Source organism: Bufo bufo, chromosome 2 (assembly GCF_905171765.1).
Source record: "Bufo bufo chromosome 2, aBufBuf1.1, whole genome shotgun sequence".
Taxonomy (NCBI): domain Eukaryota; kingdom Metazoa; phylum Chordata; class Amphibia; order Anura; family Bufonidae; genus Bufo; species Bufo bufo.
Genome location: NC_053390.1, coordinates 120,672,825 through 121,249,540, shown reverse-complemented (window position 1 = coordinate 121,249,540; position 576,716 = coordinate 120,672,825). Strand labels below are relative to the sequence as shown.

Below are 576,716 nucleotides of genomic sequence, written 5' to 3'. Positions count from 1 at the left end.
CCATCCACCTAGCCCTGCCCCAGAAGTGGAAGAGATTGAGTGCACCGATGCCCAACCACTTATGTTTCAAGATGAGTACATGGGAGGACCACTCCAGCACGTCTCGAATGATGACCGTGACTTTCTGCAGTGTGCAGACCGACAAGGAGGGTAGGGGTGAACACTGGGTGGAAGATGATGTGGAGGACGATGAGGTCCTCGACCCCACATGAAATCAAGGTCATGCGAGTGAACTGTGTAGTTCGGAGGAAGAGGCGGTGGTCGCACAGAGCCACTAGCACAGCAGAAAAGGGAGCAGGGTGCAGAAGCGGAGCGGCCGTCCCCTAGACAGTACGCCAGCTACTGCCCACCGCAGCAAGGGACCAAGCACACCAAAGCCAGCTCCAAGGAGTTCCCTGGCGTGGCAGTTCTTCAGACAATGTGCTGACGACAAGATCAGATCCTGAAGCGAGGCATAAATGTTCTCAACCTGAGCACAACCTGCATGACCAGGCATCTAAGTGCAGAGCACGAGCTGCATTGGAGTAGACACCTCAAAAACCAAGAAAGGTCTCTGGCTCCTCCTGCTTCCTCTTCTGCTGCAGTCTCGGCCTCTTCATCCACCTCTGGAGTGACAGTGGCACCTGCCACCCCGCAGAGGATCTGCCAGCAACACCACCACCTGGGTCACCAAGCATCTCCACAATGTCCCACGGAAGCGTTCAGCTCTCCATCTTCCACTGGACACTGGAGCGGAAGAGGAAGTACCCCCCTACCCACCCGCGATCCCTGGCCCTGAATGACAGCATTTTAAAATTACTGTCCTTTGAAATGCTGTCATTCCGTCTGGTGGAGACGGAGAGTTTTAAAAGCCTTATGGCGGTGGCTGTCCCACAGTACGTCGTGCCCAGCTGCCACTACTTTTCCAGGCGTGCCATCCCTTCCCTGCACAACCAAGGGGGGGACAAAATCAGGTGTGCACTGCGCAACGCTATCTGTGGCAAGGTCCACCTAACTACGTATACGTAGACCAGTAAGCACGGTCAGGGATGTTATAGCTCCATAACAGCACACTAGGTAAATGCAGTGGCGGCTGGGCCTGAGGCGGATAGCAGTTTGGCGCATGTCCTTCCACCACTGAGACTGTTGGTATTCAGGAAAAAAGGGGGTTAGGATAAGACATACCTTCAGGCCCCCCGTTATTAACTTATCCTAAAACAAAGGACATGGACACCGTTCAACTTTAAAACTCTCTTTTACTGGGTGATTGTCGGCCACAGCTCACATTATAAAGGCAACTTTAAACTCCTCCTCCAACCACTCCTTCTGTGCGTGTGCCAACCCCTGGACACCAGAGGGAACGTGCACTAAATCTGTTCCCATCATGCTCCTGTTCTCTACATTGCCGCCAGCTGTGACTTCCGAATTCCACACTAACCAGGAACCTCGAAAAAGGAAATACAACATGACCATCCAAACACAAGACAATCAAAAACCATAACAAGGGAGGGCGGGCGGGACCAGCTTGCCTTCGCCGAACAGAGGAAGAGGCAGGAGCAGGGGGGGGGGCGTATATATCCCTTGTCATTGCCAACTCCCCTTCCTGCTCCTTAGCCACACCACTATCCGATTTTAACCCTTCCATCCCATCTCCACTCATTTGCCATATATTGCCCACGGGGCCATATGAAAAGGTAGGGGCCTGCTTATAACTTGGGAAGGGGTAAGGGGCACCATCAGTCCCTCATCACCCTCCCTACCACTGTCGGGTGCTCTCCAGACTGTTGGCATTCAGGAAAAAAGGGGGTTAGGATAAGACATACCTTCAGGCCCCCCTTATTAACTTATCCTAAAACAAAGGACACGGACACCGTTCAACTTTAAAACTCTCTTTTACTGGGTGATTGTCGGCCACAGCTCACATTATAAAGGCAACTTTAAACTCCTCCTCCAACCACTCCTTCTGTGCGTGTGCCAACCCCTGGACACCAGAGGGCACGTGCGCCAAATCTGTTCCCATCATGCTCCTGTTCTCTACATTGCCGCCACGGAGGAGGCCGAATTTATACAGGACTCCGACCACCACCCAGTAAAAAGAAACCTTGTTTTATCCCATCTTGAATGCCAGACAAAAATATATCAAGACCGATTTCCGTCAGGTGCACCCCATCCGGTCTCATCAACGCCCTGTTGTCTCCTTCCAATTGACGGTGACGGACCGTTACTCCACCTCGAGATCGTACAAAGCGTGAAATACGGGCATTTAAAGTTTTCCGGCACCTCTCTAGTGCCTCACCATCCCGAGCCCCATGCCACACCACTCGGGGAACCACCTCCGACCACACAATGACTAATTCCCTAAAGAAGGCCGCGAACCTCTCCAGATCGGAGCGCATGAGCGCCATCAATTCAGTAAGCCGAAGGGAACAGAGATCGTTTCCGCCCGCATGAATCACCAGTATTACCGGCCCAGCTGACCGGAGACCCAAATCATCCACCTCAGGTAACAGCTGTGACCACCAAAGGCCCCATATCCCTTTCCAAAAAACTTCTACTTCCCTGAATCCCAGGCTCCGACCTCCAGGCCTCCGCTCTGCCCTCTGCGCAGCCCAGAATATATAAGAGTGGCCCAACAACCACACCACCGGACGAACAGCACCTAAAAGAGACAATGATGAAAAACAGATCCACAATACGTACTGTAAACACCAATACCCAATTTTTTTTTTTTTTTTAACAGAATAATTCAAACCAGCAAATCCGGACAAATATACCGCGCAAAGCAGGCGGATCGCCACCTACCAATACGCATCACCTCAGATTCAGCTAAGCCCGCCCTAGCTATTTCAGTAGCTGCGCCTATACGAAAAGAGTGAGTACCAAACTCACCAGGATCAACCCCCGAATGCCTCAAGCAGTTGCGCAAAACTGAAGAAAACTGAAATTTCGTAAACGGTAACCCATCCTCATGCGCAAAAAAAAAATTCACACCTCCCATTCGAACAGCCATATACTCCCCAACCAACCTAACTGGGCAAGCTATTCCCGGAACTGGCAGTATCGGCAGCCACGCCCCAGTCCCCAACTGATCAGTCTTTGACTTCTTTATATGGACTCTGAGAGCCTTATTACCCAACACAACATCTGATTCTGACAAACCCCCAGGCTTAGCACCCGAAGGAGCAACCAGCTCACCCACCCTCAGAGCCGCAAAAAAGGCTAGACAGAAACTAGCTGCCACCATAGAACCCTCAAACTCTGACGAACAAACCGTCCCACAACATTCAATCATCTTGCAAAGCAAAGCGAAAGAAATAGGCCGTCTATTATCCCTCACCACATATTCCCTTTGCCATCCTTTCATAGCCTGTTTCACCACAAAAACCTTCGTCACATCCGTCCAGCCACATAATTTGAAGTAGAACGCCACCCCTGCCAAACGCCGCCGCGCAACAGGGGCTGAGACCCCCATGGACCTCATTCTTAACAGCCACTCTACAGTCACCTCCAAGCGAATATCATCCCTCTCAGCGACATTTCTTACCCCACACACAGCTAACCAGTCTGCCCAGGCCTTACCATGCGCCTGCCACGTCGCCGGTGACACCGACGCACTCACGAGTGACATCAGCTGCTGGCTACTAGCTGCCACAGGAACTGCGGGCATTCCAGCCCATCCGATTCCGCCTCCGGATGCAGCTCCCGAAACACCTGCCAATTGAAGCGAGAAAGAGCATCAGCGATCCGATTGTCGACCCCAGGAACATGCCTGGCCCTGAAATAGATGTTACGCTCCAGACAATGGAGAACCAAGTGCCGCAGCAACGCCAACACCGGGAGGGAGGAAGATGACAAACAATTAATACATTGAACAGTGCCTAAATTATCCGACCAAAAACAAACATGCCGGTTCGCTAAACGTTCTCCCCAAATCTCCACCGCCACCACTATAGGGAACAGCTCCAACAGAGTAAGATTCCTAATAAGCCCCGAGGCCCGCCAATCTTCTGGCCAGGAAGACGCGCACCACTCCATACCCAGTATCGTACCAAAGCCACAAGAGCCAGCCGCATCAGACCACAATTCCAACTCCGAGTTCGAAACCACCTCCGCAATAAAACAAGTATGCCCATTATAGGAACCCAGAAAGGAACTCCACACCCTCAAGTCAGCCTTTAGCGACTTCGTAAGACGAATGCGATGCCGAGGGGACCGGCTCCCGCACGTAGCCAAAGATAGGCGCCGCGAAAAAACCTGACCCATAGGCATGACTCGACACGCAAAGCAAAGCAAACCCAGGATGGACTGGAGTTGAGGCAAGGTAACCTTCGTCACCACCAAAAAAACATCAATCAAACCCACCAGGGTATTCAATTTGTCTGCAGGGAGACGAAACACCATAGCGACCGAATCAATCTCAATCCCTAAAAAGGAAAGACAAGTCACAGGACCCTCCGTCTTTTGCACCGAAATAGGGACTCCAAAGCGTGCCATTACCTCCAAAAATGTGGACAGCAGGAATCGACAGCCGTCACCCTCCTGCGGACCCACAAAAAGGAAGTCGTCAAGATAGTGAATCACTGACGACAACCCGGACTCCACCCGGACCACCCATTCCAAAAATGAGCTGAACATCTCAAAATAATGGCACGAAATGGAGCACCCCATAGGCAAACACATGTCGTAATAAAAAAGGCACTCGAAACAACCGCCAAGCAAATGAAAACAGTCAGGGTGAATGGGCAGAAGCCTGAACGCGGATTCGATATCCGATTTCGCCATAAGGGCACCCTGCCCCGCTGTTCGCACCAACGTCACCGCCCTATCAAACGATACATATGTTACCGAAGCTTCCTCATGAAGGATAGCATCATTCACGGACGTACCCCGGGGATGAGACAAATGATGTATGAGGCGAAATTTTCCCAGTTCTTTTTTAGGAACCACACCCCACGGTGAAACCCTCAAATTAGAAAAAGGTGGGGCAATAAAAGGGCCCGCCATCCTACCCGCATACACCTCCGTCCGCAACTTAGCCTCCAGAACTTCCGGATTTTTTCTGACAGATTTAAGATTATCAGAGTAAACCGGGGACCGACTAAGAACAAATGGTATGAAAAAACCTTCAGAAAAACCATTGTAAAGGGTTACCGCAGCCTCCCTATTAGGATACCTGCCTAGCCACGGCGCCATCTCTACTACGCTGACTGCCGTCCTTTTGTTCAAAGGCCTAAGGGTTTTTTCCGGGCCTAACCTGGGACCTGTTACATCTACCCGCTGCGTGAGGGCCCCCACAAGATGAGCATTCATGCTTGTACTTGCACAAACCAGCGGCCGCCCCTGGAAAGGAAGGGGGCGCTACGACACCATCAGTCGAAGCCATACATCCGTGGCCTTCACCCCCCACCCCAGCACCGGCTGAAGCGCCAAACGTCTTCTAAATTCTTCATCGTACCTCCACCACGCACTGCCCCCGTGAGCCTTATAAGCACTATATATAGTGTCCAAATATATGAACAATTCAGAACAGCTCTCAGGGTGACGCTGACCCATAACGCAACCCAAAACTGCGAACGCTTGCAACCAATTGTTCATAGTCCTGGACACCTTCATCCTCCTATCGTACGGCTTATCTAAAAAACGTTTTTCTTTATCCACTGTGTGTTGGTCCACCGATATCAGGGTCCAAATGTCCACATATTGGTTGGACCAAATTTTCTCCCTCACAGCTACCTCTAAATGCGAACCCAAGGGACTAACCCCACAGAAAAAAGAATCCTTGTGCACACCTGCCAACACCGGAGGGGGCCTTTCAGAGGGGGACGAGGCCTCCCGTGAATCCGGCCCCGCTGACGGCGCCGTAGCCACTGAAGCTGCAGGGGGCAACGAGGATGGCAATTTTTCCAATAAGGACTTCAATAACACTTCAAGCCCGACACTGGACCCACCAGCCCCCCATGCCCCAGCATATTGGTACTCACCAGCAGAGGAAGGCATTGGCGCAGCCATTGCAGGTACAGGCATGACATCCCTGTGATCTGCCAAAGTTCTCAGGCTAGAGGCCCTGGACATCTCCACCGGAACCGGTCTGTCTCATCTGGAACGCGGTGTACGGACAGACTCCCCTGAAGCGCCCGAGGACCCATCTGAAGACGACGGGGAGCGCCATCGAGAGCATCTGGACCGCCTACTATGTCTAGAAGAACGGGAACCGCGCCGCGAACGACGACTACGGCGGTCCCGCCGGCCCCTGCTCCTGCCGTCCACAAGGAGGGGGACAACGACACCTCCCTGCGCCTGCGTGACCGAACAGGGGGGGGGAGGAACCACAAGTGGCTGCACAGATGGAGTAATAAGGGCCAATTGAGGAGGGCCAAGCACAGGTATAACCCCAGCAGGAGGAGCTGGCAGCAGCGAAGCTGAATGACCTAAACCCGAATCCCAGACAAAGGAGGAAACGCATCCCTTTGTACTGGCACAAAAGGAGGAGAAGTAGGGAGAGGGGCCTGTTGTGAATCTGGAAGGGTTAATGGGCGATCCCCAGCATCCGGAGCACTATTACCTGAACCCATGCTGAACACACCTTCCGACCGCCACACTAAATCACGATGAGGCTGAAGCGGGGAAAGCGGAAGTGGAAGGGGCAGAGCTACACCCCGACGGCGCGAAATCAACTCCGACTGACGCACAGAGGTCTCGCGCCTGCGCACAGCCCTAGCAACTACAGCGGTACCCGAGGAGCAAGGAGGCGAGTTCCCCAGATGTACCGGAAGCCGGTGAGTCCGGGCAGAACGCCGTTCGGCCGGCACAGCAAACGGGGTTGGGGGAGGTATAGCAGCCACTTGCGGTGTCCCCACCGCATCAATCAGCACCGGCGCAGGAGGGATAAAGGAAGCGGGAGCGCTCAAGCTGCCTAAAAAGGATCGCAGCCAGCCCTCCCCTTCCTCACTAAACCTTGCCAGGAGCGCATCGCGGAGGTGAGCGTCTCCTGCGGACATAGCTCTTTGGGGACAGGCAGCCAGAAGAACCTACCAGCTTGCCTTCGCCGAACAGAGGAAGAGGCAGGAGCAGGGGGGGGGGGGGGGGATATATCCCTTGTCATTGCCACCTCCCCTTCCTGCTCATTAGCCACACCACTATCCGATTTTAACCCTTCCATCCCATCTCCACTCATTTGCATATATTGCCCACCGGGTCATATGAAAAGGTAGGGGCCTGCTTATAACCTGGGAAGGGGTAAGGGGCACCATCAGTCCCTCATCACCCTCCCTACCACTGTCCGGTGCTCTCCAGGATTGCAGGGCACTTCTATTTGCCTCCTGTTGCTTCCTCCTCCTACTCCGCTTCCTCATCCTCTACTGGCTCCTCATCCGATCAGCGTAACACCTTCACCACCAACTTCAGCACAGCCAGGGGTAAACGACAGCAGGCAGTTTTAAAACTTATCTGTTTGGGGGACAAACCCCACACCGTGCAGGAGCTGTGGACGGGCCTTAAACAACAGACCGATGAGTGGTTGATGCCAGCAAGCCTCAAGCCCGGCCTGGTGATGTGCGATAATTGGAGAAATCTCGTAGCAGCTTTGGGACTAGCCGGTTTGACGCACATCCCTTGCCTGGCGCATGTGATGAATTTGGTGGTGCAGAGGTTCCTTAAAAATTACCCCGATATGTCAGAGCTGCTGCAGAAAGTGTGGGCTGTCTGTGCGCACTTTCGGCTTTCTGACCCTGCTGCTCGCCTGTCAGCGGTGCAGCGTAACTTCGGCCTTCCCGCTCACCGCCTCATATGCGACGTGCCACAAGGTGGAACTCCACCTTGCACATGTTGGCCAGACTGTGCGAGCAGCAGCAGGCGATAGTGGAGTTTCAACTGCAGCACGCACGGGTGAGTCGCTCTGCAGAACAGCACCACTTCACCACCAATGACTGGGGCTCCATGCGAGACCTGTGTTCCTTGTTGCGCTGTTTTGAGTACTCCACCAACATGGCCAGTGCTGATAACACCATTCTCAGCGTTACTATCCTAGTTCTATGCCTCCGTGAAAAACGCTGCTGGCGATGATGGAAGAGGATGTGGCACAGGAGGAGGAGGAAGAGGGATTATTTTGTAGGGTTTCCGGCCAGTCATTCATAAGTGGCTCTGCACCCACAAACGCCAGGTACACAATTGTCCAGCCAGGGCACAGTTCTGGAGGATGAGGAGGTGGAGGATGAGGAGGAGGAGGAACCATGTTCACAGCAGGGTGGCACCCAAACCAGCTCATGGCCATCACTGGTGTGTGACTGTGGGGATACAGAGGACACAGACGATACACCTCCCACAGAGGACAGCTTTTTGTTGCCTCTGGGCAGCCTGGCACACATGAGTGAGCGATTACATGCTGCAGTGTCTCTGCAACGACCGCAGACTCACTGTTATTTTCTGGACAGATAAGATTTCTGTTGCATCACTTGTGTGTAGAGGATAAACTGAAACAAGGCAAAGAGCTGTTTATCAGTGAGTACATAACTAACTACCCTAGCCTGAGACATTACCACCAGCACAGCCTGTTACTGGGATTAATCACATCCAACTTGCATGTGTATCAGAGACTATTTTAACTGGATGTAAACTGTTATCAAGAACCTGGTTATAGTAAAGTTCCCAGTTGGATTTAAACCTGCCTCATTCTTCTATTTCCATACTACTACCACTCTCAACATTTTTCACCGTCAAGGTGCTGGCGTCACAACACTACCTAAGTCAGGGGCCCAGCCGCACAAGCACTCAGCAACCCAATCACCCTCAAGGTACCTCGATCACCACCTGTCTGGTGTCCCCTGTAATAGAGTGTGCCCCGGAGAATCCAGTGCTGTTCTCCCCTTCACTGCACTGCTGGCCCAAGGAGGCGTCTACTAAACCATGAGTAACTGATGAACTGTTTGTACACTTCGGCCCACCGTGAAGCTCACGTGTTCTACCTCTGTGGACTGGCACGTTACACCAGCACATCCCAAACTATATCACCGGGCCTAGTACTGACCAATACTTACAGTAAATACACTAATATTAAGCTACTAAGAGATACTGTAATGTATCTAGTCTAGATCTATTATATTTACTCATTTATTTCATGTTTCTATCTATATACAGTATATATATATATATATATACACCTTATGCATATAGACAGTATCTATGAACATCAGTACCTTCTCTGATAGTGATGTCACAATACCAGTGTTCTGTAACAAACTAAATAGAATGATGATGATGTCACAAAATGGATAGCAGGTAAAAGTTCTGGTTCTGGCCACACACACTGAGGGTGATAGAATTTGTGGAGTGTGGGTTTTGCTATTTCATTGAGCAAAATGTCTAAAAATAAGCGCAAACGTCGCTTCATAATCGAATCTGATACCGATGACAGCGGCAATGATCACCAGGTAAGTAGCTGCCTTTGGAAGAAGTTGTCTTCATATCACACTTTAATCTAAAGCCTAACTACATCCTCACAATCAGAACAATATTCTAGTTTATATCTAGGAACCTGGACATAAACCGTATATACTTCTATGAGCCCTTTCCTTACACCATTATCAGACTGGGGGTAACTTGGGCAGACCAGAGCCCTGCCTTCACCTCTATAAAAATAAGAAGTTTTAATTTTTCCACTCAGATGTTCCAAAGGGACCACCCACATATATCAGTGCCCATACTGGGAGGCTTTCAGTAGCAATGTCCATATATCAGTGCCCAAGAGTAATTCCAGTCCTAACATTGTCTATAGACATATGCTAGCCATAAATATGTGAGTGCAAATTCTGTCAGTCATATAGTAGTATCCATACAATACTGCCCACACACTTGTAGTAGCCACATATCAGTGCCCATACCATAGGCTGAGCCCTAGTAATGCCCATAGTGCCAAAACATTTTTAATACATACTACAAGGTTTGATACCTCCACTGCTACTATTGGCCCATGACGGGATCTTCTGGTGTACCCCAGGACTTGTATCCTTATACTGTTTGTTTTCTAGAATTTGCCAGAGATAATGAGAAGATAGTTATGTCAACTTTTTATGTGTGATTCATCATTTCCTTTAATAGTTACTGGTCAATAAAAAATGCCGCAGAATATTTATGTCCGATACAGAGGACAGCAGCAGTGATGAGAATCTCCATCAGGTAAGCAGTGACTTCTCTACAGCAGGGGTGTCAAACTCAAATTCATCGGGGGCCGCATCAGCAGTTTGGTCACCCTCAAAGGGCCGGTTGTATCTGTAGGACTATGTGTCCACTCTTTATTATCATAAATTATTGTCACTGCATTCAATTATTACTGTTTTTTGTAATAATGTAAGTAATAACTAGCTCTGAAAGCAGAAACATAGTCAGAATAATGGCAAGTAGATATTCAAATGTACAATTATTGTACAATTTATTGAAAAATGATTTTTGGTAACAGACAGTCATTTTATTTATTTTTTTAAACATCTGTGGATGACGGACACTGTTATGGGGCGATCTGTGGATGACGGACACTGTTATGGGGGGATCTGTGGATGACGGACACTTATGGGGGGATCTGTGGATGACGGACACTTATGGGGGGATCTGTGGATGACGGACACTGTTATGGGGGGATCTGTGGATGACGGACACTGTTATGGGGGATCTGTGGATGACGGACACTGTTATGGGGGGATCTGTGGATGACGGACACTGTTATGGGGGGATCTGTGGATGACGGACACTGTTATGGGGGGATCTGTGGATGATGGACACTGTTATGGGGGGATCTGTGGATGACGGACACTGTTATGGGGGATCTGTGGATGACGGACACTGTTATGGGGGGATCTGTGGATGACGGACACTGTTATGGGGGGATCTGTGGATGACGGAAACTTATGGGGGGATCTGTGGATGACGGACAATTATGGGGGGATCTGTGGATGACGGACACTTATGGGGGGATCTGTGGATGACAGACACTTATGGGGGGATCTGTGGATGACAGACACTGTTACAGGGGGGTGGATCTGTGGCTGGCACTGTTACAGGGGGGGGGGGATCTGTGGATGGCAGTGTTATATATGTGCCATCCACAGACCCCCCACCCCATAACAGTGCCATCCACAGACCCCCCACCCCATAACAGTGCCATCCACAGACCCCCACCCCTTAACTGTGCCATCCACAGATTCCGTGTAAACCCCCGCCCAGTATACAAATATAAAATGTATTATTGAATTAAAACTTATTAAACATGCCCCCCTCACTCCTAATTGTACCGTATATCCTAATTGCTTGTGTATAATGCAGGCAGGACGGGCGGCCGGCGCGTCACTCACTGACGTCACTTGCCTGCGCCTCCTGCTTCATTCATAAAGGAGGCGGTGCAGGCACGTGACATCAGGGAGTTACGCTGCCGCCCGGCCTGCCTGCATTCTACACAAGCAATTAGGATATACGGTACAATTATTTCCTGTGTAGAACGGCCGGCGCCGCTAGAGGGCAGACGTTCTCTGGCTTGTAGGCTGCCGCGCATGCGCTGAAGAGGCGGCTTTCTTGTGTAAAAAAAAAAAAAAAAACGAGAATAAAAGGTGAAGGCTGGCGGCGGCTGCGTGGGCCACATGACGAGGTCTGGCGAGCCGGATTCGGCCCGCGGGCCTTGTGTTTGACACCCGTGCTCTACAGGGTGCTCTGTGGCGCTGGTTTCTAGCGGTGGTCAGTGGGATAGTGCATAGTCTTTAGACTATATGGCTTCTTTTGCTTCTATCTTAGTATTTTGGTCTTTATGTTTCTTCTTTATTCCAGTCTCATCCAGTTATTCCAAGGACTCCAAGGAGCCTTGAAGATGATGATGGTGGCTCTGTTCCCCACCTTCTATACATAGACTCAGGTATCTAATCATCATAAACACCTTCCAGGAAAATAACAAATTTGACTTTTCTTCATTAGGAAAACTGAATGACATAAAAGTAAATGATGATATTTGTTATATTTTCCAGAGCCTAATTCTCCACGTTTTAGTTTTGTGCAGGAGGAGACAGCAAGGTAGTGTATCTCTATATAAACCGAGATATCTAGTTCATGTTATTTGGTCACTAGGTGGCAGTGTTATTTTTTAGTATATTCTCAGCTACGGTGTTAAAGCCTGTGTCTGAATCTTTGATCCTCTATTATATTTTAGTAGTAGGAGACAGGAGCGTCCCATCAATTACTGTTTCCTGAAAGATCTGTCTTCTCCCACATCTAAATACGTGACCAATTTCCATCAAAACAAAAAGAAGCTGGCAAGACGTCTGTACAAGTTTTATAACAGAACCGTCTTTGAGAATCAGGTATACAATTATGACAGCCAGTTATCGGGCAATGTGGTCGGAGTAAATGACGGGTTTGTTTGGTGTATCTTGTATGCACAGTATATCTCTGTAGACTCGTTCATCAACTATGTCATTTCTTTATTTTTTATCCTTTCTTCCTCTGTAGCTTCCTGCAGACCTGGACATCAGCTGGAATAAAAGGCTGAAACTACAAGCTGGTCGCACTGGTTTCCTTCTGAATAATGGGGAACACTCTGCCATCATCCAGCTTTCTGACAAAATCTGCGATTCTGCAGGTAGGTTTCACATCATGTACGATTTATGTTTGCTTCAGAGAAATGTTACATATGTCTTACTACTGCTTGTATGTGTATCCTCTTCTTTCTTTAGATCGACTTAGAGACACATTGATTCATGAGATGTGTCATGCTGCCTGCTGGCTCATTGATGGAGATGGAGACTTTGGCCACAGCCCACTATGGGTGTCCTATTGTGAGAAGGCCATGCAGATTCTCCCTGAGCTCCCACCGATCACTGTATTACACAGCTTTGAAATCCACTACCCGGTGATCTACCAATGCTCAGGCTGCGAGTTCAGGTACAACAACTTCGTGATAGGTCATAGTGCTTAGTACATAAACCATGAACAGACTAGAGCCTGATGCTGGCAGGGAGATTGTGCACTTGTTCTTCTGGCCTCTTGCGTTATTATTATAGTATGTTGGATATTCTAGTTACCACCACTGATTGCTTTTCTAGTTTTGGAATGAAGAGGATTCTGTAACTGACTTTGGCTATCTTTGTGCATTTAGTATTTGTCTTTAATATAGGTTTTGTTTCCCACTCTAGAGTTGGACGTTGGACGGCCTCTCTCGACACTGAGAAGTTTGTGTGTGGCACATGTTACAACAAGATTGTTCTTGTAGAGTACAACTGAAAAAACCATCAGTGACCATCATGTCCCATCATCAGTCAGAACATCAGCCCAGCCAAGATGGCAGCACGTATATTAAGTCATCCAGAAGACCTGTGGAAAGTCAAAACTCCATTTTCCAACAAAATATAGTCTTCGAATAATCTCTTGGGCAACACGGTGGCGCTCGGTGATTAGCACTGTTGCCATGCAGCAGTGGGATTGAGGATGCAAATCTCACTAGTACCAACATCTGCATGGAGTTTGTATGTTCTCCCCGTGTTCGCGTGGGTTTCCTCCGGGTACTCCGGTTTCCTCCCACACTCCAAAAATATACTGATAGTTTAATTGACTTCCTTCTAAATTGTCCCTAATATGAATAGTGGTCATGTCCTGTATAGTGCTGCAGAATATATTGGCGCTATATCATCAACAGGAAATAATTCCACCATTAATAAAATCTCTTAAAATGATTTTTATTGTTATGTTGATTGATTTCAGACTTTGAGTAGAGATCATTTACAGAAGAGTTATGGTCCAGACAATTAGGTGCTAAACTAGAAGACTAAAAGTGGTTCTGCAGCAGCTGAGGTGTATATTATATGTTTTTAACCACCTCACATCCGCCCATAGGATAAAAACGTCCTATGGGTGGATGTTTATCTCTGAATGGACATTCTGGAACGTCCATTCAGAGATGGCAGCTGCACGCTGTGAGTGACAGCAGGGAATCCAGGGAGAAGGCAGGGACAGTTCCCAGGTGTCCCTGCCTTCTACATCGCTGTATACACAGCGTTTAGCGAGTGCTATGCGCTTCCTGTCCCGGCGCGGTGGTCATGTTACCGCCGGGGCCGGGAGAGTGCAGGAGCTGTCGGGTCTTCCATAGACCTCGATCAGCCCTGCACTGAGGCTGTACAGCGTTGTATTCTGCTGTACAGCCTCTCTGGGGGGTGTATTTCCCCTGTAACTGGGGCTACTATGCCAGCCCCAGTTACAGGAAAAATCACTAGTGAAAAACAAATAAAAAGTGAAGTTAAATGTCCCCCAGAGGTCTTGTGTGACCTTATGGGGGACGCAAAGTGTAAGGCCCCTTTCCCACGGGCGAGTTTTCCGTGTGGGTGCAATGCGTGAGTTGAACGCATTGCACCCGCAATGAATCCGGACCCATTCACTTCAATGGGGCTGTGCAGATGAGCAGTGATTTTCACGCATCACTTGTGCGTTGCGTGAAAATCGCAGCATGTTCTATATTCTGGGTTTTTCACGCAATGTAGGCCCCAAAGAAATGAATGGGGCTGTGTGAAAATCGCAAGCATCCGCAAGCAAGTGCGGATGCTGTGCGATTTTCACGCATGGTGGCTAGGAGATGATAGGGATGAGCAACCCCGGCAGGGCCGGTGCTTCCATAGAGGCAAGGGGGGCAATTGCCCCCGGGCCCCCGAGTCCTTAGGGGCCTCCAAGCCCACCACCCGACAACGGCAGGTCACAGGGAGATGAACGCTTCCATTGTGGAAGCGTTCATCTCCATAGTCATCTGTATCGCCATCCTCAGGACAGCGATACAGATGGTTGTGCTGTGGGGCAGGGGAGGGAGAGGAGTCTCCATTCCCTGTCCCTCTGATAGGCTGCCGGCACAAGGCCCGCAGCCTATCAGAGGCCGGTGCAGGGCGGCGTGATGAGGTCACTGCGCCGCCTGAGCCGCACAGTGCGGGACACAGTCCGGAAGAGGCCTGCATTACATCGCTGCCATGGAGGTAAGTATAAGTGGTTTTTTTAATTTATTTTTTTAATACCGGACTTTTACTGCCACATGGGGGGAGCCGGAGGCACTTGATACTGGCACATGGGGAGTTAACACTTGATACTGGCACATGGGGGGGTTGGCACTTGATAGTGGCACATGGGGAGGTTGGCACTTGATACTGGCACATGAGGGGGTTGGCACATGATACTGGCACATGGGGGGTTTGGCACTTGATACTGGCACATGGGGGGTTTGGCACTTGATACTGGCACATGGGGGCATGGAGAGGCACTTGTTACTGGCACATGGGGGGGCATGGAGAGGCACTTGATACTGGCACATTATTATGGGGCACTAAGGAGGCTTCTACTGAGGCCACAAAGAAGGGGTATTTTATCGGGGGGGCTCTGTGTGATACTAGTATTATCAGGGGTATTATCTGTTTCTGCAGTATAGTATTGGGGAGCACAGCGTCACAGTATTGGGGGTAGTAGGATGATGGGAGGATGATGGAAAAGTAGTAAACTAAGATTTTTTTGTTGTTGTCAAACTGCAGAGATGGAAAATGGCGACAAAATGGTGGTCTGGTCTGAAAGGGGAAGACGATGACAGAGAACATCTACAGAAAAAAAAAACGTCAATGGATGTAAGAGGTATGGGGTGCTGTATTTCTGTAGTGATGGGGGGGACGTTAAAGTCACCAAGTGTCGTGTTAGGGGGGGCAGGGGCCCTTATTGTCTTTTGCCCCAGGGCCCCATTTCACCTAGAATTGGCCCTGCCCTTCAATTCAATGCACTACCCTACTGTCATAGAGAATTTCCATAGGGATTAACCAGTGCTGATGCAAAAGAAGGAGGATGACGGGGACGCTTGTCGGGGAGGAGTATGCCAAAGTGGAACAACTGTACAGATAAAAAAAAAAAAAGACGAACATTCTAAAAAACAAATATATTATTTTTTTGAATATTCGTAATATTCTAAAACAAGAATATATAGCAAAATAGCGAATATTCCAAAAAAAAAAAAAAACGAATGAAGAACAATCTAGCTAATATAGTGCTATAATCTTTTTTTTTATAGTTGCAATTTTTTCCAATCTGAACTTCAGATGAGAAAAAAATTACAACTATTAGACAAAGTAGTTTATAGCACTATATTAGCTAAATTGCTCTATATTTGTTTTTTTTTCGAATATTCACTATATTGCTATATATTTGTTTTTTAGAATATTCGTAATATTCTAAAACAAGAATATATAGCAATATAGTGAATATTCGAGATTTTTTAAATCAGTACAAATGATCCCTCCCTGCTTCTAGCTTGTGGGCCAATGAAAAGGCTGCAATATCTTTGACTTTGAAAGTAGTGTTGATTTCGAATTTTCGTAATATAATAATTCGCTATATTGTTATATATTCTTGTTTTAGAATATTACGAATATTCAAAAAAACGAATATATAGCAATATAGTGAATATTCGAAAAAAAACGAATGTAGAGCAATTTAGCTAATATATTGCTATAATCTTCTTTGTCTAATAGTTGTAATTTTTTTCTCATCTAATGTTCAGATTGGAAAAAAATTAAAACTATTAAAAAAAAAGATTATAGCACTATATTAGCTAAATTGTTCTACATTTCTTTGTTTTTTTCGAATATTCGCTATAGTGCTATATATTCTTGTTTTAGAATATTACGAATATTCTTTTTTAAATCAGATAATTTTTATTGAAAATTTTCCAATTTTAGTCACATACATAACATTGTCCCCCCAATCCCCCCTCCCCCCAACATAACCCTTTGAGACAAGAGCAGATAAATGCAGATAATTGATATTGCATCATATGGTCTGACATATCGGCACATTAATTTTACATATTATAGTGTATCAAATCCGTACATTACAATTTGAGCAATATAATACATTTTGTAAAGGTAACTATTCAGGTACACATGGTATGTAACGCTTTTATCCCCTAGCTAGTTGAAGACTACCCTTTTATGTTTCAATGGTATTTATTAGGTTTTCACAATAATAAAGTGTACAGAATAATGTACTTAATACAGAGGACTTGGAGTCCAATTATTTGGACATTCCAAACAAATAAAATAAAAAACAAAAAGACATACATAAAATAAGACTTAAATAAAAAGGAAAGCATCAGGAAATCAGGGGTAATAGACATATAGCTACAGGGTACATAGGTCTGGTGTCAGGAGGCGATCAGGAATAAGAGGGTTTATAACTGCATAACCACCCCTCAGTGCACAATACATCCATGATGATTATCAGAGCCTCCGATAGAGGGAGAGATCGATAGAGTGCGAAGAGGACGACCAGGGCTCCCAGACTCTTTCAAACAAAGCAAATGTATCTGAGCGGATAGCCGACATCCTTTCAGATTGGTAAATCTTGTTGACTCTATCAATCACTGCTTGATAGCTCAATGACAAGGATCGCCACTGAGAGGCAATGTGGATTCTAGCTGCAAGCAGGATAAATTGGGTCAATTTGAATTTGGCATTTGTTAATTTCGGCGGTTTGTCGCCAAGTAGCAAGACCGAGGGTGTGGGGAGTAGGACGCACTCCAGCAAAGATGAGAGCAAGTCACAGATGCGACCCCATAGCCTGGACGCCACAGGGCAAGTCCACCAGGTATGGAGCATCGTGCCCTCCTCATCACACCCCCGAAAGCAAGTAGAGGGGACCTCTGGATAAAAGTGATGTAATTTGGCCGGCACTAAATACGTCCGGTGGAGTATTTTAATAGAGGTCTCTGCCAAAGTAGTTTGCCATGACCCTTTGGTTAATGTCTGGGAGCGCTGATGCCATCTAGATACGCTTGATTCTTCCGACAGATCCGCCTCCCACTCCAACATATAGCGGAGTTTAGTGTCCTCTGGAGGTGCAGTGAGGATAGAATATATCCGGGATAGTAGACCCTGTTTATATAGAGAGAATGACATTAGTCTTTCAAAAGATGTATATTCAACTTTGTGGAGGCTAGTCTTCAGGGAATGAAGGAAGGAGAATACTCTCCGGACATTGAATTGTTCACAAGCTGGGGGGGTGAATTTCTCAATAAAGGCTGGCATAGTCAGTAATTTACCCCGCACGAGGAAGTCCCGGAGGGAGCACAATTTTTTTTCAACCCACCATGAGAAGGCCCTAGATTGAAGCCCAGGAGGAAAGGCAGGATTGCCCCACATGCATTCCAAGGGGGATGGTTTGGATTGGAGAGCACGTTTGAATCTGATGGATCTCCATAGGAGCAAAGCATAGTATGAGAGTTGGGATTTGGAGCGGAGACAGGAGGGCAGAGTGGATGTGGTCCAAATGAGGGCTCTCCAGGAGAACGGGCCAATCAGCGACTGCTCAAGGGTGATCCATATAGGTTGAGCTTGTGCAGAAAGATGTGTCAGGAACAGTTGCGCTAATCTGGCTGCCTTGTAGTATTGAGCTAAATCTGGTACTGAAAGGCCTCCATGGGCCTTGTGACGGCACATTACCAATTTTGAAATACGGGCACGTTTATGGGCCCAAATAAATTTAAGGATGTCCGCCTGAAGAGCCCTCAGATCAGACGCTGGGATTGGTACAGGGAGGGCACGGAACAGGTATAGAAGTCGAGGAAGGACTACCATTCGCACTATATGTATCCTACCCACCCAGGACACTGGAAGGGACTCCCATGACTGTAGGTCTTTCCGTATCCGAGCAAACATGGGGAGATAGTTGTACTTATATAGGGTGTCAAGCGTTTTGGTCAGTGATACACCTAAATATGGGAGGAACTGTGGATTGTGTTGAAATGGGAATCCTCTTTGGAAAATCTCGGAATCCCGAGGGGAGACATTACTTAACAGAAGTTCAGATTTGGACTGATTAACTAGCAGGCCAGATACGGCAGAGAAAGACTTGAGAACTGATAAAAGGCAGGGAAATGAAATGACAGGGTTGGTGAGTGTCAACAAAAAATCGTCAGCAAAAAGGCTTAGTTTATATTCCACACCCCCAACCGAGATCCCTTTTATATCCGGATGAGATCTGATCTTAATCGCTAGTGGTTCCATAGCTAAGGCGAAGAGGGCTGGGGAGAGGGGGCATCCCTGACGTGTTCCCCTAAAAATTGGGATAGATGACGGGTGTGAAGAGGGTAATTTGAGGCCTGCCTGAGGTGAAGAGTATAAAGTTTGGATGGCAGTAAGGAAAGGGCCTTTAATGTTAAAATGGGAAAGAGTCTGCCAGAGGTAGGTCCAAGACACTGTATCAAATGCCTTCTCTATATCCAGGGCTAACAGAGCAACTGGGGTCACGGTTCTGTTTGCCTCATGGACAAGGCCCAACACTTTCCTTATATTATCTGGAGCCTCCCTGCCCGGGATAAAACCAACCTGGTCTTTGTGAATCAGATCAGGGAGAAGTCTATTAAGTCTACGCGCCAGGATGGAAGTAAATAGCTTGTTATCTATATTCAGGAGTGAGATAGGCCTATAGTTAGAAGGGAGAAGAGGATCTTTGTGTGGTTTGGGAATTACTGTAATTTTGGCCGTTAGGAACTCGGCTGGGGGTTTGGAGCCCTGCAGCAAATGGTTACAGTATTTAGTAATGAAAGGGATTAATTGGTCTGAATTTTTTTTAAAATAAAGTGCTGTATAGCCGTCTGGGCCTGGGGCTTTTCCCAGTTTCAGGGCTTTGATTGAATAGGTCACTTCTTCCATTGTAATGGGGTTATTAAGTTCTACTAGTGCAGTAGGAGAGACCTTAGGGAGAGGGATGGATGAAAGGAAGTTATCAGTCCTGTTGCTGGGGTTATCATTGTGTTCTGAGTATAGCTGTTTATAGAAGGATTGGAAGGTGTCATAAATGATGTCCGGGTGAGTAGTAGTTCTACCAGTCCGTGTACGGATTTGGTAGACTAGATTTACTTTCTGCTTAGCCTTAAGTTGGCGAGCTAACATTTTATCTGGCTTGTTGGCATATTTATAGTAATAGGAGGAGGTCCAACGGAGTGCTTTTTCTGTATTGTTGGAAAGTATGGTGTTCAGTTGTGACTTAGTGTCCTTTATTTCCTTCAATAGATAAAGGGATGGGGTTTGTTGATGAGCTCTCACTAATTTAGCCAATTTAGACTCCAGGGTAACTTGAGCTGAAGACCTGTCCTTTTTAAGTCGCGATGCCACCTGAATGAGCTTGCCCCGCAGGACGGCCTTGTGGGTCAACCACAGGTTCATAGGATCAGTATCCGGCGTGTCATTCAACAAAAAGAACTGTTTAAGTTCATCTAATAGCATATCAAACACAGCCGGACGGGTCAGCAATGACTCATTCAGGCGCCAGGTAGGGGGAGTACTAGTGTTATTGTTGAATGCAAAATCTGCTAAAACCATATCATGATCCGACAGAGAGGACACAATATGTCTGGAGTAAGCTAGTGAAGGGAGACAAGAGGAGGAAGCTAGAATTAAATCAATCCGGGTGTAGAGTTGATGAGAAGGAGAATAGTAGGTATATCCCCTTTGTGGGCCATTGTGCTCCCTCCAGGAGTCCGCCAAGGACAGAGATTCCATCACATGTTTAATTCTGACATTATGGGATAAAGGGCGCGATTGGGCCGGGGGGGCGGATCTGTCGAGAACCGGGTTGGGTACAAAATTAAAGTCACCACACCACAGTATCTTGTGGTAAGTGAGGGGTTCAATGATAGAATGCATAGAAGTAAAAAAGGGAATAGGGTCTTCAGTAGGTGCATATACATTCACTATACATAAGATTTCTTCCCTATAAGTGCCTAGAAGAATGACATATCTTCCATTAGGATCAATCATAGAACTCTGCAAAGTAAAAGGGAAGGAATTACGCAATAGTATAATAGCTCCCCTACTCTTAGAAACATAAGTAGATGAATAGAAACGTGAATATTGCGGATGGAAATATTTGGGATGAGAGGTGGGCGTGAAGTGGGATTCCTGCAGGCAGATCACATCAGGTGTATGTTTAACATAAGTAGAAAAGGCCGACTTACGTTTTCTGGGGGAGTTAAATCCCCTCACATTATGCAAAAGTAACTTACACATAGCAGTATAACCAGAAGGATGTAAAGTTAGCCCATGCGATCCGCCACAGGAATGCCACCTCAGATCGCCACCTGAACACCAATGCAGCATATTCGACTCCCCTGACACATATAATGATAAAAACAAAAAGGGTAAAAAAAGTAAAAATAATAAAGAATTGCAAACATATTAAACAAAATGCAATTAAGCCTAAATAGGCTTGAGAAGAGTAGGTGGGTGCTGTAGAGTGGGAAGAGGACAAAGTCACCCAACCCAACCTAAAGAACCCAAACATGGGGTCTAACATGACAGTCCTTCACGCCGAGTCCCTGTTAAATGATAATGATTGTGGAAATATCAGCCGGTAGTGAAGGGACCATAAAGGAAGAAAAGTGTCCTGCAACATTAGGGACAGGATAATTAGTATGGAGCAAAGTTGTTGGGGAAATAACAACAGATTGGACCTCATAGCAGTCCGGGAGATCAGAAACAGAAGTCCCGGTGGCGGGGAGGTCGGTTTCCGCGAGGATGAAGGTACCTTCATCCAGATCCTGGCCGGACGTTGCGTTTCCGGGACGGCTTCTGGAGCAGGATCATGGTCACATGAAATTCCCGCCTTCCGGAGGATCTCGATTCCCTCTTTGGGTGAGTGGATTGTATGATCCCGGGAACTCAATCGGAATGAGAGGGAGAAAGGGAACCCCCATTTATATCGCACCTGAGCATTTTGTAAGGCCGAAGTCACCGGTTTCATGTCCCTGCGCCTGCGGAGAGTGGAGGGAGCCAGGTCGGCATATAAATGAACTGATGAGGGTACGCCGGGGAGTTCAGTGAGGTTGCGGATGGCCGTCAAAATTAGGTCCCGAGTACCTGGGTGGTGAAATTTTAGTATAACATCCCTCGGTAAGGCATCTGAGCGAGGTCTCCCTAGGGCTCTGTGGACCCTATCCATCAGGAGTTTTGCTGGTTCTATTTGCGGCAACAGGGCCTGGAACAGCTCCGTCAAAGTGACCTGGAGATCAGTAAAAATTTCAGGTAGGCCCTTGATCCGGAGGTTGCCCCTCCTGGTTCTATTTTCCAGGTCCTCCAATTTGAGTTCCAGTGCTGTAATCTGGGCAGCTTGAGCTGATATATCCGCCTTGTCAGCATGTAGGGCGTCCGACAAATCGTCGGTGCGTGTCTCCAAGTCAGAGACCCGGGTGCCCAGGTCGTTAATCTGGCGGGAAAACTCGTCCACAGCTTGGGACAGTTCTGAGCGAAACAGGGATGCAATATTCTTATACAGCTCAGCCTGACCTGGGTCGTGTATTTCCGATGGCTGTGAGGCAATGCTGACCTCTGAGGACGCTGGGCTTCTGGGTGCGGGGGCTGAGTCAGCCATATTGCTTCGACCAGAGTTTCTGAAGAGCTCCGGCAAGGTCTGGGAAGGTACGGGTGTTCCCATCGATTTTGTCCTCCCTTTGTTGCGGGTCTTCATAGGGGTCCCTTTCATGTAGATTCAGGCCCGTGGAGCTGACGAATCAGCGCTAAATGTGGGGAAAGTTCGCCGCTAGGAGCGGAGCTCAGGGGAACACGTCCGCCATGCGAGCCTCGCGCATGCGCCCCATCGAAGACTACCCTTTTAAATGCCCATTCCTCTTATATTCCTTCTCTCTTCTCACCACCTGTTCCTGTATATCTCTCTCATACATTCCTACTCATTCTCTCATTCAGTCCCTTACATTTGCAGATTATAATGTTGAATCCAGAGTGCCCATATCTTTTCAAACTTTTTCATACAGTTCCTCTTTTGGTATACATATTTTTCCAGGCTTATCAGCACATGTACCTTTTTTTCCTATTCATCCACTGATGGGGGTTGAGCATCTATCCAGTGGAAAGCAATTACCTTCCTAGCTTGGTAAAGCACTCTGATAATAGCCAATCTTTTTTCAGGCACCAATCCCGGCACATCCACGCTCCCCAATATACACGTCGCAACATCCATACTAAGGTCAATATCAAAGACAATTTTCACTATCCCTTCTACCCCACTCCAGTACCTTCTCAGTGTAGGACAGTTCCACATCAGATGAATGAGGTCCGCATTCGCTACATCACACCTCGGGCAACAATCATTCACTCTATACCCCATTCTTTTCAATAGGACAGGCGTTTTGTATACTCTGTGTAACAGAGTTGAGATACCCTTTGGGCTTCACTCACCGCTACTTGTGTAAACTCCTCCAGGGCAGTGTCCCATTGCTCCTCAGTTAATTCGGGGGCATCCCTCCTCCATTTATCGTATAGCGGGAAATCCTGTTTTTTAAATTGCGCTTCCATAAGACACGTGTCATTTAAAGATATCACACCTGCTGTACCTCCGCCAGACTTTACCAAGTCAACTATTGAATTTTTCTGTGCAGGACGTACTGCCACTACCTGTTCCTGAGCACGTAGAGCGTGCCTAAGTTGCAGATAAAGGTAAAATTGGAACTTCTGCAATCCAAATTCCTGTTGTAGCCCTGAAAACTCTTTGAGGACATCATTGTCGAACAGCTGGCTCATATATTTAAGCCCCGCATCGGCCAATACCTTAACTCCTTTGACTTTGTCCACCTCTGCGTACATATAATTTGGCCAAATAGGAGTGATATCAGAATAACCCTGTACTCCTATTATTCCCCTGACTTTCCACCAAGTATTATGAATGGCGCGCAGTACCCGATATGTACTACCCAGTGCATGGAAAGTACCCTCCTCCAGAGCAGATCTTAAATTTTGACACCCTACCAATGACTGAATAATTTTACTAGCAGTACCCATGCCATCCGTTGACTCCCATCCTCTCATATGCTGCATTTGTGCCGCCAGGTAATACATCCACGGATCCGATACCCCCAGACCCCCATTCATCTTTGGCCTACACAGAGTTGCCAACTTGATGCGAGGCACTCCCTTCTTCCATATAAGATCCCTGAAAATTGCATTAATTACATAGAAAATCCTCAGGGGGAGCCATACAGGGGCATTGTGCGGCACATATAGAAGCTGTGGCATCAGTATCATTTTTACTAGATTCGTTCTACCTATAATAGATAACTGCAGTTTTGTCCATGTATTAACCTTCTGTTTAAACTTCTGGAGTAGAGGAGAGATGTTCTAGGTCATTGCAAGAAATCTGAATGCCCAGATATTTGAAAGAGTGCACAACTTGTAGGCCCTCCACACAAGAGTCACTGTCAACCATGTCTTCCTTTAACGGCATCAGCACGGACTTAGTCTAGTTAATACAAAGACCCGACATTTTCCCAAACCTATTAATAACTTCCATTGCTACCGGAAGAGACACCCTCCAATCATCCATAAATAATAACAGATCATCTGCATATAGTGCCACTTTCTCCTCCAGGGAGCCGTACGTGAAGCCCCTAATCCCTGCAGAAGATCTGATAGCTTCAGCTAGAGGTTCAATTGCAATTGCAAATAACAAAGGGGATAGGGGACATCCCTGCCTCGTCCCCCTATGGAGTGTGAAGCTATCTGATAAATTGCCGTTCACCCTAATCCTAGCCACTGGCCTATCATATAAGAGCTGAATCCACCCTATAAATGATTGCCCGAATCCTAGCTTCCGCAGTACCTTCCACAAGTATTTCCATTCTACACTATCAAATGCTTTGGCCGCATCAAGAGATGCGACCGCCGCATTTGAAGCATATCCCCTACTCTGGATATTTAGATAAAGACGTCTGATGTTGACCGCCGTAGACATATTTGGCATAAAGCCAGCCTGGTCTGTGTGAATAAGGTTAGATATAATCAGGTTCAGACGATTAGCTAGGACCTTAGCTAGTATTTTAATGTCTACCTAAAGTAGTGAGATCGGCCTATAAGACTCGGCCTCCTGAATATCTTTGTCCGGCTTCGGAAGGACCACAATCGTCGCCTCAGTCATACTGGAGGGCAGTTTTTTTTGTGTCATCGCCTCCTTGAAGACCTCCAATAACTGGGGCAGCATGACTGAGGCAAATCGCTTGTATATCTCCGCCGGTAATCCGTCACCACCCGGGGCCTTATTGTTAGACATACTTGACAGCGCCACCTCCAACTCAGTGATCGTTATAGGAGAATCTAATTTAATACTCTGATCAGAAGTAAGTATAGGCATGCGAAGCCCATCCAAGAATGAATTTATTTCTTCATCTGAGGCTGATAAACGGGATACATACAGGTTGGAGTAAAATCCCCTCATAATCTCCAATATATGCTCCGGAGCACTACACAGATTCCCAGCTGGATCCCTGAGAGTCGTTATATAATTGGGGGGTCGCTGTGCCCTAGATATCAGAGCCAGCATTCTTCCTGTTTTTTCTCCTTCTTCATAATATACTTGTTTTTGGAAAAACTGTTTGTTCTTAGCATTAAGTAGCAGCCTGTCATTTAACTCCTTTTGCACCCCCTTCCATAATTCCCTACGCCTATCATCCGGTTTTTCCACATAATTAGCTTCAGCCACTTCTACCGCCCGTGTTAGATCCTGAACCTTAGCTCTAGTTTCACTCTTTTTCCTATTAATTTGTGCTATATGTAACCCTCGCATGAAGGCCTTCATGGCATCCCAAACTATTAACCTTGCGGTTGCAGGCAGATTAATCCTAAAGAACTCCTCCAACTGCTCTTTAATATTACCAACCTCCGTCAAAACAGATAACCAAAAGGGGTTAAATGCCCACATCATTCCATGTCCTATTCTAATGGGCCTAAAAGCAGCTGAGACCATCACTGGGGAGTGATCCGACAACCGGCGAGGAAGATATGCAGCTTCTTGTACCAACCTACCCATTTCAGAATTTACTAATGCCAAATCAATTCTGGACAATGAGCCAAATGTACTGGAACAACATGAGTATTGTCTCTCCCTCATGTTCCTCTCCCTCCATATGTCTATTAGCGATACTTCCTGTATGAGTCTCCCAAATGCGGTATATTCTCCTGAAGGATCTCTGTCCACTGTCCCCATCCTATCAATGTCAGGACTTATTACATTAATAAAGTCACCCAGTATGAGAGTTGGCACCCCTGGGAAATCCGTCATGAAAGATAAAACCTTCCTGATCACTAGCGGGGAGTATGGGGGCGGGATATACACTCCACATATCACACACGGCTGGTTGTAAAGCGTACCATATAGGCACACATAACCCCCATCAGCATCCACTCTGCTAGAAATGCAGCAAAATGGTATGTTTTTATGTATCAAGATACTAACTCCTCTAGCATATGTATAATACGTGGAGTGAAACCCCACCCCCACCCAAGCCAGTTTGAGCAAATGTACCTGTTCCGGCAGCAAGTGTGTCTCCTGCAGGCAGCATATGAGAGGATGTAGCGGACGAACTCTTTCCAAAATCGCCTTCCTTTTAGTCTTTTCTTTGATTCCCCGAACATTCCAGCTAAGGAATTTAATGCAGTTAGCCATTAATAGTATAAGATAATCTCCTGAACATCATCAGAGTCACAACCCTTACAATAATATCTCTGTCTCTCTGCTCCGGAGGAAGGCACTCCCCCTTCCATTCCACACTCAGCCAGCCATACTTCCATTCATAACCAAGACTGCTCTGTCCCGCAACATACCCCAAACCTCCCCAAGACTGTAAACTTGCCATTAAGTGGCAAAACACTATAGAGAACTACAGTTCACTGGACTGACCGATAGGCTCCACACCACGCCCAAAAATTAGGCCTGTGGAATTATGCTACACCCGTCGGTAAGACCAGATGAGTTCCCCATCTAATAAACCGTATTAGCCGGAGGAGCGTAGCCAGAACTGACTACTAATAGTTTTTTTTATCAATGTGAAAACTAAAAACTGTTAAGCACACTCTTTTTGTAGCTGATCACCCTCTAGCTTCCCGCACCTTACCCGGGAACACATAACATATCTACTGCAAATATATAACGCCCACAGTTAACATAGGGATTTTAGTATTCTACCCGTGGTATCCTGTCCAACGATCTGGTTTCAAAGGCGGCAAAGCCTTCATGTCTATATCTATGGTAGACGCATCAACATGTAAATTCACTGCAATATATGTCCTGTACGGCCTAGCATATCAGTTTCCCTTCTCCCCCTCTTCTCTGTAGCCCACCTAATAAGGATAATCAATAGGAAACAGACATTAAGAGAGGGAGAACAATACATATAAAGGACATTCAGGTAATCACTTGTATAGTAAAAGCTGAGTCCCATTAAGTAGGGGGCTGAAGCTCCATCCTAATCTGACGTTCATTTCTGTCCATCCATTTTGTCGCTTCCCTAGGATCTTCAAAGAAGCTGGTGGTATTCAGGGCCACTACACACAGTCTAGCTGGGTATAACATAGAATATGGGACTCCCCAATTTCTTAGTCGCTTTTTAACTTCTAGAAATCGAGCCCTCCTTTTTTGAACTTCCATAGAATAGTCCGGGAACAGCGAGATTCTCTGACCGTCAATGGAAAGTTCTTGTAGCTCCCTGGCCTTGCGCAAGAGGATATCCCGGTCTCTATAGTGTGATAACTTAGCCAAAACTGTTCTCGGAGGTGCTCCAGGAGGTAAAGGTCTAGTTGGCACCCTATGGGCACATTCGACTGCAAACATTGGGGTTAGTGAGTCCTGTCCCACCTTTTCTTTCAGCCATGCCTCAAAAAATTCAGTGGGATTTCTCCCTTCCACCTTCTCAGGTACTCCAACAATGCGTACATTATTGCAGCGCAGGCGATTCTCCATATCGTCTTGCTTAGCCGATAGTACATTTAGCAATCTGGAATGTTCTGCAGTGTCTCTCTTCAGAGGCTGTACCTCATCTTCCACCTCTCCCACTCTATCCTCTAGAGCCGTGGTACGCTCCGCCAATTTTCTAAAATCATGTCGCATAATAGAAATGTCCTCTTTTATAGCGCCTACCTGGACCGTTAGTGCACTCAGGGACTTGCCACATTTGGAAATGGCATGTAGCACATCTTTAAGAGTGGGTTCCCCGGAGTCTGAGTCGCATGTTTCACGCTCTCGCTCCTCATCATTCACTTGCAGCGTCTCATACCTGTTGCTCTGCCGCATGGTAGTGGCGGGAACCGGCTCTTCATGTTCACAGCATCTTGGCGCTGTCTAGTATTGGCTGCCTGGGAGGACCGCACAAATTGACTTAGCTTCACCGCCGTTTCTTTCTGCAGCTCTGTAGCGCGATCCCGCCGTTTCGGCGTGCCCATCCCAGCGCCATCTTGGGACTCCTTATCCACACCTTTGCCGTCTCTTTTCCGCGACATGCTTGCTTCCCCTGCTGTCCAGAGTTTCAGTCACGATTACCGCTCTGATCCCCGACTGTTCAGGCTTAGTATCTTTGCTGGAACCAGGGCATAAACAGGATAAATGGCCAGGCAGATGCGGGAGCTCTCTCAGCGTGTGACCGCTCACATGCCTAGCTAGCCACGCCCCCCCATATTACGAATATTCTAAAAAACAAATATATTCTTTTTTTAGAATATTCGTCTTTTTAAAAAAATCTGTACAGTTGTTCCACTTTGGCATACTCCTCCCTGACAAGCGTCCCCGTCACCATGGGAACACCTGGGGGTTAGAATATACCATCGGATCAGAGTTTTCATGATCTCATTGATTCTCATTGCGAAAATTCACAATCAACACTACTAACGAATATTCGAATTCTACGAATATACTACAAAATATTCGCGAAATATCGCGAATTCGAATATGACAGCTGCCGCTCATCACTATTTAGATACTGCTGTCATATTCTGCTATTCAAAAAACACCCTTTTTGGGCAAAATAATAAATTTTACAGCCCTTGCAGCATCTGTCATTGTGAGATACACGCTTTAGATACTGCTGTGCTATTCTGTTATAAAAAAACACCCATTTTGGGCAAAATACTTAATTTGCGGCCTTGTCTGCATCTGTCAGTGTGAAATTCAAGCGTTATATACTGCTGTCATATTCTGTTATTTAAAAAACACACCCTTTTTGGGCAAAATAAAAAAATTTACAGCCCTTGCAGCATCTGTCATTGTGAGATACACGCTTTAGATACTGCTGTGCTATTCTGTTATAAAAAAAACACCCATTTTGGGCAAAATACTTAATTTGCAACCTTGTCTGCATCTGTCAGTGTGAAATTCAAGCGTTATATACTGCTGTCATATTCTGTTATTTAAAAAACACACCCTTTTTGGGCAAAATAATAAATTTTACAGCCCTTGCAGCATCTGTCATTGTGAGATACACGCTTTAGATACTGCTGTGCTATTCTGTTATTAAAAAACACCTATTTTGGGCAAAATACTTAATTTGCGGCCTTGTCTGCATCTGTCAGTGTGAAATTCAAGCGTTATATACTGCTGTCATATTCTGTTATTAAAAAAACACCCTTTTTGGGCAAAATACATAATTTGCGACCTTGTCTGCAGTCATGCAGCAGTCTCTTCTGCTTTTTGATGACTCTGCTAGCAGGGTTTCCCAGGGCCATCCACCTAGCCCTGCCCCAGAAGTGGAAGAGATTGAGTGCACCGATGCCCAACCACTTATGTTTCAAGATGAGTACATGGGAGGACAACCGCAGCACATCTCGAATGATGACTGTGACTTTCTGCAGTGTGCAGACCGACAAGGAGGGTAGGGGTGAACACTGGGTGGAAGATGATGTGGAGGACGATGAGGTCCTCGACCCCACATGAAATCAAGGTCATGCGAGTGACCTGTGTAGTTCGGAGGAAGAGGCGGTGGTTGCACAGAGCCACTAGCACAGCAGAAAAGGGAGCAGGGTGCAGAAGCGGAGCGGCCGTCCCCTAGACAGTACGCCAGCTACTGCCCACCGCAGCAAGGGACCAAGCACATCAAAGCCAGCTCCAAGGAGTTCCCTGGCGTGGCGGTTCTTCAGACAATGTGCTGACGACAAGACACGAGTGGTTTGCACGCTGTGCAATCAGATCCTGAAGCGAGGCATAAATGTTCTCAACCTGAGCACAACCTGCATGACCAGGCATCTAAGTGCAGAGCACGAGCTGCATTGGAGTAGACACCTCAAAAACCAAGAAAGGTCTCTGGCTCCTCCTGCTTCCTCTTCTGCTGCAGTCTCGGCCTCTTCATCCACCTCTGGAGTGACAGTGGCACCTGCCACCCCGCAGAGGATCTGCCAGCAACCCCACCACCTGGGTCACCAAGCATCTCCACAATGTCCCACGGAAGCGTTCAGCTCTCCATCTCCCACTGGACACTGGAGCGGAAGAGGAAGTACCCCCCTACCCACGATCCCTGGCCCTGAATGACAGCATTTCAAAATGACTGTCCTTTGAAATGCTGTCATTCCGTCGGGTGGAGACGGAGAGTTTTAAAAGCCTTATGGTGGTGGCTGTCCCACAGTACGTCGTGCCCAGCTGCCACTACTTTTCCAGGCGTGCCATCCCTTTCCTGCACAACCAAGGGGGGGACAAAATCAGGTGTGCACTGCGCAACGCTATCTGTGGCAAGGTCCACCTAACTATGTATACGTGGACCAGTAAGTACGGTCAGGGATGTTATAGCTCCATAACAGCACACAGGGTAAATGCAGTCGCAGCTGGGCCTGAGGCGGATAGCAGTTTGGCGCATGTCCTTCCACCACTGAGGATTGCAGGGCACTTCTATTTGCCTCCTGTTGCTTCCTCCTCCTACTCCGCTTCCTCATCCTCTACTGGCTCCTCATCCGATCAGCGTAACACCTTCACCACCAAATTCAGCACAGCCAGGGGTAAACGACAGCAGGCAGTTTTAAAACTTATCTGTTTGGGGGACAAACCCCACACCGCGCAGGAGCTGTGGACGGGCCTTAAACAACAGACCGATGAGTGGTTGATGCCAGCAAGCCTCAAGCCCGGCCTGGTGGTGTGCGATAATTGGAGAAATCTCGTAGCAGCTTTGGGACTAGCCGGTTTGACGCACATCCCTTGCCTGGCGCATGTGCTGAATTTGGTGGTGCAGAGGTTCCTTAAAATTTACCTCGATATGTCAGAGCTGCTGCAGAAAGTGTGGCGTAACTTTGACCTTCCCGCTCACCGCCTCATATGCAACGTGCCACAAGGTGGAGCTCCACCTTGCACATGCTGGCCAGACTGTGCGAGCAGCAGCAGGCGATAGTGGAGTTTCAACTGCAGCACGCACGGGTGAGTCGCTCTGCAGAACAGCACCACTTCCCCACCAATGACTGGGCCTCCATGCGAGACCTGTGTTCCTTGTTGCGCTGTTTTGAGTACCCCACCAACATGGCCAGTGCTGATAACACCGTTCTCAGCGTTACTATCCTACTTCTATGCCTCCTTGAAAAACGCTGCTGGAGATGACGCAAGAGGATGTGGCACAGGAGGAGGAGGAAGAGGGATTATTTTGTAGGGTTTCCGGCCAGTCATTCATAAGTGGCTCCGAGGGTGGGTTCCTGCACCCACAAACGCCAGGTACACAATTGTCCAGCCAGGGCACAGTTCTGGAGGATGAGGAGGTGGAGGATAAGGAGGAGGAGGAACCATGTTCACCTCAGGGTGGCACCCAAACCAGCTCATGGTCATCACTGGTGTGTGGCTGTGGGGATACAGAGGACATAGACGATACACCTCCCACAGAGGACAGCTTTTTGTTGCCTCTGGGCAGCCTGGCACACATGAGCGATTACATGCTGCAGTGTCCCTGCAACGACCGCAGACTCACTGTTATTTTCTGGACAGATAAGATTTCTGTTGCATCACTTGTGTGTAGAGGATAAACTGAAACAAGGCAAAGAGCTGTTTATCAGTGAGTACATAACTAACTACCCTAGCCTGAGACATTACCACCAGCACAGCCTGTTACTGGGATTAATCACATCCAACTTGCATGTGTATCAGAGACTGTTTTAACTGGATGTAAACTGTTATCAAGAACCTGGTTATAGTAAAGTTCCCAGTTGGATTTAAACCTGCCTCATTCTTCTATTTCCATACTACTACCACTCTCAACATTTTGCACCGTCAAGGTGCTGGCGTCACGACACTACCTAATTCAGGGGCCCAGCCGCACAAGCACTCAGCAACCCAATCACCCTCAAGGTACCTCGATCACCACCTGTCTGGTGTCCCCTGTAATAGAGTGTGCCCCGGAGAATCCAGTGCTGTTCTCCCCTTCACTGCACTGCTGGCCCAAGGAGGCGTCTACTAAACCATGAGTAACTGATGAACTGTTTGTACACTTCGGCCCACCGTGAAGCTCACGTGTTCTACCTCTGTGGACTGGCACGTTACACCAGCACATCCCAAACTATATCACCGGGCCTAGTACTGACCAATACTTACAGTAAATACACTAATATTAAGCTATTAAGAGATACTGTAATGTATCTAGTCTAGATCTATTATATTTACTCATTTATTTTTATGTTTCTATCTATATACAGTGTATATATATATATATATATATATATACACCTTATGCATACAGACAGTATCTATGAACATCAGTACCTTCTCTGATAGTGATGTCACAATACCAGTGTTCTCTAACAAAATAAATAGAATGATGATGATGTCACAAAATGGAAAGCAGGTAAAAGTTCTGGTTCTTGGCCACACACACTGAGGGTGATAGAATTTGTGGAGTGTGGGTTTTGCTATTTCATTGAGCAAAATGTCTAAAAATAAGCGCAAACGTCGCTTCATAATCGAATCTGATAACGATGACAGCGGCAATGATAACCAGGTAAGTAGCTGCCTTTGGAAGAAGTTGTCTTCATATCACACTTTAATCTAAAGCCTAACTACATCCTCACAATCAGAACAATATTCTAGTTTATATCTAGGAACCTGGACATAAACCTTATATACTTCTATGAGCCCTTTCCTTACACCATTATCAGACTGGGGGTAACTTGGGCAGACCAGAGCCCTGCCTTCACCTCTATGAAAATAAGAAGTTTTAATTTTTCCACTCAGATGTTCCAAAGTGACCACCCACATATATCAGTGCCCATACTGGGAGGCTTTCAGTAGCAATGTCCATATATCAGTGCCCAAGAGTAATTCCAGTCCTAACATGGTCTATAGACATATGCTAGCCATAAATATGTGAGTGCAAATTCTGTCAGTCATATAGTAGTATCCATACAATACTGCCCACACACCTGTAGTAGCCACATATCAGTGCCCATACCATAGGCTGAGCCCTAGTAATGCCTATAGTGCCAAAACATTTTTAATACATACTACAAGGTTTGATACCTCCACTGCTACTATTGGCCCATGACGGGATCTTCTGGTGTACCCCAGGACTTGCATCCTTATACCGTCTGTTTTCTAGAATTTGCCAGAGATAATGAGAAGATAGTTATGTCAACTTTTTATGTGTGATTCATCATTTCCTTTAATAGTTACTGGTCAATAAAAAATGCCGCAGAATATTTGCGTCCGATACAGAGGACAGCAGCAGTGATGAGAATCTCCATCAGGTAAGCAGTGACTTCTCCACAGGGTGCTCTGTGGCGCTGGTTTCTAGAGGTGGTCAGTGGGATAGTGCATAGTCTTTAGACTATATCGCTTCTTTTGCTTCTATCTTAGTATTTTGGTCTTTATGTTTCTTCTTTATACCAGTCTCATCCAGTTATTCCAAGGACTCCAAGGAGCCTTGAAGATGATGATGGTGGCTCTGTTCCCCACCTTCTATACATAGACTCAGGTATCTAATCATCATAAAAACCTTCCAGGAAAATAACAAATTTGACTTTTCTTCATTAGGAAAACTGAATGACATAAAAGTAAATGATGATATTTGTTATATTTTCCAGAGCCTAATTCTCCACGTTTTAGTTTTGTGCAGGAGGAGACAGCAAGGTAGTGTATCTCTATATAAACCGAGATATCTAGCTCATGTTATTTGGTCACTAGGTGGCAGTGTTATTTTTTAGTATATTCTCAGCTACGGTGTTAAAGCCTGTGTCTGAATCTTTGATCCTCTATTATATTTTAGTAGTAGGAGACAGGAGCGTCCCATCAATTACTGTTTCCTGAAAGATCTGTCTTCTCCCACATCTAAATACGTGACCAATTTCCATCAAAACAAAAAGAAGCTGGCAAGACGTCTGTACAAGTTTTATAACAGAACCGTCTTTGAGAATCAGGTAAACAATTATGACAGCCAGTTATCGGGCAATGTGGTCGCAGTAAATGACGGGTTTGTTTGGTGTATCTTGTATGCACAGTATATCTCTGTAGACTCGTTCATCAACTATGTCATTTCTTTATTTTTTATCCTTTCTTCCTCTGTAGCTTCCTGCAGACCTGGACATCAGCTGGAATAAAAGGCTGAAACTACAAGCTGGTCGCACTGGTTTCCTTCTGAATAATGGGGAACACTCTGCCATCATCCAGCTTTCTGATAAAATCTGCGATTCTGCAGGTAGGTTTCACATCATGTACGATTTATGTTTGCTTCAGAGAAATGTTACATATGTCTTACTACTGCTTGTATGTGTATCCTCTTCTTTCTTTAGATCGACTTAGAGACACATTGATTCATGAGATGTGTCATGCTGCCTGCTGGCTCATTGATGGAGATGGAGACTTTGGCCACAGTCCACTATGGGTGTCCTATTGTGAGAAGGCCATGCAGATTCTCCCTGAGCTCCCACCGATCACTGTATTACACAGCTTTGAAATCCACTACCCGGTGATCTACCAATGCTCAGGCTGCGAGTTCAGGTACAACAACTTCGTGATAGGTCATAGTGCTTAGTACATAAACCATGAACAGACTAGAGCCTGATGCTGGCAGGGAGATTGTGCACTTGTATTTCTGGCCTCTTGCGTTATTATTATAGTATGTTGGATATTCTAGTTACCACCACTGATTGCTTTTCTAGTTTCGGAATGAAGAGGATTCTGTAACTGACTTTGGCTATGTTTGTGCATTTAGTATTTGTCTTTAATATAGGTTTTGTTTCCCACTCTAGAGTTGGACGTTGGACGGCCTCTCTCGACACTGAGAAGTTTGTGTGTGGCACATGTTACAACAAGATGGTTCTTGCAGAGTACAACTGAAAAAAACATCAGTGACCATCATGTCCCATCATCAGTCAGAACATCAGCCCAGCCAAGATGGCAGCACGTATATGAAGTCATCCAGAAGACCTGTGGAAAGTCAAAACTCCATTTTCCAACAAAATATGGTCTTCGAATAATCTCTTGGGCAACACGGTGGCGCTCGGTGATTAGCACTGTTGCCATGCAGCAGTGGGGTTGAGGATGCAAATCTCACTAGTATCAACATCTGCATGGAGTTTGTATGTTCTCCCCGTGTTCGCGTGGGTTTCCTCCGGGTACTCCGGTTTCCTCCCACACTCCAAAAATATACTGATAGGTTAATTGACTTCCTTCTAAATTGTCCCTATTATAAATAGTGGTCATGTCCTGTATAGTGCTGCAGAATATATTGGCGCTATATCATAAACAGGAAATAATGCCACCATTAATAAAATATCTTAAAATAATTTTTATTGTTATGTTGATTGATTTCAGACTTTGAGTAGAGATCATTTACAGAAGAGTTATGGTCCAGACAATTAGGTGCTAAACTAGAAGACTAAAATTGGTTCTGCAGCAGCTGAGATGTATATTATAATATGTTTTTAACCACCTCACATCCGCCCATAGGATAAAAACGTCCTATGGGTGGATGTTTATCTCTGAATGGACATTCTGGAACGTCCATTCAGAGATGGCAGCTGCACGCTGTCAGTGACAGCAGGAAACCCCAGGGAGAAGGCAGGGACAGTTCCCAGGTGTCCCTGCCTTCTAGATCACTGTATACACAGCACTCAGCGAGTGCTGTGTATACAGATCAGGAAGCGCTATGAGCTTCCTGTCACGGCCCGGTGGTCATGGGACCGCCGGGGCCGGAAGAGTGCAGGAGCTGTCGGGTATTCCATAGACCTCGATCAGCCCTGCACTGAGGCTGTACAGCGTTGTATTCTGCTGTACAGCCTCTCTGGGGGGTGTATTTCCCCTGTAACTGGGGCTACTATGCCAGCCCCAGTTACAGGAAAAATCACTAGTAAAAAAAAAAAAAAGTGAAGTTAAATGTCCCCCAGAGGTCTTGTATGACCTTATGGGGGGCGCAAAGTGTAAGGCCCCTTTCCCACGGGTGAGTTTTCCGCGTGGGTGCAATGCGTGAGGTGAACGCATTGCACCCGCACTGAATCCGGACCCATTCACTTCAATGGGGCTGTGCAGATGAGCGGTGATTTTCACACATCACTTGTGCGTTGCGTGAAAATCGCAGCATGTTCTATATTCTGGGTTTTTCACGCAACGTAGGCCCCAAAGAAATGAATGGGGCTGCTTAAAAATCGCAAGCATCCGCAAGGAAGTGCGGATGCGGTGCGATTTTCACGCATGGTGGCTAAGAGATGATAGCGATGAGCAATCCCGGCAGGGCCCGTGCTTCCATAGAGGCAAGGGGGTCAATTGCCCCCGAGTCCTTAGGGGCCTCCAAGCCCACCACCCTACAACGGCAGGTCACAGGGAGATGAACGCTTCCATTGTGGAAGCGTTCATCTCCATAGTCATCTGTATCGCCGTCCTCAGGACATCGATACAGGTGCTTGTGCTGTGGGGCAGGGGAGGGAGAGGAGTCTTGGAGGGTTTTGGCACTTGATACTGGCACATGGGGGGTTTGGCACTTGTTAGTGGCGCATGGGGGGTTGACACTTGATACTGGCACATGGGGGGGAGAGAGGCACTTGTTACTGGCACATGGGGGCATGGAGAGGCACTTGTTACTGGCACATGGGGGGGCATGGAGAGGCACTTGATACTTGCACATTATTATGGGGCACTATGGGGGCTTCTACTGAGGCCACAAAGAAGGGGTATTTTATATGGGGGGCTCTGTGTGGTACTAGTATTATCAGGGGTATTATCTGTTTCTGCAGTATAGTATTGGGGAGCACAGCGGCACAATATTGGGGGTAGTAGGATGATGGGAGGATGATGGAAAAGTAGTAAACTAAAATGCAAAATGTCGACAAAATGGTGGTCTGGTCTGAAAGGAGAAGACGAGGACAGAGAACATCTACATCAAAGGAGACGTCAATGGATGTAAGAGGTATGGGGCACTGTATTTCTGTAGTGATGGGAGGGACGTTAAAGTCAGCAAGTGTCATGTTGGGGGGGGGGGAACAGGGGCCCTTATTGTTTTTCGCCCCAGGGCCCCATTTCACCTAGAACCGGCCCTGCCCTACAATTCAATGCACTAGCCTACTGTCATAGAGAATTTCCATAGGGATTAACCAGTGCTGATGCAAAAAAAGGAGGGGTAAGTGCACAAACCCCATACACTTGTGAGATTGAAGGTCTGCGCTCCAGGTGAGAAAACAGCATCATATAGAATGTTTGGCAATATGAATCATTGATATTGAATGACTAAAACAGGACATTGATATCGCTCAGAATAGTATCACAGAGCCTCCTGTTTTTTCTATTAAGCATTGTGGAGCATTGCAAGCCAAGCAAGACACGTGCATCTGGCTTGTACACATTAATTGATCAGCGTTCTAACTGGCCAGTGTCTCTATTTATACATGTAGATTAAGTATTATCAGAATCTATTGAAACCATGGACTGAGATTTTTTGGGTATTTGTATAGAGACGTAATACAACCATTTTTGCCCTCCATTGAATGTTGCGGAGCATTACAAGCCAAACAAGACACGTGTATCTGGCTTGTTCACACTGTTGTAGAAATATTAATAGTTGTAATCAGCTCGCATCAAAGTTTGTGTAAGGAAAAAGGTAAATCTCCTTTCCCTCAGCCGCAGTCAGAGACAGACCCAGGTGCTACCATCTTGATTGAAATTCTGAGCAACTCCTCTCCTCCCTGCTCAACCTGTGTCTTTTATTTACTAACAAAAGGTGTAAAAGGGGATGGCCCAAGACAAGGATACAGGAAGTGATAACATACAGGAAGTGATGACATGTCAAAGGATAGGGAGGGGCAATCAATGTGGCTGGGCAGACAATGCACACACCCCATCCCTGTATAAGGAAGGATGAGTCATGTCCATTGTCTGATCAGCCAGGTGGCCGCCCACCCCCCATCACTGTCAGCATGGACCTCATTCAATACTGCTCAAAAGTGATCAGCAGGGCCGCTGATAGGCCAGTACAGCTGGCCCAGTTGTACCGGGCCCGGCTGGCAGGGGGGCCCGGGCTGCCGACTCCCGAGCCATTTTAATTTTTTTGCTGTCAGTGGGCTGGCTCCAGTAACAGCAGGCAGTGTGGGGGCGGCGCTCACTCACTGACGTCACACGCCTGCTCCTCCCACTAGGCGGCGCAGGCGCGTGACGTCAGTGAGTGAGCGCTGCCGCCCGCACTTGTTACTGGAGGCTGGAGGGTGGAGGGAGGAGGCAGGAGCTGAATGTAAGGTAGTATTTTAGTAAAGAGATGAGCGCTGTGCCTGTGCTAAAATTAAAGTTACTGTCTGCAGCCTGCACGGCTGCACCGATTTATTAATGTATACTACTGTGAGTGGCGGGGGGGGATCTATATGGATGACGTCATGACGGCACTGTTATAGGGAGGGCGGGGGATCCGTGGATGGCACTGTTATGGGGGGGGGGGTCTGTCATGTGGATGACACTTATGGGGGGGGCCGGGGGGTCTGTGGATGACACTTATGGGGGGGATCTGTGGATGGCACCATTATGGAGGGGGATCTGTGGATGACACTGGTATGGGGGGGATCTGTGGATGACACTGTTATGGGGGGATCTGTGGATGACTGTTATGGGGGGGATCTGTGGATGGCACTGTTATGGAGGGTATCTGTGAATGGCACTGTTATGGAGGGGTATCTGTGGATGACACATAGCATAAGATGCTATATACGGTATGTGTCATCCACAGATCCCCCTCTATAACAGTGCCATCCACAGATCCCCCCATAACAGTGCCATCCACAGATCCCCCCATAACAGTGCCATCCACAGATCCCCTCCATAACAGTGCCATCCACAGATCCTCTCCATAACAGTGCCATCCACAGATCCCCTCCATAACAGTGCCATCCACAGATCCCCTCCATAACAGTGCCATCCACAGATCCCCTCCATAAAAGTGCCATTCACAGATCCCCTCCATAACAGTGCCATTCACAGATCCCCTCCATAACAGCGCCATTCACAGACGACCCCCCAGCACCATAAATATCACTTGTAGACAAATCTGCATGTTGTTTCAAGGCGGCGTCTGGGGAGGGGCCAAGGGCGGGGCCAGGGGTGTGGCTGAAGGAGGGATCAGGGGGTGGAGCTGAAGGGGGCCCCGTCATGTATGCTGTACGGGGCCCCATGATTTCTATCAGCGGCCCTGGTGATCAGTATCTAATAAAGATCATTCTACTGGTTCTTATAGGTTTGAGATTATCTGCGAGACATTGCTACGGCTATTGTCAGTATACGGTACGAGTATACCGACAAGGCAGATATGCATGTCTTAAAAGCAGATATGTCTCCAAGCCCATGAGAAGGTTTTCATACTGACGGTTTTACCACTTGTCCCGATTCAGCCAAAGTACCCTCTGCTAGAGCGCTCTTTGGCTAAATCCGACACAGGGATACAGATGACAATCTATAAAAACACACACACATCCTAAAGTAAAATGTCTGCATAATAAAATGTCCACAACAGTCCCTCCTCTTTGTCATATGCTCCCCAATGTCCCTCGACGGATCTCGATCTTCTTCTTTGAATAAACAGTCTTGTCTACAAAAAGTAATCCATAAAACAAAACAGATGATGGAAAACAGAAAGTCAATCTTGACACGTAGCTTCTTTTCTTCGGGAGGTGACTTAGGAGGTGGCGTTTTGCGTTGGTCGCCGGCTGGTTTGGGATCCTCTGCATCTGGTCCATGGTTTGGTCTTCAGGGCGTTTTGTCTGTTCGGGCTTCAGTAACTCAGTCGATTAGACATCAGGAACATCTCACTCTGGCGTATAGAAGGAATGGAAACAAAAAAATATAAGTATATGTCCTATTTCCTTTTGCCCGGATCCAATGGAAAACCAGTGAGCCCCAAGACCTCCCAAAGCTTTAAAAAGCATACTGACCCTCACTAGTCATAGCTCCGTCTCTGCCCTGCTCCTGTCAGTATGGGCCTGACCCTTGTCAATGGTGTCTGCTAGCCAGGCATCACTGTATACCTTCCTCTCAACTGGAGGATCCCACATCTACGGGTCGCCTAGCTGCCCAGACACCCATACAGGATTAGCAAGCGAGGAGCAGAAGCCAGAGCTAATATTAATATTACCCTCTAGGAATGTATCGTCTATCAACAAATGTCTCCTTGTAACAAATAAACAAAAGTGATACTCTTTGGCTTAGTTGAGCAGCTTCTTGCAGTGACCGGTGTGGATCCAGTTGTCTCGTCCCTCGAACTTCAGAGAGGTTGGCTTCATCAGCAGCACCTGGAATGGCCCAAGATATCTCGGCTCTAGTCCCGTCCTCGGATGTTTCTTTAGCACGACCCAATCACCTGGTTGACTAGAATGAACACTGGTTATTGAGTCTGGGTCCTGGAGAAACTCCCGAACCTGGTGGTGGACATCGGGTGATAACCCGTGGGGCTGCCTGGGGGCATACCTGATGGAATAAAAGGGTTACAGCGGAACATTCAGGCCATGGATCGGCCGTGATTTTGACCTTATTTGCAAAAATCTGACCCAAGTACCGTAAAAAAAAAGGCAGTCGTGATGGTTCTAAACGTAATTTCCTACTAGGTTAGAAATTTATTGACATTTGAGAGGTTAGAAAGTTTGAAGATCGTTGTTTTCTGCACCACTTTACCCCCTTCTCATCGTCCTTAAAACCAGGACGAAGAGAAGCTGGATTGAACATGGTGCATCATCTCAAGGTAAGATGGAGAGATGAGGGAGGGATGAGAGAGAGAGAGAGAAAGAGAAAAGGAAAAGCGGAAAGAGAAAAGCGCTTCTCTTGGACTCTGCAGTCTTAGCGGGACGGGAGTACATGACAGTGTTAGTTCGCACTGTCTGGGACTTTTGAATGCCCTGTTGCTGGAGATCGATGGATTCGTGCAGCCACAGTTCTGCTTTCTGGAGGGAACCATGGCTTTGGAGTCTAGTGGGGAATTTACGGACAAACTTTTTCCCAATCCAGACCTCAAAGGTCCCTTCTTTGGGGATGGTCCACTTTGAACTTATAGTCCCCTGGTGCCAATCTTTGAGGGGCTTAACAACTCCTCCTCCATAGATGGATTTCATGTACTGCTTGGCTGTCCTATAGTCATAAGTGGTACCCTTCGGTTCCCTAAATTTCCCTAAACTCATGCTCGAGCCTTCTAAAAGTAGGTGCGTCCACCTTCAGTGTCCCGCGACAAACGCCTGGACGGCTGCTACTCCCCTTCGTTCGCCTCTGAGTTGCCCTAGGGTTTCTGTCACCGACACACGGACTCCGTTCACCCTAGTTAGACCTCAGGAAAAGGAGTAATCAGTGTGAGGAAAAGGGCTATCGCCGACACACGGCGGCCCTCTGAGTCTCCTAATGAGATATACCAGCCTCGGTTTTCGCTCTGAATAGTGACCTGACCACAGGATAGGGCTTCCAATTGACTTGGAGTGGAAAAAGGGGTGCACAAAGAACACACAGTACCTTCTGTGGGGACGAGGGGTGCACAGAGAACACACAGTACCTTCTGTGGGGACGAGGGGTGCACAGGAAACAAACACACAGTACTCCTGTGGGGAATGGGGTTACTCACACAGCTATTGGTATGCCCAGGTGATATATATCACCTTGTCTCCTTAAAAAAAATGCTCATCAACTCACTTTCCTTTGCCGATATGATTCTATATTGTCAAGCTGAACAGCACACAAAGCTCTTTTTGCAGTGACTGATCAAAAACCTCTCGCTCAGCAGCAACCCTTGAATTCAGACAGTAGTTCCCACACAATATCATGAGACCCCCAGTACTCCTAACCAAATCTACAGAGAAGAGGGAGGGAAAGAAAGAGAAAAAGTAAGAAAAAGTAAGAAAAAGAGAAAAGCGCCAAAATGTGAAAAAGGAAAAAATTAATAATAGCCTAAAAATATAAATGTGTTGGTAAATAAGGAAAAACTGAAAAAAACTTCAATAAAAACCTAAAAAATAAAAATGGATTAGTAAAAGAAGAAAAATGTAAATGTAAATTAATCAAAGAAATACCCAAACAAAAATAGACAAAAATAACTGAAAATGAAACCCAAAATATGAAAAAAGAAAAAATTAATAATAGACTAAAAATAAAAATGGGTTGGTGAATAAGGAAAAACTGAAAGAAACTTCAATAAAAACCTAAAAAAAAAATGGATTAGTAGAAGAAGACCTATAAACAGGAGAGAAAAACAAACATAGTCAACTTCAGTTACAGACAGTCTTGTTACATACATTGAGATTCAGTAAAAAGTTAATTTTAACTTAAAACCCAAAACTCAAATACAAAACCTAAACCCTTAGGAACACATACAATTGTATAGGACTGAATTAACAAATCAATGTCTTGGAGGGTTCCCCTGAAACCGTACAGGAAAATTTCTACCCACCCAGTCATTGAAATGTTAATTTGCCCAGCCCCAAAAAGCTTCAGATTCATTTTACCAGAGAAGCAGGATTTAACATTTCAATGTCCCAAAACTGTTTTTTCCTAGGGGAAGGGATTCTATTCAAATTAGGTCTTAAGAGTTAAAATGGTTGACAAAAACCTTAATGTACCCTTCTTTGGCACACAAAAATTAGAAACTCTACTGAATTCCAAGAACCGATCTCTTTCCTCTCTGAGCTTCACATTTTCACATTTTAACCGTTCATATTGTGATTTAAAATCCGCTTCATTGATCAAAGACCTTGGCTGTCCCTGGGTTCTCTGCCTTTGCAAAGAAGCATGTCTGGGACCATTACCCCACCTTGCTGAATAAACCACTTCACTTCTAGGTGCGGTTCTGGGGTACTTAACATACCTGTGTCTGTTGCCATTAGCAAGGTCACAATATCGTGCAATGTGCCCGTATTCCCTGCATGCAAAACAAAGGATAGCTCGCCTCCCTGCACAATACCTAGTCTGGGCACATGGCGATTTGATTTGGCGCAAAACATTAACCATCCTAGCATGACTAGATCCCACACTACTATCTGTATTGAGTCCACTTACCACAGACTCATCTGAGGAATCTTCTGGCCTTGTGTTAATGCTTCCAACACCAGGGTCAGACACATTATCCATCTCCATCCCTGAGGCGGTTCCACTATCTGAACCACAATCCTCAGACTTATCCATGCTTACAGCCCATACATCGCCTCTAATCCTAGACACATTACTCTCTAACGGTTGCTTCAATAACTCTGCTCCCTTACAGCACCCTGTGCATGCGTCAGGCTTTCAGATAAACATTCATTTTCCTTGCACAGCTCAGTATTACACCTCACAGTACATACATAATTAGCGCTAGCTTCAGCTACCTGCTGGACAAGAGTTCTCAATTTAACAATTTCCACTTTTAAATCTTCCACTTCTCCTTCCAAACTCAGCTTCAGCCTACAAGACTCCTGATATTTATCCGCTATCCACCCAGCAGCAAAAATCAGAGCATACTTACCATTTTTTGGTACCAATCAGGTTTGCTACACAATTCTGAGCCTGCAGCCATGGATCAGTAGATCCCTGCATAGCCTGAAGAATGGCCGCCGTGTCCTTTCAACTTTGCTACTTCTTTAAAAATACTTTCCATTGCACCAGAAAACAAACACCACAATGGTTGCTACAAAAAACAAAACACTAGTACCAATTTCTAGGAGTTGTCCCAATACTTTTGGCACAGAACCTTTCTACACTGTAGTACCCGTATTAATTATGCCAAACAAGTCTACAATTCAGTGTAACAGCCACAGATATACAAACATTAAGCAGAATCATCAACTATAGGACGATTTCACCACTAAACTGCCACTAATGTTCACACAATGATTCCTGTATCATACTGGTCACTGAGCTATACCATAATCGAACACTCAACTGATATCCCGCACAAAACTTATTAAAACAAAATCAAACTGTACATAGAAAGGTTACAAAAAGACAAGATAACTATTCGACAAAACTAACATTTCATGCAAAAACAATCAGATCGCTTTCCATAGAAAACTAACTAAGATGGCCGACATAAACTTAAAGATGGCCGACAAGCACATGGTCATAAAGATGGCCGACCAGCACATGAGATAAAGATGGCCGACAAGCACATGGTCATCACACAAAGGAAATCAAGATAGTGTCTACAATATCCAGCAATAGGAACCCTGTTCCCTACCCCCGAAACCAGAGCAAAACCTCCACTCTGTGGGTGATTTACAGGTTAACAATATAAAATTACTCTCTAAATACTGTCTCTAATGTACAAATACTAAAACCAATTGCTGCCTCTATAAACCTCTATAAAATCGCCTCTTACAAAATCACAGTAACATAAAAGTTAAGAAGTTACAAAAAAACACAATACCCTGTAATCCATAATTATATCACAGACAGAAGGGAGGATTTTGTGTGTTTGGATGGGGATTCCCGTCCTGTTGTTCCACATGTGTATTGGCAATTTCCCTTTGTCCTGAGAGATAATTGGATTACTCCATGGTTGTCTCGAGGACAGAGAGGAGGAAACCATGATGCATTGTGGGAATGTGTTGTAATATATTGATTGGTTGTATTTCAAAACCCTGTGGGCAGTACTATGTTTTTGGTTTGTGAATAAAAGAGGCTGTACGTGAAGTACAGTCAGTTCCTGTTTTATACCTTCATGAAGTCTTGGCTCATGTTTGGGGGATGGAATAACTACACTCTTGGGGATTGCTATATCACAATACTCCCCTGAGTATAAGCTCTTGTAAGAGCTTGCTCCTGGTTCCTGTCTCTGGATTTAGGAGAGGTTCACCCACTGGAAGCTGAAGCCCGGTCTTGGGTCCAGCGTTGGTGTAGGACGGTGAGACCCCAACCAAGCTGCGGCGGTTTGTGGGGTCTGCAGTGCTGATGGTGTCAAGTGGAGTGCTTGGAGTCCTCTGGAAGCACTAGGAGCACCTATCGACGGAGGTACCCGGTCGGGGTGCTAGGCGTTCCGTTACATTGGTGGCAAGCAGTGGGATGGCGTCCTAGTGGGAGGAGAAGCAGCTCGGAGACACCGTTCGTGGAGTATATTGAGGGCAACGCTAGTATCCGTACAGCGACCCTGGCTACAGCAATATAGATGCCGTTGGTTCCTGCACAGCATTCCATGAGGAAGATAACCCGGATTACAGGGATGCAGAGCGGAAAGGCGTATGGCACCAGGCCCTGGAGGATGTGCAGCGTCGGAGGGGTGAGAGTCTTCCCAGCGAGGAGCAGAGATTGCGAATGCGATCGGCGCTGGGACTACCTCTACTGGGAGAGCAACGATTGATGGAGTGGGTGTCAGAGCTTGAGACACTGGTATGGCAGGAAACCTGGCTGGATGACGCTTACCAAGCACTATGGTGGGACACAGTATGACAGTCTCCATGGATGGAGGAGTACGCCAAGCCCGAAGGTGAGGAATATAATTGCCCTGGGTTATTGTGGGAGTCTTTTGAAGACATTGACTTTGGGAGCACAGAAGACATTACTGACTACAGGTGGGACTTGCACAATTGGCCTACAACTAGTGGGGTGAGGGCAGATCTGTCCTTTCTGGTCCAAAGGGAGTGGGAGCTGGAGCAAGATTATCAACAGTTGTTTCGCTCCATTCAAGCCCAGTGCAAGATACAAGACAGTTGGATACCAGGCCCAAACCTGCAGCCCTACCCCTGGCAAGTCACAGATGAGGTATCACCTACTTCCTCACCAACTGTGGAAGTAGGGGACTTCATAGACTGGTACTGGGAGGAAACCCAGTCGGCAGGTGGAGATGGGACCGTAGTCACGCCACCGTCCCAACAGGGTGGCTGGGCAGGCGGCCCAGATCCCCAACTGCCACTGGGAGTACAGGGAGAGGAGATTGTCGGTCCCTCATCTCTGCAACAACCAGAATCACTGGTGGTGGAGACAGCCGGTCTCACTACCCAGCGGCAGTATACTCTACAGGGAGAGGAGACAGTTGGTCTCTCTCCCCAGCGGCAGATGGGGTATCCAGAGGAGGGGGTATTTGATAGCCCCCCTCCACAGCTCCCTCCCAGCCCAATACTGAGTGTAGTGGGTAAGGCTTTAAACCCCACTGACCCCTCTCCAGCAGAAGAGCTGGCATCAGAGCAGAGCGCCGCTGGCCTCTGCCCTAACCATTCATTTACTACCCAGCAGGAGTTGGCACCATGCACCCCAGCTGAAGCGCTGGCATCAGGGCAGAGCGCCGCTGGCCTCTGCCCTCCCATATCCTCTTCTCCAGAGCCGGACTTCCCACAGTCTACCCCAGCGGAAGAGCTGGCATCTGGGCAGAGCGCAGTCGGCCTCTGCCCACCAAGTACCTACAGCTCCAAGCTAGAGAACCACAAGGGAGCAAGGAGTCGCAGATGCCCACTCAACAGCTGGGGACATACAAAATTCAACAGGTCCAGTATTGGGTCGAGGTTGGACTGCCAGACTAACTCAGGTACTGACCGTGAGGTCAGGTATCTGGTTAGTCTTCCCTGGGAGGGGGAGATGTGTGGCAAAACTAACCTCGCCACTAGGTTTTGGAGAGGCCTGTTTACCAGCCTCTTGCCCTACGGCATTTCTGATGTTCAGTTTGACCACCTATTCCATTTAAACAAGATTAATTGGAGTGATCCCTGTTATCTCAGTTATTTCTGGTTTTCCCCCGTTCACCTGGGGGTAATATAAGGTTACTAAATGCAAACACAATAAGAGGCGCTCTTTATTGGCTCAAACAAGGTTTCAGCACTTACTATTTTTCTAACACGTGGTGTGGCGAAACCAACCTCGCCACTGGGTTTTGGAGAGGCCTGTTTACCAGCCTCTTGCCCTACGACTATGGCCCCGGGACATATTACCCTTCAAGAACAGTGTAACAGAACTATGCCGCATGTCTGGACTGTTAATAGGACCGAACGCGGTCAGCGGTGTATACTAAAGATTCTGTGGAACTAAAATAGGATGCGCAAATACACGAACACCGCTGACCCTTACCTTCTTCCATATGGAACTTTCAGCTCCAGAGACGAAGTCCCGTTCGAAGATGGGACTTAGTCGTTTTTCTGCATGAAATTGACCGACCGCACAGCCCAAATCTATGGAACTGTTTTGGGCAGGAAATTGTGCTTGCGTTTGGTCATAAAGGACTTCCACTTAACTTTTGATCCGCGGGAGGGATTTGTGTGATTTTTGGAAGTGGTTATATTTGATGTATGCTGAGTTTAAATATGTAATAGTTTTAAAGTTATAGAGTATGTTTAAAAACTGTATTTTTACTGTCTGTAATAGTTATGTTAATCCATAATTAACATAACTATCATAGACAGTAAAAATACAGTTTTTAAACATACTCTATAACTTTAAAACCATACATTCCATCTCCATAAAAATTACATATTTAAACTCAGCATACATCAAATATAACCACTTCCAAAAATCACACAAATCTCTCCCGCGGATCAAAAGTTAAGTGGAAGTCCTTTATGACCGTCCGCAAGCACAATTTCCTGCCCAAAACAGTTCCATAGATTTGGGCTGTGCAGTCGGTCAATTTCATGCAGAAAAACGTCTAAGTCCCATCTTCGAACGGGACTTCGTCTCTGGAGCTGAAAGTTCCATATGGAAGAAGGTAAGGGTCAGCGGTGTTCGTGTATTTGCGCATCCTATTTTAGTTCCACAGAATCTTTAGTATACACCGCTGACCGCGTTCGGTCCTATTAACAGTCCAGACATGCGGCATAGTTCTGTTACACTGTTCTTGAAGGGTAATATGTCCCGGGGCCATAGTCGTTGGGCAAGAGGCTGGTAAACAGGCCTCTCCAAAACCCAGTGGCGAGGTTGGTTTCGCCACACCACGTGTTAGAAAAATAGTAAGTGCTGAAACCTTGTTTGAGCCAATAAAGAGCGCCTCTTATTGTGTTTGCATTTAGTAACCTTATATTACCCCCAGCTGAACGGGGGAAAACCAGAAATAACTGAGATAACAGGGATCACTCCAATTAATCTTGTTTAAATGGAATAGGTGGTCAAACTGAGCATCAGAAATGCATAGATGGAATGAAGATGCCTGCCCCTCTTTTTACCAGGTAGCAGCATTCAATCAAGCAATACATAGAAAAAGAAGATGAGATGCAGGGATTGAAACAAAGTAGCAGCTCCCTCTTTATTACTTGGAGCTGTTAGGGGCACTTCCCTCACTGGTGCTGAAAAACAAACAGCTGATGAATGTGCCCAGATGCAGGTGTCTCTCTCAGCCTCACTATAGTAACATAGTTGCTAAAGTGCTCCGCTAGTAAATCACTTGTCTCCCTACACTACACTAGCTCAATGCGTTTCTTCATCACAAGAGGAGCCATAACATATGGGATAACTGGAGACCTAACTAACATAGCAACATTGCGCTTGCCATCTCACTTGCATGGACAGCGCGTTCGGCACTGAGGCGGCCATAAGGAGCCGGCCAAAATTCAAATGATTTAAACAGTTCAAAGTCCAGCCCACTGACTGACCGACCAATGCAGTGGCAGACACCTGATGATGGAGGTGCCGTGAACATGATCTACCCCTCTGGTGGTCCAGCCACTGTCACTTACCATAGGGAGGAAGGGGGGTCAGAAAAAGAAAACAGGACCGATTAGTCCTAGTGTCATAAGGGACCTGAGGCCGATATTATATTAAATGGGGGAACCATAACAAGAATACATGTGGGCAATAGCGGTAGTAACATAAAACACTGATGATGATAATAATGTTGTGGGGTATAATTGCCCCCCTGCAGCCTATGTAAGTCTAAATGGCAGAGTGTTAGTATTGATAACTTACATACTAGTGACATTCAGTCAATACCTGTATCTCCGTGACGAAATTGACCATCAAGGCCCTATATATTCCCACTTGCACAGTGGCAAAATGAGCCCATATGAACGGCTAATGATCCATCTACCCTAGCTGAGTGGTAAGTGAGAACAAAGAAACACTGCCACCCCACATTGTGGACCTGTGTCATTTGTATGTGAGTTATAACAGTATCAGTACCACGAGGATCATAGTTCACACATACCATCCAGAGTACTTGTCCAATGTAATAGTTCTATCATGTCACAAAGAAATGGGAGATGGTACCATGGGTAGTATTGTTCCCATGATCATGGGGGATGGGAGATAACACCATGGGCTACATTATGCCACGTAAACATGGCATAGGATAAGAAAAAGAAAAGAAACCATGGCGGGCATACCACACACAGGGCCGTCTTTAACAAGGGGTAAAAAGTGGAAGCTGCCCGGGGCCCAGTTGCTCTTGGGGGGCCCAAGGCAGCTCCCTCTTGAGCCCTGCTGGCCACTGCCCTGGGAGTCAGGCTGTCAGCTACACAGGGGGGTGCTTCCATGCCATGCCATGCCTGTCTGCCGGCACTCCAGGCCGCGAACTGTGAGAGCTGTGATTCTCTTAGGAGAAAGGACCTTAGATGACATCATCACCATGTGACCAGTAACCTTGCAATATTATTTTTTGTGAAGATTACATCAGGAAACGGTGACAGGGGCTGTTATTCTAATATACTGTTAGCTACTGTATACTGTGGGGTGCTGTATACTGTAAGCTACTGTATACTGTGGGGTGCTGTATACTGTAAGCTACTGTATACTGTGGGGTGCTTTATATTGTCGTGTGCTATACTGCTCTACTGTATACTGTTGGGTTGCTGTATCCTGTGGGGTGCTATACTGCTTTACTGTATACCTGGGGTGCTGTATACTGTGGGGTGCTGTACTTCTCTACTGTATACTGTGGGTGCTGTATACTGGGAGGTGCTGTATTCTGTATAGTTTGGGGTGCTGTATACTGTGAGGTTCTGTATACTGTGGGGTGCTGTATATTGTGGAGTGCTATACTGATTTACTGTATACTGTGGGGTGCTGTATATTGTGGGGTGCTGTATACTGTGGGGTGCTATACTGCTCTACTGTATACTGTGAGGTGCTGTATACCGTTGGGTTGCTGTATCCTGTGGGGTGCTATACTGCTTTACTGTATACCTGGGGTGCTGTATACTGTGGGGTGCTGTACTTCTCTACTGTATACTGTGGGTGCTGTATACTGGGAGGTGCTGTATTCTGTATAGTTTGGGGTGCTGAATACTATGAGGTTCTGTATACTGTGGGGTGCTGTATATTGTGGAGTGCTATACTGCTTTACTGTATACTGTGGGGTGCTGTATACTGTGGGGTGCTATACTGCTCTACTGTATACTGTGGGGTGCTGTATACTGTACAGTTTTGGGTGCTGTATATTGTGGGGTGCTGTATAGTGTGGGTTCTGTATACTGTGGGGTGCTGTATACTGTGGGGTGCTATACTGCTCTACTGTATACTGTGAGGTGCTGTATACTGTACAGTTTGGGGTGCTGTATACTGTGAGGCGCTGTATATTGTGGGGTGCTATAATGCTCTACTGTATACTGTGGGGTGCTGTATACCGTTGGGTTGCTGTATACTGTGGGGTGCTATACTGCTTTACTGTATACCTGGGGTTTTGTATACTGTGGGGTGCTGTATATTGTGGGGTACTATACTGCTCTACTGTATACTGTGGGGTGTTTTATACTGTGAGGTGCTGTATTCTGTATAGTTTGGGGTGCTGTATACTGAGGTGCTGTATACCATGAGGTGCTGTATACTGTGGGGTGCTGTATATTGTGGAGTACTATACTGCTCTACTGTATACTGTAGGGGGCTGTATACTGTGGGGGGCTGTATACTGTGGGGTGCTATACTGCTCTACTGTATACTGTGAGGTGCTGTATACTGTATACTGTGAGGTGCTGTATATTATGGGGTGCTGTATACTGTGGGGTGCTATACTGCTCTACTGTATACTGTGAGGTGCTGTATAGTATGGGGTGCTGTATACTGTGGGATGCTATACTGCTCTACTGTATACTGTGATTTGCTGTATACTGTATAGTTTGGGGTGCTGTATACTGTGAGGTGCTGTATATTGTGGGGTGCTATACTGCTCTACTGTATACTGTAAGGTTCTGTATACTGTATAGTATGGGGTGCTGTATACTGTGGGGTGCTATACTGCTCTACTGTATACTGTAGTGGGCCAATCCAAAAGGGAGTAGTGAATGTGTCCAAACGCTTATATGTGATGGTATGTGGCCCCTAAAAGATGCATAAAGCACAAGGGGATACATTCGTCACACCCCCATAGTCGTTGTACCTAGTGTACAATTTTAGAAATGTATAAGTAAGGAAAAATACATCATTTCCACCCGCCAAACTAGTTGTACCTCCTGCGATCATACTAACATATACAAAATAGGGGAGATAATAATATAGGCTAAATAATGGCCCATATGAAGGAGGCATTGAATGGCTATACAGGCTACAGAAAGCAGGTATATGAGATGTGGTCATTCAGTTCATGTGGGCGCACAGTCCCAAGGCGGAAGATCCACTGCGCCTCCTTTTCGCAGGAGACGTCTATCAAGATCACCCCCTCTTAGTGATGGTCTGATGACTTCAACACCTTGAAGCATAATCAATCCTGAGGTCCATGTATGGAACTCTGCCACATGACGTGCTATCGGAGTGTCATCCCCACTCCGGACATCATTAAGATATTCACCAATACATATTCTAAACTCCCTAATTGTATTTCCTACATATTGGATACCACATGTACATGTTGCCAGGTACACTAGGCCAATGGTTTTGCAATTGACAAAGGTTCTGATGGTATATTTAGAACCTGTATGTGTGCTGGTAAACATCTTACCGGTTTTAATGGAACTGCAGGAAATGCATTTGCCACACCTAAAAGTCCCCACTGGCGGGTTACTGAGCCATTGGGAGGAACCAGGGAGAAGCTGATAAAATCTATGGACCAGGCGATCTCTAATATTCCTGCGGTATGTAATAGCTGTGGCACTTCCCCCAGAACCTGGATAGTATATCCCTCACTGGGCCATGTGCATCATCAAATTTTCCAATGATGCGGATCACTTCTGACCATTCATTCCTCTGTAGCAGGTTTAGTAGGGATCGCCTATCACAGCTGAGGGCATGCTCGGCGTTGGAATCTTTGTTGCAGGTCTGCTGCTGCTAAACAAAAGTCCTCCATGGACGAGCAGTTATGCCATACCCGTAGGTATTGCCCTTTGGGAATGCCCTTCTTAAGGGTCGGCGGATGACAACTCTGCCAGTCCAGGAGACTGTTTGCGGCAGGTTTTTTTGTGAAAAAGCGGAGTCTCAATGTTGCCATCAAAATCTCTATAAATCGTCAGGTCCAAGAACGTGATTGTTGAGGGATGGAATTCAAATGTAAAAAAAAGCCCCTAATTATTCTTATTAAGGACCTGAACAAAAGAGGCAAATGAATCAGCATCACCTCTCCAGAAGATGAGTACATCATCCATGTACCTTAACCATAATACGATCGATGATGCCCAGTCCTTCATTGCCTCCCCAAAGACCACTTCACGTTTCTATCCACCCAAATAGAGGTTGGAATATGTCGGTGCACAAGGGCTCCCTGTAGCCACACCCCTTATTTGGTGGTAAATTTTGTTATTAAAAAGGAACGTGTTGTGCTCCAATATGAATTTTAGTAGTTGAAGCACAAATTCCTGTAATTATGTAATTTTTTTTTACTGTTCACTGCTTTGATATGTAATATGTGAGTGCACTATTGTATACTATCTTTTTCATAATTTGTATTTTAATTGGTTGTGAGTCTTTCAAAACGTGAATTCAAAAGATTTGAGAATGAATAAACTTACGCAGGCTAAGTAAATAAATACATTTACTAAGTGTGATTAAATAACACAGACAAATCACATACAGGATAATAAAAAGTAAATACATCACTAGCCTATATATGCAATATTATGGGGTGAGACTCCATCAATCATGCTATAACATATAGCTGTCTACCACCTTATAACACATGACTGACACCCCAGGGTGTACAAAAGATAGGGCAAATCAATACTTACATCCTACCTAGGATGAAGTTCTAGGTGGAGTCCCCTGAATGTATATGTGTCACAGAGTTTAAACCTTATAGCCCCTCGACCAGTGTGCAGCAAGCATGTCTTTGAGATCACTCAGGAATGTGGTCTTATCAGCACAATGGGGGATGGGTACTACATTACAAGGCAAATCATTACACAGAATGGTAATAATAAAAGAGAACAGAATGAAAGGGACAGAACCAATCAGTACTTAAAAATACCCTTACAATACAGTGAGGAATGGTGAGGGTTATTTAAATGGCGCCATGCAGCACTTGGCTATTTTCAGCAGTCCCATAGAAATGAATGGAGGGCAGCCTTGCATGAGAGGCTGCTCTCCGCTCACTTTGGGGAGAAAGGTGGGGGTCTCAGAGGCGGGACCCGCCCCTATCTGACATTGGTCGCAGATCCTAGCAATATGCCACCAAATGTCTAAGATGAGACGACCCCTTTAATACACTGAGCACTGATAATGGGAGAGAAGGAAGCCTTTCTGGGTTGTTCCGCTGGCTGACAAGGGTCTGAAGATGTAGTTATCTTAGATAGAAAAAAATCCTGCATGCAGGACTTTTTTTTTTTCATCTAAAATAACGGATCTAAGATGGAAATGGCTAAAATGGCTGCCAAATTTGCATAAGAGCATAACGGATGCCTAAAATACACTTTTTTTTTCTGTTCTTCTGAGGGATCAGAAGAAGAGAAAAATAAATGATGATGTGAACCCAGCCTAAGGGGGTGGCTGCTGTTGGAGACAGATCCAGTGCTATTCCTGTGGGAACTGGCAGAGATAGTTGCTACTGAATAGAAGGGTGTGACACCTCAGGGAACTGCTAGAGCAATAGAAGTCGAATACTGCACTGGGGTTGGAGCCAGAGCTGAGGGATAAAGAGAAGTCTATTTATCCTGAAAGCAGCCAGGGCCTGAAAAAGAGACAGGTCGTGAGAGAGACCAGTCAGCCTATAACCAAATAGTTGAAGTCTACAGTCTTCAGTATCTGGCACACGGCAGGGCAGAGATGTGCCTAATTTATTGCAAAGCATCTACCTGTTTAAATTAGGCGCATCTCACACCAGTGCAGGGATCAAGACTGGAGTATGGATGCACCAGTCTTTATAAATGTCCCTCAGTGTTCCAAATTATCCTGTAACTTCACCTGTGTCCTCACTGAGCGACTGTAACTATTAACCCTGTTGCCTGCCATACCATAAGCCTGTTAACCGACATGAATCAAGTAAAAGCCACCTTACACCTGTGTGTGCCTGAATCCTTCCGCCATCATAGAGCAGGTAGCCACACATGCCACTTGGAGCCAAAAAGATCCCTCCCATTCACTTCGATAAGAGCTGAGCTACAGTACCAATCTTGGCCACTACACTTTGAACGGAGCTGTGCTTCCTGTTCCATTCAAAGTACTAGTTCCAGGCTGCAGGGGACAGCTGATCGGTGGGGGACTGTGGTGTCAACCCCCGCTGATTGGATATTGAGGACCTATCCTGAGGACTGGTCATCAAAATCAGGAGCCTGGAAATCCCATCTAAGGCCTAGTCCACACTTCAGTGATTTCCATCAGGGATTTTTTAATTAAAACCAGGAATGGAGTGTGCATTGATAAGGTAGAATGAAAAGATGTGAACTTGTTCTGTATTTTGGACCCACACCTTGTTTTGGCTGAAAATTACTGATGCAAATCACTGACCAAACACTGAAATGTGAACTGGGCCTTAGGCCTCATGCACACAACCGTTCCGTTTTTTGCCGCCCGTGTGCCGCCCGTGTGCCCATTGTAGAAATGCCTATTCTTGTCCGCAAAACGGACAAGAATAGGACATGTTCTATTTTGTTTGCGGGGCCACGGAACGGAGCAATGGATGCGGACAGCACACAGAGTGCTGTCCGCATCTTTTGTGGCCCCATTGAAGTGAATGGGTCTGCATCCGAGCCGCAAAAACGGCGGCTCGGATGCGGACCCAAACAACGGCCGTGTTCATGAGGCCTTAGCCTGTTATTTTGTAAAGACTATTCTTTCCACCAGGCTTGTTGCCTCAAGTGAGATCAGTAGAAGCCTTTGTTCCTGTTACATCTGTGTCAGCTTGCTTCCTTCCATCATCCTTGTTTGGGGATACCACTCACAGGCCAAATAATTCCATAAAGCCTTAAGCACATAGTCATATTATGGCTCTGTTTTATGGAGTCATAGGGATCTCCATGGGATTTCATTTTGTGGCACGCTTCATCGGTCTCAGCAGCAGATGGAGGCTGTGCACTAGGGAGATCTCCAGCTTCCGTGCTGTACATTCTGAGACTTCACCTTTCAATTCCAATTCACAGTAATTAGCTTATAAATAGCAAGTTACCTTTATGGAAACATCAGAAAAAACTTAGTGTCATGTTCATATTTGTTGATGGATTATATACCTGGATGACAATTTATGGTGAAATATCTATCTTCATAACAGGAATATATTTTCAGACCAATAATGTTTGTTATTTACGGCATCTTCTAGGTTTGAGGTAGACACATTCTGGAACAGTTTGGGTACAGCCACATGCGGAATTCACGCTTCTGAATTTCTAACTCTGATTTTGTTTCATTTCTGCAGCAAAATCTGCAACAAATCTGTCGCAAATTCTGCATGCATAGCATTTGTATTTATAATGGATTTTGCTGCGGACACTAAGGGGCACATTTATTAAGACCAGGGTTTTATGAAGAAGCCAGAAACTTCCTTGCTGTCTCAGGCTACTTTCACACTCGAGTTTGGTGCGCATCCAACACGGATCTGCACAGACGGATCCGTTCAGATAATACAACCGTCTGCATCCGTTCAGAAAGGATCCGCTTGTATTATCGTTAACATAGCCAAGGCGGATCCGTCTTGAACACCATTGAAAGTCAATGGAGGACGGATTCGTTTGTATTATCTTTAACATAGCCAGTACTGATCCGTCTTGAACACCATTGAAAGTCAATGGAGGACGGATCCGTTTTCTATTGTGCCAGATTGTCAGTGGAAACGGATCCGTCCCTATTGACTTACAATGTGTGTCAGAATGGATCCGTTTGGCTCAGTTTTGTCAGACGGACACCAAAACGCTGTGAGCAGCGTTTTTGTGTCCGCCTCCAAAGCGGAATCGAGACGGATCTGAGGCAAACTGAGGAAAACTGATGCATTCTGGGCTGATCCTTTTCCATTCAAAATGCATTAGGGTAAAAACTGATCTGTTTTGGACCGCATGTGAGAGCCCTGAACGGATCTCACAAACGGAAAGCCAAAACGCCAGTGTCAAAGTAGACTTACATTTAGACCATTTTCTACGCCTAAAACAGGCGTAGAACACAGTAAATGAGACGGGTCTGCCGGCCTGTCCCCTTCCCTGCACATAATTTTAGACATCGCGTGAGCGGGGAAAAGTCACAGAAAAAGGCGCAATTAACTGTTGCGCCACTATCTGTGCCTAAAACACGCCTAATATAGGCGTATTTCAGTATAATAAATGACCCTCTAAATTTCTAAGGGTGAAATCAACGCAGCAATCAGCAGCATAAATTGACATTGTGCACACTTACAATCTGTACCGCAGGTCAAATCTTTTTACAATTTTAGCAAATCTCATCCAGTTTGCTGGTACTGTAATACACTGTAGATTTTCCACATGCAATCCATATGTGGCTGTATTGTATATGCATTTGATCCTACAAAAAGGCTACAAAACCCACAAGGACATTACATCTTTACTTCATGTGTATCTCCACTAAATACTGTCTGTTTTGATAGCACATACCAGTAATTAGTTAAAGAAAGCATCAAAGAAGGCTGTATATCTCTCAACTTTTAAAAAGGCCAATGAGGGACATTATCAGCAAATTTTTTGACACTAAGCCACATCTATAACTCTGCTTACTGGCTATCTATACACACCCAATCACGCTTAGACCCCTTTGTGCCGCCACACATGAGATATGCTTCCACATAATAGAATGCCCTCTTAGTGCACCTACACACAGCAGAATGCCCCCTTAGTGCCCCCTTAGAGTAGTGAAGTCTGACTTGTTAATAAAGTACTAAATAACAGTCACCTAGCCTCGTTCCCCTGGTGAATCGAGATCATTCTGCTCTCCTCAGCAGTAGGTGCGATAAAGTGACGTCATTGCGCCTGCTGTGCAGAGCACAAGAGTGCACAAAGCTGGGGGATGATCATCATTCCCTGGCCTGTGTACTTTCCTATTAAGTCCTGCAAGTGCCATGAGATCACATCATCGCACCTACTGGGGAGAGCACCGGCTGTGCGAACGGTGGAGAAGGGAGGACGCAGAAACAGTTGAAAGTAGGACATACCATAGCCATGCCAGGATCGCAGGACAGCCTCCAAAATCCAGGACTATCCCGCTGCATCTGGGATGGTTGGGAGGTTTGAAGGCTTTGTTAGGTAGTAAGATGGATCTGAAGTAGTATCATTAGTACAATTATTTGTTGCAGTTTTTCAGATGCCACAGCATGATAAGTTTTTCCTTGCACTACAAGATATGGTTCCGGGCTGGTACCTACATGTCCACTTACAGTAGTAGTTATGTAGCAGCAGTCTAGCATAAAAGATTAAAGGGGTTGGCCACCATACGCAGGGGGAAAAAAAAGGGTCCCAGATAATAACTAACGCCATGAGGTTTTTGTATCATGAGAGATATACTGTGTACATATAATTTTTCTAATGTGTTCAGCATAGCATGCTCCCATTGATGAGAGGCTGTGTGGGTGGAGAAGCTGCAAAGTGAAAGTAAAAATTCCGGCATGCTTCACAGCAAGCTTTTTAAGAGGAGTGGTCACATGACATTCCTGGCCAAACAAAACAAATCTTGTTTTTTTTGTGTCACCATTTTCTGAAAGCTATACGTTTTCTTTTTTCTTTTTTTGCCAATCATCTTGTACACGGAGTCATTTTTTGTGGGAAGAGTTGATGTTTTTCTTGGTATCAATTTTGGGTACACATGATTTTTGGATCATTCAATATTACTCTTTATGGGTCAAGGTGACCAAAAAATTGGTTGTTTTGACACAGTTTTTATTTTATTGTCTTACGCCATTCACCTGAGGGGCTAGACCATGTGATATTTTTATAGAGCAGGTTGTTACAAATGCAGCGATACCTAATATGTCTACTTTTTAAAAGAAAATAATTCAGTTTTACACAATGAAAGCATTTTTGAAAAATAATGTCATGTTTTAGTGTATCCTTTTTCTGAAAGACATTTTTTAAATTTTTTGGGAGATTGTCTTATGTAGGGGCTCATTTTTTGCAGGATGAGATGATGGTTTTATTGGTACTATTTTGGGGTACATATGACTTTTTGATCGCTTTATATTACACTTTTTGTTAGGCAAGGTAACCAAAAATGGCTGTTCTGGCACAATTTTTATTTTTTTGTTTTTTACAGTGTTCATCTGACAGATTAGATCATGTGCTATTTTTATAGAGCATGTTGTTACGGACGCGATGATATCAAATATGTCTACTTTCTTTGTTTGTTTGTTTCAGTTTTACATAATAAAGCATTTTTGAAAATAAATCATGTTATTGTGTCTCCATTTTCTGAAAGACATATTTTTTTCTATTTTTCTGCCGATCGTCTTGTGCAGGGGCTCATTTTTTGCGGGAAGAGTTGAAATTTTCATTGGTCCCAATTTTGGATACATAATATTTTTTGATCATTCAATATTACACTTTATTGGGCAGATAGACAAATAAAATTGGTTGTTTTGGCACACTTTTTATATTATTTTTTTACAGCATTTACTTTTTTGGGGAAGAGTGTGTGATATTTTTAAAGTCGTTACGGATGCAGCGATACCTAATTTGTCTATTTTTTATTTATTTTGTCTTTACACAATAAAAGCATTTTAGAAAAAAAAATGTTTTTGTGTCTTCATTTTCTGGAGGCCATATTTTTTTTACATTTTTTGGGCAATTGTCTCGATGAGATGACGGTTTGATTTCTACTATTTTGGGATGCATACGACTTTTTTGATCACTTTTAATGCCTTTTTTGGGAAGTGAGGTGGGAAAAATTTCAATTGCATCATAGTTTTTCTCTTCTTTTTTTTATGGCTCACTGTGCGGGGAAAGTAACGTGATCCTTTTATAGATCATGTTATGGATGCGATTGTATCAAACGTGTATTGCATTTTATTTTTTGAAATATTTAATCAATTATAAATGTGTGGCTATAAGAAGAAATTGGATTTTTTTTCACTTTTTTTAATTTATTTTTTACCCAGACCCTCTTGGTTCTTGAAGATCCAGTAGGTCTGATGGTTTACAATACACTGCAGTACACTGTATAGTGTACTGAAGTGCATTGTCACTCACAGTAAGGCCTCTTGCACACAAATGTTTTTTGCGTTCAGTACTTATACTGAACCATTCATTTCAATGGGTCAGCAAAAATAACTGAAGTGCCTCCGTGTGCATTCCATTTTCATTTTTCCGTTCTGTTGAAAGATAAAACATGTCCTATTATTGCCCGCAAATCACATTTCAGGGCTCCATTCAAGTCAATGGGTCCGCAAAAAAAAAGGAACGCATACGGAATGTATTCCGTATGTCTTCCGTATCCGTTCCGTTTTTGCAGAACCATCTATTGAAAATGTTATGCCCAGCCCAGTTTTTCCTAATTAATTACTGTATACTGTATATGCCATATGGAAAAACGGAACTGAACCGGAAACACTACTGAAACAAAAACCAGAAAAACTGATCCGTTAAAAACGGCCCGCAATAAAATGGAAACGCCATACGGTCGTGTGCATGAGCCCTAAGCCTGCTAAAGGCAGGAGCCTAATCAACAATACCAAGGCAAGCCGGATGCCTGTGAAGGCGTCCTGTTGCCATGGTAATCATTGGGACGCTGCCACAGAAGCACAGCGCCCGATGGGGAAGGGAGATCCCTCCCTCTGTTAATCCATCAAGCATCGGGCCGCTGCCACAGCACAGCAGCAGGCTGATGGGAGAGGGAAGAAGCTCCCTCCATCTCTTAACCCCTTCCATACAGCAGTCCCTATGGACCGCAGCATGGAAGGGGTTAAACGGCCGACAACGGTGCCAACACCGTTGTCAGCCGTTTCAAGAAAAGTGTGAGCTGTATATTATAGCTGACACTCTGATAACTGCTCCGGCCATCCTGAAACAGATCGGGGCGAGAGAGGGGGCGGGAGGGGGATCAGCAGCACTGCCGCCGGCCATCCTGAAATTAGGGGGGCACAAAGGAGGCTGGAGCCCACAGGGGGGGATATTATAAATACACACATATTAGAAGGCTTCTTCACTGAAGTTCGGGTTTGGGTTAGGTATTCTGTAGATTTTATTATTTTCCCTTATAATAGGTTATAAGGGAAAATAATAGCATTCTTAACACAGAATGCTTACTAAAATGTCGATTGAGGGGTTAAAAAATAAAAAAAATTAACTCACCATATCCACTTGATTGCACAGCCGGCATCGTCTTCTTTTCCTCTTCTTTCAGGACCTGAAAAAGGACCTTTGATGACGTAATTGCGCTCACCACGTGGTGAGCGCCGTGACGTAATCAAAGGTCCTGCTGGATGAAGATAGGACCTGCGCTGACGTCACCGCGCTCACCAATGGTCCTTTTGCAGGTCCTGAAAGAAGAAGAAAGAAGACGTTTACAAGGGCTGGTCTGTTATTATTTGCCCTGCTTGTCACGGATGGTGTTGCAGAAAGCTGCTACTTATAAATAAACATCCCACTGGCTTGATCCCAAACTAAGGAGCATATGGGTGAGCCCTATAAAACCCCTAGAGCTCTCCCTGACTGCTATGCCCATGCAAAGGTCTTTATGGTAGACAATTGCATGCCCGCGTACCTCATACTGTGTGACACCTGAAAACCCTATAATAGTGAGAGGACACGACCACCGACTCCCTGCACCTAATACGGACGGAGTCAGGGTCACCTAGAATCAAGCCAGCAAGGAAACATAAATAAAGGAAAAACACTTATCTGAGGAATCAGCAGTAGCAGTCTCCAGCAATGAACAACTCATCCAGGAAGAAGTATAAACCACAAAGTGAGGCAGCATGGGAGGGAATATACACTGCGTGCAGAATTATTAGGCAAATGAGTATTTTGACCACATCATCCTCTTTATGCATGTTGTCTTACTCCAAGCTGTATAGGCTCGAAAGCCTACTACCAATTAAGCATATTAGGTGATGTGCATCTCTGTAATGAGAAGGGGTGTGGTCTAATGACATCAACACCCTATATTAGGTGTGCATAATTATTAAGCAACTTCCTTTCCTTTGGCAAAATGGGTCAAAAGAAGGACTTGACAGGCTCAGAAAAGTCAAAAATAGTGAGATATCTTGCAGAGGGATGCAGCACTCTTAAAATTGCAAAGCTTCTGAAGCATGATCATCGAACAATCAAGCCTTTCATTCAAAATAGTCAACAGGGTCGCAAGAAGCGTGTGGAAAAACTAAGGCGCAAAATAACTGCCCATGAACTGAGAAAAGTCAAGCGTGCAGCTGCCAAGATGCCACTTGCCACCAGTTTGGCCATATTTCAGAGCTGCAACATCACTGGAGTGCCCAAAAGCACAAGGTGTGCAATACTCAGAGACATGGCCAAGGTAAGAAAGGCTGAAAGACGACCACCACTGAACAAGACACACAAGCTGAAACGTCAAGACTGGGCCAAGAAATATCTCAAGACGGATTTTTCTAAGGTTTTATGGACTGATGAAATGAGAGTGAGTCTTGATGGGCCAGATGGATGGGCCCGTGGCTGGATTGGTAAAGGGCAGAGAGCTCCAGTCCGACTCAGACGCCAGCAAGGTGGAGGTGGAGTACTGGTTTGGGCTGGTATCATCAAAGATGAGCTTGTGGGGCCTTTTCGGGTTGAGGATGGAGTCAAGCTCAACTCCCAGTCCTACTGCCAGTTTCTGGAAGACACCTTCTTCAAGCAGTGGTACAGGAAGAAGTCTGCATCCTTCAAGAAAAACATGATTTTCATGCAGCACAATGCTCCATCACACGCGTCCAAGTACTCCACAGCGTGGCTGGCAAGAAAGGGTATAAAAGAAGAAAATCTAATGACATGGCCTCCTTGTTCACCTTCATCATCAAATGTGAGATTTACAAGGAGGGAAAACAGTACACCTCTCTGAACATTGTCTGGGAGGCTGTGGTTGCTGCTGCACGCAATGTTGATGGTGAACAGATCAAAACACTGACAGAATCCATGGATGGCTTTTGAGTGTCCTTGCAAAGAAAGGTGGCTATATTGGTCACTGATTTGTTTTTGTTTTGTTTTTGAATGTCAGAAATGTATATTTGTGAATGTTGAGATGTTATATTGGTTTCACTGGTAAAAATAAATAATTGAAATGGGTATATATTTGTTTTTTGTTAAGTTGCCTAATAATTATGCACAGTAATAGTCACCTGCACACACAGATATCCCCCTAAAATAGCTAAAACTAAAAACAAACTAAAAACTACTTCCAAAAATATTCAGCTTTGATATTAATGAGTTTTTTGGGTTCATTGAGAACATGGTTGTTGTTCAATAATAAAATTAATCCTCAAAAATGCAACTTGCCTAATAATTCTGCACTCCCTGTAAAGGGAAGCAATTAGTGTAAATAGGTGACAGCTGGGAGAAGGAAAGGAGATGACAAAGTTAAACCAAAACAAAGAACATCATGCAAGAGGTACAGAAGAACGTCTGCCAGACCTTCTCAGAGAGCTGGCGGTGACAGTATCCCTCCCTCTACGGGTGGACTCCGGACACTCAGAGCCCACCATCTCAGGATGAGACCTATGGAAAGCCCTGATGAGACAAGTGGCCTTAATGTCCGCCACTGAGACCCACATCCTCTCCTCAGGACCATAATCCTCCCAATGAACGAGGTACTAAAGAGAACCGCGGATAATGCGAGAATCCACAATCCTAGAGACCTGAAATTCAAGATTACCATCAACAACAATCGGAGGAGGAGGCAAAGAGGAGGGTACAGTGGGTTGGACATAAGGTTTTAATAGGGACCTATGAAAAACATTATGGATCTTCCAAGTCTGAGGAAGATCAAGACGGAAGGCAACGGGATTGATGACGGACAAAATCTTGTAAGGCCCAATAAACTTAGAACCCAACTTCCAGGAGGGAACCTTCAGTTTGATATTCTTTGTAGACAACCACACCAGATCACCCACATTCAGGTCCGGACCAGGCACACGTCTCTTATCCGCCACACGCTTATATCTCTCACTCATCCTCTTCAGATTACCCTGAATCTTTTGCCAAATAAATGACAAAGACGAGGAAAATCTCTCCTCATCATGTAAACCAGAAGACCCCTCTCCAGAGAATGTCCCAAACTGCGGATGAAACCCATATGCACCAAAAAATGGTGACTTATCAGAGGACTCCTGGTGACGGTTATTTAAAGCAAACTCAGCAAGGGACAAAAAATAACACCAATCCTCCTGATTCTCAGCCACAAAACAGCGCAGATCCGTCTCCAGATTCTGATTGGCGCGTTTGGTCTGACCATTCGACTGCGGGTGAAAAGCAGAAGAGAACGACAACGGAACCCCCAAGCGAGAACAGAAGGCCTTCCAGAATCTGGAAACAAATTGCGTGCCCCTATCAGAAACGATGTCTGAAGGAATGCCATGCAATTTAACAATGTGATCAACAAATGCTTGCGCCAGCGTCTTAGCATTGGGCAACCCAGGAAAGGGAATGAAATGCGCCATTTTGCTAAAACGGTCCACTACTACCAGAATCACAGTCTTCCCCGAGGAACGAGGCAGGTCCGTAATGAAGTCCATGGACAGATGCATCCAAGGACGGGAAGGAATGGGTAACGGGAGGAGAGAACCCGATGGCCGTGAATGAGGGACCTTGGCACGAGCGCAGGTCTCGTAGGCTGCCACAAAACCCTCAACCGTCTTACGAAGAGCCGGCCACCAGAATTTCCGAGCAATGAGATCCACTGTGGCTCTACTCCCCGGGTGCCCAGCAAGGACAGTATCGTGGTGCTCCTTAAAAACCTTGTGTCGTAAAGCGAGAGGCACAAACAACCTCCCAGGAGGACAAAGATCAGGAGCCTCTGCCTGGGCTGCCTGAACCTCTGCCTCCAAATCAGGATAAAGAGCAGAGACGACCACCCCTTCAGCCAAAATGGGACCCCGGTCTTCAAAGTTCCCCCCTCCCGGAAAACAACGTGACAGGGCATCCGCCTTCACATTCTTAACCCCAGGGCGGAACGTAACAACAAAATTAAACCTAGAAAAGAACAAAGATCAACTGGCCTGTCTCGGGTTCAGACGCTTGGCCGATTCCAAGTAGGCCAGATTCTTATGGTCTGTAAACACAGTAATAGGGTGTCTGGCTCCCTCTAACCAATGGTGCCATTCCTCAAAAGCTAATTTGATGGCCAACAACTCCCTATCTCCCACATCGTAATTTCTCTCTGCAGAGGAGAGTTTCCTTGAGAAAAAGGCACACGGTCGCCATTTAGCAGGAGAGGGACCCTGAGATAAAACCGCACCCACACCCACACCCACCTCAGAAGCGTCCACCTCAACAATAAAAGGTAGAGAGACATCAGGTTGTACCAAAATGGGAGCGGAAGAAAAACTCTCTTTGATACTAGAAAAGGCTTTAAGCGCATCTACCGACCACAAAGAAAAATCTACCCCCTTTTTAGTCATATCAGTGAGTGGCTTAACAACAGAGGAATAATTCAAAATGAACTTTCTGTAATAATTGGCAAAACCCAAAAACCGCATCAGCGCCTTCTGATTCTCAGGAAGCTCCCAATCAAGCACAGCGCTGACCTTCTCAGGGTCCATGCGAAAACCAGAAGCGGAGAGAAGAAAACCAAGAAATTGAATCTCCGGAACCGCTAACACACATTTTTCCAGTTTAGCGTACAATTTTTTCTCCCGCAGAATCAGCAGGACCTGACGTAGGTGGTCTCGATGAGTCTTGAAATCAGGAGAAAAAATCAAAATGTCATCTAGATACACCAGTACAAATTTCCCCACTAAATGATAAAAAATGCTGTTCACAAAATGTTGGAAGACGGCCGGAGCATTCATTAAACCAAAGGGCATAACCAAATTCTCGAAATGACCCTCAGGGGTATTGAAGGCTGCCTTCCATTCGTCCCCTTCCCTGACTAGGTTGTATGCTCCTCTTAAATCCAACTTAGAAAAAACCTTAGCCCCAACAATCTGGTTAAACAGGTCCGGGATCAGAGGAAGCGGATATGGGTCACGAATCGTGATACGGTTCAGCTCCCTGAAATCCAGACAAGGTCTTAAAAAAACAGCAGCAACAGGTGACTTCGAGGGTCGGATGTGTCCCTTTCTCAGGCTCTCAGAGATATAAGTATGTATAGCGACTCTTTCAGGTTGGGAGAGATTGTATAAACGTGATTTTGGCAGCTTGGCGCCTGGGATGAGATTAATAGGGCAGTCATACTCCCGGTGAGGGGGCAACTCCTGGACACCAATCTCGGAAAACACATCCGAAAATTCAGAGAGAAAAGATGGCACAGTCTTGGTAGAAACCTCTGAAATAGCCGTGAGACACTTCTCGCTGCAAAACTCACTCCAACCATTTATTTGCCTTGCTTGCCAATCAATGGTGGGGTTATGTTTAGTGAGCCAGGGTAGCCCCAACACTAGAGGAGTAGGTAATCCGCTTAAGACGAAGCATGACATATCCTCAACATGAGCGTCACCCACAGTCAAACGGATATTGTGAACTATGCCCTTTACCGATCTTTGAGAAAGTGGAGCGGAATCGATAGCAAAAACAGGTATATCCTTTTCCAAAGTGCATACCTGGAAACTATGCGTTATTGCAAATTGATCAATGAGATTGACAGCTGCTCCACTATCTACAAAAATCTCACAAACAATGTTCTTGCTATCTAGCGCCACCCTGGCAGGTAGGAGAAAACGGGAACTTCAAGTAAACGGGAAACCTTCAATTTTCGCATCAACCTTGCCAATAGTAGCAAATGGAAAGTTTTTAAAGAGTTTTTTTCTTTTTCTTTTTCTTTTATTACCCTCAGAAAACTCCATGAATCTCCTAGAGGGGCAAACATTAGCCAAATGATTTATACCCCCACAGCAGAAACAAACCCTCCTCTGAGAGCTGAATCCTCTACTATCAGAGGCAAGCAAACCCAGCTGCATGGCCTCCTCCTCAGAGGGGATTGAGAGAGACTGAGACCCCTGCACACTGAATGAGACAGCCCCACTGTCCTTGGACTGAATATGACAGGAAGGACTAGTCTCCTCTCTCTCTCTAAGACGCCTGTCAATACGAACAGCTAGAGACATGGCAGATTCTAACGAGGCTGGTCTCTCATGAAAAGCAAATGCATCTTTCAATCTTTCCGAAAGACCATGGCAAAATTGACTTCGGAGTGCAGCATCATTCCAACCAGTATCAGCTGCCCATCTCCGAAATTCAGAACAATATATCTCTGTGGACTGTTTACCCTGGCATAAAAGATGCAGTTTAGATTCAGCCAGAGCAATACGATCCGGGTCATCATATATCTGCCCCAGGGCTACAAAAAATTCATCCACCGATCGGAGGGGCCGTGCCCCCACCGGCGGCGAAAAGGCCCAAGACTGAGCGTTATCCCTGAGCATCGAGATGATGATCCCCACCCTCTGCTCCTCATCACCAGAGGAATGGGGAAGTAGGCGAAAATGGAGTTTGCAAGCCTCTCTAAAGCGAACAAAAATCTCACTACCCCTGGAGAACGTATCCGGAAGCGAGATCTTAGGCTCGGAACAAACTCCATGAACGCAAGCAGAACCGGTCACCTGAAACTGAGACACAGTTTTACGGAGATCTGCTACCTCCAGCGAAAGACCTTGCATGCGGTCAATCAAGGCTGAAACCGAATCCATGCTTAAGACGGTTATGGTGGTTTATAATGTCACGGATGGTGTTGCAGAAAGCTGGAACTTATAAATAAACATCCGACTGGCTTGATCCCAAACTAAGGAGCATATGGGTGAGCCCTATAAAAACCCCTAGAGCTCTCCCTGACTGCTATGCCCATGCAAAGGTCTTTATGGTAGACAATTGCATGCCCGCATACCTCATACTGTGTGACACCTGAAAACCCTATAATAGTGAGGGGACACGACCACCGGCTCCCTGCACCTAATACGGACGGAGTCAGGGTCACCTAGAATCAAGCCAGCAAGGAAACATAAATAAAGGAAAAACACTTATCTGAGGAATCAGCAGTAGCAGTCTCCAGCAGTGAACAACTCATCCAGGAAGAAGTATAAACCACAAAGTGAGGCAGCATGGGAGGGAATATAAAGGGAAGCAATTAGTGTAAATAGGTGACAGCTGGGAGAAGGAAAGGAGATGACAAAGTGAAACCAAAACAAAGAACATCATGCAAGAGGTACAGAAGAACGTCTGCCAGACCTTCTCAGAGAGCTGGCAGTGACACTGTTTTGCTGAAGATTCTCTCTGAAGGACTGAGGAGGAGGAGGGCTCAATAATGACATCATAGTCCACACCTCCAGCATACTCCCAACCACGGTCCCGGAACAGCTTAGGTATGTCCCGCTCTCAGCTGTCTCTGCATCCATGGGACAACTAATTGTAATGGTGAAGCAGGGAGCCATCCGTTTCCCCCTCTACCATTCAGCTGTTGGTGTAGCAGCATAATATGCACACATCGTGCTGCTGGATTGTGTCGGAGGAGCATGCCGGTTGGGAATCAGCCTCTGCTCCTCCTACACATCAAGCACGATATGTGCATTCTCCCTGCTGCTGGGGAGAGCCGGCATCTGAACTGTGATCATCGGATGAACCAGGTTAGCATTTACAGTTTTTTGCCCAGTGTGGGCAATACTACTGTGTGCTGGTACAAAGGGGGAATAATTAGTATGTGGGGGCATTAAGGGGTATAGTTATGTTTTGGGTGGAGCTGGAGGCATGGCTTAGTATGAAAAAAAATTGCCTTGTGACATCACAGCACTATGTCTGTAGCATGTATGTATGGACAGCAGAACCTATCACACTACCTAACACCCTGCACTGGAACCTATTAGCTACACTATATCACGATCTAACCTACACTATCTCCCACTAACTATCTGTAATATATATATATATATATATATATATATATATATATATATAGTACAGACCAAAAGTTTGGACACACCTTCTCATTCAAAGAGTTTTCTTTATTTTCATGACTATGAAGGCATCAAAACTATGAATTAACACATGTGGATTTATATACATAACAAACAAGTGTGAAACAACTGAAAATATGTCATATTCTAGGTTCTTCAAAGTAGCCACCTTTTGCTTTGATTACTGCTTTGCACACTCTTGGCATTCTCTTGATGAGCTTCAAGAGGTAGTCCCCTGAAATGGTCTTCCAACAGTCTTGAAGGAGTTCCCAGAGATGCTTAGCACTTGTTGGCCCTTTTGCCTTCACTCTGCGGTCCAGCTCACCCCAAACTATCTCGATTGGGTTCAGGTCCGGTGACTGTGGAAGCCAGGTCATCTGGCGCAGCACCCCATCACTCTCCTTCATGGTCAAATAGCCCTTACTTTCAAAGTTTTCCCAATTTTTCGGCTGACCGACTGACCTTCATTTCTTAAAGTAATGATGGCCACTCGTTTTTCTTTACTTAGCTGCTTTTTTCTTGCCATAATACAAATTCTAACAGTATATTCAGTAGGACTATCAGCTGTGTATCCACCTGACTTCTCCTCAACGCAACTGATGGTCCCAACCCCATTTATAAGGCAAGAAATCCCACTTATTAAACCGTCCAGGGCACACCTGTGAAGTGAAAACCATTTCAGGGGACTACCTCTTGAAGCTCATCAAGAGAATGCCAAGAGTGTGCAAAGCAGTAATCAAAGCAAAAGGTGGCTACTTTGAAGAACCTAGAATATGACATATTTTCAGTTGTTTCACACTTGTTTGTTATGTATATAATTCCACATGTGTTGATTCATAGTTTTGATGCCTTCAGTGTGAATCTACAATTTTCATAGTCATGAAAATAAAGAAAACTCTTTGAATGAGAAGGTGTGTCCAAACTTTTGGTCTGTACTGTATATAAGCTAACTAACTAACTATCTAATGTAATGACATAGCAAAGCACAGAGCACAGCAATGACACTGCTGTCTCTCTCAAAACTGCAAAAAAAAACTGCAGAAAATGGCTGCTGGGGAGGTTCTTATATAGTAAGGGGTAGGCAACTTTCCTATTGGTTGCTAGGGATGTGGCTAAGCTCAGACAAAGACATTGCAGCCTTCTCATTGGCCCACAAACAAATCTAGAATATTTGCGAATACATAGCACTATATTGAAAATTTTTGCAAATTCTTGAAGTGGCGATATTCCTGAGTAAAATTTGCAAATCGAATATTTGCGCCCAACACTACTCCTGTATGAGAAGAGAAAGCTCAGCTTTTGCATTATCCCTACAGCACAGCACAGACTCCTCCTGTGTTTCCAGTGCAATAAGGGAAAGCTCAGCAGCTGCATTACCACTACAGTCAAACCTGCATTCCAGGAGGATCTGGCCCCGACTCCACTGCCATCCAAACTTCTGAATGCTGCAGCTCCCAGAGTGTATGTGGTTGCAATCTGTGCTTTTTTTTTTACCTTTTATTGCATTATCTTTATGTTCTTCACCATTGTTCACCCTTTCCCAAATAAATCTGTTGATCAGTTAATTCCTTCCTGTGGTGAGTGTGTACTTAGCTGGGCAGGGGTTTCCAAAGTCCTATCCTATAGAGCTCCAAACAAGATTTGGGTGGACGCACTGCGTCATAGTGAGGTGAGAACCACCATACACTCTGCCTGCCGAGGGCTGCCCAGGGGTGTTACATTTAGTTTCTCATGCATTCAATAGACCCCGTTTCGAAATTTCAGCCATCGAAATGAACAGACCAAGTCAGGATCAAGCCATTTCAGATGTACAGTAAATATTAATTGGGTAAACTGTAAGGTAAAATTCACACGACAGTTAAAAAAAAAAACGCCATTAAAAACAGTCACATTGTCAGTTTTCATGGCCATTCTGCACCCATGTGTGCATCCATTTTCTGTCCGCTTGTCTGTTTTAAATGTCCGTTTTGCATCCATTAAAAACGGCCGTAAAAAAATGGATGAATGTCATGTTTTTTTTTAACATCCTAACCCCTACAGTGCCCTTAGTATATATTATACACCCACACATTGCCCCCAGTATCTATAATGGCCCCGTAGTGCCACCAGTGTCTATAATGCCCCCCATAGTGGACCCCCAGTATATATAAGACCCCCCACAGTGGCCTCTGTATATAAAATGCCCCACAATAGTCCCCTCCAGTATAAATATTGTCTCCAATAGTGCCCTCCATTCTGATGGGTCTGAAAACAAGACTCATCTCGTCCACTTGAACGCGATGGGATGTCACAACACTGGTAGTGACAGGTCCTGCTCACTCCAGTGCAGAGCGAGTGTTTCCTTGCATCCGAGTGAATTAGGTGAGTATTTTAAAAAAATAATTAATCCCTGTGTAAACGGCCATTACAAACGAGCCCAATAATCTCAATGGGGTCCGTCGGACCATGAAAACAGCCAAAAACAGGATATGTCTTATTTTTTGACAGCTGCCATTCACTGGCCATCAAAAAAACGGGCATGTGAATGGCCCCATAGACTTCCATCGGTTTTGAAAACAGCCATCACACGTCCGATTTTTCCCGTTCATGTGAATGTAGCTTTAGTGGTAATGATGGATCAGGAGAATATATCCCGCTAATTTACTTAATAAAATATGATTCCTCATCAACAGTGACATTTAGTAACCTCACTGTGGAGACCAGATACAAGATATGGGTCAGGTCACATTCCCAGGTCTTTATAGAAATTCACAGGAAATATTTCAACTGCAACTCATTCCCGCTGTACTGTAATCCCAGACATGGACCTTCTGGATTTTAGCCCATTTTCCATGAATTACTGGTGTGTTTAGTAAATGTGTTTTCATTTAGGAACAGATTTTTTCGTTCTAATTCTTCCTAACAATGAGTTTCTCCAATTTCTAGAAAGTAATTTAAACTGATTGCCCACTTCATAGCTAATGTTAAAAAATGTGTTTTAAAGATGCATATATTCAATTTAGTAGGATATCCATTAGATGGCTGCAGATGGAGAGCCATGTAAGCATACAAGCTATTCAACCTCCTCCACCGTGCCTGCATTAGTTTCTGTTGCGCAGTGCGTCACTATGGAGGAGGCTGAATGACGTGTGTGGTCACATGCCCCTCGAACTGTAGACGCCTTATGGCAAGGAGGGCCGTTTGTTTGGGACCAAAGGCTTGCCAATTAAAGGGGTTGTCTCATCACAGACGATGGGGGCATATCGTTAGGATATGCCCCCATTGTCTTATAGGTTCGGGCCTCTCGAAAGTGGTGGTGAGCGCACTGCACATGCGCAGCCACTCTCCATTCATTTTCTATGGGGCCTCCGAAAATAGCCGAGCGCTACTTCCGTCGGGCCCATAGAAGTGAATGGGAGCAGTGGCCGGTCATGCGCAGTACGCTCCCATTTACTTCTATGGGGAGAGTGCTTGGTGGTGGCCGAACCGGAGTCCTCCAGTCACCACCTTGCGGGGCCCCCATTGTCTGACTTCACTAACAAATCGGACATAACTTTTAAATAGATATACATTAACTATAAAGTGGCCAATGCCTTAATTTTACAGTGATGTGCAAAGGTTTTAGGCAGGTGAGGAAAAATGCAGCAAAGTAAGAATGCTTTCAAAAATAGAAGTGTTAATAGTTTACTTTCAAATTTATTCTGCAGCAGGACAACAACCCCAAACATACAGCCCATTAAGAAGTATCTTCAGCGTAAAGAAGAACAAGGAGTTCTGGAAGTAATGATCTGGCCTGATCTCATCACCAAGCTTGTGTAGGATTACTTAAAGAGACAGAAGGATTTGAGCAAACCTACATCCACATGTGATTGGTTCTCCAAGATGTTTGGAAAAACCTCCTTGACGAGCTCCTTCAAAAACTGTCGGCAAGTATACCTAGAAGAATTGATGCTGTTTTGAAGGCAAAGGCAGGATCACACTAACTATTGATCTGATTAAGACTTCTCTTCCGTTCTTTCAATGTGCATTTTGTTAAAATAAAATAAACTATTAACACTTCTATTTTTAATAGCATTTTTGCCCAGACCTGCCTACAATTTTTGAACATTACTGTAAGTCTTTGTGTTTATTTTGAAGTGTAAACTGAGGGGAGGGAATGAAACAATATACTCTAGTTATACACACACTGTGACCTTTAGCTAAGGGTACTTAAAGGGGTTTTCCAGTATTTAGATAATGATTGCCTATCATCAGGAAAGGTTATCAATATCTTATTGGTGGGAGTCCGATCTGCAGCTTCGGACAGCAGCTGGAAACTATACAACCAACAGAGCCGGAAGGTTCCTTCCACTGTGTAGTGGCCGTGCCATGGTGCTGCTGCTCAACTCTCCTTCAAGTGAATGGGAGCTGAGCTATAGTAAGCCAGTACTGGAAACAACACAGTGGACAGAGCCTTCCATCCACTGTAGAGTTTTCAATGAAGGTGACTGCCCAAAACAGCTGATTTGTGGAGGTGCTGGGTGATGGACCCACCGATCTGATATTGATAACCTATCCTGACAATAGCTTAACCTTTAGGGTATGACCATACATTCCAGGTCCACAGCAGCAAATGCAGACGTGTGGCCAGACACTAAGGGGCACATTTATTAAGACTGGCGTTTTAGACGTCGGTCTAATTAAAGCCCTAAGCTGGCGGTTTCCTCGCTGTCTTACATTTAGACCTTTTTCTACACCTGGAACAGGTGTAGAAAATGATAAATAAGATGGTCCTGCCGGCCCGTCCCCTTCCCTGCCCACGCCACGTCCACTTTTTAGGACCTGGCATGAGCAGGGAGAAGTCTAGTTGTGCTGCAATCTGCGCCTGAAATACACCTAATACAGGTGTATTTCAGCTTAATAAATGACCCCATAAGGGTGTATGTCTGTTCAGTACATGAAAAAAGGTTTGTTTCTGCAGCATGTGTGTTATGTCCCATTCAGATGTACATAGTCTAAAATATTGGGCCACTAAAAGTTAAATCTCAAAGGTTCACCTCTCTCACTGATCCAGCAGACCGCTCATACAGGAAGCATTCAGGCAGGTAAATGCCTTAGCATGTCATGTAGTCATCCAACCACATGGTGGCAGTATTTCTGTTACAAACTGACAAAGAATAACACTAATATGTGTTTTTTTTATATAAATATATGTAGATGAACACAACCTAGGTAAAAAGCTGGTCACACAAAATGAATATAAATGGCGCCCAAAATATGGAATCTAAATAAATTGAATATTGGATTGCCTTAAAATGTATCCTTTTAATAGTACCGTTTAAAATAATAGGCCCAACAATAATGGAATTTAACAATTACCTCCCTTGGAGGTTACACACAACTGCCAACCAAAGATGAACTGGTAGGGAGAATGAAATGCAGCCAGGAGGTGTGTTCACTGGCTCACTCAGAGGGTGAGTTAGGAAGAAAACAGGGATAGATTATAAGAGGGAGACAGATGCTGTGTCTCTTCCCCTAAAAGTGTCCCTGTATCCTAACTATAAACAAGGACCCTCTCTGACTGTCCCTAGATGGCCCTCAGACCTATCCGTTGACTGCTCAGCTTCGTCAGAAGCAAAAAAGACCAGTCACTTGCTAGGGCAGGCAGACAAATGTGGGACATTGTTTATTATTTTTCATTTGTCTGCCTGCCCTAGCAAGTGACTGGTCTTTTTTGCTTCTGACGAAGCTGAGGTTTGCATAATGGATGTGCTTCTTTGTACAATCATAATTTTGAAGGAACAGATCTTTCTTGGGCTACCCTAAAGTTTTTTCCAGCCTAATTATTGCTCTCTTCAGCTGCACAGCTAGATGCATTTCTCTCAGAAACAGTGGGCATCTCCCTTCTGTGGAATCTGCCAGCACAGTACTGATGTGATTCCCTTGCTTCCCACTATGTTTGTTTTCAGCTGGATGAGTGTCACTACCAGAGCTTTGGGACGTTCTCACAGCTCTGTTTCTCCACCCCTGTGATGATGTCACTACTAGAGCTGGGAGGAGTTCTCACTGCTCTGTTTACTTTTGGTTTCCTTCCTCCCAGCTGTTCCTCATGCGTTTGATTTCCCTCTCTTTATATCACCCCTCCTCCTATTGTAGGGCGTGGATTATAGTTCTCATTTCAGTTGTAGCTCTTGCTTTAGTATCTTCACTTGTAGCTATCAGTTCACTGGACCTGTGTTCTGCTGCAGCAAGCACTCCGGATATTGCCAGCTGTCCTTGGATCCGTCTTCTCTGCGGCTGCAACACCTTCAGCTAAGTGTACAGACATTGTTGTGTACCTGATTATTTTCTGACTGGATCTGAGGTGGCCACGGTTCCCTCCATATACTGAGTAGGGCACCGGTGGCCGTGCCCCTTCCACTATTGTAGGGGTTACAGTGGTCATCAGTCTTAGGTACGTGGGCATGCCTCGTTCCGCCATTTGGATCTGGGCATGTGCTTTAGAAGCATAGGGAGAGCTTTGAGGGTCTGACAGGGGTCACCCTTTATCCTCCCTACTTTGGGTCCGGTCAGTAGCTCTTTTACTGTGTATACTATTGTTGCTCACATACAGCCGTGACAATGAGAGATAAATCACACTTACAGAAAAGCAGGAGGCTCCTATGATCCTTTTATCAGGCTCAGGATCTCAGCTAGCTTTGACACGCCCCCACTTCCTCTCAGCTGCCTTCTGTGTCTTTGGTACCAGGCACAGATCTTGCCTGACAACAGGTAGTGGATTGCAAATTAGGTGGAATATAGAAATGTCAAAGCGCCTGAAAAACACCAAAAGCTCCAGCATGTTTCATATTTCCCATAGACCTTTAGTTAAATTGGTTATCCGGTAATTTTCTCTGGATAGGTCATCAATAATAATAATGCACATGGTCTGAACCTTTATCTGTGCAAGTTTAGATAGCAAAACACTCCAATAAATACAGTCTAATAGCCCAATAATCAGAGAATATAGTATAAAAGATATCAAAAATACTTTATTGAGACATCATAATACAAAATATAAAACAGTGAAAAGCCCGGGGGGGGGGGGGGGGGGGGGAACACAATGTAAAAAAAAAACACACTATACCCCTGCAGAACAGAGACTTGCACAGGTGTGTCAGCCAGCCTTGGTACACATGGGAAATAATATATACAGTTAAATATACAGCGGCCCCTACATAAAGATTAAGGAATGTATCAACCAACACACCACTGAATAAATAAAATACAATGTGTGGAATAGATAAAAAAAGAGATCTTATATAAGAATGCAAGCTATATAAAAGATTTCCCCAAATAACAGCACAGAGTAATATGGTCACTGGGTTGTATATATACCTCTGCAAAAGATATCTAAAGTTGTTATAAATATAATAGGTATGAAATGTAGGGAAGAGTCCAAATAATAAAGTGGTCAAGTACCCATGTTGATACGTGACCTGGTCCACCTGGCACTGCTGCTACCTCGACGTGCGTTTCGCCAACACACTGGCTTCGTCAGGAGGCAAAGGTAAGTGACAAAGTAGGGGTATAAATACTAAAAAGACACCCGAGTTCAATACAGGTCAAATGCCCCGCATGATTAGGACGCCGGCATCACAATAGCGCGCCATATCACCCCCCACTTGACCGACGCCAAGCGCGCCCACGCACCAGCGTGTGCATCTCACATTTAGATATCGCGCAGTGATGTGCGAGACAACGGTCACGTCTGTCACCCTGGAGATGAATAAAGCGGATCACCATGCGATGCCGCCCCCCAGCGCATGCGCAGAGCGCATCCGGACTCAGGAACATAAATACACTAAAGTAAGAGGAATGAATCACGTATATGAATTACGGACTTCATATTTTTATTTTCACTGAGGTTATTTTTCTATTTGTGGGTCGGTTAATTGGTATGTAGTAGTGCTGAGAATAATAATTCTGTATTCTAGGATCCTTTCTACATTATGATACCTGGTAGGTCTCGTCATTCCTCTTTCTTTAGTGTATTCATGTTCCTGAGTTCAGATGCACTCTGCGCATGTGCTGGGGGGCGGCATTACATGGTGCTCCGCTTTATTCATCTCCAGGGTGACGGCTGTGAGCGTTGTCTCGCGCATCACTGCGCGATATCTAAATGTGAGATGGTCGCAATGGTGCGCATTTATTATATATTATTATATAAGATCTCTTTTTTATCTTTTCCACACATATTATTTATTTAGGGGTGCATTGATTGATACATTTCTTAATCCTTATGTAGGGACCGCTGTATTTTTATTTTTTTTATCAATTCTCTTTTTATTAAAGAGTTGAAGCATAGAAATGACAAAGTAATATGCAAGAACATATTAGAATACAGAACATTAAAACAACTGAACAGGACAATCAGGTGAAGTTCCAAGGTCTATTACAGTGATCTGAGCAATGTTTCTATGATATTAGTTAAAGTAGTACCCCTCGGATATCAAGAGGGAAATGGACGAGGCATCTCATTATTGACTGAGTACTACAATGAGAGCGCCTTCCAGATGAGTTACGCGAATTGGAAGTTTGCTTGTAAAAAGCAGGTAATTCGTGAGTGGGGTGGGGAGAGTAGGGAGGGGTGTAGAGGGGTGGGAGACAAGATAATAGAGGGGTATAAAAGTTTGAAAGTAGGATGGGAGAGTGTGAGTTGTACCTGTCATATAGGTAATGTGTAATTAGCTAAGAAAGGGGGAACAAAGATTACAGATATAGAGTGTAGGTCAGCTCAGGTTGTGAGATAGTAGATAAGGTGAAGCCTTCTCTTTATGCTCCGGAACTGGAATATCACCAGATAATAGGTAACCATCTCTTGTAAGGAACTATCCTCGATGGGAAAGTTTTTCAACACAAGGTCAGAGACCCAGTGGTAGGCGAGTTGAAAGTTAGGCTAGGTAAAAGCGCTATATGGCAAATCTTCCATAGGCCTTCCATGGATCCCACGTCTTTAGGAAGGTTGAGCGTGTGTGTGTTTGCCAATGTGCTAGTTCTTCAAAGCGGTATATCGGATCCACTTTATCTATCCATGATGATATTGAGGGAGGAGAGATACTCTTCCAAAGGTATGGTATAAGTAGACGTGCAGCTATCTGGAGCATAGTAGGTAAGTTATTTTTGGATGGGGTAAAGTTATCCTGTGGCCACCAAAGAAGGATTAGTTTGGGATCTAAGGACAGTCTTGTAGTACAAATCTGATTTATCAGAGCACTTACATCTGACCAGAAAGATTGGATATCTGGGTAGGTCCACCAAATATGGGAGAGTGATTCTCTCCCCGTTCCACACCTCCAGCAGTGCTCTGGAATATCATGATTTATCTTATGCAAAAACTCAGGGGTTTTGTACCACCTGGTCAGTAGTTTGTATGAGTCTTCCTGTATTTTGATACATCTGTTAAAGCCATGGGAGTGAGCTAAGATAAAGGCTTTTTCTAGGTCAGTGAGTGTGATCGCAAGTTCCTTTGACCAGGCTTCCAGGAAGTGTGGAGAAGGTGATGAGGCAGAGAGTATTGATTTATATATAAGGGATAACTGCCTCCTAGGAAGTGTGGCCTTCTCTACCAGTTGCTTCAGCCATGATTTGTTTGTATTAGAAGGGTAGGGTAGGGAGATCTTTCGGATGTCCCTGCGGAAGTCTAAAAGATGTAGAAGAGGTACCTTCTGCACTCTAGGAAGATCTAAGATAGCATCCCAATATAACTTGCCTTCTCATAGGGGTATCTCTCTTAAGGGAAGGTTAGCTAATAGGGACCAAACTCCTGACGGTTGTGATACTCCAGAGTGTATATGAGGTTGTAATAAATCTAGGGGTAAATTAGGGGATGCAAACTGGAGTGTCTGATCAGCATAGAGGCCAGACCAGGTTGCCAATGCACCTTTAAATAGGGTGGGCAGGGAGTTATCTTTTGTGTAGGGTCTAATCCCCCACAAAATCAATCTCTCTTTTGCAGATAAGAGATATTGTTCTAGATCAGCACAAAGGTTTGGAGGAGATGACATCAACAGGGTTAAAAATCTGCTCATTTGCACTGCTTTGTAGTAGACCAGTATATCAGGTAGCCCAAAGCCACCGAGTCTCTTTTCCTTAGTTAGAGTGGAGTAGGATATCCTAGAGGATTTGCTGCCCCAGAGGTAGATGGAAAACATTCTGCAGACTTCTGCAAAGAAAGTATAAGGGAGCCAGATAGGAAGGACTTGCATCAAATATAGGAATCTTGGTACTATGTACGTTTTGAGTACGTTTTTTCGGCCTATCCAGGATATAAAGGGAATTTTTAGGGATTTGAGCTGCATGCGCACAGATTGAAAAAGGGGGATGTAATTAAGGGAGAATTGTTCATTTGGATTGGCCAATATCTGTATCCCTAAATATTGGTCACTTTTGGGTGCCCAGGCGAACGGGGTGTTCTGTTTTAGAGCTAAGATGGCTGAAGCAGGGCAAGAGATGTTTAATGCTACTGATTTGCTATAATTGATTTTAAAATTGGACACAGTTCCAAAAGTGTTAAATATAGATAATAGTCGGGGAAGGGAGACTAGAGGGTTAGTTGTCATGATGAGAAGATCATCCTCAAATTCAGCCGTTAGATGGATGTGTGTTCCTACTGTAATGCCATGTATCTCAGGATCTTGCCTAATTCTGCGTAAAAGGGTTTCCATTACTATGACGAACAAGGCAGGCGACAATGGGCACCCTTGTTGTGTACCGTTCCGTATTTGGAACGAAGGGGAAAGGGTACCATTTATTTTAACTCTTGCAGAAGGGGATGAGTAAGGTGTGAATATTCTTTATCAGGCAACACAGACAAGTTGGTTGGTATATCAGAATTTTTTTTATATATGATACTTTAAAATAATTAACAACATGTTGCATAAAATTCATACATTCAATCAATGTTAAAACTCAGACTAAAACTTCAAAATATACACTTCTATATACTAAAAGTCCTTAGGGGGGGCTGTTGAGCCAATAAGTCCAAAGGCAATTATAACCCTGATGTGTATTAGCAGCTATACTTGTGGGAGAGCACAATGTTCAATAGAGCAATGTCCAAAGAGATCAATATCATCCCCAGATTATGACAAGTTGCAATAATCCAACTGAGGAAGGGGCCTGTTACCCCGAAACGCGTATGGTAAAGACAGTGAGGGAACATCAGGGAACAACATTTGGAAATCGTCTGTTTTCAACTTTTAACATCTACGGATTAATTTGAAAACCCCGCCTGGAATTTCAAGTCATCTGACCGCCCCAGCCAACCACGTGGGACGCCACAGGTCCTGGAGGGTCAAAGCAGAGCAAAGAAATCACACTGCTATCCAGGCAAGGGTGTAAACCCCATAGACTTTACCGACAGGTCCTGGAAGCTTAAAGCACCGCATCTGACAAACTGGTGCACAAACGGGCCGAACACAGGAGGGGTAAAGTACTCTATATATTCTATACAAAGTATAGCATTGGAATATTGCAACTTGTCATAATCTGGGGATGATATTGATCTCTTTGGACATTGCTCTATTGAACATTGTGCTCTCCCACAAGTATAGCTGCTAATACACATCAGGGTTATAATTGCCTTTGGACTTATTGGCTCAACAGCCCCCCCCAAGGACTTTTAGTATATAGAAGTGTATATTTTGAAGTTTTAGTCTGAGTTTTAACATTGATTGAATGTATGAATTTTATGCAACATGTTGTTAATTATTTTAAAGTATCATATATAAAAAAATTCTGATATACCAACCAACTTGTCTGTGTTGCCTGATAAAGAGTGACGCCCAATTCAATTAATTACCTTTTTACTTCACCAGCATTAGGGAGTGCTGTCGGGCAGTGCACCTACCCTATAGCGGATCAGAAAGTGAGCCACCAACCTTGTGCTATTTAAGGTGTGAATATTGCTGTAATAAATTGGGTCGGGATACCAAAGCTAGTGAGGGCTGCAGACATATATTGCCAATTTACCCTATTGAATGCTTTTTCAGCGTCGGTGCTAAGTAGGGCGAGAGCGGTGCGGGCAGAGTGCGCCTGGAATATCAGTCTAAGAAGGCGTATCGTATTTTCTTTTCCCTGTCTGCCGGATACGAAGTCTACTTGTTCTTGATCAATAATATCGTAGAGGATAACTTGGATACGCTGGGCCAAGATTTTTGCCCACCATTTGACGTCCGTGTTCAAGAGGGATATCGGGCGGTAACTGACACATTCCAATGGGTCCTTTTTGTCTTTATAGATAATTGTTACATGTGCTTCTAGTGCCTGTGATGGCAAGGGGCCTCCATTTAGTAGGGAGTTGCAAAAGGTTGTGAAGTGTGGAATGAGGGTGTTTTTAACCCCTGAAGGAATTGGCCCTATTTCACTTTCTGGACTTGGCCATTTTTTGCAAATCTGACAAGTGTCACTTTAAGTGCTGATAACTTTAAAACGCTTTGACTTATCCAGGCCATTCTGAGATTTTTTTTCCGGCACATATTGTACTTCATGACACTGGTAAAATGAAGTCAAAAAAATTCTTTTTTATTTATAAAAAAATACCAAATTTACCCAATTTTTTTTAAAAAATTGCAAATTTCCAGGTTTCAATTTCTCTACTTCTATAATACATAGTAATACCTCCAAAATTAGTTATTACTTTACATTCCCCATATGTCTACTTCATGTTTGGATCATTTTGGGAATAATATTTTATTTTTTGGGGATGTTACAAGGCTTAGAAGTTTAGAAGCAAATCTTGAAATTTTTCAGAAATTTTCAAAAACCCAATTTTTAGGGACCAGTTCAGGTCTGAAGTCACTTTGCAAGGCTTACATAATAGAAACCACCCAAAAATGACCCCATTCTAGAAACTACACCCCTCAAGGTATTCAAAACGGATTTTAGAAACTTTGTTAACCCTTTAGGTGTTCCACAAGAATTAATGGAAAATAGAGATACAATTTCTAAATTTCACTTTTTGGGCAGATTTTCCATTTTAATATTTTTTTTACTTTTACAAAGCAAGGGTTAACAGCCAAACAAAACTCAATATTTATGGCACTAATTCTGTAGTTTACAGAAACACCCCATATGTGGTCGTAAACTACTGTACGGGCACACGGCAGGGCGCAGAAGGAAAGGAATGCCATATGGTTTTTGGAAGGCAGATTTTGCTGGACTGTTTTTTCTGACACCATGTCCCATTTGAAGCCCCCCTGATGCAACCCTAGAGTAGAAACTCCATAAAAGTGACCCCATCTAAGAAACTACACCCCTCAAGGTATTCAAAACAGATTTTGCAAACGTCTTAAACCCTTTAGGTGTTCCACAAGAGTTATTGGCAAATGGAGATGAAATTTCCGAATTTCAATTTTTTGGCAAATTTTCCATTTTAATCCATTTTTCCCAGTAACAAAGCAAGGGTTAACAGCCAAACAAAACTCAATATTTATGGCCCTGAATCTGTAGTTTACAGAAACACCCCATATGTGGTCGTAAACAGCTGTACGGGCACACGGCAGGGCGCAGAAGAATAGGAATGCCATACGGTTTTTGGAAGGCAGATTTTGCTGGACTGTTTTTTTTGACACCATGTCCCAGTTGAAGCCCCCCTGATGCATCCCTAGAGTAGAAACTCCAAAAAAGTGGCCCCATTTTAGAAACTACGGGATAGGGTGGCAGTATTGTTGGTAGTTTACTAGTTTAGGGTACATATGATTTTTGGTTGCTCTATATTACACTTTTTGTGAGGCAAGATAACAAGAAATAGCTGTTTTGGCACCGTTTTTATTTTTTGTTATTTACAACATTCATCTGACAGGTTAGATCATGTGATATTTTTATAGACCAGGTTGTCACGGATGCGGCGATACCTAATATGTATACTTTTTATTTTATTTATGTACGTTTTACACAATGATTTCATTTTTGAAGCAAAAAAAATCATGTTTTAGTGTTTCCATAGTCTGAGAGCCATAATTTTTTCAGTTTTTGGGCGATTACCTTGGGTAGGGTAGGATTTTTGCAGGATGAGATGACGGTTTTATTGGCACTATTTTGGGGTGCGTGTGACTTTTTTATCGCTTGCTATTACACTTTTTGTGATGTAAGGAGACAAAAAATGGTTTATTTAGCACAGTTTTTATTTTACATTTTTTACGGTGTTCATCTGAGGGGTTAGGTCATGTGATATTTTTATAGAGCCGGTCGATATAGACGCGGCGATACCTAATATGTATACTTTTTTTTTATATGTATAAAAAAATTTTTTTATTTATGTAAGTTTTACACAATAATATCATTTTTGAAACAAAAAAAAAATCATGTTTTAGTGTCTCCATATTCTGAGAGCCATAGTTTTTTCAGTTTTGGGGCGATTATCTTAGGTAGGGTCTCATTTTTTGCGGGATGAGATGACGGTTTGATTGGCACTATTTTGGGGTGTATATGACTTTTTGATCGCTTGCTATTACACTTTTTGTGATGTAAGGTGACAAAAAATGGTTTATTTAGCACAGTTTTTATTTTTTATTTTTTACAGTGTTCATTTGAGGGGGTCATGTGATATTTTTATAGAGCCAGCCGATACGAAAGCGGCGATACCAAATATGTGTACTTTTTTTTTATTTATGTAAGTTTTACACAATAACAACTTTTTAAAAACAGCTTTTTTGGGCGATTGTCTCAGGTAAGGGCTCATTTTTTGCGGGATGAAGTGACGGTTAGATTGGTACTATTTTGGTGGGCAAATGCATTTTTGATCGCTTGCTGTAGTACTTTTTGTGATGTAAGGTGACAAAAAAATGGTTTATTTAGCACAGTTTTTATTTTTTATTTTTTACTGTGTTCATCTGAGGGGTTAGGTCATGTGATATGTTTATAGAGCCGGTCGATAGTTTTTTTTCCCCCTATTTTTTACCAATTTTTTTTTACTTTATTTGGGGAAAATGACGTTTTTGTTTATTTTTACTTGAAACTTTAAAATTTTTGGGGGGAAAACTTTATTTTTTGAACTTTATTTTTTCACTTTATTTTTTGTCCCACTTTGGGACTTGAACTTTTGGGGGTATATTCCTTTACAATGCATCCCAATACTTCTGTATTGGAATGCATTGGCTGTATGAGTAATACTGTGTGTTGCGGACACACCACGTCCGTGGTGTGTTGCGGACCCGCAAATTGCGGATCCGCAACACACCCGCCCGGCACCCCTATAGAAATGCCTATTCTTGTCCGCAAGCTGCGGACAAGAATAGGACATGTTCTATCTTTTGCGGAGCTGCGGACCCGAAGATCGAGGCCACGCTCCGCAAATGCGGATGCTGACAGCACACTGTGTGCTGTCCGCATCCATTCTGTCCCCATAGAAAATGAATGGGTCCGCACCCGTTCCGCAAAATTGCGGAACGGATGCGGACCCATTTGCGGACGTGTGAATGGAGCCTTACTCTTACAGCTTCCGGGGCCTGTGAGATCCAGGGGGCTGGATCTCACAGGCTCTTCACTGGAAGGCAGCGCAGATGCCTCAGGAAGGCATCGCGCTGCCTTCCATGTCATCAGGTCCCCCCCACAGCCCCATGGGGACCCGATGGCACCACCGCCGCACCAGGTAAAAGACGCAAACCGCAGGTCTGAATTGACCTGCGATTTGCGGCGATCGCCGACCCCGCGCATTTAGCAGAGGTGCCTGCTCAATGATTTGAGCAGGCACCTTGTTCTGATCACCGCCCGCCGGGTGGCGGTGATCGGAACAACACATGACGTACCGGTACGTCATGGGTCCTTAAGGACTCGGGATCCATGCCATACCAGTACGTCATGGGTCCCTAAGGGGTTAAAGGTTTTGTAATATTGAATAGTAAATCCTTTGGGCCCTGGGCTTTTGCCCGAAGGAATGGAAGATAGTATTTGTGAGGCCTCTTTCTCTGTAATAGGGGAAATTAGTTTCTCCGATTGAGAAGCTGAGAGCTTTGGCAAGTGCAAAGATGAGAGAAAGGCTGTTGTGGCACTTGAAATAGTGTTCGGAGGAGTAAAGGGGGGGGGGATTTAGGTTGTACAGGTAAGCGAAAAAGTCTTGGAAGGCTTTCGCTATATCCGGCGTGGATTTGTGAAGTGTGCCTTTAGAATCTTTAATGGCTGAAATAAAGGAGTCAGACTGTTGGTTTTTGAGCAGGGCAGTCATAAGCTTGTTTCCTCTATCGCCATGGGCGTAAGCTTTGAATTTAGCACCTTCGCGAGGAAACATTTAGAAAGTTTTTTAGTTCCGTTCGGAGCTGTAAGAGGTCTTGGGCCTTTGCTCTAGCCTTGGTCTGCCTGTGTGAGACCTCTAGTTTGGAGATTTGGGATAGAAGGGCATCAAGCGCTGCTAAACGCTTCTTTTTGATTTTGGAGCCCAAAGCTATAAACTCACCTCTAATTACGGATTTATACGCTTCCCACACAATGGAGGGGAGGTTTGCTCTGAGGAGTTGAATTTAAAGTATTCATCTAAGGAGTTAGATATTTGTAAGATATGTGAGGGGTCAGCTATTAATATGTCGTTGAGACGCCAATTCCACTCCCTCTGGGGCAGGTTTCTCAGGAGAATATGGAGATATATCGGGGCATGGTCAGAAAGTGTGATATTTCCGATCTTAGCATCTGTAGCCAGTGCAATATGAGCAGAAGATAGGAAAAGATAATCCAGTCTAGAATATGAGGATTTGGCTTGGGAGTAAAAAGGTATAATCTATACATGAAGAGTTAAAGGTTCTCCAAACATCTGAGACTCCCAAGTCTTTCAAGGATCTCTTGAGGCGGCCTAAGAGTTTATGAGAAATCTGTGTGCGCTTGGAGAGGGAGTCTAAGTCTGGATCTAGGGGGAGATTGAAATCACCTCCTAGTATTACTATTCCCTCTTTCAGAGATGCTAGTAGCTTGAGTGTCTGAACGAGCCATCGTACTTGTCCCTTATTGGGAGCATATAAATTTGCTAGTGTAATTGGGGTTTCCGCAATTGTACCTTTGACAAATAGGTAGCATCCCTCCAGATCAGCAGAGAAGGAGGCGTGCTTAAACGGTAGTTGTTTATGAATAGCTATGCTTACTCCCCTGCTGGCGGAGGTATAGGTGCTGTGGTACCACTGTGAGAATTTTCTATGTTTTAAGTTAGGCAACTTACCCAGCTTGAAGTGGGATTCTTGGAAGAAGGCTATGGAGACTTTGTCTTTAGCAAGGAGCGAGAGTATCTGGGATCTTTTCCATGGCTCGTTCAGGCCTCTTGCATTTAAGGATGAGACTACAAGAGATGTCATAACAACAATATCAAAAGCAATAAGTTAGTGCAATAATCTCCCACAGGTAAGGGGAAGGTAGGAGGGGTAATAGGAGGGTTTGGTAGGTGGAGAGAGAAGGGTAAGTATCTGGATGGCTCAGGGGGATAACAGACCTCGGATTGTGTGGCTAATAGCCACAACATCAGGATTGGCACAAGCTCTACCGAGCTCCTGGGGTGGTATAGTACGCCCCTATTCATAAACCAATCATGGGGTCTTTCAGGAGGGGGTTCTTGTAGAGCTCCTGAGGGTCTATAGTTGACCATAAGGATATAGGTGAGACCAAAATAGGTACGACGCTGGCTAAACCCCAGGTAAATGGGGGTAAGAACAGTGCTATAACAGTATTATGACAATATTATAGAAAGCATCAATTGTACAGGCTAATGATAAACATTGGCTGATGGGAAAAAAGATAGGTAATAAAGTTAGAAAACCAACTAAAAGTAGTTAAATTGGCCACCGGAAAAGTGTAAGTGTAAGTGCAAGTCCCAACATGTCCTCAGAAGAGTGGTCAGGTCCAGGTAGTCGCTGAAATAATACCAGATCTTCTGAAGAGACACTGCAGTAAGACGACAAGTCCCCGGGCCGTGTGAGTCCACATAGTGTGTGACCGTTTGATGGATCCGGGACTACATGAGTGACACAATTAAAGCACCACGCCTCCACTATGTCATCCCAGTAGTGTGGCTCCTCACATTACACTTAGCAATTCACTACTCCTCTGTAGGCATGTTTATCTAGGCCTATGAAGAGAACACTGAAGCTGCCATACGGTCAGTCATTCCAGATGCACTTTTTTCCCATAAAAGCGAAGGAAAAGTGGCAGTGCGTCTTATAGTCCTTATGCTAATGACTGCTGAAAGTGGTCATCATCATGCGGGAGGTGCATGAAGCGGTGATGGAAACGCTGTGCTTGCTCAACTCACCGTCCCTGGTCTTCTTCCGGGCCCCGCTCTGTACTGTGGCGTACAGCGTCAGGACATAGTGTATATTGGCATGCTGTGTGATGTCAGGTCACAGTGCAGCAAGGGGCGGAAGATCAATAGGGAGCGGTGAGTGGCAGTGCTGTCTGGAGTAAGCAAGGTACGTTTATTTTTTAACGTCTGATCTGAGGTCTGATGGGGGTCTGATCTGAGGCTGAAGGGGATCTGATCTGAGGCTGAAGGGGATCTGATCTGAGGCTATTGGTGTCTGATCTGAGACTGATGGGGGTCTGATCTGAGGCTGATGGGGGGCTGGAGGTTGTGGGAGTCTGATATGAGGCTTTCGGAGGTTGGGGGTCTGATCTGATGCAGGTGGAGCTAGGGGGGTCTGATCTGAGGCTGATGGAGCTTGGGGGTCTGAGGGTCTGATCTGAGGTCTGAAGAAAAATGGGGGTCTGATTTGTAGGTCTGATGTGGATTGGGGGTCTAATCTGAGATCTGATGAAAAATATTGTTTTTCTTATTTTCCTCCTCCAAATCCTAGTTGCGTCTTATAGTCTGGAAAAAAACAGTATATTGTATGAGCTTTTGACTAGTGCTAAGTGAGCCTACATGGTGATGTCTTGCTCATATGATGGTAAATTGATTGTGGAAATATATAATGGCAGTCAATATTCACTTACAGGGGGAAGAGGGGTTAGTTTTGGATACCTATTGTAGCACCATACCTGGTATCTGAGTCATTTTAATTGTTTTTAGCGTATTGGTGCTTAATAACATATTATATTTTATTTATGGTTGCTTCATTCTTTTATCCTATACACATTGGCCCTGATTTATCATGAATTCTGACTTTAAAAGTCACAAAATAGGACTTTTGCGACTTTTTGCATTTTTACACCAGTTTTGAAATATGGGTGAAAAACTGGGTGTCGTTAACTACGTTAATGAGTTTCACTCCAGATTTGTCATTGAGACTTTTTTTAAAGTCGCAGTCTGTTGAGGAACGGTTGAGACGTGTGCATATATATACATGCATGCCTGCAAACACGTGCGGGCATGTATGGTATATATATGCATACATTAACCACCGCATCATGGGGTGATGCCCATGGTGATCCCCAGGGGCTCATGGTGGCCCCTGTGCGAAATATGTGGTCCCTGGAAGCTGTGCCCCCTTATAATCCCCCTTATATTAGTATATATATGTGCCCCCTTATATATGTCCCCTGTATGTGATGCCCCAGATATATGCGAGGGTGTGTGTATATATAGATATGTGTGTATGTATTTGCACACGTGTCTATGTATATACACTTATGTCAGCATGACAGTATGTATGTGGGCTTATTGCTGCCCATTCATACCCCCGGTTTTGTATGTGTTTATAGATGAGCCCCCAAGCATCTGTGGATATATATATGCATATATGCAATTCCAACTGTTATCAACAGAGTTGTTTAGAGAAAAACTTGTGCTGATAGCCTGTAGGATAACAGCTGATTAGCATCTAGTCCCCTTTTGTTCAGGCCCAAAGCAATCAGACTCTGTGGCACCGTTGTGAGGGGACCTTCTAATCAGAGACATCAAAGACCTGTTTTTCCACACCTCTGCCCCATGGCCATGCCCATTACTCCCAGCATTTTTGGGACTAGGAGGGGGGACTAAGGCACACTATGATGTCACATGCCTGAGGAAGGAGGAGGGGGTTGCTTTTGGGCTATAAAACCCCGAACCAGACAGAGGTGCCCTCTCTTGCAACCAGACTAGATTCAGAGACGCATAGGAGAGAGGAGCTCCATGATGACCACCTGGATAAGGCCTAAGTATCCCCCCTGGTCCTGTAACCCCTATATTTGTGTCCTTGATGTGCATCTTGGGCCCTGCCTTATAACCCTTACCCCTGAGGTGTACCCTGGGCCCTGATTTACCCTTGCCGTGTTACTGGACACCCTGATCCCCCAAACCCTTGCCTTATTGTATCCTTGTTTGTACCCCTGATCCTGTGCCACTGGTTCCCCTGTGTGGTTACCCCCACTGTATCTATTACTGGACACCCTGATCCCCCAAACCCTTGCCTTATTGTATCCTTGTTTGTACCCCTGATCCTGTGCCACTGGTTACTGGACACCCTGATCCCTCAAACCCTTGCCTTATTGTATCCTTGTTTGTACCCCTGATCCTGTGATCCCCCAAACCCTTGCCTTATTGTATTCCCCTGTTGTAACCCTGATCCTGTGGCCCTATTTGTACCCCTGATGTCCCCTGTCCGGCAGAAATGTGCCTGCATTAACCCCTTTACCCTGGTGGCCCTGATAAACCACTGGTGGTTACCCTGGTCCTGTAGAGCATGCTTCTGCTCTGCAAACAAATCCTTTTAACCCTTTGTTAACCCTGTAGGGACAGTGAGTACAGACGGGTGGGATTGTTAATATACTTGTATGTGTGAATTGTCTAGTTAGTTAATGGGTGGAATATGGGAATGTGTAGTGTAGTTTAGGATTGTATATTTGTAGTGCTGTGTATTGTTAGTATTGTGTGCGTAGTGTATTGTTAGTAATAAATACTGTTACTTGTAACTATCTGTGTAACGTGTAGTTATTGGCGATAGTTAGTTAGTAAGGCGCATGCAGCTAGCATAGTGATCAGTGTGAAGCATAGCGAAGGTATTGTTATTATTATATAAAGGCATAAATGGGCGGAGTTATCACTAGATGGCTCCTCCCATTTATGAATATTAATTATCGATATTTGCATAAATATTGGTGATTAATAGCCCCCCTTTACACAGTCTTGCTCCAGTAGGATGGTGAAGTAGGAAAATTGGATTGGCTTTTCTAGGTTTAAGGATAAGACAAATTTTTCAAACAGCATTCAACATGTGATAAATGTGGCATAAAGTACTCCAACAATTTAAGCAAAACTGACTTTAAATAATCCTTTCATAATTAATTCCCCCCATAGTCTTTTTTGTGTATCTGTGATATATTTGTATATGCGTGGCCATGCCAGGCCATATTTGGGGGTGTCAGCCTGATTTCCATTTCTATTAGAATATCCCAGCAGTCTAATGTGCCACCCTATATATTGGGTTCTGAAATGGCCTTGCTATACAGTTGAAACCAGAAATTTACATACACTATATAAAAATACACATATCTAAATATATGACATGAAATCAGAATAAACCTTTCCTGTTTTTGGTCAATTAGGATTACTATAATTATTATTTGCCAAATGTCAGAAAAATGATAGAGAGAGAATGTTTTAAAGGGTTTCTGTCATCAGAAAAATCGTTATGTATCTGCCTGACATTAACGATGTGCTAATGTCAGCAGAACATAACTGTATAGTTTTTAACTCCCTACCTGCCGCCGTTCCCTCAAAATAAAGACTTTTATAATATGCTAATGAGACTCTAGGTGCTAGTGGGGCGTTACTGCAGCACCTAGAGGCTCCGTTTTCTCACCCTTTGGCACGCCCATGTCCATTTGATTGACGTCCTAGTTCTCCTCTGTGCCCATAAAATCCTGCGCCTGCGCCACCCCGTTTAGTATTCCGCGCAGACTCAGTGAGTGAAGCCGGCAGCAGGAAAAGCGTCTTTCACTCACTGCGCCTGCATCGAATACTAAACGGAATGGCACAGGTGCGGGATTTACGGGGCACTGAGGAGAACTAGGACGTCAATCAACTGGACATGGGCGTGCCAAAGGGTGAGAAGACGTAATAGGTAACCACTGATGAAGGAGTGAGTTAACACTCTGAAACGCGTATGGTTTGAGCCTTATACCCCAGGACCCACTCCAGATATCCATGAATATGAAAAAGTGTCCCGGTACCTAATAGGAAGAAGCGCTTTTCTCTATGTGAATTTCTGTACCACCTCCGATACCAAAGACCCAACCGAACAGCCGGAAACCGACATACCTGAACACGTGGGACGCCGAACTGCCATCTTCAGATTCACGCAAGGTATTACAGTCGGTGAGTCGTATCCAGCGTAACTGGACAGTGAAGCATTACGGCCGGAGTCATCTACAGGAAGGAGGTAACAGTAAGTCGGATACCGACTGCTCTGTGGGACGCCACGTAGTAGCGGCGGTACAGACTGAAAAGAAATACCAGCACACAAGGTTCCCACTATACAGTTGCTAGTTCATAAATCAGGTAAGTATATGAGGTGGAACAGGCACTTAATCACCTGAAGCTGCGAAGAGGTGTTTCTATGGGTAAGTATGGTGTTTGGATATAATGTGCACTGAGACGGTATATCGTATAAAAATATTTATTTCATTTAGAACATCCAATTCATATAGTTGCTCAAAATTGAGTAAAAAAAAAAAAAAAGGGGTGAATAGGTAGATTAAAAAGATAGATAAAGGTGGACAAAAAATGGTAAAAATATGGTAGTAGGAGGTGATCAAATATGATGATCAGAAATGTAATACGGTCTTGAAAAGATGCAGTACGGTCTTGAAAGGATAGTTCATGCAAAAATAGTTCATGTAAAAATAGTTTATATACAGTTTATATATATACCAACCGGTGCCAGTTTATGGGGAGAGGGGTGGATTCTGTTCTTTAGGTGTTTGGCCTAGGTATGTCCCCTGTGATCCGCTTAGAGGTGTGTAAAAGAAGTAATTCACCTGGTTGGTTAGTGAGTGTCTTTAGGTTCAATTCCTCTCGGAGCGCTCCAGTAGTATAGTTTCAATCTTCATATGCTTGTTCACCCAAACATGTTTCGGAGCTCAAACTCGCTCCTTCCTCAGTGGTCAAGCATATTTCTCATCATGTTCCCCTTTTGTCCTGTGCCGGTCTATCGGAAAAACCGGACTCTAATCCAGAATAGTGTCTTTGTAAAATCCATTATATAGATTTCCAATTCTCTGTTCTGGAGATATTTAAATCATTTCTTAGTTTATCCTGCTCAAAGTGCTGTTATTCATAGATTTTCGTTTCATATGCAATCATTTATAGATATAAAAATATATTTATTGAAAAAACAAAATAAAAACTCATTAAAACATCACTATAAAATATCAAAGGGATATGTCAATACTAGAGTTGAGCGAACACCTGGATGTTCGGGTTCGAGAAGTTCGGCCGAACTTCCCGGAAATGTTCGGGTTCGGGTTCCGAACCCGACCCGAACTTCGTCCCGAACCCGAACCCCATTGAAGTCAATGGGGACCCGAACTTTTCGGCACTAAAAAGGCTGTAAAACAGCCCAGGAAAGAGCTAGAGGGCTGCAAAAGGCAGCAACATGTAGGTAAATCCCCTGCAAACAAATGTGGATAGGGAAATGAATAAAAATAAAAATAAAATAAATAAAAATTAACCAATATCAATTGGAGAGAGGTCCCATAGCAGAGAATCTGGCTTCATGTCAGCAGAGAATCAGTCTTCATGTCATAGCAGAGAATCAGGCTTCACGTCACCCACCACTGGAACAGGCCACTGTCAGATATTGTTAGGCCCTGGCACCCAGACAGAGGAGAGAGGTCCCATAACAGAGATTCAGGCTTCATGTCAGCAGAGAATCAGTCTGCATGTCATAGCAGAGAATCATGCTTTACGTCACCCAACACTGGAACAGTCCATTGTCAGATATTTAGGCCCAGGCACCCAGGCAGAGGAGAGAGGTCCTGTAACAGAGAATCTGGCTTCATGTCAGCAGAGAATCAGTCTGCATGTCATAGCAGAGAATCAGGCTTTACGTCACCCAACACTGGAACAGTCCATTGTCAGATATTTAGGCCCAGGCACCCAGGCAGAGGAGAGAGGTCCCGTAACAGAGAATCTGGCTTCATGTCAGCAGAGAATCAGTCTGCATGTCATAGCAGAGAATCAGGCTTTACGTCACCCAACATTGGAACAGTCCATTGTCAGATATTTAGGCCCAGGCACCCAGGCAGAGGAGAGAGGTCCCGTAACAGAGAATCTGGCTTCATGTCAGCAGAGAATCAGTCTGCATGTCGTAGCAGAGAATCAGGCTTTACGTCACCCAACACTGGAACAGTCCATTGTCAGATATTTAGGCCCAGGCACCCAGGCAGAGGAGAGAGGTCCCGTAGCAGAGAATCTGGCTTCATGTCAGCAGAGAATCAGTCTTCATGTCATAGCAGAGAATCAGGCTTCACGTCACCCACCACTGGAACAGGCCACTGTCAGATATTTTTAGGCCCCGACACCCAGACAGAGGAGAGAGGTCCCATAACAGAGATTCAGGCTTCATGTCAGCAGAGAATCAGTCTTCATGTCATAGCAGAGAATCAGGCTTCACGTCACCCACCACTGGAACAGGCCACTGTCAGATATTTAGGCCCAGGCACCCAGGCAGAGGAGAGAGGTCCCGTAACAGAGAATCTGGCTTCATGTCAGCAGAGAATCAGTCTGCATGTCATAGCAGAGAATCAGGCTTTACGTCACCCAACACTGGAACAGTCCATTATCAGATATTTAGGCCCAGGCACCCAGGCAGAGGAGAGAGGTCCCATAACAGAGATTCAGGCTTCATGTCAGCAGAGAATCAGTCTTCATGTCATAGCAGAGAATCAGGCTTCATGTCACCCACCACTGGAACAGGCCACTGTCAGATATTTTTAGGCCCCAGCACCCAGACAGAGGAGAGGTTCATTCAACTTTGGGTTGCCCCGCAATATAATGGTAAAATAAAAATAAAAATAGGATTGAATGAGGAAGTGCCCTGGAGTACAATAATATATTGTTAAGGGGAGGTAGTTAATGTCTAATCTGCACAAGGGATGGACAGGTCCTGTGGGATCCATGCCTGGTTCATTTTTATGAACGTCAGCTTGTCCACATTGGCTGTAGACAGGCGGCTGCGTTTGTCTGTAATGACGCCCCCTGCCGTGCTAAATACACGTTCAGACAAAACGCTGGCCGCCGGGCAGGCCAGCACCTCCAAGGCATAAAAGACTAGCTCTGGCCACGTGGACAATTTGGAGACCCAGAAGTTGAATGGGGCCGAACCATCAGTCAGTACGTGGAGGGGTGTGCACAGGTACTGTTGCACCATGTTATTGAAATGTTGCCTCCTGCTAACACGTTCCGTATCAGGTGGTGGTGCAGTTAGCTGTGGCGTGGTGACAAAACTTTTCCACATCTCTGCCATGCTAACCCTGCCCTCAGAGGAGCTGGCCGTGACACAGCTGCGTTGGCGACCTCTTGCTCCTCCTCTGCCTTCGCCTTGGGCTTCCACTTGTTCCCCTGTGACATTTGGGAATGCTCTCAGTAGCACGTCTACCAACGTGCGCTTGTACTCGCGCATCTTACTATCACGCTCCAGTGCATGAAGTAAGGTGGGCACATTGTCTTTGTACCGTGGATCCAGCAGGGTGGCAACCCAGTAGTCCGCACACGTTAAAATGTGGGCAACTCTGCTGTCGTTGCGCAGGCACTGCAGCATGTAGTCGCTCATGTGTGCCAGGCTGCCCAGAGGTAAGGACAAGCTGTCCTCTGTGGGAGGCGTATCGTCATCGTCCTGCGTTTCCCCCCAGCCACGCACCAGTGATGGGCCTGAGCTGCGTTGGGTGCCAGCCCGCTGTGAACCTGCTTCATCCTCATCCTCCTCCACCTCCTCCTCATCCTCGTCCTCCAGTAGTGGGCCCTGTCTGGCCACATTTGTACCTGGCCTCTGCTGTTGCAAAAAACCTCCCTCTGAGTCACTTCGAAGAGACTGGCCTGAAAGTGCTAAAAATGACCCCTCTTCCTCCTCCTCCTCCTGGGCCACCTCCTCTTCCATCATCGCCCTAAGTGTTTTCTCAAGGAGACATAGAAGTGGTATTGTAACGCTGATAACGGCGTCATCGCCACTGGCCATGTTGGTGGAGTACTCTAAACAGCGCAACAGGGCACACAGGTCTCGCATGGAGGCCCAGTCATTGGTGGTGAAGTGGTGCTGTTCTGCAGTGCGACTGACCCGTGCGTGCTGCAGCTGAAACTCCACTATGGCCTGCTGCTGCTCGCACAGTCTGTCCAGCATGTGCAAGGTGGAGTTCCACCTGGTGGGCACGTCGCATATGAGGCGGTGAGCGGGAAGGCCGAAGTTACGCTGTAGCGCAGACAGGCGAGCAGCGGCAGGATGTGAACGCCGGAAGCGCGAACAGACGGCCCGCACTTTATGCAGCAGCTCTGACATGTCGGGGTAGTTGCGAATGAACTTCTGCACCACCAAATTCAGCACATGCGCCAGGCAAGGGATGTGCGTCAAACCGGCTAGTCCCAGAGCTGCAACGAGATTTCGCCCATTATCGCACACCACCAGGCTGTGCGGTGGGGGGCCTGTCCCCCAAACATATGAGTTTCAGAACGGCCTGCTGACGTTTACCCCGGGCTGTGCTGAAGTTGGTGGTGAAGGTGTGTGGCTGACTGGATGAGCAGGTGGAAGAAGAGGAGGAGGAAGCTGAGTAGGAGGAGGAGGAGACAGGAGGCAAAGAATGTTGCCCTGCGATCCTTGGCGGCGGAAGGGCGTGCGCCAAACAGCTCTCCGCCTGGGGCCCAGCCGCCACTACATTTACCCAGTGTGCAGTTAGGGAGATATAGCGTCCCTGGCCGTGCTTACTGGTCCACGTATCTGTGGTTAGGTGGACCTTGCCACAGATGGCGTTGCGCAGTGCACACTTGATTTTATCGGATACTTGGTTGTGCAGGGAAGGCACGGCTCTCTTGGAGAAGTAGTGCCGGCTAGGAACAACATACTGTGGGACAGCAAGCGACATGAGCTGTTTGAAGCTGTCTGTGTCCACCAGCCTAAATGACAGCATTTCATAGGCCAGTAGTTTAGAAATGCTGGCATTCAGGGCCAGGGATCGAGGGTGGCTAGGTGGGAATTTACGCTTTCTCTCAAATGTTTGTGAGATGGAGAGTTGAACGCTGCCGTGTGACATGGTTGAGATGCTTGGTGACGCAGGTGGTGGTGTTGGTGGTACATCCCATGTTTGCTGGGCGGCAGGTGCCAACGTTCCTCCAGAGGCGGAGGAAGTGGCCGAGGCGGCGGCAGCAGCAGAAGAGGCCGAGGCGGCAGCAGCAGAAGAGGTAGCAGGGGGAGCCTGAGTGACTTCCTTGTTTTTAAGGTGTTTACTCCACTGCAGTTCATGCTTTGCATGCAGGTGCCTGGTCATGCAGGTTGTGCTAAGGTTCAGAACGTTAATGCCTCGCTTCAGGCTCTGATGGCACAGCGTGCAAACCACTCGGGTCTTGTCGTCAGCACATTGTTTGAAGAAGTGCCATGCCAGGGAACTCCTTGAAGCTGCCTTTGGGGTGCTCGGTCCCAGATGGCGGCGGTCAGTAGCAGGCGGAGTCTCTTGGCGGCGGGTGTTCTGCTTTTGCCCACTGCTCCCTCTTTGTCTTTTGCTACACTGTTGGCTCGGTCTCACCACTGCCTCTTCCTCCGAACTGTGAAAGTCAGTGGCATTCCATGTGAGGTCTAGGACCTCATCGTCCCCTGAATCGTCTTCCACCCAGTCTTGATCCCTGACCTCCTGTTCAGTCTGCACACTGCAGAAAGACGCAGCAGTTGGCACCTGTGTTTCGTCATCATCAGAGACGTGCTGAGGTGGTATTCCCATGTCCTCATCATCAGGAAACATAAGTGGTTGTGCGTTAGTGCATTCTATCTCTTCCACCCCTGGGGAAGGGCTAGGTGGATGCCCTTGGGAAACCCTGGCAGCAGAGTCTTCAAACAGCATAAGAGACTGCTGCATAACTTGAGGCTCAGACAGTTTCCCTGATATGCATGGGGGTGATGTGACAGACTGATGGGCTTGGTTTTCATGCGCCATCTGTGCGCTTTCTGCAGAAGACTGGGTGGGAGATAATGTGAACGTGCTGGATGCACTGTCGGCCACCCAATTGACTAATGCCTGTACCTGCTCAGGCCTTACCATCCTTAGAACGGCATTGGGCCCCACCAAATATCCCTGTAAATTCTGGCGGCTACTGGGACCTGAGGTAGTTGGTACACTAGGACGTGTGGCTGTGGCAGAACGGCCACTTCCTCTCCCAGCACCAGAGGGTCCACTAACACCACCACGACCATGTCCGCGTCCCTTACTAGATGTTTTCCTCATTGTTACCGTTCACCACAATAAGAAAAATATTATTCGGGCCAATGTATTGAATTCAAAATCAGGCCTTTTTTTACAGACACCTAACACTATCTGGCTATCTATTTAGGTTCCGTATTACAGTAATACAGGCACATCAGTAATGACAGATTTAGCTGAATACAAATTTGAGGCCTATTATTTAGGCGCTGGGTGACAGGTATACGTTTACGGACAGAATTAGACTTGAATCTGCACTGTCGCGTGTGTGTGAAGTTCTTGAGAATGACCCTATCAGCACCTTGAATCTAATCTACCCTTTTAGGGATAGATTTAAAGTAGGCCTGAGACAGCAGAAACCACTAATTTTGAGAATTGCAAAATTGGGAATTGTTTTTCAACCCAGAACAAAAACTGTGCTTTGTTGAACATTAAATAACTTGACCAGCTAAAACAGTAATGACAGATTTGGATGAATATAAATGTGAGGCCTATTTTTTAGGTGCTGGGTGACAGGTATACGTTTAATCACAGAATTAGACTTGGATCTGCACTGTAGCGTGTGTGTGAAGTTCTTGAGAATGACCCTATCAGCACCTTGAATCTAATCTACCCTTTTAGGGATAGATTTAAAGTAGGCCTGATACAGCAGAAACCACTAATTTTGAGAATTGCAAAATTGGGAATTGTTTTTCAACCCAGAACAAAAACTGTGCTTTGACGGACACTAAAAATAACTTGACCAGCTAAAACAGTAATGACAGATTTGGATGAATATAAATGTGAGGCCTATTTTTTAGGCGCTGGGTGACAGGCTCAACTTGCCCCTGATGTAGTATATGGCCAAAAAATAACCACACTATTGATGGTTAAATGCACTTTGTGACAGGCTCAACTTGCCCCTGATGTAGTTTATGGCCAAAAAATAACCACACTATTGATGGTTAAATGCACTTGATGAAAGCTTGACCCTGATGTAGGATATAGCAAAAAATAACCACACTATTGATGGTTAAATGCACTTGGGGGACAGGCTCAGCTTGCCCCTGATGTAGTATATGGCCAAAAAATAACCACACTATTGATGGTTAAATGCACTTGATGAAAGCTTGACCCTGATGTAGGATATAGCAAAAAATAACCACACTATTGATGGTTAAATGCACTTGGGGGACAGGCTCAGCTTGCCCCTGATGTAGTATATGGCCAAAAAATAACCACACTATTGATGGTTAAATGCACTTGATGACAGCTTGACCCTGATGTAGGATATAGCAAAAAATAACCACACTATTGATGGTTAAATGTACTTGGTGGCAGCTTGTGCTGGCGCACCACAAGCCACAAAATGGCCGCCGATCACCCCAGAAAAAAGTGACTGAAAAACGCTCTGGGTAGCCTAAAAACACTGAGCAATTAAATAGCAGCAGTTCAATATCCACAGCTGTAGATCGATCACTGAATGAAGTCTTTTGGAGGAGTTAATCACTGCCTAATCTCGCCCTAACGTCGCAGCTGCAAACTCTCCCTACATTTGTATCAGCAGAGTAACGTGCAGCGCTACGTGACCCAAGCTTATATAGAGGCTGGATCACATGCTGCACTGGCCAATCACAACCATGCCAATAGTAGGCAAGGCTGTGATGGCCTCTTGGGGCAAGTAGTATGATGCTTGTTGATTGGCTGCTTTGCAGCCTTTCAAAAAGCGCCAAGAAAGCGCCGAACACCGAACTCGAACCCAGACTTTTATGAAAATGTTCGGGTTCGGGTCTGTGTCACAGACACCCCAAAATTCGGTACGAACCCGAACTATACAGTTCGGGTTCGCTCATCCCTAGTCAATACATCAATTATTAAGAGGAGAGCCTATAGCCATAAGCATAGTTATAATCATAAAATATAAAAGTGAGTTTATAAATATAGAAATCAATTTTGCAAAGTAGGTATATATGTATATAGACTTCTAGGCAATGTGTTGTTTTATGGGGGACCCCTAGTTAAGGGAAGACGGGGGTGCTGATATAAAACAGAAACCACCGTCGTCCGTCAACCAGGCACCTCATTTTACAGGAAGCCAAAAATCTCGAGTTCTGCATTCAGGCCATTAGGTTGAATGGAATCGAACTCAAAGATTTTTCTTGATTCTTGTCGAGACATTCTAGATATGTGGTCACCTCCCCTCCAGTGTTTGTTTATTTTTTCAAATGCTGTAAACACTAGGCCTGCGGGGTTCTGGTTGTGGTATTGTTTAAAATGTCTTGACAGGACATGTTTTTCGTATCCTTTCTTTATGTTACCGATATGTTCTGCTATCCTGATTTTCAAAAGTCTTTTCGTACGGCCTATGTATTGTTTGCCGCAAGGGCATTGGATCAAATATAATACATTGTCTGAGTTACATGTAAGTAGGTCATTTATTTTAATTTTAAAATTATTTTGTGTAGATTGTACTTCTGTTGTTTTTCTTGGAAAAGTTGTTTGTTTGCAGTTTGAACATTTTCCGCACCTAAAGAACCCTTTTAAGTGGTCCCAATGTTGTAGAATTCCTTTCTTTTTGGTTATAGTTTGTTTTGTCGTTGGTGCTATTTTGCATCCTAGATTTTGTGCTTTTGTATACACAAATTGTGTTTTTTTTTTATATTAATGCACCTATCGTCTTATCCTCTAGGATATGATGCCAATAGCGTCTAATGATTCTTTCCACTTTTTTATATTCTGGGTTAAAGTGTAGAATTATTCTTGGTGTTCCATCTTTTAAATTCCCACTGACATTATCTTTATTTTTGTCACCCCCATTTTTAGGTTCAAAAATGGAATTTCTCTCTTTTTTTCTTATTTTGCATAGTGATTTTTCCACTATGTCTATTGGATAGTTTTTATCTAAGAAACAAGTTTTCATATTCTCAGCTTCCTTTTCAAACTGCTCCACTTTTGTACAATTGCGTTTAAGCCTACCAAATTGACCTGTTGGAATTTTCAGCAGCCATCTAGGGAGATGGCAGCTGCTGAATAAAATATAGCTATTTCTCGATATTGGTTTTTGAAAGGTACTACATATGTATCTTCCCTCTTCATTCCTTATTAATAAATCCAAATATTCAGTTTCCATATTATTCACATTACTGGTAAATTTTAAATTGAACGTATTTATATTTATATCCTCTAAAAAATTTAAAAGTTCCTCTCTCCCACTTTTCCAGATAAAAATAACGTCATCTATAAAACGTTGCCAGAGCACCAGATCTGTCCCCAGTCTTGGACCAATATAGATGTCCTCCCAATCTGTCATAAATAAATTTGCGTAACTGGGGGCAAATTTGGTGCCCATGGCAGTCCCCCTTGTTTGAAGATAAAAATCGGATCCAAAATAAAAATAATTATGTGACAAGATAAAATTTACCCCATCCTCTAAAAAACCTATCTGTTCAGTATGCAGTCCACTATTTTTCTCTACTTGGCTTTTCATTGCTGCAACTCCCTGTTCATGATTTATTATTGTGTATAGGGAGTTCGCATCTAGCGTCCCCATAATCCAATCTGGGTTACACTCCAGTTTTTCCAGGATTTCAATAATCTGGGTACTATCTTTTATATATGAGGCGCTTTTTTTTACTGATGGCTGTAATATTCTATCCATATATTGTGATAGGTTTGAGGTTAAGGATCCGATCCCCGAAATTATAGGACGGCCGGGGGATTTTTAGGGTCTTTATGGACTTTAGGGAGACAATAAAACACTGGCAATCTTTGTTGTGTTTTAACAATAAAATCATATTCCTGCTGTAGTAAAATATTACTGTCTAGTCCCTTTTTGTAATACTGTAGGAGTTCCTGATAAATTTGTTCTCCTGGATCTCCTTTTAGTTTGGTATAAGTGTTTGAGTCTGTAAATTGTCTCAAACATTCATTATTGTATTTTTCTGCATCCATTATTACTATAGCTCCTCCTTTGTCGGCTGGTCGTATTATCAAATTTTCTTGTTTTTGAAGCTGTTTGATTGCCTGTCTTTCTTGATTTGTTATATTGTTTTTAGTGTTTCGTCCATTTTTCAATTTCCTTATATCTGAACTGACACACTGTCTAAAAGCTGCAATTTCCTGACCTATTTCTTGTCTAGGGAATTTTTTTGAAGTTTCTTTTAATTCTGTGTGTATATACTTATAATTTTTCTCCACCTGTTCTAAGATTGGATTTTTTAGAAAATACTTTTTCAAGCAAATTTTCCTTATGAATTTTTCTACCCCAATGTAAGCCTCAAATTTATTCATTTTAGGTGTGGGTGCGAATTTTAACCCTTTATTTAATACCTTAATTTGTGCATCAGACAATTTTGTGTCACTCAAGTTAATGATAGCATCTACTTCTTTTATATCCTGTGGTGATAATTTCCTTCGTCCTCTCCATGTTTTCTTCTGTTTTTGTTTTGTGCTTTTTCTTTGTGATAATGTGTCTCCCCATTGTCCCTTATCGGTGTCAACCACTGTGTGTCCTGTGAGTGTTGTGTTCTGTTCGGTTGATAATTCCTGTAATGTTGGTGTCTGTGACGTAAGTTGTATTGGTGTTTCAACGGTGGGGGTGAATAGTGTCTCCTCATTGCCGGTGAATGTTGGCGTTCTAGTGATCTTTGTGATCTGTGTCGTGTCCTTGTTCTGTGGTGAGGAGGGGTCCCATCTAAAAAATGTTGTTCATTAGAAAGTGCTTCATATTTATTTGTGACTGGTATATTGTATCTAGTCTGCTGTGTTTTTTGAGTATTTTCTTGTGTTTTTTCTTTTTCCTCTCTTCTCTGAATATTATCTCTATTTTCCGGATTTTCTTGTTCCTCTCTGACAGGTTCTGTCCTCGTGTTATATTTGTATTTTTTCATTTTTTTATTCAAAATTTCCTGTTCTAATTTGTCAAGGCTTCTTTAATAAAACTAATAGTGAAAAGAAGGGGCCAAATATTGGAACAGATAAACGAGAAAATAAATCAAATAAAAATAAAGATAGACAAGTTTCCCAAAAACGAAGAATACAATAGATGGCAAGAAAGATTATGTAGAAGCCTTGACAAATTAGAACAGGAAATTTTGAATAAAAAAATTGAATAAAAAAATGAAAAAATACAAATATAACATGAGGACAGAACCTGTCAGAGAGGAACAAGAAAATCCGGAAAATAGAGATAATATTCAGAGAAGAGAGGAAAAAGAAAAAACACAAGAGAATACTCAAAAAACACAGCAGACTAGATACAATATACCAGTCACAAATAAATATGAAGCCCTTTCTAATGAACAACATTTTTTAGATGGGACCACCCCTCACCACAGAACAATGACACGACACAGATCACAAAGATCACTAGAATGCCAACATTCACCGGCAATGAGGAGACACTATTCACCCCCACCGTTGAAACACCAATACAACTTACGTCACAGACACCAACATTACAGGAATTATCAACCGAACAGAACACAACACTCACAGGACACACAGTGGTTGACACCGACAAGGGACAATGGGAAGACACATTATCACAAAGAAAAAGCACAAAACAAAAACAGAAGAAAACACGGAGAGGACTAAGGAAATTATCACCACAGGATATAAAAGAAGTAGATGCTATCTGTAAAGGGGGAATATTAATCACCAATTTTTCTGCAAATATCAATAATTAATATTCATAAATAGGAGGAGCCATCTAGTGATAACTCCGCCCATTTATGCCTTTATATAATAACACAATACCTTTGCTATACTTTACACTAATCACTATGCTAGCTGCATGCGCCTTACTAACTAACTATCGCCAATAACTACACGTTACACAGATAGTTACAAATATAACGGTATTTATTAACAATACACTACGCAATACACTAACAATACAGCACTAAATATACAATCCTAAACTACACTACACATTCCCAATTCCACCCATCAACTAACTATACAGTTCACACATACAATATTAACAGCCCACCCATCTAGTTCTTATACTATCCCTATGGGGTACGCCGAGGGTTAATGATGGCCTTACAGGGGTGTAAGCCGACCACAAACACAAAGGGTTAACAATGGGGATAATATCAGACCTGTACAGCAATGCAGGGGCTAAATACCCTGCAAGTGTACAGTGAGGGGGGGGGGGTGTGGCAGGGTTTAAGCAGGGGTTACCACCAGGGGTTAATCAGGGTAGGGAAAGGGTATATCAGGGGTTTCAGGGGAAAGGGTAGCCAGGGTGAACAGTAGGCAGGGACCAGGGTCCATCAGGGCACAGGGACCAGGGTGACTACCAGGGGTAATGCCTGGCAGGGAAAGGGTTAATCAGGGCCCAAGGTGCACATCAGGGAAATATAGGGGTTACAGGACCAGGGGTGATATGTGAGGGGTAGGTAGGGGCTACACAGGTATACTTAGGCCTTATCCAGGTGGTCATCATGAAGCTGCTCTCTCCCATGCGTCTCTGAAACTAGTCTGGTTGCAAGAGGCCGCACCTCTGCTCTGTTTGGGGCTTTATAGCCCAAAACCAGCCCCCCTCCTCCTTCCTCAGGGATGTGACATCATAGTGTCACTGTGACGTATGCCTGCCTACAATCCCCAGAGTCCTCCCCCCCCTAGTCCCAAAAATGCTGGGAGTAGGGGCATGGAGTTTTAGCCATGGGCAGAGGTGTGGAAAAACAGGTTCTTGATGTCTCTGGTTAGAAAGTCCCCTCACAATCGGTGCCAAAGAGTCTGATTGCTTTGGGCCTGAACAAAAGGGGACTAGATGCTAATCAGCTGTTATCCTACAGGCTATCAGCACAAGTTTTTCTCTAAACAACTCTGTTGATAAGAGTTGGAATTGCATATATCACATCTATAAACACATACACATACAAAACTGGGGGTATGAATGGGCAGCAATAAGCCCACATACATACTGTCATGCTGACATAAGTGTATATACATAGACACGTGTGCAAATACATACACACATATCTATATATACACACACCCTCGCATACATCTGGGGCATCACATACAGGGGACATGCATATGTCCCCACTTGCCATACAGGGCCAATATATACACGGTCATACAGGAAATATATACTAACTATAAGGGGACACATATAAGGGGGCACATATATATATACTAATATAAGGGGGATTATAAGGGGGCACAGCTTCCAGGGACCACATATTTCCCACAGGGGCCACCATGAGCCCCTGGGGATCACCATGGGCAGACGTGCGCAGATGCTGGGCACATCTGCGCACATCACCCCATGATGCGGTGGTTAATGTATGCATATATATATACCATACATGCCCGCACGTGTTTGCAGGCATGCATGGATATATATGCATACGTCTCAACCCTTTCTCAACAATCCCCCTGTTGTCGGACTATAATACGACAATATATTGGCGGAACGGGTTGAGATATATTTGCCCCCCCTTCAACCCCATCCTTTGTGGAAGTTCAGGAAGAACTGTAGTGCACACTGATCTTTAGGTACTTAAACATCCCTCATCCAGCTTCCTCCGACCTGCCCTTCACCGTAACCTACTCCTCCATCCACAGGATACACCGTCTTACCACACACCCACGTCTCTTTAACAGTCTTTTAGTGTCGGCCGCCCCCACTTTGGAGTGACCACACCCCCACATTCTCTCGGTAATTCAGCCGATCTTCAGGTATCTTCGTCCCCCCCAATTCTGGAGCGGGTTCACCCTTACAGTCTTTAACTGGCCTTTCTTTAACAGTCTCTTGGTGTCGGCCACCCCCACTTTGGAGTGACCACACACCCACAGTCTCTCGGTAGTTCTGCCGATCTTCAGGTATCTTCGTCCCCCCCAATTCTGGAGCAGGCTCACCCTTACAGTCTTTAACTGGCCTTTCTTTAACAGTCTCTTGGTGTCTGCCACCCCCACTTTGGAGTGACCACACCCCCACATTCTCTCGGTAGTTCTACCGATCTACAGGTATGGCCCGCCTCCAAGGCATCTGGAGCGGGTTTACCCTCACAACCTCAGTCCCAACTTTCTTCTATCCAACGTCTGTTTCCATCTTGATGGGTGCAGTTCTCCCGTGGACAGATTAATAGGTCTTTACAAGGCAGGTCAGACTCTTAAGCGGTGATGTCATAGTACCTAAATTCTACTGCGGAGAACACCTCCGCCACACTACACCTCCAGCCCTTCCCTTAAGAACCTCACCGTTCCAGGGTTCAAGGTGGCAAATGAATGATGCCTGTCCCTATCGTGACCTAACCTTATCCCCATTCACACAAAACACATGTCACATCCCTCCCAACACCACCAAAATCATTATATGTATGTGTACCCATAGAGACTCATGCAACCTGGCATATCTCTACACCTCCAAAGACACAGGTAGGTCGCAGACCCCTGTGTCAATGGGAAACGACTATAGGATGCAAATGTGTACAGCCAAATAATAACTCACCGCAGTGTGTTGGGCGAGTTTCCCTGAGTATAGGCTGTCACACATTTGCACCTAGAGTGTCCATGGGTATACAATCAACCGACAAACAAAATCAATAAATACAATGTGCTATGGGGTTTCGGGGTAGTACAAGTTATACGTCCCGAACCCTCATAGGAAACAAAGGGTGTCCATACAATATTTGGCTACAGGAACAATGTTTGAGTTATGTCCTGAGCCTCCTCCTCCGGATAGTTCTGTAAAGTTCTGTCTGGTTCTGGTGTATTTGGTCAATAAGTCCCTTGACCCTCTGATGACGATGACCAGAACCAGAAGAAGTTTCACTGGGTGAAACAAGTGATAGTAGGTTCTTCCACCCGAACGTCTCCCAAGTCTTCCTCCAGAGCCTTAAATAATGCTCCCGCTGGATTGTGGCACATTCTTCTATCTCTAGAACACCTCTAGGCAGAGGTCGCTTAGTTGCCAAAATCCAGTGGGATCCTCTGGAGCCTCACAAAAGTGTCAGGGGGAATAGCTGGCCTCTTCCGTGGCATCTCCTGGGTTTTTCTTCCGCTCCATATAAAACCACACCTATGGCAGAAGAAAACACCAGGCGCTCCCAGGGGAATTTCTCCCCTAACAGTGCAATTAAATGTGAAAATTTCCAGCACCAATACCTTTGACCCATGGGTAGAGAAAGGTATTGGGCTGCCCTTTATCTCACAGGACCCCTCGTTATCCCAACACTGGTGTCTGAACACCCTACCTTCAGAGGATTGAGTCCTCTGCTGCACATCCCTCTGCACCAACAGATAAGGATGGCCACCCTACTAGGTTAGGATAACTGGAGTTCTGTGGACAAAGCACCATCTTGTTATTGATGGCACCGTATCCCCGTCCACTCATGTGTACCCAGGCTGATTTCCCCCTGTGATCCCATCTTGTGGAGGCCCGCAGAACCAATGGCATAGTCATGCCCTGGCTCCCCAGGACCCCACAACACAAGAACACAGTCCACCCTCTGCTGCCAAACACTCTGCGTCCAATCCCTATCAGAGCTGTGCTGCCTGGTCGGACTAGAATCAAGTGCGCAGCACATTACACCAATGTTGTCTGTCCGCCCCAGTCCCCAGCGCAACACAGCCCTACCGAAAACCTTGAGCAAAACAGTGTTACCCGTATCGATCTGAGACCCTGGTTGCCCAGAATAATATCACATCATCCTTTGTGTGCTGCATGGAGAAGGTCCTTATGCCTTCTCCCGACCAGCAGGATTTCCCGTGTGATATTATCTGCTCGCGAACCTATACGTTCTCGATCCACAGTATAACACTGTTCCACTCCAAGCGGACACAGAATGAGACAAAAACAGCAGACTGGACTTACAACAAACTACATAAATCAGCATGGTAGAACACATCCGTAGACAAGGACTACCACCATCAACATCAAGAAAAACTTACAAACAGATAACAAAAACACACAACATGGACATACACAGGGAACAAACGGTGTAACAAATAGTACAGGGGTGTCAAATGTTGCCTAGCCTAGCTTGGCCACTCTGACCCCTCAGCAGCTGGTGAGGCGTATGTCGCTGAGAGGTAACTCCTTTATGGCCAAGCTGACTAGACCCCACTGCACAACTTGTTACCTGGCTGATACTGTTGGACACATTGCAATTACTTGCACAAGGGCAATTCCTTGCAATGTGTCCTTTGTTCCCACACCTGAAACACGTGACTTGGTTTCCTGTCCTGCGTGTTATGTTCCTATCTGTTTTGCAGTGTCTCGCTATGTGACCTAGGCCATCACATGCAAAACATCTGTAGTTTGCTCTGCATGGCCCAGGTCCATCTACACTGCAGCCGTGCTCCCTTCTCCTGAATTGTACCATCCTCAGGGACGCACTCTTCACCACAGTTCTTTTTCCCAAAGTCAGGGAAAAATCTCTGTTAGTCTGGACCGGCTTGACCTGATGATTAGACCAGTCACAGACTACACTCCCCCCTTGTGGCCCTGCACAGGGCAACATTTTGGGAGATTCCGACCCTGGCTTTACGGAAAAAGAAAGGGCCGGCACCAACTTGGTGATAACCTGTTGCATGCCAGACATTAGCTGGGATCTTACAGCAACCTCAGCCTTCAATTTGGCTACCGTCACATCAGTAGAGGCAGTCCGCTCCTTGAAGGCCTTGACCTCAGTATAAGACTGAGTCAACTTAGCCTCAATTTCCTCCTTCTGCCTCTGCAGCTCTACTAACTGTGACTCTATATTAGCCATCTGCCCATCTCGGTCAACAGTAGACTGCACATTCTCTGCCAGCTGCGCCTGCAATGCCGAAACCTGGTCCGAATTACTGGTACAGCATTGGCAGTGAATGTTCGGAGGAATTGTCTCAGTTGACTGAGACACCAGCGCCACTTCCTTTGGCTTACAGATGTTAGCCTCAAACGTATGAACGAGTTTGGCCAGCATCTGAAGCCGTTTGGTGGCCTTGTTCAACACCATCCGTTTGTTCACACAAAGCTTGTCATAACTGCATGCCTGTGCCAACAAATCGGACCACAGCATTTCTGCTGACTTGTATGTGGTTGGGAGGATGGGGTTAAATGTGCTGTGTCTGCTCAAGTGTTGCAGTGTGGGGAAGTCCATACTCACCGTTTGCTGAGCATCCATCTTCTCCCTCGCAATCACTTGAGCAATGCAGTGACCGTGCAAAGCAAATAGCAAAATATTAATTCACAGAACTGATTATAGATTCTCTGCTAAAGATTTTGATCTGCGCTTGGTGCCATAAGGAAGAGTCGCGTTACCTGTCCGAATTATCAGGTCCTAGACGCTCAGACCGCTGACCACGTCTCTCTTGCCTGACAATTCACAGGATGACCGACCTCTAACCCCAAAACCAAACACAGATTTCAAAATCTAAGCAGTGGGCCTGACTCGCCAATGTAAAGGGGGAATATTAATCACCAATATTTCTGCAAATATCAGATAATTAATATTCATAAATAGGAGGAGCCATCTAGTGATAACTCCGCCCATTTATGCCTTTATATAATAACACAATACCTTTGCTATACTTTACACTAATTACTATGCTAGCTGCATGCGCCTTACTAACTAACTATCGCCAATAACTACACGTTATACAGATAGTTACAAATATAACGGTATTTATTAACAATACACTACGCAATACACTAACAATACAGCACTAAATATACAATCCTAAACTACACTACACATTCCCAATTGCACCCATCAACTAACTATACAGTTCACACATGCAATATTAACAGCCCACCCATCTAGTTCTTATACTATCCCTATGGGGTACGCCGAGGGTTAATGATGGCCTTACAGGGGTGTAAGCCGACCACAAACACAAAGGGTTAACAATGGGGATAATATCAGAACTGTACAGCAATGCAGGGGCTAAATACCCTGCAAGTGTACAGTGAGGGGGGGGGTGTGTGGCAGGGTTTAAGCAGGGGTTACCACCAGGGGTTAATCAGGGTAGGGAAAGGGTATATCAGGGGTTTCAGGGGCAAGGGTAGCCAGGGTGAACAGTAGGCAGGGACCAGGGTCCATCAGCGCACAGGGACCAGGGTAACTACCAGGGGTAATGCCTGGCAGGGAAAGGGTTAATCAGGGCCCAAGGTGCACATCAGGGAAATATAGGGGTTACAGGACCAGGGGTGATATGTGAGGGGTAGGTAGGGGCTACACAGGTATACTTAGGCCTTATCCAGGTGGTCATCATGAAGCTGCTCTTATCAACTAACTATACAGTTCACACATACAATATTAACAGCCCACCCATCTAGTTCTTATACTATCCCTATGGGGTACGCCGAGGGTTAATGATGGCTTTACAGGGGTGTAAGCCGACCACAAACACAAAGGGTTAACAATGGGGATAATATCAGAACTGTACAGCAATGCAGGGGCTAAATACTAGGGATCGACCGATTATCGGTTTGGCCGATATTATCGGCCGATATTGAGGATTTTGAACGTTATCGGTATCGGCATCAATTTTGCCGATATACCGATAACGTATGGGGAACACAGAACGCGCTGCTGACAGCTCTCTCTGTGTTCTCTCCGCAGCACAGGGGAGAAGGAAGCAGTGTCTCCTCCCCCTGTGCTGCTGCTGCCGCTGCCGCCAATGAGGGGATAGAACATAAGAGGAGGGGAGGGGCTGTGGCCGCTGCGCCACCAATGAAGATAAGCCTTTCATTCATTCATATATACAGGAGGCGGGAGCTGGCTGCAGAATCACATAGCCGGCTCCCGACCTCTATGAGCAATAGCTGCGGTCCGCGGTAGTTAACTCCTCAGGTGCCGCGGATCGCAGCTACCGCTGATAGAGGTCGGGAGCCGGCTATGTGATTCTGCAGCCAGCTCCCGCCTCCTGTATATGAATGATCGATAGACTTATCTTCATTGGTGGCGCAGTGCGCCCCCCCCAAGCCCCCCAGTATTAATCATTGGTGGCGCAGTGCGCCCCCCACCCCCATCCCAATCCCGGCCAATAGTAAAAACATTGGTGGCGCAGTGCGCCCCCCCCCCCACCTAGTATTAATCATTGGTGGCAGTGGCCACAGGATCCCCTCTCCCCTGCTCCTCCGATCGGAGCCCCAGCTGTGTAAGCCTGGGGCTCCGATCGGATACCATGGCAGCCAGGACGCTATTGAAGCCCTGGCTGCCATGTTCAGCTCCATGCTGCTGTGTGCACTATGCACAGAGCAGCAGGGACAGTGTGAGATCCTATTCACCCTGATAGAGATCTATCAGGGTGAATAGGACAAAGGTTCTAGTCCATAAGGGGGTTAAAAGTTAGTAAAAAAAAAAAACACAAAAATATTAAGTATAAATGAAAAAGATTTATAAAAAAAAAATACACATTAACAATAAACAAAAAAAATACACATTAACAATAAACATATTAATTTTCAGCAGATTTGTGTAGGAATTTTTTTTTTTTCTCAAAAATGAAAATTCCCAGAATATCGGTATAAATTATCGGCTATCGGCCTGAAAGTTCACAAATTATCGGTATCGGTATCGGCCCTAAAAAATCAATATCGGTCGATCCCTACTAAATATCCTGCAAGTGTACAGTGGGGGGGGTGTGTGGCAGGGTTTAAGCAGGGGTTACCACCAGGGGTTAATCAGGGTAGGGAAAGGGTATATCAGGGGTTTCAGGGGCAAGGGTAGCCAGGGTGAACAGTAGGCAGGGACCAGGGTCCATCAGGGCAAAGGGACCAGGGTAACTACCAGGGGTAATGCCTGGCAGGGAAAGGGTTAATCAGGGCCCAAGGTGCACATCAGGGAAATATAGGGGTTACAGGACCAGGGGTGATATGTGAGGGGTAGGTAGGGGCTACACAGGTATACTTAGGCCTTATCCAGGTGGTCATCATGAAGCTGCTCTCTCCCATGTGTCTCTGAAACTAGTCTGGTTGCAAGAGGCCGCACCTCTGCTCTGTTTGGGGCTTTATAGCCCAAAACCAGCCCCCCTCCTCCTTCCTCAGGGATGTGACATCATAGTGTCACTGTGACGTATGCCTGCCTACAATCCCCAGAGTCCTCCCCCCCCTAGTCCCAAAAATGCTGGGAGTAGGGGCATGGAGTTTTAGCCATGGGCAGAGGTGTGGAAAAACAGGTTCTTGATGTCTCTGGTTAGAAAGTCCCCTCACAATCGGTGCCAAAGAGTCTGATTGCTTTGGGCCTGAACAAAAGGGGACTAGATGCTAATCAGCTGTTATCCTACAGGCTATCAGCACAAGTTTTTCTCTAAACAACTCTGTTGATAAGAGTTGGAATTGCATATATCACATCTATAAACACATACACATACAAAACTGGGGGTATGAATGGGCAGCAATAAGCCCACATACATACTGTCATGCTGACATAAGTGTATATACATAGACACGTGTGCAAATACATACACACATATCTATATATACACACACCCTCGCATATATCTGGGGCATCACATACAGGGGACATGCATATGTCCCCACTTGCCATACAGGGCCAATATATACACGGTCATACAGGAAATATATACTAACTATAAGGGGACACATATAAGGGGGCACATATATATATACTAATATAAGGGGGATTATAAGGGGGCACAGCTTCCAGGGACCACATATTTCCCACAGGGGCCACCATGAGCCCCTGGGGATCACCATGGGCAGACGTGCGCAGATGCTGGGCACATCTGCGCACATCACCCCATGATGCGGTGGTTAATGTATGCATATATATATACCATACATGCCCGCACGTGTTTGCAGGCATGCATGGATATATATGCATACGTCTCAACCCTTCCTCAACACTATCATTAACTTGAGTGACACAAAATTGTCTGATGCACAAATTAAGGTATTAAATAAAGGGTTAAAATTCGCACCCACACCTAAAATGAATAAATTTGAGGCTTACATTGGGGTAGAAAAATTCATAAGGAAAATTTGCTTGAAAAAGTATTTTCTAAAAAATCCGATCTTAGAACAGGTGGAGAAAAATTATAAGTATATACACACAGAATTAAAAGAAACTTCAAAAAAATTCCCTAGACAAGAAATAGGTCAGGAAATTGCAGCTTTTAGACAGTGTGTCAGTTCAGATATAAGGAAATTGAAAAATGGACGAAACACTAAAAACAATATAACAAATCAAGAAAGACAGGCAATCAAACAGCTTCAAAAACAAGAAAATTTGATAATACGACCAGCCGACAAAGGAGGAGCTATAGTAATAATGGATGCAGAAAAATACAATAATGAATGTTTGAGACAATTGACAGACTCAAACACTTATACCAAACTAAAAGGAGATCCAGGAGAACAAATTTATCAGGAACTCCTACAGTATTACAAAAAAGGACTAGACAGCAATATTTTACTACAGCAGGAATATGATTTTATTGTTAAAACACAACGAAGATTGCCAGTGTTTTATTGTCTCCCTAAAGTCCATAAAGACCCTAAAAATCCCCCCGGCCGTCCTATAATTTCGGGGATCGGATCCTTAACCTCAAACCTATCACAATATATGGATAGAATATTACAGCCATCAGTAAAAAAAAGCGCCTCATATATAAAAGATAGTACCCAGATTATTGAAATCCTGGAAAAACTGGAGTGTAACCCAGATTGGATTATGGGGACGCTAGATGTGAACTCCTTATACACAATAATAAATCATGAACAGGGAGTTGCAGCAATGAAAAGCCAACTAGAGAAAAATAGTGGACTGCATACTGAACAGATAGGTTTTTTAGAGGATGGGGTAAATTTTATCTTGTCACATAATTATTTTTATTTTGGATCCGATTTTTATCTTCAAACAAGGGGGACTGCCATTGGCACCAAATTTGCCCCCAGTTACGCAAATTTATTTATGACAGATTGGGAGGACATCTATATTGGTCCAAGACTGGGGACAGATCTGGTGCTCTGGCAACGTTTTATAGATGACGTTATTTTTATCTGGAAAAGTGGGAGAGAGGAACTTTTAAATTTTTTAGAGGATATAAATATAAATAAGTTCAATTTAAAATTTACCAGTAATGTGAATAATATGGAAACTGAATATTTGGATTTATTAATAAGGAATGAAGAGGGAAGATACATATGTAGTACCTTTCAAAAACCAATATCGAGAAATAGCTATATTTTATTCAGCAGCTGCCATCTCCCTAGATGGCTGCTGAAAATTCCAACAGGTCAATTTGGTAGGCTTAAACGCAATTGTACAAAAGTGGAGCAGTTTGAAAAGGAAGCTGAGAATATGAAAACTTGTTTCTTAGATAAAAACTATCCAATAGACATAGTGGAAAAATCACTATGCAAAATAAGAAAAAAAGAGAGAAATTCCTTTTTTGAACCTAAAAATGGGGGTGACAAAAATAAAAATAAAGATAATGTCAGTGGGAATTTAAAAGATGGAACACCAAGAATCATTCTACCCTTTAACCCAGAATATAAAAAAGTGGAAAGAATCATTAGACGCTATTGGCATCATATCCTAGAGGATAAGACGATAGGTGCATTAATATAAAAAAAAACACAATTTGTGTTTACAAAAGCACAAAATCTAGGATGCAAAATAGCACCAACGACAAAACAAACTATAACCAAAAAGAAAGGAATTCTACAACATTGGGACCACTTAAAAGGGTTCTTTAGGTGCGGAAAATGTTCAAACTGCAAACAAACAACTTTTCCAAGAAAAACAACAGAAGTACAATCTACACAAAATAATTTAAAAATTAAAATAAATGACCTACTTACATGTAACTCAGACAATGTATTATATTTGATCCAATGCCCTTGCGGCAAACAATACATAGGCCGTACGAAAAGACTTTTGAAAATCAGGATAGCCGAACATATCGGTAACATAAAGAAAGGATATGAAAAACATGTCCTGTCAAGACATTTTAAACAATACCACAACCAGAACCCCGCAGGCCTAGTGTTTACAGCATTTGAAAAAATAAACAAACACTGGAGGGGAGGTGACCACATATCTAGAATGTCTCGACAAGAATCAAGAAAAATCTTTGAGTTCGATTCCATTCAACCTAATGGCCTGAATGCAGAACTCGAGATTTTTGGCTTCCTGTAAAATGAGGTGCCCCTGGTTGACGGACGACGGTGGTTTCTGTTTTATATCAGCACCCCCGTCTTCCCTTAACTAGGGGTCCCCCATAGAACAACACATTGCCTAGAAGTCTACATACATATATACCTACTTTGCAAAATTGATTTCTATATTTATAAACTCACTTTTATATTTTATGATTATAACTATGCTTATGGCTATAGGCTCTCCTCTTAATAATTGATGTATTGACATATCCCTTTGATATTTTATAGTGATGTTTTAATGAGTTTATATTTTGTTTTTTCAATAAATATATTTTTATATCTATAAATGATTGCATATCAAACGAAAATCTATGAATAACAGCACTTTGAGCAGGATAAACTAAGAAATGATTTAAATATCTCCAGAACAAAGAATTGGAAATCTATATAATGGATTTTACAAAGACACTATTCCGGATTAGAGTCCGGTTTTTCCGATAGACCGGCACAGGATAAAAGGGGAACATGATGAGAAATATGCTTGACCACTGAGGAAGGAGCGAGTGTCACGGATGGTGTACAGGGAAACAAGACAATACAATATAATCTATGAGTCACTGGATCCACAACTAAGGAACAAAAGGGAGACCCCTGCATGAGACCTGCCACTCTCCCTGACTGCTCAGCCTATGCAAACACCCCAAAGGTGGATGGGCGCATATCCACGTACCTCGACTGTCTTACAGCTGAAGACCCTACAATAGTGAGGGGACAAGACCACCGGCCCCCTACACAGACACGGAGGGAGCCAGGGTCACCTGGATCCAGCAAACAGAAAATCACAAATACATAAACAGTACTTATCTTGCAGACGACTGGGAACTAGGAAAGGCATGCACACACACTCCAGGAAGTTGTATAAGCCGCAACCTAATGCATCATGGGGAGGAACTTAAAGGGAAGCAATCAGTCCAACTGCATGACAGCTGAGATAGGCTAACGAGATGAGGAACTGAAATCAAAACAAAGAAACTCAAGGAGGAGGTTCTGGACAGCTCCTGTCAGAGCTTCTCAGCTGTCTGGTTGTGACAGTACCCCTCCCTCTACGAGTGGACTCTGGACACTCAGAGCCCACCTTCTCAGGATGGGACCTATGGAAAGCCCTGATGAGACGAGTGGCCTTAATGTCCGTAACTGGGACCCACATCCTCTCCTCAGGACCATAACCCTCCCAATGAACGAGGTACTGGAGGGAACCGCGGACAAGACGAGAATCCACAATCCTAGAGACCTGAAATTCAAGATTTCCATCAACCATAATCGGAGGAGGAGGCAAAGGCGAGGGTACAATAGGTTGAACATAAGGTTTCAATAAGGACTTATGAAAAACATTATGGATCTTCCAAGTCTGAGGAAGATCAAGACGGTAGGCAACAGGATTGATGACAGACAGGATCTTGTAAGGACCAATAAACCTAGGACCCAACTTCCAGGAGGGAATCTTCAATTTGATATTCTTGGTAGACAACCACACCAGATCACCAACATTCAGGTCCGGACCAGGCACACGTCTCTTATCCGCCACACGCTTATATCTCTCACTCATGCTCTTTAGATTATCCTGAATCTTTTGCCAAATAGATGACAAAGACGAGGAGAATCTGTCCTCATCAGGTAAACCAGAAGACCCCTCTCCCGAGAAAGTCCCAAACTGCGGATGAAACCCATATGCACCAAAAAATGGTGACTTATCAGAGGACTCCTGACGACGGTTATTTAAAGCAAACTCAGCAAGGGACAAAAACGAACACCAATCCTCATGATTCTCCGCCACAAAACAGTGCAGATATGTCTCCAGATTCTGATTGACGCGCTCCGTCTGGCCATTCGACTGCGGGTGGAAAGCAGAAGAGAATGACAACCGAACCCCCAAGCGAGAACAGAAAGCCTTCCAGAATCTGGAAACAAACTGCGTGCCCCTATCAGAGACTATGTCTGAAGGGATACCATGCAATTTGACAATGTGGTCAATAAATGCCTGCGCCAGCGTCTTAGCATTGGGCTAACCAGGAAAAGGGATGAAATGCACCATTTTGCTAAAACGATCCACCACCACCAGATTCACAGTCTTCCCCGAGGAACGAGGCAGGTCCGATAGGAAATCCATGGACAGATGTGTCCAAGGACGGGAAGGAATGGGTAAGGGAAGGAGAGGACCTGATGGCCGTGAATGAGGGACTTTGGCACGAGCGCAAGTCTCGCAGGCTGCCACAAAACCCTCAACCGACTTACGAAGCGCAGGCCACCAGAATCTCCGAGCGATGAGATCCAGTGTGGCTCTTGCCCCCGGGTGCCCAGCAAGGACCGTATCGTGGTGTTCCTTAAAAATCTTGTGTCTTAAAGTGAGAGGCACAAACAACCTCCCAGGAGGACAAAGATCAGGAGCCTCCGACCTGGATGCCTGCACCTCTGCCTCCAATTCAGGAAAAAGAGCAGAGACCACCACACCTTCAGCCAAAATGGGACCTGGGTCTTCAAAATTCCCACCTCCCGGAAAACAACGTGACAGGGCATCTGCCTTCACATTCTTAACCCCAGGTGGAACGTGACAACAAAATTAAACCTTGAAAAGAACAAAGACCATCTGGCCTGTCTCGGGTTTAGACGCTTGGCTGACTCCAAGTAGGCCAGATTCTTATGGTCAGTAAACACGGTAATAGGGTGTCTGGCTCCCTCTAGCCAATGGCGCCATTCCTCAAAAGCTAACTTGATGGCCAACAGCTCCCTATCTCCCACATCGTAATTTCTCTCTGCGGAGGAGAGTTTCTTCGAGAAAAAGGCACACGGTCGCCATTTGGCAGGAGAGGAACCCTGAGACAAGACCGCACCCACACCCACCTCAGAAGCATCAACCTCAACTATGAAGGGTAAAGAAATATCAGGTTGTACCAGGATGAGAGCGGAAGCGAAACTCTCCTTGATATTAGAAAAGGCCTTACGCGCCTCTACCGACCAGGAAGAAAAATCTACCCCCTTTCTGGTCATATCAGTGAGTGGTTTAACAACAGAGGAATAATTCAAAATAAATTTCCTGTAATAATTGGCAAAGCCCAAAAAACGCATCAGCGCCTTCTGATTCTCAGGAAGCTCCCACTCAAGCACAGCGCGGACCTTCTCGGGGTCCATGCGAAAACCAGAAGCGGAGAGAAGAAACCCCAGAAATTGAATTTCTGGAACCGCAAACACACATTTTTCCAGTTTCGCCTATAATTTATTCTCCCGCAGGATGAGCAAGACCTGACGTAAGTGTTCCTTATGAGTCTTGAAATCAGGAGAAAAAATCAAAATGTCATTTAAATACACCAATACAAATTTTCCCATTAAATGATAAAAAATGCTGTTCACGAAATGCTGAAAAACGGCTGGGGCATTCATCAAACCAAAAGGCATAACCAAATTCTCAAAATGGCCCTCAGGGGTATTGAAAGCCGTCTTCCATTCGTCTCCTTCTCTGACCCTGACCAGGTTGTATGCCCCTCTTAGGTCTAATTTGGAAAAGACTTTAGCCCCAACAACCTGGTTAAACAGGTCCGGAATCAGAGGAAGCGGATAAGGGTCACGAATAGTGATACTGTTCAGCTCCCTGAAATCCAGACAAGGTCTTAAAGAACCATCTTTTTTCTTAACAAAGAAAAAACCAGCGGCAACAGGTGACTTCGAGGGTCGTATGTGTCCTTTTCTCAGACTCTCAGAGATATAAGCACGCATAGCGACCCTCTCAGGTTGGGAAAGATTGTATAAACGAGATTTAGGCAGCTTGGCGCCTGGGATGAGATTAATAGGGCAATCGTACTCCCTGTGCGGAGGCAAATCCTGAACTCCACTCTCAGAGAAGACATCCGAAAATTCAGAGAGGAAAGGTGGAACAGTCTTAGTAGAAACCTCAGAAACAGATGTCATGAGGCAATTCTCTCTGCAAAAGTCACTCCAACCATTTATTTGCCTCGCTTGCCAATCAATGGTGGGGTTATGTTTAGTGAGCCAGGGTAGCCCCAACACTAGAGGAGTAGGCAAACCGCTAAGGACAAAACATGACACATCCTCAACATGAGCATCACTCACAATTAAACGGATATTGTGAACTATGCCCTTTAATTATTTCTGAGAAAGTGGAGCGGAATCAATAGCAAAAACAGGAATATCCTTTCCCAAAGTGCATACCTGGAGACCATAAGTTATTGCAAATTGATGATCAATGAGATTGACAGCTGCTCCACTATCCACAAAAATCTCACAAAAAATGCTCTTGCTCTCTAGCGCCACCCTAGCAGGCAGGACAAAACGGGAACTACAAGCAAACGGAAAACCTTCAATTTCCGCCTCAACCCTGCCAATAGTAACAGACGGAACATTTTTAAAAGATTTTTTCCTTTTTGTTTTTTTATTACTCTCAGAAAACTGCCTGAATTTCCTAGAGGGACACACATTTGCCAAATGATTTATACCTCCACAACAAAAACAAACCCTCCCATGCGGGCTGAATCTTCTATTGTCTGAGGCAATCAACCCCAGCTGCATGGGCTCCTGCTCAGAAGGGGCTGACAGCGACTGAGACCCCTGCGCACAGAATGGGACCGCTGCACTGTCCCGGGACTGAGCATGACAGGAAGGAGAGATCTCTCCTCTCTCTCTAAGACGCCTGTCAATACGAACGGCCTGAGACATAGCAGAATCCAAGGAGGTAGGTCTCTTATGAAAGGCAAATGCATCTTTCAATCCTTCTGAAAGACCATGGCAAAATTGACTTCGGAGTGCAGCATCATTCCAACCAGTATCAGCTGCCCATCTCCGAAATTCTGAGCAGTATATCTCTGCGGATTGTTTACCCTGGCATAACAGACGTAGTCTAGACTCAGCCAGAGCAATACGATCCGGATTATCATATATCTGACTCAGGGCTAAAAAGAATTCATCCACTGAACGGAGGGGCCGTGCCCCCTCCGGCAGCGAAAAGGCCCAGGACTGAGCGTTACCCCTGAGCAGCGATATAATGATCCCCACCCTCCGTTCCTCATCACCAGAGGAATGGGGAAGAAGGCGAAAATGGAGTTTGCAAGCCTCTCTAAAACGCACAAAATTCTCACTACCCCCGGAGAACGTATCCGGGAGCGAGATCTTAGGCTCAGAACAAACTCCATGAACACAAGCTGAACCGGTCACTTGAAACTGAGAAAAAGTCTTACGGAGATCAGCTACCTCCAATGAAAGACCCTGGAAGCGTTCAGCCAAAAGTGAAACCGGATCCATGCTTGAGACGGTTTTGGCGGCTTATAATGTCACGGATGGTGTACAGGGAAACGAGACAATACAATATAATCTATGAGTCACTGGATCCACAACTAAGGAACAAAAGGGAGACCCCTGCATGAGACCTGCCACTCTCCCTGACTGCTCAGCCTATGCGAACACCCCAAAGGTGGATGGGCGCATATCCACGTACCTCGACTGTCTTACAGCTGAAGACCCTACAATAGTGAGGGGACAAGACCACCGGCCCCCTACACAGACACGGAGGGAGCTAGGGTCACCTGGATCCAGCAAACAGAAAATCACAAATACATAAACAGTACTTATCTTGCAGACGACTGGGAACTAGGAAAGGCATGCACACACACTCCAGGAAGTTGTATAAGCCGCAACCTAATGCATCATGGGGAGGAACTTAAAGGGAAGCAATCAGTCCAACTGCATGACAGCTGAGATAGGCTAACGAGATGAGGAACTGAAATCAAAACAAAGAAACTCAAGGAGGAGGTTCTGGACAGCTCCTGTCAGAGCTTCTCAGCTGTCTGGTTGTGACAGCGAGTTTGAGCTCCGAAACATGTTTGGGTGAACAAGCATATGAAGATTGAAACTATACTACTGGAGCGCTCCGAGAGGAATTGAACCTAAAGACACTCACTAATATTTATAAAGCGGAACCCCGGCAGCTGGAATAAAGAAGTGAAAAGGCAATCCGAACACTGAAGGGGTGTTGCAAACATTAAATAGAGACGCCACCATAACATGTGGCACGCCGACTTTTAAAACAAGCTGTGACCGGAGGGCCCGAACTATAAAGGTCAGTCTGTTCTCAGAACAAGAGCGGGACGCCGCACCTGATAACAGCCGAACCGTGAGTAAATAAAACATCTAATGTGCACAACAAAACGAGACTGCATCTGAATATCTTTACTGTACAGGGAGTGCAGGGAGAATTATTAGGCAAGTTGTATTTTTGAGGATTAATTTTATTATTGAACAACAACCATGTTCTCAATGAACCCAAAAAACTCATTAATATCAAAGCTGAATATTTTTGGAAGTAGTTTTTAGTTTGTTTTTAATTTTAGCTATTTTAGGGGGATATCTGTGTGTGCAGGTGACTATTACTGTGCATAATTATTAGGCAACTTAAAAAACAAATTATATACCCATTTCAATTATTTATTTTTACCAGTGAAACCAATATAACATCTCAACATTCACAAATATACATTTCTGACATTCAAAAACAAAACAAAAACAAATCAGTGACCAATATAGCCACCTTTCTTTGCAAGGACACTCAAAAGCCTGCCATCCATGGATTCTGTCAGTGTTTTGATCTTTTCACCATCAACATTGCGTGCAGCAGCAACCACAGCCTCCCAGACACTGTTCAGAGAGGTGTACTGTTTTCCCTCCTTGTAAATCTCACATTTGATGATGGACCACAGGTTCTCAATGGGGTTCAGATCAGGTGAACAAGGAGGCCATGTCATTAGATTTTCTTCTTTTATACCCTTTCTTGCCAGCCACGCTGTGGAGTACTTGGACGCGTGTGATGGAGCATTGTCCTGCATGAAAATCATGTTTTTCTTGAAGGATGCAGACTTCTTCCTGTACCACTGCTTGAAGAAGGTGTCTTCCAGAAACTGGCAGTAGGACTGGGAGTTGAGCTTGACTCCATCCTCAACCCGAAAAGGCCCCACAAGCTCATCTTTGATGATACCAGCCCAAACCAGTACTCCACCTCCACCTTGCTTGCGTCTGAGTCGGACTGGAGCTCTCTGCCCTTTACCAATCCAGCCACGGGCCCATCCATCTGGCCCATCAAGACTCACTCTCATTTCATCAGTCCATAAAACCTTAGAAAAATCAGTCTTGAGATATTTCTTGGCCCAGTCTTGACATTTCAGCTTGTGTGTCTTGTTCAGTGGTGGTCGTCTTTCAGCCTTTCTTACCTTGGCCATGTCTCTGAGTATTGCACACCTTGTGCTTTTGGGCACTCCAGTGATGTTGCAGCTCTGAAATATGGCCAAACTGGTGGCAAGTGGCATCTTGGCAGCTGCACGCTTGACTTTTCTCAGTTCATGGGCAGTTATTTTGCGCCTTGGTTTTTCCACACGCTTCTTGCGACCCTGTTGACTATTTTGAATGAACCGCTTGATTGTTCGATGATCACGCTTCAGAAGCTTTGTAATTTTAAGAGTGCTGCATCCCTCTGCAAGATATCTCACTATTTTTGACTTTTCTGAGCCTGTCAAGTCCTTCTTTTGACCCATTTTGCCAAAGGAAAGGAAGTTGGCTAATAATTATGCACACCTAATATAGGGTGTTGATGTCATTAGACCACACCCCTTCTCATTACAGAGATGCACATCACCTAATATGCTTAATTGGTAGTAGGCTTTCGAGCCTATACAGCTTGGAGTAAGACAACATGCATAAAGAGGATGATGTGGTCAAAATACTCATTTGCCTAATAATTCTGCACGCAGTGTATAAGGAAGAAAAAAGACATCTAGTGATCAATTACAGTCACGTTAATAGCGGAATGCTCATAAACTGTTACAACTAAGAACATTGCTGCTATATTGTTTCCATACTATATAGCTATCTGATCTCCGAACAAACAGTGGAATACACTACATGGGGATTGTTACATTGAACTATTGCCACTAATCCAATTTTAAAGGATATTCCTGCTTTTTATTTATTTACTATCAATTGCTGCTAACATCGCTGCTATCCTCCAATCGCTACTTATCAATTGACACTGCTGCTATTTATGAATTGCCTTATATATTGATATTGCTGCTAGAATTATTTATATGAATTATTTCTAATTGTTGTTATTCTGTGGTTTTATGCCTATATAATTCTATTTTTAATATTTAATAAAATTGCCTTCCATGAGCCCATAAATAGAGTGCCTGCTCACTAATACTTTATTTTAAACCTATTTATAAACTGACAAGGGTGAGTCAAATTGAGCAAGAGCACCTTCTCCAGAAAACTAGTGGCGAGCCGCCTTTTTTTGCTATATATTTTCTAAGAAAATGTATGGTATGCCGGTTATGTACAAAAAAAACCCACGAAATAGACTAAAACACAAAAAAACACTAATCTAATAGGCCAATACACCGTGCCCTAACCAATTGGCAAAAAAAGACACAATTTGGGACACAAAACACACCATAAACGCAACCAAAACGCACATGCGTTTTTTCTATACATTGCGTTTTTCCTAAATATTGAATATAGACATTCTCAACATTATATATAGACATACTTTAACCACCTCCCGTCTCGCTAACGCCGAAAGGCGTGATTGCTGCGGCGCTGCCAGGTCACACTATCGCAGATCGGCGTCATCTCGCGTGAGCCGAGATTTCCTGTGAACGCGCGCTCACAGGAGCGCGCGTTCACAGGATTGCGTAGTTCACAAGTTCATCTGCAGCCTGCCAGCCGCGATCATTAGCTGGCAGGCTGTGGATTTTTGAAATGACCAATGAAATGGTTATGTCAGACGCTATTTTGAAAATAGCGTCTGATATAACTGCTACCTACTCCTCTGGTGGTCCCTTTTGCTTGGATCGACCACCAGAGGACACAGGCAGCTCTGTAAGTAGCACCAAATCACCACACTACACATTAGACATTACCCTGTCATTTATTAACCCCTTTAGCACCTGATCACCCATATTAGACTCCCTGATCACCCCCTTGTCCACCCCCCTGTCTTTGATCACCCCCCTGTAAGGGTCCCTCATCACCGCCAGGTAGTTAGCTACTTGCTAGGTAGTTAGCGCCCAGCCCACCGCAGTCACTGATTAGTCGCTGATTAGCGTCATCGCTGTCACTAATCAGCACTAGTACTATATAGTATCTGTAAGTGATCAAGACTGATCGCATTCAGATCTATATAAGTACATTAGGGTCACCTTAGGCTCTACAAAAAATGATCACTGCAAAAACACTGTAAAATCGCTGCGCCGCTATAAAGATCACTTTTGAGCTTTTTGGATCTCTATTAGCGATCGCAGCTTTACTTCGCAAGCACTCCTTTTTACTAGGCAGGTTTGCTCTTTTTCCTGGGTAGTCTCAGAGGAATACCCCCTAAATTTAGTGAACCCAAAATGTCAAACAAGGGGTATTCCGCTGAAGAGGCCTACAGGATTCTGGCCGTGATGGATGAAAGCGATGGGGACGCCTCACCCGCTGAATCCAGTGGTTCAGAATATGAACCTGTAGACAGCAGTGGCACTCTAACCGCTAGCGAAGATGATGAGGTAGAGGTCCCTGCTACGGTCAGGCGTACCTGATCCCATGTCAGGGTTCTGCATACCCCGCATGATGAGCCTCATTTGCAGCAGAGTGGTGCTAGCGCTGATCTTCTTTATGGTGCAGCATACACCAGCAGCGCAGCACATCCTGGACCTTCTACCAGCACTGCCATATTCCCTGGTGAAGTGGCGAGCACCAGAAGGGCAGTTCCAGCTGGTACGGTGGTACGTGCAATAACTCCCCCGTCGCAGCCACCGCGTTCACAGGCCCATAGAACCCTTAGTATCCCAGAGGTGCTGGCAAATCCTAATTGGCACTCCCCTGCTTCCGCCGCACCCGTATTGCCCCATTTCACCGCCCAGTCTGGAGTTTGCGTGGAGACGGCTCATTTAGGATCGGCCCTTCAGTTTTTTGAGCTGTTCTTCACCGTGGATCTCTATGACCTAGTTGTGGCAGAAACCAACCGCTACGCCACACAGTTTATTACCGCCAATCCGGAAAGCTTCTATGCCCAGCCTTACCAGTGGAAACCAGTCACAGTTTCCGAGTAAAAAATTTTTTGGGGGCTTATCCTCAGCATGGGTCTAACAAAAAAAAATGTATTGCGGTCATATTGGTCTAAAGACCCAATACATTACATGCCCATGTTCTCTGCTGCAATGTCCAGGGCACGTTTTGAGGTCATCATGTGCTTTATGCATTTCACTGACAATAACACCTGTCATCCAAGAGGCCACCCTGCTTATGACCGGCTCCACAAAATTCGGCCCCTCATAGACCATTTGTCATCCAGATTTGCAGATGCGTATACCCCTAATCAAAACATCTGCATAGACGAGTCCCTAGTACATTTTACCGGGCGCCTTGGCATAAAACAGTACATCCCAAGCAAGCGCGCCTGGTATGGGGTCAAACTGTATAAGCTCTGTGAAAGGACCACAGGCTATACATATCGTTTTAGGGTCTATGAGGGAAAAGACTCAAAACTGGAGCCGGTCGGATGTCCTGACTACCTGGGGAGCAGTGGCAAGATTGTCTGAGACTTGGTGTCACCCTTACTCCACAAGGGGTACCACTTATACGTGGACAATTTTTACTCAAGCGTGGCCCTCTATCGGCACTTACATCTAGTCGGAATTCAATGCTGTGGCACCGCGCGACCTAGTCGCCGGGGCTTCCCCCAACGGCTCGTTAGTACCCGACTTGCATGGGGGGAGAGGGCTGCCTTGTGTGACCAAGAACTGCTCGCGGTGAAGTGGAGGGACAAGAGGGACGTTTACCTTCTGACCACCATTCACGCAGACACGACTGTCCAAATTGAACGGGCAACTGGAGTCATTGTGAAACCCCTCTCTGTCCACGACTATAACCTTCACATGGGAGGGGTGGACTTCAATGACCAGATGTTGGCTCCCTATTTAGTTTCCCGACGCACCAGATGCTGGTATAAGAAGGTGTCTGTATATTTAATTCAATTGGCTGTATATAATAGTTTTGTTCTCTACAGTAAGGCTGGGAGAACAGGATCCTTCCTAAAATTCCAGGAAGAGATCATTTCGGAAATCCTGTATCCAGGAGGGTCCGTGCCCCAAGTCCCTGATGTAGTGAGCCGGCTACATGGCAGACACTTCCCGTCTGTCTATCCTGGTACCCCAACTCAACGTTCCCCAAGAAAAAGATGTTGTGTCTGTAGCAGGGGTGGAATAAGGCGTGACACCACCTTTTTTTGTCCTGACTGTCCTGACCAGCCTGACCTATGCATAGGGGAGTGTTTCCGCAAGTTCCACACACAGGTACACTATTAGTATAGGGATTGCGTGACACAGGACAGGCACACAGGGGTCTTAGGGCCCTTTCACACAGAGCTGCCACAAACCTCTCCTTTCACCTGGGACAAAGTGCATAATGTACTTCGCCACATCTCTGGGCGATTTGCGCTTTGCACATTGTCCCATGGGGAAGGAGAGGTTTGTCCTCTAAAGGTAAAAAAATAAAAATAAGGTAAGCAAAAAAGTTATTTTTCTGTTTCAAAAGTTTATAAAAGTTAATGTTCAGTTCAAATGTTATATAAAGTTAATGTTAATAAATTTATTGCATTGCGGCCTGTTTTTTTTGTTTTTTTTACCTTCTAGGTGGACCAAGCGATCAAGCAGCTGCAGCACTGATGTGCATTCTGACAGAAGCATTGCGCTGCTGTCAGATTACACAAAAGTCGGTGCATGCGGCGCTGCAAGACGAGATTTCTCTGCAGTAAAAAAGATACGTTTGCCGAGGTTTATGAGCTGAGGGGCGGTGTTCATATGCTTTGGCAAACATTTTTTATAAAAAAAAATAAAAATCCCGGCAATGATTTAACCACCTCCCGTCCGCCCATAGACTATAAACGTCCGGGAGGTGGTTCTCTATTTCTGAACGGACGTTCCAGAACGTCCGTTCAGAAAGTGCAGCTGCACGCTAATCGTGCAGCTGCTGATCGGGTTGCCCGCTGTCAGTGACAGCAGGGCAACCCAGAGAGAAGGCAGGGAGAGTGCCCAGGTGTCCCTGCCTTCTAGATCGCTGCATACACAGCGCTCACAGACCTCGATCAGCCCTGCACTGAGGCTGTACAGCTCAGAATTATGCTGTACAGCCTCTCTGGGGGGTGCATTTCTTCTGTAACTGGGGCTACTATGTCAGCCCCAGTTACAGGAGAAATCAACAGTGAAAAAAAAAAAGAAAAAGTGAAGTAAATGTCCCCCAGAGGTCTTGTATGACCTTATGGGGGACGAAAAGTGTAAAATAAAAAAATAAAGGGTTGAAAAAATAAAATAGAAAAAAGGTTTCACATGTAAAAAAAAAAAATTCCCCAAGTAAGAAATAAAAAAAAAATGTTAAAAATAGAAAAAATAAAATAAAATAGACATATTTGGTATTGCCACGTCCGTAAAAACCAGCTCTATAAAAATATCACATGACCTAACCCCTCGAGTGTACACCGTAAAAAAAAAAAAAAAAACGGTGTCAAAACAAGCAATTTTTGTCACCTTACATCACAAAAGGTGCAACACCAAATGATCAAAAACGCGTATGTCCCACAAAATGGTACCAATAAAACCGTCACCTCATCCCGCAAAAAATGAGCCCCTACATAAGAAAATCTCTCAAAAAATAAAAAAACTATAGCTCTTAGAACATGGAGACACTAAAACATCATTTTTTTGGTTTCAAAAATGCTATTATTGTATTAAAGTGAAACAAATAAAAAAAAGTATGCATATTAGGTATTGCCGCATCCGTAAAAACCAGCTCTATAAAAATATCACATGACCTAAACCCTCGGATGAACACCGTAAAAAAAAACAAAAAAAAAACGGTGTCAAAACAAGCAATTTTTGTCACCTTACATCACAAAAGGTACAACACCAAGTGATCAAAAATGCGTATGTCCCACAAAATGGTACCAATAAAACCGTCACCTCATCCCGCAAAAAATGAGCCCCTACAGAAGAAAATCTCTCAAAAAATAAAAAAAACTATAGCTCTCAGAACATGGACACATTAAAACATTATTTTTTTGTTTCAAAAATGCTATTATTGTGTAAAACTTTAATAAATAAGAAAAAGTAAACATATTAGGTATCGCCACGTCCGTAACAATCTGCTCTATAAAAATGTCACTTGACTGAACCCCTCAGGTGAACGCTGTAAAAATAAATAAATAGAAACTGTGCTAAAACAACCAATTTTTTGGTCACCTTGCCCCATAAAGTGTTATAATGAATGATCAAAAAATCATATGTACCCAAAAATAGTAGCAATTAAACTGGCACCTTATCCCCTAGTTTCCAAAATGGGATCACTTCTTGGGAGTTTCTACTGTAAGGGTGCATCAGGGGGCTTCAAATGGGACATGGCATCTAAAAACCATGTGGAGTTCCTTTTCTTCTGTGCCCTGCAGTGTGCCCATACAGCAGTTTATGACCACATGTGGGGTGTTTCTGTAAACCGCAGAATCTGGGTAATAAATAATGAGTTTTGTTTGGCTGTTAACCATCGATGTGTTAAAGAAAAAATTTTATTAAAATGGAAAATCTGCCAAAAAAGTGAAATTTAAAAATTTGATCTCCATTTTCCTTTAATTCTTGTGGAACCCCTAAAGGGTTAACAAAGTTTGTAAAATCGGTTTTGAATACCTTGAGGGGTGTAGTTTCTACAATGGGGTCATTTATGGGGGTATCCACTATGTAGGCCCCACAAAGTGACTTCAGACCTGAACAGGTCCTTAAAAAGCGGGTTTTGGCAATTTTCTTAAAAATTTGAAGAATTGCTTCTAAACTTCTAAGCCTTCTAAAAAAATAAAATTACATTTCCAAAATGATGCCAACATAAAGTAGACATATGGGGAATGTTAAGTAATAAATATTTTATGAGGTATCATTTTCTGTTTTAAAAGCAGAGAAATTGAAATTTCGAAAATTGCGAATTTTTCAAAATTATTGGTAAATTGGGGATTTTTTCATAAATAAAGGTGAAATATTTTGACTCAAATTTATGACTGTCATGAAGTACAATGTGTCACGAGAAAACAACCTCTGAATGACTTGGATAAGTAAAGACGTTCCAAAGTTATTACCACATAAAGTGAGATATGTCAGTTTTGCAAAATTAGGCCTGGTCAGGAAGGGGGCAAATGGCCCATATGGCAAGTGGTTAATCATCCACATCGATTGATGTGAATGGAGATATCGGGTTTGCCAGGGCATACGAGCTAAGTGGATTTGGATGTTGGGCGGAGCTCCTATGTCCTGGCAGACGCCTTTCCCCTCCTTTTTTTTGGCAGAGATTTTTTCATCCACATTGATCGATGCGAATGAAGAAATGTGTGCCCAGAGGCTGAAATCTGTGCCCAGAGGCTGAAAAAAAAAATATATATATCATTACCCGTATGCTCAATATAAGGAGAATAGCAGAAACTCCTAATGCTGGCCATACATGTAATGATTGCGGAGACCCTCAAATGCCAGGGCAGTATAAACACCACACAAATGACCCCATTTTGGAAAGAAGACACCCCAAGGTATTCGCTGAGGGGCATATTGAGTCCATGAAAGATTGAAATTTTTGTCCCAAGTTAGCGGAAAGGGAGACTTTGTGAGAAAAAACAAAAAAAATCTATTTCCGCTAACTTGTGCCGAAAAAAAAAAAAATCTTCTATGAACTCGCCATGTCCCTCATGGAATACCTTGGGGCGTCTTCTTTCCAAAATGGGGTCACATGTGGGGTATTTATACTGCCCTGGCATTTTAGGGGCCCTAAAGCGTGAGAAGAAGTCTGGAATCCAAATGTCTAAAAATGCCCTCCGAAAAGGAATTTGGGCCCCTTTGCGCACCTAGGCTGAAAAAAAGTGTCATACATGTGGTATCGCTGTACTCAGGAGAAGTTGGGCAATGTGTTTTGGGGTGTCTTTTTACATATGCCCATGCTGGGTGAGATAAATACAGTCAGGTCCATAAATATTGGGACATCGACACAGTTCTAACATTTTTGGCTCTATACACCACCACAATGGATTTGAAATGAAACGAACAAGATGTGCTTTAACTGCAGACTGTCAGCTTTAATTTGAGGGTATTTACATCCAAATCAGGTGAACGGTGTAGGAATTACAACAGTTTGCATATGTGCCTCCCACTTGTTAAGGGACCAAAAGTAATGGGACAGAATAATAATCATAACTCAAACTTTCACTTTTTAATACTTGGTTGCAAATCCTTTGCAGTCATTTACAGCCTGAAGTCTGGAACGCATAGACATCACCAGACACTGGGTTTCATCCCTGGTGATGCTCTGCCAGGCCTCTGCAACGGTCTTCAGTTCCTGCTTGTTCTTGGGGCATTTTCCCTTCAGTTTTGTCTTCAGCAAGTGAAATGCATGCTCAATCGGATTCAGGTCCTGTGACTGACTTGGCCATTGCATAACATTCCACTTCTTTCCCTTAGAAAACTCTTTGGTTGCTTTTGCAGTATGCTTTGGGTCATTGTCCATCTGCACTGTGAAGCTCCGTCGAATGAGTTCTGAAGCATTTGGCTGAATATGAGCAGATAATATTGCCCGAAACACTTAAGAATTCATCCTGCTGCTTTTGTCAGCAGTCACATCATCAATAAATACAAGAGAAGCAGTTCCATTGGCAGCCATACATGCCCACGCCATGACACTACCACCACCATGCTTCACTGATGAGGTGGTATGCTTAGGATTATGAGCGGTTCCTTTCCTTCTCCATACTCTTCTCTTCCCATCACTCTGGTACAAGTTGATCTTGGTCTCATCTGTCCATAGGATGTTGTTCCAGAACTGTGAAGGCTTTTTTAGATGTCGTTTGGCAAACTCTAATCTGGCCTTTCTGTATTTGAGGCTCACCAATGGTTTACATCTTGTGGTGAACCCTCTGTATTCACTGTGGTGAAGTCTTCCATTGATTGTTGACTTTGACACACATACACCTACCTCCTGGAGAGTGTTCTTGATCTGGCCAACTGTTGTGAAGGGTGTTTTCTTCACCAGGGAAAGAATTCTTCGGTCATCCACCACAGTTGTTTTCCGTGGTCTTCCGGGTCTTTTGGTGTTGCTGAGCTCACCGGTGCATGCCTTCTTTTTAAGAATGTTCCAAACAGTTGTTTTGGCCACGCCTAATGTTTTTGCTATCTCTCTGATGGGTTTGTTGCGTTTTTTCAGCCTAATGATGGCTTGCTTCACTGATAGTGACAGCTCTTTGGATCTCATCTTTAAAGTTGACAGCAACAGATTCCAAATGCAAATAGCACACTTGTAATGAACTCTGGACCTTTTATCTGCTCATTGTAATTGGGATAATGAGGGAATACCACACACCTGGCCATGGAACAGCTGAGAAGCCAATTGTCCCATTACTTTTGGTCCCTTAACAAGTGGGAGGCACATATGCAAACTGTTGTAATTCCTACACCGTTTACCTGATTTGGATGTAAATACCCTCAAATTAAAGCTGACAGTCTGCAGGTAAAGCACATCTTGTTCGTTTCATTTCAAATCCATTGTGGTGGTGTATAGAGCCAAAAATGTTAGAATTGTGTTGATGTCCCAATATTTATGGACCTGACTGTATCTCTGTCAAATGACAACTTTGTATAAACAAATGGGAAAAGTTGTCTTTTAGAGAGATATTTCTTTCACCCAGCATGGGTATATGTAAAAAGACACCCCAAAACACATTGCCCAACTTCTCCTGAGTACGGCGATACCAGATGTGTTACACTTTTTTGCAGCCTAGGTGGGCAAAGGGGCCCAAATTCCAAAGAGCACCTTTAGGATTTCACAGGGCATTTTTTACACATTTTGATTTCAAACTACTTCTCACGCATTAGGGCCCCTAAAATGCCAGGGCAGTATAACTACCCCACAAGTGACCCCATTTTGGAAAGAAGACACCCCAAGGTATTTCGTGATGGGCATAGTGAGTTCATGGAAGTTTTTATTTTTTGTCACAAGTTAGTGGAATAAGAGACTTTGTAAGAAAAAAAAAAAATACATCATTTTCCGCAAACTTGTGCCAAAAAAAAAAAAAATTCTAGGAACTCGCCATGCCCCTCACGGAATACATTGGGGTGTCTTCTTTCCGAAATGGGGTCACTTGTGGGGTAGTTATACTGCCCTGGCATTTTAGGGGCCCTAATGCGTGAGAAGTAGTTTGAAATCAAAATGTGTAAAAAATGCCCTGTGAAATCCTAAAGGTGCTCTTTGGAATTTGGGCCCCTTTGCCCACCTAGGCTGCAAAAAAGTGTCACACATGTGGTATCGCCGTACTCAGGAGAAGTTGGGCAATGTGTTTTGGGGTGTCTTTTTACATATGCCCATGCTGGGTGAGATAAATATCTCGGTCAAATGACAAATTTGTATAAAAAAAAATGGGAAAAGTTGTCTTTTAGAGAGATATTTCTCTCACCCAGCATGGGTATATGTAAAAAGACACCCCAAAACACATTGCCCAACTTCTCCTGAGTACGGCGATACCACATGTGTGACACTTTTTTGCAGCCTAGATGGGCAAAGGGGCCCAAATTCCAAAGAGCACCTTTAGGATTTCACAGGGCATTTTTTACACATTTTGATTTCAAACTACTTCTCATGCATTAGGGCCCCTAAAAAGCCAGGGCAGTATAACTACCCCACAAGTGACCCCATTTTGGAAAGAAGACACCCCAAGGTATTTCGTGATGGGCATAGTGAGTTCATGGAAGTTTTTATTTTTTGTCACAAGTTAGTGGAATATGAGACTTTGTAAGAAAAAAAATAAAAAATACATAATTTTCCGCTAACTTGTGCCAAAAAAAATAAAAATTCTAGGAACTCGCCATGCCCCTCATGGAATACCTTGGGGAGTCTTCTTTCCAAAATGGGGTCACATGTGGGGTATTTATACTATCCTGGCTTTCTAGCACCTCAAGAAACATGACAGGTGCTCAGAAAGTCAGAGCTGCTTCAAAATGCGGAAATTCACATTTTTGTACCATAGTTTGTAAACGCTATAACTTTTGCGCAAACCAATAAATATACACTTATTGCATTTTTTTTATCAAAGACATGTAGAACAATAAATTTAGAGAAAAAATTATATAGAAATGTAGTTTTATTTGAAAAATTTTACAACCAAAAGTGAAAAATGTCATTTTTTTGCAAAAATTTCGGTAAATTTCGATTAATAACAAAAAAAGTAAAAATGTAAGCAGCAATGAAATACCACCAAATGAAAGCTCTATTAGTGAGAAGAAAAGGAGGTAAAATTCATTTGGGTGGTAAGTTGCATGACCGAGCAATAAACCGTTAAAGTTGTGGAGTGCCGATTTGTAAAAAAGGGCCTGGTCACTAGGGGGGTATAAACCTGTGGTCCTTAAGTGGTTAACAACTGAAGTGGACTGCAAGACCTCTCCAAGGTAAAATATGTACATAACCGACATACCATACATTTACTTGTGAAGTTCTCCTTATAAGGAATTTATTTATTCATTTATTTATCCATTCCTCTTCATCTCCACCCAACAAGATGGGAATCCAGCCCACTGTTTCAAGCAACCCCAATCAATTACATAGCCACACCCCTAGGGCGGATATAAAAGACGCATACATCAGGGATAATGCCAAGCCACTGAGAAAGAAGCAGTTCAGCTTCGAAACGCGTCTGGCCTGTAGCATTATCCCAACAAAGAAAATCGCATCACATGGCATAATACCGCAGAGACTGGAGGAACAGTGGTATCTATTCAATAGCGCGCTAAGAAGACCTCAACTCCGGCAGCAGCTCCGGTCACGTGGGACGCCACGTGACCTGCCGGCAGTCACGTGATCCACTACCCAGAAGTAGCGCACACCACCCATCGCATGCCGGGAGACACCACGCCGCCCCAACACACCAAACTACAAGGAGAGAAAGAGACGCTGAGGAGGCAACTTACCAACCAGGTGAATTACTTCTTTTACACACCTCCAAGCGGATTACAGGGGACATACCTAGGCCAAACACCTACAGAACAGCATCCACCCCTCTCCCCATAAACTGGCACCGGTTGGTATATATACAGTCCTGATCAAAAGTTTAAGACTACATGAAAAATGGCAAAAAAATCATATTTTACATTGTTGGATCTTAACAAGGTTCCAAGTAGAGCTTCAACATGCAACAAGAAGAAATGAGAGTGAGACAAAACATTTTTTGAGCATTCAATTAATTGAAAATAACGATTAAACTGAAACAGGCTGTTTTTAAGCTGATCCAAAGTTTTAGACCACATGCCTTTAAAAGGCCAAATCTGTGCAAAGATGTGGATTCATTGTCATTTTCTGTCAGGTAGTCACACGTTGTGATGGCAAAGGCAAAAAAACCTCTCCCTTTTTGAACTTGGTCGGGTTGTTGAACTGCATAAGCAGGGTCTCTCACAGCACGCCATCGCTGCTGAGGTGAGACGCAGTAAGACAGTCATTTGGAATTTCTTAAATGATCCTGAGGGTTATGGAACAAAAAAGTCAAGTGGAAGACCCAAATTTTTTTTATCAGCACTGAGCCAGAGGATCCAATTAACGGTCTGTCAAGACACTGGACGATCCTCGACCCAAATTAAGGCCCTTACTGGTGCTGACTGCAGCCCCATAACCATCAGACGGCATCTGAGACTGAAGGGCTTCAAAAACAAAAAACGTCTTCAAAGACCTCGTCTCCTTGAATGCCACAGAACTGCTCGTTTGGACTTTGCAAGAGAGCACCAAACATGGGACATTCAAAGATGTCACCGCCAGCTCTCTGAGAAGCTCTGGCAGACATTCTTCTGTACCTCTTGCATGATGTTCTTTGTTTTGGTTTCACTTTGTATCTCTTTTCCTTCTCCCGGCTGTCATCTATTTACACTGATTGCCTCCCTTTATATTCCCTCCCATACTGCCTCACTTTGCGGTTTATACTACTTCCTGGATTGTGTTCACTGCTAGAGGCTGCAACTGCTGGTTCCTCACATAAGTATTTTTCCTTTATTTGTGTTTCCGTGCTGGCTTGATTCTAGGTGACCCTGACTCCCTCCGTATTAAGTGCAGGGAGCCGGTGGTTGTGTCCCCTCACTATTAGAGGGTTTTCAGGTGTCACACAGTCTAGGTACGAGGGCATGCAATCGTCTATCATAAAGATCTTTGCATGGGCATAGCAGTCAGGGAGAGCTCTAGGGATTTTATAGGGCTCACCCATATTTTCCTTAGTTTGGGATCAAGTCAGTCGAATGTTTATTTATAACTTCCAGTTTTCTGCAACACCATCCGTGACATTATAAACCGCCAATACCGTCTTAAACATGGATCCGGTTTCAGCCTTGATTGACCGCATGCAGGGTCTTTCACTGGAGGTAGCAGATCTCCATAAAATTGTGTCTCAGTTTCAGGTGACCGGTTCTGCTTGCGTTCATGGAGTTTGTTCCAAGCCTAAGAGCTCGCTTCCGGATACGTTCTCCGGGAGTAGTGAGAATTTTGTTCGCTTTAGAGAGGCTTGCAAACTCCACTTTCGCCTACTTCCCCATTCCTCTGGTGATGAGGAGCAGAGGGTGGGGATCATCATCTCGCTGCTCAGGGATAACGCTCAGTCTTGGGCCTTTTCGCTGCCGGTGGGGGCACGGCCCCTCCGATCGGTGGATGAATTTTTTGTAGCCCTGGGGCAGATATATGATGACCTGGATCGTATTGCTCTGGCTGAATCTAAAATGCGTCTTTTATGCCAGGGTAAACAGTCCGCAGAGATATATTGTTCAGAATTTCGGAGATGGGCAGCTGATACTGGTTGGAATGATGCTGCACTCCGAAGTCAATTTTGCCATGGTCTTTCGGAAGGATTGAAAGATGCATTTGCCTTTCATGAGAGACCTGCCTCGTTGGAGTCTGCCATGTCTCTAGCTGTTTGTATTGACAGGCGTCTTAGAGAGAGAGGAGAGACCACTCCTTCCTGTCATATTCAGTCCAAGGACAGTGGGGCGGTCTCATTCAGTGCACAGGGGCCTCAGTCTCTCTCAATCCCCTCTGAGGAGGAGGCCATGCAGCTGGGTTTGCTTGCCTCTAATAGTAGAGGATTCAGCTCTCAGAGGAGGGTTTGTTTCTGTTGTGGGGGTATAAATCATTTGGCAAATGTTTGCCCCTCTAGGAGATTCAGGGAGTTTTCTTAGGGTAATAAAGAAACAAAAAGAAAAAAAACCCTCTAAAAACTTTCCATCTGTTACTATTGGCAAGGTTGATGCAGAAATTGAAGGTTTGCCGTTTACTTGTAGTTCCCATTTTGTCCTACCTGCCAGGGTAGCGCTAGATAGCAAGAACATTGTTTGTGAGATTTTTGTAGATAGTGGAGCAGCTGTCAATCTCATTGATAATCAATTTGCAATAACACATGGTCTCCAGGTATGCACTTTGGGAAAGGATATACCTGTTTTTGCTATCGATTCCGCTCCACTTTCTCAAAAATCGTTAAAGGGCATAGTTCACAATATCCGTTTGACTGTGGCTGATGCTCATGTTGAGCAGGGCTCCAGATGGCGACCAAAACGGTCGCCAATGCGCCTTAAAATTTGCAGATGGCGACAAGACTTTTTAGTCTTGTTGCCATTTGCGACTGTACCGCCGCGATCCTGCGCAGCCTAAGTTCTCTTCACTAGCACACCGCACAGTGGAGAAGGAAGGAGTCCCTCCCTCTCCACTGTGACGCAGCCGCCACTACCACCAATGGGGAGATAGCAGGGAGGAGGAGGGGAGGAGCTGTCGCCACTGCGCCGCCAATGAATGTAAAACATAAGTGTCGGCAGCGGTATCACAGACCCGGCACCCGGCCTCAATAACAGGGCAGGCGATCCGCGGCCATTAACCCCTCAGGTACCCCAGATCGCATGCCCTGTTATTGAGGCCGGGTGCCCGGTCTGCGATACCGCTGCAGACAATTGTATGAAGGAGTCAAAGAGGACCTTTCATGGGTCCAAAGAATCTAAACATATCATCAGGCTGCATAGAGCGGCGCCCAGGGATCTAAGTGCACTTACTATTATTCCTGGGCGCCGCTCCGTTCGTCCGCTGTGGCCCCCGGTATTTTCAGCATTCAGAGGAAGGAGGAGGAGACGCCAGTGTCTGTCCTTCTCCCTGACAGCAGCGCTGTCCAATCACAGCACAGAACTCAGAGCCAGGGAGGTTTTTTCTCCCTGGCTCTGAGCTCTGCGCTGCGATTGGACAGCGCTGCTGTTATGGAGACGGAGAGACACTGGCGTCTCCTCCTCCTTCCTCTGAATGCTGAAAATACCGGGGGCCACAGCGGACGAACGGAGTGGCGCCCAGGAATAATAGTAAGTGCACTTAGATCCCTGGGCGCCGCTCTATGCAGCCTGCTGATAAGTTCAGATTCTTTGGACCCATGAAAGGTCCTCTTTAAACATTCATTGGTGGTGCAGTGCGCTCTCCCAAAGCCTCTCCCCCCTCCCCCCATTATCACTGGCCACAAGTCATCCCCGTCTCCCTCCCATTGTTATATGGTGGCCACAGTGTCCCCATCCCCTTCATTGGTGGCAGTGGCAGATTACACTGCTGGGGCTCAGATAGTTACCATGGCAGCCAGGACGCTACTGAAGCCCTGGCTGCCATGTTCAGCTCCCTGCTGCTGTGTGCACAGAGCCCAGGGCAGCAGGGAGATGTGTGAGATCCTATTCACCCTGATAGAGCTCTATCAGGGTCTCTATCAGGGTGAATAGCACAAGGGATGAAAAGATCCAGGTTCTAGTCCCTAAGGGAAGAAATGGTTGTTAAATAAAAAATAAAAAAATAAAAAAAATACTAAAAGTTTAAATGGCCCCCTTCCCAGTTTTACATATAAAATTTACAAACAATAAAGAACATATTACATATCGCCACGTCCCAAAAAGTGTGAGCTATTAAAATATTAAAAAATATTTCCGCTCGGTGAAGGCCGTAACAGAATAAAAAACTCTAAACCACGCAATTCGCCATTTTTAGTCACCTTGTTCCCTAGAAAATGTCCCTGGATGTGAGAGGCATGTGGTGCTGTTTTCTCCTATATGTAGTGCACCTGCGTCTCATCTTCTCAAAGTCCTTTTTTTTTTAATTATATGCATTTTAAATTTGGCGACTAAAAAATGTAATTTGGCTCCTAAATTTTTTAGTTTAGGAGCCAATGGCTCCTGGTCATTTTTTTTTGTCTGGAGCACTGTTGAGGATATGTCATGTTTCGTCCTAAGCGGATTACCTACTCCTCTAGTGTTGGGGCTACCCTGGCTCACTAAACATAACCCCACCATTGATTGGCAAGCAAGGCAAATAAATGGTTGGAGTGACTTTTGCAGAGAGAATTGCCTCACGGCGTCTCTTTCAGAGGTTTCTACCAAGACTTTACCATCTTTTCTCTCTGAATTTTCAGATGTGTTTTCAGAGAGTGGTGTCCAGGAGCTGCCCCCTCACCGGGAGTACGATTGCCCTATTAATCTCATCCCACGCGCCAAGCTGCCAAAATCACGTTTATATAATCTCTCCCAACCTGAAAGAGTCGCTATGCGTACTTATATCTCTGAGAGCCTGAGAAAGGGACACATCCGACCCTCGAAGTCACCTGTTGCGGCTGGTTTTTTTTTTGTTAAGAAAAAAGATGGTTCTTTAAGACCATGTCTGGATTTCAGGGAGCTGAACTGTATCACAATTCGTGACCCTTATCCGCTTCCTCTGATCCCGGACCTGTTTAACCAGATTGTTGGGGCTAAAGTTTTTTCTAAGTTGGATTTAAGAGGGGCATACAACCTAGTCAGGGTCAGGTAAGGGGACGAATGGAAGACGGCCTTCAATACCCCTGAGTGCCATTTCGAGAATTTTGTTATGCCCTTTGGTTTGATGAATGCTCCAGCCGTCTTCCAACATTTTGTGAACAGCATTTTTTATCATTTAATGGGGAAATTTGTACTGGTGTATCTAGATGACATTTTGATTTTTTCTCCTGATTTCAAAACTCATAGGGACCACCTACGTCAGGTCTTGATCATTCTGCGGGAGAATAAAATGCACGTTAAACTGGAAAAATGTGTGTTTGCGGTTCCGGAGATTCAATTTCTGGGTTTTCTTCTCTCCGCTTCTGGTTTTCACATGGACCCTGATAAGGTCAGCGCTGTGCTTGATTGGGAGCTTCCTGAGAATCAGAAGGTGCTGATGCTCTTTTTGGGTTTTGCCAATTATTACAGGAAGTTAATTTTTAATTATTCCTTGGTTGTTAAGCCACTCACTGATATGACTAAAAAGGGGGTAGATTTTTCCTCCTGGTCGGTAGATGCGCTTAAGGCCTTTTCTAGTATCAAAGAGAGTTTTGCTTCTGCTCCCATCTTGGTACAACCTGATGTCTCTCTGCCTTTCATTGTTGAGGTGGACGCTTCTGAGGTGGGTGTGGGTGCGGTCTTGTCTCAGGGTCCCTCTCCTGCCAAATGGCGACCGTGTGCCTTTTTCTCAAGGAAACTCTCCTCTGCAGAGAGAAATTATGATGTGGGAGATAGGGAGTTGTTGGCCATCAAATTAGCTTTTGAGGAATGGCACCATTGGCTAGAGGGAGCCAGACACCCTATTACCATGTTTACCGACCATAAGAATCTGGCCTACTTGGAATCAGCCAAGCGTCTGAACCCGAGACAGGCCAGATGGTCTTTGTTCTTTTCTAGGTTTAATTTTGTTGTCACGTTCCGCCCTGGGGTTAAAAATGTGAAGGCTGATGCCCTGTCACGTTGTTTTCTGGGAGGGGGGAACTTTGAAGACCTGGGTCCCATTTTGGCTGAAGGGGTTGGTCGTCTCTGCTCTTTATCCTGATTTGGAGGCAGAGGTTCAGGCAGCCCAGGCAGAGGCTCCTGATCTTTGCCCTCCTGGGAGGTTGCTTGTGCCTCTCTCTTTACGACACAAGGTTTTTAAGGAGCACCACGATACTGTCCTTGCTGGGCACCCAGGGAGTAGAGACACAGTGGATCTCATTGCTCGGAGATTCTGGTGGCCGGCTCTTCGTAAGACGGTTGAGGGTTTTGTGGCAGCCTGCGAGACCTGCGCTCGTGCCGAGGTCCCTCATTCACGGCCATCGGGTTCTCTCCTCCCGTTACTTATTCCTTCCCGTCCTTGGACGCATCTGTCCATGGACTTCATTACGGACCTGCCTTGTTCCTCGGGAAGACTGTGATTCTGGTAGTAGTGGACCGTTTTAGCAAAATGGCGCATTTTATTCCCTTTGATGGGTTACCCAATGCTAAAACGCTGGCGCAAGAATTTGTTGATCACATTGTCAAATTGCATGGCATTCCTTCAGACATAGTTTCTGATAGGGGCACGCAGTTTGTTTCCAGATTCTGGAAGGCCTTCTGTTCTCGCTTGGGGGTTCGGTTGTCGTTCTCTTCTGCTTTTCACCCGCAGTCGAATGGCCAGACCGAACGCGTCAATCAGAATCTGGAGACATATCTGCGCTGTTTTGTGGCAGAGAATCAGGAGGATTGGTGTTCTTTTTTGTCCCAAGATTGTTACAAGATCTTGTCCGTCATCAATCCCGTTGCCTTCCATCTTGATCTTCCTCAGACTTGGAAGATCCATAATGTTTTTCACAGGTCCCTATTAAAACCGTATGTCCAACTCACTGTACCCTCCTCTTTGCCTCCTCCTCCGATTGTTGTTGATGGTAATCTAGAATTTCAGGTCTCTAGGATTGTGGATTCTCGCATTATCCGCGGTTCTCTCCAGTACCTCGTTCATTGGGAGGATTATGGTCCTGAGGAGAGGATGTGGGTCCCAGTGGCGGACATTAAGGCCACTCGTCTCATCAGGGCTTTCCATAGGTCCCATCCCGAGAAGGTGGGCTCTGAGTGTCCGGAGTCCACTCGTAGAGGGAGGGGTACTGTCACCGCCAGCTCTCTGAGAAGCTCTGGCAGATGTTCTTCTGTACCTCTTGCATGATGTTCTTTGTTTTGGTTTGACTTTGTCATCTCTTTTCCTTCTCCCAGCTGTCATCTATTTACACTTATTGCCTCCCTTTATATTCCCTCCCATACTGCCTCACTTTGCGGTTTATACTACTTCCTGGATTGTGTTCACTGCTAGAGGCTGCAACTGCTGGTTCCTCAGTTAAATCTTTTTCCTTTATTTGGGTTTCCGTGCTGTCTTGATTCTAGGTGACCCTGACTCCCTCCGTATTAAGTGCAGGGAGCCAGTGGTCGTGTCCCCTCACTATTATAGGGTTTTCAGGTGTCACACAGTCTAGGTACGAGGGCATGCAATCGTCTATAATAAAGATCTTTGCATGGGTATAGCAGTCAGGGAGAGCTCTAGGGGTTTTATAGGGCTCACCCATATGTTCCTTAGTTTGGGATCAAGTCAGTCGGATGTTTATAACTTCCAGTTTTCTGCAACACCATCCGTGACAAAAGGTGGAAGAAAGTTTTATTCTCTGATGAGAAAAAATTTAACCTTGATGGTCCTGATGGTTTCCAATGTTACTGGCATGACAAGCAGATCCCACCTGAGATGTTTTCTACGTGCCACAGTGGAGGGGGCGCCATAATGGTCTGGGGTGCTTTTTCCTCCAGTGGAACAATGGAGCTTCAGGAAGTGCAGGGGCGTCAAACTGGCTATGTCCAGATGTTGCAGAGAGCATTCCTCATGACTGAGGGCCCTCGTCTGTGTGGTAACGACTGGGTTTTTCAACAGGTCAAGGCTACAGTACACAATGCCCGCAGGACAAGGGACTTCTTTCAGGAGAATAACGTCACTCTTTTGGCCCATCCTCCGTGTTCCCCTGATCTAAATCCAATTGAGAACCTTTGGGGATGGATGGCAAGGGAAGTTTACAAAAATGGACAACAGTTCCAGACGGCCGTCTTCACCACTTGGAGAAATGTTCCCACTCACCTCATGGAAACACTTGCATCAAGCATGCCGAAACGAATTTTGGAAGTGATAAATAATAATGGCGGAGCTACTCATTACTGAGTTCATGTTTGGAAGTTGGTTTTCTGTTTTGAGGGGGTTTAGTTTAGTTTTTTTTTGGAGGTGTGGTCCTAAACTTTTGATCAGCTGAAAAACAGGCTGTTTCAGTTTATTTGTTGTTTTCATTAAATTGAATGCTCAAAAAATGTTTTGTCTCACTCCCATTTCTTCTTGTTGCATGTTGAAGCTCTACTTGGAACCTTGTTAAGATCCAGCCATGCTAAATATGATTTTTTGCCATTTTTCAAGTGGTCTTAAACTTTTGATCAGGACTGTATGGACTGTATATAAACTATTTTTGCATGAACTATTTTTGCATCAACTATCCTTTCAAGACCGTACTGCATCTTTTCAAGACCGTATTACATTTCTGATCATCATATTTGATCACCTCCTACTACCATATTTTTACAATTTTTTACCCACCTTTTATCTATCTTTTTAATCTACCTATTCACCCCTTTTTTTTTTTTACTCAATTTTGAGCAACTATATGAATTGGATGTTCTAAATGAAATAAATATTTTTATACGATATACCGTCTCAGTGCACATTATATCCAAACACCATACTTGCCCATAGAAACACCTCTTCGCAGCTTCAGGTGACTGAGTGCCTGTTCCACCTCATATACTTACCTGATTTATTTCCTTAAAGGACTGTGGGGCAGTCTTGGCACAAGAGCACCTGGGTCCACTAGTTGTGTAGGGTGAGCCGCCATCTACTTTAGTTGCTTGTTCATGTTTGAATGGACATATGTACTAACAATCCATTGGTATGAGACCTAATTTATTCAATCAACTAAAAGGAGATGTATGTTGATTATTTACTAACAACAGACATTCAGGATTAATCTGCAACATCGATCATACCCATAATCTATGTCAGTACACTGATTGTATTATCTGTATATAGAAACGAACTGCTATCAACTAAAAAAGAGATAGTCCTATATAATGATAATAAATGAAAATAGAGCAGCTACTTAGCTGTCTGCAAGAAACCGTTTCTCCTATCCCGGCCAATCAAACTGAGGATTATCCTTTCTGTCATCTCAACCAGATATATCCTGAGGAGCATTTATATCCCTAGGGAGTATCTATACCCCAGGGAATATACTGTATACAAAATCTAGGGAGCTACCATTAGCTAAAGATTGAGAGTCTATACTTTACACCAGCATTTGTCTATATGTGAGCCTCAGCGTTGACAACTTAGAGGGGGCCATTTGGATGAGATATTAGGACTGCATTGAATATATATACCCCTGGACTCATCTGCCGATTGTATCATTTTAGTACATTTGACGAGCAATTTACAGATTGTTTTACTTGTTTTTATTAATTGTGAATAGCGATTATTTTGTTCTATTATTTGTATAATTAAATCTGAGTTTTTATACCTCACATGTCACACCTTGACTGAATGGTACCATAAGTTGAGTGCCTGTCGCTGCATTTTATCTAATTTTATTCATTAATTTTTTGACTGGGTGGGTCAAACGCGACAAGAGCACCATATCCACACCTACAGGTGGGTGAACCTCTATAACACTTTCCTTATTAACTCCATTCTGATCTCAATCCTATTGAAAATGTATGCACAAAGCTGAAAAGGCAGGTGCGAGCAAGGCGACCAACAAACATGGCTCAGTCACACCAGTTTTGTTAGGAGGAATGGGTCCAAATTCCGACCAAATATTGTGAGAAGCTTGTGGAAGGATATCCAAAACGTTTGACCCAAGTCAGTTTAAGGGCAAGGGTACCAAATACTAATGAAATGTATGTAAAATTTTAACTTTACAGAAAGTAATAAAAATGCCTTAAACATTCTCTCTCTCTCTCATTATTCTGGCATTTGGCAAATGATAATAATTATGGTAATCCTAATTGACCAAAAACAGGAAAGGTTTATTCTGATTTCATGTCAGATATTGAGAAGAACATGCATATGTGTCTTTTTATATAGTGTATGTAAACTTCTGGTTTCAACTGTATGTACCATATGTGCCCGATAAATAATGGAAGTTGTTTCTGTCTATTATATCATATTTAAAGATTTTTCTGTTTTAATAAATATCTGTATTATTCATGGAACATTCTTGAATATCTTAGAACACTGCCTTGTGTCATTCCTCTCTGATTCCTACAAAAAATGTATGAATAAATGGCATTGCCATTCTCCTTGTTGAACAGGTGTATCCATACACTCTACCATCATTGATTACACAGTGACAGATTAGGGACACACACCCAATTGGTAACACCCATGTATCAATTTAGTCATATATGTCTTATAGAAGTAAGTGGCACAATGTACTGTAGAGCTCTAAGGAAATCTCTATGATGTTCCATATTGCTATACTATGGGGAATACAATTATTTACTAAAACAGCCATGCTAAACCAAGTGTACATGTGCATGGGGGAGTTGGAAAGAACAGTTGTGAGCAAGCCCAATGGCTTTCAACTGACATCTATGTAATTGCAATATCTTGCTGCTTATTCTCCAAGGGGATGGTCATCTTCTCCAGGGAATTAAAAGTATCTGCTACATGAATTTGATTAGATAAGCAAAATATATTAAGTGCTCTAGAAAGTTAATTGCATTGTTGAAATTTGATGCTAGCAATACTATATCGACCAGGAAACCTTGAGAAAGAAATCACTGTTTCCCTGCCCATCACTTGATGCCACTGGTTAACAAGAATGTCCTTATGAACTTAAATGTGAACCTAGACTTCCCAACCCCTGACACCTTCATATTTTGAGTCCCTGGTTTGTGCACGTGATGAGAAAATTGCATTATACGTGGACATGCCAATGTGATATTACCACAAGAGTAGATGCTTCTTGTCATTTATGGAAATTAATACAGTAGCTGGGACCAGCTTTGATCCTGAATTCACACTACTTCACCTGCTTAAAGGTAACCTGACTCATATTGTTCTGCCCAGCCGAGTTTGAGAATCATTACAGATTACATCTGCCTAGGTTTTGGTATTCCTGTAGTGATTAGTGTGGGTATAGCACCATCTAGCGATGTTAAGTTGTATAATACCTTTTTCTTCCTGTTACAAAGACTACTGCATTGTAGGTGTTGCACTGCATTGTGGGAGTGCAAAGCACCCTGGGAAAGAGAAGCCTCCAGTCTCCAGGACACATCAGCAGAGCTGTCATTTTGCATATCTCCTTCTCAAACTCCACCATCCTTGTAAGAGCATATCTGGTGAGAGATCTACCTTTGTTTCAGGGATATTATGTCATGCAGAGCTGTTAGTCAGTTGTAATTGTTACTCAGGGAGTTGTTACTACTGTTAGCTAGACTTGGAATCTTATGTACAGGCAGCCATTTTACATGCTATCTATACTTTATACTTATACATGTTATTTGTATTCTTGTAATTTTACCACATCACGCAGAGAGTACAACCTGTTGACCAATAAACAAGTTAGACTATAAAGAATAGTCCTCTTATTTGGAAGACAGGAATGGTTTATGCTGAATGTCAGACTGCACACTGTGTGAATGTGTATGAAGACAGAACACATATGAACAGCCCTATGTGCAGGCAGCATGTAATACAGCAGGAGGAACTGAGCAGATTGATACATAGTTTTATGGCAAATTATTAAGTATAATTTCGACTTTATTATTTTAAATCTTTGCTCCCTCCATTCTTTGCAGTCCAGTCGATGGTCCTATGCAGTAATTGACAAGTATCTTATCTATGCACATGCAGAGAAGACTGACAATTACTGATTAGGACCACCCACTGGACTTCTAAGTCTCTCTATCTAGAAAACACTTTATAATCTTCCCAAATAACCACAGGCATATAATTTTTGCAGTTCCTAGTCTGTGGGGTGCAGAATTTAGATCGGGTGACCAGTCTGTCTTCAAAGTGTGGAGGGGGCAGAGCAATATACCCAGACCACAAGCAGTAAAGTGCTCTGCCATAAACAAACATTACCTTAATTTCTGTATCCAGCATGGCCTTGGTTATAAACCTTCTATATACATTTCAGGCTTTCTTTCTCTCAGGGGTAGTCTTTATTTATTTATTTGACACACGTATGTAGCGTTACTATATTCTGCAGTGCTTTACAGACATTAGCATCGGGCTGTCCCCAATGGAGCTCACAATCTAAGTTCCCTATCAGTATGTCTTTGGAGTATGGGAGGAAAATGGAGTACCCGGAGTAAACCCACACAAACACTTGGAGAACATACAAACTCCATGTAGATGTTGCCCTTGGTCGGATTCAAACCCTGGACCCCAGCACTAGGACTAGGTTTCAGCAGCTTACACATACATGTCCTCCCTCTAGGCCTGCTCAGCAAAGACTCCTCTAACCAAGGTGCCATCACCCTGGAAAAATGCCAAGATTGCTAGATTTAACTATTTTCTGCCCATATATAACCATTAGGAATTCACAGTGCACACGCACAAAGAGAATACATTAACATTTAAAGTATAACTGTCTTTTTTTTTTTTTTTTGGAGTATTGGATTGTGGTGATTAATATCTCCCTGGTGGCCCTATTTCAACTTTTCACTGTGTATTCAATTACCCCTTAATTCCACATTTTTGTTCCCTCTACTGCCTACTTTTACCTATGCTTAAAATAGGGTTGCTAGGCATGGTCCGTCTATCTGTTAGAGGACGCAGAAGCAGGCTGCGTGCAAGGTCAGATTACTGACAGTCAGGGACTGTAAGTAAATGATTAAAGCCAGTTCCTCCCCAGCAGCTGATAACAGTGCCTGGGCTGTGTGCACTTCTCCCTGTCCCTGCGCTTGGCAGACGCTCCCTCACTCAGCAGAGCTGGACAATGCAGAGTGGAAGCAGAGCAGGGAAGGGAGATCTGTCGTCTGCTCAGTGTATAAATGAAAGCAACATGTGGTAAGAGGACCCCTTTGTGCTGCAGGAGATTAACCCTTTAGGGGGAGGGCTCTGGTTACTGACACTTTTGGGGGGCTATTCTTACTGGCTAGTGAGGGCAGGCGGGATTAGCCTCAGGGCAGTGGCGGCCATCTTAACTGAATAGTGAGATTGCAGTTTTATGCAGACTGGTTGCTAAGGGCTGAATCTTATTAAATATGGGATAAGTCAGTCTAATAGTAACTGATTCTGGAATATCATGTTATTACTAACTACATATATGAAAATTTTAATTAGGGTCTAAATGTGACAGTTATCCTTTAAGTGCTTAGGCAATAAGTCACAAAACGTAAATCTTTATCAGTGATCCGCTGGGTCTCTGCAAAACTGCTCATCTCTATAATATGCTGTTTGCAGATCAGACACCATGCTCAAATTACAGGTTCCCTTTAACAAATGTCTGCCTGTAGTCTGAATTACATTAGCAGACTTGAGATAGTCATAGAGGGCATCATATTAACATTTTGTAAACAATATCCTAATTTCATCAAACCAGTAGTTCCAGGCTGTTAACCTGATGCCATACTTTGATATTTTACAGATCAGTTCATAATTAGTAAGTAGACTGGAAAGGACAGCACAATTACATTTATAATAATAGTTGATTAGATCATGTGAGGGCCCATTAAATGCACGTATATATAAGATGCAAAGGTCAGATATGGCACATACAAAGTACAGTACTTACTGGAATATCCTTCTATGCACTGACACAATTCTTAGTACTCAATCTACCTGTCTCAATGCCAATACACAGAAAGGAAAGCTTGGTTCATTTCCCTGCACCATATGCTGCTTATCATCATAAGCAATGCATTTCCTTTCCTTTATTGAATTCAACTTAAAACATTTTAAGGTTTACTAGACAATTGTGATTGTTCCTTCCTAGATTACTGGCTACAAGAAATGCTCCCTGGGACATGTAGGCAATCAGCCAAAGGGGCTACAGGGTATGTAGCTGGCCAGATAAGACCTGTCCTAGGTTGCTAACATAGCTTATATGTTTATACAGCTAGACTTGCCAATAACCTTAATACAGTTCCTATGTTTGTGTGTTAAAGACAAAAGCAGAGTTATTTACAGTGACTTCATGTTTCGATGTCATGTATTAGTTATATTTTGTGTCCTCAGAAGCAGAAAAAGATAATGTGCCTTTTAGATTCATTATACAGTATAATGTAAGGTAAGCTCTATGACACAGCAGAAACAACAGAAAGCATAGAGTTAAACTGTTGTTGCTGGGCAGGAGTCTTGACCAATCCTAGCAAGCCTCACACAGCCCAGGAGTTTTGAACAATTAAAGCCAGCCTCACACACAGCCTGTGTGGGAAATTCCCCTAGCAGGAGCTGCTGGAATTATTATTCACCAGAGAGATGAGCTGAACAGACACACACTCCACTAAGAGCTGTGTTTTATGGAAGAAAGAAGCCAAAATAGGTATTTAAAACAGTTAAGTAATGTTCCTACTGTTAATATAGTGATTAGAACTGTATACTGAACTGGTTATATGTATGTTTACTTACAGTTTCACCATACAAAACGAACTACTGAGCCATACAATCATACAATCCAAACAAATTACATACAAATGCGAACTGCTCATACCAGATCATAAGCAATTGTATAGAGCTAACTGCAAATCAAGTAGAGCAAGTGAACTATTGGTTAACCTCAGATATACCTCTCAGAGAGATCATAAAGTGCTTAAATAACTTAAAGTGACAGTACAGATACTGAAGAGAGAAATATATCCACCATTTTATGTTGAATGACAAGATTGAACAGTTGAACCACCATCTCATGCATACCGCCATTTTATGATACTTTATTCAACACGTGTTTTGTACATGGACTATCTGCTGCTGAGGCGGCAGTGTTATATGAAGAAAAGGTGAAGTTAATAAAGAAGTTATTTCAAGCATTTGGTGTACTCTTTAAACCTACTGCTTCGATAAAACGCCGCTAGAGGAATTACAGAGTAATAGACAGTCTGGTTAGACTAAAAGTCAGAGATATCAAAATTCTTCTAATGCCACAGTGCAAAAGGCATTTCATAGTGCTGCGCCTGCCACAGGGTATGCTAGGATCCAGTTGTTTGCTAGCATACAAACTCCAGTGGTGGTTGTTAGGTCCAGTCTGGCAAATCACTGGTAACAGGACAGAAGGTCCCACAGAAATCAATGCAATGTTGTGAAACTATTGCAATTTCCATCAACCTCTCAGGGGTACAGTTATGAGATGCTCATCTGCAACTTTTGGAGGCACAGTGCTATAGTACTTTAATATGGTAACCATTGAAGAATAAAAAAAGATGTCGTACAGCTGTGACAACAATAAAAAATCATGGTTGTCAGATGGTTTAAATTGTCACAAGACATAATAGTGCTGCTGATCTCCACATTTCTAGCTACATAAATGAGGAATCTGATTGTAATTATTTTGGACATGTCAGAAATTACTGCAACTCAGAATCTGTAAAATAGCTCTTTTTTTTAAAGCACCCTTGAAATCAAATGCATTTTTACACTTCTCCCTATTTCAAGGCACGGCTGTAATGTTGGAGAACCTGAGCACCGAGTTCAGGACTACAGAGATAAGTTATGGTCTAAAGCAGGGATGGGTAAACTGCGGCTCTCCAGCGGTTGTAAAACTACAAATCCCATCATGCCCTGCTGTAGGCTGATAGCTGTAGGCAGACTGGGAATGATGGGATTTGTAGTTTTACAACAGCTGGAGAGCCGCAGTTTGCCCATTCCTGGTCTAAAGCCATACTAGTAAGGGTACTTTCACACTTGCGGAAGAGGAAACCGGCAGGCAGTTTCGTCGCCGGAACTGCCTGCCGGATCCGTCAAAACGTATGCCAACTGATGGCATTTGTAAGACTGATCAGGATCCTGATCCGTCTTACAAATGCATTGAAATGCCGAATCCGTCTTTCCGGTGTCACCCGTCATGCAGACCGGAAGGACGGATCCGGCATTAATACATTTCTATGGGGAAAAAAACACCGGATCTGGCATTCCAGCAAGTGTTCCGGATTTGTGGCTGGAAATAAAACCGCAGCATGCTGCAGAATTATCTCCGTCCTGAACAGTCAAAAAGACTGAACTGAAGACATCCTGAAGCATACTGAACGGATTGCTCTCCATTCAGAATGCATTAGGATAAAACTGATCAGTTCTTTTCCGGTATAGAACCCCTAGGACGGAACTCTATGCCGGAAAAGAAAAACGCTAGTGTGAAAGTACCCCAAGGTCCTACTGACGCATATTTTTGTTCCGCATCTGATCTGCATTTTTTGCGTATTGGATGCAGACCGATTCATTTAAATGGATCAACAAAAGATACAGACAGCACACCGTGTGCTGTATTCATCCGTATGTCCATTCCGCGACCTGCCAAAAAAAATAAAAAATAGAACATGTCCAATTCTTGTCCATTTTGAGAACAAGAATAGGCATTTGTTACATAGTGCAGGACCTGCAAAAGGGGAAAATGCAGGATGCACACTGACAGTGTCCATGTTTTGTGGATCTGCAATAAGACATCAAATAAGGACAATTCCACTGGTGTCGCGGTAAACAATCATGGAATAATTCCAAGGAGATCACGAGTAAGCCCTTTACCCTAGCATCCCCACAGGCAGTATTAAGCGACCATCAGACTACATTCTCACCCACACACACCCATTAGTCCAACCCCAGTCTATATCTAAACAGTGTTTTGCGCATGAAGCCAAACACCAGAAACCTTTTCGAAATGATCCGGAGTTCCTCTAGCAGCATATGCTAACTTATACATGTGCTGCCACATCCGTTGTTCAGTTCCGCAGCCTCACAAAAAATATAGAGCATGTCCTATTTTTGTAAGCAACCGCGGACAAGAATAGACATTCTCTATACAGCGCCGGCCATGTGCGGTCCGCAAAATGTGGAACGCACACGGCCGGTGAATGCACTGTAAGTCTGCATTTATCAGTTGTACCCACTGTTCAAGAGTAGGGACTTTTGGTGGCTTCTAGTTAAGGAGAATAGTCTTCCTCCCATAAAACATTAGCAGACAGAGCAGTTGTCTGCCATGTCTGACGGGAATTAGGTCCATCACGAGGCCAAGCAAACATATTGCAAGTTTGTAGTTATGAAAGAGCAGATCTGACCCATATCATGCGAAACAACGAGCCTCTCGACTTCTCGACTCCCCGCATCTAGTGCATGAGGGATCCAGTAATCTACGCGTGCAGCCGGACAGGGGTCAGGTATATCCTATGCACCCATTTGATCTGAATAAGCTGGTCTCGAGCGCTAATCACAGTAGACCTTCACACCGAACTCAGTTCCTTCAGATGAGAAGCTTCCAGTTCAGGAATATCCACACACCAACGCACAAAAGATCACCTGAGTGACCAAGATCTCCCTATAGAAAGACGAGATTGGCTTGTATGGTCAAACCCGTCTAGAGTCAAGAGGGCCACATTTTAAATAAAGGGGTGAAGTGGTAAATTGTGCCCTGCAGGTGTGTCTCAAATGAAGGTATCAATAAAAACTTGTGCGGTAGGTTGCAATCCCGCTGGAGACTTTCAAAGGTATGAAAGATACCATCTTGGTAGAGTTGAATAAGGTATCTCACCCCTCTCTGAGGCCAAAACTCAAAGTCAGGAAAATGGGGCAGTTCCTTAAGCTGCCTATTCCGCCATAATATGATATGAGGAGACCAAGTCTCACAATCTACATTTCTGTACAGCTTTGAACAATTGGAGCGCAACCATAATGTGCTGAATTTAATTTATGACCATTGCAGACAATTTAGACTGTAAATGGCTCAGGGAAGTTTTATAAGGCCCTATTCACATCTGCATCATGGTATACGTTCTAATGCTGGATCAACTGGAACATGGTAACGTCAAACATACGCATAGGGAATCCATCGACTTCTGCCATGTGTTTGTTGTTTGACATGAAAAATGGCATTAAATCCAGCCTTGGTTTGACTGTCATTGAAATCTGCGATGGAGACTCATAACCGACATGGGTGTAAAAAGGGACTTAATTGTACACTTTAACCTTAATAAAAGGCAATAATAATATAAACAGCAGTCACATCCGGCATTTAATAAATTAGTCTTTAAAGAGGTCCAGCATTAAGTGACAGAAATAAGGTTATTAGATAAACATATTTTAAATAATTTTTGCTTAAATTTTTCATGTAACTATATTTAAAAAAAATACTGAAATCTTAAAGTTTTAACACTGAACAGACTGAGCCTCATAATAGGCTGACAGCAGGGTTGCACCACCAATAGGGCCAGGTGAGGCGATTGCCTCAGGCAGCACCAGGTAGGGGCAAGAGGGGGGCAGCGGAAGGGGCATGGGCAATGAGCGCTTTCATTAGGGCAAATGGGTTAGGTTAAGAAATCGGCATTGGGGGGGGGGGACCCATTTCAGTTTTCACCTCAGGCAGCAGAAAGACTAGGTGCACCCCTGGCTGACAGTTTGTGTTCTGTGGAGACCACTTGGCAGTAGTCTTCTCACTATCATCACAGACATAATTACAATAAATGATAATGACACAATATCCACCACTCACAACAAGAGATGTTCACAGCTTGGTGTGTCATCTCCATGTTACAGGTTCCTACGGTCCTTGTGTCTGCAGTAAAACATATATCTGAATGCTGTATAGAGAGGATGCCCTCCCCTATAGTCATGTACAGAAATATAAACAGATTGGGGAAAAATATCTATCAGTATCTGGTTTAAATTATCACAATGTAATTGTTGATATGTAATTAACAGGGCTTTTCAAATTAAGTATTGCTACAATATGCATGCAATAAAATTATTGTAAGGATTTTTTGTTTTTTTTAGGTACATTACTATTTTTCTTGGGTAGCGCCCCCTGCTGTTTATCCTTTTGGTCCACCTTCTCCTGCATTCAGTGGTGGACCCACATGCTGACTAGCTTCCTGCTCTCTTACTCTTAGTGCTGGCACAGTGATTTCACAGTGAAATGACTAAGATGCCTGTCATTAATTTATCTCTAACTTCCAAATTCATAGAAATATCTAGCTATATCTCTCTATAGACAGTGGAGAATGCATTACATAGCATAGTGCTATTTACCAGTGGAATCAGTGGTACTTTGTGCGAGGTACTATATTCTATGCAGGAGAAGAAAGATTAAAGGGCATCTGTCAGCATATTTGTACCCTGTGCTCGAATTCCTGAGAAAAATGAAGCTTTAATATATGCAAATGAGCCTTTAGGAGCTATTACCGTTACTCCGAAAGGCTCTACTTTCTTTGCTACAGCTGCGCTCTCTGCATTTTGATTGACAGGACCAGTGTCATGCCCTGCTCAGGCTATATGCGGAGGTCTGCCAGATTAGCAGCACGTGTCTAGCCTTTTGTTTTGTTGTCAAGCTAGATCCGCCTCCCTTCAGGTGCACTGGGTGGGGTCATTGGTTTCAGTTTAAGTCACACCCACTCCCAGTGTTCCCTGCGGGTTATAGCTTCTGTCTGGCTCTGTGTATGCAAGGAAGGATTGGCTGTTCCTGCTCAGAAAAATAAGTTGTTTTTTTGCTCTCTTGTGGTTTGCTGTCTAGGCTGTTAGAGAGACGCCTGCCCCTCCAGGTTCTGAGGGAGCAGGCTGCCTCTATTCCCCTTTCACCATCTTAGGGTTTTTAGGGTATTTTTCAGCCCAGGCACGAGGACACATTATTCCCACCTTAAGGGTCTGAATGTAGGCATAGCAGTATAGGGAGAGCTGGTAGGGATTTGCCAGGAGGTGACCTTGATCCCCAACTTCTCGCCTAGAAATTGTTTGTTCATCTTTCTGTGTATCTTATCCCCTTTCCGCCGTGACATTATAACCCGCCAATACTTTGACTGCCATTGCTCAGCGGTTTTGAGATGGAGTCAATTGAAGCGCCAGTTGATCGCATGCAGGGATTATCCCTAGAGGTTGCGGATCTGCGTAATTTGATCACACAGTGTCAGAATGCTCTGGCATCAGGTGTAAGTCAAGTTTATGGGGAACCTAAAGTCGCTCTCCCTGATAGATTTGCAGGGGGTGTGGATGACTTTATCCGCTTTAAAGAATCATGCAAGTTGTATTTTCGTCTGCGTCCATCTTCATCTGGTGATGAGAGTCAGAGTGGAATGACCCCTCGTTACGTAGTCAGTTTTGTCAGGGGTTATCTGAGAGATTGAAGGATGCCCTTGCCTTTCATGAGTATCCGGATACTTTGGAGAATGCTATGTCTTTGGCAATACGGTTAGATAGATGTATTAGAGAGAGGTGTAAAGCTCCCTCCGCGCAAGGGATCCCTCCTGTGAGTGGTTTCATCTCACCCGTTCCCCAGGGTGATATTACATGTAACTCTGGGGTAGGGGAGGAACCCATGCAGATGGGTCAGGTATCTTTCCGTTCTGGTAGTAGAGACTTTAGGAGGTTGCATAAACTTTGTTATTACTGTGGAAAAAGTGGTCATTTTATTTTTTCTTGTACTTTTGTTAAACCGCATGTTGATGAGAAAGAATCACAAAGAGGTTTACTTAAAGAGAAAAAGAAAACATGCCTGACTCTTGGTAGTGTGAATGAAGTGGTGGAGCAAGCAGGTATGCAAGCTCCCTGTAGTACTCGTTTTCTCCTTCCAGCTATGGTGGCGCTAGACTCAAGAATTTTTTTTGTTGAAGTATTCATTGACTGTGGTGCTGGGGTAAACCATGTTGATTTTCTTTTTCTTCAAAATCTGGGTCTAAATACTTGCACTTTAGAAAGAGAGATTCCGGTTTTTGCAATTGATTCTTCCCCTCTTTCTCAAAGGAGTCTCGCTCATATTGCTCATGGTATTCTGTTAAGGGTGGGTGATTCACATGTTGAGATTATGTCTTGTTTTGTCATGAAGGACTTGCCCACTCCTATAGTCTTAGGGTTACCGTGGTTGACAAAACATAACCCAATTATAGATTGGCAAGCAAGACAGATCATTGGTTGGAGTGAGTTTTGTTCGGATAATTGTCTTGGCACATCTATCTCTGGTGTGTCTACTACGGCTCTACCTCTGTAGCTCTCAGATTTTGCGGATGTCTTTTCGGAGGGTGGGGCTCAGGAATTGCCCCCTCATCGTGACTATGATTGTCCAGTTAATCTCATCCCAGGGGCTAAGTTGCCAAAGTCTCGGCTTTACAATCTTTCTCAACCTGAAAGAGAGGTCATGCGGAAGTATATTGCCGAGAGTTTGGCAAAAGGTCATATTAGGCCATCTAAGGGCTCTTTCACACTTGCGTTGTTCTGTTCCGGCATAGAGTTCCGTCGTCGGGGCTCTATGCCGGAAGAATCCTGATCAGGATTACCCCCATGCATTCTGAATGGAGAGAAATCCGTTCAGGATGCATCAGGATGTCTTCAGTTCCGGACCGGAACGTTTTTTGGCCGGAGAAAATACCGCAGCATGCTGCGCTTTTTGCTCCGGTCAAAAATCCTGAACACTTGCCGCAAGGCCGGATCTGGAATTAATGCCCATTGAAAGGCATTAATCCGGATCCGGCCTTAAGCTAAACGTCGTTTCGGCTCATTACCGGATCCGACGTTTAGCTTTTTCTGAATGGTTACCATGGCTGCCAGGACACCAAAGTCCTGTTTGCCATGGTAAAGTGTAGTGGGGAGCGGGGGAGCAGTATACTTACCGTCCGTGCGGCTCCCGGGGCGCTTCAGAGTGACGTCAGGGCGCCCCACGCGCATGGATAACGTGATCGAATGGATCACGTCATCCATGCGCATGGGGCGCCCTGACGTCATTCTGGAGCGCCCCGGGAACCGCACGGACGGTAAGTATACTGCTCCCCCGCTCCCCACTACTACTATGGAAACCAGGACTTTAATAGCGTCCTGGCTGCCATAGTAACACTGAACGCATTTTGAAGACGGATCCGTCTTCAAATGCTTTCAGTTCACTTGCGGTGTTACGGATCCGGCGGGCACTTCCGGCAAATGGAGTACACGACGGATCCGGACAACAAAAGTGTGAAAGAGGCTTAAGTCTCCAGTGGCAGTGGGTTTATTCTTTGTAAAGAAAAAGGATGGATCGCTAAAACCTTGTTTGGATTTCCGGGAATTGAACCGTATTACGGTCCGTGATCCGTATCCCCTTCCTATGATCTCTGATCTTTTTGATCAGATTGTTGGAGCCAAGGTGTTCTCCAAGTTGGATTTAAGAGGGGCCTACAATCTGATCAGAATCAAGGAAGGGGATGAGTGGAAAACGGCCTTCAACACGCATGAGGGTCATTTCGAGAACCTGGTTATGCCTTTTGGGTTAACGAACGCGCCAGCGGTATTTCAGTGATTCGTTAATGACATTTTCCATCATTTTGTGGGGAGGTTCGTGGTAGTTTACTTGGATGACATTTTAATTTACTCTCCTGATCTGAAGACCCATCAGGATCACGTGAGACAGGTTTTGATGATCCTTCGGGAGAATAAATTATATGCCAAATTGGAGAAATGTGTGTTTTCTGTGCAGGAGCTTCCGTTTCTGGGATATCTGCTTTCTGACTCTAGTTTTCGTATGGACCCCGAAAAGGTCCGGGCGGTTCTGGAATGGGACCGACTGGAGAATCAGAAAGCTTTGATGCGGTTTTTGGGGTTTACTAATTATTATAGAAAATGTATTTCGAACTATTCTACCATTGTAAGACCTCTGACCGATATGACTAAGAAGGGCGCCGATGTCTCTGTCTGGTCGGATGAGGCATTGCAGGCCTTTTCGACTATTAAGGAATTTTTTGCGTCTGCTCCCATTCTGGTGCAGCCCGATGTGTCTCTGCCATTCGTGGTGGAGGTTGATGCATCAGAGGTGGGGGTTGGAGCAGTGCTGTCGCAGGGTTCATCTCCTGGCAAATGGGTTCCATGTGCTTTTTTTTCCAAGAAGCTCTTGGTCGCCGAGAAGAATTATGATGTAGGAGATAGAGAATTGCTAGCCATCAAAAATTGGCCTTTGAGGAATGGCGTCACTGGTTGGAGGGGGCATCTCACCCCGTTACAGTATATACGGATCATAAGAATTTGGCTTACCTACAATCTGCCAAGCGTCTGAACCCTAGACAGACCAGATGGTCACTGTTTTTTACTAGGTTCAATTTTGCGGTTACTTTTCGCCTGGGGGTTAAAAACGTTAAGGCAGATGTGTTGTCTCGCAGTTTTCCTGGGGGATGTGATTCAGAGGACCCTGCTCCAATTTTGGCAGATGGGGTGGTGGTCTCCGCTCTGTACCCCGAATTGGAGATGGAGGTGTTGGGAGCCCAGGAGGGGGCTCCTGGTTCTTGTCCCCAGGGAGGTTGTTCGTTCCGACTGCGATACAAGGTATTCAAGGAACATCACGATACTGTCCTTGCTGGACATCCTGGTGGTAAGTCCACCTTTGATCTTGTGTCCCGGAGGTTCTGGTGGCCCTGGTTACGTAAGAGCGTTGAGGATTACGTGGCAGCTTGTGAAACCTGTGCACGGTCAAAGGTTGCTCATACTCGACCTGCTGATTCACTTCTTCCTTTGTCTATTCCGTCTCGTCCTTGGACGCACTTGTCTATGGACTTTATTACGGATCTGCCGAGTTCCTCCGGGAAGACAGTAATTTTGGTGGTTGTTGACCGTTTTAGTAAAATGGCTCACTTTATATCGTTAGCTAGTCTGCCCAATGCCAAGACTCTTGCGCAGATTTTTGTGGATAATATCGTGAAATTGCATGGCATTCCTTCGGATGTGGTTTATGATAGGGGCACACAGTTTGTCTCCAGGTTTTGGAGGGCGTTCTGCTCTCGGCTTGGCATTCAACTTTCGTTCTCTTCGGCTTTTCATCCGCAGTCGAATGGGCAGACAGAGCGCACTGATCAAAACCTGGAGACCTACTTGAGGTGCTTTGTGGCTAAGAATCAGGAGGACTGGTCCTCATTCTTGTCCCTAGCAGAGTTTGCTTTGAATAACCGTAGGCAGGAGTCCACGGGTAAGTCGACATTTTTTGGCGCATACGGTTTTCATCCTCAGTTTGGTACCTTTTCTGGGACTAGTTTCTCTGGGATGCCAGAGGAGGAGAGATTTTCTTCTGCCTTGTCTTCTATCTGGCGGAGGATCCAAGTGAATTTGGAGAAGATGGGTGAGAGGTATAAGCGAATGGCTGACAAGAGACGTATGACTGGTCCGGACCTGTGTGTGGGTGATCTGGTGTGGTTGTCTACTAAAAATATTAAACAGAGTACCATCTTGGAAACTTGGTCCAAGATTTATTGGACCGTACAAAATATCTGCGGTGGTCAATCCAGTAGCGTTTCGGCTGGAACTTCCGCAGACTTGGAGGATCCATGATGTGTTCCACAGGTCTTTACTGAAAAAATATGTGAAACCGGTGGAACCATCACCATTGCCTCCTCCTCCTGTTCTTGTTGATGGAAATTTAGAGTTTGAGATCTCCAGGGTTCTTGACTCAAGAGTTCTTCGGGATTCCCTTCAGTACCTGGTACACTGGAGGGGATACGGCCCTGAGGAAAGGATGTGGGTTCCGACTCTGGATGTTAGTGCCAGCTGACTGGTGTAGGCTTTTCACAGATCCCACCCGGATAAGGTTGGTCCGGGGTGTCCGGAGGTCACCCGTAGAAGGGGGGGTACTGTCATGCCCTGCTCAGGCTATGTGCGGAGGTCTGCACGATTAGCAGTACGTGTCTAGCCTTTTCTTTTGTTTTGGAGTCAAGCTAGATCTGCCTCCCTTCAGGTGCACTGGGTGGGGTCGTTGGTTTCAGTTTAAATCACACCCAACTTTTAGTTATGAACATTTAAAATAGGTCCCACAAAGTATATAGATAACTGCATATAAACGATACAATGGACTTATGCAGAGTAGGGCTCAGGGTATATAAACAAACAATAGAGAGCACAGTTTTGGACTAAATAGTCCCCACTCACGGTTTGATGATTTTTCTGTTATGGAGATAACTCGTACCACAGCAGGATGTAGATATTTGTGGTGGGGAGGTCCGCAGGAACAAAATAGATGGGTGTTCACTGCAAATATCATATAAAAGATTATGTCATCACCGGCTCTTCTTGTATAGGACAAATATGAGATTGGGAAAGTAATATCCCTAGCCGACTAGTGAGGCCCTGCCTAAAAGCGGAGAGGTCTCCCGCCTATGTGCGGGAGAATCACCCCCAGGAGAGCGACCCCACTTATCGACGGCTATCCCTATTATCCTGTCCCTGAAAGTGATTTTTCCCAATATCAATGCAGCCAAAGAGAATAATAAAGTAAGCCCAACGCGTTTCCTCCGATGAAGATATATGTATCACCGGATTCATCAGGGGATGTCAGAGTGAAGGTATACGGATGGATCAATGGCACGATAGCCGTCAGCCCAATAGCTCTCTGTAGATAATCTCCAACTGAATAATGCAGTCCAGAGTAATATCTGCAACTGCCCCCCTATATATACCAATCCCAATTATCATAATAGATAAGAAACAAATACCTCATGGTTTGTAGTCAGTGGCGTGCGTTCCACCATCGCCAGTGCCGAAACCGGAAGTGCGTCATTGGTATAGGCGCCGACCGCTATCATTGGCTGTTGGTGGAACGCAAACCACAAATGGAACGCATGGATGACCGGAAGTAGGCAAAATAAGCCGGAAGTGACAAAAAAAGAACGCTGGAACGCAGATTAAATGCGTTCCAAAGCGATCCGGTCATAAATATGCGCCAAACATTGTAAAGATTATAAATATAAGGCACATAATACTGATATTACATACTAGAACATTGCTCAAGATAGTTAATCAGCATAGTTTGAAGTTATGGCTCACAGAGGTAAAGAATTAATTATTCCATCTATCATAGTGGCATATATATATAGAGGATTGATAAGTTGGAGTAATGATATGGGACGACAAATGGAGGCAAGCAGAGGACATTCTATTGTTTCTACTAAACTAATGATTTCATCCTACCACCTGATACATGTACCATTTGAATATAGATAATAAAATAAAGACCTATTCCGGTCTGATATTATCATTTGTTAGGTCCGATTTTGATACTTATTAATCATGATCATTTGAATTAGATACAACAGATTTTCAAGAAGATAAATATATGTGTCCAAATAAGGTACAATATAAATAACAAAAATAATAATAATAGTCTTACAAGGGGGAGGGTAGGGGAATGGTTTAACCCATTTGGGAAATATGTCATTATTATTAAATAACTAGGAAAAGCAGAAAAAAGAGAGCCACCATGTAGTGAAACAAATTTAGATGAAGCAACCAAAGGACAGGATTTCGTTAAGCCCATGTGGGCTCACCGTTTTTAATCGGTAGGTCCATTCGGACTCTTTCTGTAAAATTCTCCTGTCGAGGTCGCCTCCCCTAGGGGATGGGCGAATCACCTCAACAACACAGAATTTTAAACATTTGGGATTTCCATCGTGATGGTCATGGATATGTCTAGAGAGAGTGGTATCTTTCTTATGTTTGATGTCTCCTAGATGGTCTCCAATTCTTCTTCTAAATTCCCGCTTGGTCTTCCCAACCTACTGAAGTTGACATAAACATGTACAAAGATATACCACCCCAGAAGTCTTGCAATTAGCGAAATCTCGAATAGTATATGTTTTGTTAGTGGTATTACTGGTAAAGTTTTTCGTTTGATGTATGTATGTATGGACAAGCTATGCAAGAACCGCATTTAAAGGTACCCAAAGGTTTTCTATCTAACCAGGTGCCGGGTTTTTGGACTGCTGTATAATGACTATGAACAAACCTGTCACCTAGCGATCTACCTCTTCTGTATGTAATGGCAGGTTTAGGTGGAAGAATGTCACGTATGTCTGGGTCCAATAGAAGCATATCCCAATATTTTTGGAAGATATATCTAACTTCTCTGTTGCAGGTGTCATATGTGCCAATTATACGAAAGATGGAGTCCGTGTCTGTATTACTTGGTTTGGGTGATAAAAGATCCGTTCTATTTTTACTCAAAGCCGACCTGAAAGCCCTTTGAAGTGGATAATCAGGATACCCTCTTTGGTTGAACCTGGTTTTAAGGTCTTTTGCCTGACTAAAGAAATCTTTTTGCATGGTGCAGTTTCTGCGGACACGCAGATACTGTCCCTTTGGGATGCCGCATTTGAGGTTTTCTGGGTGATGACTTTCCCACCTAAGCAGATTATTTGTCGCTGTTGGTTTTCTATAAGTTTTTGTAGTAATTGCGCCATTCCTTAGGGTGATGTATAGATCTAAGAAGGCAAGACCTTGATTATACACTTTTGATGTGAAGTGCATACCTATTTGATTATTATTCAGGTCGGCCAGAAAGTCAGAGAATAGTCGTCTGGGGCCGCTCCAAAATATCAGAATATCATCGATATAGCGGCCCCAGAAGACTATCCTCGACGTCCACGGACTCTCATCTGCAAATACCAGCGTGTCCTCCCACCAGCCCAGGAACAGATTAGCATAGGTGGGGGCACAAGAGCTCCCCATTGCTGTACCCCTGAGCTGGTGGAAGAACCTGGAATCAAATAGAAAGAAGTTATGTCTCAAGATAAAGTCCATAAATTGAAGAACAAAGTTACTATGTGCACTATATTGTGTACCGCGGGTTGTGAGAAAGTGATTAATGGCGAATAGTCCCTTGTCGTGTGGGATGTTACTATACAGAGCCTCTACGTCTATAGAGGCTATAAGGACATCATCGTCAAGTTGTATACCATCTATCTTACTCAATAAATCCAAGGTATCCCTGATGTAAGAAAGAAGTGCTGTAACATAATTTCTAAGGACCTTATCAACATAAATACCGGCATTTTGAGTGAGGGAATTAATACCTGCAACAATTGGGCGTCCTTTCAATGGGGTTAATCCTTTATGGATCTTTGGGATGGTATAAAATGTAGCAGTTTGAGGGTGTGGCAAAAGCATAAATTTAACCTCATCATTAGATATTATCTTATTCTGTAGAGCTTCTATAAGGATGGTTTCCAAGTCCCTAGCGAAATTATCTGTAGGATCAGCCCCAAGAATCTGATAACAGTTTTTATCATTTAAAATGGTGGTACACATTTGTCTATATTCTTGATGGTTCATGACAACTAAATTTCCACCTTTATCAGATGGTTTCAAAATGATGTCATGATTGGATTGAATTTTAATCATAGCCTCTATTTCTTTCTTATCCAAATTCGAGCTATTTTTGGGCTGTTTATAATCAAGTTTTTCTAGTTCTTTACTGACTATGGTCAAGAATAAATCTATAGAACTGCTTTCCATTGGCGGAGGAGGTTTTGTGCTTTTAGGTTTGAGGTTAGTGAAAGGGCCCTCACCTATTTTTCTTTCCCCTTCTGAGAGAAGGTCGGCCTTAGTTTTAACCAGAGGAAGTTCATTCAGGGGAATCCCAAATTTGATACTTTCCTCTAGGTCACTATGTCTAAATTTTTTTTGCCATTTAAGTTTACGACAAAACAAATGGACATCCTTCACCCAGGAAAAGGAGCTGTACTTGGTGGTCGGCACAAAGGAGGTGCCTTTAACAAGTATATTCAGTTCAGTATCTGAAAATGTTTGGTCCGTAAGATTAATAATTTGTCCTTTCTGGTGTATGTCTATTTTTCCTGTCGAGGTCGTTCCCTGAGGTGGTATGGGATCCCCCCTGACCCTAAAAAATTGGGTGGTAAACAAGATCCAGATGAAGATGGTCCCTCTGAATATGTGGTTTGTGATTCGTTTCTGGTATTGTTTCCCCATTTTTGGGGAGGATAGTCTTCTGGGGCCGCTATATCGATGATATTCTGATATTTTGGAGCGGCCCCAGACGACTATTCTCTGACTTTCTGGCCGACCTGAATAATAATCAAATAGGTATGCACTTCACATCAGAAGTGTATAATCAAGGTCTTGCCTTCTTAGATCTATACATCACCCTAAGGAATGGCGCAATTACTACAAAAACTTATAGAAAACCAACAGCGACAAATAATCTGCTTAGGTGGGAAAGTCATCACCCAGAAAACCTCAAATGCGGCATCCCAAAGGGACAGTATCTGCGTGTCCGCAGAAACTGCACCATGCAAAAAGATTTCTTTAGTCAGGCAAAAGACCTTAAAACCAGGTTCAACCAAAGAGGGTATCCTGATTATCCACTTCAAAGGGCTTTCAGGTCGGCTTTGAGTAAAAATAGAACGGATCTTTTATCACCCAAACCAAGTAATACAGACACGGACTCCATCTTTCGTATAATTGGCACATATGACACCTGCAACAGAGAAGTTAGATATATCTTCCAAAAATATTGGGATATGCTTCTATTGGACCCAGACATACGTGACATTCTTCCACCTAAACCTGCCATTACATACAGAAGAGGTAGATCGCTAGGTGACAGGTTTGTTCATAGTCATTATACAGCAGTCCAAAAACCCGGCACCTGGTTAGATAGAAAACCTTTGGGTACCTTTAAATGCGGTTCTTGCATAGCTTGTCCATACATACATCAAACGAAAAACTTTACCAGTAATACCACTAACAAAACATATACTATTCGAGATTTCGCTAATTGCAAGACTTCTGGGGTGGTATATCTTTGTACATGTTTATGTCAACTTCAGTACGTTGGGAAGACCAAGCGGGAATTTAGAAGAAGAATTGGAGACCATCTAGGAGACATCAAACATAAGAAAGATACCACTCTCTCTAGACATATCCATGACCATCACGATGGAAATCCCAAATGTTTAAAATTCTGTGTTGTTGAGGTGATTCGCACATCCCCTAGGGGAGGCGACCTTGACAGGAGAATTTTACAGAAAGAGTCCGAATGGACCTACCGATTAAAAACGGTGAGCCCACATGGGCTTAACGAAATCCTGTCCTTTGGTTGCTTCATCTAAATTTGTTTCACTACATGGTGGCTCTCTTTTTTCTGCTTTTCCTAGTTATTTAATAATAATGACATATTTCCCAAATGGGTTAAACCATTCCCCTACCCTCCCCCTTGTAAGACTATTATTATTATTTTTGTTATTTATATTGTACCTTATTTGGACACATATATTTATCTTCTTGAAAATCTGTTGTATCTAATTCAAATGATCATGATTAATAAGTATCAAAATCGGACCTAACAAATGATAATATCAGACCGGAATAGGTCTTTATTTTATTATCTATATTCAAATGGTACAAGTATCAGGTGGTAGGATGAAATCATTAGTTTAGTAGAAACAATAGAATGTCCTCCGCTTGCCTCCATTTGTCGTCCCATATCATTACTCCAACTTATCAATCCTCTATATATATGCCACTATGATAGATGGAATAATTAATTCTTTACCTCTGTGAGCCATAACTTCAAACTATGCTGATTAACTATCTTGAGCAATGTTCTAGTATGTAATATCAGTATTATGTGCCTTATATTTATAATCTTTACAATGTTTGGCGCATATTTATGACCGGATCGCTTTGGAACGCATTTAATCTGCGTTCCAGCGTTCTTTTTTTGTCACTTCCGGCTTATTTTGCCTACTTCCGGTCATCCATGCGTTGCATTTGTGGTTTGCGTTCCACCAACAGCCAATGATAACGGTCGGCGCCTATACCAATGACGCACTTCCGGTTTCGGCACTGGCGATGGTGGAACGCACGCCACTGACTACAAACCATGAGGTATTTGTTTCTTATCTATTATGATAATTGGGATTGGTATATATAGGGGGGCAGTTGCAGATATTACTCTGGACTGCATTATTCAGTTGGAGATTATCTACAGAGAGCTATTGGGCTGACGGCTATCGTGCCATTGATCCATCCGTATACCTTCACTCTGACATCCCCTGATGAATCCGGTGATACATATATCTTCATCGGAGGAAACGCGTTGGGATTACTTTATTATTCTCTTTGGCTGCATTGATATTGGGAAAAATCACTTTCAGGGACAGGATAATAGGGATAGCCGTCGATAAGTGGGGTCTCTCTCCTGGGGGTGATTCTCCCGCACATAGGCGGGAGACCTCTCCGCTTTTAGGCAGGGCCTCACTAGTCGGCTAGGGATATTACTTTCCCAATCTCATATTTGTCCTATACAAGAAGAGCCGGTGATGACATCATCTTTTATATGATATTTGCAGTGAACACCCATCTATTTTGTTCCTGCGGACCTCCCCACCACAAATATCTACATCCTGCTGTGGTACGAGTTATCTCCATAACAGAAAAATCATCAAACCGTGAGTGGGGACTATTTAGTCCAAAACTGTGCTCTCTATTGTTTGTTTATATACCCTGAGCCCTACTCTGCATAAGTCCATTGTATTGTTTATATGCAGTTATCTATATACTTTGTGGGACCTATTTTAAATGTTCATAACTAAAAGTTAAGTTTTAGTGGGAAAATTATTCAGTGATATACAGTTCGTATTCCCACACTATATATATTTTTTCATACTGTGAATTATTAAATCACACCCACTCCCAGTGTTCCCTGCGGGTTATAGCTTCTGTCTGGCTCTGTGTATGCAAGGAAGGATTGGCTGTTCCTGCTCAGAAAGATAAATTGGTATTTGTTCTCTTGTGGTTTGCTGTCTAGGCTATTAGAGAGACGCCTGCCCCTCCAGGTTCTGAGGGAGCAGGCTGCCTCTATTCCCCTTTCACCATCTTAGGGTTTTTAGGGTATTTTCAGCCCAGGCACGAGGACATATTATTCCCACCTTAAGGGTCTGAATGTGGGCATAGCAGTATAGGGAGAGCTGGTAGGGATTTGCCAGGAGGTGACCTTAATCCCCAGCTTCTCGCCTAAAAACTTGTTTGTTCATCTTTCTGTGTATCTTATACCCTGTCCGCCGTGACAACCAGGTGTGATCACGTTTACACTGCCTGGCCCTGTCAATCAAAGTGCAGAGGACATGACAGTTGTAGAGAGAACAGAGCCTCTAGGAGTAACGGCAATGCCCCTATTGCTCCTAGAATCTCATTTGCATGTATTAAAACTTGGGACCAACACAGATGTCTTCAGCTGCCAAGCGCACATGTAACAGGTCAACCAGCTTCATAGGTACAAATCTGCTGACAGATGCCCTTTAACAACAGCGAATTTATATGCACTTCTGGGATTGCAGGTCCTTGATTGCCACATGTGAGGAGCTGCTGCCCACCCACAGAAATGGAGAACAGAAATCCTCCTGATAATGTAAGGAAAAAAAGAGGGAAAAAAAGGTGGAAATTACACTGGACAGCAATGTTTTTTGCATTCATATAGTTAAAATAAAGTGAACATTACTCCATATATATACTTTTTTTTAATTTGTGGGATAAGTGCCTAAAGGGGCTCTCCGAGAATGATTTAAAATGGCCACAAAAAATCTTTCCTAAAATGTGAGCAGGACTGGTTGCTTCCACTTGCAGAGCTGCCTAAAGTAGTGAGGTGGTGAGGCCTCACTACACTGCTCTACAATAGATGGTAATGATGTGATCCTGCATTTGATATGCCATCATGGCTGAGCTGCCTGACAGGACCGCTCATCAATATGTAGTATAGGCAAGTGCCAGTGTGTAGTGAGGCCCCGCCCCCTCACCCCGTAAACAGCTTACGAAGTGGAGGCAACCAGTCCCGCTGCTGGCGGCCATTTTAAATCAGTCCCGGAGAACCCCTTTAAATAATATATATGTGATACATTTCCTTTGATGTTCCATACACATAGGCAGAAGACATTTCTCTCCACTGGAGTCTCTTTAATTCACACTGTAACAGTGAATACTATCCTGACAGAACCCATGTTGATGCATTCATAGCAAGTCCTGCAGGTTTTTTAATTATCATGTGGTATATTACGAGCCTGATCCCTGGCCGATCACATGGTTACAATGAGTCCATGGACTTATTCTAAAGGAACTACTTCCATTGCAGTCATACAATGAAAACCAACAGTCTTTATTTAGAATGGAGAACCTAATGAAATAGGCTCCGGGCGTTTAAGAAATGCTTCTTTATTTATATAGCTTTTGTTACGATAGACAATTAGGCTCGGTCTAGCATGATACTTCATCCTTTGTCGATAGCTTACAGTTACTATAGCTACATTACATAAATTAATGCATAATGACCGCTGCGCTTCCAATGAAACAACCCCAGGGCACATTAAACTACTGTGGATTTGCTGGCAACACAGTGTACGGCTATTTGGAGCATTATGCCAGATTTGTTACCTGACTGTGATGATGCAGATTGTCAGCCTTTACACTTGTATGGAGCTGATGTGAGTAAAACGGCCTTCTTTTCTCTGATGCAGAATTAATTTCTGCACTCGTGTCAGCCCAGTGGATTACATAACAAGTCTCTGAGGTTTGGTGAGGATGTAATAGCTGTCACTCAGCAGTATCTCCAGGTTATTTTACTAAGAGGCTGTCTGGCTTCAAATACTGTTCAAAAGAGGCTGGATAGTATCAGATGCAAGACATGATTGTCTCATGCAGCTTTAAACTTTTAGTCACTTTGAAAAATCTACAATCCTGGTCTGTAGCCCCCGAGTATACACCCTGTACAGAATTATTAGGCAAATGAGTATTTTGACCACATCATCCTCTTTATGAATGTTGTCTTACTCCAAGCTGTATAGGCTCGAAAGCCTACTACCAATTAAGCATATTAGGTGATGTGCATCTCTGTAATGAGAAGGGGTGTGGTCTAATGACATCAACACCCTATATCAGGTGTACATAATTATTAGGCAACTTCCTTTCCTTTGGCAAAATGGGTCAAAAGAACGACTTGACAGGCTCAGAAAAGTCAAAAATAGTGAGATATCTTGCAGAGGGATGCAACACTCTTAAAATTGCAAAGCTTCTGAAGCGTGATCATCGAACAATCAAGCGTTTCATTCAAAATAGTCAACAGGGTCGCAAGAAGTGTGTGGAAAAACCAAGGCGCAAAATAACTGCCCATGAACTGAGAAAAGTCAAGCGTGCAGCTGCCAAGATGCCACTTGTCACCAGTTTGGCCATATTTCAGAGCTGCAACATCACTGGAGTGCCCAAAAGCACAAGGTGTGCAATACTCAGAGACATGGCCAAGGTAAGAAAGGCTGAAAGATGACCACCACTGAACAAGACACACAAGCTGAAACGTCAAGACTGGGCCAAGAAATATCTCAAGACTGATTTTTCTAAGGTTTTATGGACTGATGAAATGAGAGTGAGTCTTGATGGGCCCATGGCTGGATTGGTAAAGGGCAGAGAGCTCCAGTCCGACTCAGACGCCAGCAAGGTGGAGGTGGAGTACTGGTTTGGGCTGGTATCATCAAAGATGAGCTTGTGGGGCCTTTTCGGGTTGAGGATGGAGTCAAGCTCAACTCCCAGTCCTACTGCCAGTTTCTGGAAGACACCTTCTTCAAGCAGTGGTACAGGAAGAAGTCTGCATCCTTCAAGAAAAACATGATTTTCATGCAGGACAATGCTCCATCACACGCGTCCAAGTACTCCACAGCGTGGCTGGCAAGAAAGGGTATAAAAGAAGAAAATCTAATGACATGGCCTCCTTGTTCACCTGATCTGAACCCCATTGAGAACCTGTGGTCCATCATCAAATGTGAGATTTACAAGGAGGGAAAACAGTACACCTCTCTGAACAGTGTCTGGGAGGCTGTGGTTGCTGCTGCACGCAATGTTGATGGTGAACAGATCAAAACACTGACAGAATCCATGGATGGCAGGCTTTTGAGTGTCCTTGCAAAGAAAGGTGGCTATATTGGTCACTGATTTGTTTTTGTTTTGTTTTTGAATGTCAGAAATGTATATTTGTGAATGTTGAGATGTTATATTGGTTTTACTGGTAAAAATAAATAATTGAAATGGGTATATATTTGTTTTTTGTTAAGTTGCCTAATAATTATGCACAGTAATAGTCACCTGCACACACAGATATCCCCCTAAAATAGCTAAAACTAAAAACAAACTAAAAACTACTTCCAAAAATATTCAGCTTTGATATTAATGAGTTTTTTGGGTTCATTTAGAGCATGGTTCTTGTTCAATAATAAAATTAATCCTCAAAAATACAACTTGCCTAATAATTCTGCACTCCCTGTAGGAGAAAGCTACGACAACTCTCATACCCCCCCTCCCCCAAAGTCATCATACACTGATGAGTAAAAAGGTAACAATTTTTTTAACTTTTGACTTTCAGGCTCTTGTCATGTAATTGCATTGTTACTGTTTTGCTCCTAAATTCAACATTTTAATTTTTATTGTTTTGTAAATCCACCATTGGCTTTCAACACTGCCTGAATCCTTCTGCGCATGCTCTCGATCAGATTCAAGCATGTCTTGACTGAAATCTGTTCCCAGGTATCTTCTACGTACTTGTTCCCAATGTTAGACTATAGTATCAGTGGCTCACCCGTTTCAGACCTTGGAGTAGGTGCTCACTCCAGGGCGTCCCCGTCGCCCAAATGGATATGTTTTATAGTAAAAGGGTAGTGGAGGGCACTCAAATTATTGGAGAAGTATGGACTGGATCGCAATTATAATTATTATAACAGTTTATTAAATAAAGGAAAGAAAAATGTCTGAAAAATGTAGTCAGAATAAAATAAATAGCATGTAAAATATTATAAAATCACATCAGGAACAACACTTAAATCCCTTAGGAGATTTGATAAAAAGTAATAGTATATAAGTTAGGTGATCACCTGTAGCTAATTGGCTTGTTTAAAATGGTCTGGGTAAAAATATCTCTATTTTCCCATAGAAACAAAGCTGGGAGTTAATGGCAACAACTCAAGTGCCTATATGGATGGTGAGTTGCAGCTTAGTAAAAATGTGGCTTTATAAAAAATGTATGACAGCCAATTAGCTAATTATATTATTTCATTGTTTCCCAGCTGTGTAATAATAACAATAGTACAATAACAATGACACAGTAGCTAAACTTATATGATGGTATCAATAAAGCTGCCAGATTGTCACTACCAGAGCTTGGAGGAGTTCTCACTGCTCTGTTTCTCCGCCCCAGGATGAGGTCATTACTTTCTGTTTCCTTCCTCCCAGCTGTTCCTCCTATGTTTGATTTCTCTGCCTTTAAATCACCCCTCCTCCTTTGTAGAGTGTGGATTATATTTCTCATTTGAGTTGTAGCTCTTGCTTGAGTATCTTCACTTGTATGCTATCATTTCACTGGACCTGTGTTCTGCTGCAGCAAGTACTCCGGATATTGCCACCTGTCTTTGGATCCGTCTTCTCTGCTGCTGCAGCTCCTTCAGCTAAGTGTGCAGACATTGTAGTGTATCTGTTTGTTTTCTGACCGGATCCGAGGCGACCACGGTTCCCTCCATATACTGAGCAGGGCACCGGTGGCCGTGCCCCTTCCACTATTGTAGGGGTTACAGTGGTCATCAGTCTTAGGTACGCGGGCATGCCTCGTTCCACCATTAGGATCCGGGTATGTGCTTAGCAGCATAGGGAGAGCTTTGAGGGTCAGAGAGGGGTCACCCTTTATCCTCCCTAGTTTGGGTCCGGTCAGTGGCTCTATTTTCTGTGTATGCTCTAGTTGCTCACATACAGCCGTGACACAGATAGATAGTCCAGACTTTGATCTCCTTTGTGGAGTTAGGATTTCATGAAAGTTTGTATCTGGTCAGTGAGGTCTATTATACCTAGAGAGTCTTTTTCTTATAATCAGAGATATTATTGTCCAGAGTCATAAGTTATACCCCATATAGTGTAAAGGTCAATGGTAACGTTAGTGATTGTACGTTACCGCTCCCAGTAGGATCCTGTGCTGACTTGTCCTGCAGAGTAAGGCTCAGTTGTGGTTCCCGCCCATATCGGCGTCCCACGTGGTGCGCCTCGGCTGCTTGTATGTTCTCCGCTTGTTCTGTGAGGCTCCTGAAGTGTGTATAAGGGGTCAGCGTCGGTAGGTTCAAGTAGTGTATAATATGCCCGGCACACTGGGAGTATGTGGGGCAAAAGCGCTTAGAGTAAAGGATGAACAATTACTTGATTGTATCAGAAAATGGCCAATTCTGAGATGGGTATGATTATTAGTCACTATCTGACAAGTTGGCTAGTACAGTTCTCCAGACGCGTTTTGGAGCTATTCAAGCTCCTTCCTCAGTGAGTATCGAACTGCCAACTAATCTGCCTCCTTTATATAGAGTAATCGATCTATCTTCTGGGCGGAAACTTGATTGCTTGTAACATGGAAAAGGTGGACTGGATTAGTCTTCAAATATCAAGTTTGACCTATTCCTCCATATAAAACAACGTATTTAAAGTTCAAATAATATAAAGGTATCAAGATATATACATATACTCTGGTAGAAAAGATAATGGAAAAAAAGATAAAAATAAAATTAAAATGAAAGTAAAAAGAAAAATATGTGGGAAATGTTTTATTACCTGTGTTTTTTATGTTATTTTATACATTAATTTCAACTGAATGATTCTTAACTCCTGAGTGGGGTGTCTTCAGTTATACCCAGAATGAATGGTTGTAGGTATACGCCGTATAATCATGAGAGGTATCTTGATTAACAACTGTGTGTAGTGTTTTAAAAAAAAAATCTTTTTTTAATTTTTTTTAATGGTAAGTGATATTCTTTGGAAATAAGTGTAATAGTTGTAAAATTAGAGGATTAGGGGTGGGGGCCTCCCAAGGAGGGGAGATCTAAGTGCTGGTAAAACAGCCTGACACTCGATGTCCCGTCCTCAAAGGGCTCCCACCCCGGGTTCTACAGAAATCCAAAAAGCTCCATTTCTGCATTCAGAATTCTGGGGAATGATAGTGTCGAACTCAAAAATCCTTCTAGATTCCTTCTTAGACATGTTTACTATATGGTTGCCTCCTCTCCAATGTCTCCTAATTTTTTCGAAGGCTATGAAGGTGAATTGGGACAGGTCTTTATTGTGGAAATCTTTGAAGTGCTTTGAAACTGAATGTTGTTCATAACCTTTTATGATATTTGCAATGTGTTCAGATAATCTTTTTTTAAAAGGTCTCTTGGTTCTCCCTATATATTGTTTGTGGCATGGACATTCTAGTAGCTAAATGACGTCCGTCGAGTCGCATGACAGGTGGTCCCTTACAGGGCCGTAGATAATTTGTTTTCCTGGGGGGGGTTCAACTTTCTCAAATGACACTAGTGCGGGGCTGGCAGGCGGCGGAGCACAGGGGTGTGATTAGGATGTGCCCCCCCCCCTCCATTTTAGTTTATTTTTTATTTTTTTTATGACGAGGCTGCGGTGCTTCATGAGCGCCACAGTCTCTTCTTAGGCCATATGACATCTTCACACTAACAAAAATACCCCAAATTGGGTCCTAAACTGAAAAATTTGGTCGCCAAATTTAAAATACATATAATTGTAATAAAAAAGACACGGAGGAGAATACAGCACCACATACCTCTTACATCCAGTGACATCTCCTGTCATGTAGACCTTCTTTTTCCTCTTCTCCTCCATTTGACCCAGACCACCATGGCAAATTCTTTCAGCCGCATCTCGTCTCTACAGTTTGTAACACAGACACGTTCGATTTCTCAATTTTTCCATCAACCTCCTCATCCTGGTGTCCCCACAGTGTCATCCTGCCACTCCCAATACTGTGCCCATTGTGCCCCACAATGCCCCAGGTATTATACTGCTGAAAAAAGTGACCCTATTAGACATAATTGGGGTAATTTATCAAACTGGTGTAAAGTAGAACTGAATCTCCAAAAGAGCTGTCAAATATGAAAGGTGAAATCTGATTGGCTGCTATGGGCAACTAAGCCAGTTCTACTTTACACCAGTTTGATAAATTACCCCAAATGTTCCTATAGTGTCCACAGCAGCTATAATGTCCCCTAGAGACCCCCAGTAATAATAACACCCTCTATTGTGCTCCAGGCAATAATCCCTGTATAGTGTCCCCAGAAATAAGAGAATTGCCCCTACAGTGCCTGCCCAATAGCAACACCCCCATATAGTAATTTCCACCACACTGCCCCCACATAGTAATCCCCCCGTAGTAATTTGCCCCCACACAGTAATTTGCCCCACACTGCCCCCACATAGTAATTTGCCCCCACATAGCAATTTCCCCACACTGCCCCCACATAGCAATTTCCCAACACTGTCCCCACATAGAAATTACCCCACACTGCCCCCACACAATAGTTTCCCCCACACTGCCCCATATAGAAATTTTCCCCCACATAGTAGTCCCTCCCATAATAATTTGCCCCCACACTGCCCCATCTAGTAATTTTCCCCCACATAGTAGTCCCTCTCATAATAATTTGCCCCCACATAGTATTCCCTCCCATAATAATTTGGCCCCATACAGCCCCCACATTCCACCCCATCATGTACTCGATTTATCTTCCCTAATATGTCCTCCTGTGTGTCCCCCCCATGTCCCCCAATATAGGCACATGAAATAAAAAATAAAAAAAATGAACAAAAAATGAAAAGCTAAATACTCACCTATGTCCAGGGCCAGGCGCTTGCTCGCAGAGGAAGGCGGGATGAGTCAGGCGCGTCACAGTGCTGCGTCCCGACACAGGCGCGCGATGATGTCATCACGCACGCCTGCGCCAGGATTTCACTACCGCATGGGCCTCAGGCCTACAAGGCCTGAAGCCTATTGCGGTGATAGGCGACGGGAGAGGGAGCTATGCGCTCCTGTGCCCCGCCGCAGTAATACAGTATGTGGGCGTTCGGGTCAGCGGCACGCCTGGGGGGGGGGGTTTGAACCCCCCTATCCCCCCCCCTTATCTACGCCCCTGGTCCCTTATGTGGTACGTGTGGGAGTTTTGTGTGGATTTGATAATGGTTGTTTTTTTCCGGTTGTTTATTTAATGATTCCTCAACTGTTTCTGATGGATATTCTTTCACTAGAAATTGTTGTTTTAGTTTCTCAGCTTCTACTTCAAATTGTTCTGTCTCGGTCCAATTGCGTTTCAGTCACCTAAATTGGCTCGTGGGAATATTAGTTAGCCATCTAGGCAAGAGGCAATTAGAATAAGAGATGTAATTATTCTTCATGACGAGCTTTTGGTAAGTATTACATATTAATTTGTTCCCAATAATTTTCACTGTTAGATCCAAAAATTCTATGTAGGCGTGGCTAGTGTTTGTTGTGAAAACCAGGTTTCTATCATCTCATTAATTTCTCTAAGGAATTTAGATAGGTCCTCTTCAGTGTCCTGCCATATGAATATGATGTAATCTATGTAGCGCTGCCATAGCACCAGGCTTTTCCCCAGCTTTGGTGTAATAACCTCCTGTTCCCATTGTGCCATAAAAATTTTGGCATAGCTGGGGGCGAATGTGGTGCCCATGGCGGTGCCCCGTTTCTGCAGAAAAAATTTGATTCAAATTTTAAATAGTTATGTGTCAGAATGAAATTAACTCCCTCTATGATAAAATCTATCTGTTCTCCATCTAGAAGTGCATCCTAACTTAAAGGGCTTCTGTCACCCCACTAAACTCATATTTTTTTTTTTTGGGTACTTATAATCCCTATCCTGCGATATAGCTATACATTATTTTATTAATCATTTTCGTTCTGTAGATATGCCAAAAAATGTACTTTTATAATATGCTAATTACCTGTCTACCAGCAAGTAGGGCGTCTACTTGCTGGTAGCAGCCGCAAAAAAACACCCCCTCCTCTTGTTGATTGACAGGGCCAGCCGCGATCTCCTCCTCCGGCCAGCCCTGTCAGCATTTCAAAAATCGCGCGCCTGTGTTCATTCGGCGCAGGCGCTCTGAGATAAGGAGGCTCGCCTCCTCAGCACTCCCTCAGTGCGCCTGCGCCGATGACATCACCGAAAGAGAAGATGTCATCGGCGCAGGCGCACTGAGGGAGTGCTGAGGAGGCGAGCCTCCTTCTCTCAGAGCGCCTGCGCTGAATCAAGACAGGCGCGCGATTTTTGAAATGTAGACATAGCCAGCCGGAGGAGGAGATCGCGGCTGGCCCTGTCAATCAACAAGAGGAGGGGGCGGTTTTTTGCGGCTGCTACCAGCAAGTAGACAGTAAAAGTACATTTTTTGGCATATCTACAGAACAAAAATGATTAATAAAATAATGTATAGCTATATCGCAGGATAGGGATTATAAGTACCCAAAAAAAAATAATACGAGTTTAGTGGGGTGACAGAATCCCCTTTGTTTACTTGGTGCATCAAGGCTCTGTCTGTGGTCTATGATCGTATAGAAGGAATTGATATCCATCGTACCTAGGAACCAATGCTCCTTGTAGTCAATTTGTTTGAGTGTTGTTATTATATCTGTTGTATCTTTGATGTATGATGATAATCTCTTAACTGTCGGTTGTAGAATGCGGTCTATATATTGGGATAGGTTCGAAGTTACGGATCCAATTCCTGAAAAGATCGGTCTACCCGGTGGATTAGTTAGATTTTTATGAACTTTAGGCAGACAATAGAAGATTGGTAGTCTATTTTGGGCTCCTGTGATGAATCTAAATTCTTGTTCCAGTAAAATATTTTTGTCCTGTACATTCTGACAATAATTAAGGAGTTCTCTACGGTAGTCCTCTGTCGGATTGTTTTTTAGAATGTTATATGTTGATTGGTCGTGTAATTGTCTTTTACATTCGTTGTTATAGTCATCTCTGTTCAGTATGACATGGCTCCTCCTTTGTCTGCTGGTCTGATGGTTATATTATGTATAGCTTGTAATTGTCTAAAGGATTCTTCCTCTTTCCTAGTCAGATTTTTATGTATTTTATTATTTTTAATTTTCCTAATGTCAGATTCGACGCATTCTTGAAAGGTTTCTATATCATTCCCAATTTCTTCCCTGGGATATTTTTTAGATTTCACTTTTAAATCCGTATGGTTGAATTTAGCGGCTACTTCTATGTCACGGGTAATTGGGTTTTTGATGTAGTATTTTTTCAGACAAAGTTTGCGAATTAACTTCTCTACCCCAATATATGTATTAAATTTGTCTAATTTAGTAGTTGGAGAGAATTTTAGACCTTTATTTAGTAGTTTCTTTTGTGTTTCTGTTAAGTCAATCTTGCTAAGATTAATTATTATGTCTTCAGTCACTAGTGGGTCCTGTGATTTTTGTATTGGTTTCTTCTTGTGTCTTCCCCTACGTATCTTCTTCCGTGGTCGTGATTGTGGTTCGGGGACCTGATTCTGTTGGCTGTCCTGTGATTCGGATCTTGTTGGTGATTTCTTTGGTGATAGTAATTGTTTGGTGTGTCCTGTGATCGAGTCTCCAGATGTTCTCACTGTGATATCTCTATCTGGTCGGTGTCTCAAGTTGTATCTGTGTGGGGGTGATCTTATCCTGGTATGTCATTGTGGGGATTGAAGTTTATATCGTGACCTTGTTCGGTGATGTGGCGGGGTCTGGTCTAAAAAATGAGGTGATAAGTGTCTCAAACCTATTTTTAGTGGGAATGTTATAGTGACCTTGTGTGGGATTGGTGGAAGTTCTTCCATTTGAATTCTCATTATCCCTCTCTTGTGTCGGAATATGTGTCTCAATGTTGGCATGGGAGGACTGTTCGGTAATATTTCTCTGTTTGAATTTTAGTTTTTTGTTCTTCTTATTAATTATTTCACGCTCTAGGATATCTAAACTGGTACATATATGTTCCTGCCATATCTGGAAATCCTCATCCTGTGGTAACATGTCAATTGTCTCTCTCAATTGGGCAATCTTCTCGGTGGTATCATCTAAAATCTGGGTACAGCATTTAATCATTTGTATCAATGTACATGATTGTGTTTTTAGAAAGGTATCCCATTTATTTTTAAAATCTTCATTGCAAAGGTCTTGGGCCTGTTCTTTTACTAGAGTGAGGCCTTTGGGTATTATTCCACTTGACAAATATTGATTAAGGGATCTAATTTCCCACCTCTGTCTTAATTCTTTGTGCAGTAATTTCTCTAATTCTCTGAATAGGTCTGTGTTTGTTCTTGTTTGAATATTATGTGACATGGAGTTATCTTGTTGATCAAAAGTGTATGTATAAATTGTCTTACATTTCCTCTCCATGCAACTCCAAATCTCCATGGTATCTGAATAGGGAGCTCAACTGTTGGGTATGTGGAAAGGTAAATTAGACCTATACTATCAGTGGCTCACCCGTTTCAGACCTTGGAGTAGGTTCTCTCTCCAGGGCATCCCTGTCGCCCAAATTTATAAGTTTTATAGTAAAAGTAGTTGTAACAGAAACCCTCTGTTTGTCTGTTGGAATATTGTGGATTTTGGGGTATTTTTTAATGCGTATAAAAATTGGTTGGCTTTACTGTCTGGAGATGATTGGGTCACCTACAGTGTCTAACCTGATTATCTCACAGTCAGGGGGGAGACATTGTACGTCCTGTATGGGAGTCTTTATACACAATGTGGTTTTACTGTCTGGTTATGATTAGGTTACCTACAGTGTCTAACCTGATTATCTCCAAGGCAGAGAGGAGACATTGTGTAGGACTGTACCGGATTGTGTGATTATTTCCATTGGTCTGTGTGTTTGTCACGCAGTTCTCCATCAGGTCCACAGGGGAGGTCCCCTTCCATGGAGGCTGGTATATAAGGCCAAGGGTGGCACCAATAAATGCTGTTCTTCTTACCCTCTACTCGCAGCCTCGTCTCGTGTTGTAGGGCACAGCTATATCACTACTAGCTATTGTAAGAGCTGCACAGCTACTGGAAATCGCAACTCGGCTTGGAAGTCTTGGGAGCAGCTTTACAGTGCCACGCTGACCAGGGAAGAGGGACGTTGCCAATGGTTGATACCGTTACAGTAGTGATACCATCATAAGTTTAGCTACTGTGTCATTGTTATTGTACTATTGTTATTATTACACAGCTGGGAAACAATGGAATAATATAATTAGCTAATTGGCTGTCATACATTTTTTATACAGCCACATTTTTACTAAGCTGCAACTCACATTCCATATAGGCACTTGAATTATTGCCATTAACTCCCAGCTTTGTTTCTATGGGAAAATAGAGAAATTTTTACCTAGATTTTAAACAAGCCAATTAGCTACAGGTGATCACCTAACTTATATACTATTACTTTTTATCGAATCTCCTAAGGGATTTAAGTGTTGTTCCTGATGTTATTTTACATGCTATTTATTTTATTCTGACTACATTGTTCTTTCCTTTATTTAATAAACTGTTATAATGATTATAATTGCGATCCTGTCCATACTTCTCCAATAATTTGAGTGCCCTCCTCTACCCTTTTACTATGTTCCCAATGTTGTTTCATACTGGTCGACTCACTTGAATAATAAAGCTTTTTCTTCAACTGTGTTCACAAGTGTTCAATTGGGTTGAGGTCTGCTGACTGTGGGGGCCAATCCGACACATCACTTCATTGTCATTGAACCATTTCTTCGTCAATCTTGACATATACTTCGGATCATTGTCCTGCTGGAACATTATGTCGTCCTTTTTATACCCATAGTACTCGAGTGTATGATAGTACTTGTCTTGTAGGATACTCACATATAGCTCAGCATTGAGGCCACCATCGATTGTGGTCAAGTATCCAACGCCTTTGGCTGTGAAACATCATCCACAAAACTTGACAGTTCCTTAAATTTCTTGATCCGTTAGCCCCCTTTTCCCTTGTTTCTTTAATTACATTACAAGAATCTGCATAACTAATCATATGCTAAATAGTTGCAAGTCCAATTTATGTATGAGATAGCCAAGATGATTGTCTATAAATTGATGGTAGTATCACGTTCGAATCTGTAATGGATGGTGAGATATGGAGCCTGAAATTCAAAACATTGTTACCATTTTGCTCGTCACTGTATGTTATATCTGCTGGGTATATACGTGTAATATACCTATAATTGAACATTCTGTTACGGACCCTTGTCAGCGCATATCCTGGCTTTTTAAAGGGATTCTATCACCAGCGACCTCCCTATCCAACTGTTTGCAAAGACACATAGCTGTGGTACACTTGATTGAAACACTGTTTTTCTATTCTTGAAATAAGCTCGGGAGTGAAAGCAGCCAAAACCTATTTTCACTTTCAGCTGCTATTACTCTTGACCTGATTTCTAACAGTTGTATCTCCCAATGCAGAGGAGATAATTTTGGTCTTGTTTCAAGGCTTAGACCAGGGGTCCTCAAACTTTTTAAACAGGGGGCCAGTTCACTGTCCCTCAGACCATTGGAGGGCCGGACTATAGTTTAAAGGGGTATTCCCATCTTGCACAATGGGGGCATATCGTTAGGTGCTGGTCCCACTGCTGGGACCCGCACCTATATAGAGAACGGAGCCCCGAAAGTAAATGGGAGCGTACCGCTCATGCACTGCCCATGCTCCCATTCATTTCTATGAGGCCGACGGAAATAGCCGAGCCAGCAATCGGCTATTTTCGGCAGCCCCATAGAAATTAATGGAGGGCAGCTGCACATGCACAGTGCACCCTCCTTCACTTTCGGGGCTCCGTTCTCTATATAGGTGCGGGTTCTTTTTCTTGACATCATTGTTTCCTAGGGATTCCAAATTGCTATTAGTAAAATACCAATATGTGTGTGTGTGTGTGTGTGTGTGTGTGTGTATATATATATATATATATATATATATATATACACACGCACACACAGTGTATGAACCCCCACTTGCAGGTCTCTGCCCCCGACGTGGACACTTACCTCTTGCAGGCTCTTCTATGCAGACCAGCTCAGTCCCTGACGGGGTTCTGTTATATTTCCCTATATAACAGGCCAGATTGATATATAAATCTGAACACTGAAAAGGAAACGTGTATCAAATTTAAATTTTTCTATCAAGGAAACCCCTTTCATCAGTAATGTTTTTTTTTTTTTTACCCTTGAGTTGACTTTCTGGTTTGGAATGGATATATAAGCAGGAAGATGCTATTTTAGTATCATGGTTGGCCCATGGAAAGAAAAATGGCAGTTGGCTGGGTTGGCATGCTCTCATTTCTTCCTCAAAGAGACTTGGATAATGAAATATCAGGGTGCCAGTCTGCATTTCAACAGGTCAGATAATGGTGGGAGATACCATTACCCCAGAGACCTGGCAGGAGGATCCAGGCTCTGCGGGCAGGACCCGTTGCCTACAAGAAGCCCCGGATGGCCGTCTGCAATTTAGAGAGAGATCACAACCTGCATCGGCACCTTTGATTCCAGACCTGTCGCCACCACCAACCTTGAGAGTGGGACAGATCAACAACAGCGTCCTGACCTTCAATCCCAAGGTCCAGCCATGCTTCATGCCCCCCTACATGCTGCCTTGGAAGCAGCCCCAAAAACTGCTCCAGCTCTCCCTGCACCTATGCAGCCAGAAGTTCTGCCAGCTCCTGCACCGGCTGTGGATTCCGGGTTGCAGCATGCCACTGCAGCATCTTCCAGGCTGTCGGCACAGCCAATCCCTGCAGCCACCGGTAGAGGGCAGTGGCGCACCACTACCAACACTACCCTCAGCTACCAGCAGAGGCTAGAGCAACCTCTAATGCACTTCAGCAGCTCTAGTAGTGATGAAGAGCTGGACACCTACCTGTAAGGTGTTCCATCATAAAGAAAACCAACAAGTGACATTGTTTTGGGAGCCACTCCGTGGACTGCTACCTGACGGGTGAGGACCTGTTGGCATGTTGTGTGTTTTAACCTTTTGTTCCAGGTTGCCATTGTTTGTCCTCATCCAGATGGTCATGCTAGTTAGGACTCCCCCCATCAGCACTTAACCCCCTCCTCTCCAAGTTAACCGTTTTATCCCCTTTCTCAGGTTACTTGATAGCCTGCTGCTCTTATATGACATTTTAACCCTTTGGATTACAATTAACTTTTGCCCTGTGGATTGCAAAGAACTTTTATAAATTTCCAGAGGATTCTGCAACTTCAAGCACTTCCAGGAATAAGGACTCAAGTTATTGTTGAGCCTATCCTTGCACTAATAAATTGCACTATTTTATAAAATGTTTTATTGCAACATAAAAGCTTGCACCCAAAGAAAAGACTCAAACGTGATACCTGAGCTCTTTGTGCCAAAGAAAAGACTCAAACGGGATACCTGAGCTCTTTGTGATCTTATACGGTGATAATTTTTGCACTAATGTACCTGTTTACAGTTATGTAACGTTAAAGTATCCTGCCCATTGTGTGTAGTATCTTTCCAGGTGCCACAATGTGAATTTATGCACTATTCCGAATGATTGCACTTAACCATTGCACTTAACCAAAATGTCGCAATTTACTTAAAGTGTGCCTTTTTTACAGCTCTTGTTCTCTCCCCCCTTATACGGACTGTCTTCATAGGGACGTTTTACACCAATGGCCTACACCTGGGTAGGACCAAGTGGTAAGTCTAGACAGGTCCAGTAGTTACTTCACAGGTACCCATGCTGCTTCGGGAATCGTTAGAAGCCCTAGGCTGCTCCTTCCCGCTTGTTAAATGTTCTGGATTGTTCCCATCCGGAGGTGTCTCATTTCCAGGAGATCCATGGGAACGTACTGCCCTCCTCCTGTGACATAGCTAGAAGACATGGAGACGATAAATACCTCCCCTTCTGAGCGTTTGCCTAAGGTAAGGCACCTCAAGCCTTAGAGCCATATATTCTAGCTTCCTCAAAGACATCATAGTGATCGTGCTATAAGCCAAATTTCTTCAGGCTATGATGCAGGGAAGGGAATACATGATAAAGCCACCCTTCTATTTGCGGGCTTTGCATTACATAATGGTGGGATTACGGAGTAAAGACACCCCCATGCTTTCTTTGATGTTTTAGGGCCAGAACATACAAAGTCAGTCAGTGATGTTTGCTTTGTGCAGTATTAGGTTACCTGGTTATACCAAGAGAAGGAAACTGTGTGTTGGACACCTTACTCTAGCGGGCAGGAACCTCAAGGAAACCGTTTCGTGTTTTGTCTATGTAATGTCTTTATATGTGAAACTCACGCAGCACTTTGTATTTTATTGGGTACCCAGAGCTTATTCCTCAACTGTCTACCATGCGCCGAGGACGGCTTATCTTAAAGTAACGGGGTATGTAACATCCCAAAGTATGTCACTAAACTTCTGTTCCCCTGCTTCATAATGTTAAGTGTATGTATATTATCATCTGGTATAAGTTCGCATCACTCTCTCCATAATGTGTATTTTCCAGGCCTGTTGTATTGTATATTTGCTGTAATTCTCAATGTACACCAGCGGGTGGCAGCAATATGTAAGCAGACCATGGTTAGTTAATAGACCTAGACTGGAATAGACCATTCCAGGCTAGCTCCGCCCTTTCTGAGGAGGAGTGGAATTTTCCCACATCCTACTGCAGGGGGAGGAAGGAAAGTTCTAGGCAGTGTGAGCCACCCCCCCTGCTGGGGTAGGCTGTGTTAGTAGGAGCTCCCAGAAACAGGGACCCCAACCAAGGATCCAAGCCTCGGCTGAGGCCCAAGCTCAACCTTCCCAGTCTGAGTCCCTTACCTCAGCTGGCAGACAAAGAAAGCAGCCCTTCACAGATGTATAGATCTACAGGAAGACAACACCATTCCCTGCGAGCAGTTCTGTAAGTACAGATCCAAAGACAAAGAGAAGATAAATACCTCTTCAGCTAGTCAGGCCCAAACCAAGCAGAATAAAGACAGAGCAGAAGATAGATACCTGCCAGATTCTTAGGCGTATGTACGTATAAAGAATACGTATAAATTCCTGCCACATATTGCCACTACCTGCTGGGACCCTAGACTATTGCTGTACACTGTATGGATCAAAGCTGCGTAACACCAAGTAAAGACAAGTTGGACCCTATTATCTGTGTGGATTTCCATCATTCCTCAATTACTCCTATTAACTACACTCAATTTGCTGCATGTGAGCCGGGATACAGGAGTCCAGCCGTACCACAGGTAGGAGACACCGTTGACACTACCATATCTGCTATACAGAGACAATATCCCCCTCTGGCATTCCTCACCTGGTATGTGAGCTTATTACATCTTAAAGGGCCCTGCTACAGTACCTGCGCAAGCTGCAACTGGCGTCACGAACTTATAGACATATAAACTGACCCACTGCATAGCATTCCCACTGACCCAGTGTCCTGCTTATTGCATCAAGGATTGGCGTCACGAACTTATACACATATATATCCTGACCCACTGCATAGCTGACCCACTGACCCAGTGTCCTGCTCATTGCACCCCCCCATGTGCCAGTAATAAGTGCCAATTCTGCCCCCCATCATGTGGCAGTCTCCTCTCTGCTGCCACCCCCCCCATGTGCCAGTAATACGTGCCAATTCTCCCCCCCATCATGTGCCAGTCTCCTCTTTGCTGCCACCCCCCCCCCCCCCCCATGTGCCAGTAATAAGTGTGGCAGAAAAATTGGCCGATTTAAATAAAATAGAAAAAAACACTCATACGATGCGGTGCGATGCAGGCCTCTCCTGGCCTGTGTCCCGCTCTGTACTGTTCAGGCTGTCGGGGGGTAATAATTAAATTAAGAATTATTAATTATGGTTATAAAAATAATTAACCATAAAAAAAATTACATTTATAAAATTTGTCATAAATTCTTAAAATCATGACCTGGTGAATTGTAGACAACCTAATTGATACAATTCACATCTGAGTCCGACTATTTCCTCAGATAAATAAGTTCTTTTTGACGTGAGATGACGTTAATGATAAAATGTCGTTCTGCATTATACAATAATACACAGGTATTATAAACATATGCAGATTTATTGGTTACAAGATTATAAACATATATAAGTAAATAAACACAATGATACATGCAAATGAATATATAGCGTTAAAATAAAGCATTACAAGCTTAACAATACATGTGAGTGGAAATAACTTGTCACATTATAACCAAGCTATTATTAGGTTAGGATATCAAAGTAGGAACATAAGTTATATACATTACTTCTGTTCAGAGAAAACCTCATGATATCAGGATGGGCATGTCTAATCCTAGACATCATTATAGAATGCTAAATACATTCTGCCCCCCCTAACCAACTACACATCACATGACTTCAAGATGGGCAAATCCATCCAAGGATATAACTTAGAAGAGATAACTGTATCCTTCCGCCCCATCCTGGACTATTTTCACATATATAACTTTGGTAAGACTATCAAGACAAATAACAGGGATCTAGGTTCTTAAATGGAAAGGATTTGAAACAAGTCTTTCCTGTGGGAATCCATCACTTAGCTTGGCGAAGAATGTTCTATCAATATATATATATATATATATATATATATACACTCACCTAAAGAATTATTAGGAACACCTGTTCTATTTCTCATTAATGCAATTATCTAGTCAACCAATCACATGGCAGTTGCTTCAATGCATTTAAGGGTGTGGTCGTGGTCAAGACAATCTCCTGAACTCCAAACTGAATGTCAGAATGGGAAAGAAAGGTGATTTAAGCAATTTTGAGCGTGGCATGGTTGTTGGTGCCAGACGGGCCGGTCTGAGTATTTCACAATCTGCTCAGTTACTGGGATTTTGACGCACAAGCATTTCTAGGGTTTACAAAGAATTGTGTGAAAGGGGAAAAACATCCAGTATGCGGCAGTCCTGTGGGCGAAAATGCCTTGTGGATGCTAGAGGTCAGAGGAGAATGGGCCGACTGATTCAAGCTGATAGAAGAGCAACGTTGACTGAAATAACCACTCGTTACAACTGAGGTATGCAGCAAAGCATTTGTGAAGCCACAACACGCACAACCTTGAGGCGGATGGGCAACAACAGCAGAAGACCCCACCGGGTACCACTCATCTCCACTACAAATAGGAAAAAAAGGCTACAATTTGCACAAGCTCACCAAAATTGGACTGTTGAAGACTGGAAAAATGTTGCCTGGTCTGATGAGTCTCGATTTCTGTTGAGACATTCAAATGGTAGAGTCCGAATTTGGCGTAAACAGAATGAGACATGTATCCATCATGCCTTGTTACCACTGTGCAGGCTGGTGGTGGTGGTGGTGTAATGGTGTGGGGGATGTTTTCTGGGCACACTTTAGGCCCCTTAGTGCCAATTGGGCATCGTTTAAATGCCACGGGCTACCTGAGCATTGTTTCTGACCATGTCCATCCCTTCATGACCACCATGTACCCATCCTCTGATGGCTACTTCCAGCAGGATAATGCACCATGTCACAAAGCTCGAATCATTTCAAATTGGTTTCTTGAACATGACAATGAGTTCACTGTACTAAAATGGCCCCCACAGTCACCAGATCTCAACCCAATAGAGCATCTTTGGGATGTGGTGGAACGGGAGCTTCGTGCCCTGGATGTGCATCCCTCAAATCTCCATCAACTGCAAGATGCTATCCTATCAATATGGGCCAACATTTCTAAAGAATGCTATCAGTACCTTGTTGAATCAATGCCACATAGAATTAAGGCAGTTCTGAAGGCAAAAGGGGGTCCAACACCGTATTAGTATGGTGTTCCTAATAATTTTTTAGGTGAGTGTATATATATATATATATAAAAGCAATCATTTAATGCTTTGCTAGATTATGAGCCTAGATTCTTCTGCAGGTAGAATGAAGCCTCACAATATCCTAAGACTACATCTCAATATGGAGATGATCAATTAATTTAATCATTTATTTATTCGCCAATCTAGATGGTATAATTTCACCCACACTATCAAATTAGTCTTAATAAAATGAAATATCATTTTCTGTATCTCTTATCAAGTCCTAGTAGGAATCTCACTTCTGCTCCTAGGAAAGCTGGGTGGTCCATCATAGCACATCTCACCATGGCTTTCATCTTGATAGACCCCTCTAGAGACTCAACTTCTCTCTTTTCTCTCTCTCTCTTTTTCTTCTGCCTTCTGTGTATGGCTTATGATCACAAACTTATCAGTTAGACACACCTTCCTAGTTTGGAACTTTCCAATCATTGTCGGACGGGTGGGATCATTGATAAAATGTGACATCATAACCCTACCCAGAATGCACTTTTGCTACTGTTGTAATGTCACCTACTGATACCTAGGTGGCACTACTGTATAAGCTATTTGCATCATAGTATAAAGGGTTAACTTATGTAAGTCTGAATATACATTTTGACCTTAGAAGCTTTAATTCAAAGCTATAGGGATTAATTCTGACACTTGTAGCAATTAGAGACAGACCTCTAGGCGTCTCTTTAAATGTTTCTCACACTTAATTTATGGATCGTAAATGGCCTTGTTTTCTCAGAGATATCAGTACCTCCTCTGTCATACCAAAGATGTGATTAATTGTTACAAAACACACATCTTCACAGACACTCTTCTAATGAGAAATATATACAATATACTGGATACATGTTGTCTTCGTAACATATAACAATATAATATAAACAAATATATATATCCTATTGATTGTCTTATGCTAAGGACTAAGGCTCATTAAATGAATACATGAATATTATATATTTTGCTTCATTAATAAATATCTAATTGTATAGGTAATTATCACCAGCTGCATATAGCTCATCTTTATCTCCCATCAAAAAGTAGACAAGGAGGCCTCTTCTCAGATTGGTATATTCATGATAAGAATAACATTGAAGAGTATAAACCTTTGTGTGACCTTAATTTGGCCTACTCAAGACATACAAAATTGCAACTATAGTCGAGCATGGCTCTTAAAGGTAATGAACATCCATCTTGACTAGAATGAATTGGATATGAACGTATTTACCTATGAAAAGGCACAACAAGGCGCCGCCTGCACTGGCCTCTGATAGGCTGCCGGCACAAGGCCAGCAGCCTATCAGAGGAACAGGGAAGGGAGACGCATCTCCCTCCCCTGCCACAGCACAGCAATCTGTATCGCTGTCCTGAGGACGGTGATACAGATCACTATGGAGATGAGCGCAATGGAAGCGCGGCGCTCATCTCCTGCTGTGCCCTGCAGCCGCCACCGCTGCCTACAGAACTGCTGAAACGGGCAAAACACCCGGCGGGCCGGATCAGTGTCCTCGGCGGGCCACATGTGGGCTGTATTTTGAGGACCCCTGGCTTAATCTGTCAGCTTTCAAACACGAGCAGGCTCATATCTCTAGCTTCAACCCAGCCCGAGAAATGAGAAGTTAAATCAGTGCCCCCCTCCACCCCACTCTGCTGCCCAAGCTCTGCTCGGGCTGAATTCTTGAGTGCCATTCTCAAAGCCTAAGCAGAGATTTGGGAAAACTGTTAGGTGGTTAAAGGGTTTCTATCACTTGGTATCACATATTTAGGTGTCAGACACTAGCGATCCGCTAGTGTCTGCTCTAACAAACCATCCTAATATGATAGGTTTTGGGGCAGCCGTTTTGCTAAAATAAGAACTTATATCTATATGCTAATGAGCCTCTAGGTGCTATGGGGGCGTCATTAGCACCTAGAGGCTCCATCTACCTTCATAAACTGCCGCCGCCCAGCGCGTCCCTCCAGCCCGCCCATCTCCTGCTGAATGCGATCCTCTCCGTGCGCGTCTCTGTTCTGCGCATGCGCAGTGAATGTCTGACCGCTTCCCTGCTCAGACATCTCCACTGCGCCTGTTCCTCGGAGCACTATGATGTCATCGGCGCAGGCGCAGTGGAGATGTCTGAGCAGGGAAGCGGTCAGACATTCACTGCGCATGCGCAGAACAGAGACGCGCACGGAGAGGATCGCATTCAGCAGGAGATGGGCGGGCTGGAGGGACGCGCTGGGCGGCGGCAGTTTATGAAGGTAGACGGAGCCTCTAGGTGCTAATGACGCCCCCATAGCACCTAGAGGCTCATTAGCATATACAGGGAGTGCAGAATTATTAGGCAAGTTGTATTTTTGAGGATTAATTTTATTATTGAACAACAACCATGTTCTCAATGAACCCAAAAAACTCATTAATATCAAAGCTGAATATTTTTGGAAGTAGTTTTTAGTTTGTTTTTAGTTTTAGCTATTTTAGGGGGATATCTGTGTGTGCAGGTGACTATTACTGTGCATAATTATTAGGCAACTTAACAAAAAACAAATATATACCCATTTCAATTATTTATTTTTACCAGTGAAACCAATATAACATCTCAACATTCACAAATATACATTTCTGACATTCAAAAACAAAACAAAAACAAATCAGTGACCAATATAGCCACCTTTCTTTGCAAGGACACTCTAAAGCCTGCCATCCATGGATTCTGTCAGTGTTTTGATCTGTTCACCATCAACATTGTGTGCAGCAGCAACCACAGCCTCCCAGACACTGTTCAGAGAGGTGTACTGTTTTCCCTCCTTGTAAATCTCACATTTGATGATGGACCACAGGTTCTCAATGGGGTTCAGATCAGGTGAACAAGGAGGCCATGTCATTAGATTTTCTTCTTTTATACCCTTTCTTGCCAGCCACGCTGTGGAGTACTTGGACGCGTGTGATGGAGCATTGTCCTGCATGAAAATCATGTTTTTCTTGAAGGATGCAGACTTCTTCCTGTACCACTGCTTGAAGAAGGTGTCTTCCAGAAACTGGCAGTAGGACTGGGAGTTGAGCTTGACTCCATCCTCAACCCGAAAAGGCCCCACAAGCTCATCTTTGATGATACCAGCCCAAACCAGTACTCCACCTCCACCTTGCTGGCGTCTGAGTCGGACTGGAGCTCTCTGCCCTTTACCAATCCAGCCACGGGCCCATCCATCTGGCCCATCAAGACTCACTCTCATTTCATCAGTCCATAAAACCTTAGAAAAATCAGTCTTGAGATATTTCTTGGCCCAGTCTTGACGTTTCAGCTTGTGTGTCTTGTTCAGTGGTGGTCGTCTTTCAGCCTTTCTTACTTTGGCCATGTCTCTGAGTATTGCACACCTTGTGCTTTTGGGCACTCCAGTGATGTTGCAGCTCTGAAATATGGCCAAACTGGTGGCAAGTGGCATCTTGGCAGCTGCACGCTTGACTTTTCTCAGTTCATGGGCAGTTATTTTGCGCCTTGGTTTTTCCACACGCTTCTTGCGACCCTGTTGACTATTTTGAATGAAACGCTTGATTGTTCGATGATCACGCTTCAGAAGCTTTGCAATTTTAAGAGTGCTGCATCCCTCTGCAAGATATCTCACTATTTTTGACTTTTCTGAGCCTGTCAAGTCCTTCTTTTGACCCATTTTGCCAAAGGAAAGGAAGTTGCCTAATAATTATGCACACCTGATATAGGGTGTTGATGTCATTAGACCACACCCCTTCTCATTACAGAGATGCACATCACCTAATATGCTTAATTGGTAGTAGGCTTTCGAGCCTATACAGCTTGGAGTAAGACAACATGCATAAAGAGGATGATGTGGTCAAAATACTCATTTGCCTAATAATTCTGCACGCAGTGTAGATATAAGTTGTTATTTTAGCAAAACGGCTGCCCCAAAACCTATCATATTAGGATGGTTTGTTAGAGCAGACACTAGCAGATCGCTAGTGTCTGACACCTAAATATGTGATACCAAGTGATAGAAACCCTTTAAAGAGGTTGTCAGAGGTTTTGATATTGATGGCCGATTGTCAGCACAACTAATCAATATCAGATCAGTGGGGGGTCTAAACCTCAACACCCCCACTGATCAGCTGTTTGAATAGGCTACAGCGCTCTGGTGAGAGCTGTGGCCTCTTCCTAGATGAGTGATATCATGTTCATCAGTCACATGGCCTAGGTGCAGCTCAGTGCCATTCAAGTAAATGGGTCTGAACTGCAATACCAAGCACAGACGCTATACAATGTATGGCACTATACTTAGTAAGCTGCGAGAAGGCCACAGTGCTCACTAGAGCACTGCTACTACTTCAAACAGCTGATCATATTGATGATCTTTTCTGAGGAAAGGAAATCAATATAAAAATATTGGATAACACCTTTAACCCTCTGAATGTCAGATTAATGCTGATCCCAGCATAAAGAGGAAGTGTTAAGAGGTACCTTCCACCCCCTCCCCTCTAATCGTATCACAGGAAATTACATGGTCAGGGTTCATACTTTCTATGGGCAGATGGCCCAGGGTCCATTAAAGGAGCAAATATCTGTTATGGTAATAGTACAGGGTGGGCCAAGAAAAACAGACCTGTTTCCCTTGTGTGGCTTGTCCAGGAAAATCCTTATTAGGCATCATTCATCAAAAACTGCCTTTGCTGCCCATAGCAATCAGTCAGAGCTCACCTTTCAATGTACTAGAGCAATTTAAGAAACAAATAATGCCCATCATATATTTCCCTGCCGATCGTTGAGGGCAGACTTCATAGTCCTGGTGCATTTCCAGCCTCTGCTAGCGGGCATGTTTAGTCAGAAAGCACAGTTACAGTCAGTTACTTGAATCACCAGGGTGGCACCAAATCTCTGCATATCCTATTTGAGACAGCTCAAATAGTTAGATGGGCAGAGATCCATGTTAATGACTTGAGAGCTGCTCACATCAACGGAAAAGCCTATGTTTTAGCAAACAGGCTAAGCTAACAACAGTCCGATCCAGGGAAATGGATCATTACCAAAGTTCAACCGTTATTTGGGAGGTGGGTGCAGCACCAGTCTGCATAAGTGAGCACACATAAGAAATCGATAGTGTGCTGTCACCACCAGACAGGAGGAAATTGCAGTCATTTGCGGCCAAGCAACAACCGCAGTTTGCGGCGGCAGTGATAAAAGTAGATAGTTATACCTGTAGATAGTAGGCCGTTTTAATTTTCATTTTTTTTTCATTACCAAAGTTTGAAAGTTATTTGAGGGGTGGGTGTAGCACCAGTCTGCGTAAGTTAGCACACATAAACAATCGATAGTGTTCTGTCGCAGGAGGAAATTGCAGTCATTTGTGGCCAAGCAACAGATAGTTATACCTGAAGCTGTATCACAGCATTCTCTTTTTCTTTCCTCTTTGTCATTACCAAAGTTTGACCGTTATTTGGGGGGTGGCTGCAGCCAGTCAGTTAATTATCACTAAGTGAGCACAGTAAATGCCACAGACGTGCCTGTAGTAAAAAATCCATGTGTTGGGGAGTCGACGTCTGGTTGAACAATTTTCTTTAGTAATTTTTTTTTCTGATTCTTTGTATTTGAATTCAGATTAGACAAAAATCTGTCACAGGTGCCAAGTTCCAACTTCTTTCACCAAGTAAATTCTGAAAAGCATTGTCTTCTTGAGTGTATAAAATAATGTTTACAATGGTATCAAATATGTATGTTTTTTTTCTTTTTATAATGGAATTCTATTGTGAATGGATGCCAATGTATGTCATTTTTTGTATACAGTACATTAAACGGATGGGAAAGACGAGATGTGAACGCAGCCTTAGTTGTACAGAATCTAAACAGTTCCATAGGTTGTCTGACTGTTTGTGTACAGTAGGCCGCCCACCACCACAACTTAGAAATGTTTGGAAAATGGAAGGGTCTCACTTCCAAACATAAGACCCAGTGTTACGCTTCGGTGTGGGAGGGAAACACCACACCGAGCATAGGAGGGAAGGGGGGAACAGGGAATCAGGCCTGAGAACTAGGGAAGGAAAATGGACACCTCCTAGTGAAAACCCTAACCAAAATCCTGACTGACTACCAGTATGAACAGAAAGGTAGGCGAGTTCATACGCAGGAATACTTAGAGTCCTATCAAGGAGTCTCCTTCAGGCCTAATACAAACAATAGGGAAATGCAACACATAGAACCCAAACAAAATACAAAAGGGAAAGGGAAGACTTAACTTCAAAGGAGCAATGGAAGCACCAGGAACTCAGCCGAGATCCAACCACAATCTATCCAAAGGTCCAAACAGAAGCTATAAACCGCACAGCATTGTGGGAGAAGCAACTATAAATAGATAAGGTTAAATGACCCTAATAGCCACACCTGGGGAAAGAAGGTGTGGCAAGCACCAGAAACAACACAGATGTAATTTGATCCAAGCGGAAAACATGTCAGATCAAACCACGTGTTGCCAGTCTCACCGATCTCATGCCACCTGTCCTGGGCACGTCCATAACACCCAGACCTTGTCCTCCAAAAGTAAGAATGTGGCTAGTAGTAGTGGCACAGGTCATGTAGGCGGTACCAGTAGTAGTAGGCCACAGTCCCCCGGTTCCCGAAAGGAGCAACAATATCCTAGAGGAGAAAGTGGATGAGATTGTGGACCGATAGCTCATTCCTCCTCTCAGACACAGGAGGATGACGTGCCTTCTGAGTCAGACATCGTACCTTGGAGCCAGGGGTCAGAGTGGTCCTCCTGCTCCTCCTCCTTTCAGCCCCAACAAAGCCTGTCATTTGGGTCCTCTGTTTACACTGCCCCCTTCTAGTGGTGTGCCTTCTTTTTTTTTTTTTTTACCTAAGAAGAGCCAACCAAAACCCACCGCACACTCTGGCAGCTAGTCTTGAGAGTATCCCTGATTACTTTTTAGAGAGCGGTTACCTTTTGGATTGCCCGGAAGTGGAAGTTCATGGGAAGGTGAGGGACCCTGTGCGCAATGGTATCATTATTAGTGGCATCCGTAGCCATGGTAGTGGAGGTAGTGGCAGTGGTGGCACATTCATAGCAAAGGAGGGACAAGGAGTCTGATAAAAGTGGCGAGGAGGTTGAGGAGTCCGATAATGATGATTGTGTGTTAGACAGGACCTGGGAGCCAGATCTGGGTGGTAAGGAGGATTTAATATCAGAGGATGGTATTGGCAGAAACAAACGGCAGTGGCGAAGAGTTCTTTTCCACTCTGCCAGAAGATAGCAGCGCTGCCCTGTGCAGGTTATGCAGAAATTCAGTCATGGGTCAAAAGACTCAAACATAGGCACCACCGCTCTGTGGAACCACTTAAAGCGGCGTCACCCCATGCAGTTGTCAAAACAAGCTGTCTGTCAGCTACCACAAGAAGGGTTTGGAACTTCTTCAGGGCTCCCTTGCGGCAGCCATCCCGCATCCATGGGCAGTAATAGGTCTTTCAAGTCCTCCTTGTCATCCATGTGTCTTTTTCCAGCTCCTCCTCTGCTCCATTACACTCATCAGGCATCAATAATGGAATGCATGGTCAAGAAGCAAGTTTATGCACCCAGCAATCCACTGTGCGCAAACTTAATTCCCACCTGGCCAAGTTGCTGGTGGTGCAGTTACTGCCTTACAATTTAGTTGAGTCTGCTGCCTTTAGAGAACTGATGGCCTTCGCTCAGCTGCACTGGAAGATCCCTGGCCAGCATTACTTCCCTCGAAAAGCCATCCCTACCCTTTACTCACACATGGCGGACAACATTGGCCACTCCCTGCAGCTGTCCCTCTGCAGCACCATGCACGCCACAGTGGACACCCGGAGCAGCGCGTATGGTGGTGAGGCAGCACCCCAGCAACCTGGCTAGGTCCTTTTGGCACCTCCATGCCTTTATTAGCCTGGATTCCAGACCAGGCACTTATCCACCACCTTCACCTCCTTTTCCATGGACACCCTCTCGTCTCCAACAGCAGCAGGGCACAGCGTTGCCCCCCTTCCTCCTATCACGTGTCAGATTAAGTGGCGCCATGCAGTGTTGGACTTGATTTGCCTTGGCGAGAGCAGCCACACAGACAAACGGTTGCTGAAGCACATCAGGAAGCAAACAGCACGCTACTGAACATGATGGAGAAGTTTTTTAATGTCCCATACCAGGCTCAGGCAAATCAGCAAGCCCAGTCCAATCGCCTCAATGACCAGGTTCAGGCTTGCAAAGCCTGCCTGCCCGTGGACTTCTGGGCAGGCAGACTGCAACAGTGGCCTGAACTGGCTCCCTATGCTGATGTTATTCTTTCCTTCCCATCCTCCAGGGTCCTCTCAAAGAGGGTTTTTAGCGCTGCGGGGGGGTGGGGGGACCAATGTGTCCTGTTCCAGTGTCCAAAACATCACCTTTGTTAAAGTGAACTAAACCTGGATTAGGCAGGATTCTTACACTCCTTTGGATGACGGCAGATGAGTAGATCTAGCCTTGCTGACGGTGTCTCATCTTGCCACTCTTTCTGTTTGCCTGCCTACTATGATGTTGCCTGCCAACCAGCGGCATTTCTATGGTCTCAAAATATCCGGAGCCCAAGCCCCGATGCATACGGCACAATTCTCTAAGTCGACCAAAAGTGCCTCCATTAGTAGAAGAGCTGTCCAGTATTAATAATGCCCTTAGAGAGCCCCCTGTATAAATAAGGCCCCCTATTGTTCCCCCAGTGGTAATAAAGCTCTCTACAGACCCCTCAGTAGTAATAAGGCTCCAATAGTGCTCTTAGTAGAAATAATGCAGATCCCTCCTATAGATCCCCCAGTAGTAATGAGACCCCTAATGTCGCCTAGATTTAAAATGCCCCCACAGTGCTCCCAGTATTTATAATGCCCCTTACTGTTATAATGCTCGCTGTGAAGACGCCCCCTACTGTTATAATGCCCCTACAGTGCCCCCAGTATTTATATTGCCCCCTACAGTGCACCCTGTAGTTATATTCCTCAGTTTAGTGTCCTCAGAAATTATAATTCCTCAGCCACATCACCACACAGTCCCATATAAATAACATTATTTCCCTCCCTCCACCATACAGTCCCATGTAAATAACATTATTTCCCTCCCTCCGCCATAGAGTCCCATGTAAATAACATCACACCATCTCTCCAGCCCCCTCCAATATACAGTGCCATGTAAATAACATCCCTCTCTATCTACAGCCCCCTCCAAAATACAGTCCCATGTAAATAACATCACACCATCTCTCCTGCCCCCTCCAATATACAGTCCCATGTAAAGAACATCACCCCCTCCCCTGCCCCCTTCAACATATAGTCCCATGTAAATAACATCACCACCTCAATATTCAGTCCCATGAAAATAACATCACTCCCTCCCCCAGACACCTTCAACATACAGTCCAATGTAAAAACATTACCCCTCAACATTCAGTCCCATGTAAATAATATCACTTTCTACCACAGCCACCTCCAACATTCAGTCCCATGTAAATAACATCAGCCCTAACATACAGTCCCAGTTAAATAAGCACAACTCCCAACATTGCTCTGCCTCTCACACTGAGTAATATACCCCTTCACTTACCTTTCCTCATGTAGCAGGCCTCACCTTCTTCCCAGGACTTCTCTTCACTGCTGACCCCTTCTATCCTGCACTGGTCACATGATGGTGACATCATCGCAGGTCCTTTTCAGCTACTGCATTTAGAACTAATCACATGGACTGTGATGTCATCACAGGTCCTTCAGCTCTTGCAGGGCATTAGATTCAATTGTATTGCCGTCCTGAGGATGGCAATACAGTTGTATCTATCTGGCAGGCAATACATTTGGGGCCTGGGACAAAACATCAGGGGCACAGGCCCAAAATGTTTTAACCTAGCAACGCCCCTGCTGCCAACCCTCATGTTCCTTACCATGACTGCACCTGATGCTGCTGTCATCATGCCACGGCCATGCACTGCTACCATCTGCCTGCCAACATGTACCATATAACAAATGCTGTGGTTTTTGCCACCCACCACCACCATTGCAGCTACCACTCCATGCTGCTCATCCCCTACTGCTACCACTATTAACGCTTTGCATCTCTCTCTACTACTACTACTACTATCACCCATAAAAAGCCGATCTACTACCATGCCAGGTTGCTACCGCTGCTACTCATGTTGCATCCACATACCTGCTCGGACTAGAATTAAGTGCGCAGCACAACATTACACCAATGTTGTCTGTCCGCCCCACTCCCCAGTGTAACACAGCCCTACCAAAAACCTGGAGCACAACAGCGCCATCTGTATCGATCTGAGACTCTGGTTGCCCAGAATAATATCACATCATCCTTTGTGTGCTGCATGGAGAAGGTCCTTATGCCTTCTCCCGACCAGCAGGATTTCCCGTGTGATATTATCTGCTCGCGAACCTATACGTTCTCGATCCACAGTATAACACTGTTCCACTCCAAGGGGACACAGAATGAAACAAAGACAGCAGACGGGACTTACAACACTACATAAATCAGCATGGTAGAACACATCCGTAGACAAGGACTACCACCATCAACATCAAGAAAAACTTACAAACAGATAACAAAAACACACAACATGGACATACACCGGGAACAAACGGTGTAACAAATAGTACAGGGGTGTCAAATGTTGCCTAGCCTAGCTTGGCCACTCTGACCCCTCAGCAGCTGGTGATGCTGCCGAGAGGTAACCCCGTTATGGCCAGGCTGACTAGACCCCACTGCACAATTTGTTACCTGGCTGATACTGTTGGACACATTGCAATTACTTGCACAAGGGCAATTCCTTGCAATGTGTCCTTTGTTCCCACACCTGAAACACGTGACTTGGTTTCCTGTCCTGTGTGTTTTGCAGTATCTCGCTATGTGACCTAGGCCACCACATGCAAAACATCTGATGTTTGCTCTGCATGACCCAGGTCCATCTACACTGCAGCCGTGCTCCCTTCTCCTGAATTGTACCATCCTCAGGGACGCACTCTTCCCCACAGTTCTTTTTCCCAAAGTCAGGGAAAAATCTCTGTTAGTCTGGACCGGCTTGACCTGATGATTAGACCGGTCACAGACTACTCTCCCCCCTTGTGGCCCTGCACAGGGCAACATTTTGGGAGATTCCGACCCTGGCTTTACGGAAAAAGAAAGGGCCGGCACCAACTTGGTGATAAAATGTTGCATGCCAGACATTAGCTGGGACCTTACAGCAACCTCAGCCTTCAATTTGGCTACCGTCACGTCAGTAGAGGCAGTCCGATCCTTGAAGGCCTTGACCTCAGTATAAGACTGAGTCAACTTAGCCTCAATTTCCTCCTTCTGCCTCTGCATCTCTACTAACTGTGACTCTATCCTAGCCACCTGCGCATCTCGGTCAACAGTAGACTGCACATTCTCCGCCAGCTGTGCCCGCAATGCCAAAACCTGGTCCGAATTACTGGCACAGCACTGGCAGTGAATGGCTGGAGGAATTGTCTCCGTTGACTGAGACACCAGCGCCACTTCCTTTGGCTTACAGATGCTAGCCTCAAACATATGGACGAGTTTGGCTAGCATCCGAAGCCGTTTGGTGGCCTTGTTCAAAACCATCCGTTTGTTAACACAAAGCTTGTCGTAACTACAAGCCTGTGCCAACAAATCGGACCACAGCATTTCTGCTGACTTGTATGTAGTGGGGAGGATGGGGTTAAATGTGCTGTGTCTGCTCAAGTGTTGCAGTGTGGGGAAGTCCATACCGTTTGATGAGCGTCCATTTTCTCCTTGGGGCCGTACCTTTTCGTCCTCGCAGCTGCTTGGAAGAAGTCCATTTTCCCGGATCGCTTCTTCCCCAGCCGGACTTGTACGCCGCTCCCACGAAGATGGATCTCCCTCAGTGACGTGTCCGCTTCTCCCTTGCAATCACTTGAGCGATGCTTGTTGGTGCTGTACTTTTCCGTGTCTTCTTCTCTTACCCCAGCGACGGTGACCGTGTAAAGCAAATACAAAAATATTAATACACAGATAGATTCTAGATTCTCTGCAAAAGATTTTGTTTTATTTCTGGTACTCTAAGGGAAGTATCGCGTCTCCTGTCCGAATTATCGGGTCCTAGACGCTCAGACACTCCGCTGACCGCGTCTCTCCTGCCCGCTAATTCACAGTACCAGCGACCCTCAGCCTTAAGACCAAAAATAAACGCAAAATCCACGCAGTGGGCCTGGCTCGCCAATGTAAAGGGGGAATATTAATCACCAATATTTATGCAAATATCGATAATTAATATTCATAAATAGGAGGAGCCGTCTAGTGATAACTCCGCCTATTTATGCCTTTATATAATAACAATACCTTTGCTATGCTTTACACTAATCACTACGCTAGCTGCATGCGCCTTACTAACTCGCTACCGCTAACAAGTACACTCTACACAAAAGGGTACAAATATAACGGTATTTATTACACTACGCAATACACTAACAATACAGCACTAAATATACAGTACTCAACTACACTACACATTCCCAATTCCACCCATCAACTAACTATACAGTTCACACATACAAGTAATATTAACAATCCACCCGCCTGGCTACTCACTGTCCCTACGGGGTTACAAGAGGGTTAATTATTTGTTTGCAGAACAGAGGCATGCTCTACAGAGGATTTGTTTGCAGAGCAGAAGCATGCTCTACAGAGGAACCAAGGCAGGGAACCAGGGTAACCACCAGGGGTTAATCAGGGTTAACCAGGGTTCAGGGGTCTATGGGGGGTGAACCAGGGGGCAGAAGGCACACAGGGAACCAGGGGTAGGGGTAACCCAGGGGTTAATCAGGGCCACCAGGGTTCAGGAGTTGGTGGGGAGTGAACAGGGTTATATGGTGGGATAGGGGTTTGGGAAGGGTTAATCAGGAACCAGGGGTGAGGGTTCCAGGGGTTATAGGGTTATGGGGAGGAGTGGGGGTTCGTTGGTGGGATAGTGGGGGGTTAATGGAGCACGCGCGCCCCTCATCCACGTGGGCCGGCGCAGTGATATGACGTCACTGCGCCGGCCAGCACATCGGGGACGCGCTGCAGACAGGCGGGAGAAGCCTTTGATCTCCCGCCTGCTGCACCTAGCATTCCGGACAGTGCGATAGTAATCGCACTGTCGGAATGCACATAATAAAAGGAGGAGAGGCTTCTCCCCTTCTTCTATCATGTGTAATTATCTCCAGCGGCGCTGGGGATAATTACAACAAAGGGCTCAGATTCTGTTGAATCTGAGCTCTTTGTATCTATCAGGATGACCGGACCCTTGTCCGGTCATTCTGATGCAATTAGCCAGATTGCATAGGTGCGAATGCTTGGGGCACATTCACACCGATGCACCTGGTTTCAGTTGTAGGAGGGGGGGGGGGGGATATATATAATATACATGTGTATTGATGCTTGGGGCACATCCATACACATGTATACATTAATCATACATTCTAAGGGGGATTATAACTCACATAAGGGGCCACATTCATGTATATAAGGGGGCACAGATAAGGGGGCACAAGTCCCTACAATATAAGGGGGCACAAGCCCCTACAATATAAGAGGGCACAAGACCCTACAATATAAGAGGGCACAAGCCCCTACAATATAAGAGGGCACAAGCCCCTACATTATCAGGGGGCACCAGCCCCTACATTATCAGGGGGCACGGCTCCCAGGGGACACATATTTCCCACAGGGGCCAACATGAGCCCCTGGGGATCACCATGGGCAGACATGCGCAGATGCTGGGCACATCTGCGCACATCGTCCCATGATGCTGTGGTTAAGGTATGCACATATATACCATACATGCCCGCATGTGTTTGCAGGCATGCATGGATATATATGCATACGTCTCAACCGTTCCTCAACATAGGTTTAGCGTTAGGTCCCGAGCTACTTGAGAAACCTTGGCACGGTGCTCAGGCTCAGACATGTCCTCCAAGTAGGATATGTTGGCTAATCTCTAAATTTTACACCAATATGAGGGTTAGTAAGACCGCAGAGTGCACCTATCTTAGTTATTGTTATATTATTTTTACTGTTTATCACATCCACACATTTGCTATCCTGTGTAGGATGTCCATTGTGGTACTTGTGGTCTGCTGCAGGCATCCTCCATTGTATGCATTTTTACAGGGGATTGCCATTAGCAGCGGACCACAAGTGCAGGATCTGCCCCCCCTGTATAGATGCACCACTGCATATCGGGTTGAGCACTTCCTCCTTGTTAATACCACGCCAATCTGTAGTTTGTATATTGGATTTTTTGGAGGTGTAAAAACTCCTAGTCTGAATGTGCCTTTATTTCCATCCACAGGCAGTATGTACATCAGTAAAAGTAAAACAAACAAAAGAATAAAGGAGGTGGTTAGGAAGACCTTTAGACAAGGAATATCCCACTCAAAAGGCGCCAACGGTGATAGGACTATTGGTAGATTATTAACGTATAAATCTAAAAAAAAAAAAAAAAACAACAATAGGGGAGGCTGCTAAAAAATAGCGTTAGCAGCAGGCTAAATGCTTCGATAGTCAGGAGAAAAAGTGCATATAAAATTTGGGTCTATAGTGTTATCGACCTCCTTAATTAACAGCTACACAAATCAGTGGTAAAAAAATATAATAGATATTTCTCTATACAGTACTTTTAAGAACTATTGGCGTCATAAATCGGGAATTTGCATTTTAAAAACACACTTTGGAAGTTGCTACTCACTTCACTGGGGGGCTGTCAAACAGGTTATACTCGAGACACCTGAGACAGTACCCCCCCGGCCAAGATCGCTTAAAGTATCTTAGAGGTTGAAGTCAGCACGCAAAATCATAAATGAAGAATCTATATTACAGAACACACACTTTGGAAGTTGCTACTCACTTCACTGGGGGGCTGTCAAACAGGTTAAGCTCAAGACGCCTGAGACAGTACCCCCCCGGCCAGGTTCGCTTGTAGTGTCTTAGAGGTTGAAGTCAGCAAACAACAGTCCAGGGCTTCTCTTCACTCTCTTTCATCAATAAACAGGGCTCAACGCGTTTCGGGGTGTACATAAAAGACCCCTTCCTCAGGAGCAGACTATTAAACATTGCACATACATTACTCACATGTTTATATGCTCCCATGCAACACATCCCATTCCCGCGCTTCTGAATCTTGAAAAACAGGAAGTCGCGTGTATTCCGCGACTTCCGGTCAAGTGGAACGCATGAAAAACAGGAAGTCGCGTGTATTCCGCGACTTCCGGTCCAGTGAAACGCATGTCGGCTGCAGATGGAACGCACGCCGGCTGCGTCCTCGGCTGTCAATGGCGTCCCTTCCGCTCGGGTGCGCTCCAACAGTGGAACGCACTCGGGAGGAGAGCAGCCCAGGGGAGGAGCCTGCGCGTATCAACAGTGAAGCACATCCTTCACCGTGTACAGAAGCTGATCGCATCGATTGTAGATGTTGGTAAATGACAACACGATTGGAAAGTCTCTAAAGACATATGTAAATATGTATAGGTCTATGGATTGCTGTATATAAAACTATAAAATAGTATGGAAAATATATCAAAAGTATATATAAAACATGAAGAATATCAGTGGAAATCACCACATATAAAGGTAAGAACTACCTGTATATATGGGATCTAAGCAGCATATGTACAACATAAGTGTATACATATGGACCCCTCTGCAGATCCATATATATATAAATTTGCTGCTGGATATATGGGATACATATGGGTGACTTGATACAACAATGTATTCGCATATGGGGGGCAATCAATTAGTGAGAAAAAGGGGGAGACCCAAATATATAGATAAGTGGGTACATTCCCTCAAGACCCATAAAAATGGTTACCCTAAAATTATATTAAAAATATTTTTATTTCTATTTATTATTATTATTTCTACTTTTATTTCATGACAATTACAGTTGTGTTCAAAATGATTCAACCCCCACTGAAATTGAGTGTTTTGGCCAGTTTGACATTGATTTTGATCATTTCAGTCATCTTGTTTACAATTAAATCAAAGAGGCACTTGTAAGTCAGACAAATATAACATAACATTTATAATGAAATAACCACAAATGTCTTTTCTGTGCTCACATCATTATCAGTTTTATTCAACCCCCAAGTGACATTCAATCTTAGTACTTAGTACAACATCCTTTTCCAGTTATAACAGCTTTTAAACGTGAAGCATAGCTTGACACAAGTGTCTTGCAGCGATCTACTGGTATCTTCGCCCATTCTTCATGGGCAAAAGCCTCCAGTTCAGTCACATTCTTAGGCTTGTGCGCTGCAACTGCTTTCTCTAAGTCCCACCAGAGGTTCTCAATCGGATTTAAGTCTGGTGACTGCGATGGCCACTTCAAAATGTTCCAGCCTTTAATATGCAACCATGCTCTAGTGGACTTGGAGGTATGCTTGGGATCATTGTCCTGTTGAAAGGTCCAACGTCTCCCAAGCCTCAGGTTTGTGACGGACTGCATCACATTTTCATCCAATATCTCCTGGTACTGAAGAGAATTCATGGTACCTTGCACACGCTGATGCTTCCCTGTACCTGTAGAAGCAAAACAGCCCCAAAGCATGATTGACCCCCCGCCATGCTTCACAGTAGGCAAGGTGTTCTTTTCTTCATAGGCCTTGTTCTTCCTCCTCCAAATATAGCGTTGATCCATGGGCCCAAACAGTTCTAATTTTTGTTTCATCAGTCCACAAAAAACTTTTGTGGTTTGTCCACATGACTTTTGGCATACTGCAGTCGATTCTTATTCTTTGGAGACAGCAAGGGGGTGCGCCTGGGAATTCTGGCATGGAGGCCTTCATTACGCAGTGTGCGCCTTATTGTCTGAGCTGAAACTTCAGTACCCACATCTGACAAATCTTTTTTCAGTTCCTCAGCAGTCACACGGGGACTTTTCTCCACTTTGCACTTCAGGTAGCGCACAGCAGTCGAAGTCAGCATCTTCTTTCTGCCACGACCAGGTAGCGTTTCAACAGTGCCTTTTGCCTTGAATTTGCGAATGATGCTTCCTATGGTGTCTCTTGGTATGTTTAACATCTTTGCAATCTTCTTATTGCCATTGCCCTTCCTGTGAAGAGAAATCACCTCTTCTCTTGTCTTCCTGGACCATTCTCTTGACTTCACCATGTTTGTAAACACACCAGTAAATGTCTAGAAGGAGCTGAGTACCAAAGTCCTTTTAAATCTGCCTAATTGGTGCTTATTATGCTCGATTGCTGCTCCTTGACATCCACAGGTGTTTTCAATACCTGATCGAAAACACTTGAATGAACCTCTGTCCTTAAGAGTGGTAGTCTTTAAGGGGTTGAATAATTGTGTCAATGAAGAAATCACAAAAAAAAACATTTAATACTGTATTACAAAAAAAATTGATGTCATTTTAGTTGCATTTGGTTCTTTCAAAAGTCCTTGTAAGATTTCATTCTGAACACAATTACAAATGTACACTAAATTCCCTAAAACCCTTTACAGCATTGGGGTTGAATAATTTTGAACACAACTGTATATCCAGACAGCGGTGTTTAACTAAAAAAAAAAAAAAAAGGGGGATGATATGTGGACACATAGGAGCACAGAAACGAGTGTAAAAAATGACAAATAAAAGTAACAGTAAAAAATAGATGTAAAAATTAGATATAAAAAATTCATTAAAACTCAATAATCATTAAAAAATCAAAAAATGATGATAAATAGTAGTGAAATATATATATAAAAATACATTTAAATATATAAATATATATAAAACAAAAACTATACATTTCAACTCCAACCTATCCATTTTTCTCTAGTCAAAATATTGGTTTGCCTCATTAAGGAGATCAATAATTTGTATATTCCAAGGCCTCATTGAGTCCGAAGTATATTTAGTTTATAAATCCAGAACATTTATTTTCTTGATAATGTCTGGTAGGATTGTGGGACCCATTCCAGCGGGGTGACTTTTAGGCCTTTTGGATCCCCCTCATGGTATAGCGAGAAATGTTTAGATACACTGTGTGTGACTATCTTCCGTTTTATATTGGAACGATGCTCGTTCATACGCTCCCTCAAAGTTTGTATAGTGTGTCCTATATATAACTTACAAGGACATTCTAAGTAATTACATATGAGGTATTGCAATTCATTGCATATTTTAGGGAGATTGGTTCTATTGGTTGTGGTAAAGTCAGTATCTTTCCACAATATATGATTTCACAGCATTTACATTTTTTTGAGCCACACTTAGATGATCCTACAACACTCGTCGGATTCTTCCAATCGGGTTGTTCACCTTTTTGGAGAAGTTTTGGACATGAAGGTGCTAGCATATTTTTTTAGCGTTTTAGCTCTACGGAAAGTTAGGTTCGGAGCTTGCGGGATGTTTTTCTCCATAATCGGATCCTTCAGTAGGATTTTCCAATGTTTATTTATTATTCTTCTAATATCTGCATGTCTTTTATTGTAACTAGTAATTCAATTTATATTTTTATATTTTTGTTGAGTTTCCTTTTTCAAGGCACTTTTGAGACTCTCTTTTTGGCTCTCTTTTAGAATCCTATTTTCAGATTCTGATATTAATTTGTTAGGACAACCTTTTTCTTTGAATCTCTTTTTCAAGACGTTTAACTGTTCTCTCATAGTATCGTTGTCACTACCATTTCTACGAATCCTTTTCATCTGCCCATACGGTATGTTGGTTTTCCATCTCTGATGATGGCAGCTTTTAAAATCAAGACAGCTGTTGGTATCTAGCTTTTTAAAATTAGTTTTTGTAGTTATTATGTTATTGACAGTTTTTATATGCAGATCTAAAAATATGGCTTCCGTATTGTGATGATCTAGAGTAAATTTTAAGTTCCACTTATTTGTGTTCATCTCGTCTACATAGGCAATCAATTCGTTCTCGCCCCCATCCCATATTAAGATGATATCATCAATATAGCGCCTGTAGAACCGGATGTTGGGATGTGTTAGGAGCCCAATATCTCTCTCAAAGCCCCCCATCAACAGATTTGCGTAAGCTGGCGCAAATTTCGTCCCCATAGCCGTACCTTTTTTTTGTTGGTATATTTTATTTAGAAATGAAAAATAGTTGTGTTTAAGAATAAAGTCTATGGATTTTAGTATGAAGGATCTTTGTGTAATTGGCATTAGGGGATCTGAATTCAGGACTTTTTCTATTTCTCTAATTCCAAGGTCATGTGGAATATTACTATATAATGAGCATACATCTAGTGTAGCCCAACGGAAGTGGTTCTCCCATTTCAAAGTTTCTAGAATCGTGAGAAGATGTGAGGTGTCTCTCAAATAAGATGTTAGATCTAAGACATATTTTTGTAAAATTCCATCTACATATTCTAAAAAGATTGGTGGTTAGCGAGCCTATGCCCGAGATAATGGGTCTACCTGGAGGTTCTATTAGAGATTTGTGTATTTTTGGCAAGAATTAAAATCTTTGCTGTAGAGGGGTAATCTTTGCTGTAGAGGGGTAATTGATCTTTAAAAAGTTTTTCTCTTTCTTGTTCAGAATGCCTAAAAGAAAACCCTCATCTATCAATGTTCCTAATATCTTTTTATATTCTGGAGTGGGGTCGTGTGACAAAATATCATAATACTCTTTATCAGAGAGGATATGTAAAGCTTCATTTTTATAGTAGCTGGAGTTCATGATGACAATGCCCCCTCCTTTGTCCGCATTTTTTATCACAATGTCTCTATTGTTGGTAAGGGATTTTAGGGCTCTGGTTTCGCTCTCATTTAAATTGTTGGATCCGATGTCCGATTCCCCATTTATGACGCCAATAGTTCTTAAAAGTACTGTATAGAGAAATATCTATTATATTTTTTTACCACTGATTCTTATCATTGATGTTTTTGGGGATTAGGCGCTTTTTGTGTAGCTGTTAATTAAGAAGGTCGATAACATTATAGACCAAAATTTTATATACACTTTTTCTCCTGACTATCGAAGCGTTTAGCCTGCTGCTAACGCTATTTTTTAGCAGCCTCCCCTACCAATAGTCCTATCACCGTTGGCGCCTTTTGAGTGGGATATTCCTTGTCTAAAGGTCTTCCTAACCACCTTCTTTATTGTTTTGTTTGTTTTACTTATATGGATCGGCCAACGGAAACGTTTGAGCCGAAAAACTGAATTGAGACTGACTCGGGATGGGCATATCTAACTACGGACTTGAATCACCTAATTAAAAGGGTAAAGGGTAAAATAACAAGAACTATACCCACAGAGTATGCAGAAAAACTAAAGACAACACCCAACGGGACCTGGATGGACACTAAAATACAAAGAAATGAAGATAATACAGTAAGCAATAGAGTGGACTTTATACAAATACTAAAAGACTTTGTTCATAACGAGATAGATGGGTATTTTATATCAGTCTATCTGGCATTGAACATAATCCCAAGAGGACTAAGACTCTCCTTAAAACCCACCTTCCCTGATGATAATATCTTTCAAAAAAAGTGGTTGGAATATAGTGATGAGTATTCTTTCAATTATATGAAAGCACTCATCACCAAACGCAAAGCTATGTGCACGAATTTAGTTAAAACCTTAAAAAAGCACCCTTTTTACAAACAATGTAATTCCCAATCTCTAAGGAATAAAGGAACTAACCTTAGGATTTCGGAATATAATGAGGTGCGTAAAAAATGTGCGAAATTTATGAGGGACATCATTGACTACAAAACTGGGAAAATAAGGGTATGGGAACGAAAAAGATCCAACTACTCTAGTGATAAGGAAACTGCCCAATTAACCAACAGAAAAAGACCCCTTTTGGGGACATATAAATCACAGATTAATAATAACCATATGGTACAAACCAACATTACTAGACCTATATACAATAGTAATAACATTGTCAAACAACACGTAAACAGTAATATTCCTTCAGTACCTAAACAAAGAAAAAGTCAGGAATATATACGAACAAAGACTAATAAGAAATATTGTATTCCCACAGATAAAACTACACCTAAATTATCCTAGTTCGAACAAATAAAAATAAGAAAAAGAAACCTTTCAGAAAGTTTCCAGATTAATCCGCTGACATCGACTACAGCATCTATAGCATTGAATTCAGCCCCTTCAACTTCATCCGAAGTACCAAGGGTAGTTCCTATCAATGCAACCAATATGACTAATCAAATTCCTGATCCAGGAAACATTAACATCACGCCTGGAAAAATGGAAAAATCTTTGGAAGAAAACATAGAAAAGAACCATAATGTTTCATCTAGATCACCTAGTACTATCAATTTATCCACATACTCAGTATCCCCCCCCCCCCCCCCCCCTAAGTCCTGAAAACAAATTCCTGGCACTCCCAACAAACCTGTCTGGAAACTCTTTTTTAGACCAGGTTTTGCCCACTCCCAACAAGGGTCCGCCATTACCCCCAGTCAGACAGATACTTACCAGTTTCCTAGCCCTAAGCCCAGTAATTCATCCAAACGAGCCCCCCCCAGTTGAGTACCCCAGTAGCACCTCGGTCTTTAAAAATAACCCATTTCTACACTCCGGTTTCCTCCCTGAAAAAGAAAAGAATAAATGAAGATTTAGAGGATGTAGAGGTGGGAGAAGAAAGCGCGCCAGTAAACAAAAAACTAAAACCCAAATTAATATGCACAAAAGACCAAGGGAAGAAAATTGGTATCTTCAATTTATCCAATTATATTTTAAAACAAAATGAAATAGAACTTCTAGCGAAAGGTCTATCCTTCTGTCCAATTAGTCAACCTGATCTGTTCGAACTATTCGTTGATTTAAACCAATTTGTTCGCAAATTAACTTTACATAGACACTTCACTATGAAAAATTTCCAACACACAGATACGCAATTCAGATGTCATCATCTAGGATACCAAGAAGTAAACTTGGACCAATTACCCATTGCTCCAATTATGTCCGATATTAAAATCAAATCGAATTTTTACCCATTGGATAGTAGAGGTCCACACATTGAAACCTTTTCTAATCTAGTCATGTCTGACTTTAGGGAAAGTTTTTCCGGATCCCCGTTGGACATCGGATCCAACGATTTAAATGAGAGCGAAACCAGAGCCCTAAAATCCCTTACCAACAATAGAGACAATGTGATAAAAATGCGGACAAAGGAGGGGGCATTGTCATCATGAACTCCAGCTGCTATAAAAATGAAGCTTTACATATCCTCTCTGATAAAGAGTATTATGATATTTTGTCACACGACCCCACTCCAGAATATAAAAAGATATTAGGAACATTGATAGATGAGGATTTTCTTTTAGGCATTCTGAACAAGAAAGAGAAAAACTTTTTAAAGATCAATTACCCCTCTACAGCAAAGATTACCCCTCTACAGCAAAGATTTTAATTCTTGCCAAAAATACACAAATCTCTAATAGAACCTCCAGGTAGACCCATTATCTCGGGCATAGGCTCGCTAACCACCAATCTCTCAGAATATGTTGATGGAATTTTACAAAAATATGTCTTAGATCTAACATCTTATTTAAGAGACACCTCGCATCTTCTCACGATTCTAGAATCTTTGAAATGGGAGAACCACTTCCGTTGGGCTACACTAGATGTATGCTCGTTATATAGTAATATTCCACATGACCTTGGAATTAGAGAAATAGAAAAAGTCCTGAATTCAGATCCCCTAATGCCAATTACACAAAGATCCTTCATACTAAAATCCATAGACTTTATTCTTAAACACAACTATTTTTCATTTCTAAATACAATATACCAACAAAAAAAAGGTACGGCTATGGGGATGAAATTTGCGCCAGCTTACGCAAATCTGTTTATGGGGGGCTTTGAGAGAGATATTGGGCTCCTAGGGCTCCTAACACATCCCAAAATCCGGTTCTACAGGCGCTATATTGATGATATCATCTTAATATGGGATGGGGGCGAGAACGAATTGATTGCCTATGTAGACGAGATGAACACAAATAAGTGGAACTTAAAATTTACTCTAGATCATCACAATACGGAAGCCATATTTTTAGATCTGCATATAAAAACTGTCAATAACATAATAACTACAAAAACTAATTTTAAAAAGCTAGATACCAACAGCTATCTTGATTTTAAAAGCTGCCATCAGAGATGGAAAACCAACATACCGTATGGGCAGATGAAAAGGATTCGTAGAAATGGTAGTGACAACGATACTATGAGAGAACAGTTAGACGTCTTGAAAAAGAGATTCAAAGAAAAAGGTTGTCCTAACAAATTAATATCAGAATCTGAAAATAGGATTCTAAAAGAGAGCCAAAAAGAGAGTCTCAAAAGTGCCCCGAAAAAGGAAACTCAGCAAAAATATAAAAATATAAATTGAATTACTAGTTACAATAAAAGACATGCAGATATTAGAAGAATAATAAATAAACATTGGAAAATCCTACTGAAGGATCCGATTATGGAGAAAAACATCCCGCAAGCTCCGAATCTAACTTTCCGTAGAGCTAAAACGCTAAAAAATATGCTAGCACCTTCATGTCCAAAACTTCTCCAAAAAGGTAAACAACCCGATTGGAAGAATCCGACGAGTGTTGTAGGATCATCTAAGTGTGGCTCAAAAAAATGTAAATGCTGTGAAATCATATATTGTGGAAAGATACTGACTTTACCACCACCAATAGAACCAATCTCCCTAAAATATGCAATGAATTGTAATACCTCATATGTAATTACCTTATTAGAATGTCCTTGTAAGTTAAATATAGGACACACTATACAAACTTTGAGGGAGCGTATGAACGAGCATCGTTCCAATATAAAACGGAAGATAGTCACACACAGTGTATCTAAACATTTCTCGCTATACCATGAGGGGGATCCAAAAGGCCTAAAAGTCACCCCGCTGGAATGGGTCCCACAATCCTACCAGACATTATCAAGAAAAGAAATGTTCTGGATTTATAAACTAAATACACTTCGGACTCAATGAGGCCTTGGAATATACAAATTATTGATCTCCTTAATGAGGCAAACCAATATTTTGACTAGAGAAAAATGGATAGGTTGGAGTTGAAATGTATAGTTTTTGTTTTATATATATTTATAATATTATTTTTTTTTATATATGTATTTTTAGATATATATTTCACTACTATTTATATTTTTTTGATTTTTTAATGATTATTTAGTTTTAATGAATTTTTTATATCTAATTTTTACATCTTTTTTTTACTGCTACTTTTATTAGTCATTTCTTACACTCGTTTCTGTGCTCCTATGTGTCCACATATCATCCCCCTTTTTTTTTTTTTTTTGCTAAACACCGCTGTCTGGATATAATTGTCATGAAATAAAAGTAGAAATAATAATAATAATAATAATAATAAATAGAAATAAAAATAATTTTTATATAATTTTAGGGTAACAATTTTTATGGGTCTTGAGGGAATGTACCCACTTATCTATATATTTGGGTCTCCCCCTTTTTCTCACTAATTGATTGCCCCCCATATGCGAATACATTGTTGTATCAAGTCACCCATATGTATCCCATATATCCAGCAGCAAATTTATATATATATGGATCTGCAGGGGGGTCCATATGTATACACTTATGTTGTACATATGCTGCTTAGATCCCATATATACAGGTAGTTCTTACCTTTATATCTGGTGATTTCCACTGATATTCTTCATATGTTTTATATATACTTTTTATACATTTTTATATATTTTCCAATACTGATTTATAGTTTTATATACAGCAATCCATAGACCTATACATATTTACATATGTCTTTAGAAAGTCATATAGGTGAGACTTTCCAATCGTGTTATTTACCAACATCTACAATCGATGCGATCAGCTTCTGTACACAGTGAAGGATGTGCTTCACTGTTGATACGCGCAGGCTCCTCCCCTGGGCTGCTCTCCTCCCGAGTGCGTTCCACTGTTGGAGCGCACCCGAGTGGAAGTGACGCCATTGACAGCCGAGGACACAGCCGAGGACACAGCCGGCGTGCGTTCCATCTGCAGCCGACATGCGTTTCACTGGACCGGAAGTCGTGGAATACACGCGACTTCCTGTTTTTCATGCGTTCCACTTGACCGGAAGTCACGGAATACAAGTTCTTCAAGATTCAGAAGCGCGGGAATGGGATGTGTTGGATACATGGGAGCATATAAACATGTGAGTAATGTATGTGTAATGTTTAATAGTCTACTCCTGAGGAAGGGGTCTTTTATGTACACCCCGAAACGCGTTGAGCCCTGTTTATTGATGAAAGAGAGTGAAGAGAAGCCCTGGACTGTTGTGTGCTGACTTCAACCTCTAAGACACTACAAACGAACCTGGCCGGGGGGGTACTGTCTCAGGCGTCTTGAGCTTAACCTGTTTGACAGCCCCCCAGTGAAGTGAGTAGCAACTTCCAAAGTGTGTTTTTATAATACAAATTCCCCATTTATGACGCCAATAGTTCTAAAAAGTACTGTATAGAGAAATATCTATTATATTTTTTTACCACTGATTCTTATCATTGATGTTTTTGGGGATTAGGCACTTTTTGTGTAGCTGTTAATTAATAAGGTCGATAACATTATAGACCAAAATTTTATATGCACTTTTTCTCCTGAGCATGCATATTAGCCAGTCTTAGGTGGGGCTCAAAGTGCTGTAAGTCGGACCTTGCGCTCCTGTAATTCGCCCACTGGCTCCTGGTATTGCCCATACGGCACAGCTATGTTTAGCGTTAGGTCCCGAGCTACTTGAGAAACCTTGGCGCGGTGCTCGGGCAGACATGTCCTCCAAGTAGGATATGTTGGCTAATCTCTTAATTTTACATCAATAGGAGGGTTAGTAAGACCGCAGAGTGCACCTGTCTTAGTTATTGTTATATTATTTAAACTCCATCTGCCTCCAATAAAGGACAATTGTTGGAAGCTTTGAAATAGGAAAGAGCATAAAATGTGCCATGGCATGGTGTGTTTTTAAACACGGCGCTTTTTACTGCCTTTAAACATGCCTTTATTCAAAGCTATGTGTTTCAGTGTCAATCTGACATGAGGGAAAATGAAAAAATTAAAAAATCGTAAAAAATTACGAAAACGAGATAGGAGCTTTTCATGAAATTTTTTTCTTTTAGAGGACTAGAGGAGGTTATATACCAATTTCCAGGGGAATTGGAGCAAATTTGGTTCGTAACGAATGGATTCAGACCCAAACCCTTTTTAAAAAATTGGTCGAATCCGAAATGAACTGAATCTTGGAAGATTCGCTCATCTCTAGTTAGAAGGTATGTGAAAGCCATGAAGAGGTTTAGACTTTGAACATTAAAGCCTTATTCCACATGGGATCTTCCTTTGGTCCTGAGCTTTCAGTAGTTCCCATTTTGAACCTTTAGAATCTGCAGAGATTAGGTTCTTGACATACAAAGCCTTTCTCCTGGTGGCACTTTTACCAAAAGACTAAATGATCTACAGGTTCAGGTGGTCAGAAAACCTTATTTCTTTTTTCATCCAGGTAGATTGGTGCTATGAACACTGCAGTCTTAACATCCTAAAGTGCCTTTACTTGCTAACATAAACCTATATATCAGCCTACTATACCTAATTTGCTATCAGAATATCAGGGTGGCCCAGACCAAGTTTTCTTTCCTTAGATTTGTAAAGGAATCTGCACATGTACCTGGAAAAAAACAAAGGCATTCAGAAGGTGTGAAAATTTTTATGTTCTTAGGTGAAAAAAAGGTTCTTAAAACCTCTAATTCCAATTTAGCCAGATGGCTGAGAGAAGTACGGTAATTACCTAACCTACTGTTACAGATTGATGTTTAAGATTCCACCAAAATGGGCGCTGAACAGCAGCTGCTGCCACAGCCACTACGCAGTGTGGATCTTTCTGCTTCTGGCTCCATCCACTGTGTTGATTCCAGTCGTGGCAGCTGTCAAAAACACCCGATCAGTGTGGGTGCTAAGTGTTGGACCTCCACTAATCTGATATTAAACGACTTGCTGATTTTCATATGGAGTCATATAGAATCATACAGAAAAAACATTGTGGCACGCTCCTTGTGATGTGACTTATATGACACCTGAAAGAGCCTGTAGGTCGGGGATGGCCAACCCACAGCTCGCGAGCCGCATGAGGCTCTTTGCCTCTTCAAGTGCGGCTCTAGCGGTGAAACAAGGAAGAAGTTAAGCCGGCGCACTCTCCACCCCATGCTCAGTTTCCACTCTGCAGCTCCAGCAGGCTCTTCACTACGTCCTGATGCACAAAGTGTCAGAACGCAGTATGTGGAGACGCTCACTATGATCTGATGCTGTGCGCATCAGGTCACAGTGGAGAACATGTTGGACCTGCAGAGTAGCAACAGTAAACGATTAGGAGAGGTAGGTGATTTTTTTTTTAAACAGAACTGAGCATGGGGGATCTGAACGGAGCATGGAATGTATGATCTGTGCATGGGTGGGGTATGATCTGAGCATGGGTGGGGTCTGATCTGAACATGGGGCGTCTGAGCACTGAAGGTCTGACATTGGGAGCTTTATTTGTGCTATCTGATCTGAGCATTGGGGGTCTGATTTGGAGGTCCAATGAGGATTGGAGTCTTATGAAAAATATATTTTTTCATATTATTCTCCACTAAAACCTAGGTGCGTCTAACAGGGTGAAAAATACGGTGACTCGTGTGTAAATGTATACCTCGTGGCTCCTGGTAGTCATACATTTTTTTCTGGCTCTTTGTGTCTGTAAGGTTGGCCACCCTTGCTATGCATGTACTGGTTTACAGGCTGCAGTCGATTTTCGATCTGTGTTGAATACATTTTTTGCAACTGAATTCAGTTTGTCTACTTTTTAAGTCTGTGTGGCATCAGTATGCCATCAGTTTTTCATGTCAGTAAAAAAAACCTTGAAGAATGCATTCCCAGACTCTTAGCAACCATCAGTGAAAAAGGGACTGCATGTAAATGCTTCCAGTGTGCTGTCAGTTTTTTTTCACTAACCTGTTGACTTGAATGGGCCAGTCCAGCATGAAAAACGGACAAAATAGAACGTACTGTGATTTTCTCTGAACGGACAGATAATCAATAGAAAAAAAAAAAAGCTCATGTAAGTAGGTCACTGTTTAGTCTGGGTGCTGTCCATTCTGCACTCAGACAGCACCTGGATGCAGCATCAGACTGGGGTATCTTGGACCCACTAGTAAAATTTGTCCTGGGGGCCCACTGTACAGCTATTTGCAAATATTATCTGCTCATACAACAGCAGGACCATAAAGATGATTGATTATAGGGGTCCCTGCATCGACAAAAAAGGTGGGTCTATGATGAAAGAGGATACTGGCTGGCCTGCCTTTGTACCTACAGGTCATCTTAACCACACCATGTATCTACACTGCTCAAAAAAATAAAGGGAACACTTAAACAACACAATGTAACTCCAAGTCAATCACACTTCTGTGAAATCAAACTGTCCACTTAGGAAGCAACACTGAGTGACAATCAATTTCACATGCTGTTGTGCAAATGGGATAGACAACAGATGGAAATTATAGGCAATTAGCAAGACACCCCCAATAAAGGAGTGGTTCTGCAGGTGGTGACCACAGACCACTTCTCAGTTCCTATGCTTCCTGGCTGATGTTTTGGTCACTTTTGAATGCTGGCGGTGCTTTCACTCTAGTGGTAGCATGAGACGGAGTCTCCAACCCACACAAGTGGCTCAGGTAGTGCAGCTTATCCAGGATGGCACATCAATGCGAGCTGTGGCAAGAAGGGTGGCTGTGTCTGTCAGCGTAGTGTCCAGAGCATGGAGGCGCTACCAGGAGACAGGCCAGTACATCAGTAGACGTGGAGGAGGCCGTAGGAGGGCAACAACCCAGCAGCAGGACCGCTACCTCTACCTTTGTGCAAGGAGGAACAGGAGGAGCACTGCCAGAGCCCTGCAAAATGACCTCCAGCAGGCCACAAATGTGCATGTGTCTGCTCAAATGGTCAGAAACAGACTCCATGAGGGTGATATGAGGGCCCGACGTCCACAGGTGGGGGTTGTGCTTACAGCCCAACACCGTGCAGGACATTTGGCATTTGCCAGAGAACACCAAGATTGGCAAATTCGCCACTGGCGTCCTGTGCTCTTCACAGATGAAAGCAGGTTCACACTGAGCACATGTGACAGACGTGACAGAGTCTGGAGACGAAGTGGAGAACGTTCTGCTGCCTGCAACATCCTCCAGCATGACCAGTTTGGCATTGGGTCAGTAATGGTGCGGGGTGGCATTTCTTTGGAGGGCCGCACAGCCCTCCATGTGCTCGCCAGAGGTAGCCTGACTGCCATTAGGTACCGAGATGAGATCCTCAGACCGCTTGTGAGACCATATGTTGGTGTGGTTGGCCCTGGGTTCCTCCTAATGCAAGACAATGCTAGGCCTCATGTGGCTGGAGTGTGTCAGCAGTTCCTGCAAGACGAAGGCATTGATGCTATGGACTGGCCCGCCCGTTCCCCAGACCTGAATCCAATTGAGCACATCTGGAACATCATGTCTCGCTCTATCAACCAACATCACGTTGCACCACAGACTGTCCAGGAGTTGGCAGATACCGTCCGCCATCTCATCAGGAGCATGCACAGGCGTTGTAGGGAGGTCATACAGGCACGTGGAGGCCACACACACTACTGAGCCTCATTTTGACTTGTTTTAAGGACATTACATCAAAGTTGGATCAGCCTGTAGTGTGTTTTTCCACTTTAATTTTGAGTGTGACTCCAAATCCAGACCTCCATGGGTTGAAAAATTTGATTTCCATTTTTTAATTTTTGTGTGATTTTGTTGTCAGCACATTCAACTATGTAAAGAACAAAGTATTTCAGAAGAATATTTAATTAATTCAGATCTAGGATGTGTTATTTTTGTGTTCCCTTTATTTTTTTGAGCAGTGTATAAGAAACTGGGTAGTTTGTCAATTAATCTACCCAGTTTTTGATATAAACATAGACTGGTTGAAATGTTATGTGCTGCTGATCTATATGTAGTGTAGTAAATATACTGTGCCATGTGGCACTTATGGGGACTAGGGACCCACCTTACTCAAGGGCCCAATGCTGGATTCACCTGCTCCCGTGTGGGCCAGTCCGAGACTGCCTGGAAGGAATCATTACTTGTGTGAAAGTGGCTTTTTACATTACACACAGGGTAAAAAAAAAAGCTGTGGTACTAGCCTGAAAATCTCCAACAAAATCCCCTGATAAATCCGCAAGCTATACACGCAGATTTTTATTGCAGACTGTGATACAAATTGGCCTTATATGGGTGAAATTCATGGCAAAAATTCAGAAATGATAGGGCATGTTGCTGATATGAAAATTCGCTATATGTGTAGATCGAGGTACACATTCTTTTTATACAATCTGTCAATTGACTTCTATACGGAGAATCAGTGTCCAAATTGTAGTTGTCCTTTTAATGAATGAAAACGGTTTATCTACTCACAAATTAATTCCAAAAATTATTTAAAATATAATTACTTAGAATACAATGGTGGATATTGTTATGTGATATATATGCTTTCAATATTCGCCTGAAGGACATTGAATATAAAATACACTCAAGAGAGCTGAGCCTCTGAAATCCATTAAGACATTCTATCCTTTCATGGTCTTACAGTCATTTTCATCGGGGCCTTGAAGTTTTCTTTGTACATCTGTTACCTTCGAGTCGTGACAGTCAAAGACCTGCATAGAAACTGCTCTATTGGGGCACATACTGTATTTGATATATATGACATATATACAAGAAAAAAATACACAAAGCTATGTCACTAACATTCCTCTTGTAAAGCCCTCTGCCTCGCCATTGTGGATGCTCACAGCTTGGCCTTGGACGCAGGTGGCCAGGATATTGCCTTGCTTTAGACACCTTGTTACTAATTCAGGAAATTATGTTCCTAATATCTTGCTTTCAACATCTTCATATATCATGTTATCTGCATGGGAGATTTTTATCGTTGTTGTAATTTTCCAAAGATCAGTGAACTAAAATATATAATGTAATTCCTGCCTGAAACACAATATCTTTTAGATGGAACCTGGTGAACCTGTGGCAGCACACACATATTCTCCCAGCAAGGCGCTTATAAAATTTCATGAGCACCAAATCATATATTTCATATTATAAGTACAATGTTTAATATTTAGTGAAAATAACATGTAAAAGGAGTATAAATAGCACCATATTGAAAAAGCCACAAGTACCTACAGGATATAGAGAATGTAATGTACAGTATACTCGTCTGAAAAACATTCAATATAAATAACACTAAAGAGAGCTTTCTTCCAGGGCTACAGCTGGCTATGGGTTTTGCCTGGCATTGCAGCTCAGCTCCACTGAACTGCATAGGTTTCAGCTGCAATACTGCACCACGACCTGTGAACAGGTGTGGCATTGTTTTACTACAAAAGTCAACTCTTTAAGTTGCCCATACACATTAGATACATGTAAAACTAGCAGATTATGTTAATTTCAGAGTTATTTGCCCACAATGTAATATTTATGGATCTCTGGGCTGTCACCCAGGGCCGGTACAAGGCAGGGGCCGAAGGAGCGGGTGCCCTGGGCGCTACCATTTGCGGACAGGAGGGGGGCGCAGGTGAAGTGCCAGCAGCAGTGGCGTCGCCAGGGGGGGGCCAGAGGGGGCCACGGCCCCCCCTACATCATGCTGTGCCCCCCCATGTGCCCCCCCAACTAAAATGACCCCCCCCCCCAAGCTTCCATTGCGCTCATCTCCATTGTAAACTGTCTTTGCCAGCGGAGGTGCAGGGGAGGGAGAGGCGTGTCCCTTCCCTTTCCTCTGATAGGCTGCAGGCAGGCACCGAAGTGGAGGAGAGGCCCCGCCCCCTAATTACTCCTGTTTACCTTTCTAAAGCTAAAGGACCTTTGATGATGTCATCACAGGTCCTGTAAGGGAACTGCACAGTGTAAAGTGTAGTTCCCAGGTTAGAACAGTGCATCTGCCAGGACCTGTGATGACATCATCTTCAACATCACAGGTCCTGCAGAATCTAGCAAAGGAACTGCACCAAAAATGGTGTAGTTCCTAGGTTTCAAAGGTACATCTGCCAGGACCTGTGATGACATCATCACAGGTCCTTCAACCCCTAACAGCAAGTATTAAAAGTTCACAAGCAGCTCTGTATTGATCCATACAGACTGGAATGGAGAGGTAAGAGGAGGTCCTCCACTTTTCATCATTTACCCCCCCCCCCTCCATGCCCTGTTTTTACTCATTGCTCACTCATGTATACTACTTCAGACAGTTACCACTACCTCATGTACCTCATAGTGACTATAATGCATAACTGACCACATATTTCTATAAACACTGCATCTACAGTATTATACCTTCTATGTGTCACATCAATACACTGCTCTGTATATATATATATATATATATATATATATACACACACACATACATGCACACACACTGCATATATTACACAGTATTATACATGCAATATGTACAGATATATAGTATATACCGCAGTGCACTGATATGTGAGGTATGAGGTATAATAGATGCTGTGTGTACAGATATCAGTACACTTCTGTATATACTATATATGTGAGGTACGAGGTATAATAGATGCAGTGTGTACAGATATATAGTATATACAGCAGTGTACTGATATGTGAGGTACGAGGTGTCAATACACTGCTGTATTTACTATATACCTGTACACACTGCATCTATTATACCTCGTACCTCACATATTACACTACTGTATATACTGTATACACTGCATATATTATACCCCGTACCTCACATATCAGTACACTGCTGTATATACTATATACCTGTACACACTGCATCTATTATACCCTGTACCTCACATATCAGAACACTAGGGAATATACTATATGAACTATATGGAGGAGAGGGGCACACCTCATATGATGATCAAATGGAACTGCAGCCAATGCGTTTAAACTATTTATTTGTTACAATAAAATAATATACGGTACCTAAATAGCATAAAATACGTTCACTAAAATACAATTAATACATAAATAACTATCTGTGTAAATTGAGAAAGCCAGTATAAATGTCACTGATATCCAATAAGATTGGTATATTTGATGGTATTCAAGTTCAATTGCACAATGGAAAATGCGCTATATCTCTCCTATTGTCGGGAAATAACTAGCAGCTATGGCTAGTATATTGCAATGTGATACAAAGTCTCGTATGTTGCTTGCTGTTTGTTACAGCATATCAATTGATGCGATAGAATGGCTTGGTGTGTATGAACACACTACTCACTGTTTGAAGCGGTATAATGTCCGGTCACTCGTGCTTGGCGTGGCGTCCCACGTGTTGCAGCACAAGAAGCCTCAGTTCCGGTCCGCTCTCAATATATGTGAGTAAGGTACTGTAGCAGGCAAAGAAACTGTCCGTTTTAGACGCCGGGGTATAAATGTTTTAACCCACTTGATTATCGGCGTTACTTTGGTGTCTGTTGGTTTAGACACAGATGGACTTGTGTTTCTTCCTGATTGATATGTAGAAAGCGCTCCAGAAAAAACTTCAAATGTTGCGCAGATAATACGCTGCGGTTTCTTACTTGCTTTAGTTGAGACTTGTGCACAAGTCTCAACTAAAGCAAGTAAGAAACCGCAGCGTATTATCTGCGCAACATTTGAAGTTTTTTCTGGAGCGCTTTCTACATATCAATCAGGAAGAAACACAAGTCCATCTGTGTCTAAACCAACAGACACCAAAGTAACGCCGATAATCAAGTGGGTTAAAACATTTATACCCCGGCGTCTAAAACGGACAGTTTCTTTGCCTGCTACAGTACCTTACTCACATATATTGAGAGCGGACCGGAACTGAGGCTTCTTGTGCTGCAACACGTGGGACGCCACGCCAAGCACGAGTGACCGGACATTATACCGCTTCAAACAGTGAGTAGTGTGTTCATACACACCAAGCCATTATATCGCATCAATTGATATGCTGTAACAAACAGCAAGCAACATACGAGACTTTGTATCACATTGCAATATACTAGCCATAGCTGCTAGTTATTTCCCGACAATAGGAGAGATATAGCGCATTTTCCATTGCGCAATTGAACTTGAATACCATCAAATATACCAATCTTATTGGATATCAGTGACATTTATACTGGCTTTCTCAATTTACACAGATAGTTATTTATGTATTAATTGTATTTTAGTGAACGTATTTTATGCTATTTAGGTACCGTATATTATTTTATTGTAACAAATAAATAGTTTAAACGCATTGGCTGCAGTTCCATTTGATCATCATATGAGGTGTGCCCCTCTCCTCCATATAGTTCATCTACCTACCTAGAAGATTGGGGATATCTTTCTTTTAGGGGGAGCACCCATTCCGTATAAATTGGAGGGTGAGCCAATCCAATCCTATTTCTATTGAATATACTATATACCTGTACACACTGCATCTATTATACCGCGTACCTCACATAACTGTACACTGCTGTATATAATATACATCTGCATCTATTATACCTCTTTTGTGTGCCAGGGCTGTTTTGTAATCCCATTCCGGCCCTGATGGCATAAATTATAAAACGGTAAAAATGTGGAGTAGACGGCTCTACTGCTCAGGCAAATGGTAGAGGTGCAGGGCTGCTTGGTCTGACTCACCCAGTCAGAAACATAAAGTAACAAATAGTAAGAGATAAGCAGGCACACTCATATATAGGGTACAAATAGTAATTTATTGATGGTCTATTTTAGTAAATAAAAGGGTAAAAATGAGGTTTAGTGAGGGTACGGGGTGTATAGAGTGATCACCAGTGAGTGAAAAGGTGATAGATGTCCTGTAGGGTAGCCCTTTGAAAAATTAGCGTGTATATACGGTTGTGGTGAAGAGAACCCGGGTATGGGTCTTAGTTGAAATCCTTCAAAAGTGAAAAAATATATGGGAAGATGTATATTGTAATAGATGTGGGAAACAATAAAAATGTGGGAAACAATAAAAAAGGGGGAAAAAAGCTTTTAGAAAAATAATCCTTCTTAAAAATGTGGAAAAAATAAGAAATCAAAATTGATAATGTTCATAAAAGTCTTTCATAAAAATAAAAATAAAAATATGGTAATAGAGCTGTCTTGCAGTCTTTGATATAGTGACCACTGTGTGGTAGATAAAATTAATTTTAATAAAAAGATCTTGCGATGAGGATATTATCCTGTATTGCCCCTTTATATGATCAGTATATGGGGTATCAGGTAGCCAAATATGCAGAGTGCTGCGCAACAGAGGATGGTGCGTCTGTGCAAATATTACATGTAGATAATAGTTGCCATTTGTTGGAATCCATATAACATACTGTATGGGGGCAGAGGTGTTCTGTGCCTGAGGGCGGCGTCCCGCACTGTCTCTGGCTACAGAAATCACTTACCCTTCTTGACGTTTGTGCTTGTATCCTTTCGGTCCTCTGGTGATGGTTCCCGATGGTCGGCTGTAGTGATCCGATCCTGCTCTGCAGAGTCAATGGCGTAGCCTCGTGTTGCCTAGGACGCCGGGGGGCGTGGTTCGCGCGTCTAAGGAGTGACGTAGGTGGTCACGTGATCGCGGAATCTTGTTAGGCGTACTCGCAGTGTTTCTCCTGCTCTGTAGATAGCGGCGGATAATCCAATGATCCAATGAACCTCTTAATCCTCTTAAATGTGGAAAAAATAAGAAATCAAAATTGATAATGTTCATAAAAGTCTTTCATAAAAATAAAAATAAAATTAATTTTATCTACCACACAGTGGTCACTATATCAAAGACTGCAAGACAGCTCTATTACCATATTTTTATTTTTATTTTTATGAAAGACTTTTATGAACATTATCAATTTTGATTTCTTATTTTTTCCACATTTTTAAGAAGGATTATTTTTCTAAAAGCTTTTTTCCCCCTTTTTTATTGTTTCCCACATTTTTATTGTTTCCCACATCTATTACAATATACATCTTCCCATATATTTTTTCACTTTTGAAGGATTTCAACTAAGACCCATACCCGGGTTCTCTTCACCACAACCGTATATACACGCTAATTTTTCAAAGGGCTACCCTACAGGACATCTATCACCTTTTCACTCACTGGTGATCACTCTATACACCCCGTACCCTCACTAAACCTCATTTTTACCCTTTTATTTACTAAAATAGACCATCAATAAATTACTATTTGTACCCTATATATGAGTGTGCCTGCTTATCTCTTACTATAAATTATAAAACGCAGCAGCAAGAATAGTTCATGGAACAAAGGGAGGGGCTATAAAAGGGGAATGGGGGCCCAATTTAGATTCCTGCTCTGGGGCCCAGTGATTTTTATGTACGCCCCTGGCTGCAGGCACTAGGCCGGCAGCCTATCAGAGGCCGGCGCAATGACGTCATCGTGCCGCCTGAGCCTTACATTACAGCGTGGGACACAGGAAGAGGCTGCATCGCATCGCTGACACTTAGGTAAGTATAAGTGGTTTTTTTTTGTTTTTTTTTACAATAGTGTTACTGGCACATTGGGGGGGCTTATTACAAAACTGGCACATGATGATGGGGGGACTTTATACTGGCACATGATGATGGGGGGGAACTTTATAGTGTCTGTGACTTTCAAAGTCCCACAGTCCTTTGTTCTATTGCTTTAAGTATATTCTTGTTTTGAAACAACATTGATTCTTTCTTAAAAATGGGGGGGAGGGGGGGGCGCAGTTTGCCATCTTCGCCCTGGGCACCAAATGGCCTTGTCCCAGTCACCCACAGGAAGATGTCTGAGAAAATGAGGATTGGACATGTTGACATGCCCATTTTTTGAGTACTTGATTTGGACAACAATTCAGGGTTGGAAAACTTCTAGGATGATATATATGTATCCTGGGTCTTCATGGTACTGCTCTGCTTTTTAGATGTAATCCAAAATTCCTAGAGGGGAGGTCCCTCAGTTTTGGACACACTCTCTATTCATCAGAATGTGGCACTACTAAATTAGAGCATCCCCAGCTCATCCATGCATGCATTACATGGAAGTACAGTCTTTTGGCCGGATGCAACATCTTCAACTAAAACAGCTGATTGGTGCGAATAAGGCTAGTTTCACACTTGCGGCAGGACGGATCCGACATGCTGTTTAGCATGTCGGATCCGTCCTGTGGCTGTTCGCCGTGCCCCCGCTCCGTCCCCATTGACTATAATGGGGATGGGGGCGGAGTTCCGGCGCAGCACGGCGGTGCACGGAGAAAGCCGCCGGACTAAAAAACCTGACATGCAGTAATTTTAGTCCGGCGGCCTTAAGCCGTGCACCGCCGTGCTGCGCCGGAGCTCCGCCCCCATCCCCATTATAGTCAATGGGGACGGAGCGGCGGCCCGGGGGCACGGCGAAACAGCCGCAGGACGGATCCGACATGGTGAACAGCCTGTCGGATCCGTCCTGCCGCAAGTGTGAAAATACCCTTAGAGAAGACCCTGATTCATATAGGAAACACTGTAACACTTTTGCTGCTGGGACAATTTTCACACTTTTGACATACATGCCTGTAAATAAAACTTCAATTCTAAAATAAAAAACATACCCCCATACGCTGGCACCTTACACTCATGGATGCCTACATGCAATTTTGCATCAAAGCGTAACATTTTGAAAAAATGCATAAAAATTTGTTTGCGGTTAAAATCTGATTCAAGCTAAGCCTGAGATTCAGAACACCTAAAAATAAAACGTGCATGCTAAATGCAGGTGGTAAAGATTTGTGTCATGGAGTGAACAAATGTTGAAATTAAACACGGAATGATATGATGTGTATCTACTTTCACTCCTATCTTTTCTATCTACTCTCAATCCTTTAGTTAAAAAAAAAACTTTAAATGTAAAGGCAGAGAATAAACATCCTCTTTCAAACAGAAGAGGGGTGATAACATGAGGAAAAGTTCCTGTTTCTTCTCATTGAAGGCTGTACAATGGAACAGATAACAGCAACAGGCTATGATCTTTAATGTCACTTGCAGCTTTCCCAATCCCACCACCACTTCTCACACATACACAACCAGATATTAAAACTTACTAATCCTGACTAGTGTTGAGCGCGAATATTCGAATAGCGAATATTATAACTTCGAAAATACGCGAATATTTCGAATATAGTGCTATATATTCGTTATAGCGAATATTCGTCATTTTTTCCCATCTGAACAGTGAACACATGATTCCTCCCTGCTTCTTGCTTGTGGGCCAATGAGTCATTGGCCCACAAGCAACTTAAGCAGGGAGGAATCATGATGACTTTAGATGGAAAACAATTACGAATATTCAAAACAACAAATATATAGCACTATATCGAATATATTTGTTTTTTAGAATATTCGTCTTTTTTTTATCCTGTACAGTTGTTCTGGCATACTCCTCCCCGACAGGCACTTGAGGGCGTTCCTGGGCACCTTTTGAATGAAAATAACGCCCCCCTGGGCACCTTACTGACTCATTATTTTCGCATACTCCTCCCCGACAAAGCGTCCCAATCAGCATGGGAATGCCTGGGGGGTTAGATTATACCATCGGATCTGAGTTTTCACGATCTTACTCAGATCGTGAAAACTCAGATCCGATGGTATATTCTAACCACCAGGCTTTCCCATGGTGACGGGGACGCTTGTCGGCGAGGAGTATGCCGGAACAACTGTACAAGATTAAAAAAGATGAATATTCTAAAAAACAAATATATTTGATATTCTCAAATATATTTGATATTCTCAATGAAAATAAGCAAACAACATCATATCAGTATGGGTTCATGAGGGATCGGTCATGTCAAACTAATTTAATCAGTTTCTATGAGGAGGTAAGTTCTAGACTTGACAGTGGTGAATCAATGTATGTCGTATATCTGGGCTTCTGCAAAGCATTTGACACTGTACCACATAAAAGGTTAGTATATAAAATGAGAATGTTCGGACTGGGAGAAAATATCTGTATGTGGGTAAGTAACTGGCTCAATGATAGAAAACAGAGGGTGGTTATTAATGGTACACACTCAGATTGGGTCACTGTCACTAGTGGAGTACCTCAGGGGTCAGTATTCAATTTATTTATTAATGATCCTGCACAGTCAAATATCAATTTTTGCAGATGACACTAAACTGTGTAAAGTAATTAACAGTGAAGTGGACAGTATACTGCTAGAGATGGATCTGGATAGATTAGAGGCTTGGGCAGAGAAGTGGCAGATGAGGTTTAACACTGACAAATGTAAGGTTATGCACATGGGAAGGAATAATGCAAATCACCCGTACATACTAAATGGTAAAACACTCGGTAACACTGACATGGAAAAGGACCTAGGAATTTTAATAAACGGCAAACTAAGCAGTAAAAACCAGTGTCAGGCAGCTGCTGCCACGGCCAATAAGATAATGGGTTGCATCAAAAGGGGCATAGATGCCGTGATTAGAACATAGTCCTACCACTTTACAAATCACTAGTCAGACCACACATGGAGTACTGTGTACAGTTCTGGGCTCCTGTGAACAAGGCAGATATAGCAGAGCTGGAGAGGGTTCAGAGGAGGACAACTAAAGTAATAACTGGAATGGGGCAACTACAGTACCCTGAAAGATTATCAACATTAGGGTTATTCACGTTAGAAAAAAAAGACGACTGAGGGGAGATCTAATTACTATGTATAAATATATCAGGGGTCAGTACAGAGATCTCTCCCATCATCTATTTATCCCCAGGACTGTGACGAGGGGACATCCTCTGCGTCTGGAGGAAAGAAGGTTTGTACACAAACAAAGAAGAGGATTCTTTACGGTAAGAGCAGTGAGACTATGGAACTCTCTGGCCTGAGGAGGTGGTGATGGTGAGTACAATAAAAGAATTCAAGAGGGGCTTGGAAGAATTTCTGGAGTATAATAATATCACAGACTATAACTACTAGAGAGGGGTCGTTGATCCAGGGAGTTATTAAGATTGCCTGATTGGAGTCGGGAAGGAATTTTTCCCCTTAAATGGGGAAAATTGGCTTCTACCTCACAGTTTTTTTTTGCCTTTTTCTGGATCAACTTGCAGGATAACAGGCCGAACTGGATGGAAAAATGTTTTTTTTCCTATTTACTATGTTAATACAAGGCACTTACTAATGTATTGTGATTGTCCATATTGCCTCCTTTCCTGGCTTGATTCATTTTTCCATCACATTATGCACTGCTAGTTTATATGGTTACGACCACCCTGTAATCCAGCAGTGGTGGTCGTGCTTGCTGCACGCTATAGGAAAAAGCACTGGCCTGTCTGGTGGACGGCACTGTGCGAGTGTGCATAGGGACGCCTGTGCAGCAGCTCCCATCCTGACCACTTTGTATCTGCGCTGCAGGGTGGCCATAACCTCTGGAATACATTAGTAAGTACCTTGCATTAACTTTCTCTACATGATAAATGTATTTTGCTGAATTGGGACAACCCCTTTAGGACTCATGCACATGACCGTGTATTTTTTCCGCATGCTTTCCGTAGCCCCGCAAAAATAATAGAACATGTCCTATCTGTCACGGGGTTCCGAAGGTGCAAAAGGTGCCCGCAGAACTGTTGCTTAGCTTTTGGAATGAGGTTCTGTGTTTGATCTCATTCCCAGGGCGGCTTTACTAGCTGGGTGGCTCCCTGCTCCTAGTCTGCCTTGAGCGCCGAGCTGATCACTCGGTGCTCGACTGGTTGGTCTGTCGGTCATGTGACACATGTGGAGATCCTGACCATTGGATCAACCAGTGTCCTAAGAAGGTCCTCTCTGTCAAGTCTCCCAAGACAAGGCAACCTAAAGACCAGGCACACCCTGAATTTTCTAAATGTAAGCTTTCGGTACCCATTACGATTTCTCTGGGAGTAGATAAATGGCCGGGTAAGGCCTTTATTGATTCTGGCTCAGCGGCTAGCTTTATTGACTCTGAGTATGCTGTAAGATTGGGTATTCCTATGTTTGCCTTACCAACTCCTATCCATGTCATGGCTATTGATGCTACTCCTCTTATTGGTGGTACGGTGAGCTTATGTACCTCGGAGATTTCTTTAATCGTGTGTGTGTGCCACTCAGAGAGATGTTCGCTTCTAGTCCTGGAGAACCTACCTGCTGAGGTGGTACTAGGGTTGTCTTGGCTCCGACTACATAACCCCACTATAGATTGGTCCAATGGGGAGTTGGTGAGATGGGGGCCTAAGTGTGACTCGTGCTTGTCCGTGGTACAGGCTGGGGTCTCAGTAAAGTCTGATACTTTACCCTCTGTTGTTAAAGAATATTCTGATGTATTCTCATCACCAACCCCGGAGGTTCTACCCCCCCCATAGACCTTATGATTGTACCATAGAGTTAGTAAAGGGGGCCAAGTTTCCTAAAGGACGAATTTATAATCTTTCTATGCCCGAACGCAAGGCCATGGAAGATTATATTAAGGAGAGCCTTGGTAAAGGGCATATTAGACCTTCTGTCTCTCCTATGGGGGCAGGGTTTTTCTTCGTTAAGAAAAAAGATGGTGGTCTTAGGCCATTTATCGATTACCGGAGATTAAATAAAATCACTGTCCAGAATAGATACTCCCTCCCATTGATTCCGGATTTATTTAACCAGGTTCTGGGGGCAACCTGGTTTTCCAAAATTGACCTGAAAGGGGCATACAATCTAATCCGAATCAAGGAGGGAGACGAATGGAAGACGGCGTTCAATACTCCGGTAGCACACTTTGAATATCAAGTGATGCCTTTTGGACTCAGCAATGCCCCAGCTGTGTTCCAAAACTTCATGAATGACATTCTTAGGGAGTACTTAGGTAAATTTGTTATTGTCTATCTTGACGACATTTTGATATTCTCTCCTGACTTCGAATCCCATGTGTCTCATGTTAAACAAGTATTAGAGGTGTTGAGGGAGAATCAGCTATCCGCTAAACAAGAGAAATGTGTCTTTGGTGTACAGGAGATTCTGTTTCTAGGGCATGTTCTGACTCCTCACGCCTTCAATATGGATCCTGGTAAGGTACTAGCAATTAAGGAATGGGTAAGACCTTCATCCTTAAAGGCCTTACAACGGTTCTTAGGTTTCGCCAATTACTATCGTAAATTTATTATGAATTTTTCCGTAATTGCTAAACCGTTGACCGACCTTACTAAGAAAGGGGCGGATTTGGAGAATTGGTCTACTGAGGCCATTTCTTCATTTGAAAAATTAAAAGAGGCATTTAGTAGCGCTCCCATTCTGATCCAGCCTGATCAGGAGAGACCTTTTATTGTGGAGGTGGATGCGTCCGAGGACGGCGTAGGAGCAGTCCTTTCACAAGGTCCTGCTAGCCTCACTAATCTGAGACCATGTGCCTTCTTCTCCAGGAAATTCTCTCCCACGGAGAGAAACTACGACATAGGGAATAGGGAGCTGCTGGCCATTAAATGGGCATTTGAGGAGTGGAGGCATTTCCTGGAGGGGGCAAGACATTGCGTAACTGTTGTCACTGACCATAAAAACCTTATGTTTCTCGAGTCTGCTAAGAGGTTGAATCCCCGTCAAGCCAGATGGGCTCTGTTTTTTACTCGTTTTGATTTTTCCATCACGTTCAGGCCGGGAAGTAAAAATGTGAAGGCGGACGCATTATCTCGGAGCTTCCAGGCTTTTCAACCTACTGAGGTACCACCTGAATCCATCCTACCAGCAAAAATCTTCTTAGCAGCTCTTACCCAGGATATCTCGGCTCGCATTAGGTCTGAACAACATCTGGCACCGGTATCCACCCCAACAGATAAGTTGTTTGTTCCCGTACAATTTCGTCTCCAGCTGTTGGGTGAGTGTCACGATTCTGCCTTTTGTGGACATCCGGGTGTTGAGGGCACTAAGGATCTGGTTTCTAGATCTTATTGGTGGCCCACTCTAACTAGGGATGTCAAGTCCTACGTGTCAGCCTGTGAGGTTTGTGCCAGGTCCAAGACACCTAGGACTCGCCCTGCTGGTAACCTACGACCCCTACCCATTCCCAGTAGACCCTGGTCCCATATCTCGATGGACTTTATAACTGACCTACCGCTGGGTAGTGGTCGATAGGTTTAGCAAGATGGTTCATTTCATTCCCCTGTCTAAACTTCCGAATGCTAAAACCCTGGCATCTATTTTTGTGAGAGAGATTGTTCGTTTACATGGCATCCCGGAAAATATTGTTTCTGACAGGGGTGTGCAGTTTGTGTCCAAATTCTGGAGGGCCTTCTGTCAAAGATGTAAAATTTCATTGTCTTTTTCTTCCGCCTACCATCCCGAGAGTAATGGGCAGACTGAACGCCTTAATCAGTCTGTGGAACAATTCTTGAGGTTGTATGTTGCTGATGACCAGCAATTATGGGTCAAATTCCTTCCGTTGGCTGAATTTGCTTTGAATAACCGTGTCAATTCTTCTGCTGGGGTCTCCCCTTTCTTTTGTAACCATGGTTTTCATCCCCGTTTTCATTCTGGGTCGTCAGTCTCCTCCTCTAACCCTGAAGCGGATAAACTCTCCTCCGAACTGTGCACAGTTTGGGCCCGGGTTCAATCGATCCTAGAAAAGGCGCAATGTTCTCAAAAACTCAAGGCCGATAGGAGACGTTCAAGGGGGGTAAACTTTCAGGTTGGGGATAAAGTAGGGTTGTCCTCCAAGAATCTATCTCTCAAAAAATTTGCTCCTCGTTTTATTGGACCATATAAGATCACGGAAGTGATTAACCCAGTATCTTTTAGGTTGGAGCTGCCTGAGTCATTCCACATTCATAATGTGTTCGTGTCCATAAATCTCTGCTTAAAAAATATTTTGAACCGGTAGTACCATCAAAAGCCTCGCCTCCGCCGGTTCTTGTTAATGATGCTGTCGAGTATGTGGTGTCTAAAATAGTGGATGTCAGGAAGGTGCGTAATTCCCTGCAGTACCTGATTCACTGGAAGGGGTATGGACCTGAAGAGAGATCTTGGGTACCTGCCAGGGAGGTTCATGCTCCTAGACTTGTTCGTAAATTTCATTTAGAACACCCTGAAAAGCCATCGCCTGAAGTCTTGGGTCCGGTGGCCCCTCGTAAAAGGGGGGGGGGGGTACTGTCACGGGGTTCCGAAGGTGCACTCAGTCCCCCATTGCCCGCAGAACTGTTGCTTAGCTTTTGGAATGAGGTTCTGTGTTTGATCTCATTCCCAGGGCGGCTTTACTAGCTGGGTGGCTCCCTGCTCCTAGTCTGCCTTGAGCGCCGAGCTGATCACTCGGTGCTCGACTGGTTGGTCTGTCGGTCATGTGACGCTGGCCACGTCACATGACCCTCACTCCCCACTATAAATACAGGCAGCCTGCTGGCTACAGGTTGCCTGTTAATTTCTAGGTTCCTGGCTATTTGTTGGACTGCTGAATACTTACCTGATCCTGTTCCTGACCATCCTTTTGCCTGCTCCTCTTGTACTGCGCTTCCGTCCTGGTATTGTGACCTCGGCTCCCACCTGACTACTCTCTTAGGACTCCTCTTGTACTTCTCTGCTCTCCTGGTATTTATGACCCCGGCTTCTCCTGACAATTCTCTGCTTGCTCCATTTGTACTTTGCAGCTTTCCTGGTATTGACTCGGTCCGTTCACGTCCTGTTGTTTGTCTGTCTGTCATCCCTGCACTTACTCCAAGTTAGGGATTGCCGTCCAGTTGTCCCCTGTCATTAGGACTCGCGAGGCAAGTAGGCAGGGCCAGGGGTAAGGGTGGAGCGCAGTGGTCACTTCCCTCCCCCCTGTGTCTGTGTGTGTACGCGACCGTTACACTATCCTTGTACTTTTTTACAACAAGAATAGGACAGTTCTATAGAGGGCGGAACACAAATGGCTGGTATCCATCTTTTGCGGATCTGCAAAAACAGCAACTGCCGTGTGCATGAGCCCTTGACAGGGTTTCAGTTTGCACAACCCTCTTCATTCTGATAAGAAAACCAGGACTCTGCATGTGAGAAGACAAATATATTATTCAATAGAGAGACACAAATGAGAAGCCTCACTGTACCCCACTGTGTGCTTAGAAATGTAAATCTAAGGAAATATAGCAGAGCAGATACTAATTAATGCTAATTAATACTTTCTGGAAAATGACTGCGCGGTTGGTGAAGTCTAGGCTTTATCCCTCATAGTTCAATGTGAGAACATTAAATTTAGTGTCAAAAATGATAAGCAAGGTGATGCAGGTTTATAAAAAAAACAACAAGAAAGATTTCCTGCTTTCCAACAAATACTGCAAGTTATCTAATGTTCTTGGCAGGGGTTACATCAAGGCCCTGATGTCTGATTGGTCATAAAGACGCCTCTGCTAAACAAGAAGACACCAGTAATATAAATGGCACATAGTGTGTGTGTGTGTGTGTGTATGTATGTATGTGGAGGGGATTCGCATCTGTTAAATGGTAACCCTATTAACCGCCTCCCGACCGCCTAACGCAGGGATGCGTCCTGCGGGCGGTCGGTTTGTTCCTCGTAGACGCATCGACACGTCATCTCGTGAGACGCGAGATTTCCTGTGAACGCGCGCACACAGGAGCGCGCGTTCACAGGATCGGAAGGTAAACAAGCTGATCTACAACCTGCCAGCGGCGATCATTCGCTGGCAGGCTGTAGATCCGATTTTTTTAACCCCAGAAAGGTATATCAGACGCCGTTTTGTTAACAGCGTCTGATATACCTGCTACCTGGTCCTCTGGTGGTCCCTTTTGCTTGGATCGACCACCAGAGGACACAGGCAGCTCTGTAAGTAGCACCAAGCACCACACTACACCCCCCCGTCACTTATTAACCCCTGATCACCACATATAGACTCCCTTATCACCCCCCTGTCATTGATCACCCCCCTGTAAGGCTCCATTCAGACATCCATATGTGTTTTGCGGATCCGCGGATCCGCAAAACACGGACACCGGCAATGTGCTTTCCGCATTTTGTCACACATTGCCAGAACTATATAGAAATTGCCTTTTCTTGTCCGCAATTGTGGACAAGAATAGGACATGTTCTATATTTTTGCGGAACGGAACTGCGGACCCCGAAGTGCAGTTCCGCAATTCCGGATCCGAGCGGGACAAAGTCTGTACCCATAGAAATGAATGGGTCCGCAATTCCGTTCCGCAAAATGCGGAACAGAATTGCAGACGTGTGAATGGGGCCTAAGGGTCCCTTATCACCGCCATTTAGTTAGCCACTTGTTAGGTAGTTAGGGCCCACTGCACCGCAGTCACTGATTAGTCGCTGATTAGCGTCATCGCTGTCGCTAATCAGCACTAGTACTATATAGTATCTGTAAGTGATCAAGACTGATCGCAATCAGATCTACAGTACAGACCAAAAGTTTGGACACACCTTCTCATTCAAAGAGTTTTCTTTATTTTCATGACTATGAAGGCACCAAAACTATGAATTAACACATGTGGAATTATATACATAACAAACAAGTGTGAAACAACTGAAAATATGTCATATTCTAGGTTCTTCAAAGTAGCCACCTTTTGCTTTGATTACTGCTTTGCACACTCTTGGCATTCTCTTGATGAGCTTCAAGAGGTAGTCCCCTGAAATGGTCTTCCAACAGTCTTGAAGGAGTTCCCAGAGATGCTTAGCACTTGTTGGCCCTTTAGCCTTCACTCTGCGGTCCAGCTCACCCCAAACCATCTCGATTGGGTTCAGGTCCGGTCACTGTGGAGGCCAGGTCATCTGGCGCAGCACCCCATCACTCTCCTTCATGGTCAAATAGCCCTTACTTTCAAAGTTTTCCCAATTTTTCGGCTGACTGACTGACCTTCATTTCTTAAAGTAATGATGGCCACTAATTTTTCTTTACTTAGCTGCTTTTTTCTTGCCATAATACAAATTCTAACAGTCTATTCAGTAGGACTATCAGCTGTGTATCCAGCTGACTTCTCCTCAACGCCACTGATGGTCCCAACCCAATTTATAAGGCAAGAAATCCCACTTATTAAACCTGACAGGGCATACCTGTGAAGTGAAAACCATTTCAGGGGACTACCTCTTGAAGCTCATCAAGAGAATGCCAAGAGTGTGCAAAGCAGTAATCAAAGCAAAAGGTGGCTACTTTGAAGAACCTAGAATATGACATATTTTCAGTTGTTTCACACTTGTTTGTTATGTATATAATTCCACATGTGGTAATTTTTATAGTTTTGATGCCTTCAGTGTGAATCTACAATTTTCATAGTCATGAAAATAAAGAAAACTCTTTGAATGAGAAGGTGTGTCCAAACTTTTGGTCTGTACTGTATATCAGTACATTAGGGTCACCTTAGGCTCTACCAAAAACGCAGTGTTCGCCCGATCAGGCCTGATCTTGTGCGCACACTTGCGTTCAGTCCGCCCCACCGCAGTGACAGAAATGTTTTTTTTTATGATCACTGCAAAAACACCGTAAAATCGCTGCGGCGCTATAAAGATCACTTTTGAGCTTTTTGGATCTTTATTAGCGATCGCAGCTTTTTTTTTTTTGCACATTTTTTGGCAGAGATTTTTTCATCCACATTGATCGATGCGAATGAAGAAATCTGTGCCGTTCATTTTTTCTTTCAGCCCAGAGGCTGAACGAAAAAAAAAAATCTCATTACCCGTATGCTCAATATAAGGCCTCATGCACACGATCGTGCCGTTTTTTGCGGTCCGCAAACCCGCGGATGTGCAAAAAACGGAAGGCGCCTTTGTTGACTTCCACAATTTGCCGAACGGAAGCCGGCGCCGGCAATATAAATGGCTATTCTTGTCCGCAAAGCGCGGACAAGAATAGGACATGTTATATTTTTTTAGCGGGGCCGCGGAACGGAGCCACGGATGAGGACAAGGAGACTTTGTGAGAAAAAAAAAAAAAAAAAAAAAAAAACAATTTCCGATAACTTGTGCCAAAAAAAAAATCTTCTATGAACTCGCCATGCCCCTCACAGAATACCTTGGGGTGTCTTCTTTCCAAAATGGGGTCACATGTGGGGTATTTATACTGCCCTGGCATTTTAGGGGCCCTAAAGCGTAAGAAGAAGTCTGGAATCCAAATGCCTAAAAATGCCCTCCTAAAAGGTACTCGTTGGACTTTCGGCCCCTTTGCGCATCTTGGCTGCAAAAAAGTGTCACACATGTGGTATCACCGTACTCAGGAGAAGTAGGGCAATGTGTTTTGGGGTGTCTTTTTACATATACCCATGCTGGGTGAGAGAAAAATGGGAAAAGTTGTCATTTACAGAGATATTTCTCTCACCCAGCATGGGTATATGTAAAAATACACCCCAAAACACATTGCCCTACTTCTTATGAGTACGTCGATACCACATGTGTGACACTTTTTTGCAGCCTAGGTGCGCAAAGGGGCCCAAATTCCAATGAGTACTTTTAGGATTTCACAGGGCATTTTTTACGCATTTGGATTCCAAACTACTTCTCACGCTTTAGGGCCCCTAAAATACCAGGGCAGTATAAATACCCCACAAGTGACCCCATTTTGGAAAGAAGATACCCCAAGGTTTTTCGTGAGGGACATGGCGAGTTCATGTAAAGTTTTATTTTTTGTCACAAGTTAGTGGAATATGAGACTTTGTAAGAGAAAATAATAAAATAAAAATAATTTCCCGCTAACTTTTGACAAAAAAACTAAAATTCTAGGAACTCGCCATGCCCCTCACAGAATACCTTGGGGTGTCTTCTTTCCAAAATGGGGTCACTTGTGGGGTATTTATACTGCCCTGGCATTTTAGGGGCCCTAAAGCGTAAGAAGTAGTTTGGAATCCAAATGCGTAAAAAATGCCCTGTGAAATCCTAAAGATACTCATTGGAATTTGTATTTTTACATATACCCATGCTGGGTGAGAGAAATATCTCTGTAAAATGACAACTTTGTATAAAAAATGGGAAAAGTTGTCTTTTACAGAGATATTTATCTCACACAGCAAGAAGACACCCCAAGGTATTTCGTGAGGGGCATGGCGAGTTCATGTAAAATTTTATTTTTTGTCACAAGTTAGTGGAATATGAGACTTTGCAAGAAAAAAAAATAAAAAAAATAAATCATTTTCCGCTAACTTGTGACAAAAAATAAAAACTTCCATGAACTCACTATGCCCATCAGCGAATACCTTAGGGTGTCTACTTTCCGAAATTGGGTCATTTGTGGGGTGTTTCTACTGTCTGGGCATTGTAGAACCTCAGGAAACATGACAGGTGCTCAGAAAGTCAAAGTGCGTAAATTAATTTTTTTGCACCATAGTTTGTAAACGCTATAACTTTTACCCAAACCAATAAATATACACTTATTGCATTTTTTTTTTATCAAAGACATGTAGAACAATAAATTTAGAGAAAAATTTATATCGAAATGTAGTTTTATTTGAAAAATTTTACAGCAGAAAGTGAAAAATGTAATTTTTTTGCAAAAATTTCGGTCAATTTTGATTAATATCAAAAAAAGTTAAAATGTCAGCAGCAATGAAATACCACCAAATGAAAGCTCTATTAGTGAGAAAAAAAGGAGGTAAAATTCATTTGGGTAGTAAGTTGTATGACCGAGCAATTAACCGTGAAAGTAGTGTAGTGCAGAATTGTAAAAAGTGGTCTGGTCATTAAGGGGGTTTAAGCTAGGGGAGCTGGGGTGGTTAAAGAGGTTTCATGTGAATATTAAAAGGTAAATGGGGTTGAGCTGCAATACCAGACACTGCCTACAGATGAGAGTGGTGCTATTTCAAGGGGAAAAACTAAACATGGGTAAGGGCTCGTTCACACGACCATGCATTCTTTTGCGGTCTGCAACTTTTGGATCCACAAAAAACGGAAGCCGCCCGTGTGCCTTATGCAATTTGTGGAACAGACCAGGAGGCCCATCATAGAGATGCCTATTCTTGTCCACAAAACGGACAAGACTAGGACATGCCTCATAATTTTTGCAAGGCAACGGATGCGGACAGCAAACAGAGTGCTGTCATCTTTTGCGGACCCATTGAAATAAATGGTTCCATATTCGGACCGTATACGGAATCGAAATACGGTCCGTATATGGAACGCAAAAAAGATTTGCGTGCATGAGCCCTAAGGGCTTACGCACACGACCATACTAGCTCAGTGTCCGTGCTGCGGACCGTGTACCGCAGATCCGCAATATTTGGGCATTAACTGTGTGAACTCCGTGCTGTGGACCCATTGACTTGAATGGGTCCGCAATCCGCAAGATATGACCGAAAATAGGACTTCACCTATCTTTTATAGGTGAAGTCGGAGGCACTGATTGGAAGCCTACTTCCGTGGGTTTTCAGGTTCGTTTCTCTGCAGCGCAAAAAGATAGAACATGTTCTAACGTTGGCTGTATCTTGCGGATCGCGGACCCATTCAAGTCAATGGGTGTCACTGTCCCTCAGGTGACTGATGTTAGGAATTAAAGGAGATTGGCTGAGCGTTGAGGAATCTAACAGCCTCTTTGATTTAGCTTGATTCCGTGTTGATAGGGTTAATGACCACTTCCATTTTCTCAGCTGTTGCTCAGTGGTCATCACTTCTACCCTTTATAGTCTGACACCACCCTTCTGACTATGCGGTAGATAGCTTCATTTGGGTTTGGCTGAGCTGGTGTGAGTTTGTCTCTGGTGTTCCTGTTCTTCCATCTCTACAGAGGTCAAGTGTCGCGTTTGTTTGTGTTTGTTATATTCCCTGTTGTTTGTATCTGGGCCTGAGACAGAGACTTCCATTCATCCATCTAGGGAGGAATGAGTTGTCTCTGGTCCTAACCTTTTCCAGGGCCTAATAGGGATATAAAGGCCTAGGTATCCTGCATATGAATATTCCTACCTTCAGGGTCTATTCATATTGATAGATAGTTAGGGCCCGGATTAGGGTTGTCTAGAAGGTCATCTGTTTCTTCCCTAGTTTCCAGGCCCACTTACTGTTCCCCTTCCCTCTTGTGTTCAGTGTGGAGTTTCCCCACTCACTGATCGTGATAATGGGTCCGCACCACAATACGGAGTGCACAAGGCTGAGCCAGTACGGTCGTGTTTATGAGCCCTATAAATGTTTCCTCCGAGTAATGGAAGACTAGACCAAGGGGAAATGGATGAGCAGAGGCAGTTTGTACTTCTTTCTACTAAATCCACTCCTGGGATCCATCAAGATTTGTTAAGGCCAGTTTAGAGAGGGGGAGGGAGTCTGATTCTCATTAAAGAGACACAGCAGTTCATGAAGACATTTTTCAGGCAATGAGAATATAAAGTTGTCATGGCGGTGTTATAAATGGAAGCCATGAAGCTAGTGTGAACAGAGCTTTATAGGTCATATAATGCCTAGGCTCTCAACATGTGATATACAGTTGCAAGAAAAAGTATGTGAACCCTTTGGAATGATATGGATTTCTGCACAAATTGGTCATAAAATGTGATCTGATCTTCATCTAAGTCACAACAATAGACAATCACAGTCTGCTTAAACTAATAACACACAAAGAATTAAATGTTACCATGTTTTTATTGAACACACCATGTAAACATTCACAGTGCAGGTGGAAAAAGTATGTGCACCCTTGGATTTAATAACTGGTTAAACCTCCTTTGGCAGCAATAACTTCAACCAAACGTTTCCTGTAGTTGCAGATCAGAAGTGCACAACGGTCAGGAGTAATTCTTGACCATTCCTCTTTACAGAACTGTTTCAGTTCAGCAATATTCTTGGAATGTCTGGTGTGAATCGCTTTCTTGAGGTCATGCCACAGCATCTCAATCGGGTTGAGGTCAGGACTCTGACCGGGCCAATCCAGAAGGTGTATTTTCTTCTGTTTAAGCCATTCTGATTTACTTCTATGCTTTGGGTCGTTGTCCTGTTGCAACACCCATCTTCTGTTGAGCTTCAGCTAGTGGACAGATGGCCTTAAGTTCTCCTGCAAAATGTCTTGATAAACTTGGGAATTAATTTTTCCTTCGATGATAGCAATCTGTCCAGGCTCCGATGCAGCAAAGCAGCCCCAAACCATGATGCCCCCACCACAATACTTCACAGTTGGGATGAGGTTTTGATGTTGGTGTGCTGTGCCTCTTTTGCTCCACACATAGTGTTGTGTGTTTCTTCCAAACAACTCAACTTTGGTTTAATCTGTCCACAGAATATTTTGCCAGTACTGCTGTGGAACATCCAGGTGCTCTTGTGCAAACTGTAAACGTGCAGCAATGTTTTTTTTTTGGACAGCAGTGGCTTCCTCTGTGGTATCGTCCCATGAAACCCATTCTTGTTTAGTGTTTTACATATCGTAGATTCGCTAACAGGGATGTTAGCATATGCCAGAGACTTTTGTAAGTCTTTAGCTGACACTCTAGGAATCTTCTTCACCTCATTGAGCAGTCTGCGCTGTGCTCTTTCAGTCCTCTTTACAGGACGGCCACTCCTAGGGAGAGTAGCAGCAGTGCTGAACTTTCTCCATTTATAGACAATTTGTCTTACTGTGGACTGATGAACAGCAAGGCTTTTGGAGATACTTTTATAACCCTTTCCAGATTTATGCAAGTCAACAATTCTTAATCGTAGGTCTTCTAAGAGCTCTTTTGTGTGAGGAATCATTCACATCAGGCAATGCTTCTTGTGAAAAGCAAACCCAGAACTGGTGTGTGTTTTTTTTATAGGGCAGGCAGCTGTAACCAACACCTCCAAACTCATCTCGTTGATTGGACTCCAGTTAGCTGACACCGCACTCCAATTAGCTCTTGGAGATGTCATTAGTCTACGGGTTCACATACTTTTTCCACCTGCACTGTGAATGTTAACATGGTGTGTTCAATAAAAACATGGTAACATTTAATTCTTTGTGTGTTATTAGTTTAAGCAGACTGTCTATTGTTGTGACCTAGATGATCAGATCACATTTTATGACCAATTTGTGCAGAAATCCATATCATTCCAAAGGGTTCACATACTTTTTCTTGTAACTGTATGTATCCCAGGATGAACATGCTGTGTCTTTAGAGGTTACTTACACTGTCCTAATGCTGTGCCTGTAAGATACAGCACAGTGTCTGCTCAAAGCCTTTTAATGTGAATGAGATTACACAAATCTCATGTACACTTAGCTTTCTTTTTTTTCATGCAGAAATTGATCTGCCGTGTGGATTTTGAAATCTGCTACATCTCAATTCTTTGTGTAGATTTTACCCTTTACAATGCAAGGATGACATCTACGGAAAATTTGCACCAAAAACCGCAAATAAGGGAGGGTTCTAAAAAAACGGAAATGGCTAACTGATGCCAAATGTGCATAACTGATGCACAGGATCTTTTTTTTTTATGGCTTATTAGAAGAACAGAGAAATAACAGTGATGTAATACATGCAGATTTGAAGCTGAAATGCACAGAAATCAAAACGTTTTTGTGCGTCACATACAGTTGAACACAATGGAGAAGCAGGGTGCAGAGACATCTCTCCTCCACCATTCCGCTGCTGATGGTTTGGTGCAGGCATGTGCAATATAGTGATGTCATCACACCAGCTGCACCCAACCACAGACAGCGTAAACCAGAGACCAGAGCAGTCCTGCTCTGCATTGCTCATTGTGGGAATGTGAGAAAGGTGAGTATTCAAACTAAGGGGGCATCACTGTGCATGGGGACACCTGAGGGGCACCTATGGTAGCACTATTCTGTATGGGGGCATTTAAAGGGGTCTCTTACTATAAGGGGGCACTAAGGGTCATTATACTATGTCAGAGGCACTAAGGGGACTGTGTAGTGTTGGGCAGAGTAAGAAGTACGGCTTGGTGTAAAAAATGTGCTACATATACTGCTGATATAATCTCTCATTGGGCTTTTCAGTTGGGAGGTATGTTTTGGTGCCAGAAATCTGTCCCTATGTGGTTAAAAACAGCATAAGGGTTGGTTTGCTTTGTGGGCTAATGTTTTTTTTTGCTGCCATTTTTTAGGTAAAAACACTGGTTCCAGATGTTGTATGGAAGTCTATGGTAAATATTAAATTGGGATGAGCGAATCGAGGAACCGAACCAGAGTTCGGGAAATGTTTTTTTTACAGTAGAAATCAATTTATGAAGTTATTACACTAAGTCTCGCGTAATCCCTAATATTAAACAAAGGACAAACAGGCCCTTTTTGTTTAGTTTTTTTAACGGTGCAATTTTTTTTACCCTTTTTTGGGGTCAATGGTGTTTTTGTTTCAAATTGCAGCAACTATGGGGTCTGACATGTTTCCCTCATTGTATGGCAATTTCCCTCTACAGACCTCCACTTTATTTTTTGGCAGCATAAAAAAATGCATGTACAAGGTGTGTTGGCATTTTTTTTATAATGTTTTTTTTCCCTTACAGCTCAACAGAGGAAGTGACTTCACAGGGTGGTACATACTTTCCTGTAAAGAAAACTACATACTACAACACACTTTATGGCCAAAAAAATGATGATTGAGTCAGGTGTTTTTGAAGGATTTTTTGGCCAGCTGCTTCTCCAAACATCCAATGTGGATAATCCCTAGCTGACAACCTCCTGTTGGAAGGCTGACTCCGTACTACAATTACGTTTTGCTCTAGTTAATTCAACTATAGGTATTGCTCTCAATGTATGTTTAGAAGGATATGTTTTTGCATGCAATAGCGTATTTCCTGAAACGGGTTTTAAAAATGTGGTTGTAATGATGTCATGATCCACTATACCTTGTAACTTTGGGTCTAAAAAAGTAACCCCATTTTTATTAACGGAATACGTAAATTTAAAGGGAACCTGTCACCTCCAAAAATCATCTGAAGCTGCCAGCCGTACCTGAGAGTAGCGAGCAGTGTGTTTCTAAAGATGGTTTTGTTCCTGAATGCAGATGCGGCAAAAGCTCTGAAAACGTTCCTTTATCCCCTGCCCGGCGCGCTTCTCTAGACATGCTTGAAGTCAAGGGGGCAGCGGCCTCCTTGCTTCAAGTCATGGTAACCACGCCCCCTTCCCTGTGACTGACAGCGCTTATGCAGAGAGTTCCGCAAAGCCAGCCGAACTGCCAGCTGTCAGTCTCAGCGAATGGGGCGTGGCTACCGTGACATGAAGCAAGGAGGTCGCTGCCCCCTTGACTTCAAGCATGTCTAGAGAAGCGCGCCGGCAGGGGATAAAGGAATGTTTTCAGAGCTTTTGCCGCATCTGCATTCAGGAACAAAACAATCGTCATAAACACACTGCTCACTGCTCTCAGCTTCAGATGGTTTTTGGAGGTGACAGGTTCCCTTTAAGGTTGTGCCCATTGTTCCTTAAATAGGATATAAATGATGGTACGGCAGATACATCTCCCTGCCAAATAAAAAGCAGGTAATCGATGTATCTACCATACCATCTAATGTTCTACAAAAAGGGACTGTTCTCACTATAAATGAAAACAGATTCCCAATATGCCATAGCTAGGTTTGCCAAGGAGGGAGAGTATTTGGCACCCATGGGCACACCTGTTTTATGTAAATAAAACACCCTATCAAAAATAAAAAATATATTTTTAATCAAAAAATTGGTGACCTCCAACATATACTGTATAAGATCTGCAGTATATGCACTGTGACATCTCAGATGGCATTCTAAGGCCTGTAATATAAAGCTATGTGGGAATGAAGGGTACAAGGCTGTCACATCACAACTCAGCCACCAGTTATTATCTTTCCAGACTTTCTGGTATAAATTACACAGGACATATTTTTTTATCCTTTAAAGCAGGCATGCTCAACCTGCTGCCCTCCATCTATTGCAAAACTACAACTCCCAGCATGCCCGAACAGCCTACAGCCATCAGCAGGGCATTGTGGGAGTTGTAGTTTTACAACAGCTGGAGGCCGCAGGTGGAGCATGCCTGCTTTAAAGGATATGGATTAATGAATTCCAGCAGCTGTGTCTTTGTGATATCAATTTATTCCAGATATGTCCTACAACCAGGACGCGTTTCGGCAAACATGCCTTCATGTTGATGAAGGCATGTTTGCCGAAACGCGTCCTGGTTGTAGGACATATCTGGAATAAATTTATATCGCAAAGACACAGCTGCTGGGATTCATTAATTCATTGATTGTGGAGATTTCTCCTTCTTCCTTGCAGCCTGCACTGAGTAGCTCTACCCTTTACCTGCTTTAAAGGATATAACTGTACCCACACTTGCTTTACAATACAACCCTCTTTTTTTCCCCAAATACGTTCATTCTTCTATAAATATGTGCCAATTCTCTACGAGGACGATAAATTACATCATATACTATTAGAAGGTTGTAGAGTAGCATATAAAAAGGAGCCTACAATAGGCCAAAGAATCGCACCTAGCGACATCAAGACCAACAATAAACAAACCACACGGTTGCATAGCGCAGCTTTTTATCCCTGTGGCAACCATCCCTGCAAAAACGTATGTACAGTCCACCAAGGAGTTTTTACACAGAAAATAAAACAAAATATAAAATAAAAAATTATATTCATTGTAACACTGAAGGTATCATCTATAAGATCACGTGTACAACCTGCAACTTGCTATATATAGGGAGCACCATAATAAAACTAAAAATATGTTTTCTAATGCATTTAACCACTTACCGTCACGCTAACGCCGAAAGGCGTCATTTCTGCGGCGCTCCCAGGTCACACTAACGCCGATTGACGCCATCTCGCGTGAGCCGAGATTTCCTGTGAACGCGCGCATACAGGCGCGCGCGCTCACAGGAACGGAAGGTAAGAGAGTTGATCTCCAGCCTGCCAGCGGCGATCGTTCGCTGGCAGGCTGGAGATGTGATTTTTTTTAACCCCTAACAGGTATATTAGACGCTGTTTTGATAACAGCGTCTAATATACCTGCTACCTGGTCCTCTGGTGGTCCCCTTTGTTTGGATCGATCACCAGAGGACACAGGTAGCTCAGTAAAGTAGCACCAAGCACCACTACACTACACTACACCCCCCCCCCCGTCACTTATTAAGCCCTTATTAGCCCCTGATCACCCCATATAGACTCCCTGATCACTCCCCTGTCATTGATTACCCCCCTACACAAGGACAGGACCCGGCACCAGAAATTGGACCAGCCCTGCCAATCGTGTATGCCCGGCCCTAAGACTTGACAAAGGAGTATTTTTACTCCGAAACGCGTTGTCACCTGAACAAATAAATATTTCCAAAAAGACGACCTTCGCTATTGTGGTTTTGCGCCAAAAGGTATCACAGTGTGTACAAGCTAGTACACAGCCCTTATACGTGATTACCCCCCTGTCATTAATCACACCCCTGAAAAGCTCCATTCAGATGTCCGCATGATTTTTACGGATCCACTGATAGATGGATCGGATCCGCAAAACGCACACGGACGTCTGAATGGAGCCTTACAGGGGCGTGATCAATGACTGTGGTGATCACCCCATATAGACTCCCTGATCACCCCCTGTCATTGATTACACCCCTGTCATTGATCACACCCCTGTAAAGCTCCATTCAGACGTCCGCATGATTTTTACGGATCCACTGATAGATGGATCGGATCCGCAAAACACATACAGGCGTCTCCCTGGAGCCTTCCAGGGGGGGTGATCACCCCATATAGACTCCCTGATCACCCCCCTGTCAGGCTGCATTCAGATGTCCGTATGATTTTTACGGATCCACGGATACATGGATCAGATCCGCAAAACACATACGGACATCTGAATGGAGCCTTACAGGGGCATGATCAATGACTGTGGTGATCACCCCATATAGACTCCCTGATCACCCCCCTGTCATTGATCACCCCCCCCTGTCATTGATCACCCCCCTGTCATTGATCACACCCCTGTAAAGCTCCATTCAGACGTCCGCATGATTTTTACGGATCCACTGATAGATGGATCGGATCCGCAAAACGCATACGGACGTCTGAATGGAGCCTTACAGAGGCGTGATCAATGACTGTGGTGATCACCCCCCTATCATTGATTACCCCCCTGTCATTGATAACCCCCTGTAAAGCTCCATTCAGACGTCCGCATGATTTTTACGGATCCACTGATAGATGGATCGGATCCGCAAAACGCATACGGACGTCTGAATGGAGCCTTACAGGGGCATGATCAATGACTGTGGTGATCACCCCATATAGACTCCCTGATCACCCCCCTGTCATTGATTACCCCCCTGTCATTGATCACCCCCCTGTAAAGCTCCATTCAGACGTCCGCATGATTTTTACGGATCCACTGATAGATGGATCGGATCCGCAAAACACATACAGGCGACTCCCTGGAGCCTTCCAGGGGGGGTGATCACCCCATATAGACTCCCTGATCACCCCCCTGTCATTGATCACCCCCCCTGTCAGGCTGCATTCAGATGTCTGTATGATTTTTACGGATCCACGGATACATGGATCGGATCCGCAAAACACATACGGACATCTGAATGGAGCCTTATAGGGGGGTGATCAATGACAGGGGGGTGATCACCCCATATAGACTCCCTGATCACCCCCCTGTCATTGATCACCCCCCTGTCATTGATCACCCCCCTGTAAGGCTCCATTCAGACATTTTTTTGGCCCAAGTTAGCGGAATTTATTTTTTTTTTTTCTTACAAAGTCTCATATTCCACTAACTTGTGTCAAAAAATAAAATCTCACATGAACTCACCATACCCCTCACGGAATCCAAATGCGTAAAATTTTTTAGACATTTATATTCCAGACTTCTTCTCACGCTTTAGGGCCCCTAGAATGCCAGGGCAGTATAAATACCCCACATGTGACCCCATTTCGGAAAGAAGACACCCCCAGGTATTCCGTGAGGGGCATATTGAGTCCATGAAAGATTGAAATTTTTGTCCCAAGTTAGCGGAAAGGGAGACTTTGTGAGAAAAAAATAAAAAATATCAATTTCCGCTAACTTGTGCCAAAAAACAAAATTTCTATGAACTCGCCATGCCCCTCATTGAATACCTTGGGGTGTCTTCTTTCCAAAATGGGGTCACATGTGGGGTATTTATACTGCCCTGGCATTCTAGGGGCCCCAAAGCATGAGAAGAAGTCTGGTATCCAAATGTCTAAAAATGCCCTCCTAAAAGGAATTTGGGCACCTTTGCGCATCTAGGCTGCAAAAAAGTGTCACACATCTGGTATCGCCATACTCAGGAGAAGTTGGGGAATGTGTTTTGGGGTGTCATTTTACATATACCCATGCTGGGTGAGAGAAATATCTTGGTCAAATGCCAACTTTGTATAAAAAAATGGGAAAAGTTGTCTTTTGCCAAGATATTTCTCTCACCCAGCATGGGTATATGTAAAATGACACCGCAAAACACATTCCCCAACTTCTCCTGAGTACGGAGATACCAGATGTGTGACACTTTTTTGCAGCCTAGGTGGGCAAAGGGGCCCATATTCCAAAGAGCACCTTTCGGATTTCACAGGTCATTTACCTACTTACCACACATTAGGGCCCCTGGAAAATGCCAGGGCAGTATAACTACCCCACAAGTGACCCCATTTTGGAAAGAAGACACCCCAAGGTATTCCGTGAGGGGCATGGCGAGTTCCTAGAATTTTTTATTTTTTGTCACAAGTTAGTGGAAAATGATGATTTATTATTTTTTTTTCATACAAAGTCTCATATTCCACTAACTTGTGACAAAAAATAAAAACTTCCATGAACTCACTATGCCCATCAGCGAATACCTTGGGGTCTCTTCTTTCCAAAATGGGGTCACTTGTGGGGTAGTTCTACTGCCCTGGCATTCTAGGGGCCCAAATGTGTGGTAAGGAGTTTGAAATCAAATTCTGTAAAAAATGACCAGTGAAATCCGAAAGGTGCTCTTTGGAATATGGGCCCCTTTGCCCACCTAGGCTGCAAAAAAGTGTCACACATCTGGTATCTCTGTATTCAGGAGAAGTTGAGGAATGTGTTTTGGGGTGTCTTTTTACATATACCCATGCTGGGTGAGATAAATATCTTGGTCAAATGCCAACTTTGTATAAAAAAATGGGAAAAGTTGTCTTTTGCCAAGATATTTCTCTCACCCATCATGGGTATATGTAAAATGACACCCCAAAACACATTCCCCAACTTCTCCTGAGTACGGAGATACCAGATGTGTGACACTTTTTTGCAGCCTAGGTGGGAAAAGGGGCCCATATTCCAAAGAGCACCTTTCGGATTTCACAGGTCATTTACCTACTTACCACACATTAGGGCCCCTGGAAAATGCCAGGGCAGTATAACTACCCCACAAGTGACCCCATTTTGGAAAGAAGACACCCCAAGGTATTCCGTGAGGGGCATGGCGAGTTCCTAGAATTTTTTATTTTTTGTTACAAGTTAGTGGGAAATGATGATTTTTTATTTATTTTTTTTTCATACAAAGTCTCATATTCCACTAACTTGTGACAAAAAATAAAAACTTCCATGAACTCACTATGCCCATCAGCGAATACCTTGGGGTCTCTTCTTTCCAAAATGGGGTCACTTGTGGGGTAGTTCTACTGCCCTGGCATTCTAGGGGCCCAAATGTGTGGTAAGGAGTTTGAAATCAAATTCTGTAAAAAATGACCAGTGAAATCCGAAAGGTGCTCTTTGGAATATGGGCCCCTTTGCCCACCTAGGCTGCAAAAAAGTGTCACACATCTGGTATCTCCGTACTCAGGAGAAGTTGGGGAATGTGTTTTGGGGTGTCATTTTACATATACCCATGCTGGGTGAGAGAAATATATTGGCAAATGACAACTTTTCCCATTTTTTTATACAAAGTTGGCATTTGACCAAGATATTTATCTCACCCAGCATGGGTATATGTAAAAAGACACCCCAAAACACATTCCTCAACTTCTCCTGAATACAGAGATACCAGATGTGTGACACTTTTTTGCAGCCTAGGTGGGCAAAGGGGCCCATATTCCAAAGAGCACCTTTCGGATTTCACTGGTCATTTTTTACAGAATTTGATTTCAAACTCCTTACCACACATTTGGGCCCCTAGAATGCCAGGGCAGTAGAACTACCCCACAAGTGACCCCATTTTGGAAAGAAGAGACCCCAAGGTATTTCGTGATGGGCATAGTGAGTTCATAGAACTTTATATTTTTTGTCACAAGTTAGTGGAATATGAGACTTTGTAAGAAAAAAAAAAAAAAAAATCATCATTTTCCGCTAACTTGTGACAAAAAATAAAAAGTTCTATGAACTCACTATGCCCATCAGCGAATACCTTAGGGTGTCTACTTTCCGAAATGGGGTCATTTGTGGGGTGTTTGTACTGTCTGGCCATTGTAGAACCTCAGGAAACATGACAGGTGCTCAGAAAGTCAGAGCTGCTTCAAAAAGCGGAAATTCACATTTTTGTACCATAGTTTGTAAACGCTATAACTTTTACCCAAACTATTTTTTTTTTACCCAAACATTTTTTTTTTATCAAAGACATGTAGAACAATAAATTTAGAGCAAAATTTATATATGGATCTCGTTTTTTTTTGCAAAATTTTACAACTGAAAGTGAAAAATGTCATTTTTTTGCAAAAAAATCGTTAAATTTCGATTAATAACAAAAAAAGTAAAAATGTCAGCAGCAATGAAATACCACCAAATGAAAGCTCTATTAGTGAGAAGAAAAGGAGGTAAAATTCATTTGGGTGGTAAGTTGCATGACCGAGCAATAAACCGCTAAAGTTGTGGAGTGCCGATTTGTAAAAAAGGGCCTGGTCTTTAGGGGGGTATAAACCTGTGGTCCTTAAGTGGTTAAATTATATATCCAATAAAAACAAAAACCGAAGCGTTTCCAGAGCGTCTAAACACTTCATAGAAAGACATGAAAGAAGAAAAGCTTCCCTTCAAATCATTGGCATTGAAAAAGTTCTACCTCATAGGAGAGGGGGTGATTTAAAAAAAACTCACATTAGAAAGGGAAGCGTACTAGATTTTCACTTTAAATACTGTGTATCCACATGGAATGAACTACCGCTCAGATATTTTGCTACATTATTAATATTTATTTATTACATGTCATGCATACTTGTGTAATTTGCTTTGTGAATGGAATCATGCACAACTATAAACATGAACTAAATGGTTAACATATCAGGGGTTTTGGCAATAATAAAAAATGTAAGTAGAGCAGTTTACAGCTGAGATCGTTTGTGATTTAGCGCCTCCCGTTTCATTTAAATAGTGCATTTTATACTATCTTGATCTATGATTAAGACCTGTATAGGTTGAAACACGTCAAATGTTTTACAAGAGGAAAATTGTTCTGTACATTTTAACAGAAGAAATAAAGATTTTCTTGGTTTTACTGGCTAGATCCATTTCGGTTTTGTTGCTATTTTTCCCTCCCTGCTTGCCATTTTTTACCTATAGACCTTTGTTTTTTTGTGACATCACAAGAATAAACATAGACATGCTAAAAATGGCAGGTGCTAAAACACTATATGGTCAAAAACGTCTTGAAAAACACTACAAAAACTGCTGAGTCAGATGTTTTTTGCAGGTGGGGGGATGGCTGGGGGTGGTGAGGTAGAATAGGGAATTTTGGCCCAAAAAAATGAACAAAATGTGTGTGTGAAGAAAGGGTAAATTACTCTTACCGGTAATTGTATTTTCCAATAGGCGGTGTCCCCGCCTCCAGGACAGGAAACAACGAGGAAGCACAGGATTTAAGGAGCCTCCTCCCCTTACCTTACCAGTCAATAAGAGAGGACACAGAAGTGATGCAGAAAAAATTATATATTATAGTAAACAAATTACATCATTCGTCTACATTCAAAATTTGGGAGGGAAACCAGTGCCGTTGTGGAGGCTATTGGAAAATCCAATTACCGGTAAGAGTAATTTACCCTTTTCCCCGGCGCCTCCACAACGGCATTCCCAGGAGGACTAACAGAGTAATCAAATATCAGGGGGGGGGGCTATAGCAGATAGAACTTTACGACCAAAGGACAAGTCCTGATCCCTTACTACGTCTAGCTTATAGTGCCTGAAAAAAGTCATAGGATTGGCCCATGTGGCGGCCTTGCAGATTTGTTCCAGAGGGACTGCTTTCGTCTCTGCCCAGGATGAGGCCACTGCCCTTGTAGAATGAGCCCTCAATACCTCTGGTGGCTGACAGTTCTTGGTAACGTAGGCAGAGGATATTACGTTCCTAATCCATCTAGCTATGGTTAATTTGCTAGCTGCTTGCCCCTTATTAGGGCCCTGAAATTGCAGAAAAAGGCGGTCCGATTTTCTTAGCGGCTTAGTGGCCTGTAGGTAAGAAAGGACTGATCTCCTGACGTCCAGATTATGAAGAGTTCCCTCTGAGTCAGTAGATGGAGACTGAAAAAACGAAGGTAGGGAGACTTCCTGTTCCTGATGAAATCTGGATACCACCTTTGGGAGAAAGGCAGGACAGTGCCTGAGGATTATACGATCATCCAGAATTGTAAGATAGGGAGGCTTGCAAGAAAATGCTTGAATTTCCCCAACTCTTCTGGCAGAGGTTATGGCAACTAAAAAAAACGTCTTCATGGTGAGGAGCCTTAGAGGGATATTATCAATTGGCTCAAACGGAGGAGTAGTGAGAACAGACAGAACTAGGCCCAAGTCCCAGGGAGGAACCACCGGACGGGGGAAGAAGGAAGTTCTTACTGCCCCCTTCAAAAAACGTTTGATCAGAGGGGAATCTGTCAGTTTTACGTCCAAGAAGGCGCTGAGCGCGGAGATCTGTACTTTTAGAGTTGACGGGCGGAGGCCTTTTTCCAACCCAGCTTGCAGGAACTGGAGGACCTGAGGAACATCAGGAAAATCCACACTTCCCAAAAAGGACAAGAAGGCATTCCAGGTTCTCAAGTAGATCCGGGAAGTTATGGGTTTCCTGCTTTTTAGCATCGTGGAAATAACCGCATCTGACAGGCCTTTCCGTTTTAGCAGGAGGCGTTCAGATTCCAGGCCGTCAAACTGAGTTGCTTTACACTGGGATGATTTATTGGTTCCTGGTGGAGTAGGTCTGGGTTTGACGGCAGTGTCCAATAAACTCCGGCTGATAGTTTGAGCAGGAGTGGAAACCAAGCCCTTCTTGGCCAGAAGGGGGCCACCATAATTACATGGACCCTCTCTTCCTGAGTTTTTACTAGGACTCTTGGAATGAGACTGAATGGAGGGAAGGCATAAAGGAGCTGTTTTGGCCACAGCCGGGAGAGGGCGTCTAGCCATACCGGATGATCTTTTTGCGAGAGGGAACAGAATTTTGTGACCTGCCTGTTGCTTTTGGTGGCAAACAGATCTAACACTGGGGTCCCCCACATCTGGCAGATCTGGCTGAAAACGTGGTGATTTAGGGACCATTCGGTTTCTCTTATGAGATGTCGACTGAGATAATCGGCCACCACGTTCTTTTCCCCCTTGATATGTACCGCCGAAAGGGACAGAAGGTTTCTTTCTGCCCAACAAAAAATGCTTTTTGATACTTCCGCCAGTGAGCGACTTCTGGTTCCCCCTTGTTTGTTTACGTACGCCACAACTGTAGTGTTGTCCGTCAATATTTTTACGTGCTTTGGGGAGGCAGTTTTGAAAAGGGAAAGGAGAACTCTGTGGACAGCTGACAGTTCTTTTAAATTTGAGGAGGCGTCCTGCATGTTTTTTCCCAGGATCCCTGAACTACTGATCCTGAGGAATGGCCTCCCCACCCTGAGTTGCTGGCGTCTGTTGTAATGACCATAACATCTTTTGGGCGCCAGTGAACCCCTACGCTCAGGTTTCCCTTTATTCTCCACCAAGTTAGTGACTGTTTTACCTGTCTGGGAACGTGAATTTTTCTGTCTAGAGATGAGTTCTTTCCGTCCCATGAGGATAGGAGAAAGGCCTGAAGGGCTCTTGTGTGACTTTGGGCCCACCTTACTGACGGGATTGCGGCCGTTAGCAGCCCCAGTACAGCCATGATGTCTCTTATCGAGGACCGATCCCTGCTGGAAAAAAAGAGACACTGTTTGGATTAAGTGAGATTGTTTGTCCTGAGGAAGGAAAGACATTAGATGCCTTGAGTCCAACAGCACCCCTAAAAATACCTTTTCCTGATTGGGGATAAGGTCTGATTTTTTTGGATTTATTATCCACCCTAGATCTGTAAGACAGTCCTTGAGGCGTGATTGTAGAAGTTGGCGCGACTCCGCAAACACCAGAAAGTCGTCCAGGTATGGAACGATCTGTACCCCCTGAAGGTGAAGAAATTTTGTGACTTCTGGGAGCAGAGGATAGGCCGAAAGGAAGGGCTGTGAACTGAAAATGGGACAATTTTCCTTGATAATAAATTGCAATCCTTAGAAAACACTGATGCCTGTGGTATATTGGGACGTGGTAATAAGCGTCCTGAAGGTCGACAGTGGCCATAAAGCAGTCCTGCGGAAGGATCTGTGTGGTAGATTTTATGGTCTCCATTTTGAATCTCTTGTAAATGATGGATTTGTTTAAGGACTTTAAATTTATTATTAGGCGAAAGGAGCTGTTTGTTTTTTTAATCAAAAATATAGGGGAATAGAATCCTTTGCCGTGTTGTTCTTCTGGTACAGGGATGAGGACTCCTTTGAGGAGTAACGTAGTTATCTCTGACTCTAAGGACGCCTGTTTGTCGGGCTGCTGTATTTGGTTGATAAAAAAATGTTTTGGGGGTGGGGAAACAAATTCTAGCTTTAGGCCTTCTCTTATGGTACGAGTGACCCAAGGGGAGGCATAAATTTTTTGCCAGGCGGAGGAGAATTGTTTTAGTCTGCCTCCTACCTGGATCAGCATGTCACTGGGTAGGGCGGGTAGAGGCCTCTGGCTTAAAAAGGTATCCCCTTCCTCTACCTCTAGAAGGTTGCCATCTTTTTGATCCATCCCTTTTACTTTGATCCGCTCTAGACCTTTTTTGATTTTGAAAGGAACGCCTCTGTTGATAGTACCGATTATCAGATGGGAACCCTTTTTTTCTGTCGGAGGCCTTCTCCAGAATATCGTCAAGAGCGGAGCCAAATAACCTATCTCCCTCACATGGGATGGAGCATAGGCGGTTCTTAGATCCTGCGTCCCCCGTCCAGGAACGGAGCTATACCGCCCTACGGGTCGCATTGGTTAAAGCACTGCTCCTTGCAGAGAGTTTAACCAAGTCGGCCGAGGCATCCGCTAGAAAATTAGATGCTCTCTTTAGGGTGGGAAGGGAGTTCAAGATTTCCTCTCTGGACGTACCCCCTGACAGATTGCTCTCTAGCTGATCTAGCCACACTGAGAGGGTTCTGGCCGTACAAGTGGACGCTATGCTGGGGCGCAACATTGCAGTATTTGTCTCCCAGTATTTCCTTAATAGATTTTCACATTTTTTGTCCATCGGATTTTTCAGGAGACCCATATCCTCAAAAGGGCAGCGAGGATTTCTTTGAAATACGGGCCACCGGGGCATCTATTTTGGGAGTTTTGTCCCACAAATCAGAGTCGGACTCTGAAAAGGGGTATTTGCACTTGAAGGCGGCTGATACAGTCCACCTTTTATTAGGATCCCTCCATTCCCTGGAAATAAGGGCTTTAATATTATTGTGGATGGGATGGACCCCAACCCCTGAAAAATCTGATCGTGAAGGGACTGAGTCTCTTTCACATCCTCCAAATTTAGGGTAGATTTGATATCTTTCAGTAGGGATTGTGTTTCTTCAGGAAAGCACATAGGCCTCCCTGCAGCCTCCTCAGAGGATAAGGAGACCTGATCATCCAGTAACTCCCCTTCATCCAGATCCACTTGGTCTAATATTTCCAGATTTAGGGAACGGGAAGGCCCAGGGGAAAGCGCCAATTGTCTGGAATCAGCCGCAGCCTTAATTTCTTCTCTAATAAGGGTTCGCATGGACTCCACAAAGGAAGGGGATTCTTCTGAGATGACTCTTTCAATACATCTGGGGCAAAGGGTCTTTTTTGGATCCGACACCAAGCCTTTACGGCAACCACCACACTTTTTGCGCCCCGAATCCCCTTTGGGTTTAAGCTTTCTGGACTCACTGTCCTAAAGGGAATAAAACAAACTTTGTATAGGACAAAGGAGGGACCCAGAGTAAGGGTGGTGAGGGGTCAGTATAGTAACATTACAGACACCCAGCGTGAAGGGGGAGGAGAGGTCAGGACTCCTTAACCCTATATATCTATGTGGAAACATATAAAAGCATAGGGATAACTCCCCCTGGGAGGAGGCTTACCGGGCTTAGGGCCGAAACAGCGGGATCACCGGAGCGCTTTGACGATTCTCTGTCGCTGGAAGGCATCTCTGCAGATCGGCGGTGGTGATGGATGTGAGCTTCCTTTTAAATTTCCCGCCGCGCGCAGGAGCCGTCTTCCCGCGAGAATCTCTTGCCCAAGGAGATCTTGTTCCGGTGACGTCACAACGCCCGATCCCGCGCGAGTTCCGGTGGACTCGCAAGCCCGGGGATGCCTGAAATTAGGACTTACTCCGCAGGATCGAGGAAGGGAGGCAATGCGTCCCTGGAGCCCCCAATCCCTGCACCAACCCTCCTGAACCACAGGGAAAAAACCAGGCTGGTGCGGTATCTAAATTCCACGCACGTCCGAGGACAGGAAACAACGACTGGTAAGGTAAGGGGAGGAGGCTCCTTAAATCCTGTGCTTCCTCGTTGTTTCCTGTCCTGGAGGCGGGGACACCCTCCTGGGAATGCCGTTGTGGAGGCGCCGGGGAAAACCCTAAAAAATTTTTTTTTTTGTTCAGGTAAACTTGACTGAACTAGATCCTAGCGAAGCCACTGGCTAGAATTAATACATTACTGCTGACTACCTGAACCAATTTACCATCTTAAGTCAACAGGAATAATAGGTGTTAAAGGGGTTGTCCCCTTTTGTAATATTGATGACCTATCCTCAGGATTGGTCAGCCGATCAGCTGTTTGAAGAGAAAGCAGCGCTCTTCAATTTTTACCTGCTTGCTGTTGCAACCGCAGCGGTAAGATGTAATTGCAGCTCAGCTGTCCTGTTCATTTCTATGGGACGGCTCCTTCCTATTCCCTTGAAGCCAGAGTCGTCCCATAGAACTGAATGGAACAGATGAGCTGTAATTAAACGGCTCACAACTGCGGTTGCAATGAAGGGAAGACAGCACTCATATGAATCCTTATTGATCTAACATTTATCCTCTATCTTGTAGATAAAGTTGCTGCAACCAGGATACGCCTTTAAAGGATTTCTCCCATTGGCTAAGATCAGAATAATCCTCGTAATTGGTGGCCAGGGGTGACCAGAGTCATGGAAACAGCCGTACCAGCTGTGCCACACTGCTTCCATAACTCCCACAGAATTGAAAAAGAGCAATGCTGTTTTCAGTACTAAGGAGTTATGGAATCTCCCTGTCGTTTTGCAGATGCTGTGAGTCAATCTTCTAGCCATCACAATTTGGCCCTTGTCGCTCAGTTCCTTATGCATGCTTATTTTTCCTGCTTCCAATACTGTACATCAGATTCAATTATCGACTGTTCACATGAACTTAACCACCTCAGCCCATATAGCTTAAACACCCTTAATGACCAGGCCACTTTTTACACTTCTGACCTACAGTACTTTCACCGTTTATTGCTCGGTCATGCAACTTACCACCCAAATGAATTTTACCTCCTTTTCTTCTCACTAATAGAGCTTTCATTTGGTGGTATTTCATTGCTGCTGACATTTTTACTTTTTTTTGTTATTAATCGAAATTTAACGATTTTTTTTGCAAAAAAATGACATTTTTCACTTTCAGGTGTAAAATTTTGCAAAAAAAACTACATCCATATATAAATTTTTCTCTAAATTTATTGTTCTACATGTCTTTGATAAAAAAAAAATGTTTGGGTAAAAAAAAAAATGGTTTGGGTAAAAGTTATAGCATTTACAAACTATGGTACAAAAATGTGAATTTCCGCTTTTTGAAGCAGCTCTGACTTTGAGCACCTGTCATGTTTCCTGAGGTTCTACAATGCCCAGACAGTACAAACACCCCACAAATGACCCCATTTCGGAAAGTAGACACCCTAAGGTATTCGCTGATGGGCATAGTGAGTTCATAGAACTTTTTATTTTTTGTCACAAGTTAGTGGAAAATGATGATTTTTTTTTTTTTCATACAAAGTCTCATATTCCACTAACTTGTGACAAAAAATAAAAACTTCTATGAACTCACTCTGCCCATCAGCGAATACCTTGGGGTGTCTTCTTTCCAAAATGGGGTCACTTGTGGGGTAGTTATACTGCCCTGGCATTCTAGGGGCCCAAATGTGTGGTAAGTAGTTTGAAATCAAAATGTGTAAAAAATGGCCGTTGAAATCCGAAAGGTGCTCTTTGGAATGTGGGCCCCTTTGCCCACCTAGGCTGCAAAAAAGTGTCACACATGTGGTATCTCCGTACTCAGGAGAAGTTGGGCAATGTGTTTTGGGGTGTCATTTTACATATACCCATGCTGGGTGAGATAAATATCTTGGTCAAATGCCAACTTTGTATAAAAAAATGGGAAAAGTTGTCTTTTGCCAAGATATTTCTCTCACCCAGCATGGGTATATGTAAAAAGACACCCCAAAACACATTGCCCAACTTCTCCTGAGTACAGGGATACTAGATGTGTGACACTTTTTTGCAGCCTAGGTGGGCAAAGGGGCCCACATTCCAAAGAGCACCTTTCGGATTTCACTGGCTATTTTTTACAGATTTTGATTTCAAACCACTTCTCACGCATTCGGCCCCTAAAATTCCAGGGCAGTATAACTACCCCACAAGTGACCCCATTTTGGAAAGAAGACACCCCAAGGTATTTCGTGATGGGCATAGTGAGTTCATGGAAGTTTTTATTTTTTGTCACAAGTTAGTGGAATATGAGACTTTGTAGGTAAAAAAAAAAAATAATCATCATTTTCCGCTAACTTGTGACAAAAAATATAAAATTCTAGGAACTCGCCATGCCCCTCACGGAATACCTTGGGGTGTCTTCTTTCCAAAATGGGGTCACTTGTGGGGTAGTTATACTGCCCTGGCATTCTAGGGGCCCTAATGTGTGGTAAGTAGGTAAATGACCTGTGAAATCCGAAAGGTGCTCTTTGGAATGTGGGCCCCTTTGCCCACCTAGGCTGCAAAAAAGTGTCACACATGTGGTATCGCCGTATTCAGGAGAAGTTGGGCAATGTGTTTTTTTTTTGGCACAAGTTAGCGGAAATTGATATATATATATTTTTTTCTCACAAAGTCTCCCTTTCCGCTAACTTGGGACAAAAATTTCAATCTTTCATGGACTCAATATGCCCCTCACGGAATACCTTGGGGTGTCTTCTTTCCGAAATGGGGTCACATGTGGGGTAATTATACTGCCCTGGCATTCTAGGGGACCTAAAGCGTGAGAAGAAGTCTGGAATATAAATATCTAAAAAATTTTACGCATTTGGATTCCGTGAGGGGTATGGTGAGTTCATGTGAGATTTTATTTTTTGACACAAGTTAGTGGAATATGAGACTTTGTAAGAAAAAAAATTTCCGCTAACTTGGACCAAAAAAATGTCTGAATGGAGCCTTACAGGGGGGTGATCAATGACAGGGGGGTGATCAGGGAGTCTATATGGGGTGATCACCCCCCTGTCAGGCTCCATTCAGACATCCGTATGTGTTTTGCGGATCCGATCCATGTATCAGTGGATCCGTAAAAATCATACGGACATCTGAATGCAGCCTTACAGGGGGGTGATCAATGACAGGGGGGTGATCAGGGAGTCTATATGGGGTGATCACCCCCCTGTCATTGATCACCCTCCTGTAAGGCTCCATTCAGACGTCCGTATGTGTTTTGCGGATCCGATCCATGTATCAGTGGATCCGTAAAAATCATACGGACATCTGAATGCAGCCTTACAGGGGGGTGATCAATGACAGGGGGGTGATCAATGACAGGGGGGTGATCAGGGAGTCTATATGGGGTGATCACCCCCCTGTAAGGCTCCATTCAGATGTCCGTATGTGTTTTGCGGATCCGATCCATGTATCAGTGGATCCGTAAAAATCATACGGACATCTGAATGCAGCCTTACAGGGGGGTGATCAATGACAGGGGGGTGATCAGGGAGTCTATATGGGGTGATCACCCCCCTGTAAGGCTCCATTCAGATGTCCGTATGTGTTTTGCGGATCCGATCCATGTATCAGTGGATCCGTAAAAATCATACGGACATCTGAATGCAGCCTTACAGGGGGGTGATCAATGACAGGGGGGTGATCAGGGAGTCTATATGGGGTGATCACCCCCCTTGTAAGGCTCCATTCAGATGTCCGTATGTGTTTTGCGGATCCGATCCATGTATCAGTGGATCCGTAAAAATCATACGGACATCTGAATGCAGCCTTACAGGGGGGTGATCAGGGAGTCTATATGGGGTGATCACCCCCCTGTAAGGCTCCATTCAGACGTCCGTATGCGTTTTGCGGATTCGATCCATGTATCAGTGGATCCGTAAAAATCATACGGACATCTGAATGGAGCCTTACAGGGGGGTGATCAATGACAGGGGGGTGATCAGGGAGTCTATATGGGGTGATCAGGGGTTCATAAGGGATTAATAAGTGACAGGGGGGGTGTAGTGTAGTGGTGTTTGGTGCTACTTTACTGAGCTACCTGTGTCCTCTGGTGGTCGATCCAAACAAAAGGGACCACCAGAGGACCAGGTAGCAGGTATATTAGACGCTGTTATCAAAACAGCATCTAATATACCTGTTAGGGGTTAAAAAAATCACATCTCCAGCCTGCCAGCGAACGATCGCCGCTGGCAGGCTGGAGATCCACTTGCTTACCTTCCGATCCTGTGAACGCGCGCGCCCGTGTGCGCGTGTTCACAGGAAATCTCGCGTCTCGCGAGATGACGCATATATGCGTGACTGTGCGCAGGGCTGCCGCCTCCGGAACGCGATCCTGCGTTAGGCGGTCCGGAGGCGGTTAATAAATAAAATAATAATAAAAAAAATCACGTGTTGACAAGTGCAATTGGAACAAGATAATCGATGTTATTCTTTTTACCGTGTAATATATAGACACAGGATACTGAAAGTTTTTTAGTTTCTGCATTTTCATTTTTCTTCCCCATATTTCATTGAGCCATAACTTTTTTATTTTTCCGTTCATATATTCATATGAGGGCTTATTTTTTGCGGGACAAGTTATATTTTTTAATGCTACCATTTAATGTGGCATACAATGTATTGGGAAGCGGGAAAAAATGGGGTTGAATTGGAAAAAAATAACGCAATTCCTCCACTGTTTTATGGGTTTTGTCCCTACGGCGTTCCCTGTGCGGCAAAACTACCCTGTGACCTTCATTCTTTGGGTTAGTACGATTACAACGATACCACATATGTATAAGTTTTTATGTCTAAATAGTGTGAAAATAAATTAAAACTTTTTTTTACATCACCATATTCTGACCCCTGTGGGGATTCGCTCTGGTAGTTAGGACTAGCAGATGCAGTATAGAGGCAAAGTACACAGTTCTTGAATCAAACAGCGGTGTTTATTCACACATTGGTGTAAACCAAAATGCAGATAAGGTGTATCACAAAACGCAGGTGGCTTGGTGTTTGTTCACACACAAGGAAAGTCCATACAATAAAAGTCACCTTTTCTCCTGGGTGTTAATTCACACCCGTTTAGCAGTTCAGCCTCATCAAGTCCATAGGTGGCCTGTTCGCCTTTAGAGGGGCCCGAGTCCTCCAGCCCGGCTCAAACCTCAAATCCCAGCACAGCCCTCAGTTCACAGACTCCTGAGCTCCACTGTTAGAGGGAGGTAAATCCACCACACCTGGCAGTGCTGGCTGGTTTTTATGCCTGGGAAAACCTGGCCTGGAACATGGGGAGTAGTCACCACCCAGCACTTTGCCTACTCCCAGTAAGAGCCGTCCCGGATCAGCTGTGACAGTCATGCTAACTCTCAAGGTGTCAATTAGCAATAGCTGCTGCTGACACATAAAATGCCGACTCTTACTTCACCAAGGCCAGGAACCTCGGTGACACATACCTTCCATCCACAATGATTCCAGGTACCTTCTTACACCCCCATAACTTTTTTTTTTATAGTTATATCTACTGAGCTATATGGGGGCTAATTGCAGGACGATCTGTAGTTTTTATTGATACCATTTTGGAGTGTGTGTGGCTTCTTGATCACATTTTATTAAATTTTTGGGGGTAAGAGAATCGGCCATTTTTACCCTTTCTTCCGTTATGCCAGGCATGCTCAACCTGCGGCCCTCCAGCTGTTGTACAACTATAACTCCCACAATGCCCTGCTGTAGGCTGATAGCTGTAGGCTGTTCGGGCATGCTGGGAGTTATAGTTTTGCAACAGCTGGAGGGCTGCAGGTTGAGCATGCCTGCGTTATGCCATTCACCATGTTGGAAAAATATTTTTATACTTCAATAGTACAGGCGTTTTCGGAGGGGTTTTTATTCTGTACCATCATGTTTCAAATAGATGCCACCTGCTGTCCAAAATAAGAATTGCAGCTCAAATAACCTGGGTCTCTTCAGAGAGACCCAGTGTATTGAATTCAATTACCGGCATCCTCTGCAGCCAATGAAGCGCGCGCTTCTGGGTTTTTGAGCTTTTAGATGCCTTGATCACGGCATCTAAAGACTTCAATGACCGCAATCGGCATTATTGTCGGTCGCGGTCATTAGCTGCGGGTCTCGGCTGCACGCACAAGAGGGCACCATGTTTACCAAACACATGTATGGCGCTGGTAGCGAAAGGGTTAAAGAGTGGCTGTACTTTCACACAATTTAAGTTCACTTAATAGAGAATGGTGTAACTAGCAAACCTCTAAATCACTTCATTTGAAAAATATGCCGGCATCCACCTGAAAAAAAAAAGCTGTAAAGTCATGGCTCACTTCCACCTAAGTTTCAGTTTACTGCCTTTTGGCAGACAAGAATCCTCAGAAGATGGTTTACAGGAAATAGGGGGGTCTTAAAGCTAGCTGAGATCCTAAGCCTGATAAAAGAACTGCTTCTAAACAACAAAGGCGCCTGCTGCTTTTCTGTAAGTGTGATTTATCCCTCATCATCTTTCTGGGTTCCCTTGAAGAAAACAAAGTGCAAAGTAAGGGAAGTGAGGTTACTGTATACAGAGAGACATCCCCTGCTTATGAGAGAAATGCATCTAGCTGTGTTGCTGAAACAGGGAATAATAAGGCTTTAAGAGACTTTAGGGAAGCCCATACATAAAATGCTGTGCAGTGTTAAGACATAATACAGTTTCTTCGTTATTTAGAAAAGTTTCACAAGTTAAATGTTTTTTTTTTTTTCAAGGAAGAAGAAACCAGTCAATCGTTACCTAATTTTTTTTTTTTTTATGTTCATGATTTCAATTAGAAATTAGGAGCCACGTGACAAATACACAAGTGTATTATTTCTACAGCTTCTTAAATGGTGACTCCGACTGCAATCGTTTTGCTTTGAGGACTGACATGAGCTGAAGCTATATCAATGCTGCATCATTCATGTCCCTTGTGCCTAATTTTTCACGTATATTAGGGTTCCTATTCCACTTTATATTCAGCACAATCATAAAGTATGCATTCAGTGCATCTCTAGTGTCTAGGTCTCTTTCACCCCAATGAATTCCACATTAGCTTTCGTGTATCAAGATGAATGATCAGATGATTTGGAGTTCAGTAATTCTTTCAGTTCTTTAGTACTCTGAATATTCCAAGCTGTTTGAAATGTCCCCATCTTCTTCCTGTCAAAAAATAAAATTGGTTAACAACTGATTTTCTAGGGGAAAGAAACAGATCCTATAGTAGAATGATCATTTGAGAACTAGAAAAATAAAAAAAAATAAAAAAATAAAAACTTAAAAGAGTCTAAAACTTACATGGGAAAATATTGCTGTTAGAAATCGGGATACAGTGACTGCAGTTGAAAGTGAAAGTAAAAGCAGGTTTTACTCTGTTTATTCCCAACTCGATTTCTAACAGTGATATCTCCTGTTTCTTTTGTGCTAATGCTGTTATTTTTGTGATTGTCCATATTGCCTCCCTTGCTGGCTTGATTCATTTTTCCATCACATTATACACTGCTCGTTTCCAGAGGTTACGACCACCGTGCAATGCATTAGTGGTGGTCGTGCTTGAACACTATGGATGCCTTGGATGAACCCTTGGATGCCACGGTCAGCACTGCACTGACTGTGGCATCTAAGAGGTTAATCTGTCAGCAATGCTGAATACAGCAGGAGCCTAGCTGTCAGTAAGAGCCAGACCCCTGTACTGATTAAGTGGACACTTGTACCTGCTCAATCAGTGCGACGTACATGTACAGCGGAATGCTGGAATCCACTTCCCGCAGTGTTGTACATGTATGGCGCATGTCAGGAAGGGGTTAAACAGCACCTGTCACATACTCACAGAACTAAAACTGGCAGCATACATTTACAGCCACCTCTTCACTGGTTCCAACAGTTTTTCTTCTACCCCCTTCCTTTACCGCAACTCCACTTGCTAGTTTTGCCACCTTTTACTAGTGAATAGTGGGTGGGCGGTCTCTAACTCTCAGTGTTAATGGCTGAGGTAATCTTCCACTGATACTGAGCAGTGGAGACCACCACCTTGCAATCCACTTCTATCGACCACTGAAAATCCCGATATCGATTGTGTGTGAATAGCGTGCAAGAACATGACATGTCCTTTAAAGGCTATGTACACTCTTGGGGGCATTTTTTTTATTATTACATTATACTTATTTTGAGGTAAAAAAATATTTTTTTCAATTGGTCTTTATTAACAATATGGAGTCCTTTTTTGTGTACAGAGCTGAAATGCTCTACTTGCTGCCTGTGGAATTTCTGTCTTTTCCTTCATCTGAGGAGCAGGCGGACTTCTTATCTGTGCTCTCTCACATCATAAACACTCACTGATAAGAATGTGACTTAAAGGGCTTCTGTCACCCCCCATTGTGCAATTTTCATTAGCAGACATTAGCTATTTGCTAATGTCAGCTGAGTGCAATCATACATGTCCTGTCCTACCTTTGTCTGTGGATTATTTCTTGTAAAAATCATACTTTTATCATATGCAAATATCTTCACTACCAGCAAGTTGGGCGTGTACTTGCTGGTAGCCGCCGCATCTGCCGCTTCTAGACACGCTCCATCTCCTCTTGATAGACAGGGCCAGCGAGCGCTCTCCTCCTCCCGCTGGCCCCGTCTGCTGCTGAATTCCCACGCCTGTGCCGTAACGTTCCTCAATTGGCGCAGGCGTACTGAGTGAAGGACGCGCGCTTGCCAGCTCCTTCCTCAGTGCGCCTGCGCCGATTACGTCACACTACACCCGGAAGAAAAGACTGCCGATTATCGCTGATGCCGGCAGTCTTCTCTTCCGGGTGTAGTGTGACGTAATCGGCGCAGGCACACTGAGGAAGGAGCTGGCAAGCGCGTCATTCACTCAGTACGCCTGCGCCGATCGAGGAATGTTACGGCGCAGGAATTCAGCAGCAGACGGGGCCAGCGGGAGGAGGAGAGCGCTCACTGGCCCTGTCTATTAAGAGGAGATGGGGCGTGTCTAGAAGCGGCAGATGCGGCGGCTACCAGCAAGTACACGCCCAACTTGCTGGTAGTGAAGATATTTGCATATGATAAAAGTATGATTTTTACAAGAAATAAGCCACAGACAAAGGTAGGACATGTATGATTGCACTCAGCTGACATTAGCAAATAGCTAATGTCGGCTAATGAAAATTGCACAATGGGGGGTGACAGAAGCCCCCCATAATGAGTGTTTCTGACCTCTCAGTAGTTTAGAGAAGAGGCTTATTAGATGACCAGCACAAAGTGAAAGTGAAAGTACCAGTCACACAGTTAAAAAAACTGTTAACCCTTTGGGACTAAACAGCTCAATATTTTTAAATAAAGGCCAATTGAAAATATGATTTCTAGCAAAAAATAAGTTAAATGCAATTATAAAAAGGTTTTACTCCAAAGGTGTACATAGCCTTTAATTAATAAATAATTACATAAGGATCAGGAGCTCTGCTTTTGTTTGACTATCCTGTCTCATCAGTAGAAAAGATAAAACTGTACTGACAGAATGATTTATGAGTGCGACGTGTAAAATATAGTGTATTGGTGATATGTTTACCTTTTCATCTCCACTAACCCCTCCAGCTCTTTAGATTTACAAGCTGCTTTCTTTAAAACTTCCTCTGGGACGTTAGCCAGTTTAGCAACATTCAATCCATAACTCCTTGCAGCAACTCCTCGAGCTATCTGATATAAAAATGTGATATGCTCTGGCTTATCTGCAACTTCATACTCTGCAGAAACAGAAAAAAAACACACAGCACACGGTCATGCACACAACAGAAGACAGCTCAAATTAAGAGCAGTCAGATCACGTATATATCTAAACGGTGCAAAGTGGTTAATGCTAAAACAACAGCAAAATGCACTAAATACAGACAACATACAGGAAATGACTAGCAAACAGTATGTGCATGAGGCTTGATAAAAGGCGAAAAATATACAGATACAGGCGGCCAAAAGCTCCATGAAGAGATAGGTGTAGGCACCTGCCTACCTTGTTGCTCTTGAAATGATGCACACAATGTAGTTTTCATTGCAAATTATTCAATTATTTCAGTTGGATATACACACATTATAACAGGAAGACGATGAGTCCATATTAATCCATAAGTGTCAACGGCTTAGGACATAGATTTGTTCCATGAATCGATCCAGAGTCAGAAACTCACACGGAGGACTACTCTTGGGCTCCTGACAGATCAACAACTTAAAGTGATGAAGTGAGGCGAGCTGATTTGTGTTACATTTGCTGCCGGCAAGTTCTTCCAGCCATCACAGCTCACTGATGGAGGTTTCAGAAAGAGACGTCATGGTGAGACAATCCTTTTGTGCGAATTTCCAAGACACATACCCTACATTGTAATTCCAAAGATTGGCTGGATTTTGGACAAATATATTCATCTCACCTCAATGGATGTAGGACCAATTAACAGGACCAAGTACTTACAGACCATAGAGTATTACTTCTAAAAAGCATTATTTATATTATTTGATATAATTATGCCCATTCTTCAAAAATGGACACCACATTTATGTACATGTGCTCTGCAGCTGAATGTGGTATAATGTTTCCCCTGCCAGCAGCTATAGGCGTTGTGTGATAGTTAGAAAGAAAGAACGTATTGTAATATAACATTTGAACCAGAGGCTCCACTTGAAACCTCCATCACAAATTTCAGCAGATTTATGGCGTACCTCCGATTTTAGATTTAAAGGGCATCAGATTTGTACCTATGAAGCTGGCTGACCTGTTGCATGTGCGCTTGGCAGCTGAAGACATCTGTGTGGGTCCCATGTTTATATGTGCCCGCATTGGGGAGAAAAATTATGTTCAAATATATGCAAACGAGCCTCTAGGAGCAATGGGGGCGTTGCCGTTACACCTAGAGCCTCTTCTCTCTGCAACTGCTGCGCCCTCTCCACTTTGATTGACATGATCAGGCAGTGTAAACGTCATCATGCCTCTGTCAATCAAAGTGCAGAGGGCACGGCAGTTGCCGAGAGAAAAGAGGCTCTAGGTGTAACGGAAATGCCCCCGTTGCTCCTGTAGGCTAACTACCATATATTATTTTTCTCACCAATGTGGGCACATATGAACATGGGACCAACACAGATGCCTTCTGCTGCCAAGCGCAAAAAGATGGCAGAAATGCCAGTGACCTCATCCAAGATGGAGGTAAGGAACTGAAACCCTAAATGCTCCTAGCTAGATTCGGCAGAGCACTGAGGAAAGAGGCACCATCTGAGCTTACAACCAGAGATTAAAGCTTTGAGCTCATTAAGGCTACTTTCACACTAGCGTTTTTCTTTTCCGGCATAGAGTTCTGTCCTAGAGGGCTCTATACCGGAAAAGAACTGATCAGGCACATCCCCATGCATTCTGATCAGGCGAAAGAGAAAACCGTAGCATGCTCCGATATTATCTCCGGCGAAATAAACTGAAGACTTGCCTGAATGCCGGATCCGGCATTTTTCCCCATAGGAATGTATTCGTGCCGGATCGGGCATTCAAAATACCGGAATGCCGGATCCGGCATTCCGGTCTGCGCATGCGCAGATTGGTAAAAATGTGAAGGATACAAGACGGATCCGTCTGTCCGCATGATAAGCGGAGAGACGGATCCGTTCTTGCAATGCATTTGTGAGACGGATCTGCACCCGGACGCGTCTCACAAATGCTTTCAGTCACATCCAGATCGGCGGATCCGGCAGGCAGTTCCGACGACGGAAGTGTGAAAGTAGCCTAATCGGTGCAGAATCAGGTTTCTCAGGTACAGGCAGCATCGATCAGAGACTGGCTATACATTCAGATAGTGCTGCCTAGTAACTGCGGCAGAAGCTGTCGTCAGACCTTCCTTCTCTCTGGGCACAGAACACTGCAGCACTGGTACCTGTTTGATAGGTGAAGGAGAATGCACATTGACATTATGCCTCTCAAGATGCCTAAGGGCAGCATAAACGGGTGACAGAGGCCCTGAGTGACTTACGACAGATAGACGGACAATTACCACACTGACCCAGTACTGATCAGAGCAGAGTGTGCACAATACACTGCATGAGGTCAGAAGCTCCAGAGTCTCCCTGCCGCTGGTTGACGGCTCTTTTCCTATAGCTCATGAATATGAGGAGTCCTGAACTTGTGTAGTATAATGAGCGGACTCCATTGTTCGGTGAAGAGTCAATTCAACTAACTGACCTCGCATTTTTCTTAGAATCTGTCACCAGTTTGTGCTGTCCTCAGGACCTGCCTACAGTATCTGTAAGTGATAATGGCATCTCTATATAGAAAGTATTGATGTCTTTAGCTTTTAAGTTTCACTTGGGGATTTCTATCATATACAGTAAGCATACTTTAAAAGTCAAGAACATTTTACAGAGAAGGTAAAAAAAAACAATATATTTGGAAATTACTGGCTAAGAAATGTGACCACATTTGTGAAAATCTATTGCGCCCATCATACCATGTTCATTCCCCTGCTCTTCATCGATAAAGAAGGCCATATGGTAGTTTCCAACAACAGTAGGATAAAGGGTTTCCAGTTCACACAATGGCGGGTAATGTGTGACAAACAGGGTCAATGATGTCACCTGAAGGAGAACGTACATTGAGAAGACAAGATCAAATACTGTACAGATTAAAATGTGCCAAACTAGTGTCAATCAATCATATTCACATTTCCTGTGGGGAGTAGTTGTACCGTGCAGTTTTACACTGGAAACCTCTCACTGGATCCCCCTTCACATACACCAGGTCCATATGGTTTTATTTTCCTGGCAAAGAGACTGATGCCAGAACTGATGCCAACATTTTCTAGAGGAATGCTGGATGTCTGCTGCAGCCAATAACTGGCTTCAGCAGTGGTGATGCGTATCTTGTGGACACGTCACGGCTGAATCCAGTCACTGGCTGCAGAAGAGCAGATGATCATGTCTATGCCAGAGAGGAGGTAAACAAGCCACGGACCAGAAGACAGACACAGAGGAGACAGTGCTCAGGACCGGACCTGCTGATAGAAGGTAAGTATGAATTTTCGATAGCGGAGGCTGGCCTTAGCACCTCTGAAAAGCTATTGATTCCCAGACAATCCTTTTACGGCAAGCACTGAATATAGAAGCTAACAGGGAATACCTATTATTTATAGGGCCCCATGACAAAATAAGATGGGGCTCCCACCACCTAGTGTAAGAAAATGAAACCAGCAGCATAAACAGCAATAACTAAAGGTATGTATAATAGTACCACGTATCAGAAAACCCACATTATAGCAGAAGCTACTATATTCCATACAAAAAGGTACAATGTTTTTGCACCTGATTGGGGCCCCTCCAACTTCTGGGCCCTATACAAGTGCTATGGCTATAGTTTCACCCATGGCAGTAACGTTTTTTAGGCTAGTTTCACACTAGCGCTAACATTTTCCGGCAGAGCCCATCGACTATCAGGGGACCTGGTGGGGATCTGGCCTGTTTCTGGCATTAGTGCAGGGATACAACTGGACAAAAACAGCTGCTTGCAGGCCAGATCCCTGACGGGTCCCATTATAGTTAATGGGGCCTAGTGGTGCTCTGGCTCTCATTGGCTATGCCTGATACGATGAACTCCAGCAGGCTGCTCCTCTGCCAGAAGATTTTAGCGCTAGTGTGCAACTAGCTTTAAAGGCGTTGTCTCACTTCAGAAAATAGCATTTATTATGTATAAGAATTTAATACAAGGCACTAAGGCCTCTTTCACACTTGCGTTGTCCGGATCCGTCGTGCACTCCATTTGCCGGAGGTGCCCGCCGGATCCGTCACAACGCAAGTGAACTGAAAGCATTTGAAGATGTCTTCAAAATGCGTTCAGTGTTACTATGGCAGCCAGGACGCTATTAAAGTCCTGTTTGCCATGGTAAAGTGTAGTGGGGAGCGGGGGAGCAGTATACTTACCGTCCGTGCGGCTCCCGGGGCGCTCCAGAATGACGTCAGAGCGCCCCATGCGCATGGATGACGTGATCCATGCGATCACGTCATCCATGCGCGTGGGGCGCCCTGACGTCACTCTGAAGCGCCCCGGGAGCCGCGCGGACGTTAAGTATACTGCTCCCTCGCTCCCCACTACACTTTACCATGGCAAACAGGACTTTAGCGTCCTTGCAGCCATGGTAACCATTCAGAAAAGGCTAAATGTCGGGTCCGGCAATGCGCAAAAACGACGTTTAGCTTAAGGCCGGATCCGGATTAATGCCTTTCAATGGGCATTAATTCCGGATCCGGCCTTGCGGCAAGTGTTCAGGATTTTTGACCGGAGCAAAAAGCGCAGCATGCTGCGGTATTTTCTCCGGCCAAAAAACGTTCCGGTCCGGAACTGAAGACATCCTGATGCATCCTGAACGGATTTCTCTCCATTCAGAATGCATGGGGATAATCCTGATCAGGATTCTTCTGGCATAGAGCCCCGACGACGGAAATATATGCCGGAACAGAACAAAGCAAGTGTGAAAGAGCCCTAACTAATGTATTGAAATTCTACATATTGCTTCCTTTGCTGGCTGGATTCATATTTCCATCACATTATACACTGCTCGTTTCCATTGTTATGACCACCCTGCAATCCATCAGTGGTGGTCGCGCTTGCACACTACAGGAAAAAGTGCCGGTCTCTCTGGTACCGAGACCCTGGTAGTGCATATAGGGTAGTGCTTTTTCCTATAGTGTGCATGACCACCACTGCTGGATTGCATGGGGGCCGTAACCATGGAAAGAAGCAGTGTATAATGTGAGCAATAATCCAGCAAGCAAAGAAAGCAATATGGACAATCACAATACATTAGTAAGTGGTTTGTATTAACTTCCTCTACCTAATAAATTTTACTTGCTGAAGTGAGACGACCCCTTTAAATGTTTCTTTTATTCCCATTTATAATTGTGTGATTCTCTGCATTACTAAGGGTCTAAGGCTACTTTTACATTAGCGTTTTTACTGGATCCGGCAGGGTTCAGCAAAAACGCTTGTTACTGATAGAACAACCGTTTGCATCCGTTATGAACGGATCCGGTTGTATTATCTTTAACGTAGCCAAGACTGATCCGTCATGAACGCCATTGAACTGATCCATCATGAACTGTTTTGCAATTAATGTAAATTCGGATTTGCTGTGTGTATTCCCTTTGCTGGAAGAAAACGCACCATAAACACAGGTATGTTGTTACAAAAAATAAACGCAACCGAGCCAGGAGGGTGAGGACGATGGAAAAGTGAGGACTCTAAGATGTCAAACTCTCCAGAAACCAGAAGTGGCCAAAATCGTCAAGGTGCTCTGGTCCGAAAGGAGAAGATGAGGAAAGAGAACGTCCACATCACTGGATGTAAGAGGTATGTGGTGCTGTATTCTCCTGTATGTTTTGTAGTGCAGTATGTAATGTTCATCTACATATGTCCTTAACATTAGGGCTTGAGGGAAAGGGTTGTAATGAGTATTTTCACCTCAGGCAGCAGAAAGGCTAGAATCAGCACTGCTATGTGGTGTACATTGCTTTTTTTAATGGGACTACAGTATATAGCTGTCAAACAGCTGCATATGTCAGAGCTTTACATTCCGCATATACATCTGGAGATTTTAAAGAATTTGGAACAGAGTCTAACATGTTGCTACTTCACATACATAGGGTGTCATTTACTATGCTGAAATACGCCTAACTTAGGCATATCTCAGGCGCAGATAGCAGCAGCAAAGTGGTTAGTTGCGCAGCTGATGCCACGTCTAAAATCGTGGGCGTGGCGTGGGTGGGCCGTCTCATTCACCATTTTCTACGCCTGTTTTAGGTGTAGAAAAAAATGTCTAAATGTAAGACTGCTCAGAAGTGGTCTTATATTTAGAACCAGGCGCTAGATGTGCCGAAGTTATGGAGAGGCCGGCGCCTCTTCATAACTTCGGCGGATTCGCCACCAGTTTAGGGCCAGTCTTAATACATGTGGCCCATAATCTTTAGCTACAGTTTTCCATAGCTTATCATGGATTTGCATAAAGCAGAATAAGAAAACTTACATTTCTTATAATGTACTCCAGAGTTGCGTATGCTATGGCGATCCCATCATGTGTACTGGTGCCTCTTCCCAGTTCATCCAAAATGACAAGAGACCGAGGACTTGCTTGCTTTAAAATCTCTGCCGTCTCTGACAGCTCCTCCATAAAAGTGCTTCTTCCTTTATATAGATTATCAGCAGCTCCCATTCTGTAAAATAAAAGCTCTCTGATAAAGCAATACCACATAATGCAAAAAATTTATTCCTTGCAATTAATTTTTTCTTAGTTTTAAAAGTAGGCGACATGCACAAACCATGGATCCGCAAGATACTGTCCGTGTGCATCCCACACTTTCCTTAGTACTTATTATAGAAATGGCAATTTTTGTCCGCATGTTCCACAAGGATGTGGACAGCACACGGATGACATCCATATGCGATCTGTATTTTTGGTGGCCCTTACAGAAATGAATGGGTCGGTGTGCGAATGTGAATTGGAAACAGACCAAAAATACACTTATGTGCATGAGGCCTAATGCAGTCCCTCTGTTATTCCTCATGGAAAAGTGTGAATAAGCTGACAACTTGTTACCATTCTCCTTGTCAAAAGGCTGTTTACCTACATATTCAACACTGAATATGGGGGAATATAGAGAATTGGAAACAGTAATATCCAGTTGTCAGTCACTCATAGGAAGAACAACAGGAACACTTAGATATTATTAGACATGTTATAAATCCTATATACTGTATGTGTACTATATAACCCTCTATAATGCTTACTGCAAAGAAAGCGTATTTAACTGCTGATTAGCAAAGCCTGAATTTCAGTAAAAATAGCGTAGTAAAAACGGAGCAAATTTTTACAACCTATTCATTCAGCAAGAGTCTAATGTCATGCTGAAGCTGGCACCATCTGGAGAACGTGGCGTAAGAAGGAAGCACAAGTACAAACCAAATGACTTCTTGATTGGCCTTAAAAATTCTGACTGCAGCTGAAGATACTTTGCTGCACACACACATGGGATGAAGCCATGATGGCGAAATGAATCGATCCATCAACGTAGCTGCGCCTCATGCGTAGTTGCGGATGTACAATTTCCCCTGGCGGCTTTAAAAATCACAGCTGCAGAGTCGTTCACCACAGTAAGGGGCGAGCCTCAGAAGAGCATCTTCCCCAGAAAAAGGATTTATTTTTAATGTCGGAAGGCAAACTAAGAGAAATGTTGTGCTTTCTTCTGCTACACTGAATTCACTGTGGTGGTGGTTCAATGGATTTATAGTATTGAAAATCAATGGTGCATACACAACTAATTGGCTAAATGTGACAATTATTCCATTCATCTTGGAAATTACCAGGAACGTTTCCTTATAAACAGACGACGGCAGAATACTGAGGGAATAATTGCAGCACACTGTGGATGGGTTAGTTACCCTCAGGAAACCACACATTACTTTAAAAGTGGAGCAAGCTAAGTACATCAGCTGTCACACATCTGAGAGACAGGCCATGGTAGTGTTTTACTGTTCTCATACATTACATACAGTGCCTTGCCAAAGTATTAACCCCCGCCTCCTTGGTATTTTTCCTGTTTTGTTACATTACAACCTGGAACTAAAATTTATTTAAATTTACATTTTAGGTGCTTGACCTGACAAAACAGTCCAAATTGTAACAGTGAAAACTACACCCCTCAAGGAATTTTTTGAGGGGTGTATTGAGTGCTTACACCCAACGCGTGCTTCATAGAAGTTAGAATCACTTGGCTGTGAAGATGAAAAATTAAATTTTTTACAATAAAATGCTGCTTTAGCGCCAGATTTTTTATTTTTACAAGGGGTAACAAGAGAAAATGCACCCCACAATTTGTAACCTATTTTATCCTGAATACGGCAACAACCAAAATGTGGTCGTAAGCTGTTGTATAGGCACACCACAGGACCCAGAAGGGAAGGACTGCCATATGAATTTTGGAGGCCAGATTTTGCCGAGATGGTTTTCAGATGACATGTCGCATTTAAAGAAACGCCAAGGTACCCCTACAGTGGAAACCCACAAGAAGTGATCCCATTTTGCAAACTACACCCCTCAAGGAATTTTTCAAGGTGTGCAGTGAGCACATAGACCCCCACAAGCCTTTTATAGAATTTAGAAACATTTATTCGTGAAAATGAAAAAATTTCTTTTTTACAATAAAATGCTCCTTTAAGCTACTTTCACACTAGCGTTTCTATTTTCCCGTATTAAGATCCGTCATAGGGTCTCAATACCGGAAAAAAAACGCTTCAGTCATGTCCCCATTCATTGTCAATAGGGACAAAACGTAACTGAACAGAACGGAGTGCTCAAAATGCATTCCATTCCGTTCTCATACCGGAGAGCAAACCGCAGCATGCCGTCCTGAAATTCTCTGACACAATAGAAAACGGATCCGTCCCCTATTGACTTTCAATGGAGTTCATGACGGATCCGTCTTGGGTATGTTAAAGATTATACAACCGGATCCGTTCATAACGGATGCAGACGGTTGTATTATCAGTAACGGACGTGTTTTTGCAGAACCCTGCCGGATCCAGCAAAAACACTAGTGTGAAAGTAGCCTTAGCTCCAATTTTTTGATTTCACAAGGGTTAACAAGAGAAAACGCACCTCAAAATGTGTTACCCATTTTCACCTGAATCCGGCAACATCCCATATGAGCTCGTAAACTGCTGTACGTGCACACCGCAGTACAGAAGGGAAGGAGTGCCATATGGATTTTGAAGGCTAGACCCTCTATATTTTAACTACATCCCTCAAGGAATTTTTCAAGAATTGTAGTGAGCGTTCTGACCCAACAGTTTTTTTCCCCCCAGAAATGAATGAATGATGAATGTAGTAGACGACGAAAAGTGAATATGTAAGCTGTGTTGAGTATATCAGAGTGTACCAAGGTAATAAAATTATAGGATGCATAAAGGATGGAATTAAGAAAAAAGCTTCTATCAGAATGATCAATGCTATTAACCCAATGTTAACCTGAAAAGTCCCAGTGCCGTACATGTACACCATACTGATCGGGCAGGGGCAGCAGCTGCGCTCGAACAATCAGCGGCAGGGGCCCGGCTGTTTCTGACAGCTGGGACCCTGCTGTATCTGCAAGCATCTGTGTTTTTACATGTGGATAAACATTTTATATGCTGCTTTCAATGCTGACCGCGGCATGTATGGCCTTTGCAGAGGACGAGGGCTCTCTCTGTCACCCCATTGGCCTCCCTCGCTGTGGTGCCTGCCAGCTATGGAAGCCTATGAAGTCCAGCCCCCAGGCTGGGTCTCATTGGCACTGTCAGTGTAACGCTGACAGTTCAATGCATTACAATACACAATATATTGTAATGCATTGTAGAGGGGATTAGACCCCCAAAACTAAAAAAGTATAAAAAAAAAAAAAAAAAGTGAAAAAAGTGTTTTCCAAAAAATACGTTTAAATGAAAAAAACAAAAAACTTTTTCCCATAAGGAAGCAAATTTAAATTGTAAAAAATAGACATATTCGGTATCAACGCATCTCTTACAACCTGCTAACTTGCTCTATATATAAAGAAGAAAAAAAATCTACCCCCTCAGGCCTCCTGCACACGACAGTATTTTCTCACGGTCCGCAAAACGGGGTTCCGTTGGTCCGTGATCCGTGACCGTTTTTTCGTCCGTGGGTCTTCCTTGATTTTTTGGAGGATCCACGGACATGAAAAAAAAAGTCGTTTTGGTGTCCGCCTGGCCATGCGGAGCCAAACGGATCCGTCCTGAATTACAATGCAAGTCAATGGGGACGGATCCGTTTGACGTTGACACAATATGGTGCAATTGCAAACGGATCCGTCCCCCATTGACTTTCACCATGGGAACGCCTCTATGTTAGAATATACCATCGGATTTGAGTTAGATCGTGAAACTCATATCCGACAGTATATTCTAACACAGAGGCGTTCCCATGGTGATGGGGACGCTTCAAGTTAGAATATCCTACGAACTGTGTACATGACTACCCCCTGCTGCCTGGCAGCACCTGATCTCTTACAGGGGGCTGTGATCAGCACAATTAACCCCTCAGGTGCCGCACCTGAAGGGGTTAATTGTGCTTATCATAGCCCTTACTTAAAATAAGTCCCACAAAAATTGATATATGTTGTAGATGACTGCACATAGTTATCTAGCGGAGTTTTTTAGGGTACATAACACCTTAAACATACGATGATGTTTTTTATTACACTGAATGTTTGTAACCACTCACGGTTGGATGTACAATATCTTCAGGTGTCTGTGATGAGTCCAGGGTCTCAGGTCAAAGAGATGCGATAAGCGGTTCCTTTATCCAGGCTGTAGACTTTTCCACTGTAGGAAATGGTCCAGAGGTTAAGATGGAGGGGGAGGTAATATCCCTATAGTTCTATATAGCCCTACCTAAAAGCAGAGAGGTCTCCCGCCTAAATGCGGGAGAATCACCCATAAGGAGAGCGACCCCACTTATCGGTGGCTGACCCTAGAGACAACTTGCCCTAAATAGATGGCTGCCAAGGAACAAATTCCCGACGTGTTTCCTCTGTCCAAAACGTTAAGGCAGATTCATCAGGGGATAGAAGGATGAAAGTGTAGCCTAATAGCTCAAAGCTGGATAACTTGCTGGTACTCCAAATGTTGAAACGCGTCGAGAATTTGTTCCTTGGGAGCCATCTATTTAGTGCAAGTTGTCTCTAGGGTCAGCCACCGATAAGTGGGGTCGATCTCCTAGGGGGTGATTCTCCCGCATTTAGGCGGGAGACCTCTCCGCTTTTAGGTAGGGCTATATAGAACTATAGGGATATTACCTCCCCCTCCATCTTAACCTCTGGACCATTTCCTACAGTGGAAAAGTCTACAACCCAAGTCTACAGCCTGGATAAAGGAACCGCTTATCGCATCTCTTTGACCTGAGACCCTGGACTCATCACAGACACCTGAAGATATTGTACATCAAACCGTGAGTGGTTACAAACGATTCAGTGTAATAACAAACATCATCGTATGTTTAAGGTGTTATGTACCCTAAAAAACTCCGCTAGATAACTATCTGCAGTCATCTACAACATATATCAATTTTTGTGGGACTTATTTTAATGAATATCCTATATAAAAGTTAAGTTTTAAGTAGGTTTAATTTTTCAGTGATTTACAGTTTATATACCTACGTAATATGCATTAATACTACTGTGATTTGTCTCTGCACCACCTGACATGAATTTTTGACCTGTGGGGTCAAAATGCTTACTACATCCCTTGGTAAATTCTTTGAGGGGTGTGGTTTCTAAAATGTGGTATCTTTTTTATTTCATCTCAGAGCCAAACTTGGCCTCAAATGCACATGGGTGACCTGAGCCCTGCTGTGTGTCCATACAGCAATTTATGACCACATATGGTGTCTTGCTGTGTTCAGGAGAAAATGGGTAACAAAATTGTGGGGTGCATTTTCTCCTGTTACTTCTCATGAAAATGAACAATTTGGGGCTAAGGCCTCATGCACACGACCGTTGTTTTATTCCGTGTCCGTTGCGCCGTTTTTCGTGATTTTCAATGGGTCCGTTGAAAACTCGGCTAATGCACCGTTGCCATCCGCGTCCGTGATCCGTGGTTCCAGTCCGTAAAAAAAATATAACCTGTCCTATTATTTTCGCAGAAAACGGTTCGCGAACCCATTCAAGTCAATGGGACCGCTAAAAAATGCGGAGGCACACAAGATTGTCATCCGCGTCCGCGCGTCCGTTTTTTTCCTATCATTTGCATGGCAAACCAGTCTTAGACTTTTTTTTACATTCCTTTATGTCTGGTGGTGCTCCGAAAATAAAGGAAGGCACACGGAAACAAAAACGGAAACGAACCCCATTTTGCGTAACGGAACACAATAACGGTCGTGTGCATGAGGCCTAAAGCAAACGTTTCTTTTAAAATATGTAATGTTTCATTTTCACAGCCAATTGTAAATTCTATGAAATGGCTACTGGGCCAAGGTGCTCACTGCACCCCTTGAAAAATTCTTTGGGGGCGTAGTTTCCAAAATGGGGTCACTTTTTGGGGGTTTCCACGGTAGGGGTACCACAGGGTGTCTTCAAATGCGACATGGCACCTGAAAAGTATTCCAGTGAAATCTGCCCTCTAGAATCCATATGGTGCTCCTTCACTTCTGAGCCAAGCTGTGTGCCCATGTGTTAGTTAATGACCACAGGCACTCCTTCACTTCTAAGCCAAGCTGTGTCACCATGCTTTAGTTAATGACCACTTATGGGATATTGCCATATTCAGGAGAAAATAGGAAACAAATTGTGGTGTGAATTTTCTCCTGTTACCCCTAGTGAAAATGAAAAAATTGGGCTAAAGCAACATTTTCTTGTAAAATATGTAATTTTTCATTTTCACAACCAAGTGTTTCTAAATTCTATAAAATGGGCCAAGGTGCTCACTGTACCCTTTGACAATTTCCTTGGGGAGGGGGGATTGCAAGTTCCAAAATGAGGTCACTTTTGGGGGGTTTTCACTGTAGGGGTACCTCAGGTAGTCTTCAACTGCAACATAGTGCCCAAAAAAATGTTCTAGCAAAATCTACCCTACAAAAACCATATGGTGCTCCTTCCCCTATGAGCCCTGCCATGTGCCCATACAGCAGTTTACAACTACATGTGGGATGTTTATGTAACCTGCAGAATCAGGGTAATACATATTGAGATTTGTTTGGTTGTTAACCCTCGCTGTGTTATAGGAAAAATTGATTAAAACTGAAAATCAGCAAAAGTGAGATTTTGAAATTTCACCTCCATTTTCCTTTAATTCCTGTGGAACACCTAAAGGGTTAACAAAGCTTTTTAAAATAATAAATAATTATATAAGTCCAACAAAGTGACTTCATACAGTATCTCACAAAAGTGAGTACACCCCTCACATTTTTGTAAATATTTTATTACCGTATATGCCGGCGTATAAGACGACTTTCTAACACAAAAAATTATTTTTCAAAAGTCGGGGGTCGTCTTATACGCCGGGTATACTCAGATCCGATGGTATATTCTAACCCCCAGGCGTTCCCATGGTGACGGGGACGCTTGCCTGGGTGTTAGAATATACAGGGCCGCACCGCTCACTACATTTATTAACTGTAATCTGTAACTTTAACTTTAAATGAGCGCTCATGTCTTTACTATTGTACCTTACTCTCAGCTCCGCTAACAGGCAGTGCAGGCGGCGCTCACTCACTGACGTCTGACGTTACGTGCCTGCTCCTTCCACTAGGCGGCGCAGGCGCGTGACGTCAGTGAGTGAGCGCCGCCCGCACTGCCTATTACCAGAGCTGAGAGTAAGGTACAATAGTAAAGACATGAGCGCTCATTTAAAGTTAAAGTTTACAGAATACAGTTAATAAATGTATACTCCTCTGGGCGTCGGGGAGGGGGATCTGTGGATGGCACTGTCATGGGGAGGGAGATCTGTGGATGGCAGTGTTTAGGGGGGGATCTGTGGATGGCACTATTTGGAGGGGGGTCTGTGGATGGCACTGTTATGGGGAGGGGGATCTGTGGATGGCACTGTCACGGGGGGATCTGTGGATGACACTGTTATGGGGAGGGGGATCTGTGGATGGCACTGTCATGGGGGTGATCTGTGGATGACACTGTTATGGGTAGGGAGATCTGTGGATGGCACTGTTTAGGGGGGATCTGTGGATGGCACTGTTTAGGGGGGATCTGTGGATGGCACTGTTTAGGGGGAGGGGGATCTGTGGATGGCACTGTCATGGGGTGGATCTGTGGATGACACATATAGCATAAGATGCTATATAGTGTCATCCATAGATCCCCCCCATAGCAGTGTCATCCACTGATCCCCCTCCCCATAACAGTGCCATCCACAGATCCCAGTCAGTTCCCTGGACTGGAGAAGATCGTCTTGAAGACAGGGAGGGCTGGGCATTCAGGGGTAGTCTTATACGGCGAGTATAGCCCAAACCCAATATTTTAAATGGGAAAAGTTGGGGGTCGTCTTATACGCCCAGTCTTATACGCCGACATATACGGTATATATTTTCATGGGACAACACAGAAGATATGATACAATGTAAAGTAGTCCGTGTACAGCTTGTATAACAGTGTAAATTTGGTGTGCCCTCAAAATAACTCAACACACAGCCATTAATGTCTAAACCGCTGGTCTCTAGTGTGAATGGGGAGCAGGTGTTTTAAAGGGAACCTGTCATCAACTTTATGCTGACCGTACTGAGGGCAGCATAAAATAGTGACAGACATGCTGATGTCAGCGGTGTGTCACTCATGAGCTAAATGTAAGTGGTTGCCGAGAACCAGCATCATAATCATTACAGCCCAGTCTTTGAAAAGAGTTAAATCTACAGTAATTGAGAAGAGTCCAGGTTATCCATAATCTCCTGCTCTCTCACCATCTGCTGATGATTTGCAGTTCTCTCCTAAAAGAAAGGGAAAAAACTAGGTAGAAGTCAATCAGCAGCAGGGAGAGCAGGAATTCATGAATAACCATTACTTTTCTCAGGTGGCCAGGACTCTTTTCCTGGTCCAGTCTGCAATGATTGTGATGTTGGTTCTCGGCAACCAATGACAGACCGCTGAAATCATCCCACCTGTCTCTACTTTATACTGCCGTTAGTATGGACAGCATAAAGTTGATGACAGGTTCCCTTTAAAATTAGTGTTATCGTTCTCACACTCTCTCATACTGGTCACTGGAAGTGCAACACCTCACCTCATGGCAAAGAACAGTGTTTTTTATGCTAAGAAAGCTGATACATATTGTTGGCTTGATCACAGGCACAATATACGATTATTAGGGATTAGAGAATCTACTTCGGATGAAACATCCGAAGTCGATTCGCATAAAGCTTTGTTTCAATACTGTACGAAGCGAGCGCTCTGTACAGTATTAGAATGTACTGTCTCTGATGAGCCGAAGTTATTACTTTGTGTAATAACTTCATAAATAGATTTCTACTGTAAAAAAAACATTTCTTGAACTCTGGTTCGGATCCAAGTGGTACCGATCTGTGGTCTGATGGAGGTCCCGATCCGAGGGCTGATGGAGGTCCCGATCCGAGGGCTGATGGAGGTCCCGATCCGAGGGCTGATGGGGTCTAATTTGAGGCTTATGGAGGGTGGGGGGGGTCTGATTTGAGGATAATGGGGGCTGGGGGGTCTGATCTGAGGATGATGGAAGGCTGGGGAATCTGATGGGGGGCTGATCTGAGGATGATGGAGCTGGGGGGTCTGATTTTGGGGTCTGATGAAGAATGGAGGACTGTTTTGGGGGTCTGATGACAGTCTGATCTGAGGTCTGATGAAGAATGGGCGTCTTTTTTTTTTTCTTTTTTTCCACCTCCAAATCCTAGGTGCATCTTATTGTCTGAAAAAATATTTTTTTCCCCCCACAAAAAAAAAGCTTGCACTGAAAACTGAGCACAGATATGATCAGTAAAATGTACAGTACTGATTGGCGCTCAGCAGTTGCAGGACACATTTGTTTTGTGCATGCGTGCAAAACTGTAGCATAAAAATTTCTACAGTTAAAAAATATGAACACTAGCTAAAAATGAATGTACGTACTGATCAGCACTTGGCGGTCACAGTTAACACACTAAAAAGACAAAAATAAAATGTGACACAAAGTGAACATGGATAGCTTGGTGTTCATTGAAAGTGGACACAGGGGAGGGGGGAAAGATGAGGATTGTGACTTAGGGGTAAGGGATCTGCTGCAAATGAACAATAGTATAAATTGATCACTGGAGCAATTCCAGAAATTCTTTTTTTTATAGGAACACTGAAGATCGCAGTTGCGGTGCACCATAGGTCCCAGCCAGAAAACACAAAGCACAATGGGGCACAGAACCCCTCTAATTCTGCAATTAGCTGGTGTAGCATACCAGCCAATCACAGCACCTAATGGGAAGCCAAACACTAGCGTCCCCTGTCAAACTTTGGGGGTGATTGGCGCTGTCCATTTCAGAACCAATAACCTCCATTTTCGGCTCCTTGCAGCCCACGCACTAGCTTTTACAGTGAGGGAGCTGCGACTGGCCAGTTTGCATTAACTGGCCAATCGCAGCGATCGGGTCTGCAGTCAACCTCCCTCTGCCCTTTTCTAGGATAGCTGGTTGTCAGGGACGGCGACCATCTTAGCCCGGTCACCATGCGATTAGGTGTCTGATCTGAGGCGTCATGAAGATTGGGGGTCTGATCTGAGGTCTAATAAAGATTGGAAGTCTGGTCTGAGGTTTTATTAGGAAGGAGGGTCTTATCTGAGGTCTGATACAGACTAGGGGTCTGATCTGAGGTCTAATAAAGATCGGGGGTCTAACTGGGGGAGTCTGATCTGAGGTCTGATAAAGTTTGAGGGTCTGATGAACATTGGAGGGTCTGAAAATGTTCTGATTTTCCTACTCTAAAACCTGCATCTTATAAAGCAAAAAATAAAGTACTGTATGTTTGTTCCACGATGAAGGTATATCAGTGTCATTATTTTCATAAATCACCCTAACATTGTGCAAATTTTGCACATTTCTTCACTCTGGGGTTGGAAAAGCTTAAATTTGTACTAACTGAAGAGGACTGACGGTAATCATGATTTATTACTTTCGATAAAGAATAATGCAGATGCATTGCCACTCTGCTCGCCTTTCATGTATGCATGCTTTTCAGATCAGATATTCCCATGAGTATTGCCTTAAGAATACAAGACTCCGTGTCCTTCAGTTAATAACTACCACTTTGTTTGGCTGCATGCCCAATTATATATTTATACAAAGGGAATTATATTGTAAAAAGAAAGCATGGATTACTAAACAAACAGAACCTTGATGTCTCCAACATACAGAATTTGAATATGCAAACTGAAATACAAACAGCACTAGACGGCATGGTGCCGATGATGAGACATTCTATATGAAACATAAGCTTTAAGTAATGCAAGCCTGTAGTTTGTTTACTTGGAATATGAATGATTTCCTTCAAGCAATGATTCAAAGTATTAAGATATAATAATGGGAAGGACATGAGGTGGCTAGATATATGCGGGTGTCATAAGGACAGACCATCTTCTGATTAATGAAAAGTTCCTCAGTACCCAGCTAGTTAATCATGAAGAACATTTTGGGTACTACACATACAGTATCTTAGGTAACCACTGGATCACAATGAGAACATACAAACTTCATGCAGTTGGTTACCTGGTTGAAGGCACCATGAACTGTTACTGGCTGTTATAGACTTATACGATATACAGTGTTTGCACACATATATACTGTGATAAAGTGCACGGTAGAGGTATGGTGGGGGTGTGTATTTCACCCGGTGGTTCAGTTTAGCTGGGTGAGATAGCTGAAATCCACAGCTTGCTGGAGATTGTTTTGTTTTTGTATGGGCTGGATTTTTTTTGGACTGGGAGACAGGTTGGTAGTGGGAGTCTCTCAGTGCACACCTCTAGTCCACTACAGATATGACCTTTAGCTGAGGAGATCACAGGTGAGGTCAGCTGGGCTATAATCAAGGAGGGATAAGACAACCCTCTGTGTATGACTGGAGGAGGAAGTGACCCTACAGAGAGGGTTGGAGACGGAGACCCTGGGTGTAAAGTGTGTTTTTTGAAGAGCCAGGGAGAAGACCCTTGTATTAGCTAGAGCCCAGATGGGCAGGTGTTTATTTTGGTTTATGTTTGTGCTGAAGTACAAGAATAAAGCACCATTTGGACTTGAACCCCATTGACAGAGGAGAAACCTGTGATTGCGATCCCCTGTGAGAGAGCGATCCCTTACAATACATTACAAACAGATTACACATAATAAAGGTATTGTGCGGGTTGTTTATATTAATGAACTATCCTCAGCACAGGTCATCAATATCTGATTGGCGGGGTTCCGACACCCGGCCACCCCACCGATCAGCTGTTTGAAAAGGAGGCAGCGCTTCACGCGAGCTTCGCTTCCTCTTCATCACGCTACGAGTAGTCTCCCCTGTAGCAGTGACGTAGTCTAATTACAAGTACTTTCTCCATTCAAGTAATTACACTGCCCTTCTGAGATGACAGGCAGTGTAATGAAGAGGAAGCAGTGCTGACATGGAGCGCCGCCTCCTGTTCAAACAGCTGATCGGCAGAGGTGCCAAGTCTCAGACCCCTGCCGATCAAATATTGATGATCTATCCTTGACGTTTGGCAGACGGGCCCAAATAATTTTGTACAAAATGTATTTGCCAAGAATCTCAAATTTGCAACATAAGCGTAGCATTAGCACCAGAATGTTTTCTATAATAATTGTACTTTATTTGTGTTTGCAGAGTGCTGCTGCATGGTCTTTTGTTCCTATCCTGAGGATAGGTCATCAATACAAACAGGCTTCACAACCCCTTTAAACACGCATACCTACAGATTTCACATATAACACATACTTCCTCCTCAGCGGTTTCCCTCTCCTTTCAGTCCAAACAGGACTGTGCCGTGGATCAAGTTGCAACACACAGCAAGAAACTCCAGCTGTTGTAACGTAAAGAGTCACTGTCAAGTCACACAATTTCATTTCATTTAATAGAAAATTAAAAAATCACTTCATTAAAAAAAATCGGCCTGCATCTACCTGAAAAAAGCTACAAAGTCATGGCCACTCACTTACACCGAATTTGCAGTCCACTGCCTGTTGTCAGGCAACATGCAGATCCATCCCTAGTAACATAGACTTTGAAGACGGCAGAAAGGAAGTGGGGACGTGTCAGAGCTAGCTGAGATCCTGAGCCTGATAAAATAACTTCTTCTACAAGCTTTGAAGAGTATAGGGGTGTCCTATGTGTCTGTAAGTATGAGTTATCCCTCCTTATCTGTTCTGCGAGCTCCAGAGCTGAAAACAAACATAGTGGGAAGTAACGGAAAGGACCTCCCAGTAGTACAGTGCTGGCAGATTTCACAGAAGCGAGATGCCCCCTGCTTGTGAGAGAAATGCATCTAGCTGTGCTGCTAAAGAGGGGAATAATTAGGAAAGCCCCAACAGACCTGTTCCTTCACAGTTTTGATTGTACAAAGAAGCACAGCCATTATCTAAACTTTTTTGAAAACTTTAAAGTAGACTAGACAGGAAAGGGAGGGGAAGGCAGTACGTTCAGACACATTCATCCTGCGCACTCTCTACTTCCCTACTTAACTGTACCCAAGGCAAGTGCCCTTCCTGCACAACTCTTCCCCCCCACAACACTCCTGCATGCCTCAACAGGTCAGAGATGTTTTAGCAGCATAAGCTGCACCTACACAATAGTTTCAATGTGGCTGACAAATGTAAGCAAACAAAAAACAACCTAACCTATTAACCTATAATGCTACCAAGGTCTTCTGATTCAAGGAACCCTATCACATTGTTTTGGCAAAGGACCTCTTATTCCTCTCTGAATTTTTACTATGAAAACAGGCTTGACTGCACAGCAGCTTATAAAATGGCTGTTAAGAGGATGACCTTTAAAGATGTGTCTATTACAGAAGAAAATAATTAGCACAAGCCTCCAGCATGCAGGTTTTCTGCTTGTTGCTTAAACTTCAATTAAATCAATACTTCTACACTGCACCGGGTAAAAACTATAGTTGTAGCTCTTGATAATGAAGTTCTAAGTCGGGGATCAGCAACCTTCGGCACTCCAGCTGTTCTCATACTACAATTCCCAGAGTCCTACTTTTACTTATGTGGGAGTTACAAGAACAGCCAAGTAAGTTTGCATGCTAGGAGTTGTAGTTTCACAGCAGCTGGAGTGCCAAAGGTTGCTGATCCCTGTTCTAAGTAATACATTTAACACTTTCTAAATCACAAAACAATAAAATGCTGAAATTGACACATAAAACTAGTGGCCTGGCATGTATCAGCCAGTGGCAAGATATTACTTATTTGTGGAAATAAAATAATGGATATTACATGACTTGGCTGCTAACAGACAATGAAAATAGACAAAACAAGCTTTACTGAGTGATTTCCATCTACTGAGGCAGATTAAAGGGAATGTATGCTATCGCCTATAATTTTTTTTATTATTACTTAAAACATGATACTGATCAATGCTCTTTTTTGCAATGTGTTTTTATTCTCTAATTATATATTTTTTATTCTATTTTCTGTACATTTTTGAGGCGGCCATGTACAATTTACAACAGCCACATGGACCATAGGAACCTGTAGATTGGAGAGGTTTGTGCAGACACTATAGCAATGGTTTGTACAGACACTATAGTGCAGGGAAGGTAGGAGGTAAAATGTGACCATCACCTACTGTAAACAGTGAATCCTGCGTCATCTATATACACCACAAATGAGCCTCTAGGAGCAACAGGGGAGTTACCATTAAATATAGAGGCTCTGCTCTCTCTGGACTGTCGCGCCCTCTCCACTTTAATTGACAGAGGCAGGCAGTAAAAACGTCATCACACCTGGATCTGTCAATCAAAGTGCAGAGGGCACGGCAATTGCAGAGAGAGCAGAGTCTCTAGGTGTAACGGCAACGCCCCCATTGCTCCTAGATGCTAATTTGCATATATTAAAACATCATTTTTCTCAGCAGTGTGGGCACATAGGAACATGGGACCAACACAGCTGTCTTCAGCTGCCAAGTGCACATGTAACAGGTCAACTAGGTTCATAGGTAAAAATCTGCTGACAGATGTCCTTTATAAGAAAAAAAATATATATCTAAATTGAAAGTTCCAGATACGAAACATCTGTTTTGTACAATGTTTTTTTAAACTTTACCTTGTAAATATTCCATCCACAACGCCGATAGTGACTTCTTCTGCAGGGACAAAAGAGCCTATTTGTGCCATGATGGTGATGAGGGCAACCTGTTTGATGTATGAGCTCTTCCCGCCCATGTTAGGCCCAGTGATTATCATGACTCTCTCCATGTCTGCCTAAAGAAAGGCAAGAAGCCAGGTTTATTATTCCAGCAGTTAAAAAAAATTATATATAATGTTAAGACCTTACAGAAGCAAAAAAAACCTGACATTTTAAATGCCTAGAATACAAAAATAATTACTGAAGAACCCAACCCAACATCTACAGAAAATGTGGCAGCAGCAAGGTAAATAAACATCTGTCCAAAGACTGGTAAAAGTATAACCTACTGTATGAAGAAATAATAAATGTCTACCCTACAGAAAGTCCACGCATGAATGTTGTACTCCTGAGCCTTGTGCTGAAAAATTCCTTAAGATATGATGACCAAATATATACAGAGAGGTTAGAGGTCACTTCTGGCTGTAGGGTGCTCTCAAGTGTATTGTCCTACCAATCATGCTCTTATGGAGCCAATGGCCTCTCAGGTGGTGCAGACATTGATAAATATCCTTCTATTACAGACCTCATTGCCTCAGGCCATGCTGCCTTATTACATTTGTCACTAATGAGCCTTCTGCGGTATAAGACCTTTAATCCCATTACTGTAGCCTGTCCAATTTTATTTACCACCCCTTATCCTCATATTGAAAATGGTGCATTTCTAGGGCGAATGTCAGCAGTTCTGGCCTCACCAAACTGCTGACAGTGCTAGGTAGGGGTTGGGAAGAACAGCCCCTCCCCTTGCACTGACTGACAGTTGTAGCATCCAACCAGGAGACCACTACAGCTGTCACTAAGAGGATTGCACAGGATCAGGAGGGTGAACCTGCAAGGTTCCAACCAACTCAACGCAGGAGACGACCATCAATTGGATAGGAGCTTTATTGATATACAACTTTTGAAAGAGACAACGAGTTTCGGGGTTCCAGGACCCATGCATGAGAGAGGTGCCGAAAGCACCATAGCAATAAAATGTAATGTTGTACAGGTAGAGGTAACGTTGCGGGGGGAGATGAAATACCATGAATACCATAAATACAGATAACACCATGAATAAATGGTAGTGAAAGTACATATTACTTATTTAAAAATGAAAATGTTTTTATCCATATATAATATGCAAAATATTATATAATATATAAATATGCAAAAGTTATATAATTTTTTTTATATTATAGAACATATTTTGCATATGATATATAGATAAAATAGCTGCGCCATTTGCACAACAACGTCCGCGGATGCAGACCCATTGACTTGAATGGGTTTATTTGCGATCGCAAGAGACAGTCTGCACCGTGAAATAGTAGAATATGTTAAAAAAAATTGCGGTGATGGGTCACCGACCAAAATCCCAAGGAAGCGCTTTGGAGTGCTTTTGAGGGCTTCCAAACTGTGCCTCCGCTCCGTATCTTCAGATTGCGGACCCATTCAAGTCGGGTCCGCATCCATGATACAGAGTGCACACGGCCGGTGCCCGTCTATATTGCGGACCTGCTATCTGCAGTCCGCAATACAGGCATGGGGCATACACACACTCGTGTGCATGGGCCCTTAGGCTTTTGTTTGGTAATGTGGAGAGCTTGCTTAGCAAGTAGTCATTTTACCCTAATGTCTGAACTATTACAATAGCGCTATATCCCGCAAGTCAAATGCTGTTAAAAAAAATTAAAATTATATTATATATATTTATATACCTTCGAGAACTCCCCTGCATAACGGAAACGGGATGGATCCGTTTTGCAGCCCATAATCTTCTATTATGACGGAATGAATAACGAAATGCCTCTAAAGGCATTCCATCATAGAATTGCGTTATGGTCCGTAGTAACGGAATCCATAACGCAATTCACCTTTTACCAACAAACGAAGTGTGAACAAATTTCTAAATATGAAATTCGCTCATCTCTAATCACTAGTCAGACCACACATGGACTGAGGGGAGATCTAATTACTATGTATAAATATATCAGGGGTCAGTACAGAGATCTCTCCCATCATCAATTTATCCCCAGGACTGTGACGAGGGGACATCCTCTGCGTCTGGAGGAAAGAAGGTCTGTACACAAGCATAGAAGAGGATTCTTTACGGTAAGAGCAGTGAGACTATGGAACTCTCTGCCTGAGGAGGTGGTGATGGTGAGTACAATAAAGGAATTCAAGAGGGGCCTGGATATATTTCTGGAGCGTAATAATATTAGGGTACTTTCACACTTGCGGCAGAGTGATCCGGCAAGCAGTTCCGTCACGGGCAATCTGCATGCAAACGGACAGCATTTGTAGACGGATCCGTCTCACAAATGCATTGCAAGAACGGATCCGTCTGTCATACGGACAAACGGATCAGTTTCTATTTTTTTTCCACATTTTTAAAGGTCTGCGCATGCGCAGACCGGAAGGACTGATCCGGTATTGCGGTATTTTTACTAATAAATTTCAATGTAAATGAATGCCGGATAAGACATTCCGGCAAGTGTTCCGGAATTTTGGACGGAGATAAAACCGCAGCATGCTGCGGTATTATCTCCATCCTGAAAAGTCAAAAAGACTGAACTGAAGACATCCTGATGCATCCTGAACGGATTTCTTTTTATTCAGAATGCATGGGGATAAAACTGATCAGTTCTTTTCCGATATTGAGCCCCTAGGACGGAACTCAACGCCGGAAAAGAAAAAAAAAACACTAGTGTGAAAGTACCCTTACAGGTTATAACTACTAGAGAGGGGTCATTGATCCGGGGAGTTATTCTGATTGCATTATTGGAGTCGGGAAGGAATTTATTTCCCCTAAATGGAGGAAAATTGGCTTCTACGTCACAGGTTATTTTTTTTGCCTTTCTCTGAATCAACTTGCAGGATAACAGGCTGAACTAGATGGACAGATGTCTTTTTCCAGCCTTATAAACTATGTTACTATGTATGACCACATGATACGCTAAGGCATATACCTCCCTACCGGCACAGCGCCCTGCTAGATCAATAAGAGTTAGGACTCTGCACACTTCTCTCCCTCCCTGTATGATCCGTGCAGACTGGAGGGTGCGCAATCATGGAGAGGAACACAGATATCGCCATGCTGAAAGGTCCAAAGCTACAGTGAAAGGAGATGAAAACTGTGATCACTGGATGCTAAAGGACCTTTGATGATGTCATGAGTGGGAAGTGCCAGAACCAGGAAGAGAATAATGTGGTGTAAGTGTAGAGAAATGTGATCTTTTAATAAAGATAATAGTGTGTGAGTGAGAGACAAATGTATATGTAGCAGGCTGTGTTTGTTAGGTGTGTAAAGCAGTGCTGTGTATATAGGCCAGCTATTTACCATAGCCGTGTTTGTCATGGGGTGTATGCAGATATGTCAGCTATGTAGCAGGGCTGGGTTTGTTAGGTGTGTAATATAAGTGCTGTATGTATATATGTCTGCTTTGTAGCAGAGCTGTGTTTGTCATAGGGTGTATGCAGTTGTGTAGCAGGCTGTGTTTGTTAGGTGTGTATAGCAGTGCTGTGTGTATATATGTCAGCTGTGTAGCAAAGCTGTGTTTGTCATTGGGTGTATGCAGCAGTGCCATGTGTGTAAGTTACTGATCTGGACACCATCACAATACTTGTTATCATTTTCTGTAGTCTAATCCTGGGTTGTATCTTATAATCAGGTGCGTCTTATAGTCCAGAAAATACTGTATATATGTGGGCTAATAGAGGGGGCACTTGACATTGAATTGTTTACACTGTAGAGGACACTGTGGCCGGCACTCACTAGCTTGGGGGTGGGGGTTGAGGGAGAACCGTAATGTGCCACCCACTCACCAGCGTTGCAGACAGCGGCTCCTGCCACACTTCAGCACCCACATGGAAGCGCTGTACAGGAATGTACAGTGTGCTGTGGCTGGTACTGGGGGCTCACTGGTTTCTGTGTACTGTGGGCGCTAGCAAGAACAAGGGGAATCATGCTTAGCGGTTCCTGCTGCCCAAGCGCCGAGGTGTACGCCACTGGGCCATGATCATTCTCCCCCTATGTGTTGGATAAAGGAAATCTAACTTCCTCAATTGAAAAATACATTTAGATCTAAACCATCAGAGGCTGCAAAACATATTGAAATGGAGCATCTTGCACTCTGATATAAGTTAGCGTACTTACAAGGATGTGCACCTTTACCTTAAAACACTTCTAATGATAAGAAAGAACATAAATACTTTGAAGACACCGAGTCAAGTGCCAGTGAAGCATTAAGATGTAGGCTGCTCTTTCCATAGCAACGGATTTCCACAAGAAGCCTCCATTAATATGGAAACAGAAACACATCAATGGCATGTCTGCACTTTACAGAAAGTCTATTATGTCAGATAATGCATTTACCTCTGCTTTATATAAACTAAAAGTCTCCATCTACGAGTGACTTCCTGATTGCCATAACAGAGGATCAAAGCTTTTTCTAGCCACAGATGTATTTTTCTACCATCTGGTAAGCTGAAGATGCTGTTTGCTATTTATGAATGAATGTCACAGAAGACCAGGAGCACAGGTTCCCGGGAGCAGCGCCTTCACTGATGTGCGTGTGGAGTGTATTATTCTGTAGGTATGCAGTTACTTGTCATCTTTCTGCCCCCGTATCCTCATATAGGTGGGAAAACCCTGACCAGTATTTATTGTGAAGAGGGTGTGATGTGATCTCAGCAAGTCCTGCTTCCATCAACCACATCCCCTGCGATGTGACACAAAATTCCACTAAAATGTGTGGAGTCGCAGTAAACATACAACAATCAGCAACTACTCCTGAAAGCTTGTAGTCCGCTGCAACTCTTTAGAACACACACACGTTATGTGCCTGATCAATCACAAAATAGTGCTTGGTGCAAGATCCTAAAGGGGTCTTCCGGGATGCAGCAACCAGCTTATTAACTACTGTACAGCAATAATATAACAATATAATGTACTACATTCAATATTTAAGCACCTACTTTCTGATCCCGAGTGCACTCATGTGGCCCCGACCATTCTCCTGTCCCCAACTTCCTATGCTATCACGTCAATCTACTTGAAGCCAGTTTTTTTTCCCTCTGTGAGCAGCACAGGCGTGTCCCTCTCATCCTCCCGTTTCTCCATGGTGACCTGTGGCGCATGATCAAAAACTTCTTCTGCTGAAGATAGCTTAACAGTGCATGCGACCACCACAGGAAAACAGGAGTAATAGAGGGGCCCCCCTACTGCCCTAATTAGATGGGTGTTCATGCTCCGATACATGGTACAGATAAATAAATGGATGTGACGTCAGAGTAAGATGGATGTACATTAGAGTTTCGGGGAGTTCGAAATTGATGGCCTCCCCTCAGGATAGGTCATCAATATCAGATCTGTGGAGGTGTGACATCTGGCACCCCAGCCAGGTGGTTGTTTGAAGACACCTCCTCACAACTTACCAAGCACAGTGCTGAAGATTGTATAATGGCTGTGCTAATGAATGGTAATTAAAAGACTCCCAAAAAGGCTCACAGAGTCACAGGTAGGGTTTTACTTTTTATTGTGTGGACTCCCAGCAAATTTATTTAATGTTTTCGGCCTAAAAGGCCTTCATCAGAATACCAGGGTGTCACACAGAAGGATAAGGAAGCACGCGCCTAGCAGGGAGGCTAGAGAAAGGTGGTGTAAGAGTAAGGGCAATAGCCCTGTGAGGCAGCACTAGTAAGAAATGGATCGGAAGAATTCACAAGATGATCAGGTGCTTAGGAGAGCCGCACACGCCCTGGCCATTAATATCAAACTTCCAGAACACCCCTTTAATAAAACAAGAGCACACAGAATATACCATTATTTCCACAAAAAAAAAGTAGTGCAAGAAGTTTGAAACATATGAGCTGTTGTGGTCATCGCCGAACTTCCAACCCCTTTTTCCCTTTTTATTGAAAAAAGAACGTCAAATTAAATGAAAGTGGCGACAAGTTCTTGACTACACGGACATATCTGTTTTACTAACGGAGTCAGCAATAGTATGACAAGATGAACAAGCAATTGGGATTGTTTTTTTAATTACAAACAATTTAAAAAAGATTCAGGTCTCTGCGTCTTTGGGCTCGTCGGATTATGTTGGCGGATACTGCTTGTGATGTTTTCCTTCAGTTCATCCAGGGCATGTGGATTGTTAGCGGATACTTTCTGGTTTACATTTCCCCACAGATAAAAACCGCATATGGACAAGTCTGGGGAACGTTGGGGCCATAACCCCTTGTCACAGTTCGCTCCTCTGTAAACATTTCATGAACCCGTGCCAGTGAGATCTGTGAGGTGCGGCATGTTGTCTCATCTTGTTGGAAAAAGCAGTATCAGCAGACATAATCCGACGAGCCCAAAGATGCAGAGACGTGAACGGGGACCACTGTCAGCATCTTTTGTGACTTGTGGATAATTATGGGTGGGTGTTTATCTCTGAATGGACGTTTTGGACCGTCCATTCAGAGATGGCAGATGCACGCTAATCATGCAGCTGCCGAGCGGGGGTGACCCGCTATCAGTGACAGCAGAACAACAACCCAGAGAGAAGGCAGGAACAGTTCCGAGGTGTCGCTGCCTTCTAGATCGCTGTATACACAGCGCTTAATGAGCGATGTGTATACAGATCAGGAAGCGCTATGCGCTTCCTATCCCGGACCAGTGGTCATGTGATCGCCAGGGCCGGGAGAGTGCAGGAGCTGTCGGGTCTTCCACAGACATCAATTATCCCTGCACTGAGGTTATACAGCACAGTATACCGCTGTACAGCCTCTCTGGGGGGTGTATTTCCCCTGTAACTGGGGCTACTATGTCAGCCCCAGTTACAGAAGAAATGAATAGTGAAAAAAATAAATAAAAAAAAGTGACGTTAAATGTCCCCCAGAGGTCTTGTATGACCTTATGGGTGATGTAAAGTGTAAAATAATTTTTTTTTAAATGTAAAAAAAAAAAGATTCCCCAATTAGGTAAAAAAAAAAAAAAAAAAAAGTTAAAAATATAATTTTTTTTTATAAAATAGACATACAGTCCTGATCAAAAGTTTAAGACCACTTGAAAAATGGCAAAAAAAAATCATATTTAGCATGGCTGGATCTTAACAAGGTTCCAAGTAGAGCTTCAACATGCAACAAGAAGAAATGCGAGTGAGACAAAACATTTTTTGAGCATTCAATTTAATGAAAACAACGAATAAACTGAAACAGGCTGTTTTTCAGCTGATCAAAAGTTTAGGACCACACCTCCAAAAAAAAAACAACTAAATTTTCCCAAAACAGAAATCCAACTTCCAAACATGAACTCAGTAATGAGTAGCTCCACCGTTATTTTTTATCACTTCAAAAATTCGTTTCGGCATGCTTGATGCAAGCGTTTCCGTGAGGTGAGTGGGAACATTTCTCCAAGTGGTGAAGACGGCCGCACGAAGGCCTTCTACTGTCTGGAACTGTTGTCCATTTTTGTAAACTTCCCTTGCCATCCATCCCCAAAGGTTCTCAATTGGATTTAGATCAGGGGAACATGCAGGATGGGCCAAAAGAGTGATGTTATTCTCCTGGAAGAAGTCCCTTGTCCTGCGGGCATTGTGTACTGTAGCGTTGTCCTGTTGAAAAACCCAGTCGTTATCACACAGACGAGGGCCCTCAGTCATGAGGAATGCTCTCTGCTACATCTGGACATAGCCAGCGGCCGTTTGATGCCCCTGCACTTCCTGAAGCGCCATTGTTCCACTGAAGGAAAAAGCACCGCAGACCATTATGACGCCCCCTCCACTGTGGCGCGTAGATAACATCTCAGGTGGGATCTGCTTGTCATGCCAGTAACGTTGGAAACCATCAGGACCATCAAGGTTAAATTTTTTCTCATCAGAGAATAAAACATTCTTCCACCTTTGAATGTCCCATGTTTGGTGCCTCTCTTGCAAAGTCCAAACGAGCAGTTCTGTGGCGTTCAAGGAGACGAGGTCTTTGAAGACGTTTTTTGTTTTTGAAGCCCTTCAGCCTCAGATGCCATCTGATGGTTATGGGGCTGCAGTCAGCACTAGTAAGGGCCTTAATTTGGGTCCAGGATCATCCAGTGTCTTGACTGACAGCCAATTGGATCTTCCGGCTCAGTGCTGATGAAATTTTTTTGGGTCTTCCACTTGACTTTTTTGTTCCATAACCCTCAGGATCATTTAAGAAATTCCAAATGACTGTCTTACTGCGTCCCACCTCAGCAGCGATGGCACGCTGTGAGAGACCCTGCTTATGCAGTTCAACAACCCGACCACGTTCAAAAAGGGAGAGTTTTTTTGCCTTTGCCATCACAACGTCTGACTACCTGAATGACAATGAATCCACATCTTTGCACAGATTTGGCTTTTTAAAAGGCATGTGGTCCTAAAATTTGGATCAGCTGAAAAACAGCCTTTTTCAGTTTAATCGTTATTTTCAATTAATTGAATGCTCAAAAAATATGTTTTGTCTCACTCCCATTTCTTCTTGTTGCATGTTGAAGCTCTACTTGGAACCTTGTTAAGATCCAACAATGTAAAATATGATTTTTTGCCATTTTTCAAGTGGTCTTAAACTTTTGATCAGGACTGTATTTGGTATTGCCGCGTTCGTAACGACCGGCTCTATAAATATATCACATGATCCACCCCGTCCGATAAATACCATAAAAAATAAAAATAAAAACGGTGTAAAAAAAAAGCCATTTTTGTCACCTTACATCACAAAAAGTGCAACTCCAAGTGATCAAAAAGGCGTATGTCCCACAAAATGGTACCAATAAAACCATCACCTCATCCGCAAAAAATGAGCCCCTACATAAGAAAATCGCTTAAAAAAAATAAAAAAACTATAGCTCTCAGAACATGGAGACATTAAAACATTTTTTTTTGTTTCAAAAATGCTATTATTGGGTTAAAGTGAAATACATTAAAAAAAGTATACATATTAGGTATCGCCGCGTCCGTAACAACCAGCTCTAAAAAAAATTTACATGACCTAACCCCTCAGGTGAATACGGTAAAAAAAAAACAGACCCTTTTACAGACCCTGTTGCCACCAAAACAATGAGCATCTAATTAGTTGTGTATTGTAGTGAGATTTGTTTGGATTGCGCATCCAATGCATGCCTCAGCTGCAAATATTTATAGAAGTGCGTGGACGGGAGGCCAAACTCAGAGCACAGCTGCTGGAACTGCTTTAGAATACCCTGAGAGCACAACTGACCAATATTCCAGATCCCATTCCTTCCCCATTGTGTGAACCCCTTTAATTGGGATAATTCAGATAGAAGAGGATTATTCCAGATAGGAGAAATAGTCAACAATCCTAAGATACTCAAGATCTCTCTAGCTTTAGTCCACACCTTCCTCATGAGCCCCAAAATTGGAGAAGATTTAAACCTAGGTTCTTCATCTCCCTCCAGGACTGCTAATGGCAAATAACAACCCGCTGCCAAAGCAACTAGCCTACCTCCTCTCCCCACTCCCCTCGCCATATTCCATCCCTTAAAGTGTTGCAGTGAGCTGAAAGAAAGTATAGTAAGGGGTTAGGTAACGCCAAACCACCCGCATCCTTGGCCCTCTGTAAAGTTTCATACTTAATTCTACTTCTCTTATCCTTCCACAACAGGGACCAAAATATTTGCTGTATTTTGTAAAAATAATGTGCAGGGATCCATATTGGAGAGTTATGGAGCATATACAAGAGTTGCGGCATCAGCACCATTTTAATCAAGTTACCCCTACCCACTAGGGATATGGGCAATTTATGCCACAATGCAGCCTTAGTTCTAAATTTAGAATGAAATGACATTTACAGAATAATGCCAACATAAAGTAGACATATGGGGAATGTTAAGTAATAACATCACTTTATGTTTTAAAAGCAGAGAAATTGAAATTTTGAAAATTATTCTAAATTTTTGGATTATTTTATAAATAAAGGTGAAATATATTGACTCAAATTTACCACTGTCGTGAAGTACAATGTGTCACGAGAAAACAATCTCAAAATGGCTTGGATAAGTAGAAGTGTTCCAAAGTTATTACCACATAAAGTGACACATGTCAGATTTGCAAAATTAGGCTCCGTCCGGAAGGGGGTAAATGGCCCGGATTTGAAGTGGTTAAAGAAAAACAAAACACTTGCTCATTCATCTTGTCATACTATCGCTGGAGGAGGGCTACTTTTTCGTGGGCCACCCTGTATAACTGCCAATATGGTGTGAAATATAGAAAGTCGGACAGTCATCTGGTCCACTTACTGGAGGCTCTGTTGCCTATCTGGACTTCATTATGATCATCTCCTACTTCAAGGGCTGTAATAGAGTGGTCAGCACATCTTTTGCCATGATTACTGTGAAATAAAATCACAGCATTCTCACACGTATGCAGTAATTGCTGCAAAATATAAGAGCAATCTGATTGCACCATTTAAATGTACCCTATCAAAGTTTCTCAAGTCAAGTACGGCAAAAAGGTCAGATCTTTATTCTAAAGACATGCGGTGATGAATGATGCACTGGCAGTTATTATATCACCTGTACAATGCATAAAGATGGCCACATGGCGTGGTTGGCTGCACGTGGCCAAGTCACGCTCATCTGTAGCAGCCAATGGCTGCGTGATTTTAAAGGAATATCCTAAAAGCAGGACTTTTTGAGGGTATTTGAGCATTAAAGTTGGAAATACTGGTTTATAGGACGTAAATGTCAAATAATAGATAAGAAATGACAAGCGAGGGAGGTTCAAAAGTAGACTGAGAGGTGGAATACACTGAAATTCATAGAAATGAATGAAAATTACTATAGGCGGTTTTTACTGTATTCAAGAACTGCTATCTCAGCCAAAGCGTGCTGCAAACTCCTCTACAAAATCCCGGCAAACTGAAGAGCCGGTCCCTGATCTACTACAAGCAGAAACGTCCTAAGCCACCAATGAGAACAGCATATATTCAAGTAAACTAATGAAACAATACCCACCGACAGACTGGTGCTGTTCGGAACATACTGATTTTGCTCTTCTAAGAGTAAATCTATCACCGGATGGCGGCCATTTTTAATGATTATTTCAGTTCCTTGATCATGAACGGTTGGTCTGGAAATTAAATGATAAAGTATTATACAAAGAGAATGTAAACCAGATACATTAGGAGAGATATAGAATATACCGGTAGTCAGTTCTAGAAATCACATGCAAGTATTTGCAGTATATCCAGTATATTCATCCTCAAGTCTAACAAACATAAAATCTAAATAATGTCCATCATTAAGCACTGCATGTAAGAATACTATTATGTAATAAGGAACCTTGAAGACTAAACTGATTACCTGCAGTAATCATCTTGCTTGGCCACTTCAGCAAAAGAGAAAATGCAGTCGGCAGTTGCTAGGTGATTCACAGCCTTAGATACTGAATGATAATGCTCTCCAAATTTACTATAAATGAAAAAAATTAATTAGTAACGTGAATCGTGCTTAAATAAATCTACTATCATGCAAGGGCTCTGGTAACCAAGCGGCAGTGTTCCTGGAATACCAATGATAGAAAATCTAAAGAAGAACGGAATTATATGCCGCTATAGGAGGTCACCTTCAGAGACTGCAGGACATGTAATGAAGAAATCCACTTTTAGGATTATACTTCCAATGTTTTTGGAACTGTGCCATTTACGGACAGGAATGATATAATATTCATAGATTTTTGGGGTTTTACCGTCAGGAACGACCGGTCAGCAGGATACTAATCCCGTTTATGGTGCACTACAGACGGACAATGCTATAATCTGCAGATAGACCCATGTCAGGACTGCACTGTATAAGCCGGGTGACAGTGAAAATCCAAAATTCCCTGTAGTTCTAAATGATTACTACTACCTGTATATCAAACATTATAATAGGGAATTGCTAATATGCACTTCCCTAACATAACCAGTATGGCTCCAGTGACTCCAAACCAGATGATCCAGTGTGTCGCAGTCTGGAATTACAAAACATCTACATGTGCACGTCCCTCATGCCAACCTCTTATAACCTAAAGATCGTCCCCAGACTTCTGCTCATAAATGCTATCAGCTACCAGCAAAACCTGAAAGACAAATTAACTATTCAACAGGAGCTCATCTAAGGGTGCTCACCCCTCAAAAACAAAAATGGCGGAATTGCATTTTTTTTTTTACTCCTCACAAATAATTTTTTCACAATACATTATATGTAATCGCCACCAAGCTTCTCCTGCTCATACCCAGCTAGTTTAGTGTCCCTTGATTCGTGTTCGTAGGACCGACACTCGGACACCTGGTTCATCCACGAACAGGTGCCTTTAGCAGGTCGGTCTCTATGGGCAGATGTTTATCAACGGATTAGTGTGTTAAACTTAGTCCAGGGTCTAACAAGCTGGGTTCTCTTGAGCATAGCACCTCGTCCGTGCCACAGTGTACACCTGCGCTGCACGAGCTCACCACGGCCGAATGGCTTGGTGGTGCAGGCACTAGTAGTGCACCAATAGTGGATTTTTTAGTGACTCTAACCACACCTGAGTGGTACCGCCTTGTGCGATCTCATCTGACCTGGGTTCAGAATTGTGGTTAGATCACTAGAATTTTAGTTATAGTTTGTAGGTTTCCTTTTTTCCCCAATTTTTTGTGAATCAATAAAGTATTAGTTTTAACTAATTTTCATAGCGTTCCTGTACCTCAGTGATATATATAATTGTTTAAGGTGGAACGTATACCTTCATACCAGTTTTTTCAGTGATTTGCTACATTATATGTAACACTAATGGTGCCGATAAAAAGTACAGCTCATCCCGCAACAGAAACACCCCCCCCCCCCCAACAAGAGTTATGGCCCTTGGAAAGCAATGAGAAAAAATTGAAAACTTAGGGGGTCATTAATACTAATACTGGCATCATAGACGTCGGTCTTAATAAGCCCTATAGCTGGTGGTGGATCGCCAAAGTTATGAAGAGATGCCAGCCTCTCCATAACTTCGGTGCATCCAGCGCCAGTTCTAAATGTAAGACAGCTTCCTTGCCGTCTTACATTTAGACCTTTTTCTACGCCTAAACCAGGCGTAGAAAATGATGAATGAGACAAGCCTTCTGGCCCGTCCCTTCCCCGCCCACTATTTTAGACCTGGCGTGAGCAGGGAAAAGTTGCAGATTTGGGCCTCATGCACACGACCATTTTTTTTTTTGCGGTCCGCAAAAACGGGTTCCGTAGATCCGTGTCCGTTTTTTCTTCCGTGGGTCTTCCTTGATTTTTGGAGGATCCACGGACATGAAGGAAAGTAAAAAAAAAAGTCGTTTTGGTGTCTGCCTGGCCGTGCGGAGCCAAACGGATCCGTCCTGACTTACAATGCAAGTCAATGGGGACGGATCCGTTTGACATTGACACAATATGGTGCTATTGCAAACGGATTCGTCCCCCATTGACTTTCAATGTAAAGTCAGGAGTCCCTATTATACCATCGGATCTGAGTTTTCTCCAATCCGATGGTATATTTTAACTTGATGCGTCCCCATTACCATGGGAACGCCTCTATGTTAAAATATACCATCGGATTTGAGTTATATCGTGAAAACTCAGATCCGACAGTATATTCTAACACAGAGGCATTTCCATAGTGATGGGGATGCTTCAAGTTAGAATATGCTAAGAACTGTGTACATGACTGCCCCCTGCTGCCTGGCAGCACCCGATCTCTTACAGTGGGCTGTGATCCGCACAATTAACCCCTCAGGTGCCGCACCTGAGGGGTTAATTGTGCGTATCATAGCCCCCTGTAAGAGATCAGGTGCTGCCAGGCAGGAGGGGGCAGACCCCCCTCCCCAGTTTTAAATTCATTGGTGGCCAGTGCAGCCCCCCCTCCCCTGTATTACATTCATTGGTGGCCAGTGCGGCCCCCCCTCCCTCCCCTGTATTACATTCATTGGTGGCCAGTGCGGCCCCCCTCCCTCCCCAGTATTTAATTCATTGGTGGCCAGTGCGGCATCCCCTCCCCCCCCCTCCTAATTATAAAATCCCCCACCCCCCATCATTGGTGGCAGCGGAGAGTTCCGATCGGAGTCCCAGTTTAATCGCTGGGACTCCGATCGGTAACCATGGCAACCAGGACGCTACTGCAGTCCTGGCTGCCATGGTTACTTAGCAATTTTAGAAGCATTATACTTACCTGCGATGTCTGTGACCGGCCGGCCGCTCCTCCTACTGGTAAGTGAAAGGTCTGTGCGGCGCATTGCTTACCGCACAGACCTGTCACTTACCAGTAGGAGGAGCGCCCGGCCGGTCACAGACATCGCAGGTAATTATAATGCTTCTAAAATTGCTAAGTAACCATGGCAGCCAGGACTGCAGTAGCGTCCTGGTTGCCATGGTTACCGATCGGAGTCCCAGCGATTAAACTGGGACTCCAATCGGAACTCTCCGCTGCCACCAATGATGGGGGGGGGGGGAATTTTAATTAGAAGGAGGGGGGGGGAGGCTGCACTGGCCACCAATGAATTAAATACTTGGGAGGGAGGGGTGCAGCACTGGCCACCAATGAATTAAATACAGGGGAGGGAGGGAGGGGGGGCCGCACTGGCCACCAATGAATGTAATACAGGGGAGGGAGCGGGGCCGCACTGGCCACCAATGAATTTTAAACTTGGGAGGGAGGGGGGTCTGCCCCCTTCTGCCTGGCAGCACCTGATCTCTTACAGGGGGCTATGATACGCACAATTAACCGCTCAGGTGCGGCACCTAAGGGGTTAATTGTGCTGATCACAGCCCCCTGTAAGAGATCGGGTGCAGCCAGGCAGCAGGGGGCAGTCATGTACACAGTTCGTAGTATATTCTAACTTGAAGCGTCCCCATCACTATGGGAACGCCTCTGTGTTAGAATATACTGTCGGATCTGAGTTTTCACAAAGTGAAAACTCAGATCTGAAAAAGCTTTTATGCAGACGGATCTGCGGATCCATCTGTGTGAAAGTAGCCACGGACACGGATCACGGACGCGGATGACAATCTTGTGTGTATCCGTGTTTTTTCACGGACCCATTGACTTGAATGGGTCCGTGAATAGGACAGGTCATATTTTTTTGACGGACAGGAAACACGGATCACGGACGCGGATGAACAACGGTGCATTTTCCGAGTTTTCAACGGACCCATTGAAAGTTAATGGGTCCGCAGAAAATCACGGAAAACGGAACAACGGACACGGATGCACACAAGGGTCGTGTGCATGAGGCTTTAGAATAATATAGGCGTATTACTGGATATTAAATGACCCCCTTAATTTCCAAAATTGGTCTGGCCTGGAAGGGGTTAACCTGATTTATCTACAAAAACTGAAAAGGGTATTCAGGATCAGGCCTGCGGACCCTCACAGTATACTGCTGTGTAATAGAAGGCTATGCATATACAAACAAGTGATAGAGTTTACGTTACATCAGCCTGTGTCGCAACATTACAGTGAGCCGGTATAATAATAAACCTATAAAGCTGCTGTTTAAGATATCATGCACACAGCCAGTGTCTGCAAACTACAGATCCACGAAATAGGGATACCTATCATGTGCATTCTGTATTGTATGACTATTCTCACCCGCAGTATAGACAAGAGTAGGGCAGTTTTTATCATCTCTGGACCAGCCACACGGATCTGCAAAAGACACAGATGTGAGCATGGCCTTAAAGAAATGAATGGGTAAACGAATTTGGAGAGCACAAGGATGAAAAATATGGTCGCGTGCATGAAGCCTAATACAGAATAGTTAATAGATATCCTTGGTATCTGTCTCTGGAGTATGCGACACAGTCTACATTTAGCCAACCTATGTAGCAGATTAGTATTAAACGGGTGCAGAGGAGTCACCGAGTGTACTCCAATAATACTAATACTAGTGTAATACTAGTATAGCATCTAGCTTGGATTGAACCAGCTGCTGGCCCACATTTACTAATATGAGTGCACCTAGACGCTGATGTGGCACAATTTGGTACACCTAGCTATAGAAAAAACTGTAAGGTGTGGCTTAACAAAAGAGGCGTGGTTTACTAGGGAAAGGGGTGTGAACCAAAATTATACAGGGGGAGATGTATCAAAACTGGTGCAAAGGAGAACTGCCTTGTTGTCCAAAATTTTGATTCGATTTCGATCCCATAAAGTATATACTCGATACAATGAGAGGTGACAATGGGTGGTGAGGTGACAATAAATGGCAAATCACATTTTTTTTTTTCCCCCTCTGTCACGGCTTTCACCGCATCGGAGATATTTTTAAATATTTTAATAGTTTGGACTTTTTCGGATGTGGCGATACCCAATATATATATATATATATATATATATATATATATATATATTTTTTTTTATGTATATATTTTTATATGTAAAATTAGGAAAGGGGGTGATTTAAACGTAAAATTTTGGTGGGGTTCTTTTAAACTTTTTTTTTTTTACACTATAGCCACCTTAGGGGGCTAGAACCCCTGTCCTATTCACCCTAATAGAGATCTATTAGGGTGTATAGGATTTCACACTCTCCAGGCTGCCCTGTGCACACAGCAGCAGGGAGCTTACCATGGCAGCCAGGGCTTCAGTAGCGTCCAGGCTGCCATGGTAATCGATCGGAGCACCACGATTTCACTGCTGGGGCTCCTATCGGAAGCTGCCACCAACTTAGGAGGAGGGGAGGGACTGTCACGATCAGTGTGGGAGAAAAACTCCACACAAAACACAGGAGGGAAGGGGAACAGTAACTGGGCCTGGAAACTAGGAAAGAAACAGGTCACCTCCTAAACAACCCTAATCCCGGCCCTGACTACCTATCAATATGAATAGACCTTAAAAAGGTAGGAATATTAATATGTGGAACACCTAGGCCCTTACATCCCTATAAGGCCCTGGAATGAGGTTAGGACCAGAGACAACCCATTCCTCCCCAGATAGACGAAAGGAAGTCTCTGTCTCAGGCCCAGATACAAACAACAGGGAATATAACAAACACAAAACAATAAGAAAAGACAAGACTTATCTGAAAGTAGAAAACTGGCAACTCCAGAAGCACCACAGAGTACAACCGACTACCTAGTTAGAAGGCAGGAAGAAAATCTATAAACCGCACCTCCAAGAGTGAGAAGTGGCTACTTATGGGAAAAGTTAATTCCCAACAAGCAACACCTGAAGCAAGGGGTGTGGCATTCACCAAAACACAGACACAATAAGATCAACAAAGAACTTGTCAATTTAACCCACGAGTTGCCAGTCTCTCCGATCTCGTGGTACCTGCCGCGGGAACGTCTGTGACAGGGACCCTGTGGCCACTGCCACTAATGATTATACTGAGGGGGAGGGGACCCTGTGGCCACTGCCACCAATCAATATAATAATGGGGTGAATATAATGAACATGATTATAATACTGAGGAGAGTGGAGGGGGCATATGGCCAAAGCACAACCAATGCATATAATTTACCCCTAAATACAAATGTACCCGGCCTCAATGATAGGGCGCGGCGATCCGCTGAACCGCGGCAATTAACCCCTCAGGTGCTGCGGCCACGTCTCAATGGGGAGGGACTTCCTCCTTCACTGTGCTGGCTGAGGAGAACATGGTGCGCGCTGAGAGCGGCGTGTGCCTTGATCGCCAACAGATACTAGGCTGCGCGATAGCGCAAAAAATTAGATACCCAGTGCAACCCTAGTCCATAGTAACTAATCAGATTGATCCTTTAATTTTCTAAAGGAGCTCTGAAAAATGAAAGGTGGAATCTGATTGTTTGTAATGTAACAGCTAGTTTTCATTTACAGCAGGTTTGACAAATCTTCCCCCCCCCCCCCCGTGTGCCAAAGTATTGTCACAATTCTGAAGTCAAATGTACATATTTAGACACAAGTTTCTATCCCTGCACGAGATTCCTACCCAAAAGAATCATTAATTTGTATGTTTTTATGAATTAATTTGAATGTTATTAACTTGAAATCACAAATGAACGTAATGTAATTAAAGCAATGCAAATCACTATACTTTGTAATTACCTGTGACAATCTATAATAAATCAGCTTCTCACAGACAGTCACAACATATATTACAGTCAGCATGTATATATTAATAAAGGCAGTAACATAAAACGCAGGAGCCCGAGACTGTAGCCTATATAGCAGAGAGGTAACTGCATTATCTTCTTGATGGTTTGGTTTTGAACAAATTTTTCAGCGTGTTTGTTGCCCTATATGACGCTGTGTTATTTGAATGCATTTTAAGAAATTTACAATAAAAATTCTATTTTAAAAATATAACAAAAAACTGCAAATTTATTGGGTTGCTGATACAACCTTTAAGTAAAATTACAATTAGACTGTTCCCCGTGTAGGATTACTCTTTGTTTGATAAATGATATTACATATTGTAAAGGCACATAACTAAGAAAATGTGATTTTGAGGATTTCATTATACTTTCAGTTGACCATCACACTAAATTAAGTGGGTATTCAGGGAGCTCCAAACTGATGGACTATCCTCAGGATAGACCATCAATATCTGATTGGTGGGGATCTGACTTCCGGCACCCCCGCTGATTGGTCACATGGCCTAGGTGCAGCTCAGTCCCATTCAAATGAAATGGGGCTGAGCTGCAATACCAAGCACAGCCACTATACAGTGTAAGGTACTGTGCTTGGTAAGCTTTAAGGAGGCAGCGGCGCTCACCAGAGCTGTGCTTCTTCTTCACCCAGCTAAAGGGAGGGGTGCTGGGTGTCAGATCCCCAACGATCAGATGTTGATTCTGAGGATAGGTGATCAATACCAAAATTCTGGATGACCCCTTTAATGACTCCTGCATAACAGACATGACCAAATGCGCAACAGCCTTAATGTCCATGTGTTCATCCAGTGGTCGTCCCACCACACTCACTCTCACCCCATACCCCTCAGTCTACATACTCATAGACATCACCCTGCATTTAACGAAAGCTCATTGATTCTCTTTTCTTCTACCAGTGTTGACTTTGTGGACCATTGGGCTTATATTGCCGTTACCATTGGCTTGTAAATTTTACTTTATTGGTTTTTATTTGTAAAAATAAAATGGTGCATAATAATGTCAGCACAGCAGCCATAAAATGAAGCCAAAGTAGCCCTTTCACGTTTCAAAGCAAAAAATGATGTCCAGCCTGGGGGGACTATTATGAGAATTTTCCCCATAAAATGACTCAAAAATAACACGCTCTGTATTCTCTTACATCTATCACCATAAAATGGTTTGTAAATCTGCCTTCTGTGCATTAATGCCAGGTGTGCAGTCAGCCTCAGATATACGACGGTGAATGAATTAATACTAGGGAATGCTACTAACAGCATCCATAATACAGTGCTCTGGATGCTTTCATACCCCCATTCTGTGCGAGATGTAAATACGAATGCGGAAAGTCTACATTATTAATTCCCAACACTCGGTGACATCCACCAAACTATGTATCAAACTGATTAATAAAACCAATTTTACTCCAGCAGCCGACTCCTCCTGGGTAATTTAACAGTAAGTCAGTGGTGTCTAAAGGCTAAGCTGTGATAAGAGAGATATATGAAGGGGCTAGAAATACAAGGGACCTGTGAAATTAAACTTTTATTCTCTTCCCTGGTATAAAAAGTGATAAGCACTTCTACAAAGATGTTTGACAAAATGACGTAGCCCCTGCTCAATCTGTGCTTTCCATACAAACTACAAATTATCCAACTTTTCACATTCCTATAACAATTAATCAATGAATGTAATAAACATTCGGAACTGGAGGAGTAAACTCAACCTGAAAACCGTTAACTATGTTTTATTGTATGATAATGCATCAAGGGGCTGTTCACACTCACTTTTGCTGTACGTCATGCGGCTACGTTTGTAAACAGAAAATACTTATAGAAACTTATTACTTGACATAGCAATAGACTATAATTGGGTAAACGTAGCTCAAAAATGCATACTTTTGACTCAGTTTGTCATTGTTTATGTGTTCATTTCTGTGTTTTTTCTCTCCAGGACAGACTAGCATACCACGCTTTTCTGTCCTCCAAAGAAAAAAAAAAAAGTATGAAAAGGTATGTTTTTTTTTTTTTTTACGGATGGAGACATAGAACAATATGTTTCCAACTGTTAAATGTATTCAGTTTTACTGGAAAAAATTCTTAAAAAGCAAATCCCCCTACTTCCTTTGATACACTTCAAATCTTTATTTAAAAAACGAAGGTTTAAGAAAAACATATACTGACACAAACGTATGCACATCTGTCAAATGTATTTGGATTATAAATAGATAATAGTTTGTATATATTTTTACTACATGTCTAAATGGATCAGCTTGACGTATAAAAAAAACAAGATGTGAACAGCTCCTACACCAGTCAACGGAACCCTCTACACCAGGGATCAGCAACCTGCGACTCTCCAGCTGTTCTGAAACTACAGTTCCCAGCATGCTCCATTCATTTCTATGAGAGTTCTTGGAAGAGCAGAGCAAGTATGCATGCTGGGAGTTGTAGTTTCACAACAGTTGGAGTGCCAGAGGTTGCCTACCCCTACTCTACACAGTAGACTCCCCCGATCTCAGATGACCATCTAAGTAGCTGTTCACATCTCGTTTTTGCTGTACATCAACCAGATACGTTTAGTCATACAGTAAAAAAATAAATAAAAATAAATAAATAAAAAAGTACAGTATGCAAACTTTTTTTTTTTTACGTTTAAAGTGGTTGCCATCATACGCATAAAAAAAAAAAAAAATGGCCCCAGAAAATAACTAAAGCCAAGAGGTATTCGTATAATGAGAGATATACTGTGTATGTATAATTTTTCTAATGTGTTCAGCATAGCATGCTCCCATTGATGAGAGGCTGTGTGGGCGGAGCAGCTGCAAAGTGAAAGTAAAAATCCCAGCATGCATCTTCAGAGGAGCGGTCACATGACATCCCTGGCCAACTGTGATACCATAGTAACAACAGCACCTCAGGTGTCATCTCATCACAGACAAGTCAGCATAATAGTTTTTAGACACCATGTCTCATTTGAAGCCCCCCTGATGCACCCTACAGTAGAAGCTCCCAAAAAGTGACCCCATTTTGAAAACTACGGGATAAGGTGACAGTTTTATTGATACTATTCTGGGTTACATATGATTTTTAATCGCTCTATATTACGTTTTTTGTTAGGCAAGGTTACCAATAATGCCCTGTCTGCTGCAGTTTTAATTTTTTACAACGTTCATCTCACAGGTTAGATCATGGCTATTTTTATAGAGCAGGTTGTTACAGATGCGATGATATCAAATATGTCTACTTACTTTGTTTGTTTCACTTTCACATAATAAAGCATTTTTGAAAAAAAATATCATGTTTTTGTGTCTCCATTTTCTGAAAGCCATATATTTTTTATTCTTTGGTCGATTGTCTTAGGTAGGCTGTTATTTTTGGCGGGATGAGGTGACGTTTTGATTGGTACTATTTTGGGGTGCATATGACTTTTTGATCGCTTGGCATTACACTTTTTGTGATTTAAGGTGATAAAAAAATGGCTTTTTTGGTACATTTTTTTATTTATTTATGGTGTTCCCCTGAGGGGTTAGGTCATGTGATATTTTTATAGAACTGGTTGTTACGGATGCGGCAATACCTAATACAGTGCTCCAGACTAAAAAAAATACCTAGTAGCCATTGGCTCCTGAACTGAAAAATTTAGGAGCCAAATCAAATTTTTAGTCGCCAAATCGAAAGCGAATCAAAATATTGGCATCGTGACAACGCTACGCCGATCAGATTGGCGTAGGGTTATTTCGATACCAAAATTTTGATTCGCTTTCGTCACCATAAATACAGCGCAAAAAATAAATAAAAAAAACACCAAAAAAGCCGCGTGCATTTCGCATTTTATGAAACGTTCGGCCCATAATAGAACAGTCCTATCCTATTTTTTGGGGTGACTAAAAAATGGCGAATGCTCACCACATAGGAGATATTTTAAAATAATTTAATAGTTTGGACTTTTCGGACACCGCGCTATGCAATTATGTTTATTTATTTATTTATTGTTTATATATTTTATATGTAAAATTGGGAAAGGGGGATTTAAACTTAATATTTTAGGGTACTTCCACACTAGCGTTTTTCATTTCCGGCACTGAGTTCCGTCACAGGGGCTCTATACCAGAAAAGAACTGATCAGGCATATCCCCATGCATTCAGAATGGAGAGCAATCTGTTCAGGATGCATCAGGACGTCTTCAGTTCAGTCATTTTGACTGATCAGGCAAAAGATAAAACCGCAGCATGCTACGGTTTTATCTCCGGCGAAAAAAAATGAAGATTTGACTGAATGCCGGATCCGTCATTTTTCCCCATAGGAATGTATTAGTGCCGGATCCGGCATTCAAAATACCGGAATGCACCTGAACTGAATCCGGACCCATTCACTTCTATGGGGCTGTGCACATGAGCGGTGATTTTCACGCATCACTTGTGTGTTGCGTGAAAATCGCAGCATGCTCTGTTGTGCGTTTTTCACGCAACGCAGGCCCCATAGAAGTTAATGGGGCTGAGTGAAAATCGCAAGCATCCGCAAGCAAGTGCGGATGCGGTGCGATTTTCACGCACGGTTGCTAGGATGAAAGTCTATTCACTGTATTATTTTCCCTTATAACATGGTTATAAGGAAAAATAATAGCATTCTTTAATACAGAATGCATAGTAGAAGGTCAATATAATAAACATTGGTGGCGCAGTGCGCCCCCCCATCACCCCAGTATAATAAACATTGGTGACGCAGTGCGCCCCCCCAGTATAATAAACATTGGAGGCGCAGTGTGCCCCCCCCCCAACACCCCAGTATAATAAACATTGGTGGCACAGTGCGCCCCCCCCAGTATAATAAACATTGGTGGCGCAGTGCCCCCCCAACACCCCAGTATAATAAACATTGGTGGCGCACTGCGCCCCCCAACACCCCAGTGTAATAAACATTGGTGGTGCAGTGTGCCCCCCCCCCCAACACCCCAGTATAATAAACATTGGTGGCGCACTGCGCCCCCCAACACCCCAGTATAATAAACATTGGTGGCACAGTGCGCCCCCCCAGTATAATAAACATTGGTGGCACAGTGTGCCCCCCCAACACCCCAGTATAGTAAACATTGGTGGCACAGTGCGCCCCCCCCAGTATAATAAACATTGGTGGCGCAGTGCCCCCCCCCCCCAACACCCCAGTGTAATAAACATTGGTGGCGCAGTGTGCCCCCCCAACACCCCAGTATAATGTGCCCCCCAACACCCCAGTGTAATAAACATTGGTGGTGCAGTGTGCCCCCCCAACACCCCAGTATAATAAACATTGGTGGCACAGTGCGCCCCCCCAGTATAATAAACATTGGTGGCACAGTGCGCCCCCCCAGTATAATATAATAAACATTGGTGGCGCAGTGTGCCCCCCCAACACCCCAGTATAATAAACATTGGTGGCACAGTGCCCCCCCCCCCCAACACCCCAGTATAATAAACATTGGTGGCACAGTGTGCCCCCCCCAGTATAATAAACATTGGTGGCACAGTGCGCCCCCCCAGTATAATAAACATTGGTGGCACAGTGCGCCCCCCCAGTATAATAAACATTGGTGGCACAGTGCGCCCCCCCACCAGTATAATAAACATTGGTGGCGCAGTGGACAGTGCCAATGAGGGTTAAAAAATAAAAATTAACTCACCTCCTCCAATTGATCGCGTAGCAGCCGGTCTCCTGTTCTTTCTTCAGGACCTGTCAAAGGACCTGTGGTGACATCACTGTGCTCATCACATGATCCATCACCATGGTAATGGACCATGTGATGAGCTCAGTGACGTCACCACAGGTCCTGAACAGGAGACCAGCAGCTACGCGATCAATTGGAGGAGGTGAGTTCATTTTTTTTTTTTAAACCCTCATTGGCCCTTCCCACTGCGCCACCAATGTTTATTATACTGGGGGGGGGGGGGGGGCGCACTGTGCCACCAATAAAGATAACTGAGCTGTTAATACAAATACAGGAGCCGGGTGCCAGAATCAAATAGCCGGCACCCGACCTCTATGACAGGGAGCTGCGATCAGCGGCAGTTAACTCTTCAGGTACCGCTCCCTGTCATAGAGGTCGGGTGCCGGCTATTTGATTTTGGCACCCGCCTCCTGTATTTGTATTAACAGCTCAGTTATCTTTATTGGCGGCGCAGTGGCCACAGCCCCTCCTCCTCCTATCTCTCTTATTATTGGCGGCAGCGGCACAGGGGGGAGGGAGAGACTTCTCCACTGCGCTGCTGAGAAGAACATCGGCGGCGGGGCAGAGAACTATCCTGTGCCCGCCGCTGTATTGAGCAGAGCTGCGGCGGCGGTTCTAGTCGCAAATGGCGACAAGACTAAAAAGTCTTGTCGCCATTTGTGAATTCTAAGTCGCATTGGCGACCATTTTGGTCGCCATCTGGAGCCCTGTAATATGTCTACTTTTTTTATTTATTTCACTTTAACACAATAATAAATTTCTGAAAGCCATATTTTTTTCAGTTTTTGAGCGATTGTCTTATGTAGGAGCTCATTTTTTGCGGGATGAGGTGACGGTTTGACTGGTACCATTTTGGGGTACATATGACTTTTATATCATTTTTAATACCTTTTTTTGGGAAGTGAGGTGGGCAAAATCTAAATTCTTATTTTTTTATGGTGTTCACCGTGCGGGGAAAGTAACGCGATCCTTTTATAGATCAGGTCGTTATAGATGCGATGATACCAAACATGTGTTTTTTTTATCAATTATAAATGTGTGGCTATAAGAAGAAATTTAATATATATTTTTTTTATTACCGAGACCCACTTGGTTCTTGATGATCCAGTGGGTCTGATGGTTTATAATACACTGCAGTACACTGTATAGTGTACTGCAGTGCATTGTCACTCACAATAAGCCTGATCAGGCTCCTTCCTTTAGCTGGAGCCTGATCAGCTATACCAAGGCAAGCCAGATGCCTGTGAAGGCGTCCGGTTGCCATGGTAACCACCGGGACCAAGCATCGGGCCACTGCCACAGCACAGCAGCAGCCCGATGGGAGAGGGAGGGAGCTCCCTCCATCTCTTAACCCTTTCCATACAGTGGTCCCTATGGACCGCAGCATGGAAGGGGTTAAACGGCCGACATCGGTGCCAACAGTGTGTGAGCTGTATATTATAGCTGACACTCTGCTAACCGCTCCGGCCATCCTGAAACAGATCAGGGCAGGAGGGGGGGGATCAGCAGCGCTGCCGCCGGCCATCCTGAAATTAGGGGGGCACAATGGGGGCTGGAGCCCACGGAGGGGGGGGGGGGGGGGGGGGGGGAATATTATATATATACATTTTAGAAGGTTCTGATTCCCACTGTACAGACTAGCCAATCAGAGCGATCGCCGGCCCAGGACCGCCCTCGTAGCCAGGAGATCAGACGTGCTCTTACTAGGCTCCTCGCACCGAACTCTGACAGGAATAAGCTTTTTGTACTGACAGAACAAGCAGCGGATTTCTGTCAGAGACTGAACAGGGAGCGCGCAAGTGGCAGGGGCAGACTGGACAGGAGCTGCTCTTAGGCAGATTAGTAAAAGCAGCGCATGTGCAGTTACACTACAGTCATGGACGAGCTTTCTCTAAAGCTCCTCCATGTCGCGTGCAGCCATGGACGAACTGGCTGCACGCAGAGCGGGGCTCAGGGGGTGGCTTACTATAAAAAGATTAGCAGACAGATTGTTTTATAAAGTATATTTGGAAACTCATTTTTTTTTTTTAAACTCGTTTTATTGAAATTAACAACAAGCATGGTTCAGCATATTTCGGAGCAGTGGCATCCCACGCAGGGGAGTCACCAACTCCACAAAGTACAATCATGATACATAGTGTGTCAGGTGATTATCGGCAATATTTTACTACTTGGCATCAAACAATACAGCATGTCTACATTCTAGTGTTCAGACACTTAGTGCAGTAGTATCCTCCGACACAGAGTGCAGGTGTACAGGTTGCAAGGAGTGATTTGAAGAGCACCACTCTCCCCACACTTTCTGAAATTTCCCTGGGCATTTTCTATGTATATATACCACTTTTTCCATATTCATTGCATGATTCATCAAGGTCTTACATAGGCTCACCGTGGGGAGTCTTTCCGCCATCCACCTCAATGCTACAGCCTTCCTAGCTAAGAAGAGGGCTTCCCCTAGGAATATTCTCTGGTGATGTGTCCACTGTTCCTCCTCTAATATCCCTAGGATACATATTTTTGGGCAGGCTCCTATCGAAACAGGCACCATCGTGGACAGAATCTCTACAACCTTATTCCAAAAGACTTGTAAATGTCTGCATCCCCACATCAAATGCCAGAAATCAGCGCTCTCTTCTTGACATCTATGGCATCTGCTGCTAGGCAATCTCCCCATCTTATACAGCCTGAGGGGGGTTAAGTAGCTCCTATGCAATATGAATAATTGTATTAGTTTATTATTTACCGACGGGGAAACCTTAGTGGGTACCAACATAGCCTCCTCCCATTCTTCAGCATCAAGAGTTGGAATATTAACCTTCCATTTCGCTTCTACTTCCAATGGCTGAAGAATCATGCGATCACCTAGTAAATATGTGTACAGTATAGAAATAATGCCCTTAGGTCCCTGCGATCTTAACACCCCTATCAAAGGATATTTAGAAATACTGCGATCTGTCCCTCTAAACTGATCATTTAGGGCGTGCCGTAATTGAAGGTACCGAAAAAACAAAGAGTGGGGAATCTCAAATTTCTCCTGTAGCTGTTGCAAAGTTCGTAATACGCCCTCTTCATACAGCTCTGCTAATGTCAGCACTCCACATCCCTTCCATATCCCTGCACCCTCTAATGTTTCCAAGTGCGGCAACATGGGATTGTCCCAGAGCGGGATTGCATCTGGTAAATCAGCATACGAGTTTAATTTGGCTGCTTTCCATACTTGGTTAGCCAATCTATGAGCAGGAAGTAGTCTCCTGGGTACTGTGCTTGGGGACTCCAAGACAGGCCACAGAGTAGAAAGATTAAGATATTCCCTCAACCAATATTCCGGTCCTGGTAGTTCTCCCTGTTTGACCCATGCCGCTACATATTTCAGCTGGCCGGCTAAGTAATATAGGAAAAAATCAGGTAGAGCCGCTCCCCCCCTCGTCTTAGACCTCTGTAACACTTTCTGCGAGAGCTTCCTCCTAGCTTTGCCCCACACAAACGCCGTTACCTGGGAGTGCAGCCTGTCAAAGAAGGCCTTTGGTACCGGGGCGCATGCATGTGACAGGAGATACAGGCCCTTGGGAAGCAGAATCATTTTAACTAGGTTCCATCTCCCCATCACCGAAATCGGTAATGCCTTCCAAGTTTTAAATTTATCAATAAATAAGGACTCTATCGGTTCTATATTTCTCGTCCCAGACACGCCAGGGTCCCTTGTGATCACAATGCCGAGATACTTAAACTGGTCCACTACCGGTGAATTGTGTATACTCTCCGGCCACCCATGATCCCAAAGAGGCATAATAGCTGACTTCGTCCAGTTTATGAGCAAGCCCGAGTATGTGCCAAATTCTCCTATTACCTCAATTGCTCTGGGTAGAGTCCGCTCAGGCTCGTCCATAAACAGAAGGAGATCATCTGCATATAAGCCTATCTTCTCCTCTCTATCTCCTCTAGAGATCCCCATGAAGGACCTATCTTGCCTCACCCTCAATGCTAAATGTTCGATTACCACCGCAAACAAAAGGGGGGAGAGGGGGCAACCTTGTCTGGTACCTCTATGCAGAGTAAAGGAATCTGACAGGGTGCCATTTACTAGTATATTTGCCTTAGGTCTCTGGTACAGTATCTCAACCCATCTTATGAACCCTGGTCCAAACCCAAATTCCTTCAGGATCCGCAACAGGAAAGGCCACTCCACAGAGTCAAAGGCCTTAGCCGTGTCAAGTGACGCCATGGCCCATTCACACCCCTCCGCTACTCCTACCTGAGCAATAACCTGAGCTCTCCTGATATTGTCAGAGGTGGTCCTCCCCGGCATGAACCCTGTCTGATCCTGGTGTACTATAGACGTTATTACTTTATTTAAACGAGAGGCTAACAGTCTGGTTAGAATTTTGTAGTCTAAATTAAGCAACGAAATCGGCCTGTAAGAGCCGCATACAGTTGGATCCTTGTCTGGCTTTAATATAACAACAATAGTAGCATCATATAAGGTCTCAGGCAATTGGTGACGCTGGAATGATGCTGAGTACAGCTTAAGGAGTTGGGGACTAAGAATTTCACTATATCTAGAATAAACTTCGATCGGGATCCCATCCGGGCCCGGTGCTTTCCCAGTTGGTATGTCATGCATGGCTAGCTGGATTTCTTCCAGAGTTATATCCTTATCCAGGAGGGTCACTTCCGCCGCACTAAGCTTAGGATGTTCCACCTCTGAAATATAGTCCCTTAACTCCCTCTCCGTGTAGTTAGCTGCTGTGCTGTACAGTGATTGATAAAACCGTTTGAAAGCGTCAAGTATTCTCTGTCCGGATTCCACCAATTGTCCCTCCGGGTTCAAAATTCGGAGTACCGGGGGGGGGGACTGGTTGGCTCTAGCAATCTGAGCTAAAAGCTTACCCGCTCTATCACCAGATTCAAATGACTGTTGCTTCATGAAGAACATTTTGCGTTCACTTTTCTCCTTAAGATGCATCATATACGCCCTACCTCTAGTCATCCACTCTATCCTATTCCTTTCTGTGGGGTCAGAACAAAAAGATACTTCCGCCTCCCTACATTTATTATGCAACTCTAATTCCTGGCGGGACGTGTCCTTTTTTACATAGGATATTGAGGACTTCAGACATCCCCTCAGGAAGGCCTTCAGGGTGTCCCACAATAGCAATTCCTCCGTTTCATCTCCCTGCACATCCAAGAATACTCTCAACTGATCGGGAATTCTATCATTTTTTGTCAATAAAGAGAGCCAAAAGGGATGTATTCTCATCTTCCCCCCTCTAGATGCAATCCCGGGAGTGTCAAAACGTGCCACAACCGCAGCATGATCTGAGGGTCCCCGCGACTCATAGGTAATTGCTACCAAGTCCGTATAACTAGCAGCATTTCCCAGGACATAGTCAATTCTCGAGAGTGCCCCCCTAGCGGGAGTGAAACAGGAGTATTCCCTCAACTGCGGGTTCCTAATTCTCCACAAATCTATCCATCCTATTTCTGCAGCAATTCTAAACAGAGTGGTCGTCGATTGGACCCCAGTTTCCCTCCCTTCAGGTGGTCTAAATCTATCTACCTCTTCCTGCAGTACCATATTAAAGTCTCCCATGCAAATCAGCTGGGCCGAGGAATATTGCGCCGCAAACCCCAGGATAACATGAAGGAGTGAAAGACTTGCCGGGGGGGGATTATATATATTAATTATTACATACGGGATGTGGTCAATAAAGCCATACGCCAGTATATATTGTCCCTCCGGATCAGCAACTGTCTGCTGCGGTTCCCACAGAAGGCCCCTGGGCACTAATATAGCCGCGCCTCTAGAATTTGATGTGCCATATGACTGAAGTGACCACTGGACCCATTGTTTTACAATTCTGTGCCCGGTGTCAGCCGTCAGATGAGTCTCTTGAAGTCCCAGAATGTGAGGGCTATAGCGTCGTACATGCGAGAACACCGCTATCCTTTTGTTCGGATTTCCCAGGCCCCTCACATTCCAGGACATCACCACTAGAGGTCCCATAGTACAATCTTAAAGTTATCCCTCCAGTAGTACAGGGTGCCATCCGGCACGTGTGGAATAACCTCACCTATTTTAATAGTTCGCCCCCCTCCCACACTCCTGATGAATAATTGATGTGACCATGCTTTCAATAACTTAACAAACATATAACATAACAGGTAAACTTCTAATACCTCTGAGCAAACATCCAGTGCATGCATCATAGTATTAACAAGGTGACAATCTGTATTCGGGGACCAGTGCAGGGTGAAGAGGTTATGCCCGCACAGGTAGCCAAGCATTCCCTGGTCCGTGTGAATATTATAGCTGCAGGTGCATCTAAGCCTCAATAGGTGCAGACACTCATATCTAGCCAGTCTATAAATCAACAACTGTAGGACTAAACCTATGCACACAATGATCTGCTATCTGAAAGAGCACCATATTACATTCAGGTAAAGCTAAATATTGCACCATATAATAAGGATAGACAACTCAGTGACAAGGCTTCTATAAAGTGCCTTTCCAGAACTCAGTAATACTTGCAACTCAGTCCTGGTGTTTCAGGTCAATGCATCCTTGGACGTCTAGCAACCCAGTCCTCAGCCTCCTTTGGGTCGGTGAAAAATATAGGCCGGTCACCATCCACTACGCGTAGTCGCGCCGGGTAGGCCATCGAGTATTGCAAATTTAATTCCCTGAGGCGTCTCTTGACCAAAACGAAGGTGGCCCTCTTTTTCTGCAAATCCGCAGAGAAATCCGGGAAAAGTGACACGTTGGCGTTTTCGTGCATCAATACACCTTTGCTCCTAGCTTGGCTAAGAATTAAATCTCGATCCTTCCAATTTAATAGACGGGCGAGCAGGGGCCTCGGCGGTGCGCCTGGAGGTGGTGGTCTGGCCGGTACTCTGTGCGCCCTTTCAACTGCATAGGCCGCTGAGAATGTGGCTGCAGGGAACTGGGCCTTAAACCAAAGTTCCAAAAAGCTAGCAGGATCTCTCCCCTCCGCTCTCTCTGGCATCCCCAGGATTCTTACATTGTTGCGTCGGGCCCGGTTCTCCAGGTCGTCGCACTTCTGCCGCCATAATCCAACGGCTCTTTCCACCTCCGTCAGCCTCGAATCCAGCGGCCTGGTGTAATCCTCCAGCTCCGACACCCGGTCTTCAGTGTGTTTAACTCTTTCCCTCAGCTGTTGCACGTCTTGCCTCAACAGGCCCAGGTCGACACGCACCTCCTCAATCTTGCAGGTAAGGGAGGATTGGCAGGAGGAAATCGCTGTGAGGAGCTGCTCTGAGACCGCTTTCAGCGTTATCTCCGGTTCCCCAGCATCATCGGTTTCTATCTGCTGCGCGGCCTGTCCGCGCGTCACCGCTGCACGTGGAGTGGCGGGAGCCGCGGCGCCATGTTGGTTTTCCTGGCGGGCATATTCTTTAAGTTTGTCGGCCGCAGTCTGCGCCTTGCTGGGACCCATATCGTGGTTCCTGGGTTTCCTCCGTCTCCTCTGCACTTGCCACTCTGAGTTTGAGGAATGCAGCTTGGCAGGATTAGTCAGGATAGATTCCAGGGACCGGAGCCGCTCTCAAGTGCGTGCGGTCATGCCGGCAGTTAGCCACGCCCCCCGGAAACTCATTTTTACCCTGCCTCCAACAATGTTGTGTAAAGTACTGATATAGTGGCCAACCCCTTTAAGTTTGACGGATGAGCATATGTTTCAATATGTTTGTGTCCATTTTATTAACAAAAAACAAAAGTTTTTGTGAAAGAGTGAAGAGTAGAGTTGAGTGAACCCGAACTGTAAAGTTCGGGTTCGTACCGAGCTTTAGCTTTTTTGGGACCCAGACCCGAACATTTGCGTAAAAGTTCGGGTTCGGCGCTTTTTGAAAGGCTGCACAGCAGCCAATCAACAAGCGTTTAACTGTGTGCCCTTAGAAGCCATCACAGCCATGCCTACTATTGGCTTGGCTGTGATTGGCAAACTGCAGCATGTGACCCAGCCTCTATTTAAGCTGGAGTCACGTAGCGCCGCCCGTCACTCTGCTCTGATAAGTGTAGGGAGAGGCTGCAGCTGCTGTCAGGGAGAGATCAGGGAGAAATATTAAGAAGAACTGCCTTTTTTACTCAGCAAACTAAATCCAATGTGTTTTGTGGGGGCAGTGCACAATTTTTTTAAGCCTGCACTGAGCCAACTTCTGCTGAAAACGAACTTTTTTTTTTACTTCAGTTTGTCACTATCAATACCTAATCGGCAGCCATTTTATGCAACGATAGTGCACCAGCACTATCTATCTCCATGTCTGCTAGTCCAGAAATACAGCTTTTTTGCTGAATGTGCTTAAAAAACTTTTTGTTCATATACTGGTCATCTTTGATTACACGTGCATAGGTGACAGTCACATTTAGGCCACAAATACGGCCATTAGGTTACTGCGGTTAAAAAAGACAGTTTGTTCATATACTGGTCATTTTTTATTAAACGTGCATTGATTACAGTCACATTTAGGCCACAAATACAGCCATTTGGTTACTGCGGTTTTAAAAAAAAGTTTGTTCATATATTGGTCATCTTTGATTACACGTGCATAGGTGACAGTCACATTTAGGTCACAAATACGGCCATTTGGTTACTGCGGTTTAAAAAACCGTTTGTTCATATACTGGTCATCTTTGATTAAACGTACATTGATTACAGTCACATTTAGGCCACAAATACGGCCATTAGGTTACTGCGGTTAAAAAAATAATTTTGTTCATATACTGGTCATCTTTGATTACACGTGCATCGGTGACTGTCACATTTAGGCCACAAATACCGCTGTCATATAGAGTTTTTAAAAAAAAAATTGAGTGCAATACCCTACATCAGGGTTTATATTGGCGGTTCTAAGGATGGTAAGGCCTGAGCAAGTACAGGCGCTAGTCAATTGGGTGGCCGACCGTGGATCCAGAACGTTCACATTATCTCCCACCCAGTCTTCTGCAGAAAGCGCACAGGTGGCGCCTGAAACCCATGCCCATCAGTCTGTCACATCACCCCCGTGCATATCGGGGAACCTGTCTGAACCTCAAATCATGCAGCAGTCTCTTATGCTGTTTGAAGACTCTGCTGGCAGGGTTTCCCAAGGGCATCCACCTAGCCCTTCCCCAGGGGTGGAAGACATAGAATGCACTGACGCACAACCACTTATGTTTCCTGATGAGGACAAGGGAATACCACCTCAGCACGTCTCTGATGATGACGAAACACAGGTGCCAACTGCTGCGTCTTTCTGCAGTGTGCAGACCAAAAAGGAGGTCAGGGAGGAAGACTGGGTGGAAGACGATGCAGGGGACGATGAGGTCCTAGACCCCACATGGAATGAAGGTCATGCCACTGGCTTTCAGAGTTCGGAGGAAGAGCCAGTGGTGAGACCGAGCCAACAGTGTAGCAAAAGCGGGAGCAGGGTGCAAAAGCAGAGCAGTTTGCCTGCTACTGGCCACCAACACCAGGGACCGAGCACACCAAAGGCAGTATCAAGGAGTTCCCTGGCATGGCACTTCTTCACACAACGTGCTGACGACAAGACCCGAGTGGTTTGCACGCTGTGCCATCAGAGCCTGAAGCGAGGCATTAACGTTCTGTACCTTAGCACAACCTGCATGACCAGGCATCTACATGCGAGAAATGGGCTGCAGTGGAGTAAGCACCTTCAAAACCAAGAAAGGGCTCAGGCCCCTCCTGCTCCCTCTTCTGCTGCTGCCTTGGCCTCTTACTCCGCCTCTGGAGGAACGTTGGCACCTGCCGCCCAGCAAACAGAGGATGTGCCACCAACAACACCACCTCCGTCACCAAGCATCTCCACCATATCACACAGAAGCTTTCAGCTCTCCATCTCACAAACCTTTGAGAGAAAGCGTAAATTCCCACCTAGCCACTCTCGATCCCTTGCCCTGAATGCCAGCATTTCTACTGGCCTTTGAAATGCTGTCATTCAGGCTGGTGGAGACGGACAGCTTCAAACAGCTCATGTCGCTTGCTGTCCCACAGTACGTCGTTCCCAGCCGCCACTACTTCTCCAGGAGAGCCGTGCCCTCCTTGCACAACCAAGTATCGGATAAAATCAAGTGTGCATTGCGCAACGCCATCTGTGGCAAGATCCACCTAACCACAGATACGTGGACAAGTAAGCACGGCCAGGGACGCTATATCTCCCTAACTGCAAACTGGGTAAATGTAGTGGCGGCTGGGCCCCAGGCGGAGAGCTGTTTGGCGCACGTCCTTCCGCCGCCAAGGATCGCAGGGCATCATTCTTTGCCTCCTCTTCCTACTCGGCTTCCTCCTCCTCTTCTACCACCTCCTCATCCGGTCAGCGACAGACCTTCACCACCAACTTCAGCACAGCCAGGGGTAAACGTCAGCAGGCCGTGGCTGGGGGGATACGGAGGACGCAGACGATACGCCTCCCACAGAGGACAGCTTGTCCTTACCTCTGGGCAGCCTGGCACACATGAGCAACTACATGCTGCAGTGCCTGCGCAACGACAGCAAAGTTGCCCACATTTTAACGTGTGCTGACTACTGGGTGGCCACTGCTGGATCCCTGTTACAAAGACAATGTGCCGTCCTTAATTCCCTCACTGGAGCGTGATCGGAAGATGCGCGACTACAGGCCTGCTGCGTGATCGGAAGATGCTCCTGAGAGCATTCCTGACTGACGCCGGGGGACAAGTGGAAGCACAAGGCGAAGGCAGGGGGGGAGGAAGAGGTCGCCAACGCAGCTGTGTCAGCGCCAGCACCTTAGAAGGCAGGGTTAGCATGGCCGACATGTGGAAAAGCTTTGTCACCTCGCCGCAACAACCGGCCCCAACTGCTGATATGGAGCGTGTTAGCAGGAGGCAGCATTTGAACAACATGGTGGAACGCGTACTGACTGATGGTTCTGCCCCATTCAACTTCCGGGTCTCCAAATTGTCCACATGGCCAGAGCTTGCCCTGTATGCCTTGGAGGTGCTGGCCTGTCCTGCAGTCAGTGTACTTTCTGAACGTGTATTTAGCACGGCAGGAGGCGGCATTACAGACAGACGCAGCCGCCTGTCCACAGCCAACGTGGACAAGCTCACGTTTATTAAAATGAACCAGGCTTGGATCCCACAAGACTTGTCTGTACCTTGTGCAGAATAGACATTTATACCAGCCTCAACCATTCATTCTTGTACTCAAGTGCACTTATTCTTTGTTTTATTTTGTTATATGTCCCAATATTTTGGGGGATACCCCAATTTAAAAATAAAAAATAACACAAATCAGGTGTCCGCTCAACTCTAGTGAAGAGGCATGATGGGGATACAGCAAGCTTGACTTGAAATTTCAAGTCGGCTGTCTTCTTGATTTTAAATGGTCAATTTAAAGACAGCACGAGGGGGAAATAAAGTGGTTTTACAGCAAAGTTATTGATCGCACAAACTATAATAAAACATAATTGGGGATCTGATAACCAGAGCTGTGAGGTACTCACATTATGGTGGGGACAGGTTCCCTTTAATAAAAATCTTCCATCATTCCTCACTATGCACAGTGTTTGCTCATCAGCTGTAACTGACTGTCTGCAATATGTCCCAGAACATGTCTGCAGATAGTTGCATTCTGATGCTCCTCTGTACCACCTAATGGTGCCTTGTCCTTAGCAATCATCTTCATATATTGGGTCAACAAAGCAAGTCCATTATAAAACACTATGGGCACCATTCACTAACCAGAAATACGCCTATACCAGGCATACTTATGGCGTCAATTGTGGTGCAAAGGTACTTTGCGCCACAATCTGTCACTTTTCCCCGCTCATGCCAGGTCTAAAAAAGTGGGCAGGCCCGTCTCATTTATCATTTTCTAAGCCTGGTTCAGGCATAGAAAATGGTCTAAATGTATGCCAGAAAGAAAGTTGTTTTACATTTAGAAGTGGAGGTGAATACGCCAAAGTTATGTAGGGGCCGTATCCACCGCCAGCTATAGGGGATATTGAGACTGGCGTCTAAAATGCCAGTCTTAATAAATTACCCCCTCTGTGTCTGAAAAAATTCCTATATCAAAGTTTAATGACGGTCAGAAACTCACTCAAGAAACCGTAACCATTCAGTATTACAGTCAAGGACTAACTGCTCCCGAAGCCGATTCAGATGTCTGTAATTTTCGACAATAAAAGGAGAGTGGAAGCGACTGACAGCTTTTGTGCTATAAAAAGAGAGAGAGAAAAAAATACTAAAATCAGAATAAGAAATCAAGGTTACCAAGCAATCAGTTATGTAATTGGGAGGGAAAATTAGTCTCAGGCACTCTGTTTTTATATTTGCACTGAGCTTTAGAATAAGTGGATTGACAATAAAAAAAAGGATAGCTCCATTATGGTGAACTTAGTCTCTGTTGCTTCACATTTCCTTTCTTATGAATAGAGCACCGGGTTACTATGGTGAAGGGCGCAGAGAATGCATTTTACAGAGTCTTATAATACACATTCTGCATATAAGGACATTTCCTGTAAAAATAACCGATTAAGGGTAAATTTTGTTTAATGATATTATATTCATTCAAATAAAAACACCAGGTTTTAGGCAAACCGCTATGAGGATCAGGGTAGTAAAAGGTTAAAAAATTGGATTTTTTGTACTCACCGTAAAATCCTTTTCTCGTAGTAGGCATTGGGGGACACAGCACCATGGGTATATGTCCAACTACCACTAGGAGGCGACACTAGACATAAAAAAGTGTTGGCTCCTCCCCGTTGGGCTATACCCTCTCCACAGACACTAGGCAGCTCAGTTTGTACCAAAAGCAGTAGGAGAGAGAAGAAAGACAAGGAACCAACAACTCCCGTACCGGGAAAGATCAAGAGACCAGCCCGGAGAAGCGGAAGTAAAAAACATAGGGTGGGATCTGTGTCCCCCAATGCCTACTACGAGAAAAGGATTTTACGGTCCAAAATCCAAGTACAAAAAAATCAAATTTTATCGTGCATGGCATTGGGGGACACAGCACCATGGGACGTCCCAAAGCAGTCCCCGAGGGTGCGAAAAGAACAACCATGCCACCTTTTGGGCATACAGGTGCGGGAGAACCATGTGACCCAACAGGAGAAAAGCACGGAATAGGCAGGAAGCCTCATAACAAGGGAGAAACCCCAAGGAAGCCACAGTGACGACTGCCAGCACCCCAGGACAAATGCCTGGGAGAAAGTCCCAAATGCAAGAAGAAGGAAAAGGGGAACACCCAGCTCAGCCGAAGGCGAAAGCACAAACACCCTGAGGTCAACTCCGGAAGGGCCAGGGGAGCAAGGGAACATGGAATCACTGAAGGCCAAACGAGTGAGGGAAGCCATAGCAAGGCTCACATGTGAAGGGAGCAGGTCTCCCCTCGCCGCAAGCACGTGAAGAAGTTAAGCGCCCTATTGAAAGGAAATAATCCCAAAGGCGCTAAGGGAAATCGCCAACCCTTGGAAGGGGAGGGGGTTGTAAGTAAAAACCAGGAAAAGAGAAAAGATAAGACCTGCATCCCCAAACCAGGAGACGAGGAACGAGCCTCTGAAAATAAAATATCGCTGAGAAGCGCAAGACCGGAGAAACTCTGGTCAAACAAAGTATCAGGGAAAAATCTCAGCAGGGGCACACTGAAGTGAGGGAAGCCATAGCAAGGCTCTCATATGAAGGGAGCAGGAATCCCCCCCACCGCGAAGCAGGTGATGAAGTTAAGCGTCCTATTGAAAGGAGAAAACCCCAAAGGTGCTAAGGGAAACCGCCAACCCTTGGAAAGGGAGGGGGTTGTACGTAAAGGCCAGGAAAAAAGAAAAGATAAGATAAGACCTGCATCCCAAAACCAGGAGACGAGGAACGAGCCTCTGAAAACTAAATATCGCTAAGAAGCGCAAGACCAGAGAAACTCCGGCCAAATGAAGTATCAGGGAGATGCAGGCCCAGGAAATCTCAGCAGGGACACACTGGACTTAGGGACATGGGAGGAGAAGGAGAGCACTCCCAACAGTCTAAGGAGGAAGGTTCTACAAACAGGAGGAAGTCCCTCCCGAAGGAGACCATAAGGTGGAAATGCAAACCGTAGCACTAAACCACTCAACACCAGGTACTTGACGTGGGAGGATGGGAAGATAGACACGAATGGCAAGAGGTCCACAAGGCTATTGGAACCCGCAAGGGGAACAATCAACCCAGGCCCCTCCCAAACAACGATTATCATACAGAATCTGTGTGGTCAAATGAACGGGGACAGTGACTCCAGAAAGGAGTACCCGCTATGGGCTTACAAGGAACCAGGAACTGAACCACCAAAGGACAACAAAAACCAGAATATCCAAGAAAAAATGAAAAGAACCACCATATGGGAAGGAATTGACCATGGACAACTAGCCATTCTAAGAATAGTGGCTAGCAATCTGCATACATTGTCCCGGGGAGGGCAAATACAGCGGCTTGGGTTGTACCACTAAAACAACAGACACCCATATGCATAAGGAATGGCGAAGTCTCTATAAAAGAAACGGGAGTAACTACACGAAATGTAGAAACCAGCTGAGACCGACATACAGAAGACTCCCGGGGGAGAGAGTACCAGACAGGCTCAGACAATAGCCAGGTCCCAGGGGACTGCCCTCTGTTAGATCGTTCAACTAAGCAGAGAATATAAGGGAACACCCGGACCCAGAAGGAACTACGGAACCCTGTCCGATGCCAGAGCAATCAGCAGAAAATTCACCTACCAGGCAGGTGTGTGGCGCTCAGTGGTTCTGTCCCTGACTCATCAGGGAGGACGTCCAGCGAGGATAATGTCGCTGACCCCAGAAGGATTCCGTGTGGCGGAGGACATCCAGTGATGTCCAAAAACTGCTGCAGCGGTCTGTGCTCACCAAGCTACGTACCCCAACAAGGAGAAGATCCAGTGGAGATCACTGTACTCCACCAGGAATGGTCCGCCCTGTAATAGAAAACAACGCGGGTACTCCTTTATAATATGGGGAACGCGGAGTGCAGCAGACAGTAGTATTTTATAGGGATGGCAATAGCAACCCTAGCACAAAAGCCAACAACCACTTGGCCATGGTGTAGGGAGCGTGGTTGTATGTGGACCACCCACCAGATCAGAACAGATCAGCCCTATACTGGGTACACCAGAAGTAGCAATATACCGACAAGGTGGAGGTGGGGGTTGGGCTGGCCCACCCCTGCCAGATATGGTTACCATGTTCATGCTGACCCAGAATGGCCGAAAAGGGAAGTAACCAACATCCGCAGCACAGATTAGAGCCCGGGGAAGGAAGCACCCAGTAATACAGAAACTGTATGGGCCACAGATTGCACTATAGCACGTGGGTACTAAAAATACACGCCTAAAACCAAGGTAAAGTGGCTGCATGTTGCACTCTAAGGAGGGTGGAAACAAAGCCACAGCATCCGGGAATGCGACCGCATTTGGAGGGTACAGGTCATCAACCTGTAAGGTAGAAATACGGCTGTGTAGTGTAGAGATACGACCAGAGAGGTGCAATGGGTACAGCATCTGGAGATGGTAGAGGTACTAGATTTAAGATTAGAGCGATGAGGCCGCATGGAGCACCCTAGGACCAGAGAAGTGCAACGGCTGCCACGTTAGCAATGGCACCTATATTCCGCTCGTGAAGGGGAAAATAGGGCCGCACGGTACCACAAAGAACGACAGGTGCACACCACAATTAAGTAAGTGCAATGGCAACTGAAGGAGGCCCTCTATTTCACCTAAAAAGAGGGAAACAGGGCCACATAGTACACCATAGAGCCAGACAGGTGTAACGGCTGCAGCATCAGAGACGGTGCAGGAACTCTACCTAAGAAGGGAGTAAGATGGCTGTTTGGTGCACACTATGATGAGGTAGGTGCAGTGGCCACGGCAACACAAGGAGGCCTCAATATCTCGCCCGGTAAGGGAGAAATAGTGCCGCAAGGTACACCATAAGGCCAGACAGGAGCAACGGCAACAGCCTCTGGAGATAGTGAAGGTACTCTACCTATGAAGGGAACAAGGTGGCAGCCTGGTGCCCACTAGAACCAAACAGAGGCAATTGCTACAGCAATTGAGAGTGGCCTCTATATCTTGCTGGGAAGGGAGAAAAAGTGCCTCACGGAACACAATAGAGCCCGCCAGGGATATTGGATACAGCATCAGGAGATGGTGTAGGGACTCTACCCATGAAGGGAGCAAGGTGGCTGGAAACAGACAGGTGCAATTGCTACGGCAATTGAAGGCGGCCTGTATATCTCGCCCAGAAGGGGGAAATAGTGCCGCATGGAACACCATAGAGCCAGTCAGGAGTAATGGCTACAGCATCTGAAGTAGGTGTAGGAACTCTACCTATGAAAGTAACAAGGCAGCTGGAAACAGACAGATGTAATCGCCACGGCATAGAAGCCGGCCTGTATTCTCTGGTACAGGCACTACAAAAGAACCTTTAGAGGCCGAGAAGGGTTGCCAACCCTACAAGTGGCGTTTGCCTGAATTATCAGCTTGCCTAGAACATAGCCCCTGGATAGGGGAACCAGGAAGGTCTGTCGTGTACAGCCTACGAGGGCGTACGTACCAGAGACACCGCGTAGGTGTCCCAGTTGCTAAGCATGGTGACGGCTGCCTTACCTGTGCGGTAATTACCTGTGCGGCAGGAGAGCGCCATCCGAAAGTCCACTAGAGGGGCACCAAACCTGGGTAGGGTAGGTACCACCATGCACGTTTGACTTGACCACACAGAGGGATTCTGCATGGTGGAAGACCGCCTGATGCTCTGTTCCGAGGGAATCGGTGCAGAGGTGTCCCCAGAGGCAACTGACAGAGAAGGCTTCGTCACCAGCCTCAGGCCTGTCCTGGGGCGACCCGAGGATGCCGAGGAGGGGTGGAAGCTAGTTGAGACCACCCGAGGTTGGTCCGTGGGCTACTCCTTGCGTGACCCTGTATCTGAGTGTGGCTCATCTGCAGGGAGGACCCGGGGGGGAGAGGAGACCGCAAGTTGTAGGTAGCGCTCCAGCGACTCCGCCAGGGATTGGGCAAGTCAGGCAAGGTTCCCATGGTTCGACATGGATGGAGCCCATTCAGGGGGGACCTACACACAAAAAGGTGGGAGGGGGGACAAGGCGACCACGTGGAAACCTCCGTAGACAACGGACGCACGTGAAATACGTGGAGATCCGATAGGGAGGCTGGGAGAGGAGGCCCTCATAGAGCAGCAGGGCTGTCCTATCTGTCCCCGGATGCCACGTTCCCAATAGGTGCTGCAGCAGCTATAGAGCAGGTGGCAGGGCTGCAGGAGAACGCAGCAATCGAGAGGGGAGGGGGGGGGGGAAGGAGCCTACAGAGCAATTCAGCCAGAGGCTGCCTACCAGACCACAGGAGCTGTGCAGCGCACCCCAAGCAGGAGAGCAGAAGATGGCGACCAGGAGAGAGCAGGAGCCGACAGCCGGAGGAAGAACCGCCCCTCTGAGAGAGAGCAGGGAACCTGGAGCTGGATTGGCAGGCAGGAGAGGCCCCTCCCAGGCTCCCCCCACGGAGGAGAGGTGACGGAGTAAGCCCGGGAAGGACAGAAAGTGGGCGGGGAGATGCGGCCTAGTAGGCCCGAAAAGCCGGGGCCTAAATTATTGGATCGCGAAAGTGCCCCAGAGCTGCCGCGACAAACGGGGGCCAGGTTGGGGAGAGAACTGAAGAAGCGACCCCCAGAGAGGGAAAAACGGAAGGCCAGGGGGCTTCTGGGGCCAGGGTACAGAACCAGGATGGCCGCTGAGAGATGTAGGTATCCGGGAAGGGAGGGGGGGAACGCGCCCAGGCCCGGGGAGGAGGGTGGGAGACCCTAATCTAACATACTCACCCTCAGATGTCTTCAGGCGCAGCAGTAACCACCCCCTCGGCGGACTCAACACAGGAACTGTGGGACTGCCGGAATTCCACTGCGGAAGCAGATTTGGGGACTGGGTGGCTGCCAGGTGTCGGAGTACACGCCCGCAGGGGGGCAACTAAAGTGGAATACGATGGAGCCACCCCTGCCGCAGGCCGAAACCTGCAGAGAAGAGAAAGAAAAAATGATTGAAGAAAAAATTAAATAAAAAAGTAGCAGGATGACCTGCACAAAAAGCAGGTCAGGTCTGCCTCCTACGGACACTAGAACAAGACTGAGCTGTCTAGTGTCTGTGGAGAGGGTATAGCCCAACGGGGAGGAGCCAACACTTTTTTATGTCTAGTGTCGCCTCCTAGTGGTAGTTGGACATATACCCATGGTGCTGTGTCCCCCAATGCCATGCACGAGAAATATACCCAGTCATTTTACATTACGTAAGTAGTGGCATCTATTTTTTTTTAGAACTTAAAGGGGTTCCCAAGAACAAAAACACCACCACCCTGATGCATGGGTTGTGCCTGGTATTGCAGCTCAACTCCACCGAAGTGAATGGGGCTGAGCTGTAATACCGCACACTTGTGGACAGGGGGGATGCTGTTTTTGGAAGAAAGCAGCCATCTTTTTACTAGCCCTAGAGAACCCCTTAAGGCTTCATGCACACAATTTATATATATATATATATATATATATATATATATATTCAGATTCGCAAAATACAGATGAGGTCCATGTGACATACAGTTGCATCTGTAGGTATTTGCGGACCTATTAACTTCAATGGGTCCATGGTCTGCAATCTGCAAAGAATAGGAAATCTTTTGCAGAACGGACATACAGATGCGTAAAACACACGGATAATCTGTGTGATTTCTGCATCCGTATGGCAGTTCTGCAAAAAGATAGAACATGTCCTTTACCTGTCCCCAAAATGCAGACAATGGACCCATTGAAGTTGATAGGTCGGCAAAGAAAATAGATGCAACTGGATGTCACACGGATCTCATCCGTATTTTGTAAATCTGAATTTTGCGGACCCTGCCGTCCCCAGTGTTGCGCTCTGGTGCTGCACTGCTGACATCCTCTTTCTGTCTGTAGCGGTGATGTTCCGTGCACACAAATCACCATGCAAATCATTGGCTTCAGCAGTATACAGGACGTCACTGCTGAGGCCAGTGATTAGTTACAGTGGCAACAGGGTGTGCACTGAATATCAGCTCTGCAGCCAGGAAAACTAACAGCAGCGAGGAGGACCACAGCTCATCGCTGGAAGCAGCAGGGGAGAAAAAGGGTACTGACTCTTTTGTTAGTGTAGTGCAATTACATGGACTGCCCAAATTTTATTCAACTCAGACAACCCCTTTAAAAAGGGATGCATGTGTGCCAACACAGTTCACCACTATTTTAGTAGTATATGAGCTACTCACATGATATGGTTGGCATGATTATGGTTATAGGGCAAACCACATTTCAACATATTTGAAGTGATGGGTTGCGTCCATTGGATGTGGAAGAATATTTCTCCTATTGATATGTCTTGATTTTCTCTCTTACAGGCCTGTTATTAAACAGTACTTCTATGTTAAAGGGGTTTTCTGAGATTTTTATACTGATGAACTATCCTCAGGAAAGGTCATCGGTATCTGATCGATGGGGGTCCGACACCAGTGACCCCTGTCAATCAGCTGTTTGAGAAGGCAGTGGCTTTCCCTAGGCCAGTGACATCATGCTAATCGGTCACACGGCATTGAAGTGAATGAGGCTGAGCGCGATACCAAAAACAGCCACTATACAATGTTTGGCGCTGTGCTTGGTAAGCTGTGCCAGTGCCTTCACAAACAGCTGATTGACGAGGGTCCTGAGTGTAGGACCCCCCCCCACCGATCAGAGATCAGGAAAAAAATCTCTTAAAATTTAACTCTTAAGCAGTTAGGAAAAATTGAGAATTCTACATTTTCCTAGCTTTGGTCTTAATTTCTCCTTTACTTTCATTTGGAGAAAAGAAAGTGACAAGCAGTCTGTCAACTTGATCATTCACGTGCTCAACAACAATGAAGCAACCATTCTATGTGACAACATATCTGCACAACGTGAGACCTCATCTCTATGCAGAGTCTGAAGAAAGCGGCAGGTTATTCATTTTACACGCTCATATCATACAAACATACAACATACTTAAGAGCTACTGCTATTGCATGCTGTCAGAGATGATGGCATGGATAGATACAAGCGGTGCAATAGGTGCATGCCATCAGCCATATTAAGGGGGTTGTCAAGGATTTTGATATTGAAGGCCTCCTATCCTCAGGATAGGTCATCAATATCTGATCGGCGGTGGTCTGACTCCCACCCCCCCCCCCTCCGCCCACACCCATCAGCTTTTGCGGCCTCTTCCTAGGCCATTGGCATCAGGTTCATTGGTCATATGGCCTATGTGCAGCTCATAACAATTCAAGTGAATGGTTCTGAATTGCAATACCAAGCACAGCCACTATACGGATCTCACAAATGGAAAGCAAAAACGCCAGTGTGAAGGTAGCCTAAGGCTACTTTCACACTTGCATTAGGTGCGGATCCGTCTGGTATCTGCACAGACGGATCCGCACCTATAATGCAAACGCTTAGGGCTCTTTCACACTTGCGTTGTCCGGATCCGGCGTGTACTCCACTTGCCGGAATTACACTCCGGATCCGGAAAAACGCAAGTGTACTGAAAGCATTTGAAGACGGATCCGTCTTCAAAATGCGTTCAGTGTTACTATGGCACCCAGGACGCTATTAAAGTCCTGGTTGCCATAGTAGTAGTGGGGAGCGGAGGAGCAGTATACTTACAGTCCGTGCGGCTCCCGGGGCGCTCCAGAATGACGTCAGGGCGCCCCATGCGCATGGATGACGTGTCCAATGCGATCACATGATCCATGCGCTTGGGGCGCCCTGACGTCACTCTGGAGCGCCCGGGGAGCCGCACGGACGGTAAGTATGCTGCTCCCCCGCTCCCCACTACACTTTACCATGGCTGCCAGGACTTTAGCGTCCTGGAAGCCATGGTAACCATTCAGAAAAAGCGAAATGTCGGCTCCGGCAATGCGCCGAAACGACGTTTAGCTTAAGGCCGGATCCGAATCAATGCCTTTCAATGGGCATTAATTCCGGATCCGGCCTTGCGGCAAGTGTTCCGGATTTTTGTCCGGAGCAAAAAGCGCAGCATGCTGCGGTATTTTCTCCGGCCAAAAAACGTTCCATTCCGGAACTGAAGACATCCTGATGCATCCTGAACGGATTTCACTCCATTCAGAATGCATGGGGATAATCCTGATCAGGATTCTTCCGGCATAGAGCCCCGACGACGGAACTCTATGCCGGAAGACAATAACGCAAGTGTGAAAGAGCCCTTAGATCCGTTCAGAACGGATCCGTTTGCATTACCATGAACAAAAAAAAATAAAAAATTTCAATGTAAAGTCCGTTTTGACTTTACATTGAAAGTCAATGGGGGACGGATCCGTTTGAAAATTGAGCCATATTGTGTCAACTTCAAACGGATCCGTCCCCATTGACTTACATTGTAAGTCTGGAAGGATCCGTTTGCCTCCGCACGGCCAGGCGGACACCCGAACGCTGCAAGCTGCGTTCAGGTGTCCGCTTGCTGAGCGGAGCGGAGGACAAACGGTGCCAAACTGATGCATTCTGAGCGGATCCGCATCCACTCAGAATGCATTAGGGCTGGACTGATCCGTTCGGGGCCGCTTGTGAGAGCCTTCAAACGGAGCTCACAAGCGGAGCCCCGAACGCTAGTGTGAAAGTAGCCTTACCTGAGTTGGTTTAATGTAACTTACCTACTTATAGAAACCCAGTTGGATGGTACACAGGAGAGCAAAGAATTCTTAACTTCAATTAAAAACTGGGGGGGAAAAAAACCAGAAGTGAAGATCTGCACTGTGCACTTTAATACATAAATTGTAAGTCCTACTGAGCATTCGACCCCAAACTGCAGGCCACGAGCCAGATGGGACTCTCTGGTTCTCATTTTAGGTTTCACAATATGATCAGTGGTGAGTTTAGGACACCCATAAATACATTTATCTGCTTCTGGTATTTGGGATGAAGCTTTCAGCAACCAGTTGGCCTACTGGGACTGTCTTTTAACAATTTATATACCGATTAAGCTTTAAGCTTTTGTACTGAAGTCCAATTATTTTTGGTTCACTCAGAAGAGCGGGTAAGAATAAGCCAGGAATAGAGTGAGTTGAGGGGGGGAGGAGGGACTGTTAAGACTGGCGGGTTGGTTAAATTTAACCCTTTAGTGACCACCAATGCAAGACAGATTTCGAATCTATGATATTTATATGTTGCATAGGTTTCTGTGACAATTTTTTTTGAATTGCAGCTTAATATTTTTTATCCTTTATTTAATTTCATGTTTTTTTTGTTTGTTTTTTAAAGAGAACCTGTTACCACAAAATGTAGCACATTATACAATAGAAGGAGCGGAGCAGATTATATCAATGTGCTCAGCTCCTTGTGAAGTTTTGTGATTATAGATTCATCTATTCATCAACTTGTAACTTTATACATTTACAGGTTTGCTTTTTCTGAGCTCAATAGCTTAATGGGTGGTCTTATAAGTGATTGACAGCTAAGGAAAAAAGGAAAAGGACACAACGTGGAAACAGCCACAGTATCCACTGGCGGCACCAAAATACCATTAGAAGAAGAGTACAGGGCACCAAATCTGGACATTGGTTTTAGGGCGCGGCTGTCAATCACTACTGTCCTCCAGCAGGTGTTCTGTGGGCACAGCTTTTGTGCAAGATCACTGACGTGTATATGTGGCAAAGGACTATCTGCAACGTGCATATACGAGACAATGTGGGAAGGAGTTAAAACATAACATCACATTTGTGATTACTTATTATACACTTAAAAAAAAAATGAAAAAAATAGTTTTTAAAAATACAAAAAAATTATATATATATATATATATATATATATATATATATATATATATATATATATATATATAGCACCCCCCTTCCCCAAAATCCTGAAATTAAAATAAAAAAATAAATTAACAATAAAAAAATAATAATAAAACTAACATTGTAGGCTTTGCTGCATCTGAGAATGCATGAACTATTAAAATATTTTTCCAATATGGGGAATGGCGTAGAGGAAAGAAAAATAAAAAATGTCAATTCACCATTTTTTGTCACTTCACTTTCCCCAAAAAATTTATAAAAAGTGATTAAAAAGTCTGACACTGGGGGCGTGGCCAACTGCCGGCATGAGAGCACGCGTTTGAGTGCAGCTCCGCTTACCCTCTGTAATCCTGCATCATCCTGACAAACTGCCGACTCCAGGCACAGAGTGGACGGTGTGTAAACGCAGGAGGAGACCCCGCACATCGACGATGGGGCCTAACAAAGCACAGACTGCTGCGGAGAGGTTGAAAGAGTTCGCCAGGTCTGAGGCCCAAAATGGCGCCGCGACCGCATCACCATCGAGTGCGGCGGTCACCCGTGGGCAGGCCGCTCACCAAGCAGAAGCTGAGGAACCCACCGAGCTTGAATTCACTCTTAAGGCTGCTTATGAACAACTCCTGGTGGCGATCTCATCATGCCAGTCCTCGCTCACCGGGAAGCTGGAGGAGGTGAGGGTTGATGTTAGCCTGCTCCGCCATGACATGCAGCAATTGCGGGACCGGGTCAAGACCACCGAGGACCGAGTGTCTGCCCTGGAAGATCTGACCAGACCGATGGAAGGGAGAGTACAAGACCTGGAGAGATCTGTGGGTCAGTGGCAACAGAAATGTGACGATCTGGAAAATAGATTGCGTCGAAATAATGTGAGGATCTTGGGCCTACCTGAGAAAGCTGAGGGCAGAGATCCGGCGGCATTCTTGGAGACTTGGTTCAAGGAGCAGTTCCCTGAGGCACCCTTTACTCCTGCCTATGCAGTGGAGAGAGCCCATCGTGTTCCAGGCAGACAACCACCACCTGGGGCTCCCCCAATACCACTTCTGGCGCGCCTTTTGAATTGGAGGGATCGTGGCCTTATTCTTAGCCAGGCCAAGAGCAAGCAAGATATCAGGCATGATAACGCAAGGGTCTCCCTTTTCCCGGATTTCTCGGCTGATCTCCAGAAGAGAAGGGCCACGTTTGTTGCGGTCAAACGCCGTCTCCGTGAGCTAAATTTACAGTACTCTATGGCCTACCCAGCTCGCCTCAGAGTAATAGATGGTGAAAAAACCGTCCTCTTTAGCGACCCCAGGGAGGCTGAGGACTGGGCCTCGAGGATGGCTGCGCGTCCCCCCCCCCCCCCCCCGCGCTGATATGCTCATCGTCTACACAGCAAGAATTACCTGTCCCTTCATGTCTGCCATGGGTGGGACGTGTTCAGAAACTCCCTGACTTTATTACGAGTTATAGAGGCTTTATGCCATGTTATAGAAAGGCCGTGTCAACTTGCTGGCCTCTGGAGAGGGCTCGCTCTGTCCTCAAGGGCTTCTATGATTTGATCTGTGGACGATATATCAACATGTCCCATTTTCTTGAGGTAATGTTGGCAGTTTTCATGATCTAGACGTAATGAGGGAAGGAGCACTACCTGTGTGGTATTAACATCTATCTACACCATGCAGGTCCCCGAGTTTAGGACCACTCAGTTAGTCGGTTCTGTACATGACACACTCAGGTCATTTATGTTATTTTTATATGTTGTGTTATTGTATGCTCAAGTTTACTTGTGTCAAATATGGCCAAATTTCTCCAACTTATACGCAGGGAGGCTGTTGTATTGGGGGGTTCAGGTGTCTGAACTGACGGCACACGTATTGTATGAGGGGTTATATGTCCTTGATTCAACAATAGTGTTATTATGGCCCCCTTGATAGTCATGTCATGGAAAGTCAGAGGTTTGGGAGACCCTAAAAAGAGGATTGCAGTATTCTCCCAGATTAGGTCCTTTAACTCTCATATATTGGGACTTCAGGAGACCCATCTCACCCCGGAAACGGGAAACAGGCTTAAAAAACTCTGGGCCCAGCATTTATTTAGCGCCTGCGGCAGTTCACACTCCAGAGGAGTAGCACTCCTGTTTCATAGAAGCCTTAAGTGCGAGATTCACCACTCGGTGGTGGACCCAGGGGGCCAGTACATTTTCATATTTGCTCATATTGACTGTGTCCCCTATGTGATTGTCAATTTATATAACTCAGCCCCTGCATCTCTCTCCTTGTTGCAAGCAGTCGTGGGATTCATGACTCATTATCCCACTGCCCGCTTCTTGTGTATGGGAGACTTCAACCAGGTGTTGAGCGATGACATGGACAGATTTAGTGGCAGGGCTGACAGAGGTGGGCTGGGAGGGGAAAACACGACCCTTGCTAGGATTTCTGAGGAGATGGGATGGATAGATATGTGGAGGGCTAGGAATCCACATACTAGAGAATATTCTTGTTTCACACCCTCTAGAGGTGCTCTGTCTAGAATAGACTATTTATTCGGCAATTCCATAGTATACACAGACTTGGTGGACATGCACCATGGTCCGCAGGGTCCCTCTGATCATGCCCCGGTGTTAGCCAAGCTGGCGATCTCTAACTCTCTTAGCTCGGGCAGTAAAATGCGTGTTCACCTTTTTTGGCTCACCCTATTTGGTTTAACCGACAGAATCCTTGATCAGCTGAAAGTGTTTTTTGAGGTCCAGAACGTATCCACTGATCCCTTATTATTGTGGGAAACACTAAAGGCGTATCTCAGAGGCTGCCTTAAGTCCTCCATATCATATGTCAAGAGAGAAGCGCAGCGCAAAGAGAAGGATTTACATGCTAGCTGCAAGGTGGCAGAGAGGGCGTTTACTGAGTCCCCCACGGAGGAGCGCAGAGTGGAGTGGATGTCTAAAGGTAGACAATACATGTTGCACTTGGAAGAAAAGAGCAAGAGAAAACTTTTTTTCCTTAAGCAACAGGCGTTTGAGACAGGCAATCAGGCAGGGAAACTACTTGCGCATATAGCACGTGCCAATACTATGGCTCCACCAGTACTTCGCCTAAGAGAGACTGATGGACGCATAGTGGAGACGATTCAGGATATATTAAAATGCCTCCATGTTTTTTATGCGGGTCTATATAGGCCAGCGGCTAACTACTCAGAGCAGGAATTAGAATCATATCTTAATGAAGTTTCCTACCCTAGACTAAACGATCTGGACAGGGGTATCATGGAGGAAGATATCACTTTGGAGGAGGTGGAAAGAGCCATTATGGACTTGCCATCAGGAAAGGCCCCTGGCCCGGACGGCATCCCGGTGGAGGTATACTCTAGATACAGGGAGAGTTTTGGCCCACAGTTGCTGAAGCTGTATAGAGCTGCGCACTCCGGCAGATCACTGCCGGACTCGATGTACGATGCCTCCATTGTTGTGATTTTAAAACCCGGCAAGGATCCGCTGGACTGCGGATCTTATCGTCCAATCTCGCTTTTGAACTTGGACTATAAAATTCTAACTAGGATTCTAGCCAACAGATTGAACAAGGTGATAACGTCTGTGGTACACTCTGACCAATCTGGTTTTATGCCTGGGAGATCCACGTCGGACAATATCAGGAGAGCGCAAGTGATTGCGCAGGTGGGAGTTGCCGAGAAAGAAAGGTGGGCATTAGCCTCTCTAGACACGGCTAAAGCTTTTGACTCCCTAGAACGGCCCTTCTTAACAGCTGTGCTGAGGAGCTTTGGCTTTGGTCCCAATTTTATTAGATGGATTGGCATACTCTATAATAACCCCTCTGCATGTATTCAGCTTAATGGCTCATACTCTGAAAAGATTTCTCTACTTAGGGGTACAAGGCAGGGATGTCCGCTCTGGCCTCTTTTGTTCGCAATAGCGATAGAACACCTGGCAATAAGAATTAGACAGGATCCAATCTACACAGGGGTGTCTACGGGAGGCAGGGAGGATAGAATAGGATTGTATGCGGATGACTTGATCCTGTTTATGTCTGATCCGGAAACGTCCCTCCCGAGAGCGATTGAAGTCATTGCGTCCTTTGGGCGATATTCTGGACTACACATAAATTGGGGCAAGTCAGCCATCATGCCTCTATGGGCACACGACTGGCCGGAATGCCATTACAATTTGCCTGTAGTTGATAGGTTCAAATATCTAGGGGTAATGATCACCAAGGTACCGCAGCTCTCCTATACTTTGAATATTGAGCCCCTAGAAACACTGTTTCAAAATAAAATAAAAACGTGGGAATCTCTCCCATTGTCAGCTATGGGAAGATTGAACCTGGTGAAAATGGTTCTGCTACCCAAGGGTTTATACCTGTTGTAGCATGCCTGCACCCCGATTCCCCAAGGATTTTTTAAAGGCATTCACGCACTGATCACGGCCTTTGTCTGGGGTAAGTCCAGAAGGAAGCTTTCGCTCCCGGTTCTTCAAAGGTCAAAGCTGCAGGGGGGTGCTGCCCTTCCTGACTTTTTTCTATACTTTATAGCAAGTCAGTTAAGATTTTTGAGGTACTGGGTCACCGAGGCTCCACGGCCCAATGCGGAATCTTATCTGCATGAGCATCTGCAAGTTTCTACGTTATGGCCCGTACTAGAAGGCTCTGGACATTTACAAAAGTGCACCCTTCCAATTCACAAATTAGCCCATCAGATATGGCAGGCGTCCAAGTTGAATACGTATAAAGATTTACCTAGTGAGATTCCCATATGGGATAACTGCATGTTTCCCCATTTATCACGGTTAGAAGGGGTGTCAGAGTGGAGGAGATATGGGATTCGAGTATTGGGGGATATATATGAGGGAGGTCAGCTGATCACATTCTCGCAGATCCAAGACAGATTTCTGGTGCCGCGCACTCTCTTCTACAGGTACCTCCAGCTGCAACATGCACTACAGGCCCAATTTCAAGGTGGAAATAGATGCATATCTAAGTATCCTATCATTGGGGTTCTGAGATCCCAGGGCCCTAGAGGGATAGTATCAGCCCTCTACACTCATCTGCTTGATTGTCGTATGCTGGTGACCCCGCTGGCTGTCGAGAGCAGGTGGAAGATGCTCATACCTTCTTTGACTTCTGAGGAGTGGGAGGGGGCTCTAATAGCCCCAACTAGGGTGTCTCCTTCTATTAACAACAGAATGATTCAGCTCTTTATCCTACACTACAGTTATCTAACTCCCACTAGACTTCAAAAGATGGGTAGGATTGATCACTCCAGGTGTCATAGGTGCAGTGCGGAGGGTGCTAACTTTTGGCATATGATCTGGGATTGCCCAATCATCCATCAGTATTGGGTATCGGTACTGGAGGTTCTCAAGGCTCTGGTCCCTCCGACACTGCAGCTGTGCCCCAAGATGTGCATCTTGGGTATAGTGGATGAGGAGTCTTGGTCACATTACCATAGAATTTTCTTAGAAAAAAACACTGTTTCTAGCTAGGAAGGCGGTTGCCCTGCGATGGATGGGAGATTCCCCCCCCCCCCCCTCAAAGGGACAATGGCTCTCTCTAGTAAATAATACGGTTTCCATGGAGAATATAGTCTATAAACATAGGGGATGCCAGCAAAAATTTGATAGGGTTTGGGGTGATTGGTGTTCATCTCCACTTACTTTACACACTTCGCGCCTGCACTCGACAGCTGGCGACCCTTAAGGGTTCTCTTAACACATGAAGTGTTGCTCGATGGATAGCGCTGCATTCGCCACTAACTGTGCACTTGAGTATGTAATGAGCCTGTATCATTTTGTTTTATAATTGCATCATCTGAGCAACTATCATGTAAAACTCACATTTATGATTCCAACTACATGTTATTTTAGCCTCTAAAAAGCATTGTATCTGCATTCCTGATTGGCCCCTGCGCGGGTCATTATGATGTCATGTGTGTGCCATGTGTGTGTCATGTGTGTGCCACTTATTCTCCTTTAATAAAACGAGTAAAAAAAAAAAAAAAAAGTCTGACACACCCTAAAATAGTATCAATGAAAATTACAGATCTCCTTGCAAAAAATAAGCTATAACACAGCTCTGTGGACACAAATATAAAAAAATTATAGGGGTTAGAATATAACAAGAAGAAAAAATTTCTTTTTTACAAACTTTATATACGGTATTTATTTTCAGTATTAAAATACAATAAAAACTACACAAAAGTGGTATCCCTGCAATCATACTGACCTGGAGAATGAAGGTAACAGGTCAGTTTCAATTCAAACGGAACGCCGTAAAAACAAAACCGATAACACAGTGGCGGAATAACTTTTTTTTTTATATATATCCCACCCCATTTGGAATTTTTTTCTACCTTCACTACATCACATGTAATATTAAATGGTGCCATTAGAAAGTGCAACTTCTCCCGCAAAAAAAAGGCCTCATATGGCTATGTGAACAGAAAAATTTAAAAAAAGTTATGGCTCTGGGAAAGCAGAGAGAAAAAAAAAATTGAAATGCAAAAACGGAAAATCGCTGGGTCCTCTAAGGGTTAACGGAAGCAATAAGAGCCTATGGGTTACAGATACATCCCTCACTAGCCTTCCTTAAACAGCTGCCTCAGAGAGCTTCTGTGACAGTTTAACCCTTTCCACCAGAAGCAGCACAGCTGGAGGCCCTGCCTCCTCCCGAGGATGTGATGCTTATGGTGGAAGGTGCTAAATTCTGCAAAAGAATTCAGTGGGAGGGGAAAGTAGTGAATGCACCACACCACACTATAGAGAGGGACTGTGTGGGGGGGCGTATGCCTATGCAGTGGGATATGTTTGAGCCTTCCGTCAGAGGTATGATTTGAAGTCCTCCGTACACATCTGACAGAAGGCTGGCGTTACATGGTAGCTCTGGCTGCCAGCCACCAAAGATCGCTGAGTAGCAGTGCAGTCTAAAAACATTACAGAAGTACAACTCGCAAGTGGCTGCAACACTGAAACCAAAATCAAAAAAATTCAGCAGGGAGTGGTCAAAGTAGCCCTGTAGTCCCAGAATAGGATTACGACCCAGAGAGGCCACTAATCTGATATTTAATGTACTTTCACATCTACAGTCCTAGGTTTCAGTGCTGTGCAGAAGAACAGCTCCTACTACCAAGTCAGAAAGCCATTATCACCTTATAGCAAATCACCATCCAATACTGTTTTTTTTGTTGCAAAGGACTACAGATAATAAGGCTCTTCCCAATTCCAGTTTTGCTGAAATCCATCCATAGTGCTGTGAATTCCCCATGCTGTGCAAATCATAGGAAAAACTCAGTGTGACTCCAAGTCCATGTCATTAAAAAAGTGCAAGAGGATATACCATAATACATTTTATTTTATTTAATGGCCCTATACAGACCTGTGTGTCTCCATGGCTATACTGCAGTTCTGCTTAGGAGCTGGAGACACAAAACGGTAGACTATGTTTTAATCAAGGTCATTTATTTAATTTGGCTTTAGATACATTGTAGCAACGAGTCTACAGCAAGACCAAGTGACACAACCTACCGGTGACTTGTACTGGGTGACACCTCAGCATGAAATACATATCATGGTCCATATAGAAGAAAAGGTTTAGGTAGAAATGCAAATACATTTGAACAACTACTTCAAGAATCCCCCGAGGTGATGAACCTGTGAATAGTAGTTCTGCACTTTACAGCACGCTGTGCTACTGACATTCCATACGGCATCATTTGTGTAGTTACAATTATAAAATGAACAAGTATAATGAGAATTAGACAAAAGAAATATTTACAGGTAATTATGCGGCTCAAATTAATATAGAGTATTATTTATGGCACATCGTGTACCGACTGTGCCAGAAAACAGTCTGCTTAATGAGGGTTCATTACTTTACTTCCAGAAGAGCTGAAGCGTTCACAATACAAAAGGTCAGAAAATTGAACAAACACATTTATTGCTGCTGTATCTATATTGTTCCGTTACCTCTTGTCCAGACACTGTGGTATAAGATAAGGAAGGATTTCTCAATATGAGACGGATTTCTTTAAGATGTCCTTGTAGTTGTGAAATTACCTCCTGGATCTCAGCCTTCCTTTCTTTTATTATAGGAAAGTCTGTGAGGTCCGTGAACAGGTTAGTCTTATTTCCAGCCCTATGAAACAAAGCTCTTTTAATCTGAAAATCTTAGGGCTCATACACAAGAACGCGTGCCGGCCGTTTGGTGCAATGCATGGGCAACATCTGTGCGGTTTACGCAGACGGATTCAGCATGGTTCAGTGAACCTTTCGCACCGCCCAAAAAAAAAAAAAGAAAAAAAGAATAGAATGGAACCCCACTGAAGCACTATGGGGTGAATGAGTCCGCATCCGTGATGCGGTGCACAAACGGCCGGGGGCCCGTATATTGCCCGGCAGGCACACATTCGTGTGCATGAGCCCTTACTGAGAGAATTTTAGATACTAATGAGGCAATGGTCGGCTGTTGTACTTACTTGGCTGCTTCTTCATTTAACACCTGCAGAAACTTCTGCAGTGGACTGAGAATTTGTGGGACTTCGGTAAAAATCTTTTTCAACAAAGCTGACTTAACTTGTGAGTTCACGACATGAATCAATACCTGAAAGCGGCTCTCTAAATTGCACAAGGTGCTGATGATTGAGAAGAACTCCTGAGGGGAACACTGGAAAGAAAAGGACATCATAAAATATGTGGGTTAAAAGACGATTAGAACCTGATCTAATCCAAACATTTGTCAAATATAGTCACATTTAAAAGCAATTAAAGGTATTGATCACAGAAATGCTTGTCACATCTTACAGCAGCAGCAAAGTGGGCACAGTCAATATAAAATTCTGCTGACTTCTGAGAACTCCATCAATGTTAGACCTTATAATGAACAGACAGCAACAACTGAAGTTTTTTTTCCCCCTGAAAAATGGATATTGACAAGAGAGTCGGTCTCCACTCTGCAAAGGTTTTTTTTTAGCAAGGTGATAGGTGATATCTAATTAGTAGACAGAATAAAGACCAATTATGGCTATATTTTGCTTTGAAGCAGCATTAGTATTGCTATGAATGTTATTGCTGTTTTTGTGCAGTTTTTGGTATGAATGGATTATTTTGCTAACAACATTCTAGACTGAAAGAGCAAATATCTGTTTGGTAGGGATGGACTGACAGCAAATCCTTAAAGGTGTTGTCTCATCATGGACATTCTCTTATAGGTGCGGGTCCCACCGCTGGGACCCGCACCTATATCGAGAACGGAGCCCTGCAAGGAGGTGGCTGGAGGACTCTGGCACGGCCACCACCTCGGCCAGCTCCCCATAGAAGTGAATGGGAGCGTACTAGCATGCGCGGCTCAGCTCCCATTCATTTCTATGGGGCCGACGGAAATAGCCGAGCCAGCGCACGGCTATTTTTGCTGGCCCCATAGAAAATGAAGGGAGGGTGGCTGTGCATGCGCAGTGCGCCCTCCTTCACTTGCAGGGCTCCGTTCTCGATATAGGAGCAGGTCCCAGCGGAGACCTGCACCTGTAAGACAATGGGGGCATATCCTAGCGATATGCCCCCATTGTTCATGATGAGACAACCCCTTTAAAGGCATTTTTTTTTATTGTGAATTTGCTTCCTAAATGCAAAATTACAGTACTTTTTGGACTATAAGACTCATTTTATAGCAGAAAAAAAGTATTTCTTAAAAGTAGTAGTCTGCAGTCAGGGTGCTCGAGTAGTGCCAGACCTTCCTGACTGCTTCCTTAATGATACGGCAGAGCACTCATACAGTGATTTGCTGGCTCAATGAGAGAGGTGTGCGTCTGTACACTTCTCTCTCTCCCTGCCCAACACCGATCTGCGTGATCAGAGCAGGTAGGAGAGGCTGAAAGATCATTCAGCTCAAGGAGAGTACGGTAAGAAACACCATCTCATGCTGAAGGCCCCAGGCAGCAGGGAAATACATGAAAGCTCTGACTTAGTGTAGCTAAAGGACCTTTGATGATGTCACCAGTGGGAGATGTCAGAGGAAGACTACACAGATATTCCTATCACATGACCACATGTACCATTCCTGTTTGTTTCAATGGTCAAAAGATGACAAACTAGGATTAACAGAAGCTGACTGTAAACTATTAATCTAACTACCCTATACTATTAGTGACAATGATCCCTCCACTTCATTAAACCACCAGGAAAGGTTTAATAAGTGGCAAGGGAGGAGGGTCAGTCTTATGGTCAGGTGCGTCTTATATTCAGAAAGATACGGTAAGTATCTTTTTAAACAGTCTTCATTAAAAATACGCTACCATTTTGCTTCAGCAGTGTGTGTAAAGATTCCTTTACACAAGTAGATAATTAATTAGATCAAGCGATGAAAGTTGTTATTCAAATCGTTAATGTTCGAAGGCCAATGCTTCGAACGAGTATAAGGTAAAAACTTGTAAACTCGTGTAGTAGATTATTTGTCAGGCAAACAGCTGCATTTCTACCCACTGTGGAGTAATATGTGCCGTAAATGATACCTGTTTACACTTGTGGAATTCTGGATAATGAATGATGATTTAGGGGTCTACATCAGCAATCACGAGAACGACAAACTAAACTGTTCTCTTGTTGTTTGGTCATGCAATGCTTTTATATTACTCAATATTTGATCCCTTTCTCTCAATTTCACAATTTATTTTTTTTTTCAATTAAGATTTTTATTGAAATTTTTCGGTACAGCCAAAATAAAGACATATGCAAATGTAAAAAGCGTTTAACAATTTAAACATCATGTCTACAAAACTGTGTTGGGTAGATACCCATTATCACATAGTATGGCTCATGGGAGAATATGAGTCAGACATATCTAAATGGACATGTGAAATCTCAGTAACATATAGACAGACAAGACATTGGACAGGGGAGTAGGGGGAGGGAAAGGAAGGGGAAAGGGTACAATTCTACTGAAGCAGTTAGACCTGCGCATCACGAAATGCGATTGAAGAGCGAAAGATTTCCCAGGGGCCCCAAGTCTGCACATATCGTGTGATGTCTGAGGGCGTAATGCTAATGAGATCTTCCAACCTCTGATACAAGGCAATTTCGTCAAACCACTCCTCAGACGAAGGGGGAGAAGGGGATTTCCAATGCCTGGGGATCACCGCCTTTGCTGCCTGAACCATGTATTTTAGAAGGGATTTCCTTTATGCTGGGACATTCAGGACACTATCAAAAAGTAGGAGAGCTTCTGGGGAGTTTTGGATAGGGATACCCGTGACCTCTTTAATAATTTTATGAACGAAATTCCAGAAAGGCCTTAAGCCGCTGCAGTTCCACCACACATGAATCATCGTGCCTTCCTCTGTAAGACATCTCCAACAACGGTCCGATACCGTCGGGAACCATCTATGAAGTAGCGCAGGTACCCTGTACCATCTAGATATAATTTTGTAGCTCGTTTCCTGAGCTTTGGCCGAGACCGTAGATTTGTGTGCTAGAAGGAAGCATCTGTTCCACTGGGCTGGGGTATAATGATCCCCCAAATCCCGCTCCCAGGCTTGACAATATGGAGGAAGGCACGAGGATCGCTGATGTATCAGAAGTTTGTATACTGAGGCTATGGGGTGTAAGATCGCTGAGGAGGAGACACACATCCTTTCAAACTCAGTGAGTTTCCTGGCCAGAGTGTGAGTTCTACTTAGAGAGGTATGAAAATGTTGGAGCTGCAGGTATTCAAAGGAATTGCGGGTTAGTGGAGTCTCTAAAATCTGGGGCAGGGGTTTTAGTGCAGGGCCAGAGAGAACTTGATAGAACCTGATCGGTCGGGATCTTGAGCTTTGAAGAAAATGTTTGGAAGAGTGCCCTGGAGGGAATCTAGGATGGTCAGTGACTGGCACCAGAGGGCCTTTTGGGTCAATCAATGAGGTCGCACGACTAATGGATGCTAAAGTTACAAAGGTATGATGAGCAGAGAAGGACAAGTGTGACGACGTCTGGCTTGAAGAGCCCATTAGCCATGGGAGGGTTGATACCGCACACGTTGAAGTGTCTTTTGTAATTTGTACCCACGCCTTGGGGGATTCAGCACATGTCAGGTCCAACAGTCGGGCATATGCTGCAGAATGATAATACAGTCTGCAATCTGGCAGACCCACCCCTCCCGTTTCTTTGGTGCGGGTCATTATCTCCCATTTAATTCGTGGTCGGCCAGGAGCCCATACAAATTGTGTGAAGCACCTACGGAGTTGGGACCAATTTCACAATTTTTAAAACGATTATCTACTTGTGTAAAGGGACCTTTAGTTCTTCGCCTAGCTTCTGAATGTGACATGAATCCATCAAAGCTCTGCTACGGCTCACTTTGCCTCTCCCTTCTTTCAGTGATAGAGACAGCAGCAGAAAGTTGTACATGGCAGATGTGTGGAAAGTGGGATAGAGATTCCAAGATTTTAGTTAGGGAGGAGAGCACACATAAGAAGTCTAGCAGGGGAAGACAGCAGCATCCTGGGCACACAGATCCAGCATGTATTATACAACTTTTTTTTTTTTATTAAAGTAACTACAAAACATATTTAAAAGTAATTTTTTCTAGTCAATGGTGTCCATAGCTTTTAGGATTTGTGATCAGTGCAAATTTAACAACTGGGACCTCCACTGATCATAACAACGTTGCAGCTGAAAATACTTTCATTTGGAGCTGAAATTCAGATACTGCCCATGGACGAGAGCATTCGGTGCCTAGTAAAACTATAAAGGGGTCATAGTGCTCATATGATCAGTTAAGATGTATAATTAGAGTTTAAGACTGTATGACCCCTATAAGCTAGAGGTGAAGTTACTATTCTTGTCCGCAATGTGCACAAGAATAGGACATGTTCTACAATTTGCGGAACAGACATACGGATGCGGACAGCACACAAACGACAGCTGTGTGCTGTTCTGTTTTTGTGGTCCCAAAAAAAAAAATGGATCATCAGGAAAATAATGCAACTAGTGCATAGAGAAAACACAGTCATGTGCATCAGGCCTTAATAATGGGATGCTGAATCATGTGCTGCTGATTAAAGGGGCACTTCCCCCACTCAGCCCCTCTGACATGTATGCTCTGATACTCTCCCTTGCCCTGAGCTGAATCGCCAGGGAAAGGACTTTTCTGGAGATCCGGTGACATACTGGGCTCTCTATGGGTAAACTAGGCGGAGGCTTCTGCCTAGCAGTGAGACTGGTGACGTCACTAATGAGCTGGTTACGTCACCGGCAACACTGCTAGGCGGAAGCCTCCGCCTAGCAGTGAAAAATGTAAACAAAAAAGCCCTTGTCCTGCGCGATACAGCGCAGGGCAGGGGGGAGAGCATCGGAGTATGAAATGCACCAATGCTTATATCAGAGGGCCTGTCTGGGTGAAAACAGGGATATGTCCAGGTGGCGAGCTGAACCCAGACAACCCCTTTAAGTAAACATATTAGACATATACCCCAAGTTTAAGCTGGCCCCATTAGACAGAAATTGGTTGAAATGACTGTTGTGTTGAAATGCTGCTAAAAATGTGGCTGTACGCTGGATTTTCTCACTGGAATGACTTGAAAGGGATTCTCTATGTGTCTGAATGCTCACCAGACCATCATCATAGATCAGCAGTCATTATTTTTCACTCTCATTATCTTGCCAATCTCTGAGTCGCAAAAATGTTTTCCAGCTGCCAGGGCTTGCTGTAGGTGGGATCACCAATGACTTGGCTACTGACTCATTTTTCCATGGACATGAACATGAGAGCTTTGGGGGACATACAATATACTGAAAAAAAATGTATACATATTTTTGGGGGTTTAAAAAACCCAGTAATTTTATATTTTGGGGGTGTAACGGGGCGCCGAAGTCGCACTCGGTCTCCCATCAGCCTCAGACCTGCTGCTTAGCTTTGGGAGCGAGGATCTGTGTTTGGCCTCATTCCCAGGGAGGCTTTGCTAGCTGGGAGGCTCCCTGCTCCTAGGTCTGCCTTGAGCGCCGAGCTGATCACTCGGTGCTCGACTTGTCTGTCTGTCGGTCATGTGACGCTGGCCACATCACATGATCCTCACTCCCCACTATAAATACAGGCGGCCTGCTGGCTACAGGTTGCCTGTGATTTTAGTCTCTTAGGCTGTGTGTATTGTTAGCTACTCTATTGATTGACCTCTGGAATTTGACCTTGACCGTTTCCTGACCTCCCTTTGCCTGCTCTCTTGGTTTTGACGCTACATCTCTGATTCTGACCTCGGCTCGTTCTCGGATTTGCCACCTGCCTCTTCCCTTTGTATTGACGTGACCTCCCGGACTGACCTCGGCTAGCTGACCCGCCTTTGCCTTCACAGGGTACCTCTCTCTTGTCCACTTCCTTGTCCATTTGTCTGCCTGCATCTTGCGTACCGTCCTCTGCCTAGCTGTCCGGTACCCTCTCTGTTCCTTCCTCGCCTACCCGGCACTTACGGAGGTTAGGGACCGTCGCCCAGTTGCGCCCCGTCACCTAGAGCGGGTGGTGCAAGTAGGCAGGGACAGGGTTGAGGGTGGCAGTCTAGGGGGTGCACTTCCTTCTACCTTCCCTTCCTGTGACAGGGGGATTTTGTTATTTGTTTTGTTTTGTTTACAATGTGCAGTATAAATGACATGTTAAAGCGAGTAAGTCACTGTTAAACCAGTTTCTTTCATAGTCATCCCAGCTGGCACTGTCAATAAAGAAGGAGAGGAAGGGGCTGGTAAAAGAAAGCAGGAGGCGCTAAATCAAAGGTCTTATTACATCAGATGAACTAGCCCTACAAGGCATTGTGCCCAGATCCTATGATTTTCCCAGTGACAGACTCTATGCTGTGGGTCAATATGACTATACTGATCCCAAATCTATATTGTGTGTTTCATGTTTTACTACTTTTGCACAGCAAACACTTTTTGTGGCAGCGTCTGTCTAACTTTAACCTCTGATACCTTTGAGTAACCCATCTGAAAGAAGCCTTGTGGCAAGTCTATCTCAACATGTACTCCTGGAATCCTTTATAGTCAATGAAGCTTGTATGCCGCAGCCATGGTCTGGTAAAATCAGAGCTAGAAATGCACAACGCTAAAGATAATGCTACCGTTTAAGAATAAATCATGTTTTCACATATACAGCGCTGTGCAAATAGTATTGCGGTTTTGATTATATATAATCTAAATGTGTAATGAGCCTTTGATTTGTGCGTCATGGCCTCTTTCTCCTCAGTGCTAATGCAGGCATATCCAAGCAGTATGCTATATGTCATCCTCACTGCCCTGCGCTGTGAATGCATAATAAACTCCTGTGGATGCAAAGGCGTATATCCCTTACATAGAGCACTGGCAGAAATGTTCATCTCTGGCCAGAATGCTTCTAACTTTCCTCCCTCTGGGGCTGAGGGATGACACTTTCACTCACAAGGTCCTGCTGGAGGGGCCACAGGCAGCCAGCAGCAAGCCCCAATTTCTTTGTGTGTTGCATCAATGTTAACGAGCATCTTACTTTCTTGTAATAAATACTGGAAATCCCTCTTTCCAGGTCAGGCAGCTTACAGAGATAGCCACGAATTTGACCGAGGAAACAGCTATCCGACGAAAGGATCTCAGACACCGCATCAAGCCGAGCATTTATTTCGCTGGAGAAAAAAAAATAAAAAATCACAAGTATTAACCGAAAGTGCAAAAATGTACAACAAAATACACGTAAATGGGTTCTTTAGGAAAACATTCTTATATTCTTGTCCCATCGCCGCTCTACAGCCGCTGTCTCTAGTGAAGGAGACCTGCCATTTTCTTCCAGAATGTACACTCATGGTATAAGAATGGTGACCAGATGGAGCACCTTTATTTAGGAACATTCATTGCTTACTGTACTTTTACATCCGTTTTGTGGAATATTTCAGGTAGGTACTGTAAATGTGTAATATAGCACTATGAGAAGCCGTGACCATATTGCAAACTGTAGTCTGTAAAGGGTATCCAGTATTCTGCTCAAAGGTATAATAGGCAGTTTGTAATAGGCATGCCTGTAGACATACATCTTTTGAGTCACTCCCACAGGAAAAGGAAGCAATTCTGACAACATTATATTATACAATATGCATAAATCCCTACTTTAGAAAACCCACCAGAACTAAGAAACGGCTGATAAGTATTTTTTTCCCTCCGGGGAGTTAGATGTGAGCACAGGAGTCTTGAGGAAGGCTCCTTGGTTAATCTGAAATGTCCCAAGGGTAAATCAATGAATAATTTACTTTGAGTGCTGCCACCATCTCATTTATGGGTGAAAGAGTCTGTTGGCTCCTATGACCGAGAGTGACCTAATGCCGCATCCACTGGGGGTTACCATGAATAGATAGATAGAGGCGCATGAACCATATTTTAATTATTCTTCATCAAGAACATGTAAGAAGACTGTGGTAAAGTGACTGATCTGCACTCCAAAAACAATTCATAACTGCAGGGCACAATAAAATATCAGTTTATCCATTCTCGTCTGGCTAAAATGTCATAAATGACAAATAAACAATATATAAAGCAGTAAAAGTAAAAGTTTTCAAGTGTCACAAGCAAAAATCCTAAACTGAAAAAGCTCTAAACAAAGCACAGCTCATGGTAACATCGCCCTATGCGATTTAAGTGTTTTATTCAAATGTTATTTCATAAAAAATTGATATTTTTTTAATAAGGTGTTGGGGAGGTATTGGCTCTTCTTAAAGGGATTTTCCGAAATTTTCATATTGATGACCTATGCTCTGGATAGGTCATCAATATCAGATTGGCGGGGTCCGACACCTGGCACCCCCGCTGATCAGATGGTTGAAGAGAAGGCCGTGCTCCATGCGAGAGCAGCCTTCCCTTCATTGTTTACCTGCTCGCCGTCGACATCACAGCGTTGAGCAAGTGTCAATGAAGTGAATGGGACGGCTTGTAATTACACCTGCTCACCGCAGCTATGACAATGGCGAGCAGGTAAACAATGAAGAGAAAGCTGCACTCGCACCAAGCGCGACCTTTTCTTCAACCAGCTGATTGGCAAGGGTGCTGGGTGTCGGATCCCTTCCGATCTGAGGATAGGCCATTAATGTTAAAATCCTGGAAAACCCCTTTAAGGAGACAAGATGTGTATGGGGACTTAGTAGCAATGCTCCATGGGAAAATAATATGCAAAGAGTTATCTCCAAGAAAATGAGAACCGTCTCGCTAGCGCCATCTTTTGGAAGTGGTTCCCTATGAGTCAAAGTCCAACTTTTAAACAAGCCTTGTGGCACGATAAGGCAAAATGGCCAAGTAAGGCTACTTTCACACTGGCGTTTTTAGTGGATCAGTCATGGATCTGTTACAATAATATAGCCTCACGCATCCGTCATGAACGGATCCGATTGTATTATTGCTTATATAGCCATGATGAATTCGTCATGAACACCATTGAAAGTCAACGGGGGACGGATCCATTTTCTATTGTGCCAGAGAAAACGGATCCGTCCCTATTGACTTACATTGTGTGTCAGGACGGATCCATCTTGCTCCGCACCACATTGCGGACAGAAAAACGCTGCTTGGGGACGCAACCAAACGGAACGGAATGCATTCTCGTGCATTCCTTGTCATTCAGTTTAGTTTTGTCCCCATTGACAATGAATGGGGACAAAACTGAAGCGTTTTCTTCCGCTATTGAGATCCTAGGACGGATCTCAATAGCGGAATTGAAAACTCTAATGTGAAAGTAGCCTTAAATATCCATCTGCAGACAGCTGTTTCAGGGTGCTTGCCCCTCATCAGTACGGAGTAGGATTATGGCTGGCTGACTGAGATGGTTTAGATGCAACTCGGGGGGTTGGGGGTTACTGATTGATTTCTTTAAGGCAAGCAAGTACTCCCCCAAGATGCTTCCAAGACATCTCACTCAGCCACCTATAATCCTACTCTGTACTGATCAGGGGCAAGCACCCTGAAATAGTAGTCTGCAAATTGTCCCATGACTTATTGAAAAGCTGGACTTTGACTCATAGGACACTTCAAAACGGAGGTGCTAGCAAGACAGTTCTTTTTTCCTTGGAGATACCGCTTTGCATCATTTGCTTTGTCATCCAGTTTCTAGGATTGTTCTCACACATTTGCATCACTAATTACTATTCAAATCCTTCTCCCATAGGCTCCTTTCCAAGCTCCTACTACATATGTCATGATTATTAAAATCTCCCAGAAAGTTTTATAGACTTGATACTGTCCACACCTGTAAGGCTGCATTCACATCTGCTTACGCATTTCTGTTCCATCACAGAAAACCTATACTGATGGCTATGCTGGATCTGTCATATGGTGTACACTAATGGCACCAAACAGACCCCACTGACTATAATGGTGTCAGTCAGGGTACTGTCATGGTCTCTCACTTTACTGTAAAAAAATAAATAAAATAGCGCTATTCTTTTCTATCACATTTGCCAAAATTTGTGATAGAGGCTCTGAATGGAGCATTCCCAAAGATGTGAACAGAGACTATAGCTGTTCAGATTTGTGTTAGCTCTTTGCCACCAGGATTCAGTTGCGCTTCACATCAGACTAGTGCAGCTATGGAGAAAACAAAGGCTTTGTCAAACAAATCATACATGATCGTGAAGGATCATAATTGATCCATAATAACTCCCTTAAAATGGAAATCATAGAAGCAGTGTGGACAGACCCTTATGAGCGTTCTCCCTCCTCCAAAAATAGACGACTGGCTGAAAAGTCCAAGGTGTAGGGTGCTTTCACATGACCGTATACATTCTGCGGTCCGCAAAATGCAGATCCGCAAATAATACGGATGACATGTGTGTCGCATCCGTTTATTTTGTAGATCCATTGTAAAAATGCCTATTCTTGTCCACAAAACAGACAACAATAGGACGTGTTCTATCTTTTTTTGGAAGACTGCGAAACGGACATACGGATGCAGGCAGCATACAGTGTGCTGTTCAGATTTTTGGCAGACCCATTGAAATGAATGGGTCCGCATCCAATCCGCAAAAAAGGTGGATCAGATGCGGAGCAAATATACGGTCACGTGAATGGGGCCGTAGGCAAATTCTCCATGGAAATCCCTCTCTTCTTTTGATCCCTGGTTAAGTAAACAGGTGATGTCCTAAAATAAATTTTTGCCATGGGAGATATATACAATACAATATGCCATTATATCGAGAGGGCAGCAACAAACATAGTCAACATTTTTGGTTAAAGTATGCTCACGGTTCACTTCAAAAGTTATTTTAAAGGGGAAATGGTTCAGGAACTTGGACTCCTGTCAATCACTTAAACAAAAGGAGCTGTGATGCCCAAACATGTTTGGAGGCGGTCAGTCTGACTTCCATCAGTACTGGAAATCTCAGGAGTATGGCATCTGATACAGTATGTCTGAACTAGACATGGTTAAATTCCCCCTTAATTATTTGAACGTTGCCATCATTGGGGTAATATGGGTTTGAAAGATGTATTCTCATTTTGGATGGAGAGTCAAATACTATGAAAAAAAAATAACATGACAACCACTATCTGTAAAATTAATCCGTCCGCAATAGGTTCTCGGGGGTTCTATTAAGCTTGAGCAGAACTGCCGGTCCAAGTAATCCAATACAATGTGACCTATTTTCCACCTGTTGTAGGCGTAATGATAAATTATTCCTCCAAGGTGTAATTAACAACTATTATTCCCCACAGAGTAACAATACTAATGCAGAAATGTATATCTAATCTCACAGTGCAGGTAAGGTAAACTAAAAGAACAATAACTGCATAACAAGAGAAGCGAAAGGCTCCATCAAATGAAGCAGAAAGTTAGATGATTAAAGCTTCTAGATTTTCGGCATTAGCAGGATATAAATTGGCATTAAAGGGATTATCTCACTTAAGCAAATGGCATTTATCATGTAGAGATGTTAATACAAGGCACTTACTAATGTATTGTGATTGTCCATATTGCTTCCTTTGCTGGCTTGATTTCATTTTTTCCATCACATTACACACTGCTCGTTTCAAGGGCTTATGACCACCCTCTAAATCCAGCAGCGGTGGTCGTGCTTGCACATTATAGGAAAAAGCATTGGCCTCTCTCGTGGCCGGGATCATGGGAATGCGCATAAGCACGCATGTGCAGTAGCTCCTGTACAGGCCACCTCGCATCTGCTCTGCAGCGGTGGCCATAACCCCTGATACGAACAGTGTATAATGTGCTGGAAAATGAATCAAACCAGCAAAGAAGGCAATATGGACAATCACAATACATTAGTAAGTGTCTTGTATTAACTTTATCTACATGTTAAATGCCATTTGCTGAAGTAAGACAACCCTTTTAAAGCGACCCTATCACCAGGATCAACCCTATTAAACCAGACATACTGGCTGGTAGGGCTCATCATGCTCATTAAAATAATACCTTTCTTTTGTCTATAGGATAAACAGCTGCAGAGAAATAGGAGTTTTATTCAAATGCAAATGAGAAGTTTGAGCACCAGGAGGCGGGTCTAAATCCTTTGAGCACTGCATTGTAACACCCCCTGTGCTCTGCACACTCCCCCTCCCCTTGATTGACAGGGCTAGACATGCTGAGGGCAGAGCTGTATCCTAGCATTTATATATCAGATACTATACGTACTAAGGTATCACCACATGGAGATCTGCTCAGAAATCTAATCCACATATTACTGCTTTATTCTCAAGCAGAATATATGATTATAAACACACCAGTAATGTGTGTCAGCTTATAAGCATAAAAAAACATGCATCTCTAAGTGGTAATGCAATAGCTTATCGGTAAGCGGGCTGTCATGCATGTAGATATCCCAGGTTTCAATCCTGGTATTTTTCTTCAGATACTTTTTTTCTTTTACATTTAAAGGGAACCTGTCACCAGTTTTATGGTGTCCTAACTAAGGGCAACATAAATAAGTGACTGATTCTCTTAGCAAAATGCTGGGTCACTTTCTTTAATTGACCCAGTCAATCTGCCAACATCTTGTATTGAAAAGCTCCAGCTCATAATGATGAGTCCTGAATATTCATGAGCTCCTGACTCTTCCCGCCTACCTGCTGCTGATTGACAGTTATTTTCCATATGAATCAGCAGCAGGTGAGCAGGGGAGTGGCTAAAGCTCTGAAGTAAAAAAACGCGGGACTCACTGACATCACGCTGGACTCAAATCAGCTCATTAGCATGTGGCATCTTTGTGTGTATTTATGAGGTAACCATCTGTCACACCAGTAAGTGAATACATCTAAGGCACTTTTTAGTAGTTAATGATTGTATATAATTAGTTAGATTATAATCAAATATCCACATGACAGGTATCTTTAACCCATAATAAAAGTTTATATCCTTAAAAAGGCTTAAAAAGCTAATAAATATGTCTGGTTTCTTAATAATCATATATCGTGCCTGTGAATAAACTAGCAATAGTTCTAAGGTTTATACGCAAAAAAAACAACAACTATTCTCAATATAGTATGGCCTTTTATTGTTACTATACGATTATATATTTATTATAGTATAGCCTTTTCATATGGGTTAAATGAGAGAGATTCTACATGCAAAACCACACACTTACAACAAGCTATAGCATTACCACTAGTGTTGATCGAGCACCAAAGTGCTTGGGTGCTATGGCCGAACACATCGGGATGCTCGGGTGCTCGGTAGAGTATAATGGAAGTCAATGGGAGAACCCAAGCATTAAACCAGGCACCCCCTGCTCTGAAGAGGGGAAGGTGCCTGGTTCATAGGAAAAGGTCAGAAATTGATGGAAACACCACCAAAATGGTTTGGGAACGGCATGGGGAGGATGTCTGGATGCATCTTGGACTCCCAGGTCGCTGCTGGGAACGATGTTGCCTGAGTAGTACACCACTTTTACAGACTGACAATAATACGCACAAAACCGAAGATAAAATCGATTTTAGAGGAAAAATTTATAGGAAACATTCTTTCCTGTATATTTACTTGTATATAAAGTGCAAGTGCTGCCAAAAATTACAAGGAAGAGGCACTCCGATACAACCTTATCACATAAAGGAGGGCCTCATTCACATTGTGGTACAATTGTTCAGGTAGTGGGACTCCTACACTCATAAAGCCTATGCACTAAGTGAAAGGGCTGCCAAAAATTACAAGGATCCGGCACTCCAATACACCCTTTATTACACATAAAGGTGGGCATCATACACAGCCTTGAAAAATTATGATTAATGGCCTGCTGGTGACCCTCAAAAACATTTGGAGCAAGGGCCTGCTGATCTGACCATCTAAAACATTATGGGCTAGGGCCTGCTGCCGCTTTGGTGACTCTAGATAAACTGGGGCCAATCGCACGTCCCCGTGACGGCGACGATCTATTCGGATGTCTGCCCTATCAACTTTCAATATTATTTTCAGCGCAAACCATGGTGACCAACGGGTAACGGTGAATCAGTGTTCGATTCCGGAGAGGGAGCATGAGAAACGGCTAGGTCTACCACATCCAAGCAAGGCAAATGTGTGCAAATTACCCATTAGGTATAATTACCTAATAGTGAGCTGGCCCGGTAAAAAATTATATGCAAGGGCCTGCTGGTGAGATGACCCTGTAAAAGATTTGAGGTGCGAGCCTGCTGGTGAGCTGACCCTGTAAAACAATATATGCGAGGGCCTGCTGGTGAGCTGACCCTGTAAAAAATTATATACGACGGCCTGCTGGTGAGCTCACCCTGTAAAACATTATATGCGACGAATAGGCATATTGATATGATGGAAAAGGAGAAGGAGGATGAGAAAAGGATGAGTCAACCATATACCATTGTTTGTGGTGGAAGGGGTGCATGGGAATACAGAGTATTCAGTACATTATAAACAACACATTTAAAGTGCCTTTATGTTCATCAGCTTTCCTCTGGTGGAGTCGAGAAATCATAGTCAATCCAGGCCTTGTTCATTTTTATAAGAGTCAACCGGTCAGCATTTTCAGTTGACAGGCGGATACGCTTATCTGTTATAATGCCACCAGCAGCACTAAATACCCGCTCAGACAAAACACTGGCGCCACGTGTCCAGCTTGGACACCCAGTAGTTGTAAGGCACTGAGGGATCATGGAGGACGCTGACACGGTCTGTTATGTACTCCTTCACGATCTTCCAAAATTTTTACCTCCTTGTGACACTAGGCCGCGCATCATGGTGAGGGTGCTGGCGGGGTTTCATGAAACTTTCCCAGGCATTGGAGAGTGTTGCCCTGCCTCTGTTGAAACTGCTGTGTGTGCCCCTTGTCTCCCCTCCTCGGTTGGCCAAGGAACTATGGACTCTGCAGCCAGCGATGTCAGATGGAACTTTTTGGAGCAATTTTTTAAAAAGGATCTTCTGGTATTGCACAGTTTTGCTCGTCCTCTCCACCAGAGGAATTAGAAGAGAGAAGTTCTCTTTGTAGCGGTGGTCGAGAAGGGTGAACAACCAGTAATCCGTGTTGTCTAAAATGCGTATAATGCGCGGGTCGTGGGAAAGGCAGCCTAGCATGAAGTCAGCCATGTGATCCAGAGTACCAACAGGCAAGACTTCGCTGTCGTCATCAGGAGGATCACTCTCAATCTCCTCCTCCCTCCTCTTCTGCCCACCTATGCAGAATAGGTGGAATTAAACTTCCCTGGGTACTACCCTCTGTAGCGGAGGCAACCGTCTCCTGCTCGTCCTCCTCCTCTTCATCGTCCAATTTGTGCTGAGAAAACGAACTGAGGGTGGTCTGGCTATCACCCTATGAAATGTCTTCCCCCATTTCCACATGCAAAGCGTCGTCCTTAATTGTGAGCAGCGAGCGTTTGAGTAGACACAGAAGTGGGATGGTTACGCTGATAATAGTGTTATCGCCGCTCACCATCTGTGTTGATTCCTCAAAGTTTCTTAAAACATCACAGAGGTCAGACATTCATCCCCACTCCTCGCTTGTAAATAGCGGAAGCTGACTGTAACGGCGACGACCATGTTGCAGCTGGTATTCCACTACTGCCCTCTGCTGCTCACAAAGCCTGGCCAACATGTGGAACGTAGAGTTCCAGTGCATGCTCACGTAGCACAACAGCTGGTGAGCTGGAAAATTTCAAGCGCTGCAGCATCATTGACAGACCAGCTGAAGCTGTCGATGACTTGGAAATGTGCACACACACAGCGCACCTTCACCAGTAGCTCAGGCAAATCGGGGTAGGTTTTGAGAAATCGCTGAACCACTAAGTTTAAGACGTGGGCTAGGCATGGCATGAGTGTGAGCTTGCCGAGCTCCAAAGCTGCCACCAAGTTACGGCCCTTATCAGACACAACCATGCCTGGTTATAGGTTGAGTGGGGAGAGCCACAGCCCAGTCTGGTCTGGTCTCCTATCCCCTGCCACAGCTCTGCGGCGGTGTGTGCTGGCTGTCCCCTAAGCATATCAGCTTCAGAACGGCCTGTTGCCACTTCCCCACTGCAGTGCTACACTGCTTCCAGCTACCAACTGAAGACTGACTGACTGAATTCGGAGGTGAAAGTGGAGGAGGAGGAGGGGGAGAAGTGGGGGTTGGAGCCACCAAGGTAGGTGGTGGCGGAAACCCTGATGGAATTAGGGCCCGCAATCCTTGGCGTTGGTAGCACATGTGCCATCAAAGGGTACAACTCACTCCCGGCCTCCACAACATTCACCCAGTGTGCAGTCAGAGAAATGTAGCGTCCCTGGCCGAATGCACTTGTCTAGGTGTCCGTGGTTTAGTGGACCTTCCCAGTAACTGCGTTAGTCAGGGCACGTGTGATGTTACGGGACACATGTTGGTGTAAGGCGGGCACGGCACACCTGGAAAAATAGTGGCGGATGGGGACTGCATAACGCGGGACGGCCGCCGACATCAGGCTGAAGAAGGCCTCAGTGTTCACAAGCCTAAATGGCAACATTTCCAGGGTCAGTAATTGGGAAAGCTGCACACTTAGTGCTATGGCCTGTGGGTGGGTGGCTGGGTATTTGCGCTCACGTTCAAATGCCTGGGATAAGGACATTTGGACGCTGTGCTGGGACACGGAAGTGGATGTGGTCGCTGATGGTGCTTGCGAAGGTCCAGGTGCAGGGCGGGAGGCATCCGGGCCTGCACCTTCAACAGGGGATTGGCCAGTACGCAACACAGGGGAAGAGGAGGCAGTGGTGTGACCCGCAGACACAGATTGTGGACCCAGGCGTTCGTCCCACTTATTACGGTGCTTGGATGCCATGTGGTGGATCATGCTGGTGGTGGTAATTTTGCTAGTGTTCACGCCCCGACTAATTTTGGTACGGCATAGGTTGCAAACTACTATTCTTTTGTCGTCCGACCTTTCCTCAAAAAGCGACATACTGCGGAACACCTACCCCTTGGCAAGGGAGATTTCCGCAAGGGGGTGCTCCGTGGAACAGTTGCGGGCCTGTTTGGTGCGGCCCGCCTTCTCCCTTTTGCCACCCCACTGCCTCTTCCAGCCTGCTGAAGTGCTGCGGATCCTTCCCCCTCTGTACTGCTGTCCTCACTCGGCTTTCCACCTTCGAGGTTGGGTCAGTGACTTCATCGTCCACCACCTCCTCTTCCACTTCCTCACTCTGCTGATCCTCCTGAGTTGTTGACCTAACCACTACCTCAGTGATTGACAACTGTGTCTCATCCTCTTCATCAACCTCTTGAGACAGTAATTGCCGTTGAGTTATTGGCAACTGTGTCTCATCATCATCCACCTCATTAAACAGCAATTGCCGTTCCCCACCATCATCATCTTCTTGTGATTGTGGATGCTCAAAAGTTTGGGAATCAGGGCACAAGATCTGTCCCTCTTCAAGCGTGCTTGGCGAGAGGGCCAAATCAAGGAATGGCGCTGAAAAGAGCTCCTTGGAATATCCGAGTGTGAGTTTGCCCAGACTCTCCATGGTGGGAGGAAGGAGGATCAAGGTGAGGATTGGGTTGAGCAGAATCTTGGCTACTGAACCTGGACTTGGTGGAAGACAGGGTGGTGCTTAACCGACTGGAAGCATTATCTGCTGCAATCCAACCGACCACCTGGTCGCACTGGTCTGACTTCAAGAGTGGTGTCCTGCGCCGCCCTGCAAAGTGGGACATGAAGCTAGGTATCGTGGACGATTGTTTTTCTTGTGCTCTGGCAGCAGGCACAGTTTCACCGCGCCCAGGTCCACAGCCTCTGCGTGCACCATCAGCATCACTGCCACTGCCACGTCCCTTACTGCTCGCATTCTTTATACTAAATGTTATATATGATTGAAAGTCTGTCACACGTACAGTAGCGTAAGATTTGGAAATGTATGAGAAAACAAATTTAAAAAGGTATTTTTGGGATGTGGAAACGTCATACAGGACATATCCCGCAGATAATGTCAATCCTGTCACCAGTGGCTAATGAAAAATTACAGGGAATGTCACAGGTATTTGGGATGAGGAAACGTTATACAGGAGAGGTACCACCGGTAATGTCACTGTCCGCAGCATCTACGCAAAAAAGTACACTGTATGTCACAAATAAATATTTGAAGCGCACACGTTACACTTCAGATGTGGCCCTGGTAATGTCACTGTCAGAAGCGGACACCGTGTATGGACAAAGTACACTGTATGTCATAGATATTTTTTGGATGCGCACACTTTACACTGGAGATTTGGCGCAGCTAATGTCACTGTCCGCAGCGGACACAGTCTACGGAAAAAGTACACTGGATGTCAGATATGTTTTGGATGCGCACACTTTAGGCCTCTTTGACACAAACGCCACATCTCCAGTGTAAAGTGTGCGCATCCAAAACATATCTGACATCCAGTGTACTTTTTCTGTAGATGGTGTCCGCTGAGGACAGTGACATTAGCTGCGCCACACCTCCAGTGTAAGGCCTCTTGCACACGAACGTAAGCAACCCGTGACGTATTGTGGACCGCATTTGCGGATCCGCAATACACGGGCGCCGTTCCGTGGGCATTCCGCATCACGGATGCGGACCTATTCACATGAATGGGTTGGCAAATCCGGAGATGCAGAATGGTGCAGAAAGGAAGCACGGAACGGAACCCTACGGAAGCACTACGGAGTGCTTTCGTGGGGTTTCGTCCCGTACTTCCGTTCCGCAAAAAGATAGAACATGTCCTATATTTTTGTGGAACGGGCGGATCGCGGACCCATTAAAGTGAATCGGCCCCACGGTTGGTGTTCGTGCATTGCAGCCCGCAGCACGGCCACAGGGCGCAAGAGGCCTTACACTGGAGATGTGGCGCAGCTAATGTCGCTGTCTGCAGCGGCCTATTGTACGCTATTTAGCACAGGATGCGCTAAAAATAGATATTGCTGCCACACAAAATAGTCCTTAGAAGGACTTTTGGGTCTGTAAAGTTTTTGCAATTTAGCACAGGTTGCGCTAAAAATATAGATTGCTGCTGCCACACACAATAGTCTTTAAAGGACTTTTGGGTCTCGGAAAAATGTTGGTGGTAAAAATATTCTTAAATCACTCCCTACACTGTCTGTCCCATCCTCAGCACAGCTCTCCCTGACTAAGAATGAGCCGAAAATGCGTCATCAGGTGCTATATAGCACCAGATGACACGTTCCGGCCAGCCAATCACTGTAATGCCAGCAGCCAACATAGCTATGGCATTACAGTGAGGGCAGTACTTACCTGCACGTTTATTGGCTGCATAGAAGCCAAGAAACGTGCGGGAAGGAGACTCGTGTTCGGCTGAGCATGCTCGATCCTCACTAATTACCACATAGAGATGCATGTTTTTTCTATGCTTATAACCTGACACATATTACTGGTGTCTTTATTCAGTTGTCAAAGCAACTGCCTGATGGATTCTCTGTAAAATGGAAAGCAAGATAGTCAGCAGATACAATGAAAGTGAAGGCTGCAGAACAAACTGCTGAACGTTTTAAATAAAGGCCAATTGAAAAAAAGATTTTTAGGCTACTTCACATTAGCGTTTTTGCGGATCAGTCATGGATCTGAAAAAACGCTTCCGTTACCATAATACAACTGCATGCATTAGTCATGAATGGATCCAGTTGTATTATGTCTTCTATAGCCATGATGGATCAGTCATGAACACCATTGAAAGTCAATGGGGGACAGATCAGTTTTCTATTGTCATAGAAAACGGATCCGTTCCTATTGACTTATATTGTGTGTCAGGACGGATCCGTTTTGCTCCGCACCACATCGCAAACAGAAAAACGCTGCTTGCAGCATTTTTCTGTCTGGGATGGGCAAGCAACCAAACGGAACGGAATGCATTTTAGTGCATTCCGTTTCGTTCAGTTTTGTCCTCATTGACAATGAATGGGGACAAAACTGAAGCGTTTTCTTCCGCTATTGAGATTGTGTGGATTTGCTCTGGTAGACAGGCTAGCGGACGCAGTACAGAGGCAACCACAAAGTCTTTAATGTAAACAGTTTAGTGTTTTATTCACACAAAGGGAAAAACAAAAAGTAAGGTTTGCAGTCTTGGTGTTTGTTCACACCATAAAAAGTCCACAGAACAAAAACCTTCACCTGGTCAGCAGTTTTTTCACCCGCAGTCCACAGCAGGCTTTAGGGCTTGTTTCCCAGCAGGCGTTTCTCAGCGCTTTAGCACGGCACAAGTTCTCAGTTCCAAAAACACACAGACACTGACAGCGCTCCACTGTCAGATAGAGAATAATCCACACCCAGCGGAGACTGCTGGCTGGGTTTTATGTAGGCCAATAAAGACCAGGCCTGGAGCGTGGGAAGAAGCCACCCACCCAGCACCTTGGCTACTCCCAGTAAGAGCCGGCCCGGATCGGCTTTACAGCCACACTAACAACAAACAGTGTCAACCAGCACTAGCTGCCACTGACACTTAAAACTACCGGCTCTTACCTCACCGAGGCCAGGAATCTCGGTGACACATACCTTCCATCAATGACAGCCCCTTGCGCCTTCCTACAGATCCTATGACGGATCTCAATAGCGGAATTGAAAACGCTAATGTGAAAGTAGCCTTTGAAAAAATGAGTAAAATGCAATGCTAAAAATTGCCCCTGAGGGTGTACATAGCCTTAAGGTTTCAGCTCCTTTTTGTCATAATTATGTGCATATTCATAATAGAAAGACAAAGAAAAAAAAATAATCACCTTGCATCAATTAATGGTTGCGTCACCCATTGCTTGAGCTTTCTTTTGCCAAACTGTGTTTTTGTGTGGTCCAGGACCCATATCAAGCTGCCCTTTGTCTTCTGGTCTGTCTACATTATAGAGAAAAAAATAAATGCAATGACAATCGGCAAGTCAAAACCGCAGCATTTCTTTTACTCACTTATATAGCGCTGACCTATTCCTCAGTGCTTTCCAGACATCATCATCACTCGCTGTCCCCAATGGAGCTCACAATCTAAGTTCCCTATCAGTATGTCTTGTAGTGTGGAAGGAAACCACGAAAGCATGTGGAGAATGTACAAACTCCATGTAGAAGTTGCCCATAGGCCAAGACTCTGAATACAGTATGAAACCATGAGAGTTGCAGTTTTACTCCTAAAATGTTATGGGTGGTGTCTTCCTTGCCCCCTATTCATTAGGTGTATGAAAATGGTTTTGCAGCTCACCCGTTCCTAAAAAACTATAAAATATCATCATTTTTAGTACATAATGGTGGAATCTAGCAATAAAAATGGTTGTGTCTCTTTAATTCTCCTTCTGCTGTCAAGATTACTTTAAAAACATTGGAGATTTATACAGTGTTGTAGGTTTGCAAAAATAATGCAAATGACATTACATTTTTCAAAATACTACAGAATTGGGCTTTCAAAAGTGTAAAAATGCCCATTGATATTTTCTGTCACCTGAAGGTGGGGCTAGAGAATTTTCTGATATTCAGGAAAAGTTCTCTATTTACCCCACACCTCTAACTATTCACAGGCCTTCTCCTCTTTATACAATCTAGCCTGCCACAAATCCAAGGCTCTATACCAGGCAACCTCAAACTGCGGCCCTCCAGCTGTTGCAAAACTACAACTCCCAGCATGCACGAACAGCCTACCTGTATCAGCCTACAGCAGGGCATTGTGGGAGTTGTAGTTTTACAACAGCAAGAGGGCCGCAGTTTGAGGATGCCTGCTCTATACCCTACACTTATTGAATTTTTTTCCTTCCAGTACCTCCCTCTCAATCTCTTCCTAGTCTCCTAGTCTCTGTTGCCTTTATAAGTCAAGTGGGTGGAAATGGACCCTGAACTTCCCACGTAACAGGTGTCTTCCAGATTGTTATGGGTCTTTGTAATCTCTAGAAGGCATCAGAAACATGGAAGAAGGTTGTACGTTGAATATTTTATTACACAAGGATTACTATGACTGTATATGTCCTCTTTAAATTCTGGGAGTTACTTTTCCAATAAATACCTGTCTTTACTTCTTTCATGGGGATTTCTCCCCAATGTCCACATATTTTGCCTCCATTGTTTATCTAGCCACAACTTCCAATAATGTTTGCCCTGCCCAATGTTTTGCCCTCCCAATGTTTTGCCCAGTCCATGAAGAAGCGAATGTACAGTATATGAAAAAATCTGAAACTGAATGATCTCAGGAGAACCATACCAAGGTCTTTTTTTTTTTTTTTATTGTCTGTTTTATTAAAGTATTGTTTGCATAAGATAATACAGTTGTACTGTCAATTATTTTCAATTTTTTACATGAATCAGAAAAGAAGTAGAAAATAAACAATGGTAATCTCAGTTATGAAGATTAATTACAATTACATTACAAGCAGTAATATCAGCTTGATATACATGTCAAATTATATAGTAGAATCATTAATTCAATAAGATTATACAATAACTGTATATAAGAAAGAAAAAAAAAGAGGGGGGACTAACACAGGACAAGACACAAAAGGGGAAGTGATCAGGAATAATTGCAAGAAATCTGTATGCACGTGAGTCGAAGTATTCATTCTATAATTGCCAAATTTTAGCAAACTTATCGATCTTGTTAGTTAGGATAGCTGATAGGTGTTCCATTTTCCTAACCTCCATGACACTAGCAATAAGGTCAAGTTGGGTGGGTGGAGTAGTCTTTTTCCAAAAACTCACTATAAAGGCACCTAGCTGCTGTCAGCACATGTAGAGCAATGAGCAAAAAATGTTTTTTCAATGTCATCGAAGGCATATTCAATAGACAGAAAAAAGGATCAAGCAGGAATCTAACGTTTAGAAGTTGAAAGAGGATGTCTTGTACTGACGTCCAAAAAGGACATATCAGAGGACACTCCCAGAAAATATGTATGTGAGATCCCACACCCGTTCCACATCTCCAGCACCTATCCGAGACATTAGGGTTAAGGTGTCTCAGTAGTTGCGGAGTGTGGTACCATAACATCAATACCTTGTATGAGTTCTCTCTATGAGTAATGCAAGAGGAAGTCAATGCTGTTCTATTCTAAATCATCCTCCGTTCCCCAAGAGAAACAGTGCGATCAAGAATCGTTTCCCACTTAGACATATATGAATGTTTGATAGTTGAGGAAAGAGAGAGGGATGATTAAATAACAAAATTTCAGATACGAGTCCCCTAGTTGTATCCGGTAGCTTGCGCACCCTCCTCTCACATGCTGTAGGGGCGGATATTTGTGAGGAGTTAAATAAGCTAGTGCGCAAATGCTGTATTTGTAAATGTTTATATCTGTGTAAATTCAGTTTTTATTAAATTTTTCACAGAAAAAGGTAATAACTGTTACAAACAGTGCAGTCAAAGGTTCTGTATAACAATGATAGATCCTAAGATTAAAAAAATAAGTCAATCACGTGGGTGATCACATTGGGAACATAAATAAGTGCACTTTACTTGTGAGCTCATGACATAGATTGTATGCATCTGACTTTTATCAATTGTACTTGTCGAATGATCCAGTATGACAACTATCATGTCTAAAGGGGACACGACCCGATTGAGGTGGTACTCGCTCAAGACACGTCCAAAGCGACATAGTCATCTATGGAAGACATTATCCAAAACAAATCACCACATCCAAAGGGGACATGACCCAATCAATGACAGAAATTGTATGAATCTGACATTTGTCAAGTGTAATCGCTAAACAAATCAGATTGAGATGGTATTTGTTCGAAACATGTCTAAGGCATCCACTTTCAAATAATTAAGACATTATATTAAAAACAACTGACATGTCTAAAGGGGGTTCAACCCAAATGAGAAGGTACCTGTTCAAGACATGTCCAAAACGACAAAGTCACCTATGAAGACATTGTTTAAAACAGCTATCATGTCCAAAGAGGACATGACTCACTTGAGACGATGTCCACTCAAAACACGTCCAAAGCATGTGAAGGATGTCAGAGTCTTAAACTATAAGACATTGTCCAAAACAACTACCATGTCTAAACGGAATATAACTCAATTGAGACGATGTCCGTTCCAAACACGTCCAGAACATGTCAAGGACGTCAGAGTCTCCAGCTATCTTGTTTTAAGGGGGATCAGGTCAAGGTACGACCAAGACCATTTTAGCAGAACCAGACTGAGTAAACTGGAATAGGGGGAAGGGAAGAAGTAGGGGGGGGAGGGAGGGAGGGAGGGAGGGAAAGGGGAAGAAAGGAATTAGGGGCAACAGGGGAAGAACAGTAAACCAGTAATATAGTCACATGTAATTAATGAGAAATCTCAAAAGTCAACGGGTAAAGGCCGTTACTCTAGATATTTATCAAACTTGTCAGACGTTATGTAATCATTCCATTAGGACCAAATCTTGAGATACATTTTATATTTGCCTAGGGCAGACCACTTTACATTTTCAAATCTGTTTATCAGACTGATATCCGTAATCCATTCTTTAATAGAAGGGACTTCCTCGCTCAACCAATGTTTTGGGATTAGAGCTTTAAAGGAGTGAATGAGGAAGGGAAAAAGCTTGTCTTTTAAGATCAAAGAGTCTCTGTTATGTAACCCAAGATGGGCAAGCTCTTTATTTATCTGTATCGGGGAATTATAAAGTTCAGAGATTATGGTGTTAAATTTTTGCCAAAGGGGGGCTAATTTACTAGAATCTATCCAGATGTGGGTTATGGATCCCACTGGCCCACCGCACCGCCAGCAGTTTGAAGAAATGTCAGCGTTAATTCTGTTGAGAAGGACAGGGGTTCTATACCACCTGGTGACCAATTTGAAATGAGTTTCTTGTAACCTAACAGGGGTTACTTTACGTATGGATGAATGCATGATCAACTGAAGTTCCGTCTCATTGAAAGTTTTGCTTAATTCCTTTGACCAACTGCTGAGGTATGCGGGCAGGAGGTCCATCTCATTAAGAAATGCATATAATACAGAGATGCTATGGTCTAATGGGCGTCTAGTTAGGGCTAGCTTGGTAAGAAACCCTTTCTCAGGGGACTGGGTAATGTGTGGAATTAGTGTCTCTATAAGGAAAGCTTAAACTCTACCCAATTAACTTTGATCCCATGTATATCAGGATGAGACCTACTGGCTGCTGCAAGGGGCTCAATGCAGAGCACAAATATTAGCGGGGATAACGGACAACCCTGACGTGTGCCATTGTATATAGGAAACGCAGTAGACTGAGCATGGGGCATTTTAATGGTGGCCGTAGGGTGGGCATAAAGGATATGTAGGGCTGTAAGGAATGGACCTGTAAAACCATAAACTTGTAAAGGTGGAGAACATGGATGACCAGTTTAAGCAATCAACCGCTTTTTCTGCATCGAGGCTTAAAAATAAGGCTGCACTATTGTGCTTGTTAATAACCTCAATCAAATCAATGGTTCTTCTTGTGTTATCTCCCCCTTGAAGATCCCTGACAAAGCCGACTTGGTCTTTATGCATTAATTGTGGGAGCCAGTATGAAAGTTGATTGGCGAGGGTTTTAGTAAATATTTTCAAATCAGAATTGGGGAGAGCAATGGGTCGGTAATTTGTACAGTCTAATAGATTATTCCCAGGTTTTGGAACCAGTGTTATGTATGAGTGCAAAATCGAGGCAGGTATCGGAGATCCCTGCAAAAAAAGAGTTAAATAAGGGCAACATGTGAGGTAGAAGAATGGAGGAGAAAGTTTTATAGTAGGTGTAGGATAATTCATCTGGCCCAGGAGACTTATTGTTAGGGAGTTGTTTCAACACTTCTTGTAGTTCCTCCATTGTAATTTGGGCATTCAATGAGGAAAGAGCCTCTCTCGACAGCTCTGGAAGATTGCATTGAGATAGAAAAGAGTTAAAGAGGTTTTGGCGTTCACCCTGATCAAACGGCACCTGTTGTGGAAGGGAATAAAGGATGAGTAGAACTCCTGAAATAAGTTTGAGATGGCTTTAGGTTCGTATATCAGTGTACCATCAGCTCTCCTCAAAACCGTTGGATTTCCCGTTACATTGGAGTCACGTAGCTGACGTGTTAAAATAGTATGGGATTTATTACCCCAAGCAAAAAACCTTTGCCGTGAGAATAGCAGTAGTTCTCCAGTTTTCTGGTGGGCCAGTTCACGTGATCTAGCTCTTAAAATTACTATGCGGCGTAATAATGATGCGAGCATCGCAACTCCAATTGAACTTCCAAATCCCTTAACTGGGCTGTAATAGTAGCTTGTTGCAAATTGCGGTCCTTTTTTAATCTAGATCCCAGGGCAATACAATTGCCTCTAAAGACTGCCTTATGTGCTTCCCATAGCGTACATATGGAAGGAACAGAAGACTGATTTATAGTAAAATAGTCTGAAAGAGTGTCTTGGAGTTTTTGTTTAAGTAGTGGCTTGGAAAGAAAGGTCTCACTTAGTAGCCAGTGACATGCTTTAGTGTGGAGTCCAGAGGTCTTAATGGAAATGGAAATTGGGGCATGATCTGACCATGTAATGTGTCCCACTTCTGCCTCAATTAGCATTCGGAGGGTTGGAATATTACCAAAAAAGTAGTCTATACAAGTATATGTGCAATGTGAATGGGAAAAGAAAGTATATGATTTCGATGTGTGATAGTTTATCCTCCATAGATCAAATAATGCAAACCTTTGGATCAGGCGTCTAAAGAGACGCGAGATTCTGCACTGTGCGTGTGAGGGTGTAGTCTCACTGGGAGACAGTCTATCTCGGTGTTCAGAAAAGGAGATATTAAAATCCCCTCCAATAATCACTGCTGCTGGAAGATAGTGGGAAAGTTTCAAGAACACTTTGTTTAGAAAAGGGATTTGGGCTGAGTTTGAAGCATATAGGTTACACAGTATAAGTGGATTACCATTGACACTGGCTTTAAGGATAACATATCTGCCATTTACATCGGAAACACAGGTTTCCACTTGCAATGGGCAGCTAGTAGACAAAAGGATAGCTACTCCAGCAGTCTTTCTGCCCGTTGTTGCAGAGTATACTCGAGGGAATGACCTAAACGCAAATTTGATGGAGCCATCTTGGTCAAAATGGGTCTCTTGGAGGAAGATTACATCTGCTTTTTGAGAGCGACATTCATTAAGGGTCAATCTTCTTTTAGTATTAGAATTTAGGCCCTTAACATTCAACGAGATAAATTGAATCATCTTGTATATATGTACAGGGTGTTATACTTGCTATGGCATACTCGCCCAGTGATCCTTTAGGAAAGCCACGACCAAGGGTGTTCTCAAAGGTCTTCAATGTGTGCAGAATAGACTCAGAGTGTCTAGATATGAAAGATATGGGAGGGAAACACAAAAAGAGGGGGAAAGACACATAAGACTGCATATATATAACAAAAAGCCACAAAGTTTTGCAATCATTGGGCAAAGGTGCCCAGATAGGAGGTCAGTAAAGTGTAACATACTAGTACAAAAACACCCTGCATCCATCCCTCATCTACAAAAAAGACAAGGGAAAGAGAAAGGGTAAGAATACTAATCCCCTGCACAAGGGCGTGACTGAGTATCCTCAAAAATGGAACACTGAGATAACAAGAAAATAAAGGAAAAAGTGAAAGAATCAGAAGAGAAAATGTCAAACAAGTGTAGAAACTAAACGTTTTCTCTAACAGTGGAGAAGTCGCTCTGTAGAGGATCTCTGAACAGCAAACAAGCAGTGGGAATTATCCCAGGTTAAGCTGCTCACGAGGGTGCATCTTGGGGTCCAAGGTTAGACAGTTCATCCTGCAGGGGCGACCTTTGCCTCTTCTTCCGGACAGCGTGCCAGACCGGGGCCGGAGCAGGTTGCGGTTCAGGGACTTCCCAGTCGACTATCGAAGGAACAGCAATGTCCAAAGCAGAACAAAAAGCTGTGAGGTCTGCATGTGTGCGCAGAGCAGATGTCTTGCAATTTTTTGAAGCCATCAATGCAAAGAGGAAACCCCATCTGTATGGTATCTTCTTCTCTCTTAGGCGGTTGAGTAGAGGTTGTAGTGTTCTCCTTTTCTGAAGCGTTAGCAAGAAGAGCTCTTTAAATTTTTTTAAATAAACACTAGTTTGTTTGGTTTACGCAATTCTTCATTAATTAAGGCGGATACATTTTTATGCAAAGGGAAAGACCTAGACTGTTTTGTCTGCAGCCCCCCAAACATAATATCCTGTACCGATTTAGCCTCTTTTACGTCTTCTATTCCCATGGTTGCTTTGATTGCTTTCAAGAGTTTATCCACATCCTCCACGGGAAAGAAAGCTCTCTTAATTTCATTATTATCGGAATCTGAAGAGAGGGATGAAGCGTCAGAGTCCAAACAGAAAGACTGGACCTCCGCCCCGTCATCTGAGCCCGACGAAACCGCATTAAACTCTTTTTCCGTTTTCTTTTCTCAGGCTTCTTGGAGGATAAAGAAGCGTTAATCTCAGCTCTTACAAAATTTTGCAGACAACTATAAAAGGATGGAGATTCCTCAGCCACCGTTTTGTCTATGCATTGCTGGCATAACCTCTTGCTATAGTCAGAAGCCAGAGAACATTTGCATAAGGCACATTCTTTGTGACGTCTCTTAGAAACAGCTTTTTTTTAGGTTTTTCCTGCAAAGACACATACACATTTGTACATCAAAAGATGGTCATAAAACATGTGGCTACACAAGCCTCTCACTCCTCCCTGGTACCGAGGTTGGGTTGGCCGCCGGTTCCTCCATAGCCTCTTTTCCTTCTTCCTCCATGCTGCAGCCCTCACGTGTCTCACAAACGCCGGCAGCCATTTCCGGTTCCAGTGCCATTTTGACCACTCCCCCTCCTCACGTGATGCGCCCGCCGACGGATGCTTACTGGTGCTTGCTATTGCACCGAAGCATTGTGCCCTCCAGCGCTCAGGAACACAGCCATCGCGCCTCTGCCCCCCCCCCCCCCCCCCCCCGCGCACAGCATGCCGCACAAGAACGAAGGACCGCAGGTAACAGGGCAGCCTAGGGAGAGGAGGCCGAACCACAGGCTTTCCCTCAAAGACAAAAAACCATACTGAGGGCAGAGAAGAGTCTCCGCCTTTTTGTGCCGCAGGTTTCCTGTCTTTGGGGGCGGATCCATCCTCTTTCGTGGTGCTGTCGTGGGTGAGGGGTAAATTCTTCATACATATATACGGCAGCAGGGCTTCCTGCTGAGGAACAATGGGAGGCTGTATAGACAGTTTTCACATGGATTTCAGTGAAAATCCACCGTGTGAATATGCCCTTATCCTGTATCACTTTATTATGGAAACTGAAATAAATGGGGTAATTTACTAAAGACCAGCATCTCACATGCAATTCTTAGTAAAATCCCCCATGGAGAAAAATCTGACCAATTAAAGGAGTTGTCCGGTTTCAGGAGGAAACCAAACAACATATATGTGACCCACCTGCAATAACGAATAGATAGTTACAAACCTGAACTCTCCAACGCTGCCGCTCTGGTTCTCCCGACAGGGCTCTTTTTACCCAGCTGAAGCGGTGACATGTCCAAAACATGTGACTCCTGCAGCCAATCACTCGCCTCAGCAGTGCACTGAAGAAGCCTGTGATTAGCTGCAGTGGTCACATGATGTTGACTTCTGCAACTGGGTAAACAGAGCGCTTCCAAAAGAATCTGAGAATTTGTTGCTGTCCGTGCGGAAGGAGCAATTTTCTGGAGCACATATTGTTAAATAAGCCAGGTTGTGAAGGTCTAGCCCAGGTCCAGTCTCGTTCTGACTGCTTTTTGAAGTGTAACTGCCATTTCACTACCAAAAATGAAATTCCTAACATATGTGATGCTGAAGGGAACATATTCATGAAGCTTTATTTTTCAGTTAATTTTACCTTTCTGGTGTCTGTATTCAGCCCTTAGCAACCCTATTTCTCTGTGCCGCTATTTCAGCATCTTCCTAAGGGTCCATTCAGATGTCCATAGAATGGGCTGCATCCGTTCCGCAAATTGTGGAATTCATTCTCTATGGGGCAGGAATGGATGCGGACAGCACACAGTGTGCTGTCCACATCCGCATTCCCGGAGCGCGCCCCCGATCTTCCGGTCCACGGCTCAGGAAAAAAATAGAACATGTCCTATTCTTGTCCGCAAATTGCGGCCAGGTGCCAGCAATTTGCGGATCCGCAATACATTACGGACGTGTGAATGGACCCTAAGATGGCCTCTGCTGCACTTCCTGTGGTGATATTTGCCCTGTCCTTGAGGCCATCCTGTATTTCCCTCACTTCCCATAACCCCTTGCTCTCCTCACATGAACTAGCAGGACCAATCAGAATGCAGATAACTTCCCCCACTACCCCAGAGCAGTGTGTATCCTCTCACATACAGCTAACCAGAGACAAGCCCTGCAAATACATGAAATCAGTAAGCATTTGTTTTAGCCTCCTAATAGTCACTTGTCAGCTCTGCAGCTGCTCCCTCATTCTCCTCCACACTGACAGAGAGGCATGCTCAACCTGCATCCATCCAGCTGTTGCAAAACTACATCTCCCAGCATGACCGAACAGCCTACAGCAGGGCATTGGGGGAGTTGTAGTTTTATAACAGCTGGAGGGCTGCAGGTTGAGCATGCCTGAGCTAGAGATATGGGTGTTGTATTATTTGAAAGCTTTCAGACAATAACAGAATGACAGCAATATGTTCAGTACAGGGGAAGATATCACTGATAGAAATCGGGATGCAGTGAATACAGCTGAAAGTGAAAATAAAAGCAGATTTTACCCGTGATTATTCCCGACTCAATTTCTAACAGTGATTTCTCCTCTGTTGCTTGGACTTTAGCTCTCATTCTGGTCTTGTATGAAGCTTTCAAACAAGTCCAGTTGCATGTTTCTAGCTGCTACCATTCAGGAGATAGCACCATCTAAAGCCGTGGTCCCCCCTCCACTTTCTGCCAGAGCCCAGGCACTCAGGGTTGTGCTCGTCCTCCCAGTGCTCTCCCGTCTCTTGTTGATATCAGAGAGGAGACGACTGCACATGACAACGCTGTGAGAAGACGCTGCTCAATGTAAAAGTGACACACATTTCTGGGTGTTATTATGAGGTGAAACTGAAAAAGATTAAATTATAAAGCACAAAAGCATTTATACAGCAGGGTGTACTATACCATTAGGGTATAAAAAAATGAAACAGCAGTTACATTTTAAAGAAGCGTGGAATTAAGAAGTTGACATAAATTGCAACTTTTCTATGCTGGAAAACTGGCATAGAGCCATGTTGCGGAGCTTCACGGTATACCCTTAATATCTTCACTTAAATCCCCTTGTAGCTGAAGAAGCAGGTCAATAACCAAGAGACAATTTCCCCAGTGACTGGACGACACACAGTTTGGGAGTCAACTGACTTTACTAGGCATGCGCACCTGGTTTCAAACTGCCAACAGCCTCATTTACATACAATACATAGATTACTATGGTACAAGGAAAAGGGGGGAGGGGAAGAGGTTCAGACAAGAAAGACATTCTGTAAGTGGCGGTGTTTGCCACAATGCTCCCCCAGAACCAAGCCGGCATACACAGTCTGATCCCAACGGATCGCCTTGGGGATGTCCGGAGGAGTACTCACAGATCACTTTTCAAGTTCAGTTTGTCTGGATAACCCGTCGGCGTTGCCATTTTGCTTCCCAGGGCGGTAGTGGATGGTAAAGTCAAAAGGCTGCAGCGCCAAACTCCAGCGCAGCAGCCTGGCATTGTCTCCTGACACCCTGTTCAGCCACACCAACGGGTTGTGATCTGTGAGTAAGGAAAAGGGTTGTCCATACAAATAGGGCTGCAGCTTTTTAAGGGCCCACACCACGGCCAGACATTCTTTTTCTATGGCGGCGTAGCTTACTTCCCGGGGTAAAAGTTTTCTGCTTAAGTAAGCCACTGGATGCTCGCCGCTATCTGCTCCGACTTGGCTCAGTACTGCCCCCAATCCAAACATAGAAGCGTCTGTGTGGACGAGAAAGCGTTTAGTTGGATCAGGGGCGGCAAGTACAGGTGAATTCACAAGAGCCGTTTTTAGTTGCTGGAATGCCTGCTCACACTCTGGGGTCCAGACTACTATCTTAGGGAGATTCTTGCGGGTCAAATCGGTGAGGGGTTTGGCCAGGGTACTGTAGTTGGGTACAAATTTACGGTAGTATCCTGCGGTACCTAGGAATGCCAGTACTTGAGTTTTGGTACGAGGGGTTGGCCATTTGGCTACAGCCTCTACCTTAGCCGGTTCGGGTTTTTGTTGGCCGCTCCCTACCCGGTGTCCTAGGTATTGGACTTCTGCCATCCCTATATGGCACTTACTGGGTTTCAGAGTTAATCCTGCCTCCCTAATACGGTCTAGTACGGCTCCTATGTGGGTCAGGTGTTCAGTCCAGGAGTGGCTGAAGATCGCTATATCATCTAGATAGGCGCAAGCGTACTCCTGGAACCCATCCAATAGCCGATCCACCATCCTCTGAAAAGTAGCCGGAGCGTTTTTCATCCCGAATGGCATGACCTTAAACTGGTACAGGCCAAACGGGGTGACAAACGCCGACTTAGGGATGGATTCTTCGGCTAGGGGAATCTGCCAATACCCCTTACAAAGATCTATTGTGGTGAGGTATTGGCCCCTGGCCATTTTGTCCAGGAGCTCGTCTATCCGGGGCATAGGGTAGGCATCGGATACGGTCTTATCATTAAGCCTCCGGTAGTCTACGCAGAAGCGGGTAGTCCCATCCCGCCTCGGCACCAGAACTACTGGGGAAGCCCAAGGGCTTTCAGAGTGCTCTATGACTCCTAGTTGTAGCATTTCTTCTATTTCATTGCGCATATTATCCTTTACGGATTCAGGTATGCGGTAAGGAGGTTGGCGGAGAGGGGTCTGCCCTGGTGTTTCTACTCTGTGGGTGGCTAACGGGGTGTACCCGGGGAGATTAGAAAAAGTGGTTCCTTTTTCCCTTATTAGACTATGAGCCTGCGCCCTTTCCTGGGGACTCAGCTGTTCGCCTAACTGAACCTCTTCCAGGTCCTCTTTCTGGCCCTCTTTCTCTAGGAGATCTGGGAGAGGTAAATTGTCAAAGTCCTCTGCGGCAGAGGCACAAATAGCGGTCACCTCTTCTATGCGCTCGTAGTAGGGCTTCAGCATGTTCACATGGAGCATGCGTCTGCCCCCTGCTCCAGCGCACGGGCCGATCACATAGGTGGTATCGCAGATTTGCTCCACCACCTTGTATGGGCCCTGCCAGGAGGCCTGCAGCTTGTCATTAGGGACTGGCCGTAGGATTAACACCTTCTGCCCGACCTGAAAGCTGCGGTCCCTGGCCCCCTTATCGTACCATCTGCGCTGTCGTTGTTGGGCCGCTTGGAGGTTAGTACGTACCGTCTGGGTCAGAGCCTCCAAGCGTTCCCTAAACTCCAGCACGTATGGGACAATAGGGGTACCATTCGTAGTTACCCCTCCCTCCCAGTGTTCTCTGATAAGGTCTAAGGGACCCCTCACTCTCCTCCCGAACAATAATTCAAAAGGGGAGAATCCCGTGGATTCTTGGGGTACTTCCCTATAGGCAAAGAGCAAGTGGGGCAAAAACCGTTCCCAGTCTTTTAGAGTGTCTATGAACGTGCGGATCATCTGTTTAAGTGTTCCGTTAAACCGTTCACAGAGCCCGTTGGACTGGGGGTGGTAGGCGGAGTTTAAGATCGGTTTCACCCCACACACTTTCCAGAGTTGGTGGGTGACCTCTGCAGTGAACTGGGTGCCCCTATCCGATATAATCTCCTGGGGAAATCCCATACGGGAGAATATTCGCATAAGGGCATCGGCTATAGTCTCTGCATGTACGTTGGTCAACGCCACTGCCTCTGGGTATCTAGTGGCGTAGTCCACTACGGTCAAGATGTATTTCTTGCCGGAGGGACTGGGTTTCGCTAAGGGTCCTATTATGTCTACAGCTACTCGACTGAAGGGTTCTTCAATTATGGGCAGGGATCTGAGTTTGGCTTTATAGCGATCCCCTCTCTTCCCTACCCTCTGGCAGGTATCGCATGTTTGACAGTATTGTCTAATATCCTTCGAGATACCTGGCCAGAAGAAGTTCTGCGTCAGCCGATGTTTCGTTCGGCTGATTCCTAAATGCCCTGATAATGGTATATCGTGCGCGATGCGCAGGAACTCTTGTCTATACTTTCGGGGTACCACTAACTGCTTAGTGGGCACGGGTATGGACCCTGCTACTACCTTCTCTGCATAGCGGTATATAAGACCTTTGTCCCAAGCATATCTCTCTCCCTCCAACCCTCCTTGGTCCTTATTTATCCTATCTTTATATACCTGCAGGGAGGGATCTAGGGCCACCTCACTGCCAAATTCCAGGGGGGCATCCCAGGGTAGAATAGGAGGGGTGTGTGGCATATTGTTTACCTGAGCCTCAGTGTGATCGGATGGAGCCGTGGTGCGTGTTTGCTGCCGGGTAACAACCGGGTAGGCCTCTTGGATAGTTGGTTGAGGGACAAAAGCAGAGGTGAGCTCCCCCAAGTCGTTGCCCAAAATAACATCAGCGGGCAAATCCTGCATAATTCCCACCTCCACGTTTCCATGCCCTGCTCCCCAATTCAAATGCACCTTGGCAGTGGGAACTTTGTAAATTGCTCCCCCTGCCACCCGTACAGCTACACAGTCTCCGGTGAGGGTGTGCTTAGGCACCAAATGATTTCGGACCAGGGTTAACGTGGCCCCAGAGTCACGTAATCCTTGTATACCCTTCCCCTCCATGTGTACCACCTGGCGGTGCCCTTGGCGGTTGTCTGAGGTGGCTTGTATGGGGTTTACCTCGTGTAGGATCCCCAGAGGCTCTTCTATTGAGGTGACTGTGGATGTTGGGAGCACAGATTCTCTTTGGCAGCAGTGTACTGCAGCCCGATTGGGGGGAGGAGGACCCTGGTGGTTCCAGTTCTGGCGAGGTCGGTTACGTGGGCAGTCTCTCTGGATGTGCCCCTGTTGGTTGCAGGTGTGGCAGCGGATCGGTGGTCGGGTATTGTACCTAGGAGGGTACGGGTTGTGACTCGCGGCTGGTCGTGGGTGAGCCAAGGTAGTCACTGCTGGCAGAGGGGTGGTAGATCCATACGTGGTCCAGTGTGGTGTGCGTTGATCTCGCCTGGTGTCTTGGAACTCGTCAGCTAGCTTGGCTGCCTCTGGTAGGGTACGGGGTTTGCGATCTCGTACCCAATTTTGAAGTTCTGTGGTTAGTCCATTAAAAAACTGCTCCATTACTATTTACTGGAACATCTCTTCCATAGTGGTGACCCGTGCCGCTTCCATCCACCCCTTGGCGGCTCGCTGTAGTCGGTGTGCCCATTCAGTGTGTGAGTCTTTTGTTTGTTTCTTGATGTCCCGGAATTTGAGTTGGTATGCCTCAGCGGTAATGGCATACCGTGCTAGGATGGCTTGTTTGACTTTGTGATAATTCCTGATGTCTTCGTCTGGGACGGTCCGGTATGCCTCTGCGGCGCGGCCTGACAATCTACCTGCCAGCAGGGGTACTTGGTCGGCTGGGCTGTGTAGCGTGTAGCTGGCACAACCTTTCGAAATCCTGTAGGTATTCGTCAATATCACTTTCTCCTTCTGTGTAATTTATAAAAGCTTGGTAGGGAATCTTAGCTTTTCCCTGGGTAGTGCTGGTGGGCGCTGGGGCTCCTTCCCCGACTCGCTGAATAGCGTTTTGCTTAGCTACAATGTACTCGTGTACATCTGCTATCAGTCTTTCTAGTGTCTCCACGGAGGGGGTGTTTGGGTAAAAAGCTAACCTGCTATTGAGCTCTCTTGTAAATTCTGTTGGCTCTGTCTCCTGTGGAGCTGCCGCAGTGGTCGCTCTGTCCCCCTCCATGAGTTCGGCCACAAGAGTAGCTTTAGTTTTGTTGCTGGCTATTCTTCCTCTTGCTTCCAATAATTCCTTTAACGTAGTTCGTTTCAATGTTGCATAATTCGTCTCCGTTCACCGTTCGTTCGAATGACTGCACATATTCTCGGACTCCGGTATATCCGAATGGCTGTTTCAACGAACTGCTGCTTTGCTGTGCTACAAGGCTTGTATCCCACCGCTTGCCACCAATTGTTGCGGAGCTTCACGGTATACCCTTAATATCTTCACTTAAATCCCCTTGTAGCTGAAGAAGCAGGTCAATAACCAAGAGACAATTTCCCCAGTGACTGGACGACACACAGTTTGGGAGTCAACTGACTTTACTAGGCATGCGCACCTGGTTTCAAACTGCCAACAGCCTCATTTACATACAATACATAGATTACTAGGGTACAAGGAAAAGGGGGGAGGGGAAGAGGTTCAGACAAGAAAGACATTCTGTAAGTGGCGGTGTTTGCCACAGACGCTGCTCAATGTAAAAGTGACACACATTTCTGGGTGTTATTATGAGGTGAAACTGAAAAAGATTAAATTATAAAGCACAAAAGCATTTATACAGCAGGGTGTACTATACCATTAGGGTATAAAAAAATGAAACAGCAGTTACATTTTAAAGAAGCGTGGAATTAAGAAGTTGACATAAATTGCAACTTTTCTATGCTGGAAAACTGGCATAGAGCCATAACAAATTACCCTCAATATGTTTTGGGGGGGAGGATACAAAAAGCTGTATACCAAAAAGGTAGGTCATTCACGTTATGGTAAGGAAATATCCAACACCAGCTTGTGTGTTGACTCTAATGATGGAAAAAAAAGAAATCTAGAAAGAAATAAACCTGAAGTCTAATGCAATCTGAATGAAAGTTACAGTCAAAGCATAAAACCTTGCTGAAATATCAGCTCTGCATTCTCTACTCAAAACCATAACACTATCTGTCAAGGATAATCAAGCATATAAAAGACATAAAGCACTGAACATAATATAACCATATTCACATGTGATTTGATTTGGAACATTTAACTGCTTCTAAGTAAATTAGAAAACACTCATCAGTAATTTAGTGTCTCTCTGGCCAACCATGTACAGACTGATTCCTTGGACAGAACCAACATTTGGGCGTATGGTGGGAAATAAGGAGTGCACAATCACAACCAACTGTTTCCCAAAATACTGGAAAAAGCTGCTTAAATTACTGAAAACAGAAGGCTTTAAACCCTTGAGGATGGGCATATCTTACCAATTACTGCTGTCAGTAAAGCAGATCATGGTTGTAGACACTTACTTGATTCTGTAAGATTTCCAGGTTTCTTAGAGTTGTCCCATTCATATTAAAGCATTCAACAGAGTTCGACATTGGCATGAAACAGCTAAAAACAAAATGGTACAAGGAAGAATACGTTATAAATCTTTAATGTCTGGTAAAGACTATAATTTTTTTTTTTTTAAATGAATGTCCTAACCTTGTGGGCACTAGCCTTGGAAGCCCCAAGCCTCACGTCTTACCTGAGCACCCCAGTTCAGTGTCCCCCACTGCCCATGGATCCGGTCTGTAAATAGCAGGCACATATGGCTGCTGCATCTATGGCAATCAAGATAGCGGCAATCACACAATTAACCCATGTGACCACTGCTCTGGAACGATCCTTTTCTGCGCTGGAGGGATTCAGTGGATGTGCAGATCCAGCAGATTGTGCTGCAAGCATCTGGAAGTGCGCTAAATGCTTTCAGCACAAGCACAGAAGAGGATGTGTCTAAGCAGCGTATAGGTGCAGCCCTGTTACTTCAGTATCTGTCTGACATCATACTACTTAGTGATTATCAAATTGTTACTAGTATTGATACTAAAATAATCTCTAATCCCTGGTTCTATTGTTTGCATGTGTAACGGTGTGCTGCCATACGTTTTTTGTTTGGTGTCTGCATGTTAGCTTTTGATGTGCCAGTCTAAATTTTCTCGTAGTATGTGTGGAGGGTGGCTCCCTCCTTTAGATTGAGCACTCCCCACCCATCTGCCCATGGCTTCTGAGCAGAGAATAAATATAGCTGGTTCCTTCACCGCCCTGAACATTGTAGGTTTAGGTTAGGCGGTTCTGTTAGTGTTAGGTGTCCATCTGCAGAAGCCCCCTTGACGTTGGTAGATGGGCCCGACACACGTTTGATCAAAAATGTGCACAAAGAGCTTCCATTTTTCATGTATAGTAGGTATAATGCCACTTTAATCTAGAATAATCCCTAGTTCTATTGTACGCATGTGTAATGGTGCGCTGCCATACATACTGTATTTTGTTTGCCGTCTGCAGGTCCAGGGAGCTTTATGGATGTGCACCTGTGACTTCTGATGTGCTAATCTACATTTTTTTGCATAGTACTGAGGTGCTATCACAGAATGAATGTATGCTGCAGTGATTTGTGGGTCACAACAGAACCCTATTCACTTTCATTAGTTGCTATGCAGCCAGCACTGCAAACAGCACCATGCAATGTGTGTCGTTGCTAAAGTTGTATTGTAGACCTAGCCTAAAGCAAGAGTGGAGTCTACATGGAGATGTGAAACATTTAGGAGCCTCATTTTTTAAATACAATAAAAGGTATGTTCACAAGTTGAATTTTCAAGACGAGTTTCAGAGGGAGCATGCTCTCGGTTTAGCGCCATTCAATGGAGTTAATCCGAGAATGGCACTGCACCATTCAAAATGAAAAACCATGGCAGAAACTGCAGCGGTATCTACCGCAGGACACAGCCAAGATGCAACGTGTAAAGATACCCTAAAAGTCCGACTATAAAAAAGCTCCAAAGCATGGACAGGGCCTATGTAAAGGTCAAAAGGACCTGCATGATGACACACTGAGGGACATTTATCAAACTGGTGTAAAGTAGAACTGGCTTAGTTGCCCATAGCAACCAATCAGATTCCAGAATTTATTTTTCCAAAGGAGCTGTAAAAAATGAAAGGTGGAATCTGATTGGTTGCTATGGGCAATTAAGCCATTTCTACTTTATACCAGTTTGATAAATGACCCCATGGAGTCCGTAAACCTTCTAGAAAGCAATGCCTCTAGAGGAGAATACCTTCACTATACTGCAAGTGATACTGCATGGCGAAATACTGTACACCTCACACAGTATGGTCACAGTCTGCAAGCACTAGTCCTGGGGCTGAATTAACAAAGATTCCTTATTATAACTATCTGAATGTTATATGCAAAGATATTTACTTTTACAGTCTTTTATATTGTGGTCAGATGTCAAACTTTCAGTGAACGGCCCAGTGTTTGGCCCTTATTAAACTAACTCCACTGAAAAGCTGGAAATTCAGATGTAAAAGCAGCCAGATATTCCAATCCAAGTAATCTCACTCAGGTCCAGGCAGCTCGAGGGTAAGAGATCTAGGGTAACTTTCTTTCGGATCCTCACGTTACAAGTGACTGCAGAAGATGCATACGGTCATACAGGGCAGTAATGGAGTAATGGAAAGAACGTCAAGGGGCCTTAATTGTAGCACCGTATGGATGCACATGGAGTTCTTTTCCATTGGTTTCCTTGTGATTCACTCTACTGCCTTCCTGGGGACAATACTATATACCAGTGGTGGCGAACCTATGGCACGGGTGCCAGAGGCGGCACTCAGAGCCCTCTCTGTGGGCACTCGCACCTTGGAAAAAGTCTATGGTGTACCAATATGCCTTAGACTTTTCCTGCCATTCATCAGCGCAGGGAGCACTATGAACAGCACAGGCAGTGCACTGAATGTAGGCAGGCTATTATAGCTAAATGATAAAGTACATGGAAGATATACTATATTGGACTGTAATATTCAGGTTAAATTGTCGTGTTGGCACTTTGCAATAAATAAGTGGGTTTTGGGTGGCAGTTTGGGCACTCGGCCTCTAAACGGTTTGCCATCACTGCTATATACCCTTAATTATGGGACATAGAGCATTTCACAGCAAAACATTGAATCATAGCATGGACAGACATAGACATCTCTGTGTGTCGCTGCACAGCTTCTGTGCCTTGTGCATGAAGCCTAACATGAATAGTTACCAGTGGATTATATTCCCTGAATGAAACTCACTCTGAAGAGAAGAGAATTTTTTATTTTTTTTTAAGCTGGCAGAGCTGCTAATCTTGTTGTTCAGGGAAAGAAATTCACTGGTGACTTGTTATGGCTCCACTTCACATGCAGGTACAGGAGCAGCTAGGAGACCTAGGTGTGATCACACCATCTAAGAGCCCCCGATATGCCAGCATCCTGTCTCTATGCGAGTCCAAAGGGCTATATAGCTTCGCTGCACTGAAGACTACTATGTGGTTTTGTGGACATTGGATAGAAAACGCTGTTACAGCTCTAACCTTGGATTATAGAGTATCCTTTCCAGGCGAAATTCTTTCAAATATGTGATGAGCGCTGCCAAAGAACAAATCACTGCCTTCTCTAGCTTCAGGATGTGCATTAACCTTTGAGAACCTGCAGATGCATCTAGGTATGGAAATGTGAAATAATTAATTATGAGGAACAATGGAGTCAAATAATAGTCTTCTCAATTATAACAGCATATAGAAAATGGTGGGCAAAACATAAAGAAATGTGTCACCAGGACATAGCCCTGAAACGTGAAGTGATTCTCTAGGACATGCATATGATGCTGCAAATCCACAGTGGTAATATTCTGCCACATCTGAATACACCCAGAGATAAAGCAAAAATGACAAATTGGCTTCTACCTCACGTTTTTTTTAAAATAATTGTATATTTATTAAAGAATATAAAAAATGACAATGCACATCTAGAATAGATTCATGCACATTAGTACAAGGTAAAGGATGAAACATGTAAAGCATTACATTCACATTGATTGAGCACCTATAACACTCGATAATATTCAATGATGGAAAATGAAAAGCCAAGCAGTAATATAACAATAAAGTGTACTAAGAGAAACTGTGTCTATTTTTAATCAGTCCAAAATAGGACTACTGAGCAGCATATCCTAGAACAATAAGACATCAAGTAGTAGTGAAGGTATCTTAGAGACCCGAGAGCCCAGAGCTTCTCAATAAGTAATGCTTCATCAAACTAATATCCAAAAGACAAGACAAATAACAAAGACAGAGACACAATGGGAGGAGGAGAAACACATCTTTCACACAAGATCGTTAAGGTTGCCTCGTGTCCCAATAATTATCCCACGGGTCCCATATGGCGTTGAAGAGTACAATTTTGTCCTGAAACATAGCTGTGGAGTATTCCATTGTTCGGACCTCTGTCACCCTAGCATACAAATCAGAAACCCGCGGTGGTTCAGGGCTTTTCCAAGATCGGGAGATTAAACAATGAGCTGCTGTTAGTATCAATAGTAATAGCTTAAGTGAGTGTTTTTAACTTGAATGGGGACAACATTAAGCAGGAAGGACATAGGGTCTGGTCAGATTTCCACAGCGAAAATGTCACTCAGGAGGGTGCCTACTCCAGTCCAGTAGGGGCGTATCTTGGGGCAGTCCCATAAAATATGAGGCAATGTACCCCTATGCAACCCGCACCTCCAGCAATCTCCCGGGACTACTGGGTTCATTCTATGGAGGAGGTCAGGAGTGTGGTACCAGTACATTCAAATTTTATATTAGTTCTCCTGGTGAAGTACCGACATAGAGGATTTCGCTGGCCTCCTTCATATAAGGTGCCAGAGTGCGTCCGGTAAGACCTTCCCTAGGTATTCCTCCCACCATACCATGTAGGAATGCCTTTTAACCCGATCAGGGAAGGGAGTCAGCAATATGGAGTAGATCTCAGAAATTAGACCCTTCGCGTGTACCCCTTCCCTGCAAAGGCGTTCAAAGGCAGTCGGGAGGGAGACTGTGACCCCCGAAAAAAAATGGACTGTGCAAAGTGACTGATCTCGATATAAAAGCAATTAGAGGAGGAGGGGAGATCATATTTGGTCTGGAGGGTAGAAAACGGCAAAAGGTCCCTTGTGAAGGGGTCCACAATATCTGCAAACAGAAACCACGGTCTCGTCGTGGACGTGGTAAGACTAGTAGGGAGCATAGGGTGATACAAAAAGGAGGTCATGGCGGAGTGGTTAGAAACCAGAGGGAACTTACCACTACACAGCTGCCATATGAATCTAGTGCAAGCCATGGGCCCTAAGATATCCTTAACTGGTAGGGCCTTGTGAGATCCGGACCATAGCATAGAGTTAGGATGTGTAGGAGCTAGCCAGAGTCTTTCTATCTGCATCCAGACAGAGTACGGGTGCAAGGAAGCCCAGGCCGTGACAGAACGTAGTTGTGCCGCCCAGTAATATTTGGACAGGTCCGGTACCCCTAGTCCACCCTGGTGCTTACTGGATAGAGGGACTGACCTTGGGATTCTACGACGTCTCCCCGCCCATATGGATCTAAGGAGGTGAGATTGAATGGATCTCAGATCCTTGAGGGGCACTACAATCGGCAAGGTCTCAAAAAGATACAGAAGCTTGTGCAAGATCGTCATTTTAGTCGCAGCAATACGTCCCGTGAGAGAGAGAGTGTCAGAGCATGCCATTTGTCCAGGAGACCCCTGATTTCTGCATATATGCGTGGGAAGTTAGCTTTATAAAGGTCCCCATATCGGGGCGTAAGGTCGACACCCAAATATCGCAGGGAATCCGTCTTCCAGTGGAAAGGGAAGTTAACCCTAAGAGAGCCCAGGGCCACCTGAGAAACATTAAGAGGGAGGGCCTCAGTTTTATGGGTCTTGACCTTATACCCCAAGAGCCGACCAAATTCCTGCAGGATGGAGTGAAGGTTTGGTAGGGAAATATGAAGTTTGGTAAGGGTAAGAAGGATGTCGTCTGCATATAGCGATAGCTTAAACTCCCTGTCCCTGACCATAACACCTCTGATGTCTGGACATGCCCTGATTTTGGCCGGAAAGCTGCGGTGCGGGCAGGAGCTGGTCTTTCAGACGGCCATCTCAGTCGGTGTCCGGACACGCCCCCATGGGTTGTTTTTTTTGCAGGATAACAGGCCAAACTGGATGGACAGATGTCTTTTTTCGGCCTTATATACTATGTTACTATGCAATCATTAAAAAGAAACGCCTCCGAAGGTGTAAATACCTTTTAAAGTGGTTCTGTTGGATACATAGTGCATTCATAGAAAAGGTCATCGATCTTTGTTTGGAGGACCCCATCAATTAGCACAAGAAGGAGGTTGCACGTTTTGGCCTCTTCATTGTTTGCAGAGTACCCAGTGGCTCATTCTTATGGACGTTATGGGAGTTAGGTTTTAAGCCCACATACCATTTCTTATGGTATGGTATTTGCGAAGGCAAAGAAACAGAAATGTTGCCCATAGACACCGCAATACATTTTACACTAGATAAACAATTACATGACTGTTGGAGGGTGCTCAGAGGCTGACAGACAATTTGATCAGCCAATCAGGGGGCAGGGTTCTGACAGGTCCTTTCGTCAAGTAGGGAAAAAAATGCCATTCTGTGGACAGCCATCAATCTGAAAGCATGTGTTTTGGCTGTGTCTGCCACAAACCAATATACAAGCTCTCAATATAGTTGTGATAGGGAGAGTACAGTGATAGATAGATTTAGGGTTTTTATCAAAGAAAGCATAGAGAGTGTTGTTGTGAGTTTCTGTTTCATACAGCTGCTGGCAAGTTCTGCATTGCAAAATGCTGCAATAACCAATTTTTTTCTGTAAATGGGCAGCCAGCCAGCTTTATTTTTTCAAACCTTTCATATATTTCATGGGCTTACGGTCAGCACCTCCAGCATCAATAGAATACACTCTGCTGCAAACACTGAGCAACCTCCCAATTTTTTTCCCCCTATTTGTAATTGGGCATCTCCGTAATGTGTTGTATTACTAGATACCGTGCCTTTACAGCAAATGCATTTTACTACGACTATTAGTATACCTGTGTTAGTGAACACATTTTACTGTAATAATTACTTCAAGATATTCACAGTTACAGCAAATGCATTTTACTGCAATACCTGCATTAGTAAACTCATGTTAATGAATACATTGCATTACTGTGCAGTTACAACAAACGCATTTTCCTACAATAACTATTACCATTGTAAAATTGTAAATACCAGTGTACCAGTTTGTAGAAGAGGAGGGGCGTTTAATTGCGCTTCTGTCTGCAAATAAAAAACAAACTGCAATTTTTCTACTATTTAATAATCTGTGTACCAAACCTGTGACTTTAGATTTATATAGGCCTCATAATAAAATGTCTGGTAAACAGAAGAGGGAAAACCAAGAGACCCATGCCTGGTCATCCGAGAGTCATATAGCAGAAGTAGAAGTAGTTGGCGCCATATTGAGGACAAAGAGGATGAGATTAAGGAAGGGATTGCTCACTCATCCTCTCAGTCACAGCATTCCTCCCGCTTCACCTCTTTGCAGCCACAGAAAAGCCTTTCAGTTGCATCATCTCTGTCTAAACTGCCCCTTCCTTGTAGGGTACCTTCTTATTTTTTTCTAAGAAGAGGCAACAAAACCCTACGTGCTATGAAAGACACTCAAGAGACTCTTCCTGTTGATGACCTGTCAAGGAATAGTCAGTGTTTGGACTGCCATGAGGAGGAGACTCAGGGACAGGTGGACCACATTAATAGCTGTGTTGATGGTAGTAGTAGTAGTAGCAATTGTAGCAGAAGTGGTAGTCATGGCGAGAGTGGCACTTGGAGCAAATACAGAGCAGGGGGGGCCAAGAAGCCCATGGTGACATCTCACAGTCTAAAAGTGGTGGAGAGAGTGAGGACTATGATGATGACTGTATGTTGAACAGTGTCATCCAAATCGGTCGGCACTGTGTATAAGAAATCAGGGTGCTCGGTCAAAGGGTCGGATTCCCAAGTAAACTAAGAAAGTAGCTGGTGGGTTGAACTTTATTGGTCACTTTTCAAAAATCAGTCAGTGACGCTTTTCGGCACCTATAGTGCCTTTCACAAACTATGAACAAGTGGCAAGTATATGTTGAACAAAACCTGGGAGCAGGATACTGTGGGAGCAGGCTCAAAACATTTCAGACCTAGGCTGCTGCTAGCTCTTTGCAAGTATCTCCCATATGGCATTTTTTTCTCTAACAGGCCGCCACACAAAACCACTGCTGTTTGCAATATCTGCAAAATTTAAATAAGTTGTAAGTGTTCAAACACAAACATACATACCAGAGCTCTATTGCAGCACATGAGGCGGCATCACCGGATCTAGTGGGGAAAACAGAACTACCAAGCATCTTAAATCAGAATAAATCTGTCCTCCAGTTCCTGGTCTTCTTTGTGATAGCCAGGATGCAGTACAGTGTTCTTGTCATCATCATCAGCCGCTTCTTCTGATGCTCAGACTCCTCCTCCTCCGTTCTATTGTGAGACATCCATAACAGAATATGTGATCATGAAAAAACTACTTGAGACCAGCAATTAGCTTGTGTGCAAGCTGAAGCGGCCAAGATGCTGGTGGTGCAGTTGCTGCTATACCACTTAGTTGTGGTAACTGAGGCAGACTTCCATGCCTTCAAAAAAGTTAAATTCTAAACTAAAATATAGTTTTTTTTCTTTGCTATCCATCCGATTTTTGGACAGGCATCCGTAGTAACGCAGTTCTGTGCCTTAAAGGGAGTCTGTCACCAGCATTTCACTTTTTTAACCCTTCCCACAGCTCCCTAGCATGCCTACAGTTAATAAAAACGTTACCTCTGGCATCAATCCTGGACTTATAGAACCCTCAAAAACGATCTTTATAAGATATGCAAATGAGGGCTCGCAAGTGCCCAGGGCGGCGTTACTCTCTTAGGTGCCCTGCTTGCTCAGCCTTCTCATTGCGTCCCCCCGCCCCTTCCTACCCTCTGCCCACCTTTGTACTAACTTGTTATGCTGCCGATATCCCGCGCCGGCGCACTCATTCCTAACGATTTTCGCGTCGTTAGCCGGCGCATGCGCAATAGTTACTGTGATGCCGTACAAGGAATGGGCATCGCAGTGCGCATGCGCCGGTCAAAGGAATGAGTGCGCCGGCGCAGGATATCGGCAGCATAACAAGTTAGTACAAAGGCGGTCAGAGGGAAAGGATGGGCGGGCAGAGGGTAGGAAGGGGCGGGGTGACGCAATGAGAAGGCTGAGCAAGCAGGGCACCTAAGAGAGTAACGCCGCCCATGGGCACTTGCGAGCCCTCATTTGCATATCTTATAAAGATCGTTTTTGAGGGTTCTATAAGTCCAGGATTGATGCCAGAGGTAACGTTTTTATTAACTGTAAGCATTCTAGGGAGCTGTGGGAAGGGTTAAAAAAGTGAAATGCTGGTGACAGACTCCCTTTAAACAAAACTGAATTCTTCTCTATGCTATGCCATCTGTAGAACTTTTGGCCAGGTGTCCATAGTGGCACAATTCCTTACCTTTAACAAAATTTGATTCTTTAAAATGTTATTCTTCTCTATGCCATTTGATGTACTTTTGGCCAGGTGACGCAGTTCTGCACCTTCAATAAACTAAAATTTAGCTCTTCTCCAAAATGTAATTCTTCTGTATGCCGTCATTATCGAAATGTTAGTGCAGTTCCGCAGCTTCACCAGAATTTATTTCTGTTGCATGTGGCTAGATTTGCATTTTTTTTCTAAATGATTGTTTACTTTTCACAGCATATACCCCTTTCCCTGGCCCATGAAGTTCTGGGCAGGCTGACACAGTAGCCAGAAATGACAGTTTGCTCTCGCTGTACTTTTACTTTGTACAGCCTCCAGTGTTATCTCAGAGCGGGTGGTGTCATCACACCCAAACGGACAAAGTTGTCCTCCGCCAGTGTACAAACCATTACTTTTGTCAAAATTAACGAGGCATGGATCCAAGAGGATATTCATACACCTCCAGCTGAAGCAGATGAATAGATGTGTCATTACTATTTATCACCGGCCCTTTTATGCCACTGCCGCTGTCTTTCTGCTTACCATCATGTTCTGTACTGTGTGGCTGTCACTGCCTCCACTGCCACAGCTGCTATTACCCACTGCTAATCCCCCTACTGTTCTAACATTTCCCCTACACAGCTGCAACCATTACTACTCTACCAGTCCAACACAGTTGCTCACACATCTATTGCCTTGTCTGTTCAATGTTGTGCTGCTACTGCTGCCGCTACTATTGCGGCCACATGGCACTATTACCATACCCATTGACATCCATACTGTACTGCTGTTGCTCCTAATTAAAAGGGGGAATTGTTCTAGGCTCGTTCAGAATAAGCCACTGTTTCTTCTAACACACTAACACGCCTGTGTTAAAGCATAATTTTTGGACATTGTTCCTAACAAACCAGTGTTTTATATATATATATATATCAGTATCACGCTGACATTATTTGTTATTGCTGTCATTGTGTTAAAGAGCTTAAAAGGAGGGGAAGGGGGGAGAAAGAGCAAAAATATGAAAAAAAGAAAGACATGACAGAAATAATATGAGTCTTAGGAGACCTTAGAGTACCATATACCAATTTTCAGGGAAACTGGAGCACTTTTGATTCGTGTCACTTTGTCGATTAAGACATTAATCAAATTTTTTGAAAAAGTTGACGAACTGGACAAAAAACTAATTTAGAGTTTGCTCATCTCTAATATACATATACTGTATAGTGTTATGATTATATACACTATAAATATATATATGCATACTGTAAATAAAATAGAAAATACAGTCCAGCACACACACAAAACCCATAGGAGAAGGTATGCTGGCACATTTCATCTGAGAAGTGCCATCTGAAGTAGTACTAAAATGTGGCAATCCAGTAGTGCACATGAAAGCAATACCTACAAAACACGCTGGTCAGTTGAAAGACATGCTTTTTACTCCAGAGACACACTGAGCCTCAAGAGCGTGTCAGATAAAAGACATTATTTCCATAAAGCTTTTTTAGTAAAGTTATTAATATTTATATTCAAGACTACACAGTAGGACTGCACACTGTCCTTAAGACAATAGAAGAACACAGAAAATGCTGTTAGAATAAATATGCTCCATTCATCAAATTCAGCACTTTGTCAATTTTAGTACCACATTCCTATTGATCCAGTGTTATTGAAAAACGAGAAGCCATGACATTGTGAGGCTATTAAGAGGCATGTATTGGGAGAATCTGTGCCTTTTAACACTGCTAAATAGATACCTCCTATGACCAGATATTACCATATAAATAAAATACATAAAATAAAAGCTATAATAAGACATCATTAAACAAATCTTCATAAAATGGAAAACTAATCCCATTTTATTTAAATACTATAAACAGTATGAATAAGGAACAGCAGTACCCGTAGAACTAGACATGTAGGGTACGGCTACACAATGACATTTGTCACGTGACAAAAGGGTACAACTACACTGCGACATGCTGCAACGTGACAGTTGCAGTGTGACACCACTGACTATCATTACAAAAAAAGTTGCGCGACATTGCTGCAACGAAAATTTGCATGAAAAATGCCATCATGTAGCCCTAGCCTTACAGTGCTGCAATCATGCATCATCATGAGACTTTTTGAAGTCCATTAAAATTCGAGTTTGTGCTGGCAAAAGGGGTGCCAAATCTATCAAAAGCTGGACGTTTTATAGATTTAGCACATCTAGAGCATAACACTTTTGTCTAGAAATGCTACTTCAGTTTGTGCTAAATTGTTTTCCAAATTTTTAAAAAAGATGCAGTGATAAATCTGGAGTGATACTAATTAAAATACCTAACCACACCCACTTTCCCATCCACTTTTCAAAAGTGACAAGGGTGGTGTAAAATGGTCACAAATTTTGGAACAAAATGACTCTTTTGGCATACAAATTTGGTACATTTCCCCCACAGTTTTTATTTCAAATTAACATGTTACAGGCTCAAGCACATGGCTGTATATTCCCAATGAGGCCATAAAAGATGCGGACAGCCCATCCGTAAGTCCATTCTATGGTCCTGCAAAAAAAAAAACCATGTCCTATTTTTGTCGATTTTGCGGACAAGGATAGGACATTTCTGAAGGAGTTTTTAAAAAAAAAAATAATAGAGGTAGGATCTCGGCCAGTATCTGTGTTTTGCGGATCCTCAATTTGCGGACCACAAAAATGGTTACTGCCGTGTGCATGAGCCCTAATTCTGAAGGTCTGTCCATGAGTCTGTGCAGCCTGACAGCTGCTAGTAAACTTCTTACAAAGCCTGTAGATTTATATATTTTTTTTAAATCTTATCTTTCAGTAATACAAAAGAACTTCTGGAAATTCCTCATAGCCACCCATTATTGATGCTTGTGGGCATCATTCCAATCACAGCCATGATAGACTGAGATGGGAATAACCCTTTAAATTCCATGGACATCTTTAGGGGCAATTTTTTATTATTGAATTGTACTCATTTTTAGCTAAAAATCCTTTTCAATTGGTCTTTATTAAAAATGTTGAGTCACTTTCTCTGTACAGTCTTGAGATTCTAAGGCTCTGTATTTTTACTGTGTTCCATCAGGCAGCTCATCTGACGGCTCTGATCTCTGACCTTAAAAACACTCATTATAGCTCAATTCCTATCTTATTGATAAGAAAGTGGCTTAAATAAGTGTTTTTGAGCATCAGTAATTTAGAAATAAGGGTTATTAGATGATCAAAAGTGAAAGTACAATTCTCACAGCTAGGCAGAAGTTAACCCTTTATGACAAAGCTGCTGAATATTTATAATAAAGACCAATTGAAAAAAATGAATTTAAAGAGGACCTTTCACTTGTAAAAACTATGTGAACTAAGTATGCTGCCATGTAGAGCGGCGCCCGGGGATCTCACTGCACTTACTATTATCCCCGGGCGCCGCTCCGTTCTCCCGTTATGCCCTCCGGTACCTTTGCTCCTTAAGTTATAGTAGGCGGGTCTTCCCTTGTCCTGTGGGCGTCTCCTTCTCCTAGGCTGCAGCGCTGGCCAATCGCAGCGCACAGCTCACAGCCTGGGAGAAAAAAACCTCCCAGGCTGTGAGCTGTGCGCTGCGATTGGCCAGCGCTGCAGCCTAGGAGAAGGAGACGCCCACAGGACAAGGGAAGACCCGCCTACTATAACTTAAGGAGCAAAGGTACCGGAGGGCATAACGGGAGAACGGAGCGGCGCCAGGGGATAATAGTAAGTGCAGTGAGATCCCCGGGCGCCGCTCTACATGGCAGCATACTTAGTTCACATAGATTTTACAAGTCAAAGGTCCTCTTTAAGCCCAAAATGAGTAAAATGCAATCATAAAAAAAAATGCCTTTAAGACTAGACATGCAATGACTAATCAGGTCACAAGTGTAAACAGTTCACTAAATCAAAGTCAAATGTATATTTAAAATGTTGCAAAAATAATAATGTAAAGAACTAGGAATTTGGTGTAGGTGCAAACTGATGGCTTTTCTTCTTTCTTATTTTCACTCGCAAACAACTACTTCTTAGCATGGATCACTCTTTGTGCTATACATTCAGCAAAGTTACTTCACGGTCTCCAAAGACTTTGACTTCTTCTTCCAGAATAAAGAGGTTCTTTATTTTCATTTGTGATATGCTGGCCCATGTTCAATCAAAGAATATTAAATATTCATGTTCAGGAACCAAATGCATTCATAACTAAGGGATGTAATGTGTAATGAATGTGTTACATCTTTGTAAAAGTATGTATGAAAATATTTATTTTCAGCATGTAGTAAGCCTACATTATATGAATTAATAGAGAAGCTAGATGGATAGAGAACCTAGAGGTGCCTCTGGTTAGACTAAAATGAGAGAACAACTGTCCAAATCTCATATTCGTTGACCCCAGGTTCATTTTATAACTGAATGTCAACCATGGAGAGTGATAACCAGAGCAGAAGAACCTCTCCCAGTGACAGCTATTCAGAGGAGCTCAGGGGTGTGTTCGACATGACATGAGGGGATTTGTGCACCTTCTAAAAGGTACCTTTCCTACCTCCGTATACCCAGTAGAATGCCTTCAGATGAATTAACCCTGATTTACCGCCTGTATTAAACGGCTCAGGCACAGATATAGTTTAGCCATTTTTAATACACGTTGGATTAATAATTATAATTTTTTGTTGAGCTATCAACTTTTTTTTATAGAAAAAAAATTTGTAAAAACATATGCTTTTTTACATTCTAATTAATTATTCTAGTAATTAACGGTATATACAGTTGTTACCCTAAAATAGACTTTTATTTGTGTTCACCTTCACATTTAGTTAACTTTCATACATCAAATATCTATTTTAGGATAACTGGGTCAGAGCACGTATTGTGACAATGATTAGAGGGGGGAAATCTTTTTTGGACTGTAGCATAATATGTATTTTTTTTTTTAATAATTTTATTTATTTTTATGATCTATCACTTAAATGGGTTATCTCAGTTCAGCAAGTAGCATTTAAAATGTAGAAAAAGTTAATACAAGGCTCTTAATAATGTATTGTGATTGTCCAAAATCCCTCTTTTACTGGCCTCTGGTGACTAGGACTGCGGGAGTGTGCTCAGGATGGTGCCTTTTCCTAGAGTGTACAAGCACAGCCACCGCTGCTGGTTTCCAGGCTGGTCGTAACCATGGAAATGAGCAGTGTATAATGTGATGGAAAAATTAATACAGCCATCAAAGAGGCAATATGGACAATCACAATACATTAGTAAGTGCATTGGTATTATTTTTCTCTACATAATAAATGCCATTTACTGAAGTGACACAACCCCTTTAAAAGGTCAAAACTATACTTTTCAGTCTCTGACAGCCAAACACCAGACATTTACAGCCTTAAACGGGTTGTTCATGGTTGGATTACTTTTATTTTACATTTCACGCCACTCTGTTCTTCACTGCACTTAGGTCCCCGCATGCAAACTTCCAGCACAAATGGGGTCCAGTGTGTCCCTGCAGTTAAAGGGCTTGTCTCACTTCAGCAAATAGCATTTTTTAAGCATGGGTGGTATAACCATGAAATTAAGCAGTGTATAATTTGATGGAAAATGAATCTAGCCTGCAAAGGAAGCAACATTGAGAATAATAATACATTAGTAAGTGCCTTGTATTAAATTTCTCTACATAATAAATGCCACTTTAATGACTGGCCTCAGCGGTGACACATCCCCAAGTGGGACGTAACTCAGCAGTGGCTTCAGTTTGGGAAAGAGCTACATGGTATTATGAATGAACGGAGCTTCTCTGAAGCAGCCTATTCAGCTACTCACAGAAAAGGTCACACTCTTGGTTTGATATTTTACACAGGACTGGAAATCTCTAAAGTATCAGTAAATCCAGGTAACTTCTTATCTAACTATTAACCCAGCATTCTTAAAGGACTAGCGTCACAACATCAGCTTCGGGGGGTTTGGGGCTGACAACTTTTTAGATCCCTACACCCTGGTGCAGCAACACAACACATCTGTGTCTTCTGCTTTTGATGCTACTGTTCCCTGGCACATCATAGTCTTCATGAAACTAAAGGGGGCAGCAACGTGTTTAAAACGTAACATTTAATGATGTCATTAAAAAATACCAGGAGCGGGAAAATGGACCCCTTACAAACATGAAACACAGACAGACAACAAAGGACCTGGAATGCGTGCAACATACCAGGTCACCTTTGATGTGGTCCCTAGCACCATCCCGAGTGGGTTTGAGAGGACAAACCAAAGGTAGGTAAATGCAAGACCACAGATGTGTACTCAAAGATACTCGTAGTACACTACTAGGTCTAATAGCATGCCAGACAGGCAGAAAAAGGGTAGGTCTTGTCTGTCTGGCATGCTATTAGACCTAGTAATGTACTACGAGCATCTTTGAGTACACATCTGTGGTCTTGCATTTACCTACCTTTGGTTTGTCCTCTCAGAGCCACTCCAACTAGTTTAGGGGTGGTGCTAGGGACCACATCAAAGGTGACCTGGTATGTTACACGCATTCCAGGTCCTTTGTTGTCTGTCTGTTTTATGTTTGTAAGGGGTCCATTTTCCTGCTCCTGGGATTTTTTACTGACATCATTAAATGTTAAGTTTTAAACACGTTGCTGCCCCCTTTAGTTTCATGTAGTTTACATTGTCGAGCAGTATCGGGGTTAGGTGCGACAGCACCACCTTTCCCCCGAGGGACCACCCCTTCGCCTTTTTACATCATAGACTTCACCCTTAACAATCACGCAATCTGGTTTGACCACACCCTGAAGTAAAAAAGGGTCAGAACCCTGAAAGTCAGTGGAGGAAACAGAAGTCAAAATTTCATTGGCCCTCCACCTCAAGAACTACCAATCAGTCATAAACAAGAAAACAACCACTTTTTGATCACAAGATAGCACACAGTTAATAAACGCTGCAATCCACACCAAGATCAACTTCATCATCACATGAGCTGTATGAAAAGTCTGTCCATTACTACATGGACAAAGTTTTTGCTATTTGGTCTGGAATCCAAAAAAGAATGACATAACAGTAGTAGTAGAACCTTAAAAGGGTTGTCCAATCTAGGACATTGGAGTCATTTTGTTAGGATATTCCCCCAATGTCTGATATCTTTAAAACGGAGCCCACAAAGTGCAGGAGGGTGCACCGAGAATGCCCGGCAACCTCCATACATTTCTATGGGGCTTACCGAAATAGCTGAACAAGCACTCGGCTATTTCCAGCAGTCCATAGAAATGAATGGAGGGCGGCCGTGCATGCTCGGTGCACCCTCCTGCACTTTGCGGTCTCTGTTCTAAGGATATTGGGCATTATCCTAGCAATATGACACCAATGTCCAAGATGGGACAACTCCTTTAACTCCATTGTTCAAATTTGATCCAGTGGGTGACATCACAAACAAGGTCTTCGCAGAACAACATGCAAACTAGACTCAGGACCAATGTCACTCCTGTTGGAATGTCAAGAACATGTTTCAGAAATCAAATCTGCTTGTTCCACATATCATGAACATAGTTAACTGTTCTATGCAACGTGGGGTCATTAAGGCCCTTCTAAGGAACCATCTAAGGACCCAGACGACCATTTCCAGTCTGGCTTCTGGAATAACCATAACAGGGATTCAGCACTCACAAGAGTGCTAAATGACCTGATAATGGCGAGAAACGGGGGCTAATGCACCAACCTAAAACTTATAGACCTTTCAGCAGCGTTTGACCCAGTTTACTATGACATATTGATACACAGACTTCAAGGGTTTTGAGGTGCTGATGGCCCAGTTCTTCAGTGGTTTACCTCTTTTCTGACAGGTCACAAAGAGTATCTCTTGGCTCATTATCCTCTTCAATATGGAATCCCTCAAAACATGGAATATCGTATGGCTCAGTTCTATCCCTCGAGTATTAGGTAGAATAATTCAGAGACATGGTCTGGCCGCTATCTGAAATAACTAATGCAGCCCTACACCCATAGGTGTCTAACCCAAACTGGCAAAACCCACCATAAAACTTTTAAAACTTCTGAACCAGAGTCTTCTGTCATGCAGCTCCCACCTTCTCTGGAACACACTACCCAGAGACATCCTTGGACTCTTTTAAAACAAAACTCAAAATTTACCTGTTGAGTTTGCCGTTTAGGGCAAATAACTAATTTGCTTCAATAACTTCTTCACAGGAACAATAAAACAAGAGGTGGGGGTTGACTGGTTGGCATTACTTAAAAAAAGAGCATTTCTCAAGGTCAGAGGACTGGAATTTTACAAGACCGGTATAGTTATATATGCTTGGTTTGAAACACATATTGGAGGTTACAGACCTCCTTTAAAGGGGTTGTTCACACCTGGGGACTTTTTCTACACACTCCGCCAGCTGGGCCTGATCCAGGGTGGTAACCATACTTCCCTAATCGCTGCCGGTTTTGGCTTCATCACTGCTCCCCCACCTCTGCAGGTTCCGGGTCTCCCTGCGTCAATATCCATTGATGTGTCACCAATGCATTAGGTCTCGTGATACACGGGTGACATGTTGCCACTGCGGTCAGTCATTGGCTTCTGCCGTCATCTGACATTCATCAAAAAGGATTTTGACACGGGGAGACCTGGGACCTGCAGAGCTCGCGAGGGAGCAAAGGAGCTGGAACCCAGCAGCAGGGATCAAGTAAGTATGATTACCACCACGAAACCAGCCATGAGAGAGGATGGGGGGAGGAGGTGTAGAAACAGTCCCCTGGGGTGGGTGGCTCTGTGAATATTGGGAAACAGGGGCAAATACATATGTGTATAGATAAATGATAATACATCACCTGCATCTTTCCCGTAAAACTCACTGACGAGCTGAAAAGCATGACTGTACTCAAAATGATCTTTGTCCCTTTTTTCAATTCTTATACGGTCATCATCTCTTAGACTAGGAAAAAAAGAAAACAATATAATTGAAAGAAAAAAAAAAAATCACTTTTATAAACTTGAAACAAGATTAAATACACATTGCCACAGACGATCAGGATCTGCAGTGGACATGGTGGGCAGGAAGATCCAGCCAATCAGCATGGGCATTTCACTGGTAAACACCTGTATTACTCTTTACAGGTGCCAGGACGAGCTGCTCCTTTGGGCAACAGGCGAGAACAGCTCACTTTTATTTTTCTGATACACTAAGTACTGCCCAGAACCCTGAAGAAGCTCGTGTCCTTCACACAGTTTCTAGCACGTGTTCCTGACTTTTAAATTTTAGAGCTTGTTTTATTAGTATTATTCATCTGCTTTTATTTTCCTCTACAGCGTTGTCCCATCTGGACATTTATAGTATAATTAAAAGAATATGCCATACATTTTTTAGAGACCCCGCTACTATTTCAAGAACAGGCCCCTCTTTGAACAGAAAAAACATTGCGCATGCGCAGTGTCCTCTCTATTCACTGCTGTGGGACTTCTGAGAATAGCCGAGTGAGAGTGTTTGTGAATCCCGCAATCTGCTATATCCTACTTCTTCACCGCTTACTTTCTAAAACTTAATATGGATAAACCAGAATTTGACACCTAAAAAATGGAAACGCCAAAATAGAATCCTGTCAGGGCAATGGTCTAGCTACAGCACCGTTCATTGGCATGTCTAAGCAGTGGTTACTTACAATGTCCTTGGAAAGCGTGTGGCCTATTTCCAGGAACCCCGGCAGAGGAAAGGAAACTTGCTGCTGGTCTGCTGACGTCTGGCACGGCCGCATTATTTAAAGAGAAGGGGAGGGGGGGGAAATACTGGAATACGCAAGCGCACAGTCGAGCGCCGCCGTCCACGTGACTATTAATGCGTGGTTTGTTTTTTCACTCACTTTGGGGACCGGTCTTGAAAAATTAAAGGGTCCTAGAGGCGGGACTTGCACCTATTGGACATTTATGGCATAACTTAATATGACCTAAACGTCCAGATGGAAAAACTCCCTTTAAAGAAAAATAAAGCAGGTAAGTAACAAAAATAAAACAAGGAGTCCTGTACAGTACCATTTAAGCCGCAATTTTTCTTATTCTAGTTTAAAGGATAGATCATCAGCTTCAGATCGGCGGGGGTCCGACACCCGGGACCCCCGCCGATTAGCTGTTTGAGAAGGCAGCGGCGCTCCAGCAGCGCCGCGACCTTCTCACTGTTTACCGCCGGCTCACTGACGTCACGACTAGTATCAACTAGCGTGGGCGGGGCTAAGCTCTGTTCACTTGAATGGAGCTTAGCCGCGCCCAGGCCAGTTGATACTAGTCGTGACGTCAGTGGGCCGGCGGTAAACAGTGAGAAGGCCGCGGCGCTGCTGGAGCGCCGCTGCCTTCTCAAACAGCTAATCGGCGGGGGTCCCGGGTGTCGGACCCCCGCCGATCAGAAGCTGATGATCTATCCAGAGGATAGATCATCAGTTAAATGAAAAAGTGTAGAACCCCTTTAAGATTTGGGGTACTTTGAAACCATTTATTAGTTTTCTAGTCTCAAGTTACAATGTTTTCAAATGTCTATCTATCTATGCAAACATTTGGGCACCCCTGGATAAATTACTGATACTGTGAACAGTTAAAGGGGTTGGCCACTTTCTGGTTACTTTTGAAAAGTGCGTATGAAAGGTGACTATATGATACTTTCTTATACAGCCTTTGTTGACATTCTCTGCCACTTGCTGTATTTCATAGGCCATGTCCCTTTGTTAGGCAAATCCTCTGTGCTGTCCACCTAGAGGTCCTCTCCATAAGATGGCCGCTGATGGAGGGTGACCACGCAAAAATAACTGCAGACAAGTCACTCAGCCTTCTACACTCAAATACACCACCTCTGCCATCTGCACTTGCATTGTTGAGAGTTTAGTGCAGGTGCAGTGTGTTTGAATGGAGAATGGAGCAGTAATTTGCTTGGCCACATGACCCTTCATCAGGGTCTGGTTGGACAGCACATAAGAGTTGACTAACAAGGGAGAATACCTTAAGAAATGTAGAAAATGCTTCAGAATATCAACAAAGGCTATATTCGTAAGTGTCATACAATCATCTTACATACAGATTGATCAACAGTAGCCAGAGAGAGGCCAACCCCGTTAAGCAAGTTGAAGATTAAATTATCTCGAAAAGACAAAGTTAAAGATGACACATTCATTCCCTTTGTATTTTAAGCAAAAACATTTATTTTTTTTCTTCATCTTTTACATATTCAAAATATCAAAAAGGAAAAGGGCCAGAAGCTAAAGTTTGGGCACCCTGCTTGGTTAGTACCTAGTAGCAGCCCCTTCGGCAAGTATCACAGAATCCCCGGAAGAAGCCTCTGGGCAAAACGGCATTGGGAGGAGTACATTGGCATATCAGTCTGTATTATCAATTGTACCTTCAATTGCTATTTCATATATTTTTAGCTGTTTGCCACTTTAAATTATATCCTATACAAGTTATTCATTGGATCCTTTTATTATTAAATTTTTGGCAATATATGCTATCTATTTGGACTTGATGTCACAGCACCCTCTTCAGTCCTCATTGGGGAGGAGGGGGGCATTAGCGTATCGGTCTGTATTATCAATCATTACCAATTGTAATTTCAACTGCTATCTCACATATATGAGTTATTTATTACGATCTTTTTATTATTCAATCGCTTGGCAACATATGCTATTTATTTGGACCTGACATCTCAGCACCCTCTTGTGTCCTCATTGGTCAACAACCTGTAGCTACTTTTATGGATTTTTATATTTTGTTATGAATTAGTAAAGTATGCATTTACATTACTTATACATTTATTTATTTTTTCATTTATTTTGGAGTGTTATGTATCACAGCTTGTAAACACTGTTTTGTAGACAGCCAAGAGTCTTTCAATTCTTGTTTGAGGGAGTTTCATCCATTCTTCCTTGCAAAAGTCTTCCAGTTCTGTGAGATTCCTGGGCCATCTTAGGCTACTTTCACACTAGCGTTCGGAGCGGATCCGTCTGATGTTTCATCAGACGGATCCGCTCCGATAATGCAGACGTTCGCATCCGTTCAGAACGGATGCGTCTGCATTAAAACTTAGAAAATTTTCTAAGTGTGAAAGTTGTCTGAGCGGATCCGTTCAGACTTTACATTGAAAGTCAATGGGGAACGGATCCGCTTGAAGATTGAGCCATATGGTGTCATCTTCAAGCGGATCCGCCCCCATTGACTTACATTGTAAGTCTGGACGGATCCGCTCGCCTCCGCACGGCCAGGCGGACACCCGAACGGTGCAAGCAGCGTTCAGGTGTCCGCTCACTGAGCGGAGCGGAGGCTGAACGCTGGCAGGCGGATGCATTCTCAGTGGATCCGCCTCCACTGAGAATGCATTGGGGCCAAACGGATGCGTTCGGGGCCGCTCGTGAGCCCCTTCAAACGGTGCGCACGAGCGGACACCCGAACGCTAGTGTGAAAGTAGCCTTACATGCACAGCTCTTTTGAGGCCTATCCACAGAATTTCAGTGATGTTCAGATCAGGGGACTGTGAGCGCCATGGTAAAACCTTCAGCTTGCGCCTTTTGAGGTAGTTTCAGGTTGCCATTTGCTCAGTTTGAAATGTAATTAAGTAATGGCAGTTAAAAAGAACAGTGAAGGTAAAGAGAAGATTTGGAAGACTAAGAAAAATGTCAGAGACAGCTGCTTGTAGGATTGATAGAAAGGCTAAAGACTTTCAGGAAGATTTAGTCTTCATGGAAGTGTCATCAATAGAAAACCTCTCCTGCATCCTCACCACAAAATTCTGTGTCAGAGGTTTGCAAAAAAAAAAAAAAATATCGAAAGAAAATAATGTTTTATTCATTTTGGAAGTCCTGTGGATTGATGAGGTTAAAATAGAACTCAATGAGCAGAGGTATGTTTAGAGAAAAAAAAGAGCAGAGAATTTCATGAAAAGAACATCTCTCCAACTACTAAGTATATAGGTGGATCAATCATGCTTTAGGGTTATGCAGCAGCAGCCATTGGCACAGGGAACAATTAATGGGTAGCGGGAAGAACGGATTCAATGAAATTCCAGCAAATTCTACAAGTAAGCAAACACCAACTGTAAAAAAAAAAAAAAGCTTAAAGGGCTTTTGTCACCCCACTAAACTCATTTTTTTTTTTTTTGGGTACTTATAATCCCTATCCTGCCATATTGCCATACATTATGTTATTAATAATTTTCGTTCAGTAGATTTAGCAAAAAACGTACTTTTATGATATGCTAATTACCTTTCTACCAGCAAGTAGGGCGTCTACTTACTGGTAGCAGCCGCAGAAAACCGCCCCCTCCTTCTGTTGATTGACAGGGCCAGCCGCAATCTCCTCCGGCCGGCCCTGTCAGCATTTAGAAAATCGCGCGCCTGTGTTGATTCGGCGCAGGCGCTCTGAGATAAGGAGGCTCGCCTCCTCAGCACTCCCTCAGTGCGCCTGCGCCGATGACGTCACCGAAAGAGAAGACGTCATCGGCGCAGGCGCACTGAGGGAGTGCTGAGGAGGCGAGCCTCCTTATCTCAGAGCGCCTGCGCCGAATCAACACAGGCGCGCGATTTTTTAAATGCTGACAGGGCTGGCCGGAGGAGGAGATCGCGGCTGGCCCTGTCAATCAACAGAAGGAGGGGGCGGTTTTCTGCGGCTGCTACCAGCAAGTAGACGCCCTACTTGCTGGTAGAAAGGTAATTAGCATATCATAAAAGTAATTTTTTTGCTAAATCTACTGAACGAAAATTATTAATAACATAATGTATGGCAATATGGCAGGATAGGGATTATAAGTAAAAAAAATAAAAAATAAAAAATTTGTTTAGTGGGGTGACAGAAGCCCTTTAAGTTGAAAAGAGTATAGCTTCTACAAATTATTATTATTATTTATTATTAAAGCGCCATTCATTCCATAGCGCTGTACATATGAGAAGAGGTATACATACATAATACAGACAATTGCACTAATCATAAACCAGACAAGTTACAAACTGGTACAGAAGGAGAGAGGGCCCTGCCCACGAGGGCTTACAATCTACATGCTATGGGAGAAGGACACAGTAGGTGCGGGTAAAGTTGGTCATGGTGGTATAGAGGCAGCAGGGTCACTGGTTGTAGGCTTGTCTGAAGAGGTGGGTTTTCAGGTTTCTTCATACAAATGAATAATGATTCTAAACACATTTAAAAATCCACAATAGAATACCTCAAAAAGCACATGCTGAAGGTTTTATCATGGCCCTCACAGTCCCCTGATCTGAACATCACCCAAAATCTGTAGCTAGATCTCAAAAGAGCAGTGCATGCAAGACAACCCAGGAATCTCACCGAACTGGAAGACTTTTGCAAGGAAGAATGGAAGTAAATCTCTCAAACAAGAATTGAAAGACGCTTAGCTGGCTACAAAAAGCATTTAAAAGCTGTGACAACTTGGCATAGGGGGTGTTACTAGGTAGTAACCATGCAGAGTGCCCAAACTTTTGCTTCTGGCCCTTTTCCTTTTTTGTTATTTTGAAAATGTAAAAGATGAAAAACAAATTGTGTTGCCTAAAAGACAAAGGGAATGTGTCTTGTATGTATGTATGCCTTTTGGAGATCATTTTGCAAACTTTTGCATGCCACTGTATCTATATATTATAGATGGATAGATATCCAGGTAATCCTCTACTCTGCCTTATGTCCATTTTCTGCTGCTCAGTATTATTCCATTTCTAAGTACATTCAGTACTTCCCATTGATGTAGTTGGGTGAGAACAATGGAAAGATTAATTATATTAGCTCCATCTGCTTTCCACATAACCCCCCTATCAAATCTGTATTAAATGATGTAAAAACCATTGGCTTGTTGTAAGTGTGGATGCAGGTCAGTGTTTAATGGCTGCCCACAGAGTACACACACCACAGGGTCAGCGTCTCTTGCTTAACTGAATTGCTTTATAGAACAGGCAATTCTCACTTCAACCCAAAGCTCTAATTATTCGTTAACACCGAAAACATTCAGTCGGTGCATCACAAAGGCCTGGAACTTGATTAACAAGACCCAGAGCTGATGTTACGGCTCAGAGGAGCAAGGTACATTCTGTTGAACACTTCTTTCATGTCTCAGACCTGAAGACATGTAAACCAAATTACTTAAGAAATGCAATATTCCTCATAGTGGAGAAGCAACAGCATGATGACCGGGCAAAGATCACCGGGCCGAGAACATTGAATCCAGTAAACAAAGCGAGTGAGCGAACGAAATGCTGGCATTTTTGCAAAATTTCTATACCTAGACTACTACAAGATTATTAAAGGGAACCTGTCACCGGGATTTTGTGTATAGAGCTGAGGACATGGGTTGCTAGATGGCCGCTAGCACATCCGCAATACCCAGTCTCTATAGCGCTGTGTGCTTTTATTGTGTAAAAACACACATTTGATCCATATGCAAATAAACCTGAGATGAGTCCTGTCCCTGACTCATCTCACGTACAGGACTCATCTCAGGGTAATTTGCATATGTATCAAATCGTTTTTTTGACACAATAAAAGCACACAGAGCTATGGGGACCGGGTATTGCGGATGTGCTAGCGGCCATCTAGTAACCCATGTCCTCAGCTCTATACACAAAATCCCGGTGACAGGTTCCCTTTAACTGTGCTGTTTAATGGTGTGCAACACACATACTACATTTACCAAAGGATAGCATTACGATGCACAAAGGACGCCATTCAATGCATCTATGAGAATGATAATTCTAATAACCTATGATAATGCTTTATTTGTACAGCACCAAGATATAAGCTGTAAATATAGAAAATGAGAAATAAAGGCGACCCCTGTCCATATGCATTATATGCACCATAACACAGTGCAAGAGCAGTTTAAGACCAATAAACAGTGTACACAGAGCATAAGAAAACCGCATAAAGGCTCCAAAATAACTAAAAATCAGATATCGTTTTTTTTAGAGAAAAACAGGAACACATTAAAAATTGTATACAATAAACTCCATGCAGGAAAGTAAATAAGAAAGGACACAGATATATGGCTCACTAAGTTGCAGTTGCGATCGCTTGTTCTTAATAAGGTCCAGTCACATGACCGTATTTTCAGTCCACATCCGATCCGCATTTTTTGTGGATCAGATGTGGACTCATTCATTTCAATGGGTGTCTGCATCCGCACATCTGTTCTGTGGCCCCGCAAACAAGATCGAACTATCACGTCTCTAAAGGCAGGTAACAGACGTGCAGCACAAAGGGGAGGGAAGGAGGGTACCCTTCCACTAGGGAGAGGAAGGAGTGGTGACCACTAGCTCGCCTGGCACTCGCACCTGGCTGCCCTGACGTCCCTAGACGGACTGCTAACCCGTATGACGATCACAAGCCTCGTCCCTGGCTTACCCTGAACGAAACCCTAGGTAGTGAGTAGGGCGGTGGGAGCACTAGTTCTCACCACTGACACCTAGGGTAACAACAGGCAAAGGACAAACAACACTAACACCACAAACAATCCCCAAAGGGAGACAACAAACAGGAGTGAACCGGAGATCCGACAGCACCAGTTCCAACGGCTCCACAGCAATAGTTGTCCACCTGAGGTCAGAATAGAAGATATGGAAGAAGGTCTATATCTGGCAACAAGGGAAGCAGAAAGGGAGAATATACACTCACCTAAAGAATTATTAGGAACACCTGTTCTATTTCTCATTAATGCAATTATCTAGTCAACCAATCACATGGCAGTTGCTTCAATGCATTTAGGGTTGTGGTCCTGGTCAAGACAATCTCCTGAACTCCAAACTGAATGTCAGAATGGGAAAGAAAGGTGATTTAAGCAATTTTAAGCGTGGCATGGTTGTTGGTGCCAGACGGGCCGGTCTGAGTATTTCACAATCTGCTCAGTTACTGGGATTTTCACGCACAACCATTTCTAGGGTTTACAAAGAATGGTGTGAAAAGGGAAAAACATCCAGTATGCGGCAGTCCTGTGGGCAAAAATGCCTTGTGGATGCTAGAGGTCAGAGTAGAATGGGCCGACTGATTCGAGCTGATAGAAGAGCAACGTTGACTGAAACAACCACTCGTTACAACCGAGGTATGCAGCAAAGCATTTGTGAAGCCACAACACGCACAACCTTGAGGCGAATGGGCTACAACAGCAGAAGACCCCACCGGGTACCACTCATCTCCACTACAAATAGGAAAAAGAGGCTACAATTTGCAGGAGCTCACCAAAATTGGACTGTTGAAGACTGGAAAAATGTTGCCTGGTCTGATGAGTCTCGATTTCTGTTGAGACATTCAAATGGTAGAGTCCGAATTTGGCGTAAACAGAATGAGAACATGTATCCATCCTCTGATGGCTACTTCCAGCAGGATAATGCGCCATGTCAAAAAGCTCGAATCATTTCAAATTGGTTTCTTGAACATGACAATGAGTTCACTGTACTAAAATGGCCCCCACAGTCACCAGATCTCAACCCAATAGAGCATCTTTGGGATGTGGTGAAACGGGAGCTTCGTGCCCTGGATGTGCATCCCTCAAATCTCCATCAACTGCAAGATGCTATCCTATAAATATGGGCCAACATTTCTAAAGAATGCTATCAGCACCTTGTTGAATCAATGCCACGTAGAATTAAGGCAGTCCTGAAGGCAAAAGGGGGTCCAACACCGTATTAGTATGGTGTTCCTAATAATTCTTTAGGTGAGTGTATACTAGCTGGCAGTGGCTGACAGAGAACAACTGAAAGAAAAAGCTACCGATTTCTAAATCGCAAACCTAAGCAGGAAAACCTGGAACGGAATCCATTCCCACCACTAGGTCATGGAGCAATCTCTTGAGAAACCGAGTGCATAGCCACCTGCTGCCTTCTGACCCCAGACACAACAGGGTCAGCGATGGGTCGTGACACCCTTGTAACAAGAACATGTCCTATTTTTGTCCATTTTGCAGACACAAATAGGCATTTCTATCATATGGCAGGACATGTTGATCTGCAAAATGCAGAAAGAACACAGCTGGTATTTGTGTTTTTCGGATCCGCAATTTGCGGTCTACAAAAGCGTGTGAATGCACTTACTATGGAGGTGATTGCTGCATGTAAATGCCTCTTGAGCCCATTTACTACAGGGAGGAGAAAAAGTTTTCTGTAGGACTGCTTCCTTCTTCTCATTCTAGCGTTCGGTGGGAGTCTCAGCACCTGGACCTTTCACATGTCACTTATGACATGCTGAATTATTTTTTTTCATACAGGTACAATTTAAATTTTAGAAGGGCTTGTCATGGCCAAACAACACCTTTATAAAAAAAAAACTAAGTTGAATATATGTAAGGCTACTTTCATACTGGCGTTTCTGGGTCCGCTTGTGAGATCCGTTTCAGGGCTCTCACAATCGGCCCAAAATGGATCAGTTCAGCCACAATGCATTCTGGATGGATAAGGATCCGTTCAGAATGCATCAGTTTGGCTGCGTTTGGTCTCCAGTGCATTTTTTAGGTGGTCACTAAAACACAGCTTGCAGCGTTTTGGTGTCCGCCTGGCGATGCAGAGCCAAACGGATCCGTCCTGACTTCTAATAAAAGTCAATAGAGACGGATCTGTTTTTCACTGACACAATCGGGTGCAATTGAAAACGGATCCGTCCCCCATTGACTTTCAATGTAAGTCAAGACAGATCCGTTTTGACTTAGACTTCTTTTTTTTTTAATGAATAATGCAAACGAATCCGTTATGAACGGATACAAGCGTTTGCATTATCGGTGCGGATCCGTCTGTGCAGATACAAGACGGATCCGCACCAAACGGCAGTGTGAAAGTAGCCTTACTCTGTATTCCATCTTTGCATGTCCATCACGCAGAAATGACTGAATGCAGAAGTAGTGAACCCTCCTTGCTAAGAGGGGCATTGAGCCCCTCACTTCTTCTAGACAGGTGGACAGCACAGCAAGCTGTATACTTGGATAATTAACGTGCGCAAGTTCAGCTTTGAGCCGCATTATACATTTTCTATAAGTATATTGCACCCACTACTGTATATTAGAAAAAGATAAGAAGGCAGAGAAGGGTTCTGTAACCATATAAAAGCACAAGGCCACATTTTATTACTTTCATTATTAGCTAGTTCTTGACCAGAGCTGCATTCACAATTCTGCTGGGTGTTATTAGAGACTATAAACAAGCCTGTCAACAGATCCCTTCCGAACCCTTATCTGAGATCCTATATGAGTAGAGCAGATTTGCATAATACTGGAATTCCTCTTTAAAATACTGCACTTAATTAGCGGGAAAGTTAAAAAGCTATTCCAATGACATTTATTATTAAGTAAAAGCCGGATGCAAATCTGATTCAAACATACATAGATAAAAACAACCCACAATCTCTTGTCATAAGCCAACAACAAGTAGGGGCAATATCAAATATAGAAGGAAATTACAGCAAAGCAGGAAACTGCTAAAGTAATGTTTGGCAATGTTGGAGCCTTCCGGTGTAGCACAACCAAAAGAAATCTACAGGATACAAGGGTCTGGAATAAAGCAATTCCAAGGAGGAACAAGTTTGAGATCATCAGATAGACAGTAAAGGGCACGATTAATTTAAAGAGGACCTTTCACTTGTAAAAACATTGTGAACTAAGTATGCTGACATATAGAGCGGTGCCCGGGGATCTCACTGCACTTACTATTATCCCCGGGCGCCGCTCCGTTTTCCCGTTATGCCCTCCGGTACCTTTGCTCCTTAAGTTATAGTAGGCGGTGTCTGCCCTTGTCCTGTGGGCGTCTCCTTCTCCTAGGCTGCAGCGCTGGCCAATTGCAGCGCACAGCTCACAGCCTGGGAGGGTTTTTTCTCCCAGGCTGTGAGCTGTGCGTTGCGATTGGCCAGCGCTGCAGCCTAGGAGAAGGAGACACCCACAGGACAAGGGAAGACCCGCCTACTATAACTTAAGGAGCAAAGGTACCGGAGGGCATAACGGGATAACGGAGCGGCGCCCGGGGATAATAGTAAGTGCAGTGAGATCCCCGGGCGCCGCTCTATATGTCAGCATACTTAGTTCACATAGTTTTTACAAGTGAAAGGTCCTCTTTAAACTTCTACATATAACTTGCTGTTCATCCTTTAGGATCTTTGCAACTATATTATATGTATAGAACCCAAATTCCAAAAAGTAGGGATGATGTGCAAAATGTAAATAAAAACAGAAAGCAGTGATTTGCAAATCTCATATTTCCATATTTCATTCACAGTAGATCATAAAACACATATCAGATGTTGAAAGCGAGACAGATCATTTCATGAAAAAAAAAAAAATTAACTCATTTGGAACTTTTCACAACAGTCTGTAAAGGTCTGGAAAGTGAGGAGACCAATCAATGGAGTTTTGGGAGATGAATGTTGTCCCATTCTTGTCTGATGTAGGATTCTAGCAGTTCAACAGTCCTGGGTCTTCTTTACCGGATTTTTCATTTTATGATGCGGCAAAAATGTTTTCTATTAGGGCTCATGCACACGACTGCAGTTGTTTTGCGGTCGGTTTTTCACGGATCCATTGTTCCGTATCTGAGGTTTGTTTTGTTCTCCGATTTAAGTCCTCTTCGGTTCAGTTATTACACAAAACATATCCGTGTGGTTTCCGTATGCGATCCGTTTTTTGTGGATCGGAAACTGAAACTAACTTATTAATCACCAAACACATGAGCAATATGGGCTGGGCATAGCATTTCTACAGTATGGATCCGCAAAATAGAGATGAAATACGGATGACATACAGATGTGTTGTGTGTGCGTTCCGTATTTTTTGCGGACCCATTGACTTGAACGGGGCCTCAGACTGCGATTTGCGGACAATAATAGGACATGCACTACTTTTTTGCGGAACGGAAACGGAATGCACACGGAGTACCTTCAGTTGTTTTTGCGGACCCATTGAAGTGAATGGTTCCGCATGCAGCCCTTATTGAAAGGTCTGGACTGCAGACAGGTCAGTTCAGCACCTGGACTCTTCTTCTGTGAATCCACGCTGTTGTGACGGACGCAGTATGTGGTTTAGCATTGTCTTGCTGAATTATGCAAGGCCTTCTCTGAAAGAGACATCTGGAAGGGAGAATATGTTGTCCTAAAAACTATATACTGTTCAGCATTGATAGAGCCTTTCCAGATGTGTAATGATTCAGGCTTTTGAACTGAGCACTGATTACAAGCTGGATAGTCCCTTTCCTCCTGAGTCCACAGACACGGCAAAGAGAGTTTCCAAAAATAACTGGCCACATCTGACCACAGAACAGTTTCCCATTTTGCCTCCGTCCATCTTAAATGAGCTTTGTCCCAGAGAAGACAGTAGAATTTCTGGATCGTGTTGACATATGGCTTCTACTTTGCATGATACAGCTTTAACTTGCATTTCTGTATTGCACAGTGAACTGTGTTCGCAATGATTTCTGGAAGTGTTCCTGAGCCCATGCAGTGATTTCCAGTACAGAATCAGGCCTGTTTTTAATGCAGTGCTGCATGAGGACCCATAGATCACAAGCATCCAGTATTGACGGATTGTCTCTTGTAGGGTTGTTGCGGGTATCGAAATTTCGATACCCAATCAATACTTTTGTCCCGGTATTGATATGATACCGGGATTTCCATTTTTTCGATACTGGGCTGCGCTGCTGCGCAGTCTAGTATCTCTGAACATGAGCGCGCTGCTGTCGGCGCGCTCATGTTCCCTCAGCAGCACAGGGGAGAAGGAAGCAGTCTCTTCCTCCCCCCTGTGCCGTGCTGCCGCTGCCACTAATGAACTGAGAGAGGGGCGGGCGCACTGCGCCACATATTATACGACTTTTCCTACACAGAGCGGTGCCCAGCGATGTCCCAGCACTTACCATTATTCCTGGGCGCCGCTCCGTTCGCCCGCTGTGCCCCATTACTGTCTCCTCTCCTGCTCCACATGCTAATTACTATCGGAGCGATGGGGAGGAGACATCAGCTTCTCTAAGTGGGCGTTCCTTCACCCTGCGCTGCGATTGGACAGCGCTACAGCCAGGGAGAAGGAACGCCCACTAGAGAAGCTGATGTCTCCTGACAATTGCTCAGATAGTAATTAGCATATGGTGCAGGAGAGGAGACAGTAATGGGGCAGTGCGGGCAAACGGAACGGCGCCCAGGAATAATGGTAAGTGCAGGGCCAACGCTGGGCGGCGCTCTGCGTAGCCTAATACTTAGGCCTCATGCACACGGACGTTTTTTTTTGCGGTCCGCAAAAACGGTTTCCGTTGTTCCATGATCCGTGTCCGTTTTTACATCCGTGGGTCTTCCTTGATTTTTGGAGGATCCACGGACATGAAAAGTGAAAAAAAAAACTAAGTCAAGTTTGCATTGAAAATGATAGGAAAAACGGACACGGATCACGGACGCGGATGACTATCTTGTGTGCATCCGTGATTTTTCACGGACCCATTGACTTGAATGGGTCCGTGAACCGTTGTCCGTGAAAAAAATAGGACAGGCCATATTTTTTTCACGGACTGGAAAAACGGATAACGGACGCGGAAGCCAAACGGTGCATTTTCCGATTTTTCCACGGACCCATTGAAAGTAAATGGGTCCGCAAAAAAAAACGGAAAACGGAACAACAGCCGCGGATGCACACAATGGTCGTGTGCATGAGGCCTTAGTCTGGACTCATATAAAGAAGTATTTAACACATAATAAGGGAGGCAAGTGCCGGCAGCAGAATCGCATTGCCAGCACCCTGCCCCTGACAGGGAGCTGCGATTAGCGGCAGTTAACCCCTTTTTTGGTTTATTTTTTCGCGTGGTATCGAATGGTATCGAGTATCGCATATTTTATGGTATCGAAACCGAATAAAAAATTTGGTATCGCAACAACTCCAGTTTCTTGTGTACATGGATTTCTCCAGATTCGCTTAATCTTTTGATATCATGTATTGTAGATGGTGAGATATTCAAAGTCTTCACAATCTTACCTTGAGGAACATTTTTCAGAAATTGTTTCACAATTTTTACATGCAGTTTTTCACCTCTGCCCATCTTGGTTTCTGAGAGAATTTGCCTTTCTAAAGGTCCTTTCACACTTGCGTTGTTGGATTCCAGCAGGCAGTTCCATCGCCGGAACTGCCTGCCAGATCCGACAATCTGTATGCAAACGGATACCATTTGTAGACGGATCCGGATGCGGATCTGTCTCACAAATGCATTGCAATACCGGATCAGTCTCTCCGGTTGTCATCCGGAAAAACGAATCCAGTATTTATCTTTTTCACATTTTTAAAGGTCTGCGCATGCGCAGATCACAAAACCGGTTCAGTTTTTCCGGAACACTTGGGGCCGGATCCGGCATTAATGCATTTCAATGGAAAGTGTTCCGGAATTTTGGACGGAGAAAATACCGCAGCATGCTGCAGTATTTTCTCCGTCCAAAAACCGTACAGTGACTCAACTGAAGACATCCTGATACATACTGAACGGATTGCTCTCCATTCAGAATGCATTAGGATAAAACTGATCAGTTTTTTTCCGGTATTGAGCCCCTAGGACGGAACTCAATACCAGAAAAGTTTAACGCAAGTGTGAAAGTAACCCAACATGCTCTTTTTATACCCAGTCAAATAACTTAGTAGCAAATTGCTCCTCCAGCTGCTTTTTATTAGTACCAATTACTTTTCCAACCTTTTGTAGCCCCTCCCATCAATCTCTAAATGAGTTAATTATTTTTCATGAAATGATAAAACAACTCACTTTCAACATCTGATATGTGTTCTATGATCTTTCATGAATAAAATATGGCTCTACGAAATTAGGAAATCATTGCATTGTTTTTATTTATATTTATTTACATTGTACACAGCATACCAACATTTTTGGCATTGGGGTTGTATATGTACAGTGCCCAGATAAAGCAGAACCAGTAACACACCACAGCAAGTTAGGCTACTTTCACATTTGCGTTTTTTGCGGATCCGTCATGGATCTGTAAAAACGCTTCCGTTACAATAATACAACCACATGCATCCATCATGAACAGATCCAGTTGTATTATGCCTTCTATAGCCATGAACATCATTGATCTATTGTCAGAGAAAATGAATCCGTCCCCATTGACTTACATTGTGTGTCAGGATCCGTATTGCTTGCACACCATATCGCGGACAGAAAAACGCCGCTTGCAGCATTTTTCAGTTCGCGATGGGGACGCAACCAAGCGGAACGGAATGCATTTTGCTGACTGTGTTTTATATCCCAAACCAAGACCCGGCCTGGAACGTGGGGAGTAGCCACCCACCCATCACTTTGACTACTCCCAATAAGAGCCGTCCCAGGTTAGCTTTGCAGCTAATACTAACATAGCTGAAATGTCAGACTGCAATCTGCAAACTGACACTTTGAGAAAAAACCTTGGTGACACGTACCGCCCATCAATGACGATCCCTTGTTCCTTCCTACACCACATAGAGTCATACAGTGCTCACAGAGTGCCATAAAGTACCTATATTCATACAGTTGCTCACTGTGACAACTTTGAGACTAGTTAGCTCATATAATTGCCATCTTGGGACAGACAGTTGACACGAAAATAAATTCTGACACAGTTGAGTTCAGCAATTTCTAATGCAGCAAAGCAGTTTTACATTAATACAAAAGTAAACCCTAGGTGGTCTACCCTGAAAGTAAACACATCCTGTATCCCTCAAGATTAGACCCTGGGCCTACAACCTCAAAACAAGCAGAGTTTATACCAATATTACTGACTCCTGCAGACCTTAGAGTAGCCTATCCATCTCCAGACTGAAAAATCATGGAAAAAGAACACCAGTCTATTATGGAGCTCCCCAAGCTTCGCCAACTTAAAACAGGGATGGCAGAAGTGGGTGCCTGCCTTTCTTCTCCCACCAAGGGAGTACCATACCATGTCCAGATAAAATGTGTATCCAGGAAAATTGAGGAAGGCCTTCAGAATAAGCTGATGTGATAACCAAGGTTTGCATTGCGAGTAAGGAGACTGGGAGACCCAGCTGTAGAGCCATGAAAAATAAAAGCCAACACACACTGCCTGGTCTTGATGAAGAGACTGTCACGGATAAAGGGAAAGGGGAAAACACAGATACACACAAAAGGAAATAGAAAATAGTCTAGGCCTCAAAAGCTAAGGAAGAGCGATGGTGACCTCCTAGCAAATCCCTAGGCCTTTCCCTAACTCCTGCCAGCCCAGTATGAGCAGATCCTGATGGTGGAAATTCTCATACGCCGGATACCTATGCCCTGCTAAAACAGACGAGCCCTAGGCTAGGTAGCAGGAGTCTAGACAGCTGGCTCCTTCCCAGATGAAGAAACCCACGTCTCTCTGAGGCCTAGAACCAAAACACACGTGAGAACAACAAACAGAAAAGGCAACTAGTACTTAGCTTAGAGATGTGTGGAGAAGCAGGAGATCCAAGACAAACAAGCTCTAGCAACTCCAAGAGGAAATATCAACCGCATGGTCAGCAGTGTGAGGCAGACCTAAATAGAGCCTCATCACTGATAACCAGCAGAACCTGAGGAGAGGTGAGATCCTGCCAAACAACAACATACAAAGAGGAAAACCGAGAGACCTGGCAGATAGCCTCACGTGCAGCAAGTCTATCCGATCCTCTCACCTCTGTCACGGGAGGGACCGTGACAGACACTGGCCAAGTAGGATAAACTACTGAACTTGGAGAAAAAGGCAACACATGATTTACTTTATTTTTGGATGAAGGTACATCTTAGGCTACTTTCACACCTGCGTTTAGGTGCGGATCCGTCTGGTATCTGCACAGACGGATCGCACCTATAATGCAAACGCTTGTATCCGTTCAGAACGGATCCGTTTGCATTACCATGAACAAAAAAAAACCGCAATTAGACTTACCGGTAATTCCGTTTCCTTGAATCCACCATGACGGCCCACATTGAGATTGACCCTTGACCTCTGTAGGGGCAGGAACACATAGAGAGTTTAAATTCCCCCCACCCCTCCACCTCCTCAGTGCTTTACAAATTATCCGAAAGGTGGAAAAGAGTAAAAGATATTGATTCATACCCTTAAACTCTTATTTTATATATATATATATATATATATATATATATATATATATTTATTTATTTATTTATTTATTTTTTTTGGGATGGGAATAGTACGGGGCCGTCATGGTGGATTCAAGGAAACGGAATTACCGGTAAGTCTAATTGCGGTTTTTCCATTTCATCCACCATGACGGCCCACATTGAGACGTATCAAATGACTACATGGGTGGGGATATGGCCTGTATAATCTTCCGACCAAAAAGAGACTCATTCAAGTCCGGAAGATTAAGGCGATAGTGTCTTACAAAGGTGTTTGTGCTAGCCCAGGTTGCAGCCCTACAAATCTGGTCTAGTGAGACGCCTCTTTTTTCAGCCCAAGAGGAGGCAGTGGCCCTAGTGGAGTGGGCTTTAATATTGCCGGGACTGGGCCTGCCCTGTATCCTGTAGCAACACTCGATGGTGGACCTGATCCATCTAGCTATGGAGGATTTGGCTAGCTTCTTCCCTTTATTTTTCCCAGAGAATTGAACTAGTAGATTATTGTCTATTCTAAGAGCCCTGGTAGCCTCCAGGTATTGAATTACCGTATCCTTAACGTCTAAGAGATACAAGTTATCATCAGACCCTGCAAATTCGGACCTAGTGATAGAAGGTAGAAAAATTTCCTGTTCCTGGTGGAAGGAGGAGACTACTTTAGGGAGGAAACCAGGGTCGAGCGTTAGGCGGATGTGATCATTACAAATTTGGAGATATGGTTCCCTGCAGGATAGGGCCTGAAGTTCTCCAATACGTCTTGCTGAAGTAATTGCTATCAGGAAAGCAGTTTTCAGAGAAAGGTGTTTTAAGGAGATCTCTGATAACGGTACGAACGGAGGCTTTGTTAGGCCTTCTAGGACGATGTTCAAGTCCCAAGTTGGAGCTCTAGATTTAAGGGTGGGTCTTAACCTTGAAGCTGCTCTAATAAATCTCCTGACCCATCTGTGATTGGCTAAGCTGCAGTCGTAGAAGGTACTGAGGGCTGATATTTGTACTTTCAGAGTACTAGGTCTCAGACCTAATTCCAGTCCGCTCTGGAGGAAGTCCAGAATCTTGTTTATGGGGGGAGAGGAGGTGTCCGGGCGATCAATTCCTAACCAAGAACAGTATCTTTTCCATATTTTTAAATAGATGGAAGATGTCACTTTTTTTCTACTGGCCTTGAGCGTGAGAATCACCTTATCTGACAGGCCTCTGTTCTTTAAGGTTTCGCTCTCAGGATCCAGGCTGCCAGTCTGAAGATTCCTGGGTCTGGATGCAGAAGTGGGCCCTGGACTAAGATGTCTCTCTGAAAAGGAATTTCCCAGGGATCCTCCAGCGATAGCTGTCTTAGAGTAGAGAACCAGCTCCTCTTTGGCCACAGGGGGGCTATTAGGATGAGAGTAGTTGGTTCTCCTCGAAGCTTCTGGATGACTCGCGGTAGTAGTGGTATCGGGGGAAATGCATAAGCTAGTCTCCAACTCCACTGAATTGATAGGGCGTCTATTGCCCATGGACCGTCCTCTTGGTTTAGGGAGCAAAAGCATTCTACTTGCGTATTCTTTCTTGAAGCGAATAAGTCTACTTCCGGATGACCCCATCTTTTTGAGATCCTCTGGAAGATTTTTCGGTTCAGGGACCATTCCCCTGGATCTATTTTTTCCCTGCTCAGGTAGTCTGCTACTGTGTTTTCGCAGCCCTTTAAATGGATGGCGGAGAGCGACAAGGTGTTCTCTTCTGCCCAGGAGAAGATTCTCATTGCTACAGCACCCAACAGGCGTGACCTTGTCCCTCCTTGGTGTCGTAGGTATGCCACAGCTGTGGTATTGTCGGATAGAATTTTTAGATGATGACCCCTCAGTAGGTCCTCTCCTTTTGTTAAAGCTTCGAGGACAGCGTACAGCTCTCTGTAATTGGAGGATCTTCTCCTTATGTCTTCTGGCCAAGCACCCTGTAGAAGGTGGTCTCCTATTTTTGCTCCCCAGCCTTCGAGACTTGCGTCTGTTATTACCTGAACGGCCGGATAGTTTCGCCACTGTAGACCTCCAAGCAGCCTTCTTCTTTCTTTCCACCAGCTTAGATCTGATTTTACGGACTGAGGAATCCAAACAACTTTGTCTAGGTTTATCTGTCTTCCATCCCATACACTTAGGATCCAATTTTGGATTACCCTTGTGTGGCTTTGGCACCAGGCAACCGAGGGGATGCAGGCAGTTAGACTTTCGAGAAGACTCATGGACCGTCTGATGGAGCATCTGTGAGAACTCTGAAATATTCGGATCTTCTCTATTAATGCTACGGTTTTGTCCTGGGGGAGAAAGGTCTTTAACAGGGCTGAGTCCAGCTCTACGCCTAGGAATCTTATTCTTCTGGATGGAATCAGCGTGGATTTTTTTATATTTATGATCCAACCCAGACTTTCTAGGAACTCTGAGAATCTCCGAGTTGCAGACAGATTTTCGGCTTCTGTATTGCCAAGAATAAGGAAGTCGTCTAGGTATGGGATAATTGTTATGCCTTCCTGACGAAGATAGGCCACCATTTCCACTACCACCTTTGTGAAGACCCTGGGGGCCGAGGAGATGCCGAAAGGGAGGGCGACATACTGAAAATGGTGGATCAAGCCGTCCGGCCCTTTTAGGGAGAATCTTAAGTACTTTTGAGAAAGATGATGGATAGGGATATGGTAGTATGCGTCTTTGAGGTCGATTGACGACATAAACGCTCCTTTCTGTATTAGGGGAATAGTGGATGTGATGGTTTCCATCCTGAATTTCCTGTATAAGATGGATCTGTTTAGAGGTTTTAGGTTTATGATGGTTCGCAGGGATTGGTTTGGTTTCTTTACTAGGAAGAGGGTGGAGTAGAAGCCTTTCCTTTGTTCTAGTTGCGGGACCCTCTGAATTACCCCTAGATCTAAGAGGTCTCGGACGCCCTGCCATATTTTTGGAAGTTCTGTTTTGCTCTGGGATGAGATGCAGAATCTTCTTGGGGGGATTGAAGTGAATTCTATTTTGTAGCCTTGAGAGACTACGTTTAGAACCCAGGGATTTGAGGTGATCTGCTCCCAAGATGGAAAAAACCCCCTCAGTCTCCCCCCTACTCTGGCGTCATTGCTGTTTATTTTGTCGGTTTTGGGGATTGAGGATGAAGCCTCTCCCTCTTCCCCCTTTGGGATAGCTCCATCTGCCCGTTTTTCCTTTCCCCCTGTAGGATCTTTGCTGGGGCTGGAACTGACGAAAGGGCTTCTTTCTAGACTCCTTGTCCTCCGGAAATCCCTTTTTCTTATCCGCTGCTCCCTCTAGAATTTTATCTAGAGTGGGCCCAAAGACAAACTCTCCAGAAAATGGGATAGAACAGAGTTTGGCTTTGGATGCCTTGTCCCCTGACCATGCTTTCATCCATAATGCTCGCCTGGCTGCGTTAGAGAGAGCAGCGTCTTTGGCTGAGAAGCGGATGGATTCCGCGGAGGCATCCGCTAAGAATGCTGTGGCGGAACGAAGGAGTGGAATAGACTCCCTGATTTCTTCTCTAGGGGTCTTATTTTTTAGGTGTTCGTCCAACTCCCCCAACCATATATACATAGCCCTGGCTACTGAAGTTGCTGCAATGTTTGCTTTTACCCCAAACATTGCTGATTCCCAGGATCTTTTTAGAAGCCCGTCTGCTTTTCTGTCCATTGGATCACCCAATTGGGAAGAATCCTCAAAAGGAAGAGCGGTTTTCTTTACAACCTTCGCAACCTGTATGTCGACTTTGGGGGTCTGATTATATATTTTGCTTTCTGCTGGGTCAAAGCAGAGTCGGTTCCTGAACTCCTTGGGGACACCTAATCTCTTCTCAGGATCTGCCCACTCCTCCATTATCATTTCCCGTATATTCTCGTTTATAGGGAAGACGATGGAAGTCTTGGATCTAAGGCCGCCAAACATTTCATCTTGAACGGTCCGGGGTCTAGGGGTATCCTCGATTCCCATTGTGGACCTGACTGCTCTGAGTAAATCTTCCATCTCGTCTGTGGAGAAAAAATATTTTTTGTCCTCCTCCAAAATTTCCCCCTCGGACAAGGGGTCCTCAGCAGGAATCTGTCTGGATGTGACGGAAGCTTCCTCTACATCCTCGCCCTCAGATGAGGAGACGACCGACAGTTTGCGTTTCTTGGGAGGGTTAGGGACACTAGTAGGAACAGACATAGTGGCCAAAGAAGATTTGATTTCGTCCGTAATAAAAGTTTTCATTTCGGACAGGATATCTGGTTGCTCTTCCTTCCATATTTCAGCAGTGCAAGGCTTGCACAGCCTCTTTTTGTAATTTTCAGGTAACCTTCTTGAGCATGCACAGCACTTTGAGAGCTTTGCTTTAGTTTTAGAATCTTTGCTGCCCTGGAGGAAGCAACCAGATATACCGTATTCAGAATTGTAACAGAAGTAGAAATTTTAAAATACAATTTCCCCCCAGAGGGGACTCACTGTACTGATGGCCGAAGGGTCAGAGCCTTCCTGGCGAGGAGTAGGTGCTTCAGACATCGCGGTGCAGCAGTCAAAGGCTGATACCGCGGTCTTTTTAAATTCTGTCCCGGCGTCTGACGTCATCAAGCAGCGCCCTCGACTGATAGCGTAAGCCTGCGCCGCACCAACCCGGCCCGCCCATAATGCGCTTCATGCGCCGCACCACTCCTGCTGCCGGTCACCTGTAAGGAAGGACGCCAAGCGCCGCGCGCGAGGCGCCTTGTGAAGCCGGCACCCCCGACTATTACCCAGAAGAGGGAAGGAAGTCTGAGGTAGGGAAGGGCCGCAGGCCTCAGCATAAGCTAAGACGAGGGTCCTCGTTGCTCCAAGCTGGCCAGCCTTAGCCCCTGCCGTGGGAGGCCAGCAGGAGATTCCTGTAAAAGAATAAAGCTTGCTACCCTCCAGGAAGGAGGGCTCTCTCTACATGTTGGCCCCTGTAGGGGCAGGAAAGCACTGAGGAGGTGGAGGGGTGGGGGGAATTTAAACTCTCTATGTGTTCCTGCCCCTACAGAGGTCAAGGGTCAATCTCAATGTGGGCCGTCATGGTGGATGAAATGGAAAATATATATATATTATTTTTTTTGTTCATGATAATGCAAACGGATCCATTTTGACTTACATTGAAAGTCAATGGGAGGTGGATCCGTTTTCAATTGCACCATATTGTGTCAGTAAAAACGGATCCATCCCTATTGACTTACATTGAGATCCGTTTGGCTCAGTTTCGTCAGACGGACATCAAAACGCTGCAAGCAGCGTTTTGGTGTCCGCCTCCAGAGCGGAATGGAGGCGGAACGGAGCCAAACTGATGCATTCTGAACGGATCCTTATCCATTCAGAATGCATTGGGGCTGAACTGATCCGTTTTGGGCCGCTTGTGAGAGCCTTGAAACGGATCTCGCAGGCGGACCCAGAAACGGCAGTATGAAAGTAGCCTTAGCCCAAATTATTTTTAAAGACATGTTGTAAAATTATATAATGTTCTCTAGTTATCAATTTAGACATTTCTGGAAAGCCAAGTCACAACTTGAGGACTTCAGACGGATTTCTTATCTAGCTTTCCTATACTCCTAAATATGGATTGATAACACCCTGCTCCTTTATTACTCATTCATAGGCAGAATTGTCTATAGAAGCTGGAAGACAATTCAGAGAAAGACAACTCAAGAAAATATATTCCATAGGGAAATGTTCTTTAATCTCAGGGCAAAAAGATTATATGAACTAAAAGGCAAGAATAATACTTCCATGCTCCGGTGATCACAATTACAAAATGAAAGGACTAAATAGGTCAATAGCAAACTATTCTGCACAAAGTGTTTAAGTACAGAGCAGGAGATGAGAGTCGATTTATCAATATCTGGTATGTAAGGACCTTTCCATTTCTCCGTTTCATAACTGTCTACCGAAGACTTATCTTAAAACATTTTTAAAAGCAGAAATGTCAAACTTTAGATACTGTTGCCATGCACGGTTATTCTGTAAGACATGAAAGTGACGGCAGAGAGCAGCCTATATTTTTATTTTAGCATGTTAATTATACTGCATCCCACATTTGGGATCTCGGAAGACACCCACCTCAGAAGGAAGCTCGGAAAGCAATCTTCTGACAAAAGAAGCAAGACACAGTACAAAGACGTTAAAAGAACCTAAATATAATGTGAGTCCTGTATGTTTTCCAATTAGATTAGTACACTGATAACATATCACAATAAACAAGGGCTAAAATAATTATGGTACCTAAAACCTAGGCTTCAACCTCGTCAGGTTATCTAAACATGGGTTCCCAGTCTTTGAGAACCCCTTTAAAGGGGTTGTCCACTATTTTTATTTTTAATTCCTCTCCCCACCTGCTCTCCACACTTTGTTTTGGCTCTGTAGGTTTCAGGCCATCTTCGCTGCACTACTGTCCAGCATGCACAGGGCCACATGCAGCTCTGCAGCCAGTCTTTACAGTATCTTAGCAGTAACGTGTCCCCAAGCAACACGTGACCCAACAGTGATATGCTACTTGGGAACACGTCACTGCTGAGGCCATTCATTTGCTACAGCCGTGCATGTGACCCCGTCCATGCAGGAAGTTTTCATGCGGGGACTGGAAGTGTAGACAGCCCAGTATCCACAGAGCCGGAACAAAGTGGCGTGAATATAGTTCTCCTGGATGATGGGGGAAATTAAAAAAATATCGTGGACAACCCCGTCCACAATATTTTTATTGGGCGGCAGAAATGCTGAAAAGACGCCCCCATAGCACCTAGAGGCTCAGTTGCATACCAATAAAACTACGTTTTTTTAGGGTAACCGCTGCAGAGAAAGGAATTACAATAGCATGGTTAGGTAGGGCAGACACTAGCAGATCGCTAGTGTCTGACAGCTAATTAGGTCAAAATGTGGTGGTAGAAACCCTTTAAAGAGCAATGTAGACAGATTGGTGGGTAAAAGTATGTATTTATTAAGTATCAATATCAATGATATAGGGTATATATAATGGGAGGGGGGATCGTATATGTACGTTAATAGGATTGGATTTAAAAAGGTAGTAATCAGTGATAGTGATCACCTTCATAAAAAAGCATAAAAATTGAAAAAGTGAGCAATCGGATGAAAAAATAAAAAAATAAAATATGAAGTAAAAAATGGGGGTACAGGTATATTAATACAGTAGTCATTCAGCGCTGATTTCCACCTTCAATGGTTTTTGCTGCCACTCTGGTGGGTAGGTATCCCGTGTAAACAGTTTGTAGATAAGTGAAGTAACAATAAGAAAAAATGTGGCAAGGTAAATGTTTGTTACTTGTAGTACTTCTCTGATAGGGATTACTGGCCGGTCACTGTTAATGGTAGTAATATACAGAAAAAAGGGGGTGATGTAGCAGTAGGGTGCTGCACCTAGTGTGGCGTCCCACACGGTGAGAAGGGCTGTACCCTGACTGTGGTTTACCTTCTAGGTGCTAGTGTCCCTGCTGTTAGTGCGCCCTTACTGCGCTCCGTGATGGCCGCTCCGATGTTTCGGCGTCTCATGTGTCTTTCCTTTGTTTAGTTCGCGATCGCTGTATAGCGATCTTTTTGATCCAATGGGAGGGTAAAGTCAATCGATTAGAAGCGCTTCCAGGATGATATGTGAGCAGGTTTGTGGGGGAATCACCATACGCGTTTCGTAGGTCTGAGCTGCCTCCTTCATCAGTGGTCGCAGCTCAGACCATTATATACACCCTATATTATTGATATTGATACTTAATAAATACATATTTTTACCCACCAATCTGTCTACATTGCTCTTTAAGTGTACTACCAGGTGAAGAGTGCTGGTTTTCCACATACATTTTATTGCATACTCTTCCTTCCTGATTGGGTGAATCAGTTAAACCTAGAGCACCTAAACATTGTATTGGCCAGGTGAGCCACCAGCAACCTGCTTTCAGTTTACACAGCATTAGGCTCCATTCAGATGTCCATAGTGCATTGCGGATCCCATAGAAATGCCTATTCTTGTCCGCAATTGCTGGCAAGAATAGGACATGTGCTATTTTTTTCTGGAGCTGCGGACCGGAAGATCGGGCCCACGCTCCGGAAATGCGGATGCGGACAGCACACTGTGTGCTGTCCGCATCTCTTCCGGCCCCATAGAGAATAAATGGGTCCGCACCCGTTTCGCATAATTGCAGAACGGATGTGGACCCATTCTACGGACGTCTGAATGGAGCCTTACACAGCACAGTTCAGTGTGTTTGCTACTGGTGTACAGAGTCATTTGATTAGCTATAGGGCACCGCGTTCTAGCGATTGGACCTGCAGTGACTGAGAAGAACCAAGACAGCAATGGAGAAAGGAGACTGAGGAGACATTGCAGCCCAGAGTGGTGAGAGGAGGTAAGAAGTAGTGGTCTCCTCAGTGAAGAGGAGAATCATTTCGTGGAGCAGGGGGGAGTAAGGAGTATTTGGAGCATGTATCACTAGATCTCAGGGGGTACCATTTCTCCTCTGGAGAGCACCAAAGCTGGTGTAGGACATTTATAGGCCAGGAAATGGGCTCTGGGAAATAGGATATTCAAATTAACTCTCTTCCAAGACAAAGAAAGCTGTGTCTGCAGTGCCACCTAGTGGAGCTAGCTACCCTATAATCAATGTCCAACGGTTTAACAGCTTTTGCAAAACAATTAAGGATTTGCCCCTAGTCATTGCAGAGCAGGGTTTTGGTTGGCTAGGTGAGATCTGTACCATAGGTTTGGGGGTACCGTGAAGGGTCTTATTTATAACTGAAAGGTCTAATTTTGAATATACTTCTGAGGAGCCATCTTTAAAAGGGAGAAGCCAGTGCAAAAAAAAATATATATATATATAAAATCAAGGGGGTAATTTATAAAGACTGGTGTCTAAAATGCCGATCTTAGTAAGCTCTTTAACTGGTGGTGGAACCACCGTCGCTTCTACATGTAAGGCCTCTTTCACACAAGCGTGACGGATTGTTTCCGGATGCGTTCCAGGTGCATTCAGTAAAACTCGCACCATTATGCAAGCAAGTTCAGTCAGTTTTGTCTGCGATTACATTCAGTTGTTGAGTTTTTTCCGTGCGGGTGCAATGTGTTTTGATGCGTTTTTCACGCGCGTGATAAAAAACTGAAGAAGGTTTACAAAACAACATCTTCACTGAAGCCCCATTTACTTCTATGGAACCAGGGCTGCTTGAAAAACATAGAATATAGAACATGCTGCGTTTTTCACGCAACGCAGAACTAATGCGTGAAATAAAAACGCTCAGGTACACAGACCCATTGAAATGAATGGGTCAGGATTCAGTGCGGGAGCTATGCATTCACTTCACACAATGCACCAGTGCTGAAAACTCGCTCGTATGAAAGGGGCCTAAGACAGCTTTCTAGCGGTCTTATATTTAGACCATTTTCTCCGCCAAAACCTGGCATAGAAAATGGAAATGAGACGGGCCTACCGACCTGTCCTCTTCCCCGCCAAGCCCACTTTTTTTTAGACCTTGAGTGAGTGGGGAAAAGTCACAGACTGCAGCACAAAGGACTTTCACACCGAAATCTGCGCCAGAAATACACCTAGTATAGGAGTATTTCTGGTTAGTAAATGACCCCTCAAGTCTGTAAAATAAAAAATTTTATAATTGTAATCATAAGAAAACATAATGCATCCTGCTGCTCTATAATGTAATGAACAATCATTTTTTTATTATTTAAAAAGTCAAGTTCAGATTTAAGCAGCTTAGAAACTTTTAATTATTTTGTCACATGCTTGGCCGAACAGCGACATTTATAGACAAGCTAAATAGATTTTTAAAAACGCATGTCTGCTGCATGGGTGTACTACACAGCAGCATTCACAGGGAAGAATGAGTAGGCCGATTCACGGCATTAACCTCTTAGATGTCGCAGTCAACTACAACTGTGGCTTCTAGATGGGCAGGATCAGGGCTCTGTCACGATTGCACAGTGCTGCTGGTTGTCATTGAAGACTAATAGACAATAATGATTTGGTATGCCGAGTATAGCAAAGTATTATAGAAGTGATCTGATTGTAAAGTTCATTAATGGGACAAAAAATATTTAATGTTTAATAAAGTAAATTTTTATTATAAAAAAATAAATAAAAAAGAGCTACTATTGTGCAAAAGTAGAAAAACTGAAACATTACACATATTTTTTAGCACCTTAAACTAGGGTTGGACGATATCAAAAATATTCAGACGATAACGATATTAAAAAATTTATCGCGATAACGATATATATCGCGATAAATACCCGTTTAAAAGAAAAAAAAACACAAGGAGACGTTATACTGTATGGGGGGCCACAAGGAGACGTTATACTGTATGGGGGGCCACAAGGAGACGTTATACTGTATGGGGGGCCACAAGGAGACGTTATACTGTATGGGGGCAGCCACAAGGAGACGTTATACTGTATGGGGACAGTCACAAGGAGACGTTATACTGTATGGGGGGGCCACAAGGAGACGTTATACTGTATGGGGGCAGCCACAAGGAGACGTTACACTGTATGGGGGGGCCACAAGTAGACGTTATACTGTATGGGGGCAGCCACAAGGAGACGTTACACTGTATGGGGGCAGCCACAAGGAGACGTTACACTGTATGGGGGGGCCACAAGGAGGCGTTACACTGTATGGGGGCAGCCACAAGGAGGCGTTACACTGTATGGGGGGGCCACAAGGAGGCGTTACACTGTATGGGGGGGCCACAAGGAGGCGTTACACTGTATGGGGGGGCCACAAGGAGGCATTACACTGTATGGGGGGCCACAAGGAGGCGTTACTGTATAGGGGGGCCACAAGGAGGCATTACACTGTATGGGGGGGCCACAAGGAGGCGTTACACTGTATGGGGGGGCCACAAGGAGGCGTTACACTGTATGGGGGGGCCACAAGGAGGTGTTACACTGTATGGGGGGGCCACAAGGAGACGTTACACTGTATGGGGGGGCCACAAGGAGGCGTTACACTGTATGGGGGGGCCACAAGGAGGCGTTACACTGTATGGGGGGGCCACAAGGAGGCGTTACACTGTATGGGGGGGCCACAAGGAGACGTTACACTGTATGGGGGGCCACAAGGAGGCGTTACACTGTATGGGGGGGCCACAAGGAGGCGTTACACTGTATGGGGGGGCCACAAGGAGGCGTTACACTGTATGGGGGGCCACAAGGAGGCGTTACACTGTATGGGGGGCCACAAGGAGGCGTTACACTGTATGGGGGGGCCACAAGGAGGCATTACACTGTATGGGGGGCCACAAGGAGGCGTTACTGTATAGGGGGGCCACAAGGAGGCGTTACTGTATAGGGGGGCCACAAGGAGGCATTACACTGTATGGGGGGGCCACAAGGAGGCGTTACACTGTATGGGGGGCCACAAGGAGGCGTTACACTGTATGGGGGGGCCACAAGGAGGCGTTACACTGTATGGGGGGGCCACAAGGAGACGTTACACTGTATGGGGGGGCCACAAGGAGGCGTTACACTGTATGGGGGGGCCACAAGGAGGCGTTACACTGTATGGGGGGGCCACAAGGAGGCGTTACACTGTATGGGGGGGCCACAAGGAGGCGTTACACTGTATGGGGGGGCCACAAGGAGACGTTACACTGTATGGGGGGGCCACAAGGAGGCGTTACACTGTATGGGGGGGCCACAAGGAGGCGTTACACTGTATGGGGGGGCCACAAGGAGGCGTTACACTGTATGGGGGGGCCACAAGGAGGCGTTACACTGTATGGGGGGGCCACAAGGAGACGTTACACTGTATGGGGGGCCACAAGGAGGCGTTACACTGTATGGGGGGGCCACAAGGAGGCGTTACACTGTATGGGGGGGCCACAAGGAGGCGTTACACTGTATGGGGGGCCACAAGGAGGCGTTACACTGTATGGGGGGCCACAAGGAGGCGTTACACTGTATGGGGGGCCACAAGGAGGCGTTACACTGTATGGGGGGCCACAAGGAGGTGTTATAATAAGGTCTTGTGGCCACAGGCCACCATACATGCAGTAATACTTTGCGATATACCTTTCCCGCGGCTGCCTCGCTTGTGTGCTCTGATTCTGACATCAGATGCCGGTGGGCAGAGATTTCAATATGGGAGCAAGGAGGAGGGAGAGCCGGGGCGGCCGCTGCGGGAAGTAGTAAGTATATAATTTCGTCACCAGAGCACACACTAGTGAGGCAGCCGCAGGAAAAGTCTCTCCAGAGACACCAGTACTCACACAGGGGATCGATTCGCCATCGCCACATATACAATAGAGCCGGTGGGTGACGACGGTGATGATGTCAGATGGTGGGTGGAGACTTGACTAAGGGAGGCGGAGCAAGAAGGAGCCAGGCCAGGAGCGAGAGGAAGTAATGTTACTCAGCGGCAGCGCTATGCAAGGTGCAGCGGCGGGCGGGCGCACGTTTAGAAGCGGTCAGCGCACAATGTGAGCTGACCGCTTTGATGACGTCACAAAATACAGCGGTATTTTGGAAACAGCGATATCGCCATATCGCCGTTTTTTTAATACCGCGGTATATCGTGATACCGGTATATCGCCCAACCCTACCTTAAACCCTTAAGGACTCGGCCCTATTTCACCTTAAAGACCCGGACATTTTTTGCAAATCTGACCAGTGTCACTTTATGTGCTGATAACTTTAAAACGCTTTGACTTAGGCTACTTTCACACTAGCGTTCGGAGCGGGTCCGTCTGATGTTTCATCAGACGGATCCGCTACTATAATGCAGACGTTTGCATCCGTTCAGAACGGATCCGTCTGCATTATAACTTAGAAAAATTTCTAAGTGTGAAAGTAGCCTGAACGGATCCGTCCAGACTTTACATTGAAAGTCAATGGGGGACGGATCCGTTTGAAGATTGAACCATATAGTGTCATCTTCAAACGGATCCGTCCCCATTGACTTACATTGTAAGTCTGGACGGATCCGCTTGCCTCCGCACGGTCAGGCGGACACCCGAACGCTACAAGCAGCGTTCGGGTGTCCGCCTGCTGAGCGGAGCAGAGGCTGAACGCCGCCAGACTGATGCATTCTGAGCGGATCCGCGTCCACTCAGAATGCATTAGGGCTGGACGGATGCGTTCGGGGCCGCTTGTGAGCCCCTTCAAATGGAGCTCACAAGCGGAGCCCCGAACACTAGTGTGAAAGTAGCCTTATCCAGGCCATTCTGAGATTGTTTTTTCGTCACATATTGTACTTCATGACACTGGTAAAATGAAGTTAAAAAAAATCATTTTTATTTATAAAAAAATACTAAAATTTACCCAAAATTTGTAAAAAATTGCAAATTTCCAAGTTTCAATTTTTCTACTTTTATAATACATAGTAATACCTCCAAAAATAGTTATTACTTTACATTCCCCATATGTCTACTTCATGTTTGGATCATTTTGGGAATTATATTTTATTTCTTGGGGATGTTACAAGGCTTAGAAGTTTAGAAGCAAATCACCACCCAAAAATGACCCAATTCTAGAAACTACACCCCTCAAGGTATTCAAAACTGATTTTACAAATGTTGTTAACCCTTTAGGTGTTCCACAAGAATTAATGGAAAATAGAGATACAATTTCAAAATTTCACTTTTTTGGCAGATTTTCCATTTTAATAATTTTTTTTCCACTTACAAAGCAAGGGTTAACAGCCAAACCAAACTCAATATTTATGGCCCTGATTCTGTAGTTTACAGAAACACCCCATATGTGGTCGTAAACCGCTGTACGGGCACACGGCAGGGCGCAGAAGAAAATGAATGCCATACGGTTTTTGGAAGGCAGATTTTGCTGGACTGTTTTTTTTGACACCATGTCCCATTTGAAGCCCCCCTGATGCACCCCTAGAGTAGAAACTCCAAAAAAGTGACCCCATTTTAGAAACTACGGGATAGGGTGGCAGTTTTGTTGGTACTAGTTTAGGGTACATATAATTTTTGGTTGCTCTATATTACACTTTTTGTGCGGCAAGGTAACAAGAAATAGCTGTTTTGGCACCGTTTTTATTTTTTGTTATTTACAACATTCATCTGACAGGTTAGATCATGTGAATTTTTATAGACCAGGTTGTCACGGATGCGGCGATACCCAATATGTATTTTTTATTTATGTAAGTTTTACACAGTGATTTCATTTTTGAAGAAAAAAATTTATTGGCACTATTTTGGGGTGCATATGACTTTTTGATCGCTTGCTATTACACTTTTTGTGATGTAAGGTGACAAGAAATGGTTTATTTAGCACAGTTTTTATTTTTTACGGTGTTTATCTGAGGGGTTAGGTCATGTGATATTTTTATAAAGCCGGTTGATACAGATGCGGCGATACCTAATATGTATACTTTTATTTTTTCCCCCTATTTTTTACCAATTGTTTTTAACTTTATTTGCGGAAAATGACGTTTTTGTTTATTTTTACTTGAAACTTTTAATTTTTGGGGGGGAAACTTTATTTTTTCAACTTTTTTTTTTGCCCCACTTTGGGACTTCAACTTTTGGGGGTCTAATCCTTTACAATGCATTCCAATACTTCTGTATTGGAATGCATTGTCTGTATGAGTAATACTGTGTGTATTACTCATACAGCTTCCGGCCTGTGAGATCCAGGGGGCTGGATCTCACAGGATCGTCACCGGAAGGCAGCGCGATGCCTTCCTTAGACATCGCGCTGCCTTCCATGCCATCGGGTCCCCCCTATAGCCGCATGGGGACCCGATGGCACCGCCGCCCACCGGATAAGGTAAAAGCCGCAAACCGCAGGTCTGAATTGACCTGCGGTTTGCAGCGATCAGCGGACATCCTGTTGCGATTAACACACGCCGCGCCGCAATCGCGATTTAAAGTTAGGACGTACTGGTACGTCCTGAGTCCTTAAGGACTCAGGAAATAGGGCGTACTGGTACGTCCCAAGTCCTTAAGGGGTTAATCATCTTATATTTTGTCCCAATAAAGTTTATTTCCTAGAATATTTGCGGCGCTGCCCACTTTTATAGGTGCTAATTACCACACTTAGCCACATCCACTTTTAAACCACTTTTTCAAAAGTGGCAAGGGTGATATAAGAAGGCAAAATGGTGTACAAACCTGATGCATTACCTCCTTTGAGTATGTTCATATGGCAGATTTTGCAGCAGTTTCTTTCTTACTTTGAACACTGCATACCTGCTTGCCTTTAAGCCCCATTGAATGGAGATAGACACCAACAGACACCCATAACGAATATGTCATTTCTTGGCGCGTTCTCAACTTTAAAGTGGTTTCTGGGATTTTGATAGCCTAGCCCTGTGAGGTCTAACCTCCTTCAGTCAAAAACGCATTGCATCCGGATGTAATCAGTTTTTCACTGATGGTTGCTATGAGATGTTGTTTGTAAACCTTCAGGGTTTTTTCACGAGAGTGAAAAACACATCCAAACGCATTGCACCCGCGCGGAAAAAACTAAACAATTGAACGCAATCGTAGACAAAACGGACTGAACTTGCTTGCAAAATGGTGCGAGTTTTACTGAACGCATCCTGACACAATTTGTAGTCTTCGATCTCTTATGAGAATAAGAAAAAATAGAAATTATTATTGCACAGCGCCACCAAGTGTACATGTATAAGCATCACTGATCATCTTTAGGTCTACACAAGCATTACACCCTACACTTACCATGCTGCTGTTATGTTATAGATGAGCTTTTCAGTTCCTTCAGAAATCTCAGAGGGAAGTAACATTTCAGCCGGCTGCAAACGTAAAATCCTTGTCTCTAACTCAAACCGTGATTTAGAGTCATGAAAACTGTCAAATATCACTTCTCCTGTAGATGGATGAACAGCCTGAAAAAAAGAATATATCTTCATGAAAATAACATTATAACATTATGTCCTATATTATAGGAAGACGTGTAGAGAATGCAGGGTATACAGGAACACAGGATGCATACCAAAAAATTTAAATCAAGGAACGGGCTGTGAAGACATCTTCAGCACACAGGAATGGTAATGCAAACCTGTCTTCTATACAAATAGAAGGAAGGATCTAGTTGCAGGTGGCATCAGACTATGTCATAAATGCCCGACAGGGCAGACCGCTCCTCTGGGACCCATGCCTATTTCAAGTACAAGGCTCCAACATGAATGGTGTTTTTGTATTCATTGATACAGCTGAACCCACAATATCTCCAAGATACCACCTAGTCTTCCTCTCTTCATATATTGGGACCAGCAGATCATTGCTCAGCATCAGCAGGAGGATAGCAAGTTCACATGGTATATCAGCTGCTTTCTCCAGAGACAATTGTGAACACCACCAATAATGTTAAATTGTCTTCCAGTTGTCAGACATGGTGTGCTACCCCATCTCTAAAGCATCAGATTCAACTCCAGATCTCCGACTAAGTAAGGCAGCAATCACAAACTCTACTGAGTCCAAAGGTAATACATGGAAAATCAATGATATTGAAGGATAGGGACACTTCATCCTATTAACCATAGCTAATAGTAAACTTAAAAAAGAACGTTAGAATTGAAAATCATAGATGAAAGCTTATTCCAGATTGCTGTTCATACAAGCTCTCGCCACCATCTTTCAGAGAACACTCAAACAGAAGGTTCAAAAACGGTGAATGTACCCTTGAGAAGGTCATTGAAAGACCTCATGGATTTCAGAACTGAAATGCATAAAAGATGTCAATAAAATTTCTGTGCTGGCCCTCTTATTAGTTGAAAGATTTAATTGGGAAGGTTTCTTTCCCAAACAATTAGTGCAATACATATCGGAATCATCTTTCTTAGCAGTGCTGTGGAGTCGATAAAGCAAACTTCCAACTCCTACGTTTCCGCACTCCAACTCCGCAGCCCCATTTCTTAGGTGTGGGTATTCTCCCAAATCACTGTTGCCACCAGGAAAGACTTAGAAGGTGTCAAAGGGCAAAAGACCTCTGATGTGCCTAGATACTAGAATGTGAATGGAGATGGAGAATATTGGAAGATAAACGATGACCTTATTGAATGGCAGAACCTTGAAAAATTAAAAGGAGATCTGTCAGCAGATTTGTACCTATGAACCTGGCTGACCTGTTCCATGTGCGCTTGGCAGCTGAAGACATCTGTGTTGGTCCCATGTTCATATGTGCCCACATTACTGAGAAAAATTAAGTACTAGTATATGCAAGGCAACGGCGCATTGCCTCATCGTGCCTATCCGTCAACCAAAGTGAAGAGGGCAGGGCAGGGCAGTTGTAGAGAAAGCAGAGCCTCTAGGTGTAATCAAAATACAAAGCTAAACTCAGCTTTATTATTGAGGCACGAAGCAGAGTTTGGCTTACTACTGGATTTTGATACAGTAATTTATGCCAATAAACAAATTGACATGTGATAGAAGAGAGACAAAGTACATGTCGCGATATTTGCAGAAACTTTGCAAAGACCTCTGCGGAGGACATATATTTTTACAGTAATATGGAGCCCATATTAACTAACAAATTAACTAAGTTTTTTAAAGGAATCGGGTTCGGATACAGCAATCCAAACCCGATTCGCTCAACCCTACCTTTAAAGAATGATATCTTCTTAAGCCAATTTCACCCTCTGCACAGAACTGCTGCAGAGTTTTTTTTACCTGCTGGGGTGGAGAAAATCTTCAAAACCCCTTCTATCTATGGCAGAAAGATTTTATATAAAATAAAAATCGGGCAGATTTACTAATCCTGTCTAAAATGCTGATAGCGTAAACTTAGGCAGTGTGAAGATGCACCAAATTAATCACAGTGGCTCAAGCTGGATGGATACATTTTTGTGAGGCAAGGTTACCAGACATAGAAATTCAAAAATTTCATCTCCATTTGCTAATAACTCTTGTGGAACACCTAAAGGGTTAACGATAGGGATCGACCGATTATCGGTTTGGCCGATATTATCGGCCGATATTGAGGATTTTGAACGTTATCGGTATCGGCATCTATTTTGCCGATATTCCGATAACGTATTGGGAACACAGATCGCGCTGCTCTCAGCGCTCTCCGTGTTCCCTCAGCAGCACAGGGGAGAAGGAAGCAGTGTCTCCTCCCCCTGTGCTGCTGCTGCCGCTGCCGCCAATGAGAGGAGAGAACATAGAGGAGGGGCGGGGCTGTGGCCGCTGCGCCACCAATGAAGATAAGCCTCTCATTCATTCATATACAGGAGGCGGGAGCTGGCTGCAGAATCACATAGCCGGCTCCCGACCTCTATGAGCAATAGCTGCGGTCCGCGGTAGTTAACTCCTCAGGTGCCGCGGATCGCAGCCACCGCTCATAGAGGTCGGGAGTCGGCTATGTGATTCTGCAGCCAGCATGATTGAGAGACTTATCTTCATTGGTGGCGCAGTGCGCCCCCCCCCCCCCCATCCCAATCCCGGCCAATAGTAAAAACATTGGTGGCGCAGTGCGCCGCCCCCCCCCCCCCACCCCCCACCCAGTATTACTCATTGGTGGCAGTGGCCACAGGATCCCCTCTCCCGTGCTCCTCCGATCGGAGCCCCAGCTGTGTAAGCCTGGGGCTCGGATCGGTTACCATGGCAGCCAGGACGCTATTGAAGCCCTGGCTGCCATGTTCAGCTCCCTGCTGCTGTGTGCACTATGCACAGAGCAGCAGGGACAGTGTGAGGTCTTATTCACCCTGATAGAGATCTATCAGGGGGAATAGGACAAGGGTTCTAGTCCCTAAGGGGGCTAAAAGTTAGTAAAAAAAAAAACCACAAAAAATATTAAGTATAAATGAAAAAGATTTGTAAAAAAAAAAAAAAAAAATACACATTAACAATAAACATTAATTTTCAGCAGATTTGTGTAGGAATTTATTTTTTTTCTCAAAAATGAAAATTCCCAGAATATCGGTATAAATTATCGGCTATCGGCCTGAAAGTTCACAAATTATCGGTATCGGTATCGGCCCTAAAAAATCAATATCGGTCGATCCCTAGTTAACGACGTTTGTAAAATCTGTTTTGAATACCTTGAGGGGTGTAGTTTCTTAGATTGGGTCGCTTTTATGGAGTTTTTACTCTAGGGGTGCATCAGGGGGGCTTCAAAGGGGACATGGTGCCCGAAAAAAAAAAAAAGGCCATCAAAATCTGCCTTTCAGAAACTATACGGCGTTCCTTTCCTTCTGCGCCCTGCCGTTTGGTCATACAGCAGTTTACGACCACATATGGGGTGTTTCTGTAAACTGCAGTATGAGGGTAATAAATATTACGTTTTGTTTGACTGTTAACCCTTACTTTGTTATTGGAAAAAAACGGATTAAAATGGAAAATGTGCCAAATAAATTGCTTTTTTGGCACCGTTTTAATTTTTTACCGTGTTCATCTGAGAGGTTAGGGGGGTATTTTTATAAAGCAGATTCTTACAGACGCGGCGATACCTAATAGGTCTACTTTTTATTTATTTATTATGTTTTACACTATATTATCTTTTAAAAAAAATAAAATAAACATTTTAGTATCTCCATAGTCTAAGAGTCTTTTATTTTGTTTGTTTTTAGCCGATAAACTTAGGTAGGGGCTCATTTTTTGCAGGATAAGAGGACGGTTTTATTGGAACTATTTTGGGGGGCATATGACTTTTTGATCGCTTGCCATTACAATTTTTGTGATGTAAGGTGACAAAAATTTTTTTTTTACCGTGTTCATCTGAGGGGTTGGGGAAGGGGGGTATTTTTATACAGCAGATTATAACGGACGCGGCGATACCCAATATGTCATTTTTTTTGTTTGTTTTACTAAATAATAGTTTTGAAATTTTTTTTTTCGTTTTAGTGTCTCAAGTCTGAGAACCAGTTTTTTATCCGATTGTCAGTGGCTAAATTGGGATATAAATTTAGTACTCCATGGAAGTGTGGTACTCCCTGAAGCAACCAATAATGCAGAGGCCCGGATGATCGGGGCACGTGTCACATTGAGTAGTGGTGTCCTTCCGTATCCCCCTCCTGTGACACACTCTGCACTTTTTTGGGGTCCGTCCCTTCTTTCCAGTATGGGGGACCACGATCCGGGCGCCTACAGTTCCCGAGGTACTCAGGCCTGCTCTTTCCCGGTCAGAAAAGATCAGAGCCTTGAGGACTGCCTCATAGAACTGAAGGAATGTCCCTGTGTTGCCAGCGCTCCGGGACAGCACAAAAGAGTTTTACAAGGCAACCTGTACCAAGTAGACCGCAACTTTTTTGTACCATGCCCGGGTTTTGCGCATGGCGTTATATGGCTTGAGGACTTGATCAGAGAGATCAACTCCTCCCATATACCGATTGTAGTTGACGATACAATCGGGCTTGAGGACCATTGCCGCGGTACCGCGCACAGGGACAGGGGTAATGCCGTTACCATGAATTGTGGACAGTACAAGGACATCCCTCTTGTCCTTATATCTGACCAGCAACAGGTTTCCAGTGATAAGGGCACGGGTCTCACCCATGGGGATAGGTACCTGGAGGGGGTAGGTAGGGAGGCCGCGTTGATTTTTCAGCACGGTCCCACAAGCGGACGTGAATCTGGCGGCGAGGGACTGGAACAAGGGCATACTAGTATAAAAGTTATCCACGTACAGGTGGTAAACCTCATTTGGCAGTGGGTGCATAACGTCCCACACAAGTTTCCCGCGAACACCCAGAGTGGGGGGACATTCTGGGGGTTGAATACGGGAATCTCACCCCTCGTACACACGAAGGTACTCTCACAAAGTTTGTACAGCTTCACGCCATACCTCGCCCGCTTAGAGGGAACATACTGGCGGAAAAGGAGTCTCCCCTTGAACGCAATGAGAGACTCATCAACCGCAACCTCCCTTCCAGGTACATAGGCCTGTACAATTTTGGCCCCAAAGTGATCGATGAGTTTGTACAGGCGGTCATAGGCAGGATCACCTTGGGGGGGACATGCTGCATTATCTGAATAATGCAGGCATTTCCGGATGGCCTCAAACCGGGTACGTGTCATGGCCGTACTGTAAAGTGGGGCCTGGTAGAGGACGTCCCCACTCCAGTAATGCCTGACACTAGGTTTCTTGACTAGGCTCATATGCAGCACGAGGCCCCAAAATGTCCTCATCTCGGCTGCACTGACCGGAGTCCAGCCACCGGACCTAGCCAAAAAGGAGCCTGGGTGTTGAGCAACAAACTGTTGGGCGTACAGGTTTGTTTGCTCCACCATTATTTACAAAGTGGTCACTGAAAAAAAGACTAAAAAAGTCATATTCAGTGAAGCCCACTGTGGAAATCTGGATTCCTGGTTGGCCTTCAAAATCAGGAATCACGGGCTCATAATGCTCTTGGGTATACCAGACAAGTTCACCGGCAGGGGGCTCCGATGGATTTAACTGGTGGGCCGGAAAACTAGTACGAGCCCCAGAGCTGCTCGTACTAGGGTGCGCCACAGGGTCCCTAGCATGGCGGTCCCCTTGCTCCACCTGGCGCCGTCACCGCCGCCTTGGGGGCTCATCATCATCGCTAGATGATGAGGAGGACACGGACGACAAAAGGAAAGTGGGGTCATCCTCGTCCTCACTTGGACTCTCGGACTCGGAGGCAAGCTAAGCGTATGCCTCCTCGGCCGAGAACATCCGGCGGGCCAAAGGGCAGTGTGTCTGCGTGTGTGTGTGTGTGTGTGTGCGTGCATGAGTGTAAATCTTTATTTAGTGTGCGTGTGTGTGTGTGGGGGCACGGGTGTTCGCGAACTCACCCTAAACCTAACAGACAAAAAAATAAATAAAGACTAACTAAAAAAAATGTGAAAAAAAAAATAATTCTAAATCGCTGATCAACCGTCCAAAGTTGATCAGCGGTGGGGTGTGCGATGCGCTAACAGTGGCCAGAAGCTAAGAGTGCCGGCCACAGTCAGCGTACGCTCACAAAAAAAATAAAACTGCCTGCACCCCAAAAAAGTTGGGGGGGGGGGGGCAAGCTGCAGCACCCCTCGGGGGTCTAGGGAGACCCCAGACACCCAATTTAGGGTGATGCAACCAAAACAGTTTTTTTTTTCCTTCAATTAACTAACTTTCTCTAAATATCCCTGCCTAATCTAACTTGTCTCTAGCCTTTCCCTAGTGCTGGCTGGATCCTGGGCTCTGAACAGATGGGGGGTGCTGGCTCTGAGACACGATGCAGCGCTCCTCTCTCCTCGGGCTCCAGACTGAAAAGGAGGAGGAGGAGAGGAGCGCTGCAATAATTTGAATAAACCGCCCGCCGAGCTGACCAATGAGAGCGATCCTGAGAGGTGATGTCACCATCACCTCTCAGGATCTAAGGATGGTGATTGGTGGTGTATTATCACACCACCGATCACCATCCTGTTCCTGGTTATACGCCCTATGTCCGGAACAGGTTAAACAATTTAGTAAATGTTCCTCATTATTCTAAGGAATAACACTAGATTTGTAATTTTCTATCAATCACTCTGAAAACAATATTTGTATCATCTGCACCGGACGCCATATTGACATGTTGCCTCCGCAAGAAAATGGCCATGATCTTTGTAGAAAGTCTTTCTGCATGTGCCATACATGGCATGAATTTAGTATGCCACATTTTATGGCATGCGCCATCATTTAGAATTAGAAGATATCTTACAGCTTTTTATGGTACAAAAGTGGCATAAAAGGCTTCATAGACTTCCACCAATATGTCTGCTACTATACATGAGTAAAAGGACTGTCCAAGGCTAGAAAAATATGTCTCCTTTCTTCCAAAAACAGCAGCACACCTGACCACAGGTTGTGTGTGGTATTACAGCTCAGCCCCATTGGTGCTGTTTTATGATGCTATTTTTTAATCCTGGACAAACCCTTTAAGTATATTAAGACTCCCATGACCCAATGTCCAATGATCGATTCAAAGAGGACCTGTCAGCTGTCATGTCTATTTTAGTAAGTCATTGGATTCCCTGTAAATTGCCAATTGTGAACATGTTCCCTTAAAATTCTGCATTTGTGTCATTTTTGGGGGGTTATTCCTTCTAGAAATGTATGAAGGTGACAACTGGGTATTACCACCTCCCTTGTGTCCCTACAGTCAGCACTAGTTCAGAGTGTCCAGCAACACTCCCCAACTGGTAACACTGAGTTGTCAATTTATTTATACATTTCTAAAATGAATAACGGAGGAACAGAGCAACTTATTAGAATATCGCGCAAAGTTCATTTATTTCAGTAATGCAACTTAAAAGGTTAAACTAATATATGAGATCGACTCATTACATGCAAAGCGAGATATTTCAAGCCTTTATTTGTTACAATTTGGATGATTATGGCTTACAGCTTATGAAACCCTAAAGTCACAATCTCAGGTACTCTTTGCTCAGGGGATATGGATTAATTAGCTGACTAGAGTGACACTTTGAGCCTAGAATATTGAACCTTTTCACAATATTCTAATTTTAAGTTGCTGTGCCCGTTTATAATTTTTAAGAATTCTCTAGGGACTGGTACAGTGCCAAGTGATTAGCGCAAGGCAAACATGGTGCCCATATTCAAAAAAGGATCAAGGTCCTCCACAGGTAATTATATACCAGTTTACCTTCTGTTGTGGGAAAAATGTTTGAAGGACTCTTAAGGACTATATACAGGAGTATGTGACTGTAAATAATATAAGTGATAACCAGCATGGGTTTACCAAGGACAGAGGTTGTCAGACTAACCTGATTTGTTTTTATGAGGAGGTGATTAGTAGCCTGGACAGAGGGGCAGCTGTGGATGTAGTGTTTCTGGATTTTGCAAAGGCTTTTGATACTGTCCCTTATAGACGCTTAATAAGTAAAGTAAGGTCTATTGGCTTGGAAAGTATAGTTTGTAATTGGATTGAAAAACTGGCTGAAGGACAGTGTCCTGTCGGGTATATAAAGCAAATGCTTTATATAAATATAAAAAATAAAATATTAACGGATCAAAAGAAAAATTATGCAAATGATATTGATCCGCAAGATGGACATAAACATCTCACAAAGAGTTCAATCGAGAACCTGATTATTTTGTGCAATTAGCAAACAGGTACAAGCGTCTATGCAAAAATATAAATGGTTTATTATACAATAGTTTAAAATACAATCAAAAGTTAATCAACGTAAATTTCAATAATATACAATGATATGCAGTACCCAGAATTCACCACTATATGGTGCCAACAAAACACTACTCAACCAACACAAGAATATTATGCAATACGGTTTTAAAATTGTGAGATATAAAAATCAATGGATTATGCGCAAAAACTGAATCAAGAAAATGACAGATACGAGCCCTTGCTCTGCCCAAAATTATGACCAATCTCAGATATGGGGTAGTATTGCAACAAAACTTATAAGTTAGGCCTCATGCACACGACCGTATTTTTTCACGGTCCGCAAAACGGATTTCCGTTGTTCCGTGACCGTTTTTTCGTCCGTGGGTCTTCCTTGATTTTTGGAGGATCCACGGACATGAAAAAAAAGTCGTTTTGGTGTCCGCCTGGCCGTGCGAAGCCAAACGGATCCGTCCTGACTTACAATGCAAGTCAATGGGGACGGATCCGTTTGACGTTGACACAATATGGTGCAATTGCAAACGGATCCGTCCCCCATTGACTTTCAATGTAAAGTCAGGAGTTAATATACCATAGGATCGGAGTTTTCTCCAATCCGATGGTATATTTTAACTTGAAGCGTCCCCATCACCATGGGAACACCTCTATGTTAGAATATACCATCGGATTTGAGTTAGATCGTGAAACTCATATCCGACAGTATATTCTAACACAGAGGCGTTCCCATGGTGATGGGGACGCTTCAAGTTAGAATATCCTACGAACTGTGTACATGACTGCCCCCTGCTGCCTGGCAGCACCCGATCTTTTACAGGGGGCTGTGATCCGCACAATTAACCCTTCAGGTGCCACACCTAAAGGGTTAATTGTGCGTATCATAGCCCCCTGTAAGAGATCAGGTGCTGCCAGGCAGGAGGGGGCAGACCCCCTCCCTCCCTAATATTATATTCATTGGTGGCCACATTGTGAATGGATTAATGGAATTTATTTACCCTCTCCCCCCCCCCCAGTTATAATCCCGTTCCGAATACCCCATCATTGGTGGCCAGTGCGGCCACACATCTCCCCTCCCCCCCCCCCCTAGTTAAAATCCCGTTCCCCCATCATTGGTGGCAGTGGAGAGTTCCGATCGGAGTCCCAGTTTAATCGCTGGGGCTCCGATCGGTAACCATGGCAACCAGGACGCTACTGCAGTCCTGGTTGCCATGGTTACTTAGCAATTTTTAGAAGCATTATACTTACCTGCGATGTCTGTGACCGGCCGGGCGCTCCTCCTACTGGTAAGTGACAGGTCTGTGCGGCGCATTGCCTATAGCACAGACCTGTCACTTACCAGTAGGAGGAGCGCCCGGACACAGACATCGCAGCTCGCAGGTAAGTATAATGCTTCTAAAAATTGCTAAGTAACCATGGCAACCAGGACTGCAGTAGCGTCCTGGTTGCCATGGTTACCGATCAGAGCCCCAGCGATTAAACTGGGACTCCAATCGGAACTCTCCACTGCCACCAATGATGGGGGAACGTGATTTTAACTAGGGGGGGGGGGGAGAGGTGAGGCCGCACTGGCCACCAATGACGGGGAATTCGGAACGTGATTTTAACTAGGGGGGGAGATGTGAGGCCGCACTGGCCACCAATGATGGGGAATTCGGAACGTGATTTTAACTAGGGGGGGGGGGGGGAGATGTGAGGCCGCACTGGCCACCAATGATGGGGGATTCGGAACGTGATAAGGAGCGTGACGTCGTAATACTACCCGGAATGCACTTTTGCTACTGGTGTAGTATTAACTGCTCATATCTAGGTGGCACTGTTGTATAAGTAATAAGCATCATACTAGTAAGGGTTAACTCATACATGCCTGATATTTTCAATCAGGGTGGATTTGATTTAAATCATTTTGATTTAAATCACGATTTAAATCACTAGTCAGTAAGGCTTGATTTAAATCATAGTTTTCTACATAAAGACTAATTCTTGCTGGTATAACTTATAATATGCAAGTAGATGAAGATTTAAACAATTTTTCATATTAGTTTGATTAGGTTGATTCTGCATTCATAGGTTTGTAGAAGTTAGGATTAAGGTATTTTTCTCAACTCTGTTCATGTTATAACATTTTTGCTGTTAAGAAGAGGCATGTGATCTCTGCTGAGTCAAATTCAGTTTGGAGAACTGAAAAAGTAAACCAAGCATCTGTGATAATATCTTGTAGGCAGAGAAACTGCCCAATAATCTTACAAAAACCTCTGGAAGAGCATGACATTGTGAATGGATTAATGGAATTTATTTACCAAAAAAATTACACATATAGAAACATAGAATGTGTCGGCAGATAAGAACCATTTGGCCCATCTAGTCTGCCCAATATACTGAGTACTATGGATAGCCCCTGGCCCTATCTTATATGAAGGATGGCCTTATGCCTATCCCATGCATGCTTAAACTCCTTCACTGTATTTGCAGCTACCACTTCTGCAGAAAGGCTATTCCATGCATCCACTACTCTCTCAGTAAAGTAATACTTCCTGATATTACTTTTAAACCTTTGCCCCTCTAATTTAAAACTATGTCCTCTTGTAGCAGTTTTTCTTCTTTTAAATATTTTCTCATTTTACCTTGTTGATTCCCTTTATGTATTTAAAAGTTTCTATCATATCCCCTCTGTCTCGTCTTTCTTCCAAGCTATACATGTTAAGGTCCTTTAATCTTTCCTGGTAAGTTTTATCCTGCAATCCATGTACCAGTTTAGTAGCTCTTCTCTGAACTCTCTCCAAAGTATCAATATCCTTCTGGAGATATGGTCTCCAGTACTGAGCACAATACTCCAAATGAGGTCTCGCTAGTGCCCTGTAGAGCGGCATGAGCACCTCCCTCTTTCTACTGGTAATGCTTCTCCCTATACACCCAAGCATTCTGCTAGCATTTCCTGCTGCTCTATGACATTGTCTGCCTACCTTTAAGTCTTCTGAAATAATGACCTCTAAATCCCTTTCCTCAGATACTGAGGTTAGGACTGTATCACTGATTTTATATTCTGCTCTTGGGTTTTTACGCCCCAGGTGCATTATCTTGCACTTATCAACATTAAATTTTAGTTACCAGATTTTTGACCATTCCTCTAGTTTTCCTAAATCCTTTTCCATTTGGTGTATCCCTCCAGGAGCATCAACCCTGTTACAAATCTTTGTCTCATCAGCAAAAAGACACACCTTACCATCGAGGCCTTCTGCAATATATATTAAACAATATGGGTCCCAGAACAGATCCCTGAGGTACCCCACTGGTAACAAGACCATGGACTGAATATACTCCATTGACTACAACCCTCTGTTGTCTGTCCCTCAGCCACTGCCTAATCCATTCAACAATATGGGAGTCTACGTACAGCCTTATTCTACATAATTAAAAAACGAATCTTTATTTCATGATGGAATAACCTTTGGATGGTAATATATTTTCCTCAAAAAGCATTTTATATTAAAAAAAAACAGATTTTTTTGATTTTTTTTTTAAAAATCATTGATTTTCAATACTACACACCTCTGACATCTGGAGGCCTTGTCTTAGAGCAGAGAGACAAACTTTGATACATGAATGTATAGTTTGAGGAACATCTAGACAATTCTCACACTGTGGAATTCATGTTCAGATAGGAAATACAATAAATCCTCTAAATCTACAGGTGTCGTGTATCTTCTAACTGTCTAAATGTATAATATATTGTTACAATAACACTAGCTCTTTGAATGGCGCAGTAATCTTCCCATGGACTTACTTCGGCCTACATGAAAATCCATACAAAATAGTGAATATAAATCAACATTGCTCTTAAAGGCAATGAATACCCATTATAATTAAAATAAGTAGATATAACTGTTTACACTCATGAAAAGGCACAACAGTCCAGAGAGTTGTGGTCAATGATTCCTATTCAGAATGGTCCCAGGTTATAAGTGGTGTACCCCATAGTTCAATGCTGGGTCCTTTATTATTTAATTTATTAATGATATTGAGGATGGGATTAATAGCACCATATCAATTTTAGCAGATGACACTAAGCTGTGTAGAACTGTACAGTCTATGGAAGATGTCCATAAACTACAAGCTGAGTTGAACACTCTGAGTAATTGGGCATCAACTTGGCAAATGAGGTTCAATGTGGACAAATGTAAAGTTATGCATCTTGGTAGTAATAATCTCTGTGCTTCATATAGCCTAGGAGATGTAACACTGGGAGAGTCAAGGATAGAGAAGGATTTGGGTGTCCTTGTGGATGGTAGATTGAATTACAGCATACAATGTCAATCAGCTGCTTCTAAGGCCACCAGGATATTGTCATGCATTAACCGAGGCATGGACTCACGGGACAGGGATGTAATACTACCACTTTACAAAGCGCTGTTGCGGCCTCATGTGGAATACGCAGTCCAATTCTGGGCACCAGTCCATAGAAAGGATGCACTGCAGCTGGAAAAAGTACAGAGGAGAGCGACTAAAATGATAAGGGTCTTAGTTATGAAGAAAGATTAAAAGAATTGAATTTATTTAGTCTTGAGAAGAGACGTCTAAGGGGGGACATGATTAACCTGTACAAGTATATAAATGGGCCATCCAAAAATTATGGCGAAAACGCTGTTCCATGTAAAATGTGCTCAAAAGACGAGGGGCACTGCCTCCGACTGAAGAAGAAAAAGTTCAGTCTCCAGAAGCGTCAAAGCTTCTTTACTGTAAGAACTGTGAATCTGTGGAACAGACTTCCTCAGGACGTGGTCACAGCAGGAACAGTGGACAATTTCAAAAAGGGTTTAGACGAATTCTTAAAAGTAAAAAATATTAATGTTTATGAAAACGTGTAGAAATCTGAGTATCACTTCCTTCTGGGATTCGCGTCCCCACCGATCCCTTGGTTGAACTTGATGGACGTAAGTCTTTTTTCAGCCGTATCAACTATGTAAGTTGCATTACTTAAATAACTGAAATTTTGCACGATATTCTAATTTTTTTGAGTTTCACCTGTAGAGCTGTAAGATACTGAAAAACGGTTATATTATAGGGAAGGCACCTCCCCAGACATGTCAGGAGAGGTGACAGGCCCTCTTTAAGTTCACTCAGCCTCTGCTTTGTGCTTTTATATGGCCAGACTGCTAACACTATTGTAACATACAGCAGGAGGTACAGCACCCATATATCTCATATAACACCATGGAGTCTTTCACCTAATCTGAGCATTTTAGACCGCTCAGATCAGGTTATAGACTCTTTGACCCTCATTACAATCGTACCTTTCTCTTCTGTGTCCCTGTCCAGATAATGAAAATAACACTTTTTAAACTTATGCAAATGATCTTCTGAAGGTGCCGAGGGGCAGCGTTACTGGGCGATGTGCCCAAAAAAACACACCTCCAGCCGGCGGACGTCACGAGCGGCACCAGAGGACGGCGGGCTGGGAACTGGCCCGCACCTGCGCACTGCTCTGCCCATTATGGGCAAAGGAACAGCCTTTTATATTGCGCATGCGCCGGCCGGCTGTCTTTAGTTGGCTGGCGCATGCGCAACATGAAAGGCTGTTCCTCTGCCCATAATGGGCAGAGCAGTGCGCAGGTGCGGGCCAGTTCCCAGCCCGCCGTCCTCTGGTGCCGCTCGTGACGTCCGCCGGCTGGAGGTGTGTTTTTCTGGCCACATCGCCCAGTAACGCGGCCCCTGGGCACCTTCAGAAGATCATTTGCATAAGTTTAAAAAGTGTTATTTTCATTAGCTCGACGAGGGACACAGAAGAGAAAGGTACGATTGTAATGAGGGTCAAAGAGTCTATAACCTGATCTGAGCGGTCTAAAACCCTCAGATTAGGTGAAAGACTCCCTTTAACACCCTGACATGCCATACGCCTGCGTTCCTGACACATACAGTAAGTTATACATACAGACCGGTCTTGGTGCACACCACTACATTTCAGTCAGTGAATGTGGAGTTCAAAGTTGATGTACATTGTAATAAACACAAAAAGTCATTCTTACCATCAGGCCAAAAATAATGTCATCGGCTTTCTTCGTTTTAGACTTCTCATGCTTTTCACATATGCACAGGAGGTAGCTGCATGGGGCGTCAGTCGCGATTGTCTCAACCTCCAAAGAATCATCGATGTTTACCAATGGGTTCACATTTACGCCCAGCTAAGGAAGACGTCACACACTCGACATGAAGAGACCCTCCAGGCACCCCCTTATGAAGGCTCACACCCCTCAGTATATGTGCGGCAATTACCGGAGTATCTTCTTTTCCCTACCAGTGGTTTAGTAATCTGTACTTAACCACTTCAGAACAAAAGCCTATTTTGGTGGAATTGTCTTTTTCTGGGTTTTTTTGTGTCCCGTTCAGAGACCCATTACTTTTTTATGTTTCTGTAAACGAGTTGTATTTTTCTATGGCACCAATTTTTGTGGTATTACATTTTAAACTCTTTCTTGGGAAGAATGGCAAAAAATGAAATTCCACAGTTGTTTTTTTTTGTGTTTATTTTTTTTTTTACTTACAGTACTTGTTTAATTAAATTCATTTTTACATTTATGCCACTTACAGAGCTGCATAAATAATGTCTTACCTCTATTCTGTGGATCGGCACAGTACAATGTGTACACTACTTCTATATTTTATTACCTTTGCACAATATTAGTAAATTTTTTGAAAGAAATATATTTTTTATCATTCCAAGAGCCATGACTTTTCTATTTTTCCACTGATGTAGCCATATGTGGCCTTGATGAGTCATATTTTAATAAAACCATTTTGGGGTACATATAAAATGATGTATCATTTTGGGGTGTTAAGAAGGAAAAAAGGTATTCTGCTGCTGTATTTTGCCTGCTTTTTTCTTATGCTGCCTATTTTTTAGGCTACTTTCACACTGGCGTTTCTGGGTCCGTCTGTGAGATCCGTTTCAGGGCTCTCACAAGCGGCCCAAAACAGATCAGTTCAGCCCCAATGCATTCTGAATGGATAAGGATCCGTTCAGAATGCATCAGTTTGGCTGCGTTTGGTCTCCGTTGCGCTTTTGAGGCAAACACTAAAATGCAGCTTTCAGCGTTTTGGTGTCCGCCTGACGATGCGGAGCCAAACGGATCTGTCCTGACTTACAATGCAAGTCAATGGGGACAGATCCGTTTTCACTGACACAATATGGTGCAATTGAAAACGGATCCGTCCCCCATTGACTTTCAATGTAAGTCAAGACGGATCAAGTTTTGACTTGGACTTTTTTTTTTATGAATAATGCGAACGGATACAAGCGTTTGCATTATCGGTGTGGATCCGTCTGTGCAGATACAAGACAGATCCGCACCAAACGCGAGTGTGAAAGTAGCAGCTTTAACAACTAATATCTCATAGTGATGTCAAATGTGTACACTGACATCACTATAAAGCCAAACGCCCTATTTTAGCCTTACTTATGTTTCCATGCTATGCAGCGCCTGTACAGGACTATGGCAGTGGCCATGAGCCCTCGAACTGGCCATACAAGTCCATTGAATGTTGTAATTTATAATGGCACCATTTTCGGTTGTATACAATGTAGTGGGTAGCGGGAAAAAAAAAATCCAAAATTCCAATTTTGCCAGATTTAATATTTTTTATATTTTTTTTAAGGCGTTCACTATGTGGTAAAATAGACCTGTTACCTTCATCCTCCAATTCAATACGATTACAATAGTTTTTATTGTGTTTTAATACTGGAAAATTAATTTTTTTCATCTCCATATTCTGACCCCCTTTTAACTTTTTTGTAGTTATGCATGCGGAGCTGTGTGAGGGCTCATTTTTTGCAGGGTGACCTGTACTTTTCAGTGATACCATTTTGAAGTGTGTGTAACTTTTTGATCACTTTCTAGAAATTTTTTGGGGAAGCTGAAGTGACAAAAAATGGTCGTTATTTTTTTCCGCTACGCCATTCATCATATGGGATGAATATTGTTATATTTTATTAGTACGGGTGTTATCACACGCAGCGATATACATGATGTGTATTTTTTTTATTGATTAAGTATTTTGATTTTGGGGAAAGGGTGGCTGATTTGAACTTTTATACTTTTAATCTTTTATTCACCCTGGTTGACTATAATTGGCAATCATTAGATTGCCCATTGTGTACTGTGATCATTGAACACTTCATTATTAATATAACAATACACTGCTGCCACCTAGTGGCCTGTATTGGTATATTTTACTAATAGCTACCGAAGCCTGCTTGAGGCTTCGGTCTATTAGAATAGCATAAAAGGTTCCCCGATCTCAGCCGGGAGCGCTGCTTCCGGACCACTCAGATGCCATGGTCACATTTGACCACAGCATCTGAAGTGGTAAAATGTATGCGATCAGCCTTATGGCTGATCGCATACATCTGATGCATGTCTCTGGTGTTTGAAACTGCAGAAACCCGGCAGCTATGGCACCCGTTGCAAGTGCGAGTGAGCTCCATGTTTAATTCTAAAAAGGGGTTCATTCTTAAAGGGAAGTTTAAGAGTGTTCGGAGCAGAATATAATATATTCCAATCATTAACCCAAGGACTGAAGCTAATGAGATTATGAGAAACTACATGGACACATCTCACACTTCCCCCAGTGCAGCTCCAAATCATTAATCTACACAATCATCATCTATGTTGCACTTGTCCATTTTTAAGGCTACATTCACACAATTCAACTTATGGAAAGTTGGGAATACGTCTTTGTACGATCCCATTTCTTTCCCAAGCGAGCTACTTTTTGGGGCAATAAATTTGGGTCAATGGCAGCAAACATCAAGTAAAAGGATATCTTCTCCAATGAGTGTGGATTTAGTGTATAAGGCTGTGAGCTGCCTTGTAAATAACGAGTTTTTATTTTCACCAGCCGCCTTCAGCGCAGCCGTTTCTGTCTGCTTCACAACTCCGACCTGAAATAAAACAGAGGTAAATGGTGAGCTATTGAAAGTAATGTTTTACTGCCATCTGGTGCAGAATTTGGGAATGACATCCTACATGGGAATGAACTGAATCCAACTCAGGTCTCATTTACATTTCCGCCAGCGAAAAAATGTGAAGGGTCCGTGTATCAGTTTTTTGCCCTCCATATTCCACGGAAACTGTTGAGCTGAAAGTTAACTTCCAGAGCATCTCCTACCAGTGGTTAATAACTAACGGACCAATCACTGATTCTATCTGTGTTGTGTCAGTGATTTTCCTAGAACCCATAGACTTTAATGGGCGGACCAAAGAAGTGCATATCTCAGTGATTTTTTTCACGGTCAGTAAAGGTGGGTTAAATTTGAAAGGAATTTGAAAGTACTGCTCGATCCATCTCTTAGTTTGGAAATTTCAATATCCCCTATATAAGGGCACAGATATGGAGGACAGTTAACCACTGAGGAAGGGACCATTCAGAGTCCCGAAACAAGTTAGTTTGGATCCTCCATTTTAACACAAAGGCAATCGCAACTTACAGGAATTATTTTAAAGTTCGTGATAACCTATGACCCGGAACTACGAATGAAAGCACTGGCGCTGGTTGGGAGAACACGTGTATAAGGCAGACGCCGGCAAAGAATATACGAACCAAGATAGTCTTGGAACTTTCGACATCACAGTTCGAATCAACATATATCGACTCAATATGTGCCTCTGGTGAAATATTCGACACTCACGTAAGTTAGCAGGAGCGCGGGGCCGGTGCAGCTACCACGCGGGACGCCGCAATATACACACCGAATGCCGCCCGTGATCGAACCTGGCTTGTGAGTATAACTACCGTGCAGAGGAAAACCTAAACAATCTGTTGGTTGTGGTGTTCGATTTTTCACTTTTACACAAGTTTTTTTTAATATGAGAACTAATAAGATACGAATCGACTATGTGATTTGGAATACCGCGAACATTCCTGACACTATATTGTGGAAACGTATATACTTTTGATGCGAACATTATCTGAAAATTGCGATTATTATATCGATTGGATGGAAAAACTGCAGTGTGATTAGTTTTAAAATGTTTTAGTATACTACTAATACTAATATTTAATTATAAAGTACCACCCACTCCAGGTAAATTGTGAGTGCCCAGCCTTTTCTTTATTCTTTATTATCAGTAAAAAAAAAATACTGATGTGTGAACATATTAAAATCAATGGATGTGTGTGCTGTCCGTGGAAAATGTGGATAGCACAGGTCAGTGAAAAACAGAAAGAGGCCTCAAAAGGCAAGTTCATAAATCAATGCCCGTCATCCATATTCAGGACGGTCATCAGTTTATTGTATGTGATAAGGAGTATAATAGAATAATACATAAACTTACTTTAAAGCCTTTTGCCACGAGCCGTCTGACATGGACAAATAACCTGTGAGCGGGGATACTTGCTGTCATAAAGTTGTGGTCTAGGTGGCAATAAATGTTCAGTTCACGGGCTGCAATCTGTAAAAGGTTACAAAGGAGACGCTCCCACGTGAATATTTCATAAAGAGGTCAGGACAACACTGAGATCCGATCTAAGATACTGCGGTATAATTAGAATCCATCAGCTAATGGATATATAATTACGTGCCATTTTATTGACCCTGATTGAGGCCTTCAAGGCAAATGGATCTTTTACAAATAACCAGCAACCCTCATTAAACCCCTAAATGGCTATCTGGGTTTAGGTATAAAACAAATGAAACAGCTCGCCAGCATTACATCACCACACATACTGTATAGCCTTCAATCCGAAGGCTAGCATTTTTAACCCAAAACATATAACATTTATAAGCCATTTGATGCAAAAACCTTGTAAGGAAAATCTGAAGAAATGTTATTACATGCCATTTCAATAAGTAGTCATGTGGAATCCTCCAGAGTGAGAGCTACTATTTGCAGTAGCTGTACACCATCACTAAAGAAGGAGTCCCAAAAGGTAGACTCTCCTATTGTATGGTTCCAAATCCTAATTTAGAATTTGGATAGGGGTTGTCCTAAATGCTATGTAATTAGCTTAGCGGGGGAGATTTATCATCTGACTTGCACCAGAAAAGTAGGTTTAAAAAAATCGCAAGCTCTGTGTTTGTGACTTTTTAAATGCGACTTTATGAAGAAGAAAAAAAAAGTTGCAAGTGCCTGTTTTTACTCTGTCCTTGACACTTTTTCAAAAGGATGCGTGACAAGGGTCGAGAAAGGGATGTAGCCAACACCCGAGACAAAATGATCTTCATTTTTCTGATTCAAATGAGGCCAGAAACCTAATGGCAGCTCAGAGCTGTGCTCCTCATCATGAATTGGGCACATTCTCCGGTGCCGTAGGGCAGGGTTCCTCAACTCCAGTCCTCAGGGCCCACCTGCCGATCATCATTTCAGGATTTCCTTAGTATTGAGTAGGTCATATAATCAGTGATGGCCAGTTCGCAGTGTTCGCCGACGAACACATGCGATCTGCCATCTTCACTCCCAAGCCCGGCGATGCAGAGGTAAGTCCTTACCTGTGCCTGCGCCGCGAGCCGCTCTGAAACACATGCGGTCACCGGGAGCAGGCAGTTCCGAGAACAGCCTTCATCGGGCTGTTCTCGGAACTGCCTGCTGCATCGCCGGGCTTGGGAGTGAAGATGGCAGATCGCATGTGTTCGTCGGCGAACACTGCAAACTGGCCATCACTGCATATAATTAGTGTCAGTGCATCAGGACTTACCCAAAAGGTATTCATTCTGTAGGTGGGCCCTGAGGACTGGAGGTGAAGAACACTGCGTAGGGGATATTAAGAGCAGTGCAGAATGTGCCGGTCTTAATAAATCTCCCCCTAGGACTGTACTGACCAAGCAGGCCGTGTTCACATTCAGGTGGTTCCATGGACCCCTACAGACCAGGGTTGCCAACCCTCCAGAAATGAGGGTACTTTCACACTTGCGGCAGAGGATTCCGGCAGGCAGAACTGATGCATTTGTGAGACGGATCCGGATGCGGATCCGTCTCACAAATGCATTGCAATACAGGATCCGTCTTTCCGGTTGTCATCTGGAAAAACAGATCTGGTATTTTTTTTTTTCTCATTTTTAAAAGGTATACGCAGACCGCAAACCCGTATCCCTTTTGCCGGAACACTTGGGGCCGGATCCTGCAAGTGTTCAGGATTTTTGGCCGGAGAGAAAACTGCAGCATACTGCAGTATTTTCTCCGCCCAAAAAAACATAAGAGGGACTGAATTGATGCATCCTGAACGGAATGCTCTCCATTCAGAATGCATTAGGATACGGAACTTAATAGCGGAAAACTTTAACGCAAGTGTGAAAGTACCCTTACTGGACAGTCTGTAAAAATAGGCAACTAATAGATGAGTCTGTGATTTCTGTGAGGTGGTGGTTCTTGACTAGATTATTTTGGTGGCAATTATTATTATTTTAAGACTCACAGTAAATGCTGGTAATGAGTTATATGTGCTATATATGCTTTAGGGCCCATTCAGACGGCCGTAGTGCTTTGAGGATCAGCAAAACACGGATTCCGACCATGTGCGTTCCGCAATTTGCGGACCGCACTTGGCCGCAACCATAATAGAAAATGCCTATTCTTGTCTGGACAAGCTCTCTCTTTTACGCTGAGCCACGGAATGGAACCACGGATATCAACAGCACACAGTGTGCTGTCCGCATCTTTTGCGGCCACATTGAAATTAATGGGTCCGCACCCGTTCCGATGCGGACTTGTTCATACGCCCATCTGAATGAGCCCTTATCATTTGTTATGGTTTTCCAATTCGTCCATAAAAAATGCTGGCTGTCCATGATTTTGGGATAAGTTGTCCAAAAAATGAAAAACTCTGTCTGGCAGCCCTTCTACAGGCCGCGTAGATGTCAAAACAGTGTCCTGCTGGCAGTAAATTATAAGTAAAATGGTTAAAATAATTTATCTGCTCTTCACTGGAGAGGGGGATAACGGTTAGATTGGATTGGGCCCAATCAATGGTCACAAGTACAGGAGTCTCATGGGCTGAACATGTACACAGCCGCTCCATTCAAACCCTACGGGACTGCCAGAGATTGCGGAGCGCTGTTCTCCATCATCTTCAGAAGCCAATAGAGATCAATGTTGCAGCACGGCACATATATGCCCTGCCGCTCCTTTCATACAAAGGGGACATGGGAACTCCAATGCTTTTAAGCACCCCAATCTAACAGATATCCCATAACCAGTGGATATGGAATAACTTTCTTTTACTGGAGGAAAGTGTACGGTGCCATTGCTAAAAAAAACTGCACAGTACACATTTTTATTTGGGTACTGAGCCTACGGATGACGTTTGCCACTATTAGGCACATGTTGAATGTAGCCCCCCCCCCCATCCACAGTTAAAAGCCTTCCATAGATAAACCACATAGGAGTTTTACTGACCTCAGCATCCTCTCCAAAGAACCTGTATTTGTATCCGCATTCAACGCACAAAATGGCATCCTTATGCTTCTCCTTAATTTCCATGTACTGCTCCTCAAGGGGCGTGTAAATACTTTTGGTTCTGCGGTTGGGGTTTTTTGCTTCTGAAGAATCGGCAGTTTGTTCTTGGGGTCTGGAAGATGGAAATGTAGTAGATGTCTTCAAAGAGACTTTCTCTGCCTGCAAGACAACCACAGAAATACTACAGTCATTTATGCCAGTACAGTAAAGCCAGAAAAGTGGCTTTAACAAGTCCGAAGCTTTGTATTAGGACTTTTTAAATGCAAATTATTATATATTTTTTTACCTTGCCCTGCATGGCAAGGGCGGGAAAAGGGAGTGACCAAAAGCCGAGGCAAATTGATCTTCATTTACGCCAATTTTCTGGGTGCAAATGAAGCCAGGAATCTACAGCAGCTCTGAGCTGTCGGAGATTTCCGCGTAGAAGCACTGACGGCTGGAGGATGCATCTAATTTATGACGATGCCTGTATCTCATCATAGATTAGGCGTATCCAGGGGATATCGAGACTGGCGCAGAAAGCACAGGTCTTGATAAATCTCCCCCGTAAAGTGTAAATAGTCATTTTTTTTTTGATTTATATGGCATTTGGTAGCCTTCACAAAGACATTTTCCAGTCCTCAGGGTAGGCCATCGATATCTGATAGACAGGGGCAGACAACCCACCGATCAGCTGCTCTGCCACCAGTACTACAGCGCTGCTACCACTGAACTGAATGAGAGCAGCGCTGCAGTAACCAGCTCCGTCCACTACACAATGGATAGCGCTGTGGTTCCGGCACTAGAGCTACTGCAGAACAACTGGATAGGAGCCGCATCAAGAAGGCGAGCGTTTTCCTTGTCCAGCCCGCATCAGTGTACTTTTTTAAATGTGCTTGTACGAGTTTATTTTTTTTTTCATTTACATATTTTTTTTTAGGGTTTGCAAGTGGTTTGCAGATCAAGTTGCTGGTTTTTAGGAACCATCCTTGGAGAAAATGTATGTAGAATTCAATTTATTTTATGAGGAAGGGGAAAAAAAGGCTGTCTTTTGTATGCAAAAGTGGTATTCTCATCTGGACATTCTTGGCAAATAATTCAAAAGACATGCCATAAGTGTCCAAAAGGTGCGAGTGCCAGAAGGGGATCAAGCCTCACACCGCCGTGAAAGGGGAGGGGGCTGTGTATGCATGTATCTTTCCATTCAATTTAATGGACATTCTGAAAAGAAAGCAAGCAAATTCTTCTATTTTCAGAAAAAAAAAACTGAATATAGAACATGCTGCGATTTTCACGCAACGCACAAGTGATGCGTGAAAACCATCGCATATGTACAGAGCCCCATTGAAATGAATGGGTCCGGATTCTGTGCAGGTGCAATGCATTCACATCACGCATTGCATCTGCGCAGAACACTCGCTCATGTGAAAGGGGCCTAAGATAGATGTAGGTCCGCATTAAAAAAAAAAAAAAAAAAACTTCATATCCTATTCTGATCAGCGTCTTGGATCAGAATAGCCTATGCCAGGGGTGGACAACTCCCAGCATGCATACTTGCTCTGCTCTTCTCAGAACTCTCGTAGAAATAAATAGAGCATGCTGGGAATTGTAGTTTCACAACAGCTGGAGTGCTGCAGGTTGCCTACCCCTGGTATGCTATGGTGTAGGCCGAGATTTCCTCAGACTGCATCCATAGGGGGTGATTTGTCAGACCTGATGCTACACCAGTCTTGATCCCCTGTGCACTGGAGTGGGATGTGTCTAGTTTATTAAGAGGAGCTGTCTCTCAATAAGTGAGACGCATCTCTGGCACTCGGTGGCCTGGCTGGAGTAGACCTGTTGGGCAACAGAGATGCTGCTCCTTTTCTTACCACTTGAGAAAGGTGTCGAGATGTGCTAAATGTCACAAACTATGGCACAAATATGTCATGCGCCATAACTTGCGTTTTTTAAACGCCGCTTTTGTGGTGTAAAAGCGTTGTCCCTAGCAGTGTTTGGAGCTGCCAGTGTAGAACTTATCTGCCATGGTTCGTGGACAAACATTTGCCGTCTGAATACAACAATATGCTGTCCCCGGAGAGCACGGTATCAAGTGCTCCTGGGGTAGGCATATAAATAACCCCCATAAAACCAAGCGGCCCACTCTCACGGCTTACGTCTGAGGAGTAGATTAAGACGGCTTTAAGTTTAGGATTTAAAGATGTGCTACCTCACGGGTGACAGCGAGAGGTACCTTGGAACCGAAGCCAAATTCGGGAAATGTTTTTTTTACAGTACAAATTAATTTAGGAAGTTATTACCTGAAGTGTCGCGAGGAGAGAGAATAGGAGAGAAGGAAACAACACAGCAGTGCCAGCTCAGCGGTTTTCATAGTCCCAACCACCACTGCCCACTGCATTCAGGCTGGAGTATCCTGGCATGGGGAGGGGGGTCCTTTGTGGGAACCGTCATTTATGAGGTTGTCCAAGAGTTTGATACTGATGCCCTATCCGCCAGACGAGTGTGTGATCGGTGGGCCCGGGGCCCCTGCTGACCAGCTGTTTGTACCAAGGACAGTGCAATGGACAGCAGCTGTGCTTGGTATTGCAGCTCAGCCCCATAGGCCAGTGACGTCACATACATCGGTCACGAAGGCCGGGGGTCTCTCTTGAAACAGCTGATCGGTGGGGGACCTGGGAGTCAGACACCCACCAATCAGACACAGATGACCAATCCAGAGGATAGGTCATCAGTATTAAACACTCAGGCAACCCCTTCAATTAGTGTAGTACGCATATCTCATTATTACTGATGTCACCAGGTAATATAAGCTTTTGTAGATGACAAAACAAAAAAATAAAATTCTATAACGGCAGTCATCACTCACCCTGGGAATAGAATGCGAGTTTTCCTCTTCCCCTTTGTTTTCTGACTTTGAGATGCCGGGGGAAGGGGTCAGGGTCTCTGGTCCTTTTAGGTCATGACTGTTACCAGAATCACTGGAAAACCCTCGTAATCTGTGCAGGGTGCAGCTGGAGATCAGCGACTTTCCACAGATTGTATGTTCTGAAAATGTAATTATAACCATCAAACATACATGTCCTCGGATATCACAGATACGCCACAAAACGGAGAGGTATCAAAACTGCGCATAGGAAAAGTGGGGTAGTTACTCATGGCAACCAATCAGGGCCTCAGAATGAGAGCTGGACAGGGATTGGTTGCCAGGGGCGGCTGCCATACTTCATACATTTCACCCAACAGGTATCAGAGATCCTAACATTCTGGCTTACCTTTCTTTTCCAAAGCCATGCCATCGCTCCCCTCACCGACTTGGTGGCTTCTTCTCTTTTTTGCAGTGGGCTCATCCTCTTGGGATATGGAGGAATTTACCGCCTGGGGGTATAAGTCACATATTGTTTTCCAGGTAGTATGAGCATAAGGAGTCGCCGTCCTAACAACCCACAGACGTTCACATGGCTTCTATATAAAGTGTGGACCACGTTATAGTCTATAGATAACGGGAGAGACTTATCAAAACCCGCGAAAAGGAAAACTGGCTTAGTTGCCCATAGCAACCAATCAGATCCCAGCTTTCATTTTTCCGAGCTTCTTTCAAAAATGAAAGCTGGAATCTGATTGGTTGCCATTGGAAACTAAGCCAGGTTTCCTTTATTCCAGTTTTGATTAATCTCCCCTTATAAGTATCAAATGTAGCCAATATTTAATGAGTGTGCAGGGATGAAGTGCTCGTAAAAAGCCACTAACACCCCCCACAAGGAGAAGGAATAGCGAATCGCATGCTGGAACGTGGTGCTGACCACGGTCTATACGCCATCTCTGTCCTGCCAGATGGAATGGTGTTCGTTGGGCTGGGTTCACACGATCACTATTTCCTTTCTTCTGCTCCGTTACAACAGCAGATAAACGAAAATAAGGGAAATGCAGGATTGGCACATAACTGACAGGAACGGAGCCTAACAGACCACGTTGACTATAATGGGATCTGTTTGGTTTCCGTTCAGGAGAACATTTTTTAACTCTATTTTTGACCATTTCTCTGACGAGGCCCCTAATGGAGCTTCGGCCGCAAATGTGAAAAAAGCCTTAGTCGTGTAAGGTATTTACCCCTTTATGTTGATTGGGGATATTATCATGTATGCAATAATGTGCGCTTTCCTTTTTACGTATTGATGCATTGTTATTGCTAATTTATTATCAGTGTGTCTTGTGCATTGAGCCTCATGCACTTGACCGCATTATGGATCTGTGTCCGATAGGCCTTTTTTTGCAAATTGCATGCAGACCCATTCATTCCTATGGGGCCACAAAAAAACGCAGACCACGCACAGATGTTATCTGTCTGCATTTGTGCCGACGCCCCAAAAACTTTAGAACATGTGCTATATTTGTCCTTTTTATGAAGAGAGAGAGGGACACACGCGGCCACATCTGTATTTTGCGGATCTGCGGTTTGCGGACAGCAAAATGGCAACGACCATGTGAATGAGACCTTAAAGGGGTTGTCCAAGTTATATTTATTGATGACCTATCCTCAGGATAGGTCATCAATATCAGATCGGCGGGGGTCTGACACCCGGCACCCCTGCCGATCAGCTGTTTGAAGAGAAGGTGCGTGCCGTGCCAGAGCCGCCTCCTCTTCACTGTTTACCTTCTCGCCGTTGCATATGCAGCGGTGAGCAGGTGTAATTACAAGTGTATGGGAACGATCTGTCCTATTGAAATGAATCAGATGGTTAGGTGTAATTACACCTGCTCACCGCTGAAGATGCAACGGCGAGAAGGTAAACAGTGAAGGAGGCGGCGCTGGCACGGCGCGCGCCTTCTCTTCAAACAGCTGATCGGCGGGGGGTGCCGGGTTTCGGACCCCCGCCGATCTGATATTGATGAGCTATCCTAAATACAGTGGGATGCGAAAGTTTGGGCAACCTTGTTAATCGTCATGATTTTCCTGTATAAATCGTTGGTTGTTACGATAAAAAAATTTCAGTTAAATATATCATATAGGAGACACACACAGTGATATTTGAGAAGTGAAATGAAGTTTATTGGATTTACAGAAAGCAGGGTGGATAAAAATCAATGATTAAAAAAAAAAAAAAAAAAAAAAAAATCGGATTTTTTTTTATTTAAATCCGAGTTTTTTTATATAAAATGCTTTTTGAGGAAAATATATTACCATCCAAAGGTTATTCCATCATGAAATAAAGATTAGTTTTTTAATTATGTAGAATAAGGCTGTACGTAGACTCCCATATTGTTGAATGGATTAGGCAGTGGTTGAGGGACAGACAACAGAGGGTTGTAGTCAACGGAGTATATTCAGACCAAGGTCATGTCACCAGTGGGGTACCTCAGGGATCTGTTCTGGGACCCATATTGTTTAATATCTTTATCAGCGAAATTGCAGAAGGCCTCGATGGTAAGGTGTGTCTTTTTGCTGATGACACAAAGATTTGTAACAGGGTTGATGCTCCTGGAGGGATACACCAAATGGAAAAGGATTAAGGAAAACTAGAGGAATGGTCAAAAATCTGGCAACTAAACTTTAATGTTGATAAGTGCAAGATAATGCACCTGGGGCGTAAAAACCCAAGAGCAGAATATAAGATCAGTGATACAGTCCTAACCTCAGTATCTGAGGAAAGGGATTTAGGGGTCATTATTTCAGAAGACTTAAAGGTAGGCAGACAATGTCATAGAGCAGCAGGAAATGCTAGCAGAATGCTTGGGTGTATAGGGAGAGGCATTACCAGTAGAAAGAGGGAGGTGCTCATGCCGCTCTACAGAGCACTAGTGAGACCTCATTTGGAGTATTGTGCTCAGTACTGGAGACCATATCTCCAGAAGGATATTGATACTTTGGAGAGAGTTCAGAGAAGAGCTACTAAACTAGTACATGGATTGCAGGATAAAATTTACCAGGAAAGATTAAAGGACCTTAACATGTATAGCTTGGAAGAAAGAAGAGACAGAGGGGATATGATAGAAACTTTTAAAGGGTTTCTACCACTTCGTTTTCACATAATTAGCTTTCAGACACTAGCGATCCTCCCTGTGAGCGTCTGTATTCGGCGCATGCGCAGTGAATGTCTGACCGCTTCCCTGCTCAGACATCTCCACTGCGCCTGCGCCGATGACGTCATAGTGCTCCGAGGAACAGGCGCAGTGAAGATGTCTGTGCAGAAAGCGGTCAGACATTCACTGCGCATGCGCCGAATACATACGCTCACAGGGAGGATCGCATTCCGGAGGAGATGGGCGGGCTGGAGGGACGCGCTGGGCGGCGGCAGTTTGTGAAGGTAGACCGAGCCTCTAGGTGCTAATGACGCCCCCATAGCACCTAGAGGCTCATTAGCATATCAATATAAGTTCTTTTTTTAGCAAAACTGCTGCCCCAAAAGCAATTATATTAGGATGGTTCGGTAGAGCAGACACTAGCGGATCGCTAGTGTCTGAAAGCTAATTATGTGAAAACCCTTTAAATACATAAAGGAAATCAACAAGGTAAAAGAGGAGAGAATATTTAAAAGAAGAAAAACTGCTACAAGAGGACATAGTTTTAAATTAGAGGGGCAAAGGTTTAAAAGTAATATCAGGAAGTATTACTTTACTGAGAGAGTAGTGGGTGCATGGAATAGCCTTCCTGCAGAACAACAGACGTGCAGGTTGGGGGACACCTGGGAAATAGTGACCATAAAGTAATAACCTTCCAATTATCATTCAAAAGAGCGTTTCTACAGGGAGGAACAAAAATACCAAACTTCAAAAAAACGAGATTTTTGTATAACTTACCAGTAAAATCTCTTTCTCGCTCTTCCTTGGGGGACACAGGAAACCTTGGGTATAGCTCATCTCCATAGGAGGCGTGACACTAAGTGAAAGACTGTTAAGCCCCTCCTCCAGCAGCTATACCCTCAGCCTGGAGCGAGCGACTACCAGTTATGTGCCCAAGTAGTTAAAACAAAGGCAAGGATCAACCAAATTAACACCAACAAGTCAAAACTCCCGTCAGGGCAACCAAAACAATGGGTGGGTGCTGTGTCCCCCAAGGAAGAGCGAGAAAGAGATTTTACTGGTAAGTTATACAAAAATCTCATTTTCTCGCCCAATTCCTTGGGGGACACAGGAAACCTTGGGACGTTCAAAAGCAGTCCACAAATAGGGAGGGACCACAACCCAAGAAGAATTAAAGCACCATAGGCATTAAGTCACCACCGCCTGCAAGACCAGGCGGCCCAAAGCAGCATCCGCCGATGCATAGGTGTTCACCTTGTAGAACTTGGTGAAGGTGTGCAAAGAAGACCAGGTGGCCGCCTTACACAATTGTTCAGCCGAAGCTCGATTTCGCTGAGCCCAGGAAGCCCCGACCGCTCTGGTAGAATGAGCGGTAACACCAAAGGGCGGTTCCCTGCCCTTAGCACGGTAAGCCTCAGCAATAGCCATCTTGATGAAGCGGGCAATAACCACTTTAGATGCCGCCAGCCCCCTGCGCGGACCCTCCGGAACCACAAATAGAGAATCCGAGCGCCGAAAGGGTCTAGTTACATCCAAGTAGATCCTCAGAGCCCTAACAACATCCAGACGGTGAAGATCCCGTTCCCGAGGATGAGACGGGGACGGGCACAGAGAAGGAAGGACAATATCTTCATTCAGGTGAAAAGCGGACACCACCTTCGGAAGGAAATCCGGAACCGGGCGGAGAACCACCTTGTCCTGGTGAAAAACCAAGAGGGGTTCTACGCAAGAAAGTGCCGCCAATTCAGACACACGCCGAAGAGACGTGATGGCAACGAGGAAAAAAACTTTGCAAGACAACAAGCGAAGGGAAACCCTGCGCAGAGGCTCGAAAGGAGAAGATTGGAGAGCCGTCAGCACAACATTAAGATCCCAAGATGGAACGGGAGCGCGATACGGGGGAGCATAGTGAGCAACCCCCTGAAGAAAAGTCTTAACTGGACCGAGCGGAGCCAGAGGTCGCTGAAAAAGGATCGAAAGCGCTGAGATCTGACCCTTTAGGGTACTGAGACCCAAACCCAAGTCCAGACCAGACTGCAAGAAGGATAAAATCGTGGGGAGAGAAAACCGAAGGGGATGAACATCTAAGGTCTCGCAGAAATTCAAATAGGCCCGCCAGGTTCGGTAATAAATCCTGGACGATGCCGGTTTACGCGCACGAATCATGGTACGGACCACGTCAGCAGAAAACCCCCGCCGCGTTAGGACCGCGGTTTCAATAGCCACGCCGCTAAACGTAGCGACCCTAAATGCTGGTGGAAGATCGGCCCTTGAGAGAGGAGGTCTTCTCTTAGAGGCAGAGGCAAGGGGGCGTCTGCCAGGAGCAACATAAGGTCGGCGTACCAAGGACGACGAGGCCAATCCGGGGCTATTAGGATCGCAGGCGTGCCCTCCGCCGCGATCTTCCGAAGGACTCGTGGAAGAAGAGGCAGGGGCGGAAAAACGTAGAGGAGAGAGAACTCCGTCCAGGGAAGGACGAGCGCGTCCGCGCCATAAGCGTCCGGATCCTTGGTTCTGGCCATGAAGGTGGGGAGCTTGTGGTTGAATCTGGAGGCCATGAGATCCACGTCCGGACGACCCCAACGGAGGCAAAGAGACTCGAAGACGTCGGGGTGCAGAGACCACTCGCCCGGGTCGATCGTCGTCCGGCTGAGGAAATCCGCCGCCCAATTGTCCACTCCCGGGATGTAAATGGCCGAAATGGCTGGAACATGAACTTCCGCCCAGCGAAGGATTAGAGACACCTCCCTCATTGCCGCCGCGCTGCGAGTGCCCCCTTGATGATTTATGTATGCCACAGCCGTGGCATTGTCCGATTGGACACGAACAGGGGACCCTGAAGCAGCGAAGTCCAATGCCGGAGTGAGAGGAGAACCGCCCTCAGCTCCAGAACGTTGATCGGCAGTTTGGACTCCGATGGAGACCAAGTGCCTTGTACGGACCGAGGAGGAAACACCCCCCCCCAACCCCGCAGACTGGCATCTGTGGTAATCACCAACCAAGTTATCGGTAGGAAGGACTTCCCTTGGAGAGGGGTCCGTAACCACCAGAGTAGAGAGGAGCGAACCTGGGGGGGAAGGGGAAAGTGCTGATCCAGACTTTCCTGGGACTTGTCCCATGTGGACAGAATGGCAGTCTGAAAGGTGCGGGAGTGATACTGTGCGTAGGGGATTGCTTCGAAACAGGACACCATCTGTCCCAAGACCCGCATGCTGAACCGGAAGGAAGGACGGCGGTGGTTCAGAAGGCTCCGAACCGACCGATGAAGGAGCTGGCGCTTCTCTGACGGAAGCCGAACCTCCGCTGCATCTGTATCCAGCAGCATCCCCAGAAAGGTCAGTTGCCTGGATGGAACAAGAGCGGATTTGGGAAGATTGATAATCCAACCGAACCGGCGTAAGGTTTGTAGCGAGAGGTCCACACTGGCAGATGTCATTGACAGAGAGGGTGCCTTGATAAGGAGATCGTCCAAATATGGAAGAAGAAAAACTCCCCTGGAACGAAGTAAGGCGAGGACAGGGGCTAGGACCTTTGTGAAAACGCGAGGGGCCGTCGCCAGCCCGAAGGGGAGGGCAACGAACTGGTAGTGGTCGGACCCCACTGCAAAGCGCAGAAAGCACTGATGACACCGAGCGATTGGAATATGAAGGTAGGCGTCCTGGATGTCGATAGAGGCCAGGAACTCCCCTTTTTCCAGAGAGGTCACCACCGACCTGAGAGACTCCATCCGGAATCGCTGAAGACGAAGGAAACGGTTTAACCGTTTTAGATCTAGAATGGGACGAACCGAGCCTTCTTTTTTGGGGACCACAAAAAGGTTCGAATAGAACCCCTTGAATCTTTCTTCCATGGGAACCGGAGCGATGACCCCTTTGTCCAGAAGGGTGCGAGTGGCAGTAAAGAAATCGGCCGCCCCTTGGGGATCCCGGGGAACCCGGGAGCGAAAGAACCGAACTGGGGGGAGGGACGTAAACTCGAGTTTGTACCCGGAAGACACAACTTCGAGAGCCCAGGCGTCGGAGACGTGCGCCTGCCAGAAGTCCCTGAACAGGAAGAGACGTCCCCCCACCCGAGCGGGTGGGGGCGCACCTTCAGGTAGTGTTCTGCTTGGTCGCGGGAGGACGAGCAGGCTGTGACTTGCGCCAGGAGGGCTGGGTCCGAAAAAAAGGTTTCTTACGTCTGTCTTGGACAGAGCTAGGGGATGGACCTGAAGAGGTGCGAGGTGCGGGAGCCCTGCGGGAAGACCTGAAGCGAGAAAAAGTGGGACGGCCTCGAGTGGTGGTCCTAGTCCTAGATTGAGGAAGATGCGTACTCTTCCCCCTCGTGGCTTCGGATATGATTTCATCCAAGCGGGTCCCGAACAATCGAGAACCAGTAAAGGGAAGGCCAGTAAGAGACCGCTTTGACGTGGAGTCCGCCGTCCAAACCTTTAACCAAAGCTCCCTCCTGGCCGAAACGGCCAGGGCAGACGAACGGGCTATGAGAGCCCCCGCATCAAGGGATGCTTCACAGACGAATTTGCCGGCTTGAATGATAAGTTGGGCTAGAGCACGGAGGTCCTGAATAGGGACGTCGGATTCAAGCTCCTGATCCAGCTGAGAAGCCCACTCTGAAACCGCTTTTCCAGCCCAAGCGGAAGCAAAGACCGGCCGGAGGGCGGAACCGGAGGCTGCAAAGATACCTTTGGTAATGGCCTCTATACGGCGATCCTCAGTGGATTGTAAGGAAGAGCCATCAGCACCGGGAATAGCCGTGCTTTTTGCCAAACGGGCCACCGGGGGGTCGACTTTGGGTGGTGACGCCCAGTTTGTAATGCAATCCGCCGGGAATGGATAACAGATATCCAACTTCTTAGGCGGGGTAAAACGGGCATCAGGGCGGGCCCAGGCCTTGGAAACCACCGACGAGAAGTCAGTGTGGAGGGGAAAAACTGCAGACGTCTGTTTTTGGCGAAAAAAGGAAACACTGGTTTTTTCAGAATTAGGAGGATCATTGTGAATCTTAAAGGTATCACGAATATTGTTAATAAGATGGCCCACAGCAGAAGCCAGTTTTGAAGGCAAGGCCGAGTCCATATCACAATCTGAATCAACTAGTTCCCCTTCAGAGGGCATATCCTGTATCGAGGAAGGGCCCGACTGAGAGCGCACCCTTGGGGGTGATACTGAAGCATCCGAGGATGATAGGCGCTCCGCCCTAGACCGCTTCTGGGGTTGACGGGCTCTGGAGGTGTCGCCTGGAGAGAGGGACTCAGACGGGTCAGCTAAGATAGCGGACCCGGAGGGCCCAGCAGGGGAAATATCCGGCTGCGATAAGGGCAATACCTCTGCAAGGCGGCCCACAACGTTAGAGAGGCTGACCACAGCCTGGGAAAGGGATCTAGCCCAGTCAGGGGGATCCAATAGGCCAGGGGGTGACACAACAGATGGCGGACCCTGTAATGGGGCTTTGCAAGCCGAGCAATGCGGGTCAGGCTGCCCTTGAGGGAGGGGCGCCTTACATGCGGTGCAGGTGTGATACCAAGGACCGGCCGGCGCTGAGGGGTCAGACATGTTGGCTGAAGTAATATAAAAGCGTCCAGGCCAGAGGGCTGCAGAGCTAGAAAGGGTCAACAGTCCTACCAGGTCACAGTGGGAGCGGACGACAACAGCAGCGGCAACAGCAGCAACACCTGAGGTAAAACCTGAGGTAAAAACGATCCGTCCTGAGAGCAGGCACGAAGAGGAGGCGGGGCCAGCGAGGAGCGGGAAGAAAGACGACCGCCCCCCCGACTGAATGTCTAACATGTACAGGAGTTCAAACAAATATGCCGCCGAGAAAATATTGCCCCCCGACCACCTCCTTATACACCGGCGGCGAATGACACACCGGTAGCCGGCAAGAGAAGTCAGCCGGCAGCTGAATACAGCGGCAGCACTGGCCGAGATAACAAAAGGCGGCCCCACATGGCCGCAGCACCTGAGGTAAACTTGTGCAGTAAACCCTCCCCCACGAGCACCGCTCCGTCCTACTCCACACACAAAGGGGGGAAGCCGACAGTAAGCCTTGTAATGTGACAAGGCTAGGCAGAGGGAACACAGAAGTTAAAACCCTAACGGGGGGGGGGGGGGGGGGGTTGGAACGGCTGCATAGCCACCTCACCAGTCGACGTTTTCACCCTCAGTCCATCCAGCAGGGACGCCCCTTCAGCCACTGGCACCGAAGTGGCAGGAAGCTGGAGAGGGGCTTGCAGGCGGGTGACCCTTGTGCTGGCGGGATGCAGGGGAGCTGGGCTGCCCTGGTCCTCCTTTTCTTCTGTGGGGGAGGCAGCAGTGCGGATAGCCGGCACTGGCGCAGCTCAACCCCGGGAAAACAGAGAGGTCTTTGCGACTCTGTTGTCCCTGTTGAAAAAAGGAAAAAAGTTGAAAATAATAAAAAGAGAAAAAATAAAATCTTTAGCAAAGACAGCTCTGCAGTGCAGAGAGTGTCTTGCCTCCTTGACACTAAGCAAAAAACTGGTAGTCGCTCGCTCCAGGCTGAGGGTATAGCTGCTGGAGGAGGGGCTTAACAGTCTTTCACTTAGTGTCACGCCTCCTATGGAGATGAGCTATACCCAAGGTTTCCTGTGTCCCCCAAGGAATTGGGCGAGAAAGCTAAATTCAGCCAACTAAGAGAGGCCATAGGCCTAACTAGCTGGGACAAAGTCCTCAAAAATAAAAATACAGCCACAAAATGGGATATCTTTAAAAACATCCTAAAATCTCATTGTGAGAGGTACATACCATATGGGAATAAAAGGTTAAGGAACAAAAAGAAACCAATGTGGATAAACAGAACTGTAAAGAAAGCAATAAATGACAAAAAGAAAGCATATAAATCACTAAAACAGGAGGGTAGCACGGAAGCACTGAAAAACTATAAGGAAAAAAACAGAAAATGTAAAAAACAAATAAAAGCGGCCAAACTAGAGACCGAGAGATTAATTGCCAAAGAGAGTAAAACTAACTCTAAAATGTTCTTCAATTATATAAATGTTAAAAAGTATAAATCTGAAGGTGTCGGCCCTTTAAAGAGTAATGAGGGGGGAGTCGCAGAGAGCGACGAGGAGAAGGAAAAGTTGTTAAATAATTTTTTCTCCAGTGTATTCACTGAGGAATATAAACTGTCAGATGAAATGCTGAATGTTGAAATAAATTCACCATTAAAAGTGTCCTGTCTGACTCAGGAAGAAGTACAACAGCGACTTAAAAAGATCAAAATAGACAAATCGCCAGGACCGGATGGCATACACCCCCGTATCCTAAGGGAATTATGTAATGTCATAGCCAGACCCTTATTTCTGATATTTGCGGACTCTATACTGACAGGGAATGTCCCACAGGATTGGCGCATGGCAAATGTGGTGCCAATATTCAAAAAGGGTCCAAAAACAGAGCCTGGAAACTATAGGCCGGTAAGTTTAACATCTGTTGTGGGTAAACTGTTTGAAGGTTTTCTGAGAGATGCTATGTTAGAGCATCTTAACGGAAATAAGCAAATAACGCCATATCAGCATGGCTTCGTGAGGGATCGGTCATGTCAAACTAATTTAATCAGTTTCTATGAGGAGGTAAGTTCTAGACTTGACAGCGGTGAATCAATGGATGTCGTATATCTGGACTTCTCCAAAGCATTTGACACTGTACCGCATAAAAGGTTAGTATATAAAATGAGAATGCTCGGACTGGGAGAAAACGTCTGTATGTGGGTAAGTAACTGGCTCAATGATAGAAAACAGAGGGTGGTTATTAACGGTACACACTCAGATTGGGTCACTGTCACTAGTGGGGTACCTCAGGGGTCAGTATTGGGCCCTATTCTCTTCAATATATTTATTAATGATCTTGTAGAAGGCTTGCATAGTAAAATATCAATTTTCGCAGATGACACTAAACTGTGTAAAGTAATTAAAGGGATTCTGTCACCAGTTTTTTACCCCCCCATTTAAAAATATGGTTATGTTCATGGAGCACTAGCGATTCCTAATGTGGTCTTATAACCGAAATCTGTAGGCTCATTTTGTCTAAAAAACGTTATAACTAACCTGTCATTTATCTCACAAAGGTGCCCAAGGGGATGCTCATGTCTTCCAGATGCCGTCCGCACCCGCCGCCGTTCGTGCCCAGCTCCTCCTTTGCTGTCATCAGCGCCGCCTCAGAATCCTTTGCTACGCCTCCGGCTCTCCCTCACTCCCCCCTCCTTCTTCTCTAACATTCCGCGTGCGCACAGGCCTCTGACAGGCTGGCGCCAGTGTTCAGGTCATCGGGAGGTTGAGCGAAGTGCCGGCGCATGCGCACTTCGCTCCATGAAGCCGAACGGAGAAGTCCGCATGTGCGCATCAGGCACAGGCCTGTGCGCACGCGCGGGATGTTAGAGAAGAAGGAGGGGGGAGTGAGGGAGAGCCGGAGGCGTAGCAAAGGATTCTGAGGCAGCGCTGATGACAGCAAAGGAGGAGCTGGGCACGAACGGTGGCGGGTGCGGGCGGCATCTGGAAGACATGAGCATCCCCTTGGGCACCTTTGTGAGATGAATGACAGGTTAGTTATAACGTTTTTTAGACAAAATGAGCCTACAGATTTCGGTTATAAGACCACATTAGGAATCGCTAGTGCTCCATGAGCATAACCATATTTTTAAATGGGGGGGTAAAAAACTGGTGACAGAATCCCTTTAACACTGAAGAGGACAGTATACTACTACAGAGGGATCTGGATAGATTGGAGGTTTGGGCAGATAAGTGGCAGATGAGGTTTAACACTGACAAATGTAAAGTTATGCACATGGGAAGGAATAATGCAAGTCACCCGTACATACTAAATGGTAAAACACTCGGTAACACTGACATGGAAAAGGATCTAGGAATTTTAATAAACAGCAAACTAAGCTGCAAAAAACAGTGTCAGGCAGCTGCTGCCAAGGCCAATAAGATAATGGGTTGCATCAAAAGGGGCATAGATGCCCGTGATAAGAACATAGTCCTACTACTTTACAAATCACTAGTCAGACCACACATGGAGTACTGTGTACAGTTCTGGGCTCCAGTGAACAAGGCAGACATAGCAGAGCTGGAGAGGGTCCAGAGGAGGGCAACTAAAGTAATAACTGGAATGGGGCAACTATAGTACCCTGAAAGATTATCAAAATTAGGGTTATTCAAGTTAGAAAAAAGACGACTGAGGGGAGATCTAATTAATATGTATAAATATATCAGGGGTCAGTATAGAGATCTATCCCATCATCTATTTATCCCCAGGACTGTGACTGTGACGAGGGGACATCCTCTGCGTCTGGAGGAAAGAAGGTTTGTACACAAACATAGAAGAGGATTCTTTACGGTAAGAGCAGTGAGACTATGGAACTCTCTGCCTGAGGAGGTGGTGATGGTGAGTACAATAAAGGAATTCAAGAGGGGCCTGGATGTATTTCTGGAGCGTAATAATATTACAGGATATAGCTACTAGAGAGGGGTCGTTGATCCAGGGAGTTATTCTGATTGCCTGATTGGAGTCGGGAAGGAATTTTTTATTCCCCTAAAGTGAGGAAAATTGGCTTCTACCTCACAGGGTTTTTTTTGCCTTCCTCTGGATCAACTTGCAGGATAACAGGCCGAACTGGATGGACAAATGTCTTTTTTCGGCCTTATATACTATGTTACTAAGTGGTAGCTGCAAATACAGTGAAGGAGTTTAAGCATGCATGGGATAGGCATAAGGCCATCCTTCATATAAGATAGGGCCAGGGGCTATCCATAGTACTCAGTATATTGGGCAGACTAGATGGGCCGAATGGTTCTTATCTGCCGACACATTCTATGTTTCTATATGTGTAATTTTTTTGGTAAATAAATTCCATTAATCCATTCACAATGTCATGCTCTTCCAGAGGTTTTTGTAAGATTATTGGGCAGTTTCTCTGCCTACAAGATATTATCACAGATGCTTGGTTTACTTTTGAAGTTCTCAAAACTGAATTAGACTCAGCAGAGATCACATGCCTCTTCTTCACAGCAAAAATGTTAAAACATGAACAGAGTTGAGAAAAATACCTTAATCTTAACTTCTACAAACCTATGAATGCAGAATCAACCTAATCAAACTAATAGGAAAAGTTGTTTAAATCTTCATCTACTTGCATATTATAAGTTATACCAGCAAGAATTAGTCTTTATGTAGAAAACTATGATTTAAATCAAGCCCACCCTGACAGAAAGTGTGCTATAATTGTTTAAACAAAATTAGGCAGGTGCATAAATTTGGGCACTGTTGTCATTGTATTGATTCCAAAACCTTTAGCACTAATTATTGGAACTCAAATTGGCTTGGTAAGCTCAGTGACCCCTGACCTACATACACAGGTGAATCCAATTATGAGAAAGAGTATTTAAGGGGGTCAATTGTAAGTTTCCCTCCTCTTTTAATTTTCTCTGAAGAGTAGCAACATGGGGGTCTCAAAACAACTCTCAAATGACCTGAAGACAAAGATTGCTCACCATCATGGTTTAGGGGAAGGATACAGAAAGCTGTCTCAGAGATTTCAGCTGTCTGTTTCCACAGTTAGGAACATATTGAGGAAATGGAAGACCACAGGCTCAGTTCAAGTTAAGGCTCGAAGTGGCAGACCAAGAAAAATCTCGGATAGACAGAAGCGACGAATGGTGAGAACAGTCAGAGTCAACCCACAGACCAGCACCAAAGACCTACAACATCATCTTGCTGCAGATGGAGTCACTGTGCATCGTTCAACCATTCGGCGCACTTTACACAAGGAGATGCTGTATGCGAGAGTGATGCAGAGGAAGCCTTTTCTCCGCCCACAGCACAAAAAGTGCCTCTTGAGGTGGGATAAAGCACATTTGGACAAGCCAGCTTCATTTTGGAATAAGGTGCTGTGGACTGATGAAACTAAAATTGAGTTATTTGGCCATAACAAGGGGCGTTATGCATGGAGGAAAAAGAACACAGCATTCCAAGAAAAACACCTGCTACCTACAGTAAAATATGGTGGTGGTTCCATCATGCTGTGGGGCTGTGTGGCCAGTGCAGGGACTGGGAATCTTGTCAAAGTTGAGGGACGCATGGATTCCACTCAGTATCAGCAGATTCTGGAGACCAATGTCCAGGAATCAGTGACAAAGCTGAAGCTGCGCCGGGGCTGGATCTTTCAACAAGACAACGACCCTAAACACTGCTCAAAATCCACTAAGGCATTTATGCAGAGGAACAAGTACAACGTTCTGGAATGGCCATCTCCGTCCCCAGACCTGAATATAATTGAAAATCTGTGGTGTGACTTAAAGAGAGCTGTCCATGCTCGGAAGCCATCAAACCTGAATGAACTAAAGATGTTTTGTAAAGAGGAATGGTCCAAAATACCTTCAACCAGAATCCAGACTCTCATTGGAACCTACAGGAAGCGTTTAGAGGCAGTAATTTCTGCAAAAAGAGGATCTACTAAATATTGATTTCATTTCTTTTTTGTGGTGCCCAAATTTATGCACCTGCCTAATTTTGTTTAAGCAATTATAGCACACTTTCTGTAAATCCAATAAACTTCATTTCACTTCTCAAATATCACTGTGTGTGTCTCCTATATGATATACACTGCTCAAAAAAATAAAGGGAACACAAAAATAACACATCCTAGATCTGAATTAATTAAATATTCTTCTGAAATACTTTGTTCTTTACATAGTTGAATGTGTGGACAACAAAATCACACAAAAATAAAAAAATGGAAATCAAATTTTTCAACCCATGGAGGTCTGGATTTGGAGTCACACTCAAAATTAAAGTGGAAAAACACACTACAGGCTGATCCAACTTTGATGTAATGTCCTTAAAACAAGTAAAAATGTGGCTCAGTAGTGTGTGTGGCTTCCACGTGCCTGTATGACCTCCCTACAACTCCTGTGCATGCTCCTGATGAGGTGGCGGACGGTCTCCTGAGGGATCTCCTCCCAGACCTGGACTAAAGCATCTGCCAACTCCTGGACAGTCTGTGGTGCAACGTGACGTTGGTGGATATAGCGAGACATGATGTCCCAGATGTGCTCAATTGGATTCAGGTCTGGGGAACTGGCGGGCCAGTCCATAGCATCAATGCCTTCATCTTGCAGGAACTGCTGACACACTCCAGCCACATGAGGTCTAGCATTGTCTTGCATTAGGGGGAACCCAGGGCCAACCGCACCAGCATATGGTCTCACAAGGGGTCTGAGGAACTCATCTCGGTACCTAATGGCAGTCAGGCTACCTCTGGCGAGCACATGGAGGGCTGTGCGGCCCTCCAAAGAAATGCCACCCCACACCATTACTGACCCAATGCCAAACCGGTCATGCTGGAGGTTGTTGCAGGCAGCAGAACGTTCTCCACGGCGTCTCCAGACTCTGTCACGTCTGTCACATGTGCTCAGAGTGAACCTGCTTTCATCTGTGAAGAGCACAGGGTGCCAGTGGCGAATTTGCCAATCTTGGTGTTCTCTGCAAATGCCAAACGTCCTGCACGGTGTTGGGCTGTAAGCACAACCCCCACCTGTGGACGTCGGGCCCTCATATCACCCTCATGGAGTCTGTTTCTGACCGTTTGAGCAGACACATGCACATTTGTGGCCTGCTGGAGGTCATTTTGCAGGGCTCTGGCAGTGCTCCTCCTGTTTCTCCTTGCACAAAGGCAGAGGTAGCGGTCCTGCTGCTGGGTTGTTGCCCTCCTACGGCCTCCTCCACGTCTCCTGATGTACTGGCCTGTCTCCTGGTAGCGCCTCCATGCTCTGGACACTACGCTGACAGACACAGCAAACCTTGCCACAGCTCGCATTGATGTGCCATTCTGGATAAGCTACACTACCTGAGCCACTTGTGTGGGTTGTAGACTCCGTCTCATGCTACCACTAGAGGGAAAGCACCGCCAGCATTCAAAAGTGACCAAAACATCAGCCAGGAAGCATAGGAACTGAGAAGTGTACTGTGGTCACCACCTGCAGAACCACTCCTTTATTGGGGGTGTCTTGCTAATTGCCTATAATTTCCACCTGTTGTCTATCCCATTTGCACAACAGCATGTGAAATTGATTGTCACTCAGTGTTGCTTCCTAAGTGGACAGTTTGATTTCACAGAAGTGTGATTGACTTGGAGTTACATTGTGTTGTTTAAGTGTCCCCTTTATTTTTTTGATCAGTGTATTTAACTGACATTTTTTATCGTAACAACCAACGATTTATACAGGAAAATCATGACGATTAACAAGGTTACACAAACTTTCGCATCCCACTGTACAACTTGGACAACCCCTTTAAAGGGAACCTGTCAGCACCAAAATGGATCATAAACCGCCAGCAGTACCTCAAAGCTGTTCCGGCTTCTAATGATGTTCTTGTGTAAGATGTCTGAGGCGCATGATCGCTGTAAAAAACTTTTATTCCCCTGCAGGTTGTATGCAAATGATGCTCCCTTGCTTCGAATGTAGGTAGGCACGCCCCCTAACCGTCCCCTCTTTTGTTAGATTGACAGCCTACAGCGCGGCCAGGATGGCACAAGTCTCGCGCATGCGCAGTGACAGGATCGCGCCTTACCAAGGAGCGCACCACACATGCGCGAGACTTATGCGATCCCGGCCACACTGCAGGCTGTCAATCTATCAAAAGAGGGGACGGTTAGAGGGCGTGCTTACCATGACTCAAAGCAAGTAAGCTCACGCAAGATGTTATCTGTAGGGGCGTTTCTTAGACGGAGCTCGACTCGGGGAAAACATGACTCTTCTATGGTCAAGCATGTGAAATATGACTCTTTTCTGTTAATTAGCATAAAAGGCAGGAAAGCGCTATAGGGCGATAAAATAGGACAGGTTAGCCCCGAGAAGATCATGGATCGATCGCTGGGATACAGGGAAACAAGCATTAACCCCTTAAGGACCATGGGATTTTACATTTTTGCGTTTTCGTTTTTCACTCCCCGCGTTCCCACAGTCCTAACTTTTCTTTTTTTCTATTCACATAGCCTTATGAGGGCTTATTTTTTGGGGGACAAGATGTACTTTCTAATGGCACCATTTACGGTTGCATATCATGTAGTAGGGAGCAGGAAAAAAATTCCAAATGGGGTAGAATTGGGAAAAAATGCAATTCTGATAAAGGTTTTTATTTTATTTTTTTACACTGTACACTATGCAGTAAAATTGGCCTGTTATTTTCATTCTCCAGGTCAGGACGGTTCCAACGATACCACACTTGTATAATTTTTCTTGCGTTTTAATACTGGAATTTTTTTTTTTAAACCTTTGAGGAATTTTTTTTTTCCATAACCATATTCTGACCCCTATAACTTTTTTCTAGCCATGTGTATAGGGCTGTATGAAGGCTCATTTTTTTTGCGGGACGATCTGTTCTTTTCAGTGATACTAATTTTAAGTGTATGCGACTTTTTGATCACTTTTTATTTAAAAAAATTTGATAGTTGAAGTGACAAAAAAATTGCAAATTGGCCGTTTTTATTTTTTTCCCCGCTACGCCATTTGCCGTATGCCATTAATATTGGTATATTTTAAAAGTATGGGCGTTTTCACACGCAGCGATGCCCATGATGTTTATTTTTTTATTGGTTAAGTATTTTTATTTTAAGGAAAGGGGGTGATTTGAACTTTTAGGGTTTTTTTTGTTTTATTTTTTATATTTGTAAAAACTTTTTATTTTTTTTCACGTCACCTTGGGTGACAATAACATGGGCAATCGAATGATTGCCAATAGTATTCAGTGAGCCATCATTGAAGACTTCATTTGCACTATATCAATACAAGGCTGCCACCTAGTGGCCTGTATTGATATATACATCTAATTGGCTCTGAAGCCTACTTGAGGCTTCGGTCAATTAGCTCAAGGTAACAGGTCCCCCGATCTCAGCCAGGGAACGCTGTTACCGGACCGGAAACGCGTGACTTCCGGTTCCGGTCTGCGCAGATGCCGTGGTCACATTTGACCATGGCATCTGAAAGGTAAGATGTATGCGATCAGCCTTATGGCTGATTGCATACATATGCCGCGGGTCGCTGCTATTTAAAATAGCAGAGACACCGCAGCTAAGGCGCCTGCTGCACACGCGAGCGGGCGCCATGTTTAGGGATCAGACCCATGACGTACAGCTACGTCATGGGTCCTTAAAGGGATAAGGTACATTTGGTTTTATATGTCAGAACATGGTGACAGGTTCCCTTTAACTTGCGCGCTGGATGTACCTGTGCTAAAAAACCGTCTAATAAGGCCTCATGCACACGACTGTAATGGTCCGCAGTTTTTTCACGGCTTGGATGCGGACCTATTCACTTCAACGGGGCCACAAAAGATGTGCTGTCCGCATTCGTTGCTCTGCTACGTGTCCTATTCTTGTCCATTTTGCAGACAAGAATAGGCAGTTATATCAATGGCTGTCCGTGCCGCACATGGACGCCATCCGTGTTTTGTGGATCTGCAGTTTGCGGACCGAAAAACACACCACGGTCGTGTGCATGAGGCCTAAAGCAGTGCAAATCTTCACTCCCCCCCCCAACATGTTTGACAAGGAGACGGGGCTGGATGCACCTCAATTCTGGTGTAAAAATGTATCTCAAAGTAATCGCCCCATAGTTGGTATAGAGTCCGTGAAAAGTGTCTGTCCCACCATCCAGCCCGAGCCCCTGTGATCTGCCGCAGGACTAGACAGACTGTCCAAGCTGACGTCATCTACGCAATCAGTAAATCTGGGCCACTGTGTCTTTAAAAAAATGCCAGACACAAAAAAAAAAAAAAAAAAGAAGGGGACTTTCTTTTAACACCTGGAGCTGACGTGTTTGCAACAGAAAATGGCAGTAAAAACTCAAAACTGCTAAAGAATGCCACAAAATACCTGTACGTGGGAATCTATGTACGAGCTGGGATCACACACGTCCCTGCAGACACAGTGACCGCCACTCCTTCCATGTGCTGTGCAGTCCAATAGATGGTCCGTCTACCTGTGTTATGGCCCGTCTACCTGTGTTATGGCCTGTCTACCTGCGTTATGGTGTCCCCCACCCCTAGTAACACACTGGGGGTCTACACCTACACGCCTCTCGCTGTCCCCTTCCCCCTGATAAGTTGGAACTCCTCTGACCTGCGCAGAGCTGCTGGCTGCCCCCGACTGCTTAGCCTCACCGCCCTGAGGTTTGAAGAAGTGACTGATCACACGCTGCGTTAGGCCTGCAGCCTTGGGCCGGCCCGACTTCTGCCGCCGCATTTTGCAGCTTTCACTACTGTGCTGGATGACAGCGGCGCTACTGGAAGGAACAGACCACGCCCACTTCCCCAGTGAGCAGCGCTGATTGGACGGAGGAGGCAGGGAGGCGGTATTAACCGAGGCCGCGAGCGGCACTTTGTTTATCCAAAGTTCACTGGGCGGGGCTTAGAAACGTGGCGCGAAAACTAAACGTCTGCGGGCGGATTGTCCTGCGTAGTTCTAGTTGCCCTCCCGCACTACGTGCGCTTCTCAATGTCACTGTGCGGCCACCGTGCGTGCTGAGACTTGTAGTGCCACAAAGACTGGGAGGCGCAAAGCTTGCTGAAGGTGTCTCCTCCGCACACACACACGTGTTCCCGCCCACACAAGCCCTTCCTCCCGTTAGCTGCGCAGTCACCCTCTGCAAGCCTGCAAGGCAAGGAAGGTGTCCGCCGGGATGAAGAGTATGCTGCTGAACTCCATAGTGGCCGTGTGTCCGCCGGGCCAGGGGATAGGGAAGGCTGGGACGCTGCCCTGGCCTCTGCTTAGGTATGCCGGGGCGAAACCGTCAGCGCCATGTAATATTGGGGGGATCAAAGTGCTGTCAAGTAGAACTGGCTAAGTTGCCCGTAGCAACCAATCAGATTCCTCCTTTCATCTTTCACAGCTACTTCGGAAAATGAAAGGTGGAATCTGATTGGTTGCTATGGGCAACTTAGCCAGTTCTACTTTACATCAGTTTGATAAATCTCCCTGTGTTTTAATTTGCAGCAGCACAGTACTATTGGAACTGCTGCGGAAGGGGGTGTGGATTAGGATGCGACAATGCGGAGACTTACTAACCAAAATGTACCAGGGGTTGTCCGGGTTGAGAGCTGAACCCGATATATCCCATTCTTCCCCTACTTAGCCCCTCTGAGATGAAATGCTCTTCCTTGCCCTGTATCGCACAGAGCAGGGGCTTTTTTGTTTACCTTTTTACACTCCTAGACAGAGGCTTCCTCCTAGCAGTGTTCCTGGTGATGTCACCAGCACTAATGGGCGGGCTTTAGTACTGCCCTAGCCATTTTACAGGCAAGGGCAGCACTAAATCCCACCCATTAGTGCCGCTGACGTCACCAGGAACTAGTGTTGTCATGATACCAAAATTTTGATTCGATTTTGATGCCATATAAAAGTATTGCCATACTTGATACCATCTGATACCACACGAAAAAAATAAAACGCCAAAAAAGCCGCGTGCATTCAGCATTTTATGGAACATCCAGCCCATAATGGAACAGTCCTATCCTATTTTTTGGGGGGAATTGCTTGTTTTTTATTTTTTTGTTACGGCGTTCACCACATAGGAGATATTTTTTAATATTTTAGTCGTTTTGACTTTTTAGTTCTGGTGATACGGGGACCTACTAAAAGGAATGACAGAGTGGAATGCCCATAGACTTTAACACGAAAGTGGAATGCCCATAGAGAATAATGGAAATGTAATATTTGAATTAGAGACAAAACCATTTGACATATCTAATAATTATTAGCAGGCTTAGGCCTCCTGCACACGACCGTTGTGTGCATCCGTGTCCGTGGTTCAGTTTTCCGTTTTTTTTCGTGGACCCATTGACTTTGAATGGGTCCGTGGAAAAATCGGAAAATGCACCGTTTGGCAGCCGCATCCGTGATCCGTGTTTCCTGGCCGTGAAAAAAATATGACCTGTCCTATTTTTTTCACGGTCAACGGTTCGCGGACCCATTCAAGTCAATGGGTCCGTGAAAAATCACGGATGCACACAAGATTGTCATCCGCGTCTGTGATCCGTGTCCGTTTTTTCCTATCATTTCAATGGCAAACTTGACTTAGATTTTTTTTTTCATTTTTCATGTCCGTGGATCCTCCAAAAATCAAGGATGACCCACAGACGAAAAAACGGTCACGGATCACGGACCAACGGAACACCGTTTTGCGGACAGTGAAAAAATACTGTCGTGTGCAGGAGGCCTTACTCTCCAAATTCAGTGGGATTATTTAATGTTCAGATTACGTGGAATTATCACTGTTTTCTGCAGAATGACGAGGGTGAATGACACAAAGGAATGCCTATAGACTATAATGGGAAGTAAACTCTGAGCTCATTTGCAGGTAAATCTGTGTTATGTAGGACATTAACATGATAAACCCACTTAATCTCAATTTTAAATAATCCCACTGGATTTGAAGAGTAAGCCTGCTACAGATTTATTTGTGTTGAATGGTTCAGGCACCAAGTCACGTTTTACTTCCCATTATAGACTATGGGCATTCCATCACCTTTGCATTATATAAAAAACGGTTATAATCAAAGGTAATTTTCATTTTACAATATGCTACTCTACCCAGGGAACACTTGCGGTAAAGGTTAATGTCCTACATAACACAGATTTACCTGCAAATGAGCTCCTAGTTTACTTCCCATTATAGTCTATGGGCATTCCTTTGTGTCATTCACCCTTGTCATTCTGCAGAAAACAAAGATAATTCCACGTAATCTGAACATTAAATAATCCCACTGAACTTGGAGAGTAAGGCTACTTTCACACTAGCGTTCGGGTGTCCGCTCGTGCGCTCCGTTTGAAGGGGCTCACGAGCGGCCCCGAACGCATCCGTCTGGCCCTAATGCATTCTCAGTGGAGGCGGATCCACTGAGAATGCATCCGCCTGCCAGCGCTCAGCCTCCGCTCCGCTCAGTGAGCGGACACCTGAACGCTGCTTGCAGCGTTCGGGTGCCCGCCTGGCTGTGCGGAGGCAAGCGGATCCGTCCAGACTTATAATGGAAGTCAATGGGGACGGATCCGCTTGAAGATGACACTATATGGCTCAATCTTCAAGCGGATCCGTTCCCCATTGACTTTCAATGTAAAGTCTGAACGGATCCGCTCAGGCTACTTTCAGACTTAGAAAATTTTCTAAGTAATAATGCAGACGGATCCGTTCTGAACGGATGCAAACGTCTGCATTATCGGAGCGGATCCGTCTGATGAAACATCAGACGGATCCGCTCCGAACGCTAGTGTGAAAGTAGCTTAAACCTGCTAAATAATTATTAGATATGTCAAATGGTTTTGTCTCTCATTCAAATATTACATTTCCATTATTCTCTATGGGCATTCCACTCTGGTCCATTATTCTCTATGGGCATTCCACTTTACTGTTAAAGTCTATAGGCATTCCTTTGTGTCATTCTGCAGAAAACAGTGATAATTCTACTTAATCTGAACATTAAATAATCCCACTGAACTTGGAGAGTAAGCCTGCTAATAATTATTAGATATGTCAAATGGTTTTGTCTCTAATTCAAATATTACATTTCCATTATTCTCTATGAGCATTCCACTCTGGTCCATTATTCTCTATGGGCATTCCATTCTGTCGTTCCTTCTAGTAGGTGATACGTAATATGTTATATGTAGAGATGAGCAAATCGACTTTGCGAGACTTCTCATAATTTCAGAAATTAATTTATACTGTGAAAAACAATTTCCCGAACTCTGGTTCAGTTCCAAGGCACCACTTGGAAACTAAGCAGAGTTCAGGAAATAGTTTTTTACAGTATAAATTAATTTATGAAGTTATTACGTGAAGTCTCGTGAGACTTTGCAAAGCAATAACTTCGGCTCATCGGCGCCAATACATTCTAATTCCATACAGTATTATAACAAAGTTTTATGCGAATCGACTTCGGATTCGCTGATCCCTAGTTATATGTAAAAAAAAAAATAATTTTTTTATTGTTTCTATATTTTTATATGTAAAATTGGGAAACGGGGTGATTTAAACTTTTTTAAATATTTTGTTTTTACATTTTTTTTATTTTTTTATAACTGTTAGCCCCCTTAGGGGGGGGCGGGGGGGTAGGACCCTTATCCTGTTCACCCTAAGGGCTCATGCACACAAACATATATTTTTTTTGCGGAACCATTCACTTCAATGGATCTGCAAAAAAAAACGGAAGTTACTCAGTGTGCATTCCGTTTCCGCATTTCCGTTCAGTTTTATCCTAATGCATTCTGAATGCAGAGAAATCCGTTCAGGATGCATCAGGATGTCTTCAGTTCCGGACCGGAAAGTTTTCTGGCCGGAGAAAATACCGCAGCATGCTGCGCTTTTTGCTCCGGCCTAAAATCCTGAACACTTGCCGCAAGGCCAGATCCGGAATTAATGCCCATTGAAAGGCATTAATCCGGAACCGGCCTTAAGCTAAACGTCGTTTCGGCGCATTGCCGGATCCGACGTTTAGCTTTTTCTGAATGGTTACCATGACTGCCAAGACGCTAAAGTCCTGGCAGCCATGGTAAAGTGTAGTGGGGAGCAGTATACTTACCGTCCGTGCGGCTCCCCGGGCGCTCCAGAGTGACGTCAGGGCGCCCCACGCGCATGGATGACGTGATCGCATGGACACGTCATCCATGAGCATGGGGCGCTCTGACGTCATTCTGTAGCGCCCCGGGAGCCGCACGGACTGTAAGTATACTGCTCCCCCGCTCCCCACTACTACTATGGCAACCAGGACTTTAATTGCGTCCTGGCTGCCATAGTAACACTGAACGCATTTTGAAGACGGATCCGTCTTCACTTGCGTTTTTCCGGATCCGGCGTGTAATTCCGGCAAATGGAGTACACGCCGGATCCGGACAACGCAAGTGTGAAAGAGCCCTTAGGGTACTTTCACACTAGCATTTTTCTATTCCGGCACTAAGTTTCGTCTACAGGTCTCTCTATACCGGAAAAGAACTGATCAGTTTTATCCCCATGCATTCTTAATGGAGAGTAATCCGTTCAGGATGCATCAGGGTGTCTTCAGTTCAGTCTTTTTGACTGATCAGGCAAAAGATAAAACCGTAGCATGCTACGGTTTTATCTCCAGCCCAAAAAAACTGAAGACTTGCCGGATCCGGCATTTATTTCCCCCATAGGAATGTATTAGTGCTGGATTCGACATTCAAAATACCGGATCCGTCCTTCCAGTCTGCGCATGCGCAGGCTGAAAAAAATAAATGCCGGATCCGTTTTGCCGGATGACACCGGAAAGACGAATCCGGCATTTCAATGCATTTTTTTGACTGTTCAGGCATTTTTAAGACTCATCAGTTGGCATACGTTTGCCGGATCCAGAGGATGAGGAGCACCCAGGTTAATTGTGCGGATCACAGACCCCTGTAAGAGATCAGGTGCTGCCAGGCAGCAGGGGGCAGTTATGTCCACAGTTCTCTGTATATTCTAACTTGAATCGTCCCCATCACCATGGGAACGCCTCTGTGTTAGAATATACTGTCGGATCAGAGTTTTCTATCTAACTCAAATCTGATAGTATATTCTAACATAGAGGCGTTCCCATGGTGATGGGGACGCTTCAAGTTAAAATATACCATCAGATTGGAGAAAACTTAGATCCGATGGTATATTAATAGGGACTCCTGACTTTACATTGAAAGTCAATGGGGGACGGATCCGTTTGCAATTGCACCATATTGTGTCAACGTCAAACGGATCCGTCCCCATTGACTTGCATTGTAAGTCTGGACGGATCCGTTTGGCTCTGCACGGCCAGGTGGACACCAAAACGCTGCAAGCTGCGTTTTGGTGTCCGCCTCCAGAGCGGAATGGAGGCGGAACGGAGCCAAACTGATGCATTCTGAACGGATCCTTATCCATTCAGAATGCATTGGGGATGAACAGCCCTCAAACGGATCTCACAAGCGGAACCCCAAACGCAAGTGTGAAAGTAGCCTAAGTTGTCAACTCTTTGGGGTGGAAACAAAGTGTTTTAATTGTTTGTTATGGCTCACAGCCATTTTATCATTATGTCAAATTAAAAGTGAAGTTTTAATACACACTTTATACCTGGGTCGAGATAGGTCTAGGCCATACTTAGCATTAATATATATTGTCCGCATTACAGACAAGGGTAGTACTGTTCTATTAGGGGCCAGCTGTTCCGTACCGCAAAATACAGAATGCACACGGACTTCAGCTATATTTCTTTTTCGGATCCGTTTTTTTGCGGCCCGCAAAATACATTTGGTGATGTGCAAGAGGCCTAAGGGTGAATAGGATTTTACACGGTCTCTGCTGCCCTGGGCTTTGTGCGCACAGCAGCAGTGAACTTACTATGGCAGCCCCATGGATGGCCTCAGTAGCGCCCTGGCTGCCATGGTAACTGATTGAAGCATCGCAATTTCACTGCTAGGGCTCCGATCGGAAGTCACCAATGAGGAGGCGACCCTCAGGAAATTGCAAATGCTGGTATCTTATCGATCCATGTACAAAAGTATTGATTGGGTATCGAAAGTTCGCTACCCGGTGCAACACTACCAGGAATACTGCTAGATAGAAGCCTCCACCTAGCAGAGACCCGGTATATCACAGGATCTGCTGAAAAAGCCCTCGCCCATCTCGGAGGGGCTGGAAAGGTGAAGAAAAGGGGATATGTTCAGGTTCAGCTCTGAACCCGGACAACCCCTTAGGTTTTCCGAGATTTTCATAATGATGACCTGTCCTTCTGATTGGTGTACAGCGCTGTGCTTTATAAAGTGTGAGACGGCCGAACCCCTCACAGGAGCACCGCTGCCTTCTCAAACAGCAGATCAGACCCCCACTGATCAGATACTGATGAGCTATCCAGAGGCTAGGCCATTAGTAAGAAAATGATGGAAAAATCTTTTAACTTGCTGCAAAAAAAAAGCTACAACTTGCTTTGCACTATATTTATTAAAGGTGTTGTCCAATATGTTGAACCTGAGGATAGGCCATTCACATCTAATAGGCAGGGGGTAATCGCCTCACAATCCCACCTAGCAGTGGTGCCAAAATTACACGGCTTGTCTGCTGGTTACTGCAGCACCTCTGGAACCGGAGCGCCTCCAGAATAGCTGATAATTGCTGTGTCAGTCCCCCGACAATCAGAATTTGATGGACTATCCCAGGAATAAGCCATGAATATAAAAATACTGGATAATCCCTAATTATTACTATTTGTTTTTTACTGATGGGGGATGGATTAGCGGGAAATGGGGCATGTCTTAATTTGCAACAATGTACACCAAAAAAAGTCACAGAATTCATGCTTACCCTGGGGACGCCCACAAATCATGTGGGACTGCCCATCTGAGTGGGGTACATATAAGCCCCACTTTTTTTCAGCTTGGACATCCCAAATTTGTAGGAGCTGTTTGCACCTATGAAAATTCTCGCTTAAAGGGTCTGTATGCATGTTTTTTGCCCTCAGTGTTCTCTAGATTCCATGTACACTGCTAGGTCGAAAATGTATTTTTTCTGGATAGGTCATCAGTATCTTATCGTTGGGGTCTGATACCTGGGACCCCCACCGATCAGCTGTTTGAGTAGCCACCGGCGCTCGCAGTAGTGCCACGGCCTTCTCTCCGCTTTTCCTAGGCCCAGTGATGACACGTTTATCAGTCACGTGACCTAGGCGCAGTTCAGACACATAGAAGTGACTGGGGCTAACTACGTTACTAAGCACAACCGCTGTACAATGTATGGCGCTGTGCTTGGTGAGCTCTTGAGAAGGCCATAGCACTCATAGGAGCGCCGGTGACTTATCAAACCGCTGATCTGCGGGGGTCCCAGGTGTCGGACCCCCACTGATGAGATCCTGAGGATAGGTCATCAGTATTGAAATCTCGGAAAACACTTTTAACCGCCTCCGGACCGCCTAACGCAGGATTGCGTTCCGGAGGCGGTCAATTCTTTCCTCCTAGACGCGCCGGCGCGTCATCTCGCGAGACGCGAGATTTCCTGTGAACGCGCACACACAGAAGCGCGCGTTCACAGGAACTGCAGGTAAACGAGCTGATCTACAGACTGCCAGCGGCGATCATTCGCTGGCAGGCTGTAGATCCGATTTTATTTTATTTTTAACCCCTGAAAGGTATATTCGACGCTGTTTTGTTAACAGCGTCTAATATACCTGGTCCTCTGGTGGTCCCTTTTGCTTGGATCGACCACCAGAGGACACAGGCAGCTCTGTAAAGTAACACCACTACACTACCCCCCCCCCCCCCTGTCACTTATTAACCCCTGATCACCCCATATTATACTCCCTGATCACCCCCCCTGTCATTGATCACCCCCCCTGTCATTGATCACCCCCCTGTAAGGCTCCATTCAGACATCGGTATGTGTTTTGCGGATCCACGGATCCGCAAAACACGGACACCGGCAATGTGCTTTCCGCATTTTGCGGATCCGCACATTGCCAGAACTATATAGAAAATGCCTTTTCTTGTCTGCAATTGCAGACAAGAATAGGACATGTTCTATAGGCTCTACAAAAAACGCAGTGTTCGCCCGATCAGGCCTGATCTTGTGCGCACACTTGCGTTCAGTCCGCCCCACCGCAGTGACAGAATTTTTTTTCCTGATCACTGCAAAAACACCGTAAAATCGCTGCGGCGCTATAAAAAGATCACTTTTGAGGGACATGGCGAGTTCATAGAAGATTTTTTTTTTTTTGTCACAAGTTAGCGGAAATTTTTTTTTTTTTTTTATTGTTTTTTTTTGTTTTTTTCTTACAAAGTCTCATATTCCACTAACTTGTGACAAAAAATAAAATCTCACATGAACTCGCCATACCCCTCACGGAATCCAAATGCGTAAAAATTTTTAGACATTTATATTCCAGACTTCTTCTCACGCTTTAGGGCCCCTAAAATGCCAGGGCAGTATAAATACCCCAAATGTGACCCCATTTTAGAAAGAAGACACCCCAAGGTATTTCGTGAGGGGCATGGTGAGTTCATGTAAAATTTTATTTTTTGTCACAAGTTAGTGGAATATGAGACTTTGTAAGAAAAAAACAAAAAAAAACAATAAAAAAAAAATCAATTTCCGCTAACTTGTGACAAAAAATAAAAACTTCTATGAACTCACTATGCCCATCATCGAATACTTTAGGTTGTCTACTTTCCGAAATGGGGTCATTTGTGGGGTGTTTGTACTGTCTGGGCATTGTAGAACCTCAGGAAACATGACAGGTGCTCAGAAAGTCAGAGCTGCTTCAAAAAGCGGAAATTCACATTTTTGTACCATAGTTTGTAAACGCTATAACTTTTGCAGTATAACTACCCCACAAGTGACCCCATTTTGGAAAGAAGACACCCCAAGGTATTTCGTGATGGGCATAGTGAGTTCATGGAAGTTTTTATTTTTTGTCACAAGTTAGTGGAATATGAGACTTTGTAAGAAAAAAAATAAATAAATAATAATTTCTGCTAACTTGTGCCAAAAAAAAATAAAATTCTAGGAACTCGCCATGCCCCTCACGGAATACCTTAGGGTGTTGTCTTTCCAAAATGCGGTCACTTGTGGGGTATTTATGCTGCCCTGGCATTTTAGGGGCCCTAATGCGTGAGAAGTAGTTTGAAATCCAAATGTGTTAAAAATGCCCTGTGAAATCCAAAAGGTGCTCTTTAGAATTTGGGCCACTTTGCCCACCTAGGCTGCAAAAATGTGTCACACATGTGGCATCGCCGTACTTAAGAGAAGTAGGGCTATGTGTTTTGGGGTGTCTTTTTACATATACCCATGCTGGGTGAAATAAATGTCAAATGACAACTTTGTATAAAAAAATAAATAAAAAAAAAATAAAAATGGGAAAAGTTGTCTTTTAGAGAGATATTTCTCTCACCCAGCATGGGTATATGTAAAATGACACCCCAAAACACATTGCCCAACTTCTCCTGAGTTCGGCGATACCACATGTGTGACACTTTTTTGCAGCCTAGGTGGGCAAAGGGGCCCAAATTCTAAAGAGCACCTTTAGGATTTAACAGGACATTTTTTACATATTTGAATTTCAAACTACTTCTCACGCATTAAGGCCCCTAAAATGCCAGGGCAGTATAACTACCCCACAAGTGACCCCATTTTGGAAAGAAGACACCCCAAGGTATTTCGTGATGGGCATAGTGACTTCATGGAAATTTTTATTTCCCCCCACAATTTTTATTTTTTGTCACAAGTTAGTGGAATATGAGACTTTGTAAGAAAAAAAATAAAGAAAAAAAAAATCATCATTTTCCACTAACTTGTGACAAAAAATAAAAAGTTCTATGAACTCACTATGCCCATCAGCGAATACCTTAGGGTGTCTACTTTCCGAAATGGGGTCATTTGTGGGGTGTTTTTACTGTCTTGGCATTGTAGAACCTCAGGAAACATGACAGGTGCTCAGAAAGTCAGAGCTGCTTCAAAATGCGGAAATTCACATTTTTGTACCATAGTTTGTAAACGCTATAAATTTTACTTAAACCAATAAATATACACTTATTGCATTTTTTTTTATCAAAGACATATAGAACAATAAATTTCATTTTTTTGCAAAAAATTCGGTCAATTTCGATTAATAACAAAAAAAGTAAAAATGTCAGCAGCAATGAAATACCACCAAATGAAAGCTCTATTAGTGAGAAGAAAAGGAGGTAAAATTCATTTGGGTGGTAAGTTGTATCGCCTTACAGGGGGGTGATCAATGACAGGGGGGGGTGATCAGGGAGTCTAATATTGGGTGATCAGGGGTTAATAAGTGACAGGGGGGGGTGTAGTGTAGTGGTGTTACTTTACAGAGCTGCCTGTGTCCTCTGGTGGTCGATACACCGTGAAAGTACTGTAGGTCAGAAGTGTAAAAAGTGGCCTGGTCATTAAGGGGGTTTAAGCTAGGGGGGCTGAGGTGGTTAAAGGGACCATGCATATGTCCTGTATACACTTGATGAGCCCTAAGAATTCTTTCCTCTTTTGGGCCCAAGAGAATTCAGGGTGACGCTGACCAACAAAGAGCATTGTTTAACCACCTCAGCCCCCAGTGCTTAAACACCCTGAAAGACCAGGCCACTTTTTACACTTCTGACCTACACTACTTTCACCGTTTATTGCTCGGTCATGCAACTTACCACCCAAATGAATTTTACCTCCTTTTTTTCTCACTAATAGAGCTTTCATTTGGTGGTATTTCATTGCTGCTGACATTTTTACTTTTTTTGTTATTAATCGAAATTTAACGATTTTTTTGCAAAAAAATGACATTTTTCACTTTCAGTTGTAAAATTTTGCAAAAAAAACGACATCCATATATAAATTTTGCTCTAAATTTATTGTTCTACATGTCTTTGATAAAAAAAAAATGTTTGGGTAAAAAAAAAATGGTTTGGGTAAAAGTTATAGCGTTTACAAACTATGGTACAAAAATGTGAATTTCCGCTTTTTGAAGCAGCTCTGACTTTCTGAGCACCTGTCATGTTTCCTGAGGTTCTACAATGGCCAGAAAGTACAAACACCCCACAAATGACCCCATTTCGGAAAGTACACACCCTAAGGTATTCGCTGATGGGCATAGTGAGTTCATAGAACTTTTTATTTTTTGTCACAAGTTAGCGGAAAATGATGATTTTTTTTTTTTTTCTTACAAAGTCTCATATTCCACTAACTTGTGACAAAAAATAAAAACTTCTATGAACTCACTATGCCCATCACGAAATACCTTGGGGTCTCTTCTTTCCAAAATGGGGTCACTTGTGGGGTGGTTATACTGCCCTGGCATTCTAGGGGCCCAAATGTGTGGTAAGGAGTTTGAAATCAAATTCTGTAAAAAATGACCTGTGAAATCCGAAAGGTGCTCTTTGGAATATGGGCCCCTTTGCCCACCTAGGCTGCAAAAAAGTGTCACACATCTGGTATCTCCGTACTCAGAAGAAGGTGGGGAATGTGTTTTGGGGTGTCATTTTATATATACCCATGCTGGGTGAGAGAAATATCTTGGTCAAATGCCAACTTTGTATAAAAAAATGGGAAAAGTTGTCTTTTGCCAAGATATTTCTCTCACCCAGCATGGGTATATGTAAAATGACACCCCAAAACACATTCCCCAACTTCTCCTGAGTACGGAGATACCAGATGTGTGACACTTTTTTGCAGCCTAGGTGGGCAAAGGGGCCCATATTCCAAAGAGCACCTTTCGGATTTCACAGGTCATTTTTTACAGAATTTGATTTCAAACTCCTTACCACACATTTGGGCCCCTAGAATGCCAGGGCAGTATAACTACCCCACAAGTGACCCCATTTTGGAAAGAAGAGACCCCAAGGTATTCGCTGATGGGCATAGTGAGTTCATGGAAGTTTTTATTTTTTGTCACAAGTTAGTGGAATATGAGACTTTGTATGAAAAAATAAAATAAAAAAAAAATCAGCATTTTCCACTAACTTGTGACAAAAAATAAAAAATTCTAGGAACTCGCCATGCCCCTCACGGAATACCTTGGGGTGTCTTCTTTCCAAAATGGGGTCACTTGTGGGGTAGTTATACTGCCCTGGCATTTTCCAGGGGCCCTAATGTGTGGTAAGTAGGTAAATGACCTGTGAAATCCTAAAGGTGCTCTTTGGAATGTGGGCCCCTTTGCCCACCTAGGCTGCAAAAAAGTGTCACACATGTGGTATCGCCGTATTCAGGAGAAGTTGGGGAATGTGTTTTGGGGTGTCATTTTACATATACCCTTGCTGGGTGAGAGAAATATCTTGACAAAAGACAACTTTTCCCATTTTTTTTATACAAAGTTGGCATTTGACCAAGATATTTCTCTCACCCAGCATGGGTATATGTAAAATGACACCCCAAAACACATTCCCCAACTTCTCCTGAGTACGGCGATACCAGATGTGTGACACTTTTTTGCAGCCTAGATGCGCAAAGGTGCCCAAATTCCTTTTAGGAGGGCATTTTTAGACATTTGGATACTAGACTTCTTCTCACGCTTTGGGGCCCCTAGAATGCCAGGGCAGTATAAAGACCCCACATGTGACCCCATTTTGGAAAGAAGACACCCCCAGGTTCAAACGGCAGTTGGGAATGCTGGCTGGGCGCATTTTCACATGAAACGCCACCCCTTGGGCAGATTGCTGACCGGAGAAGCAGGTTATAAAACTTTATATTTCGCTCTTTATAAGGTGGACAGGGGGGATACTTATATCCTTTTAAAAGACTGTATAAGACCTGTAATGTGATATATCTAACTATATATGCTGTTTTGGCCTGTCAGTGTCCCTTTAAACACAGAACAGGAGCAGATCTTCCCCTTATACCTTATGTCTGTGGAGGCTCCAGTCCTGGTTTTGGCTCACAGTCACTGATGGAAATCACTGACCAAACACTGACGTGTGAATGAGGCCTAACTTTATTAACGTAGCCAACCAATTTCTGCCCAGGTTGGTGTGTAAAGGACCAACTGATCTGATTGAAATGTCTCATCTACCAGATCTGTTGGGTGTGACATTTTTTCTGTCAATCACACATGCCCAGATTTACTAATCCTATAGATGGCGGACTTAGACTGTCTAGACCAGTACCACATTTATCACAGTGTTTTTTTTTCCAACTTTACACACTTTAGAGTGACACAGAATATTATGCCAGAGTTATGACACTACACATTAAGCCATGCCCCTTTCATGTGAAGCCATGCCACCCTTCTGTTAAGGGGAGTCTATCACTTATTGCAGTGATGGTGAACCTTTTACAGACCGAGTGCCGAAACTGCAACCCAAAACCCACTTATTTATCGCAAAGTGGCAACACGGCAATTTAACCTGAATACCAATACAGTATATCTTCCATGTACTTTATCATTTATCTATAATAGCCTGCCTACATTCAGTGCGCTAGAACTCTCCCCAGTCCCGATCCTGCGCAATTCAATCCTCCGGGCATCGTTCATGCCCAATCTTCTGCGCCCCGCCGTGCCGTTAGATCGCGCCTGCGTACACACACCAGCCTGCGTCTTCGAGGCAGCTGCAGCCTCAGCCATGCACTGTTCAGAGCAGCCCGGAGGATTGAATGGCGCAGGATCGGGACTGGGGAGAGTTCTAGCCCCGCCCAGCGAAGTGAATATTGATGAGCTGGGCGGGGCTTCAAACGGCAGTTGGGAAGGCTGGCTGGGCGCATTTTCACATGAAACGCCACCCCTTGGGCAGATTGCTGACAGGAGAAGCAGGTTATAAAACTTTATATTTCGCTCTTTATAAGGTGGACAGGGGGGATACTTATATGCTTTTAAAAGACTGTATAAGACCTGTAATGAGATATATCTAACTATATATGCTGTTTTGGCCTGTCAGTGTCCCTTTAAAGCCGCACCTGGTTTTGGTTCACTGATGGAAATCACTGACCGAAACACTGACTGAGGTGTGAATGAGGCCTTACTATGAGGGGTGGGGTACCTGTTCTCGTGATCGATGGGGTCCCAGTGGTAGGAACCCCACAGATTTAATGGTAATCCCCTATTTTGTGAATATCGGATATATTTTAACAACTGGAATACCCCCTTTAAATTCATAGCTGAACCCCTTACAGCAGTACCTCCAGTACTTCCCTGATGGTGGCCCCGCGTTAGAGGGTGAAGGTAAAACTCCATCCTCTATAGCAGTAAGTGACGCTGGTTGTCTGTACGGTCGGGTTCACACTTTATACTGCTCTGCTTAGAGTAGTTGACAGATCCTCTAATTAATGGTATTTTCCTTTGGTTCCAGGAATGAATTTAAACATTTCCAGAGGATGACCATGACTCCTACAGCTGAAGGTAAGTGGCAATCCATTTTATTGTGGGCTCATAGTTATGTAATGTACTTTCTCCTTTATGCACATACATGGGGGTAATCTTTGAATTCATTTATTGCTTGTGTCTGCGATGCAACACTGATTAGTAATATAGCACCTATAAAACCGCCAACATGGGCACAAATCCATGCAAAAATGCACTGAATTCAAATTAAATAGTCGCATTAACAACTTGTCCTGTAAAAAAACAGTCTCACATGGCTATGTGAATGGTAAATGAAAAAAGTTATGGCCATAGTTCCACAGGGGGAAAAAGCATATACAAGAAAATCGTTTTAATGGGGATTAAAATAATTTATTAACCCCTGATTGAACATTGAGCTGCGCTTGCTCATCAGTGGCAGGGGCCTAGCGTGATAACTGCCCCCCTACTGTATCTGCTGACATCTATGAAAATGCTGGTGGATTAACTTCTTAGATGCTGAGGTCAGTGCTGATTGCGGCATCTAAGGGCTTTACAGAGGTAGGGGACTCCCTCTCTCACCCCATTGGCTCCCTGCGATGCCTTACAAAGGTCTTGGGGCCTGCCAGCTACAGAGGCCTATGAGTCACAGCACCCAGCATGAGTCTCATAGGTGGACTTTTAGTGTCAAACTGACCGTTCCAATGCAGTGCAATCATATAATGCCTAATGCACTAAGTAATATTGTAAAGTGGACAATCTACAATCAATACACACATCAATAAGACCCCAAATTAAAGGTACTCTACTTTTTTAACTTTAGTGCGAACACAACTGATAAAGGCCATTAGTAAGGTACCCGCCTCTCCCGACGTGCATTTCATCATGAAAAGCTTAGTCTCCCAAATTGTATTGGTTGTGGATTGTCCACTGCCAAAAATGTTGCAATAAGCATAGATTTTGTTTTCTCACCTAAAGGCCTCATGAACACGACTGTTCCGTTTTTTGCGGTCCACAAACCGCGGATCCGCAAAAAAACAGAAGCCGCCCATGTGGTTCTGCAATTTGCTGATAGCCATTCTAGAAATGCCTATTCTTGTCCGCAAAACGGAAAAGAATAAGACATGTTATATATTTTTTTGCGGGGCGACGGAACGGAGCAATGGATGCGGACAGCAAACTGAGTGCTGTCCGCATCTTTTGCGGCGCCATTAAAGTGAATGGGTCCACATCCGAGCCGCAAAAACTGCGGCTTGGATGCGGACCAAAACAACGGTTGTGTGCATGAGGCCAAAGACTGTGCTAAACTAAAATGCACCAAATGTATTAAATATGACTGTAATGCATCTCAGGCTACGACTGGCATATGAAATTGCATTCTCAGGCCTCATGCACACGACCATATGTATTTTACGGTCCGCAAAAAACGGATCCACAAAAAATACGGATGACGTCCGTGTGCATTCCGTATTTTGCGTAACGGAACAGCTGGCCCCTAATAGAACAGTACTATTCTTGCCCGTAAAGTGAACAAAAATAGGACATGTTCTATTTTTTTTTAAGGAACTGAAATACTGACATACAGAAACAGAATGCCCACTGAGTAACTTCTGTTTTTTTTTTTTTTTTGCGGACCCATTGAAATACATTGTGTGTGTGTGAGGCCTCAGAGAGGATCTGTGACCAGATGTCACAATACAAACTGCATACATTACTGCGTATATCTTAGACCTGATGAGGTTGGTGTACTTACCGTACATTGAAAATCCCTGTAAGTTTGGCTGTATAATCATTGGAGCATTTTCTGACTCTAGCTAGAGCTCATTTTAATATGAGGCAGTTCCAGAAAAAATTATACAGCCAGTACACCAGCCTCATCAGGTCCAGGAGATTTATTTGTTAATGTATTCTTGTTTTAAAACCTCTTAAAGGGGTTGTTCTGGACACAACCCCATCTGCACTCATTCACCATGAATGAGTGGAGAATCAGAGTTTTTAATGCTCTGAAGCTCCCCCTTGCCCCGCGCTGTCTCGCTCAGGCCAAGGGCTGTTTGTTTAATTTTGGACACTGCTAGGCGGAGGCTTCTGCCTAGCAGTGAGCCCGATGACGTCACTGGCTCATATGGGCGGTCTTTAACGCTGCCCTAGCCTGTAAAAACCACCTAGCTTTCCTCCTAGCTTACCGATGGAGAGACCGGTACGTCACCAGATCTCAAGGAAATTCCCTTGCTCTGTGCGATTCAGCGCAGGGCAAGGAGGTGCATCGGAGCTTGAAAAGATATAAAAAGATATAGCATTGTAAATCTGATGGTCAGCGATATATAACTAAGCTAAGCAAGTTTTAGGCAAAAAAATAGCTATTTCCTCATTTCCCTGGTTCTCTTCTGGCCCGTTTGTTTACTTGCAAAAACAACAATCTCTGCCCCTCCCCCTGCACTGCTAAAGGAGTGAATACAAGAGCTGCTCTGAGTGACATGTCTGCCTGCTGGGAGACTCAGCAGCTTGTTGTATGTGTAGGACTACAAGTCCCAGCTGTACAATGACACTGCTAATACACACAGGATCTTCCCACTACCTGCAATGCTCTGCAGAACTTTTCAGCTCCTGTGCCCAGCATTTGTCTCCTCACTGCCTGCAGCTACACAGTAAACACTTCTTCCCTGAGTCTGTGCAGCTGAAGGGGTTAAAGAGGACCTTTCACCTGAAAATGCAAGTTAAACTAAAGATATACCCTTACTTGCCGGCCCCCGGTGGTGCTTATTCAGTTCTTCATTTTGCACTCAGTGCCCCCGTTTGCCCGTGGTGACCCCGCAATATTTCCCGCCGCCTTTGCTAATGAGCCATTCGGCTTAACTGGGCGGACCTGCAAAAGTTCTCCCGGGCGTGTCTTTCTTCTCCCTGGCACGGAGCGCATCCAATCAGCGCTCTCCGCTCTTAGCCAGGGAGAAGCTGCTCCAGTTCTCATGAGATTCGCGAGAACTGTAGCGATTTCATCCATCCTGAGCCGCCTCCGACGCTGCTCCAATGCTCGCCGCGGGAATCCAAGATGGTGCCGGTTCAGGATGGATGAAATCGATCCAGTTCTCGTGAATCTCGCGAGAACTGGAGCTTCTTCTCCCTGGCTAGGAGTGGAGCGCGCTGATTGGATGCGCTCTGTGCCAGGGAGAAGACACGCCCGGGAGAACTTTTGCAGGCCCGCCCAGTTGAGCCGAATGGTTCATTAGCATAAAATGCGGGAAATATTGCGGGGGGCACCGCGGACAAACGGGGGGCACTGAGTGCAAAATGAAGAACTGAATAAGCACCCCCGGGGGCCGGCAAGTTAGGGTATATCTTTAGTTTAACTTGCATTTTCAGGTGAAAGGTTCTCTTTAACCACCTCAGCTCCCCTAGCTTAAAGGGAACCTGTCCCCCGGATTTGGGGTATAGAGCTGAGGACATGGGTTGCTAGATCGCCGCTAGCACATCTGCAATACCCAGTCCCCATAGCTCTGTGTGCTTTTATTGTGTAAATAACAGATTTGATACATATGCAAATTAACATAAAAGTGTCATATCTTGTGTGACCAGAGAAGAGTCATATTTTCAAGCTCTGACTCATCTCAGGTTAATTTGCATATGTATCAAATCGTTTTTTTGACACAATAAAAGCACACAGAGCTATGGGGACTGGGTATTGGGGATGTGCAGCGGCCATCTAGCAACCCATGTCCTCAGCTCTATACACAAAATCCAGGTGACAGGTCCCCTTTAATGACCAGACCACTTTTTACACTTCTGCACTACACTACTTTCACGGATTATTGCTCGGTCATACAACTTACCACCCAAATGAATTTTACCTCCTTTTCTTCTCACTAATAGAGCTCTCATTTGGTGGTATTTCATTGCTGCTGACATTTTTACTTTTTTTTGTTATTAATTGAAATTTACCGAAATTTTTGCTAAAAAATGAAATTTTTCACTTTCAGTTGTAATTATTTTTTTTTTTTAAAACTACATTTCTATATACATTTTTCTCAAAATTTATTGTTCTACATGTCTTTGATAAAAAAAAAATGCAATAAGTGTATATTTATTGGTTTAAGTAAAATTTATAGCGTTTACAAACTATGGTACAAAAATGTGAATTTCCGCATTTTGAAGCAGCTCTGACTTTCTGAGCACCTGTCATGTTTCCTGAGGTTCTACAATGGCCAGACAGTAAAAACACCCCACAAATGACCCCATTTCGGAAAGTAGACACCCTAAGGTATTCGCTGATGGGCATAGTGAGTTCATAGAACTTTTTATTTTTTGTCACAAGTTAGTGGAAAATGATGATTTTTTTTTTTTTTCTTACAAAGTCTCATATTCCACTAACTTGTGACAAAAAATAAAAATTGTGGGGGGAAATAAAAATTTCCATGAAGTCACTATGCCCATCACGAAATACCTTGGGGTCTCTTCTTTCCAAAATGGGGTCACTTGTGGGGTAGTTATACTGCCCTGGCATTTTAGGGGCCTTAATGCGTGAGAAGTAGTTTGAAATTCAAATGTGTAAAAAATGTCCTGTTAAATCCTAAAGGTGCTCTTTAGAATTTGGGCCCCTTTGCCCACCTTGGCTGCAAAAAAGTGTCACACGTGATATCGCCGAACTCAGGAGAAGTTGGGCAATGTGTTTTGGGGTGTCTTTTTACATATACCCATGGCGAGTTCCTAGAATTTTTATTTTTTTTGGCACAAGTTAGCGGAAAATTTATTTTATTTTTATTTATTTTTTCTTACAAAGTCTCATATTCCACTAACTTGTGACAAAAAATAAAAACTTCCATGAACTCACTATGCCCATCACGAAATACCTTGGGGTGTCTTCTTTCCAAAATGGGGTCACTTGTGGGGTAGTTATAGGGGGCCCGAATACGTGAGAAGTAATTTGAAATTCAAATGTGTAAGAAATGTCCTGTGAAATCCTAAAGGTGCTCTTTAGAATGTGGGCCCCTTTGCCCACCTAGGCTGCAAAAAAGTGTCACATGTGGTATCGCCATACGGAGAAGTTGGGCAATGTGTTTTGAGGTGTATTTTTACATATACCCATGCTGGGTGAGAGAAATATCTCTGTAAAAGTCAACTTTTCCATTTTTTTTTTATACAAAGTTGTCATTTTAGAGAGATTTCTCTCACCCAGCATGGGTATATGTAAAAAGACACCCCAAATGCATTGCCCTACTTCTGCTGAGTACGGCGATACCACATGTGTGACACTTTTTTGCAGCCTAGGTGCGCAAAGGGGCCCAAATTCCTTTTAGGAGGGCATTTTTAGACATTTGGATTCCAGACTTCTTCTCACGCTTTAGGGCCCCTAAAATGCCAGGGCAGTATAAATACCCCACATGTGACCCCAATACCAGTTTATAAATATAATGTGTTAAATGGCTTCTGTGCTCCTCTGCTGGTCCTTTTCGTCGGTTGGTCCCAGCAGAGGAGCAGACATCACTGTGAGTACACACCAAACACTTCAACAGATCACCCCAATTAACCCCTTGATCGCCCCTGTCAATCACCTAGTGAAAGGGAAAAAAGTGATCAGTGTAAACTGTCACATTTTTTTTCCACTGGTATTGACTGTTAGGTTTTAGGATAGTTTAGGCCCCTTTGTTAGGTAGTTAGCGTTGGTTAGTGCCCAGCCCACCGCACCGCAGTCACTGATTCGCTGATTAGCGTATCGCTAATCAGCATTTGTACTTTTATAGTATCTGTAAGTGATCAGAACTGATCAGTCAGATCTATAATAGTATTAGTGTCACCTTAGTTCGCCCTCCACCCAAAACGCAGTGTTTGCCCGTTCAGGCCTGATCGGTCGCCCACACGTGCGTTCACCCACGCCCGCCCCGCCGCAGTGACAAAAAATTATTATTTTTTGATCACTGCACAATCACTTTACAAGCGCTGCGGCGATAAAAAAATCTGTTTTGATATTTTTTATCAATCGCAGCGGATTCCGGTACTTTGCTAGCCTCCCATTTGTAAGACAGGCTTGCTTTTTTTCTTGGGTTGTCTCAGGGAATACCCCCTAAATTTAGTTGACCAAATGGCAAACAAGGGGTATTCTTCTGAAGAGGCCTACAGGATTCTGACCCAGTCGAATGAGGAATGGGAACCCTCATCTGACGAATCTAGCGGGTCAGAATATGAACCTATAGAAAGCAGTGGCAGCCTGACTCAAAGTTCGGACAAGGAGGTTGAGGTCCCTGATAGCACCAGGCGTACCAGGCCCCGTGTTGCTAGACCACAGGTTGCGCAGGATCCGCTTCAAGGGCAGCAGAGTGGGGCTGGCGCTGTTGGATTACGCGGTGAGGCATACACCAGCAGCGCAGCCCATCCTGGACCTAGTACCAGCACTGCCGTACAACATGGTGAAGTGGCGAGCACCAGAAGGGCAGTTGAAGCTGGTACGGTGGTACGTGCATTAGTTCCCCCGTCGCAGCCACCGCACAGACAGGCCCGTAGAGCCCCTAGAGTCCCTGAGGTGCTGGCAAACCCTGATTGGCAGCCCCCAACTTCAGCCGCATCAGTAGTTCCCCCTTTCACCGCCCAGTCTGGAGTTCGGGTTGAGACAGCTCAGATCGGTTCGGCACTGGGATTTTTTTGAGCTGTTCTTGACTGCGGAGCTCTTGGACTTAGTCGTGGCAGAAACATATCGGTATGCCACTCAATTTATAGCCGCCAACCCGGGAAACTTTTATGCCCAGTCTTTCCGGTGGAAACCCGTCCTAGTTTCCAAAATAAAAATTTTTCTGGGCCTTCTCCTCAACATGGGCCTGACAAAAAAGTCATATTGGTCCACGAACCCAATTCATCACATGCCCATGTTCTCTGCTGCCATGTCCAGGACACAATTTGAGACCATCCTGCGTTTCCTGCACTTTAGCGACAACAGCACCTCTCGTCCCAGAGGCCACCCAGCTTTTGACCGGCTCCACAAAATTCGGCCCCCCCATAGACCACTTCAACACCAAATTTGCAGATTTGTATACCCCTGAGCAAAACATCTGCGTAGACGAGTCCCTTATACATTTTACCGGGCGCTTTGGCTTCAAACAATACATCCCAAGCAAGCGCGCCCGGTATGGAGTCAAATTGTATAAGCTCTGTGAAAGGGCCACAGGCTATACCCACAAATTTCGGATCTATGAGGGTAAAGATCAGACCCTGGAGCCGGTCGGTTGCCCTGACTACCTGGGGAGCAGTGGGAAGACAGTCTGGGACTTGGTGTTACCCTTATTTGGCAAGGGGTACCATCTTTATGTGGACAATTTTTACACAAGTGTGCCCCTCTTCAGGCATTTGTTCCTAGAACAGATTGGCTACTGTGGCACCGCACGACCTAGTCGCCGGGGCTTCCCCCAATGGCTCGTTACCACCCGTCTTGCAAGGGGGGAGAGGGCTGCCTTGTGTAACGAAGAACTGCTCGCGGTGAAATGGAGAGACAAGCGTGACGTTTACATGCTCTCCTCCATTCACGCGGACACGACAATACAAATAGAACGGGCAACCAGTGTCATTGAAAAGCCCCTCTCAGTCCACGACTATAATTTGCTCATGGGAGGGGTGGACTTCAATGACCAGATGTTGGCTCCTTATTTAGTTTCCCGACGCACCAGACGCTGGTATAAGAAGGTGTCTGTATATTTGATTCAATTGGCTGCATATAATAGTTTTGTTCTCTTCAGTAAGGCTGGGAGAACAGGATCCTTCCTCAAATTTCAGGAAGAGATCATCGAGCCCCAACCACCAGTGTAGTGAGCAGTCTACACGAGCGACATTTCCCCAGTGTCGTTTCTGGTACCTCAACCCAAGCGCCACCCCGAAAAAGATGTCGTGTCTGTAGCAGGAGTGGAATAAGGCGTGACACGCGCTATTTCTGTTCTGACTGCCCTGACCACCCTGCCCTATGCTTAGGGGAGTGTTTCCGGAAGTACCACACACAGGTACACTTAGCATAGGGATTGCGTTCCACAGGACAGGCACACAGGCGTTTTAGGGCCCTTTCACACAGAGCTGCTGCAAACCTCTCCTTTCAGCTGGGACAAAGTGCATAATGTACTTCGCCACATCTCTGGGCGATTTGCGCTTTGCACATTGTCCCATGGGGAAGGAGAGGTTTGTCCTATAAAGGTAAAAAAATAAAATAAAAAAATCACCGGTAAGCAAAAAAGTTAATCTTCCGTTCAAATGTTATAAAAACTTAATGTTAATAAATTTATTGCGTTGCGGCCTGTTTTTTTTTTTTTTTTTTTTTCCGTTTTTTTTACCTTGTAGGTGGACCAACCGATGGACGAGCTGCAGCACTGATGTGCATTCTGACAGAAGCATTGCGCTGCTGTCAGATTACACAAAAGTCAGTGTATGCGGCGCTGCAAGACAAGATTTCTCCTCTGCAGTAAAAGATATGTTTGCTGAGGCATATGAGCTGAGGGGCGCGGTGTTCATATGCTTTGGCAAACACTTTGTGTGTATGTGTGTGTGTGTGTGTGTATATATATATATATATATATATATATATATATATATATATATATATATATATATATATATAATATTATAAAATATCCCGGCAATGATTCATTCATCCACATCGATTGATGTGAATGGAGAAATCGGGTTTGCCAGGGCATACGAGCTGAGTGGGTTTGGATGTTGGGCGGAGCTCCTATGTCCTGGCAGACGCCTTTCCCCTCCTTTTTTTTTATTTTTTAAATTTTTTTGGCAGAGATTTTTTCATCCACATTGATCGATGCGAATGAAGAAATCTGTGCCGTTCATTTTTTCTTTCAGCCCAGAGGCTGAACAGAAAAAAAAAATCTCATTACCCGTATGCTCAATATAAGGAGAATAGCAGAAACTCCTAATGCTGGCCATACATGTAATGATTGTGGAGACCCTCAAATGCCAGGGCAGTACAAACACCCCACAAATGACCCCATTTTGGAAAGAAGACACCCCAAGGTATTCGCTGAGGGGCATATTAAGTCCATGAAAGATTGACATTTTTGTCCCAAGTTAGCGGAAAGGGAGAAAAAAAAAAACAATTTACACTAACTTGTGCAACAAAAAAAATTATCTTCTATGAACTCGCCATGCCCCTCATTGAATACCTTGGGGTGTCTTCTTTACAAAATGGGGTCATATGTGGGGTATTTATACTGCCCTGGCATTTTAGGGGCCCTAAAGCGTGAGAAGAAATCTGGGATCCAAATGTCTAAAAATGCCCTCCTAAAAGAATCTCCTACTGAGGCCGGATGGGTGCACCTGCAGGGACCCAACCTCTGGGTATTTAAACCCTTCAGTGCCAGTCAGAGGGAGCCCAGCCAGCCTACGATCCTCAGTGGATTCTTCTTGTGAAACTCACAATTCTGCTCTACTATCATGGATGATGAGTATCCAGCGCGCTGAACTCCAGGAGAGTCATGATCATAGACCGGTATTCTTGGTGGGATAAGGGGGTCAATCCCCAACTTTTATGTTATTTGACCAGAATTAATAAGGGTTATTCTCTTATTTTATTTGTAGAATATTAAAGAGGGCCCCAGGAAAGCTACTACTAAATCCAAAGGGAGGAAATGTGCTGTGTGCAAGAAAAAGCTCGCTCCTTCTTGGTCTGTGACCTTCTTGGTCAGCATTGTGTGAACAAAGTCGTAGAAGAGCAATCCCCATCTTTTCTTCAGAGTATTGAAGATATTGTCAAATCTGAAGTTTCGGAATCAATGAAAATGTTTAAGAAATGTGTCCCTTCCTCAGCCTCGGGCAAACAGGGTCATGCTAGTATAATATGATTGAGATTCTTCAGATGAGAATAAGCAGGGAGAAATCCTGGAAAATTCAAGCTCCTCTTCTGATGATGACGGCACGAGTAGACCTCTATTTTCCCCTAAGGACATGGAATCCCTGCTGAAAGCCATTAGAGCTACTATAAAAGTAGATGTACCTAGAGTGCCATAGTCTGTCCAGGATATAATGTTTGGTGACCTGGGGCACAAAAAAATCAAGAGTGTTTCCTTTAAATGAAAACATAAAATACTTAATTCAGAGGGAATGGAATAAGTCTGACAAAAATTTTTATTCCTAAGAATGTCAAAAGAAAATACCCCTTTCATGAGGGTGAGTCGTCCTGTTGGGATAGGCCTCCTAAACTAAACGCCCCTATTGCCAAAATGTCAAAAAAGTCGGCCTTACCTTTTGAGGCTCTTGGTACTCTAAAGGATCCTATGGACAGGCGTGCAGAGCTTTACCTTAAAAAGGCATGGAAGCCTCAACCCAAGCATTTAAACCAAATATTGCTACTACCTCTACTGCCAGATCATTAAAATTATGGCTACAAGAGCTGGAGTCCCATATCCAAGATAAAACCCCTAGGGACCAATTACTAGAAGTGTTTCCTACCATCATTAAAGCAGTGGACTTCATTTCCGACGCTTCGGCGGATGCTTAGTTTAAAGTTAAGTGCCAGGTCAGCTACTCTATCCAATTCGGCGAGAAGAGCTGTTTGGCTTGAAGGATAGTCGGGTGACTCTGGTTTAAAGAATATACTTTGCTGTATCCCATGTCGAGGAGATTATCTCTTTGGGCCTGTATTGGATGACCTTTTAGAAAAGGCTTCTGACAACAAAAAGCGTTTCTCTGTTTCCAGACCTCCAAAAAGACAGCAGTTTTTTTCGCGGGAACAAAAAAAATCTTACAATAAGGACAGATGGCAGAATTTTCGACAAGAAAACAAAAATAGAAGAAATAAAGGATTCCTCTTTAACTCAGTCTGCCTCTAGACCCAAGGACAGTCAGTAATGACTGTTTCTGTCCAGTGGGGGGAAGACTTTCTCTATTTTTTTCAGGCATAGAAAGAGATCTCGTTAATTGGATTTTAGGCATCATAAAAGACGGGTTTCATCTGGAGTTTCCCCCCCCCCATCCCCCTTCCCTTCGCAATTCTGCAAGAAACCTGGCTTTAAGACAAGAAATCTTTTCTCTAATAGAAAAAAGCATCCTGTTCCAGATTCGGAAAGGGGCAGGGGGTTTTATTCATCCCTTTTTCTGGTACCCAAACCAGACTGGTAATGCAGGATGATCATAAATCTAAGGGATCTAAATCATTTCCTGAAATACAAAAAATTCTGAATGGAGTCTGTCCAGTCCACAATAAAGCATCTCTACAAAGACTGCGTCATGGCCACCTTAGACATAAGACGCCTATTATCCCATTCCAATTCATGCAGATTTCCAAAAATATCTGAGTGACGGTATTCATGGAAGGTCAAGTCCATCACTTCTAATACAGAGCGCTTCCGTATGGAATATCTCAGGCCCCCAGGCTGTTTACAAAATTAATGGCGAGGTTATGGCCCACATAAGAGAAAGAGACATCCTGGTGATCCCTTATTTGGACGACCTCCTGTTAGTGGCAGAATCCGAAGGTCTCCTAACCGCTCATATTCTGGAAGTAATAAGAATCTTAACAAAACTAGGATGTCAGATAAACTGGGGGAAATCTAATCTGATACCTTCCCAAAGATGTATGTTTCTAGGTCTATTCCTGGATTCAGTGAACCGGTGTTGTATCCTTCCTCAATACAAAGTATCACCAATAAGTAAAGACGTGTGGTCCCTTGTAACCTCAAAGAATCGAACCATCAGACACGGGATGACCGCTTTGGGCAGAATGACCTCCACAATACCTGCGGTCAATTGGGTCTCTTCAGTGGCAGATTCTGGAAAAATCTATTAGACGCCCCACTTCCCCCTCGAGTGATACAGTCTTTAACATGGTGGCTAGAACCTGCGAATCTATCCCAGGGACTACATTGGGATTCCCAGGAACAGATATCTGTCACTACGGATGCCAGTCCGTCAGGGGGAGGTCCGTCAGGGGATATGGAGCTCAATAGAAAGTCAGGAGTCGCAGAATATGAGAGAACTCGGAGCAGTCCTTGTAGCACTAAGAGAATTCCTGCCCAAAATACAAGGGAAAGGAATAGAAAATCTTTTCAGACAATGCCACGGTCTTCTCTTATTTAAACAGGCAGAGAGGAACCAAATCAAAAAACCTTATGTCCTTAACCGCAGGCATTTTTTCCCTGGTTTTTCCTTACATTCCCTTTGTCAAGGCTGTACATTTAAAGGGAGCAGAGAACAAGGTGGCAGATTTTTTTAAGCCTAAACCAGTTAGATTAAGGAGAGTGGTGCTTTAACCAAGAAGTCTTCAGCCAGATAATTCAACTTTGGGGTCCTCTTCAAATAGACCTTTTTACGACCAGACAGAACAAGAAATGCAACCTTCTTTTCTCTAAATCTGGAAGATTCTCCAGCAGGGATAGACGCGTTCTCTCTTCCGTGGCCAAATCAGCTCCTGTATGCCTTTCCTCGACTAAGGCTCCTTCCGAAGGTACTACAGAAGCTGAGGCAGGAACGGACGAATCTTATTCTAATCGCCCCATTTTGGCCAAAGAGGACCTGGTTCACTTGGTTGAGGAAGCTTTCCCTGACAGATCCCTGGATTCTGCCGGACAGGCAGCATCTGTTGTTTCAAGGTCCTGTCTTCCATCCAGAAGTGAGAGGTCTTCATCTAACAGCATGGTATTTGAGGGGGAAATCTTAGAACGCAGGGGATTGTCTAAAGAAGTTATATCTACTCTTTTATCATGCAGGAAAGAAGTTACCTCTACCATTTATCTCAGAATATGGAAGACTTTCCTAAACTTCTGTAAAATCCCGGTTGATCCCTTGAGTTCTCCTCCCATGCCGAAAATTTTAGATTTGATAAAAACTTAAGACCGAGTACTCTTAAGGTGCAGATCTCTGCCCTTAGTGCTTACTTTGATTCCCCTATTGCCAATCATCCATGGATAAGGAGATTCTTTAGAGCCATTAGTAGAATTAAGCCTGTCCCACTTGGGACCTTAATCTAGTTTTATCTAGATTGGTGGAGCGTCCTTTTGAGCCCTTGCAGGATTTACCTATTAAAATTTTATCTTTCGAGACTGCCTTTTTGGTAGGGATTACCTCGGCCAGGCGTGTTGGTGAGATTTTGGCCTTCTCTGCCATTCCTCCTTATACTAACATCTAGGGCTGCAACGATTAACCGAAATGATCGATAATATTCGATAACTGGATTCGTTGTCGACGAATCCCGTTATCAAATAATCAGGCCGATTCGTTGCTATGCGGGCGGGAGCGGGCAGTCAGGCGCTATGTAACAGCGCCTTGAACTTTAAATCAGCGCATCTTTATTACTTTACAATGAAGCTCCGGTAACAGGCAGAGCGGGCGGCGACGTAACGTCACTTACTCACGTGACGCGCCTACTTCATTCATAAAGTGGTCAGAGCAGGCGCGTCACGTGAGTGACGTTACGCCTCCGCCCGCTCTGCCTGTTACCGGAGCTTTGTTGTATTTGTAAGCTAATAGAGATCATAGATCTGATTTAAAGTTCAAGTAAAAGTTGCTGCCAGTTAAGGAAGTCCCCTTTCACACGGACAAGTATTCTGCGCGGATTGAACGCATTGCACCCACACTGAATCCTGACACATTCATTTCTATGGGGCTGTGCACACGAGCGGTGATTTTCACGCATCACATGTGCGTTGCGTGAAAATCGCAGCATGCTCCTCTTTGTGCGTTTTTCACGTAACGCAGGCCCCATAGAAATGAATGGGGTTGCGTGAAAATCGCAAGCAAGTGCGGATGCGGTGCGATTTTCACGCACGGTTGCTAGGTGACGATCGGGATGGGGACGCGATCATTATTATTTGTTATAAGAAAAAATAATAGCATTCTGAATACAGAATGCATAGTACAATGGAGGGGATAAAAAAAATTTAACTCTCCTTAATCCACTTGTTCGCGCAGCCGGCATCTCTTCTGTCTTCATCTGTGCTGTGAGCAATAGGACCTTTGATGACGTCACTACGCTCATCATATGATCCATCACCATGGTAATGGATCATGTGATGAACGCAGTGACGTCATCAAAGGTCCTATTACTCACAGATGAAGACAGACGAGATGCCAGCTGCGTGAACAAGTGGATTAAGGTGAGTTTAAATTTTTTTATATATATATTTTTTTTTTAACCCCTCCAGCCCTATTGTACTATGCATTCTGTATTCAGAATGCTATTATTTTCCCTTATAACCATGTTATAAGGGAAAATAATAATACAATCTACAGAACACCGATCCCAAGCCCGAACTTCTGTGAAGAAGTTCAGGTTTGGGTACCAAACATGCGCGATTTTTCTCACGCGAGTGCAAAACACATTACAATGTTTTGCACTCGCGCGGAAAAAAGTTCCCGCAACGCACCCGCACCTTTTCCCCGCAACGCCCATGTGAAAGAGGCCGAATAGTCTACTGCTGTGAGCGGCGGGGCCGGTGCTGTTATGGGGAGGGGGATCTGTGGATGGCACTGTTATGGGGAGGGGGATCTGTGGATGGCACTGTTATGGGGAGGGGGATCTGTGGATGGCACTGTTATGGGGAGGGGGATCTGTGGATGACATATAGCATAAGATGCTATATAGTGTCATCCATAGATTCCCCCCCCCCCATAGCAGTGCCATCCAGAGATTCCCCCATAACAGTGCCATCCATAATTTGTTTTAATATGGCCTTTGAACAAAATTTTTCAAGTAAAATCATATAAACCCCTTTTTTTGTCTTTTTTTTTTTTTTTTTTATTTTTTTTTTAGCAATTTAATCAAATTATCGACAACTAATCGATTATTCAAATAATCGTTAGCTGCAGCCCTACTAACATCCTGGAAGACAGAGTACTTATTAAGCCAGATCCCTCTTTTTTACCAAAAGTGGTCTCTTTTTTTTAATAGGACCCAAGACATTGTCCTTCTTTCCTTGTGTCAGGACCCAAAGAAAGAGAGAGGAGGCTCCACTGTCTAGACGTCAAAAGATGCCTATCAGAATATTTGAGGGTCACTAGTCAATGGAGAAAGTCCTCTAGGCTTTTTATACAGTTTTGTGGTAAAAACAGGGGTAATAAAGTTTCTTCTAGAACCCTGTCTAGATGTATAGTAGGGGCCATCTCCTTAGCCTATTCTTCAGCAGGGGAATCCCTCCTTTCAGATTTGGTGCTCACTCTACCAGATCCATTTCTACTACTTGGGCAGAGGGCTGATGCATCTCTAGAACCAATTTGTAGGGCTGCTACCTGGAAGTCTCCGTGTACCAGGGTGGATTTGATTTAAATCAAACTGATTTAAATCATGATTTAAATCACTAGTCAGTAAGGCTTGATTTAAATCATAGTTTTCTACATAAAGACTAATTCTTGCTGGTATAACTTATAATATGCAAGTCGATGAAAATTTTTAGAATAGCAACTTTTCATATTACCGTATTTTTCGCTTTATAAGACGCACTTCCCCCCCCCCCCCCCCCCAAAAGTGGGGGAAAATGGCCGTGCGTCTTATAAAGCGAATACTTCGCTGGCCGCTATGCTGCACGGCGCGGCCAGCGAAGTATCAGTGACAGTGTGGAGGGAGGAGGCGGGGCCCGGTGCAGTGACTCTACTCTAATACACCGGGCCCCGCAACAGTGAAACATTCAATCTGATCTATATCTAATAGTATATGCTCTGTACAGCTCTTACTGTAGTACCGTAAGTATAGCGCAGACCGGCAGCTCCCTCTGTCATGCGCCGTCTGCTCCAGCTCCCTCTGTCATGCGCCGCCTGCCTGTTCATTCATAAAGTGAGATAAGCAGGCAGGCGGCGCATGAGGAGGGAGATGCGGCAAGCGGCGCATGAGGAGGGAGATGCGGCAAGCGGCGCATGACCGATGGAGATGCCGGTCTGCGCTATACTTGCGGTACTACTGTAAGAGGCGTACAGAGCATATACTATTAGATATAGATCAGATTGAATGTTTAACAGTTGCGGGGCCCGGTGTATTAGAGTAGAGTCACTGCACCGGGCCCCGCCATGAGTGTCTCCGCCTCCTCCCTCCCCACTGATGCATCTGATGGGGGATCTGTAGATGACACTTATGGGGATCTGTGGATGACATAAGTGTCGTCCACAGAGCCCCCTCCCTCAGTGTCGTCCACAGAGCCCCCTCCCTCAGTGTCGTCCACAGAGCCCCCTCCCTCAGTGTCGTCCACAGAGCCCCCTCCCTCAGTGTCGTCCACAGAGCCCCCTCCCTCAGTGTCGTCCACAGAGCCCCCTCCCTCAGTGTCGTCCACAGAGCCCCCTCCCTCAGTGTCGTCCACAGAGCCCCCTCCCTCAGTGTCGTCCACAGAGCCCCCTCCCTCAGTGTCGTCCACAGAGCCCCCTCCCTCAGTGTCGTCCACAGAGCCCCCTCCCTCAGTGTCGTCCACAGAGCCCCCTCCCTCAGTGTCGTCCACAGAGCCCCCTCCCTCAGTGTCGTCCACAGAGCCCCCTGAAGTTAGGATTAAGGTATTTTTCTCAACTCTGTTCATGTTATAACATTTTTGCTGTGAAGGAGAGGCATGTGATCTCTGCTGAGTCAAATTCAGTTTTGAGAACTGCAAAAGTAAACCAAGCATCTGTGATAATATCTTGTAGGCAGAGAAACTGCCCAATAATCTTACAAAAACCTCTGGAAGAGCATGACATTATGAATGGACAAAGGGGGAAATTAACTCTCCTTAGGGAGAGAGCACCTTAATCAGTGTGAGGAGACTTTTAGGCCATACATGCTCCTCTGGAATTCTGGGAGGGAAGAAATGCAAATGAGCTCTTAACAAGCTTTGCCTCTAATGCCACCAGATGTAAGGCAGCTATCCTATAAGTCCTATATATGTCAATAATTAGCTCTTAATATAAGCCTTGAGACATGACTTGGATATTAAATAAGCAAGCACCTCATCTGCAGACAGCTGTTTCGGACACAGGCCTCCTACCCAGTTAAGCCACTAAAGCCAGTACTCTCTGCTCTGCACTGATGAGGGGCAATCACCCCGAAACGTCTGTCTGCAGATGAGGTGCTGGCTTACTTAATATCCAAGTCATGTCTCATGCCCCCCCCCCCCCCCCCCCAAAGCTAGGTACTATTCTAGTCATCTCTCAAGGGTGCTGTCATGTGCGTAAGGAAAATTTAAGATTACTTACCTGTAATCACTTTTCCATGAGAGCACCCAGGATTATTACCCAACCCCCGCCCCCATGAAAAAAAAAAAAATAAGGATAAGAGTGGATGTGTTTTTAGGACAAGTTCTCGCAATTAACTGATATGGGGGAGGTATCCCTCCTTAAGTGCTCTCCACGAAAGTTTCCTGTTTCCTGTCCTGGAAGGAGGCGGTCTCTCAAGGGTGCTGTCATGGGCTCATGGAAAAGTGATTACCGATAAGTAATCTTAAATTTCCTATGTGGAGATGGATCCAAGCAGCTGCTGTCACTACCAGAGCCTTGAGACGTTCTCACAGCTCTGTTTCTATCCCCCTGTGATGATGTCACTACTAGAGTAAGGAGGAGTTCTCACTGCTCTGTTTCTCCGCCCCTGTGATGAAGTCTTTACTCTCTGTTTCCTTCCTCCCAGCTGTTCCTCCTGCAGTTGATTTCCCTGTCTTTAAATCACCCCTCCTCCTATTGTAGGGCGTGGATTATATTTCTCATTTCAGTTGTAGCTCTTGCTTGAGTATCTTCACTTGTAGCTATCAGTTCACTGGACCTGTGTTCTGCTGCAGCAAGCACTCCGGATATTGCCAGCTGTCCTTGGATCCGTCTTCTCTGCGGCTGCAGCACCTTCAGCTAAGTGTACCTGGTTATTTTCTGACTGGATCTGAGGTGGCCACGGTTCCCTCCATATACTGAGCAGGGCACCGGTGGCCGTGCCCCTTCCACTATTGTAGGGGTTACAGTGGTCATCAGTCTTAGGTACGTGGGCATGCCTCGTTCCGCCATTTGGATCCGGGAATGTGCTTTAGCAGCATAGGGAGAGCTTTAAGGGTCTGACAGGGGTCACCCTTTATCCTCCCTAGTTTGGGTCCGGTCAGTAGCTCTTTTTACTGTGTTACTCTTGTTGCTCACATACAGCCGTGACAGCTGCGGAACAGGAGCGGCTGGGGATCTGGAGATGGATATCGCCTCTTATATTTTTCTTAAGCCGCTCTAATCTCTTTGAGAAAGAAAAGTCCCAGCTATACAACCCTTTTAATAAATCTGCCACATTGTCTTTGAGATGTTTACAGACATGTCATTATGCTGGTCATCCACTAGATGGCACTGTAGTAGAAGGTTTCTGTAGCAACCTGTAAAATGTATAGACCAGAATAAGTGATGTGTACTTCTCCTCCCACAGGCAAGCAAAATGTAGTCATTATGGGCAGGAAAACCTGGTTCTCCATTCCAGAGAAGAATCGACCTTTATACTGAGCAGGGCACCGGTGGCCGTGCCCCTTCCACTATTGTAGGGGTTACAGTGGTCATCAGTCTTAGGTACGTGGGCATGCCTCGTTCCGCCATTTGGATCCGGGCATGTGCTTTAGCAGCATAGGGAGAGCTTTGAGGGTCTGACAGGGGTCACCCTTTATCCTCCCTAGTTTGGATCCGGTCAGTAGCTCTTTTTACTGTGTTACTCTTGTTGCTCACATACAGCCGTGACATTATAATCCACCAAAACCGTCCTTTTTTGACATGGATCTGCTTTCTGGCCTGGTTGACCGCATGCAGGGTCTTTCTTTGGAAGTAGCGGATCTCCGTCAATCTATGACTCAGCTCCAAGCATTGGGCTCTGCTCCGGCTCATGGAGTCTGTTGCGAGCCAAAGGTCTCACTTCCGGAGACGTTCTCCGGGGGCAGTGAGAATTTTGTTCGCTTCAGAGAGGCATGCAAACTCCATTTTTGCTTGTGTCCCCACTCCTCTGGTAAGGAGGAGCAGAGGGTGAGGATTGTCATCTCCCTGCTCAGGGGTAATGCTCAGACTTGGGCTTTTTCGCTGCCATCAGGGGATCCCTCCCTTCGATCCGTGGAAAGATTTTTCGTGGCCCTGGGGCAGATATATGATGACCCGGATCGTGTTGCTCTGGCCGAATCTAACTTACGTGTTTTATGCCAGAACAAACTGTCTGCGGAGCTTTATTGTTCTGAATTTCGGAGATGGGCAGCTTATTCAGGTTGGAATGATGCTGCACTCCGGAGTCAGTTCTGTCATGGTCTCTCAGAGAGATTGAAAGATGCGTTTGCTTTCCATGAGAGACCAACGTCCTTAGAGTCTGCCATGTCATTGGCGGTACGCCTTGACAGGCGTCTAAGAGAAAGAAACAAGACCTCTCTGTCCAGCCATTGTCAGTCTAGGGGCAGTGGTGCGGACTCATTCAGTGTGCAGGGTCCTCATCCTGTCTCGCTCCCCTCTGAGGAGGAGCCCATGCAGCTAGGTCGACTTGCCCCTGATAAAAGAGGATTTAGTCCTCAGAGTATGGTGTGTTTTTGTTGTGGGGGCATAGGTCATTTGGCAAATGTTTGTCCGTCTAGGAGATTCTTGAACTGTACTAAGAGCGATAATAAGAGAAAAACCTCAAAAGGTAAATCATCAAGTTCTGCTTCATCTGCTACTTTGGGCAAAGTTGATGTAGGAATTGATGCTTTTCCTCTGACCTGCAGTTCCCGTTTTCTCCTGTCTGCCAGGGTGGCGCTAGAGAGCAAGGTCATTTCTTGTGAGATTTTTGTCGATAGTGGAGCGGCCGTCAATCTTATTGACACTCAATTTGTAGCCATGCATGGTTTTCAGGTTTGCACATTAGAAAAGGATATACCTGTTTTTGCTATTGACTCTGCTCCACTCTCACAGAGATCTCTGAAGGGCATTGTTCACAATATCCGGCTAGCTGTAGGTGACACTCATGTGGAGGATATATCTTGTTTTGTCCTTAACGGATTGCCTTCTCCTCTAGTTTTGGGGTTACCCTGGCTCACTAGACATAACCCCACTATTGATTGGCAAGGAAGGCAAATAAATGAGTGGAGTGACTTTTGTAGAGAGAATTGTCTCACAGCGACTTTTGCAGAGGTGTCTACTAATACTGTGCCATCATTTCTCTCTGATTTCTCGGACGTGTTTTCCGAGAGCGATGTTCAGGAGCTACCTCCTCACCGGGAGTTTGACTGTCCCATTAACCTCATTCCCGGCGCCAAGCTGCCAAAAGCACGCCTCTACAATCTCTCACAACCGGAAAGAATCGCAATGCGAACTTATATCTCCGAGAGTCTCGATAAGGGGCATATTCGTCCCTCAAAGTCACCTGTGGCCGCGGGTTTTTTTTTTTGTTAAAAAAAAAGATGGCTCTCTGAGACCTTGCCTAGATTTTAGGGAGCTTAACCGTATCACGATTCGCGATCCCTATCCCCTTCCTCTGATCCCGGACCTCTTCAACCAAATTGGGGCCAAGGTGTTTTCCAAATTGGATTTGAGAGGCGCGTACAACCTGGTCAGGGTCAGAGAGGGGGATGAATGGAAAACGGCCTTTAACCACCTCAGCCCCCAGTGCTTAAACACCCTGAAAGACCAGGCCTCTTTTTACACTTCTGACCTACACTACTTTCACCATTTATTGCTCGGTCATGCAACTTACCACCCAAATGAATTTTGCCTCCTTTTCTTCTCACTAATAGAGCTTTCATTTGGTGGTATTTCATTGCTGCTGACATTTTTACTTTTTTTGTTATTAATCGAAATTTAACGATTTTTTTGCAAAAAAATGACATTTTTCACTTTCAGTTGTAAAATTTTGAAAAAAAACAAGATCCATATATAAATTTTGCTCTAAATTTATTGTCCTACATGTCTTTGATAAAAAAAAAATGGTTTGGGTAAAAGTTATAGTGTTTACAAACTATGGTACAAAAATGTGAATTTCCGCTTTTTGAAGCAGCTCTGACTTTCTGAGCACCTGTCATGTTTCCTGAGGTTCTACAATGGCCAGACAGTACAAACACCCCACAAATGACCCCATTTCGGAAAGTACACACCCTAAGGTATTCACTGATGGGCATAGTGAGTTCATAGAACTTTTTATTTTTTGTCACAAGTTAGCGGAAAATGATGATTTTTTTTTTATTTATTTTTTTATTACAAAGTCTCATATTCCACTAACTTGTGACAAAAAATAAAAAGTTCTATGAACTCACTATGCCCATCAGCGAATACCTTGGGGTCTCTTCTTTCCAAAATGGGGTCACTTGTGGGGTAGTTATACTGCCCTGGCATTCTAGGGGCCCAAATGTGTGGTAAGGAGTTTGAAATCAAATTCTGTAAAAAATGACGAGTGAAATCCGAAAGGTGCTCTTTGGAATATGGGCCCCTTTGCCCACCTAGGCTTCAAAAAAGTGTCACACATCTGGTATCTCCGTGTTCAGTAGAAGTTGGGGAATGTGTTTTGGGGTGTCTTTTTACATATACCCATGCTGGGTGAGAGAAATATCTTGGTCAAATGCCAACTTTGTATAAAAAAATGGGAAAAGTTGTCTTTTGCCAAGATATTTCTCTCACCCAGCATGGGTATATGTAAAATGACACCCCAAAACACATTCCCCAACTTCTACTGAATACGGAGATACCAGATGTGTGACACTTTTTTGCAGCCTAGGTGGGCAAAGGGGCCCATATTCCAAAGAGCACCTTTCGGATTTCACTCGTCATTTTTTACAGAATTTGATTTCAAACTCCTTACCACACATTAGGGCCCCTAGAATGCCAGGGCAGTATAACTACCCCACAAGTGACCCCATTTTGGAAAGAAGAGACCCCAAGGTATTCGCTGATGGGCATAGTGAGTTCATGGAAGTTTTTATTTTTTGTCACAAGTTAGTGGAATATGAGACTTTGTATGTAAAAAAAAAAAAAAAAAATCATAATTTTCCACTAACTTGTGACAAAAAATAAAAAATTCTAGGAACTCGCCATGCCCCTCACGGAATACCTTGGGGTGTCTTCTTTCCAAAATAGGGTCACTTGTGGGGTAGTTATACTGCCCTGGCATTTTCCAGGGGCCCTAATGTGTGGTAAGTAGGTAAATGACCTGTGAAATCCGAAAGGTGCTCTTTGGAATGTGGGCCCCTTTGCCCACCTAGGCTGCAAAAAAGTGTCACACATCTGGTATCGCCGTACTCGGGAGAAGTTGGGGAATGTGTTTTGTGGTGTCATTTTACATATACCCATGCTGGGTGAGAGGAATATCTTGGCAAAAGACAACTTTTCCCATTTTTTTATACAAAGTTGGCATTTGACCAAGATATTTATCTCACCCAGCATGGGTATATGTAAAATGACACCCCAAAACACATTCACCAACTTCTACTGAATACGGAGATACCACATGTGTGACACTTTTTTGCAGCCTAGGTGGGCAAAGGGGCCCAAATTCCTTTTAGGAGGGCATTTTTAGACATTTGGATACCAGACTTCTTCTCACGCTTTGGGGCCCCTAAAATGCCAGGGCAGTATAAATACCCCACATGTGACCCCATTTTGGAAAGAAGACACCCCAAGGTATTCAATGAGGGGCATGGCGAGTTCATAGAAAAAAAAAATTTTGGGCACAAGTTAGCGGAAATTGATTTTTTTATTTTTTTTTCTCACAAAGTCTCCCTTTCCGCTAACTTGGGACAAAAATTTCAATCTTTCATGGACTCAATATGCCCCTCAGCGAATACCTTGGGGTGTCTTCTTTCCAAAATGGTGTTATTTGTGGGGTGTTTGTACTGCCCTGGCATTTGAGGGTCTCCGCAATCATTACATGTATGCCCAGCATTAGGAGTTTCTGCTATTCTCCTTATATTGAGCATACAGGTAATGAGATTTTTTTTTTCCGTTCAGCCGCTGGGCTGAAAGAAAAAAATGAACGGCACAGATTTCTTCATTCGCATCAATCAATGTGGATGAAAAAATCTCTGCAAAAAAAAGAAAAAGGAGGGGAAAGGCGTCTGCCAGGACATAGGAGCTCCGCCCAACATCCATGCCCACTTAGCTCGTATGCCCTGGCAAACCCGATTTCTCCATTCACATCAATCGATGTGGATGAATAAATCATTGCCGGGATTTTTTTTTTTATATATACAAAGTGTTTGCCAAAGTATATGAACACCGCCACCTCCTCAGCTCATATGCCTCGGCAAACGTATCTTTTACTGCAGAGGAGAAATCTCGTCTTGCAGCGCCGCATACACCGACTTGCGTGTAATCTGACAGCAGCGCAATGCTTCTGTCCGAATGCACATCAGTGCTGCAGCTAGTCGATCGGTTGGTCCACCTGAAAGGTAAAAAAAAAAAAAAAAAAAAAGAAAAAACCAGGCCGCAAAGCAATAACTTTATTAACTTTAGAACAGAACATATTAACTTTTTTTAACTTTTGTAACTTTTTTACTTACCGGTAATTTTTTTTTTGTTTAGTTTTTTTTACCTTTATAGAACAAACCTCTCCTTCCCCATGGGACAATGTGCAAAGCGCAAATCGCCCAAAGATGTGGCGAAGTACGTTATGCACTTTATCCCAGGTGAAAGGAGAGGTTTGCAGCAGCTGTGAGTAAAAGGGCCCTAATAGCCCTGTGTGCCTGTCCTGTGAGATGCAATCCCTATGCTAGGTGTACCTGTGTGTGGTACTTCCGGAAACACTCACCTAAGCATAGGGCAGGGTGGTCAGGGCAGTCAGGACAGAAATAGCGGGTGTCACGCCTTATTCCACTCCTGCTACAGACACGACATTTTTTTCGGGGTGGCGGTTGGGTTGAGGTACCAGCAACGACACTGGGGAAATGTCGCTCGTGTAGACGGCTAACTACACTGGTGGATGGGGCCACGGAACCTCCTGGGTAAAGGAGGTTCGCGATGATCTCTTCCTGGAATTTGAGGAAGGATCCTGTTCTCCCAGCCTTACTGTAGAGAACAAAACTATTGTACAGCGCCAATTGAATTAAATATACAGACACCTTCTTATACCAGCGTCTGGTTCTGCGGGAAACTAAATAGGGAGCCAACATCTGGTCATTGAAGTCCACCCCTCCCATGAGCGCATTATAGTCGTGGACTGAGAGGGGCTTTTCAATGACACGGGTTGCCCTTTCAATTTGGATTGTCGTGTCTGCGTGAATGGAGGAGAGCATGTAAACGTCACGCTTGTCTCTCCATTTCACCGCGAGCAGTTCTTCGTTACACAAGGCAGCCCTCTCCCCCCTTGCAAGACGGGTGGTTACAAGCCGTTGGGGGAAGCCCACGCGACTAGTTCGCGCGGTGCCACAGGCGCAAATCCGTTCTAGAAACAAATGCCTAAAGAGGGCCACACTTGTGTAAAAATTGTCCACATAAAGATGGTACCCCTTGCCGAATAAGGGTGACACCAAGTCCCAGACTGTCTTCCCACTGCTCCCCAGGTAGTCAGGGCAACCGACCGGCTCCAGGGTCTGATCTTTTCCCTCATAGATCCGAAATTTGTGGGTATAGCCTGTGGCCCTTTCACAGAGCTTAAACAATTTGACCCCATACCGGGCACGCTTGCTTGGGATGTATTGTTTGAAGCCAAGGCGCCCGGTAAAATGTATTAGGGACTCGTCTACGCAGATGTTTTGCTCAGGGGTATACAAATCTGCAAATTTCTGGTTGAAATGGTCTATGAGGGGCCGAATCTTGTGGAGCCGGTCAAAAGCTGGGTGGCCTCTGGGACGGGAGGTGGTGTTGTCGCTAAAATGCAGAAAACGCAGGATGGTCTCAAATCGTGTCCTGGACATAGCAGCAGAGAACATGGGCATGTGATGAATTGGGTTCGTGGACCAATATGACCGCAATTCATGCTTTTTTGTCAGGCCCATGTTGAGGAGAAGGCCCAGAAAAATTTTAAGTTCGGAAACTTGGACTGGTTTCCACCGGAAAGGCTGGGCATAATAGCTTTCCGGGTTTGCGGTTATAAATTGTGTGGCATATTGGTTGGTCTCTGCCACGACTAAGTCCAAGAGCTCCGCAGTCAAGAACAGCTCAAAAAATCCCAGGGCCGAAGCGATTTGAGCCGTCTCAACCCGAACTCCAGACTGGGCGGTGAAAGGGGGAACTACAGGTGCGGCTGAAGTTGGTGACTGCCAATCAGGGTTTGCCAGCACCTCAGGGACTCTAGGGGGTCTACGGGCCTGTCTGCGCGGTGGCTGCGACGGGGTAACTACTGCACGTGCCACCGTACCAGCTTCAACTGCCCTTCTGGTGCTCGCTACTTCACCAGGTTGTACGGCAGTGCTGGTACTAGGTCCAGGAAGGGCTGCGCTGCTGGTGTATGCCTCACCACGTGATCCGGCAGCGACAGCCCCACTCTGCTGCTCTTGAAGCGGATCCTGCATAACCTGTGGTCTAGCGACACGGGGCCGGGTACGCCTGGTGCTGCCAGGGACCTCAACCTCCTCGTCCGAACTTTGGGTCAGAGAGCCACTGCTTTCTACAGGTTCATATTCTGACCCGCTAGATTCGTCAGATGAGGGTTCCCACGCCTCATCCGACTGGGTCAGAATCCTGTAGGCCTCTTCAGAAGAATACCCCCTGTTTGACATTTTGGACTACTAAATTTAGGGGTATTCCCTGAGACTACCCAAGAAAAAAAGCAAACCTGTCTTACAAAGGGGAGGCTAGCGAAGTACCGGAGGCCGCTGCGGTTGATAAAAAATATCAAAACAGATTTTTTTATCGCCGCAGTGCGTGTAAAGTGAATGTGCAGTGATCAAAAAATAATAATTTTTTGTCACTGCGGTGGGGCGGGCGTGGGTGAACGCACGTGTGGGCGACCGATCAGGCCTGATCGGGCAAACACTGCGTTTTGGGTGGAGGGCAAACTAAAGTGACACTAATACTATTATAGATCTGACCGTGATCAGTTTTGATCACTTACAGATACTATAAAAGTACAAATGCTGATTAGCGATACGCTAATCAGCGAATAAAAGTGACTGCGGTGCGGTGGGGTGGGCGCTAACTGACGCTAACTACCTAACCAAGGGGCCTAAACTATCCCTAAAACCTAACAGCCAATACCAGTGGAAAAAAAAAAGTGACAGTTTACACTGATCACTTTTTTTCCTTTCACTAGTGATTGACAGGGGCGATCAAAGGGGTGATCAAAGGGTTAATTGGGGTGCAGGGGGGTGATCTGGGGCTAAGGTGTGCTGTTTGGTGTACTCACTGTGAAGTCTGCTCCTGTGCTGGATCCAACCGACGAAAAGGACCAGCACAGGAGCAGAGAAGCCATATAACAGATCATATTTACTAATATGATCTGTTATCTGGTTTGTGATTCGATTTTTTAAAAATCAGCAACCTGCCAGCGACGATCATTGGCTGGCAGGTTGCTGATGCAACTCTCCTCGAACTTTTGCCGGCCCGCGATGCGCATGCGCGGGCCGGCTGTGACCGAAATCTCGCGTCTCGCGAGAAGACGCGCCGGCGCGTCCACTCGGAATGAAACAACCACCTCCAGGACGCGTCTGTGCGTACAGCGGTCCGGAGGTGGTTAATACCCCTAACGGGCATTTCGAGAATCTCGTTATGCCTTTCGGCCTGATGAATGCTCCGGCCGTCTTTCAGCATTTTGTTAATAGTATTTTCTACCATTTAATGGGGAAATTTGTATTGGTGTATCTTGATGATATTTTGATTTTTTTTCCCCTGATGTTCAGACCCATCAGGATCATCTTTTTCAGGTTCTGCAGATTCTGCGGGAAAATAAATTGTACGCCAAGCTGGAGAAATGTCTTTTTATGGTATCGGAGATTCAATTTCTGGGTTTTCTCCTCTCTGCTTCTGGTTTTCGCATGGATCCGGAGAAGGTCAGTGCTGTACTCGAGTGGGAGCTTCCTGAGAATCAGAAGGCATTGATGCGCTTTCTGGGTTTTGCGAACTATTACAGAAAGTTAATTTTGAATTATTCCTCTGTTGTCAAACCCCTTACTGACATGACAAAAAAGGGGGCGGATTTTTCCTCTTGGTCGGAGGAGGCGCTTGCAGCCTTTTCTAAGATTAAAGAGAGTTTTGCGTCTGCTCCCGTCTTGGTGCATCCCGATGTTTCCTTACCTTTTTATTGTTGAGGTGGATGCTTCCGAGGTGGGTGTGGGTGCAGTTTTGTCCCAGGGCCCTTCTCCTGCCAAATGGCGACCCTGTGCCTTTTTCTCTAAAAAAAAAACTCTCCCCTGCAGAGAGAAACTATGATGTGGGAGATAGGGAGTTGTTGGCCATCAAGTTGGCTTTCGAGGAATGGCGCCATTGGTTGGAAGGGGCCAGGCACCCTATCACCGTTTTTACCGACCATAAGAATCTGGCATACTTGGAGTCGGCCAGGCGTATGAATCCGAGACAGGCCAGATGGTCTCTGTTCTTCTCCAGATTCAATTTTGTCGTTACATTCCGACCTGGGATCAAAAATGTGAAGGCTGATGCTCTCTCTCGCTGTTTTCTGGGAGGAGGAAACTCCGAGGACCCGGGTCCCATTTTGGCGGAGGGGGTAGTTGTTTCTGCTCTATATTCCGATTTGGAGGCCGAGGTCCAGGCTGCCCAGACTGAGGCACCTGCCCGTTGTCCTTCTGGGAAGTTGTTCGTGCCTCCTGAGCTACGTCACAAACTCTTCAAGGAGCATCATGATACGGTTCTTGCTGGTCACCCCGGGAGTAGAGCCACGGTAGATCTCATTGCTCGGAGATTTTGGTGGCCGGCTCTTCGTAAGTCGGTGGAGGGTTTTGTGGCTGCTTGTGAGACGTGCGCTTGCGCTAAGGTCCCTCGTTCACGGCCTTTAGGTTCCCTTCTCCCGTTACCCATACCTTCCCGTCCTTGGACACACCTGTCCATGGACTTCATCACGGATCTTCCTCGTTCCTCGGGGAAGTCGGTGATCCTGGTGGTGGACCGTTTTAGCAAGATGGCTCATTTCGTACCTTTCCCTGGTTTACCCAATGCTAAAACGTTGGCGCAAGCTTTTGTCGACCATATTGTTAAATTGCACGGCATTCCCTCTGATATTGTTTCCGATAGAGGCACGCAGTTTGTGTCCAGGTTCTGGAAGGCTTTCTGTTCTCGTCTGGGGGTTCGGCTGTCCTTCTCTTCTGCTTTTCACCCGCAGTCGAATGGTCAGACTGAGCGCCTCAATCAGAATCTGGAGACATATTTGCGCTGTTTTGTGGCAGAGAACCAGGAGGATTGGTGTTCATTTTTCCCTCTTGCTGAGTTTGCTGTGAACAACCGTCGTCAGGAATCTTCTGATAAGTCACCATTCTTTGGTGCATATGGGTTCCATCCGCAGTTTGGGACATTCTCGGGAGGGGCTCTTTCTGGTTTACCTGAGGAGGAGAGATTTTCCTCGTCTTTGTCTACCATTTGGCAAAAGATTCAGAGTAATCTTAGAAAGATGAGTGAGAAGTATAAGCGTGTGGCTGATAAGAGACGTGTGCCTGGTCCGGACCTGAATGTGGGTGATCTGGTGTGGTTGTCTACAAGAAATATTAAACTGAAGGTTCCCTCCTGGAAATTGGGTCCCAAGTTTATTGGGCCTTATAAAATCTTGTCAGTCATCAATCCTGTTGCCTTCCGTCTTGATCTTCCACGGGTTTGGAAGATACATAATGTATTTCACAGATCTCTCTTAAAACCATATGTCCAGCCCACGGTACCCTCCTCTTTGCCTCCTCCTCCGATTTTGGTTGATGGCAATCTGGAGTTTGAGGTTTCCAGAATTGTGGACTCTCGCATTGTCCGCGGTTCTCTTCAGTACCTCGTTCATTGGAAGGGTTATGGTCCTGAGGAGAGGATGTGGGTTCCGGTGTCGGACATTAAAGCCACTCGCCTCATCAGGGCATTTCATAGGGCTCATCCTGAGAAGGTGGGTCCTGGGTGTCCGGAGTCCACCCGTAGAGGGGGGGGTACTGTCACTACCAGAGCTTTGAGACGTTCTCACAGCTCTGTTTCTCCACCCCTGTGATGATGTCACTACTAGAGTAAGGAGGAGTTCTCACTGCTCTGTTTCTCCGCCCCTGTGATGAAGTCTTTACTCTCTGTTTCCTTCCTCCCAGCTGTTCCTCCTGCAGTTGATTTCCCTGTCTTTAAATCACCCCTCCTCCTATTGTAGGGCGTGGATTATATTTCTCATTTCAGTTGTAGCTCTTGCTTGAGTATCTTCACTTGTAGCTATCAGTTCACTGGACCTGTGTTCTGCTGCAGCAAGCACTCCGGATATTGCCAGCTGTCCTTGGATCCGTCTTCTCTGCGGCTGCAGCACCTTCAGCTAAGTGTACCTGGTTATTTTCTGACTGGATCTGAGGTGGCCACGGTTCCCTCCATATACTGAGCAGGGCACCGGTGGCCGTGCCCCTTCCACTATTGTAGGGGTTACAGTGGTCATCAGTCTTAGGTACGTGGGCATGCCTCGTTCCGCCATTTGGATCCGGGAATGTGCTTTAGCAGCATAGGGAGAGCTTTAAGGGTCTGACAGGGGTCACCCTTTATCCTCCCTAGTTTGGGTCCGGTCAGTAGCTCTTTTTACTGTGTTACTCTTGTTGCTCACATACAGCCGTGACAGCTGCGGAACAGGAGCGGCTGGGGATCTGGAGATGGATATCGCCTCTTATATTTTTCTTAAGCCGCTCTAATCTCTTTGAGAAAGAAAAGTCCCAGCTATACAACCCTTTTAATAAATCTGCCACATTGTCTTTGAGATGTTTACAGACATGTCATTATGCTGGTCATCCACTAGATGGCACTGTAGTAGAAGGTTTCTGTAGCAACCTGTAAAATGTATAGACCAGAATAAGTGATGTGTACTTCTCCTCCCACAGGCAAGCAAAATGTAGTCATTATGGGCAGGAAAACCTGGTTCTCCATTCCAGAGAAGAATCGACCTTTAAAGGAACGAATAAACATAGTTCTAAGCAAGGAGCTCTCGTAAGTAACGTGCATCTTCTCAGGTTTCAGTATTTTGGTACATTGATTGCCATTTGAGTGAATGCAGTGTCCGTACAGTCTGACACTGACAGCAGTTATTGAACATTGTAAGCGTGTACTTGTAGGTGTCAGAAGAGTCGCTGCAGAATTGTAATATTATAGGGAATACAATCATTTACTAGAATAGACATGTCAGATGTCACAGTTCGTCTTTTATAGGTTAAAAGTATACAAAACATCTCAAAATGAGCCAGTGAAAAAATAGGTGAACAAAAAAAAAATCTTTTAAGTCACAGAACTCTAGTACCATATTGAAAATTTTGTAAATCAGTAAATTAAGATGAAAAAATGCAAGTGATTGTGTATTAGAGGCTCTCCCACCACAGAGCTGGTTTGAGTGGGATCTTTATAGATCTGTCTTTTTCTTTAAAGGGGTAGTGTCATCTCTCCATTACTAAGGCAAGATGAGACACAGTCCTGACCACCACCTGGCCAGGAAACAGTGGAGCGCGCCAGCGATCTCTGTTTCAGTAGCCCCCATTGTGGTACATGGAAGCTATGCTGTTTCACTTAGGGCTCTTTCACACTTGCGTTGTCCGGATCCGGCATGTACTCCATTTGCCGGAATTACACGCCGGATCCGGAAAAACGCAAGTGAACTGAAAGCATTTGAAGACGGATCCGTCTTCAAAATGCGTTCAGTGTTACTATGGCACCCAGGACGCTATTAAAGTCCTGGTTGCCATAGTAGTAGTGGGGAGCGGGGGAGCAGTATACTTACAGTCCGTGCGGCTCCCGGGGCGCTCCAGAATGACGTCAGAGCGCCCCATGCGCATGGATGACGTGTTTCCATGCGATCACGTCATCCATCTGCGTGGGGCACCCTGACGTCACTCTGGAGCGCCCGGGGAGCCGCACGGACTGTAAGTATACTGCTCACCCGCTCCCCACTACACTTTACCATGGCTGCCAGGACTTTAGCGTCTTGGCAGCCATGGTAACCATTCAGAAAAAGCTAAACGTCGGATTCGGCAATGCGCCGAAACGACGTTTAGCTTAAGGCCGGATCCGGATTAATGCCTTTCAATGGGCATTAATTCCGGATCCGGCCTTGCGGCAAGTGTTCAGGATTTTTGGCCGGCGCAAAAAGCGCAGCATGCTGCGGTATTTTCTCTGGCCAAAAAAACGTTCCGGTCCGGAACTGAAGACATCCTGATGCATCCTGAACGGATTTCTCTCCATTCAGAATACATTAGGATAAAACTGATCAGGATTCTTCCGGCCTAGAGCCCCGACGACGGAACTCTATGCCGGAAGAAAAGAACGCAAGTGTGAAAGAGCCCTTAGAATCCAAGCCAGGTACCAGGAGGCTGGTCCTGGATATAACTAGACCCAGCACAGCCCTAAGGCCCCTTTCACATGGGCGAGTATTCCGCGCGGATGCGATGCGTGAGTTGAACGCATTGCACCCGCACTGAATACCGACCCATTCATTTCTATGGGGCTGTTCACATGAGCAGTGATTTTCACGCATCACTTGTGCGTTGCGTAAAAATCGCAGCATGCTCTATATTCTGCGTTTTTCATGCAACGCAGGCCCCATAGAAGTGAATGGGGTTGCGTGAAATTCGCAAGCAAGTGCGGATGCGGTGCGATTTTTAACGCACGGTTGCTAGGAGACGATCGGGATGGAGACCCGATCATTATTATTTTCCCTTATAACATGGTTATAAGGGAAAATAATAGCATTCTGAATACTGCATGCATAGTAAAATAGCGCTGGAGGGGTTAAAAATATATATTTAACTCTCCTTAGTCCACTTGATCGCGCTGCCGACTTCTCGTCTGTCTCCTTCTTTGCTGAACAGGACCTGTGGTGAGCATTCATTGCAGGAACAGGACCTGTGGTGACGTCACTCCGGTCATCATATGGTCCATCACATGATCTTTTACCATGGTGATGGATCATGTGATGACCGGAGTGACGTCACCACAGGTCCTGTTCCTGCAATGAATGCTCACCACAGGTCCTGTTCAGCAAAGGAGACAGACGAGAAGCCGTCAGCGCGATCAAGTGGACTAAGGTGAGTTAAATTTTTATTTATTTTTAACCCCTCCAGCGCTATTTTACTATGTGAAGAAGTTCGGGTTTGGGTACCAAACATGCGCGATTTTTCTCACGCGAGTGCAAAACGCATTACAATGTTTTGCACTCGCGCGGAAAAATCGCGCGTGTTCCCGCAACGCACCCGCACATTTTCCCGCAACGCCCGTGTGAAAGAGGCCTAACAGTGACAATTGTTCTCGGCAGATTTCATTTGTAACTGAGGCTGCTGTATACAGGTCCACTTACAGTGGAAAAGTTTAGTTTAAGTAAAATAATAATGTCTCCTGATGGTGTTTTGTGGCCTTTCAGGGACAGAGTATAACAATCAAAAAAAAAAGCGCAAAAAACTTACCCAACCCAAAAAAGTTCCTCTCCCAAATTGCTGTGGCAATACTATCCAAAGCCTGATTATATCAGAATTTACAGTAGACAATAACAAATGCAAATTTAAAAAAGTCTATTTAGCGGTAATACTACGGTATATGTGCACACAGAGGCAGTTTAAAATTTACTGAAGGTACAGTATGTGATCATACATATTTTGGGTATGTCTAACCTGTTTCGTAGACTCCTAGTATGTCCTGGGGCTGCAGATCCTCAGGATCCAAAGCCATACCCTGTACATCGCCTATTGTCTGTGAGCTTCAAATCTTGAGTACCCTCTAGGGGTAAGGCAGCGTACCAGCCGGGATAGACATATAAAACAGTGAATGGGTACAGTGAGTCTTCTGAAAGCCCCCAGAAGCTTCCTTTATTTTAGAATAGCTCTAGGGCTTGTCCTTACAGGTTCATACGAACGCTTGTTAGCGATTATCTGGCATTGTAAGTGTCCATTCACACACCCGTATGTGTTTTGCGGATCCGCAAAACACGGACACCGGCAATGTGCGTTCCGCATTTTGCGGACCGTACATCCCCGGCACTATAATAAAAAAAAAAGCCTAATCTTGTCCCCAATTGCGGACAAGAATAGGACATATTCTATTTTTTTCGGGAACGGAATTGTGGACCCGGAAGTGCATTTCCGGATCCGGACAGCACATAGTGTGGCCCCATAGAAATTAATGGGTCCGCAATTGCGTTCCACAAAATGCAGAACAGAATTGCAGACGTGTGAATGGAGCCTAAAGGTGCCGCTGATTACCCTTGGCTCATTCATCGGGTAATTGGATCGTTTGTGTAGTCACCTAAATTGTCATCAGACGGCAGCAGATCGTGGTGTGTAAACAGCACTCTGCTGTCGACAAACTATGATTCTGTATGGGGATGAGCGATGGCATTAGTGTTCTCTCCTCCCCATACTATGGAGGAGATCGCTGCGTGTAAATACGTCAGTCTTCTTCACTGACAAGCAGGTTTTCTCTTTTCCTTCCCGACAATCTCCTGCTGAATTGGCCCGTTTTAAAGGGACCTTAATATTTTAATTCATCCAGTGACATAATTCTTTTAGGGCATTGCCTCCATGCTGCATCTTTACATTAGTGCAGTGTGCAAAGCCAAAACATTTTCTCTAAATGAATGCAGAAGCCTAAGTGAGTATGTGTCTGTTTTCAGACGAGCGAGTATCACGTTCCGGACTCGCAGCGCAGCTCCCGTCCTAAACGTCCAGCACTGCCAGGGTGGCATAACATTATATTTATTTATGATGCTATTACCCTTACAGTTCTGGAACGTATTGGATAACACTGACATAATGCTGTCAGTGTTATCCAATACATTCCAGACCTCTAAGGATTACATTAGGGATCGACCGATTATCGGTATTACCGATATTATCGGCCGATATTCAGGATTTTGAACGTTATCGGCATCTATTTCGCTGATATATACCGATAACATATGGGGAACACAGAACGCGCTGCTGACAGCGCTCTGTGTTCCCTCAGCACCACAGGGGAGAAGGAAGCAGTGTCTCCCTCCCCCCTGTGATGCCGCTGCCGCCAATTAGAGGAGAGAGGACAAAAGAAGGGGAGGGGCTGTGGCCACCGCTCCACCAATGAAGATAAGTCTTTCATTAATTCATATACAGGAGGCGGGAGCTGGCTGCAGAATCACATAGCCGGCTCCCGACCTCTATGAGCGGTAGCTGCGATCCGCGGTAGTTAACCCCTTAGGTGCCGCAGATCGCAGCTACCGCTCATGGAGGTCTGGAGCCGGCTATGTGATTCTGCAGCCAGCTCCCGCTTCCTGTATATGAATTAATGAAAGACTTATCTTCATTGGTGGCGCAGTGCGCCCCCCACCCCCATCCCAGTATTAAAAACGTTGGTGGCGCAGTGCGCCCCCCCCAGTATTAATCATTGGTGGCAGTGGCCACAGGATCCCCTCTCCCCTGCTCCTCCGATCGGTTACCATGGCAGCCAGGACGCTGTTGAAGCCCTGGCTGCCATGATAAGCTCCATGCTGCTGTGTGCACAAAGCACAGAGCAGCAGGGACAGTGTGAGCTCCTATTCACCCTGATAGAGATCTATCAGGGTGAATAGGACAAGGGTTCTAGTCCCTAAGGGGGCTAAAAGTTAGAAAAAAAAAAAAATATTAAAGTATAAATGAAAAAGAAAGATTTACAAAAAAAAAAAATACACATTAACAATAAACATTAATTTTCAGCAGATTTGTGTAGGAAATTTTATTTTTTTTCAAAAGTGAAAATTCCCAGAATATCGGTATAAATTATCGGCTATCGGCCTGAAAGTTCACAAATTATCGGTATCAATATCGGTCGATCCCTAGATTACATGGCATCATAAATCAATATAATGCTATGCCACCCTGGCAGTGCTGGACGTTTAGGACGGGAGATGCGCTGCGAGTCCAGAGCGTGACATTTACTCGTCTGAAAGCTGCCTTAGTTATTCCCTGAAGAAACTTGCCTTTGCTCCATGATCGGTTTTACTATGAACAGTCTGTGGTAGCATCCTGTGTCACAAGACAGATCAGCAGGAAAAGTAGAAAAGATTACTCTTTCACCTTCGTGCAGTACCCCCTTAAAGGATATGTACACACGGCTTTATCTTTCAAATGCCCTTCAGAATTAACCTATCTCATCTACGCTTTTGTATTTAACCCAGAATATGACATGTTCCCTAACAAGGTGGATGTGGAGCGTGATGGACCACAAGTCCTAGAACTTTCATAAATCAGCCACACTTAGGAGCACCCCCTCCAGTCTATAAAGGGAAACAGGTCTATGTTGAGAATGCATACATCTTATAGAATCACTAACTGGTGTAATGGCATAATCTGCCTCATGGTTTATTAAGAATTAGGGTACTGCATTTATGTTGGCACTTTAATACCACAGAACGTCTTTAAGAAGGAAGACAAGTGTTTTCAGAAGTGCATTAATCCACCGGCTGTCTGCAGAAATAGTGAGTTTAGACCGCCCGTATTCACTATGCATAACGGACAGCACTGCAGGTACAGCCACTTGCAGCCTTCACTATCTGCTCTGTACATCAGTAGTGATTGTCCATATATTATCTCCATAGTAACTGAGGAAAAAGTGGTTGTACAATGGGTACAGCACATATCTGACCGGGTAGGCAAAAAGGATATGAAATCTGAAGGTAAAAGATAACAAAATGATGCATTCCTCAGATGTCTTTGTTAAATGTAATGTCTAAGGCAGGGTTCAGCAACATTCGGCTCTCCAGCTGTTGAAAAACTACAACTCCCAGCATGCTCCATTTCCTTCTGTGAAAGTTTAGAGAACAGTTGAGCAGCTTTGCATGTTGTAGTTTCACAACAGCTGGAGTGCCGAAGGTTGCTGACCCTTGGTCTAAGGTTTAAAGGGGGTTTTCAACGTTATATCAGACCTCACAGTCAGTCACCCACCCGCGGTGCTGATCATACTAACCAGGTCCCCACCGCTGGGTTCGTTCTCTTTTGTTCCCCTGGCGGCTCTTTGTCTCCCTGGTGCACTGATATCAACATCGTATTGATCGGGAGATGTGACCTGCTCCCCTTGTGTCATGTGACCATTTGGTGTGACGCAAGGGAGCATGTCACCTCTGTGGCCAGTGATTGGCTGCAGTGGCCATGTGTTCCCCAGTTAATAGGGTATTGATATTAGCACATCAGGGAGATGAAAAGCCGACCGGGGAGCAATAGTGAACGAACCCAGGAGCCTGCTAATACATTATAATTAGAACCAGTAACTCCTTAATGGGATTATGAAAAATTTAATATTTGTTCATTTAAAAAGCTTGAAAAAAAAAAAAGCTATTTGTCATAAAATAAATGTTATTGCGCATACATTACATAAGTAAATAAAACTACACTTACTAGGTATTCAGTGTGAAATATGTAAATATGTTCATTTTACAAGTTATTCGATGTGAAATATGTACAATGTAAACAATAAAGTGAAAAAAGAAATGTCAAATAACTTTTTTATGTTTGCTATGTGTAGTAGAGCATAACACAGCACTCACACGGGAGTGAAAATCTTCTTGCTTTATTGCTTTCTGCAGGTTAGGCTCCATTTACACGTCCGCAATTCCGTTCCGCATTTTGCTGAACGGAATTGCTGACCCATTCATTTATAAGGGGTCGCACGATGTGCGGCCCGTATCCGGAAATTGCGGACCCGCACTTCCGGGTCTGCAATTCTGATCCCGAAAAAAATAGAACATGTCCTATTCTTGTCTGCAATTGCGGAATAGAATAGGCATTTTCTATTAGGCCCCTTTCACACGGGCGAGTATTCCGCGCGGATGCGATGCGTGAGGTGAACGCATTGCACTCGCACTGAATACCGACCCATTCATTTCTATGGGGCTGTTCACATGAGCGGTGATTTTCACGCATCACTTATGCGTTGCGTGAAAATCGCCGGAAATGCTCTATATTATGCGTTTTTCACGCAACGCAGGCCCCATAGAAGTGAATGGGGTTGCATGAAAATCACAAGCATCCGCAAGAAAGTGCGGATGCGATGCGATTTTCATGCACGGTTGCTAGGAGACTATCGGGATGGAGACCCGATCATTATTATTTTCCCTTATAACATGGTTATAAGGGAAAATAATAGCATTCTGAATACAGAATGCATAGTAAAATAGCGCTGGAAAGGTTAAAATAAATAAAATAATTTAACTCGCCTTAGTCCACTTGATCTCGTAGCCCGGCATCTCCTTCTGTCTCCTTTGTTGAATAGGACCTGTGGTGAGCATTAATTACAAGAACAGGACCTTTTGATGACGTCACTCCGGTCATCACATGGTACGTCACATGATCTTTTACCATGGTGATGGATCATGTGATGACCGGAGTGACGTCATTAAAGGTCCTGTTCCTGTAATTAATGCTCGCCACAGGTCCTGTTCAACAAAGGAGACAGAAGGAGATGCCGGGCTACGCGATCAAGTGGACTAAGGTGAGTTAAATTTTTTATTTTTTTTTAACCCCTCCAGCGCTGTTTTACTATGCATTCTGTATTCAGAATGCTATTATTTTCCCTTATAACCATGTTATAAGGGAAAATAATACAATCTACAGAACACCGATCCCAAGCCCGAACTTCTGTGAAGAAGTTCGGGTTTGGGCACCAAACATGCGCGATTTTTCTCATGCGAGTGCAAAACGCATTACAATGTTTTGCACTCGCGCTGAAAAATCGCGGGTGTTCCCGCAACGCCCGTGTGAACCCAGCCTTAGTGCCGGCGATGTGCGGTCCGCAAAATGCGGAATGCACATTGCCGGTGTCTGTGTTTTGTGGATCCGCAAAACACTTACGGACATGTGAATGGACCCTTACATAAACGTGGACATAAACATCTAGGCGACAGCCGTTTCCTGCACACCTGCACTTCGTCTGGCCTTCCCACACAAACTGTGGCACACCCCTTAAAGGCACCTAATGAACCACATTATACAGCACGATACAAATCACGGCACAAAAAAAAAGGATAAAAAATGTGTACCTGAGAGACCGGGAATTTTACCCTTTTTTTTTAGATCTGATTATTTGTATTGAACACTTTTTCAACAAATAAAGAAGACAGTCTCCCCCCTCCCCACCCCAGGTCCCGAATGTCCCGAATCAAAGGAGAAGATATCCAAAAGTCTCTGGTAGGAAAAGTCCCAACGTTGAGAGTATAGGCAAATCCATCCGGCTCTTTTCCAGGCATAAATTCAGCACTAAACTAAAATGTGCACACCCATCATCCATACTGTTCATATAGCTGCATTGTTAGAAATATGATACTAGAGTACATTATCACAATAGCCCGTATGTTTGCGAGATCAAAGCAGAGTAATCACCAACCTGTTCTCAGATCAACCTATTTTCTCTAAGTTAATCCACAATATTATAATGTTGCGCCCATCTGCCCCATATCTTTTCAAACTTTTTGAGGTTATTTCTCTTCTGATACACAAATCTTTCTAGTTGCAGTAAGATATGAACCCTACTCACCGGGAATTTTACCTTAACCACACAGTATTGCGCTCCCTTAGGAGATACAGTATTTCATAAAAACACACTAAGGTCATTCCTGTTTAACCCTAGAGGGCCCAACGCCCCGGGTTTTATGATCATTTCTGCCTCCTTTTGCAATAAAAAATTTTTCTCTATCTCCTCCTTTTATTACCTGTTGTAAACAGAATAAACCACAGATCCGCATTTGGCCAATATCGCCTCCATGTTGCTCACACATGTGGTCGATCAATCTCGGTGCTCCCACCTTAGTTCTAAGTGAGTGTGCATGCTCGCCAAAGCGAACCTGCATCACCCTGACTGTTTTCCCTATATTGTATAAACCACATGTGCATATAATAGCATACACTACATAGTTAGTCTTACACGTAAAAAAAAACTCCTTTAACCCCTTCAGGACACAGCCTTATTTCACCTTAGGACCTTATGTTTATTTTCTTCTAAGGGGTGGGAATTAGTTAATTAAATATATTTAGAAAAATGATCACTGTTAAATCATTAACAGATTTAACAGTGATCATTAAGATGAGAATACCCCTTTAACCCCTTAAGGACTCAGCCCTATTTCACCTTAAGGACTTGGCCATTTTTTGCAAATCTGACCAGTGTCACTTTAAGTGCTGATAACTTTAAAACGCTTTGACTTATCCAGGCCGTTCTGATATTGTTTTTTCGTCACATATTGTACTTCATGACACTGGTAAAATGAAGTAAAAAAATATATATTTTTTGCATAAAAAAATACCTAATTTACCAAAAATTAGCAAATTTCAAAGTTTCAGTTTCTCTACTTCTGTAATACATAGTAATACCCCCAAAAATTGTGATGACTTTACATTCCCCATATGTCTACTTCATGTTTGAATTGTTTTGGGAATGATATTTTATTTTTTGGGGATGTTACAAGGCTTAGAAGTTTAGAAGCAAATCTTGAAATTTTTCAGAAATTTACAAAAACCCAATTTTTAGGGACCTCTACAGGTCTGAAGTCACTTTGCGAGGCTTACATAATAGAAACCACCCAAACATGACCCCATTCTATAAACTACACCCCTCAAGGTATTCAAAACTGATTTTACAAACTTCGTTAACCCTTTAGGTGTTGCACAAGAGTTATTGGCAAATGGGGATGAAACTTGAGAATTTTGTTTTTGCCTAATTTTCCATTTTAACCCATTTTTTCCACTAACAAAGCAAGGGTTAACAGCCAAACAAGACTGTATCTTTATTGCCCTGACTCTGCTGTTTACAGAAACACCCCATATGTGGCCGTAAACTACTGTACGGCCACACAGCGGGGCGTAGAGTGAAAGGTGCGCCGTTTGGTTTTTGGAAGGCAGATTTTGCTGGACTGGTTTATTTACACCATGTCCCATTTGAAGCCCCCCTGATGCACCCCTAGGGTAGAAACTCCATAAAAGTGACCCCATCTAAGAAACTACTCCCCTCAAGGTATTCAAAACTGATTTTACAAACTTTGTTAACCCTTTAGGTGTTGCACAAGATTTAATGGGAAATAGAGATCCAATTTCAAAATTTCACTTTTTTGGCAGATTTTCCATTTTAATATTTATTTTCCAGTTACAAAGCAAGGGTTAACAGCCAAACAAAACTCATTATTTATGGCCCTGATTCTGTAGTTAACAGAAACACCCCATATGTGGTCGTAAACTGCTGTACGGGCACACGGCAGGGCGCAGAAGGAAAGGAATGCCATACAGTTTTTGGAAGGCAGATTTTGCTGGACTGGTTTTTTTGACACAATGTCCCATTTGAAGCCCCCTGATGCACCCCTAGAGTAGAAACTCCAAAAAAGTGACCCCATTTTAGAAACTACGGGATAGGGTGGCAGTTTTGTTGGTACTAGTTTAGGGTACATATGATTTTTGGTTGCTCTATATTACACTTTTTGTGCGGCAAGGTAACAAGAAATAGCTTTTTTGGCACTGTTTTTTTTTATTTACAACATTCATCTGACAGGTTAGATCATGTGGTAATTTTATAGAGCAGGTTGTCACGGACACGGCGATACCTAATATGTATACAATTTTTTTTATTTATGTAAGTTTTACACAATGATTTCATTTTTAAAACCAAAAAAATGTTTAGTGTCTCCATAGTCTAAGAGCCATAGTTTTTTCAGTTTTTGGGCAATTATCTTAAGTAGGGTCTCATTTTTTGCGGGATGAGATGACTGTTTGGCACTATTTTGGGGTGCATATGACTTTTTGATCGCTTGCTATTACACATTTTGTGACGTAAGATGACAACAAATGGCTTTTTTTACACCGTTTTTATTTTTATTTTTTTACGGTGGTCACCTGAGGGGTTAGGTCATGTGATATTTTTATAGAGCCGGTCGATACGGACGCGGCGATACCTAATATGTATACTTTTTTTTTTATTTATGTAAGTTTTACACAATGATTTCATTTTTGAAACAAAAAAAATCATGTTTTAGTGTTTCCATAGTCCAAGAGCCATAGTTTTTTCATTTTTTGGGCGATTATCTTGGGTAGGGTATGATTTTTGCGGGATGAGATGACTGTTTGATTGTTACAATTTTGGCGTACACGCGACTTTTTTGATCACTTTTATTACCTTTTTTGGGAAGTAAGGTGGGCAAAATTTCAATTTAATCATAGTTTATTTTTTATTTTTATGGCGTTCACCATTCGGGTAAAGTAACATGACCGTTTTATAGATCAGGTCTTTACGGACGCGGCAATACCAAACATGTGTAAGGAATTTAATTTTTTTCGTTTTTAATCAGTGATAAATGTGTTTTTTGATTTTTACTATTTTTTAACTTTCTTTAACTTTTTTTTTTTGACCCAGACCCACTTGGTTCTTGAAGATCCAGTGGGTCTGATGTCTGTATAATACAGTACAGTACACTATATAGTGTTTTGTACTGTATTTTACTTACACTTTGTCTGAACAGATCTCTGCCTTTAGCACAGATCTGTTCAGCACCATGGACAGCAGGATGCCTGAGAAGGCGTCCTGTTGCCATGGGAACCTTCCCCGTCTGATCAGTTGTGGCCACAACTGCGCAGACGGGGAAGGGTAAGGAGGGGGGCTGTCTGGGGGCTCTCTCCTTCTCCATCGGGGGGCTGCAAAGGCACAGCAGCCCCCCGATGGGAGAAGGAGGGAGCCCCCTGAGCAGTTAACCTTTTCCATACAGCGGTCCGTACGGACCGCGGTATGGAAAGGGTTAAACGGCTGACATCGCATCACAGATGTCCGCCGTTTATACCAGGGTGTCAGCAATCTGCTGACACCCTGGTATACCCACTGGCCACCAACGATTATTCAAGGGGAGGCGCCTGCCCCGCCTCCCGCACCGCCCACAACCCCCCCTTCCTGCACCTCCCGCCGCCATCAAATCATTCAGGGGTGCAGGGGGGGTGAAACATATATAGTTAAGGCATACTAAAATTTCTGATCTCCCCGGTCAGGGACTGTGGGGATCAGAAACTGCAGAAAGCGCAGCAAACCGCAGGTCTGAATTGACCTGCGGTTTGTTGCGATCAACGACATGGGGGGGTCACGGGACCCCCCCGGGCATTTAGCCGAGGTGCCTGCTCAATGATTTGAGCAGGCATCGGCTTCCGATCACCGCCCGCTGCGCGGCGGTGATCAGAAATACACAGGGCGTACAGGTACGCCCTGTGTCCTTAAGTACCAGGTCATAAGGGCGTACCTGTACGCCCTGTGTCCTGAAGAGGTTAAAAAGAATTCACTATTGCCCAATCTTACATATGATCCCTTTAATTGCTGCAAAAACGACATTGGCCACAGCGATGATTACCCTCCGGCATCATACGTCTTGGCCAGTTAGCTCCCTGTTCAGACTGTCTCTCAAACCTACCCTTCACTAGCAAATCTCGCAGGTTCTTACTGTGTCTAAAACTAACCAGTGGAGACTGATTAGCTACCTCTTTTAGCTGCGGATCACTTGCTATTATGTGCCAATTCTTCTTTACAGAGGCCTTGATTGCATCTGCCATAGGACTAAACTAAAAAGAAAAAGTAAATCTTTTTTCTTTCTTTTTGTTTTTATTAGTTTGTAGTAACATATATTGATCCTGACCCTGAGCCCTTTTATAGGACTCCTGTATGACGTTACAGGGTTATCCTCTCTGCCTTAGGCTACTTTCACACTGCCGTTTCTGGGTCCGCCTGTGAGATCCGTTTCAGGGCTCTCACAAGCGGCCCCAAACGGATCACTTTAGCCACAACGCATTCTGAATGGATAAGGATCCGTTCAGAATGCATCGATTTGGCTGCGTTTGGTCTCCGTTGCGTTTTCGAGGCGGTCACTAAAACGCAGCTTGCAGCGTTTTGGTGTCCGCCTGACGATGCGGAGCCAAACGGATCCGTCCTGACTTATAATGTAAGTCAATGGGCACGGATCCGTTCACATTGACACAATATTGGTGCAATTGTAAACGGATCCGACCCCCATTGACTTTCAATGTAACCCATTGACTTACACTTAGACTTTTTTTTGATTGAGTTATGCAGACGGGTCCGTACTGAACGGATACTAACGTTTGCATTATAGGTGCGGATCCATCTGTGCAGATACCAGACGGATCCGCACCTAAGCGCAGGTGTGAAAGTAGCCTTAGACGAAAGCTCATTGCTGTGCTTGTAAATCAAAGTGTTCAGTGCTACTGTTAATCCTTCGGAGTCGTAAGAATTGATAAATGTATACAGGATGGTAACTATCATATCTCAATAAGTGGTTAGTAGCTGTGCTCTTCCTAAATTCTCTAGTATGAATCACTCCTTTTATCTCTATTTCAACATCTAGGAACTGTAGGATATTATCTCCAAACTGTGATGTAAAAAACATATTACAATTGTTATCATTTAAGGCTACTTTCACACTGGCGTTTTGGCTTTCCGTTTGTAAGATCCGTTCAGGGCTCTCACAAGCGGTCCAAAACGGATCAGTTTTGCCCTAATGCATTCTGAATGGATCAGGATCCGCTCAGAATGCATCAGTTCAGTCTCCATTCCGCTTTGGAGGCGGACACCAAAACTCTGCCTGCATCGTTTTGGTGTCCGTCTGACGAAACTGAGCCAAACGGATCTGTTCTGACACACAATGTAAGTCAATGGGGACGGATCCGTTTTCTATGACACAATTTGGCTCAATACAATAACAAAACGGATCCGTCCTGCATTGACTTTCAATGGTGTTCAAGACGGACTCGTCTTGGCTATGTTTAAGATAATACAACCGGATCCGTTCTGAACGGATGCAGATGTTTGTATTATCTGAACGGATCCCTCTGTGCAGATCCATGACGGATCCGCACCAACCCGTCATCAATGTATCACAAATATAACTTGATATATTGTACATATGGATTCCTTATATCCTAAATCTGGTCATCTTCAAATTCCGCCAGGAACAGGTTAGCGAAAGTGGGCACTGTTTACAACAGGTAACAAAGGGAGGAGATAGAGAAAAAATGTTATTGCAAAAGGAGGCAGAAATTATCATGAAAACCGGGGCGTTGGGCCCTCTAGGGTTAAACAACAGGAATGACCTTAGTGTGTTTTTTATGAAATACTGTATCTCCTAAGGGAGCGCAATACTGTGTGGTTAGGGTGAAATTCCTGGTGTCTCAGGTACACATTTTTATCCTTGTTTTTAGTGCTCTATAATGTGGTTGATTAGGTGCCTTTTAGGGGCGTGCCACGGTTTATGTGCAGGTGTGCAGGAAACGGCCATCGCCTAGATGTTCATGTCCATGTTTATGTAACCCGCAGAAAGCAATAAAGCAAGAAGATTTTTACTCCCGTGTGAGTGCCGTGTTATGCTCTACTACACATTGTATATGGATTCTTTAAAGACACAGAGCACAACTAAGGAGTATGTGGGATTAGAGACCCAAGCACTAATAGCAGCATATGCAGAGCAGTCCCAGTAGTGCTTCTTCTTGGTTGTTATTTTTTTATATTTGCAATGTAAAACTAAAATGTATATAAATTGCGAAGTAATCAATATATAATTGTACTGTCAAAAACTAGGCCTTTTACACCCATGTCATTGAGAGGCAAAACCTGAACAAATATCTACCGTAGTCGTTAAGGAGTTAAAGGGGTTATCCCATCTTAGACAATGGGGGCATATCGCTAGTATATGCCCCCATTGTCTGATAGGTGCGGGTTCCACCTCTGGGAACCGCACCTACAAGGAGAACGAAGCTGGGGAGAGTTGTGGCTGGAGGACCCTGGTTTTCCTGGGGTCCGTCCACCACCAGGCGCAGCTCCCCGCCTCTCCCATTGAAGTGAATTGGAGCAAACCGCGCATGCGCGGCCACCTCTCCCATTCATTTCTATGGTGTCGACGGAAATAGCAGAGCCAGCGCTCTGCTATTTTCGGCGGCTCCATAGAAATGAATGGAGGGTGGCTGCGCAGTGCGCCCTCCTCAACTTTCTCTATTCCATTCTCCTGGTAGGTGTGGGACCCACACCTATCAGACAATGGGGGCATATCCTAGCGATATGCCCCCATTGTCTAAGATGGGATAACCCCTTTAATGGAGAAATTACTGTTTTGTTGTTTTTTGTTTTTTTCCACCCAAGATAAAATTCACTTCTAACTGTACTGAATTTAAAAGGTCTTCATGTCAAACACAGGGAGCCCCCAAAAGGCGCTCACCATCTTGCCAAGAGTCTGGATGAAGCTTTGAAGCTGTTAGATACACCAGAGTTAAAAGACCATATTGATCTTATCTGGATCATTGGAGGCAGCTCACTTTATATGGTAAATAAGAAATATTTAATAATAAGAAATAAAAATCTGTTGTGCTTTCCTTCCTGTATTTCATAACTTATATCTGTACGGAATCCTGAATACTCTGACAAGCTGTCGGTCAAGTTAGTGATATTTTATTCATGACTGGTTGAGTTCCTAGGATAGAGAATTTTAATTTTGGGTTTACATGGGGCGAGGAGCAACCGATTGGCCGCTCGTTCAGTGGGGGTGAAGTATTACAGCTGCATTGTTTCTGGGCAGCAGATCGCAGTTTAGACAGCAGGATCTGCAGTTCAGAAATGATAATTTACTTGCCTGCACCAGCGATCAGCTGCACCTTTAGACTGGCAGATTGGCGGGAATGAGCATTCACAGAAACGTTCGTCCCCATAATCAGCTCAGCTATCGGGCCGTGTAAACTCATTTCAACACAAAGAAATATTGTCCGTCCACCATTCAGTCTGTGGAAAGTACTGTACAGCAGAGGTCGCAATAACGCCTGTACAAGCGTCATTGATACCTGTTCAGGCCATATTACTCCCTGGAAAATGTCTACGGTGTACCAATACGCCTTTGACTTTTCCCCCACATTCAGCGCTGTGTCATTTGTCTGAAACATGGCGGCAGAGGAGCTGAAGAGGACTCCTCAGAGGTGACAAACTGCTCCGGACATCAAGGGGATAGCAGGGTGTGATCATCATACATTGCACTACATGCACCATACACTGCACCTCACACACCGATGCGTGTAGTGTAGTGAATGCAGGCAGGCTATTATAGTCAAGTGATAAAGTACAGGGTTAATTCCACTATATTGGACTCGACTTATCACTTGGCTATAATTGCCTGATGGTATTTAGATTAGTAATGGTTCCCCTGCATAAATATCTATCTCTTAGGCCACGTTCACACCAGCGCTATTTATTTCTGTTGTTCTGCTCCGTTAGAAGTGCTGGATCGGGCACGTAAGAGTGGGTTTTTGTCATGTGTTCAACGTACACAAAAACCGTATACATTAAGGGACGCCTCAGACAGATGCCATACTGTGGCATCTTTCACTATGGAGTTCCATCGTAAAAAAAAAAAAAAGATACTTTTTTTTGTAGAACTCTGCAGAATGGGAAAGTGTACCATGTTTTTCCATCCTGCAAGGTTCAGCAAAAAAAAAACAAAAAACATGGAGGCCTAACTGACAGGGAAAAGGCTGAACAGACTCCGCCGACTATGATGGGATCCGGTCAGTTTCCGTTCAGGATCTGTCTTTTTACCAGACAAAAAAGTCCTGCATATAATGCTTTTTTTGTGTAGTCTTTTGACAATATTTGCAACAGAGGCTCCAAACGCAGATGTGAGCAAGTGTAGGCCTACGAATTATGTATTTGATTTACCGCAACTTTGATACTCCTCCTTGGGTAAAAATACTCCTCAAAAATGGTCAGAGGAGTATTTTTACTCTTCTGCAAAAAATGTAGTGTTTATCTGCTGTACAGTATGTATTGATTGCAGCTTAGCCACAATGTCCGACCAAAACTGTCCTCTTCAGAAGCCCATGCTTTACACTGCTGCTCTGCTTGCTCAGCCTGACTTCTGTCTCTCTTATTTACTGCCAGTTTCATTGTTTTAGTTGCCAAAGGTTAGAACGTCTAGACGTTAAGGGCATGATCAGATGTGGTGGATACGCTAAAGATTTTTGTCACATTTTCATGCAGCAAATCCGCAACGTTGTACAGTACCAACAAAGTCAATGAGATTTTAACAAATGTCATTGAGACTACATAAAAAATATGCGGGTTAACTAGTTCCTGTTTGGCCAGAGGCGGTTGTAAAATATCTCTGTGCAGAGATCTCAGCTGCCCATGAATGGTGCAGCTGTGGGAGCAGGGATCCCACAGTCAGTGAACGCAGAGCTCCCCATAGAGAAGACAGGGACAGTTTTTCACTGTCCCTACCTTACCTATTGCTCTATACACAGCGCTCCGGTCCCAGCAGTCATGTGACTGCCGGGAGTCTGCTCAAGCTGCTAGGTTTTAGCAGACCCTGATCAGCTCTGCAGTTTGGTTGTACAGCCATGTACAACCTCTTTGGTGGCTGTATTCCCTCTATAACTGGTGCTACTAGGTCAGCCTCAGTTACAGAAGAAACCACCAATAAAAAGACAAATGTAATGTTAAATATCCCCCAATGGTCTTATATGACCTTGGGGGGGTCACAAAGTGTAAAATGTTATTAAGACCGTCGTTTTAGACGCCAGTCTTAATAACCCTGCACTAGTGCTTTATGCGCCTAATTTAACGCCTTAAAAAAACCTTATGTCCATTAAGAGCTATGCCAGAACAGCCATTTTTTTGGGGTCACATTGCCTCCCAAAAAATTGGTCAATCAAGCAATCAAAAAGTGTTATGTATTATGGCTGTATTGGTTTTGTCTGTTTTGCCCAGCTTCCTAATGGGATTGTCAAAGCCTTGCTGTCAAAATGAAGACCTCTTTACTCCTAACATAATGGGGGTCATTTACTCAGACTCCTTATGTCAGTTTGTGGCGAAAAAACTCACCAGTTTAGTGACTTTTTAAACGCCCGTGCAAATAAGTTTTACGGTTGCCCATGACATTGGGGAGTGGCAGGGGCCGGGCCATCATCCCTGGAAAATTCACTAATGTTTATACCCGTAGTTTTCAATCTAGGTAGATGTGCCTAATTTTTGCTGAGGCTTACACCTAGTCATAGATTAGGCTCCTCCTCCAAGGCTATCAAGGACTGACCCAAAACGCTAGTCCCCAATATATTCTGAATATTGTTTCTTACTGATGAACAGATCTTCAGTCAAAGGTTATTTGTGGCGTAAATGCCAACTGCAGAACATTTTTATAATCCCAAATCCTTTTATAAAACCGTATTTCTCTGCAGTGCAAGCTTCATCAAGCAAACTAATCTGTTTCCCAGTTATTTAAAGTAAGTAAATTGTGTCTACCTGAAGTGCAGAAGCATTCCTTATACACATGTCCACAGTATAAGACGCGTGGGTAGCGACTTTTCCATGGATACAAGGTACCTGCTGGGAGTTCAACATGACTCACTGTTACTCTTGATCCAAAGTAATGTGGATTCTTTTATTTTTTTTCCCCAAGCTGTCACATAATATGCCAGAGGAGGATATAATATATCAGAGCAGAGGAGGATCATTGATGACCTTTCACAAAAAATACAAAGCCTCCTTAAACTTCTAATGGCCATGCTGTGTATTCCTTCAGAAGTGACTCTGGACGTCGGCCACCATCGGGTGACATTACAGTATAGTTTGTTCTAGGGATCGACCGATATTGATTTTTTAGGGCCGATACCGATAATTAGTGAACTTTCAGGCCGATGGCCGATAATTTATACCGATATTCTGTGAAATTTCATTTTTGGAAGAAAAAAAAATCCTACACACATCTGCTGAAAATTAATATTTTTATTGTTAATGTGTATTTATTTATTTTTTTGTAAATCTTTCTTTTTTATTTATACTTAATATTTTGGTGTTTATTTATTTTTACTAACTTTTAAACCCCTTAGGGACTAGAACCCTTGTCCTATTCACCCTGATAGATCTCCATCAGGGTGAATAGGAGCTCACACTGTCCCTGCTGCTCTGTGCTTTGTGCACACAGCACCATGGAGCTTACCTTGGCAGCCAGGGCTTCAATAGCGTCCTGGCTGCCATGGTAACTGATCGGAGCCCCAGGCTTACACTGCTGGGGCTCCGATAGGAGGGGAGAGGGGACCCTGTGGCCACTGCCACCAATGATTAAAAATGGGGGGGCTTGGGTGGGGGGCGCACTGCGCCACCAATGTTTTTAAGGTGGGGGTGGGGGGCCACACTGCGCCACCAATGAACATAAATCTCTCATTTATTCATATACAGGAGATGGGAGCTGGCTGCAGAGACACATAGCCGGCTCCCGATCTCTATGAGCGGTAGCTGCGATCCGCGGCACCTAAGGGGTTAACTACCGCAGATCGCAGCTACCGCTCATAGAGGTCGGGAGCCGGCTATGTGACTCTGCAGCCAGCTCCCGCCTCCTGTTCGATTTGAATGAATGAGAAAGTCAACATCATTGGTGGCGCAGTGGCCACAGCCCCTCCCCTCCTCTTGTCTTCTCTCCTCTCATTGGCGGCAGCAGCATCACAGGGGGAGGGAGACACTGCTTCCTTCTCCCCTGTGCTGCTGAGGGAACACCGAGAGCGCTGAGCAGCGTGATCTGTGTTCCCCATATGTTATCGGAATATCGGCAAAATAGATGCCGATAACTGTCCAAAATCCTGAATATCGGCCGATAATATCGGTAAAACCGATAATCGGTCGATCCCTAGTTTGTTCTTAATGTATATCTACGTCAATTTATGGCTTCGCTTTATTGACGATGTGTTCATCTTGTGGACAGGGACCAAGTCAGAGTTTGTTGACTTTGTACGGGTGCTAAATGATAATGAAATGGGACTCTTTTTCACCTTTGAGATCCATGATGATAAGATCGATTTCCTGGATTTGACAGTCTTTAAAGATCAGGATGGCTGTTTAGGGACCTGTCTCTTCCGTAAGAAGACTGCCACCAATAGTCTGCTCCAATGGGACAGTTGCCATCCGGATACCCTTAAAAAGGGTATCCCTAAGGGACAATATCTGCGGTTGCGGCGCAACTGTTCCAGGGTGGCGGACTATTTGGTGGCAGCTAAAGATCTACAACAGAGATTTTCGTAGGAGAGGGTACCCACAACATGTGCTGGCTAAGGCACATCAGCACTCGTTAGCGGCTGACCGCAACACTTTGCTGGTTCCACAGGCGAAAACACTGGAGGATGAGAAAATCTGTATCATCGCAACCTTTGATGATGCCCATGAAGCAGTTTGAGCTACTCTTGCTCAATTCTGGGGAATTCTACAATTAGACCCAGATGTGGGTCACCTTGTAGGTGATGAGCCGAGTATTACATATCGCAGAGGGAGAAACCTGCCTGATAGGTTGGTGCACGGCCTATATCAATCCCCTGTGGCATCTACTTGGCTAGGGACTAGACCCATGGGCACTTTTCGCTGCAGTGGCTGCGTAGCGTGTGAAGCGATTCAGACTGGGAACCGCTTTACCAGTACTGTCACGCAAAAAACAATACTCAATCAGGTCATTTATCAACTGTAAGACCCGAGGCATCGTATATTTAGCAACCTGCAAATGTGGGATGCAGTATGTTGGAAAAACTATCCGACAATTTCGGAGACAGATCGGGGAGCATTTAAATGACATTCGTAAGGGTGCAGACACTCCCATTGCACGTCAGGTTGCCTCAGCTCATGATAATGACTTAAATTCTATTCACTTCCAGGGAATCAAAATAATAAGGAGACCTGTGAGAGGTGGTGATAATGACAAAAGAGTATTACAGAAGGAAGCACAGTGGACTTTTCGGTTACAGACAGTGCGTCCGAAGGGGCTCAATGAATTTATTTATTTTGCCTGCTTCATGTGATATGGTCCCAATATGTGCCTTCTGTAGCTGTTAGTCTGGTTATTGTTCCACCATAGCTATTAACGGCAATCTGTGTGGTGCTCATTTACTGTTGTATCCGTACCTATCCCTCCCACTTTATTCATCCATCAGCCTCGGTCAGCCCTCCTCATACTGTGTATGTTGAGGGGTGCAGAGGACTCAGTGTTACTAGGTTTTGATAAACACAATGTGATGTAGTTAACATTACTAATTTTGCTTCTAGTGTGCTTCGTTGCAGTATGTCGTCTTCTTGCCTTTTAAATAATCGCCGAAGAATTCCTGTTACCTTTGGTGTATTGACACTTCGGATGTTTCGTCCCTGGAGTGGGGCGGCTAACACAGGGGCGGTGGCTTGTTATGCAACCGCACATCTAGCCTTCTGATAGGCCGCCTTAGGGATGATCTCCGTCTTCGATGGGAGTGGCCTAGGTGACTTAAACAGCTGTTCCCGACGCCCGCGTCGCGGCCATCCTAGCGCCGACGTTGCCGCCTCCACACTTGAGAGGGGCAGTGCTCTGTGTTTGTCTGATAAGTGTTGTGTGTCTAAGCCCCAGCTCCTGATGATTGGTGTTAAGAAACGCGTCGAGCAGTTAATGGGCAACATATAGACATAGACAGACAGACTTTAGCGACTAGGTATAGAGCGATGTGCCGTCCCGGGCACTGAAGTATCTGTGAGAGGGTGATCTTACTAGGGGAAGTAACAGGAGTAGGTGTGGACTTTTGGGTGGCTATGCAGGATGAGCACACAAGAACGCTCTGAATATTACTGCAGCCAGCACCGTTACCCACGCTTCTCTGCATTACTACAAACAATCCCCCTCTCAGTGCTCGGTTTCTGTTTATTTGTGGAAGCATCACATCAAATCCTTGGTGGCTGCTCCACAATTGATAGGGGTCTATCTACTTGCTAGCTGGGGTTCGGCAGTTACATATTCCCTTCATGTACCCCATATAAGTGAACGGGGTGGGATTAATTACTGGCCGGAGCTAGTGCTATGCAAGGGATAACCCCTATTGTGAACATTAGTTTCTCTTGGATATTACTCCCGTTCTATATTTTAGGGTATACTAATAAAGTTTAACATTTTAAGTATACAACTACACAAACGTTCAGTTGTTCAGTGATTAGTGTTTATAGGTGAACGTAATCCAATCATATCTCAATCAGTGATTTGTTAATGCAAATCTGTCAGCACGTTTATTATGCCCTCTCTGTTGGCGGCATAGTGCCCACAGCGCTAATTGTAGTCTTGTGTCATGTATGCGAAAATATGCTATAATGTGCCTAAACTAACGGCTTGTTCCAGCATGCTGTGACCCAGGAGTCCAGCGTGTTCCTGAGCTGCGGGCACCTCCTGCCTTCCCGCGGCTGACTGACCGCTTTCGCCCTATACCTCTATCCAAACTATTGATGGCCTTATTATTATTCATTATTAATGCGCCATTCATTCCATAGCGCTGTACATATGAAAAGGGGTATACATACATAATACAGACAAACTGGTACAGAAGGACAGAGGGACCTGCCCGTGAGGGCTTACAATCTACATGGTATGGGAGAAGGATACAGTAGGTGCGGGTTAAGTTGGTCATGGCGGTATAGAGGCAGCAGGGTCACTGGTTGTAGGCTTGTCTGAAGAAGTGGGTTTTCAGGTTTCTTTTGAAGGATTCCACTGTAGGTGAGAGTCTGATATGTTGGGGTAGTGAGTTCCAGAATGTGGGGGATGCGCAGGAGAAATCTTGGAGACGATTGTGGGAAGAGGTGATAAGAGGAGAGGAGGAGGTCTTGTGAGGATCGGAGAGTGCGTGTGGGGATGTATCAGGAAAGTAGCTCAGAGATGTAGGAGCCAGTGAAGGGAGAGGCAGAGGAGTAACAGGGTGAGATGTGGATTAGTCAGGCAGCAGAGTTGAGGATAGATTGGAGGGGTGAGAGTGCTAGATGGAAGGCCGCATCTTCGCAGACTCAAAGTTGAGAAAGTGCCTTATTAGATCATTGTTCCAGTCAAGGTAAAAGTGGATCTGTCAGCTTAATATGCTGCCCTATGTTATATAACTGCTACAGGTCCTTACTGCTAGTAGCCAGAATGACACAAGAAAATGTAGTGCGGTTTGGTTAATAGGAGCACTGAATACAGGCAACTCAGCTCAGTCTGGTGTGTGCGTGTGTAGATCGCACCTGCCCACCCTCAGGCCAGTGATTGACAGACTGCTAGGTATATGCATATGAGGTGTAGGGAGAGTCTGTCAAAAAGAACAGGCAAAAAAGCACGCAGGCAGGGTATTTTCTTTCCATTAAAAAAAATGGCATCACAAACAACTGACTGTTATAATCAATAGGGACTATATGGCTCTATTTGCTTTAGCTACTTGCCAAATCCGCCACTTCCATTATTTCCATTATTCTGCTTCTGATGGAGCAGATAAATAGAAGTTGCTAATGCTGGTGTGAGACCAGCTTTTATGGCATATGTTTTGTTTTTTGTTTTTTTTTCATTTTAGCTACTTATTGTATGAACCTATAACTTTACTAATATACCATTTTTATATAGGGCTGATTGTTAAGCTGACAGATCTGAATGGCGTTAGCAAGAGTTCTCATCACTGTTATTTTTCTGTTTTACTCCGTCAGAAGAACAGAAAAAGGAAAATGGATCTTGTAAAAAAAAAAAATATATATATATCTATCCTGTGCATCAGTTATGCATATTTTGCATCCGTTTGAGCCATTCCCGTTATTTTAGATGGGGGGAAAAAAGTACTGCCTGCAGGAAATGGCTCAAATAGATGCCAAATGTGCATAACTGATGCACAGGATCATATTTTTTTTCTTTATTTTTCTGTTCTTCTGATGGATCAGAAGAATGGAAAAATAATAGTAATGTGTGAACTCTCCCTAAGGGCTCATGCACATGACCATATGTATTTTGCTGTCCGCAAAATACAAATGACGTCCGTGTGACATCCATATTGCATCCATTTTTTTATTTTTATTTTTTATTTTTATTTTTTTTGCAGATCCATGCTAACAATGCCTATGCTTGTCTGCAAATGGACAAGAATAGAACATGTTCTATCATTTTTGCGGAACGGACTTGTGGACATATGGAAATTAAAGTGAAGTTCCATATACAGGCTGCAAAAAAAAAAGGAACGAACACTGGAAAAAAATAGATTCATGTGCATGAGCCCTAACTTGGATTCTGGATACACCATAGACGCTTTCAGGTCTTGCGTGCTTCAGTATTCTAAGACTCAGCTTTGTCGTGTCATATTTTCTTTGTGGACCTGTGTGATAAAAGGGTTTACGGTGTTTTTTTTAACCATAGTTTTCTCCATAAAGGCTAAAGTGTGAAATTTGATTCTTTTAGCCCCTAAGAAAAGTTTTTCGGTGTTAATCCGCCTGTGCTTCTTTTGGATAGAGATCACTGTCGAGGTGGTCCTTTGTTTTTCTTGAGACCCACTAGTGAGGCAGTTTTCACATAAATTATTCTATGCTGTGTCTCAATATAACGGACTAGTTTTGTTCTCGTTGTGTCCAGCCTTTACTAAGTGATGGCATATTCTCAGGATAAGACACGACTTGCTGATCAATGGGGGCCCAACACACCGCACCCCTATTGATCAGCTGTTCTGGTGTAGCTCCATCGCCAGTAGTTGGCGTCGGGACTACACGGCTCCATCAACCTTGTAGTCAAAGAAGCTTGTTACTGCAACAATGCTCCTATTGAAGTCGATGGGAGCAGTGCTGTAGGAACAAGCTTCCCTCCACTACACGGTTGGCAGTGCTACAACCAAAAAGCTGATTGGCAGGGGGCATAGTTTCGGACCCCCTGCTGATCACCTATTGAGTGCTTATACAGGGAATAGGCTATGACTTAGTAAAGGCTGGACAACACTTTTAATGTTCTACCAGCATGGACTATAACCTGTTTTTTTGTTTTTTTAGCTGTCTTGGTGCTATGGCTGTGAATCAGAGAACGACTGATTGTAGGGGCTTTCAGGACTCGCATTACACAGAATGATTTTCAAAACCAGAACACTCCTTGAATCGTGTACTTAGTGCATATACGCTGAGGCTGATAATGACCATCATTTAATTTCACACCAGTCTTTGACCTGTCCTGAAGCAGAATGTGATGCTTTTCTTATATACACAACATGCACCATTGCATTTACCATTAATTTGTATGCTGACCTTTGAGTCGTGTGTACAGAGTAAATACCTCACCTCTGCCAACTGTGATAAATATCACCAGCCACTCTGTTCCTGCTCCATCCTCTAAGAACAGATTTAGTTTGAAAGGTTCATTTTTAACAACTTGTATCACTTATGTTATTTTTTCCCAAACTACTTTCCCCTCAATCATTCAGTCTTATTTCATGATGGCTTTTCTCAGTGCTCAAATAGATGCAGCGTGGTTATTAAATATTCATTGCCGTCAGAGTTCTTCATGTATTTTCTGCTGATTGTTACTTTATCAGGTTACACAATGTGTGGCTGTGGGTCCCAGGACTCTGTCCGATATGCTAAATGATTCCCTCATCATTCCTCTCTCCGAGGGAAGATTACATATGGAATCTAGTATGGTTTACATAGTATTTGATTCATCCATATACCTTCAGCTGACTACATACTGGTGTCAACAAACGAAACAAACCAATAACCCCATAAGAATGAGAACACACACATAAAATATATGTAATTTATTGAAACATAATCAAATGACATAGAATATAACACAAGGCACAAAGGTAGAGGAGGGTGGGAAGCCCCAGGTAGCGGGATCATAAACAACCACCCTCACAGGTACCCGACTAACAAGGAAAAGGGGTCACAGCCCTGGGTGTGAGGCCGCATGAATATGGGAAAACTGTAAGTTCATCCAAAGTAACATATAAACATATGTATGCTGCATGCACATAAAAAGTAAATATGGTCACACATAGCAGACTTGCCCACCCTGGATGGCTGCCTAAAAATGCAGATAGCCAAATGTGAATGAATAAAGGCAAGGCAAGAGTGCCATGTGTAAGCAGTAACATTGAGGTAACAAACTAACCAAGCATGACAACAGAACATAAATTACCCATGGTATGCTGGAACCCAGAGTCTGTGACCGGAGCTGCACCTCGACGCACGTTTCGCCTGGAGAGGCTTCGTCACGTTTGTTGGCTCCGTATATTATACTAGACCCCAGTTTAATTTTTACACCCAAATCGAGTTTTGCTTTATAGGTTGGTCTAACTGACTACATACTGGTGTTACATTAATAATAGTAGAGATGAGCAAAGTTTGGAAAAAATCGATTTGGCAACTTTCCCATTTGTTGCGAATTAAATAGTCATGAATCGCTATAAATCAGGGACACTCTGCCTTAGGGTACTGCCACATAGAGCAACCTTGCTGTGGGCGCGTTGCGGCCATGGTGTGGTAAAGAACCGCGGAGCCAATTAGCCCACAGTTGCCTTTTGATATAGTAATGAGGATCGCACTGTCTAGTCCTTCTTTGTTAACGACCGCGCGGCACCTTTAAACAAGGGATGTTGCTGGTATAGGGTTTGGCTGGTTAGGTGGGGGAAAAGTATGCATGTTATTGCTGTTCTTGCCTACAATCTCCTGCAGGTTATTTGAGAATAAACACAGAATATTAATCAGCTCTGGCATACCCACTTCTCCAACCCCAGCGCTCTCCTGCCCTAGAGATGGGAGCCCTTCTTCTGCCATCTACTTTTCCACATCATCTAATATCGATGAGAATATGTCAACAGGAGCATCCAGCTCCTCCTCTATCTGCATCTTTCAGACTTTTCTACGACATGGAGACTTTGAAGGATGATTTGGAAGAATTAAAGCCAGCAAAAGATGAGGATGGTCATCATTAAGACCTGGCCCCCTAAGGGGTGCAGACTGGATGGTATTGGTTGGCACGCTGGCACCGGAATAATAAAGGCTTCTATCTTATTGGTATTGAATTACATATCTTAGTTTATGGCTGATATAGGAATAAGTAAATGTAGGAATAAATAAATTAAACGGACGCAGAATAAGTCTTCCTGCACTCTCTCTCCAATATTCTTCTATTAATCATTTTCAGTAACACTGTCCCTAGTGTATGAGCGCTTGCCACGTCTCTCTATGCTCGGCTCACAGGACAATGGCGGAGACCACACAGAATGAGGGTTTTATAGAGCTGAGACATCACAGGGGATGACTATCTGTGGATTGTCTGGTTGCATGGCATTATGGGTGATCTCACGTTCCCTGTCTTCATAATTCCACTTTGTAACATGTGCAGCCGCCATTTTAGGAAAAATTCATTTGTTACCATGAAGCACGATGAAATTCCGATTCGTTGCAAATCTAAGTTTTCCTAAACTTGAGACCGAAGTCCGCTTCAAATGCTTTGCTTCGCTCAACACTAGTAATAATCCCATCAAGCTGTAGACCTACTATAGGACATTTCTCTTAACTTTCTGTGGATGATTTCTCTTGTGCCTTTTATAAAGCCAGAATTCTGAAGTGAAGTGCACCTGGCACATTAGTTTACATTCTTCTCTGGCAGAAACACATAAATTAGAAACTGCTCTCACTTGATTAGCACCAAGGTGTTAGTACAATGTTGCCCTAGTGGGGACCACCTAATGGTCCCATTGGAAACTATCCTTTTGTTCCCGAAAATTGTCTGCTCATCAGAGGAGGTGAGAGCTGCATTTACATGCAGCAATGGCCTCCACTGTTTAGGGACAAGGGATGGCTGCTGCAATTGCACATCCCTGTAGAGCAGGGGTGGGGAATCTTTTTGCTGCCGAGGGCCATTTAGAAATTTGTAACATCGTTCGAGGGCCATACAAAATTCTGAACTTAAAAATTTTACGGCTATATTTGGTCAAACATATAAGTGACTTAGGGGTGAGTTACAGAAATTGCGCTTCAATTAAAAAAATCTAGAGCTTTGTTTTTGCATCACAAAATGGCGCCTTCACTATATATTACAAATAGTACAGGTTCCATTTTGACCACACATAGCTGTCTAATATTTAAGTTGAGAATGGTATATATTTAGTTCTTTATTTGGCATTAATGGCAGCCAAGCTCATCTGAGAGGGGTTCACCCAGCTTTCATTCTCCCTGCCACTGTCCCTTCCTCTTTCTTCGCAACTGTCCCTAGATTTGTCCCTTTCTCACCCTCAGATCTGCCCCCCACCTCCATCAGCCTCAAATCAACCTCCTATCAGACCCCCCCCAGCCTACATCAGCCTCAGATCAGACCCTCATCAGAACCTCCCCAGCCTTAGATGACCCCCAGCCTCAGACCTCCCAACCTCAGATCAGACCCTCCCTAGCCTCAGATCAGACCCTCTGAGCCTCTGATCAGACATTTAAAACAAATTTAAAAAAATAAACCTACCTCTCCAGCTCCGGACGGCGCTGCCTCTTGACAGATCCACTTGCGCACAGCGTCAGGTCATAGTGTGTGTCTATGTGCACTACGTCCTGACAATGTACGTGTCAGGGCACAGCATGGAGCCGGAAGAAGACCAGGGAAGGGGAGTACAGCTAGCAATGCGATGTTCTCACCTTCCTGTGCCTCTCGCATGCTAATGACCGCTTCCATAATGGAAGTGGTCATTAGCATTTTCTGTCAGGGGGCCACATGAAATGGTCCCGTGGGCCGGAGGTTTCACCCCTGCCTTAGAGAATCAGTTTCTGGGCAGCAGATTGTGCCGTCTAAACAGATTTAGGTGATCATAGCATCGATGGGTTATACGGGGCGATTATCCTCCTCAAGCATTCCTAGGATCATTGGCCTGTGTAAAGGGGCCTTAGGTAAGACTATAGATTTTGAAACTGCTCAGGGCTGTAATTGGCATCACAAAAGGTCCTGGCACTCTGCACCCAGAGTTGCCATGCGGTTACACAGAGTTTTTAGTTTGGACATCTGGCCTGGCTACTTATTTCAACTCGTAGGGAAAGACTATGCCTTTTAACCCATCTCATCCTATGTTTCTGTGTAAGATCAGCGGTGCCACACATATCTAGTGTGCCTTTATCTCCTTTCCACTATAACAGCAGCTCAATTGACTAAGCTTCTCTTTATATAAGTTGATGACCAGTTATGGGGCAGGGAATGCATCTAAAATCTTCGCTGTTCTTTACCCTACTTTATATCCATCTTTAAAGCTACTGGATGCAATTAGCCATCCACCCGTGAGCTGCAACACAGGGTTAATTGTGTAGCATGGGAAGGCTTCATTGGATTTGCTTTCCTAATAGGGGGAGAATAATTGTAATAATATAAATGTTTTACTGTAGAGCATCCTCTCTATATAAACAGTCAGATTGATTTGACTTTCTGGTGGAAAAAATAATGAAGAGAAAAGGTCAGTGTATGAGTCAGAACCAGAGCACAATGCATGTAAATATGAGAGGCAATCTTTGTGGCCTAATAGTTCTCCAACTGCTTACCAGAAATGAGACGGGAGGCTTGGAGAAGCCCTAAAATGCTGATTAACTGTTGTGTCAATTATGCCAGCATTTTAGTTTAAATACCTGTTTCTATATCTGTAGATGAAAAGTGTCATTTGCACAGTTGCAGTTGATTGGGGATCCTGCGAGACACTTGCTGCAGGTCTTTGATTGCAGTATTATGTAGGCATTGTGCTGCGGGGCGAGGTACACTGGGGAAGGAATTAATCACTCCAATAGAGGAGAAACTTTACACACGGAGGTTTTAAGCGGGCTGATATCCACTGCTGGTCAAAAGTTTTACAACATGTCAATATTTACAGCTATTAGTGACATTTACACAGTTCAAGTTAAGCAAATAACGGGAAAGGAACAAAGGGAAGGTTAAAAAATTAAAAAGAATATGAAAATTTTAATCTGAAGTGCAATAATAGTTTAAATTTCAGCGATAAACTAGGGGGCTTTTTTTTTTTTCAGGAAACAATTGTTTAACAATGGACAGCTCTGCAGCACAGCCAATTAACCCCTAGATGACGAGCTCTGTATATGTACAGCACAGTGAACATAGCGTTCTAGCAAAGTGCCATACATATAACGCACTACTAAAACTGGGCACAAAGAAAAGATTGTACATAGTTAGGGATGAGCGAACCCAAACCTCTCTGAGTTGAAGTAGTGAAGGAATTCCGTTATAGATTCCATTATAACGAATTTCGATGACTGAATGCAAAACAGAAGCCTTTAAGAGGACGAAAACCAGACGGATCTGTTATGCTTGGCCATAGACTGAATTCCTTCACTACCTGAATCCGGTGAGGTTTGGGTTTTCTCATCCCTATAACCCAAAAGTTGGGAAAAAATGGCAGTGCGTCTTATAAAGTAAAAAATCGTAAGCAATTCCGTTATGAAACTGCTCACTAGTACATAGGAGGCGAGGGTAGCGCTTCCTGGTCTTCCTCCGGGCACTGCACTGTCCTGCCTGTATACAGCATCAGGACATAGTGCGCTCACTATGACCTGAAGTTGTACACAGTCAGGGCGCAGTGCAGGCCCAGAGAACACCAGGGAGCGGTGAGTGCAACAGAGACTGCTGTATCACCAGAGTCGTTGTGCAGCGGGAGAGGCAAGTTAATTTTTTTTATTTTATCTCTGATATGGGGGTCTGATCTAAAGTCTGAAGATTGGGTGTCTGTTCTGAGGTCTGATGAGAAATATATTTTTCTTATTTTCCTCCTTATTATCAGGTGCGTGTTATAAAGCGAAAAATACGTATGTGTTTATGTATGTGGGTGTATAAATATAAATATATATAATCCTTTTACAGGCAAATATCAAGGATGAGAGTTTGTATAAATGCCCATTCCTGATAATCTGCCCGTGTGAAATGTGCCGGCAGTCACCTGTTGAATGAGTAAACGCTCGTTCATTGGGTGATCATGTCCTTTTGCCAGCACAGCACATCACATCATTGTTCCTGTGCAGCAGATCGTTCTTTCAAAACAACGATTTACTGTGCAGGAATAATTATTCTCTATGGAGAGAAGTAATCACTATATCGATTATTTGTCCCAAAACAGCGGAGATTATTGCTGCATGTAAAAGTAGCCCTTATCTCTGCTGATGATCTGACAGATATTGGTAGTGTCTGCTTCCTTCATTCAAAAATGTGAAGATTTTTTTTTTAATGAATATTGAGTTTAAAAAGTACTGTAAGTTTTAACCCCTTCATGACTGCCATACGGCTATATACGTGCTATCTGCACATGCCCCGTGCAGCTAGCACGTGTATAAACATCATTGCAGCTATTTAATCCCAGCGCTGCAAAACGCTTGGATTAAAGCTTCTGCTGTCACCGACAGCATACAGTCCAGTAATGATGGCAAGGGACCAATCAGAGTGATCCTTTGTCGGCGATCGCTCCGATTGGTTAGTCTGCAGACTAACCAATCGGAGCGCGGCAGTGTTAAAATGCCAGTTTCAGGCTCTAATCTGCATCCTGCAGATCAGAACCTGAAATCGGGTATTAACTGATCTGTGCCCTAATATCTCCTGCCTCCACCGTCTGTGTGCAGTACCGTTAATCTTGCCGGCCCCTGTCTCCAACTGTGTCCCTAACTGCGCCGGTCTGGTGCCCCCATATGAGAGACTAAAACATTTTTTTTTTGTTTAAAAAATTATATTATTGTGTAAAAGTTAAATAAATAAGAAAAAGTATACATATTAGGTTTTGCCACGTCCGTAACGATCTGCTCTATAAAACTGTCACATGTCTCTAACCCCTCAGGTGAACGCTGTAAAAATAAATAAATAAAAACTGTTCCAAAACAACCAATTTTTTTGCTCACCTTGCCCCATAAAGTGTAATAATGAATGATCAAAAAATCATATGTACCCAAAAATGGTACCAATAAAAACGTCAACTCTTTCTGCAAAAAACGAGCCCCTGCACAAGACAATTGGGAGAAATTTTTTTAAAAATAAGACATTCAGAAAATGGAGACACAAAAACAATTATTATTTTTTTCAAAAATGCTTTCTGTAAAACTGAAACCAACAAAGTACCGTAGACATATTTGATATCATTGTGTCTGTAACAACCTGCTCTATAAAAATAGCACATGATATAACCTGTCAGATGAATCTTGTAAAAAATAAAAACAGTCCCAAAACAGCCTTTTTTTTTTTTTTTGTTACCTTGCATCACAAAAAATGTAATATAGATCATATGTACCCCAAAATAGTACCCATAAAACTGTCACCTTATCCCCTAGTTTCCAAAATGGGGTAAATTTTTGGGAGTTCCTACTGTAAGGGTGCATCAGGGGGTCCAGTAAAATCTGCCTTCCAAAAATCATATGGCGCTCTTTTTCTTCTGCGCCCTGCCGTGTGCCCTTACAACAGTTTACGACCACATGTGGGGTGTTTCTGTAGACCTCAGAATCGGCGTAATAAATATTGAGTTTTGTTTGGCTGTTAACCCTCGATGTTTTAAAGAAAAAAATTTATTAAAATGGAAAATCTGCCATAAAAGTGAAATTTAGAAATTTCATCTCCATTTTCCTTTAATTCTTGTGGAACACCTAAAGGGTTAACAAAGTTTGTAAAATCAGTTTGGAGTTAACTTGAGGGGTGTAGTTTCTGCAATGGGGTCATTTATGGGGGTTTTCCACTCCGCAATGTAAGCCCCACAAAGTGACTTCACACCTGAACTGGTCCTTAAAAAGGGGGTTTTGGAAATTTTCTTTAAACATTTTAAAACATTCTAAAATTCTAAACCTTCTAACATCCTAAAAAAATAAAATAACATTTCCAAAATGATGCCAACATAAAGTAGACATATGGGGAATGTTAAGTAATAAATATTTTATGAGGTATTGCTTTCTGTTTTAGAAGCAGAGAAATAGAAAGTTTGAAAATTGTGAATTTTTCAAAATTTTTGGTAAATTTGGTATTTTTTCATAAATAAATGTGAAATATAGTGATTCAAACTTATGACTATCATGAAGTACAATGCGTCACGAGAAAACAGTCTCAGAATGGCTTGGATAAGTCAAAGCTTTCCAAAGTTATTACCACATAAACTGACACGTCAGATTTGTAAAATTAGACATGGTCACGGGGACATCAATGACCCTTGGTCATGAAAGGGTTAACATGTTAAAGGGGTTGTCTGGCCTAGGAGCCAGCAACCTCAATGGTCATACTTGCTTGTCCAGTCCTATGCCTTTCCTACAGGATCGGTCCTACCGCCAATCACTGACATTAGCAGTCATGCGCTAGAGGTCAGCCAAAAACAGCACCACTCCTGTCCATGGGTTGGGCATTAGACTGCAGCCCAGCTCAATTGGAGTCAATAGGATAGAGCTACAGTACTGCTCATAACCTGTAGATAGGGTGGTGCTTTTTTCTAATAAAAACAGACATATTTTTCTAATGCTGGACAACCCCTTTAAGTGTCATTCTACATCTGTAACTGGTAAATGCTTGCTGTTTGTTTCCTGTGAGTTTAATCAGCCAGTTTTTGTCCATTATGTCTGTTATTGAAAGCCTCCATGATTGAGCTACTTCAGAAGTGCAGGTTTCGTATATTCTTCCTACACTCGCCGCATTTACTGCACCTTTAAGCCATTTTAATGTAAATGACTCCTCAATCTTTATAGATGGAAAACATGAAAGGAGCTTTCAGAATGCTAATTTCCTTTTTGCCTAAAAAGCAACGCTTCATGTTTAAACATATTTTTCTTACTCGGATTTTCATCGTCTATAATAAGGAGCTTTATTTCTTTTACCAAAGAAACTTGGAGCATGAAGTTGTTTTTTCTTTTATTTTCATTGTTGTATAAAAATCAAGGCCGTACATTGGTGTTAACAGAAACCCTGTATTATTTGGGACAGTTTGTAGCACTGGGTATTGTAGATCCTTGCTTTTTTACCTCTTTCCTTTAATCCTGGGTCAATTATGTAGAACATCATAGCAGGACATTCGTACTCTTCAGAAAAGACCATTCATCATTGGCAACAACTATAAAGGGAATCTGTCAGCTCTAAAATAACCCTCTAAACTAGAGAAAGCAAGTGATGCTGAGTCCGGGTATGCAATTTCATACTCACTGGTAATCCAACACTGTGCTCCCTAGGGTTCTCATGATACCAACATTTTGAAAAAAATAAAACACCACAAAAAGCTGCGTGCATTCCGCATTTTATGGGACGTCCGACCTATAATTAGAACAGTCCAATCCTATTTTTTTGGGGAGGGACAAAAAACTGTATCCCGATTTTAGTGATATCTTCCCGTGTACTGAAGATATTGTTGTCATTCTGGCATACAAAGCCCACATCTCTAGCTACTACCAAACCACAGATGTGAACAGCTAAAGCATACATCCCAAGCCCCCCCCCCTCCCTGTCAGTCTGCAGGGCAGTTGCAGAGCTGACAGCCTGCAGGAGGAAAGGAAAAATAGTAAAAAATATACAGAAATATGGCATTATCATCATTGTACGGACCGACATAATAGTTATTTTTAACACAGTGAACACTGTAAATAAATTCCACAAAATAATGTAAAAATTGTATTTTTTTTTCTTTCCCCTAAAAAGCAAATGTAATTTTTTATATATATATATATATATATATATAATTTTTTTTTTTTTTTTTTTTTTTTTTACTTTAGCCACCTTATGGGTTATATGAATATAATGAACATGATTATAATACTGAGGAGGAGGGGGGGTGACTGCACCACTATTGCATATAATTTACCCCGCACCTCGGGTTAATTGCAGCTGATCGCCATGCCCAGTCATTGAGGCCGGATATGTGATGCGGCCGGCAGGCACAGCCTAAATTTGTATTTAGGGGTAAATTATATTCATTGGTGGTGCAGTGGCAACAGCACCTCCCCTCCTCCTCAGTGCTATTTCTTCATTGGCGGCAGCTTCGTCACAGTGTGTAGGGACTCTCTCCTTCTCCACTGTGCTGCTAAGGAGAACATGGTGCACGCTGAGAGCGGCGCGTGTCATGTTCTATAACTGATACTAGGCTGCGCAGTAGCACAGCCTAGTATCAGAAAATAGCAAATCCCGGTATCGTATCGATCCAGGTACAAAAGTATTGATTGGGTATCGAAAATCCGATACCTGGTGCAACCCTAGTGCTCCCACAAACCAGCAGTAAAGCACATTGAGAGGAGTCCTCTCCATTATGTAGATGAGTACTAGAGTCCTTTCAGTACTCTTCACTGCTGGTTTGTCGGAGTACAGCATCAAAGTGCAGGGGGGTGTGCTCACCAAGGCTCTAAGGTTTGTCCCCCACAATATGCTTAACTGGTGGTTACATGCAGGTTGTTGTTACATGGGCTCCGGATGGATTAACGCATGTAGGTGTCTTATATATGTTTATTGACATCTGATGCTATTCTTAATAACTGTTGCATCTCGCTCTGTTAGATATCACCTGTATTACTATTACAATACACGCTCTCCTTTGGCCTGCTGAGGAGATGGTTTTTCTCCGTACTAATTGTATTATCAAGCCATTAGGAGGGGTGTATATAAGGGGTACATTTATCCGGTGTATCCTTGGTGTGCCACTGATTCGCAGCGCTACTGCATTACTGCTAATTATATTATATTAACTATTGTCTATTTTGTTGTCTTTTATGATGATATTCAATAAAAATGTATTATTAATATATATTTGTTCTTGTTTGTTGGGTATAAGGAGAACATGGTGCACGCTGAGAGCGGCGCGTGTCATGTTCTATAACTGATACTAGGCTGCGCAGTAGCACAGCCTAGCATCGGAAAATAGCAAATCCTGGTATCGTATCAATCCAGGTACAAAAGTATTGATTGGGTATCGAAAATTCGATACCCGGTGCAACCCTAGTGCTCCCGCAAACCAGCAGTAAAGCACATTGAGAGGAGTCCTCTCCATTATGTAGATGAGTACTAGAGTCCTTTCAGTACTCTTCACTGCTGGTTTGTCGGAGTACAGCATCAAAGTGCAAGCGAGTATAACCGGACTCAGCCTCATGTGCACTATATGCCGCTTATTTTAGTTTGGGGGGTGTTTAGGAGCGAACAGATTCCTTTTAATGTGACATTCTCATAGGTCCGTCACCTGAGGCCCCTGGCAAACGGCTGATTTCACCAGGTAGCGTGGTCTTTGGCGTCTCCTTTGCTCTGCAATAGCCACTACAGAGTAAATAATATAATTAAATGCAGCCAGTCAAATGAATGGCTATGCATGTATTACATGGAAGGACTAAGAGCTGCCACTTGTTTGTGGCTCTCCAGTCTAGTTTATAGAGAGCCTCCCTCTGAGATCCATATTCCCTACTAGGTTATATAGAAAGGGGTTGAACACTTAAATAAAAAAATGTCTGCAAAATTGTAGTTCATTTGCAGTTTTGCTTCTGTACGTTTCTACACAGACACCATTTCATCTGCTTAGCAGTCTGTAGCTTTTTATCCTTTGTATCATCAGTTTGATATTTATTGCATATTTTTTACAGGAAGTTATGAACAAGCCAGTGAACCAGAGACTATTTCTAACCAGAATTCAACAGGAATTTGAATGTGACACGTTTTTGCCAGAAATTGATGTCCAATCATACAAGCTGCTCCCAGAGTAAGTTAAATTAAATGAACATAATGTTTCTCTTAGGGCTCATGCTGATGGTCGTTGCCCGGCCGTTCCGTGCAATGCACGTGCAACATCCGTGCGGTTCCCGCAGACGGATACAGACTCATTCAACTTGAATGGGTCCGTGATCCGTCCGCACCAAAAAAAAAAAAAAAAAATAATAGAACAAGTTCTATTTTTTTGCTGTGCAGAGACATGGAGAGAAACCCCACGGAAGCTCTCCATAGTGCTTCCATGGGGTTCCGTGCCTCCGCTCCACACCGCACCTTCTGGATTGTGGAACCCTTCATGCTGCGTGTGAAGACGCCCTTAGTCTACAGATCTTAACAGTCTAAATTAAAAAATATCCTGTTTTATGCCTGCAGCTCCTATGGAGACCTATGTCTCTATGGTAACAGACTACAAACACACCCTGTGCAGTCTGATGCTGCAGTTCTACTTCCTTCTATCCACAACTTTTTGCCTACATAATTTATTAGGTTAGGATGAAGAAGGGGAACGAGATATAGAAGATATTCAAGCTTAAATGGGTTGTCCAGGATTAAAAATAATTGTCGGAAGTGCAGGGAATATAAGCAAATGGTTTAAAAATTACTGTTGACCCCTTAAAGGGAACCTGTCACCTCTACTATGCTACCCTCACTGAGCGTTTCTAAATGTTCATTGTGTTACCCTAAACATATAAATTACACTTTTAATTTCATTTGCAGAAGAATTTTAAAAAGTATTATGCATTTTTGTACTTCCTGCCTTTTATGCAAATTAACATAAGAGTCATATCTTACTTGTGACCAGAGAAGAGTCATATTTTCAAGCTCTGACTCATCTCAGGTTAATTTGCATATGTATCAAATCAGTTTTATTACACAATAAAAGCACACAGAGCTATGGGGACTGGGTATTGCGGATGTACTAGCAGCCATCTAGCAACCCATGTCCTCAGCTCTATACACAAAATCCAGGTGACAGGTTCCCTTTTAATGACTGCCAATATGGGCTTTATTTTAGGCCACCGCCTTTATACAGTTACCCGTGCAGCAGGAGCTAATCTCTCCTAATATGGCCAAATTTGTTGTTGTTTTTAAAATAAAGGGTTTTAATTGTGAGGGTTTTAACGCCTTAGTGACCACCCATACGCCTTTTTACAGCGGTCACTAAGGGGCCTTAGGCTGGGCTGCTGCTTTTTTTTATGGCAGCCCAGTCTAAGCGCTGCACGTCTCTAACAGCAGGAGTGCCGATCCGGGCTGTTAAACACATTACATGTTGCGGGCAATGGTGCTCGCCGCATGTAAAGTGCTGACAGAGGGAGCGGATTCCCTCTGTCTCCCATCAGTACCCCACAAATGCGATAGCGGGGTGCTGATGTGTGTGAAGGCTGGCAGGGGTCTGATGTAGGCCCCAGACCAGCCTTGAGTAATTTCCAGCAGGCTGCTTCTCTCTGGCGCAGCCTGCTGGTCAATGTCAGAATAGCACTGACATTAAAATGCAATGCACTACCTAGATAGTGCATTGCATTTTAAAATCAATCAAAAAGCTGTCTGTTATAGTCCCCTTCTGGGACTATTAAGTGGTAAAAAAAAATAAAAAAAAACATTTATTCAATAAAAAAAATCCCATAAAAAAAAATTGCGCTTTTTTTTCAATTAAAATACGCTTTTCAATGAAAAAAATCTCCCACATATATTTGGTATCGCAGCGTCCGTAACGACCCGGACTACGTTAATATCATGTAAAGTATCCCCTACAGTGAACGTCGTTAAAAAAAAAAAAAAAAAATGAATTTATTCTTAGTTGCCACCAAAAAAACGTAATAACAAGCGATCAAAAAGCGTCATTTACTCCAAAATAATACCAATGAAAAATACAAGTTGCCCCGCAAAAATCAAGCCATCACACTACTCCATAGAAAGAAAAATAAAAAAGTTATGGTTATGGGTTTTATTGCAAAAAAGTAGTAAAACGTAAAAAAAACTATATGTATTTGGTATCGCTGTAATCGTACTGACCCAGAGAATAAAGATATGTTATTTATACCAAAAAAATAACGCCGTAAAAGTTATAACGTAAAAACGCAGTGGCAGTATTGCAGTTTTTCCCTTCCAGATAGTTAATAAAAGTTAAACCAGAAAGTTATGTGTACCCCAAAATGGCGCCATTAAAAACGACAACTTGTCCCACAAACAACAAGCCTCCATAAAGCTATATAGACGCAAAAATAAAAAGTTTATAGCTCTTGGAAGGCAACGATGAAAAAAAGGAAGAAAAACGCTTGGTCAGTAAGGCCCAAAACCGGCTGGTCACTAAGGGGTTAATAATGTAGTAAAACAAAAAAAAAAAGTATTATTAAAAAAAAAAAAGTCTTTGGTATCACTGTAATCGTACTGACTGAGAGAGTAAGGGTACTTTCACACTAGTCTGAAAGTTTTCTGGTATTGAGTTCCGTCACAGGGGCTCAATACTGGAAAAAAACGCTTCAGTTTTGTCCCAATGCATTCTGTTCAGTCCCTTTTACGGTATTTGGCCGGAGAAAATACTGCAGCATTGCAAGGTATTAACGCCGTATCCAGTACCAAGTGTTCCGGAAAAAAACTATCCGGTTTCGCGGTCTGCGCATGCGCAGACCTGTAAATGTGTGAAAAAGATAAATACCGGATCCGGTTTTCCAGATGACATCGGAGATACGGATCCAATATTGCAATGCATTTGTTAGACGGATCCGCATCTGGATCCAGAAACAAATGATAACCATTTGCATACGGATTTCCGGATCCAACTGCCTGCCGGAGTCTTCTAACTCTAGTGTGAAAGTACCCTTAAGTTATCATTTTATTTATGCCGCAAAGTGAATGTCAAAAAGATTACAACGGTAAAACTCAGTGGCAGTGTTGGTTTTGTTTCCCATCCCCCCACCCCAGAAAGATTTAATAACCGGTAACCAGTAAGCTATATGTACAATGGTGCCATAAAAACTACAGTTCGTATCGCAAAAAAACAATCCTCATCTACAGAAAAATAGTTATAGCTCTTGGAATGTGACAATAAAAATAAAAATTGCTTGATTATCAAGGCTTCAATCCCCCACTACTCAGTGGGTCCCAACCAGTGTTTCCTGCGCTGCAGTGATGATATGCTGGATGCCCATCCCTGGTCTCATTAGTGATTCCTGCATATGTTCATTAGAAAAATTTACCAATTCTGATGATCATGTTCCCTGCAGCTGGCACGTTTGGAAATTGATTTATAGTGATCACCAGAATCTAAAGCAAGGTTTTCTCGTTAATGTTATTGGGGGACACAGCACCATGGGTATATGCCCAGCTACCACTAGGAGGCGACACTAGATATCAAAAGGTTGGCTCCGCCTAGGTGGCTATACCCTCTCCACAGACACTAGGCTAATCCGTTTTAGTCTAGTGTCCGTAAGAGGCAGACATGACCTGCTCTGTTTGCAGGTCTTGCTGCTTTTCATTTTTATTTTTTATTTTATTCTTTTTTCCTTTCTTCTGCAGGTCTCGTCCTGCTACAGGATGGGGCTCCATCGTGGATTACCACTTTAGTTGCACCCCCTGCGGGCACGTACTTGTAGTGCCTACGCCAGTCCCCCATTACTGCATCCGCAGTGGCCTGCCGGCAATCCCACATAAGTGTTAATTTTGCCGAAGGGGTGACCCTGCGTCTCGGGTTAACCCCCCCTTTTCTGTCCAGGGGATGGGATTCATTTTACTTAGGGACCTGCTTAGGTCCCTCCTTAGACAACCCCCCCTTCCCGGTTATCCTTCTCCTCCCTGGCCACCCATGCCTCTCCCGGCCTTTCTCTCTACTAGGAACTAGGCCGCATCTTCCCCGGCCTGTCCTCGGGCCCCTGGTGCTCCTTTTGACCATTTTTCCCCTCCCTGAAGAGTGTCCATCTTGCCAGCAATCCTCCTTGCATGCTTCTGCAGCTGCAGCACCTCTTCGGGGACACAGCATTTGGAGTCCGGTAGGACAGCCTCTGGCTGGCTGTTTTTCTTTTTTTGGGCTCCCTATCAGCCCCCATTTCCTCTTCCAGAGACGACATTCCTAGCCCCCCCTCCTGGTCGCCATGTATTTTACATGCGCCTGTTGCGCTAAAAAGTTGCCATGCGGTCAGCCTTCCCTGTTTGTGCGCAGTAGGCCCTTCTTGTCTCTCATGCTGAATAGGCCTCTTCCCTGTCCCACGCCATAGGGAACCTTGTACGACTCTCCCAATACATCGTGCAGTCGCTGGACCGCTTGCCTGCCCAAATTGCGGCCACCTCTGCCCCTCCCAGGGACTCCTCAGCGGACGAGGCACACTCACATTCAGACACCAGGTCCTGCAAACGACCTCGGGTTGTCGCAACTATGTCCCGTTCATCCTTGGGTCACCCCCAGGACAGGTCTGAGGCTGGTGACGTATTCTCCCCTGCCGCATCTCCCGCCTCCTCGGGGGACACCTCTGCACCGATTCTGACTCTGAACAGAGCATCAGGCGGTCTTCCACCATACAGAATCTATCTGGGTGGTCAAAGACAAAAATCTACTGAGGAACCTCTCCTCTTCAGGGTCGATTTTCAGATGGCACTCCCTGGCTGCACAGGATATTATCCACACAGGTAAGTCAGCTTGCCGCCTCTCCAGTACGTGGTGCTTTATCAGTCACCGTGTTTAGCATGCCAGCACACCTATGTGGTGTCCCAGGTACATACTCCTTTCCCTTCACAGGGGGGTATTGGTACCACTGCCAAATGCTGTATCCGGCAGACTTCCTCAGTCCAAGATATCTGGATTCTATTCTAGGGGCTATATTCAACACACTGTCCTAGTCAGAGAGTGTGCCAGGTGTATTACTTCTCCAGATGCTGTAGCCAATACACCATCCTTCCACGAGCGTGCACCAAGCAACATATTACAGGGGGGACCCCTGGTTCACCATATTACTCCTTTATTAGGTGAAGTACCTGTATCCTCCAGAGGCTGTAGCCATTACACCTGTTGGTTCTAGTCTGCACCACAGGTGAAGTATACATGCCATGTTCGGTCGCTGTAGCCATGGCACCTGTCTGGCTCTAGTGTGCATCATGCAGCTACCTTGATTCCTTCTTAAGTGGGGAACCTGTACCATCTCCAGATGCTGTAGCCATTACATCCGTCTGGTTTTTAGTCTGCACTACACAATGTATTACTAACTTATCGGGTAGAGTACCTGTTCCATCTCCAGATGCTGTAGCCTTTTATATCGGTCTGGTTTTTAGTCTGCATTACACAGCGTATTACTCTCTTCCTTCGTGGAGTACCTGTACCATCTCCAGACGCTGTAGCCTTTATACCTGTATGGTTTTTGATCTGCATTACACAGCCCTTTTACTCGCCATTACACCTGTCTGGTTCCTGGCATCACGCAGTCATTCTACTCCTTTATCAAGTGCCTATGCCATTTCCAGATGCTGTAGCCAAGTCTCCACGCTTATTATAGTGTGCACTATGCAGCCGGATTACTCCCATTCTCAGGCAGAGTATTTGTAGTGCCCTATTGGTACAATCTGTGTCCCATACGGCTCCTGCATTGCCCTTTCCTGCATCTAATGTGTGCTAGGCAATCATGTGGCCCCTCTTCATGCGGAGTGATGGTACCATCCCCAGAGGCTGTATTCATCCCTCTTTTCTGGTTCTAGTATGCATATTGCACCCATTACCGTCGTCCTCGGCGGCGTACTTGTACTATCTCTCAAGGCGCTGTATCCAACAAACCATCCTGGTTGTAGTATGTACCTGGTAACCTTATGTTCCCCCCTTCTTGGGCGGAGTAGAGTTGCAATTGTTAGATCCAGTATATGGCTGGCCTGTTCAGATCTAACACCCGGTGCAGTACCTCCTGAACCAGGCCCTCTGAGTGCACCAGGTCTTCTCATTGCCCCTGTGCTAGGCATGATTTTTATTTTATTGCTTGAGCACTATTTAACAAGACTTCTCAGTCCTGTTATGCACCAGACAACCACACTCCCTCTGCCAAGGGCAGGTTGTTGGCTATCATGCTAGGTTTGTTCTTTGTCAACCCTATAAAGTATTACTGTATTCTGCACAGCCGTGTTACCCCATTTCATAAATGAAGTACTCGCGTTGTTGTTACTGCCTCTCTGCTTTGTTTTCAGAGTTACATGGCCCAGTCCTGGCAGAGTACCTGGATCACCACTGGATGTTCTATCCTGCAGGGACTGGTTCCTTTTTTCCCTGTGACTTTGTGGCCAGGGATTTCTCTGGTCTTCCGTTTCACAGCGATATTATGTATTTCAGAGGCTTTACGTTCCCTTCTCCTGACCATTACCTAGACCCCCCTCCTCCGGGAGTTGGCTGTTTTCTCTGTCAGGAAGAGGTTTCCACCTTCTCATAGGATGTTTCTCCCGCCCGCCCCCCTTCCTTGCTGCGAAAGGAGGTTCGCTCCCTTCCCTTGTGAGTCTTTGTTATGATTTCTCTCAAGCGTTTAGCCTCCAGTGCTTTGTTGTTTCCTCTCTACCCTGGCCTTTACATGTGGTTGGCCACAGACTGGCCGTGTTTTGGTCTGAGACAACTTAAAGATTTTAGTCTTTGGTTGAGGACTGCTTCTGTCCTTTTTCCAGGCATTTTATCTCCTGCCAGGCCCCCTTTTAGTCTATTTTGTCTTGTTAGGTCTGTCCTCTTGGGGATCCTTATCTATGCAGAGCGCTAGGTTGTTTCCAATCCTTCCATATGCAGAGCGCTAGGTCGCTACCAACAGACGTTGCTGTGCTACTCTCCTGTTTCCTCAGGGGGAGCCCTGGTTCTTCTAGATCCTTCCTCGGGCTCTCTAGTGCATTCTTGGTCAACTCTTGATTCTCGTGCAGGACATCTGGTCCTGTCACTTCTCCTCTAGCGCTTTATATATTTTTTTCCCATCTCGGGTGGAGCTGAATGTTTCCCTTGGTAACCTTCTTGCAGGCCTTGTTTCCCAGGCACCTGTCCTTGGGATTCTGATGGTCTCCCATTTTTTTCTTTGGAACCATTTCATGCTAGGGTCTCTCCTGGTCCTGTTGGGTCACATGGTTCCCCTGCACCTGTGCCCCTTTTTTTTTTCCATGAGATTTCAATCCCACCCCTGAGGACTGCTTTGGGACATCCCATGGTACTGTGTCCCCCGATGCCATTTCGAGAAAATCAGTTTCTCGTTCAATGCATTGGGGGACACAGATCCCACCCTCTGTTTTTACTTACTCTCCCTGTCACCTGGCTGCTGTTCTCTTTTCCTTTCCCGGTCCAGGACATGTTGGTTCTTCGCTTTTGTTTCTCTCTCCTACTGCTATTGGTACAAACTGAATAGCCTAGTGCTGTGGAGAGGGTATAGCCCACCCGGGTGGAGCCAACTTTTTTTTTTAGATCTAGTGCCTCCTAGTGGTAGCTGGGCATATACCCATGGTACTGTGTCCCCCAATGCATTGAACGAGAAACAGAGGCCTTCATTATAGCCCTGTGTTATGGAGGCGTGAATACGGTTTTCGTTTCACAGCTCAAATATACCAGTTTTCAGCCAATTGCTCTCCTCTAGGAGAAATGTTCTGTTGTTCACCAGCTTCCTGTGCATGTCTATAATAACAACGCTACCTAAATACCCCATAAAGATGTGGGGAGATCCCGAATCTCACCTACCAGATGAAGTTGGGGAGAGAAGGATTGGGTGGAGTAAATACAGAAGTGTCCAGTAGCTGCTTTCTCTGCACTCTTGTACAATACACATACATGTTTAACCAAACTGACCCTATTTAGGGGAATAAGAGCGATGGCTGTAGTACAAACGATCATTTGGCTGACAGCTATTGAATGTGTATTGCAGCCTTAAGTAGTAGCACAGTACAGCCACAGAGTCGGACGTCAAACCATGGTATGATGGCTCCAGGATCATTTCCTGTATACTTCCTAGATCTAGCATGGAGGACGTCTACTTCTCAGATTATATTAAAGTTTCTGTGGAAACCAGCAGCTCTCTCGTACTCACATGGACTCAACTAACCTTTACCTGCATAAACTGTGGAAGGCAAAATTTGCCTATTTAATGTACACTTTAATTCTTTTGTAATGTCTAAGCTGTGTGCCTTGTGTGCTATAATGTGTTTTCTTCTTTTTAGATATCCAGGCATATCCTCAGAAATGCAGGAAGAAAATGGCATACAGTACAAGTTTGAAGTCTACGAAAAGATGGTTATCTAGTTATTGCACGTTTTGATGTTAATTGTATGCACAATAAATGTTTTCTGCAGTTGGAAGCTTTCTTTTAATCTAGATGTCCATTGACTTCTTTTCTTATTATCCCTCAGTAGCAGGTATCCACATACTTTAACCACTTTCCGTCCGCCCATAGGATATAAACGTCCTATGGGTGGACCTCTATTTCTGAAAGCACGTTTTAAAACGTCCTTTCAGAAATCGCAGCTGCACGCTAATCGTGCAGCTGCTGATCGGGTTGCCCGCTGTCAGTGACAGCAGGGCAACCCAGAGAGAAGGCAGGGACAGTGCCCAGGTGTCCCTGCCTTCTGGATCGCTGCAGACACAGCGCTCACCGAGCGCTGTGTATGCAGAGCAGGAAGCGCTATGCGCTTCCTGTTCTGGCCCGGCGGTCGTGTGACCGCCGTGACGGAGAGTGCAGGGGCTGTGTGAGGTCTTTCACAGACCTCGATCAGCCCTGCTCTGAGGCTGTACAGCGCAGAATTATGCTGTACAGCCTCTCTAGGGGGTGCATTTCTTCTGTAACTGGGGCTACTATGTCAGCCCCAGTTACAGGAGAAATCAACAGTGAAAAAAAAAAGAAAAAGTGAAGTAAATGTCCCCCAGAGGTCTTGTGGGGGACGAAAAGTGTAAAATAAAAAAAATAAAAATAAAAGGTTGAAAATAAAAAAATTAAAAAAAGTTTCACATGTAAAAAAAAAAGTCCCCAAGTAAGGAATGAAAGAAAAATGTTAAAAATAGAAAAAATAAAATAGACATATTTGGTATTGCCGCGTCCGTAAAAACCAGCTCTATAAAAATATCACATGAGCTAACCCCTCAGATGAACACCGTAAAAAAAAACTGTGTCAAAACAAGCAATTTTTGTCACCTTGCATCACAAAAGGTGCAACACCAAGTGATCAGAAACGCGTATGTCCCACAAAATGGTACCAATAAAACCGTCACCTCATCCCGCAAAAAATGAGCCCCTACATAAGAAAATCTCTCAAAAAAAACAAAAACTATAGCTCTCAGAACATGGACACATTAAAACATAATTTATTTGTTTCAAAAATGCTATTATTGTGTAAAACTTTAATAAATGAGAAAAAGTATACATATTAGGTATCGCCACGTCCGTAACAATCTGCTCTATAAAAATGTCACTTGACTGAACCCCTCAGGTGAACGCTGTAAAGATAAATAAATAGAAACTGTGCTAAAACAACCAATTTTTTGGTCACCTTGCCCCATAAAGTGTTATAATGAATGATCAAAAAATCATATGTACCCAAATATAGTACTAATAAAACTGGCACCTTATCCCCTAGTTTCCAAAATGGGGTCACTTCTTGGGAGTTTCTACTGTAATGGTGCATCAGGGGGCTTCAAATAGGACATGGCATCTAAAAACCATGTGGAGTTCCTTTTCTTCTGCGCCCTGCCGTGTGCCCATACAGCAGTTTATGACCACATGTGGGGTGTTTCTGTAAACCACAGAATCTGGGTAATAAATATTGAGTTTTGTTTGGCTGTTAACCATCGATGTGTTAAAGAAAAAAATTGTTTAAAATGGAAAATCTGCCAAAAAAGTGAAATTTAAAAATTTGATCTCCATTTTCCTTCAATTCTTGTGGAACGCCTAAGGGTTAACAAAGTTTGTAAAATCGGTTTTGAATACCTTGAGGGGTGTAGTTTCTACAATGGGGTCATTTATGGGGGTATCCACTATGTAGGCCCCACAAAGTGACTTCAGACCTGAACTGGTCCTTTAAAAAGTGGGTTTTGGCAATTTTCTTAAAAATTTGAAGAATTGCTTCTAAGCCTTCTAACGTCCTAAAAAAATAAAATGACATTTCCAAAATGATGCCAACATAAAGTAGACATGTGGGGAATGTTAAGTAATAAATATTTTATGAGGTATCACTTTCTGTTTTAAAAGCAGAGAAATTGAAATTTAGAAAATTGCGAATTTTTCCAATTTTTGGGTAAATTTGGGATTTTTTCATAAATAAATGTGAAATATTTTGACTCAAATTTATGACTATCATGAAGTACAATGTGTCACGAGAAAACAATCTCTGAATGACTTGGATAAATAAAGGCGTTCCAAAGTTATTACCACATAAAGTGAGATATGTCAGTTTTGCAAAATTTGGCCTGGTCAGGAAGGGGGCAAATGGCCCAGATGGCAGGTGGTTAAGGCGTATTGTGTGTGTATGCATCTGATATTATGCACAAAATCGCTAATACTAATTTGTCAGAAAGACCGTAGTACCTGTAATAGAGAAGATGTGTGGTGGAGATGTGCTGTACATAGTGCACCTGCCAGTGTCTGTGTGTGCAGTGCTCCGCTGGGAGGAGGTGGCCTGTCATTATATGCGGCACAGTCCTGGAGTGAATGGCCAGCACTCATGACACTTTACTTGTGATTCCAGAAATCAGAATGACTATGCATACAAGCACAGGGCAGCAGATACATGACTGCTGCAATACACAATGCCTTCATTTGAAGATGCAGGTATATTTTAGCTTTAATATGCATCTTATAGTCTGAAAGATAAATTGCAAAAATATGGTTAGCACCATCTAGTGGTGGCAGCGCTGTGTCCTAATACTCAGGACTTTACACTCAATGGGACTGCATAGTGATTCACATTACACCTATAGTGGCAGATGGACATCCCAATCCAAAGTCATATGGAGCTGAAGTCCCTTTCATTGCTATAACCATCTCAACTGTTCATAGGAAGGAATTTGTGCCCATTCGCATCATAAAAGGATTAGTGAAGTCAGATTCTGCTCTTGGACCAGGTCTGGCTTACAATTCTTCCCAAAAGTATTTGATAAGGTTTCCTTCAGTTCTACGTGCTAGCTGCTCAAGTCCTTCCACAAAATGCTCAAAAACATGGTAGATTAACCTGTTCTGCCCGAGTTCAGCTCGGGCTGTGGGAAAAGTACTTAACTGTTCTGCCAGGTTAGAAGTGAAGGGGGGATGCTGCTTATATCTCCTGAATGGTAGCAGCTAGATGCATGCAATTGGTCTTTCATACAAGACCAAAATAACGGCATTAGTCCAAGCTAAACAGGAGATATCACTGTTAAGCTCCATTCACACGTCCGCAAATGGGTCCGCATCCGTTCCGCAGTATTGGGAACGCGTGCAGACACATTCATTCTCAATGGGGAAGAACGGGATGTGGAGAGCACACTATGTGCTCTCCGCATCTGCATTTCCTAAGCGCGGCCGCGGCTCCGAAAACAAATAGAACATGTCCTATTTTTGTCCGCAATACACCACGGACGTGTGAATGGACCCTTAGAAATCAAGTTAGGAATAATCGCAGTTTAAAACCTGCTTTTAGTTTCACTTCAGCTGCATTCACTGTATCCCGATTTTAGTGATATCTTCCCGTGTACTGAAGATATTGTTGTCATTCTGGCATACAAAGCCCACATCTCTAGCTACTACCAAACCACAGATGTGAACAGCTAAAGCATACATCCCAAGCCCCCCCCCCCCTCCCTGTCAGTCTGCAGGGCAGTTGCAGAGCTGACAGCCTGCAGGAGGAAAGGAAAAATAGTAAAAAATATACAGAAATATGGCATTATCATCATTGTACGGACCGACATAATAGTTATTTTTAACACAGTGAACACTGTAAATAAATTCCACAAAATAATGTAAAAATTGTATTTTTTTTTCTTTCCCCTAAAAAGCAAATGTAATTTTATATATATATATATATATATATATATATATATATATATATATATATATACAGGGAGTGCAGAATTATTAGGCAAGTTGTATTTTTGAGGATTAATTTTATTATTGAACAACAACCATGTTCTCAATGAACCCAAAAAACTCATTAATATCAAAGCTGAATATTTTTGGAAGTAGTTTTTAGTTTGTTTTTAGTTTTAGCTATTTTAGGGGGATATCTGTGTGTGCAGGTGACTATTACTGTGCATAATTATTAGGCAACTTAACAAAAAACAAATATATACCCATTTCAATTATTTATTTTTACCAGTGAAACCAATATAACATCTCAACATTCACAAATATACATTTCTGACATTCAAAAACAAAAACAAATCAGTGACCATCCAAGCCTGCCATCCATGGATTCTGTCAGTGTTTTGATCTGTTCACCATCAACATTGCGTGCAGCAGCAACCACAGCCTCCCAGACACTGTTCAGAGAGGTGTACTGTTTTCCCTCCTTGTAAATCTCACATTTGATGATGGACCACAGGTTCTCAATGGGGTTCAGATCAGGTGAACAAGGAGGCCATGTCATTAGATTTTCTTCTTTTATACCCTTTCTTGCCAGCCACGCTGTGGAGTACTTGGACGCGTGTGATGGAGCATTGTCCTGCATGAAAATCATGTTTTTCTTGAAGGATGCAGACTTCTTCCTGTACCACTGCTTGAAGAAGGTGTCTTCCAGAAACTGGCAGTAGGACTGGGAGTTGAGCTTGACTCCATCCTCAACCCGAAAAGGCCCCACAAGCTCATCTTTGATACCAGCCCAAACCAGTACTCCACCTCCACCTTGCTGGCGTCTGAGTCGGACTGGAGCTCTCTGCCCTTTACCAATCCAGCCACGGGCCCATCCATCTGGCCCATCAAGACTCACTCTCATTTCATCAGTCCATAAAACCTTAGAAAAATCAGTCTTGAGATATTTCTTGGCCCAGTCTTGACGTTTCAGCTTGTGTGTCTTGTTGAGTGGTGGTCGTCTTTCAGCCTTTCTTACCTTGGCCATGTCTCTGAGTATTGCACACCTTGTGCTTTTGGGCACTCCAGTGATGTTGCAGCTCTGAAATATGGCCAAACTGGTGGCAAGTGGCATCTTGGCAGCTGCATGCTTGACTTTTCTCAGTTCATGGGCAGTTATTTTGCGCCTTGGTTTTTCCACACGCTTCTTGCGACCCTGTTGACTATTTTGAATGAAACGCTTGATTGTTCCATGATCACGCTTCAGAAGCTTTGCAATTTTAAGAGTGCTGCATCCCTCTGCAAGATATCTCACTATTTTTGACTTTTCTGAGCCTGTCAAGTCCTTCTTTTGACCCATTTTGCCAAAGGAAAGGATTGCCTAATAATTATGCACACCTAATATAGGGTGTTGATGTCATTAGACCACACCCCTTCTCATTACAGAGATGCACATCACCTAATATGCTTAATTGGTAGTAGGCTTTCGAGCCTATACAGCTTGGAGTAAGACAACATGCATAAAGAGGATGATGTGGTCAAAATACTCATTTGCCTAATAATTCTGCACGCAGTGTATATATATATATATATATATATATATATATATACACACACATACACTCACCTAAAGAATTATTAGGAACACCTGTTCTATTTCTCATTAATGCAATTATCTAGTCAACCAATCACATGGCAGTTGCTTCAATGCATTTAGGGGTGTGGTCCTGGTGAAGGCAATCTCCTGACCTCCAAACTGAATGTCAGAATGGGAAAGAAAGCTGATTTAAGCTATTTTGAGCGTGGCATGGTTGTTGGTGCCAGACGGGCCGGTCTGAGTATTTTACAATCTGCTCAGTTACTGGGATTTTCACGCACACTCATTTCTAGGGTTTACAAAGAATGGTGTGAAAAGGGAAAAACATCCAGTATGCGGCAGCCCTGTGGGCAAAGATGCCTTGTGGATGCTAGAGGTCAGAGGAGAATGGGCCGACTGATTCAAGCTGATAGAAGAGCAACGTTGACTGAAATAACCACTCGTTACAACCAAAGTATGCAGCAAAGCATTTGTGAAGCCACAACACGCACAACCTTGAGGTGGATGGGCTACAACAGCAGAAGACCCCACCGGGTACCACTCATCTCCACTACAAATAGGAAAAAGAGGCTACAATTTGCACAAGCTCACCAAAATTGGACTGTTCAAGACTGGAAAAATGTTGCCTGGTCTGATGAGCCTCGATTTCTGTTGAGACATTCAAATGGTAGAGTCCGAATTTGGCGTAAACGGAATGAGAACATGTATCCATCATGCCTTGTTACCACTGTGCAGGCTGGTGGTGGTGGTGGTGTAATGGTGTGGGGGATGTTTTCTGGGCACACTTTAGGCCCCTTAGTGCCAATTGGGCATCGTTTAAATGCCACGGGCTACCTGAGAATTGTTTCTGACCATGTCCATCCCTTCATGACCACCATGTACCCATCCTCTGATGGCTACTTCCAGCAGGATAATGCACCATGTCACAAAGCTCGAATCATGTCAAATTGGTTTCCTGAACATGACAATGAGTTCACTGTACTAAAATGGCCCCCACAGTCACCAGATCTCAACCCAATAGAGCATCTTTGGGATGTGGTGGAATGGGAGCTTCGTGCCCTGGATGTGCATCCCTCAAATCTCCATCAACTGCAAGATGCTATCCTATCAATATGGGCCAACATTTCTAAAGAATGCTATCAGCACCTTGTTGAATCAATGCCACGTAGAATTAAGGCAGTTCTGAAGGCAAAAGGTGGTCCAACACCATATAAGTATGGTGTTCCTAATAATTCTTTAGGTGAGTGTGTGTGTGTGTATATGTGTATATATATATATATATATATATATATATATACAGTACAGACCAAAAGTTTGGACACATCTTCTCATTCAAAGAGTTTTCTTTATTTTCATGACTATGAAAATTGTAAATTCACACTGAAGGCATCAAAACTATGAATGAACACGTGGAATTATATACATAACAAACAAGTGTGAAACAACTGAAAATATGTCATATTCTAGGTTCTTCAAAGTAGCCACCTTTTGCTTTGATTACTGCTTTGCACACTCTTGGCATTCTCTTGGTGAGCTTCAAGAGGTAGTCCCCTGAAATGGTTTTCACTTCACAGGTGTGCCCTGTCAGGTTTAATAAGTGGGATTTCTTGCCTTATAAATGGGGTTGGGACCATCAGTTGCGTTGAGAAGAAGTCAGGTGGATACACAGCTGATAGTCCTACTGAATAGACTGTTAGAATTTGTATTATGGCAAGAAAAAAGCAGCTAAGTAAAGAAAAACGAGTGGCCATCATTACTTTAAGAAATGAAGGTCAATCAGTCAGCCGAAAAATTGGGAAAACTTTGAAAGTAAGGGCTATTTGACCATGAAGGAGAGTGATGGGGTGCTGCGCCAGATGACCTGGCCTCCACAGTCACCGGACCTGAACCCAATCGAGATGGTTTGGGGTAAGCTGGACCGCAGAGTGAAGGCAAAAGGGCCAACAAGTGCTAAGCATCGCTGGGAACTCCTTCAAGACTGTTGGAAGACCATTTCAGGGGACTATTTCTTGAAGCTCATCAAGAGAATGCCAAGAGTGTGCAAAGCAAAAGGTGGCTACTTTGAAGAACCTAGAATATGACATATTTTCAGTTGTTTCACACTTGTTTGTTATGTATATAATTCCACATGTGTTAATTCATAGTTTTGATGCCTTCATAGTCATGAAAATAAAGAAAACTCTTTGAATGAGAAGGTGATGTCCAAACTTTTGGTCTGTACTGTGTGTGTGTGTGTGTGTGTGTGTGTGTGTGTGTGTGTGTGTGTGTGTATGTATATATATATATATATATATATATATATATATATATATATATATACACAAAATAAAAATTTAGAAGAAAAATATTTAAACAGCAGGCACCTGGGACTAATGCATGCAGTTGACAAAAACTTTGGTCACATACATTTAACGCCTCAGATGCCGTGGTCAAACGTGACCACGCCACCTTGGAGGTTGAAGACCGGGATCGTGCGCTCACAGCTGTGCTCCAGCTCCTCCTAGTGAGAATCGGGGAGCTGGATGCAGTGTGTGGCAGCCTCTGTACTCAGGAGTGGTACAGGGCTGGTGCACATGAGTTCCTATGGAGAGCCTGCCTGTGGCAGGGCTCCATAGAAACAGTGTACGCCCCATAGACACCAATGCTAATGCCATAGACTCTAAATCTAATGATTGCTATAGTTCCCTAGGGGAACTATTAAAGAGTGTTTAAAAAAATATATATATATTTAAATGTAAAAAATATAGTCAGGTCCATAAATATTGGGACTTCGACACAATTCTAAGAATTCTGGCTTTATTCACCACCACAATGGATTTGAAATGAAACGAACTAGATGTACTTTAACTGCAGACTGTCAGCTTTAATTTAAGGGTATTTACATCCAAATCAGGTGAGCGGTGTAGGAATTACAACAGTTTGCATATGTGCCTCCCACTTGTTAAGGGACCAAAAGTAATGGGACACAATAATAATCATAAATCAAACTTTCCCTTTTTAATACTCGGTTGAAAAGCCTTTGCAGTCAATTACAGCCTGAAGTCTGGAACGCATAAACATCACCAGACGCTGTGTTTCATCCCTGGTGATGCTCTGCCAGGCCTCTACTGCAACTGTCTTCAGTTCTTGCTTGTTCTTGGGGCATTTTCCCTTCAGTTTTGTCTTCAGCAAGTGAAATGCATGCTCAATCGGATTCAGGTCCGAATTGGCCATTGCATAACATTCCACTTCTTTCCCTTAAAAAACTCTTTGGTTGCTTTTGCAGTATGCTTTGGGTCATTGTCCATCTGCACTGTGAAGCGTCTTCCAATGAGTTCTGAAGCATTTGGCTGAATATGAGCAGATAATATTGCCTGAAACACTTCAGAATTCATCCTGCTGCTTTTCTCAGCAGTCACATCATCAATAAATACAAGAGAACCAGTTTCATTGGCAGCCATACATGTCCACGCTATGACACTACCACCACCATCCTTCACTCATGAGGTGGTATGCTTAGGATCATGAGCAGTTCCTTTCCTTCTCCATACACTTCTCTTCCCATCACTTGGTACAAGTTGATCTTGGTCACATCTGTCCATAGGATGTTGTTCTAGAACTGTGAAGGCTTTTTTAGATGTCGTTTGGCAAACTCTAATCTGGCCTTCCTGTTTTTGAGGCTCACCAATGGGTTACATCCCTATATTCACTCTGGTGAAGTCTTCTCTTGATTGTTGACTTTGACACACATACACCTACCTCCTGGAGAGTGTTCTTGATCTGGCCAACTGTTGTGAAGGGTGTTTTCTTCACCAGGTTAAGAATTCTTCAGTCATCCCACCACAGTTGTTTTCCTGTGGTCTTCCGGGTCTTTTGTGTGGCTGAGCTCACCGATGCGTTCCTTCTTTTTAAGAATGTTCCAAACAGTTGTTCTGGCCACGCCTAATGTTTTTGCTATTTCTCTGATGGGTTTGTTGTGTTTTTTAGCCTAATGATGGCTTGCTTTACTGATGGTGACAGCTCTTTTGGATCTCATCTTGAGAATTGACAGCAACAGATTCCAAATGCAAATAGCACACTTGAAATGGACTCTGGACCTTTTATCTGCTCATTGTAATTGGGATAATGAGGGAATACACACACCTGGATATGGAAGAGCTGAGAAGCCATTTGTCCCATTATTTTTGGTCCCTTAACAAGTGGGAGGCACATATGCAAACTGTTGTAATTCCTACACCGTTCACCTGATTTGGATGTAAATACCCTGACATTAAAGCTGGCAGTCTGCAGTTAAAACAAATCTAGTTTCTTTCATTTCAAATCCATTGTGGTGGTGTATAGAGCCAAATATCTTAGAATTGTGTTGATGTCCCAATATTTATGGATCTGTGTGTGTGTATATATGTGTGTGTGTGTGTATATATATATATACTTCAGTAATTGTAATATACACCTGGAGAAATTAAAGCAAGATCTACAATCTACTAAGAGGAAGAAGTGGCAAAGGGATATGGAGGATTACACCACCGGTTTTGTATACAGTTGGCAGGGAGGACTGTCAAAAAAGGTCCTAAGAGGATGGAACGACCCTCCCCTCGAAGAAGAAAATGGGATTTTCCAGTAAAGGGACAATTTTGTAGCTCCAGAGATGGACAATCCCCTAGGTGCTGTTGCTGCATCCAGCACCAATATCTCCACCACCACTGTTCCTTTTTTAGGTCTGGGTCCAGATCCCACCGGACCAAACGAGGCGGAAGGAGGCAACATAGGTGGCGCAAAGGGAGGACAGATGAAACCGCAAAGAACCATGCGGAAGAGACAACTGTGGTAAATATATCGTCTGTTGTGTTAACCCCTGTACAACTGTCCGTTTTGGAAAAAGGACTTTCCTTTTGCCCGTTTAAAAACATTGATTGGTTTCAACTAGGACTTGACTTGCACAGGTTTTTTAGAGCCATTAAATTAAAAATTTGGTTTGATAAACAGTCCACTGAAGCTTCAGTGGTTGGGCCTGGAGGTGGTTCAGAGCTTACACTCAATAGTGTACAACTACACCTAAAAAGTGATTTTTCTCCTGTCATTAATCATGTTGCCCATGACACTTTCATTAATGCAGTCAGAATTGATCTGGAGGCATTAAAAACATCAGGAGATGAGGGGATGTGTGTAAAAAGGAATATGAGAGCAGAGGAAACCAAGGCCCTGAAGGAGCTCTCTGCTAACCCTTGTCTGACCATTAAACCGGCAGACAAGGGTGGAGCAGTGGTGGTCATGAATACAACTGACTATGTGGATGAGGTATATCGCCAATTGAACGACGAAAACGTATATCGTAGGCTTCCAGGTGACCCTAAGTTCGAGTTTTTGAAGAAAATTCGTAGGGTCCTGGATTCCGCTAGAGGAGAGGGTGTAATCGACGATAAGTTACACTCCTTTCTCTATGTGGAACGGCCGAGAACTCCGGTAATATATATGTTACCGAAAATCCACAAGTCACTTGTCTCTCCACCAGGCCGCCCGATAGTATCAGGCATTGGTTCACCATTTTCTCAAATTGCCTTTTTTTTTGTACAGGATCTTGTCGCCATATGTTTGGAGAGCGAAATCATACATAAGGGACACCACACATTTCCTAAATGAAATCCGTAAAGTACAACTACTGGCACATGTCATCTTAGCATCATTTGATGTGGTTAGTTTGTACACATCTATTTCACATGCGAGGGGGGTTGGTGCCGTTAGAAATTGTCTAGCTGACTCACCATACTCCATGAAATGTAGGGAATTTCTGATCACGCTCTTGGACATTGCTCACCTGTAATTATTTTCTTTTTCAGGATGAGTACTTTGTCCAATTGCGTGGGACCGCTATGGGCTCAACGTAGCGCCAAATTACGCCAATATCTATATGGCTCACGTAGAGGATATGTACGTCTATGTTAGCCACTACTTCAGACAGGTTCTGGGGTGGTGGCGTTACATAGACGACATCTTCCTACTGTGGACGGGCTCCATTGAGGAGTTGCACCAGTTTGGTGATTTCCTCAATGGGATTGACCCTGAGGTTAAGTTCACATTAGTTAGCTCTGAAACAAAAATCGAGTTTCTAGATGTGACAGTAAGTAGACGGTGGGATTTTTTACATACTGATCTGTTTACTAAGAAAACAGACAAAAACACATTACTCCACAATGACAGTTGTCACCCTAGGAGCATGGTTAGGTCATTACCCTACAGCCAGCTACTTAGGGTTAGGAGAATAGTACAAGGGGAGGAAGAGGCCATAGATAGACTCACCGCAATGGGTCAAAAATTCATCAAAAGGGGATACCCAAAGAAACTGGTGGAACAACATAAGGTGAGGGCTATGCAACAACCCAGGGAAACCCTCTTGGAAAAAGGAACAGATGAGGTAAGGGATGAAAAACGCATTCCCTTCATTATGCGGTTCTCACCCCTGAGTGACAAGATCGGAGGTATTTTGAAGGGACATTGGCCTAATCTGGGCAGCAACTTCAAAAATATTCCCGAGTTTGCAATCCTCCCATGATGTCATACAGACGCACACGTAACATTAAAGATCAACTTGTGCGGGCTGATATTGGCACCAGCAAGATCTCATTTAGCATGTATTTTGGAGCATCCAGGAAATGCTGTTTCCCCTGTCATGGATGTGTGAATTGCCCCCTTATGTTAAGGGTAACAAATTTTGTGCACCCACAGACTGGAGAGGAATACACGATTAAACATCACTTAACTTGTGACTCTTCTTATGTAGTGTACTTGCTTGAATGTCCCTGTCATCTCCTCTACGTGGGGGAGACCACATGGGACGTCAAAACAAGACTGAATCATCACAGGTATACTATTAGGAAAAAGAGGTTAGATCTACCAGTGTCTAAACACTTTACGGAAGCACGACACACTGAGAAGGACTTGCGCTTCAGGGTCATTGACCAGGTCGCCATGCCACAACGAGGGGGTGACAGGTCAGTGACACTGAAGCAGCGAGAACTATTTTGGATTTTTCAATTACAAACCTTAAAACCCCATGGACTTAACCACTTCAGCCCCCCTAGCTTAAACACCCTTAATGACCAGACCACTTTTTACACTTCTGCACTACACTATTTTCACCATTGTTTGCTCGGTCATGCAACTTACCACCCAAATGAATTTTACCTCCTTTTCTTCTCACTAAAAGAGCTTTCATTTGGTGGTATTTCATTGCTGCTGACATTTTTACTTTTTTTGTTATTAATCGAAATTTACAGATTTTTTTGCAAAAAAATGACTTTTCACTTTCAGTTGTAAAATTTTGCAACAAAAACGACATCCATATATAAATTTTTCTCTAAATTTATTGTTCTACATGTCTTTGATTAAAAAATAATGTTTGGGTAAAAAAAAAAAATGGTTTGGGTAAAAGTTATAGCGTTTACAAACTATGGTACAAAAATGTGAATTTCCGCTTTTTGAAGCAGCTCTGACTTTCTGAGCACCTGTCATGTTTCCTGAGGTTCTACAATGGCCAGACAGTACAAACACCCCACAAATGACCCCATTTTGGAAAGTAGACACCCTAAGGTATTCGCTGATGGGCATAGTGAGTTCATAGAACTTTTTATATTTTGTCACAAGTTAGCGGAAAATGATGATTTTTTATTTATTTTTTTCTTACAAAGTCTCATATTCCACTAACTTGTGAAAAAAAATAAAAACTTACATGAACTCACTATGCCCATCACGAAATACCTTGGGGTGTCTTCTTTCCAAAATGGGGTCACTTGTGGGGTAGTTATACTGCCCTGGCATTCTAGGGGCCCTAATGTGTGGTAAGTAGTTTTGAAATCAAAATGTCAAAAGTGTCACACATGTGGTATTGCCGTACTCAGGAGAAGTTGGGGAATGTGTTTTGGGTTGTCATTTTACATATACCCATGCTGGGTGAGATAAATATCTTGGTCAATTGCCAACTTTGTATAAAAAATGGGAAAAGTTGTCTTTTGCCAAGATATTTCTCTCACCCAGCATGGGTATATGTAAAATGACACCCCAAAACACATTCCCCAACTTCTCCTGAGTACGGCAATACCAGATGTGTGACACTTTTTTGCAGCCTAGGTGGGCAAAGGGGCCCACATTCCAAAGAGCACCTTTCGGATTTCACCGGCCATTTTTTACAGATTTTGATTTCAAACTACTTTGCACGCTTTTGGGCCCCTAAAATGCCAGGGCAGTATAACTACCCCACAAGTGACCCCATTTTGGAAAGAAGACACCCCAAGGTATTTCGTGATGGGCATAGTGAGTTCATGGAAGTTTTTATTTTTTGTCACAAGTTGGTGGATTATGAGACTTTGTAAGAAAAAAATAAAATAAAAAAAATAATAATTTTCCGCTAACTTGTGACAAAAAATAAAAAATTCTAGGAACCCGCCATGCCCCTCACGGAATACCTTGGGGTGTCTTCTTTCCAAAATGGGGTCACTTGTGGGGTAGTTATACTGCCCTGGCATTCTAGGGGCCCTAATGTGTGGTAAGTAGTTTGAAATCAAAATGTGTAAAAGGTACTCATTGGAATGTGGGCCCCTTTGCCCACCTAGGCTGCAAAAAAGTGTCACACGTGGTATTGCCGTACTCGGGAGAAGTTGGGCAATGTGTTTTGGGGTGTCATTTTACATATACCCATGCTGGGTGAGATAAATATCTCGGCAAACGACACCTTTTCCATTTTTTTTATACAAAGTTGGCATTTGACCGAGATATTTCTCTCACCCAGCATGGGTATATGTAAAATGACACCCCAAAACACATTCCCCAACTTCTCCTGAGTACCATACCAGATGTGTGACACTTTTTTGCAGCCTAGATGCGCAAAGGGGCCCACATTCCTTTTAGGAGGGCATTTTTAGACATTTGGATCCCAGACTTCTTCTCACGCTTTAGGGCCCCTAAAATGCCAGGGCAGTATAAATACCCCACATGTGACCCCATTTTGGAAAGAAGACACCCCAAGGTATTCAATGAGGGGCATGGCGAGTTCATAGAATTTTATTTTTTTTTGCCACAAGTTAGCGGAATTTGTTTTGTTTTTGTTTTTCTCACAAAGTCTCCCTTTCCGCTAACTTGGGACAAAAATGTCAATCTTTCATGGACTCAATATGCCCCTTAGCGAATACCTTGGGGTGTCTACTTTCCGAAATGGGGTCACATGTGGGGTATTTATACTGCCCTGGCATTTTAGGGGCCCTAAAGTGTGAGAAGAAGTCTGGAATATAAATGTCTAAAAAATTTTACGCATTTGGATTCCATGAGGGGTATGGTGAGTTCATGTGAGATTTTATTTTTTGACACAAGTTAGTGGAATATGAGACTTTGTAAGAAAAAAAAAATAATAATAATTTCCGCTAACTTGGGCCAAAAAAATATCTGAATGGAGCCTTACAGGGGGGTGATCAATGACAGGGGGGTGATCAGGGAGTGTATATGGGGTTATCACCCCCCTGTCATTGATCACCCCCCTGTAAGGCTCCATTTAGACGTCCGTATGTGTTTTGCGGATCCGATCCATGTATCCGTGGATCTGTAAAAAACATACGGACGTCTGAATGGAGCCTTACAGGGGGGTGATCAATGAAGGGGGGTGATCAATGACAGGGGGGTGATCACACCATATAGACTCCCTGATCACCCACCTGTCATTGATCACCCCCCTGTAAGGCTCCATTCAGACGTCCGTATGTGTTTTGCGGATCCGATCCATGTATTTGTGGATCTGTAAAAAACATAAGGACCCCTGAATGGAGCCTTACAGGGGGGTGATCAATGACAGGGTGGTGATCAGGGAGTCTATATGGGGTGATCACCCCCCTGTCATTGATCACCCCCCTGTAAGGCTCCATTCAGATGTCCGTATGTGTTTTGTGGATCCGATCCATGTATCCGTGGATCCGTAAAAAACATACGGACGTCTGAATGGAGCCTTACAGGGGGGTGATCAATGACAGGGGGTGATCAGGGAGTCTATATGGCGTGATCACCCCCCTGTCATTGATCACCCCCCTGTAAGGCTCCATTCAGATGTTTGTATGTGTTTTGCGGATCCGATCCATGGATCCGTAAAAAACATACGGACCTCTGAATGGAGCCTGACAGGGGGGTGATCAGGGAGTCTATATGGGGTGATCACCCCCCTGTAAGGCTCCAGTCAGACGTCTGTATGTGTTTTGCGGATCCGATCCATGTATCCATGGATCCGTAAAAAACATACGGACGTCTGAATGAAGCCTTACAAGGGGGTGATCAATGACAGGGGGGTGATCAGGGAGTCTATATGGGGTGATCAGGGGTTAATAAGGGGTTAATAAGTGACGGGGGGGGGGTGTAGTGTAGTGTTGTTTGGTGCTACTTATTACTGAGCTGCCTGTGTCCTCTGGTGGTCGATCCAAGCAAAGGGGACCACCAGAGGACCAGGTAGCAGGTATATTAGACGCTGTTATCAAAACAGCGTCTAATATACCTGTTAGGGGTTAAAAAAATCGCATCTCCAGCCTGCAAGTGAACGATGGCCGCTGGCAGGCTGGAGATCCACTCGCTTACCTTCCGATCCTGTGAACGCGCGCGCCTGTGTGCGCGCGTTCACAGGAAATCTCGCCTCTCGCGAGAGGATGCGTATATGCGTCCACCCAGAATAGCAGGGCCGCCGCCAGGACGTAATCCTGCGTACGGCGGTCCTGAGGCGGTTAATGTTGATTTTAGGGTGATATAGCTGGGTACCAGTGGGATGCTTGATATCTATCTGAGAGTGTATAAATTGAGATTGTGCTCTTTATTCATCCCCCTTTTTTTCTTCTGTCTCCCATAGATTATCTTGATGGAAACGTTTGTCTTAATTGAGAGGACATCGCCCGACATGAAATCTCCATGCGATCATAATAAATATCCTCTGTGTATATTTTTTCTCCTTTTTTTTTGTAGATCTCTCCATAAATCCATATCTCTGACTGGGGATTCGAAACCAATATGATTAATGATATTCACCCTAGGAATTTGTGGCAAGTATTTGAACGGGGCAGAGGGGGGCCGGTGGTGGTGGGTGCAGGAGCGGGGGACATGTGACACGAGAGTGCCCGGTCCTTCGTCCCACACAGGAGCGTGCACCCAGAGATGGATGCATGGGCCAGTGATAAACACCTGCCTCCACACTGTCCCCACACTGTCCCCACACTGTCCCCATCTATTGCCACGGGAGACGGGGGTGTAGTGACTGGATCCCTGGTTAAGACTAGCCTTAGGGTTCTTATAACAATGGTGTTTGTGCACTGGATTAACCCCCTTGTGCACATATCTGCATAGACATCACCCGTTTCCTGGCGGCTACTGTACCCTTAAGACCACATACCAATATGGTTGCCATGGTCACATAGTGACAACAACGTTGGTTTCGTTCCTGCAGACATGCGCAGTGGCTCGATGCCGCTGTGCTGATTATGACCGTGCGGGGTGCATGCGCGAGATATGGAGAGTACTCGCGAGTCCTGATGCGTCCCAGCGCATTACGTACGAGCGCCAGTATTGGGCGCTTTGTCCGCATGCGCGGGATTCGACAGGATCTCGCGTTCTATCAGCATACACTGGCGCCTGCGCAATAGGTGCCAGGGGACGCCAACATTGGATCGCTAATGGACTTTCGTGACATGGGTTTGTCCCTCTTAATTTTTTTGCTAATTTTTCAATTGACATACACCTCAGCACAGCTGCACCTTGTATGATAATCAGCAGTATTTATGTATATAATACTGATTTGATATGTGATTTTAGGTTGTGTTCACATTGTTCTATACACTATGTCTACACCATGATGGTATATGGATACACTGTAATGATTTGTATAATCATGTTTTATATTGATATTTGTAAGATATATTCTAATGAGCAATCATGTTACCTTAATGAGATTCACCCATATAAATATGTTGAGAGCACTGTGTTCATTAGCTTGACAAAGGCTCCATTGAGAGGGCTGAAATGCTGCATTGCGATTGAGTGTGAATAAACATCACTGAATTTTTCACAAGACCGGAGTGCTGCCCATCTTTTCGTCATTTCTATTGTATTGTTCCCGTCCAGGAGCATTTGTGGAGTTGCACCCGGCATCCTATAGAGTGCTGCTGATTTTTTTATTTTTATATATATATATATATATATATATATATATATATATATTATTCAAATCACCCCCCTTTCCCCAAAATAAAAATACATAAATAATTTAAATATTTATCATGGGTAGAGATGAGTGAAGTTTTGAAAAACTTGATTTGCCAAAGTTCGACAAGAAATTAGATTCATTCCGAATTAATTTATCACGAATCGCTATAAATCATGTATACCCAGGCCACTCTGCCTAATCATATTCTTCCCACTTGGTGGCCTAATCTCGGTGTGGAGGCTTGGAAGTTAACCCTTTCCCGACCGTCAACAGTATATTTACATAGGCTGGACATTAAAAAAATGTATGGCCGTTGGCAAGTGCAGCAGGTGCCATGGCCGCCGGGTGTCTGCTGTT

The 576,716-nt window shown here is 44.1% G+C and overlaps 2 protein-coding genes across 6 annotated transcripts; one reads left to right on the top strand and one right to left on the bottom strand.

Moving 5' to 3' along the window:
- Positions 1–258,236: 258,236 nt before the first annotated feature.
- On the bottom strand, positions 258,237–469,854 carry MSH3 (mutS homolog 3). Of its 5 annotated transcripts, none has more exons than XM_040421493.1 (24): positions 469,607–469,854; positions 450,727–450,829; positions 450,321–450,499; positions 447,416–447,634; positions 444,359–444,475; positions 442,848–442,965; positions 440,054–440,199; positions 425,668–425,834; positions 392,783–392,886; positions 377,906–378,032; positions 374,834–374,918; positions 358,429–358,538; positions 344,804–344,936; positions 337,806–337,993; positions 337,297–337,465; positions 328,206–328,270; positions 318,576–318,719; positions 294,060–294,167; positions 293,712–293,826; positions 282,674–282,831; positions 267,905–268,091; positions 264,341–264,467; positions 261,436–261,610; positions 258,237–259,040 (listed from the first exon to the last, which is right to left on the bottom strand). In XM_040421493.1, exons 1-24 carry the CDS (start codon positions 469,727–469,729, stop codon positions 258,944–258,946), a joined length of 3,264 nt encoding a protein of 1,087 aa, XP_040277427.1. In that variant the 5' UTR covers positions 469,730–469,854; the 3' UTR covers positions 258,237–258,943. The 5 variants fall into 5 exon arrangements, 2 of the variants coding, with proteins under 2 accessions (XP_040277427.1, XP_040277428.1); XM_040421494.1 differs by having other exon boundaries at positions 258,238–259,040; positions 318,576–318,692; XR_005776986.1 differs by having other exon boundaries at positions 258,904–259,040; positions 261,436–261,563.
- A 60-nt stretch (positions 469,855–469,914) lies between these two features.
- DHFR (dihydrofolate reductase) lies at positions 469,915–558,904 on the top strand. The gene is made up of 6 exons (XM_040421495.1): positions 469,915–470,257; positions 484,274–484,323; positions 514,047–514,152; positions 529,363–529,489; positions 550,498–550,613; positions 558,761–558,904. The coding sequence occupies exons 1-6, from the start codon at positions 470,166–470,168 to the stop codon at positions 558,840–558,842; spliced, it is 573 nt and encodes a 190-aa protein (XP_040277429.1). The 5' UTR covers positions 469,915–470,165; the 3' UTR covers positions 558,843–558,904.
- Positions 558,905–576,716: the final 17,812 nt, after the last annotated feature.

Bases quoted from the DNA above. Each gene is read 5' to 3' on its own strand.
- MSH3 (XM_040421493.1), bottom strand. From the start codon at position 469,729: ATGCGGCGGCAGAAGTCGGGCCGGCCCAAGGCTGCAGGCCTAACGCAG. The intron at 374,919-377,905 runs GTTAGAGCTGTA...TTTTGTTTTTAG, and splicing joins AGGATACTCTATAATCCAAG to CTGTTTCATGCCAATGTCGA. The intron at 337,994-344,803 runs GTAAGATGCTCG...TTTTCTTTCCAG, and splicing joins CCAGTATTTATTACAAGAAA to TGTTCCCCTCAGGAGTTCTT.
- DHFR (XM_040421495.1), top strand. From the start codon at position 470,166: ATGAAGAGTATGCTGCTGAACTCCATAGTGGCCGTGTGTCCGCCGGGC. The intron at 484,324-514,046 runs GTAAGTGGCAAT...CTCCTCCCACAG, and splicing joins CATGACTCCTACAGCTGAAG to GCAAGCAAAATGTAGTCATT. The intron at 529,490-550,497 runs GTAAATAAGAAA...TATTTTTTACAG, and splicing joins GAGGCAGCTCACTTTATATG to GAAGTTATGAACAAGCCAGT.